Consider the following 576,716-nt stretch of genomic DNA (forward strand, 5'->3'; position numbering starts at 1 on the left):
GCAAAAGACAAGGCCCCCAAAGGGAAGTGTTAAACTCTGGAGAAATGAAGAGTGACCAGGAATGAGTGGCTCTGATCCCATCTCTATTCTAATAATCCCCTATCCCAATGGGATAATTTGGTGTAAAATATAAGTTCATATAAAATTGTAGAAGAGGCACAGGCAAGCTAGAATTTTACATTAATCCCACATGTACACTGTTAGTTTAACTCAGTAAAGTCTAAAAAAAATTAAAAGAAAAAAACGAGAGCTGGGCATTGAAGGACAGAAGTTAAGGCAGCAGTTGCTTATAGGGGTCAATGGCTGTCAGTCAGTGTATTAGAGGACAAGAGTATCTGTGGAATGTGGGACTAGGGACCATGGATAATATATTTTCACAGTCCTGTCAGGCATCAAGATGGGCTGTGGCAGATTCAAGATGTACTTATTATTATATATATATGCAGGTGGTGCATGAATCTCCTAAAGCATTTGGGTCGCCACAGCTGGAGCTGCAGGCAGAGTTGTGAGCTTGCGGGTGTTCTCCACTGCTGAGCGGTCGCTTGGGCCCGGCCTGGTAGATTTAAGGGTTAGCCAAAACAAGTATGGAGATGAAGATGGCTGCAAGTTCGAAGCCAGCCTGGTCCACAATAGTTACAGACCGGGCGGGTGAGGCCGTGTGTTTAAAAGAAAAAAAAATATGGATGATGGTGGCCGTGGCAGGCAGTTGGGTCGTGGAGGTGGGCTAAAGGGCAGAGGTCAGAGGCTCAGACCTGAGGAGGCAGCGGTTGCAACAGGAGCGCACCGGCGGTTGGGCGTGGGCGCCCTGAGGACACGCCCCCTCCGCTTCGCCAGCCCCGCCCACTGCCACTCGGGGCTCGGAGAGGAGCGCGCCGACCACAGGGAGCGAGCAGCGTGGGGATCCCGCGGCGGTCGGGCTCGCGCGGCGCCCTCGCTCCCCCTCCCCTAGGCCCTAGGGCCGCGCGGCCCGCGCCGCTCCGAGAAGATGGCGCTGCACTTTCAGGTCAGTGCGCCGGGCTGCGGGCCTGAAGCTCCGGCGGTGGCGGGCGCCGGGAGCGGGGCGGAGGGTCCCAGGCCGCGACCCCGAGCGAGCACAGCCCCTTGCCCGAGGACGGCGAGTCGGCGGCGGGCTGCGCTCGCCCACCCGAGTCCGCCCTCGTCGGCGTGGGCTGCAGCGACGTCCGGGCAGGTGGGAGGCGGTGCGGAGGGGCCGCCTGGCAGCCCTCACACCCAGCCCGCGGTCCGCGCCCTCCCGGGGAACCTGGGCTCAGAGGCCGGGGCGGCGGGAGCGCGGGTGCGCGGCTAGAGGACTGTCATTGGCCGGAGGCGGGCGGGCGGGTCGGGGCCCGGCGCGGCCGGGAGCGCGCAGCCTCATTGGAGGAGCCTCGGGGCAGGGCGCGGGCTGCGCTGGAGGGGTACGTCTGCCTGGTGGCTCCGGCGTTCTGCGGGTCTTCGTCCCACCGGCGTCTACGGAGCCTCCCCACTGGTGTCTGTACGGTGGCGGAACGTTCTGGGGCTGCAGGGCGACATCAGCTACCACCCTTATCCTTTTAGAGCGCGCGGTAATTACTGCACACGTGAAAACTGTTATGGTAGAATTAGTCACGGGATATTGCGGGAGCACCGAAAGCGGGCAGGCAATCGCGTCTGCAGACTGGAGCCTCCACTTGTTACTTGGTTCCTACCGCTGGTACATATATATGCCTCTGAGCAAACTCCAAGGAACGCGGGGATTGTAGGAACTGTAGATGACCAGGCAAAGAGGAAAGGAAGACCACAGAGGCAGAAAGACGGTGTGGGCAAAGCAAAGAATTGTGGAAGACCTTGACATCCTCTGAAAGCCGGTTCCTGGATCCTAAGAATAATTAGAAAAGAAAGAGCTCAGGGGAGGTGTCGTCTGGCAGATGACCTTAGAGAAGTGGGCAGAGTCTTAACTTGGTGGCAGTGTGTCTGACTGTCACATTCCCCTTGTAGACTTATACAGATCCTCTGGTCACATGAACTTAGTGCTTTATTGCTGCTTCTTCTAAGGGCTGTTTCCAAGCCGGAAATAGACCCACATTTTATGTTTTGACTTACCCATTTTCTTTTGTTGTTTGTTTGTTTAAGTGTCCCAGGTCAGAATTGCATATTTATTGTTTCTTTAGTAAATAGGGAGAACTTACTGTGAATCATAAATAGATAATCAGATGTACATAGGGCAGGTATGTCTTGAGTAAATTAGAAGGTATGGTAGAACTTTGGGACTTCTTTGGCCTTGGAAAGATGGTGCCTGGTAAATTGCTAAGTCCTGGAAGCCTTCATACCCAAGTGCAATATTAGAAAAAGTTAGATGTTGATGCCCAAACTGGTCACATCATTCCCAGAAATATACATTAAAGTAACATTTTTTAGGACATTACTTCAGTGTCTTTTTCACACTTGGTAATTGACATAGATGTCCCCAGGGCAATGCTGCCAGAGTGGACTGGCCATGCTGTGCTTTTTACCCTTGAATCCATGTCCTGACTTCCTAGAAGGCAGAGGAAGGCATCATTCCTACAGTCAGTTCAGTCACAAGCATCCTAGTTCGGAGCCAGTGAGTTAGGGTGTATTCTTGTCTCCAAAGAAGAAATGCATCTGGGTTGTCTTTGAGGAGGAGGTCCAGGTGGGGGAGCACAACGAGGAACGACAGAATCGGGAATAAGTAGCCTGGCTATGATATGGCGAAAGCTTAGTGGACTTGAGTGGTTTGCTCTCTGAATGGTTCTGGAATCAGAGACTGTTAGCTAGTCTTCTAATCCCCACTTTGGCTGGGGATTGACTCTAGATGTGAGTGAGGGGTACACAGTGTTAGCCTGATGAGCAGTGGTTTGGGAACAGCTGTCGTCTAAAGTGTGGCAGTCATTGGGACACTCCCTTTCTACCTTACCCTTCCTGGTGGTTTCTGATGTTTTCTCTGTAGTTTCAGTGGTGAGACTCGGGAAGAGCTTTGATCACTCAGTAAGGGAGTGTCAGATCCCAAAGCTTGTGGCCACTCATTGGACCAGTGTTTACTCTGACACGTTCCTCTCATTCCTAAGCAGCCTCTGGAGAAGTCCAGGGCATTGGAAGCCATATTGGAACATTTCCTTAATTGCCCTAGTGTTTGAGTATTAGCGGGATCTTTACAGAGAAGCGGTTGGTAGAGCTGAGTGAGTATTGCTGTGCACCTGGAGTTGGCCACGTCCATAAAAGTCCTCCTGGCACCAACAGCAAGTTCAGGGATTTCCCACAGCCACCCAGAGGTCTGTCAGTTCCTCAGTAGGGCTCACGGAGTTCATCAAAATGATCAATTATCAAAATTATCGAATTTGTAATTGTGATTCTATATAGGGAAAGAAGATTGGCTAAAGGGAGATACGTAGAGGATAATCTGAAGATTCTAAAATACATCTTCTTTTGTCCTCCAGATAGGATAGTCTCCTGGCATTCATGTTGCGTGTTCCACTGTAAGGTGGGAAGGCTCACCTGCTCTCTAGTACCCACAGTGTTTATTGAAGATTCATTACTTAGACATGACTGATAATTTTGAGTTTCACTGGTAACCTGTGATCCCAAATCATCACCCTAAGCCAAAACCCTATACTAAAAATATAACTGCTGTCAACTATGACAGATTATCTATAAGAAATTGAGGGTAAAAGCCAGATTGCTTTTTTGGGCAAGACTTCTGTCTTAGGGTTTCTTTGGCTGTGAAGAGACACCATGACCTTGGCAACACTTATAAAGGAAAAAACAGTTAATTGGGGTGGCTTACATTTTTAGATTTAGTCCATTATGATGGTGTGACATGGTGGTGTGCAGGCAGACACGGTGCTGGAGAAGAAGCTGAGTGTACTACATCTTGACTTGCAGGCAATAGGAAGTGGTCTGTGGTACCGGGTGGTCTCTTGAGCATATATGAGACCCACAATCACATACTTCCTCCAACAAGACTTCACCTGCTCCAACAAGGTCATACCTCCTAATAGTATTACTCCCTTTTGAGGACATTTCCTTTCAAACCACCACAATCACTTTTTTAAAAATATTTTTTCTTCTCTCATATTCTAACTGCAGTTTCCCCTCTAACCTCTCTTCCCAGTCCCCTTCCACCTTACCTGCCCCCCCAACCCCCATCCACTCTGCTTCCATTTTCCTTGTGAAAAGGGCAGGCTTCCCAGGGATATCATCCAAACATGGCTTATCGAGTTCCAATAAGACTAGGCATGTCTCCTCATTAAGGCTGGATGAGGCCACCCAGGAGGAGGAACAGGGTCCCAAAAGCAGCCTAAAGAAATCAGAGACAGCCTCAGCCCCTACTCCCTCTGTTAGGAGTCCCCCAAGAACTCCAAGTTACACAGCTATAAAATATATGCAGAGGGCCTAGGTCAGTCCCATGCAGGCTCCCTGGCTATTGGTTCAGTCTCTATGAGCCCTGATTAGTTGATTTTGTGTGTGGGTTTTTTTTTTTTTTTGAGTGTGTGTTTGTGGAGTCCTTGACCATCTATAATCCTTCCTCCCCATATTCCACAGGATTCCCTGAGCTCCACCTATCTTTGGCTGTGGGTCTCTGCATCTGCTCCCATCAGTTGCTGGATGAAGCCTCTCTGATGACGAATATGCTAGACTCTGGTCTATGAGTAGAGCAAAATATCATTAGGAATCATTTTATTGGTTCATTCCTAGGGCTTTGGGCTATCCATCCTCTGGGTCCTGGGACTCCCCAGACAGTGTCAGGTGTGGGCTCCCTTTTGTGGCATGGATCTTAAACTGGACCAGTCTTTGGTTGACCACTTGCACAAGGTCTACACCACCTTCACCCCAGCACATCTTACAGGCAGAACAAATTGTAGGTGGAAGGTATTGTGGCTGAGTTTGTGCTTCAGTCCCTCCACCTGAGGCCTTGCCTGGTTACAGAAGATGGCTGGTTCAGGCTCCATGTCCCACATTACTAGGAATCTTAGCTGGTGTCACCCTTGTAGATTCCTATGAGTTTACATTGCACTAGTGGCTACCTCACCCCATTGCCAGAGGATCAAAGGAAGATAGCATGAAGCTTGGGAATCTGGTACTGGCCTGGAGCTCCAGCACTGCTGCAAGGGACACTTGGAGTAGAGATCTGCTGGAGACATGTTTAGTTTGGATTCTGCTGGTTGGCTGTAATTTTTAGTGCCTTCCTGGAAAGCTTGTGTGTGTGTGTGTGTGTGTGTGTGTGTGTGTGTGTGTAGGTTAAAAGTAGGAATTAGAGCCGGGCAGTGGTGGCACACGCCTTTAATCCCAGCACTCGGGAGGCAGAGGCAGGCGGATCTCTGTGAGTTCGAGGCCAGCCTGGTCTACAAGAGCTAGTTCCAGGACAGGCTCCAAAGCCACAGAGAAACCCTGTCTCGAAAAATAAAAAAAAAAAAAAGTAGGAATTAGACATTGGTGGCAGGTAGACAGTGACTGAAGAATGGCAGATGGTGAGGGAGGTGCCTGTGACATGTAGACTTGTCATTGACTTAGTTTTGCCTGTTTACTAAATGACTCTTGTGCAGCCTACATGCACGTGCCCTCTCAACTTCAGTTTTTCTGTCTGTGAGAGGCTACACTAAAATTAAGTAGTTAGTCGGAGTCTGGTTTTCAGAATTGGCTTAAGAAAAGATGAGAATACTCTGGTAAACTGAGGCACCTAAAGAACTATTTGGTTGTTGCAGAAGTACTGTAGTTTTGCATTGTGGAAATATGTCATTTGATGTTCTTGACACATGTGGTCATGTTGTAAATCATTTTAATATGCATTTCTCACTGTATGCTTTTTGCTTGTGACATTACTGTTTATTTTTTATTTATATTATGGAAATGATGAAGACAAAAAGCAAATTTGAGTAATTTTAAAAATTTTAGTTGTTTATTACTGTCTTAGGGTCGCTATTGCTGTGAAGAGGTTAAACTACAGCTTTGTGGAGTAGGTTCTCCCCTTTTTCATGAGTTCCAGCTACCTGCTAAGCCATCTTGTGAACGATTTTTTGTTTAAGTATAAAATGGATCAATGGCAGCAGAGACAATTTCAACAGAACATTTGACCCACAAACTGTAGTGGTGGTTCAGTATGGTTTGCAAAGGGATTAAGAGTCCTGAAGTTGAGGAGTAGTGTGGCCGGCCATCAGAAGTTGACAGTGATCCACAGAAAGCAGTCATTGAAGCTAACCTCTTTCAACTGTAGGAGAAGCTGCCAGAGAAGTCAGTGCGGACCATTCATGGTCATTTGACATTTGAAGCAAATTGGAAAGGCAGAAAAACTTGGTAAATGGATTCCTCATGAGCTGGTTGAACATTTTTTTAGAAAAATATTTTGAATTGGTGCATCTCTTTTTCTTCCCAACACTGATGAGCCATTTCTTGATCAGACTGTGACGTGTGACAGAAAAATGAATTAAATATGACAATTGTTGACGACCAGCTCAGTGGTTAGACTGAGGAGAATCCAAAGTACTTTCCAGAGCCAACCTTGTACCACAAGAAGGTCATAGTCACAGTTGGGTGCTCTGCTGCTTGTCTGGTCTACTACATGATCAATGAATTCTGACCAAACCATGACATCTGAGAAGTGTGCTCAGCAAGTCCATGACATGCGCACCAAAAGGCTGCAGCACCCACAGCTGCATTGGTCAGTGTTCATAAAGGGCCCGCTTCTCCAGGACAAACCTGAACTGCATGCTGCACAGTTAGTGCTCCAATAGTTGAATTCATTGAGCTTTGTACTTTTGCCTCATCTACCATGTTCACCATGTTCACCATGTTCACCATGTTCACCTGACCTCTTACCATCTGCCTACCACTTCTGCAAGTACCTGGACAGTGTTTAACAATGAAAAAAACCACTTCTATAACCCACAGAATGTGGAAATTGCTTTCTAAGAATTTGTCTAATTCCAAAGCATGGATCTAAAAGAGTAAATAAAGTTATTTCTCATTGACAAAAATATATTGATTTTTAATACTTTGTATTTTGATTAATAAAATTGTGCTTTAAGCCTACTATAATTGTTTAAAATTCACAATTCAAACCTGCAACTCCTTTTGCACCGATGTAATATCTGATTCATTGTTGAAGGAAGAGTTAGTTCCAAGAGGCCCAGGAATAAGCCTTCAGGGATGCTCAACTAACAGAAGGGAGGAACAGTTTGTAGGAAACAACCTCAAAATGAAGGCAGTGTATACTAGTGACAGCCATGAAGTTTGATCCCAGAAGGCAGGAAAGATATAGGGAAGTAACTGAAATGAACTTTAGAGTCTTGCAGTGGGATATTTGAGGTTTATCTCTTTAAAGATTATTAGCAATTTTTGTTTTATTTTCTGGAGCAAAAGCTTTCTTAGTGAAATATAATGGCATGTAACAATACATGTGCTTAAGCTGCAATAGGTGAGTTTTGGCAAATCATACATCTATGAAATTGTTGCCAAAATATGAAAATAGCCATTGTTTATGTATGTTTCCTTATGCTCTTAAGCTTTTTTGCTGTCCTCCTTGGCTGCCTTCTCCTTCTCCTTCCTTACTCCCTTGCTGTCCCTTCCACGCAGCCAAGAAACCAGTGACCTGCTTTCTACTAACAAAGCACCTTGAAAGCATATTTTTGTTACGTGACTTTTGCTTAGTATTCATCTGTTGATAGAGACTAGGCAAGACTTTCTATATAGAAAGAAATCACATTTAGGGGCCAATGATTGCATGTCAGATACAAAGAAGTAAGTCCATAAAATTGTGATGATCTTGCGTTTTTTTCTTTGTTTTTGGCGTTTTTTGGAGACAGGGTTTCACTGTTTAGCCCTGTCTGGCCTGAAATTCACGATGTAGACCAGCTGGCCTCAAGTTCAATTTCTGTCTGTCCCTGCCTTTTGAGTGCTGGAATTAAAGGCTGGCTAGGAAGATGTGTATTTAATCTGAAGGCAAGATCCTATCATTGTCCACTGGGGTCTTACAGTGGGTCTTTCTGTTCATATTTGCTAGTTACCTTTGGAGGTTTTCCAGATCCGGTTCTTCTCATTGTACTTATTATTTACGTGTGTTTCTAGTTTTGACACTATACCTTAGAAGCTTTAATAATCCAAACATGTCAGTAAATTGGGACAGTATGCCTTTCTGAGCCGTTCTCACTATATTCTCAGACACCAGTTTATAGAAACTAAGATGAAAATTTATCAGTCTACTGTAGATAGGTTCTCTGGGAAACTACGTGCTAGTCAGAAGATTGGTTGGTTAGCAGTGTCTGGGTCATACCTTCCTACCAGAGCAAGAATCTTTGTCTGGAGAGGTTTAATGTTTAACATACCAGAATTTTTTTTAAACCATTACAGTAACAGAAAACTTGGTGTACCCTTCAAATCTTTTATAAAAGTTCAAACTTTCCCCTTTTAATTTTTTACTACTTTTCATTTATTATTTTAAAATATTGGCCTAGAGAGGTGGCTCAGTGGTTAAGAGCACTGACTGCTCTTCCAGAGGACTTAGGTTTGATTCCTAGCACCCAGAAAGATGACTGTCTGTATTTCCAGTTCCAGGGGATCCAATGCCCTCTTCTGAAAGCAGTGCATGCATCTAATGCACAGACGTACATGCAAATAAAACACCCATATACATAACAATAAATGTTAAAAACACTCATAAAATAATTCTAAAAGTTTTTTAAAAAGTAATTTGAAACATCTTTGAAAAAGGGGTGATTGATAATGTCAACTGAACACTATATACTATATACTATATGCTATATGCTATATGCTATAATCTTTCTGCCTTGAAGTTTATTTAATCAATACAGCAAGGCAAATACGATCCGGACCTTTCCACAATGTTCTTAATAGGCTTTTTTGGATAATTAGATATCATCGATTTGACTAATATTAACATTTATATATTTTTTTAAATATTGGTTTTCTAGATCCTTTGTAACAAATGCCACAAGTTTGGTGGCTTAAAACTCAAATTTATTCTCAGTTCTGAAGGCCAGAAGACTGGGGTAAATGAGGTTGGTTCTTTCTGAAGATTTCACCCTAACTTCTCACTGCTTTTGGAAGCTTTGGTACTTCCTGGCTTTAGATGTGACTTTCCAGTCTCTGCCTGTCTTCCTATGGATCTCTCCTCTGTATCTCGCTGCATCTGAAATCTCCCTCTCTTTTTCTTTTTCCAGAAAATTACTCCTTTTTAAAGAGAGAGTGGTGATAATAACCATTAAAAGTATGGCCAACTTCCATGTTCATGAGAGTTACCTTTGCAAGTAGTTTTATGAAGGTGCAAATTATATTTTTTTCATTTTCAATTGCAAAAAGGTTTTATTATCCCAAATGTTCTGTTTTTCTCTATCCTCCAATGAAAACATGTTTACAATCTGAAAAGAAGGCAATATTTCACTGACTTAATGTTTCAACTTACCAGTTTAGGGAAGTGAACATTGGTACCTCCAAGAACATTTGGTGTTTGGGCCGTGTCTTACTGTCACGTTTCATGATGTTCTAAGGGTCCCAGGCAGGCACTCACGTGTCCCTCCCCCCCCCCCCCCCAAATTGGTGCACTGATAGACAGACTATCCTAGCTTCGTGATCAGTCTTTATATTTCATACATTTCTGAGGAAAGTTCTGCTATACAGTAAAGGGGGCCAGGGCTTCCCATCTATGAGAGAAGACTTTTTTATTTTGTTTGGAAATTTCCTATGAAACCTTTTTGCAATTGAAAATGAAAAAAATATAATTTGCACCTTCATAAAACTACTTGCAAAGGTAACTCTCATGAATATGGAAGTTGGCCATACTTTTAATGGTTATTATCACCACTCTCTCTTTAAAAAGGAGTAATTTTCTGGAAAAAGAAAAAGAGAGGGAGATTTCAGATGCAGCGAGATACAGAGGAGAGATCCATAGGAAGACAGGCAGAGACTGGCCTTGAATTATCAGTCTTCCTGTGTCAGCCTCCTGAATGCTGGGATTATAGAAATGTACAACTGTGTCCTTCCATATAAGGATTCCAGTAATTGAGTTTAGAGTTAGATTTAATGCCCACTCCATCTCTATGATGATTTCATCAAATTCCTTACCTAATGGTTTATAAAGACCTTATTTCTAATGAAGATTTTGCTCATAGACTCTGAGGGTTAGGAATTAGACCTATCTTTTAGGGGTATAGTTCTTTACCTTACAGTGGTATAAAGTGTGCAATGTGCGTACATCTTGGCCTCTTTAACTCTAAGTGAAGTGTTGAACATAGGGCAGTACTCCTGCCTCCTCCCAGATGGTGGGAGTACAAGTATGTGCCACCGTGCTTGGTGGGGGTCCTTATTTTAATGAATCAATATGAAACTTTAGTTTTGGAAAATTCTCGAGTCTTGGCTACTGGGTTGTGGCACAGATAAGGAAGTGGGAAATGTGAAGGACCTACAAAGAGAGAAGTGGGCACAAGGATGGGAGCCATAGTGTCTCCTTTTTAGTGCTGCTTGGGGATTTGAGGGGTGTGAAGCCTGCCACAGCTGTAAGCTGGATATAAAAATTCATGCCAGAATCCGGGCTGAGGTGGAGCACGTCTTTAATCCCAGCACTCAGGAGGTAGAGGCAGGTAAATCTTGGTAAGTTTGAGACCAGCCTAGTCTACAAGAGCTAGTTCCAGAACAGCTAGGGCTGTTACACAGAGAAACTCTGTCTCAAAAAAACAAAACAAACTAACTAAAAACCAAAACAAACAAACAAAAAAAATTCAGGCCAGAACAAAATTGGCATTTCTTTTGAAATAACCCATTATGTTCATTTGACTACCTGTTTTTGAAATGTCTGCCAATATTTTTGTCAAGTATATAATTCAAGTCCCAAGTGAAATCTTTTCTTTTAGTGAATGGCTTTAACAAGATTCTTTTAAACTAAACTCACTTGGTAGTTCACTGTTTCCCTGTATTCTACATCATCAAATGATATTGTGTTTGTAGACAGAATGGATTAGTCTTTGTGCTTATAAGATAAAAACCTGTGTAATAATTAGTTAGAATGTTGTTAGAAATATTGTAGGATCAAAAACTATGACCTGAAGCATTATGAGTTCAGAAGGTCCAGGTCAGCATACATAAAATTATCATTAATTCTTTTGTTACAGGTTACAGTAGGATTGGAAACAACAGAAGAGCATAAATTGATCTGTGGGCAGCTTGTGTGTGCTCATTCTAGCCTCTAGCTTCATTGGGCATCTCCTGGCTGTTTACTGGCCACTGTTTAATGCCTTGAAATGAGTACATTCATTTTATTTCAAGACCTTGTAAATGTTATTTCTTTGCCTCCACTACCTTCTAATATTTTCTTCGTCTGGTTTGCCCTTTAGATTTGAGGCATTCTTGGTTTTGAACGTTTTAGCATAGATGTCATTCTTCTTCAGGCATAACCTTGCTAGCTCCTTAAGGAGAGAATCTTCCCTATTAAGTTGCATTGCATAACTCAATTTTTAAGTTAGTAATTTGGGAAATAGGAGATGTGCCTCTTTTTTTTACTATATCTAAGTGAGTCATTGCTGCACAATAACTATATATTGAATGAATGTATATAAGTATTATTTCTGCATCTCGTTTTCTGTGTCTAATATATATATTTATTTATTTTTATTTAAGTCAAATGTCTTTTTTTCTCCCTGTGAAGAATTTGGCCGAATTGGAAGCATTGTGTACTCATCTCTACATAGGGACTGATCTCACAGAAAGAATAGAGGCTGAGAAAGCACTCTTGGAACTGATTGACAGCCCAGAATGTCTCAGCAAGTGTCAACTTTTATTAGAACAAGGAACAGTAAGTATGTGATAAATGATTAACTATGCAAGGCCAGTCTTAATGGTAATGGCAAGCAGTGTTAGCAGTGATAGTCACAGCTTTTGCCACATCTATTTATTATAATTTCCTGTCAGAGGGGTTAAGCAGGAAAGAACTAGAAAGCCCGGGAAACGGCCACAAAGTAGAAACAAGAATGTGCTGGAATAGTTTCTTGGTTCTTGACCTGTTTTTATGTCGCATTTTATATGTTTATTTTCATAATGCTAGGGAGTGAACGAGGACCTTTTACATGTTAAACAAGCTTTCTACTGCCAAGTTACATCTCTAGTCCTAACAATTACATTTCAGAAATAACTTAAAAAATCCAAATGTTGTAGGTAGTTATGATTAACTCTGGAAAAAATCAAAGGATTGTTCAGAAGAGTGCTCACTGCCTCTTTATACCTTCATTCTAGACATCCATAGCTGTCTGTCTGTCTGTCTGTCTGTCTATCTGTCTATCGATCGAGAGAACATTGACTAAGCAGTCAGCACATACTGAAACAACCAATACCATACAGCTTTCTTGGCCTGTTTACATGAATTAAAGTAGTTCACTGTTTAGTTAGAGAGGCACAGATATATAAATAAAGAGGTATGAAATGATATGGAAAATACCACAGAAAGAGACTTATGTTTTATAGAAAAGGTGACAAACTTTCCATAAAGGGCCATGTAGTATTTTAGGCTTTGTGAGTCAAAATTGGCATTTCATAATTATAATTATAGAGATAACAAATCCTCAAAGTTTTGTTGGTAGAATTCAAAATATAATCACCAAATGTAGTTTTTTATGTTATACAGGTTAGCTGATAACATATTTGGAATTAATTGGAGTTTAAAGTTGGTGTTTCCTGTTATTGGATTTGATTGCAGATGTTCATATTTCATGCAGACTTACAATGAAATGATGCATTTTTTTTCTCAATGGGTTCTCACTGTGTGAGAACCTTGACTGAACCTTGGCTGACCTGAAACTCCCCCTGTAGACCCGGCAGGCCATGAATTCACAGAGACCCACCTGCTTTTGCTTTTAAAGTGCTGCTATTCAAGGTGTATCCTGTCATGCTGGCTAAGATTTTATACCTTTGAGAATATCTTCACAAACTTAGATGCTGCCAAACATTATACCAGTGCTTTGGCGTCTCGTCTGCATTACTCATACTTTCACTTAGAAGACATTTCTGTGTCTTAATCCTCTTGATATTTGCCATTTTGCCTATCATTGGGTTGCAGATTAAGAGTTTCCAATTAAAAATTAGGTAGAAGGTCTTCAGTTGCACAGCAAAATGGATTTTCTAATATGGAAATTTTTATTAAACTTGCATCAGTATGAACTAGGACTGTAGTTGGAGATAAAAAAAAACGTGTTGGGAGTGGCGCTTCCACTACGTATTTTAGCTTCTCTCCGTGTCGGGCTGTGTGAAGCGCCCTGGTGGTCCTTGTGACTCACACAATGTTGTTTCCTAGTGACTTGAGTCTCACTCATCCTGCCATCCCCTGTGTAAGTGCTATACCCTGCACATTAGGCGCTAGGTTGTTCTCATTGAGAGAACAAGTTTGTTGTATGAGCTAATTTGTAAAGCCATTTAATAGTGAAAAATAGTGGCTTTGCTTTATCTGTAAACTTTCACTGTCAGACCTGAGCTTAACAAAAGAAAAAAAATCCAGTTTATCTCTGACAAGTTATTAGTCTACCTTGTTGAGGGCAAGTCAGGGTATTCAGCATCTTGATCTGGCAGAAATCTCCACAGTGGAAGATAAGCTCACAAACATAACTGAGGACTCCTGGTTCATTAAGTTAGGAGAGATTTAGATATCCACTCCAGAATAAATGCTTATATTAAAGTGAATGATACAGACTTCAAAGTTATTACTATTATAATTATTTACAAGCTTTTGACCAGCCCTTTTCTGCTTCATGTACTGTTGCCACACATATGTAGCAGATTCTGCCTAAGGTTTATATTTATTAATGCTTCCTCAGCTCCTTTGAAAATATTCTGTCTGTAGTTCCACAGATTCTTCGTAAAAAGATTCTTCCTTGACTTCTAGAATAAGTAGATGGCAAGTGTCAGGAGCACTGATAGCACAAACAGTTATTAGTAGCCTCAACCCGTTCACTAAAAGCTAATGATGGTCTGCAGTTTACTAGCCTTGCCTGCACCTGGCTCCTCGTGTTGCTCTAGTGTCCTCCTCTGAGCATTTGTTCTCACTGAAAGGCTATGAAGTTTATTTTCTCTGTACTAACTTCAGCTGCTACAGTAAGATAATAGTGACTAACTCATCATTAGTAAGGAACTTCCTTTACTTGACTTAAATAATGAGCCACTTGTAAACTTTCTTTGAGGGGGGAGGGGACAGGGTTTCTCTGTGTAGCTCTGGCTGTTCTGGAAATCATTCTGTATTTCGAGCTGGCCTCAAACTCACAGAGATCTACCTGCCTTTGCCTCCTGTGTGCTGGGATTAAAGGTGTGCACCACTGCCCAGCTGCTACTTGTAAACTTTGATTTCATTTTTTACGTCTTTTTAAAAAAGAAACTGCTGTTCTGACATAGTCTGTTTTAAATTTCAGAAAGACTACTGACTTTCTTAAGTTGAACTCTTGCTATGCCTGCTTAGTTTGAAATTGCTGACATATAATTCTTTTAGCACAGGTAGCTGTAGCACCATTAGGGAGAACTCACTGATCTGCTACTAATTGAACACGCTGCCTTGACATTTAGGCATTTTCTTCTTGACTTGATGGCTATACAGTGATGCGATGAAAGGTATGCTTGTGCTGGCTCAGCTCCTGTGGCACTCTGGAGACTGGAGTTGATTCACTACAGTCTGTGGCACATGAGCAGCAAGCAGCCGGGTTTGAGCGTAAACCGGAACAGTTTTAGCTGCTAGGATCTGCCATTACCCATACAGTGAGCCTTGGACAGCAGGTAAACGCTAGGCAAGGCTTTGTGTGTCACAAACTTCATACTGAAGTTGAGATTGCACCTACTTTTTACATGTTACAAAATGCTGTTTTTAAGTTGTTTTCAGTGGTTAAAACTGTGAAAACCATTTTTATCTCACAGGTTACACGAAAATAGTATATCGTTTATGGATCTTTTTTTTCCCCACCTTGTAATCTAGAGAAAAAATACAATTTGGTAAGAAATTTTGGGGAGTAGAATGAATATATGAACTGAATTTTGAGGATGAACATGACTTTATAGTTTGAATACACTGTGGTATGTTCAGAAATTGGTGGTGAGGTTGGAGAGATGATCAGTGATTACGAGCACTTGCTTTCCTTCTTGAGGATCCAGGGTCAGGTGCTTCACAGTGGCCTATAACTTCATTCCAGGAATCCGAGAAAGCCTGCACACATTTAGTGTGCATAAACTCATGTGAGCACACATGCATAAACACAAATTAAAAACACAAATCTTTAAACAAAAGTGAAAGTTCATGGCCAGCCACAGTCAGGAATAAATCAGAAGGAACAGAGAAATCATGGCAGGGGAAGCACTGAAAAACTGCTGTGGGCACAGCCTTCGGAAGTGTGGATGCAGGTGTGTTTGGCGGTACAATGAGCGCAGAGTGCGCAGAACTGCTAGGCCATGTTAGAAGTGTTTGGTTTAAGCTTGTTCAGACATTTATTTTCCATTTACTTAGTGCTGTTGAACTGACTCTACACCTCCTTCAGCTGATGACGTGTTATGAGAGACTGCATTCATGGGTCTTATTTGTCATACATGTACAACTTTGGAGAACTCGACAAATCACTGTTTTTGCTTAGAAAAATTTCTTATATTTTGACTATTCTATTTTTGTGATGATAATAAAAATTACTGTTCTTTACAGACATCCTATGCTCAGCTCCTTGCAGCAACATGTCTTTCAAAACTTGTTACCCGAATCAATCCTTTACCTGTAGAACAGAGGATAGACATCAGTAAGTGATTCATTAATTTTTTAACAAATTATATTTTAAAAATAAAAATTTCCTTATTGTAACTTAGTTTTATTATTATTTATTTTAAGATTGGTAATTAAGCCTTATTAATGCATTGATGATGACGTGAAAGATAAGACAATATGTAATTATAAAATTTTGTTAATTTAATAATTATATTGTATATGTGGTATTTAAGATTTTCATATTTTATATTTTATCCTCCAAATAAATTAATGAATTATCCTTGTTTTATAAATTAGTAAATTATTGATGGGTTCTGACTGGCGTAGGCTTACATGACTGGGAAATAGAGTTGTCATTTAAATCCCCTAAATCCGCATAGTGTTCACGCTGTTACTTGATAGGCAGCTGAGTACCTAGAAAGAAACCAGCTCTGTAATATTGCTCAGGTTGCTACCCCAGAGTTAGTTGGGATACATTTAAAACCAATAGCTGATTCCTACTTGCAGTAAGAACAACATTGAGTAGTTATTTGTATGTTTTGGGAGTAGTACACTTTACATTTTTATATATGTGTAAGTTTGCATTTCATATGGACAAACCTAATAATTCGGGTACGAGATTACTTTATCTTTGTAATAGAAACAGATTATTGTCTCATTTCTGTTCTTTAGACTCAATATTGTTTATATTTCTGTATTAGAAAAATGAAAATATCTGATGTGTTATGAATCTTTAAGTTAAAAATTTACTGGTTAGAATCATACTATGATGTAGTTTGCCTCATTTCCTAACAGTCTGCAGAAGGTTCTTCAGTCTCTAGAAAGTTATACATGTAAGAGAGCATCATAAAAAGTGATTCAAATAGTGTAAGCATGAGTCATGAAACTTAGGACATATTTTAAATAGACTTAATTTTTTTAGAGTACCTCTGGGTTCTTAGAAAAACTGAACAGAAGCTATCGAGTGCCCTTATACCCCCCTCCCCTCATTGATAGCCTCTCCTGTTACCAACATGAGGATTGTATATTCTGTAGATTTGGGCAACATACAGTGGCATGTGTCGCTATTATAACAGTGTATGAATTAAGTGCACTATCCTAAAAACCCTGTGCTCTGCCAGCTCTTCCCTCCTTACCTCATCTCCGGGCTTTGAATAACCTTCATCGTTTTCCAGATTAGCGTGTTGGGAGAATCATATAGTGTGTAGCTTTCTCAAAGTTCCTTTTTCATTTATAATAGTAATGTGTGCTTAAGATTCTTCCATGTCTTTTGACTACTCAGTAATCTCATTTCTCTTTAGTTATGATTAATAATTCTTCATTGTCTGAATGTACCCAAGTGATAATTGTTTCTAAGTTTTGAAAAATTGTAAGTAAAGTTGCTCTTGACACCCATAAGCAGATGTACATGGTGGCTTGTAATCCTAGCACATGGGAGACTGCGGTAGGAGGTTCCCATATTTAAGGCTAGCCTTGGTGAAATTGTGAGTTTAAGATTATCCTGTTTAGGGGCGGGGTGGGGAAAGAGCGCACAAACAAAGGAAAGCTGAGGTAATGAAGAGAAGAGCTCTTGCTCTGGTCCTGCTCTCAGTGGGAGGCTGTTTTAAATATTTCACTAAACATGGCATCATTGCAGTTTTTATTTTCCAGGAGTATTCCGGATCAAGCTGAGAAAGTTTCTCTTTATTCTTGATTGAGGTTTTTCTTGTTCTTTTTTCTTCTGAGATAGGGTTTCTCCTTGTCACATGGCCATCTTTGAACTTGCTCTGTAGACCAGGCTGGCCTCAAACTCAGAAATCTGCCATCTCTGAGTGCTGGGATTAAAGGTGTGCACTACCACTGCCCAGCTCTTGGTTGAAGTTTGTTTTTTTAGTCATAAATGGATATTACATTTGTTAAATGCTTTTTTATATATTTTGATATTATCATGTGGTTTTCATTCTATATGCTGTTGATGATTTTATATGTTGAGCCAGCCTTGCATACCCAAGATAATTCCTTCTGCTCTTTAGTTCTTTATACATCATTGGATTCCATTTGCTGAAATGCTGAGAGTTTTTACAGCTTTGTTCCTCAGAGGTGATTAGTTTCTAGGTTTGTGTTCTTGAAATGTTTTCAGTTTGTACATTAAGATAATTTGGGGGACAGGGCTTGTAGTTAGGGATGAAATGCTTGCCTAGCATGCATGAAGATCTGGGATGCATTCCTGGATGTGCAATAAAATAAATAAAAGATAATTTTGGACTGAAATAAGTTGGGTAGGTTTCCACTTCTTTCTTTTTTGTTTTTGTTTCTGTTTTTTGAAACAGGGTTTCTCTGTGTAGCTTTGGCTGTCCTGAAACACACTCAGAGATCTGCCCACTTCTGCCTCCCAAGTGCTGGGATTAAAGGCATGTGCCACCACCTCCCAGATGTTTGCTGTGCTCTCAACTTATTTTTATTGATAGGTATTTCCTAACTGTGTGGTACTGTTCACTAGTTGTCTTATCTGGGCCTGGTGCTTTTGCTTTGAAAGATAATTGTATTATTTACTGTTGTGTTACTGTGGCCACAAACATGAAAGGATGGTTTAAAGGAGGGTGGCTTAATTTGATTCATGGTTTCAGAGTCTTCATTTCATGTTTGTTTGGCCCCATGTACTTCGACGTAGTTGACAGTCGGGGCTGTGGCAAAGGCTGGTGCTCTTTATTTCTTTGTGGATGAGGAGGGGGCAGAAGAATAATGCCACCCCTTTTATTCTGTTAAGGTCCCAGGTCCATAGGATGAAGTTCCTGATATTCATGGTAGTTCTTTCTACCTTGGTTAATCTCTCTGGAAACCCTGTTATGGACATATCCAGAGGTGTGTTTCACCAGTCTGAGGTGATTCCAAATCAGTGTCAAGTGGACAAAATAATTGTTCAACTGTACTTAGTAATTACTATACATATTTCTTTAATAGTTACAAGTATTTAAATTATATATGTATATGACTTATATTGTGAAAATCGAATTTTTTTTTTGGATTTTTCGAGACAAGGTTTCTCTACAGCTTTAGAGCCTGTCCTGGAGGTAGCTCTTGTAGACCAGGCTGGTCTCGAACTCACAGAGATCTGCCTGCCTCTGCCTCCCGAGTGCTGGGATTAAAGGCATGCGCCACCACCGCTCGGCGAAAATAGAATTTTTTAAGAGTAAGGAGTACAGATATCATTTACAGTGATTTGACTTAATGATTATCAAAGTAATAATACTTTGATTCTATGTAAATGATACTCAAGAATATGAATTTTGATCTTATGTTGGTGATATAAGGTGTCACACTCTTGTGATACTAGACAGTGGCAATAGGCAGTAGATTTTGTTATCTACAAGGGTAAACAGTTGGTATTGTACTGTGTTGCTACACTATAATGTTTGTAGTTAGATGTAGTAAGTACATTTTCAACTTATGATGGTTTGCTAGACTTTTACTTTATTAAAAGTTGAGCAAGGCTGGGATGTAGTTGAGTTGGTAGAGTTCCTGCCTAGCATATGTAGGCTCCATGTTCAGTCACCATCACTGCACAAACTGGGCATGGTGGTGCAAGGCTGTCATACCAGGACTTAGAAGGTAGAGAGGCATGAGAATCAGAAATTTAGTTCATCCTTGACTGCATAGCAAGTTCAAGGCCAGCCGGGACACTTGGCCCTGTCTCTTTCGTGTACATACAAAAAGTCTCACACACACATACAAAAATCGAGTAACTCTTTTTTTTTTTTTTTTTTTTAAAGTGGTGAATGAAATTTGGGGAGAAAAGAAAGTGGACATGTGCAAGAAAATTTCACATAAGAAATGTTGAGTTTTCTTTTAGTTTCTTTAGTTTGACTAAAGAGTTCTTGTTTCTGTCGGTAGATTAGAATTTTTGTCATGATATGATATGTCTAATAGGCATGTATAATAACAGACATGTGAGTTAAAATGAAAAATGTATAGAATGGCCTGACCAGTCACATTGCTTTTTCAGATCAATATAAATCCTCAGTCTTGGATGATCCACTTCTGGTAACCTCATTATTTCCTCATAAACGTCATTGCCAGGTTCTGTGCCCACCAACTATTTTCTACCATTACTAGCTGTTGGCAGTACAAAAGATTTCTACACTAGCCCAGAATGGAGTATAATAAAGGTTTATTTATTAGGGGTAAACTCACAGAAAGAGTAGTGATCCTTAGTCCTCTGTGTGCTCTGGGAATTGGAACTGAATCCAGCAGCCAAAAGGCCTGTGCATGCTTTTTGTCTGCAAATATAGTACATGAGACCACACCCAAAGTGGGCCAGTCTCTTAAAGGCTATTGGCTGAAGAAGTTCTCACAGCACTCCCCCTTTTGTCTAAATAAGAGAGTTCTAAGCCTAATATAAAACTGTATAGAGTAGAATTACAACCAGCATGAACATCAAGCAAGAAACATATGCTAAATGTTTCAATAGTTATCCTATCCAAAAGAGTCTAAGTCTTATTAGAAATGGCTAAGTTGTGAGAGGAAAATAACTGCAACTGTCTAGTCTTTAACTCCACCAAAGACCTAAGAAGGGAAATAATATTACTTCAATAAACAGGAAGTTCAATCAAACAACTTTTAAAAGGTGCAAGAAATGACAGAGACAACCACCTACCTGGACAGTCACCCAAAGTCTCATTTACAATGTTAGGACAATCAACTTTGGCTAAGGCCTAGAGTGACAGACCATTTCTGGAGGCAGGGAAAATTTCAGAACTGTCTTACTCTGTCTTGGCAAGGTTTGACAGTCTTTTTGTTTGTATCCGGCTTGTCCAGTCTGGACACTGTGCATTTCATCAGTGGTTGAGGCAGGGGAAATTCTTTGCCCAGAGGCCAAGAAGAAAACAAGCTCCAAGTGGAGTGTCTTCCGTGCCCAACATTCTCTTGGGAATAGATATGTGCTGCCAGGAGCAATTGTATCTCATATCAACAGAATTCTAAGTTATTTAAATGCCATATTCTGTAGTTCTTTGAAGTAGTTGAAGATTACCTATCTATGCGGAATACAATCTTTGTGCATCTAAAGAACCTGATTAGTTAACCATAAGTAAGACAAACATGGATGACTATTGACTTACAATGCTTAATACCTATATAGCTTAAAGACTAGGCCTTCATATTAAGATATTAAACAATCTTTAAACAAATGTGCAACAAATGAGGACAATGACCTCAAAATGTAAACAATTTATAAGTGTCTTGATCAGAGGTAGAAATGTATAATGCAATATGGTGACTATATCCTAAAATTGCATCAATATGTGAAATATCCTAAGCAGAGATAGAAACATACATGCATACAATATGACAAAATAACTTTGCATATGTACACAAATATTGTACACAGAAATATGAGCATATTCAATATAACAAAGATAATTTGAATTTGTATCAATATACAAGAATATATACCAGTGTAAATTGTCTATAGATAATAGTTCACAAGTATTCTCACTATTACTCCTATTATTATTAGTGTGAGTAAGCTTACACTAATTTACCTATTATCCCATCCAATCCCCCCCCACTTTTTAAAGAGATCCCTGAGCCTACTTAATTTCCAGTCCCAACCCTATACCACTTATAACCAACTCCTAATAGATGTCCCTGACCCTGAGGACAAACTTTGTTGGGAGAGGGGACATGTGTTTTAGAATTACTTTTAGCTGTCATGGGTGCGATGTTATTTCTATGGGATTCTGTAAAAACTAAAATGGTGATTAAGTTTCAAGATTACTGTCTGGTACAATTGTAGATAGTCTCTGAGTAGTCTTTTTTTTTTTTTTTGGAAGTTTTTATTTGAAGTTCTGGCCAGAACATTGTAAGGTGCACCATCTCAGCTAATGAGGTTGCAATCATCTTGAGCAGTTTGTAACCCAAAACCGATCTTAAAGTGGTGCTATCAGCATTGTGACGTCATATCAACCAGGTGGAATTGTTGTTGTGGGGCCCCATCTTCTTCCTGTAAACTTTAAATATTACTGCAGGAAAATTTATTGTTTGTTGTGAAAAACATAAAAATTATTCATATAGACTTATATTTAACAAAGGGTACCATAGAGACAAAGTAGGTAAGGGGAGAAGTAAAAGTTTCTCTAAATTTCTTTCCTTCTGTCCCATACCAGGTAGCTCCTGATATGAGACAGAAGCTCTGAATTTTTCTTTTAACAACATGCTTGGCTTTAGAGAAGGACAGCCACTGTCTAGGTCCAAAGCCAGATTTGATTTTGAAGTGAGTTGTGACTATCATTATACTTAGAAGTAGGAAGATATGTATGTTTAAGTAGTGAAATTTTACTCTCGAGGATATGGGTACCATAAGTCAGATTTCTCTTTGCTTGGTGATTCTTTCTGGATAGCTATCTCTTCTTCTTTAGGCATCTAGATGGCCAAGATCTCTCGACTTTCTGAAGATGGGTGTATCCTGCAAAGGCAAGAACAGAACCCTGCCCCAACCCTTATGAAATTTCATTACCACCTGTAAGATTGTCATCTCTGTGGATGAGCTGTCATTTCTCTTTATCAAGAGGAGTCTCTTTTTCAATCTGAATCTTTATTAATTTTGATGATATCCATAGCTTTTCTTCTGTGGAAACAAGAGCAAAACCTCTTCCCCAATGTAGCACATCTCCTGGTTTCCATTCTGAGGTCAACACATCCTTGAAATGTACTGGCTGGCTTAATTGAGAAGGGCTTTTTGTTTTTGTTTTTTTATTGTCCAGTGTCTCTCTGATGCTGTTGTTCTCTCTCATTAGCATTAAGAAAATTAAGACTAATAAAGCATTATGTAATCTATTTTTGATGGTATTTTCCATCCCTTTTTGTTTGTTTAACATATCCTTTGTAGTTTGATTTGATCTTTCTATAACTGTCTGACCTGTAGGATTGTGTGGTATACCTGTAATATGCTTTATATTACAATAAGCAAAAAACTGTTTCATTTTCTTAAGCACATATGCTGGACCATTGTCTGTATTTATTTGTGCAGCTATACCCATGATGGCCACAATTTCTAATAAATGCATGATTACTGAACCAGCCTTTTCTGAACTCAAAGCAGTTGCCTATTGAAAACCTTAAATAGGTGTCAGTAGTTTGGTGTGCATACTTTAATTTTCCAAAATCTTCAAAGTGGAACACATCCATCTGCCAGATTTCATTCCTTTGAGTACCCTTTGGGTTACTTCCTGCAGGTAGTGGTGTTTGGTTATATAAAGAACAAGTAGGACATCTTATAATTTCCTTAGCTTGTTGCCATGCAATAGAAAACTCCTTTTTTAAACCTTTGCTATTGACGTGATTTTTTTATGAAATTTTGAAGCCTTTAGCACATTTTCAATCAGTAATTGATCAATTTCTGCATTACCTTGTGCTAGAAGGCCTGGCAGACCCATATGGGATTTGATAATGTGTGTTATCTATATGGGACAAGGTCTATTATGTCTTGAACCTGAATAAATAATGAAGTCAATTTTGTATCATCTGGTTTAAATTTAGTGGTTTTAATATGCAAAACACCTCTTTCTTGAATATTGCAAATCAGTAACTATATTGAGAGGTTCTTTAAAATCCCTTAGTACCATGAGAATAGCATTTATTTTTGACTTTTGGGCAGACTTACAAGGGCTTTGTTTTATTTTATTTTATTTTATCTTAAGGACTATTTCTGTATTTTCTGTATCTTAAAGGCTACTGGCTGAAGGAGTTTCCACAGCAACTAGTATAATTAGCAATATCTTTCTGTTGATTATCAGTCAGATACCATTTGCCTAGCTTAGTTCTGAAGTACCTTCATGAGCTTGTCACTGAAGAGCCGTCCTTGTTTAGGTGACCTTATATTTCTATCAGTACCATCAAGTTTCTTGTGTTAGAAGGTTTTCCTCTCATACCAACTTATTTTTCCCTCAGTACCTGCTCTTATGTGGTTTCAGTGGACTAGAATTGTATTCTTTTCATATTCAGACCAATGTGTAGTTTAGGTTTGCTTGCTTTTATAAATCAGCCTTCTTTCCTTTCTTCCCTTCTTTCTTCTTTTTATCTTAACAAAGCATATGCACATTACATCATAAAAAACAGTTCAGTGCTGGCAAAATGTCACCATGGCAGAATCACTCTGTTACAAGCCTTTAGTAAAAAGCTTCATTTTAGTCAATTCATGGGTGTATGTACATTCTCTAACATTTGGTGTTAGAACATTTTCAACCCCCTAGAAAGATCCTTTGGAAGCTGTCTCTGCCCCCAACCCCTAACATGCTTTCTGCTTCCCATAAATGACTTTTTTGTAGATGTTTCATAGAAATCACATCATAACATATGTAATTCTTTTGCACAAATGTGGTACCTTTCACTAAGCAAAATGGTGAGTGTCATCATTTTGTCTCATCAGTATGTCATTCCTGTTTATTATGTTCCTTATGTATATATGACTTTTAAAACATGTTCACTACTAGTTGATGACCTTGTTGGCCATTTGAGTTTTACCTCTTTATCACCACAAGCAGTAATACTTCAAACATTCACTTATGAACCTTTGTATGGTCCAGTTTTCCTCATTTTTCTATGTAAACCCTAGGAATGAAGTTTCTGAGTTATAAAGTAAGTTTGTGCAAACGTCTCAGAAGTGTCCCCCAACTATTTTCCCAAATGCCTGTGGTCTTAACAATGTATAAAGATTCTAATTGTCCCCACCTCCACCGTCTAACTCTTTTTTCCCTTATTTGTGTTCATGTGTGCAAATATTTTAATCCAGAGCCATCTCTCCAGCCTCTATAATTCCTGATCTTTTTCTTCTTGTATTTTTACCTACAGTAGTTCCTAAGCTCTTCCAGGGAGAGATGAGCACTCATTTCTTAAGGTGTTGATAGAGTTGTTTCCACTGAAGCAATTTTAGTTGGGTAGCTTGTGGTTGACTTTGCTGTGTTAACTCTTTTGTAAGCACTACTTTATTTTCATACTTTAAAAAATACTTTGTGTTCTGACTATCAATGTTGTAGCTATTATATTTTTATGTCACATACCTAAGATCAGGTTTTAAAAATATGGTTATAGACTTTTATCCTCACAATAAGCATTTGTTTATTTGTTTCAAGTTATTGAAGATTAAGTACACTACCTCCTGCATGTGAGGCAAGTACACGACCACTGAGCCATGTCCTCATACTTATAGCACAAATAATAAAAACCCAGAGATAGATATTGGGGTTCAACCTGAAGTTCAGAAAAGCAAAGCAGCCATGCCACTAGAGAACGCTTACCTCTATGAAATCTTCAGGCTGAAAGAGAGCAAGTTCCTGTCTCATCCCACCTTATATTTCTCTCTAGTGCTGGGATTAAAGACATCCACCACCACTGACAGGCCATTATGGTTAGTAAGTGTGACTGCTGGGATTAAAGGTGTGTGCCACCACTGCCTAGTCTGTATGGCTGACTAGTGTGACTGTTTTGTATTTTGATCTTCAGGCAAGCTTTATTTATTAAAATATAAATGAAATACCAGTACATTTCCCCTTTTGATCTGAAATAAAAAAGCTATAACTAATAGAAGAAAAACTAGATACAATAAGTATAATAACTGTATACAATATATACAGGCAATAAATACATCAATGTCTAGTCCATTTACATTTGACAAATTCAAAGAAAACACTCCATATCTATCCTGTCTTGGTGAGTCCAATAATATCCTATCATATCTTTTATCCTATCATATCTCTGCAATATGATGTCCAATATCTGCATAATGGGTCTCTGAGGGAGTTGAAGACCAGATAATTATTGTTTTCCAGATGCAGAAAGTTATAATAGAAAGTAAATTAGGTAAAAGACTTTGGGACTCACCAAGACAGGATAGATATGGAGTATTTTCTTTGAATTTGTCAAACGTAAATGGACTAGACATTTTTCTTTTCAAACAAGAACCCTGAATCTAATCTCCTTTGTTCAACTCTCCTCCTAAATGTAACAAGTAACAACTGGTAACTCTCCTATCCAAACAATGACAAATATCTATAACCCATTGAACAACCAAAAGTCCCCCACCCTGAAGGGGAAGCCTAGCCCAAAACCTTGTTTTGTAAGGCGTGTCCCCCTTGGTCTGAAGGCGTGTCCCCCTTGGTCTAAAGGCGTGTCCCTCTTAGGCGTGTCCCTCTTAGGCGTGTCCCCCTTAGGCTAATATTGACTTATAAAATCTTGCGGGCCTGCGGCCTGCCTGCTCTTTGTTTTCCTGCCCTCCTCGCTGGAACCTTGGATTTGTAAGTTCCCTTTCTTTTCCTTTATTAAAACTGACTTATATATATTAAAGCTTGTCTGGTGAATCATAACTGCCGATCAACCACGCACCTTCATTTGGCGTCCAACTCGGGCATTTGGGAGCCTTCAGCTCCAGTTCCCACACTGCGTGGCAGGGATTCGGCCTTGGGCTCTTGGTTGCTTCAGAGCAGTTTCCCAGACTAGCCTGTCCCAGCCCCGCTTGTACGGAGCAAAGGACGTGTGTGTGCTCGGGTGACTCAGTCCGAGCTCGCTAACCCCTCAGGCAGCACCAGTCCCGGCTGAGTTCGGCCTGGGCCCTGACCTGCCAGAGACTAGCGGTTACTGCCGGAGTCCCAACATTCGAGCTCCTCAGGTACTGCAGACTCGGTTTGGCCGAGCGGTTATTGCCCTAGCAACCTACTGGCAGGGAACGGTCATTTCAGGTAAAATTTCTTTTGATTAAAAAAAAAAAAAAAAAAAAAAAAATGTCTGACCATATCACCGTTGAAAGCTTCTGCAGTCTATTTAATTGTACTATGGTAGAAATATTACAGGATACATATGATATTCCCATAACTTGGATGTTTATAGGGCTTGCAATTTTTCTCGTATTTGGTTTCTCCCTTACATGGTTTGAAAATAGAAAAATGATAAAGTCCTTACAGAATGAAACCAGGATTCTTAGGACAGAGGTTGAATGCTTAAGAAAGGGCACAACTGTTTTGAGTAACAACTTTAAGTCGGTCGAGGTATTTGCAAAAACAATTCAGACTGACACCAAGAAAGAGTTTGAAGGTCTCAAGGAAGGGAATAGGGCTTTGTCTGATATGACTCGGTCAAATGAGCAAAATTTAGAAAAACTACAGTCTGATATTAAGGAGAGATTCATTGCTGCGGAGGAGAGAACAGCTGATTTGGATCGTAAACTTCAGTCCCTGTCTGAAACATTATCAGAGAGAATTAAAACTGCTGAATGTGAAAATCGGACTTTGACTAAAGGATATGACAGACTGGCTGACAGATTGTCAATACAAGAAGGCACAATTCATGCCATGAAAATTCTATCCAAGGATGAGATACTAACTCTACTGGACAAACTTCATGTTTTGGAATCATCCATGAAGGCCTTGGAGCATAATTCTGGACAGGAGATCCAGGCCTTACAGAAGGGAATAGTAAGCAGATTAGAAAAGATTGAGGAAATTATAGAACAGGAGCAAACGGTACAAAGGCGAAATTTAACTCCGTCAATGAGTAAAACTCTCCGGGATAATTTCCATAAAGTTCTACCTGCCTTTCCAATAGTAACGTCAGAAAAGGTGACTGGTTCCAAAAACCCTAAAGTCATCAAGGAATATACATGGGAACCCGTCCGTATGAATGATCTCAAAGAAATTAAACAAGCCATTATGAACTTTGGGCTACATTCGTCCTTTGTTAGAGAGATGCTCAAAACTTGGTCTATAAGCAATAAGGCAACGCCCCATGATTGGGTACAATTAGTATCAGCTGTTCTAGAGAGTGGGTCACAATTAAATTGGAAATGCATGTTCAGACAAGAGGCTAAACTTTTAGAACAGCAGGAAAGAGCAAAGGGAATTGAGATCTCCCTAGATCAAATTCTAGGTGAAGGACTTTTCTCCGATCCTCTGGAACAAGCGAATTATGATGAACACACCTTATCCATATGTACTACAGCAGCTTTAAAGGCTTGGGACAGGGTTCAAGACCCAGGACAGAGACTGGAATCATATATCAGAGTTAAACAGGGTCAGAGAGAACCCTTTAGTGATTTTTTACAAAGGCTAACTAAAGCTGTACAGATAGGGATATCTGACCCAGAAGCAAGACGTATAATAATTGAATCTTTGGCTTATGAGAATGCCAATGTGGAGTGTAAAAGGATCCTGGGGCCTTTAAAGATGAGATCAGCGCCCTTGGATGAATGGGTCTTACATACAATGAATGTTGAATCATTTGACTATGGCACTGAAGCATGGGTCGAAGAAGCAATTTCTAATGCAAAAAGGAGGCATCAAGTTACCAAATGTTTTAATTGTGGCAAGATGGGACATATTAAAAGGAATTGCAGACAACGGATTTTCAGAAATAATAATAATAACAATAATAATAATAATAATAATAACAATAATAATAATAATGCCTCTTCTAGAAATAACAGACGTAGGAGGACTCAGCCTTCAGGTATATGTAGGAGATGTGGAAAAGGCAGACACTGGACAAATGAGTGCAGGTCAACAAGAGATAGACAAGGCAACCTGTTGCCACTGGGAAACTCAATGGGGGGCCTCTCGCAGGCCCCCATGGCGAATGTGGTCCAGTCATTTCCAGTTACTGCCGAGAACATGCCTCGTCAAGAAAATTAGAAAGCCCCATGCCTGCTGTTAAAAGCAAAAATGGCCTGAAAGATGAGTTACGTGTATTTTGGCAGACTTTTATAAATGAACAAAGACCAAAGTTAAGAGTATGTGTAAATGGCATTTTTATTACTGGCCTACTGGACACAGGTGCGGATGTAAGTATCATTACTCCAGAATCTTGGCATCCGTATTGGCCTCTTCAGGATGTAAATGTTCAGTTCCTGGGAATTGGAACCCTATCTCAAGTAAGGCAGAGCACGAGATGGGTTGAATGCATAGGGCCAGAAGGACAAATAGGAAAATTAAGGCCATATGTAGCCAATATTGCAGTGAATTTATGGGGCCGTGACCTGTTGCAGCAATGGAATACCCAAATTAACATTCCTGCTGCTTCTAGAGCCTCTATCACCGAGGGAAATATTAAAAGATATTACAGAAGGCGGAAACCGGCTGTTCGGGCTGTACAAGAATGCAAAGCAATTGATGGCCCTTCAGAGATACGAACAGCACTGCCTCTAAAATGGTTGACTGAGAAACCAATATGGACAAAGCAATGGCCTTTAGCTGAGGAAAAGTTGCAGGCTTTAGAACAGCTGGTACAAGAGCAATTAGATGCTCGACATATAGAAGAATCTACCAGCCCTTGGAATTCTCCTGTATTTGTTGTTAAGAAAAAATCTGGTAAGTGGAGAATGGTGACAGATCTCAGGGCTATCAATAAGGTTATTCAACCTATGGGCTCTCTGCAATCTGGAATTCCTCTGCCATCTTTATTACCAAAAGGATGGCCTCTCATAGTAATTGATTTAAAGGATTGTTTCTTCACTATACCTTTACAAGAAAAAGACAGAGAAAAGTTTGCCTTCACAGTGCCTACTTATAATAACTCTCAACCTACAAGGAGATACCAGTGGACCGTCCTCCCACAGGGCATGTTGAACTCTCCCACCCTGTGCCAATATTTTGTAAATCAACCATTGCAAATAATACGCAAGCAATTTCCCAACTCTATAATTTATCATTACATGGATGATATTCTGTTATCTGATTCAAACATGGCTACTTTAGAAAGACTGTTTGAAGAAGTAAAAATACTTTTACCTAAATGGGGATTGCAGATTGCTCCTGAAAAAATTCAGAGAGGAGATTCTGTTAATTATCTAGGCTATAAAATAGGTTTGCAAAAAATTAAGACACAAAAAGCACAAATTAGGAGAGATCGGTTACGGACTCTCAATGACTTTCAAAGGTTGTTAGGAGACATTTCCAGCTTACGACCAGCTGTTGGCATAACACCTGATATGATAATTCATTTAAATAAAACCTTGGATGGTGAAAAAGACTTAAACAGTCCCAGAGAATTAACAGCTGAAGCAGAAAAGGAGCTGAGAATGATTGAAGAGAAATTACAAGAGACACATGTGGACAGGGTGAATCCAGAGCTCAGTTGTATTCTCGTCATATTGCCTTCCAAAATTTCTCCTACAGGAATTTTAATGCAGAGAGATGATATTATCTTAGAATGGATCTTTTTACCACATAAACCAAGTAAGAAAATAAAAACTTATGTGGAAAAAGTCTCTGAATTAATTATAAAAGGCAAATTGAGACTTCGTCAACTAGCAGGCATAGACCCAGCAGAAATTATAGTTCCTTTCACTGCTGATGAACTAAAAAAATTGTGGGAAGATAACGAACCATGGCAAAGAGCTTGCGCTAATTTTTTGGGAGAAATCAATAACAACTATCCGAAAAGCAAGAGGCTTAACTTTATAAAGAGAACTTCTTGGATTCTCCCCCGAATCATCCGTGATGCTCCAATAACTGGAGCACGTACATTTTATACTGATGCTAATAAATCAGGGAAAGCAGGTTACAAATCAGAAGATTTGAGTAAGGTGGAACAAAGCCCTTATGATTCTGTCCAGAAGGCAGAATTATATGCCATTCTTATGGTGGTAAGGGATTTTAAAGAACCACTTAATATAGTTACTGATTCACAATATGCAGAAAGAGTAATCTTACATATTGAAACTGCTGAATTTATACCTGATGATACAGAACTAACCTCATTGTTTATCCAGGTACAAGACATGATCAGGAACAGGCTTTGCCCTATGTATATAACACACATCAGATCCCATACGGGTCTGCCAGGTCCTCTAGCAAAAGGTAATGCAGAAATTGATCAATTGTTGATTGGTAGTGTGCTGCAGGCCTCTGAATTTCATAAAAAACATCATGTCAATAGCAAAGGCTTGAAGAAAGAGTTTTCTATTACATGGCAACAAGCTAAGGAAATTGTAAAGAAATGCCCTACTTGCTCTTTTTATAACCAAACACCACTGCCTGCAGGGGCTAATCCAAAGGGCACTCAAAGGAATGAAATCTGGCAGATGGATGTGTTTCACTTTGCAGAATTTGGCAAATTAAAATATGTACACCACACCATTGACACTTATTCAGGTTTTCAATGGGCAACTGCTTTAAGCTCAGAAAAAGCTGATTCAGTAATCACTCATTTATTAGAAGTTATGGCCATCATGGGTATACCTACACAAATAAAGACAGATAATGGTCCAGCTTATGTCTCTAGGAAAATGAAACAGTTTTTTGCTTATTACAATATTAAGCATGTTACAGGTATACCATACAATCCTACAGGTCAAGCAGTCATAGAAAGATCAAATAGAACTATAAAGGATATGTTAAACAAACAGAAAGGGGTGGAAAATACCCCTAGAAATAGGTTACATAGTGCTTTATTAACCTTGAATTTTCTCAACGCTAATGAGAAGGGGACAACGGCTGCAGAAAGACATTGGATAATGGAAAAGTCTGCTGAATTAAATCAACCAGTTTATTTCAAGGATGTGCTGACCTCGCAGTGGAAGCCAGGAGATGTGCTGCGTTGGGGAAGGGGTTTTGCTCTTGTCTCCACAGGAGAGGAAAAATTGTGGATACCGTCAAAATTAATAAAGGTTCGGTTTGAAGAGAAGAAGCCCCTTGGAAAAGAAAAATAATTCATTCACAAGGATGATGATCATACTGATGGTAAGAAAAGCATATAGGTTGGGGGCAGGGTTCTTTTCTTATCTCCACAGGAAACCACTCATCTTCAAAGAACTTAAGGGACCCTGGATATTTAAATACTGATTCATGGACACTAGTTACAACCTAATATGGATCAACACAGAACCCGAATATGTTTAGTAAGTATAAAACATTTTTTTACATATATACTGTGCCTTTATTTATATGTATATAGAGCTGGTTTTGGAGTTGGACTATGGCTCAGTCCTTCTTCAATTCCAAGCCTGTTTATAAGAGATATCTCAGAGTTTCTGTCTCAGGTCAGGAGCCATGAAATGGGACAGAATAATAATAGTAATAATAATAATAATAATGATAATGATGATGATGATGATGATGATGATACTTGATAAACTTTCTTTGCCTTTCCTCATATCTGTGTCTGTCTTTATTATACCTTCCATCGAATATATATGTCTGTATATGTCTTTGTAGATAATGTTTACCTTTCCTGTAACAAACAAAAAATTTTCCTTCAGTAATCTTTGAAGTTTCCAGGATGAAGATGGGGCCCCACAACATCAATTTTACCTGGTTACTATGACGTCATGTTTTTAATAGTGCTAAAATTAGACCTTTTTTTGGTTTTTTTTTTGGTACCAACTACACAAGACAGTTTCAAATGGTGTACAATTTTGACAACACTCTGGCCGGACCTCCTCAAAACACTCACAGGCTAGTTACAATTTCCTCGACCAAATGTTATTCTGGGAATTTTACCATCATTTGCTTTCACGGGACCCCCTGAGAAGAACGTCGCCCCCATGTCAGCTGGAAGCAATCTTACAGGACGACGCCCCCTCTCCCAACAGAGTTTGCCTTCTGGTTTAAGGACATCATTTAGTAGTTGGTATAGGGTTGAGGGGATGGGGGAGGTATTATATGGACTCAAGGGTGTTTATGGAAAAAAAAAGGGGGGGGATTACCTGGTTTGATGGGATGATTAGTATTTGTGAATTATTGTTATTAGAAAATTGCATTGGTGTTGATTCTTGTATATTGAACATTGTATATGAGTATGCTTCTACCTCTATTGTATGAGAGTATGCTTCTACCTCTGTTTAAAACAATTGTTATATTGAGATATTTATCATATTGCAATGTACCTTTCTACCTCTGATATTATTTGTATAATGACATTGTTTACGTTTGGGGATATTGTCCTCATTTATTGAACAGTTGTTTTTCAGGTTTTTTAGATACATAGAAATTATATTTAGTATAGATAGTATAATCTTCGACCTCTTTGAAGAGCTGTAGAACATGGCCTTTAATCTAACCTAGAGTTTGGTACTTATGAGACACAATCACTCCTGGCAACACCACTCTACTCCCGAGAGAATGTTGAGCACCAAAGACACTCCACTGGGAGCTTGTCTTCTTCTTGGCAGAAGTGGCCTTTAGGCAAAGAAAAAGCCCATACCTCGACCACTGACAGAGTTTCAGAGTATCCGTAAATGGATAAAAACAGGATTGTCTTATCTTGCCAAGACAGGGTTGGACAGTTCTACAAAAAGTTCCTTGCCTTTGAAAAATGTTATGTCAGTTGTGTTAGGCCTTAGCCAAAGTTGGTTGCCTCAACATTGCAAAACGAAACTTTGGGTGACTGCCCAGGTAGTTAGTTGTCTCTGTCATTTGTTGCACATTTTGGAAGTTTCTTGTTTGTACTTCCTGGTTGCTTAAGTAATATTACTTCCCTTCTCAGATCTTTGATGGGGTTGAAGATTAGATAATTGTAGTTACCCTCTACATTATTTAGACTCCTTGAAATAGAATGCTTATAACTTTTGTTATATGTTTCTTCTTAATATTGTTTGTAATTTTATATTTATTATTTGTTCCTATTGAATATAGTTGTATTTGGTTTAGTTCTGTCTTATTTAGACAAAAGGGGGAGATGAAGGGGAAGCCTAGCCCAAAACCTTGTTTTGTAAGGCGTGTCCCCCTTGGTCTGAAGGCGTGTCCCCCTTGGTCTAAAGGCGTGTCCCTCTTAGGCGTGTCCCTCTTAGGCGTGTCCCCCTTAGGCTAATATTGACTTATAAAATCTTGCGGGCCTGCGGCCTGCCTGCTCTTTGTTTTCCTGCCCTCCTCGCTGGAACCTTGGATTTGTAAGTTCCCTTTCTTTTCCTTTATTAAAACTGACTTATATATATTAAAGCTTGTCTGGTGAATCATAACTGCCGATCAACCACGCACCTTCACCACCCTACTTCTTGGGAATGTGGGCATTGTATTCTTAAATTTATTTCCTGCTGTCTGAGGGTCGACGATATATTTAGGAGATCCTGAAAAGAAAATTGGGTTAAATTTTTAAATCCTGGAAGAGGTAGTTTTATCATTTGTTGTCCAATATCTGCACAATGGGAAAGGTAAGACTTGCCTCAAGTCCTGGATAGAGTAGCCTGTGAGGCTGGATCATCTCAGCTGGACACCTCAGAATTGCTCTGAGCAGTTTTTAATCCAACATTGGTGGTGTTTTTCAACTTAGTGGTGTTTTCTTAGTCTTGGAGGAGTCTTTGTGGGGCACAGTCCTCCTTTTAGAGACTTCAAAGGTCGTTGTTAGGCATACTCATGGTTCACTACAGAAAACTGACAGAGGCTAGGCATATAAGCCTTTAATCCCAGCACTTGGGAGGCTGAGGCAGGTGGATTTCTGAGTTCAAGGCTAGTCGTCTACAAGAGCTGGTTCCAGGGTTCTAAGACAAGCTCCAAGACGGGAAACCCTCTCTTGAAAAAACAAACAAAAAGATAAATAAAAAACTGAAAGAGACTCAAACCCAAAATCATGTTCAGGAAGATAGATGAAACCTTTTTCTAGAATTAGATAGTACTCTATAAGACCGTGAATATCGCATGCTCATTCAGTCCCGGTCCAGCTGGGTTTGGTGTGCTCCCATTAGAACAGGCACACTGTCTCAGTGGGTGGACCAACCCCTCACGGTCCAGACTTCCTTGCTCATCTTCTCCCTCCTTCTGCTCTTCAACTGGACGTTGGGAGCTCAGTCTGTTGCTCTGATGAGGGTCTCTGTCTCTATCTCCATCCGTAACCGGACAAAGATTCTATGGTGATATTCGAGATAAACATCAGTGTGATAGTGGGGCAAGGCCAGTTCAGGCACCCTCTGCTCTGCTTCCCAAGGACCTAGCTGGGGACATCCCTGTGGACACCTGGGATCCTCTCAAGAGCCAAGTCTCTTGTCAACCCTAAAATGGCTCTCTTAATGTAGATATCTTCTTCCCTGCTCCTATATCCGCCCTTCCTCCATCTCCACCCTCTCACTCCCCCAAACTCTCTCCAGTCTTTCCCTTTTCCCTTCTCTTCCCCCCCTCCCCTTCCCCACCCCATGCTCCCAACTTTTGCCTAGCAATCTTTTTTTTTTTTTGGTTTTTCAAGACAGAGTTTCCCTGTAGTTTCTAGAGCCTGTCCTGGATTTAGCTCTTGTAGACCAGGTTGGCCTCGAACTCAGAGATCCGCCTGCCTCTGCCTCCCGAGTGCTGGGATTAAAGGCGTGCGCCACCACCACCCAGCTTGCCTAGCAATCTTGTTTGCTTCTGGACTCTCTGAATGGGGGTTGACTGAGAAGCCATTGATAAAGGCACTGGGACTTGTTTCTACTGCATGTACTGGCTTTTTGGGACCCTAGTGTATTTGGATGCAAAGCTTCCTAGACCTGGATGTAGAGGGGAGGCCCTGGACTTCCCACAGGGCAGGGTTCCCTGCCCTCTCTTAAGGAGGGAGAGGGAGGGAGAAGGGTGAGTGGAGGAGCTGGAGGGGAATGGGAGGGAGGAAGTTAAATTTTTGAATGGAAACAATAAATAAAAAAGACCATTAATATCATAACAAAAAAGCTTAGAACATATATATGTATTAATCTTATAAAACTTATAGCTTTTCTTAACTTAAGAAAAGCTGTTAAAGAGTCAGTATATGATTATGAGATTAGTGGCAATAAAATAGTCCTTAAATTTCTCATTTTCTTCTGTTCCATAACAGGTGGCTCTTCTGACATGAGGCAGAGATTTTGGATTTCACTTTAATAAGCATGCTTAGGTTTAGAGAAGGAGAGAACCACACTTCAACTCCAAAGTTAGCTTTACTCTTTAATTGAACTGGGGCTACGAAAAGACCATTTGCATTGTGTGTGTGTAGAGAACAGCAGAAACAAACATTCGGGAAGATTTATGAAATTTTATCCTGTTGGAAATATAATATACCAATAGTCCAATTTACTCTTTTTCTTGACACATTTTTTTTCTGGATGATTTGTCCTTTTTCTTCAGATGTCTCATTTGTCCAGTGGTCTTCAGATTCCTTAGCTGGGTACCTTTATTCTCCTGAAAAGACAGAAACAAAACCCTTCCCCAACCCTAATTTTGGGGAGGTTCTCTTTTGGCAAATTATATTTGATCAAATGGAAAGCATTTGTTTTATACATTAGGTTAGATTAAATGATCATGCTGTTTGATGAACTTTCCCTTCTAATTGTCTCGTGTTCAAATCGAATATCAATTTTGATGGTATTCATAGCTTTTCTTCTCTTTTTTTTTTGGTTTTTTCGAGACAGGGTTTCCCTGTAGTTTCTAGAGCCTGTCCTGGAACTAGCTCTTGTAGACCAGGCTGGCCTCGAACTCAGAGATCTGCCTGCCTCTGCCTCCCAAGTGCTGGGATTAAAGGCGTGTGCTACCACCGCCCAGCTAGCTTTTCTTCTCTTGTGGAAACAACCCATTTCCCAACATGGGAACGTGTTAGTACATGTCTGGTTTCCATTATGAGGTCAATACATTTTTAAAGTATATTGACTGATTTAATTCCATAGATTTTTCTACTATCCACTGTCTCTCTACACCTGCTGTTCCTTTCTCATTAGCATTTAGGAAATTCAAAGTTAATAAAGCATTATGCACTCTATTTCTGGGAGTATTTATTATCCCTGTCTGTTTATTTAACATATTCTTTAGAGTTTGGTTTGATCTTTCTATAACTGCCTGCTCTGTAGGATTGTGTGGTATACCTGTAATATGCTTTATATTATAATAAGCAAAAAGCTTTCATTTTCTTAGAGACATGCTAGAGCATTGTCTTTTTTTATTTGTATAGGTTTACTTATGGTGGCAATAACTTCTAGCAAATGTGTGATTAGTGAATCAGCCTTTTCTGAACTCTAATCAGTTGCGTAGTTGCCCATTGAAAAATCAGTAGGTATCAATGGTGTGATATACATATTTTAGTTTTCCAAATTCTACAAAATGGAACATATCTATCTGCTAGATCTCATTCCTTTGAGTACCCTTTGGGTTACTTCTTGCAGGTAGTGGTATTCGGTTGTATAAAGAACAATAGGACATTTCCTTGGCTTGTTGCTACATGATGGAAAAGTTTTTTTTTTTTTTACCATTTGCTATTGACATGATTTTTTTATGAAGTTCTGAGGCCTTCAGCACATTTCCATTCAATAATTGATTGATTTCTGCATTACCTTGAGCTAGAGGACCTGGCAGACCCATATGGGATCATATTGTGTTATATATATGGGATGGTTCCTATTCCTGATTATATCTTGTAACTGAATAGATAATAGTCAATTCTGTATCATCTGATATAAATTCAGCCATTTCAATATTCAAAACATTCTTTCTGCATATTGTAAATTGTTAACTATGTTGAGAAGTTCTTTAAAATCCCTTAGTACCATAAGACTAGTATATAATTCTAACTTTTGGACAGAATCATAAGGACTTAGAACCACTTTACTTAAATTTTCTGATTTGTAATCTGCCTTTCCTGCTTTATTTGCATCAATATAGAATGTAGGGGCTCCAGTTATTGGTGCATCCTGTACAATATGAGGAAGGATCCAGTTAGTTCTCTTTTATAAGTTGATTTCTCTTGCTTTTGGGATAGTAGTTTTTCATCTGTTCCCAAAAAATTACTTCAAGCTCTTTGGCAGGTTCACTTTCTTTCTGTTATTTGTTAATTTGATCATTATTAAATGGTTTCATAATTTCTGCAATTGATGAAGTCTCAAATTTCCTCTTAAAAGTAACTCAGAGACCTTTTTCACATAAGTTTTTTGAAAAGATCTATTCTAAGATAATATCTTCTCTCTGCATTAAAATTCCTGTAGAGGAATGTTTGGAGGATAATATGACCAGAATGCAGTTAAGTTTTGGATCCACACGATCTATATGTGCCTTCTGTAGTTTCTCTTCAATCAAAGACAATTTTCTCTCAACTTCAGCTGATAATTCCCTGGGTCCTTGTCACCAGCTAAGGTGTTGTTTAAATTAATCAGGTCATCAGGACCTATCCCAGTAGTGCACCATAGATGGGAAATGTCTCCTAGCAGTCTTTGCAGGTCATAAGAGTCTGCAGTTGATATTACCTAATTTGCACCTTTGGTGCTCTAATTTTTTATAAATTATTTTATAACCTAAATAATTAATAGAATGTCCTCTTTGTATTTTTTCAGGAGCAGTTTGTAATCCCCAGACATTTTTATAAACTATGTACATTTTAATCAGATAGCTAACTGTCTTCTGTCTTCTGGTAAACTATAGATTTAGGAAATTGCTTACATACCAGTTTTCAGTGACTGACTTACAACAAATTCGCACAGAGTGGTTTATTTGACATTCTCTGTAGGAGAATCTTTCATTGATATCTTTTAGTGGGCTGAGAATTATTATAAATAGGCACTGTGAAGACAAATTTTTTTCTGTTCTTTTCTTGTAAAGGTATAGTGATGAAACAATCTTTTAAATCAAAACTTTAAGAAGCCATCCTCTAGGTTTAAGAGAAGGCAAAGAATTCCAGACTGTGGAGAGCACATTGGCTGAGTCAACTTATTACCAGCTCTTAGATATGTCACCATTCTCCATTTTCCAAATTTCTTTTTAACAACAAGTACAGGAGAATTCCAAGGGCTGGTTGATTCTTCAATATGCTGACTATGTAGTTGCTCCTGTACCAGTTATTCTAAAGCCTGCAGTTTCTCTGTTGTTAAAGACCATTGCACAACCCATACAGGTTTATCTGTCAAACATGTTAAAGATAGGGCTCTTGGTGCCTTTGAAAGATCAGCAGCTATGTGCCTTGTTCTTATACAACCTGAATGGTCAGTAACTGTTCTTTATAAAACATTCTAATATTTTTTTTCAGAAACATACATTAATTTATGGTTTGTTTCCAAGATTGGGGGAATGTTAATCTAAGTATTCCATTGCTATAACAAATCACGACTCAAAAAATTCATTGCTGTTAGCCACATATGGTTTTAATATTCGTCTTTGTCCTTCTGGCCCTGTACATTTGACCCTTCTCTCTGCTTTACCTGAGGTAAAGTTCTGATCCCTAAACACTGAATATTTACCTCCTGAAGAGGCAATTTGGATGCCAAGATTCTGATGAAATTGTTGTTACATCTGCACCCGTGTCTATCAGACCTTCAATGATGTCATTTATTCATATTTTTAATTTTGGTCTTTGTTCACTTATTGAAGTTTGTCAAAATGCTCACTTTATGGTTTCCCCTGAATTTTTTGTTCTCGCTATAGCTGTTCTATTATCTAAAGCAGTATGGTTTCTTACAATAGGCCTTATGTTCTTTAATTGCTCCAGGGAGGAGTTTCCTCTATGATGACTGAACCAGAATTGGCATAGGGACTTGCAAGAGATCCCTCAAGGAGTTTTCCGATGACAAAGGATGACCTTGAGTATTCTTTGTTGACCTGCATCGCTAGTTATATGTTTGCCTTTGGTACATTTTCCTCATAATCCAGAAGGGAGGGGAGTTCTCAATGGATTATTCTTAAAAAATTTTTTCTAGGAACACCCTGTCTACTGTCCCTTTTAAACTGACCTTGTTTGCCACAATTATAACACTTGACATTTTGGTTTTTCCTCAAACCTCTGAAAATCACCTTTCCTATCCTTGTATCATCATGGTCATGAGATTCAGTATTAATTGTATCTCGGATCCATTCCTCCAAAGATTTTGACCTTACTTTTAACAGCCTAATTATCTTTTTCCTTAGAGAACTAGCATTTTCAAAAGCCAGAGATTTAATTATTATTTGTCTAGCTTATGAATTTGGTATCATTCTATTTACTGCTGAAGTCAATCTATGTACAAATCTGTAAAGGCTTCCTTTGGCCCTTTTACTTCTGTAATGACTCAGTTCTCTTCCAAGCACTGGAGTCCACTCAGCTGCAGCAGAGCCTCTGCCATTTAGCAGTTCCTGTAAGGTCACTGGGTATAGTGAGGTTGGTTGTTTTAAAACCTTAGTCTGTTCCTCTCTGTTCTTACACTGCAGCACTGAAATTGGTTCTCCATTAAAGTTCTCTGTCTGTATATGAATATCTCTGTGATCTGTTTTATTAGGTTTTTCTAAGGCCTGTATCTTAGCACTCAGATTAACCAACACTTTTAGTAATAAGACAAAAATGATAAAACTGATAATGTTAACAGTTGACATTACATAAATCCCCTTCTAAATTAGATATTCTCTCATTTTATTCTTTCATTTTCAAATTGTCTAGCATATTATCATAGAGAGACCCAAATCCCTCCATTGTAATTATTGTTTCCATTTTCTGACATGGAAAAAATACTCTCTTTTAACTAATTCCTCTGTTTAAGAATTCCCAATTGTCTTATTAAATGTGCCAATGATGTTGATGAAGATGTGGGGCTTATTTCTGCTGCATGGAACAGTAAAAACCTGAATGGATTTCAAGGCAGCTACCTAGTTTGGCAGCAGCCTGAAAAGGGGGTTCAGGGAGAGCCCACAGCCCCAGGTGGGGAGAGAGAGGGAGAGAGTGCTGGCTATCTGAAAAGTGATCAGAGGATTGCTTGGGGAAAAAAAAGCACCTGTGGTGGGGTATTTGGCTGAAGGCAGAACCGACTAGTCTAGGGTGCGTGAGTCATGTGGTGTTTTTAGCCCAGATGCTTCTGGAGTTTGGGTGGCATCTGGAGACTATTTCAGAGAGACTACAACAGGAAAATCCCAAGAGGCTTGGGGAAAAAAAAGAAAAGAAAGCCTAATTTGGTGGGACTGGAGCCATCTGAGGCAGCTCCAATGGGAACCCCACATGCAGCTCTGGCCTGTGCTGGTGGCTAAAAAGCCACAAGCAAAGGGCTTTTTCGTGAATTCATACTCCAAATGTTGGGTGCCAAAATGTAGCACAAATAATAAAAACCCAGAGACATATTGGGGTTCAACCTAAAGATCAGAGAAGCAAAGCAGCCTAGCTGCTAGACAGCTCTTACCTCTGCAAAAACTTGAGACTGAAAGAGAGCCAGTTCCTGTCTCATCCTGCTCTATATTCTTCTCTAGTGCTGGGATTAAAGGCATGAACTACAACTGCCAGGCCTATATTGCTAACAAGTATGGCTGCTTGGATACTATAAGGTGTGTGCCACCACTGCCTCGTCTGTATGGCTGACTAGTGTGACTGTTTTGCATTTTGATCTTCAGACAAGCTTTATTTATTAAAATACAAATGAAATACCACTACTCATCTTGGCCTACTTTGTTCCTCTGTAACAAGATATATGTCTTTCTAAAAGTGACTTGCTACACAGTGTCACATGGGACTTATGAGACAAGGGAGATTATTGGAACAATTTTTTCAAACAGGTTTTATTTTTTTTGGATAGAATTCTAAGAAATGTTGGGTAGAGTTGTACAGATCAAGTGACTTAGAAACACCTGAGAGGTTAGCAAATGTGCACTTTTGTCTGGAAAAGATGTGTGGTTTCTAAACTTGTGAAGGTTGTAGTTTGTGAGGTCCTGTAACGTGATGGAAATTACAGTGCCAGATAAGCGTGGGTGTGGGGACAAGAGAGTGCAGTCCAGTAGGTTAGCAGACACCTGAGGCTTATGCGTGCTTGTGTTTTATTATATTGTACTACTTATGTATTTTTGTGCCACTTAAACAGCTTGGTGCATTTTGCTTGCAGTTTTTTGCATTTACCTATCAGGTTTTGCATATGACATCTACAAATAGAAAAATCATATTATACTTAAATTACCCCAAAATTTATCAGAATGTCGAGGAACAAGTTCGTGTTTTTCAAATAGATTTTATAGAATCTACTGTATAGTAAGTACACATTTTGACGATAGGGATGAGCTCATTTATCAGAGAGCATGTCATTGCCTGCCTTTTCTTCACAAGATTCACATTACATTTCTCAGACGTTCAAATGATCACTGATATTGTCTTTATAGGAAACTACATTCTGAATTATGTAGCATCGCAACCTAAGCTGGCTCCCTTTGTCATTCAAGCTCTTATTCAAGTCATTGCTAAAATCACTAAGCTGGGGTGGTTTGAAGTTCAGAAAGACGAGTTTGTTTTCAGAGACATAATTGCTGATGTGAAGAGATTCCTTCAGGTAAGATGGCCCTGGTTATCACCATAATACAATGTTGCAACTTGCTTTGGTTGTGTAAAATACTGCTTAGAGCTACTTGGTTCTCTTTGTAGTGACATTCTTGTCATTTATTATTTGTCATTTGGAACCTTTATTGTGTATTGTTATGAATCATGCTATACCAGAAGAATAAAAATAATTATTGTTTCTAAATTTAAATATATGTTTTTGTATACATATACAAACATCATGTATATATATGTGTGTGTGTATATATATATATATACATACATACATAAATACATACATACATACATACATACATACATACATACATACATGTCCTGGAACTCACTTTGTAGACCAGGCTGGTCCTGAACTCAGAAGTCCACCTGCCTCTGCCTCTTGAGTGCTGGGATTAAAGGAGTGTGACACCACCGCCTGGCTTATAATGCTTATAATGATAATTACCTAGTTCTCATAATAGTCCTAGAAAATGGGTTTCATTGTAGAAATGGAAAAAAAAACCTGATTTTGTAATGTATAACTGGTACTCCAACAAATCTTTTGACAGCTTTTTTTATTTCACATCAACTATAATATTTTTCTGAGGAATGTTTTCAAGTGAATCAGTAAATATAGCACATGATGTAAATATAAGTAATAGGTAAATCATGTATTTCATCCCTGATTTACACCATTTCAGATATTTATAGTTCAAGAAAGAAGAACAAAAACCATCAGAAGATTGTTTACATCCCATTCCACATGGTAATTACAGGTTTTCAGACAATAAAGGAATCAGGAATTTGTCCTTGGTTCTATTTTGCCTCATTCTTAAAATAATTTAGGTATTTAGTGATATTTTTTTTTTGGTTTAGTGGGTAAAAGGGCTTGCTGTGCCAAGTCTGATGATTGGGGTTTGAATCCCCAGAACCCATGTAAAAGCTATAACCCGCCGGGCGGCGGTGGCGCATGCCTTTAATCCCAGCACTCGGGAGGCAGCAGAGGCAGGCGGATCTCTGTGAGTTCGAGACCAGCCTGGTCTACAAGAGCTAGTTCCAGGACAGGCTCCAAAGCTACAGAGAAACCCTGTCTCGAAAAACAAAAAAAAAAAAAAAAAAAAAAAGCTATAACCCTGTGATCCCAGGTGTTTAAAATGATAGAAAGAACGAAAAATTTCAGGCTGTCAGTTAGTTAGAGAGCCACATTATGTAATTTTGCAACTTTATTGAGCTAATATACAGAGTAGCCATGATTCAGTGAATAGGAAATTAGGAGGTCCACAGAAAATTAAAATGCATTGTTTGATGCTCCCAGAGTTTAATCTTTGGTGGTTTTGAAATAATATGAACTTAATTATACCTAGAATTCAGTGTTGCTGAGTTTCTGTGCAAGTTAGAGGGATGACCAACTGTGAACTGAAGCTGTAGAAAGCACATCTGTGTATACTTCTGTATTAGTGCAGTGTAATTTGATGCTACATTATTTCCACACTTTCTTGTATGATTCTGTAATAGAGTAATTTGTTAGTAATGTGTTTCACATGAAATCTGAATTGAAGGAAGTTTTGCAATTAAATTGGAAGCTAATTAGAAACATCATGGAAACTCTACCATATTGATAGTCATAGATTTACTTTGCTTCATGGGATACTCTAGATGTCTTCATTAAGGTACCTAACGACTCTGTACACGTGCACTGTGCAGTAATATTAAAAGAGCCTAAGTGATCTTTTCTGATATTAGATCAAGAGATTTAAATTAGTTTCTAAGGTACTTATTAATTATTGAGTGCAGCTATCACAGTAGGCTTCAAGCAAATATCTAGAGCAAAACCATTTCCCCCCTATTCTTAAGGTTGTAGAAAAAGTACTAAATTGAATGTTATTTTGAAGCTTAGTTGTTATGAGCTGTAAATGTTGGGAAATATTATATAGAGTGGTATGCATTCTAAGGTAGGTATTCATTTTCTCCTTAACTCCATGTATCGAAATTTGTCCTTAAAAAATGATCTCTTTTGGTTGTAGAAATAATACTTTTTTCTTTTTTACATACTTTTAAGGGCTATTAACTAGGCAAATGTGATACTTTGGTATTTAATTTTTAAAGGTTAAGAACTAATTGTGTCTCTGCTTGGTTATTTTTCCAAGGGTACTGTGGAACACTGCATAATAGGGGTGATAATCCTTTCTGAATTGACTCAGGAGATGAACCTGGTAAGCTTTTCTCTGGAATTGGACATGGAATTTGCTTGGGTAATATTGTTTCTTTGCTACTTTTATTTGTGGCTAAATATGTAGTTGTTTTGCAGCATGACACTCATCATTTTTTTGTGATTTGTTTTAATAGTTGGAAAATTAAATGAAAATACTTCACTGAAAATCATACCATAGTAAAAAACACAAAATAAAAATAGTGGGAAATAGGATGTAGTACTTGTTCTATGGGTACTTGGAGATTTGCCTTTCCATTCTTGTAGATATATTAACCACAAAATGAATTGTATGAGAAAGAAAAACAGACTTCCATGCGTTTATAAATAAAGGGCAAATAGTTTAGAAGATTGATTCTTAACTATTCTTAACTATATGGCAGGACTCATCCAGGTACAGACCTTAGCAATTAGTGCTTTCTGACTTGAATTTTCACCCTGCACAAGGAGCATTTTCAGAAGCTATAGCTCCCCCAACAGGGCTTTCTAAGCCCAGCAGCTGAGGATATGTCATGTGTTCCTGTTCCCCTTTGCTGTCAGCATGGTTTTCAACAGGACAGAAACAGAAGTTGTGTTCTATATAGGATCATTTTATGAAGGGGATTGTAGAGTTTGACTTGAGAAACTGGCATCTTCCTGAGTGGTGATTGTGTGTCGAATGTGAACATGAACATAAGGAGAGCTGATTGTGTGTATGGAATGTGAACGTGCACATAAGGAGGGTGTGTATGGAATGTGAACGTGCACATAAGGAGGGTGTGTATGGAATGTGAACATGCACATAAGGAGGGTGTGTATGGAATGTGAACGTGCACATAAGGAGGGTGTTATGGAATGTGAACGTGCACATAAGGAGGGTGTGTATGGAATGTGAACTTGCACATAAGGAGGGTGTGTATGGAATGTGGACATGCACATAAGGAGGGTGTGTACGGAATGTGGACGTGCACATAAGGAGAGCTGGCGTCTGTCCATTGCCAATTACCTTTGTAGTCACAGGATTTTATAGTTGAAATAACCAATTTTATTGCTGTTCAGTGATGAATTAAAACAACTTTTATAGAATTTCCACACTTGAAAGTCACCTTCGTTTCCATGTTGGTCCATTCTTGCTTCTCTTACAGAGGATGTGAGGATTATCTGCCTTGCCAGTTTTTCTCTTCATTTCAGGAATAGCTATTTTGTTGGCAGGGGTATGATGACAATGGCCTTGACTAATCATAATTAGACTCTGAATGACTTTAAAAGAACTGGAGCTCTTTTAAAATTTAAAAAGTAATTTTTTATGATTTTGTGCGTTTACTTTATGAAGGTAAGAGACTAGTATAGTAACCATGGGCACTGCTGGCCTCCGAGCTGATGGAGTCATTTCCCACTTCACAATAGTGCACTATAGGCCGCCCTGAAACGGGCGGTTCCGAGTTGTCTTCAGTTCCTTTTAGTTCCCAATTCCTTACTTAGTTTCTCAGTAACTTATAGTGTGGATTTTATTTGGGGGGGGGGGTGGATTTTTCAGGCATGGTTTCTTTGTATATCAACTCTGGATATCTTGGAACTCACTTTGTAAACCAGGTTGACCTTGAACTCACAGAGATTCATCTGCCAGCCTCTCTGTCCCAAACTCCTGAGCATTCTTCTATTGGTAATGTGGATTCTAATAAAAGTGTATCTTGGAGAACAACTAAGTATCTTTTAAAATATACAAACAAACTTTCAGTAATGTTTGGAGGGTAGGACAAAGTTCTTTTCCCGTTTGGTGAGTTGACAACATGATGCTTCCCCCCCCCCCCCGCCCCCCATTCCTTCAGCCCCAGGGAATACTTTACATTTCTTTCTACAAAGGCATTCTACATAGTCATGATACCACCAGTGGGTTTGTTTTTAAAAAGTGACACGTTGCTGTTTAGTTCTGTTTCTTTATTCAGCCCCAGCATGTCCTTAGAGCAGATGCCTGCTTAGAATCATGTCTCATGTTTGCGTCTCACATTGTATTAGTATTCTTCAGTCTGGGAGAGAATCTTCTCTGCACATTACAGTCTTTTAGTTAGGGTTACAGTTGCTGTGATGAAATAACATAAAAGCAACTTGGAAGAAAGGGTTTATTTCACTCACATTATAACATTATATATGTTATAATGTTCTACATTATAACAGTTTATCTTCAGATGCAGTGAGGGGCAGGAACTCAAGAAGGGGAGGAACCTGGAGACAGGAGCTGATACAGAGGCCTGGAGGGGGCTGCTTACTGGCTTACTCCTCATGACTTGCTCAGTCAGCTTGCTTTCTTATAGAACCCAGGACCACCAGCACAGGGACAGTACCTCTCACAATGGGCTGGGCCCTCCCTCATCAACCACTAATTAGAAAATGCCGTATAGCCAGATCTTAAGGAGTGCTTTCTCAGTTGAGGTTCCCTCATTTCAGGTGACTCGAGTTTGTGTCAAGTTGACATAAAACTATCCAGCACAGAGCCTGAGACGTGAAGATTACAAGCTAGTTGTTTTATGAAACATCTTTTATTTTTAATATTGTCCAGTGTTTCTTCATTATTAAATCCATATTGCATTTATTTATCAGAAATATCAGCAATGATGCTGTGGCCTTATTGTCTCTTGCCAGGAAGCATCTGGTTTGGGTTGTCTAATAATGGATGATGCTCACTTTGATTTCTTAATTAAACATGTTCACTAGGCAACTTCCTTATACTTTGTCCTCTTTATAATTAATATTCTGTGGAGAGATACTTTCACTTCTATAAACACCTATTCCTCACCAAGTTTAAGTTGTTAATATGGATTTCTAATTGTATTTAATAGTTTATAATTCACCAGTAAGAAATGTTTCAACTTGACTCTTGTATCCATTTAACATTCCTCACCATTCTTTGATTATTTTTTATTTATTTATTTATTTATTTGGTTGGTTGGTTGGTTGGTTGGTTTTTCAAGACAGGGTTGTTTTTTCTGTAGTCCTGGCTACCATGGGACTCACTCTGTAGACCAAGCTGACTTCAAACTCAGAGATCCACCTGCCTCTGAGTGCTGGAATTAAAGGTATTCACCCATCATCATCATCATCATCATCATCATCATTTTGAGCCGGTTTCATGTAGTGGCTGATTTCACATTTGCTTTGTAGCAGGGAGTGACCTTGAACTCTTGATCCTTCTGCCTCCTCAAGTACTGGGATTTTAGGCATATTCAACTATGCCTGCCCTCGTTTGTTACCTTTTGGTACAGAGGTTCCAGGTTTTCCCCATACAATAAAGCTAAGCTTCTTTTTAGCAGAGTGGCAATCCAGGCACCATAGCCCGTGATCCTAGAGCTGGGAGACTGAGGCAGGAGGATCATGAGTTTGAGGCCAGGCTGAGTTGCATAGTGAGATCTTGTATCCCCAGAACAATGCTACCTCCCTCCATCTTTTACAGTATGATTTTGGGTATTATAAGTTGGAAAAGTGTATTTTCTATAAAGAAAAATTTTACTGAGCTTAATTTGGAGGTAGGGGAGTCATTCTTGATTTCAACTAGCATTTCTGGGGGTGATCAGATTCACATGAGGAAAGTCCAGTGTTATAAAAAGGTCAAAAATGTCATCTTCTCCCCCCCCCCCCTTTTTAAGACAGGGTTTCTCAGTGTAGTAGCCCTGGGTGGCCTTGAACTCATAGTATATAGATAGACCAGCCAGGCCTTGAACTCAAAGACTGCCTGCCTGTGCTTCCTGAGTGCTGGAATTCAAGATATGTGCCACCATATCCTGTTCAAGTATAGATGTTTTTTTCTATTGATTTTATTGAGGTATACAATTTTCTCTGCTCCCCTCTCTTTTCCCTCCCCTTCAACCCTCTCCCATGGTCCCTATACTCCCAATTTACTCAGAAGATCTTGTCTTTTTCTACTTCCTATGTAGATTAGATCCATGTATGTCTCTCTTAGTATCTACATTGTTTTCTGGGTTCTCTGGGATTGTGATTTGTAGGCTGGTTTTCTTTGCTTTATGTTTAAAAACCACTTATAAGTGAGCACATATGATGATTGTCTTTCTGGGTCTGGGTTGCCTCACTCAATATAATGTTTTCTAGATCCATCCATTTGTCTGAAAATTTTAAGATGTGATTAATGAATATTGAACTATCAGAACCCATTTGTTTCCTGTTGATAAATGGAAATATGTAGTGTGTGTGTGTGTGTGTGTGTGTGTGTGTGTGTGTGTGCGCGCGCACATGCGAGCATGTGCATGCTATATAGAGTTGCAAAGATAAATTGATTAGGAAGAATTCTGGAGATGTGCTCAGCAAGTGTTCCCACTTTGTAAAACCAGCCCCACTGTGTAAAACCAGTTGTGCATTTTAGGTTATTGACTCAAGAGCTAGTAGTCTTTCTTAATTTATTCTTAAAAAATAATTTTATTAGCTAAAATTTCAGAGATAACACGTTGTCATCAAATTCTTGAATATCATTTCTACTTTTATTTTCAGAAATTCAATTACATAAATCAATGACATATCAAAATACTTTCATATATAATTTTCTGTAACTGATTTTTTTAGCTGGTTTACATATTAGAATTTGAGGAGAGTTTTAGAGGTTTCTCCTTTTGTAGGTAGCATTTGAGAGTTAGGAAAATTATTTACATTATATACACTATAGGTCAGAGTTCAGGAGTCCATGATCTCAGTGTCTGTTACTTTTATTATCTATATTATTTTATTATATTGGCACTGAAAGTACAATGGATACCCTGATAGTTTTTGGGTGGGTTCTATCTAGCACTGTCTCTGTCAGTCAGTAATCTCAAGCAGGTCACCTTGAAATCTTTTGCAAGCTCTGTATTTAATGATTCTCTGATTACTAGTGCCATTATGTTACATAGTTAATGTTTGCCTTATTTTCCTATAGGTTTGGTTAAACTAATTCGTCTTGACTGTTTTAGGTTGATTATTCCAGACCTTCAGCAAAACATAGGAAAGTAGCTACCTCTTTCCGTGATACTTCACTAAAAGACATCCTAGTGTTAGCATGTTCACTCCTGAAGCAGGTAAGTCAGCAGGAGAACTATGGGAATCTTAATTTCAAATTAAATGCCTGGAATGAATTTCAAGTGGACTGTTTACCTCTGATTTTGCCTTTAAAAGACTTGTGATCAATCTTAAAAGTAGTAAATCTGTATATATATTTTTTACTCCCCGGCTTGGAAGATGAAATCCATAGAGAATTCAGTGTTTGTGTTATAAGCAATAGTATTTTTTAACCTTCCTACTATAGATTGTTTTATGTTTTATTTTATTTATTTTAATTTTAGTTTTGTTTTGTTTTTGTTTTTTGTTTTTCAAGACAGGGTTTCTCTGTGTAGATTTGAAGCCTATACTGGAACTAGCTCTTGTAGACCAGGCTCTCCTCTAACTCACAGAGATCCGGCTGCCTCTGCCTTCCAAGTGCTGGGATTAAAGACGTGCACCACCACCATCCAGCCCTACTGTAGATTTTTAATTGGATGGACTCATTGAGTTTTACTTTTTTAAAAATCTGCCTGCCCATGTTTTGATGGGGATACAGTTTCCATTTTTTCATATTTTTCCCAGAATTATTCTAATAGTTTCTTTGGGAAATAAGAACTTCCTACTTGTTTCTTAGTACACGGTGGAGCATGCATGGCTCTGTTGTATAACGAAGGGTTCCTTCACACTACTCAAACTTGTTTCTTTGGTGCATTTTCCAGAACACCTCACTAAGCTTTGTTTCCTGTCTGTTCAGTTCTCTTTTATAGACTGAGTGTTTTTTATAAATATTGGGGACCAGAAGTGTTCCAGATTTTGGAGTGTTTTGAATCTTAGGATATTTATATAGACTTTATCAGTTGAAAAATTTTAAAATCTGAAATTTGAAATTTACCAAAATTCAAACTTTGAGTGCTCAAGAGGTTTTAGATTTGCAGGTGGTTTTAGATTTTAATTTTTGGATTAGAATTGTTAACTGGTGTGTTAGCATTCACAATCATTGTAGTAGGTCTGATTTAATGACTATTATTTTAAAGATAGTCTTGTAGTGTAGAAAAATATCATTTACAAAGGTAGATAAAATAACAAAATTGATGGTCTTGGACTTATCAACTGATTTAGTAACCACTCACACTTAATCTTCTTTTGTGTATGTTCCTGTCTCCCTATCTGATTTCTCTTTGTATTATTCTCTGAGAAGTCTAGGCTTTTCTACAAATACTTTATAATGTCCAGGATCTACTTTTCAGACTATATGGGAATGGACCTTATCTAAAGATGTCAGGAGTGGATTCCAAAAGCTGGTGTTCTATACCCAACTAGGATATATCCTAGGCTTAACAGCCACATGGCCTTTGTTAGTTGAATGCATCTCTTTTATACAAGAAGTTATCCCAGATTTTCTTGAAGAAAATTAAGTCTCAGCACTGTTCAAGCTAGTGAATTCTATGCTTTCTTCATACAGTTGTGCTATATAAAGTATTTGTTCTAAAACCTCATATATTTTTCCTATGAGACAGGGTATTACTATGTAACCCTGGCTCACCTGAACTCACCATGTAGATGAGGCTTGCCTTGAACTCACAGAGTCCTGCTTGCCTCTGCCTACCACGTACTGGGATTAAAAGTGTGTGCCACTACACCTGGCCTAAGTTACCTCTTAGAACTTTAGAAGGCAATCTGCAATATGTAGTTAAGTATATTTTTTTTCTCATTTTACAAGATGAAATTTGAAAGTCGTCTACTATTGTAGAAATTTGTGGACAAAGATTTTTCCTTTTTTATTAATTTATATTTCAGACTGAAGAAGTATTTAAATTTATGAAGTTGAAATTTATTTGCTCATAATGTTTTGTTTCTTAATTTGAAGGTGTTGGCCAAACCTTTAAATCTTCAGGATCAAGATCAACAAAATCTGGTGATGCAAGTCTTAAAACTGGTCCTCAACTGCCTGAGTTTTGACTTCATTGGAAGTTCAGCAGACGAATCTGCAGATGATCTTTGCACAGTGCAGATTCCAACAACTTGGAGAACAAGTAAGAAAAGAGATGTTTAACTTGAGAGTTGGTCAACATACATGGTACAGAATTAAGCAACTCAGCTGACCTGCTCATAAGTTGTTAGCTCTGCTTTTTTTTCGAGACAGGGTTTCTCTGCAGCTTTAGAGCCTGTCCTGGAACTAGCTCTTGTAGACCAGGCTGGTCTCGAACTCACAGAGATCCGCCTGCCTCTGCCTCCCGAGTGCTGGGATTAAAGGCGTGCGCCACCACCGCCCGGCTAGCTCTGCTTTTTTTTAAGTGGTCTGATAGCTACATAGGAGAGTTGTAGTTCAGAAAAGCCACTGACACTCAATATTGAATGCTTTGTCTAGTTCATAACTGCTGTATTTTGATTTAAACAGTAGAAAATAGACTTGTGGGGAAAGGTTAAGATTTTTGTTTGGAAACTTCCACATATGTAGTGAGAAAGTCTAACAGTTATCCAGTGGTAGTTTTCAGAATTAAAGGTGAACAGATCAGAGTAGGTGACCCAGGAGAGCAGAGTTGTGTTTTACTTCCTGACGGGTACGCCAAGAAGAAAATAAGGTCTCCCTCATGGAGCAGACTGTGTCCCTAGGGAGCCTTTAGGTGGGGAGGCTGGAGAGCCTTTGTTAAGGAGGCTTTATTCTCAGTTGGGTCTTTCCCACCTGTGCAGCAGGGAGACTGGCCATCTTTGCCTCTGTGGTTGAATCTCTCCCTTTCATAGCTATTTTCCTTGAAATGTTAAACTAGAAAAGCTTCAGATTTGGGGAGATCAGATAGAGAATCAACATGTAAAAAAATTTTTAAATGACTTCCAATTTAGGAATCAAATTAATAAACAAGGTTAAATAAACATTCTACATCTTGGTTGTGGTGATGAATTCATAAACCAACACGTGCAATAGAAATGCACAGACTAAAAATATATACACACACCTAAGTACACATAAAACTGGACTCAGTACGATTGGGAGATTGTGTTGAGCTCCCTGACTGTGGAGTTGTAGTGTTGGTTTTTACAAGAGATCACCAGTAGGGGAAAGTGGGCAAAACGTGGCATAGGTCTGTATACTGTATGTGACTCAATACTTTATTAGCTTAGAAACTTTTAATTTTTTAAAGGAGTTGGAGAACTAATATATAAGGTGAAGAATAGAAATAAACTTTAAAAGGGTGTGATTAATATTTCTTATTATAAAATATACAGAAATATATAAAGAGCTATAAGAAAGGTAAAACATTCCTGTGACAAGAATGAACATTTGCCACATAATTTAACAATTTAATAAACAACTTAGAAGAGAAAGTTAATTAAACTTACAAAGTAGAATTAAAAAAAAAAGCAAGATGTTTTGATAGGAGAGAAAATGTCTGTAAGGAAATAAGGTGAAGCCAGGAGGTTGAGATTTGACTATTGGAAGTTCTAGAAAGGGAGACAGAAGGAAAGAACAGAAGGAAATTGGAAAGCCCAGAAAGGTTCTCAGCATTAAAGGACAAGTTTATGCAGTGAAACTTGTGCCAGGAACCCACAGTGATGAGTGAAAAGATACGCACCAAGCTTCGTGTTCATGATGTCCCAGAACAAAGGCTTGCTGTGTATGAGGAAGGAAAAATAAGTCACTACTGGGTAGTGGTACTGCTGCACACCTTTAATTGTAACACTCAGGAGGCAGAGACATGCAGATCTCTGAGGCCAGTCTGGTTTATAAACAAATTCCAGGACAGTCAGAACTACATGAGAAACCCTGTCTTGAAAGTCAAGAATACATTGAAGGAAAAAAAAAAAAAGCCCAGCTGCAGCAAGTGGTCATATTGTATGTAGAAGTCTTGACATTCTTACTTGTGTGGTATTTTAGTGAAAGTAATGGTGTTGGAAAAATCATCTTTTTTTCCAGTTATCCTGGAACCAGAAACACTGGATCTTTTCTTCAATTTGTATCACTCGCTCCCACCACTCCTGTCTCAGTTAGTAAGTACAAGTCATCCATTATTCCTTAAAGATAAATACCCTGATAGTTTGTTGTTACTGTTCTGTACTGCTGGGGAATTGAACCTAGGGCCTCACATCTTCAGTGTAGGTGTGTCACTGTGCTGCATGTCTAGATTCTGGTTTGTTTTTTGGACAGGGTTATGCTGTACAGCCCATGCTGCCTTCAAACTTGTCTTACATCCTCAGCCTCCTTAATGCCAACCTCAGAGGCCTTGAACTTGTGATTCTTTTCTAATCTGAAGTGTAAGGGTAATGCATATTTACACTTATATTCTGAATTACTTCAGAAAGTCTCCTGCATTAATTGAGTTGTTTCTCAAGTAGCTCTTTCATTTCTGAGTGTATTTTGTTACATTACCCATCAGAATTTGTTAATAGTTCATTCTGCTTTCTGATTAAGCTCAGAGCCAGTAACTTTCCTTGTTCCTCCCACAGCCAGGACAGCCTGCCAACCTCTACCTGGATCTCACTCCCTCATCAGGGCTGACCTTGCTCAAGTTCTTCCTTCTTCTAACCTTCTGACTGTTCTTCAACCTGACTGGCTATATGTCTTAGGTGTGGCAGGGAGTCTCCATCAGAAATCTCTCAGAAGCAAAGCTGATCCACTCACTTGATTTTGTTCTCCTCACTCTTGCACACTCAATTTTACGTTGACATTTTCTTTGCTACATAGAACTTTGAGACTGTGAGCAACATCTTTGTTAAGTATTAAAGATCTAGCAATGTTGGGGAAAAACAACATTTAAGTAAGTTTAATAAAAATGTCTAAGGTGCTAGTAATTGGAGGTTTGTGTCTTTGGAAAAATGTTCAAGATTTAAAGTGTATTTGTTTAAATACCACATAAAAGAAAGAGTATTGCCAAGTGCTCTACTGTTGAGCCACATCTCTAACCTAACAAGTCTCTTTTTGCATCTCTAGTGTAAGGTTTAATCTGAGTTTCATAGAGTGCTTATCTGCAGCTGGGTTTCATCCTTTTGTCTTTCATCCAGGAGAATTGCTTTTAATTGTTAAACAAGCATGAAGTCGTATGATTATTTTTTAGTATAAAGCAAAAAAGTACCTGTGATTGAAAAATGTGGGAGAAAACGTCTGCTTTGTGATAAGTAGCATGATGCCTGGTTATGTGTGCTTATCTTCATCCTTATGATGACCCTGCAAGATGAATGACACTGGTCTTGCTAGGTTGACCTGAAAAACAGAAAACCAACCCTGAGTGGCTAATTGACTGTAACATGTGGTCCTGCTTGTTGGGGTTTCTGTCCTGCCCAGTTCCCACAGCCGGTAAACCCCAAAGAAAATCACACAGAGAATATACATTAGATATAAACTGATTGGCCCATTAGCTCAGGCTTCATATTAGCTCTTATAACTTATATTAACCCATTATTTTTATCTATGTTAGCCACATGGCTCAGTACCTTTTTCAGCGGGATAGGTCACATCCTGCTTCTTCTGTGGTCTAGATAGGACTGCGGGAAGAGCTTCCTTCTTCCCAAAATACTCCTGTTCTCATTGTCCCGCCTCTACTTCCTGTCTGGGTGTCCCGCCTATACTTCCTGCCTGGCTATTGGCCAATCAGCATTTATTTAAAACATAATTGACAGAATACAGAATTGTTTCGCACTAATTGACTTTCCCCAAGGCAGCAGAATAGACACAGATTAAAGCATAGGTCTTTTTATCCCTCATACTATGTACTGGTGTTTGCTTTTAATACACTGATGGTTCCTAGTCCTGTGTATCAGAGTTGCCTAAGGAGGGCAGTTTTTGTTTTTTAACAATAGAGGCAGTGGGAAACTAGAGCACGGCCCAAACAGAAAGATTCCATGTTTGTGCTTTTTCTCTCCATTATCAAACAGACAATTTGTATGAAATCTCCTATTAGAAATATTTTAATATTGGAAGCTAATGGTGATTTTTTTTAAGTGGGCAAGTAAATATGTGAACCCAGATAAAGCTTGCAGAGACCAGCTTGTCCTTTGGGTTAATGTGACGTAGCTGCTGTTGGAGTTAGGAACCTAAGCGATGAAGTAGCCTGGGAATTTAGGACAATAATTAGGTCACAGAGACCTGCTTGGGAACAGTCAGAAAGTTACTAAATGTTCCAGCAGCATTTTCCAGCCCTGTAAGATACATGAATGGTGTGGGATATATTTCATAACCAAATAAATTAGTTATGTGCCCGATTCAGTCAAGGATTTTTTGTTCCTTTGCAGGATCCATAATATATAATTTATAATAATCTGTAACTTAGAACACTGGGTCCATTGGTTCACAGACAGAATGGGTATCTTAAACAGTTGGGAATCTTCTGAATGTATCCAAATATAGTGCCTATTTTGGGAGATTTGGCATATAAAAAATACAAGAGAGTGTATATATATATAAAATCAGAATGAGGAATCCAGGTATCCAGCAAGACAAAGAGGTGGGATAGGATGTAAATAAAATAAGAACACTGGTGTATCAACATCCTCCCCGCCCCCATGAGAACGACATAATGAGGCCCTCCTTTTTTCCTTTTTCTTAAAAATATTTATTTATTTATTTATTTATTTATTTATTTATTTATTATTTATTTATACAATATTCTGTCTGTGTGTATGCCTGCAGGCCAGAAGAGGGCAGCAGACCCCATTACAGATGGTTGTGAGCCACCATGTAGTTGCTGGGAATTGAAATCAGGACTTTTGTAAGAGCAGACAATGCTCTTAACCTCTGAGCCATCTCTCCAGCCCCTCCTTTTTTTTCTTTTTAAAATTTCTTTAGTGTGAGCTGGGTGGTGGTAGCCCATGCGCTTAAGCCCAATACTCGGGGAGGCAGAGACAGGTGGATCTTTGTGAGTTCGAGGCCAGCCTGGTCTACAGTGTGAGTTCCAGGGCAGGCTCTATCTAAAAGCTACAGAGATCCTGTCTTGAAAAAAACGAAATTCTTTTGTGTACATGTGGAGTGCATGCTTATGTGTATGTGTCTGTGTGTGCATGCACATGTGTGTGTGTATGTGTCCGCACAGAGACGGACTAGCATGTGGAAGCCAGAAGAACTTGTTGTCTTTTTCTGTAGCTGTTAATCTTGGTCCCTTGGGACAGGATCCTGAACCTGAAGCTCCCCTCTTTTAGCTAGAATGGCTGGCCAGCAAGCTGCTGGGGACTTTCTGTCTCCCCCAACACTGATATTGCAGGCATGTGTGGCTTTGTCCAGCTTCATATTTAGGTGTTTATGAAAGTGCCATCATCCATAGAACTATCTCCCCAACCCACGAGTTCCCTTCCTTTGTAAATCAAAAACTAAACCAAAAATGTCAGGGTTTTGAAAGTCAGAGAAGAATGTAGTATCCAAGCAGCGGAGACTGAGAGTTTAAAAATAACCTGAGGAATACCTACAGGTGCTATTTTAGTATGGGGCAGAGGCTTGTGGGAGGTGTTAAAATTGAAATGAAAAAAAGAGAATTTTTGTTGTTTTCTTTTTTAGGCACTTTCATGCTTAGTTCAGTTTGCTTCTACGAGAAGATCCTTATTTAGCAGTCCTGAACGTGCCAAATACCTTGGTAACTTAATTAAAGGAGTAAAAAGGATACTTGAAAACCCTCAGGTATTTATGAAGTAATTTAATTCATGCTTAGCATATAGAAATTGTATTTCTGCTCATTGATATATAATAAAGTTTTTAATTTATTATGTTTCTGGAAAAAAATAGTATTGTACTCATCTTCCTGAGGTCTCATTTGCCATAGTTAGTTTTTAGAAAATCTTGCAATATTTTTGATGTCGACTTGGTGCTCTTTCTCTCTGGTGTAAGTGACTGAATAAAAGCCCAGCATTGTTATCACTGTACTTTCTTTTTCTATTTCACTAGTAAATGTGTAAACTGCTGACGTGATTGAGGTAAACTGCTGACGTGATTGAGGCTTAGGTCTGCTTTTTGAAGTAGGAGACAAATTTAATTGTTAGTATTGAAGTAAGTTGCCCTCAATTACGAAATAATGTCTTTTGCCCTCTTGTGGACTCTTGTTTGTAGCTTAGAAGTAGACCCTGCATTAGCTCCAGAACTTTGATGTCAGTGCACACTTGCAGAGGTGCTCATGAGAGGTTTTGGAGTGCCTAACAAGTAATTGTATCACTTTTAATTTGTTTTTTCTGGCTTATAGCATTCTGTAAAAGCACAAACGATAGCTTAAAGAGCTTTATCTATGCTTCTTGTTACTGGCAATTTCGGGAGCATCTTCGTATAGAAGTAAAGTATCATTCTACAGAGGCATTTGGGTTTGTTTTTTTTCCCCAGCTCTTGAAGAGTTTTTTTTTTGTTTGTTTGTTTGTTTGTTTTTGATTTTTTTCAAGACAGGTTTTCTCTGTGTAGCCTTGGATGTCCTGTAACTTGCTTTGTAGACCAGGCTAGCCTCGAACTCACAGAGATCTGTCTGCCTCTGCCCCGTGAGTGCTAGGATCAAAGGTGTGTGCCACTAAGCCCTGTAAGATTTTTTTTGTTAATTTTAATTTTTTACAATATTTTTTATTTACTCTAACAATTTTTTTTGTGTATATAACATATTTTGCTCATGTGCAAACCAATACCCCTTGCTCACATCTTCTTTACCCAGTACTTTCTGGGTGGAATCTATAACATATGCATTTGTTTTTATCGTTTCCATTTTAGTTCAGGTCTTGTATTTACTCATTTTACTGATAGGTGGGCTTTTACTTTAAAATCATAAGTTATCTGTGTAACTTACTGTTATGAGCTTTGTTATGGGACATACTTGGCCAATGTCAGCTATTTCTCTTAAGCTGTTTTCCTTTTCATGCTACTATTTCACTGAAAAGTCAATCTGGCATTTTAGTATGCAATGGTATATTTAATACACAAGTATGTATTAAAAGACCTTGTTGTAAAATGTACTTTTGTAATTTGTTCTAGATAATAGATACTATTTTTCTTTCCTAGAACCCCCATTAGTATAGATTCTTTAAGTACCAGTTTATTTTTAAATTTGGTTATATGCCAACTGCACTGCGAAGTGTTTAAATATAGCGGTAACATTTGTACTGTATTCAAACCAGTTTTAGTTGCCTGGAAAGGCCTTTTTTTGGTCTGTTCCTTTACCTTTTCTTCTAAAGGTCCCCTGCATGCTGTGGAGAGGTTCTGTTAAACTTTGTTCCTTAAGTTATTTGTTTGAATACCTTTTTTAGAGGCAGGAAGTTAACTCGGAGCCATAGAACCTATAGATACTCAGTAAGTGTTGAATTCAAAGAATTTTCTGTGTTTGGTGCATTTGTAGGACACACACACACACACACACACACACACCCCACATTGCATATGTTTTTTGTATAATAAGTTCCCAGACAATTTAATCATCTTGATGAGATGCTGCTTCTAAAAGCTCTACTTTAGATTCCTTACTGTTAATTGACAGTTACACTAAACTTAGCAGGTCTCATTTGTTTTCTAATATTTTTATTTACCCAACTGCCACAAAGTAAGTACCCATGAAAACCAGGGGATTTGATAGAAATACTTGGAAATTTTTTATCAGTTTTCTTGAAGAGCCTTTCTTTTGCATCTTAATTTAGGGTTTGTCTGATCCTGGTAATTATCATGAATTTTGTCGATTTTTGGCTCGTTTAAAGACAAACTATCAGCTGGGAGAATTAGTTTTGGTGAAGGAGTATGCTGAAGTTATTGGATTGATTGCTAATTTTACTATTACTAGCCTACAGGTAAGTACAAATGTATAATTGAGATTAAACTGTAATTTTAAAAACCATTTTATTGGTATAGGTTTGGTGGAGGTAGTTTCTTTTTAAGTATTTGAGTACTTGATAATTATTCTTTACAAAGTTTTTAGGTAAAATAGTCATTGCAGCCGGGCGGCGGTGGCGTACGCCTTTAATCCCAGCACTCGGGAAGCAGAGGCAGGCGGATCTCTGTGAGTTCGAGACCAGCCTGGTCTACAAGAGCTAGTTCCAGGACAGGCTCCAAAGCTACAGAGAAACCCTGTCTCGAAAAACCAAAAAAAAAAAAAAAAAAAAAAAAATAGTCATTGCAACACAAAATAATAAGAATTGGCATTCTGCTTAATATCTAGTCATTGATAAGAATCTATAGTCAAGTCTATGTAAAGAAATAAAAGGATAGATTGCATTATGGGAGAATTCCAGATTGTATTATGGGAATAGACCTTTGTAAGTTGATGGGAAGCTCTGTTTCCACTTGGTTTCAGTGCTTGTAAAATATTAGTGGAACTGGATCCTAAGGAAATGTGCTATTATTTTAGCAGTCATTATTGTAAGTGGCACAGTGAAAGATGTTAGTTTTTGAATACTTCTTGAATTGTGAAATTTGTGTGGTCCTTAGTTATATAATCACAATAAAAGTTAATTTTATCAGGGCCAGAGATGTAACTCAGCTGACAGAATGCTTACCTAACATCCACAGAACCCCAGGTTCTATCCCTACTGACATGTAAACTGGGTATGGTTGTGTGTATCTGTAATAGCAGCACTCAGGATGTGGAGAATCACAAGCTAATGATCCTTCTCAGATATATTATGCATTCAGAGCTAGCCTAGGCTAGACAAGTATCTTGTTCAAAACAAAAAAACACAAACTAATACTAGAACAACAACAAAAACCCAGTTAATTTTATCTGCAGTAATTTTACTCTTTGATTTTTAGTCTGGAAAGCTATAATGGCATTTTGAATAACATTTGCTGTGTTTCTTTGTAGCATTGGGAGTTTGCCCCCAACAGTGTTCATTACTTACTAACTCTGTGGCAGAGAATGGTAGCATCGGTTCCTTTTGTGAAATCAGCTGAACCCCACTTGTTAGACACTTATGCACCTGAAATCACCAAGGCTTTTATCACTTCCCGATTGGAATCTGTTGCCATTGTTGTGAGGTATTAAAACATTAAATGTCTTATGTTTATCTATCTTGGAATTATTAAAGATTGAAGTAAAATGTTAAGGTTCACCATTGTTGGTGTACAGTTTTGAGTGCTGACAAACATGTACAGTTGTATAACCACCACCATACGCTTGATAGTAAACATAGTACCATCACCCTCGAGATAGTTTTGGTCCCTTTTTAATTAGCACACAGCTCTGGCAATAACTAATCTGTTTTCCTATTATTTTTGCTATTTCTAGAATATTGTGCAGGTATAGCCATCAGTATTCGCTTTTGAAATCTGGTGTTTTTCATTTGGCACATGCATTTGGAATCCCTCCATGTTGTATCAGGGGTTCCTTCTTTTTCATTCCGGGTAGAAGCCCATCTGTGAATGTGTCAGTGTGCCCATTGACTGTTCATGGATACTTGGGTTGCTCACTTCTTTAGCAATGGGGAAAACTGCTGGCTTCATTCCTGTGCACAGTTTCATATGAACATAAAAGTTTCCATTTCGTTGTGTAAAATACCTATACAAGAGGGTTTCCTGGTAGCATGGTAAAAAGCTACCAAACCATTTTCCAAAGTGGCTCTAACATCTGTACATACACTTACCTACATTATATGAAAATTTGAATTGCTTTGCACTTGATTGCTGGCCATTGATTTTTTGTTGTTGTTGTTTGTTTGTTTGTTTTTAGTTTTATAGTGAGTCTAGTAGTTATGTAATGATACCTCATTGTGGTTTTAATTTGTATTTTGTCTTTATTGTTTTGTCTGTCAGATCTGTTGCCCAGGGGCTGGATAGATAGCTGTGTAACTAAGCACTGGCTTCTTTCTCAGAGGACTCTGGTTCAATTCCCAGCACACATCTAGTGGTTCACAGCTATCTGTCTCTTAACTCCAGCCCTGAGAATCCAAAGCTCTCTTCTGGCTTCCATGTGCATCAGGCACACATGTAGTTCACAGACATACACACAGGCGAAGCACCCATACATATAAATGAAAATTATTTAAAAATATTTTAGCTAGTTCCCTTTAGATCTGGGTTATTTCCTTATATTGAAAGTTTAGAAGTTTGTATAATCTGTTCACATTTCGTTTGTTAAAATCGTAGAGACTGTTTTCTCTCTTACTGCCTGTTATTCACCTTTCTACTTTCTGAGTCTAGGAGACTGTACGTTTTATATTCCCTGAGCTCCTGCTTATTATTTTTGTTTTCTGTATCTTGTTTGGTGCCCTGTCTAAGGGATTTTTTGCTGCATTCCAAGTCAGAGCTTTCCTTTACATTTTTATAGTGTTAAGATTTTGTAGGCCTTTAAACCCAGCACTCAGGAGCCAAAGGCAGGTAGATCTCTTGAGTTTGAGACCCAGCCTGGTCTACATAGAGTTCCAGGACTTCCAGGAATATATAAACACAAAACCAAACCAAACAAAATGTACACTTAATGTGTGTAATCCATTTGCAGTTAATTTTTGTTCTGAGTGTGAAAACATCTATTCCGAGCACTTGGAATCCTGAGGCAGCATAATCACAAGCTCTGTGTAATGCATGGAAGGCCAGCTTGGGTTACAAAAGAAGTCTGTCTCAGAAACAAAAAAGCCAGGCTTTCTATATTATGTTATATGTATATTATTTGTATATATGTATGTATTATGTTAACAGTGCATAAAGTCCAGGTTCTTCTTGTCTCCATCATGTTTACTTTGGATGATCATTTAGGTACCCAGTGCAGTTTGTGGATAAAGACTGTCCTTTCTAATTGAATTTCATTCATACTGTTGTTAAAAATTAATCCACCACATGTATATGGTTCCATTTTGAGACTCTGTTCATTCTAATCCACATATCTTTCCACCAGTGCCCTGTCTTAGTTACTATAGGCAAAACTTTGAAACCAGGCAGTGTGAGTGTATTTTGGCTACTGTACCTCATTTCTTTTTCTTTTTTCCCCTCCAGTTTATTCATGGTTGAGTGCTTACCTGAATGTACACCTTTATGCCAGAAGAGGGCACCAGATACCCCTAGAGATGGTTGTAAGCCACCATGTGGTTGCTGGGAATTGAACTCAGGTCCTCTGGAAGAGCAATCATTGCACTTATTGGGCCATCTCTCCATCCCATCATTTTATTCTTCATGTAAAATTTAGCATACATTTGGCAGTCTTTTTATCTCATTTAAAAAGTATTATTCTGTGTGGGAGAATATATGCCTAACACCTGTGTCCAGGTCAGAGGAAAGCTTTGTGGAGTTGTCTCTGTCCTTCCTTCTCTATATACATGGTTCCAGGTGTCCGGGTCAGGTCCACTGGCTTGTCAGCAAGTACTGTGCTCGTTGGTCTCTCTGTCTGATCCAGTCTGTGAATTTCTACAAGGAAATTCCTCTTTTGATAGAATGTTACTGAATCCCAGATGTTAATTTCAGAGAGGTTGAGACTGCGGCAATATCAGATCCTTGGTCAGCAGACATGGCCATCTGCCCATTGGTTCCTGTAGCTGTTCGGCTTCTTCTGTCAGTACTTTGTAATTTCAGCTTTAAATTTTAGCATACTTAAGTTAGATTTAGTTAGTACCTTTGCATTAAATTGTTATTTATTTTTGAGAACAGTGTCTTAAATTTACATCTAACTGAGGCTGGTCTTAAACTCCTGATCCTTCTGTTGTACTTGAATTATAGGCTCGTGCCCCCCCCCCCAAGCTTACCATGCTTCTTAAATCATATGACACTGTTGTTTAATATTCCATTTTCATTTCTTCTTTGTCATTGGTTTTATGTTTTGAGTTCATTTGTTATGATCTCGGTGAATTCACTTCTTAGTTCTAGTAACTTTTGTGTGTGGGAGGTCTTTTGATAATTTCTGTGTGCATAATCATATCAGCTTCATATATGGGGTTTTACTTTTTTTTTTTTTTACCTTCCAATCCATTTGTCTTTTATTTCTTGGTTCATCATAGCACTTTTACATTGCAAAGTTTCTATGTTGTGATTAATATGTACCACATTATAAGGGAATGAATGTCCTCTGTGTTTCAGAGATAACTTAGATGACCCCCTGGATGATACTGCTACCGTGTTCCAGCAGCTGGAGCAGCTGTGCACAGTCAGCAGATGTGAATATGAAAAGACGTGTACTCTTCTTGTGCAGCTGTTTGACCAAAATGCTCAGAATTATCAAAAGCTCCTGCATTCAACTTCTGGGCTAGCTGTTGAAATGGCAATTCAAGAAGGTCAGTCTGTGTCACAGCTGTGAGCAGCAGTGTGCTGTAGTGAGTAGAGCCATCAGTCACTGTCAGAGCCTTTAATACCCACACTAGGTTAGAGAGGCAGAGGCAGGCAGATCTGTGAGTTCAAGGCCAGTCTGTCCTGCTATAAATGGTTGTGTTTTTCCCAATGTCTCTGAGTAAATGATTGATTTTATTAAAGCTATTGGGTATTTTGGTGACTTGACTGTTGATTGTTACTATTTTTCTGAGACACAGAGGAGACAACTCAACATGGACTCTGTAGAGCAGCTGTTGATCCTCAAGCAGACAGTGTGATACCATTGTCTTTGCTAGTCTGTTCCCATCTTTCCTATAGTAGATTGCAAACCTGGCCAAAGTCAGCTAGTAAAAGAGTCCTCATCAGATTTTACTATTATTTGGGTATCCGTCTTCACCGTGTTTATTTTTATGTCTCACTTTCCTTATTATTTTGTCTTTAACCTGACTGAAGGAGGGTATACTTATTTCTTTATATCCCATTAAATACTTTCAGGTAGATAGCAGGGACTACTTTTCTTCAAATTTTTAAAATGCAATAGAAAGATGAAAGAATTTATAGTTTTTGCTATTTGTCAGGTTAGTATACAAAAAAATGGATTTCACTGGCATAGCCAAATGTTTGTGTTATTATACTGTGTTCTTACTCATTCCCTTTTCCCTCTTCCTCCATGCACCCTCTGCTCCTCTCTGGCTGTCTCTGCTCCCTTTCTTCCTAAAGAGAGTCACTCCTGTCTCTATGTCTCATACATTCTGTGACCTCCCTTCCCCTCTCCTCCTGTGAATAGTTTCATAACATATACACACCCACAGATTTTTTTGATACTTTTTAAATTTTGTTGCAGACTCTAGAGCTTTCATATCTATTTTTTTCTCTTAAGCATTGCTTTTATCACATAAATCTTGATGTTTTAGTTCCCTTTTTGTTCAAAAACATTTTCTAATCAAGGTGTGTCTTTGTTAGACTGATGCTTTTCATTTACACGTATTAGAGCTTTTCGTGGCTCAGCTTACTGCTTTCCGATTCCTCCCCTGGTCAAGTGCCACATTGTCTGGTCTCACCCTTCTGAATTACTGGGACTTGTTATATGACTCCACATGTCGTCTATACCACTTTATATTTTTCAATTTTTGTCTCGTGTAGACATTGGTAGTGATATATCTATTGGCTGGCATTTTCCTATTGGATAGTCTTACCAGTGTGAAGCTCTCTCCTGACTCCTCACATTTCCACTCATCTCCAATCTGCTTATGGCTTTGGGTTGGTGGTGTTTTTTCTAACGGTTTTTGAAGACAGGGTTTTTCTGTGTAGCCCTGGCTGTCCTGAAACTCACTCTGTAGATCATGCTGACATCAAACTCAAGAGATCCGCCTGCCTCTGCCTCCCTAGTAGTGAGATTAAAGACATGTGCCTCCATATCCTGGCTTGTTAATGTTTTTTTTTTTAAAGCATTTCTTGTAAATTGGGTGGTGGTGGTGCACGCCTGTGCACTCGCGAGACAGAGGCTCTGTGAGTTTCAGGCCAGCCTGGTCTATGAAGTAAGTTCCAGGACAGCAAGGGCTACACAGAGAAACCCTGTCTTGAAAGCAAAATGAAAAAACACAAACAGAAAAAGCAGCTCTTGTAAATAGTATATAGTTCTCTCTTTTTGTCTGGAGTGTTTTCCATACTAAATGTTGGGTGAGGGAATTATCAGTTTAATGTTGTCAGAACAGTTTCCTTAGAGCAAGGCTTCTTCATGTGCTAGGTGAGTAGCACCATACCATTGAACCATGTCCTCGGGGTTGGAATGAGGTTTCTCCTGTCTCTAGGGATATGTGCATAGGCCTGACTTGGGGTTGTTGCATTGTTTCCATCTCCACCTAGCACTGAAGTTCCTTGCAGTTTTCTGTACTGCTTTCTCTGTCTGGACCAGATTTCCCCCTTAGTTTACATTTTCACTGAAGATCTTACTCTGTGTCTGCCTTCTGCATGGAATTCTTGCTGTACCTGTCCTCTGGCCTTTAGAACTGGTTAGGTGCCTGCTGTCTCTGAACCAGTGTTGTGATGTCTGGCCCACAAGGTATTTCTGATCAATAAGGATCTGCTTTATCTTCTTGCACTCAGTAGGAGGTTGGGTGCTTTGTAAATGACAGGAAAGGCCCCTCTTCTGGATGCCCCAGTGCCAGGTTAGGTGTACCTGTGCTGAGTACAGAGTGGATTTTAGTTCCTTCGTAACTCTGATCGTTTTTCCTTTGTAGATATATGATAACTCTGTACTTAATGTGATGTAGTACTTTTGTCTGGTGACACAAAGATGGCATTTTTAGTATTTTTTTTCTAGGTGTTCATTCTGTGTATACATATTGGTTTGGATTATGCTATTTTTGGATCATGTTTAGCCAGCTACCTGTAAAAATCACTTTCCCCCTCTTTTTGAATCGTGTGGTGTTTGCATTATTTAGTAAAGAGTTACTCTTGTATGGCCACCAGATGCTGAACACAGTGCATTGACGATTATCTGGTTTTGTACTCATTTTTGCTACCTTATTAAACAGTTACTGATCTAAAGTTTTGAACTGTTCAATAGTAAATTGAAGAAGGAATCTTTATTTTTTTAAACAAGAAAACAAGCTATCTTTTTTCATTTTACATACCAATCCCAGTTCTCACTCCCTCCTCTTTTCCCATTCTCTCCACCTTCACCTCTGCCCTATCCCCCATCCACTCCTCAGAGAAGGTTAGGCGCATTGCTTTGGGGAAGGTCCAAGGCCCTCCCTACTATATCTAGGCTGAGCATCCAAAGAGAATGGGTTCCCAAAAAGCTAGTAAAAACAGTAGGGATAAGTGCTGGTGCTACTGCCAGTGGCCCCTCAGTTTGCCCCAGCCATGCAACTGTCAACCACATTCAGAGGGACTAGTTTGGACCTATGCTGATACCTTCCCTGTCCGGCTGGAGTTGGTGAGCTCCCATTAGCTCAGGCAGACTGTCTCAGTGGGTGAACCCATCATGGTCTTGACCTCTTTGCTCATATTCTCACTCCTACTCAAGAAATTTTAAACTGCCAGTTCTGAAGAAATAGTCAAGAATGCTCTAGAATAAAGGAAATGAAAATATTACAAGGGAAATTAAAAGATCATATGGGGATGTCATATATCTCAAATTGACTCTGAGACAAAGAACAACTAGAATAGAGGTAGCAAGTGAATAAATGCTGAGAATTATTAATTCCTCATTTGGATTGATATTAGAGCAAGCCTGTTATCTACCCGTCATAAACAGGAACAGCCCTGCTTCTCTCATACTGTCTAACCCCAAACAGAAAGCTCTGAAAGCAGCTGGAGAGAGAGGACTCACAGAACAAGTTTCCTCGGCTGATGATACTTAGGGCACCACAGCTTCTGTCTTCTCACTGTGTCTCGGCAGGTGTGTCCTTAGCTTTCCAGCTGCTGTGTGTTTTGTGTTGTGTCTGGTAACTGCTGTGTAACCCAGGCTGGCCTAGAACTCTTGAGAATCTCCTTGCCTCAGTGTCCTAAGACTATAGGAATGATCCACCATGTCTGGCTAGCAAATGTTTCTTTAAAGAACCAGAAAAACCAGGAGCATTTTTCAGACAGATGCAAGCAGAGTGTTCTGCCTTGTGATTCTAGCAGTGATGTTAAACACTTGTAAGTAATTTAGACAAGACAGGAGAGAAGTTTAAAAGTCGCTGTATAGTAGAGTAAGTAGAATATGCTGAGTGACTGTGGCCATAGCTCAGAAAGTTGAGCACCGCAGCCTTGGATGATTGGAGCACAGGCTGAGGAGCTGTGTGAGAGCAGTGGTGAGACCGCACAGGTCTGTGTGGAGCCTTTGGGAAGAGACCTGCAGCCATAGTCACGTGACGTGATTGATGAACTTGCTGGTGGGAGTAGCAGTAGTTGACTTTTCTGAGTCTGATGACAAATGGCCAAAAAGCTAAGAAAACAGAGCTAAAGAAGGAACTAGAGAAGAATTTCATGTGTCCAGGGACGGATGGCAGTTGTTGTGCTAGTGCAGCAGACACTTGACCTGGGACGGCAACTGGAGTGGAGTGAGCAGGGGAAGAGGTGATGAAATGCTCGCTGGGTCCAGCAGCCAGGAGCCTTGACAAGCTGTACTAGTGATGACAGCAAGGGGAAAGAGGGAATGATTTGATTTCTTGTATGATCTTGTCCTTTCTTTGTCATCAGTAAAAGGTTCCATACTGTCCGAAAATGTGCCTGCAGAGTTAATAGAAGTTTAACCTTCTATATTTTCCTTCCTAGTCTTTATATACTGTATTTAAATTTTATTTTAGAAAAATTGGTCAAGTAACATGCATACAAATTACTGTGATTTTTATCTACAGCCTTCTATGCATCTGAACTTAGGTGGAGTTTGTCAGATATGAGATTTGGGCTATGCCCCCTTAAAAGTTGTTTTCTTTTGTAACTGTTAGTAGGTTGTAAAGTATGGAAATTTTACTCCATATGAACTGTTGGATAGTCAGCAGTGTGTGTTTAAAAGCACCATTGCAGACAAGTCCAGTTCTGTAAGTTGGATACAGCATACATTCCCATTATCTTGGAGATGGATAATATAGTTAAGTAATATAAATAAATCATCGTAAAGTTACTTAGGAGAATATTATAGAGTGATAAGAATAAACGACAGGCATACTTAATGATGAATGTCAGAGGTTTGGTAAAGAGAAGTAACTCAGGAAGCTACATTTAGCATGAATGCTTTAATAAAACTTTTAAATAAGTGTGACAAGTGAGAAATTCATTATCTAAGAATATATGCAAAAGTGGTAAAACTGAAATGCCATAAGAATAGTAAACACCAGGTATAGGATTAAGGTCATCTCTAGGGTCAGCATAACTGACAAGCATAGGAAGGGTTTGGAAGTAGACATGACAGTCTCCGAAGCCTCCTAAATTTGATATATGCCTTTTATTTAGTTAATGTATATTACATATATGATTTGCATGAATATCAAATATTACATTAAAATGTAGCAAGTCAAGAGTAGCAAGGTGGCTCAAGATAAAGGTGCTTGCACTAAGCCTAATGACCTGAGTTTGATCCTTTAAACTCACATGGGGAAAGGAGAGAACTTCCTCCTGCAAGTTTTCCTCTACACATGTTCTGTGGTATGTGCTTGCATGCATGTGTGTGTACATACACACACTTATACCCACACACTTGTAAAAATCAAATGTTTTTCTTTAGAAGAAAATTTAATGAAACTATAACTATTCAAAGACATGGATAGGATTAACTTAAAATGAATAATTGGTGGAGATATATATATATATATATATATATATATATATACACATACACACATATATATATATCACACCCAATTTGTGATGTATACAAGTAGAACTTTTTATAGTTGGATTATTATATAATAATATTTGAAGATATGTCTGGTACATAGAGAAATTTTAATACATGTTTGCTTTTCATTTTTGTAGTCAAAGTCAATGAGAAGAAATTTGTCTACCTTTTAAATATACCTGTAGTGTGTTCAAAAGTAATTGTTACAATATTACAGAGCACACCCAGCATTGCTTTAGCTTGTACATTGTCTGCAGTAGTATTCAATTTCTTTTGTGCAGACTCAACAGTTCAGTTAATGTTGAACAAAGAAAATTATATGCTTTAGTTATGTGTGCTTTAATTTAGATGCTTAATGGCTTTTAATGTTACAAAATAAGTTTATTATTATATTATGGTCTCATTTGTATTATATTGTCTTGCTCTCTCATATCTGTGGTGATGTGGTCATGGTTTACAAAAACAATAATCCCTAAGAAATAGGTCATTAACAGTAGTTAACGATTGCTTGTGATCTGTGGTAATGACTGATTTCTTTGGGATTATTGCAGTTATAAACCATAATTACAGATTATTACAGCAATAATTATTTTGTTAAGGAAAAATGTTCTATGCTTGAACAGCTGCTTAAACAAGTGCCTTGAATATTTCAGAATAAAGAGAAAAATGGGAAATTAAAATGAAAATTTAGTCTTATAAAATGAGATTCTAAGAGATTTATAGATATGAAACTTGTGTACCAGACCTTTACTTCTAAATTCAGTTTAGACGCATGTGTTGACATGGTATTTTGAACTTCCTGGATGTAGCTTTGTAGTGAAAATAATGTTTTGGTATTGTCCTTGAGGTGTCCAGCATGACGTTTTGATGGACATTTGCGTAATGAAGTGCATGCTGTAGTCAGGAATGTTACCATCTCCCACCTCCTTCTTGCGTGTTGTGTGCTTGTGAGCAAGAGCTGAGGACACCTGATACCATGCGAAGCACATGCTGTTATGGTGTGTGTGTGTGTGATTGTTCTTCACTGCAGTTCCCATGTGTCTTCAATCTTTTGTGTCATTGTCCTGTGACTACACGTTTGTACCCTTTGGCCTACTTCTTCCCCTTTCTGTCCATTGATGGGTATCCACCATTCACTGTGTAGAGCAAACTCTTTTGTTTAGATTCTGCTGATAAGTGAGAACATGCATTATTTTTCCTTCTATGTCTGGTTGACTTCTCAGTGTTACTTTTCAGTGTGTTTCTTTGTTGAAGACTGAGTTTTAAATAGAAGTTTGGAAGAATGGTTTGATATTTATATAAGAACTGTAACCTCGCCTTTAGCTGAGTGTGTCTGATGGCTTTCTGATAGTACCTCATTGTTTCTTGCTGACATTTGCCTCCTCCTCATCAGCCAAAGTCCCTAGAGACTGTGCCTTCTCAGTCCAGGACAGGGCACATGAACACCCTATTTCTCAAATAAATCAGTGAACTTGCATTTAATGTTTTAGAAAAATGCCTATAACTTGCCACATGATGCATATAAATGTTATTATTAGTTATCCAAGGTGTCATTTTAGGTCATAATGGACTAAAGTAAATTTTTTGAATGTTGAGATGTCTCATGAATGGCTTCATTCGTTTACTGTTAGACAGAAATCACCATGGTTTAGGAAGCCAAGCCTGTTGGTTCACCTCTCAAACATAGAGTCCTTCTGTGCTCCCTCAGACCTTTATGTACTGAGTTAGACCTTCCGAAAGCTTGGCGGGAACTCGTCAGTGTTTTCTGAATGTCTCTTCTTGAAGAATTTTTAAAAATTGATTTTTATTTAGCTCTACATTTTTCTCTGCTGCCCTCCCTACCTCTCCCCTTTGCCCTTCAACCCTCCCCCAAGGTCCCCATGCTCCTAATTTACTCAGGAAATCTTGTCTTTTTCTACTTTCTACTTCCCATGTAGATTAGATCTATGTAAGTTTCTCTTAGTGTCCTCATTGTTGTCTAAGTTCTCTGGGATTATGGTTTGCAGGCTGGCTTTCTTTGCTTTATGTTTAAAAACCACCTATGAGTGAGTACATGTCTTTCTGTGTCTGGGTTACCTCACTCAAAATAATGTTTTCTAGTTCTATCCATTTTCCTGCAAAATTCAAACTGTCGTTATTTTTCTCTCCTGTGTAGTACTCCATTGTGTAAATGTACCACATTTTCCTTATCCATTCTTCGGTCGAGGGGTATTTAGGTTGTTTCCAGGTTCTGGCTATGACAAACAAAGCTGCTGTGAACATAGTTGAGCATATGTCCTTGTGGCATGATTGAGCATCCTTTGGATATGTACCCAAAAGTGGTATTGCTGGGTCTTGAGGAAGGTTGTTTCCTAATTTTCTGAGAAATCGCCACACTGACATCCAAAGGGGCTGTACCAGCTTGCATTCCCACCAGCAATGCAGGAGTGTTCCCTTTTCCCCACAACCTCTCCAGCATAAGCTGTCATCAGTCTTTGATCTTGGCCATTCTTACAGGTGTAAGATGGAATCTCAGAGTTGTTTTGATTTGCATTTCTCTGATGACTAAGAATTTCTTTTCAGTCTGTAATGTTTCATTTTGTTTATTGTATAATCAACATTGAGGAAGTAGATGTGATGAGTTATATCTAACTTTTATGGTAGCAAAACTCTCTGGCAAAGTGGAAACAATTTAAATTTCTTAAGTAATATGTGATTTCATTTTCTGGTATGGCTTCTAAAGGAAGACAGAATAAAAATGTAAATGTTAGTATATTTTTATGGTTTTGTTTGAGACTGATACAGAACCACCGTTAAAGAGGTATTATTCAACAATAATAGTAATAATAGCCAAAACAGGCAGAGTGAGCACTTCTTGCGCTGCCTCGTGTGCATTATGGAAGCAGTTAAATCACTAGTGTAATAAATACCAGACATAAGACTTGAAGCTAGCCTTTGCTCTAGACGGCTGATGGTATTGCTTAGTGTGCTGCTTTTCCCGTCCCTGCCTCTCTTGAGACAGTCTCCCTATGTAGTTAATAGACCTGCATCATCATTCCTAGCAACCTCTACTCTTTTGTTGTTGGTGTTTGTTTTTGTTTTCGAAACAGGGATTCTTTGTGTAGCTCTAGCTGTCCTGGAATTAGCTCCATAGACCAGGCTGACCTTGAACTCAGAGATTTGCCTGTTACCACCTTCTGGCAGACTTCTGCTTTTAAAAATAAATACTTATCATTCAGTGGAGAAATATGAAAATTACATACACAGAAAAAGTTTTGTCTGTTTTAATTAGGCTTCTTAAATAAGAACTAAGTAGCATATGGTTCAATTCACATTAGTGGAAAGCCTCCATATTCAGTTTTTAAGCAGTACTAGTATATTGTGGGGTATTGTATTGAGTCCTGCATTCTCAGCACTAAAGAGGTCAAGGCAGTAGATTGTGAATCTGAGGCCAGCTTGGCCTACATACAATAATGTGTTCAAAGACTGACTACATTAAGTAGTAAGACCATATCTCACACAGCATCCAGCCCCCAAGGAATAGGGACATAGTTCAGTAGCACAGCGTATGCTTAGCGTACTTTAAAAAAGAACAACAGCAGTAATGAGTATCTAAATATCTAAAGTGACAAAGTGTAAGGGAGGTAATTGGTCATTATTTACTTTTAAATTTATGCTTTGCTTTGAGAAATAGTGTTATTTGGAGTGGGAGTGGGGCACACAGGGTCTTGCTGCGTAGCCTAATCTGGCTCCTAAACTCAAGGCAGTATTTCGGTCTTAGTCTTCTCAGGTGCTAGGACTGGAGACGAGTTACAGCAGAGTGTTTTAAAATAGTAACTCCCTTCGGGCAGGTGAAATGTTACATTCAATAAAAATTATACCTGCAGTATTTCAGAATTACTTTTATTTTAGAAGTGAGTAATAATTCGCACACAGTGCAACCGTTAGTCTGTTCACTGGTTGGAGTCACTGTTAAAAGCCTCATGATTGCTGGGATTCTAAGAGGTACAACTGATTCTTGTCATTTGGTGATAATGGTCTATATAATCAGAACACCATATTCACAAATATCAAATCATTGTTTCTATTTGTTCCTATTGGGCTGTAGCATTTTCATCAAACATATAACCATTTTTTATGTATAAGTCTTAATAAGGGCTTTTTTTAAAAAAAAATGTATTGTTGGTTTATTAACATTGAACTCAGACCCAACAGCTCTATTGACTCATACCTGTACACAACATAGAAAGTACATGTCTTAGTTACTTTTCTGGTATCATGAAAAAAAAAATCCATGACCAAGGTAGCTTAGAGAAGGAAGCATTTAATTGGATCTTACAGTTCCTCACCATTGTGGCCATAACATGACAGCAGGCATCATGGTGGAATGGTAGCTGAGAGCTCATAGTCCCATTCACAAACAGAAAAGAAAGTATTGGGAATGTCTGGAGGCTATTGAAATGGTAAGTACCCTCTCCCAAGTGACATTCTTCCATATCCTTCCCAAATGGTTACCAAATGCCTTACAGGGCATTTCAAACCACTACAGGACATAATACCCCACCCCGCCCCATTCAGGAACACTACATAGCACTTCAGTATAACACCTGGGCTTTCTCAAGGATTGAAATCACTAATGGTGTAAAAATGGGGGCGGGGGCAATAGAAATAAAGAGACTAACAAAATGCTGGTTAGGGCTGAAATCATGTACACGAGACAACCTTTAATGTTCTGCAATCTATGTGAATTATGTGAGTACCAATTTAGGGTTACAAATAAGTTTTAACAAAAAGGTTAATTTAAAAAAATCAGGGAATTTACTGGGCACAGACAGGTTCTCTGAGCTCAAGGCCAGCCTGGTCTACAGAGCCAGTTTTAGGACAGTCAGGGATACACAAAGATATCCTGTCTGGGGGTGAGGGAAGGGGAAGAGTCAGGGAATCTATAAATAAGAATTAGTTGTAGCACATCTTGTATAGAATGTGCAACTTAAATAAGAAGTATAAATACAATTTATATTTATTTTTGGTGAGTGTGTATTTCAGTGTTCAATAAATTGCAATGTTAAACCAATAAAACATGCCAAGCCATGATTTAGACTATGCAGTTGATTTGAAAACTGAACAGACAAAAGTACCTGTTTTCGTGTGGTTTATAGTCTGCTAGAGTTGGCAGGCAATAATTAAGAAAGCTATATAAGAGATGGAATATGTTAGAAGTCCTATGTGCTAAAATAGAAAGCAGTGAAGCAGAGGGGGATTGTGTTCTACTTGTTACCAAAGCTTCTTGATTTATCAATTAACAATTGCTTTATTATCTCAGTTTTCTGAGATAATGGGCTCTTTGAGGCATTGTAGTTAGCTGATAGCCAGGGCTCGAGTTGCCTGTGTTCGTCTTTCTCATCAGTCTGGTGTCTATGCTATAATTCTTGGACCTAAACATAAGAGGTCAGGAAAGTCTCAGGAGGATATGTAGGCATAAATGGTTATGACTTTGGGTTGGGCATATCTTTCTTAGCAAACATCCCCAAGCAAACAATAACAACAGTAGGTAGTTGGAGTATATCAGAAGTAAAAATTTTATTCACTGAAGAACATCATCAAGAAGGTGAAAATAAAATCTAAAGACATTGCAATGAAGAACTTTTACAACTCAATAGTGACAAATCTTGAAAATAGCTAAAGGATTTAAATAGACTTTTCTCTATAGAAGGCATAAAAGTAGCCAGTAAACACATGAAAATATGCTAAAAAGCATTAGTCATGAGGGAAAGCATTTCAAGGTGACCATCTCACACCTACTAGAGTAAATGTAAAGAAAAAAGACAATTACAGGTGTTAGCAATGACATTTGTATAGCATAGGACTTCATACTTCATTAGTAGGTTTGCCAAATAATGGAGCTTGATGAAAACAGTGTGAGGGTTCCTTAGTACCGGAGAGGCTCCAAATGACACAGAAGTTCCTCCTAGGTGTGTATCCAGTGTCCATCACAGTGTTCTATGATAGCCATGAGATGAAAATATCCCAACACCTCGCAACTGAAGGAGTATGTGCATAAAATGAGACTTCTCCAAACAATGGCATGCTTGTTGGTCCTTCACAGAGGAAATACCACCGCCACACCTATCTTTATCAAGTTTAATTTTAGCACACTTAATCATTGTGAGATTTAATTTTGGAAGTAGGTAAAGACTTAAATTTTGTAGTGTTGGTTGCACAACCTTGTGAGTTTGCTTATAAGCCCAAGTTGTATGGTATATGAGTTTTTATTTCAGCAGACCTGTTAAAGTATAATAAATCCATGGATTAGGTGGTCCCCAGGAGAACACAGTATTGTCATGGTTATAAGATTTGTCTTTATCAGTATTGAAATTGGCAACTACTGTGATAAAAATATTGTTGGGAAAACTGTCAGTGAGCGAGGGTCTAGTTTTTAGAATAAGGAGAAATAACCTATAGGAAAGTATATAAGTACGTCACCCTGTCTCAAACAAATAAAATTGATGTAAGGGGTAAGGATGAGTACTTTTTTTTTTCTCATTTTTTTATTCAAGATTTCCATCTCCTCCCCTTCTCCTCCCCCTTCCCTCCACTCCCTTCCACCCATACCCCCACTCCACCCCTCTCCAAAGACAAAGAACCATCAGGGTTCCCTTCACTATGTTTAGTCCAAGGTCCTCCCAGCTCCCCCTAAGTCCAGGAAGGTGAGCAACCAAACTAACAAGGCTCTCAGTGAGCCCGTCCATGCTGTAGAGTTCATGTTCATTGCCATTGTCCTTGGTTTCTCAGTCCTCCTCCACCGTCAGCCACATTCAGAGAGTCCTGTTTGGTCCCCTGTTCCATCAGTCCCATTCCGACTGGACTTGGTGGTCTCCTGTTAGATCTGTCCCACCGTCTCAATGGGTAAAAGCACTCCTCGCGGTCCTGACTTCCTTGCTCATGATCTCCCTCCTTTTGCTCCTCATCAGGACCTTGGAAGCTCAGTCCGGTGCACCAATGTGGGGCTCTGTCATTTTCTCCATCCAATGCCAGGTGAAGGTTCTATGGTGATATGCAAGATATTCATGAGTATGACAATAGGATCTGGACCTTTCTGGCACCCTCTCCTCAGCTGCCCAAGGAACTAGCTGGGGGCGTCTTCCTGGACACCTGGGAACCCCTCTAGAGTCAAGTCTCTGCCAACCCTAGAATGGCTCCCTTAACTAAGATATATAATTCCTTGTTCCCATATCCACCCTTCCTATATCCCAACCATCCTATTCCCCCAAGCTCTTCCCATCCTCCACTTCACACTTTTCTCTCCCCATTCCCCCATCCCCCCATCCCCCCATCCCACCCCGCCCCCATATTCCCATTTTTTGTCCGGCAATCTTGTCTACTTCCAATATCCAGGAGGATAACTATATGTTTTTCTTTGGGTTCACCTTCTTATATAGCTTCTCTAGGATTTTTTATGAATTATAGGCTCGATGTCCTTTATTTATGGCTAGTAACCAATTATGAGTGAGTACATCCCATGTTCATCTTTTTGGGCCTGGGTTACCTCACTCAGGATGGTGTTTTCTATTTCCATCCATTTGCATGCAAAATTCAAGATGTCATTGTTTTTTACCGCCGAGTAGTACTCTAATATGTATATATTCCACAGTTTCTTCATCCATTCTTCCACTGAAGGGCATCTAGGTTGTTTCCAGGTTCTGGCTATTACAAATAATGCTGCTATAAACATAGTTGAACAAATACTTTTGTAGTATGATTGGGCATCTCTTGGGTAAATTCCCAATAGTGGGATTGCTGGGTCCTGGGGTAGGTTGATCCCAAATTTCCTGAGAAACCTCCACACTGCTTTCCAAAGCGGTTGCACAAGTGTGCATTCCCACCAGCAATGGATGAGTGTACCCCTTACTCCACATCCTCTCCAGCAAAGGCTATCATTGGTGTTTTTGATTTTAGCCAATCTGACAGGTGTAAGATGGTATCTCAGCGTTGTTTTGATTTGCATTTCCCTGATTGCTAAGGAGGTTGAGCATGCCCTTAAGTGTCTTTTGGCCATTTGAACTTTTTCTGTTGAGAATTCTCTGTTCAGTTCAGTGCCCCATTTTTTAATTGGGTTAATTAACATTTTAAAGTCTAGTCTCTTGAGTTCCTTATATATTTTGGAGATCAGGCCTTTGTCTGTTGCGGGGTTGGTGAAGATCTTTTCCCAGTCAGTAGGCTGCCTTTGTGTCTTAGTGACAGTGTCCTTTGCTTTACATAAGCTGCTCAGCTTCAGGAGGTCCCATTTATTCAATGTTGCCCTTAATGTCTGTGCTGCTGGGGCTATACGTAGGAAGCGGTCTCCTGTGCCCAGATGTTGTAGAGTACTTCCCACTTTCTCCTCTAACAGGTTCAGTGTGTTCAGATTGATATTGAGGTCTTTAATCCATTTGGACTTGAGTTTTGTGCATGGTGATAGACACGGATCTACTTTCATTCTTCTACAGGTTGACATCCAGTTATGCCAGCACCATTTGTTGAAGATGCTTTCTTTCTTCCATTGTGTGCTTTTAGCTCCTTTATCAAAAATCAGGTGTTCATAGATTTGTGGGTTAAGATCTGGGTCTTCTATTCGATTCCATTGGTCGACTTCTCTATTTTTATGCCAATACCAAGTACTTTTATGATTAAGAGAATATTCTAGAAGTAAAAATGAGGATTATGAATATTTACTCCATACTCAAGTTGCAAGATTCAAGAGACTTGTTAGAAAAAGCTACAATAACTGTTAACATGCTTACCAGGGGAATTATATGTTGTCTAGACTTTGCTGTTGAGCTGGAAATACTTTTGAAGCAGAAACATGAATTTGGCTTCTTACGTGGGCTTTGTGCTGGTATCTTTCTTAATATGTGCTGTGGTACTTGTCTGTCTTGTGATGTGTTTCTTGATCACATTAGTTATTCAGCTTTAACTGTTTCATGTTGTTGATGGATATCCCACAACATTGACGGTTTCTGATTTGTTCAAGTTTTTGTGATAGAAAAAAAGAGTGTGTATTTGCCAAAATGTATTTCTTATTTATAGGATGGTTGTCATTGAAGCAGGTTGAGTAGCCCCTGCTCTCCAAAGGGAATGGTTTGATGATTGCTGCAGTATAATCATAAATGCTAATATCTGCAGGAAAAGCACTGTTGAAAATGTATTTGTTCTTCCCAAGTCCTTTAACAAGCGCAAACATTATCTTAACTATTCATCACATTTAAACAAATACAAAGGCCACATGACTTTTATTTTTAAAAATTTGCTTACTTTTGTGTGTATGAGTATTTTGCCTGCTTGCATGTATTTGCACCAAATGCCTGTTGCCTACAGAAATCAGAAGTACGGGTGATGGTGGCGCACGCCTTTAATCCCAGCACTCGGGAGGCAGAGGCAGGCGGATCTCTGAGTTCGAGACCAGCCTGGTCTACAAGAGCTAGATCCAGGACAGGCTCTAGAAACTATAGGGAAACCCTGTCTCGAAAAACAAAAAAACAAACAAACAAACAGAAATCAGAAGTGGGCATTGCATCCTCTGGAACTAAAGTTATAGGCAGTTGTGAACTACTGTGTGGGTGCCTTAACTACTGAGCCATCACCCTAGCGACTAACATTTAATAAAAGAAATGTAATTAATTTTGTGTGAAATAGTTTTCTTATCTTTGAAAAATCAGTTTTCAAAAATGACACAATTTCTTTGTAAAATGACATTTTTATGTTGTTAAATATTCCTACAGATCTCAAAAGTTTTTAGAGAACCTAGTACTTGTATTGATAAATCCAGAGGCCTAACATAGTACTCCTTAAAGCTCATCTAGCCAGTAATTCCATTCCTAAAGTTACTAACTTTGGCTTCTTTAAAGTAAAACTTGTGAAAACTATAGATATTTCCACTTTGGTGGATGAGAGTGTGTGTGTGTGTGTGTGTGTGTGTGTGTGTGTGTGTGTGTGTGTGTTCGTTCATTTATGTACATGCATATGTGTATATTTATGTGGAAACCATAATCCAACCTCAGATGTTGTTCCTTCTGTGCTGTTTGCTGTTTTGAATCAGGATCTCACAACCAGCCACCAACTTTACTATGCAGGCTAGACTGCTGGCTGGCCAGGGAGCCCCAGTAGTCTGCTTATCTCTGGTTCCTGATGCTAGGCTTATTTAATGTGGGTTCTGAAGACCAAACTCAGGTACTTATGAAACAGATACTTTACTAAGTTAATTCCCTAGCTCTTTGTTCCATTATGTAAAGCATCATAATCTTTTGATATTTTTAGCCATTAAGGTAACTCAGTAATCAATGAAATGCATAGAAAAAAATCTGGATTTTAAAATATGAAAAAAAATCTTAAGAGAGAAAGTTCATTATTTGTATGTTATAAGCAAAGTAGTTTCAAAATGAAAATGGGTAGACAGACACCATCATAAACTTGACCATTCAGAACAGAGATGGCTATTGATGATAAGAGAATTTGTTGTGTGTAGACTTGATATGTACCTCAGTGGCCAAGAAGTCCCTGTGGAGTGCAACCTAATCTCAAAATTGCCATCCTAATACCTGACACTTCCAAGTTTTGTCATTAGTATGTATACTATCATACCCATCTCACAAGAATAATCTTTTTGCATGCCGCGAAGGGGACAGAATGACATTGTTGAGCCCAAGCTAACCTGGAATTCATGGAGATCCTGCTGTCCTGCTCTAGCACCCCACTTTTCCTCAGTGCTGGATTACCTCCACTAAGACCACATGATTGTGCTTTTTGACTGGATAACAGGACTGGCCATGCACAATACATTTATTTATTTATTTTTGTTACTTGCTTTTTGAGACTGAGTCTCTCTATTCTGTAACTCTCTTGGAACTCACTAAGTAGACCAGGCTGGCCTCAACTCAGAGATCTACCTGCCTTTGCCTCCCTACTGCTGGAATTAAAGGTGTGTATCACCATGACCAGATAGGTTAAATTTAACTTTAATCACATCTTACTTTTCCCCATTTGCAAATGAAAACCTTAAGACTTAAAGAGGTAAGTAACTCATGAATTGAAACAGATTGGCAGAACTGAGATTCATACATACATTTTTTTCCTTATTGGAAGACCCTGCTAATATCAGTGCTTTGATAAACATGAAGCCCAATGTTCTACTCTCTGTTGAAAACCAACTTTGTAATAGTTAATTATTTGTTTAGAAGAATATGATTTTGCTCATTTAGGGTTTTCTGAAAAATAAACTTAATTATATTGATACTTCTCATCTTTTTTCTTTCTTGTAAGGACGTCTTGCATGGCTGATATACTTAGTTGGCACAGTTGTAGGGGGGAGATTAACATATACCAGTACAGATGAACACGATGCTATGGATGGAGAATTATCCTGCCGGTGAGTAACAGTTATTTACTATAGTTAAGAAATTTAAACTTTGAATTACCTTTATATGGCCTAGTATAAAGTGATACCCTTGGTCTTTGGGTTTTAGTTCCCTTTTTACTCATTAAAAAAAAAAAAGCACACAGGGATTATTTGATTCTTCAACAAATAGGTTCAAATTTACTTGATTTTTACCCCCTAGTGCTAGTGATCAGAGCCTTAATAAGCTATTGGATGACTCTCAACAATGCTAAATTGAGGGACATTCTTGTAAATAATGTCAACAGCTTGCTTTTCCACAGATCTTGATTAAATATCATATTTCCTGCACAATCTCTCAATTTTTGTTTGGTCTTGCTTTGGTGAAGACTTAAAATTACAATGAAAATGAAGCCATGCAGATGTTTAGAGTGCTGTTGTAAAGAGCTTTCGGGGGTGTGGATGTGGGGTGTGTAACCTGCATGTGTGTTTGCAATGTTTTAAAAGCAGAAAATACTATGGCATAGTTTTGTAACAAGAGAAATGGAGACAACATCTAATCTAGGGCTGTTAAAGGCTCAGATGAGTTAGCTTTCTAATGCTTAGAACAATGTTTGGTAAATATTGATGGATTACAAACACATACCTGTTTAAATAAAACACAATTTGTGGATATTTAATTTAAAAGGTAAGTAACCTGAACTATACAATGGATTTAAAGTTGATTTTCAAATTTTATGTTGATTTTCAATTTTCTTTTTTATAAATTGCCTCCAAGCAAAGATTGGTTTTTATAGATTGAAAGAATTTCATTAGACTTAATTCCTTAAAGCCAACTAGATCATCAAAGTGTCTATATCAGTTTAAGGACTCATAGTAAGTATTACCAGTTGGCCTCTGGAAGAGTTATATTTGTTCAGCATCCTTAATCTGAAAGCCTAAAATCCACAGTGCTTTAAAATCTGGAACTAAATTCCAACCCAACTAGAAAATATTTTAAAATCTAAAAGCCCTGAAATCTGAAATACTTGGATACTCAAATATACCAATTTATCTTCCAAACCCAAAACCTGTTGGCATCACCATTTCTCTAAGAGTATTATAGTTTATAGGTTAGTATAACAATACCTTAGGTTAACTTGTATTTCTTTGATTCTGTATGGCATTTAGCATTCTTTTTAATTCTAATTTTTATGATTTTATTTTTTTATTATTGGTATTTATATGTATCATATACCTTTCTTTTTTGTATATGTTGTGTATGTATGTGTGTATTCTCATTCATGTGAGTGGCTATGGTATAGATGTGTACATGTGGAGGCCCAAAAGGCATTAGGGGCTGTCTTTCTATCACTCTCTGATTACTTACTGCAGTAAGATCTGTCATTGATTTTAGTTTGTCTGGCCAGCCAGTTTGCCACAGGGATCACCTTTTCCTACCTCCTGGTGTGAGGATTACAGCTGGCCACTATACCTGTTCACATTTTTTTATGGGTTCAGGGGATTCCAACTCTAGTCTTCTCACTTGCACAACAAGCCCTTTGCCGCTAAACCATCTCCTTGGTCTCTACCTTACTTTTTTGTGATTATCTTTTAAAACTTACTTATAATGAATCAGTTTATATTAAAGTTCTCAATATTTTACTATTCAAACTATTAACCAAGGCCAACTCTATATTTTAATGGCTTGGAATGCCACTTATACAGAATTCTTACGTCTTTTCTTAGGTCTTTCATGTTTCCATTGATCCAGAAGTAATCTGTTGTTACAATACTATTTATTATTCTAGAAAAATCTTTTTTTTTTTTTTTTCTCATGGTTTATTTTTTTTTATATTTAAAAATTTCCATCTCCTTCCCTCCTCCTCCCCCCTCCCTCCCCTCCTTCTCCCCTTTCTCTCCCCTCCTTCTCCCCCTTCCCTCCCCTCCCCTCCACCCATACCTCCCCTCCCTACCTCTCAAGGCCAAGGAGCCATCAGGGTTCCCCACTCTATGCTAAGACCAAGGTCCTCCCAACTCCCCCCAGGTCCAGGAAGGTGATCGACCAAGCTGAGAAGGCTCCCACAGAGCCCGTCCATGAAGAAGAATCAGAGCCCAGAGCCATTGTCCTTTGCTTCTCAGTCAGCCCCCGCTGTTGGCCACACTCAGAGAGACGGGTTTGGTCGCATGATCCATCAGTCCCATTCCAACTGGAGTTGGTGATCTCCCATTAGTTCTGTCCCACCGTCTCCATGAGTGAACGCACCCCTCTCGTTCCTGACTTTCTCCCTCATGTTCTCACTCCTTCTGCTCCTCATCAGGACCTTGGGAGCTCAGTCCAGTGCTCCAATGTGGGGCTCAGTCACCTTCCCCATCTGTCGCCAGCTGGAGGTTCCCTCACGGTCCTGACTTTCTTTCTCATGTTCTCTCTCCTTCTGCTCCTCATCAGGACCTTGGGAGCTCAGTCCGGTGCTCCAAGGTGGGGCTCTGTCATTTTCTTCATCTATCGTCAGGTGGAGGTTCTATGGTGATATGCAAGAAATTCATCAGTATGGCTATAGGAACTGGCCTTTTCAGGCTCCCTCTCCTCAGCTGCCCAAGGAACTAACTGGGGGCGTCTCCCTGGAAACCTGGGAACCCCTCTAGGGTCAAGTCTCTTGACAACCCTCAGGTAGCTCCTTAAATTCAGATATATGCTTCACTGCTCTCATATCCACCCTTCCTATATCCCAAGCACCCCATTCCTCCGAGCTCCCCCCGCTCTCCCCTTCACACTTTTCTCTCCCCATCTTCCCTTGGCCCAGTCTTGCCCAACCCTCAAGTTCCCAATTTTGCCTGGCGATCGTGTCTACTTCCAATATCCAGGAGGATTACTATATCTTTTTTGGGAGTTCACCTTCTTATTATCTTCTCAAGGATCCCAAACTTATAGGCTCGATGTCCTATAATCATGGCTAGAAACCGAATATGAGTGAGTACATCCCATGTTCATCTTTATGGGTCTGGGTTACCTCACTCAGAATAGTGTTTTCTATTTCCATCCATTTGCCTGCAAAATTCAAGATGTCATTGTTTTTTACCGCTGAGTAGTATTCTAGCATGTATATATTCCACAGTTTCTTCATCCATTCTTCCACTGAAGGGCATCTAGGCTGTCTCCAGGATCTGGCTATTACAAATAATGCTGCTATGAACATAGATGAGCATATGCTTTTGTTGTATGATTGGGCATCTCTTGGGTAGATTCCCAATAGTGGAATTGCTGGGTCCTGGGGTAGGTTGATCCCGAATTTCCTGAGAAACCGCCACACTGCTTTCCAAAGTGGTTGCACAAGTTTGCATTCCCACCAGCAATGGATGAGTGTGCCCCTTACCCCACAACCTCTCCAGCAAAGGTTATTATTGGTGTTTTGGATTTTAGCCAATCTGACAGGTGTGAGATGATATCTCAAAGTTGTTTTGATTTGCATTTCCCTGATAGCTAGGGAGGTTGAGCATGACCTTAAGTGTCTTTTGGCCATTCGAACTTCTTCTGTTGAGAATTCTCTGTTCAGTTCATCGCCCCATTTTTTAATTGGGTTAATTGGCATTTTACCGTCTAGTCTCTTGAGTTCCTTATATATTTTAGAGATCAGACCTTTGTCAGTTGCAGGGTTGGTGAAGATCTTTTCCCAGTCAGTAGGCTGCCTTTGTGTCTTAGTGACAATGTCCTTTGCTTTACAGAAGCTGCTCAACTTCAGGAGGTCCCATTTATTCAATGTTGCCCTTAAAGTCTGTGCAGCTGGGGTTATGCATAGGAAACGGTTCCCTGTGCCCATTTGTTGTAGAGTACTTCCCACTTTCTCCTCTATCAATCTCAATGTGTTCAAATTAATATTGAGGTCTTTAATCCATTTGGACTTGAGTTTTGTGCATGGTGATAGATATGGATCTACTTTCATTCTTCTACAGGTTGACATCCAGTTATGCCAGCACCATTTGTTGAAGATGCCCTCTTTTTTCCATTGTGTACTTTTGGCTCCTTTATCAAAAATCAGGTGTTCATAGGTTTGTGGTTTAAGATCCGGGTCTTCTATACGATTCCATTGGTCAACTTCTCTGTTCTTATGCCAATACCAAGCTGTTTTCAATACTGTAGCTCTGTAATAGAGTTTGAAGTCAGGGATGGTAATGCCTCCAGAAGTACCTTTATTGTATAAGATTTTTTTGGCTATCCTGGGTTTCTTGTTTTTCCATATAAAGTTGATTATTGTCTTCTCAATCTCTGTGAAGAATTTTAATGGGACCTTGATTGGGATTGCATTGAATCTATAGATTGCTTTTGGTAGAATTGCCATTTTTACTATGTTGATCCTCCCAATCCACGAGCAGGGGAGATCCTTCCATTTTCTGGTATCCTCTTCAATTTCTTTCTTCAAAGACTTAAAGTTCTTGTCATATAAATCCTTCACTTCCTTGGTTAGCGATACTCCCAGATATCTTATGCTATTTGTGGCTATTGTGAAAGGTGATACTTCTCTGATTTCCCTCTCTGCTTCCTTATCCTTTGTGTATAGGAGGGCGACTGATTTTTTGGAGTTGATCTTGTATCCTGCCACGTTACTGAAGGAGTTTATCAGCTGTAGGAGTTCTTTGGTGGAGTTTTTGGGGTCGCTTATGTATACTATCATATCATCTGCAAATAATGAAAGTTTAACTTCTTCCTTTCCAAATTGGATCCCCTTGATTCCCTTATGTTGTCTTATTGCTATTGCTAGAACTTCAAGCACTATATTGAAGAGATAAGGAGAGAGTGGACAGCCTTGTCGTGTTCCTGAATTTAGTGGGATAGCCTTGAGTTTCTCTCCGTTTAATTTGATGTTAGCTGTCGGTTTGCTGTAAATAGCTTTTATTATATTTAGGAATGACCCTTGTATCCCTAATCTCTCCAAGACCTTTATCATAAAAGGGTGCTGAATTTTGTCAAATGCTTTTTCAGCATCTAATGAGATGACCATATGGTTTTTTTCCTTCAGTTTGTTTATATGATGGATTACATTAATAGATTTTCGTATGTTGAACCAGCCCTGCATCTCTGGGATGAAGCCTACTTGATCGTAATGGATAATTTTTCTAATGTGTTCTTGGATTCGGTTTGCCAGTATTTTATTGAGAATTTTTGCGTCCATGTTCATGAGTGAGATTGGCCTGTAATTCTCTTTCTTGGTTGAGTCTTTGTGTGGTTTAGGTATCAGGGTAACTGTAGCTTCATAGAAGGAATTTGGCAGTGACTCTTGTGTTTCTATATTATGAAATACCTTAAGGAGTATAGGTATTAGGTCTTCTTGGAAGTTCTGGTAGAATTCCGCATTGAAACCATCTGGTCCTGGGCTCTTTTTGGTAGGGAGGTTTCTGATAACAGTTTCTAATTCTTCGCGACTAACAGGACGATTTAGAGCATTTACCTGGTCCTGGTTTAACTTTGGTATATGGTATTTATCTAAAAAACTGTCCATTTCTTTTACATTTTCCAATTTTGTGGCATACAGGCTTTTGTAGTAAGATCTAATGATTTTCTGAATTTCCTCTGTGTCTGTGGTTATGTCCCCCTTTTCATTTCTGATCTTGTTAATTTGCGTGTTCTCCCTCTGTCGTTTGATTAGATTGGCTAAGGGTTTGTCAATCTTGTTGATTTTCTCCAAGAACCAGCTTCTTGTTTCATTGATTCTTTGGATTGTTTTCTGTGTTTCTATTTTGTTGATTTCTGCCCTCAGTTTGATTATTTCCAGTCTTCTACTCCTCCTAGTTGAGTCTGTTTCTTTCTTTTCTAGAGCTTTCAGGTATGCTGTTAAGTCTCCAATGAGTGCTTTCTCCGTTTTCTTTAAGTGGGCACTTAGTGCTATGAACTTTCCTCTTAGCACTGCTTTCATTGTGTCCTATAGGTTTGAGTATGTTGTGTCTTTGTTTTCATTAAATTCAAGAAAGACTTTAATTTCTTTCTTATTTCTTCCTTGACCCAAGTGTGGTTCAGTAGTTGACTATTCAGTTTCCATGAGTTGGTAGGCTTTCTAGGGGTAGCATTGTTGTTGAATTCTAATTTTAATCCATGGTGATCCGATAAGACACTGGTGGTTACTAATATGTTTTTGTAACTGTGGAAGTTTGCTTTGTTACCGAGTATATGGTCAATTTTCAAAAAGGTTCCGTGAGCCGCAGAGAAGAAGGTATATTCTTTCCTATTTGGGTGGAATGTTCTATAGATGTCTGTTAAGTCCATTTGGTTCATTACCTCCATTAAGTCTTTCAATTCTCTGTTAGGTTTCTGTCTGATTGACCTGTCCAATGGTGAGAGAGAAGTGTTGAAGTCTCCTACTATTAATGTGTATGGTTTGATGGCTGCCTTTAGTTCTAGTAATTTTTCTTTTACATAAGTGGGTGTTTTTGTATTAGGGGCATAGATATTCAGGATTGAGACTTCATTCTGAAGGATTTTTCCTGTTATGAGTATAAAGTGTCCCTTTCCATCTCTTCTGATTGATTTTAGTTTGGCGTCAACTTTGTTAGAAATTAGGATGGCCACACCGGCTTGTTTCTTAGGTCCATTTGCTTGATAAACCTTTTCCCAACCCTTTACTCTGAGTAGATGTCTGTCTTTGTGGTTGAGGTCTGTTTCTTGTAAGCAGCAGAATGTTGGATCCTGTTTTCGTATCCAATCTCTTAGCCTGTGCCTTTTTATAGGTGAATTGAGTCCATTGATATTAAGTGATATTAATGACCAGTGGATGTTAACTCCGGTTGTCATTTTTTATTTGGTAGTAGAGATTGTGTGTTCGCCTTTGAGATGTGCTGGTGAAGGGTCGCTAAATGTCTGAGTTATTTTGGGCAATGCTGGACTCCTTTGTTTTTGAATTTCCATCTATTACTTTTTGTAAGGCTGGATTTGTGGCTACATATTGTTTAAATCTGTTTTTGTCCTGGAATATCTTGTTTTCTCCATCGATGGTGAATGCAAGCTTTGCTGGGTATAGTAGTCTAGGCTTGCATCCATGTTCCCTTAGTGTCTGTAGCACATCTATCCAAGACCTTCTGGCTTTCATGGTTTCCAGTGAGAAGTCAGGTGTAATTCTGATAGGTTTCCCTTTATATGTTACTTGACCTTTTTCCTTTGCAACTCCTAATATCTGTTCTTTATTCTGTATGTTTTGTGTTTTGATTATTATATGGCGTGGGGATGCTTTCTTTTAATCCAGTCTATTTGGTGTTCTGTAGGCTTCTTGTACCTTCATAGGAATATCCTTCTTTAGGTTGGGGAAATTTTCTTCTATAATTTTGTTGAATATATTTTCTGGGCCTTTGAGTTGTAATTCTCCTCCTTCTTCTACCCCAATTATTCTTAGGTTTGGTCTTTTCATGGTGTCCCAGATTTCCTGGATGTTTTGTGTTAAGAATTTGTTGAATTTGTTTTGTTCTTTAATCTGTGAGTTTATTTCCTCTATAGTATCTTCAGAGTCTGAAATTCTTTCTTCCATCTCTTGTATTCAGTTGGAAATACTTGTCTCTGTAGTTTCTGTTTGTTTACTCAGAATTTCCATTTCCAGTCTTCCCTCGGATTGTGTTTTCTTCATTACCTCCATTTCATTTCTCAGGTCTTGTACTGTTTCCCTTACCTGTTTGATTGCTTTTTCTTGTTTTTCTTGGGTATCTTTGAGAGATTTATTTCGTCTTCCTTTTTGTTTGTCATCTCCATTTCGTTATGGCAGTTTTTTTTACCTCCTGTTTAATGTCCTCTATTATTTTCATAAAGTGGTGTTTAAGGTCGAGTTCTTCTATTTCTTCTGAAGTAGGGTGTTCAATTCTTGTTGTTTAGGGATGTCTGGATTCTGGTGATGTCATGTTGCCTTTCATGTTGTTGGAGATCTTGCATTGGCGCCTGCCCATCTCTTCCTTCAAATGGAGCCGGGAGGTTCTTGGTGTCTTAGACCAATCTTTGCTGTGACTGAATCTGGTTGGATCTCCTCAGTGCCGGAGCAGGAGCTATTCCTTGCAGCACCATCTGAAGGAGTCTGCACTCCCTTGCAGGAATCCTCAGACCTGCCTGGAGGGCAGCCTCTTACCCCTTTGGGTGGATGGCCTTAGTACAGGAGCAGGACACTTGATTACATTAGGAAAGGCTTGGGAGAGGCAGGGATGTGGGTACCAAAGACATCCTGCAGCAGAAGCTGGGGGAGGGGGCTGTGCTCTCTTCCAGGGCAGGTTGCCCCAGGGTTGCACACACTCACCCGTCCAGATGGAACTCCACCGCACCGGATCAGGGATTCCTGGTAGCCCAGGGATGCTGCAGGGACAAAAGGCCCTGAGAAGTTTTATATTAGTAGCTGGCCGTCCATTTGCCCATTTGCAATTATTGGCAGGGTGTTGCTGCTGATAATGCTTCCTTGGACTGTAGTTCTCCACGCTAAAGGCTTTATTGCTCTGCACTTTAATACCTTCCTGCTGACAGTTCTCTCCTCAGAATAAAGGTAACCTCTGTTGCATTTCATGCTTTGGGTTCTTTTCATGGATTTTTGTTGTTGTTGTTATCAACATGATTTATCTGGCTCTTCGTAACCTGATTTAGCACATATGTGCTTGTTTGCCTGCCTCTTTCACTCTTTCTCTTTTTCCTTCTTTATTTCTTTTTTGTTTTTGGAGGCAGGATTTCTCTAAGAAACTCTAGACTAGGCTAGCCTTGAACTCACAAAGATTTGCCTGCCTCAGCCTCCCAAGGGCTGGGCCTAAAGGGTTGTACCACCATGCCCGACTTATTGTCTTTCTTATTACTTTTGTCTCTTGCCTCTGATTGTTGCATATCTATATAGAACACTTTTTAAAAATTCTAAAACTTTTATTTTGCTTATGGGTGTTTTGTCTTCATACATGTCTGGTACCTTTGGGAACCAGCAGGTGACTGACTCTCCTAGAACTGAACTTATAGATAGTTGTTGCCACATGGGTGCTAGAAATGGAACGTAGCTCCTCTGGAAGAGAAGTGAGTGTTTTTAACTACTGAGCCATCTTTTCAGCCTCCGCTTAAAATACTTAAATGAGCAATTTTTTGTTCTCTTTCTAAATGTCTATATCCTCTTTTTATATTTTCTCCTTACTCTGTTATATTCCAGGATAATAGGAATTCTTGTTAATTCTTTATAGCATTTCTTATATTATACAACTTGGTATTCATTATTATTATTTGTGAATTTCTGTAGGATGGGGCTATATCTGTATCTTTCTCATTTTTGTATTTAACATTATTCTTTTTTCTTTTCTTCTTTTTTTGGTTTTTCGAGACAGGGTTTCTCTGCAGCTTTTTTAGAGCCTGTCCTGGAACTAGCTCCTGTAGACCAGGCTGGCCTCGAACTCACAGAAATCCGCCTGCCTCTGCCTCCCGAGTGCTGGGATTAAAGGCGTGCGCCACCACTGCCCGGCTCTTAACATTATTCTTATTGGTTTAATGGATACTTATTAAATTGGGTTCCCAAGGGAATCCAGAACAATTTTCTAGAATCCATTTCTTGAAACAACTTGGATTTAAGTTTTTTAATGAATGCCTGGTGTGATAGTGTATACCTTTAATCTGCATTCAAGAGGCAGAGACAAATGGATCTCTGTAAATTCCAGATGATTCTGTATAGTGAGTTCCAGGCCAGCCAGGGCTACAGAGTGAGACCCTAAAACAAACAACCCAAAATTATTTATGAGGTGACTTTCTTAATGAAGTTATTTGAACTTACTTAAGTTCTTCCATACTTTTTTCTAAAATTAATTTAAAATGTAATATAGATGTAGGACAGTAAGTTGAACGTGGGGATGAATATTACATGTATCTTTGTGTAGGCGTATATGTATAAAATGAATTTTTATGTAGTCGAGTGCATTGCCTAAATAGAATGAACAACATGGATGAGGGCTAGGCAAGGACTCAATCATTTCATCTTGTGAAAATAAATATTCATATACTTTGCTAGGCTGGACTTGGTGGTGAACATCTGTAGTCCTTGCACTTGGGAGGCTGAGGTAGGATTGCTATGAGTATAAAGCTAGTTTAGGCTGTAAGTAGAACCTGCCGCAACCACGCCAAACCAAGTTCTACCCTTCTCCCACTGATATAATGTATTGTTGTTAATGCAAGGTACTTAACAATCTCCCACCAGGAAATTTTCATAAAAATATATATAGTGTTCAAGGATGTTTTCATTGAAAATGCAATTCTGAGGATTATATATTATATTATATAGAAGTATGAGTTAAAAAAATTTGCCCTAATCTTAGCTGATAATAATATTTAAAATAATAAGGAAATTATCATTTTTTAATAATTAGTAATAGTTATTAATAATTTGATATTGAAAATGGTCGAAGTGAGCCTGGTAATGCAATTCTATAATCCTAGCTACTCAGGAAGGTCACAAGTTGGAGGCCTGCTTAGGCAACAGAGTGAATTCAAACCAACTTGGGCCACTTAGTAAGACTGTTTCAACATGCAAAACAAAAAAGGGGACTATAGGCCGGGCGGTGGTGGCACACGCCTTTAATCCCAGCACTCAGGAGGCAGAGGCAGGTGGATCTTTGTGAGTTCGAGGCCAGCCTGGTCTACAAGAGCTAGTTCCAGGGCAGGCTCCAAAGCTACAGAGAAACATTGTCTAAAAAAGCAAAAAAAAAAAAAGGGGGGGGGTAGGAGGACTATAAATTGTGGAATGTTTGTCTAGTATGTACAAAGACCTAGGTTCAAACTCTAGCACTGTATCTTTTGCACACACAGCTTGATTTTCTTAAAAATTTTATCAATATTTTTATGTTTTAGGTAAAATTTTAATGGTTTACTAATAGAGTACTGAATGTAACTTCATAGGTACAATTCTTAATTTTAAAGAATTAAGTCATTATTTTGACATGTTTAGAAATGCAAAGTGAATATAAGAATACATTTAATATCCTTTTACTAAAAACACAAGAATGTTTACTTTTATATCTGTATATATATATATATATATATATATATATATGTATGTGTCATACATCTACATGTAACCTTTAGTGCAATATATGCTTGTCTATAAGAGTTTCATATTCATATATAAAGACTTGGAGGATCTAGACCAGTTGTGTCTTACAGAGTCAGGATTTCTGATGGTTTAAATAACATTTTCTGGACATGCTTTTATATTGTCTCACTTTTTAGAGTGATTATATGTTTGTAATAAATATGTCAGTATTGTTTCTTTGAGAATTTGTATTAAAGCTTTTTTTTTTTCTTCATGGAAAGTGTTTTTCAGCTTATATCTTTAATGGATACCAGATTGCCTCGCCGCGCCAATGAAAAAATTGAGCTTGCAATTCTCTGGTTTTTGGATCAGTTTCGTAAAACATATGTTGGTGATCAGCTTCAAAGAACCTCAAAGGTAGGTTTTTACTATCAGAAAGCTTTAGCATGTTATTGGGGATGAACGTGGGTGGATACACATAACAGGTGAGAGTTGAGTGACAGATATATCCTGTGACTCTCAGCCACAGACATGTAATTGATAGTTAAATCCATCTTTGGAATTGGTATTGAAACACAAAAAATAATTTTTTATACATTTATCATTTTCTCTAAAGGAATAATAAATATTTTTATGTGGATAGTTATGAAATAATTTGGATTAAAAATCACCTTAATAGATAATGTCTTTTATATTTAAAGATTAGAAACAAGATTTGCTGTTTTAATAGTTCTGAGGTTTGGGAGGGGTCTGACATTTAAGTGATTTCCTATGTATTCCAGTCATTCCTTGGCATTTTTTTATGTTAAATCCTGTGGACTAGGAGAATTTATATGTATATTAAACAGGCAGCAGTTAAATCACCATAATGTTGGGAGACTTCCAATATGATAATTGAAAGGTTAACATCAGAAAGTTTTAAATAAATTGATTTAGAAACATAGTAAAAGATTATTGAGGGTATTTATGTGAGTCCTAAGGGAATACTTAGGAGTATACATGTCCTGTATTTATGGATTCTGCATCCATGGGTTTAACCAACTGTGCATTGAAAGCAACATTACATTTGTATTAAACATGTTTTGACTTTTTTCCTTGTTAATCTTTCCTAAAAACATGTTGAAATTGCTACAACATTTGTTGTACACATTGTACATAATCTAAAGAAGATTTAAAATATCAGGGAAGATCTGATTATATGCAAATACTACAAAATATTTGTTAGTTGAAAAACATTGTTTTCCTCTAAGACTGTTTTATGGGGTTAGGAACACAGTATGGGGGTAAAGCACTTGGCTTTGCATAGGGCTCTGGCTTCAATCCATGGTACTGAATGGGGGTAGGGGAGAAAGGGAGGGAGGAGAGAGAGAGAGGGCAGGAAAGAAAGAAAGACTGGCTGATGATTCTTTATTTAACATTTCAGGTAAAATTTTCTTTACCTTTAAAGGAAGTGATACAATTTGATGTTTTCTTGCTTAAATATATATGGCATTTTATTTACATTTAGAAATTTTTTTGGAATTGCAGCTATCATCAAATGACATAGGAAGAACAAGAGTAACTGTTTAAGGTAGTCACTAAGACAAAATGTATCTTAAGCTTAGGGGTACTTCTTTAAGATCAAATGTAAAGCAAATTTTGGTAATTGTCTCATATACTGTTCCCAAAGAATTTTTAGTTTGGTTTTGGAGCAGTATATAGTAATAAACATGACCAGGGTCATGTGTATTTGGAATCATAATGTGGGGAGGAAAAGCTTTCCAATGGTTCTCTTTTAAAAGCTTGGGGGAAATTGTAAAAGAGACTAATTGTTTTAGATAGGTGAGATTTGAGTTTTCTTCAAAGTGTTTGCTTGAGATATAAAACTTACACACACATACACATATATGTAAGCTTTTAATGTAATATCCTCATGAAAAACGTGTGATAGATTAACTTTGTTCACATGTCATCTGACTGATAAAAGGAAGCACTGCTTTTCATTTAATTTAGTATTTTTGGTGGCTGCACTTTAATCTCTTTATCAGAGGCATTTAATCTTACGTTGATTTTAATTCAAGGTATTTTTGTAAGGCACTTTGCAATAAAAACAGCTTCAAGAATATTTGGGCTCTTAGTTGCAGAGGTTTCAGATTTTGTGCACTGAGCCCCTTCTTTGGATCTGTTGTGAGGAGCATTGCGGCAACAAGGGAGCCTAGTAGACTCATCTTAGGAAAAGTCCCGTGTAAGCTGTTCCTTTCAGAGAATCCCCACTTTCAAACCAACTTCTTCCAACGAGGCCTTAACCTCTAATAGTGTATTCAGCTATGAATTAATAATTGTATCAATCCATTGTAAAGTTAGAAGCCTTTATGGTCCTCTCACGTCTCAAAAGACTATAAGCTGTCAATCAAACCCCCACGTGGAAGCCTTAGAGAGACAGTTTTAGACCCAAACGCGGAAATTCCTCTTGACTAATACCAAAGTGAGGCTGAGCTTCCATGGTTCAATGTGCCTGACTTGCCGCTGATGGGTCTTGGTGAAGTTCTCAGTTTATGGCTTATGCTTCTTTTCAGAACTGTTTGCACTGTTATGCTAACAGACCAGGAAGGCTAGTGCTGCTGATGCAGTAGAGCTGGTGACATTTGAATAGTGCTGTGTGTGACCAGCCCTTGATTTTCCTGACTTTTGCGGCTGAATTCAACCAATCATAGATCAGAAATTTCTAGAATAGAGCTGGGGAAATAGCTCAAAGGTAAAATTTCTTGATGAGCAAGCATAATGACCTGATTTTTGATCCTCAGCACCTCTGTAAAAATATGAGTATGACAGCATATTCCTGTTACCCTAAAAATGTAGGAAGCTTCTAAGCAGAGAGTTCTTGGGAGCTTGCTGGCCAGCCATTCAAATCAAAATGGGCAAGCAGCTCCAGGTTCACTGAGACCCTGTCTCAGAAAAGTAAGTAGATAGATAGTGCCTTGTCTTTAAGAGTCCCTATCTGTCACAGCAGCTATCTTAGGCTTATCACCTTCTTAGTGCACTAATTGCAATTTTGTTTATATATGTCTCCTATTTTAGCATTATGTTATGTATTTAGTATTATATACTTGCTAGCAAAATATAAACTGTAATTTGGATTAGTTCTATTTCTGCCTTAATTATTACCAGAACCCCTATGGACTTGGCATATAACTTACATACTTTCTACAAAAATATGTGCCTTTTGTAGAATTATACAGAAGGTGGGCCTATAACTCAAGTCTAGTACGTTCAGGTTACAGTTTTGATATCAACTAAAGTAACAGTGTCTTATGAGTGAAAAGGAAGCTGTAAATCAAGCTGGTCACTTATTGAATAGTTAGTCCCTCTTAGGTTCTTTGCTCAGAACCTGACAAGGATTATCTAATTGATTCTCATAAAAGCACTATGGAAATAGTTTTTTTAGTAACCTTTTTTTTTTTATATAAAAATGGAAACCAAGACTTTGAATGTTTGAATAATTGTGTTTTTGTGTTTGGGATCCATATTTGATGGGATGCCTTATCCAAACCTGTGCTGCCATCGGCTTTGTCTAGTCTGTGCTGTGCCTCTCTGCAGGGACACAGAACAGGCTCTCCTACAGGAGCTCTGCTGTGGAATCCTCCTTTGCTTTCTAATATTCAGGAAGAATTAGACTGAGCCCAGGATGTTTCCATTGTTCTTGGATTTTCTCTGCCTCTTGATTTTGCTGTTTTACTTTCTGCTTTTCTCCTGCCTCTTTCCTTTTATCTGCATTGCCATTGCTTCTTACTGATTTTAAAGAATTTTTTTTAAAAATTACACTGCTTGTTTCTGTCCCTCCCCCCCAACCCTACTATGTTTCATTATCCACACTGCTACTTTGTAATCTTCATGGAAAATGAGAGGGAAATGTGGTGAACTTCCCCATGCCTGTTGCCCATCTTGATCAAGTCTCAATGCTTTGTTTCCTTAGATTCATACTTCTATGTTTTAAAATAAACATTGATGACCCTGTTGCTATTTTCATTGTTATTTTTTAATCACATATTGCTCAAAAGTAACAGCTCATCAATTTTGTTTTATTGTCATCCATGAGTCTATTCTTTGTTCACATTTCTGTGTATTTGTATAAAAAATACAATATGATTAACTTTATATGAAAGTAGTCTGCCATTGGGATCCTTAGTAACTTGCCTGCTTTGATAAGTCTCTCTTTGAGATTTATCCACAAGCATACATATTTATTTATTGCACTTGAATGGTAATACAGTGCATTACTGCGACATTATATAATCATTTCTTCCTGTTGATAATGCGCACTGTTTCCAGCTTTTCAATTCTGTAAAGCATCCTGTAGTAGATGTCCTTGTTCTTCTCTCTTCTTGCATGTATACGAGTTTAAAAAATAATAGAAGTAATAGTAGACTGTAGAATGCATATGTTTCTAGCTTTATTAGATTGTGCAGTTGTCTTCATAAGTGTTATGACAATTTATTTGCCTCTTGCAATAAGTTAGGTATATTTTATCATTCCTCTTGCAGGCTCTACAGATCATGATGGCTTCTATTTAGACTTCTCTTAAATGTGATGCCGCTTCTGGCCAGGAAAATTAAGAAATAACAGAAATAAAAGACATATGGGCTGTAAAGAAGAACTATCCCTGTTAGTAAATCACATGTCCTTCTTTATTAAAAATATTCATAAGGACCTATGGAACTAATTACACCAGTAAGCATGTGGTATATAATAATGTCAATAACTATACAAAAGAGGTTTCAAAAAACCTTGAGCCCAGCATGGTGTGGTTTATGCCTGTGATTCTAACTTTTAGGAGTCTGAGATAGGAGAATCACAAATTTGAGGCCAGCCAGGCGGTGGTGGCACACGCCTTTAATCCCAGCACTCGGGAGGCAGAGGCAGGTGGATCTCTGAGTTCCAGGCCAGCCTGGTCTACAAAAGCTAGTTCCAGGACAGGCTCTAGAAACTACAGGGAAACCCTGTCTCAAAAAACAAAAAAAAAAAAAAAAAAAAAAAAAAAACAAATTTGAGGCCAGCTTGTACTTCATAGCAAATTCTGTGTTGGACTGCGCACCCAGAAAAATACTACTACCTTAGAAAGAAAGAAAAAAGCTGTTTAATTTGTATATATTTGGATGAACCAAAGCAAACCAAAAAGACCAAAAATTCTATTTTAAGATAATATAAAAACTATAATGTGTGTATAACAAAAGGAGTGTAAAACTTGTAATCTGAAAACCAAAAAATGTTAAAGTAAGTTAAAGAAGATCCATTGATCTTGAATTAGAAAACTCAATATTGGTAAGAATGCACATCTACAAGCTGATCCATGCATTGAGGATATTGTATACCAAAATCACAGTTGCCTTGTTTGCAGAAATTGACATGCATATTCTAGTACTCATTAGATTAAAAGTATCCAGAATAACCACAACACTCTTGGAAAAGAATTACCTAGAAAGGGCCATACTTTAATTTGAAACTTTGTACAAAGCAGCAATGAACTCATACACAGGAGTAGGCATATATGTAAAGTGGGTGTTCATGTATAGCTCCTGATTTTTGACAAGAATGCCAAAGAAATTAATGGAAAGAGAGAGGTAGTCAGTGAATAGGGCAGGACAGAAGAATTTCTCTTGACTTTTTTAGAAGGTTGTCAAGGGAAGGTCTGGTTCCAGAGGGAGAAAAGACAAGTTACTGATTATAAATTGGGTGGTACCATACACTCAAAACCCGTCAGAGATTTACATCCTGACACTTACTAACATTGTTACTAGCTTTATTTTCTGTTCTCATATGTCACCCCTGTTAGGAGGATAAATTATATGATCATTTTGTGTTTAGATCGCATTCATACACAGGTTATTAGATCTTAAAATAACTCTTTAAGACTAGGCAAGCATTCTGCCCATTTGGACTTTTGTTTTTCAGTATTTGAGTAAAAACTTTTTGAAAACATAAATTAGTGATTTATCAATAAGTATATCCTTATAAATCTGTGGAATAACTTAGAATTTGCATTAACAAAATAGTGCTCATTGATATCATTTCCAATTGGCTGAAATGCAAACAGCAATGATGTTTTTCTATGTGTGGCTCTCGGAAGGGTTTGCTGCTGTTGAGTACACGTGCGGAGCAGAGCAGCAGATGGCGTTCTCTGCCTGCAGCTGTCAGGCCTCTCGCCCTCTGCTGCCAGCGGTTACTGTTACATTGAGTAGGAAAATACTTGACTAATGAAGTAGAAAAGCACAATAGTAACACAGAGACTATTACACATACGTGCAGTCCAGTGTGGAAATAGTAAATTCACTACTGTTTCTAGGTACTTTCACAAAATTTGATTGTTAGTAAAATTTATGTTTCTGTTTGTCACATAATTTTTAGGAAAAATAGAATTTTCATTTTGGTTAAAAAATAAGTAGCAATTTTACAACATTTTAAACAAAAAGTGTTTTAAACATTCTAGTGTAGCAAGCATACTGTGCAGATTATAGAGGCAAAGTGCCTGTGACAATTAAAATTACAGTTTGAAGCTTGTTATTAGTGAATAGTGCTGAATGGCTTTGGGGAACTTTTGTGTTTTAAAACTTTTCAAAGTTGATTTCTTGTATGTTGTCAGATTGCTTGAATTCTTTAAATGTATTATTATTTTTTGTATATTATCTTACGTATTAGTCTTTCCTTCTTGGTAGGTATTAGTACTTGTAATCCATTGGTTTACTGAATTGCTTTATTCCTCAGGGATTTGTCTTTCAGTAGTCATATATTCATTCCAGAACCATCAAAATATTTAGGAAGGCAAGCTAAAGGTCTACATTGTTTGTTTTTAAAAATATCTTCGCTTGCCGGGCGGTGGTGGCGCACGCCTTTAATCCCAGCACTCGGGAGGCAGAGGCAGACAGATCTCTGTGAGTTCGAGGCCAGTCTGGTCTACAAGAGCTAGTTCCAGGACAGGCTCCAAAGCCACAGAGAAACTCTGTCTCGAAAAACCAAAAAAAAAAAAAAAAACAAACTTCACTTATAAATGGAAAACCTAAGTTAAATATTGAAGTATCAACTCCATAAGTACATATAAATGTTGATCGAAGGAAGAACATTAAGCATTAGACAATAAAGTGTTGGGAAAAAGCCCACAGTTAAAGTTTTAGAAGCCATGAGTGACTGAGATTATAAGATGCAAATTGAAAAAACAGATTCTTTCTTATAAGTTGACTTTTACTGTTTGTAATGCCATTAAATGTGCCATCATCTGACACCCAGTGCTTTGTGAATCATACAGTCTTATCCCGTGGAAACACTTCCACCCCAACAGATTCTGATACAATTTGGCTATTCATAATATTTTAAATACACATTTTGTTTTCATTTAAAATTCATTTTAAATGATTAAAGTGTAAAATATTCAAAGTTTTTGAGAATAATGGATAAATTATAAAGTAAACTATATAATATATATGTCTGTGTGTTTTATATAAATATAATCATATTACAAATGTATTTTTCTATTCTTTCAGGTATTTAAACTTTGATGGTTAATTTTTTTAAGTAAGGTAGAAATGACAAGTTCTTCTACAGTGGACCCCTAAGTGTCCTGTTTTCTATTTATCATAACTTAGGATGTTAGAATATTTTCAGTGGTTCTCAGAAATTGAAGTAGTAAAAATAATAAATGAAGGATCAGATACTGTATTAACTAAGATGTGTCTTTAAGTCATTTTCAACATTGAAAACCATATATATAAAAGAGGCAGTTAATAAATTTTATATTCCTTAATTATTCCCCAACATTGGTTGTAGTTATTTTAAATCTTGTTTGATCTTACAGAAATTATGCAGAGGAGGACCTTTCCTTTCCTCAGTCAGAAGATGAGATGCAGGGTGGTCTTTCCTAAGAAAAATCCATCATTGAAATCACATCGACAGTTCATGATCTTTCCGTTTATTTCATAGTCCTTTTTATGGTGTAGTAATAGGTACTTTTTGAAATTCAGAGACTGCTAAATACATTGTGGACCAGTTGTAAGATGGCAATAGGAAACTTTCAGTTTTGCAGTTTTGGGTTAGAGTTTGCTCTTTAAAATATTCTAGTTGCTATTAAAAAAAAAAAAAAAAAAAAAAAAAACTGGAAATTTATCTCTAGCTTTGTTTTCTCCATGATAGAGCCATAGGCAGATCTTAGTACCTACTAGAACTGTATCCGACTATGAGTGCTGCATCTCTGCATGTATTTGTTTTCTTTTGCTTGTAATCCTTTCAAGTAGGCTGCTGAAGGGAATCCAGGTAAGAACGAGTCCTGTGTGGTACAGAAACCCTGAAGCTGCCATCTGGAAGACTCCTGTCACAACTTTGTTTATTCCTTGAATCTTGAGCTCCTGATACAATTTATGATGAATTTATTCTTAATTGACAAGATAAAGAAAGGCAGATTAGTAATTTGCAAGTAATATTTTCCAAAAGGAATCTACACTTGAAGACAGTGATCATATAGTGTCAACTGTTCCCTACATACCTTAGAGAGAAGTGTTACGCATCATTTCACTTTAGATAATATTTTTTTAATAATTAGAAGCTCCGATAATAGCTACTAAACGTTTCTGTACTAATGCCTGTTAGTTTTGGACAGGGTAGTTAGAGCAGGTGTTTGTGTGGGATACTAAGTCTGATTCATTATTCTTTGAATGATGAGCATGCTTAGTACAACAGTTTGATATTAAGTAAACATTTTAATGACATATTTGGGTTATGTTTATTTCTTCCTCAACTACATGTGATGTTTCTTTCTAATTCATACTTTTGTCTAGCATACAAAAATAAAAGCTAGCATATCCAGCTTCTTGAGAGCTATGTGGGAAGATTGAGCCCAGTTGCGATTAACATACATGTATTTGGTGGTGTTACAATGCTACAAATAATAAAAGCTAAAGTGTTAGCAAAAAGACAGTCAAGGTGATAGTGCTGATTTGCTGTTTCGAGTATGAGAACAGTGAGTTCTTCTCACATCACCTTTCTGTTATGTTCTTTTTAAAAATTTTACCTTCAACTTACATATTTCTAGAAAATTCAGTAAAGTCCAACTGAAATGCTGAAAATAATTGTCTAAATCTGAAGAATTCTGACTTTGTTCGGCTGATACAATTTAATTTGAAATATGGTGGTCAGCTTAGTAAATAAATTTTGAAAATATTGTCAGTATTTATTCCCCACGTATTCTATATTCAGAGTCTTATAAATGTAGCTTCTACATCACATAAATGGCTACAAAGTACAGTTATTAATTCCTACTGATTTTAGGAAAATATGCTTTTTTATTTCATCATATGAGCTATCTCTAGGTTATAAAATACTTCTTACTACTGCAGTAGCAAACCAGATAAATGCAAACTTCAGTAGAGTGAAATAGAATACTTAATTTTTAAAGTCTGTTACATTTAATTTTCTTTTTTTCCTGTGACTAGACTAAATTTTTGTTTTGCTTAAACAAAAGATAGATGAGCATTCTGAAAATTGTTTTTACTGTCCTAATGATTAATGATCACCGAACACTTTTGAAAGATTAGCATTTTTCAAAGCTGCTAAAAAATATACTGTTTTATTTGATTATAAGAAAGTAAAGGCTTTTCACACTGACAGGTGGTGGAAATTAGCAGGCAGTTTTGAAATTGTGCTGTGCACGAGAAATTAGATCTCATTTTAATTCTGCTTTTCTCAACTAGCAAATGAGGTTAATGCCATACATATTCAGCTGATATGGATGAAGAAATTGATATAAAGTAGATCAACATAGCTACAGGGCTAGATTAATTTATAGGTAAAGAGGCAGTGATAAATGAAAGTAATGTAGTAGTGGTCACTAAACCCCTCTGCCATGAGGGATTCAATAGCGTTAGTTCCTCATTAAAGCCGTTGTCGGGGTGCATCAAATAGAAATTTGAAAAGGAATAGCCAACTAACCCCTAATTATCAAAATACAGAAAATACTAATTATACCTTAATTAGCTTTTCTTTTAATGTACTGAAATTTGTTACTTTTTGTGTGGCACAAATGGATAGTTATATCAACAATAAATAGGTTGTTTTAATAACTTTCTTTTACCTCTGGGAAAACTACACTCCAATTTTTAATATGCAATAATGCTTCTCTCTAGCCTGTAGGAGATGAAAATTATTAAGTAGCTTTATTTTTTTGAAGATTTTACAGCAGCTTTGGGAAGAATTATTTCACCATGCATCAATTACTTTTAATTGAACTGAATATTTTTCAGATTGCACCAAATGCCTTTCATTTAAGTTTAGCAGTTAGAGTTTAGGAAAGCAGCATAATGAGGACTGCAGATAACCTCTGTCATATATTGTAATAAATAAGGATGATTATTTGTTTTGCTTGGGTGTAGAAAGAGCTCAAGGTTGCAGTTGTAAAATGTAGTCAGTCACCTTATCTAGTGCTAGTCAGTGTGGAGTAATAAAGGCAATGTATTCTAGACACTTCACTTAGGAGTCTTTCTCTTACCCCAAATAAGGTAGTTTTCAATGGTCTAGTTAAGAAAGGATTTGCCTACTTAAAATAAAGATTCAGTATGACAGTGGGGAAATCAGCTTGTGTTTTAGTGTGATAGACCTCAGGGTAGCTCTAAGCCCGTAGTAGCTTTTGCTGCTCTGGGGGAATTTATTGCTTTGCCTGCATATTCACTGCCTTGCCCATAAGTTGCAGTGATGCTTGATGTTGTGATGATTAAGTAAAATAGGGCAGGTCCCTAGCATAACATTTAGTGCAGTGCAGAAGCTCAAAAATTAAAATTTGTTGGTATTGGTAATAAGAAAGGTCTTAAAGAAATTCTGTCTCTGAAAATCTAAATTATTATGTAATTGTCTTTCAAGGGATTGCATGTAATCTCATCTTTGGGACATTTAATATAATTATCAAATTTTGCTGAATATTATTTCACTTTTCATAAAGGTTTTTCCCCTCTGTTTGGCAAAGAATTGGGAATAGTATGTCTTTGGGTATGGGGTGCTAGTGAGGTTCTTGTTGTCTCCCAGTGTCACATAGAATTGTGAATTAAAGCCAGATAATCATATTCTAAAGCCAAGACTCTAGAAAAAGATAGAAATGTGACATATGACCTCATTAAATTTATAGGTTTTTTTTAGATCGCTATATCTTCTCTCCTCTTTTGGCTTTTTGAGACAGGGCTTCTTTGTGTAACAGCCCTGGCTGTCCTAGAGCTTGTGCTGTAGACCAAGCTGGCCTTAAACTTACAGGGATCCACCTTCTTTTGCCCCCCCAATTGCTGGGACCAAAGACTTGTGCCACCACACCCAGTCCATCTTCTCATTTTTGATGCTTAGATTTAATTTGTGTTTATCCTGCTTATCCTTTTTGCTTTTCTGATTGTCTTTTGATGGGCAGTAATCATGAAATACAGTTTTCATCAGCAGTATCTGTCAAGCTAACTCTCTCTAACTTTGTTTTCCTCATCTGTAAAATAACACTACTATGTGTAGCTCTTTCTGGTGATTGCATTGAGTTATGCCTCTTTCTTCATCAGTTTTTACAACAAAACAAACTAACAGTTTGGAAAGACAAAAAAAGAAATAAGTCATCCAAAGAAGAGAGTAGGAAAGTATTTATAATCATTGAAAACATTACTGTCTTCAAAATAATCCCTCCCCGCTGTTTTCAATAAATAACTACATGGTGGAAGGAAGTTGTAAACTAGTGTTGTGTACATCTCCATCCTGCCTTTCACCTCGTCACTAAGTTAGAGATGAGCCACGTCCCTGGAATAGTAGAACACAGATTCTCATGTCCTGCTGCAGATAGATCTAGTGGCTCAGAGGGTCTGAGCTTGTGTGTTGGTCATGCAAGCCACTCGGGAACCTCTGGTCCCCACTAAAGTTTGAAGACTTTTGACTCCCATACTTGAAGACTGGCGACAGGTTCTGTCTTTTTCCTCTTGACCATCACTTGGGAGTTAGGGCTGGATATGGAGTAACTGTCTCTAACCCTTTTTAGTTAGAATGTTGTAATCTTCTAACCTAAACTTTAGAGAAAGGAAGTGGAGAAAAAGGCCACTTGCCTAGTACACATAGATACCCTAAAGGAATGTTTAGGTCAATAGGATTTGTGTTTTTGCTGGCCAAGGAACTAAAATGTCTATGATTATACAATGTGTAAATCAACAGAAATTACAATCTGAACCCAATACTTGAATTCTCAAATGTTGTCTTTTCTGTTCTCGACATTTTATGTGTACCTCACTATATTTCAGATTCTGTAGCAAGAATCAGATTATATGGGTATTGTCAGCCATCTCATTAGCCAGGTAATCCCAGGCTAGTGTGTAAATTCCTCCAAACATTCTTTTTGTTTTGTTTTGTTTTTAAAGGTAGCAAATAGAAGCGGTAGTGTTAGGAAGGTTTAAGAGTCAATGGACCTGTATGTCAGATGATTGGCACACTGCCTGACACACCAGTGTTGAGGACACTAACTGTTCTGATGCTGATGACATGGCTTTTGCTTTTGTACTTCAGTTTTACCAGGGCCAGCACTGGTTTTAGGGTTACAAAATGTTAGACTAGCTCTAAATCAACATGAGCTATGCTCAAATGAACTCACAGGGGAGCATGCACAGCGCGTGCACCAGGTTCTCTGCACTTATCTTGTGGCTTCTCTTTTAGTGCTTTTGTGGGATTCCTGAGTGTGCAAATGATTTGCTCTCTAATTCTTGTGACTTCTCTTAGACTCCTTTCCTCCTGTTGGTTTGTCTTGCCAGCTTAAACATGACAGGTTTTGCTTTATTATTTTTTATTTATTTATTTTTGTTTGTTTGTTTGTTTTCTGAGATAGAATCTCTCTGTGTAGCCCTGGCTGTCCTGGAACTCACTCTGTAAACAAGGCTGGCCTCAAACTCACGGAGATCCACCTGCCTCTGCCTCCCAAGTGCTAGGAATAAAGAAAGGTGTGCGCCACCACTGCCTAGCTTGTTTTTTTTAATTTTGTTTTGTTTTAAATGAATAAATGAATGTAAGCTAGGGTAAAAGTTAACTGAACTGTCACTTTTACCTGTTGGGAGAGGGAAAATCGTTTTTTTTTTTTTTTTTTTTTAATAGAGTGACACTGGGCATATCAACCAACTCCAGGATAGGCCTCATGTTCAGGAGTAGTTGATCAACATATAATTACATTGCACAGTTTTTTTTGTGATCGTTTTTATGTGGTTACAGTTTGGTGTCTTTTATTTTGTTTTTGGTTTTACTTTTTGGATGTGATTTTATTTTGTTTTCTTGTTTTTGGGGGGTTAGAAGTAATAATGGACTTTTGTTTCATTTTTGAAAAAGAAATTTAAGCCGGGCGGTGGTGGCGCACGCCTTTAATCCCAGCACTTGGGAGGCAGAGGCAGGCGGATCTCTGTGAGTTCGAGGCCAGTCTGGTCTACAAGAGCTAGTTCCAGGACAGGCTCTAAAGCTACAGAGAAACCCTGTCTCGAAAAAAAAAAAAAAAAAAAAAAAAAAAAAAAAAGAAATTTAAGTTGGGTGAGCAGGGAGGGGACGAGGATCTGGAGGGGTTTGGGGGAGGAGAAGAATGTGATAAAATAATTTGAATTTGAAAATTGTTTTAAATAATGAAAAAACCAACATACACAAAACCAAAAAAAACTTAGCCTAGAAGAGACTGTGGCTAGAATGTAAATAAGCATTTTCAAACTATTTACTATAGACAAGGTGTCTGTGAGTAGAATTTAATAAATTCATAGTACTTTTAAAATGTTGTTTTATTTTGATTTACTGATTTTACTTTATGTAGATGTTTTGCCTGCGTGTGTATATGTGCACCACCTGTCTGCCTATTGGATCCCCTGTAACTGGAGTTACAGATGGTTGTAGTCATTGTGTGGCAGCTGGGACTCAATCCCAAGTCTTTTACATGAGCAACAAGTGCTCTTAACTGCTGAGCCGTCCACCTCTCCAATCCCTGTCTATGAGGTTTTTTTTTTTTTTTCTCTCCATGAAGTGAAGTTGAAAAACTAGCACCAATATTTAGCATGTTTCTCTTTTGGAAATTTATAATGGGTTTTGAGGAAATCCTTGAAATATTCTATGTCATTTTAAGATAAAATGCCAATAATTTAAACTTAAATCTAGATATTTTATGTCAGAAAGCATTGACCCCCAACCAAAATAAAACCACATTAAGAAGAAGAGGAGACCAGCCTGGTCTACAAGAGCTAGTTCCAGGATAGGCTTCAAAGCTACAGAGAAACCCTGTCTCGAAAAAAAAAAAAAAAAAAAAAAAAAAAAAAAAAACAAAAAGAAGAAGAGGAGGAGGAGGAGAAGAATTTATAACTGGAAACATTTGATAGTATTTGTTAAGAATCACACACCACACACCTTTGTCACTGGTACCTCTTTAAGTCATAGCAGTAAGGTGTTGGAGGTGTGCTAAAGCACTTACCTAGCTCAAACAAGGCCATGGGTTCTGTCCCCATCATAGACAAAAATGACAAGGTAGGAAAATTTTTCAAATGAAATAACAGTTGCATCTGGTATATGTGATGATGTCTACTTTAAAATAAATATTGTTAATCAATACATTTAATTACAAATCACCATTTGGGAGAAGAAATACATTCAAATGTCTACTGTCGTGAAGATTTTTTTTAAATCTGTCATCTTTATAATTTAAACATTTCCAAAATTTACTTTATGTGTAACTTTAACTCCTTGGAATTTATGGCTAAACTACCATTAGCCTAAAAAGCAGCTCAGTCTCTACAGAAGTTTATTGGGGAGTGATAGAAGATTATCATGGAGAATCATGATTGAGGGCCATAGGCATACTTTGGGAAGTGAGGAAAAATGGGATTTGGGGATAAAAGTGAGAATTATGTAAATTATTCTGAGATAACAAGAAACTTGTTTCCAATGACTAATGAAAGAGCTGATATCAGTTCATCAGAGGAGCTGGCATTGTCAGTGGGTGTTCTCCAGTATCAGCTACTGTGTTCCAAACTATGGGGTGTCCTGCCATTGTTCCCATTAACAGGTAAATTGTGCCTAGAGACCATCATTTCATGGCCTCCTGCCTTTTTAAATTAGAGATTTACAAAGAGGAGTCCTTTTTAATGTTGGTCACTTTCATGATTGATACACATGTTGTTCCATGTTGTCCAATAGAATGCATTCTGTATGGGCTGGAGAGATGGTTCAGTGGTTAAGAGCACTGACTGCTCTTCCAGAGGTCCTGAGTTCAATTCCCAGCAACCACATGGTGGCTCACAGCCATCTATAATGAGACCTGGCGCCCCTTTCTGGCATCTGGGCACACATGGAAGGAATGCTGTACACATAATAAATAAATCTTAAAAAAAAAAAAAAGAATGCATTCTGTAAGAATCAGGCTGAAGGGATGTTGACATAATTTTGATTTTCAAAGTACTACATTTTTGTTCTCCAACTTTTTTTCCAATCCTCCTTTCCTGTATGTCTTAATTGTAAAGATATCGAATTGAGTCAGGGTTAAATGATCTCTTCTCAAGCATTTATTGTTCTTTGTGTTAATAACATTAATAATCCTTTCTTACTAGTTTTCCTGAAATATATAAGATTATCTGAAGTCACCCTACTATGCAGTATAGCCTCAGAACTTATCACCTGTCTTAACTATACCATAGTGTTGTTAGCCAGTGTTTCCCCACCCTTCCTCCCTTGTCTATACTCCCAGCCTGTTGTGACCCATGTCTACTGTCAGCTTCTGTGAGATAACTAAGTAAGATTGCCCATCTGAATGACATTGTGAATGGTTGAGTTTCTGTGGCTGAGTAGTTTTGTTTTGAGAGTATCTTGTTTAGTAAGTGTGACCTCTAGGAACCTAAAGGTCTGGAAGACTGCTTGGACCAAGACTCTGCATCACTTAGTTGTTACTAAATCTTAATCATGGCGAAATAATGTTTTTCTTAAAGAAAAAATAAGACAATGAATGAGATAGTAAGGGTGTCAGTTGATAGCAATATTAATGAAATAACCGGTCAGAGGAATGTAGAATTGTTTGAGGAAATCTGAGATGGAGGGAGTGATTGCAGTAATACATGGATGTACCAGAGGTATCAGAAGTGGGCTTTTTCATAAGCTTGGCTAATTTAGTTATTTGAAGTTGGGAATTTGGTTCTTTTAAACTCTGGTTAGCATCTTTACATCCATTAGACTAGGTGACTGTGAAACACGCTTTCTAGATAATTATTTCATCATCACAAATGCCAGGAGGTTTTCAGACATAAACAACAGTGAAGGCAGAATTTAAAAGGGTTAGTTATGTGTAGAACACTTGGTCTGTATGTGCAACATATTTAGGTTTCTAGTCTTTGCCTAAAATATGCTTTTTGATTATGAAGATTAAAAATGTATTTAAAGCTAAATTGTCAATCATGACTTTTTGGTTTGGTTTTTTGTTTTGTTTTGTTTTGTTTTTTGAGACAGGGTTTCTCTGTGCACCTTTGGTGCCTACTAGTTCCTGTAAACCAGGCTGGCCTCGAACTCACAGAGATTCTCCTGCCTCTTCCTTCCTAGTGCTGGTATTAAAGGTGTGCACCACCACCCACCCAGCTCATGACTTCTTTGTAACAAAGGACAATTCTTTAATTTTACAAAGGGAGTAAGAGTTTTTTATCATATAAATAGTAAAGTAGATCACTAACTAAAAATATAGCAGGAAAATGAATACCAAGGTGAGGGAGAGATTGTTGAATGTTGGTTTCTGTAACTCAGAAATTTTTAGAGATACAGGGAGATGACCTGAAAGACTATATCAAAAAGAGCATTTTTTTTTCTCTAGGTGACTGTTTAAATATACCTGAATCATGAACTCAGAAGTTCTGTCTTCCAGTTCATTTAGTGAACGTCTATCAAGGACAGCTCTATGTTTTATAAATGTATTTCTAGCTTAATTGATTTAGGTGGTTGTTTGCTTATTTAGCTATGTGCCCATTCCTTTGTTAGCCGAATATCGCTTGGTTAAATGGTTATTTGGTATCCATGTCGCTGTACCTTTTATTCCAAGCAAACAACAGAAAAGATGCAGCAAACATTAACCACAATAACGTGTACATCCAAGCATGATGTGTTACTCGTAGCAGTGTGGATGTGGAAATAGGATGACCAGGAGTTCAAGGCCAACCTCTGCTACATAACACATTGAAAGTCAGCCTAGCCTGCATGGGACCTTGTCTTTAAAAGAATGTTTATATCCTTTGATCCAGTAGTAACACACCAAAGAATCTCCTACTAGGAAGTTGTCACTCCTTCCTGCATTATATTTAATAGTAGTAAATCTAGTATAAACAGACTCATAGCTATCATTATGGGAATTCAGGAAATTACTTGCAAGAAATGTTTTGATATGATGTAATAAAAAGTAGTATACAATATTAAATATGTAGTAAGATCTCAATTATATGAAGAAAAGAACAAAGGAATCTAAGGAAATGAGCCCAAATCTTCATTTTCTTTATCTCTCAAGATAGTTTCCCCATGTATTCTTTAGTATTATTTCTCATATAAAGAGCATTTATTTTTAAAAAATATGCCTTTTTATCTTCACAGTTTGATTATATAGATGAAACTCTGAACATTTAATATTAACTTTTAAAATCATACTTGGTTTGGTCATATGTGGTGACATCTGTCGTGTGTGCATTTCTCACTGATTTGGTGAATTTTATTTTTATGTACATACCTTTTCAGTTATGTCATTTTGGGTTATGATAGTTATTATGTTGTGTTTATAATAGTTATGTTGGGGAAATTGCCACTTCAAATAATTAGGAACAGACTGTTTTTGGAGTTTAGATTTTTGTGAAAACACATAGAAACTCATTTTTGTAATCTTGTTTTTTAAAATTTTTTATTCTTAAGCATATGTACTATATATATATATATTGCCTTAATAGCTCACATTATTTAAATGTATATGATATTAAAAACATATAATCATATAAAAGTAGTACAGTAAAACTACCAGTACTTGGGAGGCTGAGGCAGGAAAGTCCCAAGTTCAAGGACTACCTGTGCTACAGAGTAAGTTCAAGGCCAGAATGGACAACAAAGTGATACCCTGTCTCAAGATCTAAAACTGAAAAGAGGCCTAGAGGTAGAGCTTAGTGGTAGAGTACTTCCTTTTTTAGCATGCGCAAAGGCCTAGGTTTAACTCCCAGTACTGCCAAAACAAAATAATAAAGATAAACTAAAATGAGAGGATTTTGATTGCATAGATCTTTTTCACCTGATGGCCTATCCATCTCACTGTGTGAGGTTCCTGGGGTATTTTAACCACTACTGATTAAATCCAGTCCTAGTGATGCTCCTGCTTTGCTTCACTTCAGTCTTGGGTGTCTTTCTGGAACCTCTCTGTTGAGAAAATGAAATCAGGTATTGGAATGGCAAACAACAACAACAACAAACAAACAAAAAACCGTGTTAGAGGGTTGCAGATTCAGGTCTTTAATTTTAAATTTCTGTAAAATAGTTTCTAAGCTAAGTCTTAGATTTTTTAAATCATTTATGTCTTTTCTAGATAGAAAGCTAACATTCATAAATCTAGATAAATTGGCATTTAGGTAATTGCTTTCAGCCTTTTATTAATTTTATGGGCTATAATGGCATTGTGTAGTTTAGAGAGCATATCAAAAAGACATCAGGCTTTCTGTCCCAGGCTTGGTGGCTGACCCACTGGAGCCAGTTCCCAGTACTCAGGACCCACATCATGCTCAGGGCGAAAACTGCAAATAAGAAACTAGTGAACTGAGCCGGGTGATGGTGGCGCACACCTTTAACCCAGTATTTGGGAGGCCAGTTCCAGGACAGGTGCCAAAGCTACAGAGAAACCCTGTCTCAAAAAACCAAAAAGAAAGAAAGAAACTAGTGAACTGAATGCCTTGAATTTTGGTTCCAAGTGGAGAAATGCCTTCAAGGTGAAGTAGTCTCACATGTAATTACCAGGTTTCTGTGTGTCTTGGTTTAGGATTAGAGCAGCAGGGTGGTGCATCAGATTCAGTATTAACCACTTTGTTGCTGAGATTGGTGCTGATCTCCCATTTTACAGAGGAAGAAATGGGGACCACATGTAATTACCACCCCATGAATAAGCCTTGTAGTAATTGATGGCACTGAAGTTGGTCTCCCAAAATTTCTATCAGCATGTTAGAGATTTTTAAGGTGTGAGTAAAGGGATTTAAAGGAATTTGTGCTAGATCATTAGAATATGTTCCTACTGAAGCTGGTCAGAGAAGTTCTGTTGTAGGAAGTACAGCAGGTGCTTGTAGCCATCTCCATGGTGGGACAGGTTCTTTGCTAGTGACTCATTCTGCACCCTGAGACCCAGATTACATTAACCTGTATGTCAGCTGCATATCTTATGGACTTTTCTTGTGTTAATTCCAAAACGAAAAAGAAAATAAATCATCAACTACGAAAAGGCAGTTTAAAAACATTTTAAAAGATAGGAATGTAGTTCACTTAGCAGAGTGCATATCTAGAATATGAAAGGCTCAGGTTTCATTCCCAGCTCTGCAAGTATTACTTATAACAGTAACAACACAAGCAGCTGAGTTTGCCCAGAGCCTCATAGCAATTAACTCTTAAAGAGAAAGCAGAACGCCCACCTCTCCTTTCCTAATACAGTGATTTTACCTAGTTACTATTTATTAAACCATTGCACTAATCCATTTTTCATAGATAGAACAAAAAGCTACCAGGGAATTTTTTTGGCCACTTTATTATTTTTGCGATGAAAATTAAGCATTTGTAATAATAAATAAAAGTTTTTCAGTTGTTGTGACTGTGGTCTGGTTTTATTTCATGCTGCTAATAAAGTCACATTGTGTTCAAACATTACAATTAGCACTGAAGTACACATCCATTAACTAAAACGTTGGGCTGAGTGTAATTACTGTCTAGAGCCAGTACCTCTAAAACTGTATATACAATGCTATTAAACTATAAGCGATATTGTGACTGTTTAATTGAATATTTAAATGATTCAGAGTTTATACTATCTTTTTTAACAATAAGAAAGAATAGTATATACATTGATTTGGTTGGTTTTTATGTGCTTAGAAAAATACAGAAGTTTTCAGTATGATTGAAATATGCACCTAGAGATACAGAAACTAGAATGTAGTTGCTATAATCTAATATTTATTAATCTTTATGAAACCATTTTTTACCAGAGCATTTTACTGTGGTAAAATATAAATCATTTTTGGTTTTAGTTTTGGTTTGGTTTGGTTTTGAGTCAGGGTTTAGCTGTATAGCTCTGGCTGTCCTGGACCTCACTAAGTAGATCAGGATGGACTTGAACTCACAGATCCACCGGCCTCTGCCTCCCAAGTGCTTGTATTAAAGATGTGCACCACTATGCCTGGCTGCCTGTCAACTTTAAGTGTGAGAGTCTGAGATAAACTCGTATCACTGTGCGCTGTCACCAACATTTCATTTCTAGGCACCTTCCTTTCTGTAAAGCTGAATCTGTGTAACCAGTGAGCACTAACTCCAATTCTTCCTCTGTCTTTGGAACCCCCGGTAGCTGCCTTGCTACTTTGTCCTCATGGCTTTTATTGCTTTAGGATCTTCACATAAGTATAGTCGTATAATATTTGGTGTTTTTTTTTTCCCATCTCATAGCATATGCCAAAATTCCCTTTTAAGGCAGATTGTATTCATTAACTATAGTTGGGTTGTTTCCATGGTTTGAGTATTTTTGATAATACTAATACGAACATAGATGTACAAATATCTCTTTAAGACCCTGCTTTTATTACCCAAAAGTACATTGCTGCATCATGTAGAGATTCTATATTCAAGTTTTTTTTGTTGTTGTTTGTTTTTCAAGACAGGGTTTCTCTGTGTAGTCCTGGCTGTCCTGAAACTCAACTCTGTAGATCAGGCTGGCCTTGAACTTTCAGGGATTCGTCTGCGTCTGCCTCCCGAGTGCTGGCATTAAAGACCTGTGCCACCACCGCCAGGACTGTATGTTCAAGGTTTTGGACACAGTTTGCTCATTTATGAGTTACAGTGTGACATTTCAGTATGTATATGTAGTGTTTAATGATCAAATCAGGCTATTAGGCATATCCATCACTTCAAACATTTGTTATTTCTTCATGCTGGGGGTATTTAAAATCCTCCCTACTGGCAGTTTTGAAATACACAATTAATTGTTGTCAAAATTAGGTAACATCCTGTGCTATAGAACAGGATTTATTCCTCCTGTGCTGTTAGGATCCTCTCGCTATCTCCCATTCTCAGCTGTCTGCAGTCTGTAAGAACCGCTGTTCTACTCAGCTTCCACAAGATCAGTGCTTTTGCTTTCCCATTTGTCTCTCTGTGGCTGATTTTATTTCACTTAGTATAATGACTTATGCATCTTTAGGCAAATGACAGGAATTCATACATTTTATGGGTAAATGACATTTTATGGTACATATATACCACATTTTCTATATTTGTTCATTTGTTAATGCTTACTTAAGCTTACTTTCTATCTTGGCTCTTGTAAGTCCTGCTGTTCTGTATTTAATATTTGAGGAAAAACTATGTTTATAGAACCTCAACAAAAATTTTGTTTTCTTTTATTGAAGTCCTTTATGCATGAAAACATACATCACATTCATGGTACATTAGAATGTTTGTAATCAACTCTTTTGACTTAGAAGGCCTTTGGGCTTTTCAGTGAAGAATCTGAATATATGGATTATCACAATCCAGATGGGTATATGTACAGTTGTATTGCTTGTCTCCATAATGACCACATTGCGTTTCCCTAGCTACTGCGTGGAGATGACTTGAGGTTCCTCTAGCATTCCTTCCTAACCTGTATAACTTATGGTGCACAATGGGTTGTCATTAATTCAGTTCTGTGGAATTGCTAACAGCATGTTTTGTGTGTGGCCTGGCAGGCATGTTCATAGCTGCAATGATGAAGACACTCGTAGACTTGCTGCCTCTCTGCTCCTTAGAAACATACTGAATTTTGTTAGGGAAAACATTTTAAATTTAGAGTCAAGTGGGCATGATATTAATAAGTAGGACTAGTACCTTAGACAATTTATTTTTCTCTGTTTTTCCAAGTAAAACCATTTCACCAATTATTTGAAGAGCTAGAAGTAGTAAGAATAAAGAGCTTTATGTAGGATTAGCATTCTCTAAATCTTAGCTATTCGATTGCATTAGTTATACAACCTTGGGTAAGTTTTGATTTATCTCATGTATAATGAAAGAACTCAACTGGATTAGGAGAAATAAGTCTTTGGATACTTGAAATAATATGCAGATATTTTTATTTTTTGCACATTTTGGAGAAAATATGTTGTGTTTAACAGATTTGTAAAATGACTTACTTGTCTCCAGTAAGGATATTCTAAGAATGGTTGTATACATGTTCTTTGCTAATGATAAAAGGCCATAATTATTATACTGTGCCTCAATGTAGCTAGAGTTAGGAAAATTCTTTATGAGAAAAAAAAGATTTTTAATATAAATGCTTACTAGTCACAAAGGTAATCATAGTTTTTTGGCTAATGGCAGTGATGGGATAGTTTGTAATCAGCATCAAATGACCATTTTGCTGGGGGAAAAATGATGTCTTTAGTTAAAGACATTAGCAAAATAGCTTGTGTCAGTCTGTTGAAATGTATGTGGCCTCTTTTTGAGATTCTTTTATCCCTCGTTTGTTTTTAGAATTACTTTGTCTTCTACACCGATAGCTTTGTGACAATGAGTTACTTTCATTTATGTTTATCTTGAAATTTCTCTGTCAATTTTAAAGAATATAGTTGGTAGGTAAAGGTATTGAAGGGCACCCCCCACACACACTCCTGCAAAGCCTCAGAGACTCCCTCCTAGACCCCAGTTAGGCACAAACCACACCCAAACACCTGTTTTACATAGAGAGATCTTTACTAAGCAGTGAAGAAAAGTTAAAGTGGTTGCTTTCTGACTTGGGCAGAAAAACAACAGCAAATGACCTCACAGGTGTCATTTTTAAGAGAAGAGGGGAGGTCTGTGTTAGAATGGACTGGGGTGCTCTGGGAAAGGAGCAGAGGATTAGGGAGAAGAGGAAGAGGACAAGGGAAGAGGGGCAGGGGCACTTGTCCCAGAGGAACAAAGGGCTGCCTCTGGATAGGGAGGAAACAGACAGGGCACATGGGCAAGTGGCTCCTTATGAAGGTACAAGGGTTAGGTGTTAGGATGAGGTGTTTAATTTTAATTGGGCATGTTAATTAGGGTGAGCCAAAGGGAGTTCCTGATTGCTGGACCTTGGTAGTCATCCTCAGGAGGAGGGAGTGGCCAAATAAGGGAATAGACCTTAATGGCTAGCTTTAGGAATGTAATCTAATGGCCTTTAGCAAGGCAGAGGGAATGGAGGAGAAGGACAGTGCCTGCCAGAGCCTCATGCTCCAGTAGGCTAGTGTTCCTTTAGGTATAGCAAAGTTTGACAGTCATTTACTTTCACAGCTTGAAATATATCATGCTTTCCTGTCTTTTAGATTTTCTGTTTAGAGGTTTAGTATTATGCTGATGTGTTTCTTTTTGTATGGAACTAATATTTTTGTCACAATAATTGTTTGTTTTGTTATTAGATCAGTTAGGTGTGATTGTAAGTTCTTTCTTAGTTGTGCCGATGTTATATCCCAGATATCCCTGTGTTCAGATGTCCATTTCTTTCTGTAGATTTGAGGGAATTTTCTACAGTCATTCTGCTGACTAGATTTTCTATGCCTTTAGTACTTTATCTCAGCTCTTTCTTCTACCTCACAGATTCTTAGTATTTTTTTTCTTTTTTTTTTTCTTTTTTCTTTCTCATTTTTTTATTCAAGATTTCCATCTCCTCTCCCTTCCCTCCCCTCCCTTCCACCCATACCCCCACTCCACCCCTCTCCAAAGACAAAGAGCCATCAGGGTTCCCTTCACTATGTTAAGTCCAAGGTCCTCCCAGCTCCCCCTAAGTCCAGGAAGGTGAGCAACCAAACTGACAAGGCTCACAGTGAGCCCGTCCATGCTGTAGAGTTCATGTTCATTGCCATTGTCCTTGGTTTCTCAGTCCTCCTCCACCGTCAGCCACATTCAGAGAGTCCGGTTTGGTCCCCTGTTCCATCAGTCCCATTCTGACTGGACTTGGTGGTCTCCCGTTAGATCTGTTCCACCGTCTCAATGGGTAAAAGCACTCCTCGTGGTCCTGGCTTCCTTGCTCATGATCTCCCTCCTTTTGCTCCTCATCAGGACCTTGAGAGCACAGTCCGGTGCTCCTATGTGGGGCTCTGTCATTTTCTCCATCCAATGCCAGGTGAAGGTTCTATGGTGATATGCAAGATATTCATGAGTATGACAATAGGATCTGGACCTTTCTGGCACCCTCTCCTCAGCTGCCCTAGGAACTAGCTCATTTGAAAACTTTCCTTTTTTTTCTTTTTTTCTTTTTTTTTGTTTTGGTTTATTTTTTTATATTTAAAAAGTTTCCATATCCTCCTCTCTTCCTCCCCCTTCCCTCCCCTCCCCTCCACTCATACCACACCTCCCTCTTCAGGCCAAGGAGCCATGGGGTTCCCTACTCTATGTTAAGACCAAGGTCCTCCCAACTCCCCCCAGGTCCAGGAAGGTGATCAACCAAGCTGAGAAGGCTCCCACAGAGCCTGTCCATGCAGAAGAGTCAAAGCTCAGCGCCTTTGTCCTTGGCTTCTCAGTCAGCCTCCACCGTTGGCCACATTCAGAGAGTCTGGTTTAGTCTCATGTTCCATCAGTCCCAATCCAACTGGAGTTGGTGATCTCCCGTTAGTTCTGTCCCACCGTCTCCATGGGTGAACACACCCCTCATGGTCCTGACTTTCTTTCTCATGTTCTCTCTCCTTCTGCTCCTCATCAGGACCTTGGGAGTTCACTCCGGTGCTCCAATGTGGGGCTCAGTCATTTTTTTTCATCTATCGCCAGGTGGAAGTTCTATGGTGATATGCAAGAAATTCATCAGTATGGCTATAGGAACTGGCCCTTTCAGGATCCCTCTCGTCAGCTGCCCAAGGAACTAGCTGGGGGTGTCTCCCTGGAAACCTGGGAACCCCTCTAGGGTCAAGTCTCTTGAGATCCCTCAGGTGGCTCCCTAAATTAAGATATATGCTTCCCAGCTCCCATATCCACCCTTCCTGTATCCCAAGCATCCCATTCCTCCGAGCTCCCCCCATTCTCCCTTTCACGCTTTTCCCTCCCCATCTTCCCTTGGCCCCGTCTCGCCCCACCCGCAAGTTCCCAATTTTTGCCTGGCGATCGTGTCTACTTCCAATATCCAGGAAGATTACTATATCTTTTTTGGGGGGGTTCACCTTCTTATTATCTTCTCAATGATCCCGAATTATAGGCTCGATGTCCTTTAATTATGGCTAGAAACCGATTATGAGTACATCCCATGTTCATCTTTTTGGGTCTGGGTTACCTCACTCAGAATAGTGTTTTCTATTTCCATCCATTTGCATGCAAAATTCAAGATGGCATTGTTTTTTACCGCTGAGTAGTACTCTAACATGTATATATTCCACAGTTTCTTCATCCATTCTTCCACTGAAGGGCATCTAGGTTGTTTCCAGGTTCTGGCTATTACAAATAATGCTGCTATGAACATAGTTGAACAAATACTTTTGTAGTATGATTGGGCATCTCTTGGGTAAATTCCCAAGAGTGGAATTGCTGGGTCCTGGGGTAGGTTGATCCCAAATTTCCTGAGAAACCTCCACACTGCTTTCCAAAGTGGTTGCACAAGTGTGCATTCCCACCAGCAATGGATGAGTGTACCCCTTACCCCACAACCTCTCCAGCAAAGGTTATCATTGGTGTTTTTGATTTTAGCCAATCTGACAGGTGTAAGATGATATCTCAACGTTGTTTTGATTTGCATTTCCCTGATAGCTAAGGAGGTTGAGCATGACCTTAAGTGTCTTTTGGCCATTTGAACTTCTTCTGTTGAGAATTCTCTGTTCATTTCAGCGCCCCATTTTTTAATTGGGTTCATTAGCATTTTAAAGTCTAGTCTCTTGTTCCTTTTATATTTTAGAGATCAGACCTTTGTCAGTTGCAGGGTTGGTGAAGATCTTTTCCCAGTCAGTAGGCTGCCTTTGTGTCTTAGTGACAGTGTCCTTTGCTTTACATAAGCTGCTCAGCTTCAGGAGGTCCCATTTATTCAATGTTGCCCTTAATGTCTGTGCTGCTGGGGTTATATGTAGGAAACGGTCTCCTGTGCCCATATGTTGTAGAGTACTTCCCACTTTCTCCTCTATCAAGCTCAGTGTGTTCAGATTAACATTGAGGTCTTTAATCCATTTGGACTTGAGTTTTGTGCATGGTGATAGATATGGATCTACTTTCATTCTTCTACAGGTTGACATCCAGTTATGCCAGCATCATTTGTTGAAGATGCCCTCTTTCTTCCATTGTGTACTTTTGGCTCCTTTATCAAAAATCAGGTGTTCATAGGTTTGTGGTTTAAGATCCGGGTCTTCTATACGATTCCATTGGTCGACTTCTCTGTTTTTATGCCAATACCAAGCTGTTTTCAATACTGTAGCTCTGTAATAGAGTTTGAAGTCAGGGATGGTAATGTCTCCAGAAGTTCCTTTATTGTATAAGATTGTTTCTGGGAATAACTAACCAAGGAACTAAAGGATTTATTTGACAAGAACTTTAAGTCTTTGAAGAAAGAAATTGAAGAGGATACCAGAAAATTTAAGGATCTCCCCTGCTCGTGGATTGGGAGGATCAACATAGTAAAAATGGCAATTCTACCAAAGGCAATCTATAGATTCAATGCAATCCCCATCAAGGTCCCATCAAAATTCTTCACAGATATTGAGAGGACAATAATCAACTTTATATGGAAAAATAAGAAACCCAGGATAGCCAAAACAATCTTATACAATAAAGGTACTTCTGGAGGCATTACCATCCCTGAAAACTTTAACTCACTTTGTATTACAGATCTTAGGAAATGGATTATATCAGCTATTTTCTAGTTAAAAAGTTATTTTGTTCTTAGCTTTTCAATATTTGTATAGTGGGTATAAAATTCTAGCTTTGTATTTTCTTCCTTTCAGCTATATGAAAGGTATTCTGTTGTCTCTGGGTTGTCATAGTTAGTTCTTTCACTAACTTTCACTAACTTTCAAGCCTGTGACAGTTCTGGAATTTGTTCAGGAAGTTCAAGTCTTCTAAAACAGTTGTGAGTGTTCCCAAATAGGTGAGAGTACTGTGCTTTCCACTGTTAAGCTGGGCCATACTTCACATTCTGTTTCCCCCTCTGCAATTTCAAATGCTAGTTTCCTTTTTTTCGCAGGATTCCATTGCTATACCGTAACCTATTTTCCATTGTCTCAAAACTGTAGATTCATATATTTATTTGATGTTCTCGTTATGTAACAGGACAAAACTGGGTTTATTGCTCATGATTAAAAGAGCAGTGCATTCTTTCAGAAATGAAGGTTCATTGTACATACTGAGATCTCTAGCCCTGCCTTTGAGGCTGGTGGTTAAAAATGAGCATTTGTACAGCCTGCATCTCTGTTCTTGTAAACTTTACATTCCGAAGGAAGGAGAAATTTAATAATTAAACAAATCAAAAAGATAATTTAAGAGATGAAGTATGAAGATAGTACCATGGGATGGAAATGATGGAGCAATAAGGTAAACACATTTTAAAGGAGCACTCAGACCTCACTGCGGTGATAACAGTTGGCCTGAGACTTGATTACATGAAACAGAAATCACCAGTCTCTGTCTGATGCAGCCTCCCTCATTCTTTAACATATTATCTGTAGTTGTTTTTCACTGAATTGAGTTTTTGGCTTACAAGTATAATAGAATTGTCATTTGGTCTTTTTAAAGAAACTTTTGCCAGTATCCTGCATAAAAGAAGCTCATTTTGCTTACTGTGCGTGCTGAAGTCACCACTTATGGCAATACCTATAAAGCTGGTGCTTGCTGTTTGGCCTTAGTAGCTCAGTTGACCTATGTTTGAAACTTCCTCTTGTTTTTGCCTTCCCCGAATCTGTGTTTTTGTTTGTTTGTTTGTTTGTTTGTTTGTTTTCCCAATCTCCTTTGGTAATTCCTTTTCTGTGCTAATTATCCCAGTCTGGTCTTTATTGTTTGAATTTCTTAGGTGTAAGTCTTTTCCTTAAATAGCCCCGTAGTGTCTTTGATCCCCATCTGTTTGCTCATAATTTCGAAGCATTTGTTAACTTGGGCATGTCTTCTGAACTTGAAATTTACTTGGCATTCACTAGGCTTTTTGAAAAGAACTTGTTGATATGTCTTACAAAAGCTCCTTCAATATCTGATTATTATTCAAGCGAGAAAGGCACCTGTTGCTCATGTTAATAACCCGTTCAGCTAATAATATCTTAATTATTCAGTTAAAAATAATAATTCAGGCCGGGCGCACACCTTTAATCCCAGCACTCGTGAGGCAGAGGCAGGCAGATCTCTGTGAGTTTAAGGCCAGCCTGGTCTACAAGAGCTAGTTCCAGGACAGGCTCCAAAGCTACAGAGAAACCCTGTCTTGAAAATAATAATAATAATTCAGTTAAAAATATCTTTCATCAGCTCTCCAGTGTTTCATTGTTTATAGTTCTTTGAACTGTGTTCACAGTCCATTCTCCTTTCCGTGACCTCTTAGATTGCTTCCTGTTGATCATGTGCACCCATTATTGCACCCCACAGATATTCATGATTTTTCAAAAGCCGTGATTATTGTAAGATAAAAATCAGTAACTTGCCATTGCTTTTCCTGTTAGAGTGAAATCTTTTCCGTGGTTTTCAGAGTCTACTGAAGACTGCTCAGTCTCCCTGCACACTTAACCCATGCCAGTTCTCTTTATTTCATGTCTTCCAGCATGTCTTCAGGTCCTAAATTCTCCAAATGTTTGGTCAGCGCCTTTGCATGTGTTGTTCTTTTACTTGGTTGACTCTGCTCTTTCTTCTCCCCAATTCCTACACTGTGTTCTCCAGGCAGCCTGCCCATACTCTTGTCTTCCCTAGTTTACGGGCTCCATCTATATGATGTCATGCCACTTACTTTCCACATTTGTGATTAGTCACAACTATAAGTGATGTAGGGCCTTTAACAAAATTATAGACTTCATAAGGGGCGAAATTGTGTCTGTTCTGTTCACCATGGTATTCATGGCATCAAGCAGTTGATAAATATTTGAGAAAAGAGACACAGAGAGGTTGTTTCACTTGCCCAGTAAGAGGCAGAGACATGATCTAGACCTGGGCTGGTCCTTGTGTTGAGACCCTGCAGTCATAACACTGCTGTCACAGCCTCCTCCATGGAAAGTCCTATGATTTCTTACTTTGTCCACGGCTTAGCAACTACCTTTCCCCTATTGACTCCATTTAGCTGAGTTAAGGTTGATCCCTGTGCCTAGAACTCATATGTTGGGTAACTACTTCCACAGCCACTCTGGAAACCCATGTGCTTTAGGTACCAGACACCCACAGAATAGTGAAGATTTGCTGTGATTTTGGGATTTGGCTTGATCGGCAGATGTGCTCTAGTATGTACATAGCTTTGTGAAAAAAAATCATACCTGGCTTACAAATGAACTTAGTCCATTTGATATTCAGTCTTTAATTTTTAGTAGTAAGTTTTGATCCCCCCATGAGAAATTCACAAATTCAAATAAACAAATGTTTCATTTTTTTACCTTTAGAACATAATAAAACTGGAATGAAATTTTAAGAGTTCATTTTTGAAGTAAGTTTACCACATGAAATAAAGTGGAACACTGCTTTGAAAATAGATGTTTTATATTAATTCTGTGAGTACTACACTCTTAAGGAGTCAGCTCCTTTAAATTAGTGCTATAAAGAATTATCCTTTGTCTTTTCTTCCTGTATCGATAGGTTTACTTTTGTTACAGGCCCTCTTATACCCTTCTAATGTTTCTGAAACACAAATAGAATTACTGCTCACCTTTTGTAGGAACAACATGGCATCACCATGTGAACGCTGGGGTGTTTCATCTCAGTTTTTAATTCTGTGTCTCATAACTTGCTTTGTGTGTGCTTGCAGGGGTCTGTGAGACCTTTGAGCTAATCCCAGTGGCATCATGCTGTTGTTAATGATAATGATCTTACTAACATCAGGGTTCCCTTCACAATAACAACACTGTACACTTTGATGTCTCGTGTGCAGCTGTTTTCATTACAGAAATCACCTTCTGTATTTGCGTCTTGAACTGAGTTGAAAAAGTAGTCAGGCAGACCTAGTAGTTCCTAGTTGTTATGTAGAACGGGAAGTGAGAGCTAAATTGTGGAAGTGTTCATGTGAGCTGGTTAATTAGTCACCTGTGAAATTTATATAGCAGCTCTTGTGCTTTTGCAGCCAGTACTTACTGAAGTATTGCTTGTAAGCTTGCCATGTCCTCTTACCATGTGATCTCACTCACGTGATATGAAACATTTTGCTTCTTGATTTCTAAATGAAAACTGATACTCCCAAATTAAATAATACCCATAAACTCAGAGCATTGACATGCCCAGACTTTCATATGAGGGATATAAATTAGTAAGGATTTATAATGCCATATTTATAGATCTGTGTGCAAAGAATAAAAAGCTTAATAATTTTTTATTAAAAATGCTAAAATGCATGTATTAAGTAAGGGACAAAAGGAGACATTATTGAAACCTTGGAGCTTAACATATTCTATAAATTAATATTTGAGAATATAAAGTCTAATGTTAAAGAGGACTGTCATCAGTTTTGGAGACAGCATATTTTTAGAAATCTTAGATGGTATTCCTTTTTCACAGAGATCAGCTAGAAGAGTATACTCTTCAAAATTACCACTATAGTAGCCATAACATGTGAAGGCAATTTAATCATTTGGGCCGATGCTAGATTGTGAATAGCTAAATCCAGACTTAAACATTTAAAAAATACTTTAGGACAAACTGTTGCCCATGAAAATAAAAATAATATCTTGATACTGATCTTGCCTAAATTGACTTTTAAAGAGTTTTGACAGTGGTGGTTATAATTAGCTTCTTGATGGCTGTATTCTTACTCAAAAAGTGATTTGGGACTTTTGATACCTTTATGGCTCCCAACATTTCCAACAACTTTTCTTAGCCTGTGTACACAGAGAGCTACTAGCTAATGGGGAATATGATGTCTGGCTTTTCCTCTCCTCAGAGAAGACACTTCATCCACTGCCACTGTACCTTTTTCTGTTCTTTTTGTCTTGCACAGAAGACTGGCATCTTCCTGTGAAGGGCTTGTGGCAAACCTATCCAACTCGGGGTTCTTCCTCCTTGAGAACGGTCTGATCCATCATCACCTGAACCAGGGATCACAGTCTAAGGGTCCAGGTGAGGGCAAGGCAGTAAATGTGTTAAGCCAGTTTCTTTTCTGGTCAGGTAAGTCACACTCAGGCATGGCCTCTCGCTTCAGTCAGCCTTAGCTTCTTAGTGACTTGCAGGAAGAGAGACATAATTCACACACACCCCCACCAGTAACCCAGTCATTCAGAAATCTACCTCAACTCCTCAGGAGTTGTTGTCATTTAAAAACTTTTGCTGCAGTGTCGGATTCTAGACATTAATCGAGTGCTGCTTGAAGACAGGCATGCACACAAATACGTAGATGGAGGAGTTAGTACTCATCCTTGTCCTCAGTGGTAATGAGCTTGAAGAGTTTGCAAGTTATACTCAGTCTAACGGCCATGACCTTGTGCCTTTATGGCTTTAATAACTTTTACTTTTCACTTGCAAATGGATTGAAACCAGAAGGAAGTCCAGAATTATATGGCTGCACCATCATCATCAGGATCATCTTTGTTGGCAATTCTCTTATTTAATCAGAATGGTTAGGAGGCAGGATTTCTCTGTGGCATGGCAGATCAGAAAAAAACAGGATTGCTCTCTACAAGTGCTCTCAGCTAGTTGAAGTCTGGGTTTGCATCTTGATGCTGTCTTAGAACTTTGGAGGTGAATTGTGGTTTCTTTCTTAAAGGTTGTTTGGGGATTTTTTGATTTTTTTTAAATTAAAGGGAGATAATCTACTTTTGGTCTCAGAGGTCTTCAGAATGTTCAGTTTTTTATAAGTACTGAATTGCATATGGTAGCAAGTTTTCGGGTTGTTTCATCCTAATGACGTGTGGATAAATTGTGGGCTGGTGGGAGCTTCTCTCAAATGTACTGTGGTTTTGCAACTTGATGACATATAAATAAATGTAGATTCTTTTTCTTGTATTGGCTAATTCTCCAGCTGCTTCCTAAGTACCTTAGCCTCTGGAAAGAAAGGATTGTCTTGCTCTAAGTGTTCTTGTGTCTGTCACCCTCTATTGCTGACTTCAGAACTGAGTTTTTATTATTTAGAAATCTCTAAATTTTTAGCAAGAGCGCTTGCTTTTCTAGGCTTGTAGAACTTGGTCTTATGCCAATCCCAGTAGGTTAGTGTGACAGACAGATCTTTTTTAAAAAATATAAATCACAGTTTTCTCCACCAGTGCACAGCACCAGCTGATGTTAACCCTGTTTCTGTCTACTTGGCTTAGTGTAGTGTGTACAGATGGTTAGTAGACATTTATTGGATATTTAAGGTCTTTGGACAGTGTCTCTTTTGAACAGAAAGGTTCTGAGCTTCAGAATCTAATGAAAGTTATTTCCCACTAGATAACTCCTTTAAGATGATTAGATTCCTATACATACATCGTATTCAGTATGTAAACATAGCCTAACCCAATCATGTAAATATATAAAGTAATTGAAGTGCTTAGAAATTTGAGTCTTATTACTAAGCTAGAGTATTGTGCATATTTTATTGAATATTACAACTGTGTTATGACAAACTCACTGGGCATGTTTTGAAGGCTGCACAGCAACAACACAAATGTCCCCTGTGCTCTTGAGCTAGGTAAATTGAATACATTGTTGAAAAATTGTAATTTTGAAGAAACTTGAAAGCTGTTAATGAAACGTGGATTGCGTTAGACTGGCTTGGGAGTGTTTGCGCTTGGAGTGTGAAGTTGATAGTGGCCTTTCCCATTTTGTCTCTGACTTTTTACCTTTTATATAATCTCACTTTTGCAACCAATGCTGTTTTGAGTTGTGGACATATGTAAACTTTGGACATTTTCATTTTTCTTTTATGAAGCCCCTGAAATATCCATTTAATAAAGAATGAACTGGAATTTAGAGACTTGAAAGATTGTTTTATCTTTATAAACACATCATCATGTGTGGTGATAATGCCTGCACCCTCTACTGCTATGTAGAGCTGACTGTGAGCACACATTTGAAAGACCTTGCTTCAACAAAGTAAAATTTAAAAAATCAGCTATAAGTCTTTGAAATAGCAGAACCAGATGGTGTTTGCCATGCCCTTTCCGAGCTGTCACAGGGTGTGTGTGTTAGAGAGGCAGCTGCGTGCATGTGAAGAGCACGGACAAAACACAACAAGAAGTGCGAGTTTGCAAAGAAAAAATAAATAACTGATTAATTACAAATACAGTAGTTGACCATGGAAGTGTTTGATACACATTCCCAGTATTCATTGTTCTTCCTAAGACTGTTTTGTTGAAACACCACCAGCCTGATGGCCTTTAAATGTGATAAGTTGTATATAAATTGAAGTTACCAGAAAAAAGAAAAGTCATCTATCTTAAAGACTCTATAAGCCCCGAACTTTTAATTGTTGAGAATTAAACTTTTGCAAGCCAGAGCCAAAGCATCTTGGGCTGTTTTTAGACCTTATGAGAAGCATTCACTGTCTATGCTGTGTTTAACCTAACATCCTTATAACTGTGAAACCCTTTTGCTGTATTTGTAGAAGACCATTAGCTTCTACCATTGAAAACCTAGGAATGTCATCAGACACCACTGAAATCTGTAACAGCATTTCCTTTACCATAACCCACTGACCCATGGTTTGTCCCAATCTGCCTAGCAAATGCTTCATTTCTGAATGTCTTTGTTCTGAAACTAATACAGTCTCAAACAGCTGCTTCCAGACAATAGCTTGACTTTCGGGGAAATTTGAATTCATGTTTCTGCACCAGTATCACTCACATTTAGCTAAAGAATAAATTTCCTTCTCTTCCCTTTGAGATGAGAGCTGTACGTTTTTTACATCAGCGTGTATGTCACATAAGGCAGAATCTGGGCCCTGACATTACAAAGATGATTTCTTGATGGGTTCCTTCTCCTTGTTTTCTGCCCACTCAGGATTTAATTGTATTACTGTATAAAGCATTAACATTAAGATTGTCTTCTACATTTTGATGAGTCTATTTTCTTCATCTGTAAAGCTAGAAGAGAAAAGGGAGAGAGAGCAATGAATGAGTAGTTTTGAGTTGGGGTTCTCTGCTCTTGCTTTTGTTTGAACTGTGTCTTCTATTAACTCAAAGCGATGTCTATGCTGCTATTATTTCTAACATAATTTCCTCCCCTTGGTTGGTCTGCTTGATGGCCACTAATGTCTCAAGTTAATAACCACAGAATACTTCAAAAATGTGCTGTGTACTTCATAAAATGTATCTGTGGTTGCTAAAATATTTTTTTTTGCTTAGAACATCCAAATATAGTTGGCTGTAAAATTATATATTGTTAGAAAATGCTGCTTAAAACAAACAAACTGATTTACTTTCTGTTCTGGAAATATTCAGAAGGATTTGTTATCTCTTGCAGACCTTTCTGCAAACTACTAATGGGATGAACACAATATATCACTTTTATAATAGTGAGCTATTAAAGGCAAGCATAAAGCAGTCTGAAGCCCATAAGTGCTGCCAACAGCTCCTGCTTTAATGAATTCCCTTTTAGATGTCCATTAAATGCTCGTGGCAAATGTACTCATAATGGAAATGGCAAATCTAAATGGGTAGATATGAATAATCCATGGAGTTTAAATTCTGTTTATGATCATCTTCACATTTAGTTTTCAAGACAACGCAGTTTAGTTTTCATTACAGTTTGGAATAAAGAGGACAGGGAGTAATTGATTGCTTCAAGCAGATTAAAATCAATGGTTTTCTTTTCAAAGAACCAGTTCAATGCAGTAATTCCAACTTTAAACATTGATTTAGGGTACTCAACACAAAATGTTTTGTGCTGTGTGAACTTTTATATAGAAAGACTCATATTAATTTTATCTCCCTATATATCTATATAGTGAAATATAGAGCTTGTTAGGAGCATGTGCATGACTTAATAGTGATCTATATTAAGTCATTTTGATATTATTGCAGTCATATAATGAATCAATGAGATTCCCGTCATCACCGTAATACTGTTTGTAACCCATTAGCACAGAGAAATTACAACCCATCATACATCATTACTGTGATTGAGGCTTTATTACCATATTCTCAAATTGCTTGCTTGCTATAAAACTAAACAGACACAAGGCAACTATAGGTGGGCTATAGACAGCACATTATTATTATGCTATAGTAATGGGTGTAAACTTATGTGGAAAACACTGCTGGCAGCAATAGAAACTCAGACTTTATTACTGTAAAGGTCAAATGTATGTTTCAGGTTATTATTTTTATATTGCATGAATCATTTTAATGATTTCTTAAGATCTTTTCCCTCTTACTGTATCCTTTCAAAGACAGGTTTTAAGTACTTTGAATGTTCTAGCCTGGTGTTGGAATCTACCTTTTGCCATTTTTGAGGTTAGACATTTTACCATCAGCCTGGCATGGTGTTAAGGGCAAGGGGGTGAGTATTCTCTTGGGTCCTAGTTGATAAGAGGAATAAATACAGAGCTGTCCTAAACAGTGAAGGGTGAATAGGAACCACCTGGGCCCAAGTGTAAGGGACTTCTAGTATTTCAATGACGTGTTTTATCCACTTGAATTTGTTTGTCCTCTGCTGAGTCTATTGTGTGACACTAACAGCATTGCTTGGAGCCACTAGAGTCCACTTCAGAGATGGCCCATCTCTTTGGTGGACTTAGAACTACCTTCTGCGGAGCTGCATCCTAATCTATATGTTCCTACAGTTTAGAACCTAACATAAACATCAGACAATATACAAATTAGACATTAGGATTAGCATAAAATTTATTCATGATGATAAAACATTTTACAAATATATTTTTAGCCAGAGAAACCATAACTACCTGGAAAATTCTAAAAAGGCAGCAGTCCAAAAAGGAACTTTATTCTCAAATCGTAATGTCCTTAGAAGACATTTACACACTACTCTTGGGCTTGTCGTAATATAATTACCACACTGTGTGTAAAGCATATTGTTTTAGTTTGCAACATAGGAGTTGTGGATAGAAAACCTGAATGCTTGTAAGACTATGTCTTGATTGTAAGGAGGATGCTACATGATGGTAAAGCTCAGAACTGTCCTTGCCAAGAGGACTAGGCCTAACTCCATCTAGTACATTCCTGGGTGTGCTCAACTGTACAAGGGCCCTTACAACCAATAGCATTCCATGCTTGCCCAAGTATGTATTCTGAAGGACTTGAATTCATTTTTTACTTTCTCTTGGATCATTTCATCACTTCCCTGTTAAAAAACACACTGAGCACTGCAAAGGCAGAGTGCAGGCATGCCTGAGAGCCATCCTGAGACAGCCTACCAGAAGACCCGAAAGCCGCTAAGTTGCTCTGGGCTCTGCACCAAGTGCTTCACCATTAAAATCATCTGTGTCCTTTAGTTTCCGCAAGACTGTTTATGGCAGGGGGAGAATTTGAATAAATAACTTTAAAAATAGATTGGTTGGACAGATAGTAAATCAATAATTTAGAAAGTACAGTAAGAAATTCAAAGTAAGTACTAACAGGAAAAATGAAATGTAATAAAGAGTAGAGTGACTGCTATGTGGTGTATTATTTTAGATTATTATAGGAGGCCTTTCTATGAATAGCATTGAAGCAAAATCTAAGTAAAGTATAAGGGGGATCATAATGGTTATCTGTGGCAGACATGAACCAGGAAGAGTGAATGCGGAGGTTGTGACGTAAAAGGGTGTTTATAAAATAGAAAGGCTACTGGATTGGCAAAGTGTATGAGGGGTGCATAATAAACTTACAGGATATTAGTAATACTGCAATTGATAATCCAATAGGATGGAGTATTTGTTTGTTGGCTTGATAGTTTTGCTGTCATATGATTAATTCAAAGTCAAATAAATAATGATTCCAGTAGTTCTCTTTATGATATGTGGGTGTGGTATGGGGACATCTTTTCATGGAAATGACATGGCACTCCTGTCAAGGGCTGAGGATGACTTGTAGGAGTTGGTTCTTTCAACCATGTGGTTCCACAGATTGAACGCTTCAGGCTTCATCAGGCTTGGTGGCAATTACTTTTACCCACTGAGCCATCTTGCTGGACTCTAGCAGACCTCTAATAAACTTGTAATTGCATGTTGTTGTTTTTATATTGAAAGTTGTGGCACACTGTCTCTAAATGGACTTTACTGTAAACTTTTAATGGTTATTATTTATAACTTAACCAAGATTTCTATCTGTCATAAACACCATGACAAAACGCAACTTGGGAGGAAAGAATTTACTTCCATCTTGTAACTATTAGGTCACACTGCATCCCTGAGAGAAGGCAGAGCAGGAGCCATAGATGAGAGCTGCCCATTGTCTAGCCCAGCCTGCTTTCTTATACCACTCAGGACCAGCTGCCCAGAGCTGACACTGCCCATGATGAGCTTGGCCCTCCTATATCAATCATTAATCAAGAAAATCGACCAGGACATAGTTGTCAAATGTTTTTGTCTCTGCTGCTGGCATAACTAGGTTTTCAACTTATTTCTATCACTCAATAAAAGTAAGTGTCCTTTCATTTACTTATCCTTACAGAGTACTTAATAGCTCTGTTAAAGCTTATAATGTCTGGTTTTATTTATTTTGGGTGTTGAAAAATAGAAATAAGTGGCATATCGAATGTGCCCTTTAGTTGTAAAATGTTTTGTGAATTTGGTGTGTGTGTGTGTGTGTGTGTGTGTGTGTGTTATATGCATTAATGTGCAAGTTCACTTGCCAGTGCATTGAGGTCCAGCGGTCAATGTCTGGTGTGTTTCTCTTTCCCTCTTTGTCTTGTTTTTTGTGTGATGGAAGGGTGTCTGATACAGGGTTTCTCTGTGTGGCCCTGGACTCGCTTTGTAGACCAGGTTGGCCTCCACCTACCTCTGCCTCTGCTGGGATTAAAGGCATGCACCACTATGTCCGGCTTCCATCTTTTTCCTTAATTCGTAGTTGCTTGCTATGGAACTTGTTTTGCTAGACTGGCTAGCCACCCTTGGCTCTGGGATTACAAATAGGCATCGTTAGACCCCAATTGTACATGGATGCTGGGTCTTTCTTGAACTTTATACAGCAAGCGCTTTAGGAGAACTAGGGGTGTGTGTGTGTGTGTGTGTGTGTGTGTGTGTGTGTGTGTGTGTGTGTTTTAAGGCAGATAATGAGCTGAGAATCCATGTATAAGTGGGACAGAAAGAAGACCTGGAGAAGTCAGGCTCAAAAAGAGAGAAGTTAAAAATCTATAAAAATGAAACAGAGAATCCTTTTTTAGTTATCCGTTACTGTGTACCAAATTATCCCCAAACTAACAAGCTTTAGGAATGTATCTGGCAAAGTTCCAGGAAATTTTGGGGCTCAGCCTAGCTAAGTGAGTCTAGCTTACAGTATCTTACCAAGTTTCAGGGGATAACGCTCAGCCAGACACAAAACTCAAGAAAACCTCAGTGGGATGAAAAGTCGCCATGCCGAATGGTGGGCAAGAGGTGTTTTCGGGCCTTTGCTGGTTGTTGACCAGGGTTCTTGTTTTTCTGGGCTTCTGGACTTTTTTCCTCTTAACATGTCAGCTTACTTCCTAAGATCACACAAGAAGAAAACCACTATAGATATTATTTTTTCAGTTTTTATTTTTTTTGTTTTGTTTTTGTTTTGTTTTGTTTTTTTTAGACAGTGTTTCTCTGTGTATCCTTAGTTGTCCTGGAAGTCTGGCCTCTAACTTACAAATATCTGCCTGCCTCTGCCTCCAAGGTGCTGAAATTAAAGGCATGTGTTTACCGCCAGGCCAATATGGTTATTCTTTTTTTTTTTTTTTTTTTTTTGGTTTTTTTTTTTTTTTTTTTTTTTGGTTTTTTGAGACAAGGTTTCTCTGTGGCTTTTTGGAGCCTGTCCTGGAACTAGCTCTTGTAGACCAGGCTGGTCTCGAACTCACAGAGATCCACCTGCCTCTGCCTCCCGAGTGCTGGGATTAAAGGCGTGCGCCACCACCGCCCGGCCAATATGGTTATTCTTAAGCTAAGCATGTTCATTGTCACCATGTTCTGTCTGATGTCAGTAAGTCTAGCCCATTCTCAAAAGATTAGAATCTAGTTCTACCTCTCGGGTAAGGTGTTAATCAAGAGTCTCTGAGCTCTTTAAGACCATTTGTATTTCACACAGTGAGCTCAGCAGAGAGGACCAGTGCGGCCATGTAGCCAATGCTTTGTACAAGTATTCTAGAACCCAAAGGAAAGCTGATTCTTCCTTGACCCTTCTTAGTTCACTATTCCCCAATCCTAGGGTGTAGATTTTTCTCCTAAATGCTCATGTCCCTGAATCATATGGCTAGTAAGTAATAGAATTTCAAAAGTGAAACTTAAAAACTGGTTGGAAGGAGCTTTTAGGTCTAAAAAGTAAGAGTCTGTCATTTGCATGTCTTCTAAACTACCTTACAGGACTTTATAACTAGATCTCTAGGTAAGAAAAGGTGGCATTGCCTTGTGTGAACTTGTATGGTGTCTGTGAGGCTTGCAGTGCTGGTCAGAGTTCTGAAGTTTCAAATAGGCAGATGCTGGCAGATCTCTGAGTTTGAGGCCATCTACAGAGTGAGCTTCAGGATAGCCAGAACTACATAGAGAAACCCTGTCTAAAAAACCAAAACAGCAACCAAAAAAAAAAATCACGTAGTAATTATATATTCAAGAAGAGACTAATCCCACCTTTGTCAGATGAGCCAAATTACAGAAAGCTTCTCATTAAAACTTGTGCATTGTAATGAGGGGTATATATTACAGATGCTAGGAGAGATAACTAGGTATTTTTTTAATATTCCTTTAAAAGATATCACAATTTGTCTCAAAATTAATGAGAATGTCTCTAATGGGCACAAAAGTAGGTGAGTCCAAAAAGATGTGAGATAAAGTACAAATGCTGTTTTCTCCTGCACTCCAGTTTTTACTATGCAGAAGTGATGTTTAGCATGTGACTGTACTTTCTTGAAGATGTTTTTTGGTAGTAATTTCTCTCTCTCTGTCTCTCTCTCTCTCAAACATAGACTTTGTATTTTTAAACAGATCCTTTCTACATTCAATTGCCTTTCATAAGCTTGGGTCTCAAGAGTCAAAATTATTCATTAATAATTTAACAAAAGATTGTTTTTAACAGCCTCTGTCTGCTAGTTTTTCTCATCAATGGGATTAAATCCTTCATAGGTGTGGACCAATTTAGCTGAAGACTTCTCTGTCTCTGTCTCTGTCTCTCTCTCTCTCTCTCTCTCTCTCTCTCTCTCTCTCTCTCTCTCTCTCTCTCTCTCTGTCTCTCTCTCTCTCTCTCTCTCTCTCTCTCTCTCTCTCTCTGTCTCTCTCTCTCTGTCTCTCTCTCTCTCTGTCTCTCTGTCTCTCTCTCTCTCTCTCTCTGTCTCTCTCTCTCTCTCTCTCTCTCTCTCTCTCTCTCTCTCTAGTTTTTAAGACAGGGTTTCTCTCTGTAGCTTTGGAGCCTGTCCTGGAACTCACTCTGTAGATCCAGCTGTCATCGAACTCAGAGATCCACCTGTCTCTGCCTCCCAAGTGCTGGGATTAAAGGCGTGCACCACCACCACCTGGCTGGTAGTAATTTTTAAATATTTCTTATTATTGTGTATTATTTGTAGGTAGGTAGGTATGCGTGGAGGTCAGAGACATCAAGTCTCCTGGAGCTCAAGTTGCAGGCAGTTTTGAGCTGTCTGACAGAGTGTAGTGAACCAGACTCTGGTCCTCTGGAAGAGCAGTATGTGGCGCCATTTCTCCAGCCCCCGGTAGTAATTCTTCTGAAGTAAATGTGTAAACTGAAATATTCTTTGCAAACTAAAGGTCACTATATTTTTTCACCTATTTTACTGTGAGAGCTCCAAGAATATCCACAATATAAGATTGTGATTCAGTCAGGCATCGGTGGCGCACTCCCTTAATTCCAGAACACAGGAGGCAGTGGCAGGTGGATCACTGAGTTCACGGTTGTGGTTTTAAAGTGACTAAGAGCCAGTAGAACTGCTCTGTAAATGCGGTCTGACAGAAACACCTGCTTCTTGTGGGAATGTAGATATGGGCCTGTTGACAAGCCCCCTAGTCCATCAGCTGAGGCCACAGCCTTTTTCTGGTGCCCCTGAGGTACCCCTCTAGCATCCTAAGCCCTGGGGACTCCATTATGAGAACTGTGGACATCTGTAGGAGTTTGTCATTCATGGTCCATATGCCATTCTGGGCTGTTAGACCACACCGCTTCAGTAGCACTGTTAGCTGACTACGCGGCCTACATAAACTGTTGTTCATACCTGTAATCAGTGTTGACAACTAGCCATGTGATTGCCATCAGATGCTTCTGGTTTATTTGTATGTATGTAATAAGAGGACATTTGGCTGGGCCAAATTATAAGCCTCTGTCATTCTGAATGATGACTATTTATTGAACATTAGAGAAGTTGTATTCTTCTGAGACAGAGAAGTCTTCAGCTAGGTTGGTCCACACCTATGAAGGATTTAATCCCATTGATGAGAAAAACTAGCAGATAGAGGCTGTTAGAAACAGTCTTTTATTAAATTATTAATGAATAATTTTGACTCTTGAGACTCAAACTTATGAAAGGCAATTGAATGTAGAAAAGATCTATTTAAAAAATACAAAGTCTATGTTTGAATTTTAGGTTTTGGGAAACAAATTTTACATGTGTTTGCTCATAGCTGAGAACTAGAAATTGAGTTGGGTTGCACTGTTCTGACCTTCTGTGCACTCTCGGAGCAGACATGGAAGGTAGTATTTTTTTCATGCTGTCTGTGAGTATTGATTTATAAGATATCTTCATTTTAATGTATTTTGTAAAATATGTATTCTTAGAAAGAGAGCCCGGTATGTGAATTATTAGGCTTTAACAGGATGGTTCTAGTTGATATGTAATTTAAACATTAAGATTAAAGTGACAATTGTATTATAAAAATTATTTATAAGCAAAAAAATTTTTTCTACATATATTCTTAGAATTAAGTTTTGTGATAATTTTAAGGTGTCCTAAGTATAGTTTCAGCATATTAAATGTATTAGCATTAATTTTTATATTGAAATTTTGTTTTACTTTACTGGCAACTTTTTAATTCATTATCTTATTTTCGCTTTTATGATAATACTATATTTTCTAACCATTCTAGAGAATTTTATATTTATTTGATCTCTCAGTACAATACTTGAATTGGTTTTGTTTTACTCACAAAGGTAAAAAGAATTTCAGATTTACTCATAATAAAAGTATTAGAGAAACTGTCAATAAATTTACTGTTCTAATTGAATCATATGATATCTAAATTGTTGATAATATGATCTACTCGTTAAACAGTAGTGTCTGGAGAAAATGATGGATTAATTGACTGATGGCTAAAGTTTCCCTCAAATATAATGGTTTACCCAGTTTGATTTGATTTGTGTAAAATAACTTTCTCTAATAAACAATTTGCTCAGAGGCAATAGAAGAAATGAATGGTTATCAAACCAAACTTAATTAGTCTATCCTAGATTGATATTACTTGGGGAGTCTTCATTTTAATTGTGGAGTGCTGGATACAAAGAGTTTGGTTCATTATTTTTTCCTGTATAAACACTATTGTGTAACTACCTATGGAATAATAACATGTGAATTCATTTTAATAAATGCTTGTAAAGTGGATTAGCTAATTATACCAAGCTAAAAATGATTCCTTTAATTATTTTGGATATTTAACTGGTACTTCAGTTTTATTATTGTTAGTCTGTAAATGTGATTTGTATTAGCTCCGCCAAGCTAATTATAATGTATAACATAACAATTTGAACAGTTTCGTAGTGCTCACAGTGCTCTCCTCCTATGCAAGAGAAAATGTTTCTATGCTACATAGAGATAAAGGTTTGACACAGTGTCAGACCAAAGGAATGGCAAAATATTTGTAAAGAGAAAAACACCTGTCAATATCCTGCTTAATGTTTTTTTTTAAATTATATGTATGAGAAGAATAAACAGCTGTCATTTAAGAGAATCTAAAACTAATGGCTCCTTAATGTATCTTAAGATATGGTACTGCCTAGGCCATGTGCTTATTATCTTAAGTCTAGGATGGTGTGTGGTCTTCATTCCTTTCTGTGTTGAGAAGACCTCTGTCCTTACTCTTAAGTAGAAAGATTCTTAAACTTAACATTCTGGGTGTAACAATGTTCTCCTTCATCACTTTTGCTTAGCAGACTAACTCTAATTGTATTTAAATCCAAAGTCAATGAAAACAAAGGCTTTAGTAATAAATAAATGGCATCCAAATTTAGTTCTAGGAGAAAAGCAAATAATCTTGACAAGAATATGCAGCCTAAAATATTTTTATTTTATAAATTAGCATATGATAGTTAACTTTTTCTTTTTCTTTTTGTCTGTTTTAAGCTATAGCCATCAAGATTATGCCATGCCTTTGTCTTTTCTCCCATGGCAACCACTGATAGTCATCACTGCTATCCTTGGGCCTTTTTCTAGAATGTAATAGAAGTGTGATTATAAATGATTTGACCTGTCTTTCCCTCTTCAAATTCAATTTAGCAACATTAGTATCAATTTTTTTAGTTTAATATAAATGCTCTACTCTATATGTCTGAACTAGATGCCACATATGTTGTGTTAGAACTTGATTTTTATCATTATTTACTGCACATTGTTCTACTTTTTCCTCTTTGAGATGGGGTCTTCCTGTGTTGCCCTATCTAGCATTGAGCTCATGATCCTCCTGTTTCATCCTCCTGCCTTGCTGGAATTTTACACAAGTGCCAATGTTCTGGCAGTTCTACCTCTAGTAACTAAATAATAGTTTTATATATATACTATATCAACCATACCATGTTTAACCTGCATGCAACATAACAAGGTTAAGGCTCTTTGAAAATACTACATTCAGACTTGCAGGAAACATCTTTGTATATACCTGTTCTGTGTATAGTATCTACCCTGTGATTCCAAGAAATGAATTTATTAGGCAAAAGATAACACAAAAACTGTACAGATGGCAATTCTCTTTGCAAAAAGATTGAACCAGTAGGGACTTCATTTTATTCTTTTGCCTTCACTATCCTTTGTAATCTTGGAAAATCTAGGTATTGATTTTTTTTTGCTTTTATTTTACATTAAACACTAAACTAATACTGCTATATCACTTCTCTAATATGCTTTGTATTTCAACACTTATTTTATTTTTATCAGTCCCAGACATTGGTGTTTTGCCTGCATGTGTATCTGTGTGAGTGCCAGATTCCCTGAAACTGGAGTTATAGACAGTTGTGAACTGCCCTGTGGGTGCTAAGAATTGAACCCAAGTCCTCTCTAGGAGCAGCCAGTGCTCTTCACTGCAGAGCCGTTTCTCTAGGAGCAGCCAGTGCTCTTCACTTCGGAGCCGTTTCTCCAGTCCTCCACAACACTTGTTTGTTGGAATTAGTTTGAGAGTAAGGTTTTTTCTTCGTTTGATTTTGCCATTCATTAAAAAAAAAAAATCTCATAGTTCTTCCTCTGTCTTTGCTGGAAAATATCAGTTCAAATCCTTTACCTGTTTCTAAGTTAGGTTATTTCTCTTGCTGCTATTGGAACTTTAGATGCAAATGTTTTCTTAGCCTACAGGAGCTTTCCCTTCATATTTTTTTTTGTCTGTGATTTGACAATGGCCATCAAAGACCAAGGTTGTTCATTTGAATGAAGTCTTATTTATTAGCCTTTCTTTTATGCATTGTAGTTTTTCTGTCACGTTTTCTCCTGGAGGTATATTTCAGTGTGTCTTTTGAAACATTCACTTCCCTTTATTTTGTTTTAAACTCATGTTGACATTTAATGTGGGTTTCTGAGAGACAGTGCCATCAGATCTTTAATTTTTAGTTTATTTATACAGTCTCTATCTTTTAATGTATTTTTACAATTGCATTTGATTATTGTTGTTCATTTTAATCTACCTTCATTTATTTGCTGTTTGATACATCTAGATTTAATTTTATTTAGACTTAACCTTTTCAAGACTACTCTAGCAAAGGTTGTATATACACATTAGACTGATTTGTGGTATTGTTGTATATTTTGAAATTTTATCAGTCGTCTTATAAATATTTTGCTAAGTATATTAAAATATTTTATAATATCATAATCTGTGCCTTTAACCATTATATGAATTTCAAAGGCATTTCATGATTTTAAAAAGTTAAGAACAAAGGGAGTTCATTAGTAGTAGCCTTTCCCTAAAACCTGCTGTGTTTTTAGGAAAGAAGCATACAAAGACATACAAAGAAAGTTAGTCGGGTTTATTGTTCAATTCTGATGATTTGCTTTTAATGGTGACTTTATAATATTTCAAGTTATTCTTAATCATTAAGGTTTAGTTCTACCATTTTGTTGTTTTTTATGCACTTACATCTTTAATTGCTCAGCTTCTCTCATGCTACTTTCTGTTTGATTGACTTTTCTAGCATCAATTTTTATTCTCTCTTTAATTCCTTTTCTATAATTTTTAAAGCTAGTTTCTTAATGGCTGCCATGGAGATTAACAGTTAGCATCTAGAATTTATAACAATCTAATTTGAATTGATACCAAGTTCACTTCTGTAGCATCTGTTCACTCTTACCTAATACCCCACCCTCTGTTGTTATTGTTGATTATATCAGTATCCATTATTTTCTCAGCAACAGCGAATTACAGTGTTTTCAGTGTTACAAAACAAAGTGTACTCTGCGTGGGTTGTTGTACCAGAGTGTGCTCTGGTTCTTTATGTATATATGTTTCAGATACACTGCTGTTTCTTTCTTTGCATCTTCAAGGACTTTTATTAGCATTACCTGTAGGGCATGTCCACTAGTGACTGGCTCTAGAGCTTGCTTTCATTGTTAATATTTTTATAGTTGTTATTGCCATTAATAAATCATTAGAGGTCTGGTTTTTCACTCTTTAGTTTTGAAGGAAAGTTTTACTGGATATAAAATTCTCTTTCTTTTGTCTTTTCAGCATTTTCAATGTATTATCTTGCTTTCCTCTGACCAGCATGGTTTCTGATGAGTAGTTTGATATTTATCTCATAAGAAGAGGTCTTTGTATGTCATTGGCCACTCATCTTTCACTACTTTCAAGATTTTCTGTCTTGGGGCTGGAGAGATGGCTCAGAGGTTAAGAGCATCGCCTGCTCTTCCAAAGGTCCTGAGTTCAATTCCCAGCAACCACATGGTGGCTCACAACCATCTGTAATGGGGTCTGGTGCCCTCTTCTGGCCTGCAGGCACACACACAGATAGAATATTGTATACATAATAAATAAATAAATAAATAAATAAATAAATATTAAAAAAAAAAAAGATTTTCTGTCTTTTGACGGTCTCACTATGTTTCCTATTGCAGCCTTTATCCACATTTATACTCACACAGATCCATATATCTTGAGATAAAAATTCAGTGTTTGTCTTTTTGAGCCCTGTTACCTCATTTAATGTAATGTTTTCAGGTCCGTCTATTTTCTTGCAAATATGTAATTTCAGTTTTTTATGGTCCATTGTGTATATGTATACATTTTCATTATTCTTTTATCTTCTTATAGCCATCTGTCAGTGCTGGTGCCCTTTCCTATTTATCATGAGAAGGTTGGTAATCAGCATGGATGTAGTAACTGTAGTGGGGTGTTGTGTCACATGGGCATCTGCACAGAATTGCTGTAGCTGAATCGTGGTAATTGTAGTTTTAGTTTTCTCAGAAGCCTGTACTCCAGTGGGCGTTACCACAAGTGGTGGGCGTTACCACAAGCGGTGGGCGTTACCACAAGCGGTGAATAAGGTTTCTTTCCTGATTACTGACAGCATTCATTGTCACTCTTCTGACTTACTGGTAGTCGTTTTGACTCAAACTCAGAGGAGATGGAATTGCAAGGTAGGTTTAATTTGCATTTTTTGACGGCTAGTGATGTTAAAAGCTTGAAAATATTTATTGGTCACTTGTATTATAAGAAACACGTATACACACACACAGAGAAAGAGATTTTATATATATATATATATATATATATATATATAGAGAGAGAGAGAGAGAGAGAGAGAGAGAGAGAGAGAGAGACAGACACACATGCACACCGTTCTGAAATACAGCTAATAAAGATTTTCCACGCATTGTGTAGGCTGTCTGACACTCTGCTGATCATTTGATTTGCTGTCCAGAAACTTTTTAATGTCATATAATTGTGTTTGTCAATTGATGGAGCTGATACCTGTGCTACTGGAGTTGTGTTGAGAAATTTCTTATCTATATCTATATCCTGAAGGCTTAGTAGTTTTCACTGTTTCTGGTTTTACATTAAAGTTTTTTATCCAGTTTGAGTTGTTTGTACAGAGTGAGAGATAAGGACCTAATTTCATTGTTTTGTAGACGGACATCCAGTTTTACCAGCACCCTTTATTGAAAAGTTTGTTGTAGACACATACTTAACCTTTGCTTCCTGGACGCCCAGACCTGAGTAATCACACAGAAACTATATTAATTATAACACTCTTTGGCCAATGGCTCGGGAGTATTCTTAGCTAGTTCCTATATCAAAAACCAACACATTGTTATTAATCTATGGATCACCATGAGGCTGTGGCGTACCGGTAAGATTCTGGTGACTTTCTCCTTCAGCAGCTAAATGGCTACTCCTTGACTTCACCTACTCTCTTTATATATCTCTGTTCAGATTTCCTGCCTGGCTTTACTCTGCTAAGCCACTAGCTAAAACAGTTTTATTCATCAACCAATAAAAGCAACACATATACAGAAGAGCATCCCACATCAGCTTATTTTTGTCTTGATTGTGGTTTTGGCACTGTTATTAAAAAAATTACATATCTATTGCTGTCTGGGTTTATCTTTGAATTGTTTCATTGATATATGTGCTGGGTTTTGTGCCAGGATCATGTTTTCTTTGTCACTCTTGGTTCTGGTGTAGTTTGAGATCAGATGATATTCTTCTGACAGTGTTCTTTCTGCTTAGAATTGCTTTAGGCCATATGGTTTTTGTGTTTCCAATGAATGTTACAATTGTTTTTTTGGTTTTTTTTTTTTGTTTTTGTTTTTGTTTTTGTTTTTTTTTTTTTTTTTGCTGTGTAAAGAATGTCTTTAGAATTTTTTCATGGGAATGTCAATTGAGTATGTAGATTGCTTTTGGTTATATTTGCATAGTATTGATTCTACTTGTCCAGGAGCACAGAGATTCTTTCTAGTGTTTAGTGTCTTTGAATTCTTTTTTTTTTTTCAGTGTCTTACATATTGTTTATAGAGGTCTTTTACTTCCTTGCTAAGTTTCATGATCTGGGTGCCAGTATTTTCACCAGTGGGCTTGTCTTGCTAGGCCTGTCATTATTTTAGCTTGCAGAGTTCACAGCTGGTAATGTGGACAGCACAGTTCCTAAAACAGTAAAAACAGGGCAGTAGGGAGGAAGCTTCCAGTTCTTCATCAGCTTAATTTCTCCATGTTCTGTGATTCTGGCCTTTGCTATAATTCTCTGAATAAAAAGTCACAGATTTAGTTGTGGCGTTTAGTTTTTCCATTCTGCCATACATTTCCTGTAACTGTGCCTTCATCTAGGAACAAAAAGATAGATAGATAGATAGATAGATAGATAGATAGATAGATAGATAGATAGATAGATAGATAGATAGATAGATAGATGGATGATGGATGGAAGAAAGAAAGAAAGAAAGACAGAAAGAAAGAAGAAAAAGGAAGGAAGGAAGGAAGGAAGGAAGGAAGGAAGGAAGAAAGAAAGAAAGAAAGAAAGAAAGAAAGAAAGAAAGAAAGAAAGAAAGAACAACAAACAGGAAACGGGAAGGAAAGAAACTCCCTGGTATGATAGAATTCTTTAAAGCTACCTGCTGTGTCTACTACTTCTGTTTTCTGGACTTCCGGGTGGGGAAAATGAATGAAAAAGTAAGATTCCTCCCCTCCTGTTGAGCCTAATTAGTAACAGATCAACTTCTTGACCCAACTGCAAGTTCTTCTCTTGACTTCTATTTCATGCACAGTACTTGTTAACATTGGCCAATGCTGGATACAAAAATGAAAAACCCATCACTCTTAAAGTGCATTGAATTGGGGCTTTTCCCTGTCTTAGTTACTTTTCCTGTGGCTGTGATAAAAATATCCTGACAAAAGCAATGGAAGAGAAAATATATGTTGCAACTCATAATTTGAGGGTATTACCCACTAACAAAACCAACATTGAGTCTTTCCCATTGCAGTGGGTCTCATTACTCTAATATGTACATAAATGTTTTTTTGTCTTTGTAATGTTATGTACTATAAAGACTATTGATTTTAACACTATCCATTCATTTCTCCTAAAAAAAATAAAAAAGAAGTCTTAAGCATTTTATAAATGACAAATAATGGTAAAAACAAATCATTTCCAAATTTATGTGTTCAAAATAAGGGTGATTGCTTAAGGCTGCTTCCTGTGAGAAAACGGTTAAAAAAATCTAATCTGAGAATTCATTTAATTAAATGTAGATGTATCCTAAGTTTAGAAAATATTATAACATAAAGTAGATTGCTCTTGAGTGCTAAAGAAAAACATAATTATAAAATTTGTAGTAAAATTAATGGACTTAAAATGTATAACATTAGGCAAGGTCTCACAATCTCAGAAAGAAAAAAATACTCTTCTTCATGGAAAAAAAATCAAGCTGAAAGTATGTATGTATACTTAAACAAGTGTACACATAGGCACGTAGTAAAATGTGGACAAGAGAACAGAGAAGGCTGTGTAATAGGGAGTGAGGAAGGATTGAATACAGGTGATGCTTGTGAGTTATGATAGAGAATATGAAGCTGATTGGTTTTTCTAGTTCTAATTGTTGTGGAATTTTCTATTTTTAATGGTGGATAGTGCATAAAATATATTTTTATATATTTAATAGTGAAAATGTAAAATCCATTGTGAATCCCCACAGCTTCAGAATGGTTGAAATGTATACACTTTGGGTCTGTCTGGCTAATTTTGGTGTGTGATATTTTTAATTTGCAAGTATTTTTATAATAAAAGTGAATCTTTAAATTTTGCATGTTAAGAATGGAAGTACATGCTAAACATTGAGAAAACCAAGTATATAAAGCTATGAGTGTATTAAGTTTCATATTTAGGCGTTAGTGACCTTAGTAGAAACACAGAAATTTTATAATCAAAAGAAAAAATAGTCTAGTGTTTGCCTGAGAAATGGGATTCAGTTTATACAGTATGCTATTCTACTGGTCATGGTTTTTAAAATTAGTTTGATCTTCAGGGTAAATTATCATATAGAATTAATTCAAATATAACAAATTGAGGTAGAGATTTACTTATGAGTCCTTGAGAATATAACATTAAGTCCAGGCTATGCCTTTAATTTCCACTCTATTAATGTGTGAGGTTTTATTGAGCTTTTTGTCTTGTTGTAATTTTTATTTATTTTTTGTGGGTTTTATATATATATATATATATATATGTAAATAAAATTTGGGTTCTGCCTAGTACTGCAGATTGAACATAGGCCCTCGACAACCTAGACAGTCTAGTGAAATCCCAGCCATTAATCTTTTCAGTACTTCTCTAGGAGACTCTTTAGAATTGAATGTATTTTTATGGTACCATTTAAATGGATACTCCTTTTTTATTCCAGCCGCCTAGCCCTGAATAATCACACAAAATTATATTAATTACAGCACTGTTTGGCCAATGGATCAGGCATATTCCTAGCTAGCTATTATATCTTAAATTAACCCATTTCTATTGATCTGTGCATTGCCACAAGGTTGTGGCTTACCGATAAGGCTCCGAGGCCTTTCTCCTTTGGCAGCTGCATGGTGTCTCTTGACTCTGCCTTCTTTCCTCCTTTATCTCTACTACTTGGATTTCCATCCTTGCTATATTCTGCCCTGCCATAGGCCAAAGCAGCTTCTTTATTAACCAGTGGTGATAAAACATGTTCACAGCATGTAGAGGGAAATCCCACATTAGTACCCAGTTTTTTTTATTATTTATATAAAAGATTGATTTAGCCTATTGTTTTTCTCTTCCCTGCCCAGGGGATTGTTTAAGATATTTTATGTAGAGGTGTAATTATGGTCATTTCCATTCAGGACTTCTTTTTATATGGCTAAGTGCTCCATCAGGCAGTAATTTGGGGCTAAGCTCTGTGCTTTAGATACTAACAAATGGTTCAAGTATGGTTGCGCTCTAGAAGCTGAGGAGCCCCTGCTTACAGGCAAAGACAGCATGCAGATGCCACAGAACAGCTCTCAGTCACAGAGATAGGATTATGCTGACTGTGTCAGCCATGTGAGGTTGTCACTTAAATTCTGAAAAGTCACAGAGAACAATGAACATTATAGCCATATTATGAAGCAGTGTTGAAAAATTATTATGTTGCTTGGGGTTCAGAAAAAGAGACAACCACAGGTAAATTTGCTGTTACACTGTTGATGAATGACAAAAGGAAGCCTTGCAACTAAATAGATAGGCAGACTTGATGAAAGAGATACCTTTGAAGGTAAAGCAAGCCATTACTTACTTAAAACAAAATCAGCAAGAGCTTAAATGGACCAAACCAAGGAAATGCTATTTGTTAGGGAAGACAAAAAGACAAAAACTCAGTAAGATTTTCTAAGAAGGTTCCTACTTGTTGTGATGTATGTTTGACTTAATGGAAGCCTAGATCTTACCAGTCTTTGCAGAAGACAACTTGATTGCTCTGTGGTTTCTATGTGACTATATTTAGCTGCCCTCCCTCCTATACAAAAAAAAAAAGCAGGAAAAAAGCTGTGCCATTTTAAAATGCCAGCTTTCTGGGCCGTCCTACCAGGGCAAACTCTCTTTCAGGCAGGCAGTCCGACTGAGTGTGGTCTGTGAGCAGAATGCTGCAGCTTGCTTGCTGACAAGGACCTTGAAATGCCATAGAGTTGTGGCAATAAAAATGGCTACAGCTGGTACCTCCACCTTGAGGCTGGAAAGCTAAGGAATGGGCTGGATCTAGCCAGCAAAGCCACGACTTTAATCCTACCCATATTGCTCAGTAATTTAAAGGCTCATGTGGTCAGAAAGAGAGAGAGAAATACAGTAAAGAAAGATTCAAAAACAAAACCTCTAAATGATTTACAGTGTGTTAAAAAATATATGCAGGCTAAAAGTTAAAGTTCTTAAAGTAAAAAACAAAAAAAGAAAGAGAGTAGTTGGGTGTGGTAGTACACACCTTTAATGCCTACACTTGGTAGGCAGAGGTATATTGACCTCAGTGACTTCAAGGGGCAGAGGTAGATTGACCTCTGTGACTTCAAGGTGTGGTAGAACACACCTTTAATCCCAATGCCTGGGAGGCAGAGACAGAGGGATCTCTGTGAGTTCAAGGACAGCCTGGTCTACAGTTATACCAGGACAAAGATATACAGAGAACCTGTCTCAAAAAGTAAAAGTAAAAATAAAAGAAATAGAGGTTAAAACAAAGCTGCACAAAGATGGAAAATACGCAGAGAATCTTGATACTGTATGCTATTATGCTCTCTTTGAATTGTTTGAATGCTGAGGAAGGAGCAACAGCTGCTAAAAGATATTTGTTTATAAATGCTGCTGAATTAATCCAACATAGATATTTTGAAAATACCTTGATTTCAAAATTTGGATCTAAGGTTATGATGCTTTGGAAAAGTCCTTCTTTTGTTTTCACAGAGGATGAGACCCTGTGGATTGCTTCTATCCCAATATGGTATGATAGACCACGCCCTCCTGAAAGGTTGCTGTGAACACCCTCAAAAAATTACTTTGCTCAACTGTTGACTGAGATGAACCTAGGAGACAGGTTATACCATGAAAGACCTAATTAACAGCGCCCCTATACAGCAGGAAGAAGTTCAGAGAGAAATAACTACGTCCATATTCCCAAATATTATTTATAAATGTTCTTTTACATTTAAAGGGGGATATGATATAGATATGAATAATTTGCATTGGTATAAGTTTTGCTTTATGGATAGAAATTTAAGGTCAATTTTGTTATATGTATATGTATTTTGATCTTGATTAAGGTATTGTGATTGTGTAGTTCATTTTTAAAATGTAATGTATAATTAGGAAATATAGGTTGTTAGTGGATAGTCATCGATAATAGTCAAGCTTGTAGTCATGTTAGTTAGATTTTTCTAGATGTGCATAGATATATTTCAGATAGGCATTCTTCATATCTTTCAAAGACTACAGAATATGGCATTTAAAATGTTTTAATAACTTAGGGCTTTTCATGACAATGAGACACGTCTGCTCCTTGCAGCACCAATCAACTTCAAGAGGAAGATAGGCATCGAAGAGGCTTCTTATGGAGTTTGATAGCCATTTGGGCAAGAAACTGCTCTTGCCTGGACTGTTGCATAAACTGGACACAAAGAACCCACAGAGAGAGGACTCCTGAACTTGCCTAAAAGTGAGATGATCTTTCGGGGCTCCTGATTCATGAAAGAGTCTGCAAGACATTCTGCAGGATACAAAAGAAAGTGACTGAACTGTCTTTGAAATTTCCTGCCTCATGGAAATGTCTGTTGGATACTATGGGCCTGTAGGCCGAAGACAGATGCCCCAACGGTACAGAGGAACTTTGGGTGACTGTCCAGGCAGCGAGTTGTCTCTGTCATTTCTAGAGTTTTAGAAGTTGCTTACTTTTTGTATAATTAGATAATATTATATTCTTCTGGAGTCTTTGATGGAGTTGAAGAATGGTTAGTTATAGTTTTCCTTTGTTATGGTAAAAGATAAAATAGATCTAAATATTATAATTGTATTCTTACTTGATCACTGTTTTGTTATGTAATTTTGCTATGTTAAAGCCTTTCTTTTTTGTTTAAGCAGAAAAAGGGGAAATAATGGAGGAGGGTCATCTGTCTATGTGTTACTTTCATTGGTTAATAAAGAAACTGCCTTGATATCCCTTTGATAGGATAGAAAATTAGGTAGGCGGAGTTAACAGAACAGGATGCTGAGTAGAAGGCAGTGAGGCAGTTGCCATGAAGCTCCCGCCCAAGATGGACATAGGTTAGAATCTTCCCGGTAATACACCACCTCATGGTGCTACACACATTATTAGAAATGGCTTAGTCAAGATGTGAGAGTTAGCCTATAAGAGGCTACAGATAACGGACCAGGCAGTGTTTAAATGAATACAATTTGTGTTTTGTTATTTCGGGTGTAAAGCTAGCCATGCGGGAGCCGGGCAGGAACGCAGCCTGTCTCATCACTACACAGTATAGTTTTTATCCTTGGAAATGCTTTCTGTCTTCAACGTGATTGAGTGTAGCATTGAAACTTTCATAAAGACCAGCTGATTTTGTTTGGGGTGGTTGTTGTTTTTTAGATAGAGTCCCACTTTGGAGCTCTGGCCTTAATGTATAAACCAGGTTGACCTCGAACTCAAAGAAATCTTCCTCTTTGTTTTTCAAATGCTGGGATTAAAGTCAGCTGGGTTTTTTTCTTGTTGTTTTTTGTTTTGTTTTTTAAAATTAAAACATAATTATATTTCCCTTTGCCATCCTCTCCCACATGCCCCCAATTCCTCTCAAATTCATGTCTTCCTATTCCTTTAACTATTTATTATTGCAGGTAGGTGTGTATGTATAGTTGACATTTTCTTTGGGCTACCAACTTATCTCCCAAATAAAGACACAGACTTATTATTAATTATGAGTATTCAACCAGCTCTTTTAACTTAACCTGTTTCTAGTCCTCTATATTTTGCCTCAGGGCTTTTTACCTTTCTTTTATTCTATATGTCATACTTTCCTGCTTCATCTTGTCTGCCTAGCCGCTGATGTCTCCCTGATGTCTCTTTCTCTTTCTTCTTCTGAGACTAATTCCTTTTCCTACTTTACTCTCCCTGTCTGAAAGTCCTACCCATATATACCTCTTCCCTCACTATTGGCTGTTCAGCTTTTTATTAGATCAATCAGGTGCCTTATGCAGGCAAGCTAGAGCAGCAACATATCTTTACATAGTTAAATAAGTGCAACACATCTTTACATAGTTAAACAAATATTCTGCAACATAAACAAATGCAACATATTTTTGCATAGTTAAATATTCTGTAACGTGTGTGCGCACAAACCTAGATATATAGATAAAACTTGCTGAGTCCAGCCGGACGGTGGTGGCACACGCCTTTAATCCCAGCACTCGGGAGGCAGAGGCAGGCGGATCTCTGTGAGTTCGAGACCAGCCTGGTCTACAAGAGCTAGATCCAGGACAGGCTCCAAAGCCGCAGAGAAACCCTGTCTCGAAAAACCAAAAAAAAAAAAAAAAAAAAAAAACTTGCTGAGTCCATTTAGTCTTGATTATATGTATATTATTTCAGGAATGGTCACTTGGTATTGAATAAGCAGTCAGAGATCTTCTCCTGGGGAAGACTAATTCTCCCTTTTTAAGCATTCCTTAGTTGCCTGCAGTTCTTTGTCTGTGACGGTGGGGAATACGGCCATGATATTACTTCCTTCTGCATTAGAGTATCTATTTGTATTATTTTTTTTATAGTCTTATTTAGGTAGCCAATTGTTGAGGTATCATAGGTGAAGCTGTCCTGTCATTTGTAGGAGACAGAATCTCACAGCAGACTTTCTGATCCTTCGACTCCAACACTCTCTGTCTCCTTTTCTGTGATATTTCTTAAGCCTTAGGAGTGGAGGTGATGTTATAGATGTGTCTGAGGCTGAGCATTCCCTGGTCCCTTGGTCTTTGCAGTATGACCAGTTTTTTTTTTCTGTAATGGTCTTTTTCTGCTGCAAAGAGAAGCTTGTTTGATGTGGGGTGAGCACTTATATGAGGGGCTGTAATGGTAAGAATGCGATTAGAAATTATGCTGGTCTAGCAAAGTGACTGCAGTAGATGTTCCTCCAAGCCCGTGACTTTACTAGCCTGAGGAGTAGCTGGCTAGGCTTCCAGTACCTGGATTTTCTTCCTGAAGAGTAGACCTTAAGTCCAATTAGACCATTGTTGACTGCCCCCAAGATAAAAGTGCCATTGCTGCACCTTTCAGGAAATTTGCCATGCTGGTCCTAGTTGTGGTCCATAAGCTTTACAAATGGGTAGAATTATTCATCGCCAGACAGGAGAATAGCAGAATATAGTGATGTAAAAAGATAAAGGGGGGCTTGGGTTAAATTGTGGAGGAGGAAGGTACATCAATACAAAGGACAAGGAAAAGGCATAAATAACACTTAGGTTCTTTGAAAAGAAGCCATAAGGAATCATTTTACATGTATGTGATAATTCTCCCCCGAAGAGTCACAGACTAGCCAGCAAAATCCTTAGTAACAAGCATGAGAAACCTCTTTTCTAGTTGTTGTTCAGTAAAGTCTAAGTGACCCTCAAACAATATAGGCTTTTGTTGTTTTCCTTGTCTGTCTCCCAAAGAATGAGAATACGTCTATACTTCTTCTGAAGACACCGTGCACTTTGGACACAACGCTTTGAAGATTCAAGCTACATCGGACCTGAAAGCCTCCTCCCTGTGGATTAGCTTTCATAGTGTCAGAAGTTGCTATGCAAGCTGCCAAGGGAGGGAAGCAGTCAAAATCAGCTTGTCTGAAAGATCAAAGATCACATTTCACATAGGATAAAATGTGTTCCCGTGTCCTACTAAGGATAGCTGGCAAGGTGAATAATTTCTGAGGAATGGAAACTCACTGCTAAGGAAAAGTTGTTATTTTTCAATATTCAAATGCAAGTTACAGCAGGAGAAATCAGGATGGTTTGATATATTGTTCCTTAAGTGACATATTTCTAAAATAGATGTCATTCCAGTGTCTCCCAACTCTTGACAGGAACATAGCAAACAGCAGGAACTGTTTACTGTGGTATACATGATATTTTCTAAATGACTTAGTTTCTCCTTCAGAGTATCACTGCTACAAGACTTTATTCTTACTCTTAACTTACGTATGTTGGGAGCCGGAAAGATGGTTGACCTGTTAAGACCACTGGCTGTTCTTCCAATAGACTCATGTTGACCTAAATAGAAGCTCATTCCAGTTTGGGGGGATCCAACACCATCTTCTGACCTCTGAGAGGACTAGGGACACATATGTACAAACATACATACAGGGAAAACACTCATATACATAAACAGATTTAAAATTATACCATTTGTGATTTTTGCCTTCTTAATGACCGCATTGTTTAAATTTTATAAAAATTGTACTTAGTACTTACAGTAAATAATCAGAGATATTTCATTTCTAATAATTCCTAGAAATTTACTCTTTGGGTAAAAGAAAAAAGGTAAACTGTTTCATATGAATTATTGGTTGCCTTGCAAAATGATTGACCTGGTTTGAACCTTATCAACAAACCATACACGTTTAGTGTTTTCCCAGACTTTTGACATATTATTTTTATATTCTATATGTCTAGTATTTGAGACAATCTTACTTTTTTGCTCCATTAAACATGAGGGAAATTTTGATTTTCTTCGTTCACCCCTGTCTGACCTGTATATTCAGTGCAGTCATACTAAAAATCTCAAATCTCAACAGGTATTTTTTTTAGTAATTGACAATTTCATTCTGAAAATAACATAGAAAAGTAAACATGAAACTTTAGAAAAAAATATTTCACTTTATAAAAAAGGAACAGGCTGAGAAGTCACATTGTCCAGCCTCACCAAAGAACTATAAATGGACCAGAGCAGCACTGGCAGAAGGCAGACACATGCACAGAGAGAGACTTTTGGGGTTGGGAAGATGGCCCTGTGACTAATGGTACACACTGATCTCATGCAAAGAACTTGAATGCAGTTCCCAGAACCCTCCTCAGTATCTCACAGTGTCCTGTAACTTCAGCTTCAGAGGAATCTGGCCTCCTCAGCTACCTGAACTCATGTATACACAACACAATTTTTAAAACATGTTTGGAAATAGTACTTAGCAGTTATTTTTTTTTTAAAGTTCAAGCCAGGCATTGGTGACACACGCCTTTAATCCCAGAACTCAGGAGGCAGAGGCAGGTGGATCTCTGTGAATTCAAGGCCAGCCTGGTCTATAGAGCTAGTTCCAGGATAGCTAGGGCTACAGAGGGAACTCCTGTCTCAAAAAAAAAAAAAATAGAAAAAGAATAATCTTTTCAATAAACATTTGAATAAAAAGAAGATGATAAAGAACTTTGATGTGTTCCAGACATCATCTGGAACAGTTAACTCATCGTGGATCATTAGGTCTGGAGTGTACAATATAAACCTATAATGTTGCTAGAAGAGAATGAAGAAAAAATATATCCAAAGTTCCAGCTAGGTGATGAATGTTTAAAATAAACACTTCATCATAGTCTTCTAAAAACAGCTCAAAGTTAGACTTACCAAAACTTTAAACCATTGCAATGGACAAGATACTGTTATTTTTTTTTTTTTTTTTTTTTTTTGGTTTTTCGAGACAGGGTTTCCCTGTGGTTTCTAGAGCCTGTCCTGGAACTAGCTCTTGTAGACCAGGCTGGCCTCGAACTCAGAGATCCTCCTGCCTCCGCCTCCCGAGTGCTGGGATTAAAGGCGTGCGCCACCACCGCCCGGCAAAAAATGTGTAGCCCAGGCTGGCCTCGAACTCGTGATCCTCCTGCCTCTGCCTCCTTCAGCAAATCCTACCGGCGTGCGCCACCACAACCGGCCAAGATACTGTTATAAGAACACCAAGACAAGCACAGAATGGGAGAGCTATCTAGCAAAGAACTTACGTCAAGAATATCCAAAGACCTCCTAGGAATTAGCAGTAAATGTGATAATGGACAGAATAATGCCCATTCCCCAAACACATCTACCTCCTTATTCCTTTATTCTGTGAGTGTGTTACTTCGTCTACATTTCAGATTGAAAACTGAACTATGGACTGGGTGGATCCCTGTGTGCCCCCAGTGTAACCACGTGGGTTCTTTTTTTTTCTCATTTTTTTATTCAAGATTTCCATCTCCTCCCCTTCTCCTCCCCCTTCCCTCCACTCCCTTCCACCCATACCCCCACTCCACCCCTCTCCAAAGACAAAGAACCATCAGGGTTCCCTTCACTATGTTTAGTCCAAGGTCCTCCCAGCTCCCCCTAAGTCCAGGAAGGTGAGCAACCAAACTGACAAGGATATTGGAAGTAGACAAGATTGCCGGACAAAAAATGGGAATATGGGGGTGGGGTGGGATGGGGGGATGTGGGTTCTTTCAAATGGATGCAGCATTGGGACCACGCAGTCTCTGTGGTGCTGGCTTTAAGACAGATGGAGAGGAATGTGAGTCAAAGATCACCATAGTTTTTAGAAGCCAAAAAAAAGACAAGAAAACAGACTTACTCTAGAACTCCCATTCCGTAGTTTCTACTTCACTTGCTTGATTAACTAGATAGAGGTTTGTTTGTTTGTTTGTTTGTTTGTTTGTTTGTTTTTGTTCATGAGTTGCCGCTAGCCAATCATTGGTTTTAATTCCTGGAGAAATGGAGTCCTGTTCACAAAATCCTTTCCTTCACTGATATCTTTCTTGTAGGGTACTTCCTGTGCTTCCTAGTAGCTTTAGCATTATACATGGAGCTAATTTTTGTGCTAGCCAGCCATGTGGAGATAGTATAGTCATGGATCTTAGAGGAGGACCTACTATTCCCATTTTCCAGCACAATTCCTTAACTACATTGTAAATGTTACCCTTGTACTCACAGATGAGTGTAGTATAACCCTCATCAAAAAGCCTCTCATTACCACAACTGGATGCGATGCAAAGATCCGTGGATTATGAGTAGCCTAGCTCCAATGGATACATATGCATCATAACTGCTGCATCTGTGGCTCAGGGAACATCATGGAAAAGGGGGGTAGAAATATTTCTTTTTTTCTTTCTTTTCCTTTTTTTTTTTCAGGGTTTCACTAGCTCTGGCTGTCCTGGAACTCACTCTCAGTCTCACAGAGATCTGCCTGTCTCTGCATTTCTGCATTCCAAGGGCTAGGACTAATTAATGGTGTACGCCACCACTGTCCAGTGGGAGTGGAAAGATTTTAAGAACCAGAATATCAGAAAGTTTTCTCTGAGACTGACTGTCTTAGAAATGTCTGCATAACAAGACATGAATAATGATAATAGCAATAATAGCAATACAAAGTTAAAATGGAAAGGAAAAAGTCTCACAAGATCCCAATCCTAGACAAAGAACTACAGACAAGTAATGACTTCTGAGAGAGGGAGAATTAGCCTCTCCCAGGATAAACCCCTGACTGGTTAACCAGTACAAATGGTCAGCTCTGAAACCATACACACAAGCAACAAAAATGGACTCAGCAAGTTGTATTTATATATTTGTGCGTATTTTTGTGTGTATGCATGTGTGTGTGTGTGTGTGTGTGTGTGTATAGCAATAAAGAAAAAGAAAACCTCAATTTGAGAGTAGGAGGGGACAGGTTAGATTAGAGTGAGGAAAGAGGAAGAAGGTAGTGATGTGATAGTTTAATTAAAAATGTAAAAATACTATTAAATATGATCAAATTAAAACAAAGTAACATCAAAATTTCTTAACAGAAACTTCAACAAAGAAAATAAATACATGCATGACAAAGATATGGAGAGATTGACATCATGCATAATTAAAGGATGAGGGGCTTGTTGACCTAGCACCGCCTATGAAAGTGATTGCCACACAAGCCTGGTGACTGAAGTCAATCCTAGGAACCCACAAAAAGCCTGGAGTTGTGTCTCTCATCTTTAATCATACAACTCCTATGGTGCAATGAGAGGAAGAGAATCACCCAGAAGCTTATGAGCCACCTTGCCTGATGTCACAGAGTTGCAGAAGCCACAGTAAGAGAAAATTTGCCTCATAAGGTGGAAGGAGAGACTAACTCCCTGAAGTTTTTCTCTGACTGCTGCATACAGGCTGCTCCCCACAAATGATGATGATGATGATGATGATGATGATGATGATGATGATGAAAGAATAAAAACTAAAGCCATATTGCTACATATCTGTTAGATCTACTCAAAATTAACGCATTGACAGCACCGATGCCAAGATCTCAATCAATAGAGACTCTTACTTCTTTATGGCGGGAATGAAAAATGGTTTGACTTTTGGAAGACAGTTTGTTTGAAAATTATGTATCATATTGGTTTTAGCTAAATGAATTAAAAACCTGTGTTTCCACAAAAACCTACACTCTTTTATAGCGGTTCCATTCACAATCATCAGAAACTGGGAGCACAGCTCTGTGTGGTGACAGGTGCCTTTAATCCTAGTACTCTAGAGGCAGAGACAGGTGGTTCTCTGTAAATTCAAGGCCATCTTGATCTCTGTAGCCAGTTTCCAGGCCAGCCAGGGCTACGTAGTAAGATCCCCGCTCAGTGGGGAGGGGAGGGACATAAACACACTTAAGTCAGTAAATAAGATCGTTTCCCATAATTCCCACAATAAGATCATTGACCCATGGTCAAACTAAAATAACATCATCAGCTTCTTTATGCTAATATGTGGTTAAACAGTACCTGCATTTCTGCTGAGTAAAGCTTTAACCAAAAGGAAACTTATTGCGTAGTGCCAATTATGTGACATAATAGGAAAGGCAGAGCTCTTGAGGACAGAAGTCAGAGTGGTTGAATACCACAAGATGAGGGAGAGAGGAATGGGTGACTACAGAAGGACAAAATAGAGGTTTTTGAGTGATGAATCTATTGCCCTCAATACTGGCAGAATTGGTAGATGTATGCATTTGTGAAAATTTATTACAGAATGGACTTTACTCTTTTTTTCCTTGAAAATAGATTCTTCTCTCATACAATATATCTGGACCACAATTTCCCCTGTCTCTGCTACTACCCACCTCCTCTCTTTCCCAGTTCCATTCTCCCTCTGTCTCCTTTCAAAAAACAGCAGACCTCCAAGAGACAACAACCAAAGACTACAAAACAAAATACAGTAAAACAAGGTAAAATCCCTCATACTGAAGCTAGACAAGGCAGCCCAACAGGAGGAAAGAGTCCCAAAAGCAGGCAAAAGAGTCAGAAACACAGGCTCCCACAGTTAGGAGCCCCACATAAACGCCAGACTAACAGCCATAACATATGTAGAGGACCTGGGGCAGACCCCTCCCTGCAGGCTTTGTACTTGCTGCTTCATTCTCTGAGCCCAAGCGTGGCCTGCTTAGTTGATTCAGTGAGCCATGTACTCCTATCGCCCTCTTCCGTGGGGTTCCCCAAGCTCTGAGGAAAGGGACCCAATAGAGGGACCCAATCCAGTTTAGACTCACTCTCCACATAATGTCTGGCTGTGGCTATCTATATCTGCTCCCATCTGCTGCCAGAGGAAGTCTCTCTGATGGTGACTAGACAAGGCACCGAACATACTTGTCTTTCTGGGTCTGGGTTACCTCATTCAGGATGATTTTTTTTTTCTAGTTCCATCTATTTGCCTGCAGAGTTCTTGATGTCATGTTTTTTAACCACTCAGTAAATAGTCCATTGCATTAATGTACCACATTTTCTTCTTTATCCATTTTTTAGTTGAGGGATATTTTGGTTGCTTCCAGTTTCTGGCTATTACGAATAAAGCTGTAATGAACATAGTTAAGCAAGTGTCCTTATAGTAGGATGATGTGTCCTTTGGGTATATGCCCAAGAGAGGTTTAGCTGGATCTTGAGGTACATCCATTCCCAATTTTCTGAGGAACCATACTGATTTCCACAGTGGCTGTACATTTGCATTTCCAGCAGCAGTGGAGGAGTGTTCTGCTAGATCCACATCCTCGACAGCAGCAAGGAGTCACTTCTGTTACTGATTTAGTCATTCTGACTGGTGTAAGAATCTCAAAAGTAGTTTTGATTTACATTTCCCTGATTGCTAAGGATGTTAAACATTTCTTTAAGTGTTTCTCAGCCTATTACGATTCCTCTATTGAGAATTCTATTTGAATCTATACCACATTTTCAATTGGATTATTTGGTTTTTTTGATATCTAGTTTCTTAAGTTTTTTATAGATATTGAATATTAGTCCAATATCGGATATGGAATTACTAAACATCTTTTCCTACTCTGTAAGTTACCATTTTGTCAGATTGATGGTATCCTTTGCAACATCCTTCCCCATCTTTTTTATTAGTTTATTTTTTACCTCTGTTGTTGGATATTAAAATTGCTATACTAACTTGCTCCTTAGGTTCATTTGCTTGGAATATCTTTTATCCTTTTACACTGAGGTCTATCCTTGATGTCGATGTGGATTTTTGGATGCAGCAGAAGCGTGAATCCTGTTTTCAGATTCGTTCTTAGTTTTTGTCTTTTTATTGAGGAATTGAGACCATTGGTATTGAGAGATATCAGTGGTCAATGGTTGTTGATTCTTGTTATTTTGTTGTTGTTGTTGTTGTTGTTATTGGTGGTGGTGGGTGTATGTGAGATTATTTATTTATTTCCTCTTATAGTTAACCTCTTTAGGTTGGAGTTTTCTTTCAGGTACCTTCTATAGGATGGGATTTATAGATAGATATTGTTTAAATTTGACTTTATTATGAAACATTTTATTTTCTCCATCTATGGCAATGGATCTCAATCTGTGGGTCATGAACCCTTTGGGAGTTACATATTAAATATCCTGCATATCGGATATTTACATTACGATTTATAACTGTAGTAAAATCACAGTTACAAAGTAACAACAAAAATAATTTTATGCTGGGGGGCAGGGTCATTGCCACATGAGGAGCTATATTAAAGGCCTCAGCATTAGGAGGGTTGAGAACCACTGATATATGGTGATTGAAAGTTTTGCTGGGTATAGTATTCTGGGCTGGCATCTGTGGTATCTTAGATGTGGTGTCTTAGCACATCTGTCTAGAACCAGCTTTTAGAGTTGCCACTGAGAAGTCAGGTATAATTCTGATAGTTCTGCTTTTATATGTTACTTTAGCTATTCCCATTGTAACTTTTAATAATCTTTCTTTTTCATATATTTAGTGTTTTGATTATTATGTGGTGATGAGGGAGCTTCCTTTTCTGATCCAATATATTTGGTGTTCCGTTTACTTTTTGTACCTTTATAGGCATATTTCTTTAAGCCAGGAAATTTTTGTTAAATGATCTTGTTAAAAATATTTTCTGGGCCTTTTGCTGTGATTTTTCTTTATTCCTCTATTCCTATTATTACTAGTTTTGGTATTTTCATAGTGTTCCAGACTTACTGGATGTTTTATGTCAGGAATTGTTTAGATTTAATGTTTCCTTTGACAAATATATCCATTTCTTCTGTGCCTGATATGCTCTTCCAACTCTTGTATTCTGTTGGTGAAGCTTTCCCCTGTAGTTCCTCTTGAAATTCCTAAATTTCTCATTTCCAGAATTCCCTCACTTTATATTTTCTTATTGCTTCTATTTCCATTTTCAGATATTGAACAGCTTTATTAATTTTGGTCAACTCTTTGGTTTTTCTTGGCTTTTCTTAAGGGATTTATTCATTTTCTCCAGTTGTTTATGTTTTCCTGGATTTCTTTTTGAGTTTTTTTTTTTTTCATTTCCTCTTTAGGAACCTGTATCATCTTCATTTGATTGATTTTTAAAGTCTTTTTCTTGTGCTTAGCCCTGTTGGAATATTCAGGGCCTACTGTGGTTGGGATTGCTGCGCTCTAGAGGAGCCACATTGCTCTGTCTGTTATCCTGTCCTAATTCTGGCATCTAGGCTTCTGGGTTTAGGGTAATTATAGGTCTAGGTGCTGATTTCTTGGTTTGTCTTTAGGTGAGTGTTTTGTTTCTTGCTTTCTATTTCCTCTCTGGGTTTTCAGAGTGTGTGTATGACTGTGTGTAACCTATTTTGCTGCCTGCTAGGCTGTTGTATGCACAGGGATGCCTGTGTGTGTTGGAGGCTGAGTCGCTGGGAGGCTGCAGGAGGCTGTTGTTATGTTGATGAGCTAGGGAAGAGCCTGAGGCATAGGGTATGGGCCATGGGTTCCCATGGCCTGTTGTTGGGCATAGGATCTGGTATAAATTCCTAAATCAAGCAAAATATGCACAAATATTCCAGACTGGAACAGAGGCCATAAGAAATAGCTCTGAAAATATTACAAATATTACACAGCCTCAGTGACAGAGGTGGGGTCTGGGAAAGGACTGTCCTCAGGAAGGTTGGAAAGTGACATTTCAGTGTGTTAGCATAATACTAAACACAGAAATTACATACATTGTACATCCTCGTCGGTGAGTTTGTCAGAGTTACAGATTACCAATTTGAAAACTCCTCTGCTTGTATTTGAGTGTGGCACAAATAAACATACTTAGTTTCTAGCCAGAGTGCTCGTGTCAGTGTCCAAAGCTCCAAATAGACAAATGGAAAACTAGTTAGGAACTGTACGGTGCTAGAGGAGCCTACGCTGAGGTTCATGTTGATGTTTGTATACATATCAAGAGCAAAATTGCCTGGTTATTGTCCATTTAGGTAACGCACATAAGTCTAATTCCCAGCTGTGACCAGAAGCAGTAATGCCCCAGAAGCAACTAATAACTCCCCCAAATTGTGCTTATGTAAATCAGTTCCCAATAAAAGAAACAAAGGCTTCTTGGATAAGTAACCAATTCTAGATCCGTGACAAGAAAATACAGTGTGAACCTGGACTGTGATATAGGACAAAAAGTAAGAAGGTGAAATCAAGAGAATGAAAACAAGCAGTTGAGATCATTTCAGTAATAAAGTTAGATAATATAGTTCCCAGTGACTATATAGATACTGGAGATGGAGCTTGACCTCATCTCTGAGTGTGAGCTGAACTTGGTGACTCGCTTCCAAAGAGTAAACTATATAAAGGCTGAGGTAGGTAGTTTTACAGGAAAAAAATGGCAGGTACCCCTGCTCAAATGACCTTCATTAATCATGTAGTGACACCTGTATAGTTTTCTCGCTATTAGGACAAACTTCCAGCACACCCAAATTGAAGACAGTTCAACAAATATCTGACTGTTGCTCTCCAGAGTATCAAGGATATAAAAACAGTCTGAACAGCTAAGAAGCGCTGGAGACCTGGGAGACATAACATGTAAATGAGGGCCAAACCTAGAATTTGAGGAAGACATGAGTGCACACACAGGTGAGAGTCAAGTACTAATGCTAATGTTTTCATTTTGATGTCCTTTGATTTAAAAAGCTGCTGACATTAAAGAGACTGTGGTACTGGAGAGTTGGCCCATTGGTTAAGAGCACTGTCTGTTCTTGCAGAGGACTGGGTTTATTCCCAGCACCCACATGGCAATGCACAACCATCTCTAAGTCCAGTTCAAGGGGATCCAGCACCATCTTCTTGTTTCCATAGTCCATGCGTAGAAAACTACATGATAATACAAATGTGTAAAATATACCAAAAAGAAGCTGGGTAAAGAACACATAGAAGAAACTCTAGCTTTGCAACACTCTCATATATCTAAATTTATGCCAAACTAAAATACAGATGCATTTTGTCACAGTATATGTATATGCAAGTGAGCATTTCTTTATTTATGTCTCATCCTTTTATGAATTGGCTCTCATAAGTCCGTATGTTTATTTGAGTTAGCTGTACTTTTGAATATCCCTGCTTCCTGTGTTTTACCACTGCTTTGTCTTATTTTGGAATCTTTAGAAGTCGCATCTATAATTAGAGTTATCTGTATTTTTTGTGTGGTATTTTTGAGACATTGGTATGCTAAGAGGAAAGATTTCTTTTCACAACTTTAAATGCTGTGAGCTTTTACATACTGTCTCACTGAATCCTCAGTAAGGATCCAGAAAACTGATGCTTGGAAATTAGTTGCTCTGCTGAAATTAAATCCTGCAGCCCACCTTTAAACTCAGGCTTTACTTTAGTTTCCTATTTCTAGAATGGTAAATTGGTTTCCTGCATTGCAATAGAATATGAGAAGTTGTTTTTGACTATTTATAGTCAGATGGTACTAACATAAAGCATGTGGATTAAAAACTATATCCTTAACTGGGTGATGGTAGCCCAGGCCTTTAATCCCAGCACTCAGGAGGTAGAGGCAGATGGCAGACGGATCTGTGAGTTCGAGGCCAGCCTGCTCTATAAGAGCTAGTTCCAAGACAGGCTCCAAAGCTACAGAGAAACCCTGTCTCAAAAAAAAAAAAACAACAAAAGAATAAACAAACAAACAAAAGATACATCTTCTTTACCACTTAGGAACAAGCTTACTTAATTTTTTCATTTTTGTTTTAAAGAAAGCATGGATTAGAAAAGTTTTCATTTGGGTTAGTTAAGTAAGTAAAAGAAGCACATTTCACTGAACTAATTGTTTCTAGAGGTCAAGGGACTTGGAAAACTATGCTTTTGACTTTGGGCATCAATGTAGCAAAGTCACATACAACTGAATTTTGAGGATCTCAAGGTGCTTTTATATTCTTGTTTGATTTTGTGTTTTCTGCGACAAGGTCTCATTCCTTACTCTGACTAGCCTGGAACTCACACTGTAGCAGCCCAGGCCCATCTCGACCTAGAAACAACCCTTTCACCTCAGACTAGCAGAACTGAAGTTGATAGCAGCATGATCAGACATGGTCATTGTGACACAAGCCTGTAATCTCAGTACTGAGGATGTTGAGGCAGGAGGATCAGATCAAGGTCATCGTTACATATATAATGAATTGGAGGCTAGCCTGGGTTACATGAGAGCCTACCTCAAATACACTTCTCTGAAAAAAGATATTGAGCCTCAGTGGGTTATGATATAGCCAAGTGATCTCTTAATTCTATCTCCATGTAATAAAAGAGGTGATCTTTATAGACATCTGAAAACCTATATTCTGAGATAGGATTTTCATGAAAGGGGAACTGCATCTAGTATAAAAAGATTGTTTTGTTTTGGTTTTTTTTTTTTTTTTGAGACAGGGTTTCTCTGTAGCTTTGGTAACTGTCCTGGAACTAGCTCTTGTAGACCAGGCTGGCCTCAAACTCACAGAGATCCACCTGCCTCTGCCTCCAGAGTGCTGGGATTAAAGGTGTGTGCCACTACAGCCCAGCTCTAGTATAAAAAGATATTAACAACTAACATAAACCGTCTTAAAATTCAGTGAACATGGTGCAGAGATTATTTTTACAGCATTATTTTTCTATTTAGGTGTGGACAAAATTCTCTTAGGTATTTTTGATCTTAAATATCTTCTGTGGGTAGAAATGGAGCCTGCCTTCTGTAGGATTTAGTACCTGATTCCTTGTATTAATTATTAAGAAGTGATTTAAGTAATAACTTCAACTAACTGGATAGTCTGGCATCCTTGACATCAAAGAAAACTGAAAGAAGAGATTTGTATGTGTTGAGGATGGGAGTGTCTGGTAACCTTAATTTAGAAAGTATCAGTGAAGCCTAAAAATAAGGTTGATAAATCTTTCTCTGATGAGATTGTTAAAATTAAGTGGTGTTATGGGAATTAGGTGGTATAGTACATTCTTTCTTTTATGGTTTCTCATTAGATGGTCAGATAGGTACAGCCATAAGAGGAGGCATTGTGGGGAGTTATGCTCACAGACCCCAGAGAGTCAGCATCATTGTGTGCATCATTTTTGAACAGGCAGGAAAGGTCAGAATCCTTGCTAAAGTGCCTTTTTAAAGGATCTATATAGAGTACATATGCAAGGAGAGTAGAGAATTTTATTAGTGGTTTAAGTTCCTTTCAGTGTCTTTCAGAAGGTGGGTGGAAGAGAAACCCCACTGAAGGACCACCCTGTTATACTGGTATCTATGGTAGCCTGATGAGTAGATGTTGAGGCAACGGGAAATAAAAGATTTTAAAATACACAGTGTACATATTCATATCCATCCTTCTGAAATGAGTGCCAGCATGGCTTTGTTTCTTATAAATCTCCATTGGCAGGACCTAAGTGAGGCCCCTGGTTGAGTATTACAGTGTTTTTAGAGAAGGCTAAGGAAGAAGAGAAAGGGGAAACTAAAGTCAACCAAGAAGATGTTTGTATTTGTAGTGAGTGACAGATAAGTTAGAGACGGCAGAAGTGGAGAAAATACTACCTCAGTTTTAGTCCTCTGCTGAGGAAAAAGAACTCTGGGCTAAAATTAGAGCATTGAGGAAAATGGTTCTTTAGAAAGATAAGCCTGCAGGCCTCATAGTAGTTGAAGCGATTGCTGTACAAGCATGAAGACCTAAGTAAGACCCTGGCACCTACATATGGATATGTACTGGTATAGCAGTACATATCCATAGCCCCAGTGTTGTGGGGAAGGAGACAAAAGGATCCTTGGAGGTTGGTAACCAGCTGACCTCTCCAGCCTATGCACTCCAGGAACAATGAAAGACCCAGTTTCAAAAAATAAGTTAGCAATAAAGCAAGATACCCATGTTTGGCCACTGGTGTATACATACACTTATTGCACACACATGAGCATCCACACATACGTATACATACACATATAAAAAACTAGAAATTATCAAATATTTTTAAAAGATTGCAAGTAATAAAGAGTAGCTAAGACTCAATTGTCCTCACACTGTATGTCATAAACATGAATCTTCAGTAGTAGATGTAAATTACCCTATTTGTATTGTCAAATAGTATGTATATAGTATATTTACACACCTGCACGCACAGATACTGTATGTATATTCTGTTATATATAATTTAATTCTTTAGCCAGAAATAGTTATACAATTGATAACAAAGTTATTTCAAATCTGTTCCTTTAGTTTCACAAGTATTTCTTCAGTAAGCATCTTTGTAGTATGACACTGTGCTGTTTGCTCTAGTTAAGTACTAGAAGGTAACTTTTAGACGTAAAGCATTTCTGTGGCACAGAATACATATGGTCAAATTCTTATTCTAGCATAAGGTTGTTTTCGCATATATTGTTTCAGAGACTTTGATCTGTTTATACCTTATTCGTTCAGCAGTTTCTGAAGGTCTGAGATGGTGTCTGGGAGGTTTTATTTCCGTTCAAGCTGACCAATAATACATCATTGTCATCCTTGCGAGTCTTAAGTTAAAAATATTATCTCGTGTATTTCTATAATACAAAGAACATCTTTCCATGCTATTATTTTCCATTTGGTTTTCTTTTTCTGTACACTTACTGGTTGTATTCTTTGCTCATTCATTATCTGGTTTTGTCATTTTTCATATTGATTTGTAAGAACTCTGTCATATTACAGCTTTCCCTAATATATTATTTGCATCCTAACTTTTTATGGTATGCTTTTTTTATACAGAAAATGTACGTGTTTAACCCAAGAGAATTACTGCCTAAGTAAAATTTACAATACCCAAAAGTTGAGCATGAAAAGTATTTTTCTTTGTTAGAATTACCAAGAAATTTTCTGGAAGTTTCTTTCTGTTATTTTGTTTGATTGTTTGTTTTTCTTTTAGCCCACATTCCTCATCAAATCCACTATTCTTTTACCTCCCAAGTGCTAGAATAACGGGTTGTGCCACCTTGACTGTTTCTAGAAAATTCATCTAAGATGAGCACTTCCACCAAAGATCTGTTTTGCAAAAAGAGTATATTTAACATGCCATCAACATTATACTATGTGAATAAAATTTATCTTCATTGTAGTCCTGAAACTCTATAACTGTATGTTACATGTAAATACAAACATAAACATTTTAAGTAATGGTACAAAGAGTTACTTTGGTGTCTATAGCTCTGTAGATCTGGCACGCACCTGTAATGATATTATTCTCTGTGAGAATATATTAGGAGACTCCGTCTCCTAGCCTGAGGAAAATGAAAATATGCCTAACCAATCAGATCACTTTATTTTAACCATAATTACTGCTTTAATACAGGCATATGAACCAACAAAATCCAAGTTAGTGGTTCTTTACTTCTGAAGCATACTGAAACTGGTTGGAACGAGACCTGTCTTCTTCCTGAATGTGTGGTTGGGGAATGTCAGAGTCTTCAGCAGTTTAAGGCCTTCTGTATTGAAAGGGAGTTAAAGAAATGAAAAGAAACACTGAAAGATGGGCCACTAGGTCTTGATAACATATTTTTGCTCTGTGAATTTTTTTTTCACACCTGCAAGATCTGAAAATGTTTAGTTTAGATACTAGATGAATGGCAGTCCTTCCACCCATGCAGTCTTTAAAGCAAGACTATGCTGTCTCTACTAATGATTTGGACATAACTGATGTTAATAATGTCGTGTGTGTGTGTGTGTGTGTGTGAGAGAGAGAGAGAGAAAGAGAGAGAAAGAGAGAGAGAGAGAGAGAGAGAGAGAGAGAGAGAGAGAGAGACTTGAATTTAGCATGATACTGACTAGAAAATGACAGTGAAGATTTTAAAGGAAGGATGGAGTATTCTGACCTATTGCCAAACTTTTTCCCACATTTTCAGTGTACCTGTATTTTAGTGATCACTGTCCCCCCCATCTCCAGTGTACCTGTATTCTATAATAGTCACTGCATGGCCCCCTACCCTCATATTTCTGGTATATCTGTATTCTGTAATGTTCGCTGTAGCCCTTCTTTTTGTGTGAACTGTTTACATGTCTGACTTCTTGTTTGGATTTTACTTGGTGATTTGATATGAAATTTTAATGTGAAAGCACTTAGCATTAGGAGTTTGACATTTTGTCTGACCTTAATCACCAAGAGGATCATGAGAGGTTTATTCAGTGGGAAGAGAACTGTTATAGCTCTGACAGGAATGATGGGAAATAAGTAAACAGCCTTTTAAATCTTCACCAGAAATCAATAGGGTTTAAAGATGATGGACGTTGGTGTTTTTTGCTGCTTAAGGACTTCAACCTTTTACGGGAAAATATCTTCTCTACGTGTCAGCAGTTTTTCCATGCATGCAATGAATCGCTACTGCAAATAGACCTTCTGCATAGAACACTCTTTATCACTATTATAAGGGAGAAATTGTATATGACTGGCCACGGTAATATGGAGCCTTTTGGGGCATTTTTATAAGAAAAAGGAGGGCTATATCTCAGAGTTTTGCTCTAGTCCTAAGTATAATTTATACAACAAACTTTTCCCTCAACAAAACAGTACTAGTTTTCCTGTGTTGAAAACCTCTACTGTGCTTGACATTGACTGTAAGGTGGTAATTTAGATGCTACAACTCCATTTTAAATGGTGAAACTGAGTTCCACAGGCTCTTCTCCATTCATATAATTAATGACAGAAGCAAGGTCCATCTGACTTTGAAGCCAATCCTTTTGCTATTATCCAAATTCTATCTCTGAGGCCATGTATTCGTGTGTTCTCTTGTTGACCGTATTTCTTTAACCACAGTGTCTTTTAATGTTCTTCTTTCCTCTGTTCTAGTCAGTAAAACTAACTGAAGTGACAGATCTCCACTTCATTTAATGAGAATGAGAGCTATGCCATAGTCATTGAATAAAAGAGTATGGGCTGAAAATGCTTCTCATATACTCTGCAGATTTGTTTTTTATGAATGATTTATGAGCTGTTAGGTTGATGTAGCATTTTGCAGTAAATTCACAATAAGCTGCAATCTGATACAAGTGTTCAAATATTAACCGAGTGTGTCATGCGCTGCCCTTTGTTTTAAGGTATAAAATTAAAGACTTCACTGTGAAAAAATATTCCTAGTAATAAGACATGGTAGTGCATACCTGTATTCTTAACAGTTTGGAAGTAATGGTAAGAGAATCAAGAGTTCCAGCCTACCCCTAGCTACATGGTGAATTAAAGGCTAAGCTGTGAATTCAATTGAGACCCTGTCTAAAACAAAACACAATCCAAAAAAACTATACTTCTAAATAACAGTGCTTCTAAATTCTTTTTTTTTTTTACAAGGTTTCTTTTTTTTGTTTGTTTGTTTTTGTTTTTGTTTTGTTTTGTTTTGTTTTTGTTTTTCGAGACAGGGTTTCCCTGTAGTTTCTAGAGCCTGTCCTGGATCTAGCTCTTGTAGACCAGGCTGGCCTCGAACTCAGAGATCCGCCTGCCTCTGCCTCCCGAGTGCTGGGATTAAAGGCGTGCAGCCCGGCTTCTAAATTCTTTAAAGCATAGTAATTTTTTTATTACTTGACTTTTTAGTTATTCAACTTATACACAGAATTAAGTTCGTATGGAAAATAAGTTTTGTTTTGTGACTTGGAAATATTCATTATAATTCACATTAAAAATACCAACTCAATCTTGTGATAATAAATGCTATAGCATGCTCAGGGAGAGAAAGAACTCATAAAATCTATGGTTTTAGGTATCTGAGTGCTTTATACTTCAATTAATTCATTGGAAAACTTATAAAGGAAATGAGCTCTTTACTAAATCGTGTCACATAAATTTTGTCATCCTCCATTTCTGTGTTTAAAACTGAAGTCAACTAAATGATCAGAGAGTCCTTCTAATTCTGAAGTTCTATAGCTTTTTAAATTTGGAATTTGGATAGAGGCTATCTTTTTCTATTGTATTGAATGAGCACATTACTAGGATTGATCTATAGCTCAGTGCCTGAGTGATTGCCTGGTATATGCAAAACCCCTTGTTCGGTTTTTGACACTACAAAAAATGGATAAAATGAAGACTGTGCTTATAGTATTCCTAGATGTGCCTGCCTGACCTGGTTTCTGTTAATCTCCCTGGTTTGGCTAGACCGTGTTGTCTACTGGCTTGCTCTCACTTTACCGGACAGATTGGTTTGTTCCCATTTAAAGATATAAGATGATGCTGGGGTGGACACTGTTCCAGAATTTTAATTCATTTATTTGACTTTGTCAGTCAACAATTTATGTTTTATATATGATCTCATTCTTTTTTGTTTGCTTTTTGTTTTTCGAGATGGTTTCTCAGTTGGAATTCACTCTGTAGATCAGGTGACCAGACTGGCCTCAAACTCAGAGACTGTTTCCTTAGTACAGGTCCATTTTTTATTTGTCTTTGGGCTTTTAATGCCTTTTGATAAATAAATCCCCTACTTTGCATGTTTTTCACATTGGTTACTGATGGATTGTGAGCTTGTCTTTTCCTCAGATATGTATATTAAAGTATAATCCTCAATGTGATAGTATTTGGAAGGGGGTCTTTAGGAGGCAGTGCTAGTTGGAGAGAGGAGCCTTCATGAATAACCTAAATGTCCTTGAGAGAAAAGTTCAGAGGTTGCTTTTTCAACCATGGACAGATACCATGAAAACTTGGCAGTCAGCCTCCAGGAGGGTCTTCACTAAGCCTTGTGATGCTGACATCACTTGAAAGTCTATTTTCTACAACTATAGAGGTAAATATGTTGTTGCATATAAGCCTCCTAATCTATGTTTTGTGTTATAGCAGTTTAAAATAGCTATGGCACATACTATAGGCTTTTATGTTTTATGTTGATGAAATATGCCTTAATGATTCCTTCTAATTACATCAGTTTAAAAAACTTGAACCTGAAAGTTTTCCTAAAGAAACATTCTAACAATAATTAAAGTTACTGGAAAATGGCAGTTATACCATAAAAAGTAATAAAGGGAATATTTATAGTAATATTGTACTTAGTGTTAATTACTTATCACTTACTGGTTTATGTATTGTTCTCACTTGTATATGTCACTTCAAAAGAAACTCCTTTTCTTGTAAAGTCTACATTTGAATTTTAAAATAATTTTTATTAAATAATAAATGTCATAAATCCCTAGCAAGAAGTTATCTTCCCCACCCCCTCCCCCTCCAGTCAGCATTATCTGCCATCATCCCTTCTTTGATGTGGCAATTACACTGTGTGTACCTAACTCTCCTATTCACTAGCAGGAGCTTTTTGGCTCTGATATTTATTTACTTCCTTCTTGGTTCTTCAATTTAGCCTTTGGCATTTGATATTTCCCAATGATATTTTGAGTAATACTTCAGATTTTGTTTAATAGCGAAAAATAGTTGCCAAATTAATCTATGGTTCTATAGACAAATCATGTTGCAATGATTCTTACAGCAAAAAAATATTTATAATTTGGGACTGATGTCTTTGTTAAATTTATTTCTATAATAGTCATTTTTTCAAATAGTGGTAGAATAATAAACTGAAATACAGGTAACTTATCTTGACTCTCTCCAGCCTTCAGAATAAACCATGTATGAAACTATGCCTCCAGTTACCTCTGTGGCTGTATTTCATTCCAATCTTATTTATAAAATGAGAGCTGACACTGGATTATTGCAATGGTTCTAGCTAGCTGGAAAAATTCTCAAACAAGCAAGTTTAACAGTATCTGTCACCTATATTTATTTTTCCTAAAAGATCTTTCTCATATCATAGTGATGTGCTCATTCTGAAGCCCTAGTAACTTCTATCAAAGCACAGGAAACCTAGCTGGCATTCACCTGCCTGAGGCATCAAGGAGCCAGTCCTGCTCCCTCCTAGATCTTCCCACATCCTGAGAAGAGTGGTTCAGTTTTGATCTCTAGTTCTTCAGCTCAGTAACTTTTTGTGTTGACCACCAGTGTTTAACTGAGTTTGGAAAGTCCATTCTCGTAAAGCTTCCTGCTCCCAGATTGGCTTCTTCTCAACCCCTAGCTGCTGTGTTTTCGGGTCCTAATGTTATAATGAATGGAAGTAGTAGGCTTCTAATTGTAGATGACTAGATTAGTTGCTTTTCTTGTTGCTCTAACAAACTTCTTGGGAACATCTAAGAGGAAGGAATGTTGATTGTATGTTCGCTCATAATTTCTAAGAGCTTAGTAAATTCTGATGGGAAAACAGGACAGAGAAGCTCAGTTCCCACCCTGGCAGGCCAGGAAGTACCCCTCACCAGTGATCTTCCTCCAGCTTGGACCCAACTCCTAAGTTTCCAGACCCCTGACCCCCAACAGCAGCACCATCTGGAGCCAAGCATTGCCGTTGTTAGCCTGTGGGGACAATGTAGATCTTGTGTTGTGTCCATGGTAAGCTGTTGTGATCAGACACTTTTACTTTACAAAACTTCATCTCCCTCCCAAGGTTAGTATTACTTAGCATATATTGGGCAGCCAATTACAGTTACAAAATTAAGCTAATATAAAAATATCACATATGTCATAAAAACTAAATTGTTCATGGAAAGAAATACTATCTTAGTGAATGATTCTTCTCTGCAAGAAAGAAAAAATCACCCAGAACCCAGGTTTATGATGCAATTATATCAAGAGGGAACTTCAGAAGATACTTGTTGATTATCACTATTATATTGTCAGGACCAGAAGATAAAATGTCACAATCATAGGAACCCTAAACAGTATTTTTTTAAATGGCTATAGAAATTACTTGCTGTTTAGATTTTATATAGTCTGGTAATATAATCACATTAAATGTGTGTGTTGTGTTGTATACTTTCTTTTTATTTGTAACAGTTAATACCCTGGCACCAGTCTAATTTAGTGTTTTGGGCAATGATGACAAAGTCAAAGCTAGGTTTAAGCCACTATAATAAGTTGGAAGGATCCCTGGTTTTGTAATTAGGTGGACCTAAATCCCTATTAGCTGAGCAAAAGGATGTAAGACACACAATGGTAAGTTGCACCATTAATGATAGCTAAATTTTTTTAGTTTAAAATGTACTCCATTAAAAGTAATTATTAGTTCAGAAAACAGTATAAACAGAATTTTTTTCCTTAAAGTTACAGTTTGCTAGATTGCAGTGTACATGAACATGAATGCACTCTACAGAAATGTTTTGCCTTAAAACTTAGGAATCTGAACCAGGTGTCAAAGGGCCAGCCACTTTTCAAGACAGGTTTCTCTGTGTAGCCTTGGCTATCCTGGAACTCACTTTGTACCCCAGGCTGGCCTTGATCTCCGAGAAATCCACCTACCTTTGCCTCTCAAGAGCTGGGTTTAAAGGCATGCGCCACCACTGCCTGGCAGTGTGTATGGTTTTTAATTGTGTTCGATGACAAAAAATTTAGTGTAAGATTCTGAGTACTAGATGAACCATGCTAACATTACTTTTTTCTGGGGAAAATAGGACAAATGAGAAGTAAATTGTGAAGCTGTTGTAAAGAGGTAATAATGTTTGCGAAAATGCCCAGTGTCCAGCATTTTGGTAAAGGTTTCTAAAAATTGAACCTTTTTTATTATCAGCATCATTTCTGTCATTCATTTTTGTGTATTGATCGGCCTTTAAAGTTGAGTTTCTCCTTTGTTGATCTTCCCAGTGTTTGTGTTTCTTACAGTCAGAACCTTTTATGTCCATAAAAGTTCTCAGGTACCTAAAAGAGAAAAAGGTGTCATCAAACTCTGTAGTCATGTGACTTGGCTGTTGTCATCTAAAACTGTTGTCCAACATTGATTCTTCTAAATTTTCAGAACTTCTCTTCATGTAAAATAATTATGGCAGAATTGGTTATGCAGTAGTTATCTTTAATTTGCCCAAAGGAGCACATTCATTTTGTGTACTTTTTCCATGGTTGTCCGTTCTAAATTACTCATATTGGCAAGTTTTCAGCTTTCATACTTTTTTTGTTCTATAATAATTTTGTTTTATTTTACTTCCCCTTATTTTTGCCACTTCCAGTTACCCCATTATGGTCAACTATGAGTTCCAAACTCATTATCACTGAATAGTTCATAATGGTGTAGAAGTTTTTAATTTTAGTTTATAGTAACTTAGCATTAGTTCAGCTGATGAACATGAGATGCAGTGTTGAGACAGGAACAGAAACGTGCTGTAGGATTTATGTGGTTGTATGATTTTCCTGCACTGTGGTCTTAGCCTTAGCTCTCAGAGGACTTACTGGCTACTTTTTTTTTTTTAAGAAAGCTTGTTTCTTGCCATTCCATAATAGACTTAGAGCCTACACGTGGAACTCAGGAAGATTTTGAGTGGTCTGATGAGCTTTAGTGGATCCTAAGCTTCAGGCCTTACTGTGGTGCAGAACAAGATGTGCATATGAGCGGCCCTCGCCAAGATCTGAGGAAACAATGTGAAACGCTTATAGAAGTGCTGCCTCTCCTTCATGTTTATTAATTTATCTCTCTATCCAGGAAAGATAAAGCATAGGCCATTGTGAAGTCATTCAGTGGAAGGTGTTATTCATTGGAAATCTGAAAAGGAAATCATTTTGTAAGGATGCGGAATTTGTGTGTTAGGTAGGCAGTAAATACATTGTGAATCCTAGGTGGCATAGTGCCATGTAGGGTTGTAGCAGGGAGACTGATCTTTAGAATACTCTGACAATACAGAAAGAAATATTTTTGATAGAGTGCAATTTTAAGAAGTAAAGATTAGATAAGAAATTATATATTATTTCTAGTTTGTAGTATTTTTAACTTTGAGTTCTTAAGAGAATCTACAACTTACTGAAAAAGAAAACATCTAAGAAAATAGTAATGTAACTAAGAAAGGGCCTGTACTTCACACTTAAAAAGAAGACACAAAACACTGATTATCCTTTCTGCAGACCTTCCTCCTTGAAGGCTAGTTATCAGGGCAGAGTTGGGGGAAGAGGTGAAGCCTGACTGTTTCTGAGATTCTAGGGAGAATTTCCAGAAGTGATGGGAACATTGGAAATACACTAGTGCAAGTAGGGTCTCTAATGGTTTGGTAAATCGTAAAATGTTGCTCATAGAATTAGTTTAGTAATTACTGATTTTATATTTTATAAACTTAGAATTTATAAAGTACTTTATTTCTATAGACATTTTAAGGAAATTTCCCATTATGATTTATCAACTTTGGTGCTGAGATTGTTGCAAGCCATATATAAGATATACAAAGAATTTCAAAGTAGGAAGGAAAAAAGAAGAAGAAATCTGAGTCACTTTGGCCATTCTTTAAAATGTTTGTCTTGTTAGGTTTCTCAGTTCTTCTAAATTGGTTAGATTCGAGTTCAGCATGCCCTTGTAGTATTTCATTCTGTGTAATTACACTCAGTGTAAGAGAAGGAAATGGCAGTCATCGTGAGTTTCTTCTATATTAGATCCTAACCTTCCAAACACCTACTAGGCCAGGACTTCAGAAATACTTTCCATTTGTAACCGCTTGCTGCCTAAGAGACGTTTATGCAATTTGGGGCATATAGATAGACATAGTAGACTAGAGAGAGGGCTCAGCAGTTAAGAGCACTGGCTACTTCTGCAGAGAACTCCACATGGTGGCTCACAGCTGGCCGTAACTGCAGTTTCAGGAATTTTGACACCCTTCTGTCCTTCACAGATACTGCATGCAGATGCTGTACATACATAGAGAAAAGGCAATTGTATACACAAAGTAAAAGTACATAAATCGTTTTTTAAAAAATTATATCAAATAGGCATAACAATCAAACCTTTTCTGATTATATTTTGTAGACATAATTATGCCACTTATTACAAATAAGCAATTTTGTGTTTTAATGAAATGAATATGTTTATTTTTATATGAAGTCTTGACTGATTATTTGATACCACAAGACTTAGAACATCTTTATTCTTTAGAATAAAGTGATACTCTGATTTTAAGATGGTTAAGGATGCCACACATAATACATAGTAAAAATAGCAGAAGAATGTATAGGGTCATTTCAGAAATTCTGTCCTGGAGCTAACCTAAAAATCATTTGACAATTTTTTAACAGTGAATCTCAATGTTAGCAATTCGTACAGCGATTTTTAAAATCAATACCACCCAAAGATAAACTGATTTAATACTTGCATACTGAGGAATGGTGATAGGAAAGTATTAAGTGTGTAGTTTCCATAATTAAACTGGTAGTCTCTTTAACAATAGAAAACTTTGTACTTGTAGTAAAAATGCTGCTATTCATGACAGACACGCTGTAGTCTTGAATCTGAGCCAAGATATTTAAAGTATCACTTATTGTCATTGTATGTGTGTGTCCAGAACCGAGGCCACAGTGAAATTTTACAGTATGAGTATGGGTGAGAGCTGCCTTGGATTCATGTTTGATTTTGGATTAATTCATTCAGATAATGCTAGGTTCAACTACTTTTTCTGTTGCCAGAGTTTTTGCAGCCCCTATATTCAGTGCCACAGTGGCGTATGGAGCCAGGACCCACTATCTAAGAAGTTCATGTGTTAAGAGTATCATTTACTTAGAGCACAGCTTTTTGTGTACACCATTATTATGCTGTTGATACATCTATACAGTTAAGTGCGTAAGTGGATGAGTTAGTAAAAGAAATAGCTTATCGGTAGTGTCATAGCTACTAATAGGACCTTTAATCTCTTTGCACTTTGTAGTTTTATTACCTCTGTAAACTCTGAGCTTAATTACAGCACTTAGAAATAATTCAAAAAGACAAAATGTGAATATAAGTAGTTTTGTATTTTCATTGTTTTCTTGGGGATCTGTACACATATATATGTGTAGATCAGAGAACACCTTTTAGGATTCGTGTCCCTTACACCCTGGTCCTGGTCCTGGTCCTGGGAGTCATACTCAGGTCATCAAGCTTGATAGCTAAGTTCCTTTCCTGTTGAGTCATCTTGCCAGTCCATGTAATTAGTTTTGATGTTGAGGGAAACATAGGTTCTACTGCCTTTTAATTTCTACTTTCTGGCCGTATTACATCAATGATGAGTGACAACCATGCCTTGACTTCTTTCCCATTAGTAGCCAGATGGCTGTTAGTAGTGGAATCATCGCCTTGAAAGGTGGCGGCTGAGAGCCTGGGCTTAGAATCGGACAAAGCCCCATCTTGATTCTTACTAACTGTGGGTAGTTTTGTTTGTTTAGTGGTTTGGATTTGGATTTTTTTTACTTGCTTATTTGTTTTTGTTATGTTTTGAGACAAGAATCTTGCCACGTAGCCCTGGCTGGCATGGAACTTGGTATGTAGAACAGGCTTACCTGGAATATAGAACAATCTTTCCAACTGATACCTGAAAGACGGGATTACCAGTGTTTTGCTAGTGATGCCCATCTGATTTTTTTCTTTATGCATGTTTTTTTAACTTCTTTCAACTAGGTTTTTTGTCATAATATGGAAAAGAATAACATCAACCTTATAACTGGCTTCAGGTAATTGGCTTAACACAGTGGCTAGGACCAGAAAAATGCTTCTTGAGAATTAGTTAAGAATTTGATGAGATGGCTCAGCGGAAAAGAGCACTGACTGCTCTTCCAGAGGTCCTGAGTTCAATTCCCCACAACTACATGATGACTCAAAACCACCTGTAATGAGATCCGGTGCCCTCTTCTGGCCTGCAGGCAGGATACTGTATACATAATAAATAAATAAATCTTAAAGAATTTGATGCTTCCACTACTACTATTGTCATTGTTACTATTATAGCAACATCAGGATCATCTTCAAAAATAGTAATTTTCGGCCGGGCGGTGGTGGCGCACGCCTTTAATCCCGGCACTCGGGAGGCAGAGGCAGGCGGATCTCTGAGTTCGAGGCCAGCCTGGTCTACAAGAGCTAGTTCTAGGACAGGCTCTAGAAACTACAGGGAAACCCTGTCTCAAAAAACCAAAAAAAAAAAATAGTAATTTTGCCAATTTTCCTAAATTAAAGAAAATTCATCATAGGAAAATAATATACAGGTTGTGAGTTTGTGGTTTTATAAATGATAGCCACGTGTTGTATATTATACACTAACAATATTGTTTTGTAGATGTTACAGCTTTCAACTAAATGGTGTGTGTGTGTATGTGTGTGTGTGTGTGTGTGTGTGTGTGTGTTAGCTGGTTTGTGTACATGCGTATGGGTGTGTATCTAGAAGCCAGAGGTCCATATCTGTTTATCATTCTTCCTCTGCCTTTATGCTGGAGACCAGGTCTCTGGATCTGGTGCTTGTAATTTTGGCAGGACTTACCTAGCCAGGCTTTCTTTTCCTCCCCAGTGCTGGGGTTATGGATGTGTCCCACTGCCCCTGTTTTGTTTTGTTTTGTTTTAAAGAATGATAATGAGGGGCTGGAGAGATGGCTTAGTGGTTAGGAGTGCACAATAAGGCTAATAACGAGATTATAAGAGAGAGTACAGGGTAGGTGCTGTTAGTGACTCCGACAGGGCCGCGGAGCCCTCACACCGTGTGCTTTCAGTTGGCTTGTGGAGGGCAGGGTGGGCGGAGAGCAGCAGGATGGCTCCAGCCAGTGGCAGATCATGACAGTGAGGGTTGGCAGGTGCCTGCGGCTGCAGGGATTGGAGCACATTTTCTGCATTCTGGGAACTATGAAATGTGGCTCTATGGATAAGAGTTAATAAGGGAGAGGCTTTTCTGGCCGTCACCTTTTTGTAACACAAACTAGAAGAACTGTTTTGTGGGGTGAGGCAAGAACAGTGGATTCAGGTAGGAGAGGCTGGAGATAGCGCACACTACACTGGATGTGTTTGACTAGACCATTCCGTTTCAGTACATAATATATTGATACTGATTTGTTTTCACATAGGTTTGTTTCTCCTTGGCAATGTGGAAAAGTATTTTATAAGCCTTATGTTGCTCTCATTACTGGATGCAACGTAATCACATGATATTATTTTTTATCTTTGCAGGTATTTTTATTAACTTCCAAAGAATCAAATTTTTCATTATAGCATTTTTCAGACAAATTTTTGTTTTTGTTCCTTCTTGACATTTAAATTAAGTGTAAATTGCTCTTGTATCTTTTCATGAACTCCCTCAGCAGTCAGGGAACAGATGATATATAACTAGTAAAATACTGGTCATCACTGATATTTGGTAGTTTATTTATATGTGTTTTGAGTATTAGTAATAAGTTAGAAAGCAGAAACAACCACTAAAAAGTACCCATTCATAGGCTCCATCATACACTAACTATATGAAATTGGGGGTTAGGCAGTAAGGACCCTTTTTTTTTTTAAGTTTAGTGCATGACATGGTAGAAAATGCCTCTGCTGTATTTTTTAAGAATTTAAATGAAGTGATAGTTGTTATTTTGTGTGGACAGGAACAAACTCAGGAAGGTTAAGTGTTAAAAGGCACGCAGCCAGGGCTCTGTCTGCCTCAGGTTTCTTTGTTATGCCCTGCTGCTTCTCTGTTCCCATCAGAGGGTGGTCGTATCACTAGTTACTGTCACTGATTTGTTCGGGAGTCTCCTTTACTGAATTTACCACCGCTTGTGTGGCTCTGTTCTAGAGCATTTCTAGTTCTAGTAGGAATGTGTGCTGCACACCTGAGGCCCAGCATTGGTTCTGTGAGTGCAGTGCACACCCACGATCCAGCCTCACCGCCACCTTTCCTGCATTTTCACACATGGTGGCGGCGGCATGGCCTATGAAGTAGAAAGCTAGCAGAAGAGAAAGATGCCGGTATTCATCCAGTGCCCTGTGCACTGAAGCAGTGAATCTGTAGGCAAAGGAAAGATTTGGGTGACAAATGTAACACTTGTTGTCAGGCTGATGTCTTCCTTAGTTTCCTGGGTGTTGTTAATTCAAAACATAGTTTGGATTGACTTGCTGTTATTGATTCCTATACTCACTACACCTTAAAACCTTGCTTTGCAAGGGAAATACGGTTATCAGATGCTTTCGTTATCATAGAATAAAAAGACCTGGTGGGATACAGATGGGGAGAATGACAGTTAAATGGACGTGGTGAAGGTTAATGCTTGCTTCCTGCATTGATATTGGAGGTCCCAATCACTTGTCAGTATGCTCCTATAATACATGCAGTACATCTTCATTAGGAAGGCAGATAGCAATCAGTTTCAGGTTTCCAGATGAGCCTGTGGCCAGGCCATAATTAACCTTTTGAACTTGAAATTGTAACAGAATGTACTATTGGCTTAGGTTATCAATTATGGTCAGAGTCAATTGATACTCACTCAGAGAGGCTTATTGTTGATTGATATTATAATTCACTCATCTTCCCATTGTGGTGATTAAAAAGTAACAGTGACATGACATGCTATTCCAACTTCTGTTCTGGAAAAACAAACATTTTCCAAGCCTGGTACCTTGCCAAACTATTATTTAACTAAAACAATTTCTTATGGTCTCAAATTTTAATGTTATTTTTATGGACTCCATACAACTGCTAAGGGAACTTTTAAAATTATATAGTCCAGCTTTTAGCAGAACACTTATAGCCTATTAGGCTACTTTAAATGTCAGTTTTTAAAAAACAAAGTTTAGACAAACCGCTTAGTTGTTACATTTTTAAGTATTTCTAGTGCATTTTATCCAACATTTTATTCAAATCAAGTAGTATTAGAAAAAATATAATTTTCCTGTTTTAGAAAAATCTAATAGAAAATGGGCTAACATGGAAAATACTAGCAGTTGAAATGAAGGCAGCATTGTTGCATATATGTGCAATGAGCAATTAGGCTTGAAGGCAGATGCTTATTCCCAAAATTTTTTGTTAATTTTAGGCTTACTAATTTTAGGAATAATTTCATTGGCATTAAATAATGTATCATGCAAATTATTTCTTGAAAAGATTTGCACTTATGAATTTTGGGGTTTTGCTTTGGTTTTGGTTAATATAGAATCATGCTGTGTAGCCTAGGTTATCCTCACTTACATAGGACTGACTATATTATTTGAAATTATCAATGAATCTTGCATGCACCAGATCTCATTACAGATGGTTGTGAGTCACCATGTAGTTGCTGAGAATGGAATTCAGGACCTTTGAAAGTGCCATCCCATCAGCCCCATCAATGAATCTTTCTTCAATGAATTTTCTTTAAATTACTTCTGAATAGAAAGAACATTGTATTCAAATGTTTACTGAAATATTTTTATACTGCTGATATAAGGAAGTCTATATAAGTATCAACTTAAAGGTGAGAGGAACATTATTGAAAACAGACTGGAAATGAAAGAAATTAAAAGTGGAAATGAACATGCATATAATGTCATGGATGCTGCAGTCTTAACGTTCTTTCTTCTGGTAATGTAGCATAGTGACTAGCCTCTTGGCTTACCGCTTGGTACTCACCAGCACTTGACCCCTTGCATCTCTCTTCCCACTGACTACCTCTACCTGTGTGTCTCATGAGCCACTAGGGGAGGAGGAATTTTACTTCCCCCCACTTGTGCCTTTTAGTACTGGACTCATAAATTAGACTTTTTAAAACAGATTAACAGAAGAAAGTCATAGAGGCTTTATTCAGTAATTTCCATCTCTACACAAAAGCTTTTATAAGAAAAGTAAAGGCCCAAAGAAACGGTTAGAACAAAAGCAAAGTTGGCCATGGAGTTCTAAATAGTGAAAACCTAGTAGTACAAATGAGTTTGTGCCTCCTACAGATCATTATAGCAGGGTAACTAGGAAGGGCCAGTTGAACAAGATTTCTTTGTTGATATCTTTCTACTTGCTTATACTCTCCCTATCTTGGTGATAATTTCTTCCTTTGACTGGTATAGAGAGAATACCTTCCAGTGGGTATTCTCCTACTTGGGGAAGAAAATGAAAGTTAAGAGCACTCTTCTTGCATCTGTTTGTAAAGTGCCTTTAACTCAAGACAGTTGTATGCCAAAGTGTCTATTTTGTATATCATTCTGCTACCTCTTCTCAAATCCAGTCATTTCTAAGATGCAGCCATTTAGCTGTTCCCCACACTTCTTCCTGTCACTCTGTTAAGTATGGAAATCATTTGGACTATTCCGCCATCTTCCTAAATTGTTTTTGAAAGGTGCTGTAATTTCTTTCTTCATTTCTTCCCTCTCCTTTCTCTGCAGGGATGGGGATTATACCCAGGACCCCCTGTGCTCTGGGCAAGCACTTTACCACTAAACTGTGCCATGAACTCCCCATATTTATTTTTCATCTTAATGGAAACCCCTAATTTCGATCTTGACTCCCTACTCCCCAATTTCCTAAAAAGCTGATAAAACTGTCAGTTGTTGAGTGAGTCCTCGTGCTGTCCCAGGAGATCCTGACCTCCAGTAACAGGCTCTGAGGTGCTTGTCCGCTCAGACCGACTCCTCCAGCACTTGTCATTCACCCGACCCGCTGTGGTCCTTTACTACTCTGGAATAAAATCTTTCTGTACTTTCTCTTTGCATTGTTTATTTCTCCAGCATATGAAGTCCTTACCCTTAAAGGCTATGGGTTTGTCTGTTCTACTCTGTCTTTGGACAAAGTCCTTCTCACCCTTTGATCACAAGTGTCATCTGCCGTGTACATAGGAATAAGAAACTTAGAAAGATACTAGTAGTTAAGCTGTGCTGACAATGGTCTGCAATGCTCACACTTCTCTTGTGGTGTGCTGCTGTTTCTCTTCCAGATCTGCCACTCTGCTTTTCATGAGTCCTTGTAACTCTTTCTAAAGAAGTCATGTAATGCAGTACTTTTCTGTTTCCATGGCAATGGTCACCTTTTAGTATAGATTCTTTGTTTACATGATACTTTGCTTTTCTTTTAAGTACACATTTCCTTTGAATTGATAGTATCTCCTGTCTTCATCCTATAAATACTGATTAAAGTATTTATATATTGCCAGGAATTGAGCAAAACTAATATAGGAAAAATTCAGGCCATTCTTGATTTTGTTACTCCTGTGCCCATAAGTAAAGCTTATATGTTACCTGAGCCTTAATTTCCCCCTTGTAACTTGGGCTTAAAACCTTGCTTTGATGCCTGTCATGGAGTAGGTATTTAGTAATACTTTTCTTTTTTATTATTTTTCTTTTGTTTTTCGTTATTTTATTTTTGAGCTATATATTTTTCTCTGTTCCTCACCCTTTTCCCCCTCCCCTTCTGCCCTTTCCCATGATCCCCACGCTCCCAATTTACTCAGAAGATCTTGTCTTTTTCTACTTCCCATATAGATTAGATCCATATATATCCTCTTTGCTGTCTAGGTTCTCTGGGATTGTGAATTGTAGGCTTGTTTTTCTTTGCTTTATGTCTAAAAGTCACTTATGAGTGAGTACATATAATAATTGTCTTTCTGGGTCTGGGTTACCTCACTCAATATGGTGTTTTCTAGATCCATCCATTTGCCCACAAATTTCAAGATGTCATTATTTTTTTCCACTGTGTAAATGTGCCACATTTTCTTTATCCATTCTTTAGTCGAGGGGCACTTAGGTTGTCTCCAGGTTCTGGTTATGGCAAACAATGCTGTTGTGAACATAGTTGAGCACATGTCCTTGTGGCATGATTGAGCATCCTTTGGATATATACCCAAAAGTGGTATTGCTGGGTCTTGAGGAAGGTTGTTTCCTAATTTTCTTAGAAGTTGCCATACTGATTTCCAAAGCGGCTGTGCAAGTTTGCACTCCCACCAGCAATGGAGTTTTTCCCTTACCCCACATCCTCTTCAGCATAAGTTGTCATCAATATTTTTGATCTTGGCCATTCTGACAGGTGTAAGATGGAATCTCAGAGTTGTTTTGATTTGCATTTCTCTAACGGCTAAGGATGTTGAGCATTTCATTAAGTATCTTTCAGCCATTTTAGATTCCTCTGTTGAGAGTTCTCTGTTTAGGTTTGTACCCCATTTTTATTGGATTATTTGTTCTTTTGATGACCAATTTCTTGAGTTCTTTGTATGTTTTGGAGATCAGACCATCTCTCTGATGTGGGGTTGGTAAAGATCTTTTTCCATTCTGTAGGCTGCCATTTTGTCTTGTTGGCCGTGTCCTTTGATTTACAGAAGCTTTTCCGTTTCAGAAAGTCCCATTTATTAATTGTTTTTCTCAGTGTCTATGCTAGTGGGGTTATATTTAGGAAGTGGTTCCCTGTAACATTGCATTCAAGTGTACTTCCCACTTTCTCTTTTATAAGGTTCAGTGTGGCTGGCTTTATGTTGAGGTTTTTTGATCCATTTGGACTTGAGTTTTGTGCATGGTGATAGATGTGGGTCTATTTTCATTCTTCTACATGTTGATATCCAGTTATGCCAGCACCATTTGTTGAATATGCTTTCTTTTTACCATCTTATATTTTTGCTTCTTTGTCAAAAATCTGGTGTTCGAAGGTGTGTGGGTTGATATCCGGGTCTTCTATTCGGTTCCATTGGTCTTCCTGTCTGTTTTTATGCCAATACCAGGCTGTTTTCAGTACTGTAACTCTATAGTAAAGTTTGAAGTCAGGGATTATGATGCCTCCAGAAGTTCCTTTATTGTACAGGATTGTTTGGGCTATCTTTCGTTTTTTGCTTTTCCATATAAAGTTGAGTAGTAATACTTTCTTGCTTGCTTTTCCCTGTGATATTTGTACAGCATTATTCTAATAAGAGTCCAACAGAACTTCAAATTGCAGAGGAGTCTCTACCAGATAGACTCCTCACTTCAGCAGCCCCTGCCACATCATCTGCTCTTCATGTCATTGTATTTCTCTTCTTTAGCTAGAAAACTACCAGTGAATAATTTCTTAAATTTGAGCATACTTGACATTTACCGAAGCTACTGATATTTAGAAATGGAAGAATGATTACTATTGGTATTTTAATTTACCATTGCGTGTGGATAGCCTTTCATCCATTCACTTATTCACTAAAGTATGAGCACCCCCTGTGCTTACATAGTCCAGACTGTGCTGACATTAGCTGTGCATTGATAATAACTGGTAAACCAGGCGTTAAGCAGGAAGATGTCCATAACACTTTTCAAACAATTCATATCTTCATCTTAGCTTTTATATTCTATACTAGGCCAAGCTTTTAGATTCTATTATCTCACTTAATTCATAGAACAGTTCTTCCAAGCTATAATTATTGTTCTTTTCACAAGAGGAAATTAAGTTTCTGATAAGGTGAATGTTTTCCCCTGAATTATAGCTAATAGGACAATCTGGCAATCAGCCTAGCCTTTCCAAATCTAGAAACTATGCTTTTAATTTCTGTGCCAACAGGCTTCAGAGTGAGTTCTAAGAACTTCTTGATCTCCACGACCCTTTCGAGAGCTTAATAATACCAAACCTATTTTCAAAATAATTCTAATACAATTATTTACTTTTAAAATCTCACACCTATTTGTGCACTGATGCTCTTGAGAGTCTGCGTGCCATGTTCTATCACAAAAGATTGAGTGTAGAGGCAGGTATAAAAAAATCTAACTTCTGCATCTCTTAAGCAAGATATTAAGGTATAAAAAGGTACATGAACCAAAAAGTTTGAAAACTAGTTTTGTATGCGTTTATTTCATTTCACAGCCTTCCTTTTTGTATGTCTTTGGGGTGTTTAAATTAAGCCCTTAGTTGCAGAAAGTCTGACCATTCAGTTTAGAACAGCATTTTTCTTTCTTATCAGTTGTTCAAGTTGCTACAGTAACACTTGAGTATGTGTGACTGTGAACACTTGTTAGTTGATACTATTGCCTGAGAACAGCTGCAGCTCTGAGTTTCAAAGCTAAAACATCAGTGCTAGAAACAAGACAGCAAGAGGACCTGCCAACCTTTTGTTAAAGGTACTGATTTTTTACAGTGTATATCAAAGTAAGCATGTTAGTCTTGACCCTGCCATCAGTAATTTTATGATTAAATTGAAGACATTTAGTTTTTGTTTGGGTGTATGAAGTCATCAAAAATAGGCAGTATGATTTGGGGGTTTGCGATGTATACTTCCCCTTTCTCCAGTTTTTTCACCCTCCTAACTCATTACTTTCTCACCAGAAAGCCAGGGAACTTGGGCCTTTAAATCTTTAACCTTACAGTGGAGGAGGAATGGGTAGAGAATTATAATGCTGCAAGCACAGCAACCTGTATTTCCAAAAACTAATCAAAACAGAAATAGTTTGCTGATCTGACAGAGACAGGTGGATCTCTGTGAGTTCAAAGCCAGAAGTACAGAGCTAGTTCTAGGACAACCAAGGCTACACAAGGAAATCTGGTCTCAAAAAACAAAATGAAAACAAAACAAAAATAGTTTTACCATTTGTCTCTGGCATTACGATGTAGGCCAGTATGAATCAAATCTTGATAATTCTAAAGATACATATTTATTATAGAAGTGAAATATATAGCTTTACTGGCCTGGGTGAGATAATATGTTTTGCTAGCTGGGTAGTGAATAAACTAAGTTCTTAGAGACTTCTAACTTAAAGGAATATTTCTGCTCACTGCATACACCAACATGCCCCAGTGCTTTCTAGTTATTTGCTCAAATTGAGCCCAGAACGCCATCTCAGGCTCAGGGGAAGGTGATGGAAGCTTATTCCTATTCTAGGACATGGATCTATACCTAATGTATGTACAGCATCCTAGTTCAGGTCTAACCTGTGGTCTTTACATTGAGTAGACAGAATCACCATGAGAAGTGACCCTTTTTTTTTTCTCAGAATCATATCAGTGGGATTAGATAAGCCCTCGAGTAAGATCAGAAGTATAAAAACATCAGAAAGCTAGTTTGTGTAAACATAAAGAAATAAAACAAACATTTAACAAATATATTTGGCATGGAGACTTTACTTTAGAAAAACAGTCTGGGCGGTAGTGGCATATGCCTTTAATCTCAGTACTCAGGAGGCCGAGGCAAGGACAGGTGGATCTCTGTGAGTTCAAGTCCAGTCTGGTCTACAGAGCAAGTTTCAGGACAACTAAGACTACACAGAGAAACAATGTCTTAAAACAAAAACAAAAAACAGAAAAAAGAAAAAGAAAAAAAGCAAACAAACAGTTCTGAGGTATGAATAAAAATCCACAGGATTCATGTTCAGGTTAGTTAGTATGTATTTCAGGCATGGTAGAACTTTATTATTGTTGAAGTAGAACTTACTTGGGTTTCAACATTTTAGATAAAGTTTGCTTTGCATAATGATGTGGGATTCCCCTCTGTATGCTATGAATATATTTAATTACCATTGGTTAATAACAAAAGCTGCTTTGACCTATGGCAGGGCAGAATATAGCAAGGCAGGAAATTCCAAGCAGAGATAGAGGAGGAAGGAAGGTGGAGTTAAAGAGACACCATGTAGCTGCCCAAGAAGCAAGAATTAACAAACCATGAGCCTCGTGGTAAAATATAAAATAATAGAAATGAGTTAATTTAAGATGTAAGAGTTAGTTAATAGGAAACCTGAGCTAATAGGCCAAACAATATAACTTCTGTGTGGGCTATATTTGGGTCTGGGCAGCCGGAAAACAAAGAACAGCATAAGATTATAGCCGGGTGGTGGTGGTGCACACCTTTAATCCCAGCACTCGGGAGCCAGAAGCAGTTGGATCTCTGTGAGTTCGAGGCCAGCCTGGTCTATAAGAGCTAGCTCCAGGACAGGCTCCAAAGCCAGAGATACCCTGTCTCAAAAAACAACCAAAAAAAATTATAAAAGTTTAGGCCTGGAGAGATGGCTTAGAGTATAAGAGCATTGACTGTTCTTCCAAAGGTCCTGAGTTCATTTCCCAGCACCCACATGGTGGCTCACAACCATCTATAATGAGATCTGGTCCCCTTTTCTGGTGTGCAGGTTTACATGCAGGCAGAACACTGTTTACATAATAAATAAATCTTAATAAAGAAAAGATTTAGATACCTTGCTCAGCCTTGGGCCTGCCTCAAAGCCATGTGCTAGACTTTGTTGACTCCCCATGGGAAGCCTTGCCTCTCTGAGGGGTGGATGGGAGAATGAGGGATGGGGGAAGGTGGAGAGAGTGGGAAGAGGGGAGGGATGGGAACTGGAATTGGTATGTAAAATTTCAATTAAATTATATGTGTGTGTGTGTGTGTGTGTATAAAGTTCTCAGCAAGGAAGGCAATTTGTATTATGTTTATATTGTCTTTAAAATTGGTGGGGAATAATGGATATAAATTGACAAATTTAGTTTCTACAGCTACTTTTTCCTGCAATAAAATGCTCCCTCATCACCACCCACCAAAACCCAACAGACCAGTACTGAAAATACTGAATGCCAACCTTACCTTAGAATGAAATCCACACAGATCATAAAAGCGTCTTGTCTCATTCATCTTTATTTCTTGTTAGTTGTGCTTTTATTCGTTTGAGGGTGTCATCATTTTTTTCTTGTTCTTACCTTTTTAAAGCATGCTCAATTAAAATACTTTTAAAATAATTTTCTGTATAGAAATGCCATTTTATTTTGTAATTATATATTCTTAATAAGAACAACTTAGAAAAATCAGGAATACATCATCAAAAAGGTATTTGGTTGCCATTGTAGAAGTGACCTTGTGTGGTAGAGATTAAAAAGCTACTTCCAGTTATTTCTTTGGTGTGCAGAAATTAAGAGTTTGATACAATTTTACTTATATTGGAAAGACATACTTTATTAATGACATTCATTTGTATAGTCTGTCATATTTTGTATACACTTAAGACTTTTGTGTCTAGAATTGTTTTCCTAATCACCAGTAATAATGATGTATTTCAGTTGTAACGAATTGGGTTCAAACACGGCTATATCATTTGGTATGCTCTGGTCAGATTACTCTTAGATCTTCAGCTTGTTTTCTGGAAAGTTAGAATAAAGCCATTTAAGAACAAAGGAGATTACATATCATAAATTCAAGAATTCATTTTCTCTATAAAATATAAAGTTCCCCTTAAAAATAAGATTATATCTCAAAGGTTTTTAGGCAGTAGAAATTGTACTTATTTGTATCTGCTATTGTTTTTTCAAGATCTGACACCAGCTTCCAAATAATGATAGCCCTCTAAATGGGGCAATGTTAATTTGTCTAGCTCAGTGCTACTATATTGTACAGCTTGAAAAAGATAGGCTGTTTTTGCAGTCTTTTCATTCATATGGCTTATGAATTAAGAGCAAGGGCCTATCATATTCTAAGATCCTGTAGTTCATTATTGCAAAACAAAGTCTCCATTTATTAGCCATGGATTGCCTACAATGTCTGCAAAAGTAAACAGACCCACTCATAAGAATAAGTGTTGCCTTCAAATTTGTACTGAAGTATGCTGAAAACCATGTATACTGCGGCTGTGGTAATGAGCAGTACAGTAGAGAGAGGTGATTTATGATACCTGTTTCTGACAGCTATAGTGCAGAGATTCCCAGGGTATCCGATCACGGCATTAGCATGCTGACAGCTCAGCATTTAGAACATTATGGTAATTTATCCTGCCTATGCTGTCACCTGCACTGTCAGAGTTTCTTTTTAATGATGGTATAACTATTTTGTTTGTTTGTACTGCATTCTTTTCATTTGGCTAATGCTTTCTCATTAGATTGAACCTAGTAAATGAGAGTAATTAAGTGCTTCCTATAGCTCAGATGCAATGATTAAGCTGCAGAGCTGCTACTGATTATGTTTTGTCATTTATCTCTATTAATCTGAGAATAATCCAGATGATAAACACATGTAATTTTTTGCTAATGTTCAATAGATGAAATTTATAGTTCCTCAGTGGAACCGAGCATTAAGTATATATTCATATATAAATAATAAGTTGCTACATGTGGACCTGCTTTAAGTAAACATACAAGTTACAACTAAAGTTAATGAAAAATATTCTTTTAATTTCCACGCTGACTTTACTCTTTCCTAAAATGTCCTTTTCTCCCACCGGAAAGAAAGAGAATGCAGGCTTCCATCCTCCTAATGGAATGGGTTGTGTCTCTAACTTTCTTTAAGTCCAAGGGCAAGACTGGCTTGTTTGGATATATGTATTTGAAGCACTTTGGATCACTCTATTCTAAATCTTTCAGTTCTCAAGTACTCTGATTTTCTATTTATATTAATTTATTATTCCAGAAAAATAACTGTATTATTATCTAATTAATAATTTCTCTCTGTAAACTGTAGAAATAATAATATAAAATTATATGTATGGTTTTTGAAAAATATTTAATGTTTTGTTTGCTTATATATCACATTTGTTCTAAGATAATAGTGCCTTTAGAATTTTGGCATGAATAGTATATCTTATGAATAGTAAACTAGTTTTTTAATGTGTCTGAAAAAAGAATAACCAACTGATACATTTTATATATAATTGAAAAGTAATATATGCCAAATTCATATGTTTTAAACTGTCAGTATGCTAACATTTATTCCACCTTGTGATCTATTAAGGTAAAATTCCAACAGTTTTTCAAAATTATTGAAAAGATGAGATTCTTTTTAGATTACAGTAATGCAATACTATATTAATAAATGTTTTTTATCACAAAATTGCTTAGTATTTCTTTGGGTAGGCTACCCTAAATTTTCATTGCTTGTACAGATGATAGGAAATTTGAAGGGAACCTCGTTACTGCGCTAGCTACAGTCTCTCTAAGTAATTATGACTGTAAGAGAGCTGCACTTAATCTTTGTGTAGCTTGCTTTCAGACAGTGTACTGCATTAATAACTGCTTTCACATTTCATAGAACAAAAAGGTCTTTCGAGTATTTATACATGCAGTATTGTGCATAATTGGGTTGTTTGCTGAATTTTGCTATATTACAAATGATATCATCTAAATTAAGTACTTGAAACATTGATGCTAAGCCTACCTCACTTAATTTTAGTATAATATTCTTAAACCTTGAATGAAATTTGATGATTCATTTATTCATTTATTCTTTGGATTCCTTTACAAAAGAATAAATTGCTGTTAAGGTGGTTTAGACTGCGCAGTGAACTTTTCCCTCTGTGTATAGAAATGTTTTCATGTAGACTTACTGGAGATTGAAGCAATCATAAAAATGATGGCTTATTGAGTTCTCTGCAGGTCTTTTCAAATTGTTTATCATATAACTCACAAGATTTAAAATTTGACCTGGTGGGTTTTCATCCTTTTTAGAAATCAAAACTTTAATTCTTTCCTTAAGGCTGAGTTGGAATGTGTGTTGAAACTCTCAGGTTACATATGAAGAGATGGTTTGTCAGTATTAACATAATAGTTGCGGTCCTGTGAACACTCTGGAGAGAGCTGTGCACCAACTACAGAAACAGAAGCAGAGAGTCCTAAGTTCCTGTTCAGAGATTGCTCTCTAGTAATTTCTGCATAAAAATGTTCCTTTTCCTTTTGCATTCCAAGAAATTAGCATGTGTAGTGCTAATGTGATGTGTTAGGCTGAAGCAATGCTGCTCGAATGTTAAACTGTAAAATGAAAGACCAAAAACAAATGTTTTAGAGCTCAGTAATATTTCCTAGAACCATGTACTGATTTTTTAAGTAAAAATTGGGCAATGCTTGAGGAGGGGATGTTCACTAATTAAGACTTTCTTTTCAGTGGATTAAAAGATGAAAGCATTGGTTTTGATAGGGTGGAAGGAACATTTTGACACCGATCCTGTTGGAATATTTTCAGTGTTAAATATCATTGTCTTTTTTTGTTTCTCTACATAATTCTTAAATGCCCTTTCTTAAACAGTAGTACTCTTTACCATTGTTAGTTACCCTAAGCCCACACTCCCCTTTAAACAAAGAGCAAGTCTGAGCTGTTAATGGTGAAATCACAATATACAAGTGTTTCTTTGTTCTTAGCTTTAAAAATAATTATAAAATAAAAAAAATGTTTTCTCCTTGTTGGTCAGTTCTGTAGAAGTAATTTAAAATACTGTATATTGAATTCTTTGATCATTTCTCCTGGGTGGATTGGGAGAGAAGTCAAAGCCGAGGCAATTGCTTCTGGGCTCTCTTTCTGTGCCTGGTAAATGAAACACGAGGATCCTCTCCAAACCACATGACTAATGGCCACCTCCAGTGCCGCCTGCAATCAAAGATTAATTTGCTTTATCAAGTTTAAAGAATACCGGGTGATAAATCATGTCAAAAAGAAATAATCAGTCAAAGGCTGATTCTTTTCTACATGTGAGGACAGGTGCTACAAGGCATGCTCTTGCCATTCACAGTTAATTTCGGTTTTATGCATTTATTATGTTCATCTTAATTTGTGTTTAGTTGATACTTGATTCAAATCATTTCTGTCATTAAAACCAACTAACATTTCAACTGAATAATGATAGTATCCTAGATCCAAAATGCTATTTCTCTTTACATTGTATTAAGCATATTATCTTAAGTATTACAAGTAGTTGTTTCTTTTGTAAAGTAAGAGTTAGCTGATGTCAAATGGAAATGGAAGTTGTGTTTTTTGCATGTAGGAATGACCAGCATGAACTGGGTATTCATATGTGGAATAGAAGTCTGTCGTGTGTCTGTCTGTCTGTGTACCTATATAAAATAATCTTTATGCTCACATCTCGCCTTTTTTCATCTTTTAAAGCAAAAGAGAAAGAACTGGAGTCCCACTCAAGGTCTTTCTTTATTCATTACATGTAAAGAGGTGGCCTTCCCAGTCCAGGAGCAACAGTCACATTTTGGACAGTGTCCAGAACTAAGCTTGTGCTCTGTTAGCCGTGGGACTCCATGATGTTCTCAGCAGAGCTGCTTGCTGCCAGTTACAGCGTGTGAGCTTTAAGACATGCCTGGAAGATGTAACGGTGTATGCACCTAGATCTTTACTAGCTCACTTTAACGTTGCTGAGAAATCAGTACTATTCCTTCTGATATGCAGAATTAAATAAATTCACCATATACTCAGAATTGAACAAGTACCTATGTGTGAAAGCAGTTGTAGAAAACCTTATTTCTGGATCGACTCATTTTCTTCAGTTTCAGTCAATCTTTCTGCTTAGATTCTCGGGCCAGGTTTCTCCAGTAACTTGTTATCAGTGCAAGGAGGGTTATGGCTGGCTTTGTTTCTATCTTCTGTGTCTGATTCCTGCAAATTATCTTAAAATATTTATAAAGGTCCATTATTGATCTCACTAGCTTCCCAAAGAGAAAGTACCTTGTCAGATTTTGCTAGGATTTAAGGCTTCTTCTTAACAGTACAGGAATCTAACTTGCCTGTGCACTGTGGCTAAGAGTGTGGAATGTTCTCATAGGTTGTTTGAACTTTGGGGGAGGTTGTAGACCCTCACTGAGAAAGTGGGGTCACTGAGGTTAGGTCTGAGGTGCAGCCTCACTTCTCATTTGCTCTGCTTCCTGACTACAGAAGCAGTGTAAGCAGCTGCTTCACACTGCTGACACCATGCGTGCCCGCCATGATGAACTAACTGTATGCTCTCAAACTTCAAGACTCCCTTAAGTTGCTAAGGTAATATATTCACATATTGTTTCAAGTGAAGGTTTTTGATGTGGTATATTGCAGTTCTAAGTTTATGGTACAGGATGATATGGTCCCTTATGTTTTGAATTTTTGAACTTTTTGAAAAAACAGTGAGGCACTGGCACTCATTGGCAGTTAGCATAACAGCATTGTATGCTAGGGAATTGGTAAGGTATAAACTACATAGTAAAGTAAAAATCGGGTTATATTTGAAGAGTCAGCACTTCTGCCCAAGATCTAAGTCCAGTATTTGTATAAAGACTTTATTAGTGTCAAAGGTGTTGAAGTCTTTCTAGTGGGCCCTACAATACTCATTTCTTAGTATTACCATTAGGATATGCCTCTGTATAATTAAATGTGTTTATCTTTCTCTTCATAGATAAAGTATAACATGATCTTTCCCTTCTTACTTGGCTACATGTTGGCACTGATGTATGACTCACCTCTAAAATTGCGTGCAACCTTTATGTATTTATTAATGACACTTTATTGTTCTTTCTCTTCTTTCCTTATTCAACTTTTATACCTGTTCTTCATTTTTATTCATTGTTTCATTTTAATTCATTCTTTGACTTTTTGATGTCAAGATGTACTCTGTACCATTTCAGATGCTCCAGTGAGTCAGTACATGAATACATAGAATTGGCTACACATTATTATTCTTGTTTGGAAAGTGAGGAATGAGCTATAAATCTCTGCATATCATGAGTCACATCCAGAGGTTTGCACCTTTCCTTTCAGGACTGTAGGAAGCTGTAAGGGACATCATCCCATCTCACAGCAGCAAGAATACTGGACAAATTGCAAGCTTATGACCCTGAACAATAGCGGAGATTCCCACATAACCAAATAGTCAAAAATTGAAAGACAGTAGTCTTAGAAAACAAGAAACAGAGTACTTCTTTAGCTTGGGGCACTCAGGACACTGAGAAGAATAACTGGCAAGAACTAAACTGGTAAAGTCAAGTACAGATTGGCAGTAGCAAGAAAAGTTCCATGTAGCCTCAAGTATAGGAGAATTTTATAGCCACTTGCAGGCCCCACAAAGCCATTTCTCAGACTAAAAACGGGGGATAATAAGAGCTAGACTCCTTGCCATTAAGGAAGAGAATTGCAGATAAGGAATTAAAAGGTTAGAATGAACTCTGATAGTCAATCGGATTAATACTGGTGTTTATTCCTGGTTGGTTTTTCCTGCAACAGTGACAGAAATAAATAAGTCTATATAATAATGTACCTGTGGTTTAACAAACATTCTTATTTTCCTGATCAACACTGGAAGAGCCTAGAGACTACAGGTAGCGATGAAATCACCTAGATTTCAGATCTTGGTTTCTAAGTTCAATTTCCTAGTAAATTTTTAGCTTACTAAAACTGGTTACTTAACAGGACTGAGTCACAGAAAATAGATGTGATGCCGGCAAGTAGGTGAGAGTAAAGAAGGTGGAAGTGGATCAAGTGCTGAATTAAAGCTCATGTAGGAGGGAGCATCCATTAGTTTTGACTGAAATGCATGTGTATTAATTAAGTCACAACATGCAGCAAATTTTATTTGTTGATTTCAAATAAATACACTTGGAATAAAAGAAATACAAAATCGTTAATGGGATAACACACTAATAGTAGTGGTAATGGATGCTAATATTAACAAACAAATCTAAAGATAAACGGATTTCTTTATTGGCCTCCACAAGGAATCGGGCATATTTCACAGTATACTTATTAATTACAAGAGGAAAAATAGTTACTCTGCTCGAGACTTTACTTCATCTTGAGATGAAGAGTAACATAAATTAAGATCTATGACATTTACGATCCTGGGTATTTTTTTTTTTTTTTGGTTTTTTGAGACAGGGTTTGATCCTGGGTATTTTTGGTAAAAATATATATATCTTTAATCCAGTCAAGAAAAAATATCAGACAAATCTAAACTAAGACACATCCTAGAAAATAATTGCCCAGTATTTTTCAAAATTACAGCAAGGATAGACTGAGGAAGGATGGCAATATGGTAGAATCCTGGATTCAGCCGTAGGACAGAAAACTACAGCAAGAAGTCCTGAGACCCAGCTGAAACTCAGTAAGCCTGTAGTTCGCCTTGCTTGTGCCAATGTTTTGTCAGATGCTTACATTAGGAGAAAATATCTGAGTAATTCATAAAAACCATTGGTTTTTTTTCTATGAATGTAGCATTATTTCAAAGTTGAAGTTTGTTTTTGTCTTTATTTTGTTTCAGCCATCAGAGGGCAGGGGTGTGGTTAAGTCAGTCTTGCCTTGTTGGATACAGAGTTCTGGGTTTGAAACTCAGTACTTCAAAAAGCAGACAAACGGGGGCGGGGCAACAATGCCCTCTCTTTTGGCAGTGTTTCTTTGCAAACCAGGACCCTGACACACTAAAGAAGCTTGGTGCCTACCTGAGCCAACCTTGAGCTCCTGTGCTGAAGTGATCATGCTTCAGCCTTGTGAGGAGCTGGTACTGGAAGTCGATGCCACTGCAAGGCTGAGTCCTTCCTATTAAAGAATTCTGTAGTTACCCGCTGCTCCAGATCTTCCCCAGCCACCATTTCCCTGCTTTCCTCTGACTCCCCTGTTTTCTTGGGCCTGTTTTCCTTCTGTGGTTACTCATCGTGTGGTTATTCCGTTGTGAGCTTTTTTTATAGCCTTACCTTGCCTCTGAATTCTTAGTGCTTGGTCTATACTGACTACTGGTAACATTTATTACAATAAGCCTTGTCTCCTGTGTTTCTTTTTCCTCTCTCCCTCCCTCTCCCTCTCTATCTCTCTCTCTCACACACACACCCTCCCCCCTCTCAGATTTACCTATATATTTAATGTATATGAGTGCTTATCAGTATGTATGACTTTATGCCAGAAGAGGGCATCAAATCCCACTATAGATGGCTGTAAGCCACCACGCAGTTGCTAGGATTGGACTCAGGACCTCTGAAAGAGTAACCAGTGCTCTTAACCGCCAAGACATCTCTCCAGCCCCTATATTTCTTCTCTTAACACCATTCTGGCATAAGACATACATTACCTTATAGCCATATTTTTTTTCTTTTTTTCTTTTCTCTCTTTTTTCCTTTTTTTTCCTTTTATTTCTTTCTTTTTGTGTGTGTGTGTGTGTGTGTGTGTGTGTGTGTGTGTGTGTGTGTGGTTTTTCAAGTCAGAGTTTCCCTGTAGCTTTGGAGCCTGTCCTAGAACTATGCTCTTGTAGACCAGGCTGACCTTGAACTCAGAGATCTGCCTGCCTCGCTAAGTCAAAGCAAAGACAGTTATAGATTACTGGAAATAATGCTTGGGAATGAAGTCTGTTTCAGAGGCTTTGCATGTATAGCACCTGTGTGAGGTGAGTATTGAACCAGTGTCAGAGAGTTTGAGAAAATGAAGACTCCAAATAATCATAGAGCAACAGGTGGGTTCTTCACTGCAGAGCCATGTAAAGTTTGATAATATACACATTTACATTTTCCTAAAGTTTTCTTAAAAGTTTATTTTTTTTAATGAAATTACAGCATATTATAGCTGATTGTAATATTTTCTACCGAAAAATTAATTGTTTCCTCAGACTATCTTCTTTTTGTTTCCAGGTTCTTTTTTATCTGATCAACTAATGGAATAAATAACTGTAGTTAACCAGAGATGTGTAGCGCAGTTATTCAGACCAATTACACTTAAGACAGTACACTATGGGAAAATATAGTTCTTACATGATAGAATAATATAGTATTCCATATTTGTTATTTTATAATTAAATCATTCTTGTACTTGTTTCTTTAAAACACTATTCAGTAATGGGATCAGAGAATGGAATGGAAATAGATGACCCAATAATAGTCTAGTAGGCTTTTCTGAGCTCACTCTGTGGTTTAGGGCAAAAAGAGGACTTAGCAAGTTAATCATCATCTATCATGAATGGTGTTTGGGGTCCTCGATCTGCTCCTCATCCTTCCAAGTAACTGTTCATTTGAGGCTATCAATATGGGGACTCTATTTAAAGAAAATGAATTTTTGATATATGAATATAAAACCGTATATGATAGCCTTTGTAAGCAGTTTTAGTATCTAATTCTTGTAATGATGAGACGAGCAGGCCTACTTTTCATCCCACCAGGCTCCCGCATGGCTAGCTTAGCCCCGGAAATAATAACACAGAAACTGTATTCATTTAAACACTGCCTGGCCCATTAGTTCTAACCTCTTATTGGCTAGCTCTTACATATTGATTCAACCCATTTCTAATAATCTGTATTGCCACTTGACTGTGGCTTACCGGTTGAGTCTAACAGGCGTCCATCTTGGAGAGGAAAGCCATGGCATCTGCCACACTGCCTTCTTTCTCCCAGCATTCTGTTCTGTCTACTCCGCCTATCTAAGCTGCTGTCCTATCAAAAGGCCAAGGCAGTTTATTTATTTAACCAATGAAATCAACACAAAACAGAAGATCCTCCTACATCAAATTCTATCTAGCATTGATATACCTATATATGTGTACTTTTCAGAGCATTCATGTTCATATATGTGTACATGAATAATTGGTTAAGAATATGGCCTTTGGAGTTACTCAGAATTACTCTGATTTGGATTCTGGGTGTCACTTGCAGACTTTTTTTTTTTCGAGACAGGGTCTCTCTGTAGCTTTGGAGACAGTTCTGAAACTAGCTCTTGTAGACCAGGCTGGCCTCAAACTCACAGAGATCCTTCTGCCTCTGCCTCCCGAGTGCTGGGATTAAAGGCTTATGCCACCACCGCCCTGCTATAGACATATAATGGTTTCTCTGAAAAATGGATTCCTCAGTAGTAAAACTGTGCTATGTCTACACCTGCATCATAAGAGTATCGTGTTGTTAACTGATAACATAGGTTTACGGTGCTGAACATAAATATAATGCTTCCACTTCATGAGCACTCAACAAACAATAGCTGCTCATGGTCATTCATTGCTACCATCCATGATCCAGTCCTTGTACACACAGGAAGTGGTTAAAAACTGGAGGGTTGCTTGCTGATGACTAGCTGATTGCTAGTAGACTAGCTCTGGCCATGGATTCTTTGCTTACCATATATAGTCTATACAGCTTTTCATGCTGATCTTGCTAGTTGGATAAGGTTTGTTCTCCAGTGGCTCTATCAAGGTCTCCTTCCTTGATTGATAACTACCAGTGTCCACTCTCAACATCCATGACTCTTTCTGGAGACACACTGTGTCTTTTTATTGAAGTGCAAGTTATGCTTATTTTTTTACAAGTGCCCATTAAAGTACCAGGTCACACACTCCATATGTACTTATATATATGGAATTTCACCCATCTCCAAATCCCATATCACATCAACAAGGGAATCTAAAGCAGGAAAATAGCATTTTCTGATTTTCTGTCACATGAATATGCACTGTATTCTTTTTGATTCTATGTTTTCAGCTTTCTTTCAATTATATCATGAGCTCCTTTGAAATTGTCAGTATGTTTTTTTCATGGATAAACTGAAAACATGAGGGGGTTTTTTGTTTGTTTTCTTTTTAGAATAATATGTAGTTTGATTTTGCATGCTGTAGGACTGGTTACTGTTGTGTTTCTGAAAGCTAATTTGTAGTAATTTCTTCTTCCATTACACTTGAATAATACAGTCTATAACCTACAGACATGGCTTAAACTTTGAACTAATTTGCATCTATCTATTAATGTTTCCCTTGTGCAAGACCTTAAGGTGCTCTTCTTTTGTTCTTTTTAAAATAATTATATTAAGTATAAGACTGAGTCCTAATTTCAAAGAAAGATTTTTTTTTCACCCTTCTACAGTTAAAATAGTATGGTAAGGAGGTGCTGTTATAAAATGATAGCAGCTTCCATGGAGGCCTTAGTAAGCTCTTGAGTTCAGGTTATTAGTCTTCTGCATCAGTTGACTGTATCACATGATCACCAGAAAGCAGATGCAGAGACTGCAGGGGAGACAGGCCGGATGTGGAAGCTGGAACCAGCAGTGTTGGCAAACTGGCAAATGCTTCTGCTTTGCTAAGCACCTGCTTTTCTGTATTCAGCTGGCCTGAACCATCTGCTTTTAGTCTCCCTATCTACTTTCTGCCATTCTAGAACTTGAAACATCTTTAAAAGTGGTCCAGAATTAAAGAAAACAAAATCTGTTAGTAAGTGGTTTGTATCATGATAATCTAGGAATCCATGCCACCCTTCATGGCGTGTGATTTGGGATATTCCAGCTTAATCCCTGGGAGAATAATTACTTTTTAATTTAAGTGTAGTGTGTTTATGTGGTGGGGTTAAAATGTTTTTTCTCATTTAGACTGCTTATTCTCAGATAATCACAATGTATTTAATATAAGTGATTTGCAAGTTCCTTCTTCTTGAAAGGGGGAAGGAAAGAAGGTAAACATCACACAATTTGGTGAAAGATCCTAATTCTTTATAAACTTATTTTCTAGATATACCACTTTTATTCTCAATTTTAAAATTAGAATTTATAAAGTTTCTATTGTGTAATTGCTCCCATATTAGACATTTTGTTCACAGTAATAGAATGTCTGCTTCAGCCTTCTGAAGATAGGCATTATCACCTTCATCTTGTAGATGATAAAGTGGTTTTCAGACAAGTTGTAGAAATTGTTCCTGGGTCACACTTGAGACTAGAGACACAGACTCTGTGGTTTCTCTGGCTTCTCTATACTGCTTGTCAAGATGTTTTCAAGTCCAAGACATAAGTTGGTATGTTGTAGAGAGTCTCTTTAAAAGCTGCCAGAGACAGTTTATTTTACATAGATGGAAATGAGCTCACTTCACTGGTTTGTGAAGCTCCTATCTCCTTTCTGTTCTTTGGTAGTCTGTGAACATTTTAGATTTTTCATTGATTGTTAAATAGTTGGTACTTGATCTTCCATGCTTCTTCTCTTTTGAAAATTAACAAAATGTTTAATTACTTAAGGAAGAAAAGGAACATTTATAGAATGTAACTTTCTTTGAATATGTATGTGTTGCATGTGTGTGTGTTCACACACCGGCGCTCATGGAAGCCCGAGGTTGGGGAGGGTGTCTCCTCAGTTAAGCTCACCTTGGATTTTGAGATAGGGTCTCTCACTGAACCTGGAGCTCGCAGATAACAAACCCAGGGATCCTCCTGTCCCTACCAATTCAGTTCTGGGTTTACAGGTCTGCGCTACTCTGCTCAGCTGGGAACAAACTGAGGTCCTCATGTCTGCGTAGCAAGCACTTCACCAGTTGAACCTCTCCTGATCCTGATTTTCTTAAGAGTGTCTAACACTGTCACCTGTGCCCCCTTTTAATGAGAAGAAACATGTAAATCACTATGTTCAGTCACTCTGTTTTTAGTATATTAAACTGGCCAAGTACTTTCAAGAGTCCAGTTAGAATCAAATGACTATGGTTACATACTTTAGACGGCCTAGAAATTGAGCCTATGAAAACCAGTCCCACAGATGCCATAGAGAAAGGTTCAGTTTGACTTATTTCAGAGCAGTGCTAATAGATGCGGTCCATACTTACTAAGAGCAGAGCACACTTGGAAATCAGCATCATGATTGTCTCAGGTCCCTTCATCCCGGAAAGCTGGATACTTAAGAACAAAGGTGTTTTGTTTTTTTTTTTTTCATTGTTCGGGGATATTAGTAAGATGAGAGTTTTTCTGGAATATTTAAATTTGAGTTCTTGAATCGTCATTAATTTTAGAAAAAATACAAAGTTCTATTTCCCGTAATGACCAATAAAGTTTATGGAGATATTTTTTTCCCCAAACTAGTGGCACTAACTATAAAAACCTGCTAGTAGTCTGTGGACTAAAGACTCTACAACTAGAAAGTATACAAATATATGAGTTACCTCTTTAACCTTTCGAAATTAAAAATCATGGGAAGAGAATAGTTCATTGGCACCTTACCAAGAGAGTAATGACTAGGTGAGCCATTGAACTGACATGTCCTTAAATAGTTAATGTACTGACTTCTACTTTTTGGCCTTTTACCTCTTAGCCTATCTTAGATTTTTCCCTGATTCTGGGTAAGAGGCAAAAATGTCAGTTTTCTCATTCTGCTATTTTTCAACCATACTCTTCCAAGCAATTAAGAGTCCCATTTTCACAACAGTACCTACTTTCAGAGTTTTGGATTAAGGTTCAATTTGGTGCATATTTAATTGAACTCGTTTGAGTAGATGATCTGCCCCAAGGAATAGGTAATGGAGTGGAAAGTACCCACAGTGCAAAAATGTGGAAAGTAGAAACTTAAACTGAAAATAACACACACACACACATACACACACACACACACACACACACACACACACACACACACACACACACACGTTGTAAAGGCCAGGATATCAAGAAAAAGGAACACATGGTATGGTATCAGAGACAGCAGAGATTCCCAGAATTAAAATGATCCACTGCTATCTATGATGTGCACTGTACATAGATAAATCTTAAACTACATTTTGATTTTAGTTTTTCACATTTAAAGAACTCCCTGCTACCTGCTTCCCTGACACAAAACACCAGTACTCTCTGTGAGTAGCGCCTTCCATAATCCAGTACACACTCTCCAGTTTTAGTCCCCATCCTCACTTCTGCTGATCTGTTTCTTCCCATCCTCAGCCTGGACCACATTGTTCTCTCAATATACCATGCCCATTCGAGCTTTTACACTTGACAGTTCTCACTGAGTTGTCTGTTAAAGTTCTTTTAAATAATAATGATAGTGCTAGCATTTGTTTATAGTTCATCACATGACAAACACTTTGATAACCTTTACATCCATTAAATCTCATAAAGTGTTATTAACCCCAATTCTACAGAAAAGTACTTAGCTAAGAATACACATCTGGGAAATGGTTATCACAAGATTTGACCTCAGTTGCCACCTATATGGCTCAGTAAGTTAAGGGGCTCTCTGCACAAGCTGACAACATGAGTTTGATTCCCTGAACCCATGTAAAGGTGAATGGAGAGAATGAACCCTGAGTTGCTCTCTGACCTCCCCCACCACACACACACACACACACACACACACACACACACACACACACTATGGCACTGATGCCCACTCACAGCATACAGACACAAACACAATAAAAATAATAAAAGATTTGACTTTAGCTCTGCCTGACTCTCTAAATTTACTAAATGATGATCTGTCATTTCTGATCTTGTACCTTAAATATTTTGTGCCATGTATCATTCTCTTACTATATTTAGGATTCTTGAGGGCAAGAGAAATAGCAGTGCATAACTTGGGTTTATGACTACAACTAGGACAAGGCTTATCAACTGTTTTCTTTGTGACTGATTTGTTCCCGATCAGGCAGAATGTGGTGTTCAGTGTTTTGAGTGGTGAGAAATTTTGTTCTGATCCTGCTTGATTGAAATGGGAATTGCTGATACTTCAGTGTTGTGTTGGAAGATGACAGGTTAGACCAGCTAGTATTTAGTTGTTAATAATTGTAAACTAGGAAAAGATTATTATGTTGGCTATGAAAGTGTTATTCTGGACAAGAAATGCTGCTTTTTGTTTTGTTTTTTTTCTTTTATGATATATACTGATCACTGCAAATATATTTAGTTGCCTACAGTGTGCTAAGGGGCAGCCACAGTTTTGACTAGAGAAAGGTCATCCTGCCATCACAGACTGGTAAAGAACTTAAAACCAATAGGAAATTGATACTCACTCAATGTGATATGTTTTATATGTGATGTGCAAAGCAGTAGAAACCTGTCAGAATACTCATAAGTGCTGGGGAAGATTCCCTGAGGGTGTCTGAAGTTTTTTGTGGTGTTGTCTCTCACCTGTACAATATTAACATGTAAGGAAGTATTAGGAATTTTATGTTAGAGCAGATGGGTCACTGCAGCTTCACGACTTCCACTCCCTATTCACAGAAGCAAATTATAATGTCAATTCAGGTCATATTGTTTATCAAATGAGGGAGGTTGACATCAACTAACATTCCATCTAAGATTAGTTAAAACAAGTGAATTCTCGCTCCTTCTCTCAATTGAAACCAGAAGCATACACTGCTTCTATTCTGTAACATAGGTGCTAAGTATGCGTTAAGGTTGTTTTCCATGCACCTAATGAAATAGCATCCACTAGAAATTTTTCTTAGAATTTACAGTACTACAGTAAGTGTGAGTGAACCTGTTAAGTATTTTGTTCTTTTCCTTTCACTGAGAATATTAATATTTATGATCAACTATAGTATGGAGAGTGATCATAATTTCAGCAAATACAAGCATATACTATTAGAAAGAAGCAAAAACAAGTTAAATACACTAGGGTTTTATTCATGTGTGTTTATTGATATATATACATATATATACATATATACATACACATGCATGCAAACATAGAGAAGTGTTGATTAGTAGAATATCATTATTAGTGAGAGTAGTGATTACCTTCTAAATAACATGAAAAAATAAACTTACTGCATTGAACTCTTTATAGACACCTACCAGGCCAGTAAGATGGCTCAGCAGTTAAAAGAGCTGACCACACAAGCCGGACGACCTGGGTCTCCAGCCTCTGGGAGCTCCCTCTTCCTCCTCATACACATTATACCACTTGCACACCTGCTCTCACACAGATTACGTGCACATACACAATAATAAATAAAATTTAAAATTTATAAATTTTCTGCAATGTCCTAATTATTGATTATAAAAATCAGGCTGATTCAAAAAACAGGAAATGGAAAAACAAAGCACTACAGAATATAAACTTTAGTCATCCTGGAAAAGAGATGAAGTGAAACTGAGTTGTTTGTACTTTGAAAATTGAAGCAGTATTCATCATACATAATTAAACAAGTTGAAATTTTGTAGGTATGGAACAAAAAGCCACAGCTATTATAGCTATTACAGGAAATAGAGGAGATTAATAATAAAAACAGCACATTACCTCATAACCATATTCTTATCATGAGGTTAGAGAGGAAAGCATTGAGCAAATACCTTTATTATCTTAACAGGTTCATACTACAATTGGAGTACAGATATTCTCAAACTACGCAGGAGAGCTGGGCGCGGGGGGCAACTTATTTTTACAAAGTAAAGTTTTAATGGCAGTTTATGTGGATATGTGAACATAATTCAAAGTGTGTGTGTGTGTGTGTGTGTGTGTGTGTGTGTGTGTGTGTGTATGAGAGAGAGAGAGAAAAGACATTTGGTATGAGCACTAAGTAACCATATTTTTATAAATACAGTGTGTATAAACCAAGTGGGCATTTTGTCTTAAATCCAGTAATCTCGCCATTTTAAATTTGTTTTAGGTAAGTGCTAGGAGCTATAATTTTTAAAAGATTGCATTAAAAAAAGATGCCTTCTTAGCTTTCAGTCACTCAGCAAAGTTTAAATTAATCCTAGTTAGAAAACCTTAAATACCTTTGGTAAAAGAAATAATATTAAGTTTATTTTGGATGTGGTTTTGGAAAGTTCAAATAGCATGCATGTATGGGTTTCATGAACAGCTTTTACTGCATATTATAGACATTTTTGGATCATGTTTTTCCTATCAGCTATTTGGTAGAAGTACACAATTTGCTAAGATGGTTAATAGGACACAAATATAGACATTTCGTGTGCTGTACCATGTAAATGTAAACCTTTGTAGTTACATGTTTTTGTAGCAAGAGAATTGTTTTAAAAGGCATGTAATTTATTAGCTACCGGTAGCTGCTTTATTGCCTTGCCGCGCTGCAGTAATAAATAAAAGAAAGTGAACTGATTTTACAAATGGCACACAAGGTGCACATTTTGTGGGGGAAAGTCTTTTTTTAAAGAATTGGCATTAAATCCTTTTTTCGTGATGACAGAGAGGCTCAGAGTGCAAACTGTATTTTCTGTTTATCGGAAACAGTCTTTTTTTCTCCGGGGCATTTTCCCTATGATCATCAAGGGATTTCAAAAGCAATAAAGTGTGGAATCATTGTTCGACTTGAGCAGTATTAAAACTTAGGTTTTAATTTCAGTGAAGTAATAAGATTTGAACCTGTCTCACATTACAGCACTGTAAGGCATTTAGCAATTGTATTTTAAAGGAGGTTTTTAAAATGCAGCTCACTTGTAAGCTAACTGTCTTTCTGTAATTAATAGTTTTTCTTCAGTCCAGGCTGTTGCAATCAGACCAAGAAATATCTGAGTTTTTAGTAACACATGGTAATTGTACGTCTTAACTCCTAATTAACCTAAACGTCTAATAATTTTCTGTTTGCTTCCAAAGCTGCTTAAGAGAGAAAAAGAATGGCGTTTAAAACTATAGTGTGTCTTTGGGCTTTCAGAAATACAGATGTGCGTGTGTATTTCTGTGAGTTTTACACAGAGCGAAATTATATGTTAGTTGATTCATTAACCAAGCATTTTAGCCTTCAATATCATTTATTAGTTTTTAGTCACCTCATCACATACACACACACAATTAAATGCCAGATAAGGTTCTATTTGTAAAGCTAAACCCAAAGTAACAATCTGGATTCTTCTATATGTAACATTGAAACTCATAGTTATGTATCAAAAAATGCTTTAAAATATGAGCATTTCTATTAGATCAGTGTGAGAACATACTTGCTGATAAAAGATTGCATTTACCATTTTGAATTGCTATTGAAAATAATTGCCTCTACAAAAGGAAACATCTGTATGATGGCACATGGTTAAAGCTGCCATCAATTTTTAACATTTGAGGGTTGAGCTATGACCTTTTATGATGACTGTGAACAGTAACTGCCTCCATTAGCCATAAGTTTTGTTTCTTTATTTTAGTAGATGGCCTAGACTGTAAATATTAGAGAATCTAAAATAAATCAACATATTATCCTAAGGATACAAAATGTAAGAGCTATTTGTGGTTGGGAACCTTTGACAGATAGTTTGGATGAAGCAGATGATTGCCTGCCTAGCGTATCTGGTCTCCATTGTTGTGCCTGCGGGCAGTTTAGTGCTATGGTTGTATATTGATGTCAGGGTTAGTACTGAATGGCTAGCAGTGACAGATGTCTATAATTACAGGCAATGCTTCCAGTATTTCTGAAAAGCCAGCCTATGTTGAACAATTATCTTATTTCTGCCTTGCCAAAGAGCATGTTCCAATTGCTAGTATTAAGCAGCGGTGGATATAGAGCTTCATCTGCTGCCTTGGGACAAATGTGGGAAAAGCACTTGGTTATGAAACATAAATGCAAAATATTTTCTCAACGTTTTTAAATTAGTTAAGTTCAGTATTTCCTAATTTTTATCGTCTCGTAATGTTTATGTTGAAGGAGTCTTGAAATGTAAAAACACATTTGGCGTACTTATTGGGATTTTGTTTTCCCCTAGGCCTGTGTGGCTCCCCAGTGCCAGTATCCCTTGCTTTACTAAATAGATGTTAAGCAAGTTGGCTTTGAAACAAGTTCTCCCATGTAGATTGTATGTTCTGATTGATTGCAATTACAAAATTGGAAATGCATTTCCATGGAAAATTTTCTCAATCCCAGTAAGTTCAGTTGGAAATTTAATGACAAAATTATAAAATGATAGAAAATGCTAATCAGGCTGGATAGGTGGCTCAGTGGTTAAGAGTGCTTGCTGTTCTTGCAGAGTGCCTGGTTCATTTCTCAGAGCCACATGGTGACTCTCATGTGTCTCCACCTCCACTTCCGGGGATCCAGTACCCTTTCTGCTTCATGGGATTGTGCATGCAGATGGTATCCCTAAACTCACACAGTCACCGACATGTACAAATAAACAACATGATTTTTAACAGAAACTGTTAACATATGCCATGTACCTTAGTATTCTGGTGGCTTTGCATTTGCTAAGAATTGCAGTTCTTGTTTTTGTTTATTTGTTTGTGTTGCTTTTTGTTTTGTTGTTGTTCTTTTTTGAGACAGTTTCTGTGTGTAACCCCTGGCTGTCTTGGAACTCTCTTTGTAGACCAGACTGCCTCACTACCACCCAGCAAGAATTGTGATTCTGAAATTTGTTTTAATCACCTATCCTCAAAGATTTCAGTCTTTTGAACACTTACTGTCATTTCTTATCTACAAGTTTTTGTGGCCACTTCCTTCATTTGCTCCTTCTTGGCCCACTTGATTGACTCATTAGAAATGTTTTCATTCTTTGTGGTGCAAATATGAGAGTGTTCATTTTATTTGGGCATTTGCATTTGTATGCATGGGCCATAATGTCACATCTACCAGTCCAACATATTTCAACCTTCTTAAAGTTAGGCATTGTATAATAACACATTACTCTTGGTGTAGGTGTCAAATTCTGCATTTTTAGTTACTAAAGCCCAGGAAAGATTTGGGAATACAGTTTTATCTTAAGTCATATTCCAACCTGTAGAGAGTTTCTGCTCATAGTGTAAACACTTGGTTGGAAGTATTAATTTTTTCATGTAGTTCTTTTTTTAACTAGATATGATTATCATCATTTTAGAGAACTAATATTTCATGAAATCACCCTACTTCAAACCAATCCAGTTTGTTTTCCATTCTGTCATGTTTCCTGTCAGTAGAGACGGGTTTTAGGCATGATGAGTTGCAGTGAGTGTGTGCTAACAAACCAGCATTGTGACTTTCATCCCCGTGTTCATTATTTCCCGAGGGAATTTTATTTCTCCAATAACAGATTGAACCAATGGTCTTAGCTGGTCATCAGTGATGAGAACGCTAAACTAGATTCAGATGTTTATATAATTCATCCTAAAACAGAAAACCTGACTCAGAACCCAGAGTCTGGCATAGAGATCACTAACACTATAATCTTATATGTAAGACAGGCCTTGTCAATTATTACTGTAATGACTGCTTCCTGGGCACCCTCACACTATTTTTAAAATAATTTACAAACTTTTTATTTTGGAATCCCTCGTGTAGATGTACTGAGAAAAACTTTGACAACTAGATGGATTCACTGATCTGAATTGGAAAGACTTCAATAATTTATTGGATGTGGAAATAAAAATCATCCACTTGTGTAGTGTGTTGAAAAATTATGGTAGAAGTAGGAAGTAGAAATCTGCAATGACTTGTAAAATGAGGATGAGGGCTTCAGGACTGAGCGCTCAGTGATTCAGATGAGCCTTCAGGTAGACATCATGGACTGCCATTCTGTTTCTTCCCCATCTCCTGCCCCATGACGATTCTTGCTGCTCCTACTACTGACCGAGTATACATTGGGTGTTGTGCTGCCTTTCATCAGGCCTTCCTCCCCAGTAGCCATCCTTATTTAACCAAAGCTCTTCACATGTAACTTAGGACATGCGTCTGTTTTCCACCATTCAGTCCAGAGCAGTCATTACAGGAAGAATTGATAAGGGCTGCCTTACATATGAGATTGCAAGGAAAAGGACAGTCCTCTCAGCACATGCCAGTAGTAGCCACAGCAGCTTATGTGAATGGGGATTTTACTGTGTCAGGACTGTCCTACATACTCTGTATGAATTCACCATTTCAACGCTTTCACAAAGCCCCCAAATAGTAGGTACTACAAATATTCTCATCCTATAGTCTTTTAAAAAGCCAAGTTTTAAAGGTTAATCAGCTTATTGCAGTCACTTTGTGGTTGGCTGAATCCCACAAATTTTGAACTTCAGAACCTATGACCCAACTATCCCTCTAGATTCCTACCTGATTAGTGATGGTATTTTTGTTTTAGACTTATTTTTGTGTAGGAGTGTTTTGCTTGCGTGTATGTTTGTGCATCCCATACATTACTGGTGCCTTTAGAGATCAGAAGAAAGAATGGGTTAGATCCCCCAGAACTGGGGTTAGTTGGTTTTATCCACCATGTGTCCTAGGAACCAAAACCAGGTCCTCTGCAAGGAGCACATGCTCGTAACCACTGAGCCATCTGTCCAGCCTCACATGTTATTATTTATTTGTACATTATTCTTTGTATTCTTATATAGATGAGGAATAGAGACTGTCAAAAAGTAATTTAAAGTTATAGATTAATTCATTAAATACAATGTTTTTGAGTGATTATCTGCAAAGCTAATAAGTAGGAGATTCTCAATCAAAACCTCATGTGTTACATTGTGCATTATTTGTGTGTTTCCTCCTGGTTGAAATTACCTTAAAAAATATGTACTTAGTAAATGTCATTTTTGTTTTCTTACTGACAAAAGAATATGTTTCCTGAACTCCTGTGTACTGTTTGCTATACCAGTCAGGCTCTTGCATGTTTATGACTAAATTACAAGATAGAAAACTTGGACAGAAACAAGATTTAGGCTGTTGATGCAAACATTGCCTGCTCTGAGTTAAAACCAGATCTTAGCACTTTAAGGAGTTGCCTTTGAAGATAAAAGTTTTCATCAATTAGGCTAGTATATGGGACCGATTGAAAATTGGGCAAAGGAACTTCTTAACTATGTGAGAAGAGCTAGCTAATAATGTAACTGAGTTTTACGAAATACTTGTCTAGCACGATAGAGCCCTTGACTTGATCTGCTCACACCACATACACACCAGCCATGATGGTAAATATGTCTATAATCCCAGCACTCTAGAAGTGGAGGCAGAAGGATCTGCTCACGTCCACTACATAGCAAGTTCAAGACCAGCTTGGCCACATGAAATTCCATCTATATAAAACAGCATGCTTGACAACAGTGGAAAAACAGAAATGTCATTGCTGATTTTCATTCCTGGGTTATTATCTCATCCCTTACCATGTTAACAGATTCCCCCTCCATCCAGACAGGATAAAGAATTAAGTGTGTCTTAGGAAGTCAGAAGTTACAGAGGCTGTCTTCTAATATAGGAAATGGGATGTGGGTTTCAGAGAGAGGCTCCAGAAAGAAAATATAGACTCATATAAAATAGACAAAAATAATAAAAGTAGAGATTGCTTCTAAGTAATTGTCTTATATTTACTACAATACAAGTGGACATGCCTTCTAGAGGGTTGTATAGATGTGTGTCTACAAGAGTGGTGGCTAAGTGTGGAAAACTGATTTACTTCTGCCTGTCTACACAACTGAGTTGTGTTGGTATTAAATGTGGTTTTGGTCATCAGTTGATGACTTGGCTACTGACATCATTAGCTCCATGTGTTTGCCTAGTATAATGTGCCTCCTGGAAACTGACAATATTAAACACTTTCTTTAAATGTTCTGCCATCAATCATTTATTTGTTCCTTTTTTAGAGCTAGTCTTGAATAATTGGCTTTTGAATCCCTTTTTAATTAATCTACTGGAGGCAAACCCATTGTAATTCATATGGCCACATTCAGAGTTGAAAATGACTTCATGGCCACTATAGTTCAGAATGAAATCAGTGTCATAAAGAATTCTTTTAAGTGACAGCAAAAAGATTCAGAACTATTTTCTTTCCTGCACCTGAAATCGGGAAGGCTTAGTGCTCTTCTCTAGTCTCTGACGTAGGTGCCAGGTCCATAAACTCTGTGCTTTTTAGGTTGTACGCCCGAAGAATGATGTTTCCAGAGTTCCAGAGAAGGCTTGGAAAATAGTTAAGGTGAGTTGAGTGCCTAGTTAAGGTGATGGGATCACCAGTTTTTATGCTTGTCTCACTGCAATCCCAGGTTCTTGTTACTGAGATGGACACATGCACACAGGGATAAGGACATGGGTGTGTTGCCTTGACTCTCTTATAGACTATGTAATCCTAGTGTATGGGGCTTAAAGCCAAATGTTGTTCATTAGTCAGCTAATTAGTAGGACTAACTAAAGACTAGCTAATGTGAAAGCAGTCTAGGTTTCTTGATTATGGCATTTCTGATCCCTAAGAGGGTAAGTTGTACTTACTACACTGAATGGTATCTGCTACTGGACAGTAACTAGCACACCACCTGTGCCAGACTGTTCTGGCTGACACCTTCAAGAAGCATGCAGAATAAACAAAATCCTATGCCTTCCTAGTTCCTCACCTCTCGCTTTATCCCCTTTATCCTCTCACAAACTTTATACAGCAACTTGTTTTTGCTTTAAATCCTAATCATACCATTCTGTATGCTTGCTCTTACAAATTGTAAATAAACCCTTTAATGTTTATTTATAATGAATGCTTCCTTCAATCCATGGTCTCAGACTTGTAGCCAAGCCTTCTTCTTCTTTGCCATAACCTTGAGTTTGGAAAAATAATACCTAGGATTTAGCATGGTTTTATCCACAGAAGACTGGTGTGTAACAGAAGCTGGCTCCAGACATGGAGTGAGTTGGCAGCCAGCAAGAGCAAAGCTGTGTCAGGACAAAGTGTACACTCTTCATCTTCTCTGTTGGCTCTCAGCTGGTTGCACACGCAGGAGTCTCTATGAGCTGTGTACTCCTGTGACCAATAACTGGTGCACTCGACCCAGGTCCCTCTTGCTAGGGACAGCCTGTCGGGAGGCATTAGGCTCATGCTGGTGAAGATCCTCAGCCAGTGACTCCCTGAAGGAAGATGAGGCAGACAGCCAGATTCTGTTGAACAGGTGGTAGTTAGACCTTAGCTCTGCTTGTGGGGGGGTGGAAAGAAAAACTCTTCAAAATTGCCAGTCTTGCTGGTTTTCACACTACCTGTGCACTTCTGTCCAATAAATGATTGTTTAGAAAGGTATTCAGAAATATTTCTGGCAGCATCTGGAGTTGTCTAACTTTTCTACCTTCCTTTAGCAGTCTGGATTTGGGCCCATGTCAGGAATGGAAACCCCACTGGGATGCAGCAAAAGAGGAAGCATGTTCTTAGCCATGCATCAGTGGAGGCCCCTACTGGGAGAGGGGATTATCACAAGCAGCAGGCAAGCCCTGCACCCCAGCCTGCTGAGCTCCTGCTCTGCTACAGGATGTGGAGCAAAGGAAATTGTGAGGCCAGAGTGCTTGCTCCAAGATTGCTTACACAATAGATTATTCAAGCAGATCGGGAATGCTTCTTAAGAGATTTGTTAGGTCCATGTCCCCTTACAAGATGGTCCCACAGATGGTGGGCTGAGATGTTCCTGATACAGTACAAATGGAAGGTTTGCGTTATGCCTCCATGTACTGGCTTCCCTTTAACAGATTCTGCTGACGGGGCAAGTAGATTGCTCAGCCATTTCCACTTAGTTTCCAACTTAATTACAGTTTTAAATTAAATCCTGCCGAAAGGATTTTTTGTCTTAATTCATTCCTATATTTAGTAATTTTATTTTAAATGCTATGGAAAGCTTGGCTAAGATTAATATAGATCTATTCAACATCACTAAGTTTGCATATTTAATATGCAGCAATGAAGTTTGTACCAATAATGTCTTTTGCTGTAATGTTGCTTATTATAATTTTCCTGGTTTTATTGTGCTTAAAATGTCAATGAAATAGCTCAGTGTCCTTCCTCCCAAATGGTTCAGCTAAGTAATGAAACGCTGCATTAGTTCATTCTTGTCTGTATCAGTCTGCTACCAACCCCTTCAATCTCTAACAGGGTTCTCATCTAAAAAAGAAATGGGGTTGACCACAAGACAAAAATAATGAAAATTGCTTCTTCTCACTCATAATATAGAGTTCCATGTCCAAGTCCCAAATTCTTTCCTAAGTAACAGTAGCACCTTTGTCCTAAGGAAACTGTCCTGTGCGGGGCACTCTCTCCATGTGTGGCACTGTCCCCATGCAGGTGCTTTCTGAGCCAATATTTGAAGTTACAATTCAAAGCCTAACTGATAAGTCACTTCAGTAAATTAAGATAGTGCTTTGAAATTTATTTGGATATAGGTTATATTACCAATTTATATTGTTTGATATACGTTTGTGAGAATAAAGAGGTTCAGAGATGGTCCTGCCACCCAATGGCAGACATCTTTGCTGCAAATCAGCATCACAGCACTGCCAGTTTATGCATTGAGCCTGTGCACAATTGTGCTAAAAAAGCCTTTGAGAAGTGTGTAACACTCTTAAACATCTATAGAGAGCCTATGGGTATTAAACTTGCTGTAATTTTCTGAAAATTCATTATCCAAAAATCTTAATTCATTATAACAGCTCTTATGAAAACCTCAGAACTGCCTTCCTCTTTTTCTCATATTGTACACAATGAGAGACTCGTTGTTTCTATTTGTTTCATGTGGTGCTTCTGAGTACATTTCACAGAGGGCTGTTATTGAATCTCTGTGACTGTCATTATATCCATCAACCTCTAGGAACTAACATTCTGGTTTCCCAGTTCTGTAATCTACTTCACATGTAAGGATTGACATAATTAGCTTCTCACAAGCTATAGCCCAGAATGCAGCAGATACCTAATGCCGAGTATCAGCTTGGAGGGGGAAGGCAGTTTAAAATTAGCACAGGGTTTACTATTATGCTTTAATTAAATTTACAGTCAAATATCTTGTTGCTATTTCTATGTTGATTCCCTTCTCTGTTGTCTTATTTGACAACTGTATACAAGAACATTGAAGGAAAGCAGAAAAATGAAAGGATAATTGAAGCTGTCTGCCTATAATAAATGCACAAGCCGCATCTGCCATGAGGTTGACTTCCTCACCAAAATTGTCCATTCACATACAAACACTCTCTCCTGAAAGTTAAAAGAACCTTGTAGTAAAATAACAGGGATTTATTAAGGTGATTTTTTTTTAGGAACATGTATTCTCAAACTGTAATGACAATTCTGATATTTATAGAAATTTCATATATTTCACTAGCTTGTTTTAATGTGTTTGGAATTAAAATGATATTTTGTAGCTTCTAAGGCAGCAACTGTTTGTAAATAGAAAGAGTTTGTGTTCAGGGAGGACTGTATCCATAGAGGTGGTAGAGGCTAGTCTAACCTGCATGAGGTACTAGATTCAATTCCCAGCACCACAAAAAGGAAACAAAGGAAGAAGAGAGAATTGATAGTTAGTGTCATGAAATATTGGACATAGTTTTTTTATCCTTTAACAAAGGCAATTTCTGTGACTAGACTGTGTTAATTGGTCCAACATATACATAAAGATTTCAGAATTATTAATGCAAATTTCAAAGGTTTATTGGTCTTGATGGTTATCTTTATGCTATTAAAATCTCCATGAGTGCTGGAAGAAATAAATGGCTTAGTAAATAAAGCAACTTTGCCATACAACATGAAGATTTGGATCCCCAAAACCCACATAAAAGACAGGCAGGCAGGCAGGATAATCCAAGCACTGCAGAGCAAGAGATAGAGAAACCCCAAGATAAGTTGCTAACAAAAAATAGGCACACTCTTGGTTCAGAAAGAGACCCTTTCTCAATATAATGAAGTACAGTAGATCAAGGAAGGCAACTGATGCCACTCTCGGGTTGCTGCACATTCTTAATTATGCAGAGTAGCACTACACGCACGCATGCATCGCACACACACACACGGTGGGAGGGGACGTAGGAAGGGAGGGTGTGTGTATGTGTCTCCAAGAGAAATACGTCTCCCTTTCTGTTTCTTTTGTAAGACCTTCTCTTGCAAAGAGTATTAGCTGAGGCTGCTAGGCAGAAAGGCCCATGAAAAAGGGATAGTAGGAAGTAGCATTTGTAAGTAACTGCGAAGTGCCAAGGTTTGTGACTGGTTAGCAACTCATTCATCTCTAAAACCTATGAAAAACCTTTGTTAAGAATTATTGTGTGATTATTATTTCTGCTTTACCAATAAGGAACCAAAATCTAGGGCTAGAGGGATGGCTCAGTGGTTGGGAGCACTGCTGAACTGCCCTTCCAAAGGACACGGGTTCAGTTCCAGGTTTCCACTTGGCTACTCACAGCTGTTTTGTGGCTCCAGTTCATAGGGGCTGGGTGTCCGACACCCTCCCACAGACAAATTTGCACATTAACTAAAATTAATAAATATTATTTAAAAGTGCCTCATTTTCTAAAAAAATTCAGATCCAAATGTCTTTGGAACCAAAGCCTATTCTTTCTTTAGCTAAGTTCAAAAACCATATTCTAAGCACTACTGTGTTGTTGGTTACTTTTTACTCTTTGGGGGGGCGCCATCCAGCCCAAAATAAATACATGGAGACCTATTCTTAGTTACAAATGCCCAACCTTAGTTTGGCTTGTTTCTTGCGTGCTTTTCTTAACTTAAATTGTCCCGTCATACCTTTTGCATCTGGGCTTTTTTCTCCTTTCCTACTTCTGTTATCATGCTCTCACTCTGACTCCATGGTTGGGCGATCTAGCCCCTTCTTTTCTTACTCCTTGGGTCTCTCTTGCTGTGCTTGTATTTATTCTCTCTGCCTGCCAGCCCTGCCCATCCTTTCTCCTGCCTTGCGATTGGCCGTTCAGCTCTTTATTAGACCAATCAGGTGTTGTGAGACAGGCAAAGTATCACAGTTTCAACAGAGAGGTTAGCAAATGCGACATAAAGATTCAACACATCTTTGTATCATTTAAACAAATATTCCACAGCATAAACAAATGTAACACATCTTAAAATAATATTCCTCAATACTGCTGAACAGACATTTCCCCTCCCCTCGAAGTGCACAAACCTAAATAAGGGGTGAAACATTTATTCACATGAAAAACTGACACTACTAGATCATATTTATTATATGGTATTATAAGTATCTATAATAGACTTGAAGCAGTGGATGCTCCCAAATTTCCAAGGAAGAAAGTTCTTCTTACCTAATCTTAGAATAAGCTTTTTCCAGGAAATACATAAGCTTTAAAACCATTCTGTTTAGGGAATGAGGTTTTAAATACAAGATCCTGTTTCAAAAAAAAAAATTTTTTTTAAGTAGAATTGGCAAAACTATACATTTGATCATTAAAAATCATTAGTAAAGTGGTGAGCACAGTGAATATAAAAGATAGTGTTAGTTCTGCTAAGATAGTGTTAGTTCTGCTCTCAGGTGTGCTGAAGGCTGAAAACAAAGGAGGGCTGAAGCAGGCAAAAATGTATTTTCATTGTCTATACCCCTGATGAAACAAAGCACAAAACCAAAGGCATGACCGTGTGTTCATTGTCATTGTGTTACCCAGCCGTGGAAGAGCAACTGGTAACTGGGTCTCTCTCCTTTGGCGGTGGTGGTGTTTTGAAGTAGTCTATGTAACCCAAGTTAGCCACCAATTCAAAATCTTGGCTTCTGTTTCTTGACAGCTAGGATTAGAGACATGCACTACTTTGTCTGACCTTAATCTCTTTTTCTTTGGTATTTACATGTATCTCGATAGAAGCAAATTATCTTACTAGCTTCTGAAATCAAAGGTGTGATGAAGGCAGACATTCTCTCCTTCCAACACCATTCTTCCTGAAAAGGAATTTTATGATGTGGTTTCTTCTTCCTAGCATAATTTTTTTGGTAAAATTAATTTTTAAAGTTATTTTGAATTGGCTGGGCAGTGATGGCACAGGCCTTTAATCCCAGCATTCGGAAGACAGAGGCAAGTGGATCTCTGTAAATTCGAGGCCAGCCTGGTCTACAAGAGCTAGTTCAGGACAGGCTCCAAAGCTACAGAGAAACCCTGTCTCAAAAAAAAAAAAGTTATTTTGAATTGATAAAAGTTGCAGAAAGTGTTCAGAACTCTAAATATTATGTTTGAATTGTTTTCAGTAGAAATCTTTTATTAACTTGTGCTTTATGATAAATAACTTCATAGATATCTTCAGTGGGCAAGTTATCTCTTACCTCATAAATAGTCTGTATCTATCACATTATTAAATTCTAAATGTTAGAGGATGTTTTCATATTATCTTCATGTTCCTCAAATGGCACAAGACCTTGAAAAATGTGAGACAGTCTTTTAAGAGTAATGCTGTAATCATACATTGATTTTAAATGACCCTGTCACACGTGAAAACAAATCAGATTGTTGCTCTTAATGAGCTTTTCAATTTACTATTCAGTAGATCAGATAAGTGGATTTAAGAGGTAATGATCCCGCTTAGTACTGAAGCTTGACTGTCAGATCCTGGTAGTGGAGAGAAGTCCCCGAGGACAGAAACGTTGACACAGCTCTAGATGGGATAATGGGGATCAAAGCTAATGGATGCTAAAAGGAATGGTGCGCTTTACAAGGATTGTGGGTTAAAGCACTGCCTGTGCCAGTGTTGACTGTTTGCTCTTGTGTGTTATTGCCTCAGATCGGATGCTTTGAGAAACTGTTTGACAGCAAAGCACAACAGACCTGCCTGCCTCGCAAACTCGCACAGCAGGAAAGTCCTGGTGGGAACCTCGTTTCAAAGATACACTTTAGTTACTATGTTCTCACCATGGCATAATGAAAATCAACGTTATTTCTCAGTTTTGCCAAGAAGTAGTATTCACAAAACCTTGGAATGTAAATTTTACTTTTATGAAACTACAGAGTAGTCATCCTATGATCCAAAACAAGAAAGTTCACTAGGAGTTAACAGAAAAGAGGAGGATGTGATAAAAGTACACAAGAATGGGCTGCTTGAGATCCTGCCATAGCCCTCCCAAAACCCACGCGTCACTCAGCGCCGTCTGCCGCCAGTGTCCACTGCATTTATGGCACAGTTCTTTCTTGGAAGATGATTGTGAACTCACGAGGGAAAACCAGTGCTTTGGCCTGGAGTAGAGCTCTCATATTTCCATCCTTGGTAATCACCAGTGCCTTTAAAATCCTAGTCAGGGTGAAGAGCACAGTGTGTGCCCCTGCAAGAGCAATGAGCCGGGAGAGCAGACAGTAGGGAGCCAGGTCCCCACTGCTGACTGCTTTCATAAATTAGTCTTACATACGGGATCTCACTAGATAATCACGGATTAAAACAACAATCCAAGCAACTTTATAATACTTTTCTCTTTCTCTTCATGTTTGCCCACCAAATTCAATATATCCTTAAAAGGGGGAAGGCATATTTCATTGTTTGATTGTTCACACTGTAATCCAGTCTTCATAGGTCCACCCACTGCTTTTTCTATTACATATTAAGTACACTAGTCTAAGTTGCTGAGACAAAAAATAAAATATAAGGCAAAATATCAGCCCTTAAGGATTTTCCAGCAAAATGGGAGAGTTGGATGACTAAACGTCACAATGTGACAGGACCATGGTAAAAGAACAGAGCAGATATGGGGGATATACAGGAAAAGGCAGCTCCCTGCCTGGGAGGGCTAATAAGGCCTTGGGAAAAATGGATTTTGAATGGTAGGAGGAGGAAAGGGCTAACGCTGAGCCAGAGAAATCCTATGGATTACTCAGTGCTTCTGGTTGAGAGAAATGGGGTGTGCTGGGGGCCAAGGTATGAACAATTTGAACACCAAAGTCATTTATGTCAGATATTCCAAGAGGACTGATTTGTGTCTTCCTGGCCATGGGTCATGGTAAATTAAAAGGAAGTTCCTTTTCTACATACCATTCTTCCTTTGAGCCTTTTTTGTAGCTATAGGCTTCTGATTGAGGTAGTTGTGATAACTAAGGTGCTCGGGTTCTCATTCCCTCCACCACAAGTATCTTAGGACCCTACAGTAAGCACAGCAGCCATTGTGTAATCATCGGAATACTGTCCTGGAGGGCCTGGAGTCAACAGAAGAGACAATGGAATGCCAAATATTAGTTTTCTTTTCTCCCTTTCTGTCCAGTCTTCTTCTCACCATCCTGTGCCTTTTAATACCTCTGCATTCCTCTGGTGTGACCCTTTAACTCTGAGTGATTTATTGTCCTATTTGTGACCTGTGACAGTATATAAGCTAATGTCTAAATAAAGCTAGGTTGTCATATTTGGTAAATAAGTAAATTACAGAAGGTGAGACCACATAATCACTGGGGATAAGATGACAGAAAAGAGATCCCATGCAGCTGGTGTCTGGCAGGGACAACCTGGAATCCCACTAGAGCATAGAGGGTGTAGAGGTGTTAACTACTCTCAGCTTTGCCAGGCTACCAGGGATGTTCCATTGGTGATGGTGGTATTTCCTCACTTGAAGTATAGTTGTGTGTTCAAACGCATGGTGTGCCTGAGTTTAAGACAGAATGTTATACTCCAAACTCTGCAACCAGCTCTGCCCACTTAGAAGCTCTGGATTCTCGTGTGCTGATGATCAGCCCCACCGTCAACAGTAGGACCTGTCTCTGTGTCTCTCTAAGCTAGAGAGTGTTACAGGGGGTGTCTGTCTATAGCTGATATACAATCTCATGGTTTTCTAAAAATACTTTTATAATCTCCTTGAATTATCTTGAATTTTATTGGTACTTTACTGAAATTAGAATAAGTAGAAGGTATTTACTTATTCTTTGTTGAAAAATATTTTCAAGTCTTTTGTATGCCTATTCCCACCTTTAAGAAAATGGTGGCTCCCAACTTTGAGGACAAAATACGTAGTGTGCTGAGCAAAGAATGAGTGTGGGTCTGTTTGTGTATCAGTATACATACATCTCAAAGGAGGGGTGCTTCCTGGGGGGGGAACTGGCTGCAGTCTAGAATGGCCATGTTTTCATTCCACTTGCTCCGTACTCACTCCCTGTTTGCAGTGTGGATGCAGCACATCTTTGACTTTTAGACTGGTTAGCTTTAGCAGTCTTTTGAAACTGCCTATGGATGATAAAGCTTATAACACTTAATTGTTGACGCAGGTGTATGCCCGTATGTCAGAAGTCTTAGGAATAACAGATGACAACCATGTTCTAGAAACATTCATGACAAAAATGTGAGTATCTGTTTTGGTTTTTAATTGTATTCTGTGGTTTTGAGTCACATATCATCTTACTATATATGAATCCTTTTTTAGATACTAATTTTAACTTAAAATTTTGGCGTTAAATTTTGTGTGTGCATTCTTCTGCTTACTTCAAATCTTATTTAACTCACCATCAAACGGGCATTATCATTGTCAGGAAGTTCACATGGTTATAGTGTACAATGTCAGAACACACTGACCTAAAAAGATTTCCAGATATTGATTCCACAGTTTACTTGGGCAGAATTGTTTTTTACTTTATAATTAAAAACAAAACACCCTACCTCAAAGACCAATGAAAAGCTTATTGCAAGCTATCGTCATAATCACCTTAAAACAGAGCATCCATTGGCTACAGCAGAGATGTGTTTATGGAGCTGCATGGCTTGTCCTCACAGACACATGGCAGCATGTTGAACCGACATTGGTGTGCTTCCACTTTCATGCTGTGTGTCTCACAGACAACCCTGCTGTGGTTGCAGGACGAAGCTCGGTCAACACCAGGACCATAAGTCAGTTTTGGAGCCACCAGATAATGCCTCATTTGAGGCGATAACTGGTTCACCTTCACTTGGCTTCCTTTGTGATGATAATTCCATTTTCATTCTGTTTGGCCTTATTCTAAGTTTAATGTTTCTTCTGTGAAACACTTATCTTATAGACTGACTATCTTAAAGAATTATTTACAGAACTATTTTAAAACTTAAAGAATTCTATGCCAGTGTTCACTGTAGGTTGATCATATAAAGTTTAAATGTGCTATAAGAATTTAAAAAGTTGTTGAAATTCTTTTCATTTTGTGATTGAAGTCACCTAACTTGCATAAAATATTTATGTTTCTGTGGTTCTCCTTATGCAGGCAGCTATTTAACAATTCAATACATTTTTTCATATTTAGTGTTACAAACCTTAAGTACTGGGGAAGATGTGAGCCTGTAATTTCAAGGACTCTTCAGTTCCTAAATGACCTTTCAGTTGGATATCCTTTTCATTATATATGTGATGTACTAACTCAGCAGATGCATTTACATGGCCAAGTATTTTTCCCTAATTTTAATTTTCCAGAAATTTACAATAAAAAGTCTAATCTGTTTAGCCTTATCTATAAATGTGTGTTTATAATAACTGTACTATGAAGCATTTTTCAATCATAAGTGATCTTATATGAACATACATATATTCCTAACTGGCCAGGTTTGTTTATATTAATCTAGGCTAACAAATGCTTGCACAGTAAAGTATGCAGCACTTGTGTATTTCAGCTCATAGTTGTCACAATTTTCATAAATTCTGATTCTGAAAGAAAGCATGAAACTAGCTTGAAGAAGGTGAAGTGTCCCTGGATCCCTCAGTAAGAGTCTCATGTGCATCAGCCGGTACGGCTTGTGTGAGTAGAGCTAGAAAGAGACTGATCGGCTTTTTGACCATTTCTTTTCTTCTCGGCCTCCTCACCAGAGCATTGCCACACCTACTCACGAGTTACTGTTACACGTTAAATGTTTACATATTTGTCTCTAGAAATCCTTTAAAATATGAAGCCAGAAATCATCCTTATTAGATACATGTGTGTATGTGTATATATGTATGTTTGTGTGTGTGTGTATATATATATATATATATATAATATTTTACCAATTAGAAATGGATTGTAGATGGTTGCTTATGTTGTTACTTGTAAGATACATAGATGTTATAAAAATTAAATAACCATTGGTTTAGTTAACCTGTAACATTAGCAGATATCTTAATATAAGGACAATTCTGAAATAGTTGGCTTTGGATGGAATCCTTTAGTGGAGTTTCATTTCAGGAATATGCTTGTGTTAGTTAAGTTTAAGATTGTGTTCCTCTGTAAACCATAAAAGATTTCCAAAGTATTAGACACCCACTTTTGTGCTGGAATTTAATATGCAACTTTTTATTGGAAAATAATCGTCCTTGTCTGGCAAAATCCACCATGCAATATTTCTGTTAGTAGGTATAATGCAATAAAGACAGGGAGGGCTATTTATCACTACAAATTTTGAGGATTTCAGGATTCTTTTTATTATTTTAATATATTTCTTTGATATTAAATCAGAAAAATGATAAATTACACCTGTCCAGGCTGTTTTTCCTCTTTACTGAAAAGTGATGTACAACCCAATTCCAGTGGTCATTTTGGCTTTTTAAGATATGTATTTTTTCTTATTAAAAAAAAACTCAACCTGTATTTTTTTTCTAATAATGGTGCTGAAATATACTCTATTTCTAACATATGAAGTGCTTGATAAGTACTTCATAGTATTGCAACCTCTCCAGCTTTTCACAGTGCATTACTGTGAAAGCGTGTCATCTATGGAAGGCCTGTGATTCTGGAACACAGACCTATTGTTTAGATTCACTCTGGTTTTAGTTTGAAATTGATATTTAATATAAAATTAATTTGATTTGTATTTTGGTATAATTTGCATAATGCCTAATTTATTGGTATCTATTAAGATACTCTTTCTGTTATCTGAGTACAGCTATTATAACCTTTTATTTTCTGAGCTGTTTATTCCTTTTGAATACCTCTTAAAATTAATTTTAAAAAGTCTTCCTTTAAAAAAAATTTATTAGATAAAGGTTAAAGGTTCTAACAGATATGAATTATTTCCATGCAGGTACATTGATTTATATTTTTTAACAATTATTTCAAGTTTGCATATTTAGAAATATATATTAGTTCAATTTGATTTCAGTGCTCAGTTATTTGAATTATAAATCATTATGTCCCTTCTAGCTGATCAGTCATGAAATATCCTTGAATTCATTTACATAATGGAATATGTGCTTGGTGTATCCATTTCAATGCAGTCTCTAGTTACCTAATGTGTGTTTTGTTGTTCTATCCATTTTCATTATTATATGTGTTTTTTAATCATGATCTTAAAACAATACTTTATTTTTTGTTAAAAATACAATGGTATTCTTCAGCTGTAGGAAAGTATCACCTAATCATCTGCCTTAATAAAAAGCCTTATGTTGATACTCGAAATATTTTAAGATATTATTAACAAGTTAATGATAACCATGTTATCTTATGAATTTTTTCATTTTCTTTATAATGTAAGTCTTTGGGTACTCCCTGAGTATTTTGCTTTGTGTTTCGTTTTCTGTTTTGTGTGCTGCAGGTGGCAGTCATTCAGTGATCAAGACATTTCAAAGCCAATCTGTGAGATTTGGTTATTTTTCCTTAATCTGATCACTTGTTTGGAAAGAAAAATTACCAAAGTTTTTTTGTTGTGTTTTGTTTTGTTTTGTTTTTTAGGAATTACAAAAAAAGTTTGAAGTTCCCTTAAAGCAGTGGTAGAGCTTGTTTGAGCATCAGAACATGATGTCTGTCATCACATCATTAGGCCCCCACAACCAGCACTTCTCTCTGCAAGGCCTGGGCTGCTGACTGGGGACATGTGCAAGAGTTTCTCCCTTGAAGTGTTATAAAATAGGGCTGTTGATACATGACCCCAAACAGATCACGACCCACAAGTTAAGAACTGCTGATCTAGATAGACAACAAATAAAAATTATAAAGATGAGTCATGAAACATTTACAATTTTTATTTTAAGAAATATAAATGAACATTTCAAAGTCAGGTTTTATTGTTTTGTTGTTGTTGTTGATAGTGGTGGGTTTTAAGACATAATTTCACCGGGTACTTATATGTTGCCCAGGCTCTCTCAGCCTGTAGTGTTGTGTTTGTAGGTGTATACCACCATACCCTGCTGGCCAATCTCCTGATGTTAGGATAGAACTTTTTATTTAAGCAGCTCCTAGAGGCCTTTTTTATCACCTCAGATGAATTGTTTTTATTTTCTCAAAACATGCTGAGAATTTTTGAATACATGTAAATAAATAAATGTGAGAACTGAAAAAATTACCTTTTCCATACATTCAACAATTGACTTATCTACTTGCCTTTGTTGTGTCTTCTTTTAAAGTAATCTAATCAAACTATGAACAGCCTTTGCATTCCTGTCTCAGTAGTGTGTGTATTTAAATTATAAGATCATGTAACTGGCTGGAGTTACAGTGAACACTTGAGAACATCAGCCACTCCAGAAAATGATTCTTCTTAGGCTCTTTCTAATGTTTAAAAAAATTAAAAGATTTCATTATATTCTACATAATTCATGAATGTGAGAAGACAGAATTAACAGGAAGAAAAGGTGAAAAATGGGTTAGTTTGTCATGTCTTTAAGTAGTGGATTCTGTGTAGTGCGCGTGAATGGAACACAAGTGCCCAGCGAAATGGACGAGTGCCAGGAGTCTGGGGAAGGAGCCTTGGTTGGGTTTCCTGAAGAAGTTAAGACACATGAAGCAATCGAGATATACCCACACAGCTGTAAATTGAAAAAGAAGGAAATGAAAAGACAAATTTCTACACTAATGACCTCCAGAAAGAAGAGGGGACATATGATCGCAGAGGGTGCTTGGGGTCTTCAGCTGATGCTGTTTCTCCGGTTTGCACTTGCAAGTGCATATCAGATTAGTTACTTAAACTTTACATTTATTTATTTGTTACTTAATATTACATTTATTTCTCTGTGAGGTGTATCTAATGAAAAGGTAAACAGTAAAGAAAAATAACAAAGACAGATAGAGTTGAATTTGTACTTGACCAAGACCCTCAGCTAGTAAATAGCATGCCTCAAGGGGTCATTAAGAAATAGACTTTAAATGCCTGCTAATTCTAAATATATATGTACTTTGTATATGTATATTTTTTAAATAGTGCCTGTACATTTGACCTAATTATACAGTTGCTACAATAAAGTAAAAATAATTAACAAAATGAAAAAAAAGAAAATAGGACTGAATTGTATGTATGTCCTGCTCAAAAGTCAGGCATTTCTCCTGAGGCACGTCTTTGAGCTCTGTTAGCACTGAATAAGGTCTTCTGCCTTCCTGAGTCATGCTGTGACACTAGACAGCCTCTGACCTTTCCAATCAGGTGTTGCTAGCCTACTCTGAACCCCCTGGATTGAGGAGACTTGTAATGTTTAAGTCCAGAGACTCTTTTGAGAGAACTATTATATTTTCCCATCAGATCATTGCCAAGGTGGAAATATATTTGAATAACTTTTAGTATACACCTAGAATTTCCAAAAGTACAATTCAATAATTCTTCGTTCTTAGTAACTTGAGCTGACCTGCTCCATGCATCTGTCCCAGCCTTCCACAGCCAGTCAGAGCCTGGGATCCTCCCTCTCTGATTTGTTTACACACCTAGAATTCTAGTTTCTGTGTGGATGGGGGAGGGAGGAGAGGGAGTCAAGCAGCCGTCAGGCAGCTGCCAAGGAAACAAGACATGTAGAAAATGAGGTAATGCCATGGTCACGTGGCAGTACTGCTCTCTCTATCCCTGTTCAGATTTCCCACCTGGCTTTACTCTGCTAAGCCATTGACCAAAACAGCTTTATTCATCAACCAATAAAAGCAACACATATACAGGAGGACATCCCGCATCAATAGCTTCTTGTTCTCTATCAATTCTGCTAATAGTAGTCGTTTGCCAAGTGCAGGACAAAGGAGCAGATTACAGACCCTGCTTTCAGAGCTCTCAATTCTAACAGAATTACCCTGATTTTAGACCTCTTTTCATATTTCAAGAGCCCAAAGTCAACTGTTTTACCAACATAAAACATTTTTTAATCTAACTCAAATTATATACTAATTTCTGGAAATGTATATGTTAAAAATAATGTGGGCATGTGACAATGATACAACTGAATTTTTGTGTATGTACTGAGTGTACATGTGCATGTATATATGAACTAGGGTGGCAGTCAGCCATTGCCAATGGTCCTGCTGTCTCCACCACTTCGATGCTAGAGTTACAAGTGTGCTCAAGGCTACCTCAGCTTTTAGATGTATTTTGGAATGCACGCTGGTCTTGATGATTATACTGCAAACTCTCTTAGTCACTGAGCCATTTCTCCAGTCCATGATATAACTACTTTTAAGGAGACATTTTTATTAGATAAAGCTAACATGCTCTATTAAATATAATATTTTTAAAATTACGGTACTATGGTAGATATTACTACCAGTGAGGTGTGATTCATGAACGAGATGGGAGTCAGGAGAAAATACAGGATGAGAGATGAAAGAAAAGTACAGGATAAAAGGAGTGAAGTAAAACATTGAAATACAACTGCGTTACAGGAAACATTTTGAAATAGGGAATAGTAACTCTTCCCTTGTGAAAGTACCAAGTTTAATACATTGTTATCTTTCCCTGAATAATCCTCTCTCCAAATGGTGTGAGAGAAAGTTAAATCAAATGGGTTTTCACATGCATCCCCAAGCATACTTTTATTAAACATCGCTCATCAAGTGTTATTATATTTCTTTGTCTATCCAACGTGCGGAAAGCCATCGTCGTTTAGTTCCTCTGTCTGATAGCTTTATACAGGTCGAGTATGGGAGTCGTCATCTACTGCATGCCTCATTCAGGCCTTCACCACTTTATATTCCATCTTCAAAAGATCACGTTCCATGGATATTATATTGATCTGATTTATTTCTCTTCCAAAGTCGGGAATCACTTCCCACTTACTTTCTCAGATGAAATTATATTAATGATGGCATCGAGGCTTTTAACACCAACCTGACTTCCTGAGTTCCCTAACTAGTGTGCTGACCCGTCCACTCAACGGACATTCATTTTTCTTTCCACCTGACTGACCCCTTCCTCGTCCCTCACTGAATCACCAAAATGTCATTCTTCCTTCTGAAGGCAAAGAAGAAGTCAAAGAGGGTAAAGAAGAAGATCAAGAACAGTAAAGAAGAAGGTAAAGAACGTAAAAAAGAAGTCAAAAATTGTTAAGAAGAACATTAAGAAGGTATTAAAGAACTCAAGGAAGGTAAAGAAGAAGGTAAAGAAGTGAAGGAAGTTAAAAAGTGAAAGAAGGTAAAGAAGAAGGTAAAGAGTATAAAGAACAAGTTAAAGAAGGCATAGAAGAAGTCAAGGAAGATGAAGAAGAAGGTAAAGAAGTTAAAGAAAATGGTAAACACGGTAAAGAAGAAGATAAAGGAGGTAAAGAAGAAGGTAAAGAAGGTAAAGGAGAAGGTAAAGAAGATAAAAGGAAGGTAAAGAAGGTAAAGAAGAAGTCCAAGAAGGGAAGAAGAAGGTAATGAATGTAAAGGAGAAATCAAAGAAGGTAAAGAAGAACGTAAAGAAGAAGGTAAAGAAGGTATGGAAGAAGATGAAGAAGGTATAAAAGAAGTCAAGGAAGGTAAAGAAGAAGGTAAAGAAGTGCAGGAAGGTAAAGAAGTCAAAGAAGGTAAAGAAGAAGGTAAAGAAAGTGAAAAGGAAGGTACAGATTGAAAAGAAGAAGACAAAGAAGGTAAGGAAGAAGGTAGAAAAGGAAAATAGAAGTCAAGAATTAAAGAAGAAGGTGAAGAACAGTAAAGAAAAAAAAAAACCAAAAATGTCATTCCTCTCCTTTGACAGGATGGTTCAACTCAGATTTTTGGTTTTTCATTAAAACTTAGGAAAGCAATACCAAAATAGTTGTAATCCTTAATCCTTTACTGCTTAATGAACACTTAATTTTCTTTATTTTTTTCTCATCATCTTGACTCTTCTTAATGTTCTTTTTTTTTCTTCCCCTCCCCTTTGGTTTTTGAGACAGGGTTTGTCTGTGTGTAGCCCTGTTATCCTGGAACTTGCTCTGTAGACCAGGCTAGCCTCAGACACATTTCTTATGTTCTTAAACACGGTGTTCTTATGACTACATCTTAGGTATGAGGGTAACGTTGTTTCTATGCATTAGTCTTGTTCTCTACTGGATTTAAAGTGATAGAGATTAAAGCTTTTAGAACATATTGGTCTCCCTCCCCTACTGAGTGACTGAAGTTTACCTCCCACATCCTTGCTTGAAAGAAAACCTGGTCACTTTGATGCCTGGTTGAGGTTCATGAGCATAGGCTTCCTTCAGAAATTAACTCATATTCCTGAAATATAATGTTCCTATCCATGGACTTCCCCCAGGCCTGTTTTTTTTTTTCCAGGCCTGTTTTCAAGATCTAAATTGTCTATAAACACTGAACATATGTGGCCCTAAGAGACCGGCCTAAATTCTGTTGTTACCTACCCTGATATGCTTAGTGAATATAAGTTAAACTATTTAATTCTGAGACTATTTTTTTTCATGTTAACAATGTTTTTGTAAGATACAACTTTCAGTTCTTATTATTTATAATCACTTTTGGGGGGCTAGTGAGATGGCTCAGGGATTAATTAATAGCACTTGCTGATCTTGCAGAGGACCTAGGTCCAGTATCCAGCACACACATGGCAGCTCACAGCTGTCTGTAACTGATGGACACGTCACTGCACACATATAGTACATTTATATCATGCAGGCAGAACACTTACACATGTAAACATAAGTGAAAATAGAAGTACCTTTTCTTTCAAATAGGTACATAAAATAATGGTTTTCTATTTTTACAATGGTGACATTTAGGTTTGAATAAAATACTTGTGCTGGTTAATTTTATCTCAAACTGATATTAGCTAAAGCCATCGAGAGGAGGGAATCTCAGTTAAGAAAATACCTTTAGTAAGATCAGTAGACAAGGCTGTAGGCATTTTCTTAGTTGGGGATGGTGGGAGGGGCCCACCAATGGTGGTGGCCATCCATGGGCTGGTGGTACTGGTTCTCTAAGAAAGCAGGCTGAGCAAGCCATGGGGAGCAACTAGTGATCAGCACGCCTCCATGGCCTCTGCATCAGCTTCTGCCTCCAGGTTCCTGGCCTGTGTGAGTTTCTGTCCTGACTTCCTTCAAGGATGAGCAACGCTGGGAAAGTTTATGCCAAATAAACCTTTTCTTTTTTGGTCCTGGTATTTCATCACAGCAATAGGACCCTAACTAAGACAAGTTGGTATCTTGCATTGTGGGGTATTACTGGCGTGGCAGAGCTGACCACTTTCTACAAGAAAGCAATTGAACGTGCAATGCTTGGGGAGCTTCTGTAGAAATTGGAAGATAAGAATGTTGAGCAGTGCCTGACCTTGTGAAGTTTGAGAGGAAAGTGTAAAGGCTCGATCGGGGCTTTTAAGATTCTGTGGTTCTGGTCAGCTGGGGCTGAAGAATCAGTGAGCTAATAAAGTGAAGCGTTTGCTCCTGCTGGTGGTACTTTGATGCTGATTGTGTGTGGAGCTGAGAATTAGTGCTTGCTAAGAAGAGACCAGAATTGTTGAGAGCGAAATCTTCTTGAAGTGTTTCCCTGAGAGTCAGCATCAGAAGCTGTGTCCCAGAGGTAACCAAGGTTGTACCTTGTACTGGCAGCCAAACTTGGTAGTGTAAGAGTCACCCAGGTGGTACTGGTATTAAAGACATGAAGGGGTCATGGAGTTACAAGACAGCCCATCAGAGAAGTACAACCTCAGTGGCAGTTGAAGGCCCAGGATTGAAGGAGTCATGGAGAAGTTGAGACTCGGCACCATGAAGAGAGCCATTCGTGAAAATGCAGCCCAGTTGCAGCAGAAGAGGCCTGGTGTTTTGGAGATACTGGTAGCCATGGCAATGACCGCCAAGAATAGCAGCAGCAGTGGAGTGGAGCCAGCTGAAGCAAGCTGCGTGTGTTGCAGGGGGCAGAGCAAATGAAGAAACCCAAGCCACTTGGAGGAGCCCAGACAATCATGAGGGAATCCCAGGCATTAGACATGGAGAAATTCACATTTTTGGAGTTTAGTTTGGATTTGATTTGACTGTGACTATGCCCTCGTTCTTTCCCTCTTGAAGTAGGAAATTATTTCCTTTTATTTTTACAGAAGCCTACAATAGAAAGACTTGGATTTTAAAAGTGATAGGCTATTTAAAGAAACTGAGTTGTTAATGTGTAAAGACTGTAGAACTTTGAAAGTTACTTTTGGTTTTTCAATAAGAGATCTTCTGGAATGAATGATACGGGAAAGGTGGTTAATGGTAATGTATTTGTGTGTCAAGTTGACACAGGGGGTCAGATTGTGCTGGATAGTTTTTTATGTCAATCTGACAGATGGGAATCTCAAGAAAATGCCTCCAGCTGGGCGGTTGGTTGCAACACGCCTTTAATCCCAGCACTCAGGGAGGCAGAGGCAGGTGGAATCTCTGTGAGTTCAAGGCCAGTCTGGTCAATGGATTGAGTTCCAGGACAGCCAGAGATAACACAGAGAAACCCTGTCTCAGAAAAAAGAAAAAGGGAGGGGAGGGAGGGAATGAGGGAGGGAGGAGAGTGTGAGAGAGAGAGAAGAGAGAGAGAGAGAGAGAGAATGAGAGAGAGAGAGAGAGAAGAGATATATAGAGAGAGAGAGCGCCTCTGTAAATGGTCTATAGGCAAGCCTATAGGCATTTTCTTAGTGATTGATGGGAGAGGGCCCAGCCCATTATGGGTGGGGCCATCCCTGGTCTGCTGGTCCTGGACGCTATAAGAAAGTGGGCTGAGCAAGCCAAGGAGAGCTCCATGGCCTCAGCTCCAGCCTCCAGGTTCCCAGAGTAGCCTGTTGCTAACTCCTTCTACTGCTCAGGAATCCTAGCACTGTTGCTGTTACCTGTTACCATAGGTGTGCTCAGCACTGGCTGCAGGCCTCCAAACCTAACCTAGTACTTGCCATAAGCCACCTGTCCTTCTAAGCCCAAAATGGAGCAAGTTAAAAGAAGGCTTGTCTGCTAGAGAAGAGTAAGAATAAAGATCCTACAGATACATCCTTTGCTTTTCCTTTAACATTGCAAATCTTAAGACCATTAACAGCTTTGAGATGAATTCCTGAAAAGGAATGTAAATATTCAGATGAATTCTCATTATGTATTTTTTTCAAATTTTTAATCATTTTTCTTGAGAATTAATTAAAAAGGCAGTGGGGGCTGACCTTGGTATAAAGTGCACAGATGCGGTTTCTGTGGAAAATGTCTTTGGCAGATGATGTTTTTGCTGTGATGTTCGTTTATTACTTCCATAAATATTCTGTTGTCAAAACATGACTACTGTTTGTTAGCAGTGCTGACAGGAAGGCTCCTCTTAATGTCAGCATTTCATATTACCCATATCCCTGTCACTTTTAATCTTAGCAATTTTAAGAGAAGTTGCCTTTGGTAATTACTTAAGATATTCTAAGTTTATTGATCCCCCACCCTTGTTAACTGAGTGAAGTTTGAGTGGCAGTTTCATACTGCTCAGAGATTGATGATTTTGAAAGTCGTCAAATCCGCATCTTTAAGTCTAAGAAAAAGCTTGCTTGCTTCTCAGCACTGATCTTGTCCTGTGGCTTGCCAGAAATGCAGTACACCAGGAGAATGCACCTGCGTGCCTGTGCTGTCCGGGGACCACACACGTATAACATGGCCACTCTAGTGGTCACCTGGCAGTTGGACAAACTTACATCTAAGCCATGCTAACAGCTTGTCGTTGGGAAGTTCTCTACGTTTTGTTATTGAACAACTGGAAATGATACTGTTCTGCCGGTTAGAGTTGTAAGAATTGGCACTGTAGTTAGTGTCCTTTGGTAAGTTTCTTCAGCCTCGTGTCTTTTATTCCCTGGTTTATATAGTCAGTAAATATGTGTGCATCACCTGATCCTCAGAACAACCCATGCAGTCACTTGGCTGTAGACGTCTAGCCTCTGTTCTCAGTTGCTGGAGAGGAACTAAGTTCAGTCAAGGCTGAGTGTATTATGTAAGCTTATCCAGATGTCGTTCAATCAGGAGCCTATGTTTCCTGTGTTGTGTCCCAACGTGCTTTCCACTTCGTGTCTAAAATGATCATTGGGTTTTTCAGTGTCATCATACATAGGAAATTTACAGAGATCCATATTCAGAAATTATACGAAAGAAAGGAGCTGATGTTTCCATTATGACATGAATGGAACCAAGTAAGATGCTGTAGCCTTCAAGACAGAAGGAAGTATCTAGGATAACCAAGATGTCCTATAGCAGAAAGTACATGAATATGGTTTAGGAAGAGAAGAGGGATGCATCCTGAGTATGATCCCTAAAACCCAAGTGGACTAGAAGTTATCCGTGCTGTGTATTCATGTTTATGATCTCTCAGTTTTATTCTCACTCTGAGATTGCCTGTTCAGATGATTGATGTGGTAGAGGAAAAAAACATGATCCTTTGAATGAAGCCTTAATTCAAATGTCAACAAAGTCATCCATGTCTGTGCATCTTAGATGAACAACTTAAAATTTCTTAAACTTCCGTTTCTGTATCTGCAGAGCAGAAATGACAATACTACAATTGTGAAGACTAGCTAACATGAAAAAATGTCTTTCCCTTAAACACTAGGGACATATTAGTTACATTGAGCGGATTCTTTCAACACTTGGATGGCATGAATTTTACTCTATCTTTCTAACTAGATTTGGTTTTAAATTTCTGAGTTCATTGTTTCTTAAAATTGAATAATTTTCTCTTTCTTGATAGTCTATTATGGGTTCTTTATAATAATTTTATATGACAGTAGCATTACGTAAAAGAAAATTCTCCAACTATACCCAAATGTAAAAAGGGTCAGTTCAATTTTCTCCTACAAGGCTTTAATAGTGAGGGGTTCTTGTCTTAATTATAGACTCATTCTTTCTTTCCATAACTAGAATATGTATAAGATGGAAAAGTAATTGCCTTAGTTAAATAATGGATTATCATTCATAGCAAAATGAAAGACGATTTCTATAGGATTAGATCCTAGAAATATTTATTCTTCTTACATAGTAAATGCCATTTTAGTTATGTTTCGTGATTTATTACATACATTTCTCCAGATTCCTTAACATTACTTACCTATCATCCTTTTAAAAAACTTGTGAAATTAGATGCTGTAGAAATTCATGCAAGAAACCACACGGTACGTCTCAATTCTTTAGTGACTAGAGTTTTCTGGATAGTTAGGGTCAGACATTGGTAACTTTCCATGCTCTTTTGCTTCCATTAGAGTGAACACTTCCCATTTCTTGGCATCGGTGATACTTACAGTCTCAGTGACTTCAGGTGCCGAACAACTTTCTACACACCCTCACTCGCCTTCTGATGGTTACCTAGGTAAGGTGATGGCGCCGAGCAGGACATGAGCCCAGCTGTGAAAGGGGGAGTGGAACAGTAACTGCAGAGCCCTTCACGTAGTACAGTTGCTTTCTCTGACCATTCTCATAACTTTCTAAGCTTTGAGCCAAAGACAGATCTTTATACTATTTCCCTGATTCTTTCCCTCAGAATTTTCTTTCTTTGTGTCCTTTGACCCATTAATTTTACATTTACTAATCTAGAAACTGAACATGGTGGTTCAGGTGAGACAGGAGCATAGGAGAGCTGCCTGGACCACAGAGTGAGTTCAAGATCAGCAGTTTGGCAGACCCTGTCTCATCTCAAAATTTTTTTTTATTGATATTTATTGAGCTTTACATTTTCTCTGCTCTCCTCCCTGCCTCTACCCCTCCCCTTAAGCCTCCCCCAAGGTCCTTATGTTCGTCCAAGTTTACTCAGAGATCTTGTCTTTTTCTATGTTCCCGTGTAGATTAGATCTATTAAGTCTCTCTTAGGTCCTCATTGTTGTCTAAGTTCTCTGGGATTGTGATTTCTAGGCTGGTTTTCTTTGCTTTAATGTTTAAAAACCACCTCTGAGTGAGTACATGTGATAATTGTCTTTCTGTGTCTGGGTTACCTTCACTCAAATGATGGTTTCTAGCTCCATCCATTTTCCTACAGAATTCAAGATGTCGTTATTTTTTTCTGCTGTGTAGTACTCCATTGTGTAACATGTACCCAATTTTCCTTACCCATTCTTCTATCGGGGGGCATTTAGGTTGTTTCCAGTTCTGACTATGACAAACAATGCTGCTATGAACATAGGTTGAGCACATGTCCTTTGAGCACGATTGAGCATCCTTTGGGTATATATACCCAAAAGTGTATTACTGGGTCTTGAGGAAGGTTGCTTCCTAATTTTCTGAGAAATCGCCACACTGGCATCCAAAGGGGCTGTACCAGCTTGCATTCCCACCAGCAATGCAGAAGTGTTCCCTTTACCTCAATTTTATCTCAAAATTTTCTTTAAAAGTCAGGACAGCAATAAAGCACTTGTCTAATATGTACAAGACCCAAATTTCAATCCACACTACTGCAAAGTCAAGGGAAGGAAGTCTAGGAACAGTCTTAGAAATACCTGTGAACATTTGCCTTGTTTTGATATATTTTTTGCATTTTATTTTTCACATTTTAAATTTTATTTATTGTGTATATGTGTCTGTGCTCAATGTACCACAACATACAGTTGGGGTCAGAAGACAACTTTCAGAAGTCAGTCTATTCTTCTAACATGTGGGTTCCAGTGATCAAACTCGGGGTAATCAGGCTTGGTTGATGACTTAATAGCAGTCTTGCCAGCCCAACAAGAATGGGTCTTTCCCTTGTTGTGTTCTGAGAACGGGTCCAATGTAGTAGTGCAGGTGGCCTCAAGCTGGGTCGAGAATGAGCTGAAAATTCTGAACCTCCAGCTTCTACTTGTGGATGGCTAGGATGACATTGCAGGCCTGTGTACATCCACTGCATTTTAGGCAGTGCTGAGAACCAAACCCACAATGTCCTGATTTACTAGGCCAACACTCTACCTGACCTATATCCACAGCCTTACAATTGTCTAAGTCTACAGGGGCAAAGTTTGGGGTTTGGGGTTTTTTTGTTTGTTTGTTTGAGAAGCTGTCAGGAAGGGGTGGTTTTGAACTGCTCTGTAGCTTGAGAATGACCTTATACTCGGATCCTCTGTTGTCTTAAAACCCCAAGTAATGAGATTATAGGTGTTATGGTTTTATATGGTACTAGGAATCAAATCAGGGCTTTGTGCATACTGAGGAAATGCTCTACTGGTACTGCATTGCTAGCCCTGCATTGTGCTGCTGTTGTGTGTAGTAACAGTTAAGCTCAACAAAAAAATGGAAAATACGTGAATGTCTAATAATAGAATTAAAAATATAGTATATAAAATTATAGTGGCCTGTGACACAAAAATTGATGGCTGAAGACAATATAGTACATAAAGTTTAATGTTCTTTTTTTTTTTATTTTCTACCTCCTCCCCACCTTCCATTTCCCTCCCCCTCCTCCCACTCCCCTCCTCCCCTCCTCCCGTCCAAAGAGCAGTCAGGGTTTCCCTGCCTGTGGGAAGTCCAAGGTCCTCCCCCCTCCATCCAGGTCCAGGAAGGTGCGCATCTAAACAGACTAGGCTTCCTCAAAGTCAGCACATGCAGTAGGATCAAACCCAGTGCTGTTGTCCTTGGCTTCTCAGTCCAGCCCTCATTGTCTGCCACGTTCAGAGAGTCCGGTTTGATCCCATGCTTTTTCAGTCCCAGTCTAGCTGGCCTTGGTGATCTCCCCATTAGATCAGCCCACCGTCTCAGTGGGTGGGCGCACCCCTTGCAGTCCTGACTTCCTTGCCTCATGTTCTCCCTCCTTCTGCTCCTCATTTGGACCTTGGGAGCTCAGTCCAGCGCTCCCAATGTGGGTCCTTCTGTCTTTATTTCCATCCATCACCAGGTGGAGGTTCTATGGTGATGTGCAGATATTCGTCAGTATGGCTATAGGAAAGGGCCATTTTCAGGCTCCCTCTCCTCAGCTGCCCAAGGAACTAGCTGGGGAGATCTCCATGGATACCTGGGAACTCCTCTAGAGTCAAGTCTCTTGCCAGCCCTAAAATGGCTCCCTTAATTAAGATATCTTCTTCCCTCCTCCCTATCCACCGTCCCTCCATCCCATAGACGTTTAATGCTCTTAAGTGAAAGGCAATACTGGGATAATAGGGGAAGTGTGTAGAGTGGAGAAAATACATCAAAAGGAGCGAAGTAAAATGTGGGGCTTTGTATGCTAAATAATTACTGTTACTGTTGTGGAAAACCATATGGAAATGCCTTAAATAATTAAAAGTAAAACCACAGCATGCTTTGGAAATCCTGCTAGTGGGATGTACACCCAGAGGGATGAAGCCAGTGTGCAGGAGACATCTGCACCAACTTGTTCCTTACAGCAGCAGTCACAGAAGCCAAGAGATGGAAACAACCTAAATATCCACTGGCTCATGAACGAACAAAGAAAATATCAGACACAGTAGAGTACTCTTTAGCCATACAAATAAGAGTGAATCATTTGCAGCTGTATGGAGGAACCTGTGGGGGTCAAGTTAAGTGAGATAAGCCAGGCACAGACAGACAAGCTACTATCTGGTCACATAAAATTGAAGATGGTCGTTTCCACGAACTATTGAAGTTGGAAGTGGTGTGAAATGATGCCCTGGCTTTGATGTGCCCCTTCAATTAGTGATGGGAATAAATAAAATTCAAGAGATGTGACATCTAATGGTGGGGTGGGTGATCCTGTGTCTCATGCATGCTAAAACTGCCATTCCCAGCTTACGCTTGTGATGTACTTTTTCAAGGACACGCGACATACTCTCACTACAAAAATGGTGACTGCATGAGGATAATGCATGGTGCTAATTAAAATGGTAGATATAATTATATGTTGCTGTATTTTATAATGCTAAAAATACCTATTTCTGACTATTCAGAATTTTATTTTTAGCTGATAAATAAAACCAGGGAGATTGTGTATACTATCAGGGTAAGTGCAATGTTTTGATATTTATAAGCTTTGTTCAGTGTTTTTATATCATGTTAATAAGCCTTGTTTTCTTAATTTCTGTTGTTTTTGTTTATTTTGGTTTTGTAGTACTGAGGGTCAAATCCAAGGATCCTGTGCATGGTAGGCAGGCAGTTTACAAATGAGCTGCAATCCCAGCTCAGCGTTAACACCTACTATTGTACACTTATAATATCCTCATGTAGCTTTTTTAAATGTACAGTACACCATTATTGCATCATTAGCACATCAGGTGCTTCTTAACTCCCGAACTGCACTAAATGCCTATTGGTGGGCTTCTTTCCCTTCCCTTCCCTCCTCCACAGGCCCTCAGCCTCTGGTAACCACTGTTACTACAACTTTTAGAAAGTTCTTTCAGATATGAAGGAGTAGTCTTTGGTGTCCTTCTTTATTTCACTTAACATAAGGTTCTATCTGTGTTGTCACAAATGACATTTCATTTCTTTTATGACCAAATATAACATGCTGTGTATAGTGCCATACTTTCCCCACGTTTTACGGGTCACTCTCGGCTTGGTTCTGTTTCGTTGGCTGTTCTGAGTAGTGCCTGCCATGAACACAGGCAGTGACATGTCTGTTTCTTTCCTTTGGATGAGTACCTTGATAGTGGAATTGGTGATTGTGTTCTTTCTTAAGTTTTTGAGTGATCTGCACACTGATTGGTTTTCATGACGACTGTATCACTGTCCTACTATATAGTGGGCAGAGGTTCCCGTTTTGCCCACACTGTCTTCAGCGTTCATTATCTTTCCTCTTTGTGGACAGCCATTCTTAATATAATGAAATTATGTATCATTGCATTTTTTGTTTGATGTCATCCCATTTGCCTTCCTTTGATGCCTCAACTTTTAGTGTTAGAGTCTTGTTTTTAAAAACTCCTTATTCAATTTTAATTTTTTTAATTGAAAAGCTGAATTTAGAAAACATGTCTATAAGTAGCTGGAATCTTGAAGTGGGCACATTTCTGTGTGGCTGTGATACTCTAGATTCCTGCATTTTCTCATATTGAAACACTCCAGGGGAGATCAGTCAGCTATAGACACAAGAAATTTTGGATAGTGACATTGTTATCCTTAGAGAATGTAATACTGATAATATTTTGGGGGGAATATAGGTTGATTGGTACATCACATAAATAGAATTTTTAAGGTGTGATCATATAAAAGTTTTATTTGCGCATAAAATGCATTGAACCTTGAAATCGTTCAAATGGAAAAACAACTAACCCTCTCCATGTCTGTGGCCGTATCCCTTTCATACATTCCAGCAGAATAAGTCACCAGAAAGGACTAATAGCTAAAAGTTGAGAAAATGCAGCTAGAATGATTAAGGAGCTGAGTGGAATTGATTTCTAAGGAAAGATTAAAAGAACCATGTATGTATAACTTGGCTAAGTGACAACCAGAGCTGGAGGCAAAGAAAACTGTCTATAAATATTTGAAGAGTATAAACCAGGCATGCAAAACCCAATCTAGTGTGAGTTCTGAGTAGAAGCTTTCTACACTGAGCCACTGGCCAGTCTGCCTCTTGGCTGCTGCTGGTGGAGAGAAGAGAGGTAGCCCTACCCCCTTCCGCTCTTCTGGACAATCATTTATTTAGCAAACACACTGCTGAACTAAGGACAAGACACACATCAGGCTTGATGGGCCCTGCCCTAGTCTCAAGGAAGTTGCATTTTTTGTGTTCCATATGCCCAGTCATTATAATGCTTAAAACACTGTATAGACGTCATTCTTTTAATGACCTTGTTTCATAGTGAAAGAAATGGAGAGACCAATGTTAAAGAGTAATACATGTAGATTTCCTGGAGATTGGCTTGTCACCTATTCCTTCAGAACCTGTAATGGAAATGGTCAGGATTTCCTTTTTCAAGGCGTCCTCACACACAGTTTGTTCTTGTCTGTTGTAAACAACAGAAGAGCATATGAGTCTGAATATAGTGCATCCCAAAACACTTTCGTATTTGGCTAGTGTTTGGATAAGTAATATTCATATTGTGTGCCAGAAGGACTGCTTTGCACAGTTTTTTTATTTTGTTTTTTGTTTTGTTTCTTGAGACAGAGTTTCTCTGTGTAACAGCCCTGGCTGTCCTGGAACTTCTCTGTAGACCAGGCTGGCCTCAAATTCACAAAGATCCTCCTGTCTCTGCCTCCTGAGTGCTAGGATTAAAGTTGTGCACCACCACGCCTGACTTGCAATGTACACTTTTGAAGGCAGATTTACTTTTACTTACTATTGTTTAATGTAAACTGTGACAATAAAAATTTAAGTAAACATCTATAATTTGAATAAGAGAATTTCACTTTTCCAAGTTAGATTTCTTTTAAATATCTGTCCCCATAGCAGTATTAATTATGAATTTATATTTTTCAGTTCAAAGTTTAGGGAAAAAATGTAATTGTTATATTCTAGTGCTTTTTTTTACATACCTTTAATGAAACAGAAAGAGGCTATAATAGACATGTACCTGGTACGAGTAGGTACTCAATATAAGTCAGTTGTATCTGAGTTACAGGTTAAATTTAAAAACTGTAATAACTATCTGTATGGACTTTATGCTGTTTGAAAAAAAAATACCCCTTCCCTACTTAACAGTAATTTTGTAAAATAGGAGCATGTAAGCCATCAAGCAGTGATTTGTGGTGTAACTAGGGTTTCTTTGCCTTGTTAAGGACCAGAGCTGTTCTTTCCATTTGTAAGCTGAAATTCTTCAGAGTATTGACTTTATCTTTTTTATAACGTTTTAGCACCAAGCTCACTGTAGTTACTTAACTGGGTGCTTATTCGATCACAAACAACTATGCAGCCAAGAAGGATCCATTATTGTGGCTTCTGGAATCAGCCCTGCCTGCTAGAGTCTCCTTGGAAATATCTTTTATCATTGCTTCTTACAACTGATTGACTATATACAGCATTCTTGTGCTGGATTAGGTCAGCGCCTGCTCCCTTTTTACACGTTATCTTTCTGTTTTTCTTGATGTTGTGTGAACATGGTTTTGATTATTTGAGGCCTTGTCTCAGAATCTAGATTGAGGGTGCCATTGCTGTCAAAAATTTCTTATGTATAGATTGATAGGTTTTCTCTTTGTGTTCCTGCCATGGAACCAAGGAAGAAAAAAATAGTTGCTTACCTCAAGAGTAGCACAGATCATGTGTTAAGTGAAAGAAACAAAAATAATGAGGATGAGAACCATTCTCAAAAAATAATAATGGTAAATTTTATAGTACTGATTCAGGGAGATAAGAATCAAGTAAGAAAAAACTGCCTAACCCAACTGCTTGCAGAAAAAACTGGCACGTGATTCCTGGCTTGAAATACAAAACATTCTAATTGAATCTTACAAAATGAATTGGATATTTTTAATAAGCCATGCAACTGAGAGCAGTTAGAAAAGGAGAGAAAATTGGGTGTCACATTAATTGCGTATTTACTTTGAAATGCATTTTGGGTTATATTCAATAATTTGCACTTTGTATGAGTTTAATTAGATGCTACTGTGCCCCAGGTTGTATTTCAGATGAAAATGGGGGAGTTTTTGGCAATAAGCAGTATTGTACTATGTTATCAAACTGTTTTAAATAAACTAGACGAAATGCTCACTTCTATGAAGGACAGAATTGGAATCATTTCATCATTATGATGATAATGTTTCAATGTGGAAACGATGTTAGCTATGTGCTATTTAAGTCCTCAGAATTAGCAGAGGAGTACGGGAAGTCCCCTTGCAAGTAAATGCACATGTAGAAAGAAATGGGTGTCCGACCTCTGTGCTTGCAGGGCTACCCCTTCAGGGAACCACTCCAACAGCTCCCTGGGTTGTCTTACAATTAACTTGTTGATTTAATAAGCTAAAGGAAAGAGAGAACTTCCAACAAGCTGTCAGTGTAAAATATTTGAATAAACAAAAACTTTCTTGTTGTTTAAATAGAAGTAAATTAGCTTGACAAACCACTGAATGGGGAAGGCTTGAAAAAACTTAAGTAAGCTGTTTGTTTTGTGAAGAACCAACTAGTAGTTGCAAATGTTTTTGTCACTAATAAACTTGGGATTGTCAGTGTAACAGTCATATCAAGTCATACATTGCAAAAATTCTGACCCTGAACACTCAGAAGTGTTTATTTTGAGTAGGATTTGGGTGAGCAGTACCAATTCCTCGGGTATTTTAAATTGTAAAACCAATATTTTTTTAAACCATAAACAATGTTGATGTTTATAAACCATTGTTTAAAACCATAAACAATGGTGTTTATGGCTGTTAAAGACAGTTCTGTCTTTAGAAGTGAGGGTGACACCAGTGTGTTTTGATGATTTGTAACAGTAATTGGCACTTGAAGATACTGCTGACCTAAAGTTGAAGAATTTTATGTAAACAAGTTAACTGCTTGTGTTAACACGGAAGAATGTTCTAACAATAGCAGCTAGAGGTCGATTTTAGATACACAGAAAGGAACTTCCCTTTGTATTACATTGTGTCTGTGTGTGCTTCTGAAACCTTAATGCCCACCCTGATGGTCACACTTCCTTTAATAGGCCACACCTACCATCAACAAGGTCGCATCTCCGAATGTGACCTTGCTTGTGGAATGGTGACGCACTTGTGGAAGTCAGAGGACTCTTGGAAAAGGCAGTTTTCTTCCTCTGCCTTGTGTGCCTTCAAGAGACTGAAGGCTATAGAGCTTTTATCTGTTTACCCTGCCCCTTCTTTATTAAAAATAGCAAACATTTATTTACAGATTTATATTTTGCAAACTACTAATCATGAAGGTGACACCCAATTTCTTTACACTTTTCTAATTAATGTAATGTGCCTGACTTATATAAAAATAGTCACTTTGAATATGCTTTATATTTAATCAGACTCACATTCAGTAAGCCATTTTCATGTGCCTTATCCTGTTTAACCTCGCAGCGGTCTGCGTTAAGTACCCATCGTCCCGTTGCTGATAGGCTCAGAGATTCACTACTTGCCCAAGGTCAAGGTAGCAGTCGGTCGGAACTCAGTCTGTACTCACTCCTGCCAGGTCATTCTTCAGCCCTCACCTTCTCAATCCAGGAAGAAATAAAACCTTTTTCTTCTTTTTTATTTGAACTGTTTGGACCAAATGATTGATTCTTGGCTCGAGAACAGTGAGGGGAAAACAAGAGATTACTTTCTAGGAATCTATGAAGTAACAGATTCATTGTCTTTGGTTTTTCCTGGGTAGACAAATATGGCAATTAGTCTAGTGAAGGTCAGATGAAATTTTAGATGGTGTTCTATGTCTAATAATTGGACAAAGCGGTTTTTCTTTTCATCGGATTAAGGAACAGAAAAGTAGGCTTCTCAGGAAGACTTAGCAGGTGAGCAGCTTGACGAGGAATAGCTAATGTTCTCATAGGTGAAGAATACATCACCATTTCACCTGTGCCCATGACTTGGCAGCGACTGCTTGGAAAAGTAGACGTGGGAGAAGGTGGGAGAGTGGGGCAGTGGGGGTAAAAAGCAGCTGGAAATACTTAGAATCATAATGAGATAATTAAGACTAATTAGCCGGCCCTGTAGGCAGAAAGCAGCCCATTAAGTCCAGATCCAGTTTTAATAATGTACCTGGCTTTGAGGGTAGAGTCCAGAGCTCCCTGGGGAATAGAAATGCTCGGGGTGAAAACTTGTAGGTTAGGTCTCGTACAAAAGGAACAACAACTCTGCACTTGGATAATGTATTTTTCTTCTAGAAACTAATGTGAGTATTGTGGGTTTTCTAGAACTTCAAGAGAGCCTCAGTTTTCTCATCTATTAAATGGAGATACTTAGAGGATTGCCATGCAAACTGAATGTCTACTTAGTAACTATTAACTAAGAAAGAAACACTCCCTGAAACTCATAAGCAAACCAGGACGGCCCCTCAAAGTGAGGCAGTTTCACTACTTTTCCTGTGTCTGCTCTCCCCCATTGATGACACTTCCTTGCGATTCTAAAACACCCTGCCCTGCCTCAAGTCACAGTCATTTCAAAAGTGACCAGAGCTCCTATTTCAGTTTACAAGGAAACTGGACTGGAGCCAGATTCCGTCTTTTTGAAGGACTGGCCAAGCCACATTCCTTGAGCCATCTGCTAAACAAAACTTGAGAACTGTCATCTTACAACCATTGGATTAGCAGGACCTGTGGAGGATGGACTAAGACCACGGATTCTGCTGGGATCACCCACAGCTACTTGCCTTTAGTGAACTATTTTCTGTACTCACTCTTGTCTTATTCTTTTCTTAATTTACCTCAGTTTGGACTACCTTAACAGGCAAGTCTTTATGTACTGTGTTAAATTCTTGTTACTTATATAACAAATTGCCACAATTTAATAATTTAAACAGTATAAAGATTATTTCATAGTTCTAGATGGGCAGATGTCCAAAGTGGGTCTCAGTGAGTTGAACAACGGTATTGGCGGTGCTGTGGTCTAGATAGTCTGTCCTCCTACTTCACAGCATTCTAGAGGTACTTCCCCCCACCCCCTCCTCCCACCCCTGAGAACAGTTGGCCTGGGCTCATGGTGGTTGTCCTTATGATTCTCTCCCACTTTTAAGGACTCTTAGGGCCAACTGGACTCATCTGAATAGTGCAAAATAATTTTTTTCTTCACTTGTTTTGACAGGGTCTTTTAGGTTGCTCAAGCTGGACTAGAACTCATGGTAATCCTCCTGTCTCAGCTTCCTAAGAGCTGCAATTGAAAGTGTCTGTCTCCGTGCCTGGCAGAGTTTCTATTTTAAAGACAGTCTTTAATTTGTCTTTATTAAATAACTCAAAATGCTCACATGTTCCCATGTTAGAATTTTATCCATCATGCTGACATCACAAATGCCAAGCATTTCATAGTGTTTTATCGTGCAGCGTATACTTAGCAGCTGTTGGCTACCATCATTTATAATTACTGTAATACTTGTTACTTGTCTCTCCTTGCCCACTTTACCAAGTCCCCAGTGATCCAGCCACTGTCTGCATTCAAATTTGAGGAACTCAAAAGATTGACAGTATGTCTGTATATATTTCAAGGCAGGAAGGATAGACTCAGATTTTCTGTCATGGCAGTTGGTTTTCTTTTCTTTTAGGATGTAGTGGCCATAAAATTGGCTTTTTTTAAATGTACAATCCAAGGGGTTTTCATCATATTTAGAGTATTTACAAGGTTGTATAAACTACCACCATTATGTAATTCCAAAGCATTCTCAGTCCCCAACCCACCCCTTCTACTGACAGCCACTTAATTGTTTTCTGTCCTCTATTTGTCCTACAGTTGAACATTGAATATAGATTTTGATGGTTTAGTTTTGGATTTTTGAGGCAAGGTCTCTTGGACACCAGTCTAGCCGCAAACTCATTATGTAGCTGAGAGTAATCTTTAAAAACTCATGATCTTCCTCTTAACATCTCACAAGTGTCCAAGGTTTGAAACTGGTGCACAACAATAAATAAAATGCACTAAAAATCAAGTATTTGGCTGCCAACATAGTAAGAAAGACCCTATTCTAAATGTGTTTTCTCTAAAACATAAAAATAATATGGACCATATCATATGAAACATATAAAAATAATAATTTTTCTGTTCAAACCATATCCCCCAGAAAACTTTGGATGGTGGACTTGTTTGGTGATGTCCTAAAATCAAAAAAAAAATTATCTTTTTCTTTTATGGGTGATGAAGAACCTAAAATGTGTATTAATATAATAACTTACCTTTCCTATTTGGAGATAGTTTGTTAATGACCATTTTACCTATAAATCATATTAGTTTTGTTGACTACTAGAAAAAATGTCAACTTATTCATAGGTCCTGACATGTACATTTTACATAATAAATATATGACTACATCCTTGAATTTAAAACTTACCAGACAGCTCCTATTTCTTCTTTGCATCAGAACCAATAAATGGTACCTCTGTAGACAATACAGGAAGGGGGAAATCCTTAATGGATGCTGATCTGCAAGTAACCAGTTTTCCACTAAGGCAGGTAACGACCCGTGCAGTCCCACAGGAAGAGCACAAAGCGCAATGGAGACCCTACTGATGGTCTCTCAGCATTGGCCTAGGGATTCTACTTTCCTCATTATATTCAATGTTCTCTTCTGATTTTTAACTCCAAATTCAAGATCTGTGTCACTGACTTCACTCTATCCTTTTGATGCCTTCCACTCCATCAGAGATATTGGGGGAGTTCATATTAAGATCTGAACTTAAAAGCAAACATCATCACCGGCATTTATCAGCAGGAAAATATTTGGCAAGCGACATAATTCTTTTGGGCATCTCTGTTCCCATGTAAAAACTGAGATTGTATGATTTCATGGGATTGTGAGTTCCAGCAGTTTGTTGAATAGAGTAAGAGCCATGAACATGTTCTTTGAATTAAACTCAGTACTGAATTCATCCAGACCCTATTCTAAATACTGGAGAGACAGCTGTCCATCAAAGCAGATCACGTTCCTCCCAGAAAGGTTATGTTCTCATAAAGGAGACAAATGATAACGTGTATAAAAGGCCCCCGCCAGGTGATAGTAACTCCAGTAAGAACAGGAAAGCAGGTTTGCAGGATGACGGTGGAGGGAGTCGGTCCCTTGAGACACAGTGGGGGCATAAAGGCCTGTGAGGATGTTACATAAAGTCACACTGCTGCTCACATTCCAACTGTATTTTATTTTTTTGTTTTCACATTATGAAATCTATGGGGTTGTGTTTTGTTTGTTTGTTGTTTGTCAAAGACAGGGTTTCTGTGTGTAGCCCTGGCTGTCCTGGAATTCTCTCTGTAGATCCAGTTGCCATCAACTCAGATTCACCTGCTTCTGCCTCCTAAAGTGCTGGGATTAAAGGCAGTTCAGCCACTGTCACCCAACTGAAATCTTTGTTTTTAAAATTTTTATTAAATATAACTGTATCCCTTACCATTTTCCTTTCTCTTCAGCCCCTTTCACGTCTTCTCTCTCAAAGCCTCCTGTATCACTTCCTACTCTCTCAAACTGATGGCCTCTTTTTCTTTAACTGTTATTGTTAGACACATAAATATATATACAACAGAACCTGTTGAGCCCATTTAGTATGGCATATATGGATGTGAGTAAATGATCTTAGTAAATGAGACCCACTAAAGGGTCTCATCCCTATAGAAACTAATTCTCCATGTCTCAGTAGTTATTAGTTGCCTACAGTTTTTTGTCTAGGGACGGGACCTAGTCAAATTGAGCCCTTCCCCATTATCATGTCTATTATATTGTCATTACTCAGGTCTTGTTTCGGCAGCCATATTATTGATGTGTCATGAGTGTACCTTCCCTGTTATTTCTGAGATTCAATCTCCCTGGTCCTCTGGCTCTTACATCTCTGTGCCCCTTCTTCCTCCATGTTTCCTGAGTCTTGTTCAGGAGTTGTGTTATAGATATTTAACCTAGCTCCCATGCTCTGTTATCTCTGCATTATGCCCAGTTGTGATTTCTGTAATAGTCTCCATTTACTGTAAAGAGGAGCTTCTTTGAACAGAGAAAGCTGCACTCATCTGTGAGTACAGGGTAAGCTTTGAAATGCATATAGGAATTTTGCTGGTCTGGTGCAGTAGAATAGCAGGTTCTCTTCTAAGATCTGTGACCTCAGATTTCTAGGACAAGGAGTGGTTTCCTGCCTATTGAGTGGGCCTCAAGAATTTTGATTCGTGAAGTAGATGAACTCTGGAAGACTGTTTATCTGTAGCTCAAGATGTAAAGTTTGGAATGCAGAAGCTCTGAATTCATGTTTGTTGTGAGTAAACATCCCTTTGCGTTGGAAAGGTCTCAGCTTTGTTGCAGAAGCTTCGTTCCCAAAGGAAGGGGATTTGCTGGGAAGGCAGTCGTGTGGCCGCACTTTTATTTAATTATCATAATCACCTCTCTACGTCCATGCTGAACTCAAGACAACAAAAATGCTAATGGATGTCATTTATGAAGTGCCAGCAAGGGGAGGTACAGATGCTTTGTCATTTAATCCTCACAGCTAACTTTATGAAGTAAATATTGTGTCTCTTAATTACAAATGAGGATACTAAGGCTTAGTTGCCAGACAGCTAACAGTGGCAGAGCCAGGACTGAAGCTTAGTTTCGGAGCATCCACTAAAGACTGGAAAGCCAGTCCCCTTCTGCCTGCAAAGATAATTATCACTGTTTTATTAATAATCACTTTTAGAAAACTCTTTATCATAGAGGAAAATTGTTTTTAAATTCAATGTACATGTATAGTATGTACCTAAGATCTGGTAATGTTCACTTCTATTATTTGCTAGATTGGGATTTTGTTTTTTCCTAGAGTCTTTTTTGTGTTTGTTTTATGGTGGTAATGTTTGAACCCATGCCTTTCATACAGGCTGGGCAATGTTGCTACTCTACCACTGAGCTACCTGCCCAGGCCTTTTTTTATATTAATTTTTTTTCATTTTTTTAAAAAAGAAAAAGAAAAAAGCAACTTTGGTATAACAGATTTTCAATAGCTGAGCCTAGCATTGAAATCCTGATCCTCCTCCCCTTCTTCCAAGTGCTAATCTTACAGACTTGGACCTTAATCTGCCCTGACCCAGGACTTTGGAAATTTGCTGAAACAAATGTTTTCCATTCAAACACCAGTACCACCCTAGTAACAGAAGGCACTGTTTTAGAGCTAACACTGTAATACCAGTACATATATACCATTGGCATATATGAAACATCTATTTTTCATGTGTTTTAGCATTTAATTGTAACACAAATGAATAATAAAAACCTAGAGACAGCTATTAGGGTTCAACCTAAAGATCAGAAAAGCAAAGTAGCCAAGCCACTAGAGAGCTCTTACCTATAAGAAATCCTGACTGAAAAGAGAACTAGTTCCTGGCTTGTATTCCTCTCTAGTACTAGGATTAAAGGCATACACCACCACCACCTGACTTCTGTGGCAAACTTGTGTGACTACTGGGATTAAAGATATGTACCACCACTGCCTGGTCTATTAGACTGACCAGTATAGCTGTTTTTCTCTCTGATTAGCAAACAAGCTTTATTTATTAAAAATACAAGTAGATGGGCTGGAGAGATGGCTCAGAGGTTTAAGAGCACTGCCTGCTCTTCCAAAGGTCCTGAGTTCAATTCCCAGCAACCACATGGTGGCTCACAACCATCTGTAATGGGGTCTGGTGCCCTCTTCTGGCCTGCAGGCATACACACAGACAGAATATTGTATACATAATAAATAAATAAATATTTAAAAATAAATAAATAAAATACAAGTAGATTACACTACATTTAATTCACTACAGAACCTTAAAGATAGCTTCATCCTTATTTTGTAGATGAGGAAGCTGAGATTCAGTGATTAGTAAGATACCCAAGGTACCCAAGGCTAAATAAATTGTGGCCAAAGTCAGATTCCTGAGTCTGTGTACTGCAGAGCACTGCATGATCATCTGGCACTCACACCATAGCAGCATGCCAAAGCTAAGGCCAAGATAAGTAGCCAGTGTAGGTTAGTAGTTAATAATTGACAGATGCACATTATCAGTTTCTCTCCTTCAGTACAAGGAGGCCTTGATCAAACGATGATCATATCATGTACGTGCCTACAGTATTGATGGTATTATTAAATGTCTGTGTAAAAAGCAGGGGGACATGAAACAGAAATAGAAAGGAAGGAGATAGAGCACTTGTATAAGGCTTAGAAAGGGTGTGGCCATCTTTAGATGGCATCTTTGAATGCAAGCCTTGAAAATAACTTCTGTGACAAATGGTATTGGATATGAATGAAGAATGATATGATCACAAAGCCACATGACAGAGCAGAGATCATAAATTGGTCTGCCTTATTATTTACCCAAGATCTTGACCCATGACTAGAACACCAGGAAAGATCCTTTAACTTTTGTCATCTTTTTGTGTTCTCTATTCTGTTGGACTCTAATGAGAAATTATATAAGTCTTAAGAGAAGGATTCAGGAATCATAAAAAAAAAATTGATCAGGGTCAACCAGATCAGCCACCACTGAAGAAGAATCAAAAGACCCATCATTGATCACCTATGTGTTGGGGGAGGGGCTTGGACTTCATCATCTGTACCAGGATGAATACATCAGTTTCGCTAGAGTTGACAGGCATCTGAGTCATATGGAAAGCATGCTACAACAGTTTGCTGTTCCCTGCCCCAGAAATTATGACGCAGTAGAGTGGGTCTGAAGTGGAGCCTGGAAGTGGCATCTTATAAGCCCCAGGTAATTCTCCTGCTTCTAGAGCAAGTACCAACCATTAAGGACCACTGTTCTCTTCTCTGAGGTCATTTCCTACCAGATGCTGTATTTTAAAACCACCATTAGCACAGAAATCAGAAGATCTGAACCATATAGCTCTCTTCTAAGTGGCACCTTCAACAAAACATCTAAGCTTTTTCTGTTGGCTCATGAGCAAATGGTTTCCTGTGGCATAGGATGAATGAGAGTCCAATCTAACTTCAGAGAAACCAATTTTGAAAAGAATAGTATGCAAACTTTTAGTGTGTGGAGATTCTGTTTTGACAGAATTCTTAAGGAAAATATAGTCTACCTTTCTATAAGAAATTTATGGAAAATACCTCATTTTATTCTTGTTTGTAATGAACAGGATCATGGAGAACAGTTGAATCTAAGTAAACCATGAGGAGGCCCCATTCTTTTATCATTTATTGATAAGTTAATCTTTAAAGATTTGTGTGTGTGTGTGTGTGTGTGTGTGTATTTGAGGGTGTTGGATCCCATGGAGCTAGAGTTACAGGCAGTTGTTAGTTGTCTGATGTCAGATCCTCTGTAAGAGCAGCAGGTGCATTAAATACTGAGCTAGTTATCTCTCCAGCCCCTGGAAGTTACGTTTTTAAAGAATGTAAATAAAGAAGAATAATAACTTAGAACTATCTGAGCACTTGAGTCTGTGAGCCCTTTGGGGCCTTGGCACCAAAAGAGAAAAAAAAAAGGGAAATGGGGAGACTGTTATCTCTAAAGTCTTGAAAGTAGGGAAACTTGGGGGCTTCGAGGTGTAAAGATGGGTGGACATGCCTAAGGCATGGGTCAGTTAGAGCCAGAGTATTGTTGCTGTTTCATTTGATATAAAGGATAGAGGAAAAAAAAACAAAATATTCAATTCAGTGAACCAAAGCGCCAATTGTGGCATGAGTGGAAATGCAGGCTGACCTCTTCACAGGGCCATTTCCAAACCTGAATGAAATACTCAGTGTTGAAGCTAATGCACATTAGCTTACATTTTAAACCATAGTGACTCTTTTGTTCTATAGGTGAAGATGAGGATGAATTTGAGAATTTTATGCTGCCTCTCACCGTCTCCTTTGAAACAGTTTTGCAAATATTTAACAACAACTTTAAGCAAGAAGAAGTGAAGGTGAGTCTGTTTCCTCCCGTGAAAAAATACAAGCATTCTTCCTCAGTGCCTCACCCCAGCAGAGAAGGTAGCTGCATATCTATCTGTTTGTGTATATGTGTGTCTCAGGCCCACATTCTAAGTAATACGCTTGTGAGATGAACGTTAATAAAGTAAGCACTTTTTCTAGTTCCAGATGCAAATGAGCTGTGAGGTCAGCAGTGGCTTAAGACAGTCTGTTCATGGTGGGGTGGTGCAGATCACTGTGATAGCACAGTTCTCGTGGACAAGCCACTTTAAAAACATTGCTGCCTCCCATCCACCCTGCTCAGTGTGTTCTGCATATCCATATAGAGACATGCACACATGCTAAAACCCTACATCTCTGAAGATTTTTTAAACAAGAATTTATATAAATCACACTTTATTAAATGGCTAGGCATATGTGTATAAATAGGAGCCGGCCTTGAAGTGTTGCATTCTTAAACTGAACAAAGTGATTAGGATCTAACGGATAGCTAAATAAGGCTTTATGTGCCTGTGGGAGCCATATTAGGATTGATTTGACAAGTCCAGTTCAGCTGTGGCAACAGTCATAATATCTAAGACAACCATTATGTTTTATTAGTTAAAATCCTTACGTGTAGCAAGCTGTTTGTGACAAAACAGCCCCAATATTTAACGTGGGGGGATGGAAGCAGGCGCTTTGCCAAACAGAAATAGTATCTCCCGAAATATGCTGTATCAGAGCTATATTAAATAAATTGGCACTGATTATTATTTTAAGAATAATAAATGCAGTCCAGAGAAGTTAGGACCTCGTTTGTGATGCACCCTAGTCACATATTATTGTTGTTTGGAATAGGTTGAAAGAGTAACCACTCACTCCATGGCTTCTCTTCTCTTGCTCCTTTCCCTCCTCCCACTCTTATTCTCTCTCATATACACACAAACAAATACCATGAACCAATTAGAAAGAGATGTCCTTACTGATATTTATATAATTCTTCTGTGAAACAAAGATTACCTAAATGCTATACCTTTTAGTTTAAAAATGGAGTTCTTGAACTAGATGTTTATCAGGATAACATAGTCATGAAATTTTAAAAGTTAATAAGATCTTAATTTTTCTTTGTTTATACGGTCTTCCTGAATTCTCTGTCCGTTCCTAGCCAAAACTAACTATATTTTTTAGATGTTGTCCAAATGTTTCTGACCAACAGAATATTGCAGTTTTTTAAGTAGCCCTTGCTGCCCCTTATCAAAAAAGATTTGGTGAGGGTTAAAAACTTGCCATCTTTAGAAAAATTTTATTTGTCTCATTTGAAGATTTCATTATATTCTAAGCCTGTTTGGATGTAATTCCATCTAGTTTGATAGAAAGCATCTTCCTAGAGTCATTTTTAATGGAGTTCCAGTGATATATCCCTAAACTAGCAAGTTCTTAACGACCCTGGAAAGTGACTGCTTGATTACACTTTAACGGTATTTGCAAATAAAATCACAAGTAATTAAGGGGAAATCTCCAGGCTTTTGAGCAAGTTTGATGCATGATAACTGCCTGATTCAGCTTCATCTAGAGTAATGCTGTGTAGGCAACAGCTACTGAGATCAATAGCAACGTAATGATAGTGGCAGAATTAAGTGAGTAACCTGAGAACTGTGCCTCAGAATGCATGCAGCTGCCACGAACCAAGGCCACACAGTGCACTCCGTGCTTCCGTCCTAAATGTTCATCAAAAGACGCCCTGCAGGAAAATGGAGTTAGATGCTCTTTATTGCTGATCGTGTCTCTTGCCACATTTATCAGGGAAATTGGATTAGCAGTTGGCAGCTGCAGGTAGACAAGATTCTGCAGTGATTAAATATGCAGCTTGGCTGCATTTGTTGTGACAGACCTTTAGTAAATTCTACTGTAAGCACCATCTGTCTAATTTGTGTGAAGAGAACTTGGTGCTTAAAGCTACCAATAAGGAGCGAAATCTGTTGCTTTATCATAAACAAAACTTTTGTACTAAATGCTCTTAAATGTAATTTATTAGGTTAAGGCTATTTTTTCTATCATGGTGAATAAATAATACATGCAAAGGTGCTTTCAGGTACTTCATTTTACAAGTACTAGAGATGAAAACAGTTCTGTTTTGTTCTCCTATAAAGTATTTAGTATTCCAAACCACAGGAGGTGATGCTGTTAAAATATCTTTATGAAAATGCTGCAGGACTGCCAAATTCATTTAATTTGCAACCCTTACCATGATCGTCTAAATCCCTGTTTATACATATTCTTCAAATGCAGATATTAGGACCTGTGTTGCCAAACTGAAATACTGTGAGGAAAGGAAATATTGAAAGCCCTTATTTATAACTTTGTTTTCTTTACTTAGTCCTAATAAAATTGAAGCAAATGTTGAATTTTTGTTTTGAGGATTTTTGTTTTGGCTTTTTTTTTCTTTCCAAAGTCAAAGGGAAAGAAACAAACAAAAATCCTAGTACTGTAGTATTATTTCAAAATGTTTCTTGCCTCCCATCCCCCGTCATTTTATTCATAGTAAAATATAGTGTGCTGTTACTGTGGTCCATGCATATTTCTCAATTCAGCCATGACGTCACGGGTTTTAAGAAAAATGAATGAAAACTTCTCAGAGGAAGAGGAGCAGTTAAATAGGAACCTGCTATCTTTAGTCCCTTCGTAAAAACTCCCTGATGTTAAATTATTTAAAATCCTTGATTTTCAGCATGCGCACATTAAAAGTTTTCTCACTAAGTGCCAAATGTTGCAAACAGCACTTTAACAGAATGATTTTGCTTTGATCCCTGTAGCAGTTCCTGAATAATTTATCACAGGTTATTGCCTAATTCTGGAGAGGGATAGAGCAATAAAGGCAGATGAAAACACTCCAGTTTGAAACACCTTGGGGGCCTGCTCATTCCTCTGACACGGCTCTTTTGTTGGAACTATTTAGAGGTTATTAAGATGTGTCTCCAGAATTAAGAGTATGCTGTAAGGATGAAGACAGCCATCTTAATTCTAAAGACAAAGCACAATGACCCTTCACCTTCTTTTTCTTTGTTGTTATTATATAGTAGAATTATGAGGATAATATTATAGCTGCCCCAGTAGTGCCACTACAGTAAAGGGTCTGTCAGACTTCCCATTAGAAGCCCTGTTTGGGGGTCAGGGTGGAAGGAGCTGCGTTTCAGCTGTTTCCCAAACCATCCGTCTCACACTTGGCACAGACAGCTGCTCACCATGCCGCCGACTGAAGCGCTCAGCGGTTTCTTCTTGGACTCTCCAAAAAGGAGTCCATAGGATCAGATCACTAGACCTAACCACTCCTCAAATGTACCTCAAGAAAATTATTGGAACTCATCACCTTTTAGATTTTTCGCTTCCCCAAGATTCTGGATTATTTGCTAGCTAGTGTGAGCTACTGCTTAAGGCTGTCTGTCTTGTTCCCGAATTGAGGATTGAGAAAATTCTCCTGTAGCCTTGTTTATGTATCTGTGTAGATTCTATGCTGCCCTGAGAGGATGGCGACTTTTTTATTAATATAATGAATCTGTTTCTTACATTAACACTACACTTCAGTGCTAGAGTGAATCTATCTAAAACTTATGCTTAGTTTGTTAAATGCTGCCTCTGCTCTAAAGTAACATTTTCAAAGAAGTAAAACATTAGTATAATTTCATGGCCACATTTTACTGTATTAAAAAGACCATAAATTTGCTTAATTAGAACCTTTGTATCAACTTGGCACCTTCAAGGAAGAAAAATTCTGACCAAATAAAAATAATCTTTTGTATAATGCCATTTTATAAAAAGCCCTTTCTTTGTACAAGGCATAAAGTAAAATTCATGGTTCTTGTTCACTAATTTAGAATTGAATAATGGATATCTTATGTATATATGGAAGCTTGAAATTACCTGACGAGTAGCTTGTATAAGTGAACATAATTAAAATAGAAATTTTCAAAAATGCTGTAATAGATTACAAAGCCAAGTAGAGTTCGTAAGCTAGCATAGATGGCAGCCGGCGTGCGAGCGCTCAGGATGCACATAGCTGATGGATTCTGTGCTGGAGGCTGCAAGGAAGGAAAGAAAGCTGAGAAAGACCAGGCTATTTGGTGAGAGAAAAAAACTGAATAGTAAGCCAGTTTTTAAAAAGTAATAGTAACATGAGATAGTCGTTGAAGAGGCCTGGTAATTATAGAAACACAAGAGCTGGTCATGTTATGGGGAAAAGCTAAATGAGTCATTTTAAACAGCAAAAATTGAAATTAGGAGTGTTCATATTCAGAACTTCGGGGTCCATCAGTCCTGTACATGGTTTAAAAATAGAAATTGAGTAATCCCTTGGACAACATCCAGGCACATGAGTCTCCTGTTAGGTAGGAGGAGCAGATGTCTGACTGCTCACTATGGTTTGGTTCATAGAAATGTCCTCTGTCATGAAGACAGTTCCAAACTCATTGCCTATGTGATAACTTAGGTGTCTTACTAGACAGCTTTCCATTCATTACCAAGGTCAATCTGTAACGATCCCAAGACCATTTTCTGGTCTTAGCATTTCTAGTGAAGCAGTATATTCAGAAATCACAGTTTGTATATCTCAACTATCACACCTCCTTGTTGGGGCAATTATGTTTATTTGTGCTCTTTGTTCTGACATTCTAGCATCTGTTCATGGGTTTTCTTTTCTCTTCCCAATCATCATCCTAAGGACAGCTTAATTAAAAGTCCAGAGTATGAGTCTGATATTTTTTATTTATATCAAGGAGGTTTGGTTTAGCTTCCTTCATCCCTTCTGAAACCATTTGTGAACCACACTTACTGTTTTTCAGGCAATTGCTAGGCATTTTTGCACACAAATGTATTTCTCACAACAGGTCTGTCGAATGGCCGTAATTATAATTAGCCCCCTTGATAGATGAAGAAACTAAAACTCATGAATTGACTTGCCTTTCAGAATTAAACAAAACTAGAGTGCAATTTCAGAGTCTTGTGACATTAAATACAGAACTTTTTTCCTTATGTCATTCGCTAACTTGAACAATTGGCTGCCTGTCTGGGTATATCATGATGCCGTAGGTCACCCGGCCAGTTTCAGCTTGTCCTGAGTTATTGCAACTTTTCTTTGGGGATCTTTAAATGCCAGTGCTAGGGCAGACTGAATTGTATAGTGAGGTTGATTTTAGTCAAGCCAGTTGGTTGGTTGAAATTTGCTATTAAATATTGTCTAAACTATATATCTCTTGTGAAATTATGAATCCTGATTTTTTTTCAAATTTGGCAGTATTCAGAGAAAACGTATATGAGTCTCAATGTTTCTGTGCTCCCTGGAATTACAACTTAGCTCAGTTTATAAGAAGCAAAGTGGAACTGGTCAGCAGATTGATGGTCTGTTTATTAAAGAGGCTATGGTTTTCTATGGGAAGAGATCTGAGCGAGACATTTTAGCTAATGAATCAGAATCAGATATGTGGTCATTATTGCCTGATTATTACTCCATCTGCTCTGCGCTAACGTGAAAATCAATTACTGTGTCTCTTTCCCACTGACAGCGTATGCTGATCGGGCTGGCAAGAGATCTTCGAGGGATTGCCTTTGCACTGAACACAAAGACCAGCTACACCATGTGTTTGACTGGATGTATCCTTATTACACTGTGACAATCCCAGCTCTGTGCACGAGGGATGCCAGGGCCCCTCTCTTTGGTTTAATAGTGTGGCACAGTAGGGAAAGAGGAAACAAAGCTAAATGAACTAATGGTGTAATCAGCTAAAATTACAGCACAGCGGCAGCGGTACAGATAACTGAGCACAGCACTCAGAGACCCGGCTCAAGGAGGTCACTATTTTTATAGATACCATTAAATATTGACAACTTAAAAATCACTTCCCTCAAATGATTGTTTATGTTGGGGCTGCAGGCATCATGTAGCTAGTATCTGTACTTGTGATCAGTGATTGAACCATGTGGTATTTTCTGAGGCGATTAGAAGTCTCTGTTTCCATCTCAATTAGCAGGACTAAGAGGGTTACTTTTATCTTTTAGAGATTTTATTCATAATGCTACAGTTGGTCATCTGATGAGGATGTTAATGGTCATGGAGGCAGTGGGATAAATGGTCAGGATTTGTCATTGGCTATAAAATTTGAATTTACCATTACTAAATCGTAGTATAGATGGGAGTAGGGGAAAGCCCTATATAGAAATGCTTCATCACATAAGAATAAAAAGAGACAGATGAGGTTTGAAATCCCAGCTCTTCATTCTATTTCTTGGAAACTTGGTGTTATCATCTAGCAAAAGAAACAATCCGGTATGCTGGCTTACTGTGACCACTAAGATAAGTAAGCATTCTGTCTGAGGTCTGACACTTCACAATGGCCATAAACATGTATTAGCGTGTTGGTAGTATGCTGAGCCATCTTCGATCCTAACAGGAGATGGCTCCTCAAAAGTATGCCCTCTACATTGGAAACCCCTAGCACATAAGAAAATTCTACTTGAAAGCAAATTGAACATTTTATGATGTTCTTTCTTAAAACAGTGCCTTGGTGTAGCCCAGGTTAGCCTCAGACTTGACATAGAGCCAAGGATGGATCTCCTGGTGCCCCTGCCTCAACCACCTGGGATTACAGGCCTGTCCCATGCCAACTTAATTTACATTTAAGGGGTATAATTTCTCTCTTGCTTCATTTAAGCCTTTTTTATCCAAACTTTCTTTACATATTCTAAAGGAAACTTCTTAAAAGCAGTGTTCAGTGACTATGCCATAGTTCTGGCCCAAAACATAACAGATATGAGCAAATTTTAGAGCGAACAGTACACACGATGAAAATTTTTAAACACTAATGTTTAGGGTATTAGTGACTTATGGTTTTAGTTGCTATGGAAACCTATCTCATTTATTTTCTTAGAGATCAGACAGATAAGATTTTTTTCATGGCCCTGAAGAATCAACTACATGACTTATACATATAATGTATGTATGAAGAGGTTATAAATTTAATCATAAGAAAGTCTTAAATTAATCTACAAAGAATAGACCAGAGACATATGAACATTTTATTTCTCTAAACAACCAATTCTAAAATCAAAACTTTCCATTTATTTGGAAAAACCGTAAAGCTTAACTTTGTTACAAAAAAAAAAATGATTATTTACTTGAAACCAGGCTCTAAAGCCAGCCCATCCAGCAGTTAACAGGCTTCTTGTTCACCAGTTTTAAGAAGCGCCAAGGTCAGGAACTCCCTCCTGTGTCAACAAATATAATCTGGGTTCCATTTCAGCATTTGTCCAGCAGATGGCAGAAATGGAGAATCTTAGGACTTAAGTGTTTTGTTTTGAGCTAGAAACCAGTAACTCCTCCATTTGACCACAGTTGAAGTTATTGGGGTCAGGGGCGAAGGGCGAGGTGTCAGTTATGCAGCAAGCTGTGCTACATTGCCAGACGCAGTGACTTGCTACTGGCCTTGCTTATAATAATTGAGTTTCAGTAGCAAATCAGCTTCCTTGGGAAAAGGCCAAAGGCTTTTCATAATTGTATTGACAACAAAATGAATATGATAAATGGTGTTCATTCAGTTGAGACAAGATTTATAGTTTTCCTTTGGGCAAGGGATGAAGAGCAAATATTTATAATAATAGTAAAATTTGTTTAAAAGTTACATTATTTGATCATTCAAAAAGCTTTATTAAAATATTTTGAAATACTTTTAACAGTTTCAGGTGATAAAGTACAGATTCTTTCCAAAGTATTCAGGTAATGCAAAAATGAATAAGTATATGATTTTTTAAAAATGCGGATATGAAAGTCATTTATTCTTCCTGAAATATTGATGTGTCAAACCGTCAGTGATGATTCCCACATTACTGCTGGGGAAAGTTTATTTGCCTTTTATCCACATAGATGTGTGTTCTTTAATTTGTTATGCAATCCTTAGCGTGCAGAAGAAATATTCCTGTAAGAGCACGTGTCGTCGTAAAGTCAAAATACATTTTATTTATGATGATTGTTTGATAAAATGCTATTTTAGTGTTTAGCTATTTAATTCAGAAGCATCTCTATGAACACTGACTGCATTAACTGCTACACAAGCTGCATAGCTTATCCCTCCGTCCTTCCGAAACTAAGTGGCCTAAAACTACATAGCAGCCATCTTGATAATTTTTCTATGACTAGAGAATTCAGCAAGAAATCATTCATTATACCTTTGCCCCTAAAGTAAGAATGCAGCAATAAGAAAACTACCTTGCAGTGCATTGAAATACATTATTTAAGCCTTTCCCAGATTTCCTTAGATAAAGTGTCCAAAAGTCCAGAAAGATAAGAAAATGTGTTATTTCTGTGATGTGCTCATTGAGCTCTCACAGGCGGTCCGCACTGTTTACTACATGAGCTCTGTAAGAAGACAACTACCCGCATATCAGAGCTCCCTTGTCAGAGCTGTTGTGATGGCTGGTGACATAAAGGTCCTACTGAAATGTCTACTACAGACAGCTATGTCACCGCTGTCGCTTCTGTTCCTAAGACAGTTAATCAAGGACTCATACCTGCTTACTTCTTCAGGAAGTAAGTGGGCTTCCGTAGCACAGAGTGCTTGGTTCTAAGAACAGTGTAGGTTACTGAAACAATTCTTACCTGAAATGAACTTTTTAGTTCAAATGAGTCCTGTGTGTGACCGACTGACAACAACATAGGAAGCTGTAGATGTCAGAACAAGAACAAGACAGGAAAGAGATGTCATTTATCTAACGGATCAGGAAAGGCCCTGTAAAGGTGACCATGTCACCCTAACTCTTGCCAGGTCAAGTAAGACTGGACCCTGGGGAGTTAAGAAGAGCGGTTTCAAGTGATCATCAGTTTAGGGTAAGAAAGATGTTTCATTAGGACACAGCTCACTTCATGGTTAGGGAAACAGATTGTCTGGGACCCTTGACTGTCAGACTCCAAAATGTATATCCATGTTCTACAGGCAGCATGAAATCTGCAGAATACGTTCTCATGACTTTGGTTGGTCAGCATAATCAGAAGTGTATTTCAAGGCGAAAGTAATTGGCATTGTATGTGAAACAAGTTGAACCGCAGAAGAAACGAAACCTAAACAGCCACCGTTGAGCCAGCATTCTTTGGAATGTGCGTTTTATGCACCAGAAATACAAGAATAAAGTGCTGCTTTCCAGAAGTTTGCAATTAAGTAAACATGCAAAAGGAACCACTATTGATCAACTAATTGCACGTGTTATAACAGACACGTGTGAAGGACCACATGAACATTTGTGAAGAATTGACAAGTATTTTAAGCAAAACGAGATTTGGGGAGAAACCAAAAGTCGCAATAAGTTTGAAAAGATGGGTTACCAGCCAGGAGAGAGGAAAGGTGTCACACAGCACATGGCCCCTCGTGGACACAGCGCAGATCTCACATATTCTGCAAGGATACAACACCGACGTTGGCATGTTTGTAGAGCATATTCAGATAGTCTCTGAACTGCTTGACTCTAGTCTAGACCCACAGCCTCACGCTGATTCCCCCAACAGTTTGAATGAAAAAAACCTCATGTTTTAGGTATCATAATGCTTTGTCCTCTTTGCTAATTATGTTCATTGTGGCACACACATGGAAATTAGAGGACAGCCGTGGGAGCTAGTTCTTCCCTTCACCACGGGCCCTGAGTGCCAGGTTCACCTCATGAGGTGCAGCAGCCGCACCTCTACCCAGTCAGCTACCATCCTGGCCCTTTTTTTTCATACTTTTTAAAAATTATATATATCACTTTTTCTACAATTAAATCTACAAAGGAAATAGTTGTGGTTTTTCTCTTTACTACTTTTTTTGTGGTGCAGGAAACTACTAATAATTACTGGATGGATTAATGGGAGGATACATGGATGAAAGCAAGTTTGATGCTTGCCACTTTCTCATATTTGGTATCCTGTCTGCTGATGTCGCCACTAGTGCCTTTGGTTTTTCATCTGTCTATGTAGACCTTTGGTATTCATTGGGAAGATCTAGGTAAGAGAAATTAGATCCATGCCCCTTCTACCTAAGGACTCCCTTTCTCTTTCTCTGCCCAGATATATGTAGTCCTCACAAGGCCACTGGAAAATTAAACTTGGGTTTTGATTCTCACTCTAATCTGAGCCTGGCACTCTCACTGTGAAGCCCTTTTAACCTCCATGCTTAGTAGACCTCTGCTCTGCTTTCCAGTAATCACTCATTTTCTCTGTGGCAGTCACCTCTGTCAGAAGCATATTAGAACTGTCACTGCTCTCATTCCACACAGAAAAGGGAGCATCCCCTTCATATCCCCTGGTCTTACCCCAGTGTGAATACAGCGTGCTCTAAAAAACCATGGCGCTCTGTTCTTAGAGTTGCAGGTGGCCTGTGTGGGCCTCCAGTGCTCTTAGGTTTGGAGGTTGGTGTCTGTTCCCTGATGATCCTAGAGTTTGTGCGTAGGCTATCTCTTACCTGAACAGGGAGAGCACCCTTTACACACCTGCCACTCTGGTGAAGTATGACCAAAAAAAGCCTTGTCTTCCTAGTTCTAGATCCCTGGCCCTTAACACAGTTCATAGTATGTGGTATCTGTATATTAAATAATAACAGCTTTCCTAGTACTTAGAAACAGTAAACTATCTGACAGTTCAGATCAAGTTTGCAGTCAAGTCGTGGTTTATGTTTATTTATTTGTGTGTGTGTGTGTGTGTGTGTGTGCGTGCGTGTGCAACACAATTCATATATGGGCATCAGAATACAACTCACCCTTCCCATCATGTAGGTTCTGAGAATCAAACACAGTTTTGTCATTTGCACCCATCTGGTTCTTTACCCAAGCATATCCACTCACTTCCTGTTTCCACCCCCTGTCCTTTTCCTTTGTGTTATTTTATAGCATGTTTATTTAATTTACTTCCTGATTGTTAGGATATAAATCCCATAAGGGAAGGCATTTTCCTAGTGCTTTTGTTCCCTGGTATCTCTGGAGACTCTAAAACAGTACATTTGAGGAGGGCTTCAGCAAATACTTGTTACGGGAGCCATTTTAGGAATGCAGCCTGAGCCTGTCTCTCCTGGGGAACTGCTGCCTTCCTGCTTTGTGGGGGGCCCAGCACACTGCAGGCCTAGGAGGGCTTGTTTTCACTATTATTGAAGTGATTTCTTAAAGTTCAGCATGAAGTACTGTTTAAACAGTCAAGATCCACTTCTACCATGTAGGCTCTGTCGCTTCTGTAGGTTTACAACAGCAAATACTGGGATCTACATTGTACTGAGCCAGTTCGTAGTAGGCAGCCCAGGTTTCTGCACTACTAGGGCTTCGAATGCAGAGATAAGTTCTGTAGTTCTGTAGTGGGCAGCACAGTCATATATGGGCCCTCTCCCAGCCCAGGTGGGTGGCCTAGCAGGTAGAGTGATGCTGAGAAGGGCTTTCAGGAATCATCGACAGCTGTGGTGGACTAGGAGGGTGGAGATGGTGGTGAAGCAAGGATCTCAGCCCTTTCACAGCTCGCGGAACAGCAGGTAGTGCACACAGCCAGCCCTGCTCGGAGAGATGAAGAAGAGATTGGTGCCTTTTGACAAAAATCAAGAAGACATCCCAGAGATCTAGAGCATGAGCTGTGTGTTGGAAGATGGGATGAAGTGGAAGGAAGCAGCATATGGGAAACGGCACTAGATTGGAGTCCCCATGATTTGCAGGGAGTTGGGATAAGCCAAACTGTATGTAAAGTAGAACTGGTGAGGTTGGATACACAGCAGCCTTCATGCCTTGACGAGGAACCTGGTGGGGATTTGGGGGGCAGTGGGCAGCGGGTGTTATGTTGAGGTTTTTCACCGTGGAGCTCTGTCCAAACCACACAGATCCAGCTAAGCACTTTCATCTGAAACAAAGACAAGTGACTGGGAAAGAGATGCCGGGACCTAGAGAGACAGAAGCCACGCTTGTGCCACCAAGTTTTCACGCTCTAGTTTGAGGCTTCAATCCTATGTTTACTGTCTATTTCCCAAGAAGGAGGCCAAGTGAAGCCAGCAGACATGTCAGCTGTTGATACTGTGCATCCCTTGCTAGGCTCATCAGAGCTATGCTCCCTCATATTAACAAGGATGCTTTGCAGGCCAACCTCAGGAAGCAGAGGCAGGTGAATCTCTGTGAGTTCAAGGCCAGCTTGGCCTACCTATTGAGTTCCAGGACAGCCAGAGCTATATAATGGGAAGCTCACAGAGAGAGCGACTGAGACTGCATGGACGCTGTACTACCCTTAGCAACAGTGGCATTGAGCAGGTTAGAGCTACCTCCATCATACAGGGCTAACAAGTGATGTGGAGCATTAATAGCAGGTCAGACCTTTTATACAGGGTAACAAACAACCCAGATGTTTCTTGGCGTTCCAGTGATACCAAAGCAGAGAAGTCAACAACTTAATTTAAGCTGGGGTAGATCTGTAATGTGTACTGTTACTGTTTCTCTATGCATTTGTGTTTTTTTAGCTTTTCATAAGAAGTCTTTTTCTTGGTGTAATACTCAGAAGCCCCAAAAATAATGACTCATATATTTTTATTCCTCTTTAACTAAATTTACTTTTCTTCCCTATAACATTAAGCATAATTCCTTAAGCATGTATTTACTTGCTTTTTAAAAGTATATCTATGACATGGCCTGATACCAGGAAATAAAACAACTTAATATACGGAGACAAATTTCAAACTTTGTAGCTACTCCACAAGTATAGCTGTATAGTTAGAAAGAGTAATTTATACAGTGCCATTCTCCGTGGAGCAAAAGAAATGTGGATTTCTGTTTGCTTGCTTGTTTATTTTAAAATCCCATTAATTTTCAGCAGTATATATTTTTGTTTTATTGTTATTTGGAGGACTGGTATCCAGGACTTTGTACATGTTAGTCGGTTTTCCGTTACTAAGAGACATTTCAAGTTCTTTGCCCTAAATTCTTTAACAGACTTTATAAAAGGTATCCAGCCTATCTTCCAGTTCTTCAGAGAGCGATTGAGCGATGGTATGGAGAACCAGCATGCACTACTCCTATCTTAAAACTTTTAGCAGAACTGATGCAAAACAGGTAAGTAGCTGTGCACAGCCTAGGTATTGTCACAGGTTAGCAAGAAAACAGTAGACATGAGCTTTGGAAGGAAGAAAGTTCCAGTATACTGTAGGGGTGTGGAGCTGAGAAAGACCACAGCCACTTTTATTTAAAATATGCAAACTCACAACATGGAAAAAGAAGAGCAGTTATTTTAACTATTTCTTTGCTTAGATACAATTCTGTAAAATTTTAAATAAGGAAATGTGATCTCTGAGTTGAGAAGGTTCACTTTATGAATAAGGAAACTGAGTCTCGGAGCATTTCACATGCAGGGTTGTTTGCCCAGGAGCTGAGAGGGTGTCTCTGCTGACCCTGAGCACCCTTCTGTGTTAGGTGCATGTGTTTGCAGCCACACCATTCTCAGCCCTTATGTCTGCAGAGCAGCAGGGATGCTAGTGCTCTGCTTAAAATCACTGACAGATTCGGCAAAGGGGTGGGCAGTACAGCAACCTACTTGTGTTTGCTCTTTAAAACGTGTCATTGTGGATGTGGCCTACCACCAGCTGCCTGTCACTTAGCTATCCTGTTGCGTCATCGCCTCTCTGCAGACAGCCAGGCGGGGAAGGAACATGGATTGCACCTCAGCTTTACTCTGTTGCTGAGTTGTTCACAGCAATAATTAGGGTTTTTACTCTTAAATGAGAGATGGAAGATTTGTAAAAGAAGTGTTTTTTTTAAAGCTCTTAAGTTTTGGGTTTTTTTAAGTTTTCTCAAGTATCTTAAATGAATACATGGGCTTTATATTTACTATTAGAAATGTGAATTATTTATAATTAAAATTGTTAATTAGACATGCAATGCCAAAATGGCATTTAATAGAAAAAATAAAGTTCTATGTTATTAAACATTTTGTGTCTGCCATAGCAGGTAATTCATAGCACAAATGACTCAATAATTGCCATATAAAAATTTATATTTCATGAAACACTGTATAAATTTAGTATTTAGTGTGAATTACATATTTGCATTTTTCTAATCAGAGTTATTATGGTACTTAACAGTAAACTAATTTTGAAAAGCAGCAATTTCTTTAGCAAACAAGACATTAGCAATGATTGGCCTGTGGTTTTGGGGGTAGTTTTTTTGGTTTGTTGGACAATTAGTTGGTGTTTTGTCTTGTTTGTTTCTTGCAACATTGTTTAAATACATTCAGTTGTATCTTGAAAGTATAGAGGCATGGCAATGCCAGAACCAAATGAGGTGTGGGGGGGGGGGCTAAAAAGCAGATATTACCTCAGAAGATTTGTCAATCCTTTAACTCTGTTCAAAGTGCTCTCCACCTTTGGGGAGAACTTGTGGAATTTGTTTGTGTGTGCAGTGGAAACTATGGTCTGTAATTGTGTAGTGTATTTGAAAGGTGTTCCATTTGTGAAACAACTCAGCTCACATTTGTGCATTACTAAAAGACCCTGTGTCTCCTGTCACTCTGGAATTTTTTTTAACTTTATGACTCATACTTGGGAGATAGAAAGTATGTAACTTATGGTTTTTAAACAATTATCCATCAGCCACTTTGCGAGAAAGGAGAAGAGATAGAAGATCTGTGATATAAAGTATCAGGATATTCTTTTGATAAATTAAAAAATGAACCCTTGAATCAACAAACAGTGAAGAAATTATTGTGTGTATTTTATCAGTAGCCATTCAATTAGAGTGGCTCTTTTAGGGATAATTGGTACTGAACTGTTTCTTGTAAATGCAATTGCTAGTCTTGTTGATATTTGGTCTCTTTATCTTCAGGAATAGTCTGATTTTTGCTATATTTCTTAGGTCTCAGCGTTTGAATTTTGATGTATCCTCTCCTAATGGAATTCTTCTCTTCAGAGAAGCAAGCAAAATGATTTGCACTTATGGTAAATACCTTTTTCCACATTTGTCTCTGCAGTATGCCCTAACCTGTTTCTGGAAGGAAAGAGGCTCATTGTTTCATTCTTTTGAACCTCCATATCTGTGTGAATTTGTGAGCTGGGTAATAGTGCAGGAAGCAGGAACCTGCCTGAATAGCATCAGGCAGGAGAGGTATGACATCCTGGGCCAACCTGATCCATTTCTTGGGATAAAATACAAATGTCAGTAGTAAAAAATACAGTAGACTTTTTAAAGTTATAGTATATGAGAATTTCATCAAATTTATATCAAGGAATTTGCTGTCTTGGGAGACCACTTTGTCAGGAAATGCCCTGGCAAATGGCAGTCAGTGTTTTACTACAGTGTTACAGGGAATGTAATATTTGGGTTCTGTACTCGTAGAAGTAGAGTTCCCAAGTCAAGATTGTTCTAGTCAATCACATTAAAATTTTTTACAATTTATTTAGCAGTTTAAGCCTAAGAACTACCATTATCCCTAACACTTGCCAATGAAAACAACTTCATTAATTTCTTCTGGAAACTTTTCTGAGTTGTAAGCATTTGTTTTGTATTTAACAGTTCCAGACCTGCATTTACTCCATTCTAGTAACTCTGTTTCCATACCCTCCCTACTCCTCTGACAGCCCCTTTTAGTTCTCTTACCCATGATTGTTAGTTTTTATTTTGTTTTGTGTCCTGTGAAAGCAGTGTAACGCTGGATAGGGAACTAAGCTTCAGAGTTTGTGGGCATTGTACCTACCAGTGGGATACAATTAAAGCTGCTCTGTCCCCAGAATCAGTGCAGTGGTGGAGGCTTCATGAGCCCCTTGCGTACCCATGGCCGACTGCTCAGAGGGCCTCACTTTTGTGGACCCAGCACCAGTGCACATAGCTGCAGTGAGTTCATGATTTTGCCATGATCATGTCATAGTTCAGAGATGGCAGTTTGTAGCCCTTCTCCCTACCTTCCAGCTTCTTTCGTTCTTTCTTCATCCTCTTCTACAGTGTTCCCTGAGCCTTTAGGGGTGGTGCAAATGTCTTATTTTCTGTGGAGCCTTCAACTACCTTGTATCTTCAGCATCTTTTGAAGTCAATGGATCTTTGCAGTCACTTCAATCACTGTAGCGAGAGGCTGCTCTGATTGGTCAGTAGCTATTGTCTGTAGGTGTCAACATGGTGTCTAGAAGATGACCTGGTACTGTATTGGTTCAGCAAAGCAGCAGTATCAGGTTTCATCATGGGGCCTGAGACCTGTTCAGTTCATGGATTTGGTGCTGATGTATGGTACTGAGACATGGATTCCCCCATCCTGTAGAGTAGACCACAAGCCTTTTTTTAATGTATTTCAACATCCTTAGCCATGAGGGAAATTGAAAAAAAAAGTTTACATTAAGATTCTGTCTCAGTCCAGTCAGAAGGGTCATCATCAAATTTGCAAATACAACAAATGCTGTATTAGGTCATTACCATGCATTCCTCAAGTCCTCAGCATAGATATGATCATGGGAATGTTGGAGTTTGTAATAAAGAATTGAGTCAGATCTGTCCTGAAAGGCCTTAGACCCAGTTAGCCAGTATTATTACTGTGGCAATTTGAATAAGTCTGGTCCCCAAAACTCTGGTAACTGTTTGGAGATGTGACCTTGTTTGAGGAAGTGTGTTAGTTGTAGCAGCAAACTTTGAGTGAAGTCTATATGCTCAAGCAGTGCCCAGTGTGGCAGTCTCTTCTTGTGTGCCTATGGATCAAGATGTAGAACTCTTCAGCTACTTTCTCCAGCACCATGTCTGCCAGCACCATGTTTCCTGCCATGATGGGTAATGAACTGAGCCTCTGAAACTATAAGCCAACCCAGTTAAATGTTGTCCTTTATATAGTTGCTGTGGTCATGGTGTCTATTCATAGAAATGAAACCCTAAACTAAGACAATTACTGTAATTACCATAACTATAGCCACTGTGATTAGTATAACAAGAACTGAAATTGAATCTGTTGGCATTAAGAAGCTTTGCCAGTACTATGTAACTGTCAGCTGGTTGGATTAGAATTTCACCGGAAGTCAGTGTGACTGTAGATCATAATTTTTCCATATCCCTTCCGCTTCCTGAGAAGATTTACGGAAGTTTATGACAAGCACTATTTGTTTTAGTGATTTGCATCCTAAAACTTGAAGGAAACCAAAGGTACAAGTGGGAAAATATCCTCCCAACTGTGTTACCAGTGACTTTAATACACTCACTCACATAGAATAATATAAGATCGTCTCCATCCTCAGTGGAATCCCATGCTGGCTTCCAGCCTTCTGGGATCCAGCATATTTCTTTACCATGCTTTTCCTCTGGAGAGTCTGGCATGTTTGTTTGAGGAAGATCATGTGGTTGCAATCTAGGAGTCCAGAAGACAAAAGAGTAACAGCAAGGCTGAGCTGAGCGTGAAATACTTATTTCTTTGGGTTATCCAAGGTGAACGACAAGGAAACCTAAAGGGCCCCTCTGTCCCCATCCTCATTGAGTTTCCTTGTAGCTCACCTCTCCTGGATAATGTTTGGGTATTCAGGTGGGGTGGTACTAGAGAGGACTCATTGCTTAATACACCTGATTTATTACTCATTTTGTGGACCATCTCTTCTTCACTGCTCTGTGAGACTGGCAGAAAAATAATACTTTTGATATGCTGTTTTATTTATCTACATTCTGTCATGATATACTTTGATGTAAGTTTTTAATTTTGCTTCAGCTCTCAGCTGCTCTTGCCGTTACAGCTCAGGGTCAGCACTGAGGTTAGCCACAGTAGCACAAAACAATTTCCTGTTTGTACAGCCCAGGTAACATTTGGGTGAGGATTAAATTTTACCACATTTTCTACTAGCCCTAGCCTATTATTTCTAATGAGTTTTAAATTGCTTCAAGAACATGTATTTCAAAACTTAGTGCAATGATCCTTCAGCCTGAGCAACTTAATAAAAGAAATTTCTATCTCTAAATTTTTGGTTAAAATGTTGCATGCAGTGTAATAAATGTTATTACTCTGGAAACCTACTTCTCACTTTTAAGAAGTGGGTGTTTTTATGCTCAATTTCCATTTGTTTAATCTTTTCTTCCCATTGCCTCTGGGTACTGGTATCTTTAGTGACATCTGTTGGTTGAAGAGTGCACAGAGGGGAGAAATACTGCTTGTCTTCTTGAGGCCAACATGGGATTGCTTGTGTTTCTTCCTTTGGTAGCTGATTTCCAGAACCTTGGCTTGTAAAAATTTAAACTTTAAAAATAGCTAGAACAAACTATGATTATTCTTTTCACTGAAAAATATACATCTTGAGCTGAGAGATGGCTCAGCAGACGACCTGAGTTTAATTCTCAGCACTCACATGGCCACTCAAAATTGTTTGTAACTCCAGTACCAGGCAACCGAGTGCCCTCTTCTGGCCCCCACTGGCACTAGACACATGTGTAGTGCATAAACATACATGTAGGCAAAACACTCATACACATGGATAGATGAATGAGTGAGCAGACTGATGGATGAACAGACAGACAGATAACATCTCAAAAAGTTCTTTTAAGAATTTTTATCTTTGAAGCAACATATGCTTCTTTAACACTCATAAGTTGAGTTTATAAAGTTTAATACAAACCATTGCTACTCCTCATGACCAAGCTAACAAGCCAATGGTTTACTCAGTAGGATTTACAGAGTCCTCAAAGTCTGTTATAGTACCATAGAAGCTCTTCAGGGGGGGAAGAAAACAAAAGAAGGGATCTAGCCAGAAATACCCAGCTATATAGTTGCACAAACTGATTTGTCTATTTAAAAAAATGTCTCTTGTTAAGAAAATAATTCCTGGAATACAACATTAGATAGAAATGGTCATATATTTACATTAAAATGATACCAAGAAGATAGATGAGAGCTTCACTGGTCTTGAAATACTTCGAGATTTTTTAAATGCCAGCAGGAAATAACAGTTGTTGGAAACAGACTATCCATGGCTATGGACAATAAGTAGCCTTTGTGTAAATGTCAGTTTCTGTCCCACTGGGTCTCACAGCTGGTTAGTCCTAAAGGAACACACAGAGGCTTATATTAATTATAAGCTGTTTGGCGTATTAGCTCAGGCTTATTATTAACTAACTCTTAAATCTTAAATTAACCCATTTATATTAGTCTATGTATTGCCACATAACTGTGGTGCAACCTCATAAGGAAACATGTCTTGTTTCCTCAGCGTCTGAATAAAATCTGACTCTGCTTTTTCTCTTCCCAGAATTCTCTTAGTCTGGTTGCCCCACCTATACTTCCTGCCTGACTACTGGCCAATCAGCATTTTATTAAACCAATATGAGTGACAAATATTTACTGGGTACAAGATCATTTCCCACAGCACCTTTGCTTTGTGTATAGCATGCAGATAATACAGCTTCCAAAAGTCTTGTGCAGGCAATACCTTAAGGACCCCAAGCCTATCTCAGTAACTTACCAAAAGGAAGGCTTTAAAGATTAATCCATTAGTATAGGAAACTACAAGTGCTAAACTAAACCTCCTATGGACTCAAGAAAAACAAGATGCTAATGTCTTCCTTCATGCTGCTAATGTTTATTGAGCATGTACTGTGTGATACTGTAAGTTACAAGGTGGGAGGGAGAACACAGATTCTTCCTTAAGAAAACTCAAGGCTGGCAGGAGATTTAGACAGATAAATGAAGAATTGCAGTACACTGTGCTCTGTGTTATCCTTGAAAAGTATTCAGGGTGTTCTAGAAGCCTAGAAATGATTTCTCCTTCAGACCCAAGGGTGACAGAAGGCAGAATTTTTGGAAGAAATAAGAATAGAGCCCCAAGGGATTATAGAGAGGTGGCTTAGTGATTAAGAGCACTTGCTGCTCTTCCAGAAGGCAGGACTTTGATTCCCAGCACCTACATCGAGTAGTTCACAACTACCTGTAACCCCAATTGAGGGAATCCAACACCCTCTTCTGACCTCCATAGGCATGGGGCACCCATGTGTAATATACACACACAGACATACATATATTTTTTTGTTCACAAATATGTGGGCAGCACAAATTGGATTTGATGGATGAAAATAAAAGAACATAAAGTTGAGCCTGGAACAAGCCTAAGGAGGAGATGAATGTGATCAAAACGCATTGTATGAAATTTTGAAAAAAACTAATAAAAATTTTTAAAGAAAAAACTTTTACTTAAAAAAAGAAATAGATATGTAACAGGGAAACTGTCAATCTCAAAATTGCTAGAGTCTTAAGTGAAAGTAACTTATCTATTTCTATTGCTTATGGATGTGTATGCAAATATATCATCCTGTGTGTGTGTGTTTGTGTGTGTGTGTGTGTGTGTGTGTGTCTGTCTGTCTGTCTGTCTGTCTGTCTGTCTATCTATGAGGTCCAGGAATTAAACACAGGTCATCAGGCAGCAGATATCCCCAAAATCATCTCACCAGCCCCAACCTTATCCTTTTAAAACAAACTTGATTGGGTATGTCTAAGGAATGTAACATAATGTTATGTGATGGCTACAGACAATAGGAAAGGTTTCTATATAGAAGAAGCAAATCAACATGTCAACCCTATTGTTTCCTATGTGCTTACATGGCAAAGTAGCTAAGACCTACTCATTTTGCATGAAACACAAATACAGTTGTTACTGTTGTTATTCCACCTGCAAGCTGTGTAGTGATGAGGTGAGCAGGCCTGCTTTTCATCCCGCCTGGCTTCCGCACGACTAGCTTAGCCCCAGAATAATTACACGAAAACTGTATTCATTTAAACACTACCTGGACCATAGTTCTAGCCTCTTATTGGCTAACTCTCACATCTTGATTAACCCATTTCTAATAATCTGTACCACCACAAAGTGGTGGCTTACGGGGAAGATTCTAACCTGTGTCCATCTCGGAGAGGAGAGCTATGGCATCTGCCCAACTCTGCTTTCTTTCTCCCAGCATTCTGTTCTGTCTACTCCACCTATCTAAATCCTGCCCTATCAAAAAGCCAAGGCAGTTTCTTTATTAACCAATGAGAGTAACACATAGACAGATGACCCTCCTCCATCAAAGCTGGATCATGCAGGATTATTCTTTCTATGTTTGGCTTGTTTCACTTAACATAATACATTACCCTCCAGACTCTCCAGCCTATGACAGAAGGCAAGATCTTGGGCCCTTTCTTTTTTTTTTTTTTTTTAAGATTTATTTATTTATTATGTATACAACATTCTGCCTCGATGTATGCCCACATGCCAGAGGAGGGCGCCAGATCTCAGTACAGATGGCCGTGAGCCACCATGTGGTTGCTGGGAATTGAACTCAGGACCTACGGAAGAGCAGCCAGTGCTCTTAACCTCTGAGCCATCTCTCTAGCCCCGATCTTGGGCCCTTTCTGACTGAATGATGGTGTGTGTGTGTGTGTGTGTGTGTGTGTGTGTGTGTGTGTGTGTGTGTGTGTGTGTTGCTCCTCTCTTCATCTGTCCATCAACAGTTTCATTGTACATACTCTGGCTATTGAGTGTGCCCCTGCCTGTAGATGTTATTAGCATATGGTAGGTCTGTATTTGATTTCATGAGAAACCTCATCCTGATTTTCTTGATGGCTGTGCCAACACTGTACAAGGGTACAAGGGTTCTCTATCGTCTCCATGTCTGCCAGCAGTTGTCATCTCTTGACATTTTGGTGAAGCACCATCCTAGAAGGTATGAGACAGTTTCTGACAGTGGATTTGAGTTTCCTTTCTCCTGTGATTGATGATGCCGAACATCTTTTCATGACGCTGTTGGCTGTTTTCTATCAGAGTGATTTTCCATGGTGGAATTCCATGAGTTCTTTGGGTATCTTGACTATTGATACCTTGTCAGGCACAGGCTTGCAGGTGTTTCTCACTATGGAAGCCACCTTTTCACTTTCTTAACTGTGCAGAAACTTTTTAGATTAATGTAGTCCCATTTGTTTTTGCTTTTATGGCCTAAGCTTTTGGAGTGACTCCCAAAAATTCTGTGAGAAAGCCAGTGTCCATATTGTCTGCTAGGAATAGCAGTTTCATCTCTGAATTTAGGTCTTTTATCCCTTTTGACTTGGTTTTTGTATAAGCTGTGAGTACAGTACAGGGGGTGTGGGGGTGTGCACACGTGCACGCGCACACACATACACATGTCTTTGTCTCTGTCTCTCTCCTTCCCTCTACTCCCTTACTCCTTACTTCCCCCCCATGTTGTTTTTGCATGTAGTAAGCCAGTTGTTGGAAACTGTCCTTTCTCCATTGTGTGCTCTTGTAACTAGAGGTTTCTCTCCATCCCGCCAGTTCCCAACTATCCACTCTGAGTTGTAATATTAATTACAAACTGTTTGACGTGTTAGCTCAGGCTTATTATTAACTAGCTTTTACAACTTAATCTATTTCTTTTATTCTATATTTTACCATGAGACTCATGGTTTGTTACCTCACATCTTGTTCCCACAGCAGCTGCTGGTGTCTCCGTGATTCCACCTTCTTTCTCCCTGTCTCTCTGCCTAGATTTCCCATCTAGCTATATTCTACCTGGCTGTTAGCCAAATCAGCTTCTTTATTAATAAAACATTCACAGCATACAGAAAGACATCCCACATCATGCTCTTGTTAACCTTGTTAAAAATTAGTTGGCCATATATTCAGCTTTATATCTGGACCCTCTGTTCTCCTCTTCCTGCCTGTGTCTGTTTTTAATGTAGAATGTCATACTATTTTGATTTCTATAGCTTTATAGTATAATTTTAAATGAGAAGGCATGATATCACTGACTTTTTTTTCTTTTCTTCTCCTTTTAAGTTTGTTTTTTTTTTTTTTTGTTTTTTTTTTTTTTGTTTTTTTTTTTTTGGTTTTTCGAGACAGAGTTTCTCTGTGGCTTTGGAGCCTGTCCTGGAACTAGCTCTTGTAGACCAGGCTGGCCTCGAACTCACAGAGATCCGTCTGCCTCTGCCTCCCGAGTACTGGGATTAAAGGCGTGCGCCACCACTGCCCGGCTCCTTTTAAGTTTTTTGAGACAGGGTTTCTCTGTATAACAGCTCTGGCTATCCTAAAACTCACTTTGTAGACCTTGACCTCATGGAGATCCAGATTTGCCTCTGCCTCCCTGAGTGTTGGGATTAAAGTTGTGTACCACTACTGCCACCACCCATGGCTGAGATCACTGACCATTTTTTAAGTTGTTTATTTTTATTTTATGTCCATTGGTGTTTTGGCTGCCATGTGTGCCTGTGTGAGAGTGTCAGATCTCCTGGAATAGGAGTTATAGACAGTTGTGAACTGCCATGCTAGGAATTGAACGTGGGTCCTCTGGAAGAGCAGCCAGTGCTGTTAACTGCTGAACCATCTCTCCAGCCCCCTCACTGGCCATTTTTGTGTAAGAATTCTAATCTTCTGTGGTTTCTTAAAAACTTTAAGAGTACTTCTATTTCTGTGAATATCATTAGAATTTCGATAAGTATGTTACTTTGGGTAATATGAACCTTTTTCATTATTTCAATTCTTTCAGTCCATGAATACAGGTTATCTTTTACTTTATTTGTGTTTTTAATTTCTTTCCTAAATGTTGTATGGTTCAGTGTACTGATCTTTTAACTTTAAGGATATGCTTTCCTTAAGGAAACTACTTTTTTATTGCTTATAAATGTTTATTTTCATTTTAAAAGGATTGGCAATAAATGGTTAATGGTCATCAATTTCAAGAAAAGGAGGGGATATGATACAGAAATAAATTCTTTTTTTAGATTTTTTCATTTTTTTATTAAAAATTTCCATCTCCTCCCCTCCTCCCACTTCCCTCCCCTCCCCTCCACCTACTGAATGTTTGCTTGCTAGCTTGTTTAATGTGTGGAGTATTTGTGCGGTGCAGTGTACAGATGTATGCAAAGCTTGTGACAGATGGAGGTCAACTTTGGGTGTCGAATTCAGTCACATTGAACCTTCATTTTTAAGACAGGATCTCTCACGGAGTATGGAGCTCATCAACTCAGTGTGGCTGGCTGGCCAGTGGGTTTCAGGGATCTGCCTAGCAGCCCCTACTCACCCTCAACTATGAGGTCACAAACACCATTGCCATACCTGACGTTTGATTTTATTGCGAGGTATCCAGATCCAGGTCCTCACACCCACTGCTTATATGGTGGGCTGTCCTGAGCAAGGCATTTCCCTAGATCTCTGAGTGATTATCAGTGGAAGCAGTATGATTATATTTATACTTTTATAAAACAACCTTGATAATGAGTTTAGTGATGAATTGTCTGATACAAAGCTGAAAAAGAAAGGGACAGAATTAGTCATTTAAATTAAGACTCACTGTTGGGGACATGTATGTACATTCTCCCTTTTCCATCTTAACATAATTCTCTCCTGTGCCATAATAGCACGATTTCACATTCTTTTTTTTCACACCCATAAAATGGTACAGCAGTTCTTGGGTTTTCAGAACCGGATTTGCTGTATATAGCAAATATTCTAAGATCAAAATGTGGCCATCCACATCTTTAAACAACAGTTTTCTTTTTGTTAATGTTCAGCCTGGAACAAATTGTCACACTCCATAATTCAACTGTTCACAGATGAGATCATCCAGAAGTATTTATGGTTAACTAAGCAACTAGATGATCCAAAGATGTACATTCAACACTGGAAATTACAAGTCAGTCAGTGCATTTAGTTAGAATTATATCCATTTATATTAAAAACATGTAGTGATGACAAAATATACCCCTCTAGCAGACATGTCTAGCCCACAGCCCAGAACAGCTCGGAATGTACCCCAAGACAAGAGCATACACTCACTTCAGATATCATGAGAGTTTTTTTCCTGTACTTTTTTAACCCAATTGTACGGTTCTTGAGCATAAACTTTAACAGCATCATCTTGCAATGTCAAATGGCTGGACATGCTTGTAAGCTTTAAGTGTTGGTCTATAAGAACTATTTATGTATAATATACTATGTAAAAGTAAAATTCAGACTTTGCTGTGAATATTATGAAACTTCTACATGTATTGTGCCAGTTAGAAGAAAATACAAAAATAATTTTGCCTTAATATTTTAATAATTATATTTCCACCTGTGTGCTTGTAAAATAATTATGTTTCTTTGGGTTTGTTTTGTTTTGTTTTTACTTTTATTTAGTTTTGTTATGGTGGGAACAACAAGCAGCTACCATGTTACCTTGGCATGCTTCTAGAAGTCAAGGATAACCTGTGGAATTGATCCTCTCCTTCCACTATGTGGGTTCAGGGGATCACACTCAAATCATTAGACTTTGGAACAAGTGCCCCAATCTACTGAGCCTTGTCAGCAGGCCAACAAATTTTTTTTTGCTCAAAAAGAAAATAAGCTTCTATTCTAGGCATACGTGGTAACACGTGCCTTTAATCCCAACACTTGGGAGACAGAACGAGCAGGTCTTTGAGTTCGAGGCCAGTTTGGTCTACAGAGTAGGTTCCAAAACAGCCAAAGCTACACAGAGAAATCCTGTCCCCCGCCACCACCTAAAAAAGATAGGTAGGTAGGTAGGTAGATAGATGATAGATAGATAGATAGATAGATAGATAGATAGATAGATAGATAGATAGATAGATAGATAGATTTTGTTATTAAATTATTGGACCATAGTATACCAAAAATTATAAAATCAAATTATGCCGCCAGTGTATGTGCCAGTGATGTACAGTTAGAGAGTGTTATATGCAGCCAATGATGTACAGTTAGAGAGTGTTATATGCAGCCAATGATGTACAGTTAGAGAGTGTTATATGCAGCCTGTGTTCACCTCTTCTACCCTATCTTTTTCTATCAATCACACTTTTCCTTACCATCTGCTTTTCCATGTTTTTCAGAAAAATTGGAATATCTTTTCTTTTTATGAAGTAGCATACTCAGAGTCCCAGAGTTAAGCTCAGTGTTTGTGTACTCGCTAGGCATACAGAAAATATGAGTTTGATTCCTAGAACAACAAAACAAATAAATTAATTTCATTAAAGTAACATTCATAGAGGAGGGAGATCCAGCAATGTATTCCTAGAAAGTCTCCACTTTGGGTGATGAGTCTGATCAGAGCACTTTTTATACCTATGTAAAATGCCCCAAAAAAGTTCATACCATTAATGTGCATTAATAAAGATAATGCTCCACTATGGCATCACTGAAACAGCTGTTCTTCCTTTTTCTTTAATTTACTCATTATGTATATGGTGTTCTGAGAGCATGCTTGCCTACTTGTCAGAAGAGGGCACCAGAGCTCATTACAGATGGTTGTGAGCCACCATGTGGTTGCTGGGAATTGAACTCAGGACGTCTGGAAGAGCAGCCACTGAGCCATTTTTCCAGCCCCAAAATCAATCAATCAATCTCTCTTTTACTTTTTATTTTTTTCCCCTTTGGTTTTTCGAGACAGGATTTCTCTGTGAAACTGTCCTGGAACTCACTCTGTAGGCCAGGCTGGCCTTGAACTGACAGAGATCTGCCTGCCTCTGCCTCCCAAGTGCTGGGATTAAAGGCGTGCGCCACCACCACCCACAAAACAGCTGCTCTTAACAGTTTAGTATATGTCCATCTTCAGTTTCTGTGTACACATGCGCGTGCGTTGTAACTGGCACGATATGCCGCCCTTACTTGTCCCTTACTTATGTTATGTCTGTTGCTTCCATATTAATATGCAGAGAAAAACCAGTTTTTTTTTTTTTTAATCTACAAAGTTTTCATTTTGCACAGAGTTTTCCATCCGGGAGCTTGAGACAGTCACCTCTGTGAGCTTTATTCACTCATCGCTGTGTATTAAGAACAGCAGGTGCTGATCTAAGCTTCCTGGGCGAACTGAAAAGTCCTGTGAGGTCTGGAAAGGAAAGCGGATGAGGACGGGCATCGGGGATGGAGCCTCAGCACTCTTGCTCATCACTCGTGGTGCTGTCACCTCCCCAGCTGTGAGCTCTTGACCAAACTAAGGAATCGCCTATTTGGAGCAGGCCTCACAATCAGGAAGTAGTTAGAGTCATGCTATGACATCAGTGAGCTCTTGACCAGCACGTTAGTATTCAGTGCTGGGGAAGATCACTAAGGTCTTTTCTCCCCCAGCAGCCATTTGTAGTGCCATCTTTGAAAGTTAGCCAGCAGGCTGAAAATTTCCCAGTCAATTCCAAGTTGGTTTCCTTGTTCTGCAACCAGCAGGTATGATATCTTCAGGTGTAGGGTCTTACCATCCTACTCTGGTGAGCAAACAAGAGTAATGTTGGAGTAGCCTGTAACTATGAGCTTTGAATGATGGTGGTATGCCATCAGATGTGGGTTCGCTGTATTCCTCTAGTAGGGAATCTTAAAGCTGAGAGAAGAGATGTTCATGTGGGGGACATGGAATGTATGACAAACTTTGTATCTTTCTGTTGACCTCTGTGGAATCCTAGAACTGCTATATATATATTTGTATCTTTGGGCCAGGTGGTAGTGGTGCACACCTTTAATCCCAGCACTCAGGAGGCAGAGGCAGACGGATCTCTGTAAGTTCGAGACCAGCCTGGTCTACAAGAGCTAGTTCCAGAACAGGCTCCAAAACTACAGAGAAACCCTGTCTCGAAAAACTTTATATATATATATGTATGTATGTGTATGTATGTATATGTGTATATATATATATGTGTGTGTGTGTGTGTGTGTATATATATATATATGCATTTGTTACATTACTAGAGTGCAAGAAGTAGACCAAGCTAGAAAGATGATATTTAACTGCGATTACTGTAAAGAAGAGCTAATCAGGAGGGTGCCTTAGGGAAGCGTGTTCCAGAATGAAGGAAGTAAACTCAGGGTCCTGAGGCAGGAATGTATCAGATATGTCTGAGGAGCTGCAGAGGAGGTCAATAGCCAGAGCAGAGCAGCATGCACCAGCAGCGGAGTGCTGAGAGATGAGTCCTGAAGGCCTCTACCAGTTCCTGCTGCAGTTTAGCTCCCAGCTAAATGGGTCAGATTTTGCTGTTGTTTGGTGTTTTGATTTGGTTGGTTGGTTTTTTGTTGTTTTGGTTTTCATTTTGTTGTTTTAGGGTTTAGGTTTTTTGTTTTTTATTTTTGAGATAGGGTCTTACTTTGTATCTATAGAACTTGCTGTGTAGAGAAAACTGACCCCAAACTCAAAGTGCTGGTATTAAAGGTGTACACCACCATGCCCAGCCCTGTATAGCATTTTGAACAGAGGAACGACAGTCCTCTGGCTGCCTTATTATGATAGAAAATAGAACTGCACACAGGAGGGGAGAGAGGCTGTTGTGGCAATGCAAGCACTGAGGTGACGGTAGTGAGAAATGGTGGAGCATAGTTAGATTCTGAAGCTGGGGCGAATCGAGTGTGTCAGTTAGGTGGAGGAACAGTGTATGGAAAGAACATAGACAAGGGAGTGTAGCAAATCAGCAAAAACAAGGGAGCTGCTGCTAACTGGGATGGAGAAGCTGAAATGTTGGTGTCGTCCGAGTACAGATGCTGAATGTAAATATGGCGTGTGAATCTGGAGTCTGGAAGGTTGTTCCAGACTAGAGAAATGAGTGTGGGTGAGGTGTTTAAAGTTACAGAACTCAGTAAGGTAGCTGGAGAAGGGAATGTAATAAATATAGAAAACTTGGAGATGTACCCTAGTGTAGGAGGGAAGGCGAAGAGGAAGGATCTGCACAGAAGAGCGCTTGCAGCCAGCTCTGACTAAGGGAAGTGGGACTGGTGGGTCAGCGCCAGTGTCCAGAGCTCATCAGCAAGATGAGAAGAGATGAAGACACTGCCATTATTCTGTAAGAAGTTTGGTTGCAGCCGGGCGGTGGTGGCGCACGCCATTAATCCCTATAGAACCTTGACATCAACCATATCCAGGTGCTGTGTTAGGACAGGGGCTTTGCCCCTACTGCTAAGTATGACAGATGTCCTCAATGAGACAGTGTAGTTAGGGGTTTTTGCTTTGTTTCTAGGCTTGGAACGTCCTTCTATAAAGATAAGACTCCTTCCTTTGGTGCTTCTGCAGTAGTAGCAAAGAATCAGCTGTTACTGGCTTCTGTGGCTGCCCGCCTGAAGGCCATTGCCTCCCACCGCTGTAGTGCTGTGTGTAGATCCCTCTTAGGAGGAAGTGCATGGAACAAAGGATTGAAAGACTGGAACTACACAGGTTTGGGGCATAACAGGCAAGGCATAAACAATATCTGAGAGACAATATATATACACAGAGAGAGAGAGAGAATATGTATAGTAAGGTGAGTCTACTTGCTAGACTTTAAGCCTTTTCAAGGCACAGTCTCCAATTTGGAAAATATTACTGAGTAATACACCCTGGAGAGAACTAAATTCAGTGAAAAAACAATGGCTTAGCAAGCCTTCTCTTTCATAGTCTTTAATAGCAACCATAGAATGCTAGGATACTTGAGTAACATGAGGTAGTTTCCTAACCCAGACATACTAATCATGCTTTTTTAAAGCCATAATAGTAAATTAATTAATTAATTCAGACATGTTTGACGTAGTCCAAAAGGCAAGTGTGCCAACATTGTAACTTTAGCCTAACAGAAAAGATTAGGATCCAGAATAACCTGGATGGTAAATAATCTAGTGCGTTAAATTCAAAGAACTGTCCATCAAAGTGCCTAGGTCGTCTGCTAAGTCTTTGCTGCAAAGTGCATGGAGATGTTAGGAAAGTGGAAGAGACCAGTTCTGCTGAGGAAGAGGAGAGTGGGGAAGGCTTCACAAACCGACCCAGGGGGCCAAGAAGTACACGTAGCTCTTCTCATCTAAAGATAGCAGTATAAAATAAGCCCTCAAGTTTCTTTCCTCTGTCTCTGCCCCCTAGCAAACACAATATGTGAGACCTTCCTCGCCTACAGAATTCCCCTAGTTCTTTCCATCATCCGTCTGTAGTGCTCTTCTTTTTCAGAAAAGGAAGGGTGAGGATATGACCTTAATTTATATTTCTTTGAGACAAGTACCCTTCTGTCTTAGTTAGGTTTTTATTGCTGTGAAGAGACACCATGGAAAAGTAGCTGAGAGCCCTACATCTTGCCTTGTAGGCAACAGGAAGTGAAGTTGAATGAAGCTTGAGCACAGGAGACCTCCAAGCCCACCCCTGCAGTGACACACTTCCTCCAACAAGGCCATACCTACTCCAAGAAAGCCACACCTCCTAATAGTGCTACTCCCTATGAGCTTTTGCACTTAATCCTTTTTTTGCACCTTTTTCACTTAATCTACCTAAAACATACCACATCTTCCAAGGCTATCTGGGATACTGCAATTGGCCCTTCAAGAATAGCCTGTTCTATGAAGCCTTTCCTACTGTCTTCTACCTAAACTAAGTTTGTTTCTTCTGTTGCCATAGCACTGTTGCTCACTGCTCTGATAGTATTTGTCACATTTTATGGAGTTAATCACAAATCTCTTCACCCAGCCACAGTGAACTACAGAGCAAAAATTGTGTTCATGTGTTTATCCCAGCACTTCACAGATAGTAACTGTTAAATAAATACTGTCATATTGCATTCCATCTTCATGGAGATAAGGCATCCGTCTCCAAGGTGAGTTAGAATGAGGATGTGTGACTGAGTACCTTCCAAGGTTGACTTCAGCTTTCCAGACAAAGCTTTTGTTTCTCAGATGTCTCAATCATAAACAAAGCCACTTGGATGTCCAACAACGTACAGAACAATGGCAGTATTTTATTAACAGATCCAGAAGGGGAAACATTTGCCTGACTAGTTGTATTTCATGCTCTACTAGAACTATTGGTCCTTTTTAATCTCTCAGTACACATGTGGTTTCTGTGATACACCTATCAAGTGTGAGCTGGCAGGATGCGCAAAGTCCAGGATTTGATCTTCAGCGTCTCATAAACTGGATATGGAGGTACAGACCTGTGGTCCCAGGATGCAGAAGCTGAAGTGAGGAGAGTTAGAAGTTAAAGGAAAGGAACACTGCTGGGTGCTAGTGGCACATGTCCTTAATCCCAGCACTTGGGAGACAGAGGAAGACAGATCTATCTGAGTTTGAAGACCAGCCTGGTCTACAAGAGCTAGTTCCAGGACAGGCTCCAAGGTCATAGAGAAACCCTGTCTCAAAAAAGGAAGGAAGGAAGGAAGGAAGGAAGGAAGGAAGGAAGGAAGGAAGGAAGGAAGGAAGGAAGGAAGGAAGGAAGGGAAAAAAGACCAAGTAGAGCCTCACAATAGGTCTATACCATGGCTCTCACCACTTCAGAAAGCCTTGCAGTTGCTTCTCTTCTACTTCCTTGAGCTCACAGATTGCTCTTAGGGCCACTTTTACCCACAAACATATCTGTTGTTTAAAGAATTCTGGATAGTGCCTAGCTACATACTTTCAGAACACATTTCAGACACAGAAATTGTTGATTATAAACGCTAAGTACTACTGAAATGTTAATATATAAACAGTTCTTTGTCATGTAAATGACTAGCATATGTATTAGTCAGGGTTCTCTAAAGGAACAAAACTGTAGGGCATGGGGGCACATACTTTGGAAAGCAGAGACAGGTGGATCTCTCTGAGTTCAAGGCCAGCCAATCTCGGTGACTTACTAACATACCAACTTCCAGGACAGTCATGGCTGCATAGAGAGACCCTGTCTCAACAGACAGAACATGGTAGCCCACACACAGGGGGCAGAAGCAGGTGGATCTCGGAGTTTGAGACCAGCCAGGTCTATATAGTGAGTTTCAGGACATACACCCTGTCTCAAAAAATAAATAAAATTAAGGAACAGAACTGATAGAATAATATAAATTAAAGGGGATTTATTAGAATGGTTTCCAGAATAGTCCAACAGCGACTAGTTTACAGTGGGTTTGTCAGGACTCTGTTCAGTCCACAAGACTAGATGTCTCCACTCTTCCAATCTGGATTCCCAGAGAGCTGCTGGTGTTCCATCTGTGTTGGAGTCTTGAAGACGGAGGTTCTAATACCAGTGAAAGACTATCCCTGTTACAGGATAAATGAACTTACCCACAAGAGTGATGGCAGGCAGACAAAAAGCAAAGGCTTTCTTCTTCCATGTCCCTTTATGCTGAGACTAGATGGGACCCAGACTTAGGGCGGATCATCCACCTTAAATGATCCAATCTAGAAAATCCAATCACTGGTATGCCCGACTGCTTGGGTTTTAGTTGATTCCAGATGTGGTCAAATTGACAACCAAAGTTAGCTATTGCAGCCTAGAACTTTGGTAGAGATTTTAAACTAATCATCTCAAGATCTTTAAAGACCTAAAGAAAAAAATAAGAAACCACAATTATTTTGTATAATGCCAGTAATTTCTTTTTTCTCTCTTTTTTTATTTTTAAAACAATCTTGTTATACATATCAATCCCAGTTCCCTCTCCCTCTCATCCTCCTGCTCCCCCCCACACACCTTTTCTCCACCCCACCCCCCATTCACTCCTCAGAGAGTGGGAAGCCTCCCATGGGGAGTCAACAAAGTCTCTCACATGACTTGAAGCAGGATCAAGGCCCTACCCACTGCATCTAGGCTAAGCAAAGTATCCCTCCTTAGAGAATGGGCTCTAAAGAGCCAGTTCATGCACTAAATACTCATATCACTACTAGTGGCCCCATAAACTGCCCAAGCCACGTAACTGTCACCTCCATTCAGAGGGCCTAATTCTATCTTATACAGGTTCCCCAGCCATCAGTCCGGGGTCAGTGAGCTTCCACTAGCACGGGTCAGCTTTTTCTATGGGTTTCCTCATCATAGTCTTGATCCTTTTGCTCATAATATCACTCCTCCCTCTCTATGACTGAGTTTGGCCCGGTGCTTAGCTGTGGATCTCTGCATCTGCTTCCATCAATCACTGGATGAAGGTTCTATGATGACAATTAAGGTAGTCATCAATCTGGTTACAGGGAAGGACAATTAAGATACCCTCTCCAGTATTGCTTAAATTCTTAGCTGGGGTCATCTTTGTGTATTCCTGGGAATTTCCCTAGTGCCTGGTTTCTCACTAACCCCATAATGGCTCCCTTTTTCAAGGTATCTCTTTCCTTGCTCTCCCTCTCTGTCCTTTCCCCAACTCGACCTTCCCAATCCCTCATGTTCTTCTCTCCACTCCCTTACCTCCCCCCACACTGCCAATTTACTAAGGAGATCTTGTATACTTACCCTTCCGGGGAGGGGCAGGGGATCCATGTATGTCTCTCTTAGGGTTCTCCTTGTTTCCTGTCTTCTCTGGGGTTGTGGACTGTAAACTGGTTACCCTTTGCTTTATGTCTAATATACACTTATGAGTGAGTACAGACTGTGTTTGTCTTTCTGGGTCTGAGTTACCTCGCTCAGGATGTTTTTTTTTTTCTAGTCCCATCCATTTGCCTGCAAATTTCAAGATGTCATTATTTTTTACCTCTGAGTAATACTCCATTATGTAAATGTATCACATTTTCTTTATCCATTCTTCAGTTGAGGGGCATCTAGGTTGTTTCCAGATTCTGTGCCAGTAATTTCTGTGTTTCATCTAATTCCAAATCTATGAGACTCCTAGAAATAAAGTAACCCAAGATTAAATAAATTCACATAGGAAATTAAAACTTCACCCAGAGTTTAGAATTATTTACATTTTAGCATTTCTTTTTCTGACTTAGCTGGTGATTTTTAGTAATATTTTTAATAGTTCTTGGAGAATTTCATATATTTTGAATATATTCAGCCCCTCAACTCCCATTATCACCCTCCTATCTCTTCACACTCAAGTTGAGATTTCTTCTTTGAATACAGCTTGTGTTGCTAGATGCTCTCGGGAACAGGACCTGAACTGGCATGTGGTTGGCTTACCAGGGCTTTTCACACTGAAGAAAACTGACACTCCCTCTCCCAGAAGCTCTCAAATGCTCTATCTCCTCAGCTAGTGCTGGGATTTGCTTAACTTGTAACTTTATCCTGTCTCTTTATATATATATAAAACTCTGTTTCTCTCTTTTTTCTTAATATTTATGTATTCATTATGCATTTCTGTGTATGTATATTCATGTGTGCACATGAGCCACAGAGCATGTGTGAAGTCAAAGGCCAGCCATGGCAATCCAGTCTCCTTCCTCCACCATGCAGAGATGGATTTCAGGCCATCAGGCTAGGCACCAGGTGTCCTTAACCGCTGAGATACCTTACCACCCTTATCCTTTCTTTTTTTAGTTAAAATTTTTACTTAAGGGCTAACAATTCATTTGCATTAAAGTAGAGAGACTAATCTGAAGAGTGTGTGTCTCATGGTTTTCTTCATGTCTATGTGTATACACACACACACACACACACATGCATATACATGTATATCAGTATGATCGCCATCCAAATAAAAACACTAACTTTCCACAGTAGCCTTGACTGATTTTTTTCCTTCTGCTCCTCATTCCTCCCAAGTAAATGATCTTGTATATTTATTTTTTGTACAATGGGTGATCCAGTTTGGAGGACATGCTGGGGGAAAGTTAACATTGGCTGCAAAGTGAAGATGATCGGTGTGTCTCACAACAGCTTTGAATTACATCTCCTTATCACTTTCTTTCTGCTTTTACCCCACAACAGGAAATCAGATCCTGTCTCTTGGGAGTCTCTCAAAAGATCAGGTTTATCCAATGAAACTCAAGGGCATATCCATCTGCTATTCAGCTCTCAAATCTGCCTTATGTGGAAATTATGTCAGCTTTGGCGTCTTCAAGTTGTACGGGGACAACCATTTTGACAATGTACTCCAGGCCTTCGTGAAAATGGTGCTGTCAGTGTCCCACAGTGACTTGCTGGTAAGCCTGCTGTGCCCTGGGGGTCTTCATGGGAAACCGGAGTACCAGCACCCCAGCCTAGAATTGTTACAAACCTGGGGGATCCAAACACCACCACATTCTGTTTCAAGATAGCATGCTTGCTCCAGACTTAACAGACCTGGACAACCCTAGTCCTTATCTGTATAATTCAACACACAGGCTGGAACGTCACACCTGTCACTTCTAACCACTTGTCATCCAAAGCACTGTAGCCTCTCCATATGGAAACAGACTTAGTAATGTCAGTGAATTGCTTTCAGCTATATTTATTATTCACAAAAGGAAATACATGATTGGATGCAGAATTTTCCCTTCCATCCATCCTACCTTTTAGCTTCTTCCTGTTTGACCTTTCTTTGTATTAAAATTTGGGTATGGCAGATAGCGTTAAACTGCATGTTGAGCTACCTGATATGTAGGCTGTTATTCCTTTGGTTATCTCCCCTGTGTTAGTCACCTCACTGATTCTCTGGACCACACTTTTTCAATGAGTGCATTGAAGCCCCTTTTCTGCTCATGACATTTAGCGTCTATGACATATGTCAGTGATCTTTAAACTTTGGAACTTTGCAGAAATGTCTGGAATTCTTGTTGGAAATGCAAATTTGTAGACTTCTGGCTTGTGTCATAAACAGATTTGCTTTAAAACATTTCAGCCAATTTATACAGGACCATTGTGTGCTTGGTGTATTTTTCTCTCAGTACTTGTTAAAATAGGCAAATTCAGCATTGGGTTAACTGAGACTTTCCCACCTTCTCCCAGAAGTTTCATAAATGATCTGGAGAGCTTGTGGGAGAAGTGTTCCTAGATCTTACAGTGGTCCAGTGCACAGCACACCTCATGCCAGGATGTGATGCCTCCTTACGGTAGAGCAAAGTGCTCCTTGAACGTGGTACCTGTGTGACAGAAATTACAAAGCAGAATCATCAGTTACCTTGTTTGGCAGCCTCACTGAAGGGACTTTTCACTGCGCTTGTGCTCCACCAAGAAAAGTGATTGTACTCCAGGCAAACCATCAATACTTCTCAAACCTGAATGTACATCAGACTGTATTTATGACACTATGAAGGAAAAAGGCTGCTTTCAAGGCCATGCTTCAGAAATTTTAACTTAGTCTGGAGTGGGGGTCAGAAAGCTACATCTTGAATAAGCATGCTTAGAGGTGTTGTAACCTCACTAGATGCTATTCTGCTCTAGGTTATACTTGCCATGAGTGTTACACCTGCTTATGACATATCCTGGTTTATGTTGCATTTGAGATTTCCCAGGCATTTTCTCATACACTTGCCTCTGGTCTTTAGAATATGATAAATAATAAATCATTTAGCAACTAATAATTTAGCTAAATGGGTTGGCCTTGTACAAATATAGCAGACTGAGATGCCATATCCATGTGGCTTACATTTACTCTGTCTCTTTATATAGCAATATCGGAAACTGAGCCAGTCCTATTATCCCCTCCTGGAATGTCTCACCCAGGACCACATGAGCTTCATCACCAACTTGGAGCCCCCTGTGCTCCTGTATGTTCTCACATCTCTCTCAGAGGGACTCACCACTCTTGGTAAGGATCATGAAAAACACTGTTCTCCACGGAGAGGACTTGACTTCATTCTCCTAATGTATGTATGTGTTTGTTCACTGAGATTTTTGTCCAGTGAAGGGAAAAGAAATGTTGTCAGCCCAACTGAAAGATGGCTTTACAGCTATTATTTGCAAATGGGAAAATGTACGTTTAATATTTTGGTAATTTTTATCAGTTTTGAGAGGTAATTTAAATACCACCAAAGCCCAAAAAATTCTAACAGGTTCATACCCAATGATGAATCACAACAGTGCATGAAATATTTGCGTCACTATGCTCCAGTGTGTCCTCATCAGACCTATTCCCCCCTTAGCCCTGCTCCAGGGAAGCTACTGTCTTTCTAGACTTTCATATAAATGGATGCTTAAAACTAGAAATCATTTGTGTCTTATTTCTTTTATTTAACATAATGCCTTTAATAATTATCTGGGTTTTTTTTCCTGGTTTTTTTTTTTATATTTAAAAATTTCCATCTCCTTCCCTCCTCCTCCCCCCTCCCTCCCCTCCTCTCCCCCCTTCCCTCCCCTCCTTCTCCCCCTTCCCTCCCCTCCCCTCCACCCATACCTCCCCTCCCTCCTTCTCAAGGCCAAGGAGCCATCAGGGTTCCCCACTCTATGCTAAGACCAAGGTCCTCCCAACTCCCCCCAGGTCCAGGAAGGTGATCGATCAAGCTGAGAAGGCTCCCACAGAGCCCGTCCATGCAGAAGAATCAGAGCCCAGAGCCATTGTCCTTTGCTTCTCAGTCAGCCCCCGCTGTTGGCCACATTCAGAGAGACGGGTTTGGTCGCATGATCCATCAGTCCCATTCCAACTGGAGTTGGTGATCTCCCATTAGTTCTGTCCCACCGTCTCCATGAGTGAACGCACCCCTCTCGTTCCTGACTTTCTCCCTCAAGCTCTCGCTCCTTCTGCTCCTCATCAGGACCTTGGGAGCTCAGTCCAGTGCTCCAATGTGGGGCTCAGTCACCTTCCCCGTCTGTCGCCAGCTGGAGGTTCCCTCACGGTCCTGACTTTCTTTCTCATGTTCTCTCTCCTTCTGCTCCTCATCAGGATCTTGGGAGCTCAGTCCGGTGCTCCAATGTGGGGCTCTGTCATTTTCTTCATCTATCGTCAGGTGGAGGTTCTATGGTGATATGCAAGAAATTCATCAGTTTGACTATAGGAACTGGCCTTTTCAGGCTCCCTCACCTCAGCTGCCCAAGGAACTAACTGGGGGCATCTCCCTGGAAACCTGGGAACCCCTCTAGGGTCAAGTCTCTTGACAACCCTCAGGTAGCTCCTTAAATTAAGATATATGCTTCCCTGCTCCCATATCCACCCTTCCTATATCCCAAGCACCCCATTCCTCCGAGCTCCCCCCGTTCTCCCCTTCACACTTTTCTCTCCCCATCTTCCCTTGGCCCAGTCTTGCCCAACCCTCAAGTTCCCAATTTTGCCTGGCGATCGTGTCTACTTCCAATATCCAGGAGGATTACTATATCTTTTTTTGGGAGTTCACCTTCTTATTATCTTCTTAAGGATCCCAAATTTATAGGCTCGATGTCCTTTAAATATGGCTAGAAACCGAATATGAGTGAGTACATCCCATGTTCGTCTTTTTGGGTCTGGGTTACCTCACTCAGAATAGTGTTTTCTATTTCCATCCATTTGCCTGCAAAATTCAAGCTGTCATTGTTTTTTACCGCTGAGTAGTATTCTAGCATGTATATATTCCACAGTTTCTTCATCCATTCTTCCACTGAAGGGCATCTAGGTTGTTTCCAGGATCTGGCTATTACAAATAATGCTGCTATGAACATAGATGAGCATATGCTTTTGTTGTATAATTGGGCATCTCTTGGGTAGATTCCCAATAGTGGAATTGCTGGGTCCTGGGGTAGGTTGATCCCGAATTTCCTGAGAAACCGCCACACTGCTTTCCAAAGTGGTTGCACAAGTTTGCATTCCCACCAGCAATGGATGAGTGTACCCCTTACCCCACAACCTCTCCAGCAAAGGTTATTATTGGTGTTTTGGATTTTAGCCAATCTGACAGGTGTGAGATGATATCTCAAAGTTGTTTTGATTTGCATTTCCCTGATAGCTAGGGAGGTTGAGCATGACCTTAAGTGTCTTTTGGCCATTCGAACTTCTTCTGTTGAGAATTCTCTGTTCAGTTCAGCGCCCCATTTTTTAATTGGGTTAATTGGCATTTTACCGTCTAGTCTCTTGAGTTCCTTATATATTTTAGAGATCAGACCTTTGTCAGTTGCAGGGTTGGTGAAGATCTTTTCCCAGTCAGTAGGCTGCCTTTGTGTCTTAGTGACAATGTCCTTTGCTTTACAGAAGCTGCTCAACTTCAGGAGGTCCCATTTATTCAATGTTGCCCTTAAAGTCTGTGCAGCTGGGGTTATGCATAGGAAACGGTTCCCTGTGCCCATTTGTTGTAGAGTATTTCTCACTTTCTCCTCTATCAAGCTCAATGTGTTCAAATTAATATTGAGGTCTTTAATCCATTTGGACTTGAGTTTTGTGCATGGTGATAGATATGGATCTACTTTCATTCTTCTACAGGTTGACATCCAGTTATGCCAGCACCATTTGTTAAAGATGCCCTCTTTCTTCCATTGTGTACTTTTGGCTCCTTTATCAAAAATCAGGTGTTCATAGGTTTGTGGTTTAAGATCCGGGTCTTCTATACGATTCCATTGGTCAACTTCTCTGTTTTTATGCCAATACCAAGCTGTTTTCAATACTGTAGCTTTGTAATAGAGTTTGAAGTCAGGGATGGTAATGCCTCCAGAAGAACCTTTATTGTATAAGATTTTTTTGGCTATCCTGGGTTTCTTGTTTTTCCATATAAAGTTGATTATTGTCCTCTCAATCTCTGTGAAGAATTTTAATGGGACCTTGATTGGGATTGCATTGAATCTATAGATTGCTTTTGGTAGAATTGCCATTTTTACTATGTTGATCCTCCCAATCCACGAGCAGGGGAGATCCTTCCATTTTCTTGTATCCTCTTCAATTTCTTTCTTCAAAGACTTAAAGTTCTTGTCAAATAGATCCTTCACTTCCTTGGTTAGAGATACTCCCAGATATCTTATGCTATTTGTGGCTATTGTGAAAGGTGATACTTCTCTGATTTCCCTCTCTGCATCCTTCTCCTTTGTGTATAAAAGGGCGACTGATTTTTTGGAGTTGATCTTGTAACCTGCCACGTTACTGAAGGAGTTTATCAGCTGTAGGAGTTCTTTCGTGGAGTTTTTGGGGTCGCTTATGTATACTATCATATCATCTGCAAATAATGAAAGTTTAACTTCTTCCTTTCCAAATTGAATCCCCTTGATTCCCTTATGTTGTCTTATTGCTATTGCTAGAACTTCAAGCACTATATTGAAGAGATAAGGAGAGAGTGGACAGCCTTGTCGTGTTCCTGAATTTAGTGGGATAGCCTTGAGTTTCTCTCCGTTTAATTTGATGTTAGCTGTCGGCTTGCTGTAAATAGCTTTTATTATATTTAGGAATGACCCTTGTATCCGTAATCTCTCCAAGACCTTTATCATAAAAGGGTGCTGAATTTTGTCAAATGCTTTTTCAGCATCTAATGAGATGACCATATGGTTTTTTCCCTTCAGTTTATTTATATGATGGATTACATTGATAGATTTTCGTATGTTGAACCAGCCCTGCATCTCTGGGATGAAGCCTACTTGATCGTAATGGATAATTTTTCTAATGTGTTCTTGGATTCGGTTTGCCAGTATTTTATTGAGAATTTTTGCGTCCATGTTCATGAGTGAGATTGGCCTGTAATTCTCTTTCTTGGTTGAGTCTTTGTGTGGTTTAGGTATCAGGGTAACTGTAGCTTCATAGAAGGAATTTGGCAGTGACTCTTGTGTTTCTATATTATGAAATACCTTAAGGAGTATAGGTATTAGGTCTTCTTGGAAGTTCTGGTAGAATTCCGCATTGAAACCATCTGGTCCTGGGCTCTTTTTGGTAGGGAGGTTTCTGATAACAGTTTCTAATTCTTCGCGACTAACAGGACGATTTAGAGCATTTACCTGGTCCTGGTTTAACTTTGGTATATGGTATTTATCTAAAAAACTGTCCATTTCTTTTACATTTTCCAATTTTGTGGCATACAAGCTTTTGTAGTAAGATCTAATGATTCTCTGAATTTCCTCTGTGTCTGTGGTTATGTCCCCCTTTTCATTTCTGATCTTATTAATTTGTGTGTTCTCCCTCTGCCGTTTGATTAGTTTGGCTAAGGGTTTGTCAATCTTGTTGATTTTCTCCAAGAACCAGCTTCTTGTTTCATTGATTTTTTGGATTGTTTTCTGTGTTTCTATTTTGTTGATTTCTGCCCTCAGTTTGATTATTTCCAGTCTTCTACTTCTCCTAGGTGACTCTGCTTCTTTTTTTTCCAGAGCTTTCAGGTGTGCTGTTAAGTCACCAATGAGTGCTTTCTCCGTTTTCTTTAAGTGGGCACTTAGTGCTATGAACTTTCCTCTTAGCACTGCTTTCATTGTGTCCCATAGGTTTGAGTATGTTGTGTCTTGGTTTTCATTAAATTCAAGAAAGACTTTAATTTCTTTCTTTATTTCTTCCTTGACCCAGGTGTGGGTCAGTAGTTGACTGTTCAGTTTCCATGAGTTTGTGGGCTTTCTGGGGGTAGCATTGTTGTTGAATTCTAATTTTAATCCATGGTGATCCGATAAGACACAGGTGGTTACTAATATTTTTTTGTAACTGTGGAAGTTTGCTTTGTTACCAAGTATATGGTCAATTTTCGAAAAGGTTCCATGAGCCGCAGAGAAGAAGGTATATTCTTTCCTATTTGGGTGGAATGTTCTATAGATGTCTGTTAAGTCCATTTGGTTCATTACCTCCATTAAGTCTTTCAATTCTCTGTTAGGTTTCTGTCTGATTGACCTGTCCATTGGTGAGAGAGGAGTGTTGAAGTCTCCAACTATTAGTGTGTGTGGTTTGATGGCTGCCTTGAGTTCTAGAAGTGTTTCTTTTACATAAGTGGGAGCTTTTATATTGGGGGCATAGATATTCAGGATTGAGACTTCATTCTGATGGATTTTTCCTGTTATGAGTATAAAGTGTCCCTTTCCATCTCTTCTGATTGATTTTAGTTTGAAGTCAACTTTGTTGGAAATTAGTATGGCCACACCCGCTTGTTTCTTAGGGCCATTTGCTTGATAAACCTTTTCCCAACCCTTTACTCTGAGTAGGTGTCTGTCTTTGTGGTTGAGGTGTGTTTCTTGTAAACAGCAAAATGTTGGATTCTGTTTTCGTATCCAGTCTCTTAGCCTGTGCCTTTTTATAGGTGAATTGAGTCCATTGATATTAAGTGATATTAATGACCAGTGGTTGTTAACTTCAGTCATTTTTAGTAGTAGAGTTTGTGTGTTTCCCTTCTTCTAGTTGTGCTGGTGAAGGGTCGCTAGATGCCTGAGTTATTGTGGGCATTGTTGGACTCCTTGGTTTGTGATTTTCCTTCTATTACTTTCTGCAAGGCTGGATTTGTGGCTGCGTATTGTTTAAATCTGTTTTTGTCCTGGAATATCTTGTTCTCTCCATCAATGGTGAATGCAAGCTTTGCTGGGTATAATAGTCTAGGCTTGCATCCATGTTCCCTTAGTGTCTGTAGCACATCTATCCAAGCTCTTCTGGCTTTCATGGTTTCCATTGAGAAATCAGGTGTAATTCTGATAGGTTTCCCTTTATATGTTACTTGACCTTTTTCCTTTGCAGCTCTTAATATCTGTTCTTTATTCTGTATGTTTTGTGTTTTGATTATTATATGGCGTGGGGATGCTTTCTTTTGATCCAGTCTATTTGGTGTTCTGTAGGCTTCTTGTACCTTCATAGGAACATCCTTCTTTAGGTTGGGGAAGTTTTCTTCTATAATTTTGTTGAATATGTTTTCTGGGCCTTTGAGTTGTAATTCTTCTCCTTCTTCTACCCCAATTATTCTTAGGTTTGGTCTTTTCATGGTGTCCCAGATTTCCTGAATGTTTTGTGTTAAGAATTTGTTAGATTTGTTTAGTTCTTTAATCTGTGAGTTTATTTCCTCTATAGTATCTTCAGAGTCCGAGATTCTTTCTTCCATCTCTTGTATTCGGTTGGAAATACTTGTCTCTGAAGTTTCTGTTCGTTTACTCAGAGTTTCCATTTCCAGTCGTCCCTCAGATTGTGTTTTCTTCAATACCTCCATTTCATTTATCAGGTCTTGTACTGTTTCCCTTACCTGTTTGATTGCTTTTTCTTGTTTTTCTTGTTTTTCTTGGGTATCTTTGAGAGATTTATTTATTTCGTCTTCCTTTTTGTTTGTCATCTCCATTTCTTTATGGCAGTTTTTTACCTCCTGTTTAAGGTCCTCTATTATTTTCATAAAGTACTGTTTAAGGTCAGTTTCTTCTGTATCTTCTGGGGTAGGGTGTTCAATTCTTGTTGTTTCGGGATGTCTGGATTGTGGTGATGTCATGTTTCCTTTCATGTTGTTGGAGGAGCTCCTGCATTGGCGCCTGCCCATCTCTTCCTTCAAAAGGAGCCCGGAGGCGTTTGGTGTCCGAGACCAATCTTTGCTGTGGCTGAAACTGGTTGGATCTCCCCAGTGCCAGAGGAGGACCTATTCCTTGAGTCACAATCTGAAGAAGCCCACACTCCCCTGCAGGAATCCTCAGACCTGCCTGGAGGCCAGAGTCTGACCCCTTTGGGTGGATGGCCTTAGAACAGGAGCAGGACACCTGAGAACACTAGGGAAAATTTGGGAGACACAGGGACGGGAGAAAGGGACACAAGCCTGCAGAGGGAAGTGGGGGTAGGGGGTCTGTGCTCTCTTCCAGGGCAGGTTGTCCCAGGGTCCGCATTCACTCACCAGTTCAGATGGAATGTCAGGGCACAGGATCAGGGATTCCAGGCAGCCCAGGGTTGCAGCCCAGACCAAAGGCTTATCTGGTTTTTTTAATCAGTTTATTATTCCTTCCTTTTGCCAAGTGTTACTGCATCATATGGATTACCACACTTGGTTTATGCACAGATCTTCTATTATTATTATTATTATTATTATTATTATTATTACAAATTTTCACCTCCTCCCACCTTCCTCCCCCTCCCTCCACTCCCCGTCCTCCTCCTTCTCCAGTCCAAAGAGCAGTCAGGGTTCCCTGCCCTGTGGGAAGTCCAAGGTCCTCCCCTCTTCATCCAGGTCCAGGAAGGTGCACATCTAAACAGACTAGATTTCCACAAAGCCAGTACATGCAGTAGAATCAAAACCCAGTGCCATTGTCCTTGGCTTCTCAGTCAGCCCTCCTTGTCAGCCACATTCAGAGAGTCTGGTTTGATCACATGTTCCATCAGTCCCATTCCAGCTGGAGTTCCCATTAGATCAGCCCTACCATCACAGTGGATGGGTACACCCCTCGTGGCCTGACCTCTTCACTCATGTTCTCTCTCCCTCCGCTCCTCATCTGGACCCTGGGAGCTCAGTCCAGTGCTCCAATGTGAGTCTCTGTCCCCATCTCCATCCATTGCCAGATGAAGGTTCTATGGTGATATGCAAGATATTCATTAGTGTGGCTGGATATAGTATAGGGCCAGTTCAGGCGCCCTCTCCTCAGCTGCTCAAGGAACAAGCTGGGGACATCTCCTTGGACACCCGGGAACCTCTCTAGAGTCCAATCTCTTGCCTACCTTCAAATGGCTCCCTTAATTAAGATATGTATTTCCCTGCTCCCATATCCACTCCTCCCCCATCCCAACTGTCCCATTCCCCCAAGTTCTCCCCATCCTCCCCTTCTCACTTCTCTCTCCCCATCTCCCCTTAACCTCATCCCACCCCCACCCCAGGCTCTCAATTTTTGCCTGGAAATCTTGTCTACTTCCAATATCCAGGAGGATAACTACATGGTTTTCTTTGGGTTCACGTTTAAGCACAGATCTTCTGATGGAAGTTAGGATTGCTTTCATTTCTTGACTGTGTTGCACAAAGCCACGATGAGCATTCACAAGTCTGTCTATGATGATTCTTTGTATTTCCCTCGGATAGATACCTAGAGTAGGGTTTCTGGGCTCTGTCTGTCAGTTACTGTGCCGAGATGGGCTGTTTCCCAACGTGGCTATAGTGTTTTGCCCCAGCAGTGTAGAAAGGTTCAAGCTGTTCCCCACCCTTACACTTGCAGTGATTCTTTTCAGGCTGAGCTGTCAGTGGCTATGAGGTGGAATCTTTGTGGCTTTAATTTCCATATTACCAATGAATGCTCTGAGGGTATTACCATGCTTATTTGTTTTATCATGTGTTGTGCTTTATTCTATTGCTTTGACAAAAATACTTGAGAGAAGTCAACAAACAGAAAGATGGGTTAATATTTTGGTTCACGATTTCAAAGATTTTAGTTTGTAGTCCTTTATTCTCATTTTAGGCCTGAGGCAAAGCTAAAGATTATAGCAGGACGCAATTGACAGAACAAATCTTCTAACCTCATGGTGAGCAAGGAGCAGAGAGAGCAAGAAAGCAGGTTTGAAGTCAGATGACATACTTGAGAGACACGCCTCAGTAGCCTACTTCCTTCAGTCATCCCCTACTCCCTATTATTGTACTTGGTATGAACTCATCAGTGACTAACTCATTGATGAAGTTAGCACCCTCATGATCCAGCCAGTTACCTCGTAATCCACCAGCAGCTGGGAACAGAGCCACGAGATATAAATAGTAACCTACATTTTCTTAGTGATATGTTTGTTCATATCTTTTACACTGGTTTTTTTGTTTTATTTTGTTTAACTTTGGTTTATGTTGTTGATGATTTGTAAGCTGTTATATATTCTAGATGCAGATTCTTTGGTTTTTCAAGACAGGGTTTCTCTGTGTAGCCTTGATTATCCTGGAACTCGCTCTATAGACCAGGCTGACATTGAACTCACAGAGATCCGCTTGCCTCTGCCTCCAGATGCTGGAATTAAATGCATGTGCACCCCACCACTGGGCTTGGATACAGATTGAGTTTGTTTGTTTGTTTGTTTGTTTGTTTGTGGTTGTTGATGGCAAGCAGGGTTTCTCTGTAATAGCTCTGACTGTCCTGGAACTTTTATAGAATTTGTAGATAAGGCTGGCCTCAAACTCAGAGACCTGCCTGTCTTCATCTCCTGAGTGTTGGGATTAAAGGTTTACGTCACCACCTCGGGTTTGAATACAGATTCTTAATCAGATATGTTTTGCACATAATTTCAGACTATGACACGTCTTTGTGTCTTCCTAACAATATCATCTGAAAAGGAAAAGTTTCCTATTTTGAGGAAATCCAATACTTCTTTAGCCTACAGCCATAAAGATTTCCCATTTTCTTCCTAAAGTATCAGGAGTTTGTCCCTCCTATTTAAATCTATGACGCATTTCAATTTAACTGTTACCTATGTTCTAGAGATCAAAAATAAATTCTTTTTAAAACTTAAATATTTGATTGTTCTAGAACTTTCCATCTTTAGCTTACTTACCTTTTACTAACTACATCTTCTAATTTCATACTTGTTCTTAAATGCTGTGGTATAGTTCTTTAATATTTTTCTCTTAAAAATTACTATAACATAAATTAACCTGTCAGTTTCTTGTGTTTCCCCATCCCCACCCACGAACAAAAGACTAGGGGAATTTTGCTTAGGACTAAATTGAATCCTGCAGCTCCTTTTGGAGATGACATGCATATTAGCTATTTTCAAGACCAATTCTGGAAAAATTCTTCCATTCTTCTTCTCACTAATGTCTCCCTTAATTAGAGCTTTGACTCTGAGTTTTGTATGTATTTTGTTTGATTTATAACCAAATATTACAGGTTTTGTGCCTCTTAAATGGTATTCTTAAATTTCCTTTCTTTGCTACTTAATAGAAATGGTTTTTTAATGTGTTGACCTTTCTAAACTTACTAATTGTGCTAATTTATCATAGATTTCTTAAATTTTTCTATGTAGATATATCAGCGAAAGCTTTAATTTGTCTTATATACTAGCTAGAACCTGTAAAACAGTGCTGGGTTAGGCTGGGGTTAAGGAAAAACAGTGTTGAATAGAGGTGATTGTATCAAATACCGTTTGTCATCTCCAGGATGGAGGAAGCACTGAGACTCAGCAGTCATATAATGTTAGATTTCTCATTCGATGCTTTTTATCCTGTCTAGGAAATTTGAACAGTTTCCCAGTGTGACTACAGCATTTTGCTCCAGCCATACAGAAAGGTTCCAGGTCCTCCTTATCCTAATAATTAGGAGTCTTTAAAGTATAAATGTTCTGATATTATTGTCATGAATAATATTTAATTGACTTTATCAAGTATTTTTCTATATACTTGTGCTATTTAGTTTCTCCTCAGTTTGACATAATCTAGGGTCATCTGAGAAGACAGCCACAACTGAGAAAACACCTCATCAGATTGCTGTGAGCAAGCTGATGGGGTGTTTTCTTGATTAGTGATTGGTATGGGAGGGCCTAGCCCATGTAGGTAGTATAGCCCATGTAGGCAGTGGAGCCCATGTGGGTAGTGGAGCCCATGTGGGTAGTAGAGCCCATGTAGGCAGTGGAGCCCATGTAGGCAGTGGAGCCCATGTAGGCAGTGGAGCCCATGTAGGTAGTATAGCCCATGTGGGTAGTGGAGCCCATGTAGGTAGTATAGTCCATGTAGGTAGTGGAACCCATGTAGGCAGTGGAGCCCATGTAGGCAGTGGAGCCCATGTGGACAGTGGAGCCCATGTGGGCAGTGGAGCCCATGTGAGCCCATGTAGGTAGTCCTGGAAGGTACAAGAAAGATAGCTAAATGTGAGTTGGAAAACAAGCCAGTGATCAGCATCCCTTCTATGGTCTCTGCTTTAGTTCCTGCCCTGACATTCTTCAGTGACCGAGTGTAACCTGAGACTTGAAAGATAACAAACCCTTTCCTTCCAAGTTGTTTTTGGTCATGGACTTTACCAAAGTAATAAAACAATGCTGGTAAGACTATACAGGGTGTTTTAATGCTAATATATTGCATTAATATTGATGATCATGCTCAGAGGTTAAACCAACCCTGCTTTCCTGGATTCAGGGTGATGGGATTTTGATACAGATTTTTACGTCTTTATTTGTATCAGATATTGGCATATTCTTCTAAATTAATATATACTCCTATAGTTCTTACATACTGTTCTGTTTTCATAACCCTGACAAGTGTTAGTCTTTGTCTTGTGCCTTCATAATATGAGCTCAAAAGTATTCCTTCCTCTGCTGTCTCAGGTTTGCATAGACTTGAACAGGGTTTGTTTAATGTTGACTAGAATTCTCTAATTCAGCTCTCTCACTTAGATTTTTCTTTGGGAAGTTTTCAATCACAAACTAAATTTCTTCTGTGTTCCAGTTATCTACTATCATCAGAGTATTTAGTTGCTCTTGTCTTTAGAATTTGCCCTTTTTATCTAAAGTTCCTCTTATATCATTGTCATAAGATTGTTCATAGTATACACCTGCTATCCAGTGTATCCACAGTGTCTGTCTATAATAGCCTGCCTGTTGGTCTATCGATACTATCTGCCTGCTCGTTGGTGTGTGTGTAGTGTCTGTCTGTGGTCTCTACAGTGATGCCCTAATGCTGGTCACTGCGCCCTCTCTTCTCTTCTCTCTTCATCATTCTAGCTATAGTTGCCAGTTTTGTTTGCAAAGCTTTCATTGTAATGATTTTTCTGATTTTTATTTTACTAAGTACAGTCTTTATTTTCATCAATTCACTTTGCTTTCTCTTTTCTAGTCTTGTTTTCAGATGAACATATAGCTCATTGATCTTAGACCCTTAGACCTTCTTTTGTAATGTGTACATATACTACATCAGCACTACTATGAGCATATCTCGAAGATTAAATGAGTTCTGATTTTCTGTTTTTCAATTTTTTAAGAAAAATTGGAATAGGGTTTCTTTGTGTAGCCTTGGCTGTCCTAGAACTCAGTCTGTAGACCAAGCTGACTTCAAACTCCAGGAGATCGCCTGCCTCTGCCTTCCAAGTGCTGGCGTTAAAGGTTAATAATACTTTATTTATTCTTTGAGGATCTCATAACGTGTATTTCTGTGTCCACTCCCTACTCACCCATAGCTTTGCTCAAACCCCACCCAACATGTCCCCTCCCAACTTGATGTTTTCTTTTTCTTACTCTCTTGAGTGAGCCCTAAGCCCTGTCAGTGCTGCCTGCCCACATGCTCAACGGGAGCCATCTACTGGAGCATGGAATCTACCAAAAGAATAACCTCTGTCTGCACCAGCAGCCATCAGCTACTAATACCTCATTGGCTAGATGGGTCTTCTGAGTCTCACCCCAGTCTTTGCTTGGGTTTTGACTGTTTTATTCTTGTGCGGGTAGCCACAGTTCATGAGGGTGTTGTTTTATTCTTGTGCGGGTAGCCACAGTTCATGAGGGTGTTGGCCATGCCTTATCCAGGAGACCGCATTTCACAGGCCTCCTCCATATCCTCCAGCTCTTACTTCTTCCTGCCGTCTTCTGAGATGTTCTTGGCTCTTGGGGATTGAGGACTTGGCACAGGGGTCCCATTGAGGGATGAGCACCCAGTCATTTATTCTCAGCACTTTGTTCAGTTTTAAGCCTCTGCATTAACCACTCCCATGACAGAAAGAAGATTCTTTAACCAAAGTTAAGAACAGTTCAGATCTGTGGATCTAGACATGAGTATGACCTCAAAACTGTCTTTATTGTCCTGCTGATTTTCATTTGGACAATAGGCGATTAGTTTTCAATTATTTGAAAATGTTCTTCACTCTGTAATTGAATGTAGTCTGTTTTTGTTGAGACGGGGTTTCTCTGTGCAGCCCTGTCTATCTTGGAATTCACTCTGTAGACCAGGCTGGCCTCGGAGACCCACCTGCCTCTGCCTTGCGGACTGGGATAAAGGAGTGCACCCCCACCTGAGCCCAGCAGTTCAGTGACGCTGTTAGCCCTGTAAATTCATTAAGACTGTAATGGTACAAACTGTCATGAACTTTACACAGGTACTCGTAGTGAGTTTGTGTTTCATTGTTGTGAAGAGAGAACATTTCTTAGGTGTCAAGTCTTATTGGTTGATGACATTCCAATAATCTATATTCATACTGTTTGGTTGTATAATTTCTTCTATATACTTGTTCTGAGAATTAGCAAGAGAAAACTACTACAGTCTGAATACAGTTACAGCTTTGTCCTGTTCAGTCCTTATCAATATGTATATTAAGTATTTCAGAGTTCCTGTCCGGTGCATAAGTATTTGAAATTACAGTATTCCTTTGAATTTGCCTTTTTTATTATCACAAAATGACCCTCATGATTTGTTGTAATGTTTTTTTCTCTGGAAGTTCTGTCTGATGATATCTTGAGTTTTCTTATGCCACATATTTCTTTGAGGGTAAGGTGCGTGTGTCTTTGTATTTATGTGGGGGTCAGAAGACAACATTCAAGGATCAGTTCTTCTCCTTCCACTGTGTAGGTCCTAGGGATCAAACTTAGGTCATCAAGCTTGACCTTTACCCACTGAGTCACTGAGCCACCCCAGCATCCTTTTATTATGTTATAAAAATAACATAATATTTATTATGTTTTTTAAAATTGATTATTCCTAGAGCACACACATTTCTTATTTCTGCTATAACTATCAGAAACTTGATACCTTAGAACATAGTGTATTCCCTTACAGTTTTAGAAATTACATGTCTGGCATAGGTCCGAGTTAAAAATCAGGATGTCAGCAAGGATTCGTGTCTTGAGAGATACAGATATCTATAGTCCCTAGTTTGTGGCCCATTGTCTCCATCAAAGGCAGCAGCATTTTATCTCTAAGAATTCTACAAAGAAGTCTTCTGACTGACCTCTTCCTCCCTTCCAGTTCTAAGGACACTTGGGTTTACACTGGGTCTCACTTGGATAATAGCAGCCTTAATTCCCTACTGTGAGTCTTGATATGTTCACAGTTTCTGGGAACTAGGACATGGACCTTCTCCAGTGTAGAGCAGAGAACAGGAATTAGGCCTTTGTATCAGAGCTGCCGTTTTCTGTCCTTTATATAAAGAGTTTCAGGTGTTTGGTATAACTACCTGTACATTTTTGGTCTGAGTTTGCAATCTTCATGTGTGTTTTCCTACCCAATCTGCTTTTATTTGTCTTTTTCTTCCATCTTTTTGTTTAGATTGAAGCCTATACTTGTTTTAATTGGTTGGGCTTAGATCAGTAGAGGGGGTTTTTATTTGGTGTCTTGTGTGGTTAGTTGTTTTTTCAGACAACAATGTATAATCCATTCTGGCCTTGAATTTACATTCTTCCTGCCCTTGCCTCTGAGTAGCTGAGATTGCAGGCATGTTACAGCTACCCAGTCTTTAAGTATGCCAGCATCTCTTGGAAGGATAAACCAGGGTACTGCACGCCTTGCTAGTTTAATGAATCTTGGAATGAGTTCTTCACTGAATCAACAAGGAGCTCATAGCGCACTGTCTTCTCCTAGTACTTCTTCCCATAATTTGCAGTCTATATTTAATATTGGAAATAGAGATCCACTCCCTTTGTCCTCTCAACACTGTGGAGACCGCGACAGTAATGCAGACCAGGTTAGTAATATTTTGGCCAGTTTTGGTCTGTCTGCTGGAGACTTAGATGAACTGAGTAGTTATCCTGAGGACAAGATTACTCCAGAGAACTTGCCCCAAATCCTTCTACAGCTTAAAAGGAGAACTGAAGAAGGCCCTACATTGAGTTATGGTAGAGATGGCAGATCTGCTACATAGAAGCCACCATGCAGAGTATCTAGGGATGATTGGGAAGAAAAAAGGCACTTTAGAAGAGATAGTTTTGATGATCATGGTCCTAGTCTCAGTCCAGTGCTTGATTATGACCATGGAAGTTGTCGTCAAGAATCTGGTTATTATGACAGAATGGATTATGAAGATGACAGATTAAGAGATGGAGAAAGGTGTAGGGATGTTTCTTTTTTTGGTTAGACCTCACATAACTATCATAAATTTGACAGTGAGTATGAGAGAATGGGACGTGGTCCTGGCCCCTTACAAGAAAGATCTCTCTGAGAAAAAGAGGGGCGCTCCTCCAAGTTACAATATTGAAGACTTCCATGGACTCTTACCGAAGGGTTATCCCCATCTATGCTCTATATGTGATCTGCCAGATCATTCTAATAAGGAGTGGAGTCAACATATCAATGGAGCTGCTGTGGATGAGGAAGAAGCTGCAGCTCTCCTAGAAAGTGGTGGTTTGGTGTGCGATGAGACTGTTCTTGCTGATTTAGGGGTTGTATCATCTGGTGGGGAAAAGGAGCCTTCAGATAAAGCTGTGAGAAAAGACGCAAGTGCTTCAGCAGCATCCAAGGAAAAACTTAAAAAGGTGGACAAGATGGAGGATCTTGATCAAGAAAATGAAGCTGCATTGGAGAATGAGATTAAAAATGAGGAAACTAGAGTACCAGGTTCTGAATCTGCTGAGAATGCTGATGATCCAAACAAAGACGCAAGCGAAGGTGCAGACGGCCAGAACGACGAGAACAGGAGGACTGTGCAGTGCCAGATGAGCAGAGAACTGGACCGTATCAGCCTGAAGTTCCTGTTGGTACCTAAAACAGGGGTTTACTGTAAGCTGTGTTCACTCTTTTATACAAATGAAGAAGTTGCAAAGAATACTCTTTGCAGCAGCCTCCCCTATTATCTGAAATTAAAGAAATTTCTGAATAAATTAGCAGAAGAATGGACACAGAAGAAAGAAACTTAAGATGTACAAAAAGCTTAATTATTTCACAAGAAAACAATGGTTCTTTGATTTTAATGTTAACCTTTTTTAAACACAATATTGATAGTTAGAAAAATATTCTACTCTTTTGTTTTAGTGGAAAATAATAGATGTCTACTCATGTGTTTAAGTGTTACAGCAGAAAGTACACATACAGTTAAGATAATGGAAAAGTTTCTGTTTATTCAAAATGGCAACAGACAAAAGTACTTTGTAGAGATTGACTGTTGTAAACTTACGGAAAAACAACTTGCACCAATAAAAGAAAGATAACATAGAACCATTCAGAAAAATGGAATTTAGTAGTTCGAGGCTTCAAAGAAATGTCAACTTTTGATTCCATTCAATCAAGAACAAAACCAATTATATTTTTATTACTTTTCATCTGAAACATTCCACATTTTAATCTGAGCCTTGCAGACTTCATTTGACTTTGGAAGCTGTTTTGGTTTCATTTCCTTTTTAGAGATCTTCATTCGTGTGAAATTGGCAATTCGAATGCAGGTGCAGTTTTTTTCTTAATATCATGTTGTTTAGATGATAAGAAATTAAGTAATTGGCCTTAGATTTGTGATTTTTTTCCCCTGAGTTCCTGCTGTTTCGTATTCTAGTAGTTGAATGTTATTTCAGTGAAATGTATAAATATTCCCACTCTCTTTGCCCAGTATTAATTTCTTGAGAACCTATGGCTTGTCACTTGAATCCTGTAGCTGTCATACATCTCTGGTATAAGCAACATTTGATTTTTGAAGTGTGTAAACCATCTCTATATTTTCAGAATGTGATTTTACATTTCTGCATTTTAAAAACAGTTTGGCCATAATTCTAGACGCACACTTAGTGTACCCTGCTCATGTGAACCTCTGTGAGCGGAACTTTGCATGTATAATCTGTGCTTACTTGTAACTCTCTGGTTATATACTGCTTATATCTGTGGATTCAAGTTACTGAAGTGAATACCAAGATTAGAAATTAAAAGTTAAAAAATTATTTAAAAAAAAAGAAATATTTTGACCTTCGGCTCTGCAGCTTTGGTGAGCTTCTTCTCATGTTTGCAAGAAAGACACCAGAGAGTCTGTCTCCCTTTGTGATCCCGCCCTCTGGTACTTTATACATGGCTGTAGCTGCTTCTGTCTTCCACTCTCAGTCCTATTACTCTTAGCTCGGTGAGACCACTTGGCTGTAGTTGGGTTGCCCTTCCTGTCCTGCCGTCTAGACTGCTTTGGCCCGTGAGCTACAGCAGTTTGTAGGTATTTCCTCATTCATTTCCCTCTCCTCGGGTTTAATAGTCCTATACTTGTTGTTGTGCAGTAATTGAAAACTGTGTTTCATATATTTTGTCCTGTTTCTGGTTGTTTATGGCAGGAGGGGAGATCCTCATAGCAGTTAATCCTTTGTGAGAAGAAGCAGGAGTCTTGTCTTTTGTTATTACAGTTTAGCTTAACGTTCTGTTATCTTACATCATAATAGCACTGTGGGCTTTGAATCAGTTGCAAGCAGATGTTAGTCTCAAAGTGTAATATTCGCTGGCCGGGGATCCACATTTCAGCAAGGCTCTCGAGTCCTGACAAAACAACGTTATGAAGAGTGCCAAGCGTTAGCTGCCATTGCTGCTGTGTGCAGTGACAGTGGACACAGACTGTGCGCCGACTCTGTCGTGGGGACTCTTGTGTTCCATCATCTCATGCTTATGAACATCTCTCATACCAAAGTATTCTAGCACAGTCCTCTTTTTCTGCTAGATCATCTGTGGGGCAGGAGTAGTGTTCATTTTTTTATGTTTTTTTTTCCTTTGAGAATCTCACACAATATATTTTGATCATATTCTTATACTTCCCCCAAGTCTTCTTCCCAGATCCTCCTACCCCTCCCTACCACCCAACGTCATGTTCTGTCTCTTCTATTACAAAATCAACACACACATACCAAAAAAAAAAAAAAAAAAAAAAAAAAAAAAACAGCGTCTGTTTTGTGTTGGCCAGCTACTCCTGGGCGTGAGTTCTTCACTGGAGTGTGGTTGATATACGCAATATTACTCCATTGAAGAAAATCAGTTTTCCCTCTTCCAGCACCTGCCAATTGTGAATAGCTTCTTGGTTAGCTGTGGGACTTTGTGCCTGTCTTCCCTCCTCCATGCTGTGATTTTGTTTGCATTAAGCTTGTGCTGGCCTTGTGCATGCTGTCACAGTCTGTACAAGTTCATATGTGGATCTGTTGTTTTGTGTCTGGAAAACACCTTTCTAGACATCATCCACCCCTCCTCTTTTTCTGCATAGATCTCTGAGCTCTGGAGAGATTGTGTGATAATTGCCATTCCATTTAGGACTGAGCCCTCCTCCAAAGTCTGTCTCTCTCTCTCTCTCTCTCTCTCTCTCTCTCTCTCTCTCTCTCCTCTCTCTCCTCTCTCTCTCTCTCTCTCTCTCTCTCTCTCCCTCCCTCCCTCCCTCCCTCCCTCCCTCCCTCCCCATATTGTCCAGTTGTGGATTCCTGTATCCATCTGCAGATCTGCAGGAAGAAGAAACTCTGATGAGGATTGAACACTACACAGTTCTATGGGTATAGAAAAGTGTTGTTAGGTGTCATTTTATTGCTGTGTTCATCAAACAAATAGTAGATTTTCCCTTAGGACCATAACCATCTCAGGTTCTTCTTCATTAACTGTTTCAGGTATGGATTCCATCTCATAAAGCAGTCCTTAAATCCAGTTTTTAAAAGTAGTTGGATATTCTCATAACATGCATACCACATTGCACCAATGGGCCTATCATTATTGTAGTTGAAAGGGTTCATAGCTGGGTTAAGATTGGTGATTACTTTTCTCTTCTGGTAGCATGCACAAAACTTTCTGACACCATGAACACTAGCCAGTAGGGACAGTGCTTCCAACTGAGCACCAGCTGGATTTCTGATAAGGTTTTCAGAATTCCCACAGAGATTTCTTTGTTCTATGCTGTAAGTATGTGGTATCTTCAATAATAGTGTCTTGCTGTCAAGCTGTGGAATGTAACCAGTAGCATTAGGAATAACCAACAATATTTGGGGAAGGGTGTCTGCTGGACCCCTTTGGCTAATAAAGGAGCAGGGTCTTGATGACTACTTTATTCCTGGGCCCTGTATAGTAAGTGCTTGCTAAATACTGACAACTGGGCACCTGGTAGAAGGTGTTATGCGTGCATTTATGATTTTACCTTCAACCTCTTACATTTTCACATCTTAGGTGACTGACAGATGAATTAGACCCTGTGCCTTCACTAACAATTGAATGTTGAAAGTAGCCAGTTGGATTTTTTTTCTCTCTTGGTATGATACACAGGCAAAGACCTTTTACAAGTATAGAGCAAGCCCAAAGCTTACAAAAAGCTGCACTTAATGATTCTCAATTCATTTCTTCAATAATTAGCACTCATGCAAATGCTGTGTACCAAGTAACGTTTTAGACCTTGGCAGTACTGAGGGAAAGAAGACATGAAGCTTGTATTTTAATGATGAATGGTAAGCAGTAAGTGAAGAAACACTCATACAAGAAAATATCAAGTCATAACTAGCAAATAAATAATTAAAAAGGTGGTAATTTCTGAAGCAGTAATGAGAGAAGATCCTGGGGACCAGCTGTGTGGTGGGGTAAAGAATAGCACAAAGTGCTGAGCCAGGTGGTGGTGGTGCACCCCTTTAATCCCAGTACTCGGGAGGCAGACACAGGCGGATCTCTGAGTTCAGGGCCAGCCTGGTCTACAGAGTGAGTTACAGGACAGCCAGAGAAACCCTATCTCGGGGAGGAAAAAAGAGGTAGCACAAAGCGCTAAACGTGGAACGGCTGGGCTGGGCTGGGCTGGCCAGGGGTGGCCAGGGGTGGCTGAGGGGCATAAGTACTTGCCTAGGAAGAGTAGAGCAAGCCAAAAATTTAACCAACTGCACAAACCAGACCTGTTTATTATCAGTAAAGTGCATGTTAGCGTCAAGGTATATATGTTGCCATTGTAATGCTCCTGAGTGGAGTGTTTGGTATTGATTGCCGTTCCAGGTGAAACACTGAAGAAAGACTGCTGAGTTTAGAGGACTGTGCATTAGTCTTTCCCACCACAGGCAGTGCTTAAAGAGACGACAACTGGGGATTAGTTTAGTAGCTACACTTTGTGTTTAAGGAATTGAAGACTGGGAACTGCTTAGGAGTTGAAAAGGGGGGAGAATGCCTTACGGGGGAGCACTGTCTGTCCGTGCTGTGTGTCCTAGTGAAGCTTTCCACAGTGCAAATACGGCTATACACTATGGATGAGCGGACAAGAAGTCAGTCTGCTTGCCTGTTCCGGAGCTAGTCCTCCCTAGGGGTCCTTTTGTCTTGGAAATTGCCTTTCAGACTAGTCTTCCCAAGACCCTAGTCCTCCCTTGTGCTATGATGAGTTTTGAGCTGAAATCAGATTTCATCTGAGCCCCATTATCATCTTCCTGACTCTATTGTGTGGCTTTTGTACTCAGTTAACTTTTTAGAGCAGCATTCCATGGCGGGTCTTCCTAAGCAGGAGAGCTATTAACGATGCGATGCGTGTGTTTCCTGTGGAGACCACTTGCAGGAGAGCCAGAGCACTTGGCTGTCTCAGTGCCAGACAGTAGAGAGGACAAAGTGCCTAATAGGTGTCAGAACATTTCCAGACTTTACAGATGTAATCCTTTTCAAATTATTCTAAAAACCAAGAAGTAGCATAAAATTTAAAAACCCATGGTGTCTGCCCACTCTTTAAGAAGTCATTATCAGAGTCTCTCATAGCTTCCTTCACAGATTAAAAAAAAAAGTAATGCGAATGTGTTGTCTTCAGCACTGTTCATCCTGTTTTGACCAAATGCCCGTGATCCTTGTCATTCCACACATTTAAAACTACCTAGAAATAACATTTATCTTTTTCAAAGTCCCAACCATAAATCAACCATAATGGAAACTTCGCTTTTATTGCAAAGCTGTGTGCTCCAACCTTTGAGTCTAAAGTGTTTACCTGGCTTTTCTGCAGCTGACTCAGTGGATTAGTTCCTTTTAATGCAACTTGCATGGCAGTGTGGTCACCAAATTATATGACGACTTTAAATTTCGTGCATGATTGATAGCATATTGCTCTCTACTTAAATCTGTTTACTTTTATGATCAAGGCTTCAAATGTAGAAAAATGAAGATGAAAAAACAAGGGAAACTCAAGAAATGAGTGCTTGGTTCCTAGGCTGCCTCCCAGCGTTAGCAAAGGCTAGGGTGTCTTCCTCCAGAGCAGCCTTGGGCGTGGGGCATGATGAAGAGTGAGTTAAGCAGTACATAAATTCCACAGTTTCGAGATGCCAGGGAACGTTCTTTCCTTAAAACATTTCTTGTCAGTGTTGGTGGTGCACACCTTTAATCCCAGCACTCAGGAGGCGGAGGCAGGCAGATCTCTGTGAGTTCGAGGCCAACTTGGTCTATGGAGTGAGTTCCAAGGCAGCTAGAACTGTTACACAGGAAAACCCTATCTCCAAAAACAAAAACATCTTACCCCAGTGTTTTCCAAAACTACTGTCCATTCCTATCTGTCTTTAGACCTTCATTCAACCTCTAATTCCTCAGGACCCTGTATGGGCATCCATCATCCTGTCTGTGTCTCAGAAGCCCACAGCCCTCCTCTTTGTTTTCAGGAAGTTTTCAAGCTGGGTGTTATTTCATTGCTAAGTATTACTAAGCATGGGTTACCTCTTCTCTTGAACATTCTCTCAGGTTCATTTAGCCTCCCCCCCACCATTCTTTTTGCTTGTTTGGTTGTTTGTTTTTTCGAGACAGGGTTTCACAGTGTAGCCTTGACTGTCCTGGAACTCACTCTGTAGACCAGGCTAGCCTTGAACTCACAGAGATCCTCCTGCCTCTGCCTCCCAAGTGCTGGAATTAGAGCTGAGTGCTACCACCACCTGGCAGCTCCCCATTCTTGAAGTCACTGTTTCACCTCTGATCTATCAGACGTTCATGTCTCAATCATAAGATGAATAAGAAGCTGTTTCTCAGCTTGCCTCCCCACCCCCCCAATTTCTTTTTGTTTCTGTTCCGTTTACTTGGGTTTTGGTTTTTTTGAGACAAGATCTCATATAGCCTAGGTCGGTAAAACTGCTGATTTTCCTGCCTCCACCTCCCAAGTATAGGAATAGCAGGCATGTGCTACCATGCCTGGACTCAGTTTGTTTCTCTGCTGAGGCTACTATATTTGCTATTTCTGTTTCTCTTAATCAGAAATCTCCAGGGATTGTGTCAACATGTCATCATTAACAAAAAAAATATGGGTAGTATCATACTAACCATATGATGGTCATGTTATGATTCTAAATCACTGAAATGGGATAAACTAGGGAATATTGGGGTTTTAGCTCCCATTCCCTTTCTGCTTCCCTCCCTCCCCTCCCTCTAGGCCTTAAGCATGCTAGACACATACTGTAGCCCAGAGCTGCATCCACAGCCTTTTCTCATTTAAAAATGCAGACGATATTGGATATACTCAATAGTTGTTAGATAGAAGTTAGATGAGGACTAGGGGTGTGGCTCAGTTGCAGAGTTCTTAACTAGGATGCATGGTGGCTGGGCCATATCCATCTAGCACCCCCACTAAGAAGACAGATTTAGGAGGAACAGAAGTTCAAGGTCAGGATATCAAGCCGGGGATATGCAAGATCCTGTCTCCAAAAAAAAAAAAAAACTTAAAGAGTTGACACTTTTAGTGTGCAAAGAAAATTATAAATGGTCACATAACAAGTACTTTCTTAGAAAACTTTCAATAACATCCCTGTTGACTTTCAAATTAAACATGAATGTCTCTGCCCATTTTCGGATGCTCTCATGTAGCAACCCAACCTACTTTGGTAACTTTCTTTCATGATTCCCTACATATTCTTGCATGCAAACCACTTACTGTGAGTGATAGCCCAGTAGCAACTGCAGTTTGAGTTCTGAATTTGGGGTTGGTTTTGTTTTGTTTTGTGGGTGTGAACAATCAAACCCCTAGGACCTCATGCACTATAGAAGTGCTGTACTACCACAGAGCCAGCACCACCCCATTGTTTTAAAAAAACACTTGATGCTTTCTATATTTTTGCTTAATACTTGATTTTAATATAGTTATTGAGAGTATACATTCATGGCTCAACTCCTTATCTACTGTCCATCCTGATCTTGGACAAGTCACTAAATCTCTAAGCCTCGCCTATAAAATGAGGATAGCTATTACGGGGCTGATAAAGATTAAAAGCAATAATCCATATAAAATGTTTAACTCTTCCCTAACATGTAGTCAGTCCTCCATCCATGACAGACACTTACTGATGAAGTCTTTTTTTCCTCATTCAGCTCTGCGGAATATTTTACAGATGATGAGGGAAGAAGACCCTTCCAGAGTAATAGTGCAGTGGTGAAAAGACGGGCACTGAAACCAGACTGTCCAGCTCCAAAATCCAGGGCTCCAACTCTTGTCGTTCTCTACCTGAAAGTCTTCTTCCTTATAGCTCACAGAAACAACCCTTCCAAGCTCTCTCAAGCCATGTCCATCATCCAACTCACTTTGATCACTATTAAAACTTGATCTTTCCTTCAAAATGCAGCAGTTAGGGCTGGGGGAGGGGGACAGTTCAGCTGGTGAAGTGCTCAGTTGGTGAGCGCAGGTCCCAGCTACCATGTAAGAAGCCAGGCATGGTACAGATCGCTGTGGTCCCAGCTTGGGAAGGTGGAGACGGAAAGATCCCTGGGGTTTGCTAACCTAAAGAGTAAACTTCAGGTTCAGTGAGAAAATCTTGCCCCCAAAATAAGGTAGCATATGATTAAGACATTGGACATCAACCTCTAGTCGCCATGCGTGTGTGTGCACGCATGCGCGCGAACACACACACACACACACACACACACACACTTCCCAGCAGCAGTATGTGACTGTGTGACTCTTTCATATATCAGCGTATGCTGCAGTGACCTCTGTGGAAAGCTGTGAGCTCTTTGACACCAGGGCAGGGTTTGCACCTATTTCCCCTTTAGAGCCATTTCCCCTGAAATACTTTTCACTAAATAGATGCTTAATAACCAGTCAAGTTGAGCAGAGGTTGTTCAAGTCCCAAATGAGGAATACTGTCCAGGTCAGACCACGAATCATTTTCTGGCTAGTGTTTCTCTATGCCAGGCCTTGTAATATACACAGAACTTAAAGAGAAAGAAGCCAAACCCCTTCTCTCAAGGATTTAGAGTTTCACTGAAGTGTTTTGAAATCCTAACTCTTTTTAATGGAGACAATAATCGAATGAACAAATAGTTCAGTAATGGGAATGAATTGTTATTTATTGTTGGTACAGATACAGTCATCTCCTCCAGCTGCTGTACAAGTTTAGACTACATGGTCACCTACCTCTTCAAGCACATAGCAAAGGAGGGCAAGAAGCCGCTTCGATGCAGAGAGTCTGTGCAGGCTGGCCAGAGGCTGCTACACTTTATGCAGCAAAACCCAGATGTGCTACAGCAGGTAACATCGCTTCAAGTGTTTCCCAAAAGCCAGTCTGGCCCCTGAACTTACATAAATGTTTGCCAGGATCTTTAGCAGTTTCTCCTTCATGCTTTTTCCTGACAGTGGAGAGTACACTGGCTTCAGTGTTACCCACCCATAAAAATCCCAATGCTGTTCAGTTCACTGCAGAATCAGAAGGTATGGTTCTTCTGAGGCCTGAGGAAAGTGGAACAAAACTCAGACTTCTGTGTGGGCCCTTGGGCGGCTCTTCTGAAGTGTGCATTAAATACATGGCTTCTGGGGCAATCGTGCTAACGCCTGCTCTGTGCAGGCACCTTGCCAGGAACTGTCCATTCATGAGAGTTCAGTGTAAGATTAGGAGTCACACAGTTCAGACATTAGGCAGTGTCCCCAAACATTCAATTAATATGTGATAATGCACCAATTTGTTTTTGTTGTGCTTTTTTTAAAAAAAGATTTATTTATTTATTTGTATATTTTGTGTATTTAAGTGCACTGTCTGCATGTATACCTAGATGCCAGAAGAGGGAATTGGATCCCATTATAGATGGTTCTGAGCCACCATGTGGTTGCTAGAATTCAAAACTTAGGACCTCTGGAAGAGAAGGCCAGTGCTCATAACAGCTGAGCCGTCTCTCCAGCCCCCAGTTGTGTTTTCTAACTAGCTAACACAGGCTAAGTCCAAGTGTATGATTGTTTTAAATAATTCACTTCTGCTGACCTAAGAAACAACATACAAAATAAATGAAGGTACATGCCTGAATATTCCAAAGAGAATAAAGCCATTTCACAGATATACCATCACTATGATTGATGTTTCTACTTCCACAAAATTTGGGAAATGTGTGTATACTGTTTGCAGTTTTCCCTTGCCTAGGGTACATCCATAATAGTGTGATTTGCAAAAGTAAAGACCTCAACTGATTGTGTTGTCATTAGTGAGCAGTGTCGTCCGAGTCAGTAGACTAGATCACATGAACACGCTGAAAATAGAGTGGGAAGTCCATGGGAGAGGTTTCCGTCCTGGCTGTAATGGCTTTACTAGGATCAAAATGAAATTATGAAAGTCTTACTTGTGGTGACATTTCCATTAACTAGTTGCATTCAAAGAACAGATGACATGGGTGTAGTTCATTCCTATTTTGAGTAACTAGCAAAGGACTAATTACTACAGGCCTGTAACTCTTTGCTGTGACCCTAGAACTATTCAACTAGTTGTAATGCAAATAATGAAGCATTGAGGATCTTTTCACTGATTTCTAGCTCATCCATGCGTATCTGTTATCTTCAGTGATGGCATGCTCTAAGCCATCTCCATGAGCCTCAGCCTTCTCCATGCAGAGCTCACGAGAGCTGTAGCACACTCCAGCCTGTACCAGAAGTGACTGACTTTGGGTGGGGCTAGAGATGTGGAGCTTTTAAGGATCTAAACAGTCTGTTTCATTTATTGTTTGCAAAATGCAAGAACAAGTAAGATTTGTAAAGATACAATTAATCAGTTATGTTAACATAGTAAGAATAGAGACTGCCACAGAGGAGAGGACTGTTGAAGTCTTATTTAGACTTCACATCAGTCTAGTAATGTGGCTGTCATCATCCCCAGTTTTACACATCAATTCACTGGAAAGTAACAGAATTGGAATTTGAACCAAGGTCTGTTTAGTTCCAAAGCCCACATCCTTAAAACTCACGCCACTGCTTCTCAAGGTATCTCAGAGTCACCTAGATGCAAAATACACATCCTGCCATGGTTAGGATGCACTTCTCCCAAACACTTCCACCTGCAAGTCACTGATGGTCCAGGTGTAAGTGCATGGAGGAGGCTGAGGACCACTGGCTTACAGCATGTCATCACTGAAGATAGCAAATATCCATGCATACACTAGAAATCAGGCCCCACCTACCACGACAGAGGACAAGTCTACCACCAGCTCCTTCCTGCTAGCAGTCATTCATCATCCCAGTTTGTCCCATCAGCTTTGGGAAGTCACTTCTAAGTTGGTTGAAATTTTTAGTAAAAATCAATAGGCTACAAGCTAGTAGTAAGACTGCAGGAGATCAGCCAGTGTGTCTTTACTCAGAATCCCCATGCGTTTGTTGGTTTAAGTCATTTCTGTGTGTTAATAGACTTGGTAATCTTTCACTTTATAGCATATGACTAAGTAGTGATATATCTTTATTAAGCAGTGGAATGCATTCTATTTATTTGGGATGTAAGCTTTCAGATAACATTTTAAATATTAATGACTGGTCTCTAGTAGTCAGCATAAATATGATTTGCATTAGCACTAGGTTGTATCATCTTGAGTGCCTCTGATGTCAACTATTGGGTATAGTAATATCTGACATCATCTCCTTAGGTCACTGACAACTTTGACCTCTATTCTTATGCACAGTTTCTGTCGTCTCAAAAGCTCTTTTGAATTGATTTGAAATTTTGACTCTTCCCTTTATGAGGCAGTAAAATTGATAATTATTCAGATGGGAACTGAGCACTGAGTGAAAAATCAATTCCACCCTCTCTCTGCTGCGTATAAAATTACTTCTGAGTCTGCTGGACTGAACGGATGGCCAGAGTAAAAGCAGCAGGCAGGAGCAGTGGGAAGAATTAGCTGGACAGAGCTAATAGCCTGAAGGGATGGTCCTGGAAAAGAGGGAGTGGGCCAGTTGGGGGTTATTATGAGCAGGGATGGGCCCATTGATCATCTGTTTACATCAGCTTTCCAAGACCTTATAAATCAGCCCTGAAGAGTGGCAGAATGAAGATTCAGACTCTTACCAGAGGGATTTGTATTAGATTATTCTCATTTTCACACTCAGATGAAAAGTGAGCCATTGATTATTCATTGGTTGCCCATTAAATGCTGTTTTTATAGATGATTTGCCTATCACAGAAGGTAATGAACAAGGTTGCTGCTTCATAACTTGAGGTTTCAGTTTTCAAGGCATCTGTGTCGTTAAGTAATGCCTAACCCTATTAAGAGGAATGGGTTACAAATTGCTTAACAGTGCTGAAAAACTAGACCCTAATGACTAATTGTGCCTGGAGTTTAGAGAGGGCTTGTCAGCTCTTTAAACTAAACTGATGCAATGATACTGCAATTATTTACTGGTTTGAACTGTTTTCCTTCCACCCTGGACATATTTGGCTAGAAGCATAATTGCATGGAGAGTGTCAATTCCAAACTGCAAATGTGATCTCAAGCTTCTGCAGAAAAGCCTAACGCTGGGTAAAGGGTTTCCAGTACCTTCACAGGCCTTGCCATTTGTGCGCCACAACCCAAGAAAGGCACTTATTTGTGCCTCTCGCCTGGATCTATGGTCCTGTGCCTATAGCTCTTCCACAGTTTGTAGGCAGATGTAACTTTCAAAGATAAAATTTACCCCATGTGAAGAGTCATTGAATTTAAGTGAGTCTGTGTGAGGTAAGAAATGCTGACTCTCTAGTATTCCTTTAACTTAACATCTGAGAAAAACCCAGTTTGCATAAGTTAGGGGAGAAGAATTCCTCAAGTATCTTTATATCACTAGGACAATGAACTAAAAACAAAAACAAAAAAGAACCCAAAGAGATGATCCGCAGTAGCAGTGGTCAGATTGCTGATCACCATTGATTAGTAGTGGGGGAGAGTGATCTGCTACAAGAATTTGGCGACAGTATTTGTATATGAATTTTTTTCGGTTTCATTACATGTTAAGTATTTGCATTCATAACCAGTAGATCAGCATTGCTTCAGATTTATGAAAAGACAAAAGTTGTGCCCAAATTAGGTGAGTGTTGGCAGAATTGAGGGGCCATTTTAGAGACACAATGAATTATTTTTTTAATAAGGGCACTGGTGCAGAATCTCCTCTGCATCAGAACCTCCTTCGGTGCTCTAAAAAGAGTAGCACCTTGTGCAGAAGAAGAGCAGTTCTATGGACTGTCTCTGTCACTGAGCCGCTGCACACTTAGCATGTTGATGAGGTGGTTGCAGTCATAGTTGTGTCCAAATACAGTGCACAGGAAACCGGAGTGACTCTGACCCGGCCTGATGTAGCCAGCCAGCTATTTGGCTCAGGTCAGTTGTATCAAAAATATAGAAAATTAAGATTTTCTTTCCCTTCCTCTCTTCTTTTTTATTTCATTTATTTGTTTGTTTGTTAGGTAGCATGCCGTTTGAATAGAAATTGTAAAGAGCTGTCAGGAGCTATAAGAATCATACTTCAGTAGGAACGTAAGCTAAAAGAGCATTACCCCTTTTCCTCAATCAGTCAGTCAATCAATGAAAATTGCTTTTGTATAGTGCTCTTCATGACATGCATCCCAACGTGAATTGCAGCAAAAGGGGAATCGTCTGCTCTTTTTTCATCTCTGTATTTAGACTAAACTGATATTGCTCAACATTTTGACATGCTACACAAAACATCTTTCATACTTAAGATTCCATTCTTTAATACTAAGCAGGCGAAAGTGCCAACGCATACGTAAGTGATGTTGAGGCTTTGGCCTGTGGAACCTTACCAAGAGTCTAAAGGCATAAAACACTTAACCAAATGAAATACGTTCATATTTATTATTTAACTCTTGAAAAGTAATTAGCCATATTTTCTAATATTAATGAAATAACTTCTCATGATCCTTAAATTTAAAAGGAGGCCCTTCGTTTGACCAACTAGTTTGGATGGTTGATTTATAACTTTATTACTAAAAACATGACAGTAGACTTATATCAAAACAGACTGAAAGAACATGTATAATTGGCCAAAGAACTTAAAGGAAGTCAAGGGTATGTCGTTAGATACAAAAAGTGGAAAACAGGCACTCAGATTCTGTGACAATTGTTCTCACTTAAGTTGCCATAATATCTTGTGTTTTCTACTTTTTTTCCTCTCCCACTGCTCCCCTTTCTGAAGAACTAAAATTTTAACAAAATCCATTTAAGTCCAGAGTTCATGTACTTACCCCCATGATGGAGGAGGGTCATCAGTATATCTGTTGTTTCATTGGTTAATTAATAAAGAAAACTGCTTGGCCTGATAGGTCAGAACATAGGTAGGCAGAGTAGACAGAACAGAATTGTGGGAGAAAGAAAGCAGAGTCAGGCAGATGCTTCAGGCAGTCACCATAGTCAGTCGCCATGCCTCTCCTCTCTGAGTCGGACTCAGGTTAAGATCTCTCCTGGTAAGGCACCACCTCGTGGTGCTACACAGATTACTAAATATGGGTTAGTCAAGATGTGAGAATTAGCCAATAAAAGGCTGAAACTAATGGGCCAAGCAGTGTTTAAATGAATACAGTTTCCGTGTAATTATTTCGGGTGTAAAGCTAGCCGGGTGGCGGGATGCACCCCCGCCACTCCATCTACAGATTGGTGCGCAACGTGGTGACTAAATCCACTTAAAAACCTGAGCAGACTTTTAAAAAAATAAGGAGAGAGAGTTTAACACAGCTTTTTGCTGTTTGCTAGGATGTGCTGTAGAGAGATTTCCTGTTTCAGCAATAGTGGCAGAAAGAAAGCTGAGCCATTTTAAAACGTGGCTTCCTGGGCCCTGCCACCAGTGCAAACTCTGGCTGTGGAGCATTTCTGGGTCCACTCGGGGTCAGGAACAAAGTAGCTGAGACCATGCCTGTGGCTCAGCTCTTCCTGCCTGGGTAGGCCGCGGGATCAGGTCTAAAAAGTGGCGGTTTTGAAATACCAGTTTCTGGGCTGTGCTGCCATCGCGATCTCTGTCTGGCCTCTGGGGGAGACAGAGTCTTTGAATGGAGCATTTGGAGTAAAGTGCTACGATTTGTTTGATGGCAACTAGACTCACTGTGTGCCTAAAAGGAGGTCATTGCGTGCTATGGCTCAGAGGCACAAGCAGCTCCGCCATGTTAGCTGTGCTGTGTGCATGGCTCAGAGGCAAGAGGGAGTGAGGGAGTGGAGAAGCTCAGGCAGGAACTATCGTAATTACCATAATAACAGTGCAGTTAAGGTTTAAACTGGGCAGGACATAGGCAGTGTCTACATGGCGCAACTTAAGTTTTTAAGAAGTGCTTAGCATTTTAAGAAGTGTTCCTGGATAGTAAAGAATTACAGATTCACAATAGGACAGGTTCAGACATAAAAGACCTTTAAATGGGTCACAATGTTGGATGAGTGTGTGTAGGCTTGAGAGAGAGAAGAAAAAAAATATAGAGAATAAAGTTAATGCCTTAAAAAAGGGTAAAGTCTTTAAAGAGACAGAGTAAACAAAAATAAGCCACATAAAAATGGAAAATTCTCAGAGAGCCTGGATTCTGTGTATTATTGTGTTTTCTTTGAATTTTTTGACTGTGAAGGAGCTAAGTACAAAAAAAACATTTCATTAAATGGGCTGCCAAGCCGAACCTGCATATATGTTCTAAAGGTATCTTGACTTCAGAATTTGGATCTAAGGATATCATGCTTTGGAAAATAGTTTCTTCTTTTGTTTTCACAGAGGATGAGACTCTGTGGATTGCTTCTATCCCAGTATGGTATGATAGACCACGCCCTCCTGAAAGGTTGCAGCAGTGAACACCTTCAGAAAATAACTTCACTCAACTGCCAACTGAGATGAACCTGGCACACAGGTTATTCCATGAAAGACCTAAATAACAGCGCCCCCATTCAGCATGAAGCAGTTTGGATAGAAAAAAAACTGTGCCCATATTCCCAAATATTGTTTATAAATGTTCTTTTACATTTAAAGGGGGATATGATATAGAGATGAATAATTTGCATTGGTATGGATTTTAAGGTCAATTTTGTTATATGTATATGTATTTCTGATATTGATTAAGGTATTGTGATTATGTAGTTCATTTAAAATGCAATGTATAATTAGGAAATATAGGTTGTTAATGGATAATCATCAATAATAGTCAAGCTTGTAGTCATGTTAGTTAGATTTTCTAGATATATAGAGATATATTTCAGTTAGATAGGCATTCTTCATATCTTTCAAAGATACAGAACATGGCATTTAAGATGTTTTAATAACTTAGGGCTTTTCATGACAATGAGACATGTCTGCTCCTGGCAGCACCAATCTACTTCAAGAGGAAGATGGGCATTGAAGAGGCTCCTTATGGAGTTTTATAGCCATTTGTGCAAGAAACTGCTCTTGCCTGGACTGTTGCATGAACTGGACACAGAGAACCCGCAGAGAGAGGACTGCTGAACTTGCCTAAATGTGAGATGGTCTTTCGGGGTTCCTGATTCATGAAAGAGTCTGTGAGACATTCTGCAGGACACAGAAAAAAGTGACTGAACTGTCTTTGAATTTTCCTGCTTTGTGAAAATGTCTACTGGATACTATGGGCCTGTAGGCCAAAGATGGATGCCCCAATGGTACGGAGGAACTTTGGATGACTGTCCAGGCAGCGAGATGTCTCTGTCATTTCTAGAGTTTTGAAAGTTGCTTATTTTTTGTTTATTTAGGTAATAGTATATCCTTCTGGAGTCTTTGATGGAGTTGAAGAATGGATAGATAGTTATAGTTTTCCTTAGTTATGATAAAATAGATATAAATATTGTAACTATAATTCTTGCTTGATAACTGTTTTGTTATATGTAATTTTAGCATGTTAAAGTTAAAGCCTTTTTTGTTTAAACAGAAAAAGGGGAAATGATGGAGGAGGGTCATCTGTATATCTGTTGTTTCATTGGTTAATTAATAAAGAAAACTGCTTGGCCTGATAGGTCAGAACATAGGTAGGCGGAGTAGACAGAACAGAATTGTGGGAGAAAGAAAGCAGAGTCAGGCAGATGCTTCAGGCAGTCACCATAGGCAGTCACCATGACTCTCCTCTCCAAAATGGATGCAGGCTAGAATCTTCCTGGTAAGCCACCACCTCGTGGTGCTACACAGATTACTAAATATAGGTTAATCAAGATGTGAGAATTAGCCAGTAAGAGGCTAGAGATAATGGGCCAGGCAGTGTTTAAAAGAATATAATTTGTGAGTTCTTATTTTGGTGCATAAGCTATCCAGGCAGCCGGGAGCCAGGCGGGATGAAAAGCAGGCCTGCCCACAGCTCCTACTATACCCTCAAAGCTATCTGCTCCCTCATTTGGAGGCTTCTAATCTAGGGAAGTATATTATACTGTGTTTTGAACCTAATAATATGGCAAATTAAACATTGTAAGTTCCACTGGGTCATCTCAAGGTAGAATGATTTAGAATGCTCATTCTTTAAAAAAAATTAGGTGTGTGGGAGGGTGTCTGTGGGGGTGTGTACATGTATATGTACACATTTGCATTTGATGAGGTGCCGGTAGAGGCCAAGAGAGTGCATTGGATCCCTGGAGTAGAGTTATGGGTAGTTCTGAGACACCTGACATGCGTGCTAGGGACAGAATTCAGGTAACCCCATGTCATGTCTGAGACAGAGCTGAGTTTCCTCTCCCTTCTATTATACACCCATCCCCACTCAGTAATTCTATAGCTAGGTGATGAGGGAGGGTTTAACATTTAGAAGGACATGTTTCCTTGAGGAAATCAGTCTAATAGTGTGATTACCTAGTAATGTTCTCTGTGACTTTTCCCTAATCGTCATGAGGCAGTTTTTGAAGTTTCCTTTTTTTCCTTAATCTTTTTTATTTTTATGCATATAGGCATTTTTGCCCTCATATATGCCTGTTTACCATTTGTATGCCTGGTACCCATGAAGGTCAGAAGAAGGTATGAGATCCCTTTGAACTGGAGTTACAGAAAGTTGTAAGCTGCCAGGTGGGTGTTGATAATCAAGCCTGGACCCTCTGGAAGAGCAGTCAATGTTCTTGACCACTGAGCTCTCTCCAGCCTGTTTTTTGATGTTTCCTTTAACCTGGTGTTTCTAGGAGACTGCCCAGATGGCAGCAGCTCACAAAGGCAAATGTGCTTTGTAACACTCCCCTACCCCATCACATCTCTGTCTCATCCTTAATCTCAAATTGAATCATCAATGTAGAATGCCAGTTTCCACTTCTTTCTAATAAAGCCTTCCTTCTCAAGGAACTTTTGACCAATGATACCATTAGTCATCTTTAAACTCTGGATCTAATACCTGGTTGCCTTGGGCCTCTATATACCATTCCTGGACATTACCAAGTCAAATTTCTCTAGATCAGTGGTTCTCATCCTGTGGATTATAACTCCTTTTGGCAGGGGTGGGGTATCACCCAAAAACACTGGGAACTACAGATATTTACATACAGTTCATAACAGTAGCAAAATTACAGTTGTGAAGTAGCAATAAAAATAATTTTATGGTTGGGGTCACCACAGTGTGTGGAGGGGTGGTGGTGGTGGTGGTTTTGTTTGGTTGTTTTTGGTTTTTCGAGACAGGGTTTTTCTCTGTCCTGTCCTTGAACTCGCAGAGATCCGCCTGCCTCTGCCTCCTGAGAGCTGGGATTAAAGGTTTCGCCACCACCTAGCTGAATCTATGTGTATTAAGAGGATTTATTAGAGTGGTTTGTAGGTTGTGGTCTGGCTAGTCCAACAATGACTGTCTCCCTACAGAAAGGCCCAGAATCCCGTAGTTCTTCAGTCTGTGAGGCAGAATATCTTAGCTGTCTGAGAGAGAGAATATTGTGAGTCTTGCCCCTAGGGATAGATTATTAAAACCCATGTTTTTATTTTTGAAAATAGAAAAGTAGAAGCCTCATGAGATGGCTCAGGGGGTAAAGGTGCTTACCACCGTGCCTGTTCTTTGATCCCTAGGACCCACATGGTGGGAGGAAAGAACCAGCTTCCACAATTGTCTTCTGATCTTCACATGTGTACTGTGGTGTGCATGTGTGTGCATGAACAAATGGATGGGTGGGTGGGTGGATGGATGGACGGACGGACAGATGGACAGAATTTCTAAAATGATTTTACTAAAGTGATATTTTAAAAACAAATCATGTTCTTTTAGAAGAAAGGCTATTGTCTTAATCTCTTTCTTTTTTTTTATTTACTTCTATTTTACCATGGGTGGGTGTTCAGTCCCCTGAAACTGGAGTTACAGACAGTTGCGAGCTGCCATATGGGTGCTGGGAACTGATCCCAGGTCCTCTGGAAGAGCAGTCAGTGCTCTTAACCCCTGAGCCATCTCTGCAGCCCCATCTTAATCTTTTTCTTAAGTGTGTCAGCTACTTTGATTTTTGTTGTAGATATATTTGTTGGATGACTATTTGCTACAACACAGACATCATATTAATGGAACTTATATAATGCATTTTCATGGTGTACCTCCCTTCCTCTCAGAAGTCTTGGCACTCATCCAGGCCTTAGCACGCCTGGTTCCTTGCAGTGGTCTGTGGATGTCTGTAAAGTAAATACTCAAAATATTAATTTTCAAAATCATAGCCTATAGACATGGTTTAGCTCTATACCTATTATGGTCATACATTGCTACTATAGAATAAGCCAAGTGGTAATGCTAAGATTGTATCTCAATATAAAATGGCCCTTCTGAAATACCAGGAAAAATGTCTAGTCTACACATGGGTCAGAGAAAGAAAAAGCTCTGCCAATATTGTTCATGTTAACAGAACAGAAAAGATTCCCACCCCGTGAGGATGTGTGTTCTCACATCTAAGCACAGTGGAAGGATACAATCCATTGCTAGCATGACTTGCCTTATTAATTGAAAGGATGGAATCCACCAGATGTAGCCCAAGCCAGCAGAGAGTTGGGTGACTAAGCAACAGCAAAGAGACCATATTGAGCGAGCCAGAATCCAGTCTCCAAGTCATTTATTTCAGCCAGTGACAGTACATGTAAACTCCTGTGCCTCCGCAGTGATTGATGGTTTAATATCATATATAATTTTTTTAATGAAGGAAAACCATTTAAATATGTTACCATTTGCACTGGTATTCTCCTATGTACATAACTGCATTTAATCATTATGGGGATTGTTTTTATACTTGTGTAATTTGTATCCACGAAATAACTGTCAAAACCATCTCATGCTGTTGCTGGAAATGGTACAGTGTGCTTCATACTCAAATAGATTCATTCTTCCCTGCACATAATTAAGAGTGTTGGAGCTTTCAGTGCCACCACATAGGAATTCCGTGTTTACATTTCAGAGAATGAAAAATAAGCCACAGTGTGTTTGCAGGTTCCTGTTTTCTGAGGCAATGATATTTAAGTGCCTTAGTTTTGTACCAGTATATGATTTGAAGAGTTTGATTTTAAGACTTTTAATATTAAAATACATAATAAAATTTTATTATCTAATTACAAGAGGGTTTAGCCTCTTATTAAAGTTGCTAAATCAGGCCTATATTAGCATTATAATGGCACAGTTTGACATAGAATACTCAAAAGTCAAGTTCAAAAGGGGGGGTGGGTTGTTGGGGGGTTCTTTTTCCCTTACCCCTCACAAAAATAACAAGGGTGAAATGCATGTGTGGAAGCAAACAAGGAACAATTTGGGATGCTGGAGAAGGAGTAGAGGTGTCGGCCCAGGATGGTACCCTTAGGCAAGGCAGCTGGTATATGTAGCCTTTTGTTTATCTGCTACTGGTCTATGTAGCCTTTAGGCCGGCACCAGAAACAATCACTCCTACAGGGTCAGCTGCTGGTCAGAAGCAAAGTAAGAAAAGATTTTGCTTCCAAACACAGCAGCCATAATTTCTGTACAGCTGGCACCTGCTACTGGTGCACAGCGTGAAGGTGAAAGGTCAAAGAGGCAGTTGTTCAAAACTCAAGAATGGCTTAAAGGGACTTGTAGATTAATCTGCTTTATTAACTTCTGTCTATTAGATAGCTATTGCTGTGGATGACAGTGCATCTTTTTGAATAAGTCACATCTCTTTCTCTTTTAAATTAGCTTTTGAGTAATGAATATTAAATAGAAAGCATTTCAAGAGTAATTAAATGAAAACAGAATGATGTCATTCTGCAGTTTTATTTGTGTGTTTATAGACTAGGGAAATTATGCTTTCCAAGAATTGTGCTTTTTAACCCTTTTTAAAAATAAAAAGGAAGGAAGGAAAAAAGAAAAACAGTTAGCTTTCATAAAGAAGGAATTGGAGTTAACAGGAGAGCCGCATGTCCGTTAGCCTTTGTCTTTAAACCGAGAAAAGATGATGTCTCTTGTGCCTTAGCATGAAGTCATTGGGTGCCAGTGGCTGGCTTTGACATTCCCAGGGGCGCCAAATGTTTTCTTTATGAATTAAAGTGACTCAATCTGTCATCGTTCTTTTATCTGCAGTTTAGCACAGTCAGTTCTGCTATCAGTCTGCAGCAAATGTTCTCAGAACAGCACAGGAGTTGTGAGACGTCGACAACAGACATCCCTTTTCTTTCACACTCATATAAAGCAGATAGAGAATATTCTGTAAGGGGAAACACAACTTTATACAGGCTTAGCTCAGTAATAATTAGGCAAGCTCTATAATAGCCGCTCACTATTCTGGCAAGTGAGGTGGTTTTTATCCTCTTCGTTGATAGTGATGTGCATATTTGGCTATCTGTAAGTTAAAACAGAAAGAACTCAATAACTGTATCCTTCTTTAAAACCTCTGCAAAAAAGAAGTCACTGTGGAGATTTCCACAGGTTAAGTGCTGATACAAACTCCGGAAAGGTTTTAAACAAACTCTTCAAAAGGGATAGCTCTGTCTGTTGACTGACAGTGATGTTTTTCATCTTTGTTGTTTGTTTTAAGGCTTCTCGTAAAATGAAAGTGTTGTAGAGAGCATGTGTGTTTTGCGATGAGAGCACAGATAGCAGCATTCATATATATTTCACAAAGAAAACTGTGCACCGAGTTTTTATACGAGTGTAGTCTTCCCACTCTGAACAGTGTTTCTCTGAGTCCAAAGGTTACACCTAAAATCATCTCCTTACTCCACAGTGCATCACCCAAAGTAGAGCTTTCTTACCAGGTCCTTGCTTGAGGACCTGGCCTTGTTATGGCCCTACCAGAACCCTGATAGGTTCAACATATGCTTGCTGGGACCTAAAAATTCACTGTGGAAAGAATTTCAGACTCCTCTGATTCTGTACTGAGTGTGAGACAGGCATACACAGATGCTGGGTACATGTAGTAAAATGTGGGTTTGTGCAGGGCTGCGGTGGCGCACACTTTTAATCCTAGCACTGGGGAGGCAGAGGCAGGTGAATCTCTGAGTTTGAAGCCAGCCTCGTCTACAGAGTGAGTTCCAGAACAGGCAGGACTGTTGCATAGAAAAACCCTGTATCAAAAAACCAAAAAGAAAAAAAATGTGGGTTTGCAAACATGCTTCTATTTAAACCTCCTAACACCGAAGTACTTGTATAACTATTTTATGGTCTAAATATTGTCATTGAGACCAAAGTTAGATGGTCTGTTCAGGATCTGCAGCTAACAGACAGCAGAGCCTGTGCTCTCGCTGTAGAAACAGCACCGTCCCCAAATGACCTGAGGACTCCTTTCTTTGTGTTTCTTTCTTTCTTTCTTTCTTTCTTTCTTTCTTTCTTTCTTTCTCTCTTCCTTCCTTCCTTCCTTCCTTTCATTCTTTCTTTCTTTCTTTCTTTCTTTCTTTGTTTTGTGGTTTTTGAGACAGGGTTTATCTCTGTAGCCCTGGCTGTCATGAAACTCACTCTGTAAACCAAGCTGACCTATTACTCACAGAGATCCACCTGCCTCCTGAGTGCTGGGATTAAAGATGTTCACCATAAAATATCAACACTTGACTCAACCCACTTACTTAACATCTTTACTGGGTATAGTTGTTTAGTTTGCATTGCTAGAATCAAACCCAGAGCCTCCTACATGCTAGGCAAGTTCTCTACTACTGAGCTTCATCCCCAATTCTTTCTTTATAGATTAAGAAGCCAGCATTTAGATGATAGCCAAACTTTAAGTCTCCGTTTACGAAAAAGCCAAAGCACCCATTCCTTGCCATATGCTTAGAGCAGTAGCTAGTCTGCAAGGAGAGAAAAATGAAGCAGATACCCTAAGAGATTCTCAAATGAAAGACCAAACAGCTATGGTGGAAGGACAGCGATGGAGAGAGACCCCAGTGGATGCCTTGTCTTATCTAGAGACCTGGCTTTTTTGCCTACTCAGAAAGCAATACATTGTAGACCTTTTACTTAGAAAGCAATACATTAAATCTTTTAGATATCTCTCTTTACATATTGAACTTTCTTGACTTAGAGACTTGTGAGGACACAATGAGCCAATGACCATTGACTCCCTAATACAAGATATTCAACAAATAATGTGATTTCATGTTTGATGCCCAACTACCACTAACCTTGGTTTGATGTTGCTGATTGCCTTTGAGAAAAAACCCTGCTATTTATAAACATCCTTTCCGTGTGCGTTTAAGCCTGAGACCTCTTTATAAGAGCATTTTATTTTGAAGTCTATGATGTGAGGCAGATTATCAAGGTCTGCAGGTGTACTTGTGTACTTTGCCCTTTTAGAGTTCTTTCTGTGATAAGCGTTTTCAAAGTCATGCTCACTGGAATGAGTGAAGGGATGGGATGGCATAGGTTTGGTTCTTGGCCCAACAGAACTCTTTTCTTCTCTTTTTCCTCCTCTGTATTTTAGGCATCTCCTTTTAGTGGCAAGAACTAAAGAAATACCGTGACCTTGCTCAGTAATACACCACCGTCACATTTAAAATCTATTGGAATCCCCATAGCAACAGTAATGGGTGTGGATTCTTTAAATCTGAAAGTTTCAGCACACCAAGAGTAAACTGGGAAAATGTGCAGAGTCTCGGACTTGAACTGACTTGTTCAGGGTTGCACCACTGTGGTGGTGCCTGATGCCATGTGATGTTTGTGTCTCCACACAGGTTTGTGTGTTTAGAAACTTGGTTTCAGGGTGGTAATAATGAAAGAAGGTCTTTAGATCATCTGACCCATGAGGAAGTTTGGGGAAAGTGTGGTCCTCCCTCTCTGCTGTCTGCTTGAGATGTGCTCTCTCTTCTGGGTGTGCCTACTAACTGGCACCATCCACTATTTGACTGAAAACCTCCTGAACAATAAGTCAATAAGCCCCTTTTCTTTTTAAGTAGCTTCCTTAGGTATTTTATTAAAATAATAGATATAAATCAGTGGTTCTCAACCTGTGACTCTCGACCGCTCTGGAGGGTCAAATGACTCATTCTCAGGGGTCAAATAAGACCATTGGAAAACACAGATATTACATTGCAATTCCTAACAGTGGGAAAATTACATTTATAAAGTAACAACGAAAGTAGTTTTATGGTTGGGATCACCACAGCATGAGGAACTGTTGCAGCATTAGGAGAGTTGAGGACACTGGTCTAAATGATATGTAGAATTGCTTGTTCCTAGATTTCACCCAGTTTTGACCACACAAGCTTCCCAGGGCCTTAACCTACCATTCCTTACCAGAGTTTTTTCTTACCCATCCACCCTTGTCCAAGAGAGACAGACAAGATTTCTCTTGCCTTTACTTCTGAGTGACAATTTGAAAAGGAACGAGAAGCCTTGGAGTTTCTTGAAGGTTAGCAGAGTTGTGGGAATATGAGGGTTGACAGTGGTGACATACTTGTTTTGCAATGATTACTGATTTTCAGACACCTGCAGGTTTTTCTGTGAATCCCAAAGCATATTGCTGTGGCAGAATGTGAAGTTAACCTTTATATTCATTTGCCTGTTAACTCTGAGGCGGTACAACCAGCAGCAGCCATTGATGGAACCAGCTTCATATTGTCTGAAAAGGAAGGCTTGTTTATCTGCATCTGACCACCTTTCGTAAATTAATCCTGCCCTAAGTGCTCATGCAACCCCTAAGAACTCTTGGCATGAATTCTGTTTGCCATGTCATGCCTGGGGGATATACTAAATGGTCTTGGATTTCTGAAATTTCATCTTCACTAAATGCCTTTTCTTTGAAAATGCTCTATTTAGTGAGGACTTGTATACAGTGTGTCCTTGTAATCATTTACATCTTTGAGAGTCACATCACCCTCCAGAGGAGAATTCCTAGGGTAATTGAATTGGCTTCTAGGGTCAGTTGGTACTTATGGCCTAGGTTTCCCAAGACTCATAATCTTAGAGTCTCTCCCATCCCATCATTCCCTCAGTGTCCTCCATCACCTGAACATGGGTACAAAGACAAGAAAACACCTCAGTATATACTTCCTGATGGCCCTGTGAATCAGGATTGTGGAATAATACACCACCATGAAAGACAGCAATAGAAAGTGCCAGGCTTAAAGAGAAGTGGCTTGGGCCCCAAGGCAGATCACCATAGGGAACACCCAAAGCAAGAGCTCTGTTAATGCTCATACTTAATGTGGCCTCTCAGTTCAGATGGACACAGCAGTTCCACTCAGCAGCAATTAGAGATAAGTGCATTCAGGATGATTTCTCCAAGATTAGAAGGAACAGCTTGATGGGTGGATGGTAAGAGATTAATAAATACATGAGCTCCTCAAGGCCAGTTATGGTTGACTATGAAATAGCCTCCACAGGGCCATATGCTCACTTCTTATTCCCAAACGATGGCACTATTTTAGGAGTTCTTGGAAATCTTGCAGGTAAGACCTGACTCCAGGAAATAGGTCCCAAACAGCTGTTCCTTGGGTGTGTCTTATGCCCAGCCCAGCCCTGTCTATCTGTTTCCTGACCACTGTGAGATAGGAACCTACTGAAACACATGGTGTTCTGCTCAGGCCCTAATGCCATGACACCATCACCTGAGCCCTCTGGAGCCATGGGCCAAAATAAACCATTGCTCCTTCAAATTGTTTGTGCAGACAGTTTAGTCACTGGGATAGGAAGCCGCTAATGAAGACCACATTTGATTCAGCTCTGACCAGAAGTGAGGCCAGTAGTTCTCTGAGCAGTGATTACGTGTGGGAAGTAAAAGGGAAGGAAAACGAAGGAAAACTCTGTAAACAGTACCTGGTATACAGCAGGTACACAGTGTGTGCTGCATATGTTCATCAAGCATTAAAAAGAGAGAAATTAAATAGTGATAATGTGTGTGCTGGTGGCAGTCTTGTAGCGATGAAGAAGCCATCATCCCTACAGAGGCCCAGGCTGTTTTGGAAACTGTACAAGTTCCATTCCAGGTGCATAATGTGCTCTTACCCCACAGAGGAAGAGAGCCTCCCCTCCCCACCCTGCATTGCTTTCCTCGGCTCCACTGCATTAGAGAGAGGCAGGAGACAAATTGACAGAAATCTGGAGGGAAGTAACTCAAGTGATTTAGGAGAATGGAAGGGCTGGCTTATGGGGCCGGATTAAAGAAGCTAAATATGTATAGCTTGCCTAAGTGACAACTAAATGGGGCATTTGATAAGTCTATAAATACTTGGAAGATGTAAATGCCAGGAGGAAAGGGAATTACTTAGCATGGCACAATGGAGTATTGGCATAATGGGATAATATTAAGAAAGGGAAGATGAAGGTTGAACATCAATAAAAAGCTTCCTGACAAGAAGAACCATTCCTGACAGGGGACACTATTAGGTTATGCGCTGTGGGCCAAGGGAAATAATGTCAGTGCCCTTTCTCAGAGCACTGGCAGTGTCCTAACTGGGGCACAGAAGCCAAGCAAGTGACCTTCTCCAGCTGTGGCCTCCCTGTCTCAGGAAGGAAGCAGCAGTGGCAGCAGTGGCAGCAGTGGCTGTGCCAGTGGGTCATACTACATCATTATCGTTCCCTTGTAATGACACTCACTTTCCTGCAGGATGGAAGTCTACTTTCTCTTGCAAATCCACTAGGCCCTTTACCAGATGCACCCTGCCTGGGTTAGCAGCATCCTGACTCCCTGCAGAGCCCCGGAGTGCCTCACCTCCTGCTCACCTTTGCTCTCACTCTCCCTTCTCTGTTGACAGCAGATCAAATGAGCCCTTCTCTGAAACCTCCCCCGCCCCTGCCCCAGCAGAGTTGGGAATCCTCCTCTGACCTCTCAAAGCCTCCTGTGTGGGATTGTTTGCAACACTTAATGTACTATACTGTGAATCTCCTCCCCTACTGGGCTGCAAGTCTTTGAACTGACACTGGCCTGTTCACCTCTATCCCCAAGACCTGTCTCAGAGCCTGGTCATGCTATGGTGTCAGCAAATGCTGGAGTAAATCAAGGAAGGAAGTTCTGTTCCCACTCTTGGTTTCTCTCATGCGTTTATTGAGGGAAAAGAGCTTCCAGCTCTTAGTACCTTAGAGTAGTCTCTCAGGGGTCTCTGACATTCAGGGTCATTAGACAATTTCTAGAAAAAACTCTTCCTTGTTCATGCCTTGTTTAGAAAGCCATGTTGTTGAAACTTTGAGGATGTAGCTTCCTTGACATAACATTATATGGACTGAGCCAGTTGTATTTATGTATTTAGGTAGGGGTGTGGGGTGTGTGTGTGTGTGTGTGTGTGTGTGTACAAAGAAAAGGCATCCATATGTTTGAGATAGAGCAACAGGGAGACTACATGGGAGAAGTTGGAGGAAGGAAAGGAAAAGGAGAAATTACATAATTGCATTTTAATTACAAAATATAAATAATTTGGGGGGACCTCAAGTCCAAAAAAGCAGAATGTCCCCACTGTGGTTTCCATGTAAATACTAAACTATTAGTAGGAAAATGCCTTTAAAAAAATTCCCCACATGGAAACATTTTTAAAATAAGTGACATAATTCCTCTCTGGTGACTGAAAGTCTCACCCAGCCCCTTCAGGAAATGGGGAGAATGTGCCGTAAGATGGGATGCAGTGGAATTCTGAGCCTCCTCCTTCGGGGAAGACAGATCCTTGGTAACTACAAGGGAGCCCCTCCCCCCCGGCCATCGTGCTTGTGTTGTTCTGTTATGAAACGTGATGCTCACTGGGCGATGCTGTGGTGACTGACCAGCAAAGTCGCATGCATGTTCTCACGCCCTTGGCTTTAGAGTGACCTGCGTCAGTGCTGATGTCATCAGGGCCCTGTGTGCTTGTGCCCGTTGCCTCGGCTCAGGTTCCCAGTCAGTGCTCTGTAAGGTTGAACCACTTCTCTCTGTTGAGAGTCTTGAATCTGGGCGCCTGTTCTTAGAGTTCTGAATCCATCTGTGGTTTGGGTTCCACTTTTCTTCTTAGGAGGAATGCTTTGACCAGGAAGAATATGAGTTGAGGATCCTAGCCATCTGTTTCTGTTGCAGTCTTGTTCATCTTCACTGCCTCTCCACTGAGTTCTCGCAGAAGCTAAGCTCGCTGCCTGGCCTCCCCCTGCCCTAGTCGCTTCTCCACAGCTTGTCGTTACTGCTCTGATGGCAAGGCCTAGCTGAGAGCTGCTCTCTGTACTAGCCCAAACTCATATCTGTATTGCCCATGGCACACAAGCTCTTAAATCGCCTGGACCTGGGCCAGGATCTCCTCACCCTCAACTCTACTCTGTACAAGGGCTGTTCATTCCTCAAACATGCCAAGCACTTGCTGTGTCCTGGAGGTGTTCTCATTTCATGTCCTCTCCCTCATGTGTCTGTGTTTCTAGGTGAGGCTGGATGCAGCTGTGCACATGGACGGGGCTCTGTGGTCAGTTATGGCATGTGTTCCTTTTCTGGCCTCTCAAGCTGCTGTTGAGAAGCTGGTGTAGGCCATTAGAGCCTCTCAAAGCTGGTTCTGTGTTAATCATCCAGGTGCTACTATGAAGTAGAAATAAGTGTCACTTGAAGAAAAACTAAGGGGAATGACATAGATCGTCCCAGCATTCCTACCCACAGGAAGTTTAGAGTGTGTTTTTGACAGGTAATGTTCAATTTTAACATCAAATTGAAACAATTTTACTTGATGTTAGCAAGGTGTGTGTCTGTGTATGTGTGAGTGTGTGTGTGTGTGTGTGTGTGTGTGTGTGTGTGTGTGTGTGTGTGAGAGAGAGAGAGAGAGAGAGAGAGAACCAACCCAAATAGTGCTGAGTGGCAAGCCCTGCAGCCTCCAGTACCCACCCCAGGTTTTCTGGTTTAATGTAGCAAGCTGCTTTATGAGATCTGCAGCCACTTGAAATATGATTTACTACATGTAAAAGTTTCAAATGATAATGAAGATTCAGGATTGAGACGCACAGTGTAGTGTAGTCAATTTTCTTGCTGTTGCTCTCCAGTACATCTCTGCCATTGAAATGAATAATTTATTATAATTTATTTCAACCCTGGAAAATAAAACTGTTTTCCTTGTGATGTGTGCTATAGACTTCAGAATAGACACATTGCTTGCAGTACTCTCAATTAATTAATCCTGAAGTTCCATTCTTACTTGACCTTCTCATAGGCTAGGAGACTGGCAGGTAATTCTTTCCCCAATAAGCCATGATTAAAATGAATGTTTTGAGAAGTAGGGGTAAAGTTGGTAATAGAGAAAATTGAAAGAACAGCAAAACTAGGTTGTGTTTTTCCTTAGATTTTACATTCGATGCAAGAGTTTTTAAATATTCTAAACAATTCATCAGCAAAACTGTCCCTTACTCATGTGACCAAAGCTGGCTGAACTTCCTGCACCTGAGGTGTCTTTAAAGCACTTTTCCCCCAACTTTAGATCAAGGTTAAGGCTGTATAAAGGCCAAGAAGACAGTACTCCCAGATGGCCTCCAGGGAGACAGGCCACCCATAATTGATTGCAGGCTTGTTCTTCAGAAGAGGAGGCTCACCTCATCTTGCATTTCATTAAATTGTTTTTCATTTTAAATGCTAAATACTTCAATTATGAAGCTGCTAAAACAGTATCAACATATAGAGACTGCTTGATACGTACAGGTATTTTAAATTTAATGTAACTTAGATGGTGGGCCTCAGTTATTCTGGAGGGGCAGAAAAAATATAACGAAATATGTGCTTATTTATCCACTAATATCACAAAGGAAGATGGTAGATGAAGGGAACAATTGATTCTTCTTCCCTAAAGACATCTAGGATCTAATTTGAGCAGGATCACATTTCAATATCTGCTGTGCATGTGGCCTTGGGAACAGCACTCAGTAATGACAGAAATTCCCTTCCTTCCGTACACTGAAAACTGGAAACATTTCCTCCTTCAGCTGTGCTCGTCTCCCTGAGCCTGAGCCTCTGACTGGGGCAGGTGCTCTGAAGAAACTGCTGTGGGGTGGGAGAGTTCTCTCCTTTCTCAGACCCTGTGCCTTATCCCAGCAGCTGGATAGGGCCGGGTGCTTCCCTGTTTTGTTTTGTTATTTTTGATATGGTCAGGTCAGCTTCCTCTCCTCTCTCACTGGCCATCCGAAAGGCTGACCATTGACCATTCCCCAGTCACAGGGCAGCTCTTAAGAGTTGGCTGCGTGTGTATTAGTAGTTGTTCCTTAGAGCATCACCAGTGGATTGCTGCAGTCGGCTGGGTGTAGATTCACACACAAAGTGGCCTGCCCCTCGCTGCTCCCTGGCCCGCGCTGCTCCCTGGCCCACGCTGCGCCCTGGCCCGCACTGTACCTTAGCCCACACTACACCCTGGCCCTCACTGCACCCTGGCTCTCGCTGCACCCTGCCCCTCGCTCTGCCCTGGCCCGCACTGCGCCCTGTCCCTCACTGCACCCTGGCTTGTCCTTCTTTGGTCTCCCTCAGCCCTCCAGGGCTAGGACACAGGGCTGTTCTTCAGGTCTCTAACCCCTTAGCCTGGCTCTGCTAGCCCTCCTCTGTGCTAATCAGAGGATAAGGCCTCTTTTCCACCTGCCTCACTAGCAAGTGAGGGACAAGGCTGGGACAGGTAGGAGAGAGCTGGAGTCCTCTAAGTAGACTGAGAATCTGGTCCCTGCAGAGCCAGCACTCATCCTGTCAGGCCTGGTTTTTCTGTGGGGCACAAATGGCGACAATGATGCAGATCTTACTTTTGTTTCTTTTATTACAACTCTACAGACTGTGTGTGTTACAGTGTGTGTGTGCGTGTGCGTGTGTGTGTGTTACAGTACTCAGCATGCTCAAGTGTTGACAGTGGAGACATTGTGTGTGTGTGTGCGTGCGTGTGTGTGTGTTACAGTACTCAGCATGCTCAAGTGTTGACAGTGGAGACATTGTGTGTGCGTGTGTGTGTGCGTGTGTGTGTGTGTGTGTGTGTGTGTGTGTGTGTGTTTCAAGACAGGATTTCTCTGTAGCTTTGGAACTTGTCCTAAAACTCTGTAGACCAGGCTGGCTTTGAACTCACAGAGCTCCGCTTGCCTCTGCCTTTTGAGTGCTAGGATTAAAGGTGTGCACCGCCACTGTCCAGTGAAAACATTTACTTTATAGGAAGTATTATAACCTAGAGAAAATTAGCCTAATTTACTGATTTCTATGCTGTTAATATAAATTTTGTTACTCTCAGTAAGAGAAAAGTCATTATTTTCCATGAAAGTGTTCAGCGTATCAATTTCCAGAGATATTCTTAAGTTTGCTGTTCACTTTCACAGTCTGTCAATAACATTAACTAAATCTGTAAACCTTTTGTGTGGGGAACAGAAAGGTTTGCTGAAAACCTGTCAGAAGCCATGCCCTGGATTCTAATCACGGAACTTCAACGTCTCCATGACTCGGCAGCGAGAAGCCACTAAAGCAGACAAGGGTGACATGTGCAGGAGGACACTCAGGGTGGAAGAGTGAGTCTTTCCTGTCAGTCACTGCCAGGTGCTCTGAGCCTCAGAACAGCCCGAGGGGTGGCGGCCACAGCTGGCACAGTGAGTCCAGGCAGAGCTTTGCAGATGACCTGGATTAGCATTTGCATCCTTAGCAGCACCTTGACCAAAGCCGGCTGTGCATCTCACAAATGTGAGACAGCTAATGCTCTTCCCAGGGTTAGTTGAGAATAGGAAGCTATGCAATGCCTGGCAGTGTGCTGAGCACCCAGCACACCCCACAAATGAGACAACTCATCAGGCCCTGCTTACTGTTGGGTGAGAGCTGGTAAAAATGGCCATGCCTCAGACTTTGGCCTGTGTAGCCTGAAAACCCCAGCCACAGCCCTTACTGGAATCCTCTGGCTTAGAGTTCTCAGTCTGCTTTCAAAAACAAGATCCTTGAAAGTGAACTGTCTGTTAGAGTTTAGATGTTTAACCATTCCATGTGTTAGCCATAAATTAAGGCCACAAGTTCAGCTTTCTGTATGGTGCTCCTCAGTTCAAGTGTGCACTCACTGGCTTAGCAGGACAGTGTCCAAGGTCAGCTTCCTTGGCTTGTCTACTTCAGCAGACAAAACAGCAGAAACCTGTGGCATGAGAGGAGCCGGAGCGGTCTCTTTGGTGACTCCTTCGTGGCCCAGGGGGTTAGGTTAGGATCTGCTCTGCTCTGTACTTATATCTCACGCCCTTGTCGGGGTGTGAACAGAGACCACACATCATCACTTCTCACTCTGGGTCATACATTTGTAATCGTGTCCTTAGCTGTGTTTACATGATTGCAGCAGAGCGCGCTCATTCAAATCTATGCTAATATCCCAAAGAAGCAAATGGGGTACTTTCTGATTGCCTCCTGCTCAGACTACAACCCTGCATGAAGTTAGATAACTTTGAGGAGACCATAATGATCCCTTTCATCTCTCTAAGCAAGACGTGAGCTGCTATTCTTCCTTGAGCCATACAATCCCATTGTCTTTAGCCAGAGGGAAGCCACAGTTGCAGTATAGAAACATTATGTCTAAGGCATACTGTGCGGCAAGCACATTCCAGATATTTGATTTATACATAGGAAATCATGTCTCCCAGTGTCCCTTTCACATCAGCTGTTATGGCCCCTACTTTATATCTGAGGACATAAAGGAAAATACCATGGGTTAAAATCAGGACCAGACTTGGACTGAGTACCGCGTCTAATGCCTGTGGCTACCACATCACTGAACAAAATTCCAGTCAAAATCTGTAAGAAGGAAGAACTAAATGAGGAATCAAATGAAATAATGTAGAGCATGATTTTCCTAAGTAGGTAGCACCTCTTGCTAGATAATCCCATCCCTGCATTGGCAAAACAGCTACTTAGGATAACATCAGTGGGTGACGTATATGATCTGGGTATTGGCCCTGGCAAAGGTAGCCAAAGTGGATTTAAAGTGGCCTTCCACCCTTCCCTGCAGCAGTACCAGGAGTGAGTAGATATTGGAAAACTAGATACCCAGTTATTGCACCGAGGACTGGTGGGTACAGTCAAGATTGCTCCTTGCAGTGTTGTCTCATGGTGTCCTTGACCTCGGAGACACCCTTCTAAACCTCACACCACCTGCAAGGGGAAGGGACTGCTCTTCAGCACAGCACCCAGTCTTCGTCTAGGTGGGGAGGAAAACTCGGACCCCATTGGCTGGACTATTTCCCACTGCTCTAAGATTATTAGAAAAATAATTCTGGAAATTGACTGTCACATCAATGCCATTTAAGAAGATTACTTGGTACTTTACATATTTCCAGAAAAGTAAAAAAGAAAAAAAGTACACATTTTTGCCAACTTTATTTTTAGAAAAGTATTTTATTCAAACATGCCCTTACTTATTACAGACATAAATACATGCATTCAGACAAATGAATCCACGAGAGAACCGTATAAAGTAATTGGCACATCACTCCAGGGTGCTTTGTCAGTTACGGGTAGAACTTGGTGCCTCTAACTTTAATCTTCTCCATTAAAATATCCATTCTGCTTCAGATTGTGAAGCCCATAATATTTTAGACTGTCTCCATGGATCTGTTAGTTTTGCTTGTCAATTTAATTTGTGCTCTATGACTTTGGGTGGCTTGCTAGATTGTTCATGGAAACTTGTGATCTACAAAGGATGCCTGGCATGGAGTTCTAACCTCTCCAGAGAGACTGGACATGCAGTGTTGGTGTTTTTATATAGATTGGCAGTTGTCGAGAGCTATAGACGTACATCGCTGTCATGATGCACGCCTGCAGTGTCTGTAGGATGTACGCTTTGCCACGGTTTCAGACACCATCTCATTTAATTCTCAGCTTCCTTGAGCTGAGTTATTTCCCTCTTCAGAGATAATGAAAACAGACACAGCAAGAACAGTTCAGTTACTTGCCAGAGATCACAGAATAATTAGATCACAAACTTTTGCCAGGGGCAGGGAGATGGCTCAGTAGGTAAGCATTTGTGCAATCAGGATGACCAGAGTTCAGATCCCATAACTACATAAATGCATAAGTGCTGGGTGAGTGTGGAGGCGTAGCTCTAATCCCAGTACTCAGGAGGCAGGCACACTGATTGGCAGTATCTTCAAGCTGTGGGTTCAGCAATAATTAGCTTACTGACTCAGTAAGTGATACAGAAAGTGTTTGAAGAAGACACCCAACTTCACCCTTAGATACTACACATGTAAACACACACACACACACTACACTTGCATAGTTACGCAAAAAGAGAAGTTGCCAAATGATAACACTAAATGCATCCAAAGCAAACGAAGTCTTAGAGTGTTGGAGGGGTGCTTGTGGGTCTTGCCATGTGATTGCCTTTTCATCTGTCCTCCCTTGGGCAGAAGAGCGCTAGAGCTATGGGAGCAGACAGGCGGCAGTGGGAGAACCGAACCCGCTTCACAGCCTGCACTGTTGTAGCGGCCTTACCCCTGCCCTCCTGCCTGCTGTGTATCTTGCCCAGGGCACACTCCACATGTCTCAGCATGGCCTTCCATTCTGGCCATGGGGTTCCTTAATATTGCAGAGCCCACCCTGCTCAGTCCCACCTTCTTTTTGCCTCTTTGTCTGTTTATGGTGAACTCCTTAGATGGTACCTGCCCTGTGGCATCTCCCTGACTGTCCTTGAAGAATTTAGTCTTTCTTTCCCCACCCCTCCACAGGCTGTTGCTCTTTTCCTAGACCTTTTTCCACTATTTCTCTTGGTGACTTCCCTAGCAAACTGTGAGGCCCTAGGTAAGAGACTGGTAGATGCTTCCATCCTATTATCTCTTCTATGTGACTTACAAACTCAAAAGTTAAGAGCATGGATAAGTATATACATGTAGCATTGAGTGAGCAATTAGTAATGAAGAATGGTTTTAAAAGCAACAGTTTGAGCTGAGTGGTGGTGGCGCACGCCTTTAATCCCAGCACTTGGGAGGCAGAGGCAGGTGGATCTCAGTGAGTTTGAGGCCAGCCTGGTCTACAGAGTGAGTTCCAGGACAGCCAGGACTGTTACACAGAGAAACCCTGTCTCAAAAGAAGAAAAGTCTGAGCTAGCAGGAAGAGTGCTATTCCAGGGTCACATGGAAAGTGTTCCATTCCACTCAGTGATGAGCTGCAGAGAGATGTTCCTTCGTAGCATGGAATGTTCGATGAGGTGAGGAGCAAGACAGGAAGGTGAGCTGGGCATGTGCATGGTGCCTGGCACAGAGCAGAGCATATAAGGCTAAGGCTTGAAAAGCAGAGACTGACCCTTCTGGCTCTGACCCCCGACTTCTGCTCACCAAGAAGGTTCTCACCAAGCTTTTGGTAGTAAAGATTCTTACTTGGGGAAACGGGGTTTGCGCAGAGTTTGTGTAACCTCCTAGGCTTCCAGAGTAAGAGCCAACTATCTAGGAAAAGCACTCCTGTCATCAGAAAGGTAGAAGAGTGTAAGAAAGTCTGAGATTCAGGCAAGCTCTAAGCCAAGGGTCCCAATTTTCATGTGACTCTGTCTTCTAGATGATGTCTGTCCTTATGAACACCATTGTCTTTGAAGACTGTCGGAACCAGTGGTCAGTATCTAGGCCTCTCCTAGGTCTCATCTTGCTCAATGAGAAGGTAAGTGTGCTTTCAGGAAGGGCCACAGGAGGAGGGAGGGGCTATTAGACACTGACGACCATGGGATAGAGAGCTGGGGCCTTGACAACCCAGAAGTCCTTTCCTCAAAGGCTTCAGGTCTTCTTCAGTTAGCAGAGGCCACAGAGGCCCACGCACCGCACTGTGTGTGGAATGCTGAGCAGTATTTCAAAATCACTCTCACTTGCCTTGCCACTCCATGGGAATTCTGAGCAGCAACAGCCCTTTTGCCTTTTCCTCCAGCCTCTCTTTATATCTGGGGACCCCAGACACAGCCACATGAGATGACAGCAGCAGCCTTGAGGGATTGTACCTAGGGCCGGTACCCTTCATTTGGGAAGCACGCACCCGTGCCTCCACAGTGCTCTGACCACCAGACTGCCTCCCAGCACTCTGGCCTCTCAACAGTCAGTAGGAACAGTGCATTACTGCTTGGGAGAATGAATTGTCTATACAATAAGATAGTACTGGGAAAAGACAGTGAGATTAGAGGCAGCCGCATACATTAAAATTCAAACTAAAATCCCAGCCTTGGAAGGAAACTAATAGAAGAAGAAAATATATCAAAAAGAGAAGAGCTGTCTCATCATTCACCTGTGCTGAAGTATCCAATTTTAGCCACATTCAATAGCGCTGCCATTCATCTTCCCTCGGTGTTATTGTGATTTAAATCCAAGCTCTATAAAAGAGAGCAGTTCTTTTAAAATGATTGAGAGGGAATAAGGGTAAATTCGGTGTTTAGAAAAAGCTTATGACATCACAATATTATACTTTACTGATGGAGGCAATATTTCATGGTTTAGGATGAAAAACTAATAATTTTCTATTTGGTGTGAGTCACCGCATCATTATAAAGGGAAAAATAAGTAGTTCTGTGCATTCCCAATCTTGTTCAGGAAGACACTGTGGTTTAAGTATAATGCCTCTGATATATAGTATTTAAATATTAGTCTGACTACATATTAATTATGTGTGTTTTTGATGTGAGCTGTTTTAATGTATGATGGAAATTAAATATCATACAGCTTAGGCTTGAAGAGATAAACATATGACTGGCAAAATGTTGTCTTTTGCTGAAATTCGGCTGTTTTTAGTGATTAGGAGCTCTGCTCAACATCAGAGCTTATTTTTGTATACAAGACCACAGACCCCAGCAGAAAAGGAGGGGGGCTGAGCATTTATTTGTGACCAAATGTGACTGCCAGCAAGTGCTCCCAGAACTAAGTGAGTCCCTCTAGTGCCTGCCTCAGCAGAGCAGACCCATGTAACCCAGAAGGACAAAGTTGGGACACAGCCCAGAGCCGTTTGAGAAGTGATCCACTGGAGCCAGGAAAGATGCTGAGGCTGAAGGAGAGACCATTGGCCTTGCCTTTAGTCACCCAAGTGCTTTCCGGACATTAGGTTAAGTCCTCCTTAGCATGAGGCCCTTCTTCTTTCAGCCTTCCTGTGACAAGTGGAGTTGAGACCCCAGAAGACCAGGTTCAGTCTCCCACAGAGAAGGCAAAGACTCCGTCAGTCTAAGCAGTCACAATATAGCAGTCACAGCAAAAGACTCTTAAGAGCAGGGATGACACTAGGTGCACCTAGGATGCTTATGCGGCTTAGGTTTTCTCTAAGGATAGAAAGTTCAGTGTGGATGCAAACCCCTAGAGTATCAGGGAGCACAGGTAGACCCCAGCTGGCCTGGCTTCCTGCAAGGTTTGGAGTTGGAGCCCAGCTGACACTGTCTCTTCCAACAGTATTTCAGTGAACTGAGAGCAAGCCTGATCAACAGCCAGCCTCTCCCCAAGCAGGAAGTCCTTGTCCAGTGTTTCAGGAACTTGATGGAAGGAGTGGAACAGAACCTGTCTGTCAAGAACAGAGACAGGTGAGCATTGCCCAACGGGGGATCTCTAGAGGCATTCCAGGCTTGCTGAAAATAACTGGACTATAGTTAGCACAGCTTAGGGATTGGTGCAGCTTTTCCATTACACCTTGTGATCTTAGACCCAGGTCAGTTCCAGTCACTACATTTTACTGGGTATTTACTCATAGATGCCAAGATTTAAAAAATACAGCCTTTGCCCTTAAACAGTTATAATCCAACAGGGAAGAAGTGAAAAATAATCCACTGGAAAGAGCCAGTGACGGGGACTCACATTGTCCGTGCAGATGCGGAAAGACTCCTGGCCTTTGAACAAGCGCAGGCCTCGGGGGTGGACACCCCAGCTAATGTTATCCCTGCTTCTGTAAGCTGTGTGACAGAAAAGCAGCAGCTTCTGTGCTGAGTCTCTTCTACAGTAAAGGCTCAGGGATGGCATTGGATATGCTGTTTAGACAGCAGAATGGTTCTGAGGCCAGTGAGCCACTGGTGTTGGTTTCTTCCTCTGCGTGTTCTTTAAGAGTACCTGATGTCATTGGCCACTACGAATGAATTCATTATTCAGTTCATAAAACTAGAAGCATATGGAACCCGTGGTAAACAAACTGTTCCAAGCTCCTGGCCTCATGGAGCTCACATCCTAATGGTAAGATAGACAGTAGTCACCGATAAGGAAGAGAAAGTGTGCTCAGGGAAGACTTCCTCCCTGACCTTTCATCAGACACTCGAGCATTTATAGCAGACGCTGTCAGTCGCCCAGGAGGCAGCGGATCGCAGGTATGAGCTGTGCTAATAAGGCGAGGTCAGCTGGGGTGCAGGCACCTTCCCTTGGCCATTCATCAAACTCTTAAGCAATGCTCTCACATCCAGAAAGGAGCAACTCAGAAGCTGGGGAAGGAGAGGCGGGATGTTTAAGTAGCATTTCTGAGCTCCTCTGAGAAATAGTACGGGCAGTCCTCTTAGTCTCATGAAAGAATGCAGCAAAGACTGGCTGCTGTCGTTGTGCCCACTGTGTAGAGAGAATGTTTTCAGGCCTTGTCTCATTGACTTGATAAAATTCACTCCTGCATTCTCTTAAGACAGTTAGTTACTCATATTAGGTACTAGGCGAAGTGGTTAGTCATTCAGGCTGCCTAGACAGTAGTGGTAAAACCAAATTTTGGACGCAGGTAGTATAACCCAGTGGGGGCTGGAGAGATGGCTCAGTGGTTAAGAACACTGTCTGCTCTTCCAAAGGTCCAGAGTTCAAGTCCCAGCAGCCACATGGTTGCTTACAACCATCTGTAATGAGATCTTGTGCCTCTTGAAGAAGAGACCTGGTCAGTCGTACTCATCAACTTAGACCATGAAACCCAATATGGACAAGTTCAACAGAACCGCCATATACGGGCTGCCCATGCATGCTTCAGCATTGTAAGGGCATTAATTTCGTTCATTCATTCAGTATTACCCAGTGCACCTTTTTAGGGTTTTTTTTAAACAGTGTTATATAGCCTAGGCTGGTCTCAAACTCACTTTGTAGACAAGCCTAACTTTTTATTACATTTATTCAGGGGGCAGCTGTCAGAGAACAGCTCGGCAGGATTAGTTCTCCCCTTCCACTCTGTCGGTTCTCAGAGACCCAGCTCAGGTCATCAGACTTGGCAACACCTCCATTAACCTGCTGAGCCTTCTCACTGACCTCCAAGGATAACTTGAAATTTCTGATCATCCACTTCCTAAGTGCTGGGATCACAGGCACAGGCCACCATGCCCGGTTTATGTAGTGCTGGGGATCATGCACAGTACACAAGTATTCTACCAAACTGAGCACACACCCACCTTGGCACGTTTGTACTGTTTTCTAAGAAGTTTCACCACAGAGATGCCAGCTAGCCTCAGACTCAAACTCATGATCCTTCTACCTCTGCTGTCTGACTGCTGGCATACAGACAGGAGCTTCCACTTCCCACTGCTCCCCATTTTTCAATCACTAAATTCTGTTTTAGTTGAAATACTAATAATACCTACCTTTGGGAAGACATGCAATGATGAAAGCATTCATCTGTAAGCTCAATTCAGTATTTGAGGCATAGTGTAAAAAGTTTTTTAATGTTTTCTATGTAGAACTTCAGATGTCCCCATCCCTAAGCTGTCCAGAGTGGGTTTGGTAGTGACTTCTTTTCAGGGGCGGATGGTCCGGTAGCAGAAGCGTGGTGGCCAAATGAGTACCCAGCACCAAGGAGCCTTCCTGCTGGATCCTCTCCTGGGGCCCGAGCTCCATAGTGCCCTCCCTCCAGCTTTCATTTGCCCTGCAGCTCACTTCTTCTCCTTCCACAGGTTCACACAGAACCTCTCCATCTTCAGAAGAGACGTGGCAGAGGCGCTGCGTAGCAACGGCCACGCTGAGCTGTGCAGCCTGGACATGATGAGCTGACCCGGCTCCCGAGCACGCGCTGTGCAGCTTCTGTCAAGAGACTCTGGAGTCCGCATCTGTGATGCTGGCACCCAGAGAATGTGTTCTCAGAACAAGCAACAAAGCCCTACATTTTTATAAGTCTGACCTAATTATAGAAATTTATAATAGTGCACATACAGTGTTAATTCAGTATGCAGAGCAGAACATGTTTTTAGTCTGCCTGCGTTCCCACAATGCTGAGAGGTCTAGAATCTATATTTAACCAAAGAATATAATAAACAAGTCTAGCACCCAGTCGTGGCTCTGAGATCAAGGTTTCGATTTGAAGATGCAGCCCTCATTGTGGGTCCTGGATTGAGACAATTGCCATTTGAACCTGTTGAATTGATAGTTTTTACATCTGGAAAACACTACATTAGGACTCTGGGCTGTGGGCATTTAGAGGGAGCCTGGGTTTGCTATAAAGCCTCCCCCAGGACTGCACATCGGCCTCTCTGCCTCAGCAGCATCTGATAAAGTTGAGAGACAGTAACACAATTAAATGACTTACAAACAATGTTTGCTTTCCACTGGCATAAATCTGAAGTGGCTCCGTCTAGAAGAATTAAGCCGTGTGCTTGCTGCCTGCAGAAAGATGTCTGTAGGGCTCTGGAGGCCTCAGTGAGAAGTTCTGGGCGCTCCAGGGCCTGGTCCTTTTGGCCCATTTGCTCTGAAGAGGAGCTGAAGGTGGCATGTGGTGTTTGAAGCAGCTCTGCTGCAGTTCAGGTGCTGGCTGTCAGTTCCCAGAGGACGGAGCTGCTTTCCATCTTCCACACGCGTAACCACTGTTGGATTGTGACTTCACCCAAACAGAGGAAATGGAGGCCTTTTCCGTCTGTGACCCGCCATAACTAAGCTATTAATTTGACATTGCCACTGTCAAGCAGGCTTCCTATCTTACTGCTCTGTCCTCGTGGTTCAGGCTCACAATAAACACTGTGCCCATTATTTCTGATAAGACATGAAAGGTTGGCCTCACTGTTGCAGGGAAGAGATCCACAGGCTCTTCTTGTAATCTTGTTTCTCAGACAGTGTTTCTTCAAACCTTTCTTGATAGTTGCGTTTGCAACAGGCTTGTCATATAAAATTGAGTCACCTAAGTTTATCTTAAAGTGTTTGTCTTCTGTGTGCAGAAGGGAGTCAGGGGACATTATGGTCTGGATGAGACTGCTTGTGGTCTTTAATGGCAAAGAGCCTGAACCTTCTCCACCCCACTCCATTAGGAATGGAACTTCCTAGAGAAGACAAGTCCTAGACTTTGGAACATCAGCTTTCAAAGGAGCTTGACAAGAATTTCTCTTTGGTTTTTGTTTGGTTTTTAATTTGTTTAGTTTTGTTTTTTTGAGACAGAGCCTTGCTATGTAGCCCAGGCTAGCCTGGAACACACTGTGATACTCCTGCTACAGCCTCTTCAGTAGAGGTTGACTGGTATGGACCACAATGCCTGGCTTCTTGGGTTTGGGGTGTTTGGGGCTGGGTGGTTATAACTGCACCTCATTCCACAAAGACGCTGCTACCCCTGTCCGAGCGCTGTTTCTTCACAGACGCTGAGGGTCGGAAACACTACATTGTTTGCTTTAAAATGTTCACAAGAAAAGGATGCTTGTGCTGTCCTTTGCCACACAGCCAGCTCTCACCTGGGAGAGAGTGCCTTCCTTACCCACACTGCCTCCCCTCCCACTGTGCACACTAGGAAGTAAGGCCCAAAGGTGGCTTATAGGTTACAACTCCTGTAGGTAGATTTTCCACTCGGATCTGTCTCAAGAGAACTCCTTGCTGCTCCTGGTGGTAAATGGAAATGTTTATAATATTTAGGTTCATTTCCACCTGTTTTTCAGAACTTGGTTATTAACAGTAAATGACTCTAAAATTTGAATGGATTTAGGCCTGCCTGGAGATGTAAGGCAGTGGTAGAGCACTTGCCTAGTGTTAAAGTAACATTTATCTGCTCCTGAGCCATGGAAGAAGGGAGAAGAAGTCCGGCAGGGTCCCTGGTCTAGAGTCTCTCACAGGCTGAATACATTCAGTGGTTGGCCAAAGCTGAGAGCATTTCACAGCCTGAGTGAGGAGCCCGGCTCACCACACAGGTCTTAGCTTGTGGGAAAGAGCCAGAGACTGCAGAGACCCAAAGATAGTCTTCAGCCACCCTGCTCTAAAGGGTTTCCATCTGCTGCTGTGAAAACCCTAGTCCTGTCCCACACACTAGGGAGGACCCCACAATGTCAGACTGAATGAGGGCGGGAGGCAGAGACTCTTGGAAACCTTATTATTCAAAGCTGTCTGCCCCAGCCTTCCTGGTCCTTGCCACACATGTTTCTCTCTTAAACTAGCAAGTTTTCTAATCTTGATTTTCCTTGGACGTTCTATTGTGATTCCTTCCTCAGAAAGGAAAGGGAAATGGGGCCACCAAGTGTTGGAACATCACCTTTATAGTACCACAGGCTTTAGCTCAGTTTGGGACTACCAAAGCCACCAAAACCTTGTAGGCCAGCGGGAACAAAGACCGGCAGATTTATACAGGAGTGGCCTCTGGAGCCATTCTATCCCAAGATTAAAACTGCCATGTTAGGATACCCAGCAGACCTGCAGAGGGCATATGAAGACCACCTGTGCAACTATTCTTGTGATCAAATAGCAGATGTATCTGTCGGCCTTGACTCAGCAATAGAAAAAATAGCACTGCCAGTTCTACAGGGCTCACCACTCGGTTAAGGCACGAGTAAGTAAGGGTGTGGGATGTGTTTGCACACAACACCATCCTAGAGAGGTTTTAGTGTACAGACGTACAGTCTGGGCTATGCATCAAGCCAGCTGCATCCACCAGCTCATCCTTAAAGGGTTCTCTAGGTGTCCTGACCCATCTCAACTCTGGCTTCCGGTATGGACTTTAGAACCTAACTCTAAAGATGTGTCTCATTTTTCAGTGCTGTACCGCCAGCATCTAGGGCAGGACACCAAGGCGCACATGGTCCCTGCACTGTGTGTGATGGTCTGAACAACCCAGAAAACCCTCTCGGCTCCCTGGAGTCCATTCCGCTAGCATGACAGCCTACACACACCTTGAGATTGTGGCAATGGGACCCCTTCCAAATGTGTGGACTTCGTAGGTTGTCCACACAATCAAGGCACATCCTAGCTCTCGCCCTCGGCAGCTGCAGGTTGGTCAAGGGCCTCTCATCCCTAAGTAATTGCCCCTGAAGCCTCAGTCCTCAAGCAGAAGCCATTGCCTGGGGCCATTTTCCCTCCAGCTAGCAGCCTGGGCCGGGAATCAGATTTTCTAACTGCATCTGTACTTTTTTTCTACTTAATCCCAAATTGGGTCCTTCGTGGCTGGTACTGAAGAGGCGGACAAGGGACTCTTTGGACTCCACAACCCATGGGACTAGATACTTCAAGAAAAAGGCCAGTCTAATAAGACACTTTGAGCCATGTCTGTGAGCTCTGCCATTAATTCTTCCTCCTGTTGTACTTCATAAAATCGTTCTTGAGACTTTTTAATGTTTTATTGAGGTGCAAGTTTACGAGGAAGTGAACCTTTCCAACTACAGCAAGAGTAACCTGCCTCCTTGGCATATTAAAAAATAATGTTAGTGTCGGGTTTTATGTCCCACAGTTTGGATTGCTGATAAGAGTGCTTCCCTTGACAAGATTCTTTTTGAGGTTTACAGAAAGCGTAATAAAATATGTAAGTTACATCTCCACAAACAAAAGCTATAACATAAGTTATTTATAAGCGTGAGATACAAACAGTATCACAATAAATAAGCCATAAAGGGTGCCTGCAACATCCATCTTAATGTAATTTGCCCAACAAAGGGGTTGAAACGAAGTCAAATTCAGTAGAGAAAATTTGTCAGGAAGGAAGCAAAGTTGTAGAACACAGAGTGGGGGGAATGGCTGATGGGACAGAAACGGGTGTGAGGTGATGCTTGGAGGTCCCTGATGATACTGCAGCATATGCTTGCCCAAAGGGACTGCCCCACCTCTCCCACCCCACACAGCCTGCCATCTGCACTTCGTCACAGCTCCAACACCCTCCAGCACCTACCAGCCCCTAGGGAAAAATACCCTGTCCCTTTCCCTCTGGCCCTGCGGCTTCATGCTGCTGCCAGCATTAGTTCCCTTCCAGGCTTAGCCCACTCAAAGCCATAGTCTGAAGCTGACTAAGTCCCAGGACCCTAAGAGCACTTCAGCTACACCAATGGTTCTCAACCTGTGGGTCATGAAAAGTTCAGCAAACCTCCATCTCCAAAAAAAAAAAAATATTTACATTATGATTCATAAACAGCAAAATTACAGTTTATGGTTGGGGGTCACCACAGCGTGAGAAACTGTATTAAAGAGTCGCAGCGTCAGTAAGGTCGAGAACCCCTGCTTCTTTACTCATTCGCAATGAGCCAATTAATGAGACCAAGTCTCTGCCCTCATGGAGCTGGCGGGCTTTGTTGGGAAGTCAGATGCAGCACAGTCCAGCGAGGACCACAGGCTGGGATAGAGAAGGTCTGTGGCCAGGGATGCTGTGGAATTGAGGGAGGTGAGAGCTGGCTGGATCTTCAAGGATGCAGAGGGTCCAGCCATGGGATGAGCTGAGAGAGAAGCCTGAACGGAGCCTCCAGATTTCCAAGCCCCAGTTCTCATCTTTTTTTTTTTCTTTATTCCCTCATCTGTCCTAGCGTCACACCATAAGCATAATGGCCCACCAGTGAGTGAGGCCCTGTGCTGAATGGGTGTCCTAAAAGAGCTCCCAGGCCAGAAGGAGAGGCAGGCAGCAGCCCGCTCTCCCCCCACCCTCCCCCCGCACGCGTGTGTGTGTGCGCGCGCGCACACACACACACACACACAAACACACACACAACAGCCCTTACCTCCACACCTGGCTCCTTTACCCAGGCCCACCCCAGGTGTAGAAGTGAGTGAAAGGAAGAGTGGACCTCAGAGTCCACTTGGTCAAAAGATGGCCCAGCTTCAGCCCTCCCCAGGGGCATGTGCTGAAAAGCACCAGCTCTGGGGTGAGGTCTCGTGTCCACCCACCACCTAAGGCCATTTTTCCTTCCAGCTGGCAGCCTGGAGCCTTTTCAGATCCCCCAGGTGCATTCTTCCCAGAGCCCTCCCCACTGTGTGGGAAGCTATGATTTCCCTGCTCCAACTGTAAGAGAAAGTAAATATGAAAGTCTGAATAGCTAGGAAATGTATGTGCTCAGGAAATACTTGTTGGAGAAGTTGGGTCATTTTCCATCCCGAAAACTAGAGGACCCTAGGATCCTGACGGACCCTAGAGCTCCGTCATAGGATGTGTAGTAAGCAGGTCGGTAGCCTGTCACATGATGTGTGTTCCAAAGCATGTGCCTATGCCTTCTATGGAAGTAGACTGTAATATTTCCCTCAGTCTTTCAAATAGGATAACTGGTCCAAATACACTTAAGGGCCTTGATTCAATCCCTACTCCATTTAAAGACAGGAAAATTGAATCCCAAATCACACAGGAAGCCAGAGACTGGTGAATCTGTGCTGCCTGAGTCCAGACTCCTGGACCACTTGGCAGTTACAGCATCCTGCCACTCATTCCTGAAGCTCCGAATATCCTATAGTACCCCTCCCCACCCGCCCCCTGCAAGACCACCCTTTCTCCAGCTTCACTCCCTGGGGCCAGGAGAAGATTGATGCAGCCTGGAAGTCTCTAGATCCTCCCAAGAATCCTGACCCCAGTTCCCTAGCTCAGAGAATCTGAATCTCCCTCCCACATTTCGGTGCTGAATTAATAGCAGGTTCAAAAGAGCAACAACTTCCCGGTTTCAGGAACACCAAATACTTATCAAAACGTGCTCGCCAAACCAGGCTCGAAGGAGCCATTATTCCTTGAGTGCGTTTATTTAAATGAGGGGTGTGGCAAAATAAACTTTAAGCACAACAAAGAAGAAATGAATTTGTAAAAAGTAAGAGCAAGACAAAACATTCGTGGCAAAGTTGACTCAAAGAAACAGATAAGAGGGTGGGGGTGGGCATGTAGCTCAGTTGGTAGAGGGTTTTTCTAGCACTCGCAAAGCCCTGGGTTCAATTCCCTGCCCCACATAAGCTGGGCATTCAAGAGGTAGAGGCAGGAAATCAGAAGTTCAAGTGCAAGGTCTTTCTCCATTACATTGCCGTTTGACACCAGCATGGGCTACAGTGAGACCCCGTCTCAAAAACAAACAAAACCAGGAAAATGAGTCTGGCAGACTGGAACATTCCTGTAAATCCTAGCACTTGAGAAATTGAGGGTTAATGAGAGTTTGCGAGTCAGCCTGGGCTCAAAATAAAAGAGGATAATGAAGCTCCCCCTGTCCCCCAGTCCTAAAGATTAAGCCCAGGATCTTCCCCCGAGTTAAACAAGGGCTCTACCTCTTAGCTATAGCCCATCAAGGACATTCTTCAAGACCAATAAAGACGACTTTGGCAAGTGTGGCCCATAAGCAAGCACAAAAATGAAAGAGAGGGTAAGCAAGAGCTGTCAATCCCAACAACCAATTCCCGTATTTATTTCCTAGTACCTCTGACAACTAAAAGAGATGGACAGGACTGGTTTCCAAACTTGAGAGGCACCAGAGTCAGTAGATGACTTGTTGGCAGACTGCTGAACCCACCCAGAGTTCCTGACATAGAGGGCCTCCCCAGGATCCAAGCATCCCATTTCTAATAAGCTGCCAAGTGCTGCCGACTCTGCTGGTTCAGAACCGCCGGCTGTGACTTCCCCCGATTTACTGCTTTCCCGGACTTCCTAAAGGCCCTCCTTTGTCCAAGGAAGAATGGAAGGGGGTGTGCAATCACCAGCTCAGAGCTCAGGGTGACTCAGGAGCTGGACTCAGGAGTCGAGCTCCTGAGAGGTGAGGCTGAGCCCCTCACCTCTGCTAAGCTCCTGGCTAATGCTTTCCACTGGACCAGCCCTTGAGTCTGACTCTGTTCTGCTGCTGCACTAAGAAACTGAGGCAGAGAGAAAGCTGAAGCTGCTGAGCCAGTAAACTGAGAGGTTCCTGCATATGCCCTGGAAGCAGTGCTGGTCATGCCACCCACATCCTGCTCATCTTGTACCAAGGACCTTTTGCCACAGCCTGTTGGGCATTTCCCCAACTCCTGGAAGTGGCCAGGCCTGGAACCCAGGGCTCTGGGCAGGCATGAAAGTAGATGTAGTGAAGCGGCAAGGTCAGCCCTCTCAGATCTGCACTCAGGTGATCTGGGCATCGCTTCCCCCACTGTGTGAGTGGATAACCAGTGCCAACCATGCCACACAGAGTTCTCAAGGACAAGAGAGTCACCTCTCTCCTTAAAGGTACTATTATATAATCCAGAGTGTCGACTGTAGGGAGTGGAATTTCTTACAGCCACTTCTACTGCTGGTTTCTCATTTTGTTCTCATGGCTACCCTGGGGGTAGCTACTACCCTCTGTGTTTGACAAATAAAGAAAATGAGGCTGGAGAAAGGCAGCAGGGAGCCCCAAAGCCCTCAGATCTCCGGATCTCAGGCAGCAGTGCCTGCATTAGAAGGGAGAGCCCCCCAGAGCCAGCACAATGGTATTTTTCCTTTCTAGACGTCCTTGTCTGGGGCCTGCACTCCTCAAAGCTCACTGTTTCTGAGTCTCCCTGCCCCAACCCAGCACGGTGGCTCTATGAGAGCCAGCAAAGCTACCCAGTGTCACACAGCTGGCAGGTGATCTAACTGCCCACCAGGGCCTAAAGGAGCCACAAAGCCTGAGTCTTGTGGATTGTGGAGAGCAATATGACAGGATTTAAAAGAAGCCACTGCCTCCTTCCTGTACTCTGACCCCATAAGCGAAGAAATACACCTGCCCACGATACCTCTGCAAAATAAAACTACCAACAAAATAAACAAAATAAAAATAATATAATACACCATCCATCACACTGAGTGTGGGGTTGGGAAGGGAGCTGACCGATTGTGCTGCCCTGCTAAGTGCAGGGCTCTTTGCTCTTAGCAGTCTCAATTCTCTCTCACCATGCACTAACGCTCCACTCCGCGTGCCTTACCCCATTTTACAAATGAAAACCCAAAGCCTAAAATGATGGAGTCACTAGCTCGAGCTTACTCAGCTAGGAAGTGGCCCACCCAAATCTGCACACAACTTCTGACCAACTGCACAGAGATCGCTTGGGGTCTTTTACACACTGGGAACGAGAGAAAGAGCCCTGCTGGGAGTTCAGCGCTCAGAATTTACGGTCAACGACTTTACGACCCGCGACTAGGAAAAGAGTCTGGGTCTCACCTAGGCGGGAAGAAAGGTGACCGCGCCCCATGTGGTACTGGCCGAGGTGCTGCCGGAATGATGTAGACAGTTCCGGAGGCGACAGAAGAACTTAGGGTGGTCAGCGCCCAATCTGAACTGGAGCCGGCAGGTGCTCGCTGCTCGAATTTCCTAAGAAAATGTCTCCATTTGCTCTAAATGGGAATCTCCCCCTCCTGTGCCACTAGCGAACTGAGGTTCCCAAACCTGCTAACACTAGGAGGGATCCCCAACCCCACGACCACAACCCCGTCTATCCCGCAACGAATTTCGAGGGGCCGGATCCCAGCTCCCCACCAATTGACCTCGGGTCCCTAGTCCAGCCGGCCCCGCACGCGTGGGCACCTGCGAGTCACCGCTCAGTCCTCCTGGCTGGGGCCAGGGAGCATCTCCAAAGTGGCCGCGACGCCTCGTTGAAAGCTGGGGCGGGGGCAAATTCTCCCCACGCGGGTGTCTTCGGACGCATGGAGAATGTTCCGGTGCTCTCCTTGATCCACGCATGGACAGCTCCGAGCTTGCACCCCACGATGCGACGCTTTCGTTGCTCCGGCTGAGGGCGAGCGGCCCAGAGGCTTCCGCAGATTTCATAGGACTGTTCTTAGGTTGCATCTCCATTGTAACTGAAGATTCATTTTGTTTGGGGTTTGCTCAGATGAAAGAATTTAGAAGACAACGAAAACCCCCGCGGCAAAAGGCCATTTCCCTAGCAGCGCGCCTGCCCGCGGTCGAGGCGGCGGGAAGCGGCCAGGCTTGGAGCGGGGAGCGTCTGCTAATTGCAGCTTCGTTAGATTTCGGGTTTGAGAGGCTGCGGTTCGGGCGCTAATATCCGCCGCCCATTATCCCGGCTAATAAATTTGACCTATTGTTCGTTTGTTAAAATGATGTCACCTTGGAACAGTCCCTAAGCTCCTATTTCCATGAATTAGGCCTTTATTGAAAGCCGAGAGCCAATGAGAGGAGAGAGGCTTGTTGATCGCAGCCAATGGCTGCGGCGGGAGAGGAATTAGCAGCGGAAACTCCAGGTTCGGTTCAAGAAAGATGACACAGAGCCTGTCGGGCCCGCGCACTCTTGGCAAAGTTTCAGTGCGACTGGAGGCGCCGGGCGCTCCATGGCCGCGCCGTAACGGGGACCCAGCCGCCTCCCCGCCCAGCCCAACCCAGCCCTTCCGCCCGCCCAGGATGGAGGCGCCCGCCAGCGCGCAGACCCCACACCCGCACGAGCCCATCAGCTTCGGCATCGACCAAATCCTCAACAGCCCGGACCAGGACAGCGCACCCGCCCCGCGGGGCCCCGACGGCGCCAGCTACCTGGGAGGGCCCCCCGGGGGCCGTCCGGGCGCCGCGTACCCGTCTCTGCCCGCCTCCTTTGCGGGCCTCGGCGCGCCCTTCGAGGACGCGGGATCTTACAGTGTCAACCTAAGCCTGGCCCCCGCCGGGGTGATCCGGGTGCCAGCGCACAGGCCGCTACCCGGGGCCGTGCCGCCGCCTCTGCCCAGCGCGCTGCCCGCCATGCCCTCCGTGCCCACGGTCTCCAGCCTGGGCGGCCTCAATTTCCCCTGGATGGAGAGCAGCCGCCGCTTTGTGAAGGACCGCTTCACAGGTGAGCAGAGCGGGCCACCAGGAGCCAGGCCTCGACCCTCCGGGGGCCAGGGGCGCGGCGCCCTGTGCACTCCTCCACTCCCAGAAACGAGTCCAGAGGCCCAGGCATGGCAGAGGCCTAGGTGCCCAGGGCTCGGGGCGGCCGTGGAGGGGAGGGGAAATCGGAGAGTTGCGGGAAAAAGAAACCAGCGTCCCAGGGAAGGGGGGGCGTCCCTGCCTAGCTCGGCGCTGCCGGGGACGCGCGGGACGAGCGAAAAAGCGGAGCACTGTGTCCCCAGGGGGCTCCACGTGCGGCCTGAACGGTGGTGGGGCTGGGCTTCAAGGGGCCTCATGTGTCTCTGCAGCGGCGGCCGCGCTCACGCCCTTCACCGTGACCCGGCGCATTGGCCACCCCTACCAGAACCGGACGCCGCCCAAGCGTAAGAAGCCGCGCACGTCCTTTTCCCGGGTGCAGATCTGTGAGCTGGAAAAGCGATTTCATCGCCAAAAGTACCTGGCCTCGGCCGAGAGGGCGGCGCTCGCAAAGTCCCTCAAAATGACGGACGCGCAGGTCAAGACCTGGTTCCAAAATCGGAGGACCAAGTGGCGGTGAGAGAGGCCCGGCCCTGCCCTTCACCTGCCCCGCCCTGCGCCTCAGCCCAGCATCCTGCCCTCTCCTGTACCACCCCCTGCCCGCGCTCCCTGAACCACGCATCTTCCCTCTTTTCCAGAATTTTTGTCCTTCCTTCCCACCGACCTCTCTCCACCTCTCCTATGCCTCCGCGTCTCCATTTCGAGCCCCACCTCGCCAGTGTTTTGTTTCGCCTCTTTTGCTCGTTTGGGTTCCTCCCACCTGCCCCCCCACCACACACATCCCCGGCCTCCCACACTCTCCTCCCTCTCCCATTCCAGCCCACCCACTCGGATTTCGTATTGATGGCCAGGGCTGTACGGTCCTCACTCCAACTCTGTCTTTTATATGATCCTTGCTTCCATCTAACCCGTAAACGACGAAGCGATGTCTCCTAGAGAGGGCTTCAAGACAGTGTCTGGGAGAATCTTATCAAACTGACCCCATCCGGGGCCGCCCAGCTGGTGGTGCACAACCAGCCAGTCCACCCGTGGGCCCAAGTGACCCCATTGGCCGCAGGGCCGAGGCAGTTATACATTGCCCTGTCGCTGTTGTCCCGCAGGGGATAACAAAACACACACACACACACACACAAAAAAAAAAAAAAAAAAAAACCAAGATTTATTGTTGGCGAAGCCACAAAATCCGGTGTGCAGGTGGACGGCGGGCAAAGAGCCCTCCCAGCGCCCTCGGGGTGTACAAACAAAACCCAGCGGTCCCACCAGCCCTCCCACCCCGCGGGCCTCGGGAAAAGTGTGTGCGGGCGGGCAGCGTGCAGCTCCGCGCCTCGAGGGGCTAGGCTGCCCTGTTCCCGGGAGGGCTGGGGCACGCTGGTGGCCTAGCAATGCCCAGTGCGTGACAGTGCTGTCCCTCTCCCTCCCTGGGTGCAGGCGGCAGACGGCAGAGGAGAGGGAGGCGGAGCGGCAGCAGGCGAGCCGGCTCATGCTGCAGCTGCAACACGACGCCTTCCAGAAGAGTCTCAACGACTCCATCCAGCCCGACCCGCTCTGTCTGCACAACTCGTCGCTCTTTGCTCTACAGAACCTGCAGCCCTGGGAAGAGGACAGTTCCAAGGTCCCCGCTGTCACCTCGCTGGTGTGAGCCACCAGCGCGCACTGTAGCTACAGATCGCCGCCCCCACCAGGCGGGACGCCCGGGTCCCCCAGCCGGGCTGGGAAGGGAAGCTGGGCCGAGAGGGGCAGGGCGGCCCGGCTCGCGTGGGCCCTGGGGCGCGCCGCACAGTGCCGGCCGCGGAGGGGGGCTGGGCCCGGGTCCGCGCGACTGCACAATCCGAGCCCCCGCCCCGCGCCCTGTCCCGCCCCAGGCCCGGGCCTGACAAAGAAGCGCCTTACGTTACTCCGCCCCGCGCCCGCACCCCCGGGCTGGGCGCCTGTATTATACTTTGTACTTTTGCCCAAACGTGTAAATAATAAAAGTTTTGGCTTTTTTCTTTAGAAACCGGCCACCTGCTTCCCCTGCGGGGCCGCTGGAGGAGGGGCAGCCGACCCGGCGACTGGGGAAGCGCCCGGGGCTGGGGGCACCCTGCGTTTAGGCTGGGTGTACGCCTCTCCTTTTCCGTTCCTTTTATTTAAGTCGTTTTATTTAATAAAAAGTTAGCTATTTCACTTAATGCCGCTTTTATTTCGTTTTCGTTCCTCGAACGCTCAGCGACCCCAGCCCATGCGCCCCACCCCTATGGCGATCGCAGCCGGTGTGCGCGGTCGCGTCCAGGTCTGCGAGCTACACTGGCTTCGCCCCAGCCCGAACCCCGGTCCGGGGCCCAGCGGAGGATGCGCCGTGCAGGTCAGTTGCAGCCAGTCGCCCGAAGCCGGTTGCCGGCGGGGTGGGAGTGGACTTGGGATCCAGTCCCGTGCTGCTGGGAAAGGAAAGTTCCGTCCTGAGCGGGTTCTGAGTCCGTCACAGGTCAAATTCACCTAGTGGGTGGGAAAACGAGTAAAAGAGAACTTTTTGCACCTGGAGAGGAAACGCTGGACGCTCGCATATCCAGCTTTGGCTCTTTCCAGAGGCCCGGCGCCACTCGTGGACCGGACTCTAAGAGATCTGGGCGTCCTGCGAGCACAGGGCCCGGGCACAGTACGGGCTTCTAATACATGGGGTTTTCGCAAGATCCCAGGTGGAGTATGACGTTATACGACGTCACAGCGATCTTCACTACACTACTTCACTATTCCACTTGACGGGAGGGATCCGGGGTGCCCCAACTCCCAGAACCCTAAGCCTAAGTGTAGCAGCAGCGTAGCGTTATCTCAGATTTCTAACGACCGAACTTTGGAAGTTTCTAGATTGCGAGATCCAGAGCAAAGGGTCCCTTCCAGCCACGATAAACATGCACCCTTGTCCCTTGATTTTTCCCCCTTTATCATTCTTGTGGTCTTTTTAAAACATCTCTCCATTCTTTCTCTACCGTATTGCCTGTTCTTTCCGTTTGTTTCCTGCTCTCCGTATGCTGTTCTGTGTATGCCGTTGTTGTCGTGGTTTCTTTCCTTTACGGTTTCACGCTTTACAATTTGTTCCCTGTTGCCTTTAATTTCTCTGAGCCCAATTCTTTTTCGTAGCCACTTTTCCTCCAAATTCTGCTCAGCCCCTTTCCCCCCCCCACCCCGCGCCCCGCTTCTCTCTTATCTTTTTGTTGCTGTTGCTCCCTTCCTCCTTTCTCAGAATCTCTTCGCCTCTGTTTCAGTCTTTGTCTCTTTTTTCTGTTTTTGTTCTTCCCTTCCTCCCTCCTCCATACTCCACTCCCCGTTAGCTCCCAGCAGCTAAACACTTTTGGGGGAGTATCCTCCGCCTACCCCACCGACTCTCTCAGAGCCAAGCACCGCCCTGTAGGCTGTGGCACTTGGGAATCTTCGTTGTAAGCGGGCCGAGGTGTTGACAGCCCTTTCGAGGCTGGTGGAGGGAAAGCTCGACTAAGGAGACGCCCCAATCCCAGCTCCGATCCTCACTCGCACCTTCAAGCCCTTCGAACCCTAAATCCGCGCCTCTTAGGACTTAACAGACACGGGGTGGGGGGAACTAAGGTGACTCAGGCTTCGGGTCTCCTCCCGAGATGTTTTCTTGAAATGCTCTTATTTACTCTGCTGAAAAGCTCAAAGAGCGTGGTCAGGAGGTGGAAAAAGTTGGCCCTCTGCCTGGGGAAGGAGGCCCTTCTCTGCCAAGCCATCAGTTCATCCCTCAGGGCTGTGGTCTCTGTCTGGTCCTCCAGGATTCGCTCTATTGCGCCGTAATAAGGCCTACCGTTTTTGTTTCTCTCAATTATTTGTGTTGTTTTGACAGGGTCAACCTCGATCCTTAAACCTCTGGGGGCACATGCCTTGTCTTCTTCTTCCTTGCAGGCTCTTCGTCTTGCACAAAAGGGCTCTGGTTAAGAAGCCGGAGAGTTAGGTGGGGGGCTGGAGTCCTCTCACTCGTTGCCTTAACTAGTTGGAGGCCTCTGAGCCATTTGCCCCAATCAAACCTTGCCGAATTAGATAACGGGTAGCAGTCTGATTGAGTTAGGAGACTAAGCCAGATCTCATGCGTGTGGTCCCGGTGAGGCGACCATTTCTTGCCCAGCTCATCTAGAGCATGGTGGGTTCCCCCAGCGGGTGGGAGCAATTGCTGAGCTGCAAGGATGTGTTGTACCTTCCACTCACTACCTGCCAAGTCCCTAAACCCTTTCTGCTATTGTGCGGGATGAGAGGCCGAGGGTGAGCCGTTAAGAGACACTGCTCTGAGAGGACCGTGGGCCAAGGTGGAGTCACGACCAGGGTCAGGCAAGCTTAGAGGTTGAGCTGAAGGAACAAGGGCTTCTCCTTAGTGATGCTCCTCAGCCTTAGGCCCGGCAGAGACTCCATCCGCCAACGGGTGAGTGCGGCACCGGGGACGGAGCGGCTGCACAGCAGAAGCCGCCGAGGCTGCGCGTTTGAATCATCTGACCCTTCTCAGTGTCCTTCTTCGTTGCACCCATTTTACAGATCTGAGGCTGCCTGGCTGGCCGAACCACTGCGTAACGCAGGATCACCCTGCGCAGGGTTTCGAGGCAGCACCTAGCGCCCACTTGGAAAAGGCATCTGGGGCCAGGGACAAGGCTTCCAGGAGCTAGATTTGCTAGCTAGTGCGATGTGGGACTGGGGGACGCTAGGCCACTCCGCCACATCAGAGCCTTGCAGAGGGAGCCAGAAAAACTCCGGGTCAGTCGCCTGCGTCTGCAAGAGAAAAGGCGACTCTGCCGGAGGAGCTGGGTTAGGGTGGGTTTTACACCCTCTGGTGTGGATGCCCTCCTCAATTTGTTGACGAAAACGCGGAGGCCCAGAGAAGTTCCGAAGTCAGCTCTGACTGGTAGGCGCAACGCCTGGACGTTCTTGCCCGGCAGCAACCGCTTGGCTTGGCCTATCGAGGCAGGAAAGGGTACGGAGCTTAACCTGAGGGTGAGAAGGCGGCCTAGTGCAGTCACCCTGACGAGAAGTTCCCAGGCCTCAGTGAGGCTGAAGGGTCTTCCCACTCGCATTTGAGCGGTGGACAGGGCCTGGGAGTTGAAAGGGCTTCCAGCGTCTCCGGCATCCCTGTCTAGCCTGCCGGGCCATTTTCAGCATGTATGCACAAGAGAGGAAGCCACGCCAGGATAATAGATCCAGCGACCACCCCAAGCCGGGCAGAGCGTGAGGCAGGCCAAGCACAGTGCCATCCTCCCCCCTCCCCCAGAAAGCGACCGCACCCCACTCAGGGGCAGGCGGACCTGGAGTGCCAGTTTAGAAGCCACGGAGTGAGCCCTCCCAACTACCATCCACTCTCAGGAGCTCAGAGAATGGCAGGCATAGCCTAAATTATAGCCATGTCACCCAGAAGGGTCCTGGGACGCTTCCCCCCAGATCCTGATCTCAGCCTGGGCACAACTAAAGCCGAGGCAGGAGAAGACGAGCATTCGGTAATAGTGAGGGTTTCCTAAGGTCGCGGCGGTTTTCCATGCGCCTCCACTTTTCCAAGCAGTGCTCTCTCGGTGACCAAGGTCTCAGCCCGGGCGGTGCTGTCTAAGTTCAGAGTCCGACAGAATCCTAACGGAATCCATCCCCATTCGCACCTTTCATTGAGACACACCCCGGCCCAGGGAGGCAGGGTCCTGGGGTGGTCCGGCGTGAGTGACTTAGAAAGTCTCAGCGCCTTGTTTACTGACTCGGTTAAAAATAGGCAAACACTGTTCAAGAAAAACAACCACAACAATGGTACAGTCGTTAATAAATTTATCATAAAAATAAAAACCTTTTAAAATACTTTCCAGATTAAAAAAATCTAATTGAACGTCTACTAATGGCATAGGGGCTTAATCAAAGTGTTGCTTGTGGGGGAAAGGGCAGACGCCGAACAGCATCCTCCCTGGCTGGCGACACTGGTGGGTACCTCGGACCTGGACAGGGGCAGGCTTGTCAGTATCCTGACATTACCCATTGCGGTGCCTCAGTCACTGTACCTGCCCCTCACTTCAGCTGAAATGGGTGTTCTCTTGTCAGACTGCCCGGTACAGAAGTATTTATTAAACCCCTTTGGTATGCTCCCAGTCGGTGTGGGGAGGAAGCAGAACGGGAAAAGAAAGAATACGCAACTGAACAGAATACTCGAGCTTAAATTTTTCTTTCCCACCATCCACCCTCCCATCTCCAGCAGTCTTGTGTTCCGATTCTACCAGTGGGGAGCTGACAGAGAAGGCAAGCTGTCGGAGAACCTCGCTCTCGCCCCTTAAAGTGACTGCTTTGTGCCCCTCGGCCCCACCACCACCTCTTGCTGGCCTTGGAGTCTGAACCAATGCTGTGTCTCTCCCTAGCCAACAGAAACCGTAGCTGGGAAAGCTCCTCCGCAGTGGGTTCGCTAGACAGGTTTGTGCTGATCCACACTCCCGATTTTGAGAAGCCAAATCTTCACGTAAAGTGAACGTCGCTGGCTGGCTTTAACCGCTTGTGGAGCAGGCCCTGACCTGGACGCGCGTGTGGCGGGTCTCAATCTCTGTTGCTGGTGTCCTTTGGATGCGTAGAAACTCTTGAGCGCCTGGGACCTGGGTGGACGGCGGCACACTCTTTGCCACCTTCGTCCGCCTTTCAGGAGACCACCCCTCCCCCTTTTTGCTTCTGCCAGCAAAGGCCGCAGCAAACGAGAATGCTTAGGCTCCTGGGAAAGACAACGAGAATGTGGCCCGCGTGACTCCCTGCGGGCTGGGTTCCCGGGGCAGGAGAAAGGAAGGGGTGCTGGATTCAGACCGCCTGAATATGCTAAGCAGTCGCACGTTCGCATCTGCCGTTTGGGCACCACAGCTGGGGCACTTTTGTTCCTAGGACAGAGTGAAGCTAAGGAAGATGGGGGTGGGGAAAGCAAAAAGGAAACCCAACCCCGGGAGGACCTGTGAGCCCCCTCCACCCGCAGGGGTGGACTTTATTACCGCCTCCAGTTTCAGTTCGTTTGGAGAGGGGGAGTAAGGGGGGCTTCGAGCAAGGATGGCATAACGCCAGTCCTCAGCCCTGAGAGTCCCTTTCAGAATTGCAGCCACCTGTACCCAGGCATGGTAGATCCGGAGGTGGGCTCTGAATGGTCAGCAGTAGCTGCTCTGAGGGCGCCTGCGCGATCTGACAGCTCCTCAGATAACATAGGAGGTAGATGCAGACACACAACTCCCATTTTGCAGATGAGAAACTGAGGGGCACCACAGCATTTCAGAGCCCCGCTGATGCCAGGACATTAATGGAAGCCAAATAACCCCAGTTCACAAGCTTTATGCTGGAGGGGCCTCAAACCACCTTGTTATTAAAACCGAAGTCTTTGTGAGCCTGCCAAAGGGAATTCTGGCCGCTTTGAATATCATTATCTTTAGGCAGCACAGGATATAAACCAGAAAGTGGATCTGTTTATAAACATTATCCTGGGCTAGCTTTGCTTTGGCCTCTCTGGCCGGTCTCTTTAGAGCCTCTTGAAAGAGGTTGAAGGTACTCACTCTTGAAAGAGGTTGAAGGTACTCACTCTTGAAAGAGGTTGAAGGTACTCACTCTTGAAAGAGGTTGAAGGTACTCACTCTTGCAGTTCGAAGGAGCTGAGCAACCTCCACTCTCTGCTCCACTCCTCTTACCCCAGCTAAAACCAGGCTCTAGCGGATCCTTGTGGGTGTGGTTGTCACAGGTGGAGGCCTCAACCCCAGACTCTTCCTTGCAGGTCTAAGGAAGAGTGGTGTGGAATCAGGTAATGAGACATCGGCCCACCACCACACATACGGGGTTCTGGATTTGGCAGGTCAGTTTTGCTGTCCAAGAGAATAGACTATCTTGTTCTGACCTCTTCGTCTGCAGCCAGGACAACTTAACTGAGACTGTTGTTAACCCACGGGAATTCTCACGCACGGAGACCTTCTGTCTGCTCATACACAGAAGGAAGCAAAGCCAGGGACTCACAGCCAGTTAGAACTAAGTATGCCCAGGGCCAGCACCCTCACTCCCTTCAGCCTCCTAATGTAGTGTCTCCCAGGGAAGAGGACCTTTCCAGAACTGGACTGTTGACTGACAGCTGAAAATCCAGATTATTCTGAGAGAATAGGTCCTGGTGCCTCATGTGGCTTGTTCCTTTTGGTTGCGGATGTGTGACATACTGTAGGTGCTTAGTAATGCTTAGTAAGCAATTGTAGTAATAGTAAATAGCATTTATAGATTATCTACTGTGGGTCAGGCATTTTACCCAAGCACCTTACACATTTTACCCTTAGATCTAGCCTGGGAACTCAGCAGACATCAATATTCCAATTTGGAGAACAGGAGTGTGAGGTTTAGGGTTATTAAAATCTTCCTGGTGTCAAATAGAGTAGGCCATCCAGCTGCTTTGACTGACTCCAGAGAAGAAAACTAGTTTGTGCAAAGCACCTACTGTGTGCTGAGCTCTGGGCTCAAGATCTGCCTGGGCCCTTAAATAATCCTACAAAGGTCTAAAGCCTACTTTTTAGCTTTCCTGTGTGTTTGCCCAGGATCTGACGCTGCATCCAGCAGCAGCCCATCTATATCCAGCTGCTGAAGCTTCCAATCGGTCTCTAAGGCAGCTTTGAAGTCTTGCATCCAGTCAGACACTCTGGTAAGGAGCAGCTGCAGTCATGGGGTTGGTCACCAACGGAACAAGCACAGCCCTCCACAAGTGTTTCCTGGGCTCTGTCTGAGGGAGGGAGAAGGAAGTGTCTGGAGATGAGACCAGGTCAGGATGGGCAGGAGGCTGCCTAAACTGCACAGTCAGGGTCCTTGCTGCTGCCCCTTGTCCTCCCCTCACCAATTCCTCTCCTCTTCCTCCCTCTCCTCTACCTTCCCCCCCCCCCCCCCCGTTTCCTTTTCTTCTTCCTTTTCTCTTCCTCTCCTCCTCTTCTCTCTCCTTCCTTTCCCCTCTCCTCCTTTCATCCCTCGCTGTACTTTCTGGAATCTTCCCCACCCACCTCCATCGGGGGCTTCTTTGATGAGGTCTCCAGGCCTTTTATACAAGTCATGTCCAAAGCAGAGGAAGTTGGCATCTGTGCTGCTCCGATACATCTGAGATTTTGAGATCAAGTGAGATGGATTGTTTTGTGGGTCCTCAGATTCATCGGGTGGAGGAGCCAAAGGCCTTGAACCTGGAGTTATTAAATCCTGGGGGGGGGGCAGGGTCTAGACTGATGTCTTGGATTTCTTTCTTCCACAAAAACCAGTTTCTGCAAACCTGGCTGTGCACTGTTCCAGCCTTTTATGGAGACTCTGTGATGTTCAGCCAAGTGCTGCGCACTTAGTGGGTGGCTCTTGGAGTCTCGGTGACGTGCCACCCAGAGTGGGAGATCCACCCGGGAGTTGGCTGCCTGCACTTGGTGAGCTGAGGTCAGGGTCAGGGTCTACAGCTACCCTGCAAGTCGGTTGTGTGTGTTTCCTGGAAAGAAAGTTGAACCTGCACTGCACGCAGTTTAAAAGCAATTTGTCAGTGGCGACAATTTACAGAAATATATTCCTGTTGCAGCATCTCCCGATTGCTGGGATTTATGGCTTCATCTCTCAGCTTTGAAAGCACACTCGCATGCTCCAGCAAATGGAAAAATGTATGAACAATTTGTTGGCTTCTTTTTTTTATCAAGTTTCCCCAAATATGTAAACTCTGAGAACGCCTTATTCTTTTTAAATGATCATTCATTCGTCTCCAGACTCTATCTTTTGGCACAATTTATTATTCTCTATTTCAAAAAACTTAAATGCATTTTGCATATTAGCACGTAACTCTTGCTCCTGTCTCCTCAGTTGTGGAAAGGGCTGGATTGCTTTTATAAAGAAAAAAATGGCTAATAAAATTGGCCTCAGCACCATAGCTCTGCAATTCTTATGAACAGTAAAGTGGTACTTACCGTCATTGATGTTAAAAGCTATTTCTAAATTATGGTGCCATTTATTATCTCTAGTGTCCAAAGTAAGTTTAAATGATGCTTATAATTCATGTTTTACCAAATTTCCTTTTCCCCCCGAGGATACCTCTGATTAACTTATGCACATTAAAGCGCTTTTTAAATTCTTCTTTTATTGCCATTATGCTCTGAAAATCTCAGCGATTCTCAAAAATGGGTAATAAACTTGAGATAAAATGCTGCAGTTTTAGATCAATGCTGACATATCACTGTGGTGATTTCTTCAGAGCTAAAGTGATAAAGCCTCATATTTACGGGATATATACTAGGTTATTACTGCAGTATTACCATTTTGTTCTAAGATGAAATGAGTAATTTGCCAATTTATTAAACAGTTACATTTAAGTATTGCTTAGGACATTACCACCCCAATCTGTTTACTTAGCTTGAAGAGTCACCATTAAGATACCCTGTTTATTTAGGTAAAATTTGTAATCATCATGCCTTCCATTAACCAACTGATTTTTCTGCAAGGCTAATTGTCTGGAAATGAGTTTCTTCTTATTTACTGTGCTACATTCTGCTTAGCTGGCTAAAAATGTCACCCCAGCAAGAAGTGCTAGGGAAATTAATAATACATACAGAGAACAGTTTTAATTAGTATAATACCAAATGTTAATAAAAGATTTATGACGCCTTAAGAAAGTTCTAACAGAAGAGATCTTATCAGCTTCAGGCACTGTTTGTCCAGAGGGTTCTGCAGTGGCTACGCCCTCTACTGGAAGCTGGATTTGGGTGATTTCCCCCATTCTGTGAGAAATCCCGGGAAGCACAGGCTAGAGATGGGGAGCTCCCCTTAAAGGACATTTGCAGGGAGCTGGATGGGGAGCACTGCCAGGGGAGGAGGCCTCAGGGTTTGGAAGTGGGGTGCCAATGGTAGCTAGTCTTCTTCAGGGAGAGGAACCACCCAGGCCAGCTGAATGACTGTCTGGGCACTTCCTGGGGCACCAGAACTTTGAGAAAGAAGCCCAGGCTGCTACTAGTTCAAAAGCCACAGGGAGCTGGGCAGACGGGAACATGGGTAAAGGCTGAGTAATGGCTCTTGAGCTGTTGTCTGCACACATACACACATAGGTACACACACACACACACACACACACACACACACACACACACACCTGTTTTCCTCCCAAAGCGTGGATAGTGTGTTTTCCTCATCCTGCAGGAGTCAAAGCCTGAAAGGTCAGTCCCAGCGCTCAGGTTGTAATCAGGGTAGCGGAAAGGGTTTGAACCAGGTGTGTGAGCCGCCTGCGATGCAGCCTTGCCACCTGGCTGGCTGCAAGCCTTCCTCATCATTCTACCAAATGAAGGTCCACATGGGGACACTGAGCCAAGGCGTTGGTTCTTCCTATGGGATGGGCTGACGGTTCCCTAGCCCTTAGCTGTGTCATTTCTTCACGCCCACACTTTTCTTGCTGTGGAGTGATCTGGGAAGTACAGGGGGCCTTTCTTGCCTTTAATATATCAATACCTGGCACTTAGTAAGCAGTTTTAGAAGGTTTTAAAGGAAGTGGTGGTGGTACACGCCTTTAATCCCAGTACTCAGACAGCAGAGACAGGCGGATCTCTGTGAGTTCAAGTCCAGCCTGGTCTACAGAACTATTACACAGAGAAACCCTGCCTTGAAAAACAAACAAACAAAAGGAACAAATGGAAAAAATGAATGAGTGCAGCTTTGCAGTAGCTGGAACCAGGGGCCAGTACAACACACACGCCAGTGGGTGGGGTATAAGAGCTTATTTATTACTGTTGCTGGTTTCCAGCCCCCAAGGACCAGGTCTCAGGAGCAGTGGGAGTCCTTCCTACAGCAAGCTGTTTCGTTTTTAGCACACATAATAAAATCTGACCAAGCCACCGACTTTCCTAAAATTCTCTCCAATTCAAGAAACTCCATCTCAGGAGGCACTTGAGGGCCAATGCCTCTTTTATCCACCTCTTGATTAAAAAGAAACAACAAAACCAACAAAAGTTCTTGGAAAGAAGTCTTCCAGGCTATGTGACAAAACAACTCGGATCAGTTCTAGAAACAGATACACAATGGGGGCTGGGGAGATAGCTCAGTGGTTAAGAGCACTGACTGCTCCTTCAGAGGTCCTGAGTTCAATTCCCAACAGCTACGTGGTGGCTCACAACCATTTGTAATGAGATCTGGTGCCTCTTCTGGCCTTCAGGCAAACATATTGGCAGAGCATTATATACATAATAAGTAAATCTAAGAAAGAAAGAGAGAGAGAGAGAGAGAGAGAGAGAGAGACAGAGAGACAGAGAGAGAAAGAAAGAAGCCACTCTGAGGAGGGCACAGGAGGCTCTCCTGTAGCACCCTGCTTTTCAGGAATAAAAAAAATAACAAACTATAAGAGGCTGGAGAGATGACTCAGTAGTTAAGAGCGCTGGCTGCTCTTTCAGAGGTCCTGAGTTTAATTTCCAGCAACCTCAAGGTAGCTCACAGCCATCTAAAAAAACCTGTGGTCTATCCTCGGCAATGGAAAGGAACATAGTACTGAGACAGACCACAGCATGAAAGGACCTTGAAATCATGACGTCGTGTGAAAGAAGGCACACATAGATGGATGCATATGGGCCTGGCAGTGGTGGCGCACGCCTTTAATCCCAGCATTTAGGGAGCAGAGGCAGGCGGATCTCTGTGAGTTCAAGCCCAGCCTGGTCTACAGAGCAAGTTCCGGGACAGATCCCAAAGCTACAGAGAGAAACTCTGTCTTGAAGAAGAAAAAAAAAGGCTGCATATGGTATGATGGCACTTGTGTGAAATGTCCAGAAGAGGTAGATTCGTAGATGCAGATGGGGAGTAGCATCAACAGAGAGAAAGGAGACAGGGAAAGGGGAATAATTACCTAATGGGAAGAGGCTTTTTTAGGTGATGGGGGTGGTGAAAGTTGATACCAGTGATGGCTGCACAGTGTTACAGAGGCACCAAGGCATGAACTGAAGCGTGTGTTGATTTATTAGTCATAACCCTCCTACCTCAGCTTCCTGAGTGCCGGGATTACAGGCAAGCACCTGGCCCGATGTGACACGAATTTCACCTCATTTTAAAAAAACAAAACACTGCTTAGGAACACCAGTGTCCAAAGTTACAAATTCCTACAAGTTCATCTTAGCAATGACTGCAAGAATGGGAAACCGGAAGTGACCATATACCCATCAATTTGAGGTGAGTCATTCAGAATCAGTCCTTCCAAGTCAGCTATTAAAACACTGGGAAAATGGAAAATGGACAGATGCACTAGACAATGGAATGGTTTAGATACAAAACAGCGTGCATGTTGCATGCTATTAAAATGTACACACACTAGCTGAGTGATGGTGGCGCACACCTTTAATCCCAGCACTGGGGAGGCAGAGGCAAGTCGATCTCTGTGAGTTTAAGGCCAGCCTGGTCTACAAAGAGAGCTCCAGGTCAGTCAGGGCTGTTACACAGAGAAACCCTGTCTTGAAAACACACACACACACACACACACATACAGAGAGAAAGAGAGAGAGAGAGAGAGAGAGAGAGAGAGAGAGAGAGAGAGAGAGAGAGAGAGAGTGGAGAGATGGCTCAGCAGTTAAGAACACTGACTGCTCTTCCAGAGTACACGGGTTTCATTCCCAGCATCCACATGGCAGCTCACAACTGTCTGTAATTCCAGTTCCAAGGGACCTGACACCCATGGCAAAACACCAGGGCACATAAAATGATAATAATAATCATAATCACACACATAGAGGTGCTCTGTGGGGCCAATGAGGACACACAGACCAACTCTGATCTCCACAAGGTCACGGCTGAAGAGAGAACACTTGGGACAGAAGGCACTCACTCTGAACTGTGAAAGAGTTGGAGACGCTTTGAAAGCACATGGATATATTTTTGGAGTAAATCTTAAAAGAATGTATTTAATATTTTCAATTATATTTATGTGTCCTGTGTCTGTGTGTGAATATATAAATGGGAGTACTGGTACCCAGATCCCCCTGGGGCTGAAGTGAGAGGTGTTGGTGAGTCACTCCGCGGGCATGGTGAGGACGGAACCTGGGACCCACCTCTGCAGAAGCGGTATGCGCTCTTAGCCACCAAGCCATTTCTCCTGCCTGGTGTGGATACAGTCTCATTAAGTCATGAGTTACAATAACGTGCGAGATGCAGATGGTTGATAAGGACAAAGCAGACACCGTCCTGCCACTGAATGGTGCAGCTTTGTGTAAATTCCTGGCTTTGCTGTTGTTGCTTCCTGTGCAGAGACAAGGGCCTGGTGCGTGTTAGGCAAGTACTCAGCATGAGCTTTATCCTAGCCAAGTTGGACTTTTTTGGACACCAAGGTTTGTTGTGTGATGTTTTACTCTTTTGGCTTTTTTGGGGGGCCACCACTCAGCTCCCAAATAAATCACACACAGAGGCTTCTTCTTAGTTATGAATGCCTGGCCTTAGCTTGGCTTGTTTCTGACCAACTTGTCTTACCTTAAATTATCTTGTCTACCTTTTGCTTCTGGGGTTTTATCTCTCTCCATTTCTATATACCTCTCTTTACCTCTTTCTCTGTGACTTGCTGTGTAGCTGGGTGGATGGCCCCTGGCGTCCTCCTCTGCTTGTTCTCTTGTTCCTCTTCTTCCTTGTTTCTCCTTCTATTTATCCTCTCTACCTGCCAGCCCCTCTTGTCCTTGCTCCTGATTCGCTATTGGCCATTGAACTCTTTATTAGACCATCTGATGTTTCAGACAGGCAAAGAATCACAGCTTCACAGAGTTAAACAAATGCAACATAAACAAAAGCAACACATCTTAAAATGATATTCCCCCAACAAAGGTTTGGAGTTTTTTCTTTATTATTACTATTACTACTAATAATAATAATTTTAAAAGGAAAAGAAACAACTAAAGACAGAGCCAGGCCTTCCTGCATGACCTGCTGTGTCATATGTTGGTTCAAGGCTTAAGATCAGGAGCTTGGGCCCCAACCACGGAGTTTTTAAATGAACCACATTTGCCTGCGATTTTTGGAACCCGGATTAGAGACTCAGAAGAGAAAATGCTCATGAGTGAGTGGCTGTGACACTGAGCACAGTGTGAGAGAGGACTCAGCCAAGCACCCAAGCTGAGTGCTTGGGGAAGCGCTTTGTCTTACTGTGCAAGGTGCTTTTGCCCTGAATGATTGTCAGGATTTTCTGTCTTCATCTTGCCTTGCCTACGTCTACAGTGGCCGGAGTTCAGAAAGGGAACCAATTGCTTGAATTAAATGTTCTTTCAGGCGCCTAACACCAACGCCTGTGGTTTTGTAGCTTGTTTTCCTATGACTTGTTCTCAAACATAGCCAGCACTTTCATCTCTGCATTCTTTAAGTGACAGAATTCCTAGACACTAGAGGAACAGAATCAGTGGGCGATGTGGGCCCATTGATTCCGCTCTGTGCTCGTATGTTTCAGACATGGGTACTGTGCATATCTGTGCATGTATACCATGATGGCCTCATGTCAAAATACTCAAGGCAGAAGAGAGCCAATGTTTCCCTTCTGTTTTCAATGTATTATTTTCTCTTGGATCTAAATAATTAATAAGGAGGTCCTCTGCCATAATTAAAATGGATGTCCCTACATGTCAACACCAATCGCTTTTCCAGTTAATGAAGGCATTCCGATCCCTGTTAAGTATGGCTGCTCCTCAGCTATGATGGCCACACTGCAGAGAGTGCTGGGGGATTGCAGTGGCCCAGAGAAGCCAGATGAGCTCTGTGGAGAGAAAGCAGAAGCCTGAGAGCTGACTCCAGCTTTGACCAGATGGTGAGCCAGGCATAAAAAGGCCTTGCAGGGGTAGGCAGCTTGAGGGTTCAGGGCCTTGGGGCTATGTTTGCCTTCCAGGGTCCTCTTTCTCCTCCAGAACCTGCAGTGAAACCTCTCCCTGAAAGGGGAAGGGGCAGAATCTGGAACCTTCTAGGTAGAGTTAGCCAGTTATAAATAACAAAGTCAGCCTGGCGGTAGTGACACACATCTTTTAGCCCAGCACACAGGAGGCAGAGGCAGGTGATGAATCTCTGTGAGTTTGAGGCCAGCCTGGTCTTCAGAGTGAGTTCCAGGACAGCTAGGAACCCTATCTGATAAAACCAATAACTATATATATCAAAGGCTCAGAGTGCTCAGAATCAAAACACACTCTACTAGTCTGTGACCATGAAAAACAGCCCCTTCTTGAGGTCAGGGCTTTAGTTCAGTGGTAGAGAATTTACCTCCAGTGCACAAGGATCTGGTTCCATCCCCAGCCCCACGGGTGAAGGATAGGGGAACCCCATGTTCACTGCAATACACTTCCCAGGAAGCAACCTAAACATTCATGAATGGAGGCATGATGGAGAAAATCTAGTAGGCAGAGATTGTGGAATCCTGTTGAGCCTTGAAGAAGAAGGCAGTCCTGTGGTTTATGTGGGCATGGGTGCATCTGAAGGCTATTATGTTAAGTGACTAAGCCAGACCCAGGGAGATGCTGGACGATGTCGGTTGAACTCGTGGATATAGAGTGGACTGGTAGGTACCACAGCTGGGAATGGGGAATGGGTGTATCTTGTCAGTAAGACAGCCTGGAGACCTGAGCCCTAAGCTCACAGCAGGATGGCTGCTGCTGAGTTACTATGTTTACATTTCAAAATTGTGAAGGAGGAAATTTTCAGGTGTTTTGGTAGCTGAGGTCATAGGCATGTAAATTCATCTGTTTATCATGTATGTGCATATTAAAATGGCGATTGTACCTCATATATACACATAATTGTTATATTTCAGTTAGAGTATTTCAGAGGACTGGAAATGTAGTGATAGAGGGTTTGCCTAGCACCCACAAAACCTTAGGTTATGGGGCCAGGAGAAGGACACAGTGGGGCTGGAGAGATGGCTCAGCCATAAACAACACTTGCTGCTATACACAGAGAACCCAGGTTCAGTTCCTAGCACCCACGTGGCAGCTCACAGCCATGTGTAACTCCAGATCCGGGCGATCCCATGCCCTCTTCTGATCTTTGCAGATACCAGGCATACACATGGTACATACACATGCACACATGGAGGGAAAACACTCACACACATTGTAGTGGTCTAAATGAGAATGACCCTACATGCTTATATTTTAGAATGCTTGGTCCCCAGTTGGTGGAACACTTAGGAAAGGGTTAGGAGGCGTGGCCTTGTTGGAGGAGGCATGTCCCTAGGGGTGAGCTTTGAGGTTTCAAAAGCCCACACTGGGGGCTGGAGAGATGGCTCAGAGGTTAAGAGCGCTGGGTGCTCTACCACAGGTCCTGAGTTCAATTCCCAGCAACCACATGGTGTCTCACAACCATCTGTAATGAGATCTGGTGCCCTCCTCTGGCATGTGGGCATTCACGGAGGCAGAATGTTGTATACATAATGTAAGCTCTCAGAGTGCAGTGCTGACTGCATGCTCCAGTCATGGTGGCCAGGGACTCACCCTCTGAATTTGTAAGCCCTGTAAACTGTTTCCTCCATAAGACACCTTGGTCATGCTGTCTTATAAACAGTGGTGGAAAAGTAACTAAAACAAGCAAATCCTTAAAAGTGCACACACAGAGACATTCACACACACACATACACCACCTCTGCCAGTGGATAGATGCTGATCTAGAGAACAGAATGTTCAGGGACTGGGCGTGAAGGAAAAAGATGGACAAAAATGTTTACAGGCCAACCATGCTGGTGCCCTGGAATGGAAAGTGAGACAGGAATGGGGAGTGGGGCAGACACTGGGCCAGAGGGCCATGGTCAGTGGGGAGAAGGGAGCCCTCAGCAAGGGCCGACTTCTGAGTCTCCGAGCGAGGAGGACTTCTTGGGTACAATGCTGGTGACTGGTGAATTTTGCCAGGGAAGGGGGAATGGTGGAGGGGAACCGTTCAAGACACAGTTTCTCTGTAGCTTTGGAGCCTGTCCTGGAACTCGCTCTGCAGACCAGGCTGGCCTCAAACTCAGAGAATGATCCGGCTGTCTCCCAAGTATAGGGATTAAAGGAGTACACTACCTCCACCACCTGGCTGGAACATTCTTCTTTTAAAAAAAAATCATTTATGGAGCAGGGCAGATGGCTCTGCCAGCAGCTAAGAGGCATTGCTGCTGTTCTTCCAGAGGACCTGAGTAGTGAGTTCCAGCACCACATTAGGCAACTTACAAGCATCTGGAAGTCCAGCTCCGCGGACCCACAGCCCTCTTTTGGCCTCCTTTGGAACCAAACACAGTTACTCATACCCACATGCAGACACACTAACATAATTAAATATAAAAAGCAAACTCTAAAAGTATTTATGTTGCCAGACGGTCGTGGCACATGCCTTTAATCCCAGCACTTGGGAGGTAGAGGCAGACAGATCTCAGTGAGTTCCAGGCCAGCCTTGTCTTCAAAGCAAGTTCCAGGACAGCTAGGACTGTTACACATAGAAATCCTGTTTTGAAACAAACAAACAAAAAACTACTTAAAATTTTTACATTTGCTTTTAATCCCAGCACTCAGGAGGCAGAAGCAGGTGGATCTCTGAGTTTGAGGCCAGCCTGGTCTACAGAGTGAGTTACAGGACAGCCAGGGATACACAGAGAAATCCTATCTAGAAAAACCACACTTGCGTGCGCATGCTTACCTGCAGGCGCGCAACGCGCGCACACAAACACACACACACACACACACAATTATAGCGTCTAATGCTTTGAGTAAAAACTCAAAGATGGCTTACTCCCACAAAAGGGAAGGGGGTGGATGTGGGGAAGGGGGTGAGAGTGGGGAAAGGAATGGGAGTGAAGAAGGGGGTGGAGTGGGTGGGGGGTGGGGTAGGGAACCGTAGGTCCTGGCTGCAAAGGGTTTTTCTGGAGGAGCCTAGTGGTACCGTGGCAGGGTAGGAGATCTAAGATGAGCGTAGCTTGCTGTCCAGGCAATGCTTTTGCTTTGCTTAGCTTTTGGTTCCATCACAGAATTTTATTATGCAGCCCATGTTGGTCTAGTGATTGCCGGTCATCTTGTCTCCAACCTCCTGAGTGCTAGGATTACAGATGTATACCTCTAGGCCTAGCTCAAAAAAAGAAAAGAAAAGAAAAGAAAAAAGACTGCTTCGAGTCAGCAGGAGGCTACAAGTGTTTTGCCTCAAAAGAGAAACTGTAATTAAGGGGGAAATCCCACGGGCTGCACCTCCAAAGTTGTGTGTAATATATGGCCTATTTGCAAAATATTGCAAAAGAAATCTGGCAGATTGTTGGATGCCCAAGCCCTGGAGCTACCCCATCATCACCACCACACACACACACAAGCTGGGTCTCAGTAGGGCTCTTCCCCTCCTAAGTGCACACTACGAAGTATTGGGAAGGCTGAAACCTAATCCACTATGGGTGGCCTTTAGAAGGCCTTTAGAAGCAATTAGGGTTAGATAAGGCCAGGCAGGGAGACCATTGATCCATACTGTCCTTTTGCCAGGGAGCCTAGAAGACACACCGACACTCTAGTGCTGTCTTTTGCCCTGGGATGCCCTGTGCCACTTGATACTATGCCAGTAAGAAGGTCAAGGCTAGATTTCTCCCTCTCCCCCGCCTCCACCGCCACACACCTTCCTTGGACCAGACCCGTGAGCCGGTTGGAACTTTCCAAGTAACTCTGCAGGTAAGGTCAGGTCTGGTCAGGTCGGTGGTAAGGCCCAGGCCCGCCCCCTGTGGCGTCCTCCCTGGGCCTGCGCGGTGCACTGAAGGAATCCTACCGGGGTCACACTAAAGAGCTGACTCAGCCTCCAAAGCGGCATGAGCCTGGAGATGTTTGCTTGCAGGACCGAGCCTCACACAAGCCTGTACCCTGGGTCTGAGTTGAAGGTGCTGTCTGGAGGAATCACTTGTAGGGTGCCAGTCCTTTCAGTCACTGTAGGGGATGCTGGACAGCCCTCTCAATCCTCCTCCCTCCCCTATCCTGACATCTTGCTCTCACTCGGGCCTCCCTCGCCCCCTGCGATCCAGAGCTTCTCGGGTTCCCCCAATTCTCTCGAACCTGCCCTTGGCGATCGGAGCCCCGCCTCCTTTGCCCAAACACAGCGAGCTGGAAGCTCCAAGGCTTTAGGAGCGGGCTGCTGCTCCTCGCCCTCTACCAAGCTGGGCGGAGAGCTGGAGGATTAAATCCCACTGCCTGGCCCGGGTGGCAGGCTGTCTAGAAGCCCACAGGAGGTTCGCGACCCAGCCGCCCCTCCGGAAGGTGCTTGCACGGGTGCCTGGTTCCCGCTTAGCCGGCAGCGAAGGCCTACCATAGCGCTTGTACCCGGAGTTCTCTGACCCATCACACCCGCCTTAGCCACACCGAGCCAAGAGCTCGCCATATAGTAAGCTCTGAGGCCTCGCTCAAAATTCTGCTTGCACAAGCTCTGTGTACCGCTCTGCCCAAACAGCACATCTGCTCTCCGTGTGGTGAAACGACAAACTGTGGGCAAGAACGTCTTGACAGTCCCCCTTTCCGCGTGTTCCTCTCCTGACGGAAGTCTCAGGCTTGTCATTTTTAATGATTCCCTGGCATTCCCTTGCTAGTTCCGCCCTGTGTGCAAGGCCCGCTCTGTGACTGCCCCCAGTGTTCAGAGACCTGTTATTATCTTGAAATCCCTAAAGGAGCAAGGGATTTCACTCTTCCATATCGCAGTGGCTTCTCCCTGGTACCAAGTCCAGAGGACCCTGGCTGTAAGCATTATAAATGGAGCAGGAACAACAATCGAGAGAGGGATAAACAAAGATAACACAGCAATAACAAAAGATTACATACTGTGTTGACAAGAGGGACCAAAGCAGACACCCTCAAATACTGTTGACAGGACAGTTAATTGTTCAGCCTTCCGTAGTGCAATTCAACAATGTCTTTCTTGATTAAAAGAAATCATTCTCTTTTAATGATTCCACACCCAATTTTTTAGTGAATAGGTGCAGTTCTCTGCTTATTCAAAGTGTGTACAAGGTAACTCATTACAGTAACATTTTAAAAAGCAATTGATTATCATCGGCCTAAATGAATCTCAATAGGGACTCATTTAATAACACAGATTACCTGTGTCATAAAATCCTTTGTTAACTATTTAAGAAAGGGTCCGATAAGAACTATCTCTAGATCTGTGGCAAAGGGGAAAGCCAGGTACCAAATGGCATATTTGCATAAAAAGTTCTCCATGCATAGATAATGCGCAGACCAACTCGGGGTGGGGGTGGGGGGGACGGGGATGGGAGGGGGGATCTGGGTGGTGAATGAAGACCTGAACCAAGAACCGGTTTACTAACTGTTCTAGGGAGGTCAACAGATTTTTCACTATGATAGTTATTGGTTTAGTTTGCTTTGCTTTGGTTGAGTCAAATCACAACCAAAATTTTTTTTTTTTTTTTTTTGAGACAGGGTTTCTCTGTAGCTTTGGTGCCTGTCCTGGAACTAGCTCTTGTAGACCAGGCTGGCCTCGAACTCAACAGAGATCCATCTGCCTCTGCCTCCCAAGCGCTGGGATTAAAGGTGTGTGCCACCACCGCCCCCTGACAACCAAATCTTTTAATGGCTGAGCCATCTTTGCAACCTGATAGCTACCCTTTAAAAAAAAAAAAAGATCTATGAACTGACCGGATATGGTGGTGAACGTCTGTGACCCCAGCACATGGGAGGCAGAGGCAAACAGATCTCTGTGAATCTTTATGAGTTCAAGGCCAGCCTGGTCTATGTAGTAAATTCCAGGACAGCTAGGGCTAGGTAGAGAGATCTGTCTCAGGGAAAAAAAAAAGATCATTTATTTATGTGCATGGGGGTATATCTGTGTGTGTGCACATGTGTGAAGATAATCCAAGAGTCCTGAAAGGGTGTCAGAGCCCCAAGAGTTACAAGTGGCTGTGAACTACCTGGGTGCTAGACACTGAACCGTCTGTCCCCTGCAAGCATAGCAAAGACTGTTAACCAAGAAACCATCTTTCCAGGCCAGTAGCCTCTCTTTCTCCATGGTTTACTTTCCAGCATTTCAGTTATTTATAACACCCATGGTTCAAAATATGAAAGGGGGCGGGGTAGGAAGCCGAAGAAAGAAATGGCTCAGTGGTTAAGAGCACTGGCTGCTCTTCCAGAGTATGAGGGTTCAATTCCCAGCACCCACATGGCAGCTCACAACTGTCTGTAACTCCAGTTCCAGACTGCTGACACATGCAGGCAAAACACCAATGAACATAAAATAAAGAAATAAATTATTCAAAAAACAAAAAAGCTGGGTCGTGGTGGCACACACCTTTAATCCCAGCACTCAAGAGGCAGAGGTAGATAGATCTCTGTGAGTTTGAAGGCCAGCTTTGTCTACAGAATGAGTTCTATAAACAACCAGAGAAATCAGATACACAGAGAAATTCTGTCTTGAAAAAAAAACAATATATAGTATATTAATTATATTAACTAATTGTTATTCTTTTGGTCCCCGCCCCTTTCCACGCCCACTCCCAGCGACCTCTGGTCTCTTGGAGTCATCCTGAATCTCTTCCCTCTCTCTCTTCTCACTGCCCCCTTTTGCGTGTGCACACGCACCCTCCCTCTCTCTCTCTCTCTCCCCCTCCCTCCCTCTCTCTCTCTCTTGTTCTCTCTCTCTCTCTCTCTCTCTCTCTTTCTCTCTATCCCCTTCTCTTTCTTTTCCTCCCTCCCTTGACCCGCACTGTCGAGCACACCCTTCCTTAATAAATAATCCTCCCACGCACGTGGTCGTGTCCTGGGTCTCCCTTCCTCCGGCTCCGCGATACACCCCACGCCAAGAAAAGAAGAACAACACTAATATATTATTAAATGGAAATTTCTAGAAAAACATTTCATAACTTGTTTTTTTTTTTCTGTTTTTGGTTTTTCCAGACAGGGTTTTTTGTGTGAGCTTGACTTTCCTTGAACTCACAGAGATCCGCCTGCCTCTGCCTCCCGAGTGCTGGGATTAAAGGCGTGCGCCACCACCGCCTGCACATTACATAGCTTTTAAGCTGCGCGCCTTTTTAAGCACGTGGTCTCATCGAATCCTCACTTGCAGCGTCACGCTGCCTGTCTGTGCTCCTTGGCGGCCATCTTTGTTGTTGAGTCTGAGTAAGTCTGTCTGATTTGGCGATGACCTCAAAGCGCAAGGGTGGTGATGCCAAGGTGGCTCCACGCGTGAAGCGTGGAAAGACAGGGCACTGCGTGAAGATGGTACAGCAGATCTATGCAAGAACTTAAGTGTCTTTTAGAGTTCAGTGCTGTCCAAGATTTGGGACATGTGCTGGTGAGGGCTCAGTTCTGGAGTGTGTATCACCACAGACAGTGGAGACTTCTCTATCCACACCCCTCCTTGACGTTCAGATTCCTTTGTATGTTCCTCTCTGTGCTTTTCATCAACCCCAAACACTTAATACTTGAAGATGTAGAAATAAAAGGAGGCCAGCCTGGTCTACAAGAGCTAGTTCCAGGACAGGCTCTAAAAAAGCTGCAGAGAAACCCTGTCTCGAAAAACCAAAAAAAGAAAAAAAAACAAAAAAAAAAAATAAAAAAAAAAAAAAAAGAAATAAAAGAGAAAAAACATGCAAGCCAACTATCAGGAAAGCGAGGCTTTCCCAAACAGCACTGCTGGGAACTCGGGCTTCAGGCGTGGAGTTACCAAGACTCAAGGGCCACTTGAGTTTTGGATTGCCATGATTTGCCATGATGATAAGCTGACATTTCCCTCTGGGGTTACCATAAGGTCACAAGGGGTGATTCTTGTTCAATTCAGAGCAAGAGGAAAACCTCTTATTGAATCCTCGTGTTCTCTGTGTTTTGAAAACAAGAGCATAAAGTGGCTGTCCCAACTCCCCCTGCCAGCAGGCAGAAACCCAGAGACAAACTCAAACGTAATTACTGGTTAGCCATGTCAGCTGTATGGATTTGTCTGTTCCCTGGATTCGGTTTTCCGATTCTAGTACGTGTTCTTTGTTCTGGCTTCCCTATTTTTATTTTACATTAGATTGATTTTGCTGTGCATAAGCTAAGATAATATCCAGGATTTTCCATGGATTTATTTTCTTCCTTACATTTCCTAGTCTCCACCCCCAACCCAACCCCCCCCCCATTCTCTCTCAGACATCAAGACCAGGTGGCCTTGCCTCGGGGAAGGGATGTCACTGTAGAAGGATGAGAAAAATCTCATGCATTTCAAAGCCCAAGCCCCAGGGGTGAAGGGCTAGAGCAGCAGCTTTGAAAGAAGAGGTTCAGTCAGGCTTGAGGGGGAAGGGGAGAAAAGAAGTTGGAAGCTAGGCAAGTGCAGAAACCTAAAGCTGGTGGAACATAATAGTTAGCCCAAAGCACCTGACACCAACTCTCAGAGTCCCCTGTACCATGTGTGACACAGGAACCATGTAAGATGACTGCTCTGAGCCAAGGAAGAGCACCAGGAATGGCTCAGAGCCTTGTGGTTGAGAATGAGGACCAATCAGCATCCTTTGTCTGTGGTCCAAGGCTGAGGTGAGACACTTAGTCCTCACCAGAAGCCATCATAAGCAGTGGTGAGAACAAGTGTCTCAGGCCAACCCTAAACATCCCGAGCTCAATCGAGATGAACAAGCTACCATGCTAATCAGAGGAACTGAGTTGCCCTGTATAGAAATACAGATTTGATAAACCCCAAATGTTTCTAGAGTAAAACCCTCAGTGGAGTGGAATGGACCAGAATGTAGAATTAGATCAAACAAAGAGCCTTATCCTGAAAGGGATCATATCTGGACCCTTCTGCAAAAGGATGCTCCAAGACAGATTGTTCCCTGGGGAGCCACATCAGTGAGCTCTCTGCCGAGGATAGCCTCTCCATACTGGAGACAGCAAGAACAAATGCTTTCTGTCTCAGCCAGAGGGATCTGGTCCCGCACAGGGTGAGGCTTCATGATGCAGGCAAGAAGCAGCTCTTGGAGGAAGCTCTTTGGACTAGTGTCGCCATCCATAAATGTTATTTGGAGTAACAGGTGACTGACGCTCTGGTCTGGAAGCTTCTGCTAGCTGGGCTCCAGAGCTTTCTGTCACCAAAGGAGATTGCTTTTGTCATCTGCCCCGGGTTGTCTTATCAGTCTGACCGTTTCTTTACCTGTCTTTCAAATGAGCATAAGAATAATTTCTTCGTGGGGGACTGGCGCTGAACAGATGTTCGCGAAACCCCCTCAGGATCGCCATGACAGGTCCCTCAGTAGGAATGAGATTGTGGTTATGTAATAATTTCTCCTTCTAGTTTTGATTAAAAAATGATACATGCGCATCTATGTGCACAAATGTGTCAGTGCTAATGGGGACATGCGCACTGGAACCGGGTGCGTACATATGGAGAAAGACGGTGTCCCCAGAGCAACAGTTCAGAACAATCACATCACAGCAGGAGAAATGGTCGGGAGGAATCGTCCTTTTAAGAAGCTGAGACGTTTGCGACCTATGGGTGACAGAGACCTGTGGCCAGGACAATCAGGCCACTGAGCCTCACGGAACCCTTGAGCATGGCCATACAGCAGTCTCTAGTGCCCTCTGCCGTAATTCGGGAAACAAACGCTTCTTTAGGGAGCGGTAAAAAGTGCTGCGGGGAAGGAAAGCGAATCGCGCTCTCTCCTCAAAAGTTTCTACCTGGCTTGTTTCACTTACCATAATATCCTCCTCGACAGCACAGCAGGGTGACTACAGTTTACAACTTATTGATTTCGTGGAGAATAAGAGGGAGGTGTTTGATGACTCCCGGTGCAAGGAAGGGATAGAAATGCCAGAGACCATCATTGCATGTTGTGTGTGGGCACTGGATTATTCATTGAACTTTGTATTGTACATGTGAAATCACTATATGTCAATTTAGAAGTGTCTCCACGTTGACTTGACCTTACCTTACTAATGTTTTCAGTTCTGTGTGTCTGGGGCTGTTTCTCTTGTCATCACGGGGATGGAAACTAACAGGAAATGGATCAAATACTAGCATGGACAAGGTTGGGGTCTTCTGGCGACATCTAAAAAGGGAATCAGGGTCGTTTTATGTAATGCCACGCTGCTGAGTTCTAGGGTTCCTTTCTAACACTTCTTTCTTTTCATTCCTTTGCTCATCAAGCAACAGAACGCTAGCATTTGGACCTCCTTAGCTGGCTTGGTCCCTCTGCCTGTGACTTCCTGTCACACCTGGGTATGGCTCAGAGATGGAGTACTCATTTAGTCTGTAAGTGAAAAGGATATTTGCCCATTAATTTCAACTCTGGCACTCCAAGCTCCATATAAGGCAGAGTTAATATAATCTCACTTCAGATGACACTCGGAGGAACGGGAAGACAATTTGTGGGGGGAAAGGAATAAGAGGCAGCACACATTTACCAGGAATGTTAATATTTACTCCTGCGCGCTTGGTATCTGGGAGACGGCATAGTCGCTAAGTGGGGATTACATCTTCAATTAAGTAGTGGTAGCTGGGGACCGGTGATGTTTCACAGAGGGAAACTGCCGAAATCATACTTTAAGGAGAATAATTTTTTTAAAAGCTACAAAAAAAATTGAAAGAGAAGCCCCAGGGAAAAAAATAGAGGGAACATTTCTGTTTAGGGAATCCTAATATTTTGGCTGAACACATTATGTAAAATTAAATACTATTTTAAACCAAGGAGATATGATATCTAATTAAGTTTTTGTGGTTGATGAGCTTAGAGAGGATTGTGAACGTTACATTCATTGAGCCGCAAGAAGTAGAAAAATTAAATAACACAGTCCTGTAGTGACTTCAGCCAGACATCCAGGCAGACTTCCGTGTTCCGCCTCCAGTCGGGCCCTCCTTACAGCTCACTGAAGACAGGGAAGACGGGAAAGAGAAGGTGTACAGAGAGCGTTCATGAAGTCTCAGAACAGCCCAGAGAGCTCATTCCCGAGCTGCAGCTGTGGACTCCAGAGGCCAAGGGTCTGTTCTCACAGGTCACACAAGGGGAGGAGTATAGAAAGGACAAAACCGCAGGCGTTCAGGGGTTCTGCTGCTGGCCAGGATGGGGTGTTGTTTGCAGGAAGGCGCTAAGGGGAACCAAGGCTGCTTCTGTGATGGATCAGTCGCTAGACAGTGCTGAGGTTAAAGGCTCTTGGGAACTGCAGACTCTCAGTGGGAGTTAAACACCAGAGGTACAGGATTAGGTTAAAGGGCTGGAGAGATGGCTCAGAGGTTAAGAGCACTGCCTGCTCTTCCAAAGTGGCTCACAACCATCCATAATGGGGTCTGTTGTATACATAATAAATAAATAAATAAATAAATAAATAAATAAATAAATAAATATTTTTTAAAAAGAGATTTTAAAATTATTTTTTGAGATGTTGAGTTTTTGTTGTTGTTGTTGTTTGTTTTGTTTTTTATTTTGGGGGGTTGCTTCTTGTTTTTAATTGTTTTTATTTGTTTCTGTTTGTTTGGTTTGGTTTTTGTTTTGTTTTGTTTGAGATGGATTTTTCTGTGTAACAGCCCTAGCTGGCCTGGAATTCACTTTGTTAACCAGGCTGGCTTCAAACTCACAGAGATCTACCTGCCACTGCCTCCTAAGTGCTGGGATTAAAGGTGTGCACCACTACTGCCTGGCTTGAGATGTTGAGTTTTAAAATGAATGATCACGTGAATGTATGCTCAGTCACTTTATACAATGGCTTTTAAAGTGTAGGGAACTTTACTGTTCTTGCAGAGAACCTCGGTGCAGTTCCCAGGCACCCATATGGTGGTTCATAACCATCCATTACTTGAATTCTGAACAATCTAACTCTCTCTTCTGACCTTCTTGGGCACCAGATACATACATGCACATACACATATATGCATGCAAAATGCTCATGGACATTAAAACAAATAAATCTAAATAAAACAAAAAAAAATCTTTAAGAAACTACCATGTGCCAGTCCTGGTAGGATTTGCCTGTTCTCTCAGCTACTTAGAAAACCTGAGGCAGGGGAACCATGTAAGCCCAGCAGCTCAAGACCAGCCTGGGGCCTGGCATGGTGGCATACTCCTTTAATCCCAGCACCTGGGAGACAGAGGCCGGTGGATCTCTGTGAGTTTGAGGCCAGCCAGGGTTATAGAGAGAGATTCTGTCTCAAAACAAAACAACAAGAACAAAAAGACCAGAAAGAAGAAAGAGAAGGAGGATGGGAGGGGGAGAAAGGGAGGAAGGAAGGTACGCTGCCTGGTTTGGGGTGTCAACTTGATACAAGCTGGAGTCATCACAGAGGAAGGAGCCTCAGCGGAGGAAATGCCTCCATGAGATCCAGCTGTAAGGCATTTTCTCAATTAGTGATCCATGGGGGAGGACCCAGTTCATTGTGGGAGGAGCCATTCCTAGGCTGGTTGTCCTAAGTTCTTTAAGAAAGTAGGCTGTGCAAAGCCATAATGGGCACGCAGCACTCCTCCATGGCCTCTGCATCAGCTCCTGCCTCCAGGCTCCTGCCCTGCTTGAGTTCCTGTCCTGACTTCCTTCAGTGATGAACAGCGATGTGGAAGTGTGAGCCAAATAAAACTTTTCCTCCCAACTTGCTTTTGGCCATGGTGCTTCATCACAGCAATAGTAACCTAACAGAGACAGAAGGGAAGAGGGGAAATTAGTACATGATTTTCAGTAATTTTTACCTTGAACAGTAAACTGAGCAAAACGGAAATACCAATATGCCAACAGGATACACAGATGAGACGAGACTCTATGGCCAAACAGTCTGTTCATGATAGTTCATTGACTTTTCCCTTTAAATCAACTGCACAGCAAGTATAACAAAAGAACCAACTTACTTTTTTTTTTTTTTTTTTTTTTTTTTTTGTTTTTCAAGACAGGGTTTCTTCTGTAGCTTTTGGAGACTGTCCCGGAACTAGTTCTTGTAGCCCAGGTTGGCCTCGCCAACTTACCTTTTAAAGGTTAACTTGGGGCCTGGAGAGATGGCTCAGCAGCTAAGAGCACTGGCTGCTCTTGCAGAGGACCCAGGTTCAAATCCCAGCACCCACATGGTGGCTCATAATCATCTGTAACTCCAGTTCCAGGATGATCCCCTCTTCTGATCTCCACAGGCACCAAACACACATGTGATACAATATACACATGCAGGCAAAACACCCATACATGTAACATGAAAATAGTTTATTTAAAAACAAAGAAAGAAATTTAAGTTTCAATATTATCTATTTGATCCCTAGCTCATGACATAAAAAATTAAATTAAATTAAAGCAGAGCCATATTGCTATTGAGGGAAAGGAGAAAAAGGAGAGTCCTCCAGGACACTACTCACTCAGGTGACAGAGATTTGGTCAAAGGGTTATGTGAAATCAGGATACCCAAATTCTATCTTGACAATGGCAAGTTGTTTGAGCAATTACAAGCGAGGAGTGAGCTCCAAGAAGCTGCTTCTTCCTGGTCCATTTTGCTTCAAAATTTGCTGTGAGTGAAAGGAGTATTAAAAATAGACGGCCGGGGCACGCAAGTGGCTCTGACAGGCACCTGGGCACTCACAAGCAGGACTCTAGAAATGCCCCTCATTTAACAAATTGCACCATTAAAAGTCATAATAGGTCTAAAAGCCATTCTTGAGAGAACTTACAAAGTAATTTGACCTACATAATCGCCTTGTTAAATTCATTTGATATCGTCAGACAGTTAGTGAAATATGCATAGTGCATTATATTAAAGAGAAAAGTACCCCTCAATTGGTATCTGATGTGCACTTTGCCAACGTAGCTATTAGTCGCCTATAAAACTCCTAGACATGATTTGATTTGATTTGATTACCGTGAGATCATTTTACTTTGTAACGTATAGTGGGAGGGACATTGCAGGTCTGCCCCTGCTTACTAGGAAATATTTAACAAAGAATGTTTTATTTATTAGCATAAAGAGACACTGTGGGTTACTGGCTGATTAAAGTGACGATTCAGCTGCCACGCTCGTCAAAAGTACAGCTGTAATTCAATAGCACGGCGACAGCCAGTCTCTGCCTCGATCCACGCTCCCGCAAACCAGCCCTGAGAGCAGGGCAACGCCTTCTTCAAACGATCTTCACAGATCTCTGTAATTGAACATTATCGAAAGCAAGCAGCAACCGTGCTAAATCCACAGAGTGATTTCTCAATTATGAATTAACTTTCTATCTGCGGGAACCCCCAGTATTTTGTCTTCGGATTTTCCACGTTCCAAATCAATAACCAAGAATAATATTTAATGTCTCTAATCTTTTGGGCAACACAAATTTTGTTTGAAGAGGTCCAGTCGATTTGCATGAGAAGACGTACAAATGAGCAAGATGAAGAATAGGGGTCTAGCAGGTTCAGGTCACCCTGGGCCCTGACGTGAGCTTTAGGTTTAAATGAGACAAGAGCCAGAGGATTGCATAACTAAGCAGTTGGTGGAGGAGGGAAACACAGTGTTTTCCTAAGGAGCAAAGCTGGGTGGAGGGGCTGAGGCAAGGGGATTGGGCTTCTAAGGCCATGCAGGACAACACTGTATGACCTTGTACCAGAAACCAAAACAGAACAAAAATTAAGAAGACAATTCAATAAAGGGATCAAAGACAGCACCTATGGTCTGTAAATACCACTGTCTGTTTACTGCAGAAAGCTGGAAAGTGAAAAAAGAAAATGAAGAAAAGCTTAATTTTTAATTAATTTATTTACTTATTTACTTATTGTTTTTTGAGGACAGGGTTTCTCTGTAGCTTTGGAGCTAGCTCTTGTAGACCAGGCTGGCCTCAAAGTCACAGAGATCTGCCTGCCTCTGCTTCCCAAGTGCTGGGATTAAAGGAGTGCGCCACCACCGCCCAGCAAGAAGCTTAGTTTTTAAAATGCTGAATTAAGCATGATTATTATTTTGTGCTTATTATTTCTTTGGTTTGTGCCAATGTAACCTGTGTTAACTGTGTTATCAGGGCCACTTCATGTCAGTGTGAAATTTACCGTTCTTGAAAGCATTTAGTGTAATTCCACTGTTCGTATTTTAATTTATTTTTAAGAATTTTATCACTTTTTTTTTGTTTTTCGAGATAGCTTTGAAGCCTGTCCTGGAACTAGCTCTTGTAGACCAGGCTGGTCTCAAACTCAGAGATCGGCCTGCCTCTGCCTCCCGAGTGCTGGGATTAAAGGCTGCACAACCACCGCCCGGCTTGTTTTGTTTTTGTTTTTGTTTTTTCCAGACAGGTTTCTCTAATAGTCCTGGTTGTCCTGGAACTCGGCCCTGTAGACCAGGCTAGCCTCGAATTCTCTAAAATCCTCCTGCCTCTACCTCCCAAATCCTGGGATTAAAGGCGTGCGCCGTCACCGCCCGGCACATTTTTATCACTTTTTTAAAGAAGAGAATATTTGATGAGAATTTCGCTTTGCTTACACGTAGAAAAATGAACTAGCCATCCCATAAAACACCAGCCTGATCCTTTTTATAACGGGTTTATGATCATGAACCACAAAGAAAATAGCCAATTTGTTCCTTACTCTTCCGTACTGTGTTCTTTGCCGTTCAAGATAAAGTTGGCGATATTTCAAGGTATAAAACATTACAGATTCTGCTCTACTTTAAAGCCACGCCAGGATATGACACAGACCCCTTTCTCGATAATGATGCAACCGGTCCTGCCGGTTAGCTCCACAGCGCCCTCTGCTGTGACTGCGCGGCTTTGTTCCTTCTAATGATGCGGCCCGCGCAGGAGACAAAACCGTCTTTCAACAAAGGGTCTCACAGGCTAAGGGCAGGCTGTCAGCTTTTAGGAAGCAGAACCTGAACGCTGACAATGGGCCCAAATCCAAGCCAACTTGAGTGTTCCTTGACTGAACCCCAGGACTTTCTATCCTGTCTTCTGGATGCCTGTGTCCAGACTGTACCGGGCCTTTTACATCTAAGGCTTTCAGATCTGAGCTGCCCACTTCCCCTTTCCCCTTCGGGTCAGGGTTTATCTCTGGGTTGTTTCTCTCTCCATAAGGGGATGAGTCCTCACTCAATTGTTCAGACAACACCTGGGAGCTGTGATTTCTCTTTCTCATTCGGCGAGACAGTTCAGAAACAGCTGTGGAGGAGTAAAGAAGCAGGTAGAGAAGGCAGAACGTATTTACTACAGAAAACGAGAAAGGCTGATGGAAAAGAGAAGTGGGTATCCTCTCCTGTGGGGAGTCCTGGGTACAGACAGGAGCTAAGACCGGTTTGTACTGTCCCTGACTCTCTTTAGGCGGGGATGGATCGTCTTTTGATGGGCTCAACCTTTATCAGGCAGGGCAAAGAACAGACGACTGTGTTTTAAATTTCTCAGATGTCTGGCTCTGATTTAAAATATAAATGATATATGTTTTGGGCAGCACATGTACAATTCAAAAAGTGAACAAGTTGGGGTGTGCTCAGGATAAAGATCTTCTGCTCTTCATGGGCACTGCACACACACATACAAATAGACCAGCAGGCAAGACACCCATGCACACAAAAGAAATAAGAACAGTTTATTTTTAATTATATGCATATGTGTGTCTGCATGTGATCTCTCTCTCTCTCTCTCTCTCTCTCTCTCTCTCTCTCTGTGTGTGTGTGTGGGGGGGGGGTGATATTTTGGCAAAGAATGTGGCTGGTTTTTTTTTTGCCTTTGTCCTAAAACTCTGCCTGAGGCTAAATTGAAGATTTTTTGGATCAATGGCATGCATGGTCAGAAGAGATTTCTTTTTTTTTTTTCTTTCAGTTTGATTTATTGTCTGATTTTTTCTTTTTTTTCTTTTTTTTTTTCAGAAGAGATTTCAAGGCAGCCTAGAATTGACCGTGCTGTACTGTTATTGGTAATCACTCTTTTTACTTTTCTTCCTTTGGTTTCTCTCTGGCTCTCCTGAAACTCACTTTGTGGACCAGGCTGGCCTCGAACTCATCTGCCTCTGGTACTAAAGGCATGTGCCACCACACCCAGCTGGTACTCACTCCTATGTAGACCTATAATGAAAAGGAGCAAGCTGGACAAGGAGAAATACCAAATGTACAGTGTGAGGAGAAAGGGAGCACCAGAGTTCAAAGAGAGAGAAAGTTTAAAGAAAAGTCTGAAGCTAAATGGAAGAAAGGGAATGGTGACCTCAGGGCAAGACCCCACCTGGCTCAGTTTACAATTTGTGCAAAGGAATCAAAGGAAAACTCAAGCAGCAAAGGGAGCCATCAACAATAGAAAGCTGATGAAGGAGGGGGTGAGTTCCAGCCCCGGTGTTCCAGTCCAGCAACAGAACTGGACAACTTAGGCTTGATTCTGGCTTTAGAGTCAAGGATACAAACTGGGCGGTGGTGGCGCACGCCTTTAGTACTAGCACTCGGGAGGCAGAGACAGATGGATCTCTGAAGTTCGAGGCCAACCTGGTCCACCAAGTGAGTTCCAGGATTCTGAGGCTGTTACACAGAGAAACTCCCTTTCGAAAAACAAAACAAGTAATAGGAAAGGGTTGTGACATCTATCCCCGTGCCGAAAGAGAGCCACTGAGGCCAGGCATGTGTCAGGTGTCCCTGCAAGGAGGCCTAGGAAAGAATAGCATGAAGTGAAGATGGAACCTGGATTGTGTTGGGGACCCCAAGATGCTGGAAATGCCAGAGCTGTGAGACACTCACCAACAAGAGCTGCAGACAGGGAGTGGAACCAGTCTAAGAGAAAGAAGTGTGTTGCAGTTCACAAAGCTGAAAGGAGTTGGCGATCTGGAGAGAGTTTTGACATCAGTCATGGAGATAAAGAGTTGGCCCTGCTGGTTTTAGGTCTTGCTTTCGTCCAGTTTTTCCTGACTATGCTCCCTTTACCCCTTTTGGCATGGTGGTGTATATTCCAGGTCATTGTATGTTGGAAGTATGTGACCTTTTTTTAAATCTTAATTTAACAGGGGATTATAGTTAAGATTACCACAAGTCTCAGAAAGACTTTGAACTTTGGACTTTTAAGCAGTGTTGAGTCTGTGATAGACTTAGGGTACTTTTGAAGTTGGATAAAATGCGTTTTGCTTTACAGATTTGGCTACGAGAGCCTATGGGGCCAGGGAGTAGATGTGGTGGTTTGAACAGGAATGGCCCCCATAGCAACATGCATTTGTGTGCTTAGTCACCAGGAAACAGCGCTATCTGAATAGATTAGAAGAACCAGGAGCTGTTGCCTTATTAGAAGTGTGTCACCAGCGGGGGGTTGTGAGGTTTCAGAAACCCATGTCAGGAGTAGTTTCTCACTCTCTCTGCCTGTAGGTCAGTATGTAGCTCTCAGCTACTGCTCCAGGGCATAAGTGCTGCCATGCTGATAATGGATCAAATCTCTGACACTGTAAGCCAGCCCCCAGTTCCAAGCTTTCTTTTATAAGTGTAGCCTTGGTCATGGTGTCTCTTCACAGCAGGAGAACAGTGGCTAAGACAGTGTGCACGTGTGTACACATTTGTGTGCACGTGGGTACATGTCTGGGTGCACATGTGTTACAGATGGCTGTGAGTCGCCCAACCGGGATACGAGTCATGGGCATGCCTCTAGAGTGCTGGGGTTAAAGGTAAATGCTGTCGCATCCCTGGCTGCCTTTGAACTCTGTGTAGCTGAAGAGCCTTGAATTCCTGGACCTCTGGCCTCCTTCCCCGACCCACCAGCAACCCAGCAAGAGCTGGGATTACAGGAGTGCACCACCAGGCCCGCACCTAACAACTGTTTTATTTTTAACTTCTAAGAAGCTTCCACAGTTTTCTACAGCGACTCTTCTAATTCCCATCCCCACCAGCCGCTTGCAAAGAAGGGTTCCTTCTCACGTCTGAACAAGTGCTCCCTGCATTTTGTCTTTTTGGGTGCCCCAGACAGGGAGCTCATTGCGGTTTTGATTTGTGTTTCCCTGATAAGTTGTTGAACATCTTCTCAAATGTTTTCGGCTTCTAGAAAGTCTGTTTGGGAAATATCCATCCAGGTCCTTTGCACATCTGAGACTAGGATATATATACACACCTACATGTATATAGGGTATATATATTTCTATTGTTTTGTTTGTACTATATATATATAGGATATATGTTATCATTTATAAAGAGGTAGTGGGGAACCAGTCCCACAAGGGCTGCGGCAGGTCACCAAGGCCTCAGCAGGTCCCCTGGCAAGTGACCTGAGGTCTCGGTGGGAGACAGACAGAGTTTGGGTATAGAGTTTATTTAGTGGGTTGTGTAGGGGAAAGGGGAAAGGCGGGGGTGGGGGAGAGAAGCAGAAGTTGCCTCTCCAGAAGAAAGGCAGAGAGATAGAGAGGGAACTGGAGAGAGAAGAGAGATGGAGGGGGGGAAGTTGGGAGTGGGCAGTGCTTGTCTTTTAAAGGGACAGGGTACTCAGGTGACAGACTATAAATATGTGTGTGTGTGTGTGTGTGTGTGTGTGTGTGTGCGCGCGTGTGTATTAGTTTGCAATTGTTGGCGTTTCTTATATATCTTGCATATCAACTCCAAAAATTGCAGTTTGTGAGTTGTTTCTTCACTGATAAAAGTTTTCCTTCGCTGTGCAGGATGTTTTTAGTGTGCCGCAATCCTATTTGTTTATCTTTGTTGTCTGTTTCTGGAATAATACTCCCCACCCCTAACTTCACACTGCTGAGAGGCTTCCCACCCCTGCTGTGGGAACTACGGATTTGGAATTCTAGATAGCACAGTTTCCGTTTCACAGGTTCAGAAAGTACAGATTGGGGCAGTGGTGGCCACGTCCATAATCCCCTGAGGCTGCATGGAGGCCTGTAGTTGATCTTTATGATGGCCTATTCGATTTCATATTGCTAAACTTTTGCAAATCTTCCATTTTTCCCCTAAAAGTTTGTTTTTGTTGTTGTTGTTTTTCTTTCTTCCCCCCCTTTTTTTGAGACAGGGTTTCTCTGTGTAACAGCCCTGGCTGTCCTGGAACTTGCTCTGTAAACCAGGCTGGCCTCAGACTCACAGAGATCCACCTGCCTCCTCAGTGCCCAGTACTAGGATTAAATATGTGCACCACCACAGCCTGGTTCCCCAAGAATTTTGAAGGCAAGGGTGGAAGTCACTGGGGAAGGAGGCTGACAGAAGATGTCAGAGCAGGTCATCTGACCCACATGATGATTATGGTTCTTCTCTGCTGGTGCAGCTCTGGTAAGCAGTCACACGACGCAAGGACATTTCATAGTCTGCATCTGTTTTTTTTTTTTTTTTTTAATAATGTATACAATATTCTGTCTGTGTGTATGGGAAGAGGGCACCAGACCTCATTACAGATGGCTGTGGGCCACCATGTGGTTGCTGGGAATTGAACTCAGAACCTTTGGAAGAGCAGGCAATGCCCTTAACCTCTGAGCTATCTCTCCAGCCCTAGTCTGCATCTTTTCAGAGGGGCTTGGCACCAATTTTCTAGTCATGTGCTTTCCAGGTCCCTGCCCATTGGTCAGTTAGTTACTGCCGTGAGTCACCATAGATCTGTGCCTCCAGTCATTACTTTTCGTAGGTAGAATGACCATCCGCCTTAGTGCTCAGAGTCCTGTCATGAGAGTGTGTCTCTTCGCATGGTCCCTCGGGATGGTAGACAGAAGGAACAGTTATCTATTGCTAAGTAGCCACTCTAAAATTCATAGCTCAAAATAGCAATCAGGAGTTTTGCCCGTGAGTTTGCTACTGGGACAAGGCCTGGCAGAGGTGGCTTGTCTTTGTTCTATGTGGTGGCAGCTGGAAAACTTGATCCGGATCTGAAGGATGTTCTTTCAAATGGTCTCAGTTATTTGGGTCATGATTTGAGGGTAGAGTCCTTCATGATAGGAAAGATTTGCGGAAGGAGAGGCTCATGGTCCTGACCACAGAAGGGAGGCTGCTTGCTCATGCCTCAGTAGACCAGGCAGCAAAGTCAAAATACATGTGAGGCTGGGAGATGAAGCCTCAGCATCACCTCCGAAGCTTACAGTTGGCAATCCCACTGCCAGAAAGGGCACACCTCATTCCAGCCAGTGCAAGAGCCCTGAAGGGTTCAGCAGAAGGGCTGGGATCATCTCTAGATTATGGGCGGCTTTAAATCAGGGCATGACTCATAGTAAGTTAGACTCACTCTGAGCAACTTATGTATGTCTTAGAACAAAATTTAATAGCAGGAGATGGAGAGATGACTTAGCTCTCGCTGAGGACCAGGGTTTAGTTCTCAGCATCCACAAGGCCACTCATAATATTCTGTAGCCCCCATCCCTTTGGACAAGGTCTCATGTAGCCCAGGTTGATTCTGAACTCTGATCCTTCTGCCCTGACTTTTTCAAGTTCTGAGATTATAGGCATGCCAACCATGCTGGTCTGAGGGAAAAACCTTACATTCAGCCAGGGCCACCATGCCTAATCCCAGTACTCTAGAGGCTGAGGCAGGAGGATTGTGAGTTCAAGGCTTGTGTTGTGTAAGGACACCTGTCTCAGTAGCCATGGAGCAGGGGGAGGGCAGGGAGGACCTATTGCACAGAGAAAAACAAGTAGACAAAAGCAGGCTGGGGATGTGGGTCAGTGGGAGAGCCTGTGCTCGCCTGACATGCAGGGCCCTGGGGTCAATACCTGGTGCGGGGGGGGGGGGTTGAGGGGGGAGAGGAATAAACCAAAGCCACACCAAGTCACAAACAAAACTTCCAAATCTACAAACCAAAGCAGACCTCCTGCTTGGAAAAAAACAAAACAACAAAAACAAAAAACAAAATCTGGGGATAAAAGAAAAATGTTTAAAAAAGAAAGAGAAGGAGGTTTTTTTTTTTTTTTTTTGGCTAGGAGATATTTGTTTTTTTTTGGTTTTTTTTGTTTTTTTTTTTTGTGGTTTTTCGAGACAGGGTTTCTCTGCAGCTTTTTTTTTTTTTTTTTTAGAGCCTGTCCTGGAACTAGCTCTTGTAGACCAGGCTGGCCTCGAACTCACAGAGATCCGCCTGCCTCTGCCTCCCGAGTGCTGGGATTAAAGGCGTGCGCCACCACCGCCCGGCTAAGAGATATTTGTGATGTCACATTAAAAACATGGTCCATGGGGAGCTGGAGAGATGGCTCAGTGGTTAAGAGCATTGCCTGCTCTTCCAAAGGTCCTGAGTTCAATTCCCAGCAACCACATGGTGGCTCACAACTATCTATAATGACATCTGGTGCCCTCTCTGGCCTGCAGACATATAGGCAGAATATTATATACATAATAAACAAACAAACAAACATGGTCCATGTAGTTAAAAAAAAAGATAAATGGGACTTCAACAAAATTAAAAGTTTCCAAGACTAGGTATAATGGCACAAATCTGTAGTCCTGATACTGGAGAGGCAGAGGCAAGAGGCTCCAGGCTAGTCCAAGTCTACACAGAGAATTCCAGGTCAGTCAGGGCTGCATACCCTGTCTCAGAGCAGACAAAAGAAACCTCAGATAAAAGCTTCCATCCTTCAAAAGTTTTTTGTTTGGTCTTTTTGGTTGTTATGCAGGCTCTCTCTACATAGCCCTGACTGACCAGGCTGGCCTCTAATGCACAGAGAACACTGCCTCTGCCACCTGAGTGCTGGGATTAAAGGTGTGCACCACCATGCCTGCTTCTTCACCAATACAAACAAGAACAACAAAAGATGTTACAAGAATGAGATGACAAGTTACAGGCTGGGAGAGAGTTCTTACAAACCACAGGAATGAGAAAAGACTGTGTCCAGAAGGAGAAAGTTCCTCCCCTAAGTTAGCGGAAGATGGGAAATAAAACTTAGGACTGTGGGGGCTGTAGTTCAGGGGGAAACACACAGTCAAGATTCTTTCTAAAGTGGCAAGAGCAGAGCAAAAGACTTGAACAGACTTAGCAAAGGTAGGGGAGGAGCCTGGGAGATGTCTGGCTGTGCAGGCATGAGGACCTGTGTTTGAATCCCCAGTATCCACATAAAAACTTTCAGATGCATCTGTCACCCCAGCACTGTTCAGGCAGCTCCTGGTTAGCTAGAAACCCTGACTGAAGAGAATAAAGGGAAGGGTAAAAGAGGACACCAGAAGTCCTTCTGCAGCCATATCTGTGCACATTAGACACACACACATACACACATACACACAAACCACACACACCACACACATACACACCACACACACAATACACACATACACACATAACACACATACATACACACTACACACATACACACTACACACAATACACACATAACACACATATACATACACACCACACACATACACACCACACACACACCACACATACACACACACCACACACACATACACACCACACACACATACACACCACACACACATACACACACAACACATACACACAACACACACATACACACATAACACACACATACACACACAACACACACATACACACACTTTTTAGAAGAATATTACATACAGGAAAAAGCATGGGAAAAGATGTCACCAGAATCAGGGATCAGGGAAATGGGAATAAAAACCTAGGACGCAAAGGCACCCACTGGCCGTTCTAGGATGAGACTGTTGGCATACTGCTCTTGGATGCTGCTGGGGGCGGGGAAACAGAAACAACTTTTGAAAACAGTTTGGTGGTTTCTTGATTTTTTTTTTTAATTTTCATTTTTGAAACAAGGTTTCTCTCTGTAGCCCTGGCTATCCTGGAACTCTGTAGACCAGGCTGGCCTTGAACTTACAGAAATCCATGTCCTTCCATTTCCCTAGTGCTGGGATTAAAGATGTGTGCCAGCACTGCTTGGTTCTTGAACTGTTAAATGTAGATTTCTCAAATGACTTAGTATTTCTGTTTCTATATGTTTATCTAAGAGAAGCTGTATGCCTACATGACCATTGTCTACTGATACACCCAGAAGCTTTGAGGAAGAAACATTTCTCTTTTCAATTTATTATTAATTGATGTAAAATACATCTCTCTGTGATTTATGCCATGTTTGTGAATATTCTGCATGGAATGGCAAATTCAATGTGAATCGGGGCGTTTCTCCTCATTTCTGTTGTCATGTGCTGTGATATAAATTATAGTTGTATAGTTGTTACTTTGGTGTCCATAAGAAATCACTAGTTCCATGGTGGGAATGCAAGCTGGTACAACCCCTTTGGATGTCAGTGTGGTGGTTTCTCAGAAAATTAGGAAACAACCTTCCTCAAGACCCAGTAATACCACTTTTGGGTATATATCCAAAGGAGGCTCAATTGTGCCATAAGGACATGTGCTCAACTATGTTCATAGCAGCTTTGTTTGTCATAGCCAGAACCTGGAAACAACCTAAATGCCCCTCGATCGAAGAATGGATAAGAAAAATGTGGTACATTTACACAGTGGAGTACTACACAGCAGAAACAAAAATAACGACAGCTTGAATTTTGCAGGAAAATGGATGGAACTAGAAAACATTATTTTGAGTGAGGTAACCCAGACACAGAAAGACATGTACTCACTCATAGGTGGTTTTTAAACATAAAGCAAAGAAAGCCACCTACAAACCACAATCCCAGAGAACTTAGACAACAATGAGGACACTAAGAGAGACTTACATAGATCTAATCTACATGGGAAGTAGAAAGTAGAAAAAGACAAGATCTCCTGAGTAAATTGGGAGCATGGGGACCTTGGGGGAGGATGGAAGGGGGGATGGGAGAGGCAGGGAGGGGAGCAGAGAAAAATGTAGAGCTCAATTAATACCAATAAAATAAAAAAATAAAGGTGTGTGCCACCACCATCTGACTTCATATTTCTTTAGAATATACAATGACATCTTTTAATGTGCAGGGGAAAAAAAGAAATCACTAGTTCCAGAACTATCCTCCTGCCAAGTCTGCAGATGGAAAGATGTATATTACATAGTATGCTATATGTATATGATAAAAACTGTTGAATGATGGAGTTGGCCATAGGATTCTATTTCCATGTTTTAAAACATGGTCAACACTAATAATAAAAATGTGGAGTCATGGGCTGGAGAGATGGCTCAGTGGTTAAGAGCATTGCCTGCTCTTCCAAAGGTCCTGAGTTCAATTCCCGGCAACCACATGGTGGCTCACAACCATCTGTAATGAGGTCTGGTGCCCTCTTCTGGCCTGCAGACATACACACAGACAGAATATTGTATACAAAATAAATATATATATAAAATCAGGATTCTCCTTTAAAAAAAATGTGGAGTCATAAAAAAAGATAGTACATATTCTGTCGTAAGGGAATATTATACAACTACTCATTGCACCTCAGTATATTGTATCTTTTTTTTTTTTTTTTTTTGGTTTTTCGAGACAGGGTTTCTCTGCAGCTTTAGAGCCTGTCCTGGAACTAGCTCTTGTAGACCAGGCTGGTCTCGAACTCACAGAGATCCGCCTGCCTCTGCCTCCCGAGTGCTGGGATTAAAGGCGTACGCCACCACCGCCCGGCCAGTATATTGTATCTTGCAGAGACATCTCAGGCACATGAAGTGGGGAAGGCAGGAAGAGCTCCGGGAAAACACAACTCCCCTGCAAAGGGTAAGAGGTCCTACCTACATGGACATATGCTTGCAGGTTTCTGCCCTTTTACTATGAAAGTCCATTTATATTTGTTTGTTTTTCAAGTTGCTGAGTCCAAAGCAGGCCCTCAGGAAGCATTAAAAACATTTTTTAAAACTACCTATGAGCCAGGCGATGGGCTTTAATTCCACCTTTAACCCAGGAGGCAGAGGCAGGCAGATCTCTGTGAGTTTGAGGTCAGCCTGGTCTACAGAGCTAGATCCATGACAGCTAGGGCTATACAGAGAACCTGTATAGAAAAAAAAAACAAAACAACAACAACCAAAACTATACCTATGGGGCTAGGAAGATAGATGCCTCAGTGGTCAGGGCACTGACTGCTCTTCCAGAGGACCAGGTTTGGTCCCCAGCACCCACATGGTGACTCACAACAGCGCGCAGACCCAATTCCAGGGAATCCAGTGTCCTCTTCTGATCTCCAAGTGCATGCATATAGTGCACAGACATACACTCAGGCACACATACATCTAATAAAATAAAATAATATTCAAGAAATTATCTGAACAGATACCAATTCTATGAGATAATGAGACTCTGCTGCCGTTTTCACAAATGGACATTTGTAGAGTGGTCACATGCATCCACCGTTCTACCTTTAGAAGTCTCCTCCTCTTTCCCCAACACTTCCCATCCTTCCTATGATACAGCTTAAGAAATGGATTTGTTCAGCATTGACAAATGAGCCTGCATTAGAATAAAAATTTTCTGCCCAGCAAAGGCCACATAACTACTTCCTAAAGATTTCTTTTCGAGTGACTGGAGAGATGGCTCAGTGGTTAAGAGCACTGGCTGCTCTTCCAGAGGTCCTGAGTTCAATTCCCAGTAACCACATGGTGGCTCACAACCATCTGTAATGAGATCTGGTGCCCTCCTCTGGCCTGCAGGCACACATGCAGGCAGAATACTGTATGCATAATTAAAAAAAAAAGGTGAAACTATAATTACAGTTCCAGGGGACCTGACACTCAGAGCAAAGCACCAATCAATGCACAGAAAATTATAAAAAATAAAAAAAGACACCTTTTCAACTTTCAGCCTATCTCTTTCTTTTTTGGGTTTTTTTTTTTTTTGTTTTTTTGGTTTTTTTTGGTTTTTCGAGACAGGGTTTCTCTGTAGCTTTGGAGCCTGTCCTGGAACTAGCTCTTGTAGTTCAGGCTGACCTCGAACTCACAGAGATCCGCCTGCCTCTGCCTCCCGAGTGCTGGGATTAAAGGCGTGCGCCACCACCGCCCGGCGCCTATCTCTTTCTTAAGCCCCAACATAGGAAAGAAAATACAAAATACTTGTGCTCGCTTCGGCAGCACATATACTAAAATTGGAACAATACAGAGAAGATTAGCATGGCCCCTGCGCAAGGATGACACGCAAATTCGTGAAAATACAAAATACTTGCACAGGGCATTGTCTACTTATTTTTCTGCAAGTGTCAGGACCGCACCCTTCTTTGTGGTTGCATAATACTCCACTGTGTATACAGACATCACATTGCCTGTATTTATTCATCTAATCCCATTGTCTTAGCTGGTGGGAAGAGCAATACAATAAACACGGGTGAAAAGTTTCTGTACCCCATAAACCTCTCCATGACGCAGCTATCCAAATCAGACCAAATGAAACTGAGTTAGAAAAAGGCCCAGTTTGAGGGGTTAAACGCTCCCAGATGATTTTCCCGTCCCCTCCGCCCCCCCACCAAGAGAGGAGATGGGGAAGAGAAACCTAAAATCCATGTGTCTGCTTTTCTGGGGGCAGTTTAAATACCCTGTGGGAGTGGTCTTGAGCACCTCTGGGGGAGGAACTGAGTTTGGCTTTCTGAGATGAGGCAGGGTTTGGGGAGAAAGAGATGGGGAAGGGGGATTGAGGTGCAGCTTCCAGTAGATCATTCCAGACTTTTTGGGTGTATGGTTGCCAGAGACTGGGGTGAAGCTTCTCCCAGAACAATGGGCACACAGGGATCTCTTTTGTGTGCTGATTTTGGTTCCTTCAAACATATACCCCAAAGTGGTGCAACTAAATCATTGTAAATTTAGTTTTGAGGAACCTTCAGATTTCTTTAGTGGCTCTACTAATTCACATTCCCACAGAAAATATGTACATGTTCATTTTGCTCACATACATCAGAGTTTTTGGTTTTTGTTTTTTACAATAGATAGTCTAACTGGGGTTAAGAGACTACCATTGTGATTTAGATTTGTTTTTCTTTAATGGCTAATGATAGAGCATTTTCATATATTTATTATTTATATTTCTTCTCTTGAGAAACATCTATTTAGATAACTCATTTTGATTAACCTATCATTATTAAGGTCTTTAGTTTTTTTTTTTAATCTATTTTGGAGATTGTTTTTTGTCTGATGAATAGCTGGCAAACATTTTTTCATTCTGTGAGGTGTTTTTCTGCTCTGGTAATTAATTGTGTGGCCTGTGCTGTGCTGAAAATCTTTATTTCCATTCAAGCTTGGTTGTCAATTCTGTACAAGTCTGAGACTAGCATCATGTGCAACTGTGTTCAGATATTCATAAGGATATCTGTACTAAGATAATTGCTAAGGTACGAATTGACTTTAGTATTTTGTTTTTTGAGACAAGATCTTATGATGTAGCCTTGGCTGTCCTGGAACTCACTATGTACACCAGGCTGGTCTGAAATTTATAGAGCTATGACTGCTAAGACAGGATTGATTTGTTGTTGTTGTTGTTGTTGTTTTTCGAGACAGGATTTCTCTGTAGCTTTGGAGTCTGTCCTGGAACTCGCTCTGCAGTCCAGGTTGGCCTTCAACTCACAGAGGACGCCTGTCTCTGGGTCCTCAGTGTCAGGAACATTTTCTAACACGAGCTCGCTGCTGATGCAAAGTAACCCCAATCAAGCCAAATCAGAACAGATTAAAAGATATCCAGGTCTAATTAGACACCTGCATTTACTGGGGGAACAGGCAGTCATCAATGAGACCACCGGAGAGGAAAAGGGAAAACCACCTGTTTATTTTTTGGGGAGCAGTTTAAATAGCCTGTGGGAGTGGTCTTGACCTTTCCTGGGGAGGGGTCAAGGTTTGGCAGGCCGGTCTTGACCCTCCTTGGGGAGGGGTCAAGGTTCGAGGGGCACAGGGGAGGGGCCTCCAAAGATGGAGGCCAAAGGTTGGGATTTACACTCAGTGTTGGGATTAAAAGCATGTGCCACCACTCCCTAGCATAACTGATTTTCTCCACCCCTACCCAGACAAGGTGTTTCTGTGTAATACCCCTAGCTGTTCCGGAATTGAACTCACAGAGACTCGCCTGTATACCTCCTGAGGGCTGGGATTGGAGGCTTTTACCACTATACCTGGTTGACATAATTTATTTGTTTGTTTTTTCAAGGCAGGGTTTCTCTGTAGTTTTGGAGCCTGTCCTGGAACTCACTCTGTGGACCAGGCTGGCCTTGAACTCACTCACAGAGATCCGCCTGCCTCTGCCTCCCGAGCACTGCGATTAAAGGTGTGCGCCACCACTGTCCAGTCCCTCTTCTCAATAAACTCCACACTCAAGCTCCCTCTGCATAGCATATTCTGCCACCCTGACCCGCCAAGGTCTCACTCGTGCAGTATCTTAGCAACCACAGTCCAGCCAACACGATTTTTAATAGGAACAAAAGGGACATAATTTTAGGCTACTAGTAGAGGAATGAGCAGCTGAATTACAGCATATTCATACTGGGCTCGAATGTGTGATAAACGTCTGGAACAACAGACTGGGTTGTGGTAGTACAAACCTGTAGTTCTAGTGCTTGAGAGGGGGTGGCAGGTTCAAGATCATCTGCCATACAGGAAGTTGGAGTCCAGCCTGTGATTCAGGAGACCTTGTTGCAACAGTCCAACCAACCAAGAATAAAACCCTAATTAATTAGGTAAGAAAGTAAATAAAAGCCAGGTGGTGGTGGTACACATCTTTAATCCCAGCACTCGGGAGGCAGAGGCAGGCGGATCTCTGTGAGTTCGAGGCCAGCCTGGTCTACAAGTGGTAGGTCCAGGACAGGCTCCAAAAGCTGCACAAAGAAACCCTGTCCTGAAAAAAAAAAAAAAAAAAAAGCAAAAATAAATAAATAAATAATTAAAAAGCAAGCTGAATATACTCAACCACATTAAAATACACAAAAGCCTGGCCATGGTGGTGCATGTTTTTAATCCTGGCACTTGGGAGGCAGAGACGGGAGGATCTTTGTGAGTTTGAGGCCAGCCTGGTCTATAGTAGAGTGAGCTCTAAGACAGCCAGAGCTGTTAAAACAGAGAAACCCTGTCTCGAAAGAACAAACAAACAAACAAAACAAGAGCACACACACACACACACACACACACACACACACACACACGCAAAAGCCCCCAACCCTGCATTTCTTTTTTTGGTTATAGACCCCCCTTAAAAGTCCTCTGGAAGCAACTAGGTGGTGGTGGCACACGCCTTTAATCCCAGCACATGGGAGGCAGAGGCAGGTGAATCTCTGTGAGTTTGAAGTTAGCCTGATCTACAGAGCGCGTGAGTTCCAGGACAGGCTCCAAAGCTACACAGAGAAACCCTGCCTCTTCCCCTCCCCACAAATAAAATCTGGAAGGATAATTCCACAATTATTCATTGTGGTTAACCCTAGGGAATGGAAATGGAAAGACAGAAAGAGGTAGTTTTTTTTTCCAGTTTGAATAGGTCTATATAATTGCAATGAAAAAGACAGTAAACATTCATTAATGGTTATCTTAAAAACACAGGTTTTGTTTATTTTTCGAAGCAGGGTTTCTCTCTGTAGCCCTGGCTGTCCTGGAATTTGATTTTAGACCAGGCTGGCCCGGACTCAGAGATCCACCTACTTCTACCTCCCAAGTGCTTGGATTAAAGGTTTGCAACACCATTTTAAGGCCGGCTTAAAAACACATTAAAAAAAAAACTACTTAAAAAGCAAAATCAATCCTTGATTCTGATACAGTGTAGGGGTCTTGATTAGGTTAGTTTTATCTGCCAGAGAAAGAATTAAAGGCAGGAAGAATCTGAAGTGCAAGGTGTAGCAGCAGAGAACTCACGTTCTGAGGGCGGGATCACCAGCGGGAAGGTGTGTGTGTGTGTGTGTGTGTGTGTGTGTGTGTGTGTGTGTGTGTGTAGGGGGGGTGGTTTGGAAGCCTACACAGGCAGAGACTCACAGAGAAGAGACCTGTGTGGAGCTGGAAAAGCCAGCTCTTCTACAGGGCTGGGGTTAGAAGTTCCAAGTTTTCCTCCCCTAGTTTAGGGTTGGTCAGTTTGAAGAAAGTTAGGACAGTTGATTGGCCAGCCTTGACCTTGTTGAACCTGTCTGTCAGCAGAAGGCCTGCTCTGGACGGAGACAAGGGCCTACAAGGTCTTTCTGTAAAGTTAGGAGCTTAAGGAAGAAGCTGGCCCTGTTATCTTGCCTTGGCCCCTCTCCCTGTCTGCGTAAGAGGGAGTCTGAGAAACTTCTAGTCCCTCAATTCCATGTGTTTATATTTAGACAAGATACCTGAGATGTTACAAGGGTGTTAATTTACATTAGTGATAGTTTAGTCTCTGCATGAGCTGCATTTTTCTTTTATTTATTTAGGTTTTTTGTTTGTTTGTTTGTTTGTTTGTTTTTTTGAGACAGAGTTTCTCTGTGTAGTCCCAGCTGTTCTGGAACTTGCTACTGCAGACCAGGCTGGCCTTGAACGCTGAAATCCGCCTGCCTGCTTCTGCCTCCGGCGTGCTGAGTTTAAAGGCGTGGGCCACCACTGCCACTAAGACCCGGAATTTAAAGAAGAACCAGAATGTAGGAAGCAATGAAGTATTTAACTTTGACCCCGCACTGCTCGAATAGCATCCTCCTGCACCTGGACTGGAAGTTTTCTCATTTTGAATGGCAAAATTCTGTTCACACTTGCTTTTCTCTTTTCCCCAGTCTCTCTCAGGTTGTTTACAGACAATTCTCCCAAGTTTCAGGATTTTCTCTTGTAGTTGTAAGGTGAAATGGACCCCATTTCACATATTGATGCTGTTTTTTTTTCTTCCAGATTTAGGGTTTTGTTAATAATTGGCTCATGCGTATAGCTGGTCTTCCCAACCGGACCATCTCTGGGGTAAAAAGAATCTGTGAAAGAATCTGGGAGCAGGTACCACCACTTACGTTCCTCCCAATTATCATTACGTTTGCTAGCTATGTTGAGATAAAAAAGATTAGGGATGCTCTCAAATAGCACCCAATACTGAGAGATGTTTGTCAGGGTGCAGTTTTAAACACTAATTCCCAGCCAAAGCCTCGCATTAAGGCTCCTGTATTTCATATGCCTTCCTTGGGAATGATGAAGACAACATGCGTGGTCTCAGTTCTGCACACTCCTACACTTTAAGAAAGATGCTCTTTGGAGGTGACTGACTTGGGCTCCCTTTAGTCCCCAAATGACTTTGGAGATGATGTCTCAATAAGAGGTAAAAAAAAAAAAAAAAAAAAAAAAAAAAAAAAAAAAAAAAAAAAAAAGCATGGCCGACTAAGAGATACGTAGAGAATCATTCTCTTTAAAGACTCGTCCACTCTGCTTTCGGCTCCCGAAGCTCTACGGGAAAAGGATGAACTGAGACCAAGCCTTCGAGCATATCATATCGTGAGATTCTGCCTGTTGCAGTTTTACGGGGAACCGGAGGGCAGAGAACAGGGAAGGGAGTCGCTCGCTGCCTCCCTGCCCGCGGTCGCCATCTTTTAGGGTGGGCTGCGTAGGCTCTCCGCACAGAAGACGTGGAAGCGTTGGACACCATGGGCCCGCTACAAAAGGAAAGAGCGCCTGCGCTCGGGCGACCGCGCTGGGGAGGGGGCGGGGCGAGGAGAAGACGCGCGTGCGCAGTGTGAGCCCGCCAAGCACCTGGAGAGGTGGGGGGGCGCGGTAGAAAGGCACGGGGTAGGAGAGCGCTTGCGCAAGAGCGCGACTGTGCGGGAAGTGCGTGTGTCTGTGTGTGTGTGTGTGGGGGGGTGTCGGGAACACGCTCGCGGAGGCGGGACTAGAACGGATCTCGCGAGATCTCCTGCGGCCATATATGCGTGCAGCGAGCCCGCGTCCTTTCCCTGGCGTGATTCCGTCCTGCGTGCCTGTTCTGAGGAGCAGCAGGCAGTGCCCTCCGTCCGACTTCTCTACCACCGAAGAACGCGCCTCCACCTCATGGAAGACTCCATGGACATGGACATGAGCCCTCTAAGGCCTCAGAACTACCTTTTCGGTAACTGCCTGGCGGGAAGGGCCCGAGCAGGGCCTGGTGGCTGGTGGGGGGGGGCGGCGGGTGGCCCGCCTAGGCCTGGCGTGAGGTGAACGCGGCGTGGGTGTAGGCCGGAGGGCTAAGAGGGACGGCCGGGGCCTCAGGAGGCCGCAGGCGGGCGGGGAAAGCCGAGGCCCGGAGGCTGGGAACGAACGACACCTGGGGCAGGAGAGGCCCGGCCTCGAGCCTCGGGCGTTGAGAGCTCGGTCGGCCTAGAAGGCGGACTTGCGTGCGGCGTGAGCAGGGCCTGCGGCGACACTTTCACCTCGAGCGCGAAGTAATTCGCGCCAGGTGTCCGCTTTTTTAGTGATGGGCCCGGGCGGGCGGCCCGCCCAGGAGGATGGTGCTTTTAGAGTAAGGCCTGCGTCGACCGGTGGAGACTGCACATGGGCGGGCAGGCCGCTGTGCGTTCCAGGGGCCACGGCTCCCACAGCGGGAAGCATCCGAGGGGTTCGGGCAGTAAAAAGGATGCGGCCGAGCAGGCGCTCGCCGGCGGAGGGGGCCGCAACCCCGAGAACACGTGGTTGCCACGTGGTTGGGGGTAGGGAGGGGGTGTGGGCTCTACATCCGGGCTCTTGGTGGTGTCTGGTCAACCCTGAGCCCTTGGGTCCTGTAGCTTAGTCGAGAGTGCTGGGCGGGAAATGCCTAAGTGGCTGGCGGCGTCTAGGTATTTGAAGGTCTTTGTTCAGATCTTTTAGCATTCACGGGGCTGGTAGTGATTTTAGAGGCCCTTTCCTGCCTCTGCGGTAGGTGGAGTCAGCAGCACACTGCAGATGACTGGGGCTGATGTGTAAGAGGACCGCTATCTGTTCTAGATCTGGTGTTATTTGGGGGTGGGGGGCTGGGGACCAGGGAGAGAAGTGCCACGAGGGTTTTATGTAGGAGCCGCACACTTAGTGTATACATCAGTTTTAAAGAATCTTAGTTTGGTTTTCAGTGACTCAAGTTTTTAGCTTATTAGCTGCGCTGATGTCTGTTAACAGCAGTAAACAAGCAGGAACTGGTGTTTAGAGAAATTAGAATTCCTCCCACTTGAAGGGTACGTTTAATACGTGCTTAGTGTACACGAAGGCTTTATACCTAGTTCTGGATAGATACACAAAAGCTGACCCTACTGGTGATGTGTAGCCACTTTGATTTGTAACTTCTTTCAGAACATAGGCGAATTGGGTTTCAAAAGAGTAGGAAATTGAGTTTAGCTTCAGCTACAATGTATGTAAAGGTCCAGTTTTAGGTCATTAAATCTTCTGTGAAAATGGCAATATGCCTCGTGGCTGATAGATGTTATGAGAAAATAGAATTCTTATGGACTTCATTTGTGTATAGAGTGGAATCCACGGAGAACATTAGTTAAAAACTAGGTGAGTTGGTGGTTTTAGGATGTGATGTTCATCTCCTTGATAGGTTCGTTTTTTTTCTTTACAGGTTGTGAATTAAAAGCCGACAAAGATTATCACTTTAAGGTGGATAATGATGAGAATGAGCACCAGTTATCTCTAAGAACGGTACTAAAATTTTGAAACTACTTTGCCATTACAAAAATTCAGCCACTTGGTTTTTACTGATGTGATTTGTCAGTACATTGTGCCTCCTTATTGCTGGGAAAAAATAGAATTACTATAATTTAGTATTTTCTGTACCTCAAATACTTGCACTCGACATCTTTGCCCGATTACAATTTTTTTGTGCTCGGTTACTGTTAAAATTGCCTCTCCAGGAATGTGAACTTTTAAGTTTGCCAGCTTTACTGCTGATTGGTATTGGAAACATGGTGTTAATGTCTATTTAATGCTTAGGTTTTCATCAGTGAGAACAGAAATTTTAAGGGGTGTTTATAAAAAAAATTGGGACTTGAAATATCTTTTTTTTTCACAGGTTAGTTTAGGTGCTGGGGCAAAAGACGAATTACACATCGTAGAGGCAGAAGCAATGAATTATGAAGGCAGTCCAATTAAAGTAACACTGGCAACTTTGAAAATGTCTGTACAGCCAACAGTAAGTATATTTCTAAACATTGAATTTCATGTTGGTCTCTAAGACTAATTTAGGATACATAAAAGATACTTCAATGAAAAGCTACATTTTCTCTGACATTTCTGCTTCTAAATAGGTTTACTTATTGATTGTGTAACTGCTGGGGATACTTGGTGTAAAACATGCTTGACAATGTTTAATGATTGAAAATTGCTCATTTTTAGGTTTCTCTTGGGGGATTTGAAATAACACCTCCTGTGGTCTTAAGATTGAAGTGTGGTTCAGGGCCTGTGCACATTAGTGGACAGCATCTAGTAGGTAAGTTTTTGATTTTTTTTTTAAATCCGTGGTATTTCTTAGTTTCTGATTAGAACTGGCATTTTTAAAAGCAGTTATTTGACCATGGAATACATGTCCAGGTTAAACAAAGATCTATGCCTTAGAGTATATTCTTAACTACCACTTGGGTCCTGGGACTCTTATGCTACTTCCAGACTTAGTAAAGCATGCTATAGTTCTAATTGTCTTATGCTGAAATGGTAACCTGCTAATCTGTATTTAGACAGTGAGCATTTCTATTTTAAACTTTGCTGATCCTATCTTTACTGGATATTTTAAAAATACCATGTGTTATCCACTCCTAAGATCTCAAAAGTATATCTAATTTTTAGCTGTAGAGGAAGATGCAGAGTCTGAAGATGAAGATGAGGAGGATGTAAAACTGTTGAGTATGTCTGGAAAGCGATCTGCTCCTGGAGGTGGCAACAAGGTTCCACAGGTAAAGACTTTCTTTTTAATTAAACAAGTTTTTTGACTTTCACCAAGGAATGGCTTTGTTCATGAGTGTTTATTTTTCTTTAAGAAAAAAGTAAAACTTGATGAGGATGATGATGAAGATGATGAGGATGATGAGGATGATGAAGAGTAAGTATAAGTAGTATGATTTTAGAAACATTACATATTACATATACCATGAAGGATGTAGGAAAATTTTGTCAGTGGAGCCTGTGAATTAATGATTGAAAGTAAATACTTAAATAACTATAAAGGATTTTGACCTGATTATTTGCAATGGTAAATTGGTTTGTTTCATTAAGATGGCTAAATAAGATTACATGTGTTCTTTATGGTCAGGTTATATTAGAAAACATGAAATGTTGACATGACAATTGATATTCTTGAACACCTTGGGATTGGTTATGTAAATTGAAAGCATATTACATGTGAGGCTTAAGGTAGAAAATAAACTTGAGTTCCTAAGGCATGACATGTATCTGGTCTGCTCCCATGGGTTGATAACTGCCTAGTGATGACTTAAGAATGAAATCCTTGTAATGAATCATTTTCAGGTAATACATGATGACAATTACCTAAATACTGTGTATGAGAGAGACTACATGGTTAAGGAGCTGAAATAACTCAGTTTGTAGAAATTGGCATCTTTCTAATTAGAGAAAGCAGTTCCACATAGGGTTCTGTTTTGGTTTTTCAAGACAGGGTTTCTCTGTAGCTTAGGAACCTGTCATGGAACTAGCTCTTAAAAACCATGCAGGCCATGAACTCATAGTTCCACCCACCTCTACCTCCCTTGTACTGGGCAGTTTTTTTTTGTTTTTTGTTTTTTGTTTTTTTTTTTTTTTTTTTGGTTTTTCGAGACAGGGTTTCTCTGTGGCTTTGGAGCCTGTCCTGGAACTAGCTCTGGGCAGTTTTATAATAAAAATTTTACTGATTTTCACAAGAAGCATTGGATTTACATGTGGCTTTGATATCATGGTATAAATGCTAACAATATTCTCGACTACTAAAAAAGGTAGTTACTGCATAAAGTTCTTTTTCAATTTAACTGACCACAGTTAGAACTTCTGGATTAAACGCAGATCGGAATAATTAAACTTTGTACTTACATATTAAGGGGTATTACCAAGTAATATGATTCAGTCCCTTATAAAAAACAAGCTGTGACTAAAGAACATTATACACTTCCTAAAGCAAGTGCCATGTGGATCATAATCTGAGCTAGATTGTGAAAGTGAGAAGCAGCTCCTTTTGAGATTTTGAATAACATGCAAGTAGTTGGAGGTGGATTGTTCTGTTAATTGCAATCTGGCATCTTAATTCTAATGGCACATATATCTTTAGGGAGAGCCAATAAATAAGCCTTGCCAAACACTACACACATTGGAATGAAGTGTAAAAGAAAAAGCTTTGATTGTCTCAAGAAGCATTAAGACAATACATTTTTTACTGCATGTTTTTTTTTTCCTGCCACACACAGGGTTTTAGTGTGACATACAGCCCTGGCTATCCTGAGGCTAATTCAATAGATTGGGCTGGACATGAACAGGTCTGCCTGCCTTTGCTTGCCGGGTATTGAGATTATAGTTGTGCACCACCACAGCCTGATTCTTATCCAGTATTCCTTAAGCTGTAGTTAAGTGGATTTTATACATTGGCTTTTTCAAAGTATTTTACATAACAGAATCTTGATCCTTTGTGACTGGTTTCATTGATATTGACAATGATTGTACTCTATGGCCTGGGAAGTGCTGTTGGTCAAAGCAGTATTTGGGAGTTCTTACTAAATTACCTCTAGAAGAATAAGGTTCAACAAGTTTGGATTACAATTCCCTAGATAAAAATGAATGTTTACTGATATTTTTAGTACTTGTACAGATAGACAAGCATCTTTGCCCTTATAGGGGGCTTTCAAGGGGGCTTTCAAGGAAGTTAATTTTTAAAAGGCCTAAAATCTATTAAATCTATTTCCAAGTTTTGTAGCTTATTTCCTTATTGAGACCAAGTGTGAGTTTCTTTGTGTAGATAATTTTTCTACCTTAGATTTGAACATCTGAATTAGGATAAATAACTACAAATTTGTTTGTTCTGGGGAGTGCTCAGATTTTTAGCAGTATTAACTACTGATTTATTGAGGAAAGCTATTTACCACTAACAGCAAACCCAAACTACTTTTTATAATCTGTAGTAACAGAATATTATAAAATACTGAGTAGTTGGGGCCTTTTTGCCTCTTTTCTTTTAGTAATTTGTTTTTCATGTGCTTCTGTGTTTCATTTATATGTAATTGTAAAAGTGTCAGATTCCTGAAATTGGAATTAAAGATAGTTAATGAGCTGCTATGTGGGTGCTGGGAATTAGACCCGGGTCCTGGAAGAGTGCTCCAGACATCTGTATTTTGCTTTTTAAGGGGCTGAGTAACATTGTTCTGTTAGTCCTAAATATTTGGTTTCTGCAGAGAGGGTTTCTTTGTAGCCATGGCCATTATGGGAATCAACTTTGTAGACTAGGCTGACTTCAACTGATACCTGACTTCCTTGAACTTGCGATTAAAGGTGTGTCACTAGTGCAACCTAAACACATGGTTAATCCTTTTAAATACTGGTGATGCTTGCCTTGTTGGAAATGTTCTACAGTGTCTGAAGGTGGCTTTTGTCAAATTGACAAGTTTAAGTTCTAAATGTTTTATTTCACTTCTAGTGATGATGATGATGATTTTGATGATGAGGAAGCTGAAGAAAAAGTTCCAGTGAAGAAAGTAAGTATATCAAGATTGTCAAAAACAGATAAGGGATTTCTTAGTGCTCACGGGGAGGGAAAAGATTATTTGATTTCATACTTAAAAATTGCTTGAGCTAAATAGACTACAAACTTTTGAAAGTAAGAAATATTATTTTTCCTGTTCAGTTTATTGATTATAATGACTTAACACTGGCATAGTGATTAATTAAGGTCATTCTTAAATTATAGTCTGTACGAGATACCCCAGCCAAAAATGCACAAAAATCAAACCAAAATGGAAAAGACTTAAAACCATCAACACCAAGATCAAAGGTAAGTAACCAAGTAACAAAATAGACAAGACAGCACGGTTCTAGTTACAGAAAGTAAATTCTGCATATGACTGACTATTCTGCGTAAAAATTTGGTAGGTGTTTAAAAAAGTTAAATCCTGACAACATAATGCTTTGTAGTGCAGAGTCGATTAAAATACTTGGATCTGGGAAGAGTCATGTTTTGGGATGAGCTCCAAGTATCAATAGTTATTCTTTTTTTGTAGACTTCCTGAATTCTGAACTTTGAGTTAATTTGTTGGTTTTTTTTTTTTTTTTTTTTTTAAGACAGGTTTTCTCTCTGTAGCTTTAGAGGCTGTCCTGGAACTAGCTCTTGTAAATCAGCCTGGCCTTGAACTCACAAGAGATTCACTTGTGCTGGGATTAAAGGCATGTGCTACCACTGCCCAGCTATGCTTGCTTGTGTTTTTAATTATGTATAGTGTTCTGCCTGCATGCAAGAAAAAGAAAACAAGTATTGGAATGATGTGAGGCGTTATGTGGTTTCTGGGAATTGAACTCTCAGGACCTAAAAGAGCAGCCAGTGTTCATACCATCTCTCAAGCTCCTTTTTTCTTCCTAATCATACATACGCCCACTGCATTCCTGTAGAATTCCGAATAACACAGGAGTTGAGATGATTGTCAGCCCCCCTCACCAAGCCAGGTGGTAGTGGCATTCTCCTTTAATTTTTATCTGGCACTAAGGAGGGATAGGCAGGGCTATTTAAAAAGTATTAGCAGGTTTGGGGGTTGGAGATGGCTCAGTGATTAAGAGCTCTGGTCTAGAGGACCAGGGTTCAATTCTCAGTACCCACATGGCAGCTTACAGCTGGCTAACTTTAATTCAAGGGTATCCAACATCCTCATGTAAGCAAAACACCAGTGCATATAAATGTTACAAAATAGTGACATTTTGGTTTTCTGAGAGCCAGCTCTAGCCCAGACTGGGTTTCTTAATTAATCCTTCAACCTTTGAAAGAATGAGACTAAAGGTGTGAAATAGCCTGGCTAGAAACAACCACAAAATTATATGAGGTTATGTATAAAGTTTATATTAGAATTGAAAAGTCATAGTAATTATTATAAAGTGCAGTTTTTAAATCATACCTTTTAAACCCTTTTTCCAGGGTCAAGAGTCCTTCAAAAAACAGGAAAAAACCCCTAAAACACCAAAAGGACCTAGTTCTGTAGAAGACATTAAGGCAAAAATGCAAGCAAGTATAGAAAAAGTAAGTAAAAATTACCTTTGAATGGATTGGTCTTTTTCCCCACTATGGGGAATGGCATAAACTTTTGCACATAAAAACTACTGTTTACTGTAATAAAAGGACAAGGATGCACACTGATGGAAAAAATGAGTGAAAGCACTGCTTTTTCTGGGCTTATGCTGTAGAACCAGCAGAGGGCGTTTGGGTTTTCAGTAAACATCTTGGAAAAAGTGAAGCTAAATATTTGTGAGATAACTAAGAAAACAAGATCACCTTTAAGCACTTGACAGCAATTTGAATAATTTGCCTTCTATCAAAACTTATGTCCGTGATGTAGAATTTGTACGGCTAAATAGGCTTAGATCTGGGCTTAAACAGTAAAATTTATCTTGTGCCGTTTGGCTGAGGAACCTGGGGTTTGTAGGAAATGGAAAAAATCAGTTCAAATGTTTTTGGAATTACAGATGAATTATGGCTCTAACATACTAGTTATTGGAAATAAATGTGGAATGATAAGGAAAATTGCCTTCCATTTTCCATGTTTTTCCTGTCCTATAGACCTAACATGGCTTCAGAAGATTTTCTTCCTTTGTGCATCCACCAGTGGATTGGAAATTAGCACTTTAATGCCAGCACATATAATATGTATGCTGTAAAATTTAGCTTTCCTGGTGTCACAACTGATTAATTTTTATCCCTTGCATACACTGCTAAAATGGTGCCCCTCCCCCCCATTTTAATGTGGTCCTATCTCCTTGGTTTAATTGCAGGCGCATTGAACATTCCTGGGCACTACTGGTAAATTAAGCCCAAAGATGGGGAAAGAGGAAAAGGAGAAACAAATATAGTCCATACTGAGTACCATCAACAATCCAGACTGAAGTCTTCTATTTAATCTCAATCCCCTTTCCTGATTGGCCATCCATTCACCCTTGCACGCTGGAAGCAATCTCTTGTTTTCCTAAAGCATTTTTCTTTCACTCTTGTGATGCAGAGAACTTTACTGCTTTCTACACTTGTGCATATGCCTCATCTCTTACCATGTTTTAATATCTTTGTATCCTTAGCTGTTCAATAAATTTTTTGAATAAACCAAATAAGGATTTATGTGACAATATTTTAAAATTACTATATAGTGAACTTATTTTCTGGGTGATGGAGGCAATAAACTAAACTAAAAAAGCTAAACGCATAGAACAGGGTGCAAAAATAAGATTTTGGTTAAGTGATACATTTAATGAATGAAATGAGGAATGATCTGTAGTGATAATTTTAATTTTTAAGCTGACAAATTATGGCATTTAGGCAATAACTAGATACCTTGAAAATTGAATATAAGGCCTTAATATGTATTCTGTTATTGTGGTTCATTGCCTACATTCATAATTGGAAACAAATGCCAGATTTGTGTTTCAGTTACTTAGTAAATGGTAGCTTGGTTTCTAGATAAATGGTATGCTATCCTAGGTTCTTGGAAAACAAATTTAAACAGCTTGGATAGATTAAATTTACTTTTGGGTAATAGAGGTTGATAAGACTAACATGCTTCTTGATATGGCTGTATTTGCATGTCTTATCTTTAATTTGACTGGGAATTGGGCTTGCAGCAACTGAAAGATCATACGCTGGAGAGAGGGCTCAGTGGTTAAGAACACTGGCTACTCTTCCAGAGGATCTGGGTTCAATTCCCAGCATCTACATGGCAGCTCACAACTGTAATTCCAATTTCAGGGGACCTGACACCCATGGCAAAATATCCCAATGCATGTTAAAAAATGGTCATAGTTAATGTGCTGCCTGTTATATCTTTCTGGACATCAAAAGATGTCTTTTTTAAAATGGAAAAGGTTTTTTTTAGTGGTATCTGAAATAATTCCTATACATGTCCTTAATAATGTTTTTTTTTCCCTCAATAGGGTGGCTCTCTTCCCAAAGTCGAAGCCAAGTTCATTAATTATGTGAAGAATTGCTTCCGGATGACTGACCAGGAGGTAACTGAATTTTCTGTGGATATAACCAAGGCAAAAGTATTCATTGTGATTTATTTTTTTTTTTACTTTTAGTCTCATAAGTTGGCTTCTTGTAAAAGGTTCCTAACCACAGACAGTTCTTAAATACATGGAAAGAATTTAATTGGCAGACTGAACAGATAACTTTTTAGTACACATTTTTCCCAGCTTTTAAATAGTTTTTAAATTATCTCTTGGTTACTTAGTTTTACTTAGTGTAGTGTGTTGGCCAAGAAAATAGGCTGTTATTTTCCTTTGTTCCATTTGGCTGCTTTACATAAAGTCTGAAGTTCACCCTCTTGGGAAAGTGATAGTACCTTCTCCAGGTAGTAGATGGGGTTAGTTTTGGCTGTAAGCATTTTAATGCCTTTACATGTGAGGTTTTATGTAAATATCAGAAAAGTTTGGATTTTATGGAGCTTAAGAAAATTCACTTGGACCATACAAAGGGAAAACACAACCAATGATGTGTCTTCCCAGTGGCATGAATTTTAAATTTTATCAGTTGTAAAGCAGGAAAAGTAAGCAGTTAAATGGGTTGTTGATCTTTTGTTTGCATGTATCCTTAAATGGATTTTGTTAATGCCAAGTTTATAACAGGCTTATATACTTCTATTTTATTAAGTGTTTGAACATTCTTAGACAAATTTTGAAGCCTTAAATACAATGTGGTTGAGCCAGCCACAAGCTGAGGCAACATGGTCTAGATAGCCAGCTCTTTCTATGCTTGTGGCATTTATTAAGGAATTGTATGCTGTATGTCTGAGTTGAAAAGTTGAAACTTTTGGTAGAAAAATGAACTGAAGAAATGTATTGACTTATAAAGTTAATCTCTTTACCATTCTCCCCCCCTTCCCCTTTACAGGCTATCCAAGATCTCTGGCAGTGGAGGAAGTCTCTTTAAGAAAATGGTTTAAACAGTTTGAAATATTCCGTCTTACTTAATTTCTGTAACAGTTGATATATCTGGCTGTCCTTTTTATAATGCAAAGTGAGAACTTTCCCTACTGTGTTTGATAAATGTTGTCCAGGTTCCATTGCCAAGAATGTGTTGTCTAAAATGCCTGTTTAGTTTTCAAGGATGGAGCTCCACCCTTTACTTGGTTTTAAGTATGTATGGAATGTTATGATAGGACATAGTAATAGTGGTGGTCAGATGTGGAAATGGTAGGGAGACAAATATACATGTGAAATAAACTCAGTATTTTAATAAAGTAGCACTGTTTCTATTTATTTAACTGTTCCATACATTGTCTGAAGTTAAAAATGTCAGTGCCCCCAAATCTCATGTCTCCCCATTCCTGACCAATTATAAGCCTTGACTAAAGATGTTTAGGGACTTAAAAGCACCTTCCCTCTAGTTCGGGTCATTAGCCTGATGACATAATAAACACCCACTGTGAGTCACTCATCCTGGTTTGCAGTTGTGTATCAACATGGTATTGTCACAATGCATGGCAGAGTCCTTACAAGACAACTCAAGTTCTATCTTAAGTGTACCTCCTGTTCTGCTGTTTTTAAGTGTTTTCTATATGGTTCTCTGTAATTATATAATGTATCAGCTTTATAGTCCCCAAGAGGAGCAAGCAGTTCTGGGAATTTTCTTGGGACAATTAAGTGTCCTTGCATCCATTCTTAGGCTTTTTGTTTTCTTATTCTTTTATATTAAAATTTTATTTCTAACTTAGCAAATTGATTCTTTGGAGTGTTCAAAATCTGGTTGGGAATTGAGATTGAAGTTGTCAAAGGTTGAGTATGGTATTGTTTTGTCTTCCTGGTCATTGTTTGAGCATTTTGTAGTCAAGGGCTGCTTTGTTCCTCAGTCGTTTACTGGGGAATTTTATACATAAAGGTACACAGCAGGCATGCAATCAGACATTTATTTTTAAATTATTTGGTAAGTACACAAGTAATTTTCATACTAAGATGGGTGTGCATAAAGCCTCTTGGCTGAATATTTGTATATTTCATGGTAATTATCAACAAAAGACCCATTTCATGAATACAGATGGTAAAGTAAGCATTTCAGGAGCCTGAAACTCCTTATAAGCAAACCTGTTACCAAGATGAAACTCAATAAAGTTTTCTTTAGCATTGTATTGATAGAAGGTCTGCTAAAGCAGAGTTGTCTAGCCTCAACTTTGGTACAGGCGCATCGAGTCTGGTAGGTGGTGTTAATAGTGTGAGTGACCATTGAGGACTGCTGTGTCACAGACGCCTATATTGGTGATGCGTTTTAATGACCTTGCTCACTTCAGTTGTTTAGGGTGGTGCCTTATAACAGTATGATAGGTAATTTCAGAAGTTGGAGTTAACATTTGCCTTTTGAAGTATTAGTAGATGGAGAGGTCTGAGGTGTTTGAAACTGCTTTTGTCTGAAATTAAACTGGTTGAATGGAACACAATTTCCATCTTGAGTGAAAGCAGTTTGGTGGTCCTTAAAATAGATGGCTCCCTGGCTTCAGTAAATAAGGGTTTAGTTACATTAAGATGGAAGGAAGTAAAATAGGACGTTTTATGAAAAATGTTATAAAAAGGCAAAGATGTGTTTCAAACTTATTGGGTATGGATCTGCAACTAAACTACAGACCTCAGGTAAAACAGTCTTAATTGGAGTACAGGCTGTCTCACCTGTTTTGATGCACATGTCTGCATAATGCTTGTATGAGGCACCAGCAAAACTAGGTGTAGGTGCTTAGGGGATGTTAATCTTTGTCTTTACAATATGGAACTGCACTACAGACTACAGGGATGTTCCAGTCAGGTTGCTTGTCTCTAGAGAATAAATAACACATTCCCAGTTCTACAAGTGCTTGGGTGTTGATATGAGAACATTTTATTGTGTATGCAAAGGTGTACAAATGTATTGGCGCCAAGTGCAGAAAAGAACTACCATATACTGGAGACCTTAACAGACTTGCATCCTACCTAGGTTCTCAGCCCTAGTATCCTATTTCATTCACCTAGCAGGAGTGCCTGGTTTTTGGTCTTCATTTTCAGAGCTTTTAATGATTTGTTGTGATGTCCAAATGTAGCAGTAAAACAGGATTCCAATGGAAGGGATCTTGTAATTTAGCATTGTTAAAGGTGATGTTTATGGTGGTGGGTTTGTCACCTAATGAATTAAACTCACTATAAACTCTGAAAAGATTGTTGGCTATTTGGTTCCTTACAAGGGCCTCCTGCTTACAAGGTACTGTGCCTGTTCTTTACTGCTGTCTTTGGTCACCTAAAGCCTACACTGACGCAAGGGAATGTTCCTTTGTATGGATGGTTGTGTCCTACCTTTCCTCCCAGCCTACCTGTTAACCAAGTTCTTCAAACTGTCATTCTGCAGTTTATAATTTTTCCCCTCTTCAGGATACTGGTTAAAAAAAAAACCTATCCTGATTATTGTTCAGTTTTTCTGGGAAAAGTGGGTTTATTACTTGGGTTTGGGGTGTGCGTGTGTGTGCCTCTGCATGAGTGTTTAAAAGCTTTTACATTGGCTTCAAGAAATTCATGGAATAACTTCACTGCCACACACCTGTCCTTTTTGCTTTTCAAGACAAGGTTTTTCTAATTTTTGGAACCTGTCCTGGAACTAGCTCTTGTAGACCAGGCTGGCCTCCAATTCAGAGATCCACCTGCCTATGCCTCCTGGGTGCTGGGATTAAAGGCGTGCGCCACCCCTTACAAGGTAGGATCTCAGCAATGGAGTAAGTTATCAGGTTAGCACATTAAGTGCCATTTTGAAAAATCTCAAATTTAAGTTGATATGTATATTGGTAACAACGGTGAACCGACTTCAGTGTGAGTAGTAGAAAAGGAATCATGAGTATGAAAACATTTTGATACCTCAAGTGTAAGGAATGATCTTGTCTATGAAGTCGAGGGATGTGAAGGCTGAAGTTAGGGTTATTGACAGCTAACCTGGCTGTCCAGTATGTGCCAGATCTCATTGTATACTCAGCTATATTTTGTAGGCAAGGAAGTAGAATATTCCAAGTCTTGAACTTTATTTTTAAAAGTACACATGTGCAAATGCCCAACCACCACTGAGCCAGCTCTCCTTCCAATGACTGAGCCCAAGCAGTAAACCTGAGCTGATCTTCAGTTTCTACCTATGTAGTGGCTGGGCTTATAGGCCTGTATGCTTTTTACCTCACTTTTAAGGGGTTTTGGGAATTGAGCTGTGGGTCTCTCCACTGAGCTACATTGTTAGCACTAGGACTTGTGATTCTTGAATTTATGTTCAGAAGTTGACTGGATTTTTGAGGATTTGGGACTGTCTTGAGATGAAGTCATCAAAGCATTGTAGGTAGGACAATACCCATTACAAAAGTAATGAAAAATGGTAATAGAATGCAGATAGGAAAGAATGCTTAGCCAGAAGATAAAACCCTTACACCACCTCCCAGAGAGTTTGCATGCATGCATGATGTTTGAAAATCTATAAAGCAAGGCCAAAGGCATTTGGGTTCATTACTATTTATGGTTGGTCATGTCACTCCATTTTAAGGATTGGTTGATTCATTAGTCTCCAATTTTAGGAAATTATAAATTTGCAAGACTAATTCTGGCAGACCAGATAATCTACATAAAATGAATTTGGCCTCATGCAAGAACTATCTCAAAGCACAAGATTTTGCAAAGGTTTTCAGGATATGTGTTGTATGGTGCCCCCCTCCCCCTCAAAGTGTAATCTTGGCTGTCCTGTAATTCAGAGATGTGCTTGCCTCTTCCTCCTGGGAGTTTTGGGATTAAAGGCCTGTGCCACTGCTGCAAGGCTCAGGGTTTGTTTTGAATACTGTCTCATTAGCCTTGGCTTTGAAAAGGAACTGAAAGTAGCTATCAGGGAGGTCTGATACTTGGAACAAATACTATGTTTCTATAACTTCAGGAATAACAAACAGTACTGAGCAGCACCCTCTACTGTATGCTCCAGTGAACGGGCAATAGCAACCACAGCTACTGACAAGGTTTAAACCAAATAATCTGAATTCCTGAGTTTTACATTTTGAGCCTGTTCTCTAGTTTCTTGCCCACTGTGACCTGTTTGCCTTAGCATCAGTCCAAAGCAGAGTTTGGCTGATACAGGTTCTAGACAGAATGAGGAAGTCCTATGACAATATCTAACACTTCGGGGTTAATGGGAGGACAGAAAAAGTTCAGGGTTGATGATTAAGGGCAGGAAAACAAGCTGCTTGGTGTGTGAACCAAAGAGCCTGGAGTAAGCGCTGACCAGAGTCCTGGCTACTCAGGCATAAATTGCGTCAAGGCTGGGGTTACAGCGGCACTTCCGAGCCGCTAGGTGGTAGCCGTGTGCTTCCAAAAACCGGGTCACCTACTAGAGAATGCAGCTGGAATCCCTAGAACCGACCTTAGAGTCCCAGAGCGGGGGAAGGGAGAGACGCTCCTGAGCCCTTTCCATCTCTCATGGCAGGAACGGGGCAGAGAAGGCTTCACTTAGCGTAGTCACCCCATTGTGGGGAGGGCATGGGGTTTATCTTGCGTGGCTTCAGGTCGAGGGTAAACGCTACTCCTTTTAGTTGATCCACCCCAGCTGGTGGGCCTCGTCCTGCTTCCGAGCACTAGTGGATGTGAGTGCAAACAGCAAATGTGAGGGAGGCAGGACGCTCTGCACCTAATTGCATTCTTTGGGAACCCCGCCTGCTCCAGTCGGCCAATATTAGCGTTGTGGCGCAGTGCTCCGACGGCTCCCAGAGCTTACCAGCTCCAGACTGGTGGGTTCTGCCCTGCTGAACGGCCAGTCCCATCGCAGACAGTCTGAGTGCCTCCCCTCCAGCCCTGAGCCGCCAGAAGGAGGAGGAGGCAGTGGAGAGGCCGCGGCAGGCAGGCAGGCAAGCAGGCAGGGCCGGCTTTGATGTGGGCGCGGCGCACCCAGCCGCGCTGAGCGCCCGTCCGGCCGCGCCCCGAGGGGGGAGCCCCCGGGCCCCGCATCCTCATTGTGCCGGAGCGGGCCCGGGCCCGCCCCCGGCCCCCCGCCCCCTCGCCGCCCGCGCGTAGAAAACGCCCCGGCCGCCGCCAGCGGTGGGAGGCGGCGATGCGCACGGCCGGAGAGACACGGAGGAGGAGACATGAGCCGGCGGGCGCCCAGACGGAGCGGCCGTGACGCGTTCGCACTGCAGCCGCGCGCCCCAGCCTCGGAGCGCTGACCCCGGCTCCGCCGGCCCCGCCAGCCTCGCGCCTTGGCCGCGGGGCCCCAGCCGCAACCCCAGCGGTGCATGCCGCCCCTGGACTGAGCCGGCAGCCCGTGTCCTGCGAACGCCCAGACGGCCCTCTCGCCCGCCTCGGACCAGCTTCCCCGCACCGGCCGGGCGCCTCCCGCACCGCGGTCGCCCCGCAGCCCCCGCGCCGGCTCGGAGGGCGCAGCGCTCGGGAGGAGCCGCGCGGGGCGCTGATGCCGCAGGGCGCGCCGCGGAGCGCCCCGGAGCAGCAGAGTCTGCAGCAGCAGCAGCCGGCGAGGAGAGAGCAGCAGCAGCGGCGGCGGCGGCGGCGGCGGCGGCGGAGGCGCCCGGTCCCGGCCGCGCGGAGCGGACATGTGCAGGCTGGGCTAGGAGCCGCCGCCTCCCCCCCGCCCCGCGATGTATTCAGCGCCCTCCGCCTGCACTTGCCTGTAAGCGCCCGCCTCGGGCTGCCCACCCTGCCTGGATGCCTGTCCCTGTGCGTGTGGCTCTGTCTGTTTACCCGTCTGCTCGCATGACTTTTTGCTTGCGTGTCTATCTGTCCATCCGCGCCCCCTCTCTCGGGTCCCACTGACTACCTCTCCCTCTTTCTCTCGCAGGTGTTTACACTTTCTACTGCTGTGCTTCCAGGTTCAGGTACGTGGGCTCCAGACTGAGAGGTTCCCCCCTCCCCCGCGCGCACTCTTCCTAGAGGTTCGGGCCGACCCCCCTTCCCGGGACCGCGCCCCCTCTCGGTGCCCCACCCCTCCTGGGCAACAAGCCCAGTGCACCTGTTCCCAGGGCGCGGAAGGGCGGCTTCGCGCGCGTCCTGCGCTGGCTGTGTTGGGCCAAGGGCTAGGAGCTGCTGCGGGGCTCTAGCCAGTGCGGGCTGTTGCAGCCGTGGTCAGTAGATTTCCTAGAGCCCAAGGGCTCGGCCCATGCGATGTGCGGACACCAACCCCCGACTGCAGCTGGCGAGTGGTAGGGACCTAGGGGTTTTTCTGCCAACTGTCCCTTTACAGCCTGCTTGTGCTTGCAGACAAAAAGGTTGTTTTCAGTTGAGTGGATTTTGAGTCCATGGAGAGCTTTAGTTGTAAATTACTCTGTGGGTGGGAGAAGAGAGAGAGAGAGAGAGAGAGAGAGAGAGAGAGAGAGAGAGAGAGAGAGAGAGAGAGAGAGAGAGAGAGAGAGAGAGAGAAAGACCGAGACTGACTGTTCCCCATCCTGCTGCGCTCCGCTCCACATGTCCTTGCCCAAGGTGGTGCAGCCCAGGGCTTGTTCCCTGCCTGGTCCCCGTTCAGTCTCTGTGAATCAGAAGAGGGCTTGGCGCTCAGCCTGGAAAGCACTTGCTAAAATCTGATCTGTTACTTCAGCAGCTTTCAGACTCGGGAAGGTCTTGGCACACAGACAGTTGGAATGCTCTGGCTTCCAAAGCCGTGGAAATGAAGGAAAAGGGGGGGGGGGTAGGGAGTCGACTTCAGCCCCGATTAGAACCAGACCAGGGCTGCCTCAGCGTGGTGTGTGTGTGTGTGTGTGTGTGTGTGTGTGTGTGTGTGTGTGTGTATGTGGGGGGGGGTGAGGGAAAGGGAATAGGAAACACCAGCTGCCCAATACCTCCACCTACCTACAGCGAAAAGGGAGGAGACTTAGGATAAACTGGACACAGGCCAAAAGAGGATTATCTGTCCCCTCCCCCCTCTCCGTGAAAGGCAGGTGTCCTTGCTGGGCTAATGGGAAGATGCTTGGTCGGAGCCTTCTGAGTTCTGGAGATGTCTGGAGACAGCTCTGTACGTGGGCCAGAGGTGGTTTTCTAAGTTTTCTGGTACAGGAAGCTTGTGTGTAACTGCTGCTTCATCAGTGCTTGCTGTTGGGTCTCATGCATCTCTTTCCACTCTTTGGAGAAGACTGCATGAAGCTCAGGGCAATCAGTTGAGATTGGGGACTGGAAGGCTAGATGGATGGACAGACTGATGGACAGACTGATGGCCTCTTTCCTTCTGTTGGCCAGGCTGGGGTCCCCAGTGACTCCTTGAATCAATACAACTGGAGTCAGTAACTTAACGCTGGCTGTTTGCCAAAGCAGATGTGACCCTGTGTGGTGAAGAGGGTGTGTGTGTGGGGGGGGGGATGTGTGTGTGTGTTGGGGGGGGGATGGTCGATGTTAGGGAAAAGGGCCAGTGCCATGCATGGGCTGCTAGTTTGTCTGCAGCTGAGTCCCCAAGCAGAGGGCAGGTTCCAGGGTCACTCCAGGGGGTCTGCTTGTCTGGCTGGCTGAGCCTGGGCAGGAGTCGAGGAAATGGGCGTGGAGGCAGAAAGGAACCTTTGGATCTTGCTGCCCAAACCTGCGCCTGCTTGCTGCTCTCCTTTTTTCTTTAAGTAGGGCCCGGGAGGGGCTGCCGGGTGGTCTTTGTGTTCTCTGATGGGAAAGTGAGGGAGGGCGTCTGCCTCCCACCTCCACCTCTGGGCCAGACTAGAGCCAGCGTCTCTAGGCAGGAGCCGGGTGGTCTGCTTGGGTTAGGCCAAGAGGCCAGATCCATGCAGGTGAGGGAACCTCCCCTCCCTCCCTTCCATCACCCTTCCTTTGCCCCTTTGTCCCCTGCAGCCACTCCACATTTTTGAACTGTATAGAGCTGGTGTTTTTAACCCCTGGTCTTTATCTTTGGGACTGGCCGGGAGTGTCCTTGAAGATAACTCAGAGGATGGTGTGTAAATTTGGTGTGTCTGGAAGAGGATTCATAGCAACCCTCCATATATATACATATATATGTATACATATATATATATATATTATCCAGTATTCCTAAAAGGTAAATAAATGATTAGCAGACTCATGGTCACTTTATAGTTCAGAGGCAGGGATAGAGTGCCCATTAATGGTAAAGATGAAGAGGTCCATGAGTGTGAGGTGCAAACGTTGCAGAGGCAATTTTGTCCGATGCTGTTCTGGGCAGGCTGCACAGGAGCACGCGCAGAAGGAATGCCTTTGGTGTAAGTAGATGAGAAGGCCTTCCTACGTGAGGAAGGGCCCCCAGAACTTGGCAATAGGTGATCTCTGCCAGACCCCAGCTTTGTTGTACCCTCTTTGCCCTGTCTGTGGTTCTGTGGGAGTTTAGTTTCATCCTTTGTGAAAAGTGGCCCTTAAGCTGAAGTGCTGTGTGGATGGGGCAGAAGAAATGTTGCTGATGGTGACCCAATCCGGGAGGCGTGTTGGCCAACAGAAAAGCTAGTGTACTTCCATCTTTACTATTTTAGGGGATTGGTACAGTTTTAGCGGTGGAATTTCTAGGGGCCTCCCCTCCTCCCAGCCCTCAGTCACCAGGCCTCAAATGGATTCTCCTAAGTTAGGTTTCCATGAACACACTCAATGCCAGATACTGTCCTCCGCCCACCACCAGTGTGGCGAGCCCCGCCTTCACCCACTGACCACCCTGGGAAGTGGGAAGCTGGGAATTTAATAAAACCCCTTCATCCTTTCTCCACACGACTCAGGACACCGCAGATAGCTCAAATCAGAAGAATTTAAAAAATTTCCGCGGGGAGCAGGCAGCGTGACCAGTAAATTGCTTTTCTGCACTTGGCTGAGCTCTGACAATGACACCGGGCCAGGCTTTTCACGAAGCTCTGCCGGCACCTGCCCGACATTGTTCCTGCCGCCAGGCTCCACTAGGTCCTTGCCTTCCTTAGACAGGCTAGCATAAGGCAGGCCAGTGCGGGAGGTATGTGTGTGGGGGGGCTTCCTCCAGCCTCTTGTCCCTCCTGCTAGCCCCTTGTTCTTCCACAGGGCTACTTCCTGTCTCACCAGGAGGTGTCGGAGTTTGGAGTTCTAGTCATACCCCTCCTCCCCGCTTGGCCTGACCACCCGCACCTAGCCTCCTGTCTGAGGCTGAGCGCCTTCCTTTAGGCTGGCCAGGTTGGAGAGGCTAAGGATGGCCTTTGCCTCAAGAGGAGGGTGGAAAGCGGTCCTGTTGGACGGCGCTTCAAGTTATTAAAAGCAGCATCATTCATCGGTCCATTCAGCTGAATTTCCATTCAGCACTTAGCCTGCTTCTTGTTGGCCCTGGGATCCTAGGCAGTTGGTCCTTGTTGAACCTAGACAATCCCTGGCCTCAAGATTCTTCCAGCCTAGAGAGGGACACTGCTGGATGTTCTAGCATCGTGCTGCGGTCTTCCAATTCCTGGGAAGCATCTTACCTAGGTGCTAAAGGGGTTGATTGTAAGAATGTAAAACATCTCACGTAGAGAAGCAATTTTCATCCTTCCAGCTTTCTACAGGGAAGCCAGGTAGGATGGAGTCACATTCCTGCCTCACAGACGGAGAAAGCCAGATAGAGAACTAGCCAGGAAGGGATTTGTTCAGGGCCATGGCTACAAGCCAAGAATCTGGATTTAAGATCTTGTATTAATTCTATCTCTTCTAGAGGAATCCTGCAGTTTACTAGTAGGGGAAAGACATGCTGGGGATCCTTAGTAGGAAGCATCTCACGAGGGTAGGGTAGGTGACTCTAATAGAGGGCGGCTGCCTCCCTGTTCCTGACAGGAGTCTCCACTCTTCTGGGAAAGTGCTGATCTTGGAGGGCCCCAGAGCTAGATGTGGGTGCCTCCTTCCCAGGGCAGAAGAGGGGAGGGGTGGGGCACCCTGCCAGCATTCCTGCAGCCAGGGAAGGTCACCCACTTGCTTTGAGATAAGGAGGTGGATTTTTAAAATTTCTGTGGTTGGTGCAGCCAGTGTCAGTGGACCAGGGGCAGCCTGTCAGAGTCACAGGTGTGGCCTCCTCCCTGCCCTGGGGCAACACTGTGGTTCTCTGGGCCTCTAAAGGAAGGCTGAGAGGAAACAGGGAGGACGCATCTATTCCCCAATAAGACTTTGTGGTTCTGACTTGGTCCTATAGCAGGAAAGGTGTGGGGGTGCCGACCTGCAAGGCTGCTGACAAGAGCTCCAACACACTGTGTTTGCTGGGTGCCTGGTATTGTCTTAACACTTCCCAGGTTCTAGCTCAACACCAGTTTGGGATTAGGGAGCAAGGGCCTCAGCACTACACAGTAACCTGTCCTTGGTCACACAGCAAAAAGGGAGCAAAGCTAAGGATTCGACTCTGGTTGCCTGAATCTAGGGCCCAGGTTAAAAGGCAATTTGAGGGCTTTCCATTCATACAGCTTGGTTCAAGCAGTGGCTCTGCCTTCTGTGTGCTGTGTGACCTTGAGGTGAGTTACTTCACCTCCCCGATGCTTAACTTCTGTACGTGTAAAATGGCAAAAATACCACTCTCCCCTCCAAACAAACAAACAAACAAACGCCCCAATAAAATAGTGGCTGTCCTCTAAGAGGATTAGATGGCAGTTCTAGGCCTGACTGCCGTGTCTCTGGTCCTAGGAGGATTCTTGCCTGCCTCTGTTGCCTGTTGTGTGTGTGTGTGTGTGTGTGTGTGTTCATCTGTTCTGATGAACTTGTGTCTGTCCTTGACTAAAAGGGCCTGCAGCAGACTGCTGGAGGGAAGAGCGTGTTAACATTTCTCCACATAGGCCAAGGCAGGAGGAGAGGCACATAGCCTTACCTTAGGATGAGTTAAGCCTGATGCCACACCTTGGGCCTGAGTGTGGAAATTTGTTCTGGAACATTGGCGGGCAGGTGGTCCCTGGGACTGTAGGACTGGTGACTGGTAGCTCTTATGATTTGACATCTAAGTGACAAATAAAATGTTGCCATGTTGATGATGGGGCCAGAGACCCATTGGTCAGCCGAGGGCCACAGAATAAAGACTCTAAGGTTGCGTGATCAGTCTCTGTTGGCTCTGTCCACCCTGGAGTGTTGTTCTGCTTGGTTCATCCAGCTGGGTAGGAGCCAGGCAATGGAAGCTTGTGAAGGGCCCTGTGCACAGGCAGTGGCATCAGAGAGGCCTGGGTTTTGATTCTGCAACCCTTCAGCCCATGATCTGTGGCCTTCAACCACCTGCTCCTGTTTTCCCTATCTCTGTAAAGTGGGTTAATTAAAGTGAAGTACCTCCTTAGGGTTAGTGAGAGCTAAATGAGCTATTCTATAGAGAGTGGCCAACACTCAACCCAATAACTGAGTGGTTGTAATTGCCCGGTCGATTGTCTGCTGTGTCCTAGGTGCACCGTGTGCTGTCACGTGCTAGAGAAAGTAAAGAAGGAAATGTTCCTTGGATGAGTGGCAGCAGATACTCTGGTCTGTTGGGAGCAGGGATCTGAACTTAGGCCTACGTGTTAATTCCACCATTCAGGGTGCATGGCTTTGGGCAAGACCTTGAGCCTCTTGGCGTAACCGCTTCCTCATCACTTATGAAGAGGGATTAATTATGTTATCCCCAAGGCTTTGCATGGTGGCACTCCTCTTTAACTCAACACTGAGGAGACCGAGGCAGGATGTTGAGTCAGCCTGGGGTATTATAGTGAGAACCAGTTTCAGAAAGTCACAACGGGCACAGCAGAATTTTCAAGCATTTCCCAGAATCATTGACAGGAATAATGAAGGCTGTATCTTGGACCAAGCATGCAGTGGACACTCATAAACTAGGATACCTGCGCTATTCCTGGAGCCCAAGTGGGTTTGGTCTTCAAGGCTTCTGCTTTCCCTCAGTGGACTACATGAGAAGGTCACGGGCACTTTGGGTTGCTTCCCCTCTCCTCCACCTTCTGTCTTGTAATCCCACTGTGCTCTTTGCGGGGACAGGATAGAGTCTGGGATCTGAACTCAGTCCACTGGCCACACCCTGCCTTGGGCTCTCACCAGCTGTGTGATGGAGAGGATTGATTGGCCCCTCTGTACTCATCACTAATGGAACACCAGGATACAGTGTCGCCCCTGGGGTTGCTGGGAGGGGGACTGTGGTCCCTGGGGGAGCCCTTGGCATGGAGCCAGGCTCTTTTCAGATGTTAAGTGAAGCAGAATTGTAGCCCTCAGCTACGGACTTCTTGAAGCCTGCTTTGCCCACCAACCAGCTTGTACTTACTTATTCCTAGAAATCCATGGGAGGACAGAGCCCTGCTGCAGGCTCTGGGCACTGGATGGACCCTCTCAGCTCAGTGAACAGAGAGGCTTAGGGGCCTGGAGTCCCTGTGCCCACTGCCTCTGTGCTAGGTGCTGGGCCCCTAGGGGATTTATACCTGTCCCAGCCCTCAGGTAGCAGGCCCCGAGGAGTGCTATTGGAGAATGGAGCTTAGACCCCCGAAACCAGACCATAGCCAGAGCAGTTGGCCAGATGAAGAGTGTACTGTGAACCTGCAGGTGCATGTGTGTGCGCTTACGTAAGGTCACCCAGGAACGTGGAACAGGCTGTCTCAAAGAAGGGAACAACATTTTGTGCTCAGTGTGCTGCAAACCCTTTGTGGCTGCTGGAGCGTCACGCTTAGGGCCGGGCTGATAGAAAGGCCCTTTGGGCACTGAGCCCTAGAAAAAGAGCTTGTTTGTCATCTCCTGGGCATGCTGACTACCCCTGCCCATGACTTCAGGGAGGTGGAGTGACACAGACGCTGGCAGGGAACGAGAGGAGGGAAAAAGAGCTCAGTCCACACGAGACCTGTCCCTCACCAGGCTAGCTGCAGGATTGACTACCTGCCCAGTATTGACAGTCTGTATGGGGAAGGCTGATGTGTGGGGAGAGGGAGGCTGGACCATGGGCCCAGCCCCCATTCTGCAGTGCCCCACCCATGCTGATGGCTTGGCCCTGCCAATCAATACATTGATAGCCCTGGGAGCTTAATGGACAGGCTGGGGGTGGGGAAAAGGCCCTTTGAGGCCACACTCTCTATCCAGGCTGCGGTGGGTGTGGGGAGCATGTTGGGAGAGGCCATAAGCTTGGGCTGTTGGGAGCATGGGGCATCAAAGGGGGCTGAGAGGGGGCACCTTAGTCCCCTTTTTATGAAGCTGTGCCAGTTGGATTAAACTGACCCTTCAAAGCTGAATGTGTTCAGATCTTGCTTGGCTCTGCTGTGTCCTGTGTACCTTGACAAGTCTCTTGTCCTCTCTGTGTCTCCCTGTGTCACAGGGACCATAGGGGTAGGGTCCTTTGCACTTGCTCAAGTTCATTGAGGAACGAGCCGATGGCCCCTGGGCGGCGCTTACTGTCTGTCTGGGAATTCAGAGCCACTGTGAGTCATAGTAGCCAACTCGACTCCAGGCTACCCTTGAGGAAGCATTTGGAGGGGGCAGACTACTTTTTGGAATGCAGAAGGAAGCTGACTTCCTTCTGCTACTGGAATCCGTTCTTAGAAGGCCTGAAATCTTGGGTTTGAACCCAGAATTTGAAAGAGTTATAAAAGCCCTAGGTACCTGCTGCCGCTTGAAGCCTGTGGTTGTCTTCCTTGGGACGAGGGAGGTCTTTTGCTCCTGGGCAGGGATGCCTGGAGATGGACGTGGATGGCTAGAGGGCTCAAGAATCTGAGGGTAGCTGGGGGACTTCATTTTCCTCTTGCACAGGGGAGTTCAAGTTTCGAGTTCCTCCATGGTTAGTATCCTCTTCCTTAGCCATGCCATAGGTTCTGACCCGGCTTTGTTCCAGAGTGCAGCTGTATCCTTTTACTTGCGTGATGCATGTTCAGATCTGTCAGATGGCTATACCATGTACGAGCACCGAGATGCTGAGTCTGTAAACCTGAGAGCCTAGACGGCTACTAACTAATACCTAACAGGCGGGTGGCAGGTGCAGCACGGATAGGTGGGTCAGAGAATGGTGCGAAATTTTATCATGCTACTCATAACAGCATCGCTCATGTCTGGAATTTTCTGTCTAATACTTTTGGTTCTTAGTTGGCCAGGTATATCTGAAACCCAGGATGAGGGGACCCTGGTCGGAGGGAGGTAGTGAGGTCAAGGGGAAGTGGTAGTAGGTGTGGATGAAGTGGCTGGCTTGCACTCTAGACGCAGGTGAGGTTGCGTTTGACTCTTAAGTCTTCTCACTCTGTGAGTTAGGGCAAAGGATGTGACCTCCCCCAAACCTCACTTTCCCCAACTTTGACATGGGGATGCTAATCATTCCTGCTTATGACATCACTCTGGTGACTGTGTAAGATAAGTCACCCACAGTGGTAGTGACCTATCATGGCTGCTCAGCTGGAGAGCTGGCTTAGTGAGTAAAGCACTTTCTGTGCGAGTGAGGACCCGAGTTCAAATCCCCAGAGTGCACACAAAGTTGGGCATGGAAGTGCACACCCATAATCTCAACTCTCCTATGGCGAGACAGAAGGTGGAGTCAGGAGGACCTCTAAAGCTCATGGGCCAGAGGGCCTGGTGTATACAGCAGAGAACAATAATAGAAAAAGATCCCGTCTCAAACAAGGGAAGAGACAAGGACTGACATGTCCTTTGACGTCCACACATGCACCTCAGCATATAACCCCCCTCCAAATATGCACACATATTCAGGTGCACACACAGAGATTGAAAACCCCATGGCTGTTCATAAAACAAGCCTTTAAAAAAATAATGTAATGGCTGTTACAGTTACTAATGTATTTTTTTTCCCAAGGTAAATGTTATTAAAAAATTCCCATTTTGTAGACAGGAAAACCGAGGGTAAAGAAGCTCAAGTGAATCAGCTGTTGTGGTTGGAGCCAGGTAACCTGCAGGTCAAATGGTACCTGTTATCCTGGTGTCAGAGGTTCATGTAGTGGCCTGGATCTTGATGGATGTCTTCAGGAGGTGGCAATGTGCATGGTCTGGGAAGAATGGGGATGCCCCCAGACATGCTTCTCAGAGTCGGGGCTGAAGCCTTCGAGGAAGGTGGATGGAGGATGTGTGGCAAGTGTCCCCGTGGTCTCCAGAAGCTGGCAGAACTCCCTTTCATATCAATCCGATTATCACCAGGGTGAGGGCAGTAGGCGTGGAGTACAGGTAGGGACCGGATATTGTGCTTGGGAAGCTGAGGCCTGGCAGGTTTCTGAGCAGGAAGGAGCACCCTTCACTGAACTGAGAGTACTCTAGAGGAAGACAGGATGCAAGCCGAGGCAATGTGGGCTCTGTCTACTGAGTGCCCTGTTGACATTCCTAGGTTAAGGCTTTGGGAGAGTCCAGGATCAGAATGAGGTTCGAGCCTCTAGGGTCCTTGTTGCTCATGTGTAGCTCCTGGACTGGGGAGCAAATATTTGGGAAAGGGAAAGGACCAGGTTGGGAGTTCTTGGAGTCTTAGGCTGCATGAACAATATCAGTCTCCCACTATAGAGAGCCTACTTTGACCATGGATCACCTGTGGGTGTAGCATTGAGGCAACTAGGGCCACGTTGTCTATGTATTAGCTCTTCTTGCTTTCTTGTGTGTTTTATGGCTTTTTGCTCATCCCAAAGTGTTTTGACTCCTGACCATTTTGCACCTGGAGGGATATCAGGCTGGCAGACCGCTCTTAGGTACCATAGCCAAAAAAGCTGTCACTCACTCTGCCAGAAAATGGGGACAGTGACTCTCCCAAGGCAAGCTTGCATTGCATAACTCTGGGTAGCAATGCAAGCTGTACCCATTCCCAGCCCTATGGCTCTTGAGGGTGGCCTCAAGGTCCAACTTGGGAAATGGGGTCTCCCTGGCTCCCTGATAGTCCAAAGCTCTGGAGTTGTGGAGCCAGAACAGGGGTATGTCCCGGGGCTTCTTAGCAAGATGCCTGGAGCAAAGCGATATGCGCGGTCGTCCCCCTCCTCCCCATAGCACAGCATCCCTTGCTTCCCTCTGCCAGGCACTTTAGGTATCTGGATGGGAAGGGTCGGGCTTGCTGCTGGCCTCCAGTCATTTGGCAAACACTGCTGATTGCTTCCTGGGGACAAGCTGATACTCTGGAATGAGACTGGTTATCCAAATTCTGGGAACAATAGCATGCCTAGACCCTGCCCTGTAAGGTAATGCTGAGGGGATCTCTAATGCTGGCTTCTAATGGCAGGTAGAGGAGCTGGTACCCTGGACCCTCCAGAGGAAGTCTAGGGTATCCATCCTTTCCAGAAGAAGAGCCCAATATCCTGCATAGGCCACCCATACTTCCCTAGGGATCAACCTGGTCAGACTATGGCTTAAGTGGTGGAAGCTAGGCAAGATGGATTGTGTCCCCACATCCTGGTGCAGGACCACCCAATAGACCTTGCTGACCCTGGGTCACTCTGCTGCTTCTGTCCAGCGGGCCAGGAAGAAAAATCATTAATAGAAGGACAGCTTCTGGGGTAGGAAAGCACCCCTTGGGAACCGGTGATGAGGAGACCTGCTTGACCTCCAGTCGATAGGGTCTCCTGTGAGAGGAGGAGCCGTGGAGGACAGGGGGAGGGGATAGGTCTAAGATGACTCCAGGAATCATTCCAGAAAGGTCAATGGCCCCAAGTGTAGGGTTTTCCTGAAAAATGCCCTCCATGTGTGGGCCTCCATGGATGCCAGGGTGGGAGGAGAAGCAGTCCCTGGTACTGTGGGTGGGCTGTCATGGCTGGTGGAAATGGAAGGAGGTGCATAGTAGTTGCAGAATGGGCATTTGTGAACCTCGATTTCTGCTTAGCCGAGCTTCACTTGGAGTCTTGTCAAAAGTTCTGGAGTTTGCTCAGATGTGGAAGTAACTGCCATGTTGCTTTTTGTATTTAGTCTTCATGGCAACCCCTTATGTGGGTACTGTCTTCATCATGTTCATTGTGGGGAAACTGAGTCACAGAGATCTCATAGTTAAGGCGATGGCTTGGGCTGCCAGAGAGCTCTCGCACGGGTTGGGCGAGCATTGCTTTTCTGGGACTGGGGTCTTGTGTGCTAGCATTGTGCCAGACTTTGTGGGGTCATGGAACAAATCCCTAATTCTAACCATTACCCCAGCATATCTTTGCAGGCAGGATGAATTGTCATAATTCTAGCCTTGTTCTGACTTCTAAGATGGGATGGGCTGTCCAGCTAACTAGCAGGTACAGGTGGATGTAACTTAATTCTTAACAGCATGGCAGGACTTCATCTGTTCATTCATTCCTTTGTTCACGCATTTGTTGGAACAAATGCTTGTGTGTCTGTGCTGGGGCTCTTGGGACAGTGGCCCAGGAGAGAGAGCGAGAACTCTGGCTTTCATGGTGCCGTCAGTGTCGTCAGAGCAGACAGACGGAAGCCGAGTAGGTAAACGTTATGTTGAGTTGCGGGTGCCAGGAGGGATCTCGTAGTAGGGAGGCATGGGGAATGGCAGGAGGAGGGCAACCTGAGGAGGCCTGTTTGAGATGACATCTGGGCAGAGACATGAGAGAAACGAGTACAGAGAGCTGAGAAAGCTGGAGAGCAGGTGCAAAGGACCTGAGTTGGTATTAGGAAGGTTTCAAAGACTTTCAAGCTAAGACTGGCCCGGAAGGAATAAGAGGAGAAGAGGCGGGGAAGCATCAGGGGCTGCCTGTTGGTCTGGAAGTCCCAGGGAGGACTTCCCAGGGTGAGGAAGCCCTGAGGAGTGTGGACACGGAGGATTCTATGGCAGGGCTGTGTTTGGAAGAGGATGGGTTATCAACAGGGCACAACTGGACTGGGCTGAGGAGGAGAGGGGTGCATACTGTTGAGGGGAGGGGCTGTATTCTTGAAGATGGATGGGAGCAGAGATTGTGGGTGCAACCTAAGACGGCTTCCTGGAGGGTGTGGCTTGATGAGAACTAAGTGTGAAGAGGGCCACAGCGTTACCATGGGGATTATAAACTGATGACAGTCCGGGGCCTGGGACATGGGCCAGTACCTTGGAGTGAGTGTGAGGGTTCCGGTGGAGATCCAGAGGACGTGGCAATGCTGGTTTCTGGCGCAGTGGCCAGTACTTGGGATTGCTTGTGCTGGCCCTTTCCTGCCATGTCCCCCCCCAACTTCTCCCTGAAGCCCTGTGGACATTGGTTCTCTTCGTAGTTGCTCAGGCGTGCCTCGTAGTTCCAGATGCCATTGGGAGAGGGGGCTCTGTACTAAAAGGGGATCCGAGCAGAGCAACCTGCATGCCAAGGTCACAGAGTACCACGAGCCGGCAGATGGGAAGATCTAGATACCCAGGACTGATTCTCAGCTTTATTATTTCCCAGCCGCCTCCGTTGCCTTGTCTGTGAAATGGGGCCTGGCCAGAGAGGGGGAATAGCGGAGAGACTCACCATTGGCTCCTCCCCTTGCGTAGGTGTTGGCGGCCGAGGAGAACGTGGACTTCCGCATCCATGTGGAGAACCAGACGCGGGCTCGCGATGATGTGAGCCGGAAGCAGCTGCGCTTGTACCAGCTCTACAGCAGGACCAGTGGGAAGCACATTCAAGTCTTGGGCCGTAGGATCAGTGCCCGTGGCGAGGACGGGGACAAGTATGGTATGTGTCAGACCCTACCCACACGCCTTGCACACGCTCTCGCCAGCCTTGGAGAGTTCCCATTCAAATCCCGGCTCTGTATTGTGCTGGATTCATGGCCTGGGAACTAGTGTTAGCTCTCCTGGGCCTCAGTTTCTCAGTCTATAAAATGGGGGGGGGGCATTAGTGAGCCCTTAAGAAGCTCATTGAATAAATGAATAAAAAGCACCCCTTCCACGGTGGCTTGGATGGGAATGCCCAAATGTTGGTGTCCGTTACCTGCACCACAGCTCCCTCCTGCCCAGGTTCAGCTTCTGGGAAGGGCAGAGCCTCTGGTTCTGCTCTTTGGATGCTCTAGTGGGGAAGTCATCTTCATGAGTGCTTCTGGGAGTGTGTGTCTGTGTGTATGCAAATGTGCATGTGTGTATTCAGCTTGACCTTGTACACCCATAAGACATGGGTACTCACAACAACGTGGGTCGTGGGCCCTGTGACCTTCTCTTGGTCCCTGAACAGCTCAGTTCTCCTGGGGGAGGGGCTGCTGAGGGGCACTTGCAGCCTTCCTCTGCTGCAGAAGCCAGAAGAGGAACACTGGGACTTTTTCTCTTCCCTAGACCCCAGCGCATGAAACGGAGCAGACATAACTCCACCTCCTTAGCACTCTGGAGAGGATTCAGCCAAGACAGATGCTGGGCAAATATTAAACATGCAGATATTTTATTTGAAGTTGCTAGACAGGGTTTGGCGGTAGTAGTGCATGCCTTTAATCCCAAAACTTGGAAGGCAGAGGCGGGCGAATCTCTTGAGTTTGAGGCCAGCCTGGTCTACAGAGTGAGTTTTAGGACAGCCGGGGCTACGCAGAGAAATTATGTCTGAGGGAGAAAAGAAATAAAACGAAACCCAAAATAACTTCTTTAAAATTGCTCGACAGAAAGTGCTGGGACTTCCAGGAGGCTTCCTGGTCCTCACCCATCTCAGGGATGCAAGTCTCCTTGGGCCCAGGTTCTAGAGGTAGTGGCTGGGGGCAGGGTCCTGCACGTGTGCCGTGCCTGCCAGCTTCGCCTTTCTGGGATGGTGCCCTATCGGCCCCTGCCCGTTGCCATCAGGACATGACAACAAGACGAATAATTTCTTGGACCTTTTATCTTGGACACCATTTATTTTCCCACAGCCCCAGGGCAGTACTGACCTCATGGTAGGCCCCAGTGAGGCAGCTGCACCATACTGGGGGCTGGGCCAGGCTGGGCAGCAGGGGCTGGTCCCGGGCCCCAGCACCTCCAGGCCAGCTGCCTCCTCGGCTTCCTGCACAGTCATTCTTCATGGCTCCTCTCCTTTTCTCCTCTTCCTCTTTCATGCCCGTTTCCCTCTTTGTTTTTCTCCATCTCTGTTCCTCACCGTCCTTCCTTGCTCTGACCACAGCTTCCCTTCTCGTAGGTTTCAGGCCTTCTGGTTCCTGTGGGGGGCACCCCCAGATGCTGGGCCATGCAGGGCAGACCCAGGTGGTAGTTTTCCCTGGGATCCTCTGCCCAGTGCTGCCAGGGAAGGGGCAGCTGGCTGGCCAAGCGGGAGGAGGTGCCCTCCTGGGGTGTCCCCGGAGCTCACTCTGGCCCCTCCAGGCTGGAGAATACAAGGGGGGGGGTCAGACCCTGGTTGAGCCATCTGTCTACACCCTGAGAAGGGAGGCAGGGACTGGGGAGGGAGAGGAGCCCAAAGTGGCCCACACTCTCTGCAGAGGCTGCTGGCCCGTTGGCCAGTTCAATTGGGCCACTCTGTGACCTCCACCAAACAGTTTGCCTTCTCTGACCCCATTTCTCATTTGTACAGTGCCCTTAACATGCACGTGGCTCTGAGGGAGGGATCTAGTCAAAATGTCCTCAGTGATCCCTAAGTTGGGGTGTGCGCCGAGCCTGCCTCCACTCTGACCAGCACCCAGGTGGTTCTGACAGAAGCCCGTTTTGATTGTAGAACTGGCCTGGCTTGCCGCTCTTCTCGGGCTTCCTCCTCTCTGTCAAGGGACATGTTTGCATGATCTTCCAGCCCCCCCCCCCCAACACCCAGGGCAACGTGGGGCCTTGCGGGCTGTCGCTGTTCCATTTGAATGTCCCATTAGAAACGCAGATGAGGCTGGGAGACCCCATCTGTGAGCCCTGGGAGAGGAAGTGAGACAATGGAGCCCACGGAGGCTTCCAATCTAGATGATCAATACAAATATTATTGGGAGGGTGATTTATGTGACCATGCGGGGCAGGAGGATGGGCTGCCTCTCTACATCAGGAGCTGCCTTGCTGGGGGAGGGGCAGCGGGGTGCAGGGCACTTCAGAACCTGCTCTGTCTTCTCAGGGCTGGGTCCGGACCACCAGAGTCTTGTGATATCCGCTTGGCTTTCCGGCCTTGTGTCGTCTGCTGGACCGGAAGTTCACAGCAGATGTCAAGTGAACACCTAGAATCCTCAGCTTCGGGTCTGTGGTCCAAGGCCTGGCTTCTGTGCTGGGTACAGAGGTCTGTGGACCCTCTGATCTTGCTGCTTCTTCTTTCTAGTACTTTCTGGAAGGTGGTTTGAGTCAAGAACACAGTTCTTTTGGACCAGCCCTGGCTGGGGCTGCAGGCTCATGTTTTTCTAGTTCCCTAGTCTCTGAGTCTGACCCCACGGTCCATTTTCGGTCCACCAGTTCAAAGTGCCACTCTATTGCTTAAAGACTCATGTCACTTAGAACATGTCCTTGGGTCAACCAGGGGCCTGGGATGGTTCTGCTCATGAGACACTCCATCCCCCCACAGTCTCAGGCTGTATTACTGGTCTGGGTACTGCCCTACAGCAGGCATGGTGCCTTGGTCAAGCCAAGTACATTTCATCTAAACACCTAAGATGCTCTCTATGGACACATTCCTGAGACCTGCCCCTCACTTCCCTGCCCTCTTATCAGGCTCCCCACCCCTGCCCTTCCACTGCTGTGCTTTTCTCTCACGGTCTGGCATCCTGTTTTTTGCTTCCCCACTCTGTCTCTCGGGAGATGCCAGGCTTCTGGGACTGTGCGCTGCCTCATTCCCAGGCCTCAGAGCCACCCATAGAGAGGTGATCAGCATTGCCTGAATGCAGGGACACATGCAGCATACATCTAAGACTGGGGACAAGGTAGTCACCTCGGGACATTGGGGCAAAAACTTCCTTCCACGCTCAGAAGGCACCTGGCCCGGGGCTCAGGCAGACCCATCTCCCTTCCTCCCATCTGTTTTTGCCTTGAGAATACAAATATGAGCAGAAATGGCTTCCCCTAGAAACTCTCTCACCTAGCATGGGATCGTTGCCTCTCAGCTTAAGCCTCCCACCCTCTGGCCTTGTCCCTAGGGAGCAGCGGCCACCCACGCCTCGTGGATCCCATGTGGAAAGGGCTGTGTTAGCACTACAGCAGGCAGGATCCAGTACAGTTTCCGATCAATCCAATTGATTTTCTTTTCTTCCCCTCTTCCCTTCTGGTGAGTGTGTGTGGCCTACAAACCTCCTCAGGGACTTGCAGAGAAAGGGAACTCCAGGCACCTGAGCATGTGTGTATAACAATAACAGGGTAAGGGTTCCAGACTACAGCCCCACCTCTCTTCCCCCCCCACCACCTTCAGGGGAAAGGGAGAGCTGACTGCTGACCTCTTGGTGCTTTTGGTGGCAACAACCTTTCTTCGTGGGAGGATATTGTCTGGGGAGGCTAATAGCTCTGTGGTGTGGGAATGTGTCAGCCAGTCCCTTGTGCATGTGGGTCTGCCCAGCCTCTCCCCAGTATGTGTGTGCATGTGTGCATGTGTGTGTGTGTGTGTGTGTGTGTGTGTGTATGCATGCCCCCACAGGGGGAGAGGGCGGGGAGCAACAGGTCCTGGGGCTCTCCCTGGGTACAGGGAGTCTAACCCATCCTGGCTTTGTTCTCTGAATTGCCTCTCACGGAAGCAGGTTCCCAGCTCTCTCTGACTCCATTGCCCCTATATTCCCTTACCATTTCCCTCCCTTCAAACCCAGAGTCTAAAGGCGGAGGCCCTGAGTTGCTTTTGGGAAGGCCAACTGGGGACCTATGCTTCAGTCTGTCTATTCCTCAGGGTCATTCTTTTCCCTTTGTGGCCCACACTGTGCACCCAAGCTCTGTCCATGCAGCTCAGGTCTGATCCCTGCCTGTCGCAGTGAACTCTCAAGTCTTCATGTTTCCACCTTACAGTGTGTCTCTGGGCAAGTGACTGACTCAGCTGCTCTGCTGGCTGCAGGGCCTTGGGCTTCCCACGTGTAAACTGCCATCATGGCCCCTGTCTCACAGGGCTGTGAGTCATAAGACATTCCATGCCCGGACCGCCAACCCACACATGGGATACACATTATAGGTAGTGGCTGTTGTTATCAGTCTCTTTTTTTTGAGTTCAGGCGGGCCTTGAACTTATGATCTTCCCACCTCAGCCTTCCAGTCTTGTGTCATGTTTATTGTCTCCAATATCAGAGAAGCAGAGGGGGGAAGACAATGTAAAGCTTCACGAAAGGAGTTTCCTTCAGTCCTTCGCCCCGCCTTCTTGGAGGGTTTGGGGAGCCCTCCTTCTTTTCTGTCTGTGACCTGAGTCTAGCCCTCAGTGCTCCCATGGGCTTTCCCACCCCCCATGTTGACTTCAGGTGTCCTCTTCAGGGTGACCTGGGGACTCCTCCCATTTCAAGGTTATCCGGAAGTGAAGCTGGGGAAAGGATGAATCCCCCCTGTATTCTGTCCCAGGAAAGCAAGGCCAGAGGGAGGAGTCCAGCTGCCCCAGCCAGGGCTTACTCACCTGGGCAAAAGTCCAAGTAGGGAAAGGTGGAGTGGGCAGGTTAAGACCAAGACTTTGGGGCCAGCCTGCCCGGGTTTGGTTTAGCCTCATTATGCATGCTGTTGGAACCCAGTTTCGCCACCTGTAAGATGGGGACAGTGGCAGCTATGCTGACTCAGAGGATGTCTGCAAGGGTCGAATGAGGTAGGGACCCTGGCCCGGAACATCAGGAGCCTGACAGAGTGTGAGTGACTATCTTTTCCTGAAGGGGCCAAAACAGAGGTGGCCTAAGGGTCTCCTATTCCCGACCCACGGACTTCTTTTGTCGCAAGGGATTTTTCTCTGTCACCGTGGCTGGGGCTGTGTGGGTCAGAGTCTAGAGTTCTAACAAGGCCTGGACAGTGTAAGGAGTCCCAGCAGTAGGGACTGGAGTGATGAAGGACATTGAATCAGAGGCTAATTAGACTTGTCATCACCAGCTCTGTGCTCTGTAACGTGTCGCCTCACCGCCCTGCATCTTCCCTTAGCTCTTGAGTCATGTTAGTCACTGCTGACATCACATGGGTGTCCATGCACTTGCTGTTATTTAATTAGTGGCCACTTACTAGGAGCCAGGCATGGGCTGGGGTGCTACAAAAAAGCCTTGGGAGTAAGGAGAGCTGTCCTGTCTGCGTGGGGCTTACCTGCTGGTGAGGAAGCACAGTGAAAAAGGTGGCAAAATGTGTTACTTATTATTGTTATTATTGTTATTATTATTATTATTATTATTATTGAGACAGGGTTTCTCTGTGTAGCCTTGGCTGTCCTAGAACTCACTCTGTAGACCAGGTTGGCCTTGAACTCACAGAGATCCACCTGCCTCTGCCTCCCTGGTGCTGGGATTAAAGGTGTGCGCCACCACTGCCTGGCAACTTGCTATTATTGTAACAAAATATCTGACGTGGTCAAGTTAAAAAGAAGTAAGTTTTGGAGGCTCAGTCCATGATTGGCTAGCCCCTTGTTTCTGGGCCTGTAGCAAGTCAGAATGTTGGGGCTTGTGTAGGAGAGGAAGCTTGTCTCCTGATGACTGGGAAGTAGACAAAGAAAGACAGCAGAAAGAGAGGCAAGAAGGGGCGTGTTACCTAACACCCTCCCCTGGACCTCACATCTGAAAGGGCCTAGTAATGCCGGAGCAGGCAACTAAACCTTCCACACATGGGCCTTGGGGGTACATTGAAGACTGAAACAATATCAATAGGCAGTTTTAGCGTGCTGGAATAGTGGACTGCAGAGGTGGCGCAGCTGTTAAGAGCATGAGCTGCTCTTCCAGAGGACCCGGGTTCAGTCCCCAGCACCCATAAAGGCTGCTCACAACTGTCTGTTGCTCCAGTTCCAGGGGTTCCAACACCATCACATAGACACAAAAACAATGCACAGAAAAAAATAATGAATAGAGTGCTGAAGTGTGGCATGGGAATTGGCACATGCTGGGCTGGGGAGGGCGGCGCCAACATCAAACAGTACAGTCAGGGAAGGCAACTGTCTTAGTAACTGTTCTACCTGGTGAAGAGACACATACCATGGCCATGGCAACTCTTATAAATAAAGCGTTTAACTGGGGGCTTGCTTGCAGTTTCAGATCAGAGGTTTAGTTTATGGTCAGCATGGCAGTAGGCAGGGCAGGTATGGTGCTGGAGAAGTAGTTGAGAGATACATCCTGATCTGAAGGATGGGAAGGAGAGAGAGAGAGAGAGAGAGAGAGAGAGAGAGAGAGAGAGAGAGAGAGAGAGAGAGAGAGAGAGAGAGAGACAGAGAGAGAGAGAGACAGAGAGTCTCTGAGAGACTGGGCCTGGCATGGGCTTTTGAAACCTCAAAGCCCACCCACAGTGACACATTTCCTCCAACCAGGCCATGCCCACTCTCACAAGGTCACACCTCTTAATCCTTCTAATCTTTTCAGATAGCACCACTCCCTGGAGACTGACCATTCAAATGTAGGCACCTGTGGGGGTCATTCTTAGTTAAACCATAGCATCTCTGAGGAGATGATGTTTGGCCATCAGGGGGGATAAGGCTCAACCATGGGAAGGCTTGGGCAAAGCAGCCTCCAGGTAGAAGCGTAGCAAGCACAAAGGGCCTGCAGCAGGAGCCAGGTGTGTCTGAGAGATAGCAAGGGAGCCAGTGTGCTTGGGAGGGCTGGAAGGAGGGACAGCAGGGACCAGATGATGTGGGTCCTACTGGTGAGCTTGGGTTTTCTCTAAGTTGTTTGAGGATCCTGGGAGGCTTTTTAACAGGGAAGAGATATAATTGGTGTGTGTGTGTGTGTGTGTGTGTGTGTGAGAGAGAGAGTGTGTATGTGTATGTGTGTGAGAGAGAGAGAGGGAGAGGGAGGGAGGGAGGGAGAGAGGGAGGGAGAGAGGGAAGGAGAGAGGGAAGGAGGGAAGGAGGGACAGTGTGTGTAGACAGGGGTCAACTTTATGTCTTCCTTCAATCGCTCTCTATCTTTAATTTTGAGAAACAGTTTCTTACTGAGCCTGGAGGTCACTGATTGGCTGGACTGTCTGACCTGTGAGCTTTTGTGAGTCTCCCCAGTTCTATTTCCCCAACAGTAGGGTTTGTAGTGCCTAGCTTTTACGTGGGTTGCCAGGGATCCAAATTCAGGTCCTCACGCTACGTGGCAGGTTCTTTACCGACAGAAGCACCTTCTCAGCCTCATCGATCTTTCTGAAGGACATTTTCAGCTGACGTGTGGAGGGAAGACTAGTGAGGGCAAGAGTGGCAGAGGAAGGTGGCTGTTGAGCTGTATGGGCTGGTGGGGGAGGGGTGGCAAGACACTGTCATTCCCCCAGGCCAGCTGCAGGCCCTGCCTGTGGAAATGAGCCAGGGTGAGGGGCCTGCTCCTAAGAGCTGCATCTTTGGAGCTTGGCTCTCAGAAGTGGGTGGAGGATGAGGAGGACCACGGAGGCTGTGGAGCAAACGTAGCTTGGGTGGAGTGTCTGGTCCTCTTTTTCTCCTGCCGCTGCTGCTGCTGCCGCTGCTGGTCTATTACTCCCCAAAGACTTTACATAATTCTGGCCTGACTCCCGCCTCATTATATCATTCTCTGAGTGGAGTCTAGGTCACTCTACTGCATGCTGTGGTCAGGGTGGGTAGAAAGAACAGACTGCTAGTGGCTAGCTCAGACCCTGCCCAGGCTGAATGGGGGTGGTCTGGCCTGTGGAGGGCAGAGTTGAACTGCAGCCCTAACATCTCTGCCCCATACCCTTTGGATGTCTGTACCCACCCCTAGGATGCGGTGGGATAGGGTGGGGGATGGCCAGGGTCCTTGTTGCTGAGAGGTGGGACAATGTTAGGAGTGGCTTTCAGAGCGACCAACCCTGCAGTTCGTGCTCCTGCCGGGCTGTCGCTGGGCACCTCACTTACCCTGAGCCATGAGGACTAGGACTGCTTACTTCATGTGGATATGGGGAAGCTTTAATTGTATCCTACGGAAGCAGATCTTGTCCATAGAGGACATATTGGGGGGGGGGTTTGAGAACAGTGTCCTGGGCCTTGTCCCCATTCTTCTTCCATTAATGACAATCTCCCTACTCCCAGTAGAGTCTGCTCTTCTAGATTTGACTTCAGGGTTCCAGAAAGAACTGGTGTGGGGCTGAATCGCACTGCCTTGCACCAGGGAGGAAACTGAGGCTCAGACAGGGGTGTGGTGATCTATCTGCTCAGGATTCATTGCAGTAGACCTGCGGGTGTTTTCCAATGCCCTGTCTGGATACCTGTGCCTGGGGAAGACTGAGCAGGTTCAGAGCGGGGGCAGGGCCTGGGGAAGCAGGCTCCCTTTCACTCTCAGGAAGCGATGTTCAGCTTTGCAGCTTTTAGGTTAGTGAGCTTCCCCTCTGGACCTCTAGAACAGGGCTACATGCTATAGGCCTCCTGGGCCCTGTTGAGGGGTCAGAACAATTCTCCCCAGTTCACTGGTGAAGACCCTGTGGCCCAGGGCCACACAGAAGTCAAGCAAAGCCCGGGGGTCCAGTCCATATGTAGGCATACCAGACCCTTGCCTTCTCCATATACAATGCAGCCTCCCATTGAAGCTTCTAGAGCTTGCTCACTTTGGGAGGACTGAGATTTGCCAGGAGACAGGAGAAGGCTGGGGAGCTGCTGTGACTTTCCCCCCGGGACCCCTGTGAGTGGAGAAGAGGTCAAAGGGTTTGAATGAGGGCAAGCAGGGTACATCAAGGCCTTGTTCATATTCCTAACTCAGTGTTTACTGGGGGTGGGGGAAGGCGGAAAGAAGAATGTGCCCCACCTTGCTCCCAGAATTACAAAATTCTTGTTAGGTCTTTAAATTTTATGTAAATTCTTTTTTTAAGGTGGGAATCATATTTTAATTAGAAGTGGTGTCAAAGGAGGGCTAGATTAATTATAGAAACTCTAAGTTCCAGGTGGTTTCAATTTTCACAGCAGGGCACTAGGGCCTATATTTGTAAATGTTTTTTATTAAAATCATACCTAGTGTATTTTAGGGGCACCGAGGTACACTCCTTGTGGCTCCATAGATACCGTACTCAGGAATTTGGGGCTATGATTATGGAGAAGCGAGTCCCTTGTCACTGAAATGAAACTTTTGTAGCTGAGGGAGGGGCAGGTGCTGGAAGGGAAGGGTCACAGCCAAGGAAAACAGCCATGGGGGAGGGGAGTGGTGAAGGAAACTAGGTCATGGGGGTTCAAGACCAGGGACAAGTGAGAGCTCACCCCAAGTCACACTGAATCCTACAGGGGGAAATGTGGACTGGCTAAAAGGAATATCACTGGTGCATTTGTCTGCCAGGGGTGTAGGGGAGCAGTGTGGACCCCTCCATCCTGATGCTGAGACATGGGTGGGCTCTGGTCCTGGGGGTTGGAGAATTGGGTCCTGACCAGACCTCTGTGCTTTTGAAAGTGAGTTACCCAGCAGTTTTGATGGCCTCAGTCAGCGGAAGGGAGATTCTGAACATAGACTCTTTCCCAGGGGTGTGGCACCTTCACCTCCATGTCTTCCTGTGTCAAGTGGCCAGGTCAAAGGTGCCAAAACTGCATTAGTACATTAGTAGGGAGCCAGATGTTTACCCTTGGGGGAAAGGACATCTGACCTAACTCTTGAAGGAAATAGCATGAGGTCCCAAAGGCTTTCTCTCTCTCTCTCTCTCTCTCTCTCTCTCTCTCTCTCTCTCTCTCTCTCTCTCTCTCTCTCTCTCTCTCTATCTCTCTCTCTTTCTGTGTGTGTGTGTGTGTGTGTGTGTGTGTGTGTTCCCTTGGTTACTTCTCTGGGTATTCTTTGTGACTGTTGGTCCCACTTTGGAGAGTGGAATTGAGGGGCTCGTAGGTGTATGAGGGGGACAGGCCGTAGACAAAGTCCTCTCAGACTGGATCATAGGGGAAGTGGCAGCAGATTGCCCCCCTGCCCCCCTCCCCCGTCCCAGAGTCAGGGTGTTCTCATGGGACCAACCAGAATCCTCTATGCTTGACTTTGGGAAAGTGAGGGACCAGGGGGAAGGTCAAGGAGCATGTTGCTGGGTCTTTAGAGTATACCATTGCCCCTGGTTCAAAAGCTTGTCTTATTCTCCTTCTGCCTTTCGAAGCCCAGCTCCTAGTGGAGACAGATACCTTCGGGAGTCAAGTCCGGATCAAGGGCAAGGAGACTGAGTTCTACCTGTGCATGAACCGAAAAGGCAAGCTCGTGGGGAAGGTGAGTGATGAAACCCTGGGTGCTTGGAGCTCCATTCAGCCAGCTCTGGGGACGGGGCAAAGCATAGCTGTGGTCCTGTTAGCCCTACCTGGAATGCAGGTCTGGTGTATATACAAATGAGAGAGATCAGCACCTGACAGCATCTCTTCCTGTGGCCGTAGTTTTTGTTTTGGTGCCTGCAGCAGCCAGGTTGGGATATTTATGGCTGCCTCTTGGTGCCACGGAGCCCTAGACTCTGCTGGAAAAGGATGTGGAGTTCTGGTTTGTTCTGTAGGGAGGAACCCTTAGGGGCAGCCAGCTCTTGTGCTCTTGGTGTCTGGGAACGGAGAACCTGCAGCCCATGGGCTGTGCCTGCAGGGGTCATCTCAACAATCCTCCGGGGTTGGCAGCAGCAGAAGTCTCGGAAGCAGTCACTCCTTGGAGCTGGGGCTCACTGTTCTTTCAGTTCAGGAAGATTTTATTACTTTGGAACAGGCCAGAGAACCGCGAGTGTTGAATTAGCGCACATGCGTGTGGGACGTGTGTGCCCACTTGCTGGACTTGGATGCTCCTGGAAGGCTACCCTTCATCTCTCTGCTTTCCATTCACATGCTTCTTTGCGAGGGTCCTGGGCTTGTTTCTTCCAGAGGCTCAAGAGGAAGATGGCACCCACAGTAGCTCTTTAGTGAAGTCACCTGTCTGTTCTCTGCTGTCTTCAGGGTCTTTCCCTGCTTCTAAGCTGAACTGAGGGTGAAGTCTGTCTGGACTGGTGTCATGGAAGGTGGGCCTCTGCTTAGGAACAAGGTCCTGGGGGAAATTGGTTCCATTATACCTTGTTAGCATAAGGGGAGAATGATCAGTCTTGTTGAAGTATTTGATTTCTTGAGCCTTTAGTTCTTCCCTCTGTCCCCTTATCTCTAGGTCGAGGACCAAGGTTGACACACGGATAATAACAACTTCCTTTAGATTGAACACCTGCTGTATCCCAGGCATTGGGCAAAAAATACTTGCAGATAATTTTGACAAGTTGGCACCACTACCTTTCCCATTTCACAGATGGGAAAGCTGAGGGCTGTCTACATCCCTGGGCACTTGTCCCAAGTCCAAGTGCTCTAGGCAGAATTCAAAGCTGGGTTGGAAAGGGAAAGATTCCAGCCACACACCCATACCAACCCAAACTGCAAAATAATAGTAATCCGAAGAGCGTTGGGATGCCGAGGAGTGGTTTCAATTAGTGATTCACTTTCCGCCGTCGCAGGCCGGCCGGCGAGGGGGTCCCTCAGCGGCTGGGGCGTCAGGCAGGGGCGGGTGCCGGGTCCCCTGGCCCAGCCTGTCGCGTCTTGGCCGGCAGTTTCCTGCTGCGGCGGCCCAGCCCCGCGTCAGGCGCTTTGTTCTGCTGCCCGCCTGGGCCTCCTCCCAGACCAACCTGCTTTGGGTTTGAGCCTCGGTTTTCCCCTTCGCTCCCTCTGTGCCCAGTGCCTGCGCAGCCCGGTGCTGCCTCCCTGCCTGCCTTCGTTCTTCCCGACATCCTGACCCCCAGGAGTGCCATCATGGGGTCAAGGAGAATGACAGGCCCCCTCGGGCTGCAGCCCTGCCGCCTGCCTCCTGCCGGCTGGCCGCTGAGTCACCGCTTCCACAGGAGCCGGTTCCGATTTCCTGCCCCCTTGCCCTCACTCCCGTCATTAATATTGGTAAGGGTTCAGCTGGCTCAAGGCACAACAGCGAAGCCGGCCGGGTCTCCCTGGCTCCACCTCTGTAACCTCCTAGCCAGACTGCGTCCACCACCCTTTTGGTCCCAGGGGTTTGGTACCCCCCCCCCCCGACCTGTGCTGGGTGGGGTGGGAATCACGCTTTTGGTAGGCTGTCCATGGCATCCTTCCTGCTCACTCAGACCGGGTCCTGGAGGGGAGAGTCCCCTCTTTAATGACTGGGTGTGTCTCCCTCCTCCTCCTCACAGTCTCAGCGCTCTCCAGATATTGCTGCCCCAACCTTTATTGCCTTGCTTGGGAAACTTCAGGCCCCAGCTGAATTTCCCCTCCTCCGCTAGACCAGCGCTTAGGGCTCAGCTGAGCTTCCCTATATTCCTGGAAACCTATGCTCCAGGCTCTCTGAACTGTTCACACCCATTCCTGGACGCGGATTTAGGGCTCCAATCGTGAGCCTTCCCAGCGCTATCCTTGCTTCATGGACCCGGCTCTTCTTCCTGGTTTACCTTCTAGGGTCTCTTTGCTTCCCTGCTCCCCTCGCTCAGCTGTCTGTGCCTCCCCTCGGTCACCTGGATGTCACTCCTTGTACTCCGGTCTGTGTTCTCCTTCAGGGTTGGAGCCCATGCAGTGCCTGAGGGGTATAGGCACAACACAGAAGCTGGAATTTGCCTCTCGCTTTCTGAGATGACTCAGCCACCTGAAAAAATGATGCCCACTAGGTCAGGGAGCCTGGTGCCCTGGCCCACTATGTTCTGGCCCACTGATCCTTGGATCCTTGTCTATAAGGGGGACTCATGCAGTCATTTAAGCACGCAGTGCCCAAGTGTTGTCTCTTTCTCCTTCCCTTTTCAAAGACAGGTTTATTTTACTTTATCTATTTATTTATTTATTTATCTATCTATCTATCTATCTATTTATTTATTTATTTATTTGAGACATGGTCTCTTCCCTTGTGGGCTGTTCTGGAACTCTGGAATTCACTGTGTGACTAAAGCTGACCATGGACTTTTAGTCCTCCTGCCTCTACCTCCTGAGTGCAGACATTGGGAGCATGCATAACTACCCCTGATTCACGTGGAGCTGAAAATGCACCCCGAGTTCTGTGCATGTCAGGCAGGTACTATATGGACGGAACTACACCCCCAGCTCGAAGCCAGGCCTTGGCATCACTTTGGTACCCGTGGGACCTCTGGCCTCTGCTGCCTTGGAGTGCCTTTAGCAGGATAATTTCCCCCTTCCTGTGGCTTATAGATACCAGCCTTGCACATCTGGCCAGAGCAGGATCATGCACTGAGCCCTGAAAACAACTGTTTTAGATGCACTAGCCATTGGCTGTAGTCATTCCCTCTATTTGTCTAGGAGCCTGCATGCTCTGGTAGCCTGTTCCTGGCCACCTCTCCGAGCCTACCCACTGGGCCAGAAGGTAGCATAGTCCGCAAAGAATTACCCAGCATCTCCTATCATGGCCAATCAGCACTCCCTCGTCTGCCCCCACCCCGCCTGTCCTTTTGGGAGTAAGACCTCAGAGTCTTTCAGGGCAGGGGATTAAGGCCACTTTGGTTCTAAGTCACTGAAAAACTGTTTCAGCAGAAAGGGATTACCTCTCCACCCCCGCCACCCCAGTAGATCTAAAATCTGTAGTGTTAGGTGAGGTGTGATTGTGTGATGTCATCAGGATTCAGGTCACATAGAAGGACTGTGAGTATCAGTGGAAGTAAGGGGGCGGGAAGTGGGGCTAGAGGAGAAGGAGAAGGGCTGATCTGCACTAACCTCCCAAGGCTCCCAGATGCTAAGGTTGCTCTAAAAGCTAGTGCCCCTGCTTGCCTTAGCCAGCAGAGTCTGAAGTTCTGAGGTTCTGCCCAAGCTTTGATTATTATCTGTCTGTCTGTCTGTCTGTCTGTCTGTCTGTCTGTCTATTTATAATGTCAGTATAAGTGACGTATGGTCACAGAAGGGGTCAGAAACAGAGACAGTGATCAAACTCGGGTACAGCCTGCTGTCAGCCTCTGGGCCTTTCTGGCTGAGCCCATGGTGGAGAAGCTGTGCTCCTCCTTGGTTCCTACTCATTCCCAAGAGCCCCTCTGTGCCTGTGGTGTTGACCAGTCCAGAGCCCAGCTTCCCAGCCCTCTGAACATAGTGAACAAAAACATGCACTGAGCATACATACATGCCTGCTCTGTGCTTGACTATTGCACCCCAACATTTTACTTCGTGCCCACGTTTTACTATGTGCCCATTGTGGCTTCATGGGAGGTGATGGTGGCCATCACCCGCTCTGCCTCCTCTCTTCTTCCCACAGGCTTCTCCAGGACTAGCTGTGAGACAAGTACGCCAGGGGCCGCTTTCCAGCGCCGTGACCTTGGGCAAGCCCCTTTCTCTAGGCAGAGTCAGCCTCAATGACTTAAGAGGGTGAAATGATAAAATGGCTCTGGGATGTCTGGCCTGTGGTCAGCGATCAATACACGCTGAATGAATGAGTAGGGAGAGCAAGTGGGCCAGGAGGACTCTCAAGGCCTCAGCTTGCTCTGTCTCCTTGACTCTTCTTGAGAGTCCTTCTGGAAGGACAAGGGGTTCTAAAGTAGATTCTCTTTCAGGCTCTTTCATGCGATATCCACTCACTCACCCCAATCCATCTTGCTAAGGCTGTCCTTTGTTTGACTATAAACCCTATCTTGGCCTAAGGCCTGTGCTCAGCTCCTAGTCAGAAGCAGTCCTGGTCTCAGGGAGCTCTTGGACTAAGGAGGAGGCAGATGGATGCAGAGTACTCCGTTGGTAGGTACCCAGGGACTTCCAAAGATGGAGTGTGTGAACTAGGAGGATTCTAAGTGCAGATGCTTAGTACACGTCTAAATTTACTTCAAAGGACTGGGAGGCTGGGCTCTGGGCTGGTTCCAGCACCGCAGGGCACAGAGGGGCTCTTGGGAACCAGTGGTGGAGCCAACGATGAGCAGATTCTCCACTATGGACTTGCAAGGAAGGCTAAGAGGCTAACAGTAGGCTGCACCTGAGTTTGACCATTGCCTCTTGAGGGAAGGGGAGGCATTGCCTAGAGAGTGAAGCAGCAACCAGGGGATGCTCCAGAGGAGGCAATTACAGAGCCGGGCTTTAAAGTACAGAAACAGGACGGTGTTGTCTAGGTGTTGTTCTGGTTCCTGTAACTTTGGTGAAGATCATGTATAGAGTTGGATGAGGAGCTTCTAGACCTTTCCATGAGGGTCCTAGAGCTAAAAGATCACTGACCTCACTGCCTTACACGTGTTTGTCTGCCCCCCCTTTACTGTCTTACTATCTTACCCAGGCTGTCCTGGGTATCACGTGCGTTTTGAGCCTCCCCACTGTCTGTTCTGAAGCCGGCTTGGAAGCAGCATTTCCCAGAGTTTCTCTACCCAGCGTTTCTGCAGAGTTCAGCACTCTGTCTGCAGGGACTAGGCTTGCCCTCCTCTCAAAGGTGAATGTCCCTGGAAGCTCCGGCCAGTTTTCCACTTCAAACAAAAGGCTGGAACCCGCACCTCAGTCTCCACACACAGCCAGACCGCTGGGCTTCCAACTTGGCTGGGCGGCCGTCCGGAACGAGGAGTGGGCCCGGCCTAAATTTGGAGATGTTAGCTGGAAACTTGTGCTGCTGAGTTAGCCTGTCCAAGTTTGCGTTTCCCACTCTCTCCCGGCGGCTGCTCCAGACAGGGGCCGCAAGGTCTTTTGTTCAGAACGATCCCAGCAGAGCCACCTGCCCTTCAGGAATGACCTGGAGAGTCCCATTGTGTGTCAGACTCATTTACCAGTGTCCTTCCTCCCAGAATGTCATTGTACTCTTTTGTTTGGTGAGGAATCTGAGGTTTGGAAGAAGGACTTGGCCACCCTGAGGTCACAGGATGTGCTAGGGTTCATTTGGCTTTTGGCTCCATAGTCAGTGCTTTTTGCCCCACGTATCTAGTCTCTCCAGACTTAGAGACCCCCTCAGGGCCCCCTCATGCAGCCTGTGGAGTTTGGCCACACTACGTCTTATTTTTGGATGGTTTCTAGCTTGCTTCATACCAAGTGGTAAAGTGCGCTGCGCCCCACATCGAGTGTAGTTTGCGTTGAACTGTGTCGCGGAAGGGTTGACTGGCCGACTCAAAGTCAGATTTTGTGCAGATCTGCCAGGACCCATTTTTCCTACAAATGATAGGCTAAAACATCAACTGAGTTAAAGGAAATGAGACATTGTTGGCCCACATGCTAGTGAGGTAATGTGACCTGCAGAAGCAGCTGGGTCCAGAGCCCGAAATGTAGTGACCAGGGCTCTGTGGTTTCTTCATTCTCCTGCTTGGCCTTGCTTCCTCGGGGCTGGCATCGCTGCCCAGCAGGATTTCCGTTTTATGTTGGTAAAATGGCTGCCCTCATTTCAGCCTTACAAATACCTCAAGTTTAAACCCATCTTTTTTGGGGGGGTGGGGTGGGGGGCTTGGCGGCTGAACCCACATAGTACTCTGATTGGTGGGGCAGGGTCACGTGTCAACAAGGGGCTACGATTTGATTGGTTAGAGCTAGGTCTGTTGCTCAAGTAGGAATGATATGGAGCCTACATATATGAGGAAGGAGAGGGCCATGGTGTGGGCTTCTGCAAGACAGTGGGACTCAGCTCCCAGGGTGGAAGACCTAGGAAGATGTGAGGGTCTGTAACATAAGTACATTTGCATACAAGGAAGCCGAGATGAGGCCCTTTGTGCTGTGCTGTCCCAGCCCTAGCTCCATCCCAGGCCACCAACTCCTTCCTTCCTTCCTTCCTTCCTTCCCTCCCTCCCTCCCTCCCTCCCTCCCTCCTTCCTTCCTTCCTTCCTTCCTTCGTTCCTTTGCTTTGTTTTTTCAAAACAGTCTCTGTGAAACAGTCCTGGCTGTCCTGGAACTCTGTAGACCAGGCTGGCCTTGAACTCATAGAGATCCGCCCACCAGCCCGCCTCTGCCTTCCAAGTGCTGGGATTAAAGACCCGCCCCCCCCCCCCCCTGCCTCCAATTTCTTTTCCCTTTGTTTTCTCCTCCAGGCAAAGGCTTCCTGCTGGGCTTTAGTCAGGCTCCCCAATCTTCTCCTAGGCCCATCTCTAGAATGCTTGTGACGTCTAGTTTTAAGCATAGGCCTTCTTGGTATCTGATTACCTACCATGTTCACAAGGCATGTGTGCTCACACCTGTCTTCAACCCCTTCCCTTGCTGGTTCTGTGAGGCTGGGAGCTGAGTGAAGCCCCTCTAAATATGAGGGGATCGAGGTGCAATGGGCCCCGTACTCACTACCATCACTGCGGTTGTGTGTAATGCCTATTGTAGCAGGGATCCTTGACTCTCCTTTCTTTGACACTCCTTCTCTGTCTCTCCTGCAGCCTGATGGTACCAGCAAGGAGTGTGTGTTCATTGAGAAGGTTCTAGAAAACAACTACACAGCCCTGATGTCAGCCAAGTACTCAGGCTGGTACGTGGGCTTCACCAAGAAGGGGAGGCCTCGCAAGGGTCCCAAGACCCGGGAGAACCAGCAAGACGTGCACTTCATGAAGCGTTACCCCAAGGGACAGGCCGAACTGCAGAAGCCCTTCAAGTATACCACCGTCACCAAGCGTTCCCGCCGGATCCGCCCTACTCACCCCGGCTAGGTCCGGCCACACTCATCCCTAGAGAACTACATCAGAGGAATATTTTTACACGAAAAATAAGAAAGAATCTCTATTTTTGTACATTGTGTTTAAAAGAAGACAAAAACTGAACCTAAAGTCTTGGGGGGGCCGGGGCGATAGGATTCTACCATTGACCTGAACCCCATGACAAAGGGCTCACGAAAGGGGACTGCTGTCAACCCACAGGTGCTTGCCTCTCTCTAGGGCGTGACAACTCAAAACTCATCCCCAGAGGAGGACTTGAATGAGAAAACTGACTCAGCGAGAAACCAAAGTCCTTTTCCCCAAAGGTTCTGAAAGCAAAAAAAAAAAAAAAAAAAAAAAACCAAAAAGGAAAAAAAAAAAGAAAGAAAGAAAAAGTAGTGCCCCTCTCTCACCTCAGCCCCCCTCCCCGCCCCTCTCCCGGCCCTAGACTCCAACAAGAATCGCTCTCTGGTTTGCAGTCATTTATTTATTGTCCACTGCAAGCTGTCCCGCGACACCGCGCAGGGAAGGCGCCCCTGGGAATTCTCCGCGCCTCGACCTTCCGACGACAGACGCCTCGTCCAATCATGGTGGCCTGCCTTGCCCGCAGTTCTGGAGGATGCTGCTATGGACCTTCCGTGACTCACGTGACCTAGTACACCAATGATAAGGGAATATTTTAAAACCAGCTATATTATATATATTATATATATAAGCTATTTATTTCACCTCTCTGTATATTGCAGTTTCATGAACCAAGTATTACTGCCTCAACAATTAAAAACAACCCACAAATTATTTAAAAAGAAAAAACAGTGAGGCGTGTGCTGGTTGGGGGCCAAGCTCTGGCGGGGCAGTCTCTTCGTGCTGAGGGCTGGGTGGTGAGCATTCTTCACCACCATGGTTGTGTGCTGGGGGCACTATATTCTAGGCAATGAGCCTGCCACCGCAGGGCAGATGGGAATCTGTTTCAGGTTCAGAGAAATCAGCTCTTCAGTGTCCTTGATACTGGGATCGACTCAGACCTTTGTTCCTAGGTGTTGACATGGCCTCCACTCTAGTCTGGGCCCTGGGGATTTACCCAGCCCCTGGGAAACTTCTCCTTTAGTAGTTCAGATTCATGGCTTCATTGAAGTGTTTACCCGTTTATCATTGATTAACCACTTTCGCTAAGTGTTGGGAATCCATCAAAGAAGAGTTTATGAATTAATTCCACAGTGTTTGGTCAAGCTCAGGCTGGGTTGGAGGTCGGTTCCATCCTTGGAGTTTCTCTCCTGTGCTGTGACACCAGGGAGCCCTTTTCCTGAGGCTTGGAGTGAATGTGGAGCTATGCCTTTTCCCTCCTGCTGGAAGGGAACCCTGAGCCTTCTGGTCACCCTCCTCCTTTGGAACTCCTTCAGAGACTGTTGGGAGGGGTCCCATGTTGGGCAGGGATTTGGGGAGAAAAGTCTTGTGGCCAGGGAGGGCCTCGGGTGGTTTCTGAAAAAGTTGCCCAGAACTCTGGACAGGGCATTAGGACATGCCCATTATCTTCACCCCCTCCCCGGCTCCTGCCACTTGGTTTTCCCTCCTGCAGGCACAGCTTGTGTCCTTGAAAACTCTGGGAGGCCCTCTAGGTGCCCAGTGGGGTGGGGAGTTCTGTGACTGTTCCATTTGTAGATGTTGAACCGAGACTAAGAAGCATAAAAGTGCTTGGCTAAGATCACTGAATAAGACAGAGGCCGGGCAGGCGTCTTCTGATGCCCTCTGCCTCCTTCCACATTTGACAGGTAGATAGATACTCCCAGGCTCAACAAAACCATCGACTCGCTCGAGGCCTCAGCGAAACCCTTGGTGAGAACCCTAATGTGTGGGGCTGTGTACAACACGAGGAAAGTATGTGGCAGCTCACTCACTACAGCTCTCATGGCCACGTCATAGTCAGGAAGAAAAAGAGGGAAAAGGGAAGAGGCCTGTAATCCTCTGATCCCTTTCAGGTGTGCACCACTGGGGGCCTCCCACAAGGCTCCATCTCTTTCCAGTAATGCTGCCCCGAGGACCAAATTTAACGCACAACTTTTGGGAGACCCTTATTCAAGCCATAGTGCCTCACTGCCGGGCACCGTCTGTTCCTGTCCCCTCCCCTCTACTCCTATTCTTTAGAAAAATAACCACAGGGAATGGGTGCCTGGACCCAGGATTCAGTCATCCATCCATTCACTCATGCAGAAAACACACCCTGTTCACTTCTGGCTGCTGTCATCCCAGGGGCTGGTGACAGCAAAGAGCTGAGCAGTCTGTAGGGATGAGCAAATGGCTCATGGGTAAAGAGTTTGCTGGCACAAGCATGAGGGTCTGAGTTCAAGAGAAAACTCAAGTAAAAGCTGGGCATGCAGCACTGGGGAGGGGAGCAGAGACAGACTGACCCTAGGGCCCACAGTAGAACTGGACCTCGAGAGCCAGGTTCAGTGAAGGATACTGTCTCACAAAGTAAGGTGGAGAGAGCCAGGTGGTGGTGGCACATGCCTTTATCCCAGCACGTGGGAGGCAGAGACAGGCAGATCTCAGTGAGTTCGAGGCCAGCCTGATCTACAAGGGCTACTTCTAGGACAGACTCCAAAGCTACAGAGAAACCCTGTCTCAAAAAAAAAAAAAAAACCCAACCAGACAAAGCAACAACAACAAAAAACACAAAAACACCCCAAACAACAACAACAACAAAAAGTAATGTGGAAAATAACAAGAGAAGACACCTAACACTGGTCTCCTTATGAAGACACCTGGGTGTGCACCCACACACATATGTCCATGTACAATGCACACACAAGCACACATACACACGCAAGTAAGTGTGGGCTATGATGTCAGGTAGTGAGGAAACTGTAGGGAAAACTGGAGAAGGTGAGGGGGACGGAGTAGGGCTGCAGTTTCAGAGTGGGCAGGGGGGCCTCTGGAAGGGATCTGATCAAGTCTGAAGGACAAGAAGCTGCATATCCACACCAAGGGAAAGGGAGTTCCTGGCAGAGGGAGCAGAGTGTGTGAAGGCAGGTGTCCTGTCGTAGAATAAGAAGATGATGGAGTCGGGATCTGGAGGCAGCCAGACTCCACGTAAAGCTTCTGTTTTGAGTGAGACAGGCAAGGACTTTTAGCTTTACAGAGGAGAATGGCAGATTCCAGCCTGAGGCTGTCCCAGAGTAACCTGGGCTCCCAGAGACTTGGTCTGCCCAGAAATAGCATCCCTGAGATGACTCAGGCCTCTGAGCTTGGTCCCCAGGGTGTACTGCTTCCATATCAGGGTCACTGGGCCCGAGGTGGAAGATGCAGCAGATGTGGCCCAGCTTCTTTTGGCTCTGAACAGCACTTTCTGCGCATTTCCTGAGTTTGGAGAAACACGTGAATGATAAGCACAGCAGGCTGGCGAGAAGATGTCGCTGCTGTCAGGAAGGGCTCCCACAGTCCAGCTGTGCAGGGAACCTCAAGTATCCCAGTCCCCATGTTCAGAACTCATGCTGTGCACCAGCACCCACCACAGGCAGCTTCTTTTTTTTTTTTTTTTTTTTTTTTTTTTTTTTTTTTTTTGTTTTGTTTTGTTTTGTTTTTCGAGACAGGGTTTCTCTGCAGCTTTTTTTAGAGCCTGTCCTGGACCTAGCTCTTGTAGACCAGGCTGGCCTCGAGCTCACAGAGATCCGCCTGCCTCTGCCTCCCGAGTGCTGGGATTAAAGGCATGCGCCACCACTGCCCGGCTCACAGGCAGCTTCTTTAGTGGTCACTGGTAACGATACTTTATAGATCTGGATCAGAGAGGAGGATCAGAGCTTGAAGTCACACAGCAGGAAACAGAGAAGCTAGGATTTGAGTCCAGCCCTGCCCATCTCTAATACCATGGCTTGACCCCAAGCCGCGGATGTTTGGAGCTGTCTATGTTTGTCAGAGTCCCAGTGTCTTCCCAGCTTCGGGTCCCTGTTTCAGCTTTTGTGGGGAGCAGAGGAAGCCCTGAGCGTGTGAAGTCCTCTAGTGGATGTGTGTTGTTGACATAAACCAGTCATGTCAAGGATCAAAGCCTCAGGCTCATGGCAACATGACAAAGCCTTCCTCCTGGGTGAGGCTCGGCGGGATGGCAACATCTTCCTTTGGTGTGAGTGCGGATGTTGATAGGGCATGCCAAAATGCCCACTGCGGCTTTCTCTCCTTGGACGTTCATGACCTGAAGACCGCCTCTGCAGAGATTGGCTAAACTTGCCTCCTTGTTCACCTGTACATAGTAAACCCGCTGAGCTTCAAGGCTGCCACAGCTTCATCCAAGAGCCCGGACTCCCTGATACCAGCTTTTCCAGTGTGTCTGTGTGTTTGTCATCTTCATCCCTTGCCACCCCAGTGGAGTCAATCCCTGGAGCCCTGAAGGCTGCAGTAAGCCTTGGTGCTCATGATGTCCCTTGCCACTGGATGGAGCAAAGAGGTTCAGACCCCATGCTCAGCTCCCCTGTATTCACTTATTGCTTTTCCTACTCTCTAGACAGGACCTACAGCCAGAGTGTTTTTGACTCATCACACCCTTTCTGGGATGATTCCTTTCATGCCCCAACTGTTTTGATCTCATGGGACTGATGTCTCGTTCTAGAGACAACACGGGGTTTTACTGTTGGGCAGGAGCAGGGATGCTTTGTTTCCCGGTCTCTTTAGAGATGAGTCAACCCAGACCAGGAGAGGAGCAGAGACTCTCTAGGCCTTCCAGTGACTTATGACCCAGTCTGCTTGATAGTAACAGTCTTAGGGGCCACGACAAAGGAAGCAGTAAGAATTCTTACAGTGAGTGGGGCCATCAGGATGATGACTTCATAGTAGGACTGCCAGACCTACTAGCGCCCTCCTTAATTTGTTTCTGTGATCTGAAGTGGGGGATGGGGGAAGGGATGCTTGGGCGGGGGTGGGGAACACTGGTTCTTTGCCCTGTGCTCACAGTGGGGATGTGTGCCTGGGCATTGGGCAGGGGTGCAAAGGCGTCTGGGCATCGTGTTTCAAGATGGTGGCAGGGATGGTACTGAGAAGCACCAACCTTGGGATAGTCTGAGAAAAAGGTCATTCCTACATCCTCCCAGGGGTGCTGTCTAGAGGGAGTCCCCCTGCCGGTTCTGCTGCAGCACATGCCTGATTCTGACCTGAAGTTTTTGGTATCTCAGCTGTTCTCATACCGAGCATGTGCCACACCATCTCCTTTGTAGATAGGAAAACAGACCAGAGGTGAATGGTATTGCTTCCAGGACCCATGTCAGGAAGCAACAGATTTGAACCCAGTTCCCTGATCCCATGTCTCACATCCTGGGTTTCTTTCCATCCTCCACTTTTGCTGCGGGTGGAGTGGGGGATGGAGCCAAGGCCTGGGGCAGGCGGCTGGTCTGGTACGGGGGCAACTTAGGGCTTGAGCTAGAAACCAAGGATGCCCTCCTGGCCATGTGGCCAGCTGGAACCTTGCCAGATCAGACCATGATTCTAGGGGCTTAAAATCCCTATAAACGGGCATGTCTCTCTTGTGCAGGCGGGGAATGGTCTTTCAGAGAAACAGTAGTGAATTAGGTGCTAAAGATGTCCAGGCAGTGCCCCAACCAGGCAATTAGCTCAAGGTCTGTTACAGACATTAGGCGGAATTGGGGGCCAGATGGCTGCCAGGCTCAACTTTGTTTGCTGTCCTGGGACAGGACTTGCCTGGCCTTCTGGCTGGGGTTTCCAGCTCTGGCCAGGAGGGAAGGTGGCAGGTAGCTTTGGGTATGGCCCCCTGCTGGGAAAGCCAGTTATTAAGCCGGCATTCCCTCTCTCTGGGCAATGTGCAGACCTAATTAGCACTTTGAGAATTTCTGTCTGCTGTACTGCAGAGGGGGGCTCCCATCACCGTCTGCAGCTGAAAGCTTGTGTGTTGCACCCCATGCAGGCTGAGGTGTCACCACGGAGCAGCAGCATCATGTGACCCTCTTGGACTTTTCTCATTTCTTTCTTTCCAGTTCTCCAAGTTGCTTCTTCCCAATAAAGAAACCGAGGCACAAGGAGGGAAGCATGCTCGCTGGAGGTCATTTATTTGACCTGCATATGTTTTTAAGACGGGGAGATGTCTCCCCTCTCTTCCCACCACAGCAAGCTGGTGATTTTCTTAGCTGCCCAGAGTCACACAGTTGCTAAGTGAAAAAGCCAGGATTTGAGCGTTTGTCTACTCAGTTAAAGAGCCTTATCTCTGTCCCCTGTCTCCAGTTCTATTCCTATGATGGTTGCAATTCTTTGGGCTACAGGTGCGAGACACACAGGGAACCAAAGTCCAGAAAGAGCCTTGTTACTATGCATGGTAGAAAAGTGAGCTGGCAGCTGGCTTCAGCTGAAGCTGGGTCCAGAAGCTCAATGTCTTCGCACTCCATCCTGCTGGCTTTCCTCTGATTCTCAGGAAGAGGTTTCTTGTCCTTCCCACCTTCTATCCAACCAGATTAATAACGTCATCATTCTCAGAGGCTCCAAGAAAAATCCTGCTGACTCCGACCTGATGAACCCCTGTCTTGCATGTTTTTCCACCAGTCACTGGGGACACAGAAGCTGATGTAGTTAGGACTAGATCCAGGCCCAGCCCATGGATCTAGGTCAGGATGGGGAAAAACCAGATTCCGTTGAGCTATATTCTCTGAAAATGAAACCGACGGGTCACAGGCATGCTATGCCAGGTGAAAAGGCAGTCCCTGCCTGGGATCCTCATCTCAGAACATATTGTAAGCCCAGAGACACATGGTTGCTGGGACCCACCCAATAGGCTCACCTTCAAAAGCCTGGGGGCTGTTCTCAGATTTATGCTGCTGGCAGGTTTTGAGGCTCCTGCTACACAAGTTACCATTCTTCTCCTCTTGTGTTCTGACCCTTAGTGCATCCTCCTGTGCCATGTGGGCATGTGCCCCATGCCAGTTCTTCAACTTGGGATGCACTCACCTCAAGGCATGTGATGCTTTCCAAGAGGATCAAGGACACAGGAATCTCACAGGAACATGCACGGATCTTCAGTCTCACTCAACACTCTGTCCTAGCTCGGTCTCCTGCACATGTCCCATGCACCAGCAGGAACTCCTTCCTTCGCCTTCCCACAGTGGCCCTTCTCCACTTCACTGGAGAAGGCAGCAGCTCTAACCACAATGCATTGCTCTTTGGATCTTTCCCTGGGCTGTGGAAAATTCTAGAGCATGGAGTCCAAGATGGGGATGCTCAGTCATGGTGCCTTCATCCTGTGGGAGGGACCTCTACCTTCCCTGCCTGGTATCCTGGTATTTCTAGAGAAACAAAACATGGCTTTTTTCATGACATGGTTGGGCTGTTCTGAGCTCAGGCATAGCTGGGTGGTAAGAGTGGTAACAGCTTGGTTTGCTACCTTGACTCTCCTATTCTCCAAATCTTGCCTTGTGTTGTACTGGGCCGTAACAGAGGGTTCCTCATAGGGAAAGAAATATCGATGGTAGGAGAAGCTTGATTCTGGAAACACAGACTCAGGGCTAAATACTCACTCCATTTGCCCATCAATTCTTCTATCTTCCTATGTATCTGTCCATGCATCGGTCTGTCTATTTGATAATCTATCCACCTGTCTATTCATGCATTCATGCATTTTCCATCTGTCCATTCCTCTATCTACCCACCCATTCATCATTCATCCATCCTTCCACCCACCTACCCATCATCCATCCATCCATCCATCCATCCATCCTTCCTTCTTTCCATCCACCTACCCATTATCCATCCATCCACCTACCCATCATCCATCCATCCATCCATCCATCCATCCTTCCTTCCATCCACCTACCCATTATCCATCCATCCACCTACCCATCATCCATCCATCCATCCATCCATCCATCCATCCTTCCTTCCATCCACCTACCCATTATCCATCCATCCACCTACCCATCATCCATCCATCCATCCATCCATCCATCCCACCACCCACTGGCACACTCACCTGCCTATCTACCTACATACTGGCTAGATCATCTTGAAACTACCACATGTAAGATTTGGAAAAGGCAATTCCCATTTGGGGAATCATGCCACTTTTCTTCTCTCTCTCTGGTTCAAATCAGGAGTGAAATGCTCCAAGCTTATCTAATTTTTAAAATTATATTTATTTACTGTTTGTGTGCATGTGTGTGAGCAGCATGGTACATGTGGAGGTCAGATGACAGCTGTGGCACTCAGTTCTCTCCTCCCACTATGTGGGTCCCTGGGATCAAACTCAGGCTTGGTGGCAGATGCCTTTACTTGCTGAGACATCTTGCCAGTCCCAAACTCTCTTTCTACAGATTGTCCCATGTAAAATACCATGTACTTGTGGAAAACTGGTGCTTGTATTCTCACTTAACTTTCATACAAAGATTACTAGATTCTATAAATACTCTTGTGGATGGAAGTTTCTGTTCCGCACAGTCCTGCAGCTGTTCAGTCCCCAGGAAACACACAGAGGTGTATACCAATTATAAACTGTTTGGCCTCTTAGCTAAGGTTTATTATTAACTAACTCTTACAACTTAATCCATAATTCTTGCTGTGTTTAGTCATGTGTCTTGGTACCTTTTCTCAGTGCAGCATTCTCATCTTGCTTCCTCTGTGTCTTGCTGGTGACTGACTCTGCCTTTCCTCTTTCCAGAATTCTCTTAGTCTGGTTGTCCTGCCTATGCTTTCTGCCTGGTTACTGGCCAATCAGCATTTTATTAAACTAATACAAGTGATAAATATTTACAATGTACAAAAGCTTTATCCAACAGCATATACTTTTTGTATTTTTTTTTTTTTTGAGACAGAGTCTCCCTATGTATCCCAGGTTGGCCCAGGCTTCTCTTGAATTCCTGATCCTCCTGCCTCCTCTTCCTGAATGCTGAATTACAGATATGTATCACTCTGCCCAGCACCCCTTCTTCTTCTTCTCACCTGAGGGCTCATCTTTCATTTGCTGTCACTCGTCATTGACATGTATTTATTCAAGATCTAAATGAACTCGACTGTGTGAGATATAGCTTCTACAAAATATCTGTGCTTTTCAAAGTTACTGGCAGGGTCTCATAAACAAAGTTGGTCACATACATAGATATGCAGTCTCAATCTTGAACTTTCTTCTTGCCACTGGCTGTTTGCCTGCTTTCCACATAGTCCCTTAGGAGGACATTGTAGGGAAAGCCTGGGCACACACCAGTTTATAAAGTTTGGGTCTGCCTCCCTGTCTTCCTCCTTTTCTCCGCTTGCGATGTGTTCTCAGGTCTTACTGTATACTGGGTTCCTTGGAACCCAAAAGCGAGTGTCACACATGTGACTGAGAAGCAACACAGTCAATAGCAACCATAGTGTGGTAAGTGTCACCATGGGAAGGGCTGCACAGAGGCAGTCAGAGATGACAGGGCTTGGATCCCAGAGCAAATCTAGCTCATGGAAGGGGCTCACATGATAGTGACTAAGTCAAGCTCACAAGCAGGTTGATTATTACATTTTGGAGTGGAGTATGGCTTGGCAGTGGAGTGCTTGCCTAGGGTCCTAGAGGCCCTGGGTACTTGTCCCAGTATTAAAAAAAAAAAGAAAACATGTATTTGATATAAGTGTAAAGTAATCCAATGAGACTAGACAAGGCACACACACACACACACACACACACACACACCCGGGAGGGGGGAGGGGAGCATGAGAGGATAGAAGGGGAAATAGATGAGATGTTTCAACCATTGTCCCTGAAGCTCCCATTGCTCAGGGGGCTTTACCCAGTTCCCTGAAGGTCGATTCCAGTAGGGGAAGTACGGGGGAGAATATGTCTGACTTCTCAGCACAGAGTTGTCAGTTCTGAGTGCACAATGGGGAAGGGGACCTCAGAAAGGCTACCCCCACCCGAATCTGTGCCATGAGTCTAGACTTCCCACACCCACCGTGTCAACTGTATTCCCTGTGCCAGTAACTGACTTCAGCAGGGTCATGTGACTCCACTCTGGCCAATGAGTTATAGAGGCAGGTCATCTTTTCTACAAGACTTCTTAACCCTTAGACAAGGAGAAGCGTAGTGGCACACCCTGTAATCTTAGCACTTGGGTACCGAAGATAGAAGGAGTCCAAGGTCAACCTGGTATATATTGGAAGATCCTTTCTCAAAACAACAATAACAAAGGTGTAGTAAAGTCACGACTCTTCCGTGAGTTTTTTGTGAGGATGTAAGTCATTTTGCAACCATAAGGAGAGGACGTCGCGGCGCTGAGGCTGGCAGGGCAGAGGGAGGGAAAGAACGAAGACATGTGGTGTCCTCTCAGCTGAGGTGATGGACTCTCTGTGGATCTGTTTCTCAGCTGGGTTTTATGGTTTGTGCTGCTGAAAACCCAACTGACAGAGACGAGGAGGCGAGTCCTGAAGAGAAGGGCGGGTGCTTCAGGAAGGGGACAGAGCCCACGACAGTCTGACAGGTGGGAAGGGCAGCTAAGTCAGCAGGTCTCTGGGCCAGGCTGCACAGCGCTCAGCCAGACAAAGCAGTAGCCCCGAGCCTTGTCTTCCACTGCTCTTGCAGGGATCCCCTTCCCCAGCTGCCCTCTCTCCAGTCCTACCTGGGAGCGACATGCTGGCAGGAGTCACCCAGGCCTGGTGACATAACATTTTGTGAGTCTCATTCTGTGGGGGCCCTGAACGGGGTTGAAAGGGTAAACTGTGTTTTTCCCCTGCACAGAGCTCCCAGACAGGGAGCAAACCTGCTGTAAACACACGCTCAGCCTTCAGAGGGAGGGCTGCAGCTGGCTCCAGGACGAACATTTGCTTTCTATTTTAATGTTGTGAGTGTATTTTGATGATCAATTTCTATATATGGAAGAAACATAAATTTCCCTTTTAAGTCCAGATGAGCAAGGGCAGAAAGAGTTAATTTAAGGAACACCAGTTGGTGATGTTACAGGTGGCATGTGAATGTGCAGAAACATGTGCCATAAGACTTTAACAGATGTACGACCTCACACATGTGTGCATATTTGCAAATGTGTGTATGTGTGTGCATAAATGTGTGTTTCATGGATGTGTGAGAATGCGTGCATGCATGTGTATCAAGAGCGTATGAATGTGTGAATGTGCATGTGTGTATATATGTGTGCATGTGTGTGGGTGAGTGATGTTAATCTGCTCAGTCCTTCCCAGCCTGTGACAACAGGTTCTTTTGGAAATACTGTGTCTGAGTTTTGATATGGTTCTCCTGGGAAGTGCTATGGACATGGCTCTCTGCCTCTCTGTTGTTGGCTGGTCCTGAGTTTGTATCCAAAAAGGGCGCTCCCACTCCTTGAATCAGGGCTGGGATGCACAGGGCTGTCTGCTCCCTATCCCCAACAAGGGACCTGAAGTTGTGGTGAGGAAGGCAGGATGGGCAGCTGACAAGCAGTACCTCAGGTAACAGGGAGCCTTGCAGAATGATGTTAGCAGGCACGCAGTTCACGATGAGGGCATCTGTAAGCTGAGAGTCACCTCTTCATCAACTGAATTGGAAAGTAACCTTCTGTTTGGAATATTTCTTTTATTAATCTTCTTTTTGGCAGGGGGGGGTGAGACAGAATTTCTCTGTGTAACAGCCCTGGCTGTCCTGGAATTCTCTTTGTAGACCAGGCTGGCCTCGAACTCACAGAGTTCCACCTGCCTCTGTCTTCTGAGTGCTGGGACTAAAGTTGTGCACCACCACCGCCTGACTGGCATGTTCCTTTCAAACACCTTATTTAATACAATCATTAGCAACAGACACACAGGCATTAGATCTATAACTTCTGTTGGGAGAGACGTGCCCTCCCTCCTTAAGACAAAAGAATATATTTTAGTAAAGAGAAAAAACATTCAGGCCCTCTGTCATCTGCGTATTATCTACTTATCTACACATCTGTCTTCTACCTCCCTATCTATCCATCCATCCGTCTCTCAGCTCAGGGGGGTATATCCATCATCCATCAGTCACCAGCTCTAGCTGTCTGCCTGCCCTGGTTTGGGTTTCAGCTTCTGTTTGGTTACAAGAGCGATCCCAAGGCCTGTCACAAACTCACACCTTTTCGTTGATCAATAGCTCTAAGGCCCCAGTCATTCTGATCTAGTATGTTAAGTACACAGACGGTCCCCAGAAAGTTCAAGTCACTTCCTTGAAGGATTGCAGGGCCGGCTGTGGTGCCTGTGGCAGAAAGAAGCAGCCATGAGAGGGAAGACCAAGTGGTTAAAGGGAGGGAAACCCCCCGACTCCAGTTTCTTTTCTACCCTCGGCAGCAGCCAGGTTCCAGTCCAGATGGAAGTCACTGGATTACAGACCAACGGCAAGCTATTTTTGGTGGGATTGTGTGTGTGTGTGTGTGTGTGTGTGTGTGTAATGTACGCACTGAGGTTCTTGGCCAGCGCCTCTGTTTGTATCTGCTGTCAGCAAATCAGAGGCGCCATCCACATTTGTCATAATTCATTACACTAATTAGCCACGTTTGAGAACTGGGCGCGGGCCAGCAGGAGCAGGAGGCCACCGCATTGTTGTGTCTCAGCCTCTGGGGTCAGGATTTCCATGGTCTGATGGGCTGCCATCTCCTGCACATGTGTCCCCTCACACGAGGACCCTGATGAAATCACCATGCTTACATCTGGGACTATTCTCTGCAGATGATGCCTGTGGCAGGAGGCCAGAGGCAAAGAGCATTCCAGAACTTGGCTCTAGAGGCTCCGGGCTGTACCCAAAGGAGTGTGGAATTACCCTGACGTCTGATACCAGGCTGAGCATCCTTCTGTGGTCTGTCCATCCCTGACTGGTCTCCTTGGCCCAGGCTTTTAGTAGGCTAAGTGGCACTGGCTGCATCAGACCCACCGAGGCCCAGTTAGGGTAAGCTATCTTCTCCAGTCCCCCATTTCAGTGGGCACAGCCTGTGCCACTTCGGGTGTCAGTCCTGGAACCTTCGGTGGCTCCACTTTTGCCTCCTCCAAGTCCAATATCCTGCTGAGTCCGCTGCTTCGTGTCTCTCAGTCCTCCATCCTTGTGTGGGATTCTGTCATCTCCCTCTTGAAGAACAACGGTGGCCTTGTTTTAGTCTCCTTTCTCCATCTCTGCCTTTTTCCCCTGCAGCCAGAGGCTTCTCTTAAACGCAAACAGAAGCAGCAGGCTGCTCTCAGGGACATTGTGGCTGTTGGCCCTCCCTGACCTGGCCCTGCCAATCATTGACTCCTGTTTCCAAGCCTTCTTTGCCAACCTCCCCATCACTTCTTCCCATGTGTTACTTTGGCTTACGTTAGTATAATGGATCATCTTGATTTTTCACATTGATTGGATTAATAAATACCTAGGCGATCAGAAAAGCACAATTCTGGGTGTGTCTGCAAGGCTATAGCTAGAGATGATGGATTAGACGGTTTGGCACTGATTGACAGATTCCACACCAGACAGATGGTAAGGAGGGGGTGGGACTTCCTGTTGGGTAGAAGGAAGCAAGTCCCTGGGGCTGTGTCCTTGGAGACTCTATCACAGCCTGTTTAGTTTTTGTGTTCCCTTCCTGCCTGCCATGATGTGGACTCCCCAATGCTGCTTTTCATCCATTGTAGATGAAGTAGATGGAACACTCTGAAACTGTTAGACAGAGAAAAGAACTCTTCCTTTGAAGTTGTTTATGCCAAACATTCCATTGGTGACAGGAAGCTGACAGAAAGGGCTGGTGTCAGGATGGGTGTGTGTGTGGTCATTACTGACCTTGCGTTCTTTTATTTTTTTGAAATTTCAATTTGTGTGTATATAGTTGAACTAGAGTTTGTTGATTTGGCTAGGCTGGTGAGCTCCAGGACCTTGTCTCTGCCTCCCCAGTGCTGGAATTACAGACACACCACCAGATGTTACACAGATGCTGGGGTTGTCATTTTTTTCTGCTTCCTGCCCACCATGAACTGAGCAGCTTCTCTGCACACTCCTGCTGCCGTGATGTTCTGCTTGGCCTCAGCACAGGTCCAGAGTCAACAGAGCCCAGGACTGTGGACTGGAAACTCTTAGACTGTGGGCTGAAACATGGCTGCCGTACTTTAAAATGAACTTGTCAGGTATTCCATTACAGCAACAATAGCAACATGGCTTTTGCTGCATGTAACCGAAAAACCAGATTCCTAATGATCAAAGCCAATATTTTTTCTCCATGTCAGGTCAAGGGCCATATTCTTTATTTGTTTTGACAAAACAAAGCCCTCGGTTCTTCCCATGTGCTCGGTGGGTGAATGGGCCACTAATTAGTGTTTAGTCACCTAGTCTTTGTTGCTTAGAAACTAGGTATTTGGCGACATTTAAGCGACCAGATCAAAACCTACCTGAAGTTAATGCCCAAACTGTCCCAATGTCTTGAGTCAACACATTCTCCCCACTGACTAAGCTGTTTTGAATTAGTTTTCTGGGATTTTCAAGTTAAGAAGACATTGCGTCACAAGCTGTGTTTGGACAAAGGCAACGCCTGCCTTCTGCCGGCTGTGAGCTGTGGGGTAGACTTGATCTTTGAATCATCTACAGCTCTCACCCACTTCTTCCCTCCCTTGGTGATAAGAACGCCCTCTGCATCTCATTTGTAGTTCACAAAGAACTCGTATTCTCTATCATTTAAACCCACTGACCACCCTGAGACGTGTGTAGATTGTATCTATTTTACACAAGAGAGGACAGAGGCTCAGAGAGGCCTGCCAGAGACCACACAGAAAGTGAGTTTGAATCCTGTTCTCTAATCCCAGGTCCTTCTTTTCCCTTTTCTCCTCCTTTTCTCTCCTCCCCTCCCCTCCCCTCCCCTCCCATCCTCTCTTCTCCCCTCCCTTCCCCTTCCCTTCCCTTCTTATGTCTGGAGATTTGGACTCAGGTTTTTGTGTATGCTAGGCAAGCACTCTACCATTGAGCCATATTCTCAGTTTTAGGATTTACATTCATTTAATTATTTAAGAACAGGCAAACTGCCAGGCAGTGGTGGTGCATGCCTTTAATCCCAGAACTTGGGAGGCAAAGGCCAGCCTATAGAGTAAGTTCCAGGACAGTCAGGGATACATAGAGAAATCTTGTCTCAAAAAACAAAACAAAACAAAACAAAAACAGACAAACAAACAAACCAAAACCAAACCAAAACAAACCCAAAAAGTCAAAAATTAAAACAAAAATTCCAGATGAATATGTCGAATGCCTACAGGGTATATATAGATGGCTTGTGAAACTTTAGCAACACATCAGTGAACTCGCAGGGTCTCCATCTGTCAAGGGTTTGAGGACACAGACAGTGGCAGTGTGATGTGGAAACATCTGTGGCGGGAGACAGGTAGGTGGCAGGAACTGCCTCTTTATTCTGAGCTTGAACAACAGGGCTGCAAGCCACCACTGACGTTAACCAAATGTGACCTCTTCCAATCTATGTCTCATTGCTCAAGATTCAGATTCTAGGCTTGAGTGCAGGGGGAGCAGGTAAGGAAAGACACAGGGAAGGTCTGTAATGGGGGCTAGGCAACTTACCGGGAGGAAAATGGGACATTGTTAGGAAGCAGGACGGTGACAAATGTGGGCTGTAGTTCAGGAAGCCCCAGCTGCTGATGGCTCTGGCTGTATAGCTGGTAAGGACGAGAGTTACTGGGAATTCTAAACTGGCTTTTATCAAGTAGATGTTTAATTTTTGTCCTCCAGGTTCTTCTGGCTAATTTAGCCCCATCTTCTGTGTCTGTTTGTAAATGTTTTAGGGAGAAAGTAAAGATGGCCAGAAGGGCCAATCTTCATCATAACTTGCAGGAATGTGGGTGCCTATTGTGGGTTCTCTACACTGTTAATGGCAGACATGACTAGTGGATTTTGGCATTCTTTCCCATTGAGCCCTAATAAATCTCTGCACACTCGCAGGCCTCCAGGCAGCCACAACCAGAGTTTGCATGTGGCCTGACATCTACTGGTCAGTCCTGCTTTGGAGACGTGAGGTCTTAGAACCTCAGTTGTCCCCTTTGTTAAATAATGGCCCGATGGATGTGCCTGGTGTCTGTGGGTTCTGAGCATCTGGGGCGGGAAGGAAGATCTTTCAGAGACGGGGTGAAGGGTCACCTCCGTGGAGTCTCTCTTTCAGGACTGGGTCACCGGTGGTGGTGAGACTTCCTGGGGAGCAACTCCACTAGGGGAGGGGACTCAAGGGTCCACAATGGCCAGGGTCATCACACCTATGGAGTGCCTCCTGTGCATGCCTGTCCCACTCCTCAGTCACAGCTGATAAACCTTTTCATGGATGAGGACACTGACCTTGAGGTGGCCTACTTACACAGGCACCAAGAAAGAGTAGGGTTGCTCTGTCACTTCTTGTGTATCTCCATTCAAGCCACCCTTCCCCCACTTTGCAACAGGAATATAGATTGGGTCCTATCTTCTAGAAGCATTTCAGTTCCTACAGGGTTGGTTACTTTCCCTACTGCTTCTCAGTTGTGCCACACCCTTGCTGGTTACCTATGAAGACTGTCTCTTCACTTCCCAGTCTCTCTTGCAGGTCAGTGATGGCTGGTCCTGGCTAGTGGAATACAGGCAAGGGAGGTGTGCAATTTTTGGGCCAGGCTAAAAATGTCTATGTAGCACTCTGTGGTGTCACATTCTTGCTTGTTGACTGACATCTGGTAGAAGACTGCAGTAGATGGGTTCTAGGGAAGCCTGGACCTCAGCATGAGTGTGTGGAAGATAAGCCCCAACCAGTGCACTGAACCATGTGATGTCAAGCCATTGAGATTCAGGGTCCATTTGTTAAAGCAACTCGCAGTATGCTGTGGGACAATGGTCTGTACCCTGTCACTAGTACTGTTTTAAATAAAATGCTGATTGGCCAGTAACCAGGCAGGAAGTATAGGTGGGACAACTAGGTAGGAAGTATAGGTGGGGTGACAAGAAGAGGAGAATTCTGCGAAGAGGAAAGAATCAGTCTGCAGTCGTCACCCAGACAGAGAGGAAGCAAGATGTGACTGCCTCGCCAGAAAAGATACCAAGCCATGTGACTAGCAGAGACAAGTATTATGGGCTAATATAAGTTATAAGAGTTAATAAGAAGCCTGAGCTAATAGGCCAACCAGTTTATAATGCATGTAGACCTCTGTGTGATTTCTTTGGGACTGAACGACTGCGGGACTTGGTGGGACAGAAACCTCTGTCAACAACAGGAAATCTCTGGATGAATACCCCTGACACCCCACCACCCACCATATAACATCACCAAATTTTCATCCTGCAGTGTTAGGAGCCCCTCAGAGACAGACGGAAGCCTTCCATCTGAGTGTCCAGGGCCCAGCAAGCACTGCGAGGAGCAGGCTGCTGAGCTCAGCCTGTGGCAGTGGACGCTTTGCTCTCTCTAGTTGCCTGGGTTACTTTGGACAGTGACTTGACCTCTGTGAGATTGGAGACAAGATCTGTAGGGCAGTGCAAATAGAGGCCACTAGGTAAGATGGGGCTCCATCAGACCTTCCCCATTCTTCTATGCTTGTGGAGGAAGTAGAAAGCTTATCGATTATATTGGCTTTCCCCCTGAAGTCCTGAGTGACAGTCACCTCTCCCCGTCACAGTGCTGATGTGGGAAGTTCTAACATCTTTCGGTATAAGAAGAGGCAAAGGACCTTTGTGGCTTCCCTGGGGATAATCACACTCCTGGTTGAGAAGAGCCAGGCTACAGTTGGAGGCGCCATTTGACTTCCTAGGACCCTGCTGAGAGCTCTCCTTGCTGGGGACAGACAGTGCCTTACAGAGCCACAAGCAAATGAACGGTAGCCCAGCTTTCTATTTCCCAGCCCCCCTCCCCTATTGTCTCTCCTCATTTTACTTCGCCGCTGGCTCCTTGTCCTCAGCAGCTTGGAGCTGCTTTGGTGACTGTCGCTTGGACTTCAGGACCTGTGACTTTTTGGACTGGCTCCTCCTGGAAGGGACTTCAGAACATTTCCAGTGCTGAGGATCAATTAAAGGTCTGTTACACGCCGGGTAAGGGCTGTATCCCTGAGCTCCAGCTCCAGCCTCCAGATGAATGTTCAGGCCTCTGACCTAGCTAGAAGTGCTCGGGGTTCCTGAGGAGTGGGATGGTGCAGCGTTGGGAGGTTTCCCCAGGATTGAAGGGATAGGCACATAACTTTCGTAGATGGGAAGGCCCCCAGTGGATGCTGGGAAACTCCTGGGGGCGTGGCCTGGTGCAACGTTGAGGACTACACTAAAGAAGGGATAGCTGTGGATAATATGCTTCTCTCCACCCCTAAACACCCACGCTTTCCCCCTCCTTCCCCACTACTCCTGCAGGTTTCTTTCAGCTACCTTAGCAAAACCTATCTTCTCTCTATGTGGCTTCAGCAATGACTACATGCCTCCTCCAACCTCGCGGGTTTTTCCCTCAGGGTCAATCCTGCTTTGACTGGAGTATGCCTGAGAGCAGGGTCCTGGACCATGAAAGGGAATGAATGACAGAGTTCATGAGTGTGCACCAGAATGCAACGATTCTGTCCTTGTAGGAGTCATAGCATGCTAGGGCTCTGTGTGGCAGCGGCAGTAGGGAAAGGGAGAGGGAGCAGCTACTGGGATGGGGGTCGCCCTCTAACTGCCTGTCTTCTGGCTCCCGCTCCCTCAGCTTCCTACCCATGCTGTGATCCGAGGACCCTCCTGGCCCTGCCCTTCGGCTTTCTTGGCTGGAGTCCTTCAGAAGCTGTTTCTCTTGGATGAAGCATCCCCTCCCCAAATCCCCATAAAAGGGTCAAAGTATTTTCTTTGACTCAATAAAGCAAAGAAAGGCCAGAGATGTCTCAAGAGCTGAATTTGCATTTTCCTGGCTTGTTCTGCCTTGAGCTCTGAAGACTTTAAGAGGTTGTTCAGGACCTTCCCTGCATTATTGGATCAACAAAAAAGAGGAGATAAGGGTCATTCTGCTAACCAATGGCAGGCACAGACTTGACCTTGGGTGTTCAGAATCCAATCTTGGGGAGACTATTCTTTTCTACATGGCCTCTCTCTGCTTCATGTTGACTCCCCTCTGTGATGGTACAGAGATGGCTTGGGGTCCCAGACTCTTTCCACAGAAAAGCTACATTGTGTCTCAGTGCACACTCTGCTGGACAAGGGCATATGTAGGCGGGAAGAGTGCAGAGCAGAGGGGAGGGTATACCCACTGCTCAGGCAGGTCAGGGATCCCTACCTAATCTCTGCCAGAGTGGGGGTGCAGAGCCAGCAGATCCAGAGAAACGTATGCACCAACTGTGTGCAGTCTAATGCCAGGACCTCTTTACAGTCTGCATGCACCAACTGTGTGCAGTCTAATGCCAGGACCTCTTTACAGTCTGCATGGATCTCTTAGTCTTTCACAAGGATGCCAGGTGGGTACCATCATCGCCTTCTTATGGACGAAGACACTGAGGTCAGACAGGTGACCAATGGTGGGGTCTGGACTTACACCCAGCATTTACCAACACTGCAAGCACAGGTTTGGATGCCTCCTAGTTAGGAGGAGATTTGAGGTGGGAAGTGGCTGACCCAAGTGTGAGGAAGTATGAGGTGGATAGGGAGCCAGCATGGTGCCAGCCAGGTGCAGGGCTTGCGGCTGTGTCTTCAGATGGATAGTAGGTGAGGACTTTCTGTTCTTTTGGGGGTCTGGATTCTCCTTGGCCAGTCAGTTCTTCTGGAAGCCTAACCACTTTCTCAGTCTTCCCTGTCCATAGCTGATCTCACCTCACAATTCCCCTGGTGGGCGGGACTGGCTCCTTGGGAAAGGGGGTTCCTCTTTCGCCAGCCCAGCCCTCCGCCCTCTTTTGCACTCATTAGCCTTGGCCAGCCCCCTGGGCCCAGCTTGAGAACAGACGCTTACCCTCCAGCCAAGCACGGAGTGGGAAGGGAAGGGCCGCACAACCCAGCCAGGAGTCCCAGCCAGGGAAAGATCAGCTGAGATGACGGTGGCTGCTGAGGGGCCAGGACCAAGGCACGGGGACTTGGGACTGGGAGAGGCAGAGGGGTGGCTGGGAGGTCAATGGGTGGGCAGAGGCTCTCTCAGCCCAGCTTGGCCTGGGTGTCAGAGCCCTCTTTCACAGCTGCAACAGGAAGGGCACAGGGTAGGAAGTGGCCTTTCCCCTTTCTTCTTACGAGGCCAGCTAGACCTCTGAAAGAGGTAGCTCCCGGGCTTAGCGGAGAAGTCTAAACTGAGGGCCTCCCCACTAATGAGTTATCCTGCCAGGAAGATACATGTCCAAGCCTCCTGCCTGCTACCACGGCAGCATCCAGCAGGCTTCTTCCTACTCGTGAGAACAGTGGAGCTGGGCCTCCAGCCGCTTTGTCCAGAGTGTCTAGTCTTAAGTCTGTCTCAGAGGGGGACTTCAGAGGGGGGATAGTGAACAGTTTGGTCAGGGATCCCACGTTCCAAGAAGAGCCCTACTCAGACTCTCCTTCTGGCTTGCCAAGCCAGAAATTTCTTCAGTCCCAACAGGTTCTGACAGGGACGGGAGTGTCCCGTTCAGTGTGTTCTGGGGCCTTGTCACCTCCCTCAGACCCAAGCTCCCACATCAAATGCCGGTGGTAAGCTACTCACATGGCATGAGTTAATAGTGTAGTTTAGCTAGCAGAACCTTGGGACAGTCAGTGATGGGGCATACGAGGATTCCGTGAGTGGGTGTAGCCTGAGCAACTGAACATTACCTGGTCTCGAAGGGTTCAGCCAATGGCAGCAGTTATGGTGTTTATTTATTTTTCATAAATGTTTTCTGCAGAGGACACTACCTGTCACTTCAGGAAACGGCAGCTGAGATGCAAATGATGTGCTTAAGGTGGTACACTAAGCACCTAGCAGAGCCGGGATTTGATCCTGCTTCCTTCCTGTTACCCGGCATTGCTTTGCACTGCGTTTCCCTGAGGAATAGACAGTTTAGGGCGGGGCTCTAGGTTGGGGATCCCTGAGGTGATGGCTCTAGCATCTCCCCAGAGCCTGGGACCAGAGGGTGGCAGGTTTTCCTTTCTCATTCTAATAGTCTGGTTCTATGAACCACCAGGGAGAACCATGGACAGTTGTGCTGGGTAGAAATCACCGAGGATCCTGAAGCCTCTTCCCCTTTTCCGGTCTCAGCTTCATCTCCAGTTGTATTTTGGGGTGATCCCACAAAACTGTGTTGAGTCTCCCTGTGAGAAGGCTTCTAGGACACATGGCCCCAGAAGGGGTCCTGTCTAGGGAGCAGGAGCTCTCTGTCCACGCAGTCTCTAGCTTGTAGCCCCAGCCTACAGCTGCTCTGCCGCCCCCTCCATGGCCCCCATGGGATTTCTCTGCTCGAAACTGACCCTTGCTGAGGAGGTTTCTTCTATTCTCTCACCTCCAGGTACACACGCTCTGCTGGCGTGGGATGCTTTTCTGTAGTGGTGTATATGTGTGCGTGGGTGAGGGTGGGGGTGTCTCTCGGACTCCAACAAGACAGGATGCTGAGTACACACTGTGCCCCATGCATGGAGCCCCCGTGAGTCAGCCTGGACAGGCTCAGCTGTCCTTCCCAGAGCCTCACAGTCCTCCTGGCTGCCGCTGCCTGCAGATTCCCGGCGAATGGTGCTCCTGAGACCTGCCGGGCCCAGGCTGCGTCATTCCCACCCTCCCTGAGCCTGGGGACCAGCCGGGCAAGGCTCCAGCCCCGGGAACTCCGCCTGCTGCCTTTTTCCCTTCTTCGAAACTTTACTCCGTGATTCAATGAAACATCTCGGCTTCCTGTCGCCTGCTTGGAGAAGCTGACCTTGCGCTAGAGGGCCGAGAGCATGGAGCTGGAGCCCAGGTAGCTGGCAGGTCTAGTCTGCCTCCGATGGCCTGGGAGACGATGGAAAGTCCTACAACTCCTGTGGGCCTCGGCCTGCACAACTCAAGCAGAGAATGAGGGTGGAGGGAGTGATGGCGGAGTAGAGGAAGGAGAGTGAGATCTGCCTTGGGACACCCTCACGATTCTCCCTAGCTACATGCTTTGTTCCTTCTTGAAGAGTTTTCTAGCGTTTCCAGGGGCCCAGACTGGAACTTTCTACTGTCTCTCTGGAGAACCGTGTACACAGATCGCTGCTCCTGGACTCAGCTGTTGTGGTTCTGGATCGGAATTCACTTCTTGCTCTAGGAAAGCTCGGGACAAGCTAACCTAACCTACTGTGGTCCCTGTTTAAGCCCTCCCCAAGGCAGAAGGCACCACCACCGGGAGGGGCTCTACCACTAGAGGGCGCACATCCCCAATGCGACTAAAAAAAAAAAAAAAAAAAAAAAAAAAAAAAAAAAAAAAAAAACAAAGCTGCTTACCCCAGGTGAATTAAGAACAGCCTTTATTGAGCCTTTTTAAAAAAATGTTTACGATACCCCTAGGACATCAACAGTGCTGTTATTCCCTCTCAACACCGAGGTCCAGAGAAACAACATGACTCACTAAGGTCACCCAGCTTCCAGTGACAGAGATGGGACCGACATCCAGGGGCTCAGAGGCTCCCAGAAGCACTAGTTGCATTGAGGGGTACTGCGGCTGGAATTCCTGGACTCACAGAATCAGAGGCCACCAAACAAATGGGTGCAGATAAACACCCAGCATGCCCTTTTGGTAATTACAGCAGCAGGGCAAGGCTGTGGAGCGCGCACCGAGCCCTGGGTGGTATGTCCTCTGCATATATGATGCCACTTAACAGAGTTGTGCCTATCGCCTTCTGATGCCAGTCCCTTATATAAAATGGCACTGTAATCGATAAGATGCAAGCACATCTCTCTGTACTGTCAATCATCTTTCGATGACTCATAATGCTTATTTAGTGGGAATACTTTGTCCACAGATGCTATAGTGTATTGTTTGGGGAACACAAAACAAAACAATCGTTTGTACATGCTCAGTGCAGATGGCAATTTTGTTTTTCATTTCCTGAATGTTTTAATCTGCTGTTGGATGAATGCGCAAAGGCAAAGCCCTTGGGTGCAGGGGGCTGGCTGTGCCTGCAGCAGCTTGATTGACGGACCAGGCTTGATTGTACTCTGTAGAAGGGCTCAGCAAGGCACTGCTAAGCCCCAGCTTTCTCACTGGCACCCCGTTCTGTTTGTCTCCAGGTAGAAAACCCTGGAGCAGATACCCACTTCTTTGGGCAGGGAAGAGCAGGGACTTGTCTAGAGCCCTGCAGGGCTGGTGAAGCCAGAGCAGAACTGGCCTTAGGACCTGGTCTGCTGCCGCCTCACACCGTGTGTCACACTGGCATCTACCTAAGGCAATGTCCTTCGCAGACCATACCTGGGGGCCTGGGTCTGACAAGAGATCTTGGGACACATGAGCAGCGACAGCCAAGGGGTGGTTTGGGATCCGCATATTTATACTCCACTCACCCCGATCAACCTCTCCCTCAAGTATCCCACTTAAGATCTCCATTTTTCCTCCTAGCAGTGTGCTGTTCCAAAGGCGCTTTGAGGTAAGCGAGTGGCCTGTGGCCTGTAGGTAGAATCTGTGGTCTCATGGGAGTGAGTCCAACCTGGAAGGATTGAGGGGTGATATGCGCCCCAATCTCCAGGAGGTTCTCCTTTGGACATGTTTTGCCTAGGCGTCATCCTGCTCCTTCACAGAGGTCCAGTCTCTGGATTTTCTGATTTCTCCTGTGAGCTAGGGATGGTTATCTGTAGCTGCGGTGTCCCCCTGACTCCCTGCAGCAAGAGTATGTCATCGAGTGCGCCCAGCTGATGCTGGACACAAGCATTCAGTGGGACCAGTGCTAAGCAAGTTCACACCGAAGTCTTACGAGGATGCTGAGAGGCATGTGCTTTTAAATAGAAGTGTAGAGAGGTTGAATGGGTGCCCACGGTGCTCACGTTCCCATAGCTGCTAAGTCAGTGTTGGGCTGTACCCTGGTCAGAAAGGTGTTATCCTCATGGAGACTGAGTTGGTCCCACCACTCACTCAGTATTCATGCCCCATGTGTAGATCCCCTCCCCCCACCGTGTATAGATCTTATGTTGCCTCTTGTCTTGCTTTGTTCAATGGGACGTTCACACGCCTGGTGCAATCAGAGGCTTAAAAAGTGTTCCTTTGGAATCCTTGAAAGCACAATAAAAAGAGTTCTGATTATCCTGTTAGAAGAGAGGAAGGGAATAAAAAAAGGAGAGAGCCCTCAGCTACCCACTTAACTGAGATAGCAGATACGTGAGGACAGATGCCGTTCTGTGTGTCTCGACAGACACCACAGGAGTGGAAGAACCACCCAGCTAACCCAGCCTTGATGCCATTCTAGGACGCTGAGTTGTGGGTGATTTGCTTTGGGGCAGCAAGAAGCACCTGAAGCAGTTCCTTCTGGGGTTGTCAGTAAGGTTGGGGGTCGGATTAGAACTCAGGATGCTTTTTAGCTCCTTTCTTTGGAAAGAAGGAAGGCAAGTTTCTGTGAGCTTGGCACAGTTCTCTGCAATTCCTTCTTTTTTTTTTTTTTTACAGAGTGAGGTTGAATATTTATTCAAGAGGGTTATGAAGGGGGGAAGGGTGGGGGGGAGAGAGAGAGAGAGAAAGACAGGGAGAAGCAGAGAAGTGGGGAGAGAGGCAGATGAAAAAGAGCTGCAACTCCTTCTTGAGCAGAAACAAAGGACAAGAGGGCTTGGTGGATAAGGGGGAGAAAGAGGGAAAAGGAGAGAGAGGAAGAGGGAGAGAGACATACACAGAAACACACACACACACACACACACACACACAGAGAGAGAGAGAGAGAGTTTGGAGGCTCATCCATGTTTGTGTTCTCTTCAGCCCAATTCCTCTTCCAGTTTTTCTTTCCAATCAAGATGTCATGTCACCAGTTGCCAGGCTATAGAACGCTGTCATTTTACTTAAGATAAATTATAGGTGTGAATATGTTCAATTATCTTCCAAAAATATTGACTCAGTTTATAATCCCTGCAACAATATGAGGGAGAAAATGTGTTTATTCGCACCCTTATAGCAATCGTTTAAATATTTTCAATGAGGTGAGGAATGAAATAAAAAGTCTTCTTGTTTGTTTGTTTTGAGACGGGCTTCTCTGTGTAGCCCTAGCTATCCTGTAACTCTGTAGACCAGTCTAGCCTTGAACTCAGTTATCTGCCTTCTTCTGCTTCCTGAGTGCTGGGATTAGAGATGTACACTGCTACGACTTGGCTATGTCTTCTTGTTTAAATATGGAATTAAAATTCTTTATATTTTTAAAGTGTACAAAAGTGTGCACACACATGTGTGCACGTGTGTGCTTTTGTGTGTGTGCATGTGTGTGTGTGTGTGTGTATACCTATTTGGAGGCCAGAAGCATTGGGTCCCCTGGAGCTGTAATTACATGCAGTTGTGAGTCACCTGGCATGAATTTAGGGATCTGAACTTGGATCCTCTGCAATAGTAATATACACTCTTAAGCACCGAGTCATTTCTCCAGCCCCTAAATGTGGGGTTTTATGGTGACTCAACAAGGTGGATCTTCCCATGGGTTCATTGCACCTGAATTCCATTGTATGTCATGACTACACATAGATGCATGGCCTTGGAGTTGCAAACACCTGCTGAGAGCTCAGCATGGCTTCTAAGACATACACGTGAGTGAGCGAGAGAATGAATGAGCAATTAACCCTGCACAGCCACTTGTGCTCTGAGAGGTGATAGAGACCCCTCCTTATCTGATTTCGTGAATCAGAAGTAAGTATCTTGGGTGATAGCGTAGTTAGGGTTTCTATTGCTGTGATACAACCCCACAGCCAAAAGGAATTTGGGAAGAAAAGGGTTGATATTGGCTTATAACTCTTCAGTCACACTTCCTGACTAGAGAAAGTCAGGGCAGGAATAAAATAGGAGCCATGGAGGGTCTGCTTACTGGCTTGCTTCACATGGCTTGTTCAGCCTGCTTTCTTATATACCATGGACCAAGTTACCAGGGGCGGCATCACCTGTAATGAGCTGGGCTCTCCCATATTAAAAAAAACAACAAACAAAACAAAAATTCCCCACAGGCTTGCTTACAAGGCATTTTCTCTATTGTGGTTTCCTCTTCTAAGGTAACTTTAGCTTGTGTCAAGTTGACAGAACAAACAAAAACAAAAACCAACCGGGAGAATTAACACCAGGGTCAACTTGACACATAAGCACATCACTATGAAACCATAACCTTTTCTTTTCTGTTGTCCCCAAGATGTCATATTAATATTAACGTGACAATACAAAATATTCTAATTTTTAAAAGTTCTATAGTCTTTAAAAATTAAAACGCTTTAAAAGTTCAGTCTCTGTAAAGTATCCAAAGTCCCTTTCAAAGTTCAAAGCCTCTCTGTAGTATCCAATCTCTATAAGATTCCAAAGTCTCTTAAAAGTCTCTTAAAAGTCCTATAAAATAAAAATAAAAGTAAGTTAAATACTTTCTTATTCTAAGAAGGAGGAACCAGGACACAGAAACAATCAGACCAAAGGAAAACCAAAACCCAACAGTGTTGATGGAGCAGCAGAGGGCCGCTTCCCGCCACCCAGCTAGCTTTACCCAAAATAATTACACGGAAACTGTATTCATTTAAACACTGCCTGGCCCATTAGTTTCAGCCTCTTAATGGCTAATTCTCACATCTTGCTTAACCCATTTCTATTAATGTGTGTAGCACCACGAGGTGGTGTCTTACCAGGAGAGATCTTAACCTGCATCTGTTCTCCGAGAGGAGAGGCATGGCGACTGCCTGAGGCGTCTGCCTGACTCTGCTTTCTTTCTCCCACAATTCTGTTCTGTTTACTCCGTCTACCTAATTTTCTGTCCTATTAAAGGGCCAAGGCAGTTTCTTTATTAACCAATGAAAGTAACACATAGACAGATGACCCTCCTCCATCACAACAGTGTAAAAAGTCCAGTGCTTCCTGCCTAAGCCCCACTCACATCCTCTGGGCTCTCAAGGGTGCTTGCAGCTCCCCTGTCTTGCTTTGCAACCCAAAGCCCATGCAGCTTGTCTTGTAGACTCAGGCCAGGTCTACTCTTCCGCCTTTGTATCCTTGGCCATCATTCTATGGATTGGCACCTTTGAAATGCTGGGTCTCAACTGTAACGGGACAGAACCTTCAGCAACATTCTCTCTTGGGTTCTCTTTAGGGACTCTGACTCTGCACATGGTGTCAAGCTTCAGCTTCTCTCCATGACCCCTTCAGTTCCTGCGCTTCTACTGCAAACGAGGCCAATAGCCTCTTCTGAGACTTTAGCTCTGCCACACAGTTTCAAAACTCAGGTGCTCTCTGTGAATCCTTCATGCCTTCAAAACCAAAACCACATGGGCGACCCTTACACATCGCCAAATTTGGGTGCCAGCATGCAATGCTGCCTTGGCCTCCTCTGGGGCATATGTTCTGTGTGCCGATCCTGAGAAAACACTTCCCAGATTTCTCCTCAGTGATGCTGGTCTCTTCTTAGTCACCACTTACCTCTCAGCTCCAGCTGACCAGCACGAGCTGTTCCAGCAAAGCAAAAGTTTTTGCTTCGTGTGCACTGGTATTTTGCCTGCATGTATGTCTGTGGGAGGGTGCCAGATCCCCTGGAACTGCAGTTATAGACGGTTGTGAACTGCCATGTGGGTGCTGGGAACTGAGCCTGGGTTCTCTGGAAGAACAGCCAATGTTCTTAATGGCTGAGCCATCTCTCTAGCTCCCAAAAGTTTCACTTTAGTGGTCTGTTCTCTTGTTAATCACTGTTGATTTTTCGGTCTCAGGTGTCCAGAACCACAGATTCTTAATTCAAAATATCAAATGTCCCTAATAAAGTTTTTAAGAGACTCCAAGACTTCCCTCTGAAACTGCACAAGCCAGGCCTCTGTCATCTGCATTACTGCCAACATTCTTATCTGGTGCAGGAGAATTGTCTGTATTCTGTCAATCATGTTTTAAATAAACGCTGGTTGGCCAGGCAGGAAGTATAGGTGGGTCAACCAGACAAGTAGAGGAACCAGGAAGTAGAGGTGAGGCGATGAGAAAAGGAGAACTCTGGGAAGCAGGAAGCTCCCTTTCGGCAGTCCTGTCTCAACCAAGATGTGACCTACCCCACTAAAAAAGGTACTGAGCCATGTGGCTAACATAGGTAAGGATAATGGGTTAATATAAGCTACAAGAGCTAAGAAGAAGCCTGAGCTAATGAGCCAATCAGTTTATAATCTTATGGAGACCTCTGTGTGATTTTCTCTGGGACTAAATGGCTGGGTGACGGGGTGGGACAGAAACCCCAATGAGCCCAGCCCTCATGTTACATTTATCTTCCAAGATTCCACAGAAGAATCCACTGAGCTCTGAGCACTCAATGGCTTTTCTTGTCCAAAGTTCAAATGCTGCCACAATCCTCCCCTCAACACATGGTTAGGTCTGCCATGGCAATTCCCAATCCCTGCTACCAACTTCTGTCTTAGTGAGGGTTTCTGCTGCTTTGATAAAACACCATGACCCAAAACAATTTGGGGAGGGAAGTGTTTATTGCAGCGTACAACTCCATGACTGAGAGAAGTCAGGGCAGGAACTCAAGGTAGGAATCTGGATGCAGGAACTGAAGCAGAGGATGCAGAGGAATGCTGCTCACTGGCTTGCTCCTCAGGGCTTGCTAAGCCTGCTCTCTTCTAGCACCTGCCAAGAGGGGGTATCATCCACAATGCAATGTGGCCCTCCCACATCAATCATTAATTAAGAAAATTCCCTACTTGCTTACCCACCAATCTTAAGGGAATAAATATGGCTCCCTCTTCTAAGATGACTCTAGCTTGCGTTAAGCTGGTAAAATACTCAACCAGGACAGGTGTTATCACATATCACTGAATAAATGCATATTAAAACCGCAATGAGAGAGTGCCCGAGACCCATAGGTTGGCATCTGTCAATAAAACAGACTAAAATCAAATTTTAAGAAAAATCCCAGAATTTAAGTATTTGTCAGGGTGTGAGAAAGATGAACGCCTGTGCTCGTGGGAACGTGAGAGGGTGTAGTTGCTAGGAGAACAATAATGTATCTCAAAGCAAAACCAGAGTCATCATGGCGGTCTAGCAATTCCAGTTCTGGGTATATTTCCCAGAGAACTGGAAACATGGAGTGAGCAGATGTCTGTGTGTAGCAGCATGGTTCACAACGGCCCAGAGTACAAGAAACCCAGTGACCATTGACAGATGGAGGAGAAAGGAGGGCTGCCCAAGGAGGAGAGGACTGTTCTCTCAGAAATGGAGGGAACTCACACATCCATAGGGATGACCCAGAAGATGTTCTACAGGATGAAACAAGCCAGTCACCAAAGACCCACGCTGTAGATTCCACTTATGAGTTGTACCACAAGGACTCAAGTTCATAGAGATGGTTGGACCAAGTTCCCAGAGTCTGAGTAGGGGACATGCAGGATCGTTTAACAAAGATAAGAATGGGTTGTGGTAAGCCAGCCAGGCCTGTCCCCTGAAGCCTCTGCTGCACCAGCTACCGCCCTCCTCTGAACAGCGCTCTCACCATTATGGTTTTGCTCACCATGAGCCCTTACTAGAGCCAAGTGGATGTTGGATTAGACTCTTGAATCTCCAGAATGGTTAGCTCAATAAACCTCATTTCTTTATAATGTACCCAGCCTCCAATGTTACGTTATAACAACACAACACCAACGAAGGCAACTTCATTTTACATAGCAGGTGCTACTGTGTCAGTGAGAGGTCAGAGCACGACTCCCATCGGGGAAGAACACAACAAAGGCAGAAATGTGAATATCGGTCTGGCATAGAAATCACCCCACTCCCAGACCAAAGCTCAGATCACGTAAAATGTTCTACAGACGTTCATTGAATGAGTGAGCAAGGGAGGCAGTCAGACCCGTGGAGGGCCATGGAAGATGACAGCTGATGATGTACACGGGTACCTCACAGTGCCCAGTGCCTGAAGGAAAGGACAGAGGACTGCATCTAATGGCCGTCCTGAGCGGAAAATTCCAAGAATGAATCGCAGGACAGTGATGCCTCTCATCCTTTTCCCAGTCTCATTGTCATCAGAGTGGCTGGTTCAAAAATGGCCAGATGGATGCACACACACACACACACACACACACACACACACACACACAGATACACACACACACACACACACACACAGGCACCCACGCACACACATGCACACACACTGTGCTTCTTTGAGAGTCTTTTTAAAAGTCCTAAAGAAAGAGTTCTTTCCTTACGTTCTCTTTTGCGGTTGTTGGTTTGGCCTCTCAGTCCCCAGCCCATGCTGATTGGACACCCACAGTTGCCCAGCACTGTGTTGAGCCCCAGGGCATGTCCTCAGGGGCCAAGAGGATGTGCTTCCAACTAAGAAAGTGTGGAAACTTAGGTTGGGTGTGTGTGTGTGTTGATGAGTCTCCGGTTAAGCGGGAACATGTTGGCAAGTCCACCGCACTGCTGGTGGACCTGTTGGAGAGCATGTTAGAGAAGCTCCGGGGAGCTGGCTTCAGTTCAGAACTCTTCCAGGAACACAGAAAACAGCCGCGTTTTCCTAATTATAGCAGGGGAACACTGTGATTACAGAGAAGCTATGTGAAAACAGAACCGGCTGGCTTACATGCTCCATATCTCTGGCTTGGGTTTCTGTGACTTAGGTAGGGAGTTGGTGACACCAGAACATGGCCAAGGAGGCCTTGCCTGGAAGGTCTGTGTCCCCACTCTCTGCGAGACTGGGGTGACTGTAGGACAGCTCAGATCAACCCCAGCATGTTTGGGCCTCTTCAAGGAAGCTCTGACTCTCCAGAGGCTCCCATGATGCTGTGGGCTTTCCCGGCCGTAGGGGATGGACTGGCCTGCCCAAAGGCTGCCATGACACTCTCCCTTCTTGCAGCTCAGGGTTAAGGTCCTGGGGTTACAGCCTTGGTCATCTGGAATGTAACCTGAGCAGATAGTTTTTCTGAATTCTCTGTCTTGTGGTTGTTCATGCTCCTGTCAGTGGCACCTGCTTTGGTGAAAGGGCTGAACCCTGAACCCCATTTTCTACATAATGGGGTACTTATATGATTTAAGCCCCACAGAGGAAGGAAAGAAGGAAGCAAGGAGGGAGGGAAGGAAGACAAGGAGTAAGCATGAAGGAAAGGAGGGAGAGAGAGAAAGGGTAAGGGAAGAGGCCACGGAAGCCAGTAGTCAATGTAGGAAACCAACCAGTGCGCTAGATCCTCTCTGGACACCGGCATTGCTCACGCGGTCTCCCTTCGATTTTGCAAGGGCTTTAGAGACAGGGACCCAGTTCTTCCACGAGTCCTAGGGCCGCATGCGGTGTAGGTACGCAGCCATAGTCTCAGTGCTTTCTTGAACAAGCTGGTAAAACTCTGACACTAGCCATATCCCTCGAAACAGACAGGTCTCCTGCGGGTCAGCTGGGGCACTGAAACTGTGATATCACAGGTTTGAATCTAGCTGCATCTCATTTTGTTTTGTTTGGACAGGCTTTTGCTATGTAGACCAGGCTAGCCTTGAACTCAAACTTATCCTTCTGCCTCAGTTTCCCAAGTTATGAGCCCTACATGAGCCATGAGCCCTACAGTCAGCTTATCTATGTTTGGCTCCACAGACTGTACCCTACTGCAGATCTCGGGTACAAGTGGGCTCTCCAGTGAACACGCAGCCTCTGGCGGGGAGTGGTGTTTTGGCTCCCAGCCCCTCAGTATGGGGTTGAGTTGGGCACACTGACCCCTGACCCTTCTCTCTATTTTGCCAGTCACTGTGTGCTCTCAATGTATCATCTAGCTTTCACGCCTTCCCTCCACAGTTTGGAGTGGCTTTTGGTGTTTTGGATGCATCCTTGGAAGCTCAGAGAAGAAAGTGAGTTGCTCCCTTGGAGACAGCTGCTGAGGTCTGTAGGCTACAGCAAGCATAGATTCCAGCCAGAGCCCGTAGGCCCCTTGGGGCTTTGATTTCTGCTTACTCCTTCAGACCCGCTTGGTAGCCAAGGGTGGAGTGCAGATTGGGAGCCCTCCCTCTCCTGAGCGTAGACCTGTCAGCTTTTCTTAGGTTTTTTTCACCACAAGGCCAAGGTTTGGCTAGGTCCTAGGGCTCAACTCAGGACAAGCATGCCAGTCTGCACTGGGTGCTTTTAGAGTCCCCTCCTTTCAGGGCAATGAGTGCTGTGGCCACGAAGCACGAGGAGCGGCTGGGCTGTGGTCTGCTGGCCCCTGTGCCCTAGCTAGCCATGCCAGTCTTTGCTGTCCGCAGTTCTTATCACCTGCTGTTATGCTTGGCCCTAGAGTCCCTCTACAGAGCCCGGAGACTGTCTCTAGGATGGTCTATGCTTTCCAGTCTTGCCCGGCTGGAGCTGGGAGAGACCAGCCAAGGATGTGGCGGGAGGCAGGAGCCCACCTGGTGTTTGCTTGTATTGCTCACGGCTGTTTTATTTGCTCCCCATAGCAACCCAGGATGGTGTGTTTCCTTTACAGATTTTCTGGGTAAATCTGGGGCCCAAGGACTGAAGCTGCCTGCTGAGGTCATACGAGAGGGGTTAGGGGTGCAGGTCTGGGGCTTGCCCTCAGAGTGACCAGCTGAGTCTAGCTATTTTGCAGCGTAAACGCTGAACAGGTATTGGTTTAGGGCTTGCTTATAAAAACTTACCACCCTGACCTTCACCTCTTCCAGGTGGCTCCAGGGTGGGAGGGAGCAGGGAGGTGCAGGGCTATCCTGGGGCAGGGAAATCCAGGCTGTGGGTTCTCCCATCTTTACTCAGCCTCAGCCTGAGTGGCTGCAAAATACAGCCTTGCAATTAAAGGCAGGGTTCCTTAGGGACAGCAAGGCTGAACCTGCCTTTTTCAGCAAAAGTCTGGTGTGCAGTCAAGCCTCACTGAAGCCCCCCAGCTCTGCGAGGTCCCCGTCTTCTTTTTTCTTGTGGGTAAGGGGCAGTCAAACCAAATCCTAGCACCATTCCTGTTTAACTGCCCAGGGCTTCAGAAGGAGCAACACCAGCAAACGCTGGCTGTGTTTCAGAGGTTTCGCAAATGCTTTCTGTGCTCCGATTTGTGCTACCATGATTGTTCCCACCTGATAGCAGGTGGCAAAGACCAGTGGCCATGGCCATGCTCCGTTACATCCTGTCACAGGTTAGCTGATGTAGGGACTGCTGACTTCTTCCTCAAACAACCACTATGATGATGCAACCAGGAAACAGACACCTAGGCAGTGGGTCACAGATCAAGGTCTGGGTGGAGAGGTAGAGGCTTGTCTGCACAGAACTCACCAGTATGGAGGAAAACAGACCATCCTCTGTACTTGCTCCATGGATTGAAGGGACCTGGGCTGGAAGGAGACGTGAGGTCAAGACTGGGAGACACCGAGGACAGAAAATTTTGGTGTCCCTGACATAAAAGGAATGTCCCTATGTAGGCTAGTGAGTAGACAGGGTACTTGAGTGTGTTTGGGTCCTGGCACAGAGGGGTCTCTGTTGTCTCTATCAGTTACCTCAGTTACTTAGTACTGTCTGGGCACCTTCGCTTTCTTCCCCCCTCCTTTCCCCTCCAGCCTTCTCTCTGCCTCCCTGTGTCTATGTAAGTATATATGTATAAATGCTATGAGTCATCCCTTGGTACCCATGGAGGATAGGGTCCAGAATTCTCCTTGAATTCTCCAAATCCAAAGATGCTCAAGACCTTTATAGAAAGTGACTTGGTATTTACATTTAACCTACACACTCTCCTGTATACCTTCGATCATCTCTGGGCAACTACGGTAGCTGGTACAGTGTCAGAGCTGTGTGAATAGTTGCTAACTTGTATTGTTCAGGGAAAGAAGAGAAAATGTTTGCACATGTTTAGAACAGACATGGAATATTTTCAACATGCAGATGGTTGAATCAGCAGATGCGGAATTTACAGATAGAAAGGGACTGACTGTGTACCTACTACTACATCTATCTATATTCTATCTGTCTGTCTATCTATCTATCTATCTACCTACCTACCTACCTACCTATCATCTGTCTATCTACCTACCTATCATCTGTCTATCTGTCTATCTATCTACCTATCTATCATCTATCTTCTGTCTATCATCCATCTACCTACCTACCTACCTATCATCTGTCTATCTGCCTGCCTGCCTGCCTGCCTGCCTGCCTGCCTGTCTGTCTGTCTATCTATCTATCTATCTATCTATCTATCTATCTATCTATCTATCTATCTATCATCTATCTATCTTCTATCTACCTATTATCTATCTACCTATATATCTTCCTACCTATCTAGGAACATGTGCAGTTCATCAAGTTCTCTGGTAATAAATGTTCATGTCACAACTTCTCTGGCTATCAAAGTGTTATATGACCAGTTTAGCATCTTTTAAACATTTATGAAGGGAGGCTCACATGCTTTTCTTCCCAGAGGCATGTGCAGGGTCCTGTGCTGGGTCTGTGCTGCCTTGCTGGCATCTCACTTCATTCCCACAGCCCTGGATGTAGGTCCCACAATGACCCCAATCTTACAGGTAAGCAGACTGAGGCTCAGAGAGATGGAGAGGAGGCATGGCGTGCTAATACGTATTTTTCTACCATCACACTAAACTGTCCCTTTTCTTTACCTCCAGAGTCCTCTCCACAAACAGGGAGGGGATTCCCAAAGATGATGTGCTAGGAGAAACTGAACTAGACAGAAGTGGACATCAGGTGGTGGCTAAAGGGGAACCAGGCTTTGTTGGAGTCTAGGAGTCCCTGACTTAGGCCAGAGCTGTGCCTCTTGGTGTTTGTCCCTGAGCAACTCATGAAGTCCACAAAGGAATGAGATGGTGGCCTGGGAGGCCAGAGGCCCTGGAGTCAGGAGGTCATCACCCTGCCCTGCCCTGCCCTCAGTTTCTCACACCAACTAAGGGGTCACAGGGGCCGGGTGGGGGCTTTATGGCCCAGGGAATTTATGGCCAAGACAACAGTTTGTACTCGGAACTGCCTGGCCTGAGCCACCCATGGAGCCCTTTAACACACACCCCTCCAGCTCCCAAATGGGGTTTCCAGCTGGAGCTCTGGGGCCCAGCCTTTGGCCAGAGCCTGAGATGGCCCCTTTCCCATCTGTGCGTGAACCTCATGGGGCTGCTTTGCTCCTGGAGACCCCCCCACCCCACGAACTCCAGAAAAGAGGAATCACTGCGAAAGGACCCCTTGGTAGGGGACCCAACCCTGAGTAGAAACAAGGCTCCTTGCCGCATGAGCAAGAACTGGGGCTCCTCACTGCTCCCCTGCAGGAGTCTTTCCACGGCTCGAGGTCCCTCAGCTCACGGACTTCCTTCTGAGCCAAGCTTCTAACTTGGCTCTCTGGTCTTTCAGCTCCAGCTACCCAGGTGCCCGCATGTACTTACAGCTCCGCAGAGGTGGCATTGCCCAAAATGTCCCTCCTCTCCCACCCGTCGCTTTGTTCTTGCAGTGGGAACTCCCTGGCACCCATCTCCCAAGTCAGAAATGTGGAGTCCTGTTTGATGTCGCCCCATCTCTCAGATACCAGGTTGCTAATATTTTGAAAACACTCATGAACCCAGAGACCTCTGCCAGTGGGGTTGTCTCTCTTTGAAGCACATATCAGGGCATGTTGTCCCCCAGTTTGTCCGATGTCTCTTTGCGGTGCCAGGGTTGTCCTTCTCCAACTGGATGCTTGATTGAGCTGAATGGTAGCAAGACTCTAGGCAAACAAGTTGACTCTCCTACAGGGCTAATAGAACTCAAAGAAATTCTCAAGGAAATAAACCAGAGTTTTAAAGTACACAGATCTATATGTTCTGTGGAGCCGTATGAAAACTCCCAGAGTTTTGATAGGAGAGCAGGTGGGTTGCATGGAGAGAGTTGCTTTGCTGGGTGCACACGTGTGCATGGCTCAGGAGCTCTCTGTGCAAACAGGACACTAGGGTATGGGCATAGATTCATAGGTTTATTTTAAAGAATGGGGCTTACATGATTAGGAAGTTGACAAGTTCAAAATCTGCAGGCCAGACTAGCAGGCTGTGCCCAGGGAAGAATAACAGGACTCTGGAGGCAGAATTCCTTTGTTCTGGAATAAAGGAACAAAAAATTCCTTTATTCACTGGGGACCGTGGATATTGCCTCCTCCCAGACTCTCTTCTAATGCTTTTTACTGATTGGATGAGGCTCACACACATGATGGATTAGTTTTACTTCAAATTTATTTTTCTTTTTTTAAAATTTAATTTTTTTAAAAAATTTTGAGGTAGGGTTTCTCCATGTAACAGTTCCAGCTGCCTTGCATCTTGCTTTGTAGACCAGGCTGGCCTCAAACTTACAGAGATCTGCCTGCCTCCGCCTCCCAAGAACTGGAATTAAAGATACTGGCAACACATTCTCTCAGAATCTGCAAGGCTGAGAAGGTCCTGCTTCTTCCCTTCCTTCCTTCCTTCCTTCCTTCCTTCCTTCCTTCCTTCCTTCCTTCCTTCCTTTCTTTCTTTCTTTCTTTCTTGTTTTTGAAACAGGGTTTCTCTGTGTATATCCGGCTGTCCTAGAACTCATTCCATAGACCAGGCTGACCTTGATCTCACAGAGATCCACCTGCCTCTACCTCCCTGAGTACTGGGATTAAAGACAGATAATACCATCACCCTGCTCAAATATATTTTTCTAAGTGCTATTGTTATCAAAATAAGACAAAAAGAAAAAAGAAAAAAAAGAAAGGAAAGAAGGAAGGAAGAAAGGAAGAAAGAAAGGAAGAAAAAAGTCTTCATTGCAAATCTGGACTGGTGTTGGACCAAATATCTTAGTTCTGTGTCCTTGCCAAATTAACCCACGAAGTTAACCATTCCACTCTATGTGTCTTTTTGTGTGTAGGGAATGTGATTCCTGAATGGATGTGTGGAGGACTGGTCCTATGGGTGTGATGGGGAGTGTGTTGACACGGGGATGGGTTGATGGATGGATGGATGGATTGATGGATGAATGGAAGAACTGGTTGATTGAGTAGGTAGGTAGATAAGTTGATTGTAGATATGTGTACGAGTAGGTGATTGGTTGGTCAGTAAAAGTGAGAGTAGGTGGACCCCTGACTAAGAGGTGGGATGGACAGTAAGTTCCCTGTTGTCATGAGACCTGCAGTTGGATGAAAGGTTGATGACTGCCTATTTCCATGGTTGGTGGGTGGCTGGGGGAACATTTATCTGAGTGGAGCAATGGACAGTTGGATACATAGGTGCATAATATGTAGACAGAAGCGATGGAAGGCAAGTGAATGAGCAGCTGGGTGGGGGATTGGAAGCATTGGGCATCTGTAGGTCTTTTTTAGAAAATGCTAAGCTGGGGCATCAAGTCAGCAAAGATTTCTTTGTGAGAAGACCTGGCAGATGAAAAGGAGCATAGCATGCACCATGTGTGTGGTTCACACCACTTCCTCAGTTTCTCTCACTGTGTCCTTATCTCCCCCCACCCATCTGCTGGGGTGCTGTGTGGCCTCAGTCAGTTAGCTGTGCAGGCAAGGGTTTGCCCTGGTTCCACTAAGTTCCCAGGTGTCTGTTGTCTGTGTTTTTCTGCCTTTCTTCTCCTCCTTCCTTGTATTTGAGGGGTAGAGTTTGCAATGTAAAGGTCTCCTTGTACACCATCCAAGTTTGGGGTGTGTGTGTGTGTTGTACATGTTCACATGTGTTTATCCTGTATGTGTCTATGTGTGCAATCACTTATGGTTGTCAGAGGTCAATATTGGATGTTTCCCTCAACTCCACCATATTTTATTGATTGATTATATGTATTTGCTTGTGTGAGCATGGGTGTGCGTGTGCCAGGGCACATAAGTTGAGGACAGGGGACAGCTTCAGGAGTCAGTTCTGTCTTTATACTATGGATTCCTGGAATCAGACTTAAGTCATCGGGCTTATACAACAAATAATTTTATCTGTGGAATCATCTCATGGGCCCCACTTTTTTCTTTATTATTACTTTTTATGTGCATTCACTGGTGTTTTGCCTGCATGTGTGTCTGTGTGAGGGTGACAGATCCCATGACACTGGAGTTACAAACAGTTGTAAGCTATCATATGGGTCTTGGGAACTGAACCCTGGGTCCTCTGGAATAACAGCCAATGCTCTTAACTACTGAGCCATCTCTCCAGCCCTCCCCCCCTTTTTTCTAAGACAGGATCTCTTGCTGAACTTCGAGCTTGCCAGTTTGGTTAGACTGACTAGCCAGCACGTCCCAGGGACCCTCCTGTCTCTGCCGCTCCTGCTCTGAGATTTTTGTGGGAGCTGGGGATCAGAACCTGGGTCTTCATGATGTGTGGTGACCACTTTACTGACTGAGCCATCTCCACCCCCCCCCCCCCCAAGCTCCTTTTTAATATGACATCCCTGGCATTGCTGATACCCCCTTTCCAATACCAGCCTCATACTTCAGCAAAGAGTCTCCTTCAATTTCTCTCATCCCAAAAGGGACACCCCTGGCTGAATTTCTGGCTCCAGCTGGGATAATTTCTTAGTCCTCAAGGGACCAAAGACAACATCTGGCCTGGCTACCGATTCTCCTTGAATCTTCTCATGACATTCAAACATAATGAAAAACACATTTGGTCTCTTTGGCTGTAGCAACACTTTCTCCCTGAGAGATGTGAATATGAGAGGCCTACGAGGCCACACACACACACACACACACACACACACACACACACACACACACACACACACACGCACACACTCTCACACACACACACTCACACACACTCACGCACACACACGCACACACACACTCACACACACACTCTCACACACACATGCACACACATGCACACACACACACACTCACACTCATGCATGCACACATGCACACACTCATGTACACACACTCACACACACGCACACACACACTCACACTCACATACATGTGGACAATACAGTTTCTTCAGGGGTTGCTGGTGGAAAGAAGTCCATAGTACAGCTTACGAGTTTGATGAAGCTGAATTCAAATCTTTGTTCTGTCCTTTTGGGGCCAAGTGATTCTGGAGACGTCTCCAGCTTCTCTGAGACTCATTGCCCTTGTCTGTGAAATGGAAAATAATATTGTCTACCTCACAGGCCTTTGTGAGAAAGAACTTAAGGTTTCTGGCATACAGTAGGCCCTACATAGAGACCAGTTCCTAGCCTCAATGGAAAACTATCTATCTGGGAAAAAAAGACTTGAAGTGTGTTAGTCAGGGTTACACACCTTGAATTTGAAGACCCCCCAGTGGGAGGAGCTTCCAGGAGAGGCAGGTGCGAGCACTGATTGGTCGATTCATTCATCCACTAACATCTTACTTTTATTATCATTTTTTTTTTTCTCGAGACAGGGTTTCTCTGTGTAACAGTCCTAGCTGTTCTGGAACTCACTTTGTAGACCAGGCTGGCCTCGAACTTTCAGAGGTCCATCTGCTTTTGCCTCCTGAGAGCTGCGATTAAAGGTGCGCCCTACCATGCCTGGTTTATTACTATTTTTTTTTAAAGTCAGTAAGCTTACTGAGGTATGAGTGGCAAACCTTCAGCTGCTTCCCTTTAAAACACACAGTGTGGTGAGTTTTGGCAGATGACTGAACTGTGAAACTGCAGCTACAGTTAAGGTTCAGGAATAAGCCGGGTGGTGGTGGCGCATGCCTTTAATCCCAGCACTCGGGAGACAGAGGGAGGCGGATCTCTGTGAGTTCGAGGCCAACCTGGTCAACAGAGCTAGTTCCAGGACAGGCTTCAAAGCTACTGAGAAACAAACAAACAGACAAACAAACAAAAAAAAAAAACAAAACAAAATCAAAGAAAAGAAAAAGATTTAGGAGCATTTCTATCCCTCCAGAGATTCCCAGTGCCCTTGTGTGGCCTGCCCTAAGCTCAGTCCCAGCTGCTGTGTGTTAGTTATGACTTATGAGATTTTATGGAAAAGACTCACGTACACTGTGTGTCTGGCCTCTTCGCTCAGCTTATCATTTGGAGAGTCATCCCTGCCATTGCGCAGGCCAGTAACTCATCCATTCCTTTACACACCGCTGCGGTACCTTTCATCTCTCGCTGCCTTTGAGTGACAGCGGCGTGTGCCACCATCGACTCCCCCCCACCCCACGTGTAGGTTTAGTTTATGCACTTACCATCTTCATGTTTACCTGCTGCAGCTGATGCCTGAAACTGAGTAGGACCAAGTTCTATTCATGCTACATTGTTCCTACCTATAATAAATTTTAACTTATATAAAGAGGTAAACGCCAGCCACTAATACTAATAGATCAGTTAGAGCAATGGATTATAGTCAAATTACTACCGTTACTATTCTTGTGCTTTGCAGCCATCACTAACTAAAAGAAGCGCTATTCGGCCGCAAATGCTGAGCTACTCAGCTGACCTAATTACTAAGGGAGCTCTTAGGTGAGTTGTGAGTGGCCAGCACACGCTGTGTGGATACCCTGGACGGAGGAATGAGTCACGCCCATGACAGCGTGATGTGGGATGGCACGTGACTTCATCAGGCCGCTCAGAATAGCATGCAGTTAAAAACTTATGAACTGCTTATTTCTGGAGTTTTCCATTTTTGGACGTCTCTTGACTGTAGAGAATGGTGCTCATTAGTTTTCTGTCACCTTGACACAACCTGAGTCATCTATTAAGAGAGACTCATGAATGAGAAGACTGTCTCCGTCAGGTTGACCTCTGGGCGAGTCTGTGGCACACTGTCTTCATGAATGGTTGGCGTGGGAGTGCGAGGCAGTGTGGAGCATTACTCCTTGATCTCTGTTTCATTTCCTTCCTCCAAATTCCTGTCTTGAGTTCCTGCCCTGATTACCATTCACAATGGGCTGCAAACTGTAAGATGAAGCAAACCTTTTCCTCCACAGGTTGCTTTTGGTCATGGTCTGCATCACAGAAACAGACTAAGGCAGTAAATAAAAACATGCATCTTAGCCATGGATGGAGGGGGACCATCGAGTTGACTGTGTACCCAGGAAGTACCAGACACTGCCTGGCACTAGATCAGATGTGTACCTAGGCAGTACCAGACACTGTATGGTACCAGATCAGATGCGTACCCAGGCAGTACCAGACACTGTATGGCACTAGATCAGATGTGTACCCAGGCAGTACCAGACACTGCCTGGCACTAGGTAGGCGGTGCAGGGGAAGTGTGTGCGGTAGGCTTTCACTGTACTGACAGATATCTGACACAGTATAAAGGAAGGATTCTTTTTGGTTCATGGCATCATTGATTCTGTTGCTCCTGGGCTATACGCATGGTGATACAAACACCATGGTGGCCACATGTGGTGGAGCAACGTGGCTCAGTCCATCATGGACCAGAGACACAAGGTTTTGCCCATGACATCAGGATTTCTCCTTTCCCCCTTTATTCCATCCGGGCTATTGGATGGAGCTACTCACATTCAGGGCACGCCTTTCTTCTCCTGTTGGTCTTTGGAAACGCTCTTGCGGACATACCCAGAAGTATGCTTTACTAGTCTCCTAGACTCCTGTCAGTCAAATAAAACTGACGATTACGATTAACCACAGATTTTAAAACACAAAACAAAGAAAACCAGCCTACAAATCACAACCCTGGAGAACCTAGACAACAATGAGGACTCTAAGAGAGACATACATATAATCTACACGGGAAGTAGAAAAAGACAAGATCTCCTGAGTAAATTGGGAGCATGGGGGTCTTGGGAGAGGGTTGAAGGGGAGGGGAGAGGCAGGGAGGAGAGCAGAGAAAAATGTAGAGCTCAATAAAAATAAATAAAAAAGATTAACCACAGAAATATCGTTATTAAATGCGTTGGAGCTGGGTGTGTGGTGCATGCCTTTAACCCAAGCACTTGGGAGGCAGAAGCAGGTGGCTCTCCGTGGGTTCCAAACCAGCCTGGTCATGTAACAGATGAGATGAGGCAGATTTGAGGGATAGAGCTTTTGGATGTGTGGAATACTGTCTGTAGAGAGGAGTGTGTCTGAGCCCATCCTGTGGAGGCTGGAAGGGAGAGGACCAGGGGGAGATTCTAACTAGTGTAGATGGCTATTCCCTCCCAGACTGCAGAAAGGGTCAGCCGGTGCGGGGCACAGGGTGACTTGAACGCTCTCATCCCCCTGCCCCTCCCCCGACTTCAGCAGGTCTCACTTTCCTTCCATTCCTTTTGGGGCTATTTGGGAGGGTGGGTGTGGAGTTGGGAAGATGAACATGTGACTTTGATTCCACAACTTTCCCAACGGAAGGCTAAGGTGTACCATCTTCACTACAGAATTCTCCAGTCTTAGCTCTGGGTGTTTCATGTCCTGGGAAAGTCCCCAGGTGAAGGCAAACCCGGTTGGTGGGTCAGCCTTGAAGAAGCAGTTGTGCTTGAGAAAAGCCACACAGCCTTGACTCTTCCAGCTCTGAGAGAGACAGTGTGGCTGAAGAGGCACAGGGCAGGGCACAGGGTGAAGCCAGGGCAGGACACGTGGCTTCACCTGCAAAATGGGGATGTGGTCATAGTACTGCCTGGCCCCTGGGAAGACTCCATGTACATCTGGCATTCAAAGCAGCTGGGTCCCTAGGTGTGAGCAAATGTTAGTGCTTGGCTATCAACTGCAATCAGAGAAGAAGTATCCACTGATTGACGGAAGCTGTGCATGAGAGAATGACTCGTAAGCCTGTGTCCAAACTGCTGAGGAAACTTCCCATGCCTTGGAAGAGGGAAAGCAGGGAATGATGCCACTTTAGGGGACTGAGAAGCAACTTAGCAGAAGAGATAATGCTTGGGTGTCAGAGGCTGACGAGGCGTGGCCCCAGGCACTGAGGGAGGGACCGCTAGCAGAGGGAATGACCTGTGCCAAGGTGGAGTTTTCAGTGAAGCCTATCTGCTTTCACACACAGCTATAGTCACCAAAGAAAGCAGGACTCTCAGGGGTAGGCGTCCTTGTCCTTGTGACTCTCAACACACACCGCCACTCAACCAATTCTGTATTCACGTTCTAAGATCAGCGCCTGAACTATCTAGTGCTCGTCTGCTTCGCACAGAGTCCTGCATTCCACACACGCCTTCTCCTTCACCCACTACTATTCCCATTTTAAAGCTGAGAAAATCAAGGCATGAAATAAAGACTTGTTGGCATGCAGGCCAAGAAAGCATGGGGAAAGAGCTGGCATTCAAAACCAGAACCCCGACCCAGATTCGGCAGCTAACCACTGCCTCGCATACTTCTTTAGTCTTGGCAGATGGTACCTCTGGCTACAGTTCTAAGTGCAGAAGGGAGGCTGGTCGAACTCGAGGATTGCTGTTTCTGCCATGGTGGGGCGGCAGCTGCCTTCAACTAGACTCAGTCCATAAGTCAAGGGTCTCACTGCTGCAGGAGAAGCCTCCTACTGTGGGGGCTGGGTGTGGCGGATGCAGAACTATCCTGGCTCCACGCTTCCTGGCCTGGGTTCTAACAGCTTTCCTTCCCTCCTCTCTGAAGTGGCACTTAAGGCACTGTCGGGAGAATTCAGGGGGTGATGTGCAGTGTTGGGCACAGGGCAAGCACCCAGTTCCTGGGAGCCAATGCTATGACAACTGTCACATTATCAATACAGCATTCTGTGCAACTGCCAGTTAGCAGGAACAACGTAACCTCTAGACTCCTGGAGCAGCTTGGTTAGACTGACAGTTAGGAAGAGGGGCCAGGCATGGGGAGTCATGGATATTTACATTATCTGTAAGTCTCCAGGACGGGGGCGGGGGGAAGAGCCTGGAGATCAGTAGGTAAAGACCAACCTTTGAGAGCTCACCGTGGACCTGAAACAAGATGACCAGGTGCCCCTCAAACTAGGCAGACTGGGATCATGGTCACCCTGCTTCTAAGGGAGACAGAAGACATAGCCAGGGGAGGAAGAGATAGGAGCATTGGGGGCTGGGCTGTGGAGTCTAAGCAGTCTGTCTATGTTATGGAATGGTGCCTAGGGGACTGCCACCCTCGGAGATGGGAGGCCTTACTCTGGGTCTTTCTGCTGGATACTTGGCCCTAACTGAAGTCAGCTGAGGCCTGCAAGGGTGATCATCAGGCACAAGGAGGTGTGGTAGGTAGGTGGTTGTTACAAGGAGGCGGTGGAGGGGCCTTTTGCCACCTCCTGGGTGAGAACCTGAGTCCACGGAGTGATCCCCTTGGCCATTCCCAGCTGTGTCTTGGAGGGCATCACCTTCCCTCCACCCCATGACCCCTGGGTCAGAGGCCTTCTCCTGGGGGGCTGAGAGTTTGTGTCTGGCTTCTGCCAGCTGGTAGGAGGAGAGGAGGCCCCTGCAATGGGCCTTTTCACACCCCAAGAAAGAACAAAGCCATCCACAAACCCAGAGGTGGGAGGTGGGGGGCTTGGCAAACTGGCTGGGAGGGAGGAGTGTCCCCTTCCTGCTGAGATGGTGTGGGAAGGCTGGGGTCAGCCCCATCCCTCAGTCTTAGCAGGAATCTCTTCCAGAGGACCGTTGTTTTGGGGGATGGGCAGAGAAGCACCTAGAAGGCTAGGAAGCTGTGGGATGCTTTGCCACTCAGGGTGGAGAGCGAACTTTGAGCAGTGAGTCAGGAGACCTCAATCAGTCATTGAGGCTCCTGAGTGCCTGGGGTCCTTTCTCAAGGCCTCAGTTTCCCCAGATGTCCAGTTCTAGTGTCTGTGGCCTGGGATGCTCTTTCTGGCTGGAGAGGCTGTTTAGGCTTTCCTAATACGGGCGGAAGAGCCAGGCTGAGGCTGGGCACCAGGAGCAGCTCGAGTTCCATTCCTGAATATCAATGAGCAGGCCTAGGAATGTCTGCCACACAGCTGGCTGCCTGTCTGCGGGGCGGGCGAGAAGGGAAGGCATGGGAGGAAATGGCCCAGCAGCTCTCTCAGACTCACCTGCCCAGCCACAGCAGGCAGAGCTTACAGGTAGGTCTGGCAGCCTCTGCCCCTAAAACAGGTAGATGGGAATTTTTACAGGCATTTGGCATTAGGTGGGGAGCCAGGGAGACATGTGCATGCACGTGCACGTGTGTGTGTGTGCATGTGCATGCACGTGTGTGTGTGCGTGCGTGTGTGCATGTGTGCGCGCGTGTGTGTGCAGCCCCCTGGAAGCCACAGTTCTCTCTACCTGCATATGTGTTTGTATCCAACCCAACTCCAGCCCAGTTGTTTGCCCTGAGTGACTTAGACACTTTCGTACCTGAGAAGAGGTAGAGCTCATTCCATCCCAGGCCCCAGCCCAAGGTCTATAAAAGGGTTTGGGGAGGCTGTTAATGTAGATTGCCTAAGGACTGATGAGCTGAGAGAGCATCTACTCTGCAGGAAACAGGCAGTGCCCATACCATCTAGGGCACTGGGATTCTGTCTGTGAACAGACAAGAGAGGTTTGAACCACAAGAGAGGACAGAATAGCAGACATGAGACCATTCTCCTTGACCGTGGTCAGCCCACAGGAGACATCTGGAAAGGTTCCAGTATCAGGGTGCTGGCCAGCGCTGTCACTGTGATGTCTCCAGGAGACACAGAGCTGGAATCCATGGTGGCCACGGATAAGGTGGCTAGAAGAAGAGGTTGAGCATCTGCGGTTGTCATTTCTGACTCCCGGTCCCTTCATGGGTGACAAGGACGGGGAAACAGACCTGCATGGACTATCTTCACTATCAGTCCATGGAGAAGGTCGTGCACCTAGAAGCTGGAAACTGGATATATACAGGGGTCAAACTTGAGACCTTGGCCATTGCTGCTTGGGGTTATCAAAATTCATATTCTAGCCCTGGATCCATCTATTCATTTATCCATCCATCCTCTACCCATCCACCGTCTACTCATTCATTCCCCACCCTCCCGCCCACCCCTCCATCCATCCATTCATTCTCCACCTACCCGCTTCACCCCTCCACCCATCCATTCTTCACTTAGCCCCGCCCTGACCTCCATCGATCCATTCATTCTCCACCCACCTACCCATTGACTCCATCTATCCATTGACTAGCTGTGTATCACACAGTCTTGGCCTTCCCAGTGTTTAGAACTGCGGGCCACATCAACCTCTACTCTTTATTAATTTCCCAGCCTATTACGCTCAGTTATAGCAACAGAAGACAGACGATGGCAAACAGTGTCCCTGATGAGAATGGAGGACCCATTTAGACAACTCCTCTTCTTTCCGTGTGCCAGGGAAGCTGCTTCCCCTTTGTCAGGCTCAGTGTTCTCACCTGTATGATGGGGTTTAATGACCACCCTCTCATTTTAAGACTACCTTTCAAAAAGTCCCGTGAGACGATGAATACGAACACCTACCCCGGCACAAAGGGCTCCACTCACTCGGGAGCTGTCACTACTCTCCGTCATAGGACTGTCACTTCAAGCGATCCCAACACCAGACACAGGGAGGAAAAGCGGGCAGTTTGGCTATCCAGAGCCTGTCACATCCCAGCTTTGCTGCAACGGGCAACCCTTTTTTTGGCGTCTGAGTGCCTGCATTTGCAAATTAGTGAATGTAATCTCTGCCTTGCAGGGTTGGGGTGAGCATGAGAATATGGGAGACAGGGACGGTTTTGACATGTTGGGTTGGTAGGGCCTATTAACATTAGCGGTCTTCCTTCTTCTCTCTGAGGGGTGGGCCGGGAGCATGCTGACCCCCAAGAGCTGCTCACAAGCAACTGTGGGGCATCCTCAGGAGCATGGTTGGCATTGTCTGTGGTTGTCTGCAAAGTCTGTGGGTGCTTGGATGGATCATGTCTTGTCTCTCATGAAGTCTCTAGATGGGAGAAAGTCTACACAGAGAACTGTGTTAGCACTCTGTGGAATAGTCCAGGGAGCAGTCATAGCTGATCAGGGGCTGCTGGAGATGGGGAAAGCTGTCCTAAAGAAGGTGGCTTTGGAGTTGTTCAAATGTTGCATGCCTTAGGAGAGTGCATAAAGCAACTACAATGGCCCTGGGCTTGCTAAGACCTTGGAGGCCTCTCAGGAGGCCATGCTCTCAAGGGGTTTCATGTGTGATGGGAATCTTGTAAAGTCAGATGGGGGTCAGGCCAGAAAGGCAGGCTATGGTGATGAATCTATTTCCCGCTAGTAGAAATGGGGACTCGAGAAGTTCACACCACCTGCTGAGCGTCAAGCTGGCCAGAACTAGAGCTCAGGTGGGTCTCTGGGGTCAAGTCCTGTCGCAAGGCAAGGGGCAGAGCACTCCGATGCTCTGAGGCGCCCCCACCCTCGTGAGGTTTTTGTGGGGGATGGCAGGAAGGGCCCGGATGTGGAGAGAGAACATGGTGTCTGCGGGTGAGAGCCAGGCAGCAGCCTAAACACGACAGACCCCGGCCAGCCTCGCTGCCAGCACAACTGCTTGTGCGGCTGCCAGGGAGCCAGATGCCGCTGCTGGAAAAAACAGCTTCCTGGCTCGGTCCTCCTGGCTGGCCAGTTGGCCAGCCTACCATGCAGGGGAGGGGGCTGTGGAGTGTGGGTGCAGCACCCCAGAACACACTGCCGTGCCTTTGAAGCCAGAGCAGGAAGGGGGGGAGGCAGGGAGGATTCAAGCAAAATATTTTTGCTAAAAATATTCTGATCCAGGAGAAGAGCTCCCCCCCCCCCCTTACTCTTGCTGGAAAACCAAGTCTTATTAAAACAACACCAGAATATTTCATGTTGATATCAATTAGGCAAAGGAGAAGGAATCTAGAACTTCTCTCACTGCCAGTTTCACATAAAAGAAATATTCTCTTTGAGGCCAAAGGATGAAGGGCTTTAGTTTTTTTCCCCCTTTCTGCACAAAATTCCTGCAGTGTGGATGGAAAGTTTTTCCTGTCTGCGAGTTTCCTGAGAAGTCGGGGCTCTGGACCTTGAGGCCAAGTTCTCTGGGTGGAGCAGGGCAGGTGGCTGATCCCCAGAAAAGGCCCTCCAAACTGGTCAGGGAGGGAGAGAGCCAGGCCCACCTGCACCTAGGTCCAGCCAGCCCGACCTGTGCTCTTGGTCAGGGCGTCTGCCAGCTGGACCGCTCCGTGATGGCCTGGAGAATGCGATACAGACAGAGCCTTTGGCCTGGGCTGCTGGCTCCGTTCATCAAAGCTGCCGGGCAGCTTCAAAACAGGGGGTTACACCAAGGTGCCAGACCTGGCGCAGGCTTTTCCGAAACCACAGCAGCACCATCACTGCACACCTACTGTGTGCCAGGCTCTTTAAAACTTGTCAGTATGATCTCTCATTTGCTGCTTACAGAGGCCACAAGAGATGGGGGATTGTACTATCCCCGGAGTCCCAAGAATATAAGGATTTAGTGTCGTATAGCTAGTTGCAGCAGCAAGCCTTAGCTTCTGCTAAGGCTGATCCTAAAGTCTGGGCTCAGTCCCCTGCCTCACCCACCTCTCAGAAAGCCATTGCCTCAGCTGACTGAGATCATCTCAGTCCTCTATCTAAACACAGAGCTCCTAAACGACTCCTTCAGCATGATTTTCTCTCCCATTCCGACTCCTTTTATTTAAACATTTAGTTTATTTCCCCATCCAGCCCTCCACTCATCTGATTACCCATCTGCCCACCTCCCACCATACCTATTTATCCATCCATCCATCTGTCCATCCACCCCCTCCACCATCCATCTCACCGACCACCTAACAATCCACCTGTATCTACATCCATCTATCCGCCCGCCTGCCTACTTTCTACCTGTTTTTCAGCTCCATCTGCTCACTCAGCATCTGTCTGCCCAACTCTCCACACGCCTTTCACTTATCCTCACACCTCTTGTTCACCTGCCTAACCACCTTTGTGTTTCCACTCCCCATCCTTCTACCTACCTGACTCGGTCCCCAGGGGACCCCCATTTACTCAGAAACAGAAGTGGCTGGAATCCAGTTCCTGCTCAAGTCCATCCTGAAGCCATCAGACGTTGGACATGGTCTTAGAAACTGATTGCAGTCCGTGGCGGGTGGGATCTGCCTTTGTTTTCTATGAGTCAACTCTAGTTCTGGGATATCAGCGAGACTTGCTGGAAACTTGGGCATTTGAGCAGAAGGATTAAAAGTCTTGAGGTCAAACCAGACCTGAGTTCTAATCCTTCCTAGTGGGAAGACCTTCCTAGTGACTCCCAACTCTGCTAGGAAAGGGAAGAACTGTGTGTGAGGGTGGTGAGGCCCAAGGCCATTGTGCAGAACTTGGGCATTTATTCTGTGTACAATGGGCACCGTGGCAGGGACCGGAACAAAGATGTATACTCCAACTTAAATTTTATTGTATTGGATTTTGGTTTTGATTTTTTTTTTTTTCGAGACAGGGTCTCTCTTTCGAGCTGTGACTGTCCTGGAACTTGCTCTGTAAACCAGGCTGTCCTTAAACTCAGAGATCTACCTGCCTCTGCCTCCTGAGTGCTGCTATTAAAGACGTGTGCCACCACTACCTGACTCCAATTTAAGTTCTAAAGGCCCACTCCAAGTCTTGTGTGCAGAATAGCCTGTCAGAAGGATACGAACATGCCAAGTACCAGTTGGGAAACATACTTCGGTCCTCCAGGGAGGAGACCATGGTGGCATGGACCAGAGTGGTTGTAATGCAGGTGGCCAGAGCCATCAGTGTTCCGTCAGTGAGTGGCTGGAAGAGAGATCTCAGGGATGATTTCCTTGGTTAATGCCAGGTTATCCAGTAGGAGAATATCATCTCCTGAAAAAGGGAGGACTGGGTGGAGCCAGTAAACTCGGAGTTTACGTTAGTATTACATTAGAATTGTGGAGTCTGAGATGCTTGCTAGATCACTGAGTGCGATGCTGTGCACTCAGGTCAGTGTGGTCTCAGGTCAGCTGTGGGTCTGGGCTCAAGGTATGTGTGTGGGAGCCACTGGCATACGAATGGTATTCAAACCTGAAGGATGGATGAGGACAGAGAGAGCAAGCGTACACAGGGAAGAGAGGAAGCCCAAGGGATAAAGTAGGGCCATCTGCCACTAGGGTTGTCCAAGTCTGTGCTGAGTACTCAGGGTACACATGATGAAAACATGGTCACTGCCTGCGTGCACCACGGCCCCAGTCTGTGCTCTATGCGCTAGAGCCCAGTTCGTGAGCTTCGGGCAAGGGGCTGGAGGTTGGGAATACACACGCAGACCTTCAAATACTGATACCAAAGGCCCTCTTTAGTAACACCATGTAGACTTAAATACACTGCAGTCACTGGCCAACAGGTGAAAATCCCATCCTCTGATCCTCTAAACTAGGCACAGCTTCTAGTAACTTCAATTAGAAGGTTCTAGGAGGGAAGGGCAGCTGAAGGCCAGGACTCATTAATCTCAACATCCAGCTGAAGGCCAGGACTCATTAGTCCCAACAACTGCCCTCCCAGAACGAGCATTCTGAAGAGACGACAGACGTGGGAGAAATTCGAATTCAAGCCTGACAGCCTTTTTAAAGGTCAGCCCCGCCAGGTGGTGGTAGCACAAGCCTTTAATCCCAGCACTCAGGAGGCAGGGAAAGGCAGATCTCTGTGAGTTCAAGGCCAGCCTGGCCTACAAGAGCTAGTTCCAGGACAGGCTCCAAAGCTACAGAGAAACCCTGTCTTGAAAAACAAAAACAAAAACAAAAACAAACAAACAAACAAACAAAAAACCAAAACAAAACAAAAAAAAGTCAGCCCCAAGTGAAGCTTTACTTAGTCCAAACCATTCATAAACCTGGCATGAGCAGTTATATTTGGTAGAAAGAGGACGAGAGGAGGGGTGTTCGGCTCCAACCCAGAGTTTGGGGGTTCACGTAATTCTCTCCGCAGCTCTCTACGATCGTATTCTTGAGAGCTCCATTTCTTAACTGAGGAATTGCCTCCATCAGATTGGCCCTGTGGTTATGTTTGTAGGGCATTTTCTTCACTGCCAATTGGCAGAGGCGTGCCTAGCCCACTGTGGGCATCACTATTCCTAGGCAGATAGGCCTGGACTACTTAAGAACAACTGAAGGTCAACTTGGGAGCAAGCTAGTAAGAGTGTTCTTTTCTGGTTTTGCTTCATGCTCCTGTCTTGGCATCCCTTGATGATGGACTATGACCTATGAAATGAAACAAACTCCTTGCCTTTTCAAGTTGATTTTGGTAATTTTTTTTTTTTAAATCACAGTAACAGTGAAGCAAATTAGGACACCCATTTAGAGATCAGAAGCCTGGAAAGGAGAAGCCACTGGTCCCAGGCCTGACTTAAAGGTCACACACCTACCACTAGAAAGAGCGCGAGAGAGGAGAAGAATTCGGGAAAGGAGATTCAGGCTCTGTACTGGGATGTGGGCTCCCTCCATTAGGGGCGCTCCCATCCTGGCAGTGTATACTCTCAGGCCTGCAAAGGGCAGGCCGGGGACATCAAGAAGGTGCTAGGGTTAGGGGTGGGGTCTGCGTGGGGAAAGCACAGCCTCCTGCATGGGGCAGCTGCTGCTCAGCATAGCAAATAGTGGCCCTGCGGAAATGTGGGCCAGGTCTGGTTTCTAAAGAGAAGCCGGAGATCTGGATTTTTATGTGAAATTTCCCCCTTTTAAAACAGTATTGGGGCCAAATAAAACATGTGTGCATGTTGAGTTGACCTCAGGGCCACTGGCTCCAGGCTTTACGGATTCAGGGCTGAGAGTTAAAAGTAAAGGCTTTGAGATCCCAAATACTAGGTTCGAGTCCCCCACCCCTCCCCACTGGCTGTGAGGTCTAGGATGAGTGAGCTCACCCGAGTCTCTGTTCCTTATCTGTCAATCATTTCGTGTTTCTGAGCTGTATGAGGATTGTGGGAGACAAGGTGTCTACGAAGGACAAACACCCTGGCACACAGCACCTAGCTGGACAAAGTGTGTGTGTGTGTGTGTGTGTGTGTGTGTGTGTGTGCTCGTGCACGTGTGCATGCTGGGATGAGGTGTGAGAGTGGACTGGAAATTTTCGTGGCCTTCACACTTCTGTCCTGGCCTTACGTGTGGCTCAGTGGCTGTGAGAAGATCCTTTGTAAACCTGGGCTCTAGGCCAGCCTTTCCATACTTAGCCCCTCTTCCCAGCATTCCCCATGGGCCACTGGGGTGTCCTGGGCAACCATGGCCTCCATCCCTGAACAGTCCTCACCAGTCTGGCTTCCTCCTGCCAAGGAGAGCCATGGGGACCATAGATTCCTGTGGGATGTTTTCCACATTTCTGGAAACCCACTGTGGTTTGATTTTCCGTGGTACAGGGCTTGGCAGGGGCTCAGCCCAGTGCAATGGCTGGTAGCTGGGAAGGGCTGGAGTCAAGAACACACTCACTGAGCACCCACCCTGAACCAGGTCCCTGCGACTCACAGATGATTAAACAGCCCAGGGCCTCCATTATCTTGTAATAGATACAGACCTGAAATATGAGACATTAAAAACATTTAAAAAACCAGCATTCTTGTCACTCTGGGCGGTAGCTTCCCTCCCCTGGCCCACTCCTCTTCCTCTTTGGATGCTCCTGTCTAAATCCTCTAAATCTCTGGTACTTACTCATTAATTTCCACTTGTCACCCAAGCTTTGGTGTGGGGCCCTGTGTCACCCCCCTCCCCCACTGGTGGTGGCAGTCATCCCTGCTTCTAGCCAGCCCTTCTCAGCCCATTCAGTCCAAGTATATCCGTGTCATTCTCCTACCTAGGGCTCTCAGTGACCCTAAGGTCACATTCAAACCTCCTTCTGGGCTCTCATCTCTTCTGCGTCTCCCCTGTACCTGTGTTTCAACAAGCTGGGCTTCGAGAAGTTAGCTGCCTGCATCTGCTATAGCTCAGCTCTGGGTCTTTGCACAGGCTCCCCCTTCTTTTCCCAAGTGAACTTCTAGTCACCTTTCTGGTCTCTGCACAAACATCACTTCCTGCAGGAAGTGTTGCTCACCCTCTTCCACCTCCAGGTCCCATCTATATCCCCAGTGCTTTTTGCTTAATGGCAATGCCAATGCTAATGGCAATAGTAACATCAGCACTAATGTTAAATAAACTAACGTGGATGGCAAACTCTTCTGTAGTGCACACACGTGCGCTAAGTGCTGTATCCAATGCTCGATTCATAGCATTTAGCTTTTCAATACGCTCCCAATAGGAGCTATTGTGCTCCATCCTTCGCCGGTGAGAAGACAGGTACAGAGGGGCACTGTATGTAACCAGTTTCAGGTCAGGTGGAGAGACTTCTGTGATCATTGACCGGTCTACAGACATACCACCCTGAGCATGCAGTTCGCATCAAGGGAAGGATATGTAGATTTAAATCCTCAGGAGGTTCTCTCTCTGGGGACCACATCGTTCATTGACTTTTCTCTGATTTTACTAAGAGCAATTGTATGTGTCAAATTTACAATTCTTGTGAACAAATACTTCAATCCCACCTGAGATTTGTTTTTGGACAGTTTTTTTTTGGGGGGGGATGACCTTTTCTGTTTCATCTACCTTTTAATGTTTCTAGATTCACTGTCTGGAGACCAAATCAGAAAGGATATATCTCTTTTACTTGTATGGATAGTGTTTCACAAGGTTAATCAGCAAGGTGTGCCATTGCAGCCTCTGTCCTGTTTGATTTGTTGGCCTCTACGCACCGTGTACATTTGAAGTGTGTTGGCTCATGCTATTGCCCTTCCAGCAGAGAGAGACAGCACCAAGTTCTAGGGAGATAGGGCAGAAGGGGACAGATGTCAAATGTGTGCCTGGCTTTAATTCACCTTTTTATTTAGGACATAGATACTGGGTGACATAGACACCCACAACTTTGTTCTTGGCTGTCTTTGAAAGCTATAGTTTACTGCCTTCAGCTCCTTGAATTATAAGGTGTCAAGAATCTTTTGCTCACTGGGCGGTGGTACTCTGGAGGCAGAGGCAGGTAGATCTCTGTGAGTTCGAGGCCAGCCTGGTCTACAGAGTGAGTTCCAGGATGGCCAGGGCTATGCTGAGAAACCCTGTCTTGAAACCCTCCCCCCAACAAAAGGAGTCTTCTGCTGGTGACTATGAAAAAAAGCCCTGTAATCACTGAGGCTCCAATCCTACCAGCCAGTCCTCAGGTTTTGGGGATCTTTTTCTTGTCTTTTTTTCCTGTTTAAGTTTTATTTTTACAGGGTTTGGGTTCTGTTACAGATTCAGTTTCACACTGCATTTCTCAATATTCTGTGACTTGCTTATGTTATTAATATTTTTACACATATCACATAGGTGTTTGTGCCATTATTGTAAATGACTCTGTCATCACCGACTCACTCTTCTGAAGCTTCAGTTGTTCTCATTTTCACTTTTCTTCTCCTCCTCCCTTTAAGACAGCCTCCTACTATATCCCGGGCTAGCTTCAAACTCATGTTAATCCTCCTGCCTCAGTGTCCTGGGTGCTCGGGATACAAAATGTGTGCTCTTAAACCTGGCTAGTTGTTGTAATTTTAAACTGTCATAGGAAATTGAAGTTTTATCTTATTTTTTAAAAATGACTATTTTTCTAACATTGATACTAAGAAAAAAAAAACACTGAGCTGCTGGGTGGTACTGGCGCATGACTTGGGAGGCAGAGGCAGAGGCAGGGGGATCTCTGTGAGTTCGAGGCCAGCCTGGTCTACAAGAGCTAGGTCCAGGACAGGCTCCAAAGCTACAGAGAAACCCTGTCTTGAAAAATAAAACAACAAAACAACTGAGTCAAGGCTCTTGAACACTCGTAAAGAACCTTGGTGTCATTAATTTTCTGAAGGCGTTTACATTCCCACGTCCGCATGCCGGCTCTGGATGCTCCCAGGTGCCACCTCTTCAGCATGGGAGCTCTAGTCTTTTAGATCTTAAAGTTGTTTTTATTTGGCAGCATCTCGTTTTATGCTACATTTTCTTGATGTCTGTTGAAGTTATTGTCTCTTCCTTTGTTGGCAAAGCTAAACAGATCCTCGACATGCTGCTCCCACATAGCCTCCACCTCTTAGCTTTCGTCATCCTCCTTGTCTCTCTTCTTTCCTTTGTTAATGCATAGAGGTACATAGCAGACTGTGCTCTACCAACAGCCTCTCATTCTTGGACGTCAGCTACCCACGACCAACTGCAGTGGGAAAATATTAAAAGGAAGGCTCTAGATGTAGACAGTTTCCAAGTTTAAACGCCTTTGGAGCAAAAGAGCTGCCTCAGAGGTTAAGAGTGTCTGCTGTTCTTGCAGAGAACCTGCTTTCAGTTTTCAGCACCCACATGGCAGCGTGCAGCCATCTGTAACTCTAAGGATCCAGCACCCCCTTCTGGACTCCTTAGGCACTGCATGCACATGGTGCACATACAGATATGCAAGAACACACACATAAAATAAAAACCAATACATCTTTTTTTTTTTTTGATTTTTTTTGAGTTCTACATTTTTCTCTGCTCCCCTCCCGGCCAATAAGTCTTTAAAACCCCTTCTTGTGGCATATTGTTGTAATGGTATCTCATTATTCACTGCTGTTCTCTTACAACAGGTTGTGCACAGGGAAAGCACAGTGTATCGAGGGGCTGCCACTCCCTGTGGTTGTTGGCATCCCCTGAGGGTGATGCCCTGCAGAGAATCAGAGGGAGCAGTGTATGTTGTCTTTTCTTGTTGCCCTCTCTCAAATGTGTCCGGGCTGCAGCTTCCTGTGCTTTCATAAAGCACTGCTAGAAGCCTTGGGGTGCATTGGTGCGAGAGCAGAGGCTAAGGTTGGCATGGCCATGCCTTGAGTACCAACACAGGGAGCTTCCACCCTCCCACCACCATTTTCTCTCGCCTTGAGTGACCAAATCTCTTGATGAATGCCATATCCCACGGGAGTCACTTCTGTGGAACTTCAGGGAGACACACTCTCGTATGCCAAACAGTGGGTTTTCCTCACATGGCTCATCCCATTCTCTCGAGTGCCTGCCATCATAGACATGTGTGATGTTGCCATCTTTTCCAGAAATGTCCACGTGAAACTGTAACACCAGGAGGAAGCACATGAGGCCTGGGGAAATGAGCAGCTTTTCTGCCCCTTCTTTTCCCTCCCTTCTCCCTCCCTTCTTTCCGTTGGGCAAATCTTGACTTAGCCTGGGGGCTTTCTACAGTGGTGCAGAGCTGACTGTGGCTCCTGCCATAGACTGGCACCAGCATCCCCAGATCAGCCAAGGCAGGGGACTTGGATCTCCACCGTCCAGCTGGAATTCCCTTCAGCTGTGCCATGACTTAATCAGCCATCCCAGGTGTCCCCTGTAGCTCAGCAGTGACCAGGATTTTAGTGTTCTAATATGAGACACAATGGCTTGAACACACCTTGGCCGTCTCATGGCTTTAAAATACCTAGCCCAGCTTCCTTTCCCCAGACCGACCCCATGCGTGGGATCAGCTTCTCTGCAAGGCAGCTCCACTTAGCATGTGATCTCAAGTGTCTTAGTGTTAACGTTTGCTTCAGACCTTCAATTCAGATGAAAGTCTGGGAGGTCTTTGGGTTTATTTCAGCCAGCTCTATGAAATGGAAGGTATTGGCAACATTTCAATCATCTTTTCATTTCTAGCAGACCTGATAGGAATGGGGAATTCAGACTTCCTCCCCTTGCAAGGGAGAGAGATACTCATTTACCTCATTCATTCATTCGACATTCATTTGTTCATTTATTCATGTGTGTGCTTGCTGGGTACATATTTTGTGTCAGGTCTTAGCTACCGAAAAAGAAACAAAGATGGATGAGAATTAGTTCTCTTTTTTTTCCAAGGTGTTAGTGAGCAGACCAAGGAGTATGGCAGCACCTCGGAGAGAAGAGGCCCTGGCTTGGGATCTTGCAATGGGCAACTATCAGAGAGAGATCTAGAAGGAGGTGTCCTGTTTCCCTAACCAGAGCTGTTCACAGGGTAGCTGTGACTCTGACCCTCGTACATAAGTCCTTTGTTGATGCTAGGTTTATGCACATGGTGTCCAGCAGCCCCCACACCTGGAAAAAGCATTAAGCATTTGTCATCCTAGGTCCTAAGATTAAGTCTATAAATGGCGGTGGCTGCACTTCTCTCCTGGTCACCGGATGTCGTAAAAATGGCTGAGTGCAGATGGGGGTGGGGTGGGGATGCATTCCCTTTAATAATAGCTGGGTGTTAATGGCCACAGATGAACGAAGCTGAGCCGCATCTGAGTAGCCTCAAACAGCAACCTGGGGGCCCTGCTCTGATTGGCTGCATCTGTGAGAAGGCCAGCTGGTCACCCAGTGCAGAGGGAGTCTCATCCTTCCATACTTGGTCAGTACTTGGTAGAGTCCTGTTGGAGGATTCCGGGGTGCACATGAAAAAGAGTTTAGGGGTTACAACCTCACCTGTTACTATGGCTCTGGGGAAAGGTTCTTGATCTGGAACCTCTCAGCTTTGACACGAATCCCTGCTTCTGTCTTCTGCAGCTTGGGCGACCTTGGGCCTCTCGACCTCTTGGGACCGACTGTAAAATGGGCAGTGGCCAGGCACTGCCGGTTGTCCCTCAGATAGTTATTGCTCCTCACCAAACCCAGCCCTGGGCTCACCCATGTGCTGATGTGCCTCCACCGGAGTGTGCCGTATTTGGGCTAGGCCAGTGATTGGTTCAGGAGCTGATGTGTAAACAGATTCTGACCAACCAAACTCTGACCAGAAGTTCCCCTTCGTCTGTAATGGTTCTAGCTGAGGCTCACAGCGATGACGCAATGAGCTTCGGAAGGAATTCCACATGCTAGGGATGAGGAAAAGATGTCAATAACAAAGCTGAACTGGAGCATCCAAAGAATCCTTGCTCTAGCGGAAAAGCTTTTGCTAGTCTTTGGGTGCTCTGTTACTCGAACCAGAAGCTTCCCTCACCGATAAGAGGTAATGATGAGCACTTTTCAGAGCTCCCCGGGGAATCGTGGGACATGTGTGTGCTGTCTAGGTCACATTGCTGTTACCTGCTTTCTTATTCTCGTTGTATGCAGAGTATCTGAAAACTACGCAGGAAGATATACAGGTGGTAGGATATTTGCTGGCCTCCAGAAATCCCAGGTGGCACAATATAGCACAACGGAATTGTCAGTACCTGCTGGAGCTCACCTCTTCAGTTATACAACCCTGAGATGGTCACATGGGTTAAACAGAAATGTAGCACAGAGATTCTGAGAGTAGAAACTGTCCCAAGGTGGAAGGCGATGGGATGGGTTGTCTCCATTCATTCAGTCGCTCTTACTAGTGACTGGTTTAGAAGAGGAATTCAGCATGGGAACTTTGGAAAGTTTCTCTCTCCTAGGAGGGAATCGCAAGAATAGCGGGTGTTTTCCTTTCTCTCTGTACCGTGGTATTTGTCTGAGAGAGACATCTGAGGCTATGGTGCCACATGCTGCCAGGCTGAGGATGACTGGCAGAGCTGATCTGGGGAATGAGAAGGTCCTGGGCCCTACCTTGTCCCATTCCTGGAATGCTAAGCCTATCAGCTAAATATTTACTTAGGGCTCGCCAGCTGGGGGTTTGAAGGGTTTTGCTGGAAACATTTTGATACTCAGAGTTGACTTAAAGATTTCAGTTTAATCAAGGAAAGCCCATGTGTCCACACGGTTTTATTGAACCAGGCTCTTGTGGGAAGTGAGGTGGGGCTTCGGGAAGGAAGGTGGCACTTAGTCAATTGCTGCATATTGACGAAAGGGACCTTCAGCTGATTCTGGAGGAGGTGCTTCGTTTCTGTGGTGTCACCTTGACAAGGTCTAGGGGCCAAGTCTCTGGGCATGCCTGTGCGGGTATTTCTAGATTGCTATGGGTAAGTCCACTCCATGGGCTAGGACCACGTACTAAATCAGAGAGGGGAGGGCTCGACGTCCAGCATTCACCTCTCCGCTTCTTGATTAGGTAGAGTGTAACCGGATGCCTTATGCGCTTCTCCTAGGAGTTCCTCACCCTTGCGGGTGGTACTCTCAACCTGTGACCCCAAGCAAACCCCTCCCTAAGTTTCTGTGCCAGGTATTTTGTTGCAGCGATGAGAACAGCAACTAACACAGAAAATTGCAAACCCAGCTCTATGGATTTATGGGAGTCATGTGGAAGAATTTGGAACACTTAGGTAGAAAAGCCCTAAAATGCTATAAGCAGGGCTTAGTGGGCCATTTTGGCACAAATTTGGAAGACGGGAATTGTAAGCGACAGCGCGTACTTACCAGGCTGAGGTTACCTGATACGGCCAGTGAGAAATGAATCAACAGGCACAGGTTGAAGGGATCACAGCAAGACTGAGGTTGTGACACGTTTATTATAAGCAATCAGACTTTTTATATCCTTATCAGAAACAGAATATACAGGCTATTGCCAGGATCAATACAATGGTAATTGCCAGGATACGATGATGTTTGCAAGCCATGTAGGGCACACAAGATTAGTGTCTATGACCGATTGTCCGGCCAAGCTCCTCGATGCTTCGATGACTCCTAGGGAACGCAGAGATATGGAAGGTGGGAGGTGGCCTGAATGCTTCATTGCCTTAAGGAGTGCCCAGGTTTCTGAGGAACTGGAAGGGGACACAGTGCCCCAGGAACCATGGGCTCTCACAGAAAAACCTATGAGGCGAGCCTCTCGAGACAGCTAGACCAGGCCAACACCATGGTTTCTCGCAAAGAGTACCAACAGAAATGTGGGTAGGAAAGGCCCGGCTCGTGAGGTTAAAAAGGGCAACAGGAACTCTATCAAGACCTGGCACAGAAGCCGTTTGTATTATAACCTGGCACAGAGTCTGGCTGCAGTGTGCATGTGTCTAGAGAATTTGAGCAAGATTGAATTAAAAAATCAGTAGATGAAATTGTTTGGTTAAGGACAACTCAAGAGCCGGGCGGTGGTGGCACACGCCTTTAATCCCAGCACTCGGGAGGCAGAGGCAGGCGGATCTCTGTGAGTTCGAGGCCAGCCTGGTTGGGCTCCAGCCAGGACAGGCTCCAAAGCTACAGAGAAACCCTGTCTCAAAAAACCAACCAACCAGCCAACCAGCCAACCAACCAACCAACCAACCAAACAACAACAACAACAACAAAAAACAGGACAGCCTGCAGGGTATGTCATGGTTGCCTGGGGCTACTTTTATCCAGGTGTACAGTAAGAGAAAAACAAAGCATGCTATTTGGTGTGGGAAAGGATGGAGTTTAAACGTACAGACAAGGCTGGTATTAAGAAAGCATCTGTAATTGTTAAGGAGATTAGCGCCGTTCCGGACAAACTTCTTGCTCTGCACTGGGACAGTAGGAAAGGAACCCCGAGGAAGACCCAACTTGTCACTTACCCTCTGAAAATGCAAATCCATTTGAATGAAGAGAGCCTAAACCCAGAATGCTAGAGCAAAATAAAATAAACAAAAAACCAGCAAAACAAACTCTAATAACAACAAACCACCCAGGGAACTGTTCCTCCAGGATCAGTCTGGAACACACGCAGTAGCCAATACCACTGTGGTCCAAGGGGCCAGGTTACATCTTGAGCTGACCACAGAACTTGGCAGCATGATCCACATGCTAGCAGCTTTGTGAGTATAAAACAAATGCAAGACTGAGTGGGTTCTGGAAGGTTCCAAAAGGCTATTGAGGCCAAACCGTGTGAGGAAGGGCTGCATTCCTTAGAAGGAGGTCCTGATGCTGCCGCATGACTCTGTGCAGATGCAACTTAACCTGTAAAGGAGGCCAGAGGATGCTGGAGATTCTGGGACCTTTGGATGTCCACCAAGGAAAGTTTCAGGAATGAAATGGACTGGCCCAAGACAAAGGCTATGTGTGTTTGTAAGGTCTCAGGAAACACCAAAAGAAGACCCCAGACTCAAATAATATGTAAGAGCAAAGGGCTAGACATCAACAAACCAAATAATCCAATTAAAAAATGGAGTACAGGTTACAAATCTAAGCAGGGAAATCTCAAAAGAGGATTTTTTTTGGGGGGGAGGTAAGGTGGTGTCACAGAGTTTCTCAGTAGCTATGAAGCCAGTCAGTCATTGAACTTGCTCCGTAGGCCAGGCTGGCCTTGAACACAGAGATCTGCCTTCCTCTGCTTCCCGAGTGCTGGGATTAAAGGCGTGCACCACCACCGTCTGGTAAGGAATCTTAAATGACTGAGATAAACTTAAAGGAATGTTCAACATCCTTAGCTGTAACAGGGCCCCAGACCTTAGCATAACTGACTCCATGATGGATGTGCCATTCAGGCTGTAAAAGTCAGCACGTAGACAACACCTCTTGCCCAAACTAAAAAAAGACCTAATTCATCATAATCTATATAGCTCTGGAAAAGTCTCAAAATGTACTAACCCTGCATTTTAGCTTCTGGCTAACTGATCTTGTTAACTGAAGTATGTCAACCCAGAACATGGTTTTTGTGCTTATAAGCTCATCCTGAAAAAGGCTCAGAGCTAGACTGGGATTCCCCCAAAGTCCCAGTGTAGTTGCCAGCTGCCTAATAAAGACTTTCTATTGACTTAAACCTATGCCCAAGCAGTCTTCTCTGGTGAATACCCAACAACATGGCCATCAGGGAAATGCAAATAAAAGCGGCTTTGAGATTCCATTTTACACCTGTTGGAATGGCTAAGATCAAAACCACAAGTGACAACTTGTGCTGGAGAAGAGGTGGGAAACACTCCTCCATTGCTGGTTGGAGTGCAAACTTGTAGAACCACTATGGAAATTAAACGTATTTATTTAGTATGAGTGTGTATGTATTGCATACACACAAGTATGCGTGCGTATGTGTTTGCGTGTGTGAATGTGGAAGCCAGAGGAAGATGTCAGAAGTCTTCTACTGAGGTCTGCCTCATCACCTTGAGACAGGGTTTCTCACTGAACCAGAAATTCACTGTTAGGGTTGGTGGCTAACACGCTCCCAGAACCTGAACCTCCAGTGCTGGAGTTACAGACAAGCATAGCCATGTTTGGTTTTTTTTTTTTATGTGGGTTCTAGGGAGTTTTAGCTCGAGCCTTCACGCTTGCACAGATACCGCTTGCACCTACCTAGCCATCTCTCCAGCTTTTACTTAAGTGCTGAAACTGTTAAAGACCATAGGGTTTTTTTTTTAAAATATTTATTTATTTATTATGTATACAATATTCTGTCTGTGTATATGACCGTAGGCCAGAAGAGGGCACCAGACCCTGTTACAGATGGTTGTGAGCCACCATGTGGTTGACTGGGAATTGAACTCAGGACCTTTGGAAGAGCAGGCAATGCTCTTAACCTCTAAGCTATCTCTCCAGCCCCCCATAGGGGTTTTTGAAGTTGGACTGATAGTATTTTCTATTATGAGATGGGCTATGAGCCTATGGAGATAAGGGGTAGAAGTTGTGGTTAAAAAAAAAAGTTTGGGTTTCAAGTTGACAGAGGGTGGACTTGTGGTGGCTAATATTGATGACCAACTTGACAAGGTCTAGAATCACCTAACACAAACTTCTGGGCATATCTGTGGGAGAGTTTCTAGACTGCATTAATTGAAATCCAAAGATCCACCCTGAAGTGGATGCCATCATTCCATGGTCTAAGGTCCTGGAATAACGAACTGTAAGGGCGGAAGTCAGCTGAGTACCAGCACTCACTGTCTTTGCTCCCTGACTGGATGCAACGTGACCAAGCTCCTGTACCATTCCTTCCTTGCCGTGATGGACTCTGCTTTTGCACAGGACTAACAATCCTTCCTTCCTTCCCTGAGTTCTTTGCCAGCTATTTGCTACCCCAGTAAGGAAAGAAACTAACACATTTGGTGACAGTCGCGGACTGGTACTGGAATCACAGCATTCTTCAATGACACTCGACCTGCAGAGGGTGACTTGTTTGAAGGAACAGCCTTGCATGACTCTAGGGGCTCAAAATCTGTAGAGTGGGCTGGAGTTGGAGACCCAGGAGAGAGCTGGTACTGTGGTCCAAGGTGAGGGCTGTCTGCTGCTGAGTTCACTCCCACTTAGGAGAGGTCAGGCTTTTTGTGCCATTCTGGTCTTCTCTGGTTGGATGAGGTCTACTCCTATGAGGAGGAAGCTGTCTTTGTTCACATCCAAGAATATAAATGCTAATCTCATCTGCAGACATCTTGGAGGATGTCTGACTGACCATCTATCTGGGGGCAAATGGCCTTTTCAATTTAATACCTAAAATTAACCATCACACCTGCCCCGCTGAGGACAGAGAACTGAATGAGAACTCAGCTTGGATGCTCAAAGATGCCCTTGGCAGAGAGCCAGGATTTAAAATACCCTACCTATCACCACTACCCCAAGAACTTGCCATTTTACAGATGGGTAAACAGAGGCTTACTGGAGACAAGAGAGTCACCAAACATACCAGACATACTGAGGACACTTGTGAATAGGGGTGCTGGCCTGTTCGTTCAGCTTTGCCATGGTTCAGTACCCACAGTGATGGCAGCTCTTACTCTTATTTGCTCCTTGGGGAGTTTGCCAAATCACATTAAAGAAAGAGGAAATAAAGACAGCAGACATTTTCAGACAGAAGGTGCCTTCTGCTTCATTCAACCTAGGCTTGGGACCAACAAATCATGGGGGCAACTATCTTGTCTTAAGGAATGGTATTGATTGAGCTCAGATCCTTACCAGGCTGTGAGCAGGATGTTTTGGAGGTAGTCATGGATGGGGCAGATGGTGGATCTTTCTTCTTGAGATCCAGAGACCAGATCAAGCCACCTCCTGACTCGGATGGAGTTGCTGCTTGGTTCTGGTGGTGTAGCACCCAAGCTGGTTTGACCTCATATCTTAGGCTCTTGTTCGGGAAGGGAAGGGTAGAGGGACGAGGAGCTGAGGGTTAACTAGTCGGAACCCGAGGGAATGGTGACCAGGAGTTGTATGAGAGAAGTGGGGGCTGAGAGAGGGCGGTGTGTTCAGAAGTTCAGGAAAGAGACAAGCCGAGTCTCCGCAGCGACCTGTTTGTAGGAGCTGCCTGATTTAGCAGAAAATCGCACATGCTGGCCCTGGCGTAGGCCTGTGGAAGGTATTTCCTCCCTAGGCCTGGGTCAAGTTTCATTCATAGGTACTGTCTAAAATTAGACCCTTGCCTTTCATTCTAGTCCAAGTTCCCTGCCTAGCGTAATATTTGGGAGAAACAGGCAACTCCATTAAAAGCACGCCTTCCTCCCTCGGCCCCTGGCCCGCGGACTGCGCCCTGTCCCTGCTGGCGGCCGCCACGGCTCATAAACCCGGGTCTAAATTCAAAGCATCCGCTCTGACTGGTGACCCCGAGCTTCCAGGCAAACCTGGGCTGCCTTCTGTAGCTCACACCACAGGCTCAGCCAGGTCATGGCAAGACGCCCAGTTCATGCCTGTGGCCTCCGTGAGGGGAGCATGAGGACAACTCCCCAGAGGCAAGAGGGGCCTGGCACCTGTGGGCGAAGTGCAGGTATATGTTTGGGCCAGTCTAGTGTCTTCTCCTCCATGCTCAGGGAGCCTGACCACCAGCCCGACCTGCCTTTACTGTTGGTTGTTATTCTCCAAATCAACACAGCCTCGGAGGACTCAAGGAGAGGGTGATCTGCCCCATGTTTGGTCTGATGCTCCCATTTAATTAGTATTTCCTGAGCTGCTTAGGTATCTGGAGATTTTTTTGGCCATGAATTAGAGAAGGAGGATGCTGGAAAATGCTGGCCTTGAGGAGCTATGGAGAGTAGCACCAAGGCCTGAACACGGAAGGGTCTTTGACTTCATATCTTGCCTCGGTTTCTCTCCCGGCAGTGGTACCCATTCTCCTCTTCTAGTGCTCCTGTTTTGATGGTCATGGAGGAATGTGGCTGGGTGGTCCCATGGTCTCAGGGCTAGCTGTTGGTATAGAGGATAGGCTCTCCTTCCTGAGTCTAGTTCAGAAGTCTTTAAGAACCACCCCAGATGACTTAGCTTCTGTAGGTGCCTGCCTCTGAGTGTTCAATCTCAGCAAAGAAGGAGCCTTTCCTAGAGCAGTGGTTTGACGAAGGAATGCCCTTTTAGAGGCTCGCATTTGAACACTTGGTTTCCTGTGGTGGCGCTGTCTGGGGAGGCTATGACTCCTTTAGGAGGTGGAGTCTGGCTGGAGGAGGTACGTCACTGGGGGAACACTTGGAGGATGTATTGTTTTTGAGGACGAATGTGCCACTTCTTGTTCTCTCTCTGTTTCTTATTTAGATGGAAATGTGATCAGCTGGCTTCCTCCTGCTCCGCAGGTGACAAAAGGCTTCCTGGAAGAGGAAAATTTCAGTGTCACTGGTAGGTTTTATTTGGGATCCAGAAGCAAAAAGCAGAGGTTGTACATAGATGGACACATGCAAGACCTGGGCCTGTTGGGTAGAAGCCTGGCCCTGGCCCTATGGCTGCACTGACCTTGGCCAGGCTGTGTCTCTCTGGGCCTCAGTTTCCACATGTGCAGCTGGGAATCCTGGCCCTTCCTGTACAGACATTAGAGCCAGGCTGGCAGCTCAGTGAGCATCACCGAATACACCAATCCTGGGGGAGGGGTGTTGCTCAAGGCAGTGATACTCCATCAACTGGTTCCTTGTCACCTTGGGTCTCAACTCAGGCATCTAAGGGACAACCCCAGAAAGGCTCCTCCCGAACAGCCTTCAAAATGGGTTTCCTTTTCAGAATCTAGATTATCACTTTGTTTCCTTCCTGGGGACTTCCAGCTTGTAGCTGTTTGGTTTATTTTCTTGTTTGTAGTCCACTTTAGACTAGGCGGACTGGTCCCTGACAGTGAGGAACAGGGCCTGTTCTCTCCTGTGACCCCTCCTGTGTTTAGAACTCAGTTGGTGTCTGCAGAATCAATGGGCACAGGCCTGCAGACATGCAGAAGTGAAGTCTGACAGTCTCCTGTGGGAAGGTGGGTTTGTCCAGACAGGCTGTGACCGAGGCCGGTGTCCAGTCACCCCTACAGAGCTCTCTCTCAGCCATTGGAAAAACACAGTCCCACTGTGGTAGAAAGCTGGGATAAAGCTACAGCTCTCCCCGTTTCCCGCTGCTCCTGCAGACAGGCTGGGAAGATGGGCAGGGGACGTGCTTGCATCTGGGACCCACACTGTTTCCCCAGCTGCTCTGGGACCTCTTGCTTTTTACCCTTTCCTGCGTCGTCTTCATTCTGGGAATAACGCTCCTCCAGAGTTGAGTAAAACGCAAGGTGACCGAGTGTTGGGAGATCTTTGTACAATGTGTATTGTACAATGATGTGTATTACAATGTATATTGCTGTGACTGCTCTGATAGAAAGCCGAATGGTCAATAGTTAGACAGCAGGTAGAGGTGGGACTTCCAGAGACAGAGAGGACTCTGGGAAGAAGAAAGGCAGAGTCGCCAGCCAGACACGGAGAGGAGATTTTAACGTTTCTGTGAAGAGGTCTACTGATATTCTAATGGGTCCAGCTCTCTGTGCAATTTGCTTTTCTCTTCCAGTTTTCCGTATCCTTTCTCTGTTCTCTAGATTTGGTGCATTAACTGTAATGTGATATGGGGAGGTTCTTTCCCAGGCTTGTCTGTTTCTTATTCAGATTTTCTCCTATATACACATAGTCATCTCTTTACCTAGAATTTGACATTTTATTGAAATTGAAATTTTTCTGTGCTCATAATTGACAGATTGTCTTAAAAATAGCCACTTTATTGTAATGAATTCACAAATAACATTACTCAGCTTGATTAAAGAAACCGCTGACCCAGTCCCAAACTCTGTACACCTCAATGAACAGTTAAAATACTATACAATTAGACTACAGTTAGAATATCAAACAATTATAACACAGTTAGAATGCCATACAGTCTGAACACAGAATACCATACAGTTTGAACACAGAATACCATACAGTTTGAACACAGAATACCATACAGTTTGAACACAGAATACCATACAGTTTGAACACAGAATACCATACAGTTTGAACACAGTTAGAATACCATACAGTTAGAATACCATACAGTTAGAATATCATACAGTTAGACTACAGTTAGAATACCATACAATTCGAACACAGAATACCATACAGTTAGAACACAGAATGCCATACAGTAGAATACCATACAGTTAGAATACCATACAGTTAGAACACAGAATACCACACAGTTAGAATACCATAAAGTTAGAATACAATTAGAATGGCCATTCTTCTTTAGAGTTTTATATTTTTATGCAGCTATCCATCACAAAAATTACAGTTAAAATAGAAAAACAATTAGCTTTATATTCTCTTTAATGATTCCTGCATCCTTTTGTCTGCATTTTATTTTTTCCTTCTTTTTTATTTATTTATTAAAATTTTCAGCATCCTCCCATTTCTCTCCCACTCCTCCCCCTCCCCCTCCCCCTCCAGTCCTGAGAGAAGTCAGGGTTCCCTGCCCTGTGGGGATCTGCATTGCATTCTTATCACCTAATGTCACCCTTTCTTGGCTTCCTTTCTGAATGCTGTATCATGCCCACCCCTACAACTGTACACACATGGTGTAGGAGGTCCTTCTGTTTATGTGTTGCTTTCATTGGTTAATAAAGAAACTGCTTTGGGCCTGGTGATAGGACAGAACTTAGGTAGGTGGGGAGATAGAACTGAATTCTGGGAGGAAAGAGAGAGAGAGAGAGAGAGAGAGAGAGAGAGAGAGAGAGAGAGAGAGAGAGAGAGAGCACCACCATGGAGATACCAGGTCAGGCATACTAAATCTTTCCTGGTAAGCCACGAGCTCATGGTGATATACAGATTATTAAAAATGGATTAAATTAAGATGTGAGAGTTAGCCAATAAGATGCTAGAGATAATGGGCCAGGCAGTGTTTTAATTAATACAGTCTCTGTGTGATTATTTTGGTGTAAGCTAGCTGGGTGGGTGGCCAGAACAAAGAACCCGCTCTTCTTTCAACACACACACACACACACACACACACACACACGCTCACACACACACACACACACTAGGCTAGGATCTGCATGTGGGGAAGTAGATGCATTTTTTTCTTTCTAAGTTTGTGTAACCTTGCTTCATATTATATATTCTAAGTTCATTCTTTTTCCTGAACATGTTGTAATTTTATTTTTCTTTAGAACTGAATAACATTTCATTTTACATACATATGACATTGTTATTATCCATTTATCTATTGATGGACATTTCATTGCTATCATAAATAAAATATTCTTAAACATTGTTGTGCAAATATCTCTATAGTGGGATATGGAGTTCTTTGGGTATATGCCCTGGATGAACTCGCTGGGTCATGGTAGTAATGTTTTGAAGAGCCTCCAAACTGATTTTCACAATGGCTGTGTTAATTTGCATTCCCACCAACAATAAGAGTTCCTCTGTCCCCATACCCTCTCCAATGGCATTTGTCATCAGATTTCTTGCTGACAGACCTTCTGACCGGGGTGAGGAGGCATTCAAAGCAGTTTTGATCACCTTTAAAAATAGCTACTACTAGCTGGGCAGTGGTGGTTCTCGCCTTTAATCTCAGCACTTGGGAGGCAGAGGCAGGCGGATCTCTATGAGTTCGAGGCCAGCCTGGTCTACAAAGTGAGTTCCAGGACAGCCAGAGTTGTTACACAGAGAGGCCCTATCTTGGGAAAAAAAAAGGTTACCGATGCCCATTTGCATCTCTTCTTTTGAACTGTCTGCCTATTCAGATTCTTTCGGCCCTTGGAAAGCAAACTGATCAAACCAAGGTGCACAAGCCACCAGGAAGTCACATTCCTCTATGGCCTCTTCTTTAGCTCCTGCCTCCAGATTCCTGCCTTGAGCTCCTGCCCTGGTGTCCCTCTGTGATGGAACGTAAACTGTAAGCTGTGAAATGCAATCATTCCCCCTGGTATTTGTTCTGCGGTGCTTTGTAAATTCTGGGTTAGCACCTTGTCTTCAGTGTGGCTGCTAGAGAATTTTCTCCCTTACTGTGAGCTTTGATGATGGTTTTCTTTGCTGTGCCAAAACTTTTAATTTCTTGTTCATCTGCATTTTCTTCATCATTAATAGTTGTAGCCATGGTTCTTTTTATAATTGGCATCCATATCTACACATATCATTTGTATATCAATATGTCAGTCTTTTTTTTTTTTTTTTTTTTTTTTGGTCTGGAAGAGATCTGCATTTTTACTTTCCTGCCTACATGTGTTGCTTTGATCTCTGCTGGTAGGATAAAACCATGACCGAAAGCAACTTGGGAAAGAAGGGTCTTATTTCAAGGCAGGAACCTGGAGGCAGGAACTGAAGCAAAGGCCATGGAGGGTGCTGCTTACTGGCTTGCTCTCCATAGCTTGATCAGCCTGTTTCCTAATGCAACCCAGGCTACCTTCCCAGGCGTGGCACCATCCACAGTGGGCTGGGTCCTGCCACATCAATCACCAGTTAATGCAATACACTACAAACACACCCAGGGGCAAGTATGGTGGAGGTAACCCTTCGACCGAGGTTCCCTTTTCCCAGGTGACTCTAGTTTGTGCTAAGTTGAGGAAAACTGGCCAGTATGCTGCACTTCAGCCACATGTTCAATCTCATAGACAGTTCTGCTCTTTCTAAGGGGTCTGCTCTGTGCAGGGGTCAGGAAGCTGTCATCACTGAGTCAGTCAGGCTCATTACAGGGTGATCATTAGTGATCACAGTCTCAGTGTGGGAGATGAAGTGGCTGGCAACAATGACTGTCACTATGTGACCCGTGTCAAGGAGGAGCCTGCTGTATATAGGTCCAGCCAACAGCCACCATGTAGGAGGTGGACTTTCTCCGGTCCCGTTCTTTCATGCTTCAGAAGAAGCCAGGGGTCATTTTATCTTCTGAGAAGTCTGCAGCCTTTCATTTTAAAACGTGGCATGGAGAAACATAATGTAAGTGACTTAACATGGCTGCCAGACCTGAGCCCTAGTATGGTAGCCTAGGACTTCTGCTTAATCTGTAAGAGCAGGCGTGCATGTGCGCACATGGGTTTGTGTGTGTTGTATCTATGTGCATTGTATGTGTGTGTTGTGTGTTTTGTGTTGTGCTGTATCTATGTGCATTGTATGTGTGTGTTGTGTGTTTTGTGTTGTGCTGCGTGTGCATGTGTATGCATGTATATGGGAATTTAATGAAGTTCTTTTCCCTAATTATGAGTGCAACATGCTCCTTCACACTCTAGTTACCGTACTCACCAATATCACCCTGTTACATTTCCCCATGTCCTTGTCATTGAACAGTTAGATTATTTCAGGGGGTCTCTGTAAGTCATGCTGGGATAACCCCCTTGAGATGGTGCTTCATGCCTTTCCATCCTCGTGGCCTCCTGTCATAAAACTGGACCAGGAATGTTGGTTTCTGGTGTTGACTTCTCCTCTAACCCAGCCTCTCTGAGGATAAAGAAACTTGTCTTCCCAGACGAAAGAAGGATTGCTATCAGTGTGTGTGACATGAGAGAATGGGGTAGGAGAGAAGGGAGTCACCCTTGTGATGCCATCATAGGGAACTGGGGAGGCCGAGCCACTGCTAAGGAGAGCAGCTTTCATTGAGAAGATGCCCTAACCACTGTCTGCTGAACCACTATGATGCCACTGACTCGGCCCTCCATTTGGGGATCTACTTGACCCAATCACGTGGGTCTTCTGTCACAGGACACAAATCATTCCAGCTTTCCCCAGAGCAATCATGATTGCATCCACATCTTGAAACTTACTTGTAGAAGTTAACTCGATTTGGGAAATAACCAAGCTACCTAAAAGATAAACAATTATATTTTGATTTATTATAAGGGGAAAACTCACGAAACTGGAATGAGAAGTCCAAGCTTGGCTGTGCAGCAAGGGAACCTCAGAAAGAGAGAGAGAGAGAGAGAGAGAGAGAGAGAGAGACAGAGAGACAGAGAGACAGAGAGAGAGAGAGAGTATCTGGGCCATGTGTTCATTTTTCTCTGGGTCCTAGAAAGCCACATCCTAACGCAGTCCCACTTCTTAAAGATAATTGGTTAACAAGACTTTCCCATCACCTTCCCCTTTTGTCTAAACAAGAGCGATCCAAACTTAATACCAAACTGTATACAATAGGAACAGATATCAAGTATAAAATTACAAACAACATAAACAATATTAAGCAAGGAAGAGATGACTCTGAGGTTAAGAACACTGACTGTTCTTCCAGAGGTCCTGAGTTCAATTCCCAGCAACCACTTGGTGGCTCAGAGCCATCTATAATGAGATCTGGTGTCCTCTTCTGCAGCTTTTCTTCTGTTAGAGGCCACTGTTTAACCTATATTGGTTTCTCAGCTAAACATTTTAAAGGCAGGACTGTTAGTACCTCTGAAGGTTTGTCAATTTCTTCGTGTTCTTGTACAGCCTGAATGGCTGGTGACCTTTGTCTATAATATCTTCTAATATCTTCCCCAGAAACATAAGTTTTGGGGGCTGTAGGAATGTTAATCTGGGTCACGACCCCACAAATTCATTCACTGCAATATTGGCTACATATGGCCTCAGCCTCCATCTCTGTCCTTCTGTCCCTATGCATTTGACCTATCTCATACTTTGTTTTACTTGAGATAGGGTTCCAATTCCTAGAAACGGAACATCTATCTCTTGAAGAGGCCAATTCAAATGCCAAGATTCTGGGGGTAATGATACTTACATCTGCACCTGTGTCTAGTAAGCCTTCAATAAAAACGCCATTTATATATACTTTTAGCTTTGGTCTTTGATCATTTAGAGAAGCTGCTAGAACAAATGTTTTCTATGTTCTATTGGAGTGTTTGATCCATTCTCCGTATCTATTTTATTATCCAGACCAGTATTTTTTTTGTAGGCACTGAATTTTTTAATTTTCCTGGTAAGACACATTCTACACAGTAACTGGAAATGATTGGCCATGTTTGTAATGGGGGCCTGAGAGAGGCTCCCCCCCAAGGGGTTTCCTGATAGTATCAGGTTGCCTTGTCTGTCTTTTGTCGACCTACATTTATTGGTCCAACGTTGGCCTTTGTCATACCTCTTACATATACCTGAAGGCTGAATCCTCCTATTCTTGCCATTCCCAGAGGAGATATTATTCCTAGGAATCCCTTTTCTACAATCCTTTCTCAGATGTTTCATTCTATCATAATTAAAACATTTGGTATTTTGATGTTTCCTCATACCATTGCAAATTATTTCTCCTACCCAAGCTTCAGTACTATAGTCAAGTGTCTTGACATTCATTGTATGCAAGATCCATTATCCATTGGTGCTGATCTGATATTTAAAGGCCCACTGATCTTCTTGTATTTTAAGTTGGCATCCTCAAAAGCCAAAGATTCAATTAGTACATTTCTAGCTTCTGAGTCTGTTACCCCTATTTGTACAGCCTTATTTAATCTTGGTAAAAAGTCATTAAAGTGTTTTCTCTGACTGTTTAGCCCTAATATATGATTCAATTTTATTTTCTAGTTCCTGAATCCTGTCCCAAGTATTTAAAGCTGCTGTGCTACATAGGGACAAGGTGTGTTCATTATAAAGAATGTTGATCCATTCTCCATATCTATTTTATTATTCAGGCCAGTATGGTTTTTTTTTTTACAGTAGGTACTGGATTTTTTAATTTTCCTGGTAAGTCACGTTCTACACAGTAACTAGAAATGATTGGCCATGTTTGTAATGATCCTGAAGATCAGAGTAAAGTCCCTTACCTAGAATTTGATCTTGGGAAATCTCAAGTCCTTTTGCTTTCCCCTGTTGCTCTAAAATTTTTGCTTCTTCTCTCCAATAACACTTCCAAAGCATCTGAGGTCTATTTTCTAGGATTGCTGAGATTAACTGAGTCCAGCCTTGTGGCATTGATTTGTTGCTTGAAGCCCACGTTTTGAACATTTCCCTAACAAAGGATGAATGTATTTCATGAGCTACAATTGTTTGTTTAATTTCCTTTAGATCATTCATATGTATGGGCTCCCATGTATATTCTTTGACTACCTTAGGGTATTTGGTGACAGATGCTCTTTCTGATGATATCACTGGGAAAGCAGGTTTAACTCTGGGTAAGTTATCCCAGAGTTTGGTATGTACTGATGAGGCTACATTTTGTCTTTGTACCTTTTGTCTCTGGTCATCAAATTCAATAAATTCCTCAATCTTTTCAAATCTTTTTACCACTGCCTTTTGTAAAGTCTGGATCTCCTGTCCAGTGTTCTGTTCTAATGCCCTCATTGAGGATTCCAAGGTGTGAAGGTGTCCAGTAAAGATAAGGTCTCATCCTTGGACATAATTTTTATAGCATGCATATTACATTCCTGGAGAGACATTCTATCAGTCAATCTATTATAACCCTTTGACAGAGTCCAATTAATACATTCAACAGTACAAATTCTCTCAGACAATGTCTCAGCACCCTCTGTCATTGACTGTTTTTTTTTTTTTTGCCAAATTGGCTGCATCCTTCTCCTGAGTGCTGAATTTCCCTTTTAGTTGGTTATTATCAGTATATAAAGACTGTATCATTTCTAAAAGTACCTCACTCTTGGCGCTATTATCAAACTATGTTTTTAAGGAGAAAATATGAAGGACAAAGCTAATCTCCAGAATCAAATAGAGGGATGTAGGAGGGAAATCATATAAGCCTTGCATAACATCATACATAGTATAAGTAAAAAGGCTATTGAACTCCTGGATGGTTAAATTGTCCATCATCTTGCCCTTTTAAATTATAAATTTATAATTTATATTTTAAATTATAAATCTTACCTGTGGTTGTGTTTGAACTGGAGTAGGTATAATAACTGTTACTTGTCAGTAGGTGTCGTGGCACACTTGTAACTGCTTGGTTTAAATCTGAATTTTAGAGTTAAATGCTAAAAGATATGCTCAGATTAAAAACAATTATTTAGTGTAAATCACAGACTGTGTGCTCCGTGGAGGTCTCTGATTGGTCAGCGGCCACATGAGCACAAATGTCAAACAGAGACAACTAGGGAAGCCCGTGTCCTGTCTGAGCATCTGCGAGTGTTGGAAAACTGGACCCAGTAGCTAGCTGAGATGTTTAATGAGAAAATATGAAGGACCATATCTAGCGGCTACTCAGGGCCACTGTGTGGGAATTCTCTACCCAAATGAATGGCGTGGAGCCTGACGGCAGCTGGCTAGAGCCACTGGAGATCTGAGCCTCATGAATCAGGTACCAACTGTAGAAGTTAACTTGATTTGGGAAATAACCAGGCTAGCAAAAAGATAAACAATTATATTTTTATTTATGATAAAATTCATAAAACCAGAATGAGAAGTCCAAGCTCAGCTGTGTGGCAAGGGAAACAGAGAGAGAGAGAGAGAGAGAGAGAGAGAGAGAGAGAGAGAGAGAGAGAGAGAGAGAGAGAGAGCTCCTGGGCCATACGCCCATTTTTCTCCAGGTCCCAGAAAGCCACACCCTAAGTAGGTCCCACTCTTAAAGATAATTGGTTAACAAGGCTTCCCCATCACTTTCCCTTCTATTTATTTGACATATATGAAAATATTACATTTCCTTTCATTATTTTGTGTGTAAGAGTGTTTCGTCTGCATGTATGTATTTCCACTATATGTGTGCCTGTTGCCTGTGGTGGTCAGAAGAGGTTGCTAGATTTCCTGGAACTGGAGTTATGACTTCTTGAGAGCTGCCATATGGGTACTGGGAATTGAACCTGGGTCCTCTGCACCAAGTGCTCTTAACCAGCGAGTCATCTCTCTAGCCCAACCTTTTATTTTTTAACTGGAATTAAAACCCACTTGAATCTTCAAATTATGGGGAGGATTTGCTGTTCAGTTTTTTTTTTTTTGTCTACTTGACACAAGCTGGAGCCATCTGGTGGAACCTCAGTCAAGAAACTGCATCCATTGGACGGCCTGTAGGCAAGTCTGTGGGGGATTTTATTGACTAATGGTTGATGTGGGAGGACCCAGCCCACTGTGGTCAGTGCCGGCCCTGGGCAGGTGGTTCAGGATGGTATAAGAAAGCAGGCTAAGCAAGTCATGGAGAGCAAGCCAGTAAGCAACATTCTTCCATGGGCTCTGCTTCAGTTCCTGCCTCCAGGTTCCAGCTTCACTCAGTGATGGAGTACGATATAGAAGTAAACCACACAAACTCTTTCCTCCCCAAAGTGCTTTTGACTACGGTCTTTATTGCAGCAACGGAAACCTAAACCGTAGATCAGCAGTTCTCAACCTTCCTAATCTGGCAGCCCTTTAATACAGTCTCTCATGCTGTGGTGACCCCCAACCATAAAATTATTCATTGCTACTTTATAACTGTAATTTTGCTACTGTTAAGAATTGTAATGCAAATATTTTTAGAGACAGAGCTTCGTCAAAGGGGTCGTGACCCATAGTTTGTGAAACTACGACAAGAGGTTCAATCTTCAACTTCCTTTTACTACCAGGAAATACAAATGACTGAGTTCCTGTTAAAAGAATAGATGGTCCACTGGGTCTTGGCTCTGGAGGCTGCAAGCCCAGGAGTAGAGTGCTGGCATCTGGTCCTTCTCCATGTATTATACTATGGTACCACAGGGGGCACATTCAACCATAGGAGACAACAGGCAGCTTCAGACCCCACCCCTACCCCAACTCTTCCAGGTTTATAAGACCAGAAAAACCAGCCAACTCACCAAAACCCCTATCTGCAGGACTGAGAGGTCCCACCCCAGGTTCCTTGCTTTCTTAACAGAAGGGGACAGTCCCAACCTAGCTGAAGGGGGTGTTCCCCTCCCAGCCACTCAGGATGTGTGGTTTCCTTGGCGCTGGGAATGATGGCCTCTTTGGACCTTTTGTTCTCCTGTTTGAATGTCAAGGCCCAAGGGCAGGAACCTAATTGGCAGCTAGCTGTCTCCTGCATCTTCCCCACCCTGCCCTCCCCAGGAGGATAGGGGAAGGCCATCTCTTTCTCACAGAGGGGAGAGGGAAATGCCAGCCCAGGAGCGTGGGAGTGACATGTTCTCCTTCCCATTAGCTTGTTGATGGGTGTGAGGTTGTTCTTTGGAATGCTAAAGAATGTTCTGGAATTACAAAGAAGAGAAGCTTGCTCAACCTTGTAAATATGGCAAAAAAAGCAACATTAAATTATATATTGTGAAAGAGCAAATCATATGGCATCTGAGCTATATTTAATTTATTTATGTATCTTAGGCATCTGAGTTTACCCTTGTCTGTCTCAGGCCTGTGTTGGCCTGTGTTGGCCTGGAACCTGGGCTCTCACTGCTGACAGTCCTTCTGGGAGCTTCCAGGGCTTCAGGTGGAGTAGGGAGCCCTGGAATCCCCCAGCCTGTCACCCCACTGTATGGTCTGGAGGATCTACAGGGGTCATTCCTGTGCAGGCGACCCAGTGGGGCAACGGCAACCCTAGGCCAAGCATTCTCTCCTGACTCACGGAGGAAAAAGGCACAGGATTCTCTGATGAAGAGGTCAAGGTACCTGAATCTTGGATCTGGAAGCTGAACAAGATCACCCAAGTGGTTTCAAATGAACGGACACAGTTTTATCACTGGGGTTTTGCTAGAATGGTATTCGCTTTATTTGTTTTTCAGTCTCATTAGATCTCTTTTGTTTCTGTTATTACTTTAAATCAAGATCCCAGAGTAAAGACATCACCCGGTCTGGCTCCCACAGGGGAGCCTTTTTCCCTGAATTGTCTGCAGGGGAGGAAGAGGGTGAATGTTCTTACCCTGCAGTTTTGCAGGGGCTTTCCATGTCCTCTAAGGGGCAGAGATGCAAAGCCCTGCACAGCATGTACTTAAACACCTGTGAACAGAGCTGCGTCTTCTGTGTGAAAGCTTGGAATATGTCTAAGTCTCAGAAGCCCAACTCAACAGGGCTTGAATATAAAAGGAATTTGTTGGTTTGTTAAGGGGAAGCAACCAAGGCTTCAGGTATGGTTTGAACTAGGGTATCAAAAAAGATCCCCTGTCCTCAGTGTCTTTTTCTACATTTCTTGGCTCTGTTTCTAGTGGTCTGTTTCTACCTTCAGGGCGAACCTCTTCTATGGTGAGGACATTGGCCAGTACCAACCTAGCTTCCTTTTGGAAGGTTCTACTTCCTTTTAGTAGGGCCACAGTGAGCACCCATCTGAGAAGGACCACAGTGAACACCCATCTTAGAAGGACTACAGTGAGCACCCATCTTAGAAGGACCACAGTGAGCACCCATCTTAGAAGGACCACAGTGAACACCCATCTTAGAAGGACTACAGTGAGCACCCATCTTAGAAGGACCACAGTGAGCACCCATCTTAGAAGGACCACAGTGAACACCCATCTTAGAAGGACCACAGTGAGCACCCATCTGAGAAGGACCACAGTGAGCACCCATCTTAGAAGGACCACAGTAAGCACCCATCTTAGAAGGACCACAGTGAGCACCCATCTTAGAAGGACCACAGTGAGCACCCATCTTGGAAGGACCACAGTGAGCACCCATCTTAAAAGGACCACAGTGAGCATCCATCTGAGAAGGACCATAGTGAGCACCCATCTGAGGACCACAGTGAGCACCCATCTTAGAGGGACCACAGTGAGCACCCATCTTAGATGAACCACAGTGAGCACCCATCTTGGAAGGACCACAGTGAGCACCAATTCAAACCATCTTGACCCCACAGCTCTGGGATTCTGGAAATCTGAAGATGCATGCTCAAATTGGCATCTGCTGCATCCTGGCAGTGTAGCCTCAGGCAAGCCATTTGACTCATGGGGTTTTAGATGCCTCAGGAGGGTGCAGGGGGATTAACAGTGCTAGGGTAAGAGGTGGCCTTGGCCCCAAGCAAGCCCTGGGTGCAGTATGGGTGCTATCTTTATTTTGATGGCCAGTCAGTATAGTGAAGGTTGGTGCTTAAGATTACTCAAGAAAAATGTCAGTGGAAATTGTGGGAAGAGGCAGCGACTGGGAGAGGATGAAGTAGAACAGTCAGGACACAAAGGACAAGAGGAACAGATCTTTCTCAGAGACGACCATGGCAGCCAAGCCGCGCACATGCCTTGCATGGGAGGTGTGGCCAGGGGTCTGTGGGCAGACATGGAGCCAGGTGGACCAGTTGGAGACATCCACTCAACGCCACCGTCCAGGTCATGGCTCTGCCTGGAGGTGCCCTGCTGCTCTGGGGGGCAGCATCCTAACTCAGCTCCCACAGTTGAAAGAGGCAGGCAGGTGCTGCAGGATGGGCTCCCTGACCAAGACACTGAGTCTGCCTTCACGATTGTTAGTGTGTAGCGAGAACTAGAGGACTTTGGGGCCACACAGTCGCCTTGGCCTGACCTGCAGGCTTCCAAAGCAGGCTGAACTTCAGAGGAGTCTGAAGCAGAAGCTGGCTTAGAGGGCAGCGTGGACTCAGAGCCACAGCAAGGAGTTCCACTCCCCATCCCCGTGCCCTTCTTCCCCCTCCCTGTGCCCTTCTTCCCCTCCCCCACTTTCCTTTGTTCCTCCATCCTTCCCCCTCCTCTTTCACCAACCTCTTCTTTACCTTCTTTTTTCTCTCAATCTTTCTTTTCTCCTTCTCACCACTTTATAAGTGTATTTAAATAGAAATGTGTATTTTTCTAACAAAAATATTAGCATAATGTTCTAGGCATAGTGGTGGCATGCTTCTGTAATCTTAGCACTTGGATGGCTGAGACAGGGAAATTACAAGTTTGAGAACAGCTTCTGTTACCTGGTGAGTCCTAGGCCAGCTTGAGCTACTTAGCAAGACCCTGTCTTAAAAACCCAGCCATGACAGTGAAGAGTCCCCATGCCTAGTTTGATTATGTTGCTGAGGTAAGATGCCAAACAAAGAGTAGCTTATGGGAGAAAGGGTTTATTTGGCCAACAGTTCCAGATTACATCATATTGTGGGGGGAATCAAAGCAGGGACTTGAAGCATCTAGTCATATCACACATACAGTCAAGGGCAGGGAGAAATGAGCGCATACACACTTAGTGCTCAAGTCTCCTTTTCTACTCTCAGTGCAGTCCAGGACCCAAGTGCTGGGAGTGGTGCAGTGCACATTCAAGGTGGGTCGTCCCTCCTCAGTTAGCCTAATTAAGAAATGCCACAGGCAGTGGCCACTACCTCAGCACGATTATATACATGTACATATATATGTGAGTGTATATCTGTGTGTGTGTGCATCTTCAAATAAATCTACATGGTAGGCATTAATCATTATCATTTTCTAGATGAAGGAATGAAGGCTCAGAGAGAAGGCACTTGCTTTGGTTTGAATGATCTGGGAACTTAATCCCCGAGTTTGTGTGTGGATTGGACGACAGGCCTTCAGGTGGTAATGAAGAACTGATGATGTCATCAGGATGGAGTCACAGAGGACCGGTGGCTTTAGAAGAAGAGAGGCCTGAGCTAGCCCTCCTTCCATCTTGCTTACTCTCTGCCATGCCAGGATGTGCTCAGAAAGCGCTTGCCAAGGCTAGTGATATCAAGGGACTTCTTAGCCTCCAGATTTCTTTATGAGCCATCTAATGTCCAATATTTGGTTTTAACAATAGATGACGGAGTAAGTGGACTGGGGAGAAGGCTTAGTTGCATAAACAGGAAGACTTAAGATTATCAGCACCTATGTTTTAAAAATAAAGTCAGGAACCCTGATGCTGGGTGTGTGTGCATGTGTGGTTGGGTGGACAGAGGCAGAGAGGTTCCCATGCTGCACTGGCCAGTCTAGCTGAAATATTGGTCCCATGAGAGACCTTGTATCAAATAGTTAGGTAGACAATAATAGAGGAAGACATAATGACATCAACTTCTAGCATGTGCATACACGGAAGAGTACGTTCATAAATACAAGTTCATTTGCACACGCGCGTGCATGTGCGCGCGCACACACACACATCCTTGTGCATACACTCCCACACAATCCAGCAATATGACACTCTGTTTCACTTCTTCGTACACGAGTAACTGTACCTTTAGAATAAGTCCCTAGTGGTGTAACTTCTTACCAACTTGTCACTTCAAGCCACTCCCCTGGTTTATGTTCTCACGAGCTTGTAGAGAAATATAAACGAGCACACGTGTTTTTCGGCAGGACAGATAACCTATGTCTTGTGGTTTAGTTTGTGCTGTGTTAGTTAAGTTCTGTGGAGCATGTTTTATTATCAAAGCTCTTGATTTTTTTTACTTTAGGTTGTCAGTCTTTCTTACTGCTTTATAAGAATATATTATATATAATCCATAGCTATATATACTATAAGGCTATATAACATAAAAATATATAAAAGTTATGTGTGTAAGTTATACAATACAAATATAAAAATCATTTTATTTGGAGATATATTATGAAATACAATACATACAGAAAAGAGTCTGATAATTAATTCCTCTTCACTCCTAGATATAAATACTCCAGTCAGCTCTGAAGCACTCAGTGGAGATGTCACTTAGAGCTGCATGGAGCTCATTGGTTAATTTTAAGAGAAATGTCTTGTTTCTGATATTGGGATTCTTCACTAAGAAAATGATTTCTGTCAAGACTGAATCAGGAAGCTATAAACGTGATAGAATCAATAAACCCATATAGAATGCAGCAACAATGAAGCAGAGATAAATTGTCTCCACCCAAGAAGTCGAGAACCAGGTGGGTTTGAGGCCAAGTCTCAGCAAACCTTTAAGGACGCATTCAGGTCAATATTCCTCAAACTGTTCTACAAGGAAGAGAGAGGGGGCGCATTCCAAAATTCATGAGACCAGGGTTATCGGAGAAATGCTTGCAAGCTGGATTTAAGAACACATTAAGGGGGTACAACATGATCAAGCTGGTTTGTTTCATCAGAGATGTGGGTTGAACAAATACAACAGGAAAAGTGACACAGTGCTGAATGTGAGACAGAGACCACCTGGTCATTGCAGTCGATGAAGAAGAGAGCCTAGACAGTACCTTTATATCAACAGACCCCAGCACAGTAAAGGCTGCGAATGTCAACCCTGAGGCCAACATTATACTCAATAGAGGAAGCAATGGAAGTATCTCACCCAATGTCAGGCTTGAGGCAAAGTCTCGCCCTCAGGGCTCTTGCTCAGTACAAGGCTTGAATTTTAGCTGTGTTGATAGGAAAACAAGAGGAAACAGAAATAAATGAACCAGGAAGGGAAAAAGCCCAAATGTCCCTATTTACAGGTGACATACTTAAAGGATCATCTATGGACTCTACTAAAAAACCTCTTATGCCTGAAATATATTTTAAACAAAATAGCAGGATAATTACCAATAGCCTTTCTACATAGCAACAGTGAACTGGCCAAGAAAGAAATCAGGAAAAAATATCCCATTCACAATAATTTATTTTATGTCATGTGTATAAATGTTTTGCTTGCATGTATGTAAATGCACCACTTATGATCAGTGCTTGCAGAGGCCAGAGGTGTTGGATCTCCTGAAACTAGAGCTATAGGCAGTTGTTAGCCACTATGTAAGTGCTGGGTACTGAACCCAGGTCCATAGCAAGAGCTGCTGGTTCTCTTAACCACTGAGCCATCTTTCCAGCCTCTCATTCACAACCATTTAAAAGTGACCTATGAAATGAACCTAACCTAACTTCTACTTGAATACATTGAAGAAAGAAACTGAGGAAGACATTAGGGGATGGAAAGATCTTCATGCTCACTCATTACAAGAATTATTATTGTAAAAATGATCATGTTGTCCAAAGACACCTACAGATTCAATTCAATACCACAAAATTCCAATGATATTTCTCACAACACAAGAGAGTATGATCTTAAAACTGACACAGAGGCACTAAGGACCCTGGACAGATAAACCAATCCTAGAAAGGAGGAGTAATGCTAGAGATGCCACATGCCTCCAAATTATAGTAAATTATAATTATGCCACAAGTGATATTGCATTATAATATCTTAAATTATATTACAGAGCCATAATAAAAACTGCATGATGCTGTTATAAAACCAGACATGGAGACTAATGAAACAGGAAAGAGGACCCAGAAATAAATTCGTATCATACTAGTCACCTAATTTTTGAGGGAACTATCAAAAGCATGTATTAGAAAAAAGACAGCTTCTTCAACAGCATCACAAATAGTGTTGAGAAAACATCACAAAAAAGGTAGAAAATCCACATTAAACCCCCCAGTCAGTAAACAAGTTAATGAAGTAACTGAATGTTTCTCATAGGAGAAAGCACAAGCAAATGGCCAAAATATGTTTGGAAAAGTCTTTACTAGCCTCAGCTATCAGGAAAATGTGAATTGAGATAGCTTTGAGATTCCGTCTCAAAGTCAGAAGGACTGTCTTTAAGAAAACAAATGTTGGGCTGGAGAGATGGCTCAGCGGTTAAGAGCATTGCCTGCTCTTCCAAAGGTCCTGAGTTCAATTCCCAGCAACCACATGGTGGCTCACAACCATCTGTAATGAGGTCTGGTGCCCTCTTCTGGCCTGCAGGCACACACAGAGACAGAATATTGTATACACAACAAATAAATATTTTAAAAAAAAAGAAAACAAATGTTGGTAAGGAGGAGAAAGAGGAGTCCTTATTTATGAACAGAGAATGTAAACTTGTGCAGCTTCTAATGTGGAAAGTCAGCGTGGAGGTTCAAGGGCTATATAGAAACCTACTACAGTAAAAGTTTTTTAATACATATATGAAATAAATCTAAATGAAATTACCGAAATCACCAAAATATGGGGAGGACAAAGATGTCTATCTTTTGCCATCAAATGAAACCTCTAGTATCCAGAATGGGTTACAGCTGATGAGTTGCAGGCCATATGGGCCCCACAGAAACCCTCAAACACAGGCAATTGCCAAGGTCACTGGTTGTTTTCTACAGATTGACAGCAAGGTCCTATTGCTGGACAACGCCTTCATAATCCACTGAATAAGGGGAAGTCTCACTCCTACTGACTAATGTTCATGGCCCTGGAAGATACTCTGAACAGTACCAGAGGAGAAAGGTAATTATCAACCCAGCTACAACCCCTTTTTTGATCTACAATAGTGACCTGTCTGAAAAAAATACACTGGTGCACTAGTGGCACAGAAGTTGTGGGAGCAACCAACCACTATTTGATTGGATTTAGGACTCACTCCCTGAGATGGAGCCTATGACTGACATTACTTGGGTAGCCAAGAACCTGAGACAGACTGTGAATCTAGGAGGAAAACAAATAGTCCTGTTCTGCTAAAGGAACATAACAGTAACATGACTCCTAGTGATATTCTAGTATACTCATAGAACATTATCTTGCTCAGCTGTTATCAGAGAAGCTTCCTCCCTCAGTAGATGGGAACAAATACAGAGACCCAAACTGGGCAATGTGCAGAGAGTGAGAGATTCTGGAATACTCAGTCCTAAATGGGATGTGTTCATCAAATCCTCTTACCCCTCAGAGCTCAGGAAACTCCACAGAAAGGAGGCAGCAAGAGTGTAAGAGTCAGCGGGAATTGAGGGCACCAGGGAATCAAGCAAGGTGTTTTGAAGACGACAGTGCTGGGGTACATATGAACTCACAGAAGACGACAGTGCTGGGGTACATATGAACTCACAGAAGACAACAGTATTGGGGTACATATAAACTCACAGAAGACAGCAGTACTGGGGAACATATGAACTCACAGGAGACAACAGTATTGGGGTACATATGAACTCACAGACATTGAGGTAACACATAACAGGGCCTGCAGGGGTCCAAGCTGGATGGGGTCCCAATGCTGAGAGGGGACATATGCCCCACCCATAATCCAGAAGCTATCGCTAATTGATAACTGCTCACAAAGGAAAAATTAGTTTTCTCCAATGGAGTCTCACTGGGTATACAAACCACACTTAGATCAGTCCGCATGCCCAGCAGTAAATGGCCAACACAAAACGAACTAAATGATTCTTTGGAGTTTTGGGGGTTTTTGTTTGTTTGTTTTGTCTCATAATGCTTTGTCTTGTTTTCTTTTCCCCTTACACTTTTTTTTCTTACATTCTCTGCTTTCCAATCTTATATTTTTATGGGGTTTCTGTGTGTGTGAATGTGTGTATGTATGTATGTATGTATGTGCATGTGTGCACGTGTGTGTGTCTACACCTATGTATATTCTTTGTGCTCTTTCTTTGGCTCTTTTTTTCTGTTTGTTTTGCCCCATTTGGGTTGTTTTTATTTTATTTTTTGGTGCCTGTTTGTTTTCTAATGAGAGGGAGAAAAAAAGGGTGTGGATTTGGATGGATGGGGAAGTGGGGAGGATCTGGACAGATTTGGGGGAGGGCAAACTATAATTGGAATATATTGTATGTACATTTTCAACTTTAAAAAGTTAAAAAATAAATTAACTAAAAAATGAAAATTGGAAACAAAACAAAAGCTAAATTAGAAATACCACATGACAGCTATATACTCCCAGATATGCACTGAAACTAAGTCAACACTAAATAAAGATACTCACACTCCCATGTTTACTGTTGGCATTGTTCACAACAGGAAGACATAAATCAGCTTAGATACCCATCAACAGATAAATTAATAAAAAAACATACACACAATGTATACTTAGTAGTATGTTTTCAGCTTTAAAGAAAAATGAAATCATGACATTTACAGGAAAGCAGATGCAAATGGAGCTCAAAATATTTTAGTTTTTGTTTTAGATTGGATCTCATGTAACTGAGGCTGGTCATATGTGGTGCTTGAATAAGAATGGATTCCACAGGCTCATACAATGCTTAGTCATAAGAGAGTGGTACTACTTGAGAAGGATTAGGAGGTGTGGCCTTGTTAGTAGGCATGAGCTTGTTGGAGGAAGTGTGTCACTGGGGGTGGGCTTTGAGATTTCTTCCTTCTGCCTGCAGATCCAGATGTAGAACTCTCAGCTACTTCTCCAGTTGCCATGGCCATTGTATCTCTTCACAGCAATAGAACAAGACACTGTGTATCCTGCATTGTGATACTCCTGCCTCCGCTTTCTCAGTACTGAGATTATAGGCATTTATCATCTCTCTTGATCTTCAAGGTTCCAGGGTTTGTGCATGCTAGCAAGCACTCTGCCAGGTTGCTATAAACACTCTCAACTTCAGAAATGTTTAAGTTAAGCAAAAAGCCAGGCTCTCTCTCTCTCTCTCTCTCTCTCTCTCTCTCTCTCTCTCTCTGTGTGTGTGTGTGTGTGTGTGTGAGAGAGAGAGAGAGAGAGAGAGAAAGAGAGAGAGAGAGAGAGAGACAGACAGAGAGAGAGAGAGACAGAGAGAGAGAGAAAGACTGGTGAAAGTAGAAAAGAGATCCTGAAAGAGAGAAAGGGAGAGGACAATGGCATTCATGGTACATGAAAGCAGGAGAGAGGACTGCTCAACTGAAAGGGAGAACAGCAAGAGGAAGATTAAGTTCATAAAATAGTCTTTCATCTATTGGCTTTATAAAAAATAAAACATTTAAGATCAATCTATCTGGTTGGTAGGCTACTTACAATCCAACCCTGAGTTTTCTTTCTAGGGAGAGGAATCTGCTGATCCAGATTTTTCTGTCATTAGCTTCTTAGGCTTTCCATTTCTTCTTGAGTCAATTTTTTCTTTTTGTTTTTTTTGAGATAGTGTTTCTCTGTGCATCTTTGGCTGGCTGTCCTAGAACTTACTTTATAGATCAGACTGGCCTCAAATTCAGAGATTCACCTGCCTCTGCCTCCCAAGTACTGGGATTAAAGGCATGCATCACCACGCCCAACTTCCTGAGTTAGTTTTAATGAGTTATGAGAATAATTTGTTCTTTTGTCTGTGTTTTTCAATAACTTGGCAAAATTCCCTGTAGATTTTTTTGTGTTGTTTGCTTAATACAAATTACATTTATTTAATTTTTTTTGTTCTTTAAATTATTTATTGTGCTTTTTCTCTTTTGTAAACAGAATGATCAGAGATGTGTCTATTAGTCTTTTAAGAAGAAGGTATTTTATTTCTCAACACTTTTTCTCCTTATTACATATATTAATGTTTTCTTTAATCTTGTACTGTTGAACGGTTTTGCTTGTAATTGTGATGGTTTGAGTGATGGCTCCATGGGCCCATAGGGAGTGGCACTATCTGTGGTGTGGCCTTGTTGGAGGGATGTGTCACTGGAGAGTGGGCTTTGAGGTTTCAAATGCTCATACAGCCCCAGGGTCGCTCTCTCTTCCTGCTGCTTGCCAACCCATTATGTAGATCTCTTGGCTCCTTCTCGGGCGCCATGTCTGCTTGTACACCACCATGCGTCCTGCCATGATGTTAATAAATTAAACCTTTGTAAGCCAGCCCCAATTAAATGTTTTAATTATTAAGAATTGCCATGATCAGTGTGTCCCTTCATAGCAATAGAAACTGTAAGACAGTAATGCTGAATCCTTTTCTGAGGCAATAGGTACTTTAGATTTATTTAAAGCCCCACAGAATATGGTAATGTATCAATACATCACATGGTACATTATGAATATGTGTAATTAAAAATGTACAGTTAAAAATTAATTTAATTTTAAGAATGTAAGAATTCAAGGTTGCACCTTTCTCTAAGGCTTCAGCACTTAGCTGCCCTCTAGAGAAATTTTTATTATCCTTCAACTTTAAGCTTTTCAATGTTCTGATATGCCACTGCTTCTTCAATCAGTAAGATTTTTAGAAATGTCTTTTAAATTTTTTTTACTAGGATGCTCCCGAAATTTCAGCATGTATATTATCTTATGCAAATAAGAAAAGGTCAGTGATTGTTCCTTCCTGCTGGACATTGGAATCACATGCAAATTCCTCCCCAGTGGTTTGGATTGGTATTTTTGTTATATCTTCTTTCTCTCCCCAAACGAAATTTCACTGTCCTTTAAAAAAATGAAATCTTTTAAGATTTACCCATGTTCACTGTCCCAACTGACATTTCAACAGTTTTCTCAAAGATGATTATCCTCTTGCCTGAAGCTCATCTTTCAGATCTCTTCATAGTAAAATTCTCTTATTTCCTGTGCCTAAATGTATAAAGATTTCCCTAGTCTGTGAGTCTATATTTAGAATGAGTTGCTCAATCGTGCATAGAGCTTGCCAGAGCATGAAAAGCCAAATCAATAACCTCTGACTTATAACTAATTTATCACATGTCATAAAGTGCACAATTCAAATCACACAGCTTGCTAACTGAAGATAAACCAAGATAACAAGCGTGTGTGCTGTCTGCAGAAGTCCCTCAGGCCTCTGAAACACAGTTTCTCCACTCTCTCCTACCTTCCATCCCCAACAGGTCTTAGTTAGGATTTCTGACTACGAGACACATTTCTTTGAAGAGACTACATGATCATGGCAACTCTTGTGAAAGCAAAACATTGAATTGAGGCAGCATCTTATAGTTTTAGAGGTTCAGTCTGTTATCATCTTGGTGGGACAATAGTGGTACCAGGGACATGGCGCTGGAAAGGTAGCTGAGAATTCTACCTCTTGCAGGCAACAGGAAATGAACTGAGGTACTGTGCATGACTTGAGCATAGATGAGACCTCAAAGCCCACCTCCACAGTGACACACTTCCTCCAACAAGGCCACACCTACTCTAACAGTGCCACACCTCCTAATAGTGCTATTCCCTTTGGGGACCATTTTCTTTCAAACCATCACACTAGGCAACAATAACCTGCTCTCTCTCATGGCAGATTAGCCTGCAATTTTCTGAGATTTTATATAAACAAACCCATACCATACAGAATCTTTCCTCTGACATTTACATGCAAGAAAAATATTTAAAAATTCACCCATACTGTTTCAGATGTTAGCAGCAAGCATCTTTTTATTACCGAGCTGTGTTCTGGGATCTCAATACACTGGTGGAGAATTAGGTTGTTTTCAGTTTTGGAGTTAGTACAGTTAAGAATGCGATGAACATTTTTTGTTGTTGTTTTGTGGAATTTTCTGTATCAGTATTTATACAGATACATGCTTTTATCTCTCTTGAGTAAATATGTACGAGCATTGTGGCTGGATCAGGCAGGAGGACCATATGCTATATCTGGGCCGAACAGTTTAGAAAATTGCCAAACTGCTTTCCAAATTAGCTGTGCCATTTTACATATTCACTGTGGCAAATGAAGCTTCCAGTAGCTCCGAATCCTTACATACTTTATATGTTAGTAGTAAAGTTTAATCAACTTCAGGCGTACACACACACACACACACACACACACACAAGCATACATGCGAGCATGCATGTGCACCATCACACACACATATGCACATGCAAAAAAACATCAGTTATGTATTTAGAACGATTTCTAAACTCCCCATTCCCCACCAGTACCACAATGTCTTGCTCCCTGGAGTCGTGTGTGGTATTCTTCAAGTTCTATTCCATTCAAAGTTGTTTTGACTGTACGGGGTCAGTTGAGATTCTCTGGGACTTTGAGAAGAAGTTGTTTAATTTCCACTGGAGACATTTGGTTTGAGGTCATGTTGAATCTGTATATCAAAAGTGGGAGATGCGACCTGTAACGCTGTTCATAGTCTTTCCGTTACGTCTTCAATTTTTCTCAGTAACATTTTGGAAGTTCCCAATGTATCGATCACATGTGTCTCTTGGAGGGTTTATAGTAAGCGCCTGGTATTTGTGTGCTCTTATAGCACAATGCCAAACTTTTCATTACTACTAGGTAGGGACACAATAGACATTTACGTATTTATCTTGTCTCTTGCAATCTTGTTAAACTTATTCGTTAGTTTTAGTGGATACTTTGTAGAACATTTGGCTTTTTTCTCTCTGTGTGTGTGCGTGTGTATTCCTGCAAGGACACACACAATCTGTATGTTTCGGGAGACTTACTCTTTTCTTCCCAGTTTTGGCATTATTTGTTTTTATTACCTTAGTTCCTTGTAACACTTTTCTTTATATGTCGCTTTGCTAGACCCTCATTTCCAGTGCCAAAGAGAAGTGCTGGCGGCTGGTCTCGTGTGATGCCAACCTCAAAGATCCAGTGTTTCTCAACTGAATTTGACGCTAACGCTAGTGGGGCTTTTTGTTTGTTTGTAGATATTCTTTATGAGGCTGTTTTTTTTTTTGTTTTGTTTTTGTTTTGTTTTTGTTTTTTTTTTTTGGACAGGGTTTCTCTGTAGCTGTGGAGCCTGCCATGGAACTAGCTCTTGTTGACCAGGCTGGCCTCGAACCCACAAAGATCTGCCTGCCTCCCAAGTGCCTTTAAGTCCGGCACTTGGAAGGCGGGAGCAGACAGATCCCTGAGAATTCAAGGCCAACTTGTACTACAAATGGAGTTCTAACCCAGCCAGGGTTACACAAAGAGACTTTTGTCTAAAAAGACAAAAACAAATAAATAAAATTTCATTGGTTTTAGTCAAAATTTTCATTATTTTCTTTCTTCTGGTGCCTTTAGATTTAGTTTGCTTCCTGGTTTCTCAAGCTAGAGTTTGAGACTATTAATTTGAAAACTTCTTTCTCTTCTAATATAAGCATGTAGAGCTGTAAATTTCCTTACAAACATGAATTTTGTGGTGGCCCATAAATCTTGATATGTTTTCACTTTCGTTTGTTTTGAAACACTTACAGATTCCTTTTATTTGGTCTATTTGACCCTTCAATTATTTAGGAGTGTGTTATTTAGTTTTAAATATTTGTGGACATCTCAGAGATCTTTCTGTTATTAACTTATAATTTGATTTCATTGTGGTTAAGGAACATGCTGTTTGAGACTAGGCTCCTTTTAACTTTATTGAGATTTGTTTTATAGTCCAAATGGTGGTGTATCTTGGTAAACATTCTTTGTGTATTTGAATAGAATATGTATTTTGCTGTTGTTGGGTGGAGTGTTGTATAAATGCCAGTTGGGCCAGGTTGGTTAATTTCATTGATCAGGTCTTCTATATCTTTACTGATTATCTTTCTATTTATCCTATTCATTCTTGAGAACAAGATAGATATTGAAACCTAGTTTCTTGTCTTATTCAATTCTATTAATTTTCATGTCTTAAAGTGTTTTATTATGTACATGTGTAGGGTTATATCTTTTATGAATTCTATCATGATAAAATGAACTTTTTATCCCTGGTAATATTTTCATGTTTTGAAATCTTACCACTCCAGTTTTCTTTTGATTTGGGATAATATATATCCTTTTTAATCATGTTTCTCCCAATTTTCTCCTTATATATAAAAGCATTCTCTATTGGCTGGATATGGTTGAGTATTTATTCATTTTAAAAACTCTAATCTAAAAATCTCTGTCCTTTAATTGCAGACATTTGCAACATTTACATTTAATGTAATTATATTCATAGGTTCAAGCATAATGTTTTGATGTTTGTTTTCTGTTATTCCCATCTCTCCTTTGCTTTGTTTTACGTTTTTGTTCTGCCTTTTATTTAGATTGGGTTTTTTTAATGGTTCTATTTCACATCTTTGGTTACTAAGTATAACTCTTTTATAGTTGTAGTGGTTATTTTAGGATTTATAGTACCCGTTGCTTGCTTATTACACTCAGGTGGCTGCCTGCTGCTGCACACACCGTCTATTGAATATCACAGTATCTATAGCATCAGCGTACGGCGTCCTGTAGCTTCCTGCCACTCCTTACCGACTACAAGGACTGATGACGGCACATCACCCTACAGCACGCTTCTCCACTCACATGAGACTTACTGTCATAGTTTTTGCCTGTGTTTAAATTATAAGCCACATACTGAGTTACTGGGTTTGATTAAATATCATGCTGTAATTTCAGGGTTTTATTTTTTCTAGTTATCCATCTGATTTCTTGAGCTTCAGGTCCACTGGTGGTGAATTTGTTGGAAAAAAAAAACCATCATTTTGCCTTATCTTAACTTTTAGAGAATGTGTTTTCTGTGTGTGCAATTAATTAATTGCAGATTAATATGTTATTTTTCCTCTGACACTTTAAGTTGTTGTTCTTGCATTTTTTCCCCCAAAAGAATCTTGGCATCAATTTAATTCTGGGACACATCTTTTCTGTTGGCCATTTTTGGGGTATTCTCTTAATCCCTGGTTTTGAACTGTTCCACCATGATAAAGTTGCAATGCACTTTGATGCATTCATTGATGTTTATTGAGGCAGAGTTTGGTTGAGCCTCTTGAACACTCAGTCCATTTATAGTTATCTTTACATCTGGAAGCTGTGTGGCTGCCATGTCTTCACGTATTTCCTCTGTCTTCTTTGTTCCTTCAGGGACTCCACTTACTCGGGTTACATGGCATGAAGAGTCCCACAGCTAGCGGAGTCTCCTTATTGTTAGGTTGTTTTTCTGCCACTGCACAGTTTCTGTTACTACCCTCACACACACACACACACACACACACACACACACACACACACACACGAACAGCTTCCCTTCACTATCTCATTTGCTGTATCCACTCAGGCTGTAGCTTTCATCTTGGACATTAGAGGTTTCGTCTCCATAAATTTGTGGTCTTTTTTTTGTTTGATTGATTGTTTTTGTTTTGTTTTGTTTTTGAGGCAGGGTTATTCTCTGTAGTTTTGGAACCTGTCCTGGAACTCACTCTGTAAACCAGGCTGGAACTCACAGACATCTGTCTGCCTCTGCCTCCCGAGTGCTGGGATTAAAGGCATGCGCCACCACTGTCTGGCCTGATTTGTGTGTTTTTTTTTAATTTAATATTTATTGTTTTTAAGTGAGCTATAAATTTTCCTCATTACCTTTCCTTCCTTCCCTCTGCCCTTCCCCCTCCCCCTCCCCCCTCCCATGCTTCCAATTTACTCAGGAGATCTTGTCTTTTTTATTTTTCCTAGGTGGATCCATATATGTCTCTCTTAGGGTCTTTTTTGTTGTCTAGGTTCTCTGGGGTTGTAGGCTGTAGGCTGGTTATTCTTTGCTTTATGTCTAAAAGCCACTCATGAGTGAGTACATAGTATATTTCTTCCATTTTCTTAAGATTTGAACCAATAAGTTATGTTATAGTAACTAATTTAATGCCTTTTGTCTGTTAATTGTGTTTGTTTCAGTTCTGCCTGAATTGTCTCTTTCTTATGCATAAGGCATTGCATCTCCCACTCCTTTGAATTGCCTAGAAATATTTTTGGGGAAGAATTTCCCTTCAATAATCATAAATACTTGGGGCTGGAGAGATGGCTCAGAGGTTAAGAGCATTGCCTGCTCTTCCAAAGGTCCTGAGTTCAATTCCCAGCAACCACATGTGCTCACAACCATCTGTAATGAGATCTGGTGCCCTCTTCTGACCTGCAGGCATACACACAGACAGAATATGGCTTACATAATAAATAAATAAATAAATTAATTAATTAATCATAAATACTAATATACGAATGATTAACTATAGATTTAAATTGACAGCTAACTTTGCCTTCACTTTGTGCAGTACAATATTTTGAGGTAACCAATTATGAAACAGCTCAGGCAAGCTAACAAAGGCCTTCTCACATAGCTCTCATTTTGTGATGATAATGCTTAATATCTATTCTTTTCATATTTTCAGTAATATGTGTCCCCATCAGCATAGTTCCCTTGCTGCACAATGGAGCTCCTTGAATTTATTCTTCATGTCCCTAAATCTGTATTTCTTCTGACGAACATCTTCTGCTATGCACCTCAGATACGGTGCCCTTCATGGTACTCCCTGCTTCTGTGAGATGTGTTTTCATGATGATGTTTATCTTCCTGTGCCTGCCTTATTTCACTTAATGTAAAGCCCTCCAGGCTCATTTCTATTTTCACTAATAACCAGATGATGTTTGTTTTAAATGGAATAGAATGCAATTGTGTGTATATGCTACATTGTATCGATTCTTTCATGAATGGCTAGTTAGGCCAGTTCTGTCTTCTGTACTGTGGATAGCATTGCAATAAGCACAGAGGGATAGACCTTTGTTTCTGTTTGGTTGGTTGGTGGTTTTTTTTTTTGTTTGTTTGTTTGTTTGAGACAGGAGTTCTCTGTGTAGCCCTGACTGTCCTGGAACTCACTCTGAAGACCAGGCTGGCCTTGAACTTACAGACATCTGCCTGACTCTGTTTCCTGAGTGCTGGGATTAAAGGCTTGTGCTACCATGGCCTGGCTTATAGACCTATCTTGATGTGTGGTTTTCCTTTGGGTGTGTATTCAGCAGTGGTATTTATGGATCATACAATAATTCTGTTATTTAAAGGAACTGCCACAGTATTTTCAGCAGTGGCTGTACTATAATTTTATATTATATATTACACAATACACTATATTAAATGACTATTATTTTTTTGGGTATCAGATAAAATTTACATTGTTGGCTGTTGCATGTTTTTTGTTTTTTGCTTCTTCTTCCTTCCTGTCCCATGGTTAGCATGGGAACTAGAGTCAATGTCCTAAAATTAAAACACTTTAATTTGAACTGACACCAGCTACATCCAACGTCATTAAACAATTCTATTTCCTCATTCGTCTACCCAAATTTTTTTAGTTTGTTTATGTTAAGATACTACATATTTTGTATATGATGTGGCCCAAACCTAAATAAATGATGCTTTTAAATGCATTTTTTTTGAGTAATGCAGAAAGTAAAGAGACCCAAAATACTGCTATTATAGTAGTTTTTAGAATAATTAGACTTTTAAAGGTATATATGTATCTCTATGTCTTCAAATATGCATATACATAACACACATATGTATACATATATGTAACATACATATATGTTACAATGTTTTTTTAGTCTTTTCTGAGCAGATTTCTTTCACTAGACATGTTTGGTCATATACTATCATATGTGGGTCACACACTAATTCTAATATTTTTGAACATTCTAGTCTTTAATGTTTGACTTCAAAAAGGGAGAAAAAGACAAAAACCGAGGAGGAAAGGGGACGGTAGTGTCCTCACCCTCTCTCGAAGGAGGGTCCTCACCTCCTTCCAATGGAGGGGAGCCCTGCACCTCCAGGACGAGCTACAGCAGTGGGGCCTACCTTCCTGTTTACACACAGCTTTGTGATCAGAAGCAGTGGCTAGAAATCAGACCACAGGTGATCAAACTGTGGAGGGCAGCGTTCATCTCATGTGTCTGGGCTCCCTGAAGGTGTGCAAGTCACCTCTGGAACACACAAAGAGCTTCCCGTCATGGGACCACAGAGAAGGGGTGAATGACTGCCCTGGGGCTCTGAGCTGAAATTGACTAAATGTCACTTCCTAACCCCCCTGGGACTTTGCCCCTTTCCCTAATGCATTCAAAGTCAAGGGTGGCAGAGACAATGATGCACAATGTGTATATGTTGGTGTCTCAGTTGAGGTTCTGGGTCCCCAAAAGGCTCAGTTCTGACTTCTCACTCAAGGGTGCTCCAGTTTGGCCTCTGTCTTCAGATGTGTAGCCCTTTCAGAGCTAAGCATTAGCTCCAGAGACCCATAGGAAGCCTCTGGGACAAGGGCAGGCAGAACCGGTGTTCATCTTTACGGCACAAGGGCCCTGTGGCTTCTCTGAGGTTTGTGTTTGACTCTCTCCCACTATCTTACCTGTGCATTAAAAAGAGGCTTTAGCAATTAATCCAGCATTTCTAGGCACCACACTGAGGTACTGGCTCAGTACAGCTAACCCATCATGGTATCTATTCTTTCTTTGATAATTTTTTGAGGCAAGTCCTGTAGGCTCAGGAGTTGCTAAGTCATACACAGAGGGCTTTGCATCTCTGCTTTAACACAGCATGTGTTGATCTTGTCCAAAGCCCCAGAAGCAACTTCCTTAGCTGGCTGCCTTACTTTCTCATTTAGGTTCTTAAGGGATCCACCATGACCCTTCCAACACCAGAACCATCCCTTCTCAGAGAGACTGCACTGGGCTGTACCCTGGGAAGTTCTAGACCCCTTTAGAGGAGAGGGGCCATGGTTTTGGAACTCAACAATGTCAAGGCTCCTAAGTATTGGAACTAAATACCACACCCCCCGCCCTATCTTCTCCAACCCTGAAGAGGAAGCGCCTTTGCCATCCACACCCTATCTATAGCCCTCAGCTTTTCTCCCTTGGGTGATCTCCCCCGTCCACCACCAAAGGGTCCATGGGAGCAAGGCAGTAGCGAAAGTAGGCTGGAATAGATGACTGGGAACTCATCCTGTGATCCTGAGTGAACTAACTGCTCCTTGCTCCTCTCCAGAGAGACCGTGACTGGGTCTTATGCTCTTAAACATTTGTGTACCAAGTTTCATTTCTCTGGGGCAGCCAGTCTCTCTCTCTCCAGCCTGGGTTAACCTTGCTTGGCTTTGGTCTCCCACCTCAAGCCAGCCGATGTGTATTCAATGCTTGCCTTCCAGTATTTCCTATAGGTTGTTCACAGGGTTAGTTTAGGAGTGTGCTTTGTTTTGATGGCCATTTATTGAGCAATGCTGAGTATTGTGCAGAAAGTTTTAAGTGTGATCCATGACCATGGCTCTAGGTCTTGGCATTCACAGTGTGATGCCCTAGTTACTATCCCCACCTCAAGGAATAGAAGAGGGAGACACGGAAAGGCAGAGACCATTTGCTCAGAGTCATACAATACAAAAGTGGCAGCCACCAGATCAGTTCAGGCACCCAGGGACCAGAGAGTCTAAGCACCATGCAACAGTAGCACCCGCTTCTGGAAGCTTTCAGGCTTCTTGAGACAAAACTGAGATCCCAGCATTAGATTCTAGGCTCCAGAAACTCAAGGAAGGGAAGAGGCAAGCTTTGTTGCTTCCTTGGAAGCCCTAGGGAGGAGAAGACATTGGGAAAGGAAATGCTGAGGTCTTGGGCATCCTGACCACACAATGGCCAGGAAGTAGAGTTGTAGCCCCTTGCTCCTCCAAGCACCCTGTGACCTTGGGCAGGAAGCCCCACTGAAGTCTGGCGAGTGAGACTCCCGAAAACCCTGGGGTGGAAAACAACGCAGCTAAATGTCAGGATTTAGGGACCCAGCCAGACCTGGCTGCTGTGTCCTGAGTTCTGCGTCCGGCTCTGGAGGAAAGCTCGGCTAGAAGATCCATCCGAGCAGAGCAATTCATTGGGAGCAGTGCACAGGGCCTCCCACGCAGGGTGCAGGGGACGCTGGGTTTTCTGGTGGCCAGGTCAGGGCGAGGCAGCATGGCTGTGTGGGGCATCAGGCAGTCAGGCCACCCGCACACCTCTGACAGGCAATTTCCAATTTCCTATGGAATGAAAGCGTCAAAGCAGTGTCCGTCACTGTCTGCTGCCTCCCTGGGAGGGAAAGGGTGACTGCAACAGGCTCAACCACGGACCTTTCCCAAACAAACAGTGTCCAAGAGAGCTGCTGTGGGCAGTATGGTTTGGGAGTCCTGGTCCCTACCTGCTTAGATGACCCTAAGAAGGCCCGTCTTTCTAGGCCTGTTTCTCCCTATGTGGAAGGGGGTGTCGGGAAAGCAATGCCAGAGGTCCTTTCCAGCTCCAGGATGCTCCATTCTGTAATGAAGTTGGGTGTGGGAAAAGATGAAGTCTAAGGAGAGAGGGGGAAGGGTCTGGAACCTTTCTGGGTTGGAACAGCTGAAGGAACCTCTGTTCAGCCCCAGCCCCGAGCTCCCAGATCCAGCAGCCGAACTGGGACCCACCCAAAATCAGCGTGGGGAAGCCAAAAGCATGAGTCAGGAGAGGCGGGGGCCAAGCATGTCATCTGCACAAACAGCCAGCCCCCTCTGGGGTCCCATTGGCCCTGCCGGGGGAGGAGACGGCTGCTGGGGCCCCCTCAGTCACCACCTCAAGCTCACTGGCTTGGCCCAGGGATTCAGGGTGGAGGCCTGACTGTGGACGTGTCCCCGGAGCCCTCGGGAAGGAGCCCAGGGGCCCCCGCAAGGCCACGCAGCTGAGGATGGTGCACTGAGGACTGGGCTTCCATGTGACGCAGCGCAGGGATTTCTGGGATGGTCTCCACGCTGGATCTGCTCGAAGTTCCTGATTTTCTGGCCTCGACCATTCTTCAAGCTTGCAGAAAGCCAGCCGTCTCCCGGGCCCTGCTCTGTGCATCTTCACAGGCATTTCCAACACTCTCCGGGTTTACTTCTGTCAGGTTTCTGGCTCAACGATAGCCCCGTTGCCCAGTTTCTCAAGCTGGTGTTCTGGAGTTGGTCCCAGAATCTCATCCAAGAGCATCCCTCGTCCTGTCTGCTGCCAATGCATCGGTCCATTCTCTCTCAACATATGACTCCCTGTTTGAACCTCAATCATTTACAGGCTGCCTCACCGCCATCCAATTTTCCTATGGCCTGCCTTTAAATTTTTCTTGTTTTTAATAACGAAAACAAAAGCAATGACAGTAAGCCACATTTTGCATTCCCATAGCCGTGTCTCCGGCGATCCAAGGTAGCCAACCTCCTGCATCCTGTGTTGATTCCTCTAGTGCTTCCTGTGTTAGTGAGCGTTTTCATCACAGAGGCAAAAACACCTGACGCAAACGACTTGTGGAGGAAATATTTCTTTGGGCTCCCAGTCCGTCCTGATGCGGAGGGTGTGCTGGAGCTGAGCAGCTCAGGCTGCCTCTGCCAGGAAGCAGAGAAGAGAAGACGCCTGTACTCCTGGACTGCGCCCCTGGCCTCTTATTCCTGGGGCCCCAGCCTCTGGGATGATGGCACCCACTTCCAGGGTGGAGTTCCCCTTAGAAAATTGTCTCTGGCACGTTTCTCACAGACGCATCAGGGTGCGTTATACAGATCTAAGTGCTTTCTTTTTCAATCAGACAATCAAGATCAGACACCACTCTCCCCTTGATGAACGAGAAAGCCCTCTCTTCCTGGACTTCTAAAGTCATCTCCTCAGTGTTACAAAAGGGCATCACATCTCCATGTAGTTGGGGGGATGGGCTTCTTCAAATTCTTGCGTTGCCAAGCAGATTGCTTTTGTTTGTTCATTTCTTGTTTTGATGTTTTTGAGATTCTTTTTATTTTTTAGTTTGTGGGTGGGTGTTTTGCCTGTAAGTACAACTGTATACGGTGTATATGTTTGGTGCCTGTGGGGTTAGAAGAGGATGATTCACTTAGCAATAGAGTTACAGATGGTTATGAGCCAGTATGCTGGTGCTGGGAATTGAAACCCGGTCCTCTAGGAGAGCAACCAATGCTCTTAACCATTGAGTCATCTCTCCAGCAGGTCGTTCGCTGCACAGAAGAAATGTAACAATCTCTCCTACACTAGTTTTGCAATCGGTTTTGGAGTTCCCTGCATCCAGGGGCAGAGTCTTTCTCCCTAGCTGGTGAATCTCAGCATGCATGATGCCTTGCTCTAAGATAACATGGTAGAAGTTAGAGTGTGTGCCTTTTGAAGTTAGGCCTTGCTATGGTTTGAATGTGACTCCCCTCCACAAAAAGGTCATGTGTTGGAAATTTAACCCCTAAATTCCTATGTTAACTGTATTTGGGAGCAGGGACTATGGGTGGGAGTGATTGGGAAGTAGATGAAGTCATGGGGGTGGAGCCCCCATAAAGGTGTTAGTGGCTTCCAGAGCTAGCATGCTGCAGTGGTGGAAGGCCTTCGTCACATCCTTGTGCCATGCTATTAAACTTACAAGTCTCTAGAACTATGGCTTTGCCAGGACTCTGTTCTTTTTAATCATGGCAACAGAAAATGGGTCTGTCATCTTCCTTATTCTCCCGGGAACTCTCATAGCCTGAGCTAACTTACTAGGTGCTGGGAGCTGTGGTTCATTTGCCACCTTGTTTCAGATGATGGCCAGGTTCGTTTCAGAAGGGTCAACATAAATAAGTCATGGTACATCTGTGATGAATGAGAATAAGGAATCTGAGGGCATAAGCCTTCGTTTCAACTGCACTCTGCCATGTACAGATTGGTGACTGTGGCCCTGACCACTGTCTGGTCTCACATAAGTGCCAACATCCTGCCAAACTCACATGCTATGAAAATAGAGATATACAGCGCGTATCATAAATTAAATGATGTGTATTCTCATTATGTGGTGAGCACCTCAGTGTATGCTATATGAATGCTTACTGTGTGCACACCATATAACTTATACCACGTGTGTGTGTGTGTGTGTGTGTGTATGTGTGTCCCCTTGTTGATTGCTCATTTACTCCATAGTTTAGAATATGTTTTACTGTGCTCTGCATGGCTCCAGGGATCAACCTAACTGGACCAGTGAGGGAATGAAGAAAGGACAGACACACAGATACATGTATGGAAAAGCTGGGATCAGGTGGTCTGGGTTCGTAGATGGAGAAGCTGCAGCAGCCTGGAAGCTCAGTGCACTTGTTATATGCAGCTGGACAGAGAGGTGGGGGCCTAGCGTACAACTGAACAAGGAGGTGTGCTTGTCACAGAGGAATAAACAAGGAGACAGGTTTAGCTGGTCTCTGTAGGAGCAGGCGCCACGAGCTGTCTTCGTGTCATAAACATCCGGAGGCTGGGGTGGGGAGAGAGCTACAATGCATCCATATTTCCTGCACACAGTATCAACATTCACACTTTCGCCATTCCTCTGAGCCTCACCTGGGAAAGGCTTTGCCACTCTGATAGATCCCAGGCATTAGGGTCCTTGACATGCCCATGCTGGTGACAAACAATGCACACTCAGGACCTCACTTGCTCCCTACAATGTATGTCCTTAGGGTATACACAAACCATAGTGTGCATATGGGCCATGCTGCAGAGACAGGCTTAGAAAAGATAGGAAAACTGATTGTTGTTGTTGTTGTTGTTGTTGTTGTTGTTTTGAGCACTTATTCTGTGCTGAAGCGAAGGCAAAGCTGCAAGTGTTTCACTCTGCGGTGGTTCCAAAGAGAAGTGTCCACCATAGGTTCGTGAGTTTGAACACTTGGTCCCCAGTTGATGGAGCTCTTGATGAAGGTTGGGGAACCTTTAGGAGGCAAGACCTTGCTGGAGGAAGTACATCACTGGGGGCGGAGTGAGGATTTATAACCTGGCCCCCACTTCTTGTTTCTCTCTCTCTCTCTCTCTCTCTCTCTCTCTCCTTCCTGTGTACAGATCAAATGTGATCAGCCATCCTCTTCTGCCCCCACGCCATGCCTTTCCCACCATCATGGGCTCCATCACTCTAGAACCTCAGGCTAAAGAAACCCTTCCTTTCTTACATTGCTTTTGTTTATGGTTTTTTTTTATGGCAGCAACAGAGAAGTAACGAATACATACGTCTGGTATTGTCTCATCTTTACCTTGTCTAGATCTCATGAAACAGATAATGTTGGTCCCATGTTGAAGAAGCTCCCTGTGAGGAATCAAGGTCTTATATCTAGTAAATGGCGGAACTGGGTTTCAAGGTAAGGTCTTGGAGTTGGTTAACTGCAACACAATTATTGCTAAGTACTGGACAGGCTAGTTAAAAAGAGAGGTTTATTTCAGCTCAGGGCTCAAGTCTGATGTTGAGCGCCCCTTGCTTTTATGCCGGTACCATGGCAGGAGCATAGATTTGAGGAAGTGTCCTTGCCAGGAGGCAAGGACAGAGGGGCTGGCTGGGCTTCCACATTCCCTTTGAGAGCAGCACCCCTATGAGCTAAATGCCTCCCCTTAGGCCCTGTGACCTAAAGACTCCACCAGCTCCCAACGTCACCACCCCAAGAATGAGCTTTCCTATATGGGCTTCTGGGGGACCCCCATCCGAGTCATAGCAGTCTCCATGATGCCCCCAGATCTTGGCCACTGCATTCCAAGGTTTCCCACGGTAGGTCTGCCTTCAGACTCCTGGATACACATCTTTCTGGCACCAGAGACTTTGGCTGGGGAAGGCAGAATTGGGCAGTATACTTCTAAGCCACTTCAGGCACTGTTAACTCATCCCTGTTCGAAGGGTCTGGCCTGCAGTTTCCTGGGTTTGCGGTTAGGTTTTCAGTTTGTTCAATCAAGAAGCTTCTATGCTGTTTCTTTCTGACCAGGGTAATACAAAGGCAGAGGTCAGCAGAGGCCCTGCTTTTGGCTCACTCTCCCCAAGGGCAGATTCCCAGCCAGTCGGAGAGGTACTGAATTAGCCTCTCAGCACATGGGTGGATCACGTGGCCCCTTGATCCAGCAGTTGAGAGGACCATTCTGCTATGGAAACTCTGCAACAAAGATGGGTGCTGTGGCTGGCCTTCAGAACGTGTTCTTTCTTTCTTTTGCTGCTTAGGAGAGAAAGAGAGAGAGAGAGAGAGAGAGAGAGAGAGAGAGAGAGAGAGAGAGAGGAAGAAGAAGAGGAGAGGAAGAGAAGGAGGGAGGACGAGGAGGACGAGGAGGATGAGGAGGATGAGAAGGAAGAGAAGGCGGAAACTGCCAGACTAAGGCCTTGCATTGAGTCAAGTTTCCTGAGGGCTTATCCCGAGTTACAGTTTCAGTGGTCCACGTGGAACAGTTCTTCAAATGTCCTCAGCAAGTGCACCACGACCTCTTCTGCAGCTGCAGTTTCCCCATTCCAAGGCCCCAACACAGCAGGTCTGATCGACGGTCTTGGATGCTAATTCCACATCGAGTCACCCTGGCTAAGAGAGCCTTTTGGGGCCCAGGGGAAAGATTTGTTTGGTGGGGACCTAAGTTCTTGCAGCTGATGTCTCTCCCCTTTCCAGGAAGACAGAAAGGGCGAAAGGACTCAACAGGGGCCTTCCTCACTGGTTCAGGGGCCTCTTGGAGAGCATCTCCCAGCTCTTGAGGGACTATTCCTGGAAGTGGCTTAAACTCCAGGGACTTGGGCCAGAGCGACCTCCATGGAGATTTGTGCACACACCCCTGACCCTCCAGTGAGTGAGGCGTGGGGGTGGTGGGGGAAAAGCTTGCTCATCCAGGCTTTGGAACGTCCCCACACACTTTCTTCCAGGCAGGCAGGCCCTAGTCACTTTCCAAGTATTTAACTTTCCATCTCTTCTCCAGATCTGGTAACAGGGTGTTCCTGCCCTCTTCCCCTTATTGACCCCTCTGCCCAGGCCCACCCCTGCCAAGTTTCAGCAAGCCCACAGCGTTCAGAAGCCAGTCCAAAGCTGCTGCACTCGGCCCAGGGAAGGCACAGATGCGGGTGGAGGGCCCGTCCTCGCGGGCGAGGATGGCCGTGCCATGGAGCTCAAGAAACAACCATCCAGGGAACCAGGCACGGCGAGGCTCAGTGGCGCCAGCACTTTGGGGTCTGGCGTGTCTAGCCAGCTGTGTCACTCCACGACAGTGTCTTGAGAGACTGGGTCATAGTGTATTCCTCTGAAAGGGGGGGGGGCTGTCCTAGCAGCCAAGGCACACTGCGAGGGTGAAAGAAGACAATAACTATGCTTGGAATCCATGCGCAAATCTGGGCCCATAGGCAGGATCCATCCGCCGCGACTTTGAGTGTCTGAAGTCAGTTGCTGGCACGCTCCCTCTCGGGAGGACAATCACTTTGTGCCTTTGTAAGTGTGTCGAAAAAGCAGGTAGCAGAGTGTGAACTCAGTTTCCCTGCTAGGGGCCCCCGCTCCTATCTCCCCACTTCTCTGGGTCCCTGTTGCAATGAAATATGGTGTCTGTCACATGCCGGCAAACATGCAACCTTACTTAAGGGGTCAAGCACGGGGTTAAATGACACAGTGCAAGCCCCTGGTGAAGAACTTGGCTCAAGGGCTGTGGCGGGACACGGAGACTCTTCTTCAGGATTGGCGATGGCGGTCTCAGTCCTCCCGCTGAGTGACCTGGGAAGTTCCCAGTGGACGTCTTGTTCTTGCTCATCTCCCCCCACCCCCTCCTCATTTTCTAGGCTGCATGAATTTTGCGGGGCAGATATGAAATGCAGAGAGTGGGGGAATTAAAAGTAAAGAAGGAGAAGAAATCCGAAGCCAGAGTGGGCGTTGCGCTCTGGAACAGCAGCCAGTGGCAGCCGGGCTTCTGCGGCCCAGCCAGAGACGGTCTTGTGCTCCCAGACAAAGCTCAGCTTACTTTGAAGTGTTGACAACACTTAAAATTAAAAGCATCACAATGCGAATTATCACTTTGTTTTTCCCACTCCGATAGCCTCTGTGAAGCATTTTATACCAATGAATCAATACAAATGCCTCCTTACAAAGACATCAGGAACAAAACCCGATTTTTTTTTTTCTCTCTCCCGGAAAAGAAGCTGACAAAACGAAAAATAAAAACCAATTTAGTTCTGACTCGCAGGAAAGCTGTAGGGAACTTACCGAGCTGGTCTCTCATTTTTAACAGGGTTTAGATTTGGAGGCCATTGACAGCTAAGGACTCAGCGCACAGATGAGGTCTAGATGAGACAATCCAACCAAGTTTGCGATGCTATTGTTTCATGTCTGCATATGTGTGTAAGAACATACAGGCTGTGTGTATGTGCGTGCGTGCGTTGTGGTTTGGTAAAATAAAGCTTGCAAATTAGGATTAATTTATAAGTTGTCACAACTCGAATATTGGCTGGGACTGCCTTTATGTGACAGCAGATGGACTTTGGCGTGAAATATTTTCCCCTAGTTGCTATAGAGACGTGCCAACATCTTACTGCCGAAGTGAGTCCCTGCAGGCCTGTTTGTTGTTGTGCCCGGTACCAAATCACTTGCAGCCCTCACAGAGGCTGATTAAAGAGCCCAGGGGCCTGGGGAGTCTGTGGCCTCTCAGCGGCTGCCACCAGAGATGGGCTGCAAGGGTTGTTAGAGCTGGATCGGGGCTGGGGAGAGGTTTGCTGGGCAGGTGAAGGGATGACCCAGGGGAATCAGGGAGCTTCAGGGGGAGATGGCTACTGTGAGCCAGAAGAGGGTCATGGGTGCAATAGAGACCTTCTGCCTGCTGTGGTTCTAGAGAAAGATTTGGTTCGGATCCTCTCCAGTCCCTGCAGCAAGCTGAGAGCTGGGCCCTGATCTTCAGGTGAGGAAAAGGGGCTGCAGGGGAGACCTGTGACCTGCTCCAGCTAATCCCTAGCAGGTCTCCTTCTGTGGTACCACAGTGATGTCTTCCATAAATTGGGGGGGCAGGGTGATGGAGTGGGATGAACAATGTGTCTTAGACCTAGGATCTTGGGGGAAGCGAGAAGCTACAGGCAGGACAGGGTGGTCATTACGGGCCCCTGCCAGGTCCTCTGGCTGTTGGAGGCTCCTCAGATAAAATCTCCAGTCCATCACGCAACTCACAGTCCATTTGGGCAGACACACTCAGCCTGTCTGACCAGCTACGTAAACATGGCCAAGCGCTGCGACGCCGTGTGTCCAACTCCTGAGCCAGATCTGCGTATGAAAGTCTCGCCTCCCCCTTCTCCTCTCCGGCAGAGACGCAAACTGAGGGGTGCTTCCAGAGAATGCTTTACAAAGACAGTGGCCCAGAGTGATGACAGGCATGGGGCTTTGAAGTTGACCCAAGTTAGACTCTTCATCTTGCCCTTGTCCTGAGATGTGACTATAGACCACATATTCTTCCTCTTTGCCCTGCGTCCCTCTCTGTAAACCCCTCCCCGATATCCAGACTCAGCTCCCTTCCCAGAATAAATGCTCCCCATAATAATCTTAAATACAATCGAATGACTGAATGTGTTTTTAACATAGTTGCCAGGTAAGAAGTGTTCAATGTGTGGTGGAAATGATTTTGGTTTTGAGATCATTTATTTGATCTTATCTTCGCTCCCTGGGTAGTGTCAATAAGGATCCTGAGTCTTAGGGAATGCAAACAAACCACCATGGTGACCAGTCTCAGTCCCATGGAGCTTTCTCCTTAGGAAAGAAAGGATGTTAGATAGCGTGTCAGTGAGCTTCCTGCTCCTGCAAGAAGAACTGAAACAAACCAGCCTTAAAAAAGAAAGGAACGAGGGTTTATTTGGGCACATGGCTCCAGAAGATTCAACTTATGGTTGTTTGGCCCTGTTGGTTGGCCCTGCGGTGGCCCAGTCTGTCACAGCTGGGTCATGTGATGGGGAAAGGTGCTCAACTCACGCCAACCATAAAGCAAAGAGAGACAAAATGAGTCCTGGGCTCCTATGTCCCCATAAAGGACACACCCCAGTGACCTACTTCTTCCTATTAGCCACCACTGTTTTTATGTATGTAAATGTGTGTTTGTGTGTGTGCACAGGTACGTGAGCCTCAGGGATCCACCTTTCTCTTCTTGCCCAGTGCCAGGATTCTGAGCATGTGCCATCACACCTGGCATCTTTACATAGGTTCTGGGGAATCAAACTCAGGTCCTCAAGCTTGTGAGGCAATCTTTTCACTGACTGAGCCATCTCCTCAATGCTAGGCTCCATATCATAGAGGTCCCATCACCTCCTAGTGGCCCAGGAGCCCGGTGACCAGTCTTTGCCTATGGGCCTTTGCGGTGTCTGGGACAGAAACCTCATTTAAATTGTCTTAAGCTGGCAGGGGAGCTTACTGGCAAGAAAATTGAGTGTAGGGTTGAGGTAGGCAGAGGCACAGTCAATCTCTCCCATGTTCTCTTTCATTCTTGGCCAATCTGGAGTTACCTTCAGTTAGGCTCCGCCCTATGATGGCAGGATGACTGCCTGCTTTTCCACCCAAAGAAGGTCTCAACCCTGAAGGCTCAACATCAGTCCTAGGATCAAAGTGTATGGGATACATCTGGATTAGATGCCAAGCCTGGTCACATGTCCATCCTGGGAGTCTGCCAGCAGCACTATCATCCTCACTGAAAGTGAGAAAGAGCAAGCAGCTAGCTGTCCAAGAGGAAGAAAAGGATTCTGAACAGGCAAAACCAGTCAGCATCTACCACAGGCTGAGGGAAGCTTAATTTTTATCATGCCGTTCTCAAAGGTGGCTATTGGTGGTTTGACTAAGATTGTCCCCCATAGGCTCCAGTATTTGAATACTTGGTCCCAGCTGGCAGGGGTGTTTGGGGAGGTTTAGGAGGTGTGCCTTGACAAAGGAAGTACATCAGTATGTGTGGGCTTTGAGTTTGTGGCTCAAGATACGAGCTCTCGCTGGGCAGTGGTGGTGCATGCCTTTAATCGCAGCACCTGTGAGTCGGAGGCAGGCAGAGCTCAGTGAGTTGGAGGCCAGCCTGGTCTACACAGGGAGTTCCAGGACAGCCAGGACTGTTAAACAGAGAAAACCTGTCTTGAAAAAACAAACAAACAAACAAACAAACAAACACAAGATATGAGCTCTCTGCTTCCTTCTCCAGCCTGTCTGCTACCATGCCTCCCTGCCATGATGGATATCACTCTGGAACCATATACCCAAACAAACTCCTTCTTCTATAAGTTTGCGTTCGAGTTTGGCATTTTATCTCAGTAATGGAAGAGTAACTAAGAAAGCAACTGCGATTTTTTTCCCCATTTTGCACAAAACTGAAACTCAAAGAGTCTGGGGACCTTGCCCAGAACCACACAGCATGCCAGTGGTAGGTTTAGGGTAGGAAACCCCCAACCCTTTGTTCATGTTGGGATTTTATAAGGGAAAATGAGCCTTGCAGGAGGTTTTGAATCAGCATTTGGAAGGTAAGTGTGAAACACAGATGACACCAGGGGCTCAGCTTTATCGGTAGAAGCTTCTGGGTCCTCCAAGTGCTGTTTGTGACCCTTGATTACAGTGCCCACCTGCTTGTACTTCTTCGTCTTTCCAAACGTTCAAGTACACTTATTCTTTTTTCAATATTATTTATTTATTTATTTATTTATTTATTTATTTATTTATTATGTATACAATATTCTTTCTGCTTGTATGCCTGAAGGCCAGAAGAGGGCACCAGACCTCATTACGGATGGTTGTGAGCCACCATGTGGTTGCTGGGAATTGAACTCAGGACCTTCGGAAGAGCAAGCAACTTAACTCTGCTCTTAACTGCTGAGCCATCTCTCCAGCCCAAGTATAACTTATTCTTTTTTTTTTTGGTTTTTCAAGACAGGGTTTCCCTGTGGTTTCTAGAGCCTGTCCTGGAGCTAGCTCTTGTAGACCAGGCTGGCCTCGAACTCAGAGATCCGCCTGCCTCTGCCTCCCGAGTGCTGGGATTAAAGGCGTGCACCACCACCGCCCGGCAACTTATTCTTAATGTTAGTCGTGTAACAGACCCCTAGACCTTAGCGCCATGGAAGCCATGATGGAAGTACCACTCAGGCCTTCAAACACAGCACATAGGCAGCACCACCCGACAAACTGAAAACAAAGGCCTAATCTATCAAAGTCTATCATTCGGGGAAAGTTCTAAATGCACTAACCTTGTTTTTGGCTTCTGTAGTTCTGCTTCTGGCTGACTGTTCTTGCCAACCCAGAATGTGTGCTTTGTGCTTAAAAGCTCACCCCGAAAAAGGCTCAGGACTGCACTGGGGTCCCAGACACCTGATGTAGGTGCTGGGCTTGAGCCCACATCTTATTAGTCATCCCTGGTGGAGACCCCACAATAGCAAACTTTGCAATTCATTATCTTTTGGTTGCTTCGTCTCTGAAAGACTTGACTATCGGTATTATTAAGGATCTTCATTCAAAACTTTATTTTAAGTGCCCAGTTCTCTCATGACCTCCACTACCTCACAGAGTGAGTCTCCTCCAGAAATGTCATGGAAGGAAATGTTTTAAGCCATGCGCTGAAGTCTGGCGCTGTTCCCTTCCTCCAGATCCACCTTCACCTCTTCCATTCCCAGCCCCATCACCTCTGGGAATGGAACACCGCTCCGATAGTTTCAAACCTCTGCTTTTTCCTTTGCCTCACCACGGCCCTCTTTCATGCTTTATGAAGCTGGTGAGCTGTCCCAGGTGATCTGCCTGTGGTTTATCTGTAGAATCGTGTCCTTCCATAACCGTTTTCAAGTGGGGTTCGCGAGAGCCTTCTGAACTCTAAAGCTATATATGCGATAGCGCCAAAAGCCAGCCTCACCCCAATAGCCAGTCTCTCCCCCTTCCATCTCTTGGTTCCTTCTTTACTGAAAACTGAAATGTAGTCTTGATCAGTGGTTCTCAACCGTCCTGATTCTGAGACCTTTTAATACAGTTCTACATGTTGAGGTGACCCCCAACCATAAAATTGTGTTTGTTGCCACTTCATTCAAAACTGCAATTTTGCTACTGTTGTGAATTGTAACACAAGCATCTGGTATGCAGAATATGCAACCCCAAGGGGGTCACGACCCACAGGTTGAGAACCACTGGTCTAGATGCTCAGTGGCAGCTAGCATGACAGATGACAGACAGCATACCGATTTCTTTGCCCGTCTCTTACTGAACAATGACGTCATGACTGTCCCGCCTGTCACTCTCTTCCCAGCAAGTGGCAATGTCGGGGTACAGGAAATGCTCAGTGAATGCTTGCTAAGTGAAGAAAATGCACAAGTAGGGTAAAAATCACCTCTCCAAAGACACAGCACAGGTTCACAGGGTCCATGTACGTGTGTACACATGTGCATTTGTACGCATGCGGATATGGGTAGATGTATGCAGAGAGAGAGAGATCTTTGAGCAATTTCAAAGTCCTTTGAGTCTTGATTTCAAAGTCAAAATTTAGAGTGAAGGGCTCCGGGCAACTTCCGTAAGTCCTCAAGAAGGAGCAATATGGAGAGTCTTTCAGCAGCTGCCTGAAGGACAGGCATCAGCTGAAAGTCAGCAAAGGCTTGTCTACCTGCTGCGCTAGGGAAAAAAAGAGAAGAATTAGTAGGGAAAAAAAGAGAAGAATTAGTAGGGAAAAAAAGAGAAGAATTAGTAGGCACTCAATAAACCATGTTGACATCAGAAGGAAAAAAAAAGGCAAGATTTGAGGATGCCTTGGATACATCAATTAAGAAATATTTATTGAATATAGATTAAAAGAGAAAAGACTAAATTTATTTTTTTCTGATATTATAAATATGGTTTTTTTTTACATTGCAAAATAGTATAGTCCCAGCATGGGATACAATTAGAAAATGACAGGAAAAATGATCTATCACCTTGACTGTGTTTTATGACCCCTGGTAGGGCCCTGAGAAAATGAATGTGCTTGCTGTGCTCACGATGGGGATATGGTTGGGGGTAGCAGTTAGAGAGACTCGAAGGGGGCCTCTGCTGAACGTGCTCCATCCCATACCCAGAGGACACCTGAAGAAAAGGCCACACCTTGATACTGAGTGGGAACCTCCCGGTGTCCCTGCAGCCCTGATGACCACAAAGCCAGGTTGCCTTCAATGTGCCCACGGGAGTCTTCCTCTTCATTCATGGGCATTTTAGATTTTGTGTTTTTCCTTTTAAACATCTTCATTTTTTAACTTGCTCCTGATCTTTCTTGACTTGTTTCTTGCTGTGTAGGGTCCTGGAAGTCTGGAGTTCTCCCGGGCAGCCGTGCAAGTCGGAGATCACTACCTTCATTCTCCCAATGGTGGGCCCAGCCTTCCATACTCTCCTCCAGTGTTGGGCATATTAGTTCAGGGCCTGCTGGTCATCTCAGGGCTTTGGGGTAAGCAGATGGATTCGCTGGTAGCTGTAAGACACACTGGTTCCCTGACAAAATGCTCCCTCTGTCAACCAGTTGGTTTGTCTAGCTCCTGTCGTCTATGATGGTCAGCCTACTCACAGTGTAGCAGCCATCCCCTGGAGCAGCCATCCTGTGGGCATCTGACCAGTCATAGCCTATGTCAGTCTCTCCATTAGCCTGTTGGCCAGGTAGCTGCTCAGTCTGTCCATCTTCCAGTCTATAGGTCTGTCAGCTGCCAGAGAGTAGGTGGGGCCGCACCCTGATGTTCCCCTCCAACTGGTGATCTCAATCCTCACCTGAGGGGGAGGGATGGAGGGAGAAGCTCATTTCCTCCCTGCTGAGGCCCTTTGAAGTGTGCCCTGTCAACCCTTGGAAACGGAGCTGAGGAGGGTTATTTATGAAGTAGCGGAGTGCAAACAGCCTCATCATTCTGAGTTCGCTCGCAGCCAACTTGAGTCCGCTCATCTTCCATCAGCCGTGTTTAAAATGCAGAGCCGTGCCTCCCCCTTGCCCACACGGCACCCCCAGCTGCCTCCCTCGCGGAGAGCTAGGGGATTGGTTTTCAGGAGCAGGTGATTTCATCAGTTGCTCCCAAAGCCAACTTGACTTTGCCTGAGTCCCTCAAGGGATGAGTCACTGCCTGCAGAGGAGGCTTGTGGGAAGAAAGCAAGGTCTCAGAGACAGAGCATAAGCTTGCCGGTCTGCTCAGGGTCTCCAAACCCTCAGGAGTAAGACCTGGGTTGGGTTCTGTGGGGCCATTTCCCATACGGAACCCCTGTCAGACCCAATGGGATGGGGAGGATGGCTCGGCAGGGTGCTGTGGAGGAAGTTGAGGAGATAGGCTCTGCTGTGGGAACCCTGTAGGGGAGCACAGAGGGTGTTTAGTGTTCACAGCAGGTTTCTCAGGCAGCTCATAGCCAAAGGCAGAGGAAGATGTTGGCTTGACACCCCTCTGGCCTTCCACTGTGCCACCGTCATGCGGATTCTACCAGTCATTTTCAGTGCTAATCCACTAAGTTCCAGGAACCAACCCTACACATGGGACTGAGCTGTCAAGTTCAAAAATCAACATTTTCTGAGTGTTTCCCAGGCTTTATCCCCTGCCCCGCCTCCCCGCTTCCTCCTTTAGAGGGGGCACATGCTGACATGCTCTGCAGAGTTACCAAGTACAGCTGCCTTCAAGGATTTGGATTAGACGCATTGTGAAGCAAAACCAATACAGCCCTTGCCTTCATGGAAGTTAGAATCCAGACATAACTGGTCATCAGTGAAATAAGAACCCAGAATGAGGAAAACATGAGTTGTGGTGTTTTGGAGAGCTGGAGGCCTTGCGCAATGGGGATGAGGGCTAAGAGCTGTTAAGGTGGATAAAGATGGGGGCACAGTGTGTGTCAATGCCTCTGGGAGGGAGGGAGACTGTCACACTGAGGCAACTGTTGCCAGAGAGCGTGGAAGAGGGCAGAGACAGGCACAGAGGAGGCAGACACTTCTTTCACGTGTGTGTTATGTTCATTCATACACACGAACATTAATAACACATGAATCCATGCCCACACATTCAGCAGACACCTACAGAGTGTCCACATTCCACCTGTTTCTTTCAGAACTCGCTGATCACTCACTGCAGAAATCAGGACCGACCAGCTGTCTTGGCTGGAGAGCCATGGGAAAGATGCTGTTGGAAGAACACAAGCTGGTGGGTTGTTAAAGGAGCCAGTTCAGAAACGATGCTTGCCTGGTTTCTCTGGGCATCTCTGGGAACCATGGCAACTGTCTCACAGCAGGCCCTAAAAGTCATCTAGCACTAAGAAGATAAGTGTCTTCCAGACTCTTGCTGCCTTGTGCCATCAAGATCCAGAGCTCAGCTAGGGAGCTCAATCTGGCTGGTGTGCACTTGCCTCCTACTGTACCAAGTGAGCAAGAGTTAGAAGAGCCCCTTGCCTTTAATGAGATTGTATAGTAATTTCCTCTGAGAGAAAACATTCCATCTTGGAGGGAACTCAAGATGTTTTAAACTGGAAGCTCATTGACACTCAGGAAGTAAACAACTCAGAAGTTTCAAGAAGTCCCTGAAACTGACCAGAATCATTAGCTTCTCCCTCCCTATTTTTATATAATTCCTAAGGAGTGCTATGTAGCCAGAGACTTCTCGTTCATTTCCAGCCGTCCAGCTCCGAATATTCACACAGAAACTATATTAATTACAACACTGCTTGGCCAATAGCTTAGGCATATTCCTCGCTTTTATATCTTAAATTAACCCATTTCTATCATCCATGTATCACCACGAGGCTGTGACCTACAGGTAAGGTTCAGTATTCAGGCATCTTTCTTCTTCGGTAGCTACATGGTGTCTCCCCGACTCCGCCTACTCTCTCGCTGTATATCTCTGTTCAGATTTCCCTCCTGGCTTTATTCTGCTAAGCCATTGGCTGAAGCAGTTTCTTTATTAACCAATGGTAATAAAACATATTCATAGCATACAGAGGGAAATTCCACATCATCTGACCAGAAGAGAATCAAGCCAACTGAGCTGTCCAAAAGAGCTACTCTCAAATCTGTTGAGCTGCCTGCGAGTTGTACGGTATGCCTCAAGTGTTCAGCTCTTATGAACATCTCCCATGTTCCCGTGTGGAGTGGGCTTTTGTGGTTGTCTTTGAGTCATTTCTGATCATTTAAGTAACCCCACATTCATAACGCAGTCTGTAACCCCAATGAAACTCAAACTGGACTTTGGTAGTATATATACTTTAGTCTATCATTGGTTCCCTGTCTGGAGTGAGTCCACATTTGTTCACGGCTCCCCAGGAATGGTGTCACCCAACAAATAAATAATAGGCTAACCTCTACAGTTGCTGTCCCAACAAGACTCCAGACAGAGGGAATGGATATTCTGAGACATATCTGAAGTGTTCTGAGGATGACCTCAAACCATCCAGAGTTGACCTTCAAATTCTGAAGGTCAAACCAGGAGTTCCTCTTGTCTACCTGGCAATGGCCCTTTTTTGGCACTCTTGGCATTGTTCTAGTAGATGACACCAACACAGGAATGGCTTCTTGCACATGTCTAAGGGTGTCACTCCTTTGCTTGCTGTCTGGGTTGCTTCCTGCGACACTCATGACTTCGCTCATCACTCTCTCGGGGGATGTGGGTTTGACCCTCCAAGGACACAGGCAGGACTTGGTCCAGCCTATGCAATGAATACTGGTGCGGGGCAGGATCTAGACCCTCCTGAACAGGCTGTGTGTGAATCAGCACTCTTCCAGCTGCTATCGCGAGACCATGGGAATCTATACCAGAGCAAGTGTGTTCTCACGTCCCCAGGGACGTGCAGGGTGGGGACTCCAAACACCCCTCCTGCTCTGCTTTTCCTTCCAGAGTGGACCCTCTGCTGGGTCTCTAAGTTCACACCTCCTAGCCAAGCCCCATTATTTTAGGCACCTCACAGCTTTAAGGGAAGGGTAAAGCAAGCTATGACCTATAGAGAATCTTCTGAAAGGTCAGATCTCTCTGTTATTGAGATCTGCTGAGCTCCAGGATTGGAAATGGCTGGACAGGCTGGGTTACAGTGGGAGGCAGCAGGTCCATTGCTTAACTGACAGAAGAAGTCTGTCTTTGCCCTCTGTGTTGGGAGAGGCTGGAGAAGGGTAGACCAGTCAGAGGAGTCTCCCCTGGAGAATGTGGACATGGTGATTGGGTTAAGAGAGTCCTTTCCCTTTTGAGACCAGAGGCAGTGCCTTTTGTCCTGATTGGAGAACAGTGCCACACTAGCGACCATTCCTCCCTCCCCCCCATTCCTTACCCTGGATAATCAGTCTGCTCATCTGTCTCATGAGAGAGCACATGTGTTCATATGTGTGTGCCTTTCCAGGCCGCAGGTGGATGCAGGGGTGCGACTGTCTCGGTGAGTGCCTGTCGGCTGTATCTCAAGCAGGTGTGGTGGCACTGAAGTAATGTATCCTGGGCCAGAAAGGGACCCGAGGAAGAATGAGGGTGTGGCGAGCTGAGCTGGTGAGTCTCAAGAAAGCCCAAGTCTCCTGCTTCTGTCTGGCTCTAACACGTGGCTGGACAGAAGGTTTGGTGACACCCTGGAGTCTAAAAGCCCTGCTGTCAGACACTGGTGGGGGGCATCGCCCCATTGTTGCCTCAGACCTTCAGCAACATTTGTGTTTGTGGGGTTTTCTTTCTTCTTACTCATGTTTTATCATGAAAAATGTCAAGTGTAGAAGAGCCATAAGAATTCTACAATGGACTCCCCAAATACTTTGTATTGAGACTCAATTTCAAGCATATTTATTGTATTTCTTTTGTATTTATAAAAATGCATTTTTTTCATAAAACTCCTCACCCACACCCCTGTGTTGAAGAATTCTCTGTTCTTGACCAGCTTCACAGTTCAGGGCTTACGCTTATTCCTGCAATCAACTTTGAGTGACTTTGGTACATTGTGGAGAGCTATTCAGTCTGATTCTTCCACACGTTGTTTTCACGGTGCTATTTATTGGAAAGGCATTCCTTTTCCAAGCATGTGTTCTTGCTGTCTTTTTTCAGAAATTAGAAGTCTTTATGTGTCAGGGACCATTGTCCTAAAGGATAGCAGAGGTCATTGCCCTAAGGATGTTTACAGAGAACCTGCCCCACATCCCAACTATCTTGAAACTATCTGTTAACGGAACCTGCCCCTTATTCCAACTATCTTGAAAAATGTTAAAGGATCACATGTTTTGGCTTACACCAGGTGCTGACTGATGACCTTCCACTACCCCAGCAAAGTTCCTACTCCTACCCCCACCCCATGTCAAGTTCCTCTTTCAAGGGCTATATAAGCTATAACCTTCACCCTAATAAACAAGACCTTGACAATAGAATCTTGCTTGGTCTCCTTCCTCTCTTCAGCCCATGTTCTTCCAGGTAGCGCCCCCTCAGAGGACCCTGAATAGCTGACCCACAAAGCGGGGTTACATTTATGTGCATGCAAGTATTTACCTGTTTTTTCCTTTGTGCCGTCGGTCTTTGGGTCCCTTTAATGCTGGTACCAGAATGTTTTGCCTGTCAAAGCTTTGTGATATGTGTTGAAGTCTGTGTGGCATCAGCAGGCATTAAGAGTAGCTATTGACAGAGACCCAGGGGCAGCCTGGTACACTCATGGATATTCTTGGAGACCTTTGGGTTGCTTTGTCAGACGTGCTATGGGGAACCCAGCATTTACTGACTACCTACTATGTGCCAATCATTTGTTCCCATGGCATCTTCTCAATGACACTCTCTGCACTCAGGTTCACTCTGTCCCAACCCTCTGGTTAGAATTTCTATCTATCCATCTGTCCATCCATCCACCCATCCACCCATCCATCCATCCACACGTCCATCCATCCATCCACCCACCCACCCACCTACCCACCCATCCATCCATCCTGCTACCTGCTAACTCTTTCTAAATATTTAATGGTAATACATCACAGTTTATTGACACCCCCCACTGGTGTAAATTTGTGTTGTTTCTAGACTTACTGTTATTAGCAATACTGCTATAAATACCTCACATCCCCTGGAAAATGTTTATTAAGCACCCATGCCTTTCCAGTCTGTCCCAGGTGCCTTTGCAACACTAGTTAAGGTTTTAGTGAGCACAGTTCTTGGCTTCCCAATCTTCATAAGCTGTCTAAGCTCAGGACATGACTTTTAGACCTCCATAACTCATTGTCCCTGGTAGGTGCTTAACAAACAGCGAATAAACTAACAGAGCAATGAATAAAAGACCAAGCCACCTGCAGAGTCGAAGTGTGGGCCTCAAAGGGAGCCTAGGCTTGGCTCACAGAAAAGAACTCCCTCACTGCTCAGGGCTGCCGGACTGTGGAGCCCCCAGTGACTTCAGGGGGTCCCATTTGCTCTCCATACTTCAGTCTTTCTCCAACCTTATCAAAACTCTATGCGCTCTGCTAAGGCAAGCCTCCATGCGTCTACACCGTTCTCTTGGCTTAGTACCCTCTTCCTTGCTCTGGCATTCATTCCAAAGCCATCTCCTGAAAGCCTTTTCTAAGCTTCCTGCTGGAACACTCCACTGCTGCCCATTCCGCCCTAGGGAACCCTACTGATGATGACCGCAGCTCTTCTGCAGTCACAGCCGGCTCCATGTCGCCCTAGTTGCTGGCACTAACTGTCCGTGGATGGCAAACAAGCTTGCAGTCACAGCCAGTGCTGCTCCGCCGGCAGCCATTGCTCCGGTGCTCCGCTTATAGCTGTACAGTTTGGTCTTATATAACCAGGGACACATAATTTAGAAATCGCCAACATTCCCAAACATTACCGCTTCAACCAACAAGCAATATGAACCTTCCCAATGAAAGTCTATCTATTGTTTTTTGCATATGGAACCCTGGCCATCTGGCACACAGGCCCACCTTGGTACAGATGCTCACAGGAAACCCTTGGTGTTGATTTAGCTCTTAGACTATGTGTGATACACATCATAACCACGCCACCAAGTTGTTTCAAACATACACACGACTTTTCCAGCAAGCAGCAATCAGTTGTTTAGTTTAACTGAGTATAAGAACTTTAAAATCCAGTGTCTTAGTAGGGTTAAGTTCCATGTAGAGGGCTCTAGAGCCCCCCGCCCCATGGTTGGCTGCTGCAGCAAGGGAGTATGATGGAGAGGCCTCTGTTTTGGAGTGCTGAGCTGGGCTAGCAGTGGCCACAGAGCAGATGACCTACTGTGTGGAGCAGAGACCCAGGCTTGGACCCCACTGCTTCTGACTTGAAACTCTTCTTCCTCCCTTATCCTAGTGGGACTCACTCAATGCATGCAGGTGGCTGTGGGGAAGTCTCACCAAGCTGGGAAGTATTGGATGCTGGCTTGTTCATCGTCTCATAGAGCCAGGAACATGGCGACAGGTCCCCCTGGGAGCATCAGACTTGCAGCAAGCAACGTGGCCCTCGGGTTAATTCAAGAAGAGGTCAGAGGACACAGCCTGACCAGGATAGAGAAGCAGCTGGCAGCCAGAGGCTGGACTAGGGTGGGGTGGCTGGAGCCCATTAAGATACTCTTGCCAGCTCTGAGCACTCTTGGGAGGGAAGTCTGGAGAACGGGATGGGCTGTATTGTTGCTATGTTGTTTTTGCTACTGTGGTTCATGACCTCACTCTGAAGAAGGAGCTAGAAGGCCCGAGGACTGTTGGAAAGAACAGGGCTCTGGGCTGAGATACTCTCCAAACTCAGGAGAGCAGCCAACAATCTGGGGCCACGTGGCCTTGGCCCTCACAGATGAAGCTTTCCCATAGGAGGAGGAACGGGGGCCTCTTGAAGGGGTGTGTGTGTGTGTATGCATGTGTATGCGTGTTTGTGCATGCATGCGCACATATGTGTTTTCGTCTGGTGGTGGCTGCCAGCTTTGCATGACATTGCCCATGCGAACCTCTCTCAGTGTACCTGAATGCTGTCATCTTGTGGTAAGGATCCAGGCAGCCATTGACATTAGCATGGTCATTCACATGCACATCTACAGCTTATTAGGAAGAGGGCAGTATAGACTGGAGACCCTGCACATCACCCTGGAGCAGACAGGGGCTGCCAGGGGTGTCTTTGAAGTAGAGCCTAGGGCAGGTTTCTCCCTCTAGAGCCAGGAGTGGGCAGTGCCCAGAAGCGTGGTTCTGATTAAGCAGGCAGAAGTCAGGGTGTCTGGTTGACTCCTGGCTCCTCTGCTTCCTAGTTGTGCCTCGGTGTCCGCGGTGTCCTCTGTGTCTGCAAAGTGGGAATTGTAACACTTTCCGCCTCACCGGAAGTGCTGTTTGCGTTGGCGCCATCTCCAGAGCTGTGTTACCAGCAGTCTTTGGTTCCCATGTGTCCCAGCCAGGCTCTGGGCTCCGGAAGAGAGACAGGCAAAGCGAGGGCCTGTGAGGAGGACGCTACCATGGAATCTCTCTCTGGTCCTAGCAGGATTTCTCAACACAATGCGAGACCCCTGGAAGGAGCATGGAGGGACTGGTGGGCCATGTGAGGGTGGGTGATACCCATAGGCTGTTCTGCATGGACACGCAGGATCAGGTGAGGGGAAACCAGGCAGGGGTAGCTTCAAACACAGAGGCTATGGAGTAACTGAGAGCTTGCCCAAGGGTTTCGTTAGAGGCTGAGATAGATGCTACCCCTGTGCCCTGGCTGCAAATTGCTGGTGTCAGATCCCCCTGGGAAGGTTTGTGAAAAGTCAGATTCCAGGCTTTTTCCCTAGATCTACGAACCTGCCCTCTGGATGGGGGCTCAGAGATCTGTACAGCTAAAAGTCCATCCTTCTACCCCTAGCAAGTGTGATTCCCAGCCAAGCTTGGCAATCGCAGGTTCTCAGTTCTGAAATGTTGGTTTATACAAGGAATGCTCTGATATTGCTGGAGAATAATACTTGCTTTAAAAAGAGAAGTATTCCCCAAAGCCTTCAGCTGTAATGACAGTCACACTTGCTTCAGCCCCCAGGATTAATTAGCAGGAAGAAGCGGGGCCGGGGTCTTAGTCTCAGTGGCTCCCTTTTCCTAGAATCCCCACACGGTTCTTTTATCTCACAGTATCCTCTTTCCGTCAAACCTTGGGATCCAAGCTCTCTTCAGCTGCACCGCCAGAGAGAAATGGCAAGGCCATGACAGATGTCACTGAGCCCTGATGGACCACCAACTTGGGTGTATAAGGTGTGCATGCAAGCGCAGGTTGACATACTAAGGAAACAGGAAGTTACTTCCTGTTCAGAGACAGGGCGAGCACCATTCCAGCAGCTCAAAAAACAACAACAACAAAAAAAAAAACCAAAAAACCCCAAAAAACAAAATTGCAAGATATTTCTGTATTTCAATATATATCACCCCCAAAGGAAATTATAAAAGATGTCTAATACATGATATGGTGTGGAAAAACTCTAAAAACACGGATCCCTTGTACAATTTTTTAATTATACCCATCTGTAGGAAAAGTACCAAACATTTGTGGAAATGGTACATACACATCGTGTTCCAGTTGGCAACTGCCTCTGGGATGGAAGGGATGAACCCTGGATCCAGAATAAATGACATAGATTAAATTTCAGTGGTAGACCAATGGGTATTGCATTGATTTCTATTTTTTTTTTTTTTTTTTGGTTTTTCGAGACAGGGTTTCTCTGTGGCTTTGGAGCCTGTCCTGGAACTAGCTCTTGTAGACCAGGCTGGTCTCGAACTCACAGAGATCTGCCTGCCTCTGCCTCCCGAGTGCTGGGATTAAAGGCGTGCGCCACCACCGCCCGGCCTGATTTCTATACTTTTAAGCTTGTTTGAGCTATTTTATGATAAATGTAAAACAGGCCAGCCTTGCAGAAGTAAAAGCTCATGTAGACAGACGAGTCATTGATGATCAGGGTTGGAGTAGGTTCTGAAAGACCAAATCCTTTGCTTGGAGCCTGAAGTCTTTGTTTTTTGATAGAAATATTTAACCCACTTATATTTATTTCACAATTGATCGAGCCTTTTTTAAAGCCTTGAAACATCTCCCCAATTGGGTTCATAATTCTAGTGGCATGGAGGAAAGCTGAGTCATGACCACCCTATGTGTGCATGGGAAACATGATCAGATCTGGGGTCAGCAACAGATCCTTGCTTGGACAAGGGCTTGGCTTGTGCTGAGTCTTTCAGATAATGGGGAACACGCCATCACAAGACATGCTCCTTGATGGGAACAGCAGAGATCTGGAGTCAGACATCAGTTCCACACACAGTTTGCTGGACCGTGACTAGCGGAGTTCAGCCTTGCCCCTTCTGGCAGGTAAAGACAGAAAGCCCAGGTTTGAGGGAGCACTGTGCCTTGTAAGCCCTACAAGCTATTTCATCACTTTTTTGGGGGGTTCTCGAGACAGGGTTTCTCTGTAGCTTTAGAGCCTGTACTGGAACTAGCTCTTGTAGACCAGGCTGGCCTCGAACTCACAGAGATCCACCTGCCTCTTCTTCCTGAGTAGTGGGATTAAAGGTGTGTGCCACCATTGCCCAGCCAATCACTTCTGAGTTCAGGCCCTATCAAGACCCAGGCCTTGCCCAACTCCCTGGTAACATGGCTGGTGGATTGAATGACCTCCATGGTGTACTCCTCTGACCTGACTTCATGGGCTCCAGGTCTATTTTCTCTTCTTCCTCCCACACTGAGATCAGTTGACACACCCCCTCTCATCTCACCTTCCCAGGAAGGAAGGAGATAGTGCTGACCCTGCAGCGGGGGTCATCAGATAGGCTACCTCAGCTGTCATCGCTTGTAGTCTATGGGGTGGAGGGGCTTCTGGCTATGGGGAAAGGAGGAGGATCTTCTCTAGTGCATCCCCCATCCGAGGAGTGGAGCCAGCCCTGATGCTGTCAGCTCCCTTTCTGAGCAAGCATCAGCGGAGAGGCGAAGCATGCTGGCCAGGCCAGCTCCATGCTCCATGTGCCCTGGACCCATATACCATTTGTCGAGCAGAATTTCCTCATAAATAAACAAGATCTTGGGTTTCACATTGGGGAGGTGATGACAGAAGAGGGCTTGGGGCTTTCTGCGTTATCTGCACCAGGCCTGCCAACTCTTCCTCGCTGCCTGGAAGGGCTGAGAGGAGAGAGGAAGGAGGCTTGGGCCAAGAGCACATTTTTTGGCCAGGAGTCACTGCCTGGCAGCTAGCCTCAACTCCTCTGGTTTCCTGTGATGTCCCTTTCTTTGGCCACTAGGCCCTCTGCCTGGCCAAATTTGAGCACCTGAGCTCTGTTGTTAGGGAGTTGGGTGAGCTGGCAGCTGGGAGAAATCAGGAGTACAGGAAAAGACTTCTAGAAGTTTCTACTACCGATTTCTGTGCTGTTCTGTCCTGAGTGAATTTTCAACCTAATTCCCCAAATGGAGCTTGTTCTGCTGTATGACATATGTGGTATTGGCTGAGAAGGAAGCTGAGCAGGAGCCCAGCAGATATCAGCCTACCACCTAGCAATGAGAGATCGGGCGTGGAATACAGCACAATAACAGAAAAGGGTAGGCCATTGTTCCACACGCAATGGCAGAGAGCCACAGACATGTGATGTTGAGGGAAAGCAACCAGACCCTGAAGACGATGTACCTGTGCAATTCCACCTCTACAGAAGCCCTATGTGAGGGTGAAAGTCAGAATCTGGGGCCTGTAGAAAGACCTGGAACTAAGGCTAAGAAAGGTATGGCGGCCAGCCTAGGTGACAACCAGGCCTGTGTGCTCTTGTGGGAACCCAAGTCTGGCTGAACAAGGTTCATCAAGGATCCATCCTCCCAGCCTGCCTCCTGGACCCTCCATCCACTCAGTCCCCCTGGGAGGCCCAGACCGGATCCTCCCCACCCCCGGAAATTCATGTCAGTGGCCTGACAGCTGTATTCCACTGGCGGCCACAGCTGCCATTGAAGCCCTGTTTCTGATGCCGACAGCTCCACCGCTTTTTCCTGGCAGTCGGCTCCGCCGCTCAGGAAAGCTACTGTACTTGTGGGAAAGTGAGGTCAGTGCGTGTTTCCATCGACTCGAGAGGGAAAACAAAAACAAACATGCTCGCTACTGAATGTGCTTTTGATTCAGCAGGGTCCAGCCCCAGAATGCCCCATTTGCGGCTCATCCATGTGTCTCCCCCGGGGAACATGGGAGGGAAGGCTGGAAGGGCCTGTGGTCCAAGGATGCAACCCGGAGAGGACTTCAGGTCCAACAGCCACAAGGGACCACAGGGAGAGGTGGTGACTTGGGTCAGAGCCATGGGGTGAGGTTTGGGGCACATCTGGGCTCATGAGTCAGGCGGCGGGAAAGCTGCTCACATCTACGCTTTGCATATGCGGTTCTGCCCCATGGAACACCCTTCACCTACTTTTCAGCTCTGCGAGCTCTTATCTGCTCTTCAAAGCCATGTTTAACTTCCTCGAAAACTCTAAGTAGAACCAGCCCTCTTTCCATGGAGCTTGCTGAGACCCTCACTTAATAGACATGGGACAAACCTCCTGTTGTACCCCCCTCTAGATAGGGGCTCTTCCGTGCTCCTACTAACAACAGGCCTCTGAATTCCCCCAGCCGAGCCGGGGCACATGTTGAGCATGGTGGGAAAGCAGGGCTGGATGATGCTGGAGCCTGGCAGGCAATAGACTGAGGGATGAGTGAGGCCGGGTGGGCCACTTGACGTGGGAGAGTCTTGGACTCATAGACGGTTGACTAAAGGAGTGTCTGCCAGGCAGGGCGGTGCTGGTGTGACATTTGGGTCCAGGTTCCTAAGGTAAAATCAAATGGTGGGGGGAGGAGCAGCTGAGGTAGGTGGGAACAATTGTAAATTTCCCTTAAGAGGCAAGCTCCTTTATTGGTACCCAGGTCAGGGTGTGTGTGTGTGTGTGTGTGTGTGTGTGTGTGTGTGTGTGCTTGGTTCAACCAGCCTTCCCCACACGCAACTTACCGCAGCCCTCTCCACACTCCCATATCTACCTTGCCTCACTTCCTGGGCTTAGGAACCTAAGCTCTGCTTGCTGCTACTTTCTGGTCATGTGGTGAAACTTACAGCCTCGGATGCCCCCACCCCCAGCCTCAGTTTCCCTGTCTGTGGAAGACGTCACTACATGTGAAGTGCCATAGAAAGCCAGCCCGCCTTCCTCCCTCAGATTCTGCAGGCTGTTTTCTTCTCTGATTGTGGAGGTCCATCCTTCCCCTGGTTTGCCCCACAGAGGACCGCCAACCCTGAAGTCCAGGTGGCCACTGGTCACCTTTGTGTGACTTGCATGCTATGGATGGCATTAGTGTCAGGCAGGTTGACTGGCTGCTTGTCCCATTCCCCTGAGGGCTAGGGAAGTTAACTTCATTCATTTTGGTGCTGAAGTGGGTGGCCAGGATGGAGGACTGCAGATAAACAGGTGACGATGTTGGGGGTCACGGGTCTGTGTCTCCTGGTCACCGAGTCTAGCTCTGTGCTAAGGGACTGATGACTCAGGAGAGCAGTAACCTTTGCAGGATTCCCCAGGAAATTCAGTCTCTGGAGGGGTGAGGGTGGGGCGTAGAAGCCACAGGACCACTCATTGTGGCTAAAGTCTTTTCTCCTCTTCATCTTCCTTCCTCTTCTCTTCCTCTTCTGCTCCCTTCCCCTTCCTCCTCTTCCTCCCTTACCACCTCCTCTCTCTCCCATTCTTCTCTACCTCTTCCCCTCCTCTTCCTTTCCCTTTCTCCTCTTCTGCCTCCTCTTCCTCCCCCTCCTCCTCAGTAAACTTCATCTCTGGAGAATCATGGCCTGTACGCGCTCTCCCTCTAAGGCAGCTCTCTATGAACCATGCAGCTCCACTGCCTGCTTTGAATGAGCAATCAACAAATCTGGAGAAATCCGACTTGACCCAGGCAGGGAAATTTCCATCCAACCCCAAAGGAAAATGCTGGTCTTGCGAGGGAACACCTGGAGCTGGTGACAGGAAGGGTGTGGAGGGCAGGACGGAGGTCAGCCTGGACCTCCCATGCTCTGGGAAAGGGGACAGTGATGCGGGAAACACTTGTAGATGTCAAGATCTCTCAGGTGACTACAGTTCCTGGGCTCTCAACTGGCACTGTGAACCTTCCCTGGGCTCCCAGGGTGCCACCAGCTGCCTAGATCCACACCAACTTTCACAGCCGGCCAGGTGAACCACTGTATCCCTGACACCTGTGGTCTCTGCACTTGGCACGTGCTGCTTTTCTTCCTCAGACTGGACTCAAATGCAAACCAGCAGCAAGGATTCCCCCTCTGGCAGAGTTGATCATGCCCACTTGAAAAGTTATCACTGTCTACCAAGCGAGCCATTCCACACAGACCAGGCTCCAAAGCGCTGTTGGCTTTACCCTCCGCCTTTACACATACATGCCAGTATCCCATGGAGCTGGGAGTGCAGTAACAGGCACGGGGCGGGGGTAGGGTGGGGGTGTAGGGACTACCCCATCCTCAGCAGCTCTTGTACACCAGACCTTAATCCAGGCTCTCTGCCACTGGGGCCAACAATGGCCCAGTGGTCTGGAGACACGACAGGATAGGGCTGGCTTCCACCGCTGGAGGAATATCTGACAATGGCTTCCTGCTCCAGTCTGGAAAGTCACCTGATTGGTTATATGCAATGGCAGAGCTCACTCTGCCTGCCTGAAGGCTCAGCACAGTCTGCAGACACACTGGGCCTTTGCTAGGTGGGTCTCAGGAGAGCCGGGCCACACCACCGCAGAGTTCAATCGTCAGACTCCTCTCAAACTCAGTACCTACTGCCCCAGGCAGACCCACAGCAGTGAAGATGATGCCTCTGCCCCATCTTTCTCTCAGCAGTAAGTCCCTTGCCTCCAGCTTCAGGGAAGAGTTTTGTCTTAAGAGGAGGTTGGGGTGGAGTTCTCGGCAGCATACAAAGGCCCTGGGGCCACTCAGTACCGTAATAAAAGAATGAGAGGGATGGGGGAGGGAGAGAGAGAAGAAGGGATGATGATGATGATGAAGGAGAAGAAGGAAGAAGTGGTGGTCCTGGAAATGACACAAGGTAGGGGATGGGAATGCTCACACCCATGCCATCCCAGCTTCTGGACAGATGAAGGTGTACGGAGGTCCTGTTCTAGAAGGTTCCAAACATACTTTAATCAGGTGCAGCAGCATACAGAGTGCTGAACTTCACGTTGGGAGACCCAGATTTTGGTCTCTGTAATTCACCTGCTTGCTCTGTGACCTCAGACAGATCCTTGTTCCTCTCTAGACCTTTTTTTTTTTGGTATTTTTCAAGACAGGGTTTCTCTGTAGCTTTGGTGCCTGTCCTGGAACTAGCTCTTGTAGACCAGGCTGGCCTCGAACTCACAGAGATCCACCTGCCTCTGCCTCCTGAGTGCTGGGATTAAAGGTGTGCGCCATCACTGCCCAGCTGGGGGTCACAGTTTTGAAGGATGGTGGAGGATTGCCTGGTGTTTCTGGCTTATGTGCCAGCTGCCTGTGGCACCGAAGGAGGAGCTTTTCTTTTCTTTTCTTTCTTTCTTCTTTTTTTTTGTGCTGAGGGTGAAGCCCAGGGATTCGCACAGGCTAGGTAAACACTCTGCCCTGAAGTTAAGCTACGGCTCGGCAGCCAGCTTTTAACAGTTCATTAGTGTATGTTTCAAAATTAGTATTAGTAATAATTAAATGATAATTACTAATAATCCCTCAGGGGAAATCATTGACAATTTAAATAACACATTTTGAGCTGGTCAGGTGACACAGCCCTGTAATTCCAGCACTTGGGAGATAGAGACAGGGGGATCAATTATCTTTGGCAACATAGCACATTTGAGGCCAGCCTGAGTAAAATGAAACCTTGTTTTAAACAAACAAACAAAAGAATGAAAAGAATCTTTTTAATGTTAGCATTTCAATTTTTTAAGCTATATCATGTATAGACTAAAATTTGTGATTAAAAAAAGCGTAATCATTTTAAGCTTGGAGCGCTTACGTAGGAACCACCTCATCTGCTTGTTGTCTCCTGTTGAAAGGACAGGTGTGTCTGTTTGTACAGAAAACACAGTGGGGGTCGGGGGGTGTTGGAGGAGGTGAACCTCCCTAAACTTCAGCAGCCAACTCTTCGTGAGCACATGTGGCAGCCCGCTGTGATGGGTCCAGACCAGCTCCTACGTGGACTACAGATAACGAAGAGAGCAGAGTCTGTGCCAGCAAGGAACTCGCCAACTTAGCATCAACACAAGGGCAGTGGCAGCACTAAGTTCTTTAGAATTAAAACCAGCAAGAGATGTGTGTGCTGGGGCGAGCCATGTTCTCTCACTGGGGCAGATCCACCTGCCACCTGACTGCCTGCTGCCTTTCGGTTCCCTGCACACAGGGCGGCACAGTTTTAGCCGAAAGCTGCACTGGCCTCCTCAGGCTGCCCCTGCCTAGGTACCCACCCAACTGAGGATGGAGTTGAGCTCCAGTCAGATGGTAGCAGGGGTGTGTGTGTGTGTCTGTGTGCTAATCTCACTATGGTGTTTACAGGGGAGCTTGGAAAGTGATTAAGATTTGACACAGCCAGAGCTGGAGAGATTGTTTACAGAGTAGGGTGCTTATTGCTCTTCTAGAGGATTTCAAGTTTGGATCACAACACACACCTTAGGTGGCCCATTACAGTCTGTAACTCTGGCTTCAGGGAATCTAAGACCTTCTTCTGGCCTTCAACAGTACTCACACACAAACATGTAATTTAAAAATAAATCAAATTTTAGCCGGTGTGGTAGTGCACACCTTTAATCCCAGTGCTCGGGAGGGAGAGACAGGTGGAGATCTATGAGTTTAAGGGCGGCCTCATCTATAAAGTGAGTTCCAGGACAGCCGGGGTTGTGCAGAAACCCTGTCTCAAAAAAAAAGCAAACAAAAAAAAAATCTTAAAAAGAGCTTTGATTTGATAGTGACATACATATAAAAGAGGAGTGGAGCAGGGCACACATATGTAAGTGCAGCCTCCCTGGTGTTGCCACATGGGATACCAGCCTTTGATCTTGGACCAGAACCATGAGTCAAAATTTACTTCCCTTTCTTTATAATGTACTCACTCCACAGCACTGTGCTGTTAGCCTAATGCACTATGTAGCACTATGCTGTTGCTCTTAGCAACAAAAACAAAGACACCTGCCGCCAGTCAAGCTCTAAGCTTTTGCCACAGCTCCTATCCTTTTTGGGTTCAGCGTGGTCTTGCCCTACTCATGCATACACATTCCAGGGTTGTGCAAGAACCAAGGACTAGAAATCCAGATGCCACGGCTGGTCAGCTCATATGGTCTACACAGCTTAGGATTGACCTTACTGGGGCAATAGGGAATGAAAAAAATGAAAGATAGTAGGGGATGAAAAAATGAAAGATGCACATACAAGAAAAGTTGGGATTGGGTAATTGGGCACTGTGATGGAGATGCACCAACAGCCAGGAAACTCCATGAGTTTATTATATTCAGCTGCACGAGGAGGCAGGCTAGTTAACGGCGATAGGTAGCTGTTCTCTGTAGGGAAGCAGTCTCAGGCTGCAGTCGTCTGGAGGACGAAGCTGTCTGTGATTGATGCTCTACACACTGCTAACAGCAGTATCCCAGCCAGCGAAGGCCTTGCCATTCCCCTGACTTGGATCTGAGGCATCAGAGTCCTTGACATAGAGGTGTCTTGTCATGAATGCCCATTTATACAAGGTACACTTGCAGCCAGGCAGAGGTGGCCCACACCTGGGAGGTAGAGACAGGTAGATCTCTGAGTTTAAGACCAGTCTGGTCTACAAAGCAAGTTCCAGGACAGTCATAGAGACATGGAGAGACCCTGTCCCAAAAACCAACCAACCAGCCAACCAACCAACAAGCAAAAACCAAAACCAACCAAACAAAAACAAAACAAGGTGCACTTATTCCCTAGTTAATCATAGACTGAGTTCTTTCAAACTGTGAGCCACATAGACCTTTCCAGTGTTTATGTTACAGTGACAGAAAATTGATTGACACAAAGAACCCTTTTTGGTTTATGTGTGATGGGCCTTCTTTAATTTCATGTATGGATTTTTAATTCTACATGGAACTTTATGATACCCCCCTCCCCAGCATGCTGAACATCGTCACCAAGTCCATCCTCAGCGATCTCCTCTTATCTTTTTGTTTCTCCTCAGAGACAAGCGCTCTTCTGGTGTATGTGTGTGAGAGAGTGTGTATGCATGTGTGTGAGTGTGTGCATATGTGTGTGAGAGTGTGTGCAATAGTGTGATCGTGTGTATGCGAGAGTGTGCATGTGTGTGTGATTGTGTATGTGTGTGTGTGTTAGAGAGAGAGAGAGAGAGAGAGAGAGAGAGAGAGAGATTTTCTTGCCCTGGGAACATATATTTATAGTTCTCCAGATACACATGTATGGTTAACAATATGTTGTTTAAATTTTTCTGGTTATAAAAAGTGCATTCCAGAAATCCCAGACTCGCTTTTTCCCTTTCAACGTATGTTCATAAAATTCATCCATGGAGTTGAAGTTTATTGACTTTAACTCATGTAAAATAACCATCTGTGTATATTCCACAATTTCCTTGCTGGTTCTCCTGTGGGTAGGCATGTAGGTTACTTCTGACACCATTCTGTCGGGCTTGTGCTTATGGTGGAAGCAGTTTGGTTTTCAGTTTATTCGAAGTTCAATTTATAACATAAAGCAGAATTGATTAAAGATCACACCAAATGATTGATCCAGGAAATCCAGGTTGTCAAATTTCCAGTTAACACTGTTTTGCATTTTCCTGTTGCAAGTGAGACTGAACCTCTCTTTGCCTGTTTGGTCAGCCCATATGCATTTCCCCGCTTTAAATCTGGCCCCTTGCCACTTGTCCTTCTTTCTTCCTTCCTTCCTTTTTTTCTTTCTTTTGGTTTTCCAGACAGAGTTTCTTTGTGTAACAACGCTGGCTGTCCTGAAACTCGCTCTGTAGACCAGGCTGGCTTCGAACTCACAGAGATCCACCTGCCTCTGCCTCCCGAGTGGTGGGATTAAAGGCGTGCACCACTACCGCCCAGTTTCTTGTCCATGTTTCTAATGATGTTTTCTTTTCCTTTTTGTTTTTTAAAGTTCTCTCTCTCCCGTTGCCCCTCCAACTCCCCATGTATGTTCTAAACATTTCTTGTCTATAGTCTGTTAACCTTTGAAATATCTTTTGATAAACGCTCTTAATTTTTTTTTCAGTAGTTTCACAAATCAACTTCATTAAGAACAACTTCAGTGAACTCAATGATCACCTGTATTCCCCTTCTGTTGGAAGAAACAGCCATAAGGAAAATTAGGGATTATTGTCAGGCACCTTGTAGCCAGAAAAGACAGTTGGCCTAGGGGTCTAGAGACCAGTGTGAAAAGGCGTACCTGTGATTATGCCACACAAAAGCAGTCAAGAAGTGAGGTGACTGCACTATCCCAGTCGCCCACTCATTGGAGCCATCACTACAGACACAAGGACAAAGGAGGGAAAAGAGCGGTGACAAAAGATGTCCCCACCTCTGTGAGGATTGCAGAAGAGGGGTGGAAAGAGCCACAGGAACAGGGAGTAAACCTCCCAGGAATGTCAGAAGCTACACCCATAAAATCTCACCAACATAACTACCTAAACATGAGCTCAACAAGGACAACACCAACAGATGAGCTAACATGGATGGAATAGCTGGGGGGAGGGACTCACAAGGCTGCAGCCCTAGACAGAGCACTGCAGGCAACTGAGGGATGCTGAGAATGGAAGACACAGTCTACCCCCGCCCCCAGGGGGAGGAGAGCACACCAATTGGTCAACCAACACCAAATGGTCAGTCTTGAGAACATACATAATAATAATATTATATGGATTCACCAGGTTGTATTTACACGCATTTAGGACACATACACATGTGGACATGACCCCTCCCCACCCAAGTAACAACAGTTAATAAAAAAGGAAGTCCTAAATTTGAAAGAGAATAAGGCTGGAGATACGGGAGGATTCGGAGGCAGGAAAGGAAAGGGGAAATGATGTCATTGTAATCTCCAACAACAAGATCCCTTTAAAAGAGGCTCTTTATATGCTAAGGTGTAAATCTTTGCTAAGCATATTGTAAATCTGCCCTGGATTTGGCTAATGTGGAAGATGGTTGAGGAGAATAGAAGAGGAATGAGAAAGGGAACCCTTCCCTGTCATTCAAATAAGCTCAGTGAGTCTATTTTCTCTCCCAGCGACTGCCTTCCTTTAGAGCCCCATGGTGTCCTTCCTGCTTACTATGCAACCCAGCCAGCTACTTAGCAAGCATGACTACTTATTGTTGCAGAAGACACATTACGTGGAAGTGATCATTTTCCCTCAAAATGGTTTGGTTTTGTAAGTTATCTGTAGATTCCCTGGTTTTAAGATAGTGGAAATAGGTACCCAGCTTTTCAAGTCGCATCACATGACCAGTGCACAGCTCCAACCAGTAAGCCTCAGCATCCTCACACAGTTTAAGATACCCAGTGCACAGCTCCAACCAGTAAGCCTCAGCATCCTCACACAGTTTAAGATACCCAGTGCACAGCTCCAACCAGTAAGCCTCAGCATCCTCACACAGTTTAATTGAGTATTTGGTCCGTGACACTGTGCCACATGAGAGGTGTTCATTTATAACAGATGATTTTGTCTAGACAAACCCCTACATGTCCAGGGGTGGTGCGGGAAGTGCTCAAAGTGACATGATGCTCTTGTCACTGCCCCATACTGACTCAAATGCCCAGAAATACATGAACTCTTAAACCCCTGAGCCTCATCTTCTTGACACAACTCTTCCCTGACTGGCAAATTCCTTCTCTCCCAGAAGCTTGCTCGCCTGTGGCTGTAGCCATTGGGTTGTCCACCAGGGTTAAGTCTGAAGGGCACCCTCCTCTCGCAATGCCTCCCTCTCAGCTTTCAAGACTTTCCACCTCGAAGGCCAGGCCAACAGGACCCTTCCACTGACCCTCCGATATCTTTTCCAAGAAGGACACTTTTATGTCCCACAACCTCCTCCACTCCCTTCTCTTCCTCTTCTGAGATCACTATCCATCTCCCCTTCTTGCTCCCATTGGAAAGGACACTTTCTGGAGCAGGAACCTTGTCTTTCTTATTCACTTGTGGGTCTCTAGATTTTTCAGCCAGGGCATGATGCAGAAAGCTGGCTCCAATTTGGTATTATGACAACACCTACAGCCATAAAATGGGGGGAGAGATAATGGTGAGAATTACAGAAAATCACATTGGCAAAATGTTTACCAATGTGACCGGTGTTGTTCTTCTTATGGCGCGGGGAGCACCAATGTTGTTCTTCTTTTTTGGCGTGGGGTGTATCGCGGAGCCGGAGGAAGGGAGACCCAGGACGCGACCACGTGCGTGGGAGAATTATTTATTAAGGGAAGGGTGTGCTCGACAGTGCGGGTCAGGGGAGGGAGGAACAAGAAAGAGAGGGATAGAGAGAAAGAGAGAGAGAGAGAGAGAGAGAGAGAGAGAGAGAGAGGGAGCAAGAGAGAGAGAGGGAGAGAGAGAGAGAGAGAGGGAGAGGGAGAGAGAGAGAGAGAGGGCGCGTGTGCACACGCAAAAGGGGGCAGTGAGAAGAAAGAGAGGGAAGAGATTCAGGATGACTCCAAGAGACCAGGGGTCGCTGGGAGTGGGCGTGGAAAGGGGCGGGGACCAAAAGAATAACATTCCCGGGTATTTCTTACAATAAAAAGCAAAAAAATTAGACATCACAGTTTGAAGGAATTGGGGCGGCGAATTCTCAAGACTGCTTCCGGCTGATTGTGGGCGTCGTCTTTGGGGGGAGGGGGAACCCGAGAGAAGGCTGGGTGCCGGTCACATCCTGGCATAGCTGGTCTCTTTGCTTCTGACTGGTGTCTGTGGCATGGAAATGTCTGGTGTCTCTAAGGTATTGGCAGAAGAACAAAGTTAAATGAAGGAAAAAAAATTTTTTTTGGACCAGGGAATTGAGTGGGTATCTGACCTGTTTAAGATGGATTCCTTAATTTGGCTCTCTGGAACTCACAAGAACTCCTTGAATTTGTGAAAACAGAAGTTTTAAGAGATAAATTTGTTTTGAAATTTGTTTGGTGAGGTGACCTGGTAAAACCTCAACCTGGTAAAACCTCTCAGCTGTCAAACTGTCAGAGATCTTTGAGAAGGATAAGATTTTACTTGAGTTACCGATTAAAAATGAAAGAGAACTTACTTGGTTGGCACCCAGAGCTACTCTTTTTAGGTCCTCCATGGTCGCTGAAGGTTGTGCTTGACCTTTTTTATTTAGCGCAGTCCTGCCAGGTTCCAGAAGACTCTGTGGGCTAAGAAATCTGTAGGAAGACAGGCCTACCTTGACCTGAGCAGCTAGGCTGTCAATTCCAGTGATTCTGTCCACGTCTGGAGGTCTTTGGATGAAAGGCAGTTTTGCCTAATGGTCAGCGCTTGGCAGTTGAAGCAAACTGCAGGACGTTGTTTCGTGCGCCGCATCTGTCTTCTTTGGAGGGAGCAGAGAGCTGCTGCTAGGAGCCAACCTGTCTCTTTTTGCTATAAAAAGTTTTTAATAATTAAATATTTAAATATCACATTCCCCAGATCTCTGAACAGTTGAAGGCTGGATTAAATATAGCTGCAGTATACTGGCTCTTAACAGGTAAGATCTAGACTTGTAAAAAGGCAGAAAGAAACTGTTGGCAATGGAAGGTTAATGTCAGAATTGACAATGTTAGAGAACAGCTTAAGGCATTTTTGTAAGAGACTTAAAAGTACATACCAGTTTAAAATATGAGACTTAGGATTTTGTAATCTGAAATGAGATGTAATGAACAATTATTATACATAGAGTGAACAGGAATTGAGCAACGTGGATGACTCTGATGGGCCCTATCAGAGACATACCATTTGCACAAAACACATGTAGCAGAGTTAACAGGAGAATTTTAGTGAAGACCTGGTGAAGAGGCAGGGTGAAATTGGGAGAGCTTGGTCACCTGACCTGGCTCTCAGCCAAGATGGCGACGAGTCACCTGATCCACCTGGCCCTCAGCCAAGATGGCGGCAGCCACGTGTTGCGGGGAAAAAGTTACAATTTTTGAGCTGTAAGGACTTTAAGTTTAGTGCTTGGCTCCCATAGCTAGACCGTGAACACGCCCGCAAAAAAAAAACCGTAGCACTTCAAACCTGAAGGACCGTTCCTGGCAGGTGAAATGCATGCAGATGGAACGAACATTCAGGCGCGTGACCCAGCGTCCTGGTGCCACGCGCGGAATGTTACGCTTGGCTGGCTGAACCCCAAGTGTACGAGGACCGTTCCTCCGACAGGAGAGGTGCAGCAAGACCAAGCCTCCGTCCTGGACGGGAGATCACACCGTAGTGATCACGTGGAGAGTCAGAAGCAGGGAAGGAAGAAAAGAAAAGAAAAGAGAGCCGGAGCCCCGGGCCCCGGGTGCGAGCGGAGTGAGAGGCTTTCTTGCCGTCTCAATCACGGTCAGAGCTGGGAACGCAAGCCGGATTGAAGGCCGGAGAAGGGGTTCAGAGAAGTCCCCCCCGACCCTAGGAATAGCCCACGGGCCGCCGAGCGCTCAATGGAGACCAGTGGGTAGACCAGGGTCGTTTGACCAGCTGGAAGGGAACTAACTCACGGTTGAAGCCGGTGTTGGATGAAGAGCCGCGCACAGGCAGGTGTTGAGATGTGAAGCAGGTGGCTTAGTCCATAGGGCCTCCGGTCCTCAGGTCTCAGGTCTCCAGTTCTTCAGCCGGTCCGGCACGGTCCGGGGGAACCAGGCTGGCGCCAAGCCCGGAGCCCCAGTCCCGAAATCCGGGGGACACAGCCGTCGGGTTTCGGCACCAATGTTGTTCTTCTTATGGCGCGGGGAGCACCAATGTTGTTCTTCTTTTTTGGCGTGGGGTGTATCGCGGAGCCGGAGGAAGGGAGACCCAGGACGCGACCACGTGCGTGGGAGAATTATTTATTAAGGGAAGGGTGTGCTCGACAGTGCGGGTCAGGGGAGGGAGGAACAAGAAAGAGAGGGATAGAGAGAAAGAGAGAGAGAGAGAGAAAGAGAGAGAGAGAGGGAGCAAGAGAGAGAGAGGGAGAGAGAGAGAGAGAGGGAGAGGGAGAGAGAGAGAGAGAGGGCGCGTGTGCACACGCAAAAGGGGGCAGTGAGAAGAAAGAGAGGGAAGAGATTCAGGATGACTCCAAGAGACCAGGGGTCGCTGGGAGTGGGCGTGGAAAGGGGCGGGGACCAAAAGAATAACAACCGGCACTCAGGCAGTGCTCAGTAAGTATTGCCAACAAGAGTCACAGCTCAGGAGTTAGCAACAGGTTTCACTGTGCTGTGTGGTCCTCTCTAAAGTGTGGTTTCAGAGAATCAGCGGTAAGAGACAATGACCATGAAACGAAGGTCCTTAGAGCAAATTGCTACTGACCAAGGCTGCAGCCGTGGCAACAAGTTCCCAAAGCTCTGGCCAGCAGTCTTGGTAGTCCAGTCATGTTCTAGGATAGCCCACTTTGAAGAGATGTGAAACAGACACAAGAGAAGGACGGCTACCAGTGGTCCCAGCAGAGTCACAAAGCAAACGCGGACGCCGAAGAGCTCACAGGGCTGTTAACCTGCGCAGGCGTCTAGCCTCTCCCACATGGGTCACGCTGACTCAGGTGGGTAAAGCTCACAGGTGTCAGTGACGTGTGGAAAGTACCTGCCATGCCCCATGCCTAACATCTTCTGACGGCTTAGTGTTGCGTCATGGGTAGCCCGGCTCTTCACCATGACCCTCAGATCCTGGTGAACTGGCCCTGCCTCATTCCCTGGGCTCATCCTGACCTCATGCATGGCTTGCTGCCTGGAGCGAACTTCCTCTGGGTCTTTACACAGCTGCTCCTAGCTTCCCACTCTTGTCTTTAGCCTCAGTTTCTTAGGTGACTTCCAGGCAGCCAGTCCCAAGTGTTCTGAGTGGGTGCATCCCATATGCACTCTGTCCCCTTCGCTCCGCTCTTGTTCTTAAAACAACACACACACACACACACACACACACACACACAGAGAGAGAGAGAGAGAGAGAGAGAGAGAGAGAGAGAGAGAGAGAGAGAGAGAGAGAGAGAGAGAACCCTATCTTATAATTCTCTTTTTTGTTTCTCTGACTCCTGGGGATTATCTGTGGGTCATACCTACTTCTCCAGCACCAAGAACAAGGTCTGGCATGTTCAAAAGCTTCAAGACTTGTGATTTCAACACGTCCTGCGGATCCCACTGTGAAATGAAAGTTTTGTCAAGTTGAAACTCCTCCAACCTTTGGAATATCGAAGCTTAGTCAACACACCTAACCACATTCTGGATTTAGACACTAGCCCACAGCCGGGCACTCTGGATACACACACTAGCTCACAGCGGGTAGAATCCTTTGGCAGTGAGTGGTAGCTGCCTTCACATTCGCTCAAAGGAGAGGCTCACATCCTATGCAGCTAGAATAGGGAAAAGATCCAAGTTGAAAGCAGGGGTTGGAGAGATGACTGAATGGGTAAGGGCACTTGCTGTCTCAGAGGAACCAAATTCAGTTTCCAGCAACCACATTGGGTAGATCACAACTACCTGTATCTCCAGTGCCAGGGACCAGATGCCTTCTTCTGGCCTCTGCAGGTACCTCTATACATGTGGCATACACACACATACCTCTATACATGTGACACACACACCTCTATACATGTGACATCCACACACATACCTCTATACATGTGACATCCACACACATACCTCTATACATGTGATATACACACATACCCCTATACATGTGACATACACACACATACCCCTATACATGTGGCATACACACATACATAAAAATTTAAATAATTATTATTTGTGTGTGGGGTTGACTGTAGGTATGTATGTTCCCCATGTGTTTGCATGGTACCTGTTGAGGCCCAAAGAGGGTGTTAGATCCTGGGAAAATGGATTTACAGATAGTTGTGCATCAGCATCATGGCTACTGGAAATCAAATTCAGGTCCTCTGAAAGAACAGTCAGTGCTCTTAACCACTGAACCGTTTTTCCAGCTCCAAATCAAACTTAAGACACACATAATACATGCATGTATGCATACATACAGACATAAATACAAAGTATTCTTACTTCTGAAGGTCTGCAGCTGTCACACCACCTTAAAATGCAAACGATGAAAACGGAACTTTTCCTAAGACCTGGATAAGTCACCGTTGTGTTGAGCAAACATTTGGTAGGTAGCAGGCTCGGCTTCTGGATGCTCCGGTTGTCACAGGTGATTCCTGCCTGGGGCCTTGGCCACCAGTCCTGCAGTGTGAGGTCACACCCAGAGCACTGAAGTGTTTAAATCCCAACAGTAGTAGCAAGGTGGCCAGGGAATGTGGGTGCACCCCCTGTTGACTTTCTTCTATCCTGGGAGGCACAGTGGAAGAAGAAGACAACAATAAACAGGACAACCAGGAGTAGGCATTTAGCTCGGAGGATGCTGGGGGAGGGGGGGCAGGCTGTGCAACAGGAAGCCAAGGCAGGGCTAAGAGGAGTCTGGGAAGTCCCTGGATCTACAAGCCGCAGGCTTTGAGTCTTCTGTCACTTAGCACCACAGGGAGAACACACACACGTTTACACAACTCCACAGTGTGTCTGAAGACAGCACATGGCCTTCCTTTAAGAGAGGCCACTTTCCCCTGGCATTGAGACCCTATTTATCTCAGGGAGCGGGTGACAATCCCAGCGGGGCACAGAGTGCTTGGTGCTTTAAACCACACAGCCACTGTTTCCAGAGTCTGTTTCCACAAAGTCAGCCACACGGCAGGGTGGCTGGAACCAGTGGCCAAAGGTTCTGTTAGAACTGACCCAAGGAGGGCATGTTGTCCTCACCTGATTAGTGACTTTCATCTCCGACATACGGTGGCATGTGCTGTTTCTCTAGATGGTCTTAACATGTAGTGAAGAGTCAAAGCCAGATAACCATGGCTTCTCTTGCATGCAGACTGAAGGCCTAGGTTGAACGCCAGAGGCTTATTCTTTGTGAGTTTGTCCAAGAGATGGGCAAACTTTTGATGAGTCCACGGGAGACTCGCCTGCTGGGTAATTTACTAGGGGACAGCAGCTGAGGAAGTCAAGGTTTGATTTCCCAGGACACACTGGTGAGGGAGCGCTCTCCCTCGGCTGTGGAGCAGCCAGGCAATTATTCCTCTACTGCTGTGTCCTGCCCACCCTACCCAAGAGCCCCCATAGATCTGAGCTAACGCTTGTTTTCCCAGGTGCGAGGGTATCTTTAGCAAGCGTTCCTAGGAAACCGGCACTTACCTTCTTCCTGGCCCCACGCAGGACGCCAGAGACAGTTCATGGGATAGAGGCTGTCAAAGCCAAGCCAGCATGGAGTCCCTGCTAATGTCCCCCCCCTTTTCATGCAACTCAGTGGGGTAGAGAGGCTGGGTCACCACTGGGAGTCCTGCACTTGTTTGCTTTATTGTCCCTGCCCCACTGGGTGTGTGCCCACAGGTATCAGCCCAGCTTTGGGTGATAGGGGCACGAGGGACTTTCCATCGCCAGCGTTATTTCTTCTTATTGCCGATGGCACCCAGGGCACTGACTCTGACAGAGGATATTGAGGTTTCCAGAAATAAAGTAGCTTGTATCGTCACATAGTCCACCAGGGCTGGGCTCTTTTATGGTGGGTGCTGGAGAGTTACAGGGTAAAGA

General features: G+C 42.7%; 3 protein-coding genes and 1 non-coding gene across 5 annotated transcripts; all 4 read left to right on the top strand.

Moving 5' to 3' along the window:
- Nucleotides 1–871: 871 nt before the first annotated feature.
- On the top strand, nucleotides 872–337,007 carry Ranbp17 (RAN binding protein 17). The gene is given in 31 exon segments (XM_038328832.1): nucleotides 872–1,003; nucleotides 11,645–11,791; nucleotides 15,656–15,746; nucleotides 41,686–41,852; nucleotides 43,984–44,049; nucleotides 48,977–49,081; nucleotides 50,911–51,076; nucleotides 52,957–53,030; nucleotides 56,524–56,643; nucleotides 58,623–58,769; nucleotides 59,780–59,952; nucleotides 62,977–63,170; nucleotides 79,808–79,913; nucleotides 91,141–91,276; nucleotides 205,367–205,426; nucleotides 214,417–214,490; nucleotides 215,419–215,499; nucleotides 227,317–227,380; nucleotides 227,468–227,554; nucleotides 236,604–236,634; nucleotides 244,463–244,560; nucleotides 250,102–250,174; nucleotides 250,177–250,189; nucleotides 257,516–257,623; nucleotides 259,418–259,500; nucleotides 279,050–279,264; nucleotides 280,712–280,850; nucleotides 304,974–305,140; nucleotides 331,621–331,719; nucleotides 333,477–333,604; nucleotides 335,918–337,007. Coding segments are annotated over 31 exon segments (3,327 nt in total). The 5' UTR covers nucleotides 872–985; the 3' UTR covers nucleotides 336,015–337,007.
- Nucleotides 337,008–345,487: 8,480 nt separating this feature from the next.
- Nucleotides 345,488–347,618, top strand: Tlx3 (T cell leukemia homeobox 3). Its single transcript, XM_038328895.1, has 3 exons — nucleotides 345,488–345,908; nucleotides 346,252–346,495; nucleotides 347,408–347,618. The coding sequence occupies exons 1-3, from the start codon at nucleotides 345,488–345,490 to the stop codon at nucleotides 347,616–347,618; spliced, it is 876 nt and encodes a 291-aa protein (XP_038184823.1).
- Nucleotides 347,619–388,638: 41,020 nt separating this feature from the next.
- On the top strand, nucleotides 388,639–388,744 carry LOC119813767. The gene has a single exon (XR_005285227.1). It is a non-coding gene; the product is annotated as a U6 spliceosomal RNA (small nuclear RNA).
- A 5,638-nt stretch (nucleotides 388,745–394,382) lies between these two features.
- Nucleotides 394,383–404,859, top strand: Npm1 (nucleophosmin 1). 2 transcript variants are annotated; one of them, XM_038327637.1, is made up of 11 exons: nucleotides 394,383–394,565; nucleotides 396,027–396,106; nucleotides 396,477–396,596; nucleotides 396,800–396,893; nucleotides 397,247–397,353; nucleotides 397,438–397,499; nucleotides 400,071–400,128; nucleotides 400,341–400,424; nucleotides 401,553–401,654; nucleotides 403,550–403,624; nucleotides 404,508–404,859. In XM_038327637.1, the coding sequence occupies exons 1-11, from the start codon at nucleotides 394,508–394,510 to the stop codon at nucleotides 404,544–404,546; spliced, it is 879 nt and encodes a 292-aa protein (XP_038183565.1). In that variant the 5' UTR covers nucleotides 394,383–394,507; the 3' UTR covers nucleotides 404,547–404,859. The 2 variants fall into 2 exon arrangements, with proteins under 2 accessions (XP_038183565.1, XP_038183566.1); XM_038327638.1 differs by lacking the exons at nucleotides 403,550–403,624; nucleotides 404,508–404,859 and adding an exon at nucleotides 402,404–402,730 and having other exon boundaries at nucleotides 394,385–394,565.
- Nucleotides 404,860–576,716: the final 171,857 nt, after the last annotated feature.

The sequence above is a fragment of the Arvicola amphibius genome, chromosome 4 (assembly GCF_903992535.2).
Source record: "Arvicola amphibius chromosome 4, mArvAmp1.2, whole genome shotgun sequence".
NCBI classification, from domain to species: domain Eukaryota; kingdom Metazoa; phylum Chordata; class Mammalia; order Rodentia; family Cricetidae; genus Arvicola; species Arvicola amphibius.

Excerpts from the sequence above, each read along its gene's own strand:
- Tlx3 (XM_038328895.1), top strand. The coding sequence starts at position 345,488 with ATGGAGGCGCCCGCCAGCGCGCAGACCCCACACCCGCACGAGCCCATC. Across the intron at positions 345,909-346,251 it reads TGTGAAGGACCGCTTCACAG|CGGCGGCCGCGCTCACGCCC; the intron begins GTGAGCAGAGCG and ends GTGTCTCTGCAG. Across the intron at positions 346,496-347,407 it reads AATCGGAGGACCAAGTGGCG|GCGGCAGACGGCAGAGGAGA; the intron begins GTGAGAGAGGCC and ends CCCTGGGTGCAG.
- Npm1 (XM_038327637.1), top strand. The coding sequence starts at position 394,508 with ATGGAAGACTCCATGGACATGGACATGAGCCCTCTAAGGCCTCAGAAC. Across the intron at positions 396,894-397,246 it reads TAGTGGACAGCATCTAGTAG|CTGTAGAGGAAGATGCAGAG; the intron begins GTAAGTTTTTGA and ends TCTAATTTTTAG. Across the intron at positions 401,655-403,549 it reads TGCAAGCAAGTATAGAAAAA|GGTGGCTCTCTTCCCAAAGT; the intron begins GTAAGTAAAAAT and ends TTCCCTCAATAG.